At 39.6% G+C, this 546,870-nt stretch overlaps 2 protein-coding genes, 1 long non-coding RNA gene and 1 pseudogene across 3 annotated transcripts; 2 read left to right on the top strand and 2 right to left on the bottom strand.

Moving 5' to 3' along the window:
* On the bottom strand, positions 21,034-38,554 carry YIPF5 (Yip1 domain family member 5). Its single transcript, XM_018050197.1, has 6 exons — positions 38,418-38,554; positions 37,782-37,901; positions 26,482-26,654; positions 25,510-25,655; positions 23,329-23,510; positions 21,034-22,016 (listed from the first exon to the last, which is right to left on the bottom strand). The coding sequence occupies exons 2-6, from the start codon at positions 37,889-37,891 to the stop codon at positions 21,854-21,856; spliced, it is 774 nt and encodes a 257-aa protein (XP_017905686.1). The 5' UTR covers positions 37,892-37,901; positions 38,418-38,554; the 3' UTR covers positions 21,034-21,853.
* Positions 60,208-75,499, bottom strand: LOC102169589 (annotated as a pseudogene).
* On the top strand, positions 76,051-385,089 carry KCTD16 (potassium channel tetramerization domain containing 16). Its single transcript, XM_013965656.2, has 3 exons — positions 76,051-76,184; positions 76,549-77,702; positions 384,616-385,089. Exons 2-3 carry the CDS (start codon positions 76,871-76,873, stop codon positions 385,068-385,070), a joined length of 1,287 nt encoding a protein of 428 aa, XP_013821110.2. The 5' UTR covers positions 76,051-76,184; positions 76,549-76,870; the 3' UTR covers positions 385,071-385,089.
* LOC108636352 lies at positions 141,198-167,547 on the top strand. The gene is made up of 3 exons (XR_001918295.1): positions 141,198-141,218; positions 147,555-147,639; positions 167,529-167,547. It is a non-coding gene; the product is annotated as an uncharacterized LOC108636352 (long non-coding RNA).

Here is a 546,870-nt window from a genome sequence, read left to right as displayed (position 1 = left end):
ACCAAGGGAACATTTCATACAAAGATGGGCAAAATAAAGGACATAAATGGTATGGACCTAACAGAAGCAGAAGATATTAAGAAGAGGTGGCAAGAATACACAGAAGAACTTTTCAAAAAAGATCTTGATGACTCAGATAACCATGATGATGTAATCACTCACACAGAGCCAGACATCCTGGAATGCAAAGTCAAGTGTGCCTTAGGAAGCATCACTATGAACAAAGCTAGTGGAGGTGATGGAATTCCAGTTGAGATATTTCAAACCCTAAAAGATGATGCTGTGAAAGTGCTGCATTCAATATGCCAGCAAATTTGGAAAACTCAGCAGTGGCCACAGGACTGGAAAAGGTCAGTTTCCATTTCAATGCCAAAGAAAGGCAATGCCAAAGAATGTTCAAACTACTGTACAATTGGAGTCATCTCACACGCTAGTAAAGTAATGGTCAAAATTCTCTAAGCCAGGCTTTCTTTAACAGTATGTGAACCAGGAACTTCCAAATGTTCAAGCTGGATTTAGAAAAGGCAGAGGAACCAAATTGCCAACATCTGTTGGATCATTGAAAAAGCAAGACAGTTCCAGAAAAACATCTACTTCTGCTTTATTGACTATGCCAAAGCCTTTGACTGTTGCGGATCACAACAAACTGTGGGGAATTCTTAAAGAGATGCGAATACCAGACCACCTGACCTGCCTCTTGAGAAATGTGTATGCAGGTCAAGAAGCAGAAGTTAGAACTGGACATGAAACAACAGACTGGTTCCAAATAGGAAAAGGAGTACGTCAAGGTTGTATATTGTCACCCTGCTCATTTAACTTATATGCAGAGTACATCATGAGAAACACTGGGCTGGATGAAGCACAAGCTGGAATCAAGATTGCCGGGAGAAATATCAATAACCTCAGCTATGCAGATGACACCACCCTTATGGAGGAAAGTGAAGAAGAACTAAAGAGCCTCTTGATGAAAGTGAAAGAGGAGTGAAAAAGGTGCCTTAAAACTCAACATTCAGAAAACTAAGATCCTAGCATCTGGTCCCATCACTTCATGGGAAATAGATGGGGAAACAGTGGAAACAGTGAGAGATTTTATTTTGGGGTGCTCTAAAATCAGTGCAGATGGTGACTGCAGCCATGAAATTAAAAGACACTTGCTCCTTGGAATAAAAGCTATGACCAACCTAGACAGCATATTAAAAAGCAGAGATGTTACTTTGCCAGCAAAAGTACGTCTAGTCAAAGCTATGGTACTCATGTATGTGACTAGCAGTCATGGATGTGAGAGTTGGACTATAAAGAAAGCTGAGTGCTGAAGAATTGCTGCTTTTGAACTGTGGCGTTGGAGAAGACTCTTGAGAGTCCCTTGGACTGCAAGGAGATCCAACCAGTCCATCCTAAAGGAAATCAGTCCTGAATATTCATTGGAAGGACTGAAGCTAAAGCTGAAACTTCAACACTTACGCCACTTGATGCGAAGAAATGATTCATTTGAAAAGACCCTGATGCTGGGAAAAATTGAAGGCAGGAGGAGAAGGGGACGACAGAGGATGAGATGGTTGGATGGCATCACCGACTTGACAGGGAAGTCTATCATGCTGCCCCCCATGAGGTCACAAAGAGTTAGACACGACTGAGTGACTGAACTGAACTCAATTTAGGACAAGTGGATTGGAGAGGAAGAGACACTGGCTTCCAAGATGCCAATTAGGAAAACGCTGTAGTAATCTGGGGATAACTGCCATGCTATTGCCATGGCAGTGTCTTTCCTAACATCAAGTTCTCAGTGTGCTTGTTACAGTGCCTGGCAAGGCAGAGATGACTAATAAACCCTGGCTGAGTAAATGCTTGTGTAACCCTGGAAGATTAATTATAGTATTGTAAAGAAAGGGTGCACAGGAGAGGCAAGAAAGAATGCAGAAGACTTACCTAGTAGAGATGTGTAAGAAGCTGGGGAGGAAGGAGAGCAAATGATGACCGCAGTCTTGATCTTTACTGGCGTGACTATGAGAGACAGAGAGAGAAAGAAGGGAGAGAGCAATTGAGAGAGAGAGAACAAAAACTGCGGACTGTGGAGAGGTGGCCTGTCAAAGCAGAGGGAGGGAGAAGATGAGTGTCATTCGACGCATGTATGTTGAGTTTGAGTTGACAATGGGACATCTTAAAGAGAAGAGGAGAAGGATGTGAGCATGGGTAAGAAGTTAGCATCTGGAATAAAGATCTGGGTTATCTCTAACATGGAGGCAAGACTTGAACCTATAAAAGCAAGTGAACTGCCATGGAGGGCAGGATGTAAAGGGAGAAAATTGAGTTCTGAGGAATGTTCCTTCTTTCAGAAAGTGCTGGCAAGACTGGAGAAACTTGCAGGTGATAAGCTTCTCCAACTTCCAACTGACTCCTTATTTACTACAGGCCTGTGAAATTACTTGACATTTTAAATGTAGACTACAGAGTGTCATTCAGAATCAGATATGCAGTGGAAATATCCTTCTGAGATATATACGGAGGGAAAAAAAGATTCCCATTTCTCAGTTGCTCTCTGTTTTAAAATTGTCAAAAGCAACAAAAATCAAGGTGCTTCAGTTCAAAAGTTAGAGCTGAGGTTTGCTCTTTGGAGTGTACTCCCCCCACCCCCCCTTCTATTTTTGCTTTTTCTCTACTTTGTAAAGAGGTTGTTTAAGCCTGTGCATCAAACTCTCAGAGCAACCTAGCCACTGAGGGAAAATCAAAAAGGAAGTATAGTGCATTTATAACAGCTTTGCTGGGAGCCAGTGGGAGGAGAAACCAAAGGACACTGTCCAGATCAGGGACCCCTGCGCATTGGAAATGTCAACTGGCAAACAGCGCAGGAACATAATAGGAGGACCAAGAGTGGCTCAGGCAACTGTTTCAGGATGAAAGGAGCACACCTTTGGCAGTGACCATTTTTCACTTTCTTGCTTCCCAGAGGCCCTCTTCTTACACCTGAACAAAAGCAGTTCCTTTCCAGATGTAATCAAACATGTAGCGACAAGCGGGAGATGGGATGGGGAGCAGCGGCGCAGTCTTTGCCTTGGGTAATGCTGAGGCACCAAATAGCTTGTTGGAGGACATGTTGAAATAAACCCTGTATGTAGCTTTTACTGAGGTAACCGTTTCTCTATCAAGGACACATGTTTGTGTGTGTGCAGGCAAGTGGGCATATGTGTGTTGCTAGCATCAGTTTGGGTAGGTAAATGGAAACACGTGACTATTCCACGGTACTGCAAGGATGATGGAAACAATATGCTTTTTAAATAGCAGATATCGCATGGAAGCAGGACCCAGGTGCTTCCTTTCTGAAGGAAACTCCCAACACTGAGATCCACTATCAACAATGAACACATATCAACAGAAAAGCCCAGAGAGTCTCAAATCAAATTCTTTAAGGCTTATAATACTGTAGATTCAGCTTTAAGGGGGAGAAATTAAAAAGCAATCATTTTAATTATTATGTTTATGTCAAGTTTAGCCAACTGGCTTAGTCTACTGTAATTAACTCAGTGAATGCACAAAGAATGTACAAAGAAACAAATTAGAGCTATTTATAGCACTGAAGCTGGGTGGAAATGAGATATTGCCCAATTGCTATTACAATAAATATAGATTGTTGACACTCCTTCAAACTATGCTTTAGGACTTTAAACCATTTATGCTATTCTTCAATGGTATAAACCTCCATGAAGAAAAAGAAAATTCCAATACTGGATCTCATCAATCTTATTTTCAGATGTGCATGTCAAGTTGAGTAACCAGGCACTTGCTTTATTTCAGCCAAATTAAATAAATCTCATTAAGGAAATGTTAACAGTATGCAAACACTGAATGTATTTAAAAAAAAAAAGCTGTCTCTGCAATTAGATACAAATATTATGTGACTTTATGAGTTAGTCCAACAGAGTGAAAATCATGGTCAAGTTTCCTCTCATTTAACTGGCATAGATTCCCCCCAGGTTTAGTTAATAGTGAATTATATGTAAATGAAAAGAAATATAGGCCTGGAACAAAAGGAGAACATATGTATTAGAGATGATTGTTTTTTCTATTTGGATTTCAAGGAGATCAAACCTGTTAATCCTAAAGGAAATCAGTCCTGAATATTCATCGGAAGGACTGATGCTGAATCTGAAACTTCAATACTTTGGCCACCTGATGCAAAGAACTGACTCATTTGAAAAGACCCTGATGCTGGGAAATATTAAAGGCAGGAAGAGAACGGGATGACAGAGGATGAGATGGCTGGATGGGATTGCTGACTCAATGGACACGAGTTTGAGTAAACTCTGGGAGTTGGCGATGGACAGGGAGGCCTGGTGTGCTGCAGTCCATGGGGTCACAAAGAGTCGGACATGACTGAACAATTGAACTGAACTGAACTGAACAGCTCACTTAGAAAATACAAATGAAAATTGTATACAAGACCACTGGTTTACCATCTAAGCATAATACAAGCAGATTAGGTCCCAAGTAATTACATTCACAATTTTAAGAAAAAAACTGTCCAAGCCCCTTCCTGATATTTCTGAATCACTGTTGCTGAGACAACTACTGACCATGGTAAAATACACTACCTACTCCTTACAGCCTACTTTCAGTTTACAGGCCCCAGAGTAAGTCCTTAGCATTCTTTTGCTCAATTAATCCACACAGCCTCAAGAGCAGATGCCCTGGGTATACATATCCTGCCGACGAGCAAACTGAGGCTGAGAGAGGACATTTCCACAGAGAGAAGCTGGCTTTTGAGCTCTAAAGTGAAAAAAAGTGAAAGTGTTAGTTGTTCAGTCATGTCTGACTCTTTGCGACCCAGTGGACTATATAGTCTGCCAGGCTTCTATGTCCATCGAATTCTCCAGGCAAGAATACTGGATTGGGTTTCCATTCCCTTCTCCAGGGATCTCCCAACCCAGGGATTGAACCTGGGTTTCCTGTATCTCGTGCAGATTCTTTATCGTCTGAGCTAACAAAGAAGATACCAGTTTGAGCTCTAACTGATCAGATTACAAAGCCTGACTTGTTAACCCATATATTTACTCCTGACAAATAGGTTTTCAAATGTGGAGAGTTTGTGTAGGTCTTCTATATACAGCTGAACTGGCCGGCTCTTTGTCTTAATGTCAATGAGGTCCAACCTTTGTCTGCTTCAGTTAATCTAGCCTGGGCTCTGGTTTTTCCCCACCTATAAGATAACCAACTCCTGACCATATGGCTAGGTTTGTTCTCAAAAAACTAGTGCTCTGCACGTGCATAGCCCTCTGAACTCTGTAAAGCCATTTTACATGAACAGGATCTTCTGATCTGCCAGTGAAGTGAGAAGAGAAACCATTTTTAATCCCCATTTTATAGGCAGTATACAGCTTAAAAGTTTAAGTCATGTCATGGGCTAGGAGCAGAGCCAGAGGTAGAATCTGGTTTTTAGCCCTCCTCCCAAGCAGTTTCCTCTTCTGCTTGGCCCCTTCACATGATGGAACTGCGTATCTAAGAATCCAACTGTCAAGCCCAAAGGAACCCTCTAGGAGCCTGCTAGACAAAGTGAGTATACCTAGTAGGGATAGAGTTTCATGTTCTTATGTAACAGAATTTAGAACCACAGGCAGGCATCTCTAGCTCATTTCAGAGCCAAACCAAAAGTAATCCAAACAATCCAAATCTCAGAGAGATAGCACAACTTCTGATTTGTTGTCAAAAAAAGAAAAAGTCCTCTGGGAGAAGAACCAAAACTTTAATTCAGTTATCAGTTGAATGCTGTGTTATGTGATTTATTTTTTCTAGTTTGCCCTTAGGGTTGAAAATAAATTATAAGGCAGTATGGATCCTGTGTGGATCACAACAAATTGGAAAATTCTTAAAGATGGGACTACCAGATCACCTGACCTGCCTCTTGAGAAATCTGTATGCAGGTCAAGAAGCAACAGTTAGAACTGGACATGGAACAAGAGACTGGTTCCAAATTGAGAAAGGAGTACGTCAAGGCTGTATATTGTCACCCTGCTTATTTATCTTATATACAGAGTACATCATGCAACATGCCAGGCTGGATGAAGCACAAGGTGGAATCAAGATTACTGGGAGAAATATCAATAACCTCAGATATGCAGATGACACCATTCTTATGTCAGAAAGTGAAGAACTAAAGAGCCTCTTGGTGAAAGTGAAAGAGGACAGTGGAAAAGTTGGCTTAAAGCTCAACATTTAGAAAACTAAGATGATGGCATCTGGTCCCATCACTTCATGGCAAATAGATGGGGAAACAGTGGAAACAGTGAGAGACTTTATTTTGGGGGGCTCCAAAATCAGCGCAGATGGTGACTGCAGCCATGAAATTAAAAGACACTTGCTCCTTGGAAGAAAAGATATGACCAATCTAGACAGCATATTAAAAAGCAGAGACATTACTTTGCCAACAAAAGTCCATCTAGTCAAAGCTATGGTTTTTCAGTGGTCATGTATGGATGTGAGATTTGGACCATAAAGAAGGCTGAGTGCCGAAGAATTGATTCTTTTGAACTGTGGTGCTGGAGAAGACTCCTGAGAGTCACTCGATTTCAAGGAGATCAAACTTGTTAATCCTAAAGGAAATCAGTCCTGAATATTCATTGGAAGGACTGATGCTGAAGCTGAAAGTCCAATATTTTGGCCACCTGATGCAAAGAATTGACTCATTTGAAAAGACCCTGATGCTGGCAAAGATTGAAGGCAGCAGGAGAAGGGGACAACAGAGGATAAGATGGTTGGATGGCATCACTGACTCAGTGGACATGAGTTTGAGCAAGCTCCAGGAGTTGGTGATGAACAGGGAAGCCTGGTGTGCTGTAGTCCATGGGGTTGCAGACTCGGACATGACTGAGCGACTGAACTGAACTGATGGATCCTGAATGTTAACATGTTTTCAAGTTTTCGTAACTACTTTTAAAGTCAAATCACAGCTATATTCAGCTGTATAAGAATTGGGCAAATACTTTGAATTTTTAAAATAATCTAAGATGATGATAGCAACACCTATCTCACTGGATTGCTGTGCCCTTTAAATGAGATATGCACATGACACATCCGTTGTGGCACTTGGCAAGTACATTTTAGTTGATTTCACTATGCAAAGCATTTTAAAACTCATCTTTGAAGTCAAATACACAAACAGTGGCTTTTGTCAACTTGTTTCATCTTGAAGTTAATCAGATTTATCATCTAATAAAATGCATCATTTAACTGAGAATTCATATAATTAACTTGCATGTTTTTCTTAATAAAGTACATGAGGTGCCAGAGCTGCGATGCCAAGTCTCTCCCTTGCATGAGTTTACTTCCACTTTGTCTTTATCTTCTCAAGTTTGCCTTGACTTAGAATTTTACTAACTTGTGAGCTCCCTGAAAGCAGAAGCAGATGCTTCCATCTGTATTCTCTCACAGAATCTACCATGTGGTAGCCACTCAGTGAACACTGATTGAATACTGACTTGTTGCCAAGAAACTAAAAGATTCATCTATTAAAATAATTTATGTTGGCTGTGAGATCCCCACTATGTTTGGTCAATAAAAGTACCTTGAGTTCTCTGGGATGTTAATTTTACTCTTTTTTTCTTAATACTATTCTTGACCATCTCTTAATTCTACTCTTCAGCATCTCTTAAACAAAAATGGGAAGGGAGATAAAAAGAGAAAAATAGAGAAAAAATTAAAGGGAAACAAGGAGATAGCAAATGGGAGGAGAGGAAAAACATGAATCAATGAACTTCACTTTTTTCCTTTCACCAAATACCTTTCAGTACTACATGCATTTTTTAAGTCAATTTATCTTTTTAAAATTGAAGTATAGTTTATTTACAGTGCTACATTGTCAATTTATCTTTTATAATTAGAAAGAAAAATGGATACAGTTTTTTATCTCTAAACTATTTCAGTCAAAATGGTAACGTTAGGTAGTTAGAACAGGGAAAAGGAGTACAAAATGGTGGTGACTAAAAGACAAAGGGAAAAGCCGACAAAAAGGGAACAAAGGAAAAATCCACAGATGGGAGTGAGAACCTCAGATGAAACAAACATTCCCCATTCCTGGCTAGCCCTAATTTCAATAGGGCAGGCTCGGGGGGAGGAGACAAAACATATAAAAAGAGGGAGCCAGGACAGTTGAGGCCTGTCTTTCGAAGGTTGGCCCGCCCTCAGGCCTCAAGGGTGTACTATCCTTTGTTTGCCAAATGAATAAAAGTCTGAGCTGAAACTGAGCTGTAACACTGGCCCACAGTTTCAAATCTTTGTTGTGGTGAGACAGAATCAAGGAAATTACACACTCTCCCGAGAGTAACATAAATTGAGACCTGATTTGCTAATTACAGCTATTATCCACGTTTTGGAGGTTCCTGGAAGTTTTGAAGTTGCAGAGTAGAAAGGAAGGAACATGTGTTTTAAATTAGACAGATTTGGCCCTAAATGTACCTTATCTGAGTTACTCAATCCCTTTGAGCTTCCATTTTATCATCTTTAAAACAAGACTTCCCTCTCAAAATTATATCAGGGTCAAGAGTACAAATTCTGGAGTTAGGCTCAAATGATAACGCCAACATCTGCTAACAAGGTAAACTTGTGTGAACTTCATTTTCCTTATAAATACAGGTATGAATAATATCTACCTCATCAGGCTATGAGGAAGAATAAATGAGAGTCAGGAAGACTTTTACTCTGCATATTAGTCGACTTGCACGATCAAAAATTATACTCAACATTATTATAATTTTGTCAATACAAATTTGGTAGAAATTTGTTTTCCCTCTTGGTATTTATACAGCTACACACACACACACACACACACACACACACACACACATATACACACACCCATATATACAGGGTGTGTGCATATATATATATATATATATATACACACATACATATATATATATATGGGGGTGTGTGTGTATACATATATGTAATATCCTTGCCTCTTGACCCATAAAACCTAAATATTATCCAGTCCTTTACAGAATAAGTAGTTTACTGACCTCTGCTTAGAAGATAGGAAATCATACCATCCCAAGGTACTACTTCTGCTAAATTGAAGTTGTTCAGTTGTGTCCGACTCTTTGTGACCCCATGGTCTGTAGCTCACCAGGCTCCTCCATCCATGGAATTTTCTAGGCAAGAGTACTGGAGTGGGTTGCCATTTCCTTCTCCAGGGGATCTTCCCAACCCAGGGATCGAACCAGGGTCTCCCTCATTGCAGGTAGACGCTTTACGGTCTGAGCCACCAGGGAATCAACCTCTGCTAAGTCACATGTTTTCTATTAATGACATCAATTTCATGTAGGTAAGAGCTGAGAGACATAAGGCTGGAGAAAAGAGTGAAAGGTAAATTTTAAAGAGAGTTTTTTTCCTTTAATGGGGGAAAAAAAGAGGTACTTTCCCCCCTGTATTTTTTAGGTCTAAGTTAGAAGAATGCCTTACCAGTACCTTTCCTGGACACCTAGTAAATAAATGGTGATGGAACAACTGATGCTACGTACCGGAAAAAACAAAGTTGGATCCAGACTTCATATACCAGGTGGATAAAAAAATATTTTATGTGAAAAGCAAAACTTAAAAATCCTTAACAGAAAATACTGAAGGTACTTTTTGGCTTTGGGATAAGACAGACACAAACCATCAAGAAGATGGAGCACTTAAACCTTACATAGTCCTAGGAAAACACTTGCACACATGTATGCAAGGAGACACACAAGATTGTTCACAGACCATTGTAGAAGCAGGCAATAGGACACAAACTTAATGTCATAAGTAGTAAAGGTATCAATACATAGTGATATATTAATGGACTATTATATGCTAGTAAATAGAGCTTCACAAAGTATTCACATAGCTGAAATCTCACAAACTTGCATGTGAAAAAAGTAAATTCTAGAAGAGTAACACAGTATGATGTCATTTATATAAGTCAAAAACACACCAAATACTACTACATTATTTAAGAATAGATACACACGTAGTAAAAATATAAAGGAACACTGAGAATAAGCTGAAAATTCAGCATATCAGTAACTTCTGGGAAGACATAGGCTACAATTTAGAATATTCATAGGGCATTTTAACTATACTTCATGTTTTTACATTTCAATCTAGAGGCAGAATACAAAGCTATTTATTATATTTTTAAAATCTTATTGCATATATTATGCATCATATATCTTACTGCATTCAGTTCAGTTCAGTTCAGTTCAGTTGCTCAGTTGTGTCCAACTCTTTGTGACCCCATGAATTGCAGCACGCCAGGCCTCCCTGTCCATCACCAACTCCCGGAGTTCACTCAGACTCACGTCCATAGAGTCAGTGATGCCATCCAGCCATCTCATCCTCTGTCGTCCCCTTCTCCTCCTGCCCCCAATCCCTCCCAGCATCAGAGTCTTTTCCAATGAGTCAACTCTTCAAATGAGGTGGCCAAAGTACTGGAGTTTCAGCTTTAGCATCATTCCTTTCAAAGAAATCCCAGGACTGATCTCCTTTAGAATGGACTGGTTGGATCTCCTTGCAGTCCAAGGGACTCTCAAGAGTCTTCTCCAGCACCACAGTTCAAAAGCATCAATTCTTCAGCACTCAGCCTTCTTCACAGTCCAACTCTCACATCCATACATGACCATTGGAAAAACCATAGCCTTGACTAGACAGACCTTTGTTGGCAAAGTAATGTCTTGCGTTTGAATATGCTATCTAGGTTGATAATAACTTTCCTTCCAAGGAGTAAGCGTCTTTTAATTTCATGGCTGCAATCACCATCTGCAGTGATTTTGGAGCCCCCCAAAATAAAGTCTGACACTGTTTCCACTGTTTCCCCATCTATTTCCCATGAAGTGATGGGACCGGATGTCATGATCTTCGTTTTCTGAATGTTGAGCGTTAAGCCAACTTTTTCACTCTCCTCTTTCACTTTCATCAAGAGGCTTTTGAGTTCCTCTTCACTTTCTGCCAAAGTATAAAAATCAAATTAAGAGAGAACCGCCCCACCCCCCACCCCAAACTTCTTTTCCTTTATAGGCATTACCTTATTTGAGAGCCATGCTGGTTTTTCCTGTACTTCTTATGTTGCTGAAAGGGATGTAATTGCTTTCCTGAAGAGTAGCGTAGCTTTTAGTTTGTCCAAGACATCTTAGTTATTGAACTAAGGAAATGGTTATAGGACTCTTTGAGAAGAGTCATGCAATACCCCAGAGACCAGTGATAGTATAGATGAAAGTCCTTGGTACCTTGGAGTGAATTAGGTTATTTCTGTAAGATTGAAAGGTGCACTGATGAACAAAGGAAAAAAAAAAGGAATAACTGTACTGGTAAAATATCAAACTCTAGCCTACAGATGATGTGTCTGCTTAATATTTTTGATTGCAACTAAATTAGAAAGACAAATATTTAATAGCCAAGGTTACATTAGTTATTGAGGCAAAATCGCATTTTCTTTCTAAGGTATAGTTAAAACTTTCAAGCAATTCAAGAGGTCTGGAAAAGAAAGTCATCAATTCCATCACTTAGTGAAACACTCGTGCCAGATGACAGATGTGTGTCTAAGAGTATGTGTGTGTGTATGTGCGCACACTATATTTTTTAACAAAGAAGATATCATCCCATATATACTTTCACATAGCCTGTTGAAATTAGAACACAGATAGGGAATACTTTCATAGATATACATATATACATATGAAAATATATTCTTCTGGAATATGATTGAAATTTTATTACTTCAAAAATTATATGCACATTTACTGTTATATCAAACTACCACACAATTGCACTCATCTCACACGCTAGTAAAGTAATGCTCAAAATTCTCCAAGCCAGGCTTCAGCAATATGTGAACCATGAACTCCCTGACGTTCAAGCTGGTTTTAGAAAAGGCAGAGGAACCAGAGATCAAATTGCCAACATCTGCTGGATCATGGAAAAAGCAAGAGAGTTCCAGAAAAACATCTATTTCTGCTTTATTGACTATGCCAAAGCCTTTGACTGTGTGGATCACAATAAACTGTGGGAAATTCTGAAAGAGATCGGAATACCAGATCACCTGACCTGCCTCTTGAGAAATCTGTATGCAGGTGAGGAAGCAACAGTTAGAACTGGACATGGAACAACAGACTGCTTCCAAATAGGAAAAGGAGTACGTCAAGGCTGTATATTGTCACTCTGCTTATTTAACTTATATGCAGAGTACATCATGAGAAACGCTGGGCTGGAAGAAACCCAAGCTGGAATCAAGATTGCTGGGAGAAATATCAATAACCTCAGATATGCAGATGACACCACCCTTATGGCAGAAAGTGAACAGGAACTCAAAAGCCTCTTGATGAAAGTAAAAGAGGAGAGCGAAAAAGTTGGCTTAAAGCTCAACATTCAGAAAACGAAGATCATGGCATCCGGTCCCATCACTTCATGGCAAATAGATGGGGAAATAGTGAAAACAGTGTCAAGACGTTATTTTTTTTGGCTCCAGAATCACTGCAGATGGTGATTGCAGCCATGAAATTAAAAGACGCTTACTCCTTGGAAGAAAAGTTATGACCAACCTAGATAGCATATTCAAAAGCAGAGACATTACTTTGCCGACTAAGGTCTGTCTAGTCAAGGCTGTGGTTTTTCCTGTGGTCATGTATGGATGCGAGAGTTGGACTGTGAAGGCTGAGTGCCGAAGAATTGATGCTTTTGAACTGTGGTGCTGGAGAAGACTCTTGAGAGTCCCTTGGACTGCAAGGAGATCCAACCAGTGCATTCTGAAGGAGATCAACCCTGGGATTTCTTTGGAAGGAATGATGCTAAAGCTGAAACTCCAGTACTTTGGCCACCTCATGAAAAGAGTTGACTCATTGGAAAAAAACTCTGATGCTGGGAGGGATTGGGGGCAGGAGAAGAAGGGGACGACCGAGGATGAGAAGGCTGGATGGCATCATGGACTCAATGGACAGGAGTCTGAGTGAACTCCGGGAGATGGTGATGGACAGGGAGGCCTGGCGTGCTGTGATTCATGGGGTCGCAAAGAGTCGGACACGACTGAGCAACTGAACTGAACTGAATAACATATATACAATACATATAACATGCTGTATATAAAAGTTAAATATCCAGAATTGAAATGTGTTAAGGAATCTAATACAACTTTAAAGAGAGAAAACTAAAGCTCAAAAATGACTTAATCAAGGTCTAGTTATTAGCAAGGCTAGTGCTAATAAGATATATATTTTTCATTCTTAGTTCTCAGTTCAAAATTGTGCAAGAAATGTCCTTCTTAGCTATATGAAAAGAAGTAAATATGGGCAACTGTTATTTACTTGCCATCAGACATATGAAATATGAAATGTCCCTATCTGAGCTACACAATGAAAGAAAGATGTGAAGAATTTGGAAGGGACTTAGAGAAGAGTTGGAAGGGCAATCAGAAACTCAGCTGTGAGGAAAAGCATTAAGGCAGAGAATATTCAGATTTTAGGAGGAACCCAAAGAAGGATTTTGTGCATAATAGCAACTTAATAGCTTGGAACTACTCTCCATGGGACAAGCTCACTGAATAAGGGTGGAAACATTCCCCAGTCATTGAACCAGGAAGACTTCAAAGTAAGGGCCTATTCCTTTCCATAACTCTTGTAAAAATATATCCAAAATATTTTCCCCATCACTTCGAGATGAAATAATTGGTTCACTTACTTTTTTTTGTTGTTAAAGAATTGAGAAAAGGCAACATAAAAACTTGATATGCAAAAAATGCTACAGATACATCTCATTTCTATATTAGAGTCAATTAAAATTTGAACAGACATAAACTGAAGACTGGAAGGGATACCAGGATGGAGACAGAATGGCAAGCATAGAAGCCATACCGTGGGCATTAACTGTAATGGTCCTCTCTAAAATGCTGATACAATTGCATACTTTCTATGGCTTTTTAACTGTTTAGATTCATAGGTTCTACTCTGAATCATATTATAATTGCCAATGTGGAAGAAAGGGTTTTTCAAGCAGGACTAGCAGCCAGAGCATGCTCAGTTTGGGGAGCAGGTAAGAAATGAAGCCAATTAGAGTGGTCTCTCTTCCATGGATACTCTTTCAGATCTTGACCAGGGACCAGAGCTCCCCTGCTCTAGTTTTAGAGGGTGGTGGTGTGGCAGGGCATGTGTGCTCATCTGTGTCCAACTCTTTGCAACCCCATAGACTGCAGCCCACCAGGCTCCTCTGTCCATGGGGTTTCCCAGGCAAGAATACTGGAGAGGGTTGCCATTTCCTACTCCAGCGGATCTTTCTGACCCAGGGATCAAACCCACGTCTCTTGTGTTTCCTGCATTGGCAGGTGGATTTTTTTACCACTGGTGCCACCTTAGAGGGTGGTGACCTGATATGAAGAGAGAAGACCCAATCTCTAATTGCAGCTTGAAAAGTGAAAGTGAAAGTCGCTCAGTCATGTCCGACTCTTTGCAACCCCATGGACTGTATCGTCCAGGGAATTCTCCAGGCCAGAATACTGGAGCGGGAAGTTTTTCCCTTCTCCAGGGGTATCCTCCCTAACCAGGATCAAACCCAGGTCTCCTGCATTGCAGGTGGATTCTTTACCAGGACCCACAAGTGAAGCCCAAGAATACTGGAGTCGGTGACCTATCCCTTCTCCAGCGGATCTTCCCTACCCAGGAATGGCACTGGGGTCTCCTGCATTGCAGGTGGATTCTTTACCAACTGAGCTTTGAGGGAAGCCCATAAATTGAAGTATGAGCAATTTAAATTAGTGGCTTGAAAAACTTCCCAGTCCTAGGGTTGAAACAGGTTTCTGAGAGGTTCTGCAAACAAGTTCATATCAGTAGGGAATTACCTTGTAATTATGTGAATATTTAAAAACTGCTTTAGTACTGAGTTTCATTATAAAACTGATGTAAAAAATTAACATACCTTTCCATTGTTTATCCTTTATGGTACTCACTACTATTTACATCATGTAAACAGGTTTTATTTTTATATACTAAAAATTCTTATAAATGTCTATAAATATTAAAATAAATTCCCTTGCACATCTTAGCACAAACTCTCCAGTCTTTCCATTGCTGATTCTCTTAATGTTCCAGACTCCCCTTTATCACCTTCAATTCAATCCTGACTTTCTCAACTCCCATTCTGCCTTCAATTGGGTCTGGTTAAGACCCATGCTTTGTTCATAAATGATTGTTATTTTTGTGATACTATAAAATAAAAGCAGAAAATCAATGTAAATCTTATGTCAAATATTAAATTCTAATTTGGTTCAAAGTAATAGATGATCAAAGATAGCCAAGTTTAAATACCATTTACATCACTGGAGATGTAATTTAATCTTTTATTAAACTGTAGCAATGATCAAATCTTTTATAGAAAAAGCCAAAACCATGTTATCCCACTAGGAAAATTGTGACCTCGACCAGAGTCAGAACAGAATATGGTCTGAAGTGAAGAGATGGTAAAAATTGAACCTGGTTAAACATGACCTTGTGTCAGCCACAGACATCCAAGTAGTATCTGAATGGGCACTTAAGCTAGGAGATGTTGATCAGTGAATGCTTATGTAGTGATTAAGACGCACCACATTTAAACAGTACAGAAATAGTGTTTTTTAAAAAGTACGTTCAAAAAGTACACCTACTTATAGGTCTTAAAACATAATAAATAAAATGCCAAAGCAAATAAATACCCTCAAAACAAATCCCATCCACACACAAAGCAAAAAAAAAAAAAAAAAAAAAAGGCAGAAGGAAAGCATTTTAAATTACTTTATCAAAATTAAGAAGCTTAACACTTAAAGTTTAATAAAAATTTATATAACTGATTTCAGTAGATGTCTGAATTGGAAACGTTGATTTTAGGCTTCTTTTTAATTGCTACTATGGTAAAATTTAACTCTTGGGAATTTAAACAGAAGGACATTGGGTAACAAGGCCTAATTTGAGCCACTGTCAGATCATACTATATATGCTATCTCAAAGGATGAATACTGATGTTCAGGAATGTCCTGAAACAACTGAATTCTAAAGGCATACAGAACCACTCAAGGTGAAATTTTAAATGGGCACACTTCAAACTTTTTTTTAAAAATGACATTCTTGGAATGACTTTTCTAAATGAGCAAAAATTTTAAAAAGCTCACTTTAAATGAAGTCTTCCATTCTAATGTGGGAATAATTTGAGGTGTGGGTGTGATATCATATCATTAGCAATATTTACATTCCACTGCTTAAGAGTACAAAAAAAAGTTGAGATAACTGTGAACTAAAGAGTAATGTTTGGTACAAACATGGATTTAGATTTAGACGTATATGTTTCAACAAATCACAGGAAACAATATTCACACTAAACAAAACTATCAAGGAATAAAAGTATTGAAATTCTCAGAATTTAAACTCTGAGTTTAAATAATAATCAACCTCAGCACTGTTAAAAGGAAACGTTACATTCCAATCATGAAAGATGCTAATACCAATGTCGCACTATTTGTAATTTTTAAAGGAAGGTACAAAGATCCCAATTGTTCAACAGCAAGGAACAGGTGAAGTAAAGAATAAATTTCAGTGTTCAACATACATAATGACGCCCATAACAGACTGCTTGGTTAAAATATAAAAAGATGACTGAAAACAATATGCAAAGTGAAGGATGCCAGAAGCAGAAGGCCACATTTCACGCTCCTATTTGTATGAAATGTCCAGAGTAAGCCAAACCAGAGACAGAAAAGAAATAGTGGTTGCAAGGGCTTGGGAGGGGGGAATTGAGAGATAAAGGGTTTCTTTTTGGGGTGATGGAAATATTCTGAAATTACATAGTGATGACAGCTGTAAAACACTTTGAATATACTAAAATGACTAAACTGGACACTTCAAATTCATTAAAATAAATTTTATGTTAACAGGAATTTTAATTTTAAAAAAGCTGTGTACGTGTATTCATGTGTATAGAAGTCACTGGTAGAAAGGGGGAGAGGAAGAAGGTACCTGTGTGTGGCCTGATAATAAATACACCAATCTATTTGAAGGGATCTATGCAGGGAGTGGAATCTGAGGGGAGGGCAAAATCACATCAATTTGTTTTCTCTGGGCAAAAGTACTATGTTATTTTTTCCTCTATTAAAATCCTTCCTAATATTCCTCATGTCAGACTAAAAATACAGATGTTCCAGCCGTTTGTTTTTCCTCCTATAGTCCCCCCACGCTTTAAAACACAATTTCCTGACATAATTTACATATCATAAAATCCGATTTTGAGTGTACATCCTACTGATTTTAGTAAACATACAGTTGCACAACGGAACTCAAAAAGTTCCGTTCTGCTCATTCAGTCAATGCCCACTTCCACGCAACTATTAACTTATCTCTAGAGATTGCTCTTTCTCAGAAATTCATAGAAATGAAATCATGATATGTGATCTTTCAGTTTTTCTTTTACTTAGCATATTTTCAACAGTCATCCATGTTGAAACATCTTATCAAGAATTATTTCTATTTATTGCTGTATAGAGCTATTACGTTTTATTATAATGATGCTGTGTAATCAGAAAAAGAAATAAAAAGACATTTCCATTTTGCAAATTAAATCATATAAAATAATAGGTCTTTGGGGATCACTGATGGCCAAGAGAAAAAAAGTCCTGCAATATTATAAAAAATTACAAAATTGAAAACTGCAAGTAAATGTGTCATTAAATTTTATAAAGACATTTTTTAAAATATATTTACCTAGGAAAAAATGAAATAACCATACTATTTTTTCTACTTTTATGAGAATCAGAGCAGTCTAGGTAGGTATAAATTTATAAGTATCTCAAATGTTTCTACTGAGTACTTCTTTTGTTTTCTCATATTTAAAATTTCTTTCGTGCGGCAAGTGTTGCAAAGCTATTTAGAAAACCTTAATATGTAATTAATTAATCAACAAGCAATCAGCAGATTTAGTAGCAGTTACGGGAGAACAAATTAAATATGCAAAGCAAGCCTAAATAATTAATAATTAAACTCACAAAAAAATGTAACATCTGAACCTAATAGAACCTAATGTGCTCAAGAAAGTAATTGTGCCTTTAAACTAGGAGAACAGCTTTGTGTTTAATTAGTTTTTATTTGAGTATGTAATCATTTAAATTTATTTGCATAAACATGGAACACTGTGCTCCATCAGCAGGTAATGTTCTTTATTAACTAGACTAGGAACTTAATGGACAACAAGAAATATTCCTATCTGTGATGCAAAAATCAGAACTCTGTATCGTTTTGATTTCATTCTTCAGGTTTTAAGGTCCCTACTCTGAGATAATAATGCAATAATACTATAAAACACTTGGCAAAGTAATCTGTCAATCTCTAGAAATCAATAATTTAATATTTAATGCTTTATTTTCTACCTATTGTCCAGTTACAAAAAGAGTATTCATGAACAAAGTACCTTATTGAAATTCAAGTAATAGTAATGTATTACAATTCAGACTTCAATAATTTGGATGGTGGCTGAAGCAGAGTTGATTAAAAGTGGATTACTTCTCGCATGGTGGTATAAAGTAGTAAGAACCTACACTGTGGAGAAAGTGGTGAGGACAGGCTTTCTTTAAGATGTTTGAAAGGAAACACTATATGCCTGACAAGCGAATGGCAGATCATACTTATCTATTCATTAAAGTATAGGAACCAGTTTTTCCTTACGGTATTTCCAACCAACCTTGATATCTCGTTATTGCCACTCTTTTTCCCAAACCCTAAATACATCCTAAAAAGAAAGAAACTCATTATTAATTACTATATTTGAAAAGGTACTTGTTTTTGCCTTGATACTAAATGTTTCATTCTTAAAGTTATTTTGAAATAAGCATATTATTAGATACAAATTGCTTGAGAAATAACTTAAAGCTTTTTTCCCAAATAAATTAAGATTTTTAATAAGCGAGCTCATTTGGTGACCAGTAATTGGAATCTGACACTACAAAATGAATGAGTGGATACTTGGGAAGATATATTTCACTTAGGGCCACGATTTGGGGAGGAAGCTTACTCTAGCTAAAGTTTTGAAGGAAGGCCCAGTGCTATTCTATTCATGTGTGTGTACCAAGCTGTGTTTTTCAGATAACTTTTGACCCTACTTTATGAAAGGCCAAGCACTGTAGTCACTTATATATTTTTCCTCCCACAGGGCAAGTTAACCAAACTGTCTGAGTCATTACATTAGACCTGCTCTATATGAAAACAGGCAGATCTCAAAATGTTATCGTGATACCCGTAATTCTTCACGATTGCATTAGAGTATCCTATAAGATAACATTATAGAGATAATTGTCCTTAGTTTTGATAATATTTAGTATATTTTATGAGTATATTTTGATATACTTAGTATATTTGAGTTGAGCAATGCCTATTAGAGTTGTAAAAAGTCATATGCATAGTACTTAGATCCTATCCAATATCAGGTCATTAGATATATTTTAAACAATTCTCTTTGATTGGATGGGTAGCATCTGAGGATAGTTAGGATTTAAAGATTTACAGAATTTTTCATTATCTGCATAACTATATCTGGCGAAAGAACGCCTATTTCTATAAGCTTTGTTATACAGCTCTTAAAACATCCATTGGTAAATGCAGTACTACAGCAAAGTTGTAAAATACACATTTACACTATATGTAAAATCAACTACATGTCCTTGGCATACACGTGCTTGCATAAACGACACACTAGCTTGAGTGAGTGAACCTGCAAACTCCACTCCCAGGCAGTTTTACTCAGAGACAGTGAACAGGCAAGCTTTTAGTAATGCTGTGAGCATCTCCAGTATTTAAAGGTACAAGCATGTTTTGGCATAAAATGGGTGTAAAAGCAAACCATATGCTCTTCCTGATACTTAACTGAACCAGTAGAAAAAAGTTACCACATAGTATTCTTGAGCCACAGTATATCTGTTTTTAAAGTATGCACAAATATGGCTATATATACTGTATTTTTGATTTGAGTTTTACAAAGGGGAAATTTTGGCTACATATGACTCTTCATGAGCTCAACTCTTACTTACATCAAAGGCAGCTCCACTGTACAGCTGTTTTGACAAAATAGCTAATAATAAAATAGTTTTGCAACTGATTATTTTGGGGTTAAATAAAAGACAGCTAACAACAAAAATCTTGACATCAGTGATTTAAGGTAAATGTTATTTTGTTGGAGATGGAGGCAAAAAATAAGAACACAATTTGATTCATTTGGGGAATCTGGCTGAAGATTATTGGTCTTAAGTTTAACCAACAGTGGAAGATTTTAACACCCAGCACATCATCTACCCTCTTCATTAGGAATAACTGGATACTAACAGAAGGCACCCATGACATTCATCTTAGGAAGAACTGTTTACATTTATAAAATGAATTGAAAAAGGCAAAATAAAAAATACTATCCAAGGACTGTAATAAAAATATTCTAAAACAATTTGCTAAGTTTAAAAACCCAGCCAAAAACTAATTATCAGTGAGTGCACCCCTCCAGAAGATTAAATACTAATGAAGAAAAACAAATTCATGTAATTCCGGAGATCAGAAATCATGATCTTCTTGTAAGTAGTATGTTTTTTATTAATCTTTTATGGTTGAAAACTAGCTCTAAAAAAGAACTGAGAATATGTCTGCTTGGCATTTCTTTTTAGTCTGAAAGTCTCCTCTTTAAAAAAAAAAAAAAAAAAGCAATACTTCCTCCCAATACAGCACCTTTCTCATAACTGATCTTTGTCCAAAATTAGGAGCAGTTTCTACAGAAAAAGCCAACAGTACACAAGATACAGTATTTCTTTATAGATTTTTTAAACAAGAGCATGACAACATTAATGAAATGTTTAATACAAGAAAATAAATGTTGTAACTCAAAACAAACTTTTGTTTAATCTCACTTATTTTTTTTTGATTCTATACTAGATGACCACTATTCTTAAAGCTTAGAATAAATTGGGAATACAAGTCAAAACCAGAGCCTAATTAAATAAAATGGAACACCGAAAATCTTGGTTTGACAAAAAACTCAACAACACAGTTTAAATTAATCGGGAAAATTTTAATCAATAAGCATCAAACACACTTCACATTGGGAACTGCAATACTGAAATTGTGACATTTTAAATATTTTCCTCAAAGGTGGTTAGTGATTATCTTTTTCCTGGGAAACATGGAAATACAACTATAACATTAATGTGGCCAGTCTAGGTCACTATGTTTTAGTTAATGCTAATATTTAAACAGATATTCACATTCCATGTCTACAATAAGGTAGACTGTGAACTACCTGTATTGCTGAATTTTGGCCAAAATTCCATGAGATAATTTAGAGGAACGTCAAATTTCTGAAGTGCAAACTCATAAAACTTCACATTTCGATCACTTTTTTGCTTCAATTGCATCTGACTCAACAACACAGGCAAGTTTTCTTTCCTAATTACTTGGAAAAATATTTCTCCAATAAGTCCTGTGTCTTCTCTACTATGGATTGTTTTTAAGATATCAGCTCTGTGGTTAGTTTCCCACAGTTGATAAAAATCTATCAAAAACACCATAATATACAATTAGCAAGGGAAAAGGTTGTTTTTCTAAGGCTGCAGGAACAGGAAAGAAATAGCACTTCTTATTTGTATAAGCACAAACACCTTTTAAATCTAGTCATACTGCATAAATCCAATATAGTATTCAAAAGTTCTATAAAAATGAACCAAAGATACTTATTTACTTCCACTGCTCCAAGAGTCAAACATTAGATCTGCATGAGAGTTGCACTGTAGCCATTTGCTGGTCCGATTGAAGAGTTCAAAGTCCTTTTTGTTATTTGGCCCAATGATGTCTACATCCCAGATAAATTCAGTTCAAAAAACGGAAATTAGGGCGAAGACTCCGTATAACAAAGCACAAGGATATGCTACTAGAAGCTGCTGTCCTTCCATGGCTAATGCAGAAATAAAAATTTTGGAAGCAGAAAAACTACACCATCCAATAATTCCAGCAGTAAGAATGATTCCTACCATTCCTCTGTAACAGACAAAGAAAAATGGAGAGCGGAGAGAAAAAGCAGAAGATGAGATTAGTTATGTAAGAGTACTAACATTACCAATTCTTAAGTACTTAAAAATTAAATCACATGTAGACGTCTATAGAAATAACCAAGATGTTTCTTCAAATGCTGATGTATCTCAGTTAATTCAATTATTTCATGTGATAAAAAGCTTATCTGTAACATATTTTGCTTCTTAATATAGCACAATTTCTCAAACTTGGCAGCACTGACATTTGGCCTGTGTGTGCTTCTGCTGTGAGGGCTGTTCTGTTCATCATTAGGACATTCAGCAGCATCTCTGGCCTCTAGCCACAAAATACCCATTGTATCTCTGCCCTTCCAGAGTTCTGGTAACTAAAATTGTCTCCAGACATTGCAAAGTATCCCCTGGTAGCAAAACTGCCCCTGGCTGGAAAACACTGTTTTAGTAGAAACATTGTCTTTAAAATTCAAATATAAACATATCAATTTTAACAAATGAGAAGAGTGAAGCAGTTTCTACACTGAAAATCTGAAGCATTTTCATCCAAAACAGGGACACTATAAGGCCATCACCCTTTCAAATCTCTAGTATCAGTTGATACATACTCTTCTGCCATGCCTTCTTTTCCACTCTAGGTATAACAAAGCTCAATCTTTCCTCATGTCTAGCACTAGCCAGAACGAGGGGACTGAACTACTGAGACAGCATCTGTCCACTGGCCATGAGAAGCAACTTCATGAGCAGTAATATATACCTCTCTCTTTAATCCTTACTTAAAAGTATTATTTTAAAATAACACAACTTTAAAGCTGTGTACAAGGATATTTGAGAACACAGTAGGCTAGAAACAGTCTCTTGACATAAAAAGTTCCAGTTTTAGTTAAGAAGCTACTAAATAGAGAATATGCATTTATTATTCATTCACTTAGTATATGCCTGATATAGTTAAGAAATAAGATATTAAAAAAAAATTAAAGAGAAGGTAAGTATAATTTTAACAACCTGATCTCTTCCATGCAATATTTAGGTTAACAATCACCTCTGTTCAATTTGTTTATGGACACTGGTAAGTTTACCTAAAACTAGTGAAATTCCTTATTATATGGAAAGAAGACATGGTATAAATGATTTTTAAATTTATTCTCACTTCCATTATTCATCACTGAAAAGTATGTAACACAGTCTTCATTTATAACAGCCACTATCTGTTTGTTGAATCAGTGATTTACCTCAAATTGATAGTGAACTAAATTCTATTACACAGAATTGGTCAATCAACTCCCAAAATAAAGATCAGTACTTACTGCAAAGAAAATATCACTGCGAAGCTGGAAAGCAGGATCATAGGAAGAAGACAATATCCAAGGACACTTGCCACACAACCAAATGAAACACCAGTCATACTCATTAAGTTTAATAAACAAAACATTCCTAGGCATCCAATTGCACTGATTCCATATACGTAGCCAAACTGGATTTTGCCAGCCTATGGGTAACAAAAAGATGACATGTTAGAGGGCAAAGAAAGTTACTCTGGGCTTCTCTCACCTAAAATGGTACTTGTAGAAGATATTTAATTTGTGAGGATTAAAATCCACAGAGGTATCTATTCTTTATATAGGGAAGTAAAACAGTGAGCAGACTGCCTTTTATATGTTTCTTAAGAAATTTAAAGTACCCACCTCTCAACACGCAGATATTCAGGATTTCATTTTCTAGCTACCATTTGAGTTTGGCATAGAATTCAACAAATAAAGATATAAAACCATTGTAGAATCACCTCAAGTCATAGATTTCTAAAAATAAATATGGCCGATTTTAAGCAAATAAACTACCAAAACAAGATGGAAAGTCATTCAAATATTTGGATAGTAGCTAATATCACTTGAACACACCCAACTCCACCGAAATTGCCCTGAAACAACTTATTTTCATTGGTAGATATAGTCATAATCATTTTAACAGCAGAAATAATTTCATCGACTTTGCTGCTGCTGCTGTGTCACTTCAGTCATGTCCAACTCTGTGCGACCCCAGAGACGGCAGCCCACCAGGCTCCCCCGTCCCTGGGATTCTCCAGGCAAGAACACTGGAGTGGGTTGCCATTTCCTTCTCCAATGCGTGAAAGTGAAAAGCAAAAGTGAAGTCGCTCAGTCGTGTCTGACTCTTAGCGACTCCATGGACTGCAGCCCACCAGGCTCCTCTGTCTGTGGGATTTTCCAGGCAAGGGTACTGGAGTGGGGTGCCACTGCCTTCTCCGATCATTGATTTTATATGGGTGTTAAAAGAATTAGGAGAAAGGAAGCCAGGATAAGCAGGGAGCCAGGGTTCTGTGGGGAGGGGAGGAAAAAAGTGATTAACTCCTGGGTAAGAGGAATATAATGGAAGATATTTTCTTCTTTCATTATTTTTCCAAATTGGTGGTTGCTTTATACAGTTCTCTGACAAACAAGCAAAAACTTTAAAAATTTTCTGCTCTTACAAAAGACATCACTAAACAATCTTAGGACAATAAACATGAGCTTAATTGGAGTTAGTACTCTTAGTCATGCTACGTGAACAAACAGTGTATTTAGGTCATGCTATCACTAAAATCAGTCTGCGAAAAAGCCTTTAAAAAGTTCTGGTTTGTCACCCATCTGACATATGAAACTCAATTATGAAAATACCTCTACAGATTACATTAATGGAAAACTCCCTGGGATTTCTGTTAGAATCAATACTTATTTGTAAATATCTGATTAAGAGTGTAGAAGTTTAAAAAGGTTTATTAATAATAATAAAATCTGACACTGGGTACAATGCATTAAAACTCTGAATACTATATTCAAAATACTTTGAACAGTATTCTCATATAACCTGTCTTAATCTCCAAAACAATCTTGTTAGGTGGTTATTTATCAGAGGGAAGTGAAGAGTGAAATCAAGGGCAGATTAGACGCACTGAGTTCATGCCTAGCTTTTCTGACTAAAAGTTCCATCTTTAATTCATTATATTGTTTATTTCTTCTAATTCAGAAGAGGACATAAGATAAAATAAAACAAACATTAACAATTATATTTACAATTTCTCATTTTCAATATGCTCCAATATTCTTAGAGAGATGAGAGAGACTGAAAGTTGCTGTCTTTTATCAATTCATTAAATATTAAAATAATATATAAGAAAGACCAGCACTTATGCAACAAAACTCTACTCAAGGGCAACTTAAAAAAAAAAGGAATTCTGATGAGTGACTAAAGCCACATGTTATTTATTAACAATTTTCCCTAATAATTGGACCACTTATTGGAACAAGAAATGATTTCTAAATATACCATATTATCAATGGTGAAGTGACGAATATGTATAAACTTAAACAACTCGATACCTTTTAAGACACATTAAAACTTGATGTAAAAGAAGAGTCTTAATAAAGGCTCTTGGTGGAATATTTCAATTCCATTCTTTAATCTCACACTGAGAGCTCCAACTAGAATCTTACCAGTAACAATGTAGCTCCAAAAGCAAGGCAAAAAACCATTGGTCCTGCCAAATCAGTCTCATTCATGATGCTGCCATCTGCTACTTTCAAGGGGTGTAAAACTGTGAGTGTTTTTTGCCAGATGTGGTCAAAATTGATACCCAATTCTAAAGAAAAAGAAAATAAGAAAGTCAATCAGGATTTGTGATACACTTTCAGTTTACCAGAGTTTATATTGTAACAGGGTGAAAAACAAAATGAAACAACCAGTATCATAAAAGTGATCTAGCAACATCAGATATTATTTTAGTGAGTCCTCAATCAGTCTTTACTGATTACGGTGCTTATTCCACAAATATCAAATCTCTGGTTTGGTGTTAGAAAAAGGTAAGGACATAATGAATCAGACACTCTGAGCTAGGCCTTTATAGCATAGAATACACAGACAGCATTCATAGTAAGGGGCTCTATACCCGGGGCTTCAGAAACACAGGAGGCCCTGCGAAAACGTATACAAAACTATGTCGTCTCTGTATATATGTGCATTTTTCTGAGAAGAGTATGCATAGCTTTCACTGGACTTCCAAAGGGTATCTGATCTCCCCCCAAATTTTTAGAACTACTGCTTTTGGGGTTTGGAGATACAGTTTGAAAAACACCGTACACTGATGTTACTAGCTCTATCAGTTTGTTTTCATGCAGAACAGTCAATACCATGCTATTTCCTCTCATTTCTTCCACTGATAGAATTGCATCAATAATCTAAAGTAAAAGTTACTCTGCTCACATACTGACATACTTTATTATCACTATATAAAGATCTATTAAAAAAAGTCTGGTTCTCTCTGGCTCAGTGTTATTCGAAATGAGTCCCTTAGTAGAAACTTTTTTCCTACAGCCTTATTCTTTTAAAGACAAGAGGAACTTCTTCAAAGATTTACTTTCAGTATCTGGATATTATAGAGTACTATCAAGAGTTGCAACCGACTGTACCTTCTAATAAAGGTGGTTCATCCTCAAAGTTGTTTCCATAGAATGGTTGAGGTGTAGTTGGAGTATATGCCTGAGTTGGCTGGAAAATCTGCCCGGTGTATGGCTGTTGTGGCTGCATCATGTCTGCGGGGACAAACTGGCCTTGGTGCGAGTAGTCATAGCCAGCATACTGTCTAAAAAGCCAAGTAAAGTTACATGCCTCAGAATTATGTCAACATCCAAATCTGATATCCCTGATAGGCGCAGAAATATGTCATGCAATTTCCAGAATATCTACTTTGGCAGATTTTATAAATCATGGTTGAAATTAACTACTAAGATCAAGCTAATTATCTACAATAAGACAGATGGGTCATGGTGGAGAGTTCTGACAAAATGTGGTCCACTGGAGAAGGGAATGGCAAGCTACTTTAGTATTCTTGCCTTGAGAACCCCGTGAACAGTACGAAAAGGCAGAAAGATAGAACACTGAAAGAGGAACTCCCCAGGTCGGCAGGTGCCCAACATGCTACTGGAGCTTGGTGGAGAAATAACTCCACAAAGAATGAAGAGACAGAGCCAAAGCAAAAACAACACCCAGTTGTGGATGTGACTGGTGAAGGAAGCAAGGTCCAATGTTGTAAAGAGCAATATCGCATAGAAATCTGGAATGTTAGGTCCATGAATCAAGGCAAATTCGAAGTAGTCAAACAGGAGATGGCAAGAGTGAACGTTGACATTTTAGGAATCAGCGAAATAAAATGAACTGGAATGGGTGAATTTACATCAGATGAGCATCATATCTACTACTGTGGGCAAGAATCCCTTAGAGGAAATGGAGTAGCTATCATATTCAACAAGAGTCTGAAATGCAGTACTTGGATGCAGTCTCAAAAACAACAGAATGATCTCTGTTCATTTCCAAGCCAAACCATTCAATATCATGGTAATCCAAGTCTATGTCCAGACCAGTAATGCTGAAGAAGCTGAAGTTGAAAGGTTCTATGAAGACCTAAAAGACCTTCTAGAACTAACACCCCCAAAAGATGTCCTTTTCATTATCAGTTCAGTTGCTCAGTTGTGGCCGACTCCTCGCAACCCCATGAATCGCAGCACGCCAGGCCTCCCTGTCCATCACCATCTCTCGGAGTTCACGCAAACTCATCTCGATCGAGTTCGTGATGCCATCCAGCCATCTCATCCTCGGTCGCCCCCCTTTCCTCCTGCCCCCAATCCCTCCCAGCATCAGAGTCTTTTCCAATGAGTCAACTCTTCGCAAGAGGTGGCCAAAGTATTGGAGTTTCAGCTCTAGCATCATTCCTTCCAAAGAACACCCAGGGCTGACCCCCTCCTTAGAATGGACGGGTTGGATCCCCTTGCAACCAAGGGACTCTCAAGAGTCTTCTCTAACACCACATTTCAAAAGCATCAGTTCTTCGGTGCTCAACTTTCTTCACAGTCCAACTCTCACATCCATACATGACACTGGAAAAACCACAGCCTTGACTAGACAGACCTTTGTTGGCAAAGTAATGTCTCTGCTTTTCAATATGCTATCTAGGTTGGTCATAACTTTCCTTCCAAGGAGTAAGCGTCTTTTAATTTCATGGCTGCAATCACCATCTGCAGTATTTTTGGAGCCCCAATAAATAAAGTCTGACACTGTTTCCACTGTTTCCCCGTCTATTTCCCAGGAAGTGATGGGACCGGATGCTAGGATCTTCGTTTTCTGAATGTTGAGCTTTAAGCCAACTTTTTCGCTCTCCTCTTTTACTTTCATCAAGAGGCTCTTTAGTTCTTCTTCACTTTCTGCCATAAGGGTGGTGTCATCTGCATATCTGAGGTTATTGATATTTCTCCCGGCAATCTTGATTCCAGCTTGTGCTTCCTCCAGCCCAGCGTTTCTCATGATGTACTCTGCATATAAGTTAAATAAGCAGGGTGACAATATACGGCCTTGATGTACTCCTTTTCCTATTTGGAAACAGTCCGCTGTTTCATGTGCAGTTTTAACTGTTGCTTTCTGACCTGCATATAGGTTTCTCAAGAGGCAGGTCAGGTGGTCTGGTATTCCCATCTCTTTCAGAATTTTCTACAGTTTGTTGTGATCCACACAGTCAAAGGCTTTGGCATAGTCAATAAAGCAGAAATAGATATTTTTCTGGAGCTCTCTTGCTTTTTCAATGATCCAGCAGATGTTGGCAATTTGATCTCTGGTTCCTCTGCCTCTTCTAAAACCAGCTTGAACATCTGAAATTTCACAGTTCACGTATTGCTGAAGCCTGACTAGGAGAATTTTGAGCATTACTTTACTAGCATGTGAAAGTGAAAGTGAAGTTGCTTAGAGATGAGTGCAATTGTGTGGTAGCTTGAGCACTCTTTGGCATTACCTTTCTTTGGGACTGGAATGAAAGGTGACTTTTTTCAGTCCCATGGCCACTGCTCAATTTTCCAAATTTGCTGGCATACTGAGTGAAGCACTTTCACAGCATCATCTTTCAGGATTTGGACTAGAATGCAAAAGTAGGAAGTCAAGAAACACCTGGAGTAACAGGCAAATTTGGCCTTGGAGTACACAATGAAGCAGGGAAAAGGCTCATAGAGTTCTGCCAAGAGAATGCAATTATCATAGCAAACACTCTCTTCCAACAACACAAGAGTATGCTCTACACATGGACATCACCAGATGGTCAACACTGAAATCAGACTGATGAGATTGTTTGTAGCCAAAGATGAAGAAGCTCTATACAGTTTGCAAAAACAAGACACGGAGCTGACTGTGGCTCAGACCATGAATTCCTTATTGGCAAATTCAGACTGCAACTGAAGAAAGTAAGAGAAACCACTAGACCACTCAGGTATGACCTAAGTCAATTCCCTTACAATTATACAGTGGAAGTGGGAAATAGATTTAAGGGACTAGATCTGATAGACAGAGTGCCTGATGAACTATGGATGGAGGTTCATGACACTGTACAGGAGACGGGGACCAAGACCATCCTCAAGAAAAAGAAATGCAGAAAAGCAAAGTGGCTCTCTGAGGAGGCCTTACAAATAGCTGAGAAAAGAAGAGAAGCGAAAAGCAAAGGAGAAAAGGAAAGATATACCCATTTGAAAGCAGAGTTCCAAAGAATAGCAAGAAGAGATAAGAAAGCCTTCCTTGGTGATCAATGCAAGGAAATAGAGGAAAACAACAGAATGGGAAAGACTAGAGATCTCTTCAAGAAAATTAGAGATACCAAGGGAACATTTCATGCAAAGATGGGCTTAATAAAGGACAGAAACAGCATGGACCTAACAGAAGCAGAAGACATTAAAAGAGGTGGCAAGAATACACAGAAGAACTGTACAAAAAGATTTTCACGGCCCAGATAATCACGATGGTGTGATCACTCACTTAGAGCCAGACATCCGGGAATGTGAAGTCAAGTGTGCCTTAGGAAGCATCACTATGAACAAAGCTAGTGGAGGTGATGGAATTCCAGTTGAGCTATTTCAAATCCTACAAGATGATGCTGTGAAAGTGCTGCACTCAATATGCCAGCAAATTGGGAAAACTCAGCAGTGGCCACAGGACTGGAAAAGGTCAGTTTCCATTCCAATGCCAAAGAAAGGCAATGCCAAAGAATGTTCAAACTACCACACAAATGCAGTTATCTCACATGCTAGTAATGATCAAAATTCTCCATGCCAGGGTTCAACAGGACATGAACTGTGAAATTCCAGATGTTCAAGGTGGTTTTAGAAAAGGCAGAGGAACCAGAGAAATTGCCTACATCTGCTGGATCATCAAAAAAGCAAAAGAGTTCCAGAAAAACATCTACTTCTGCTTTATTGACTATGCCAAAGCCTTTGACTGTGTGGATTACAACCAACTGTGGAAAATTTGAGATGGGAATACCTGACCACCTAACCTGCCTCTTGAGAAATATGTATGCAAGTCAAGAAGCAACAGTTAAAACTGGACATGGAACAACAGACTGGTTCCAAATAGGGAAAGGAGTACATTAAGGTTGTATATTGTGACCCTGCTTATTTAACTTATATGCAGAGTACAACATGAGGAATGCTGGGCTGGAGGAAGCACAAGCTGAAATCAAGATTGCTGGGAGAAATATTAATCTCAGATATGCAGATGATACCATCTTATGGCAGGAAGCAAAGAACTAAAGAGCCTCTTGATGAAAGAGGAGAGTGAAAAAGTTGGCTTAAAACTCAACATTCAGAAAACTAAGATCATGGCATCCAGTCCCATCACTTCATGGCAAATAGATGGGGCAACAGTGGAAAGAGTGGCAGACTTTACTGTTTGAGGCTCCAAAATCACTGCAGATGGTGACTGCAGCCATGAAATAAAAAAGATGCTTACTCCCTGGAAGGAAAGTTATGACCAACCTAGAGAGCATATTAAAAAGCAGAGACATTACTTTGTCAACAAAGGTCCGTCTAGTCAATGCTACGGTTTTTCCTGTGGTCATGTATGGATGTGAGAGTTGGACTATAAAGAAAGCTGAGTGCTGAAGAATGGATGATTTTGAATATGTTATTTTTTGGAAGTGCATCAGTGTCTTTAAGAACAATCATTGATTTCAAACAGTGAAAAATAGGAAGCATCTTTCTTGTGAAAGCTTTCTGAATATAACAGAACATAATTAAAGCACCTTGCATTTGAATAGTTCTTTTAATTTTTTTAAGTAAATGTACACTTATCTCTGTTGGTATGTACTGTAACAAATCTTACTCTGTAGAAGCAGACCTTGGTATGGCTTTTTTAGTGATGCAAATAACAGAAGAATATTGAAGCGGAACAGAATAATATTGAAGCAATAGCTTTTAATGATCTGTTTCATCATGTTCTGGAAAAATATGACCTATCTCTCAGTAGGACTAATCCAATTACACAGTAAGAAAGAAAGAAGAAATTATTTTAAAGGTAAGACATTTTAAAAATGAGAGCTGAGATGCCTTAGAGATCTTTTAGTCTCTAATTCTCTTTAAAAATTTATAGTCGCTTTTTCAAAAATATAAAAACCTAATGACCTCATTATTACTTGAGATTTTAAAGTTAAATCTAATTTTTAAATTAACTGAACATCTTGATTAAAAGCAAATCAAACGTGGAATTCCTTGGTGATACAGTGGATGGGAGTTTCGCCTGCCAGTGCAGAGGATACTGGGCTCGATCCCTGGTCTGGGAAGACTGAATGTGCTGAAGAGCAACTAGGCCCACAGGCCTCAACTGCTGAGCCCAAGTGCGCCACAGCTCCTGAAGCCCGTGTGCCTAGGGCCTGTGTTCTGCAACCAGAGAAGCCGCCGCAGTAAGACGTCCGTGCACTGCAACAGAGAGTAACTCCTGCTCGCTGCAACTAGTGAATGCCTACTTGTAACAACGAAGATCCAGTGCAACCAAAAATTAATTAATTAAAAAACCAATTAATTAATTAAAATTTCAACTACACATAGCTCGTATTCTCTTATCATGCTAGTCCAATACACGCTTAAAAATACTATTTATTTTTCTGGCTATAAAAATATTGATAGAATGCACTGCAGCAATATTTTAATGGCAAAAAACAGAAACCAAAATAATATAAATATATATCTGTAACTACACTGTGACATGGGCATAGATTACTATGCATCTGTTAAACAGAATGAGGCGGTTTTGTAGGTACTCGAAAGAAATGATAATCAAAAACATTTAGTGGAGAAGAAAAAAACCTAATATTCAGGAACTTCTCTGGTGGTCCAGGGGTTAAAGACTCCCATGCAGGTTCAAACCTCTCGTCCTCGTCAGGGAACTAAGAGCCTGCATGCCATGTAGTGTGGCCAAAAAACGCACAAATAAATAAATTCAAATTTTAAAACAGAGAAAAACTGAAAGGCAGAATAGTATGCATCATATGTACCCACTGTGACTATGCTTTTTAGACTATATACGCACATCTAGGTATATGTGTTTTATATACATATACATTATATACACAATTATATAGGTAAAGGGACCCAAAAACAGGTGAAGTAAGACACTTAATTTTCAGATTATAATCTTTTGTACCTTTAAAAATCCTATATAGTTATTATTTGTTGAAATTCATTAACTCTGTTATATGTAATATATAGCTACTGAAATTTCCCAAAACATACATAATAACTTTCTGAATAGTACTGTGTAAAGTGTTTAATGTGAACTGCCTCACATTATTCTCACTACTCTAGAAGGTTAATTTTATCATCCTCTTCATTACCAAAATGTGTAAACTGATATTTGTGTTAAAATGATTTGTCCACAAATGATCTGTGCAAGGATTCAAAACCAGACTTTCTAATTCCAGTAGCTAGCTCTTATAACAACTGTAATAAAAATCACCTTCAAATCCTATCTGACATCAACATCTGTTATTTTTTTTTCTGCATATGCATTTCCCCAGTCATTTTGGTATGCAAATACCTTGATTACTATTTATTTACCTACTTATACACACACACACAACCCCCAGGGGGCTAGCTGGCTGAATTAGGGTAAGAACTCACATCTTCTAATTTAGTAGCATACGCTACAGTGCCATCTCTCTAAGGATGTATCATAAATTCACCTTAGAGTTCATGGAACAAGTAGAAAAGCTCCATATGGAGGTTTGTACAATCTGCATAAACAGACTGTATTTTATTCTCTTTCTCCAGGGAGAGAAACACAGAGAATATAAATATGCATGCAAGAGAAAAAACAAAAAGAATGACATAAACCCATGGTTCTCAAACTCTTTGATCTTAGAACCCATTATACTCTTAAAATTTGTTATTGAGAACTGAAATTTTTTATGTGGGTAATATCTATCAATATTTTTTCATTTTAGAAATTAAAACAGAAATGTTTAAAATACTTATTAATGTTAAAGTAAGATTAAATCTATTATATATTACCATAAACTTTTTTAAATGAAAAAGCTATTTTTCAATACAGCTGAAAATTCTTATATCTGCCTCTGTATTCCTTCTGTTGTGTGATGTACCATTTAGTTGAAGTATCTGAAGAAAATCTAGTGTTGCAGACATGTGGTTGGAAAATAGAGTGTTTTCATAATCTTTTTAGATTATCATTAATATTCTTTCTGATACATCAAAGCACAGAGCAAAGTGATAGTTTTTTAAACTTACCTTGCAATGTGGCAACTGGAAAGAATGCTAATGAACTGTCTTGTACTTTGACTGGATCCTTTCTTTACTCATGTACAATTTTATAACATCATGCACTGGCCATTTAGAAAATATTAATGAGAGTTATGCAGATGTTCCAAACATAGACTCACTTAATATGAAATATATGTATATAAATCATATTTGTTAATATCATCACTGCTCTCATCAGAAAATAATTACTGGGAAGCTGACAATTTCACAGTGATGGATACAAGTTTTTCAAAATGCTTATTTTTGCCTGAAAATGCGAATCTGATCATTGGCCCCACATACTGTCAACTGCTTTCCTTGAAGTAACAGGTCACTTCACTCATTTTTTGAGAAATTATTCAAGTCTGAAGAATCATAGTTTGTCTGTCAGATGTTCTTTCCAAAAAAAGGTTTCCGTGAAAAAGTGGCTGATTCAGCTTGTGACTCAAACTGCACAGGTGCTTTTCCTAGAGATAATTATTATACTTTGGTATGAAGTAGAAGTGCTTTAGAACTGTTTCCCATTTTGTCACATAGAATATTTTTTAAATGTATATTGTCAAGGGTCAGGATTTAAAACAATACTTCTTACAGCTTCACCAAGGACATCTTTAAATGAAATGGCTTCACTCACCCCCAACAAGTATGTGATGAAGAATACAATGATTACTAGAACAGTTTGATGCCACTGTCTTGATTCACATTTGGGTACCAGCAGTTTTACTAATCATAGCTTTTGCAACATCAGTGCAAATGCCAACACACCTAAAAAGGTATAAAATGTCTCACTGTGTGTGTGTTAACCATTCAGTCATGTCCGACTCTCTGCGACCCCATGGACTGTAGTCCTCCAGACTCCTCTGTCCATGGGGATTCTCCCGGCAAGAGTACTGGGGTGGGTAGCCATGTCCTTCTCCAGAGGATCTTCCCAACCCAGGAACTGAACCTGGGTCTCTGGCATTGCAGGCAGATTCTTCACCATCTGAGCCACCAGAGAAGAGCAAAATGTCTCACTACTATTACAAAAATAGTTTTGATCTTTCAAAACCTCCTGGAAGGATCTCAAGGACACTCTGAGAGCTGTAGACAACACTTCAGAACCACTGATACAGACCCATAAATTTCATGTAAGGAAGAGAAATAATGCAAGCAAATAAGAGCTTTAAATGTGGCACTATTATTCCTTCATTAGATGAAAGACAATACCATGGAATTTTACACTTTCCCTTTTCTGGCAGGATCTGCTCAGGAAAATCCCTGACTCACTCCTACTCATTTTAAACTAAAACTTAATATGGTAGACATGACCTTTACAGACTAAATCAACACTTCTACAGCAGGAAAAGTAGCAGATGAAACCAATGCTCTCATAACCACTCAGTATCAGCAACAAAGACAAAGCCTCTTAACATACTGGGTTGACAACTTAAGCTGATCAAAATCCATAGGTAGTCCATAAAGGTATTATCAGTTAAAGGAAGATTAAAAAATACTAGCTTTCAGTGCTTTAAAAATACATAGTTGGTACTTCTATGTATGTCATACACACACATATAATACAATGTCTAATAAGACATTCATAAACCTCAGCAGATTGAGATCAAAGGTCCTTTTACTTTTGGGGTTTATTTTTTCTTATATGAATGTAAAGTACCCGTAGTGGAAACTATGCAAAATGTTAAAGCTGACTTCATAGGGCAAATGTAGAACTATGAACTAATAATAACCCAAGTCAAACTTGAAGACAATCCAAGTCAGATTATATCTGAACCTGTATTTTCATCAATAGACAGAGAGAGAGAAGAGTTAGCTGATCTTTGTTACCCAGTTGACATAACAAACAAAGTATTATTTAATAAACTGAGATAAACACAAAAATGTCATTAAGGGGCAGATCCAATTGAAGGCACATACAGAAGAGCTCAAGTATTCTTAAAGTTCAGAAACACTGAACTTTAGTCAGTTATTACTACTAACACACTAGTCTTATTTTTCTCAGCAATATCTATAAATTCATATTTATTAATTGGCAGTAACATTTATATAAGCACCTGGAATGAAACTTCTTTACAAGCACTGAAGCAACGCTTACCAGTGCATGACTTTTGTTGAGATGGAACTGTGAGGTTAGCAACAGCATATCTAAAACAACTGCTCCATGGAGAACTGAAGTGAGATGCTAAGTGTACAGGACGGTAAGTTACACCTTTAAGAGATGCTAACAAGGACAGAAAGAAAGAAACATAAGAAAGGCAGAGATACATTTTCACTTGAAATCTAAGTGGAATAATTCTGTTGAGTCTAAACAATATCACTGGTTAAAAATACACCCAGGTCCACATACAGAGATAGGTTTTCCAAAGCCCTACTGCAGCACTCCAGCCATTCTTACATTCATCTGCCCTGCCATACACTGCTGCTGCAGGTCGCTTCAGTCGTGTCTGACTCTGTGCGACCCCATAGACGGCAGCCCACCAGGCTCCTCTGTCCCTGAAATTCTCCAGGCAAGAACACTGGAGTGGGTTGCCATTTCCTTCTCCAATGCATGAAAGTGAAAAGTGAAAGTGCAGTCGCTCACTCTTGTCCGACTCTTAGCTACCCCATAGACTGTAGCCTACCAGGCTCCTCCGTCCATGGGATTTCCCAGGCAAGAGTACTGGAGTGGGGTGCCATTGCCTTCTCCGTGTCATACACTGAACAATCACAAAAAATATGTATTTAGGCAAATAAATGAATGGATATTTCTCAACAGATTTTCTCCAATCCTGACCAATTAACTGATAAAGAGATAAATCTTCAATGGTATTATATAATTAAGAATTTAACAGAAAGAAAAAACAGTAATTCAGAGATAGAGATTATTATTTACATGCGCACTTCCACTGTTCATTCACTGTGTTAAGTTTTAGATTCCAGGTTTCTTTTGTTTTTGCTTTTGTAAAAAGTATAGCCTATGCAAGACAAACCACACTGTGTTAATTTCAACACGACCTAGTACTAACGCTTCTTTCAGACTAGACACACACCCTTCACATGCCCTCATCCTGGGACAGTCTTCATGGTTTTTAATTCAGGGTTCATATGCACATCAGTTAACACATGAACTGTCTGAACGTTATACACACATTAATACAGATGTCTGACTGGAAACATGTATTTCTCAGAAACAGGCCCCTAGTTTGCTTCAGTTTCTCTAAGGGATCCTGGACCATCTAAAAATGGTTAAGTAACCCTGGTATAGGAAACTCCTTCACTAAAAGGGAGGCTGAGATTAACCTTCATGACCTAAGAAACTAAGATGGAAATGGCAACTCACTTCAGTGTCCTTGCCTGGGAGGTCCCATGGACAGAAGTGCCTGGCGCGCTACAGTCCATGGGGCTGTAAAGAGTTGGACATGACTGAAAGAATGAACACACACAAGAAACTAAGAATATGATGTCCTAGAGGAGACTGGTAAAAAGCCCTCCTCCCCCCCCCCCCCAAACACCAGAAACTATGGAAAAAATACATTTTTTTGTTGTTGCTGTTGTTTTTTTCAACAGTTCAGGACTGGAAGGTTTTGAGTCTCCGACCCCGTGCCCCCCTCCTTCAGTGTGCAACTGGAAAGTTGCAAGTACTGACTGACCAAAAGTTTTGGTGTGAGAAGTAATAAAAGTGATTATCAATCGCTATATGAAAACTACCTGGTGAATCACAGTAGGGAACTTACACTCTTCAACAGTGTCGGTGCTTTCAGTTAACAATCGATATACTCTGAAAACTGGACTGATTTAACTACTAACGAAGCTGTCAAAAGATTTTAATTTTTAACTACTCTTGTGGTCTAAACAGCCTATCTCTAGTTACTTTACATTCCTACCCATACCCTAAATGATGTTCAAATACTGTACTAGAAAAAGGTTCTTCAAACAATCTATTTTTCCACTCATGGCACATCTCAGTATTTTGCAGAAAATACCAAACTCTATAGAGGACAATGTCGTCCGACCCAAAGAAGTGTCAAGATCTCTCTGAAGGCAGAAAGATTATGAGACGTCACATTCCTGATAAGCAACGTGTTCCCACATTCAGTCTAAGGCAGAACCAAACATTCAGGGTACATATTTTCATTGCAATCTCGAAAAACAAATGGCCAAAGTTGAAATGTTACTTGCTATAGGGTACTCCACTTCCTCCATAATCGTAGGACTGCTGTGACTGGTCATCGATGCTGTAACTTGTCTGGTAGAAATCCGTGTTTAAATTATCAAAGCCTGACATTGCAAATGATCTGCAACAGAAAAACGGCAAAGACAGCTTATGCCTAAGGGCCTCCTGAATTCGATCCTGACACTTTACTTAAGCGAATACCCTCAGAAGGCGGCAAATAATTCTTCTAGAATTTAGGGTTGCAGCATTTGGAAGGTGGGTCGCGGGGTTGGGTGTGCTAAAGAAATGTCTCTAAGTCAAGGCCCAGGAAGACACCTCCACTTCGAGGGGCTGATAAGCCCTGGGTACGGGAGGGGCGGGGACACGGGAGGACGGGTTCTGTGGGGTCTAAAATACCAACAACAGCAAAGATGATTCGTCACGTCGGGATAGGGCTTCACAGCTGGAAACACGACAGCCTCTTCGCAAAATAAGGCCTGGGCCGGCCGGGAAAGCGCATAGTCTCGCAGGATCCGCGTCAGCAAGGCCCGAAAGGGAGGGAGGGTCGGAGAGAAAGGACCCGGGCGCGGCGCCCACGAGCCGCCCTGCCCAGGTGCGGGGAGAAATCGAACATCATGCCACAGAACTGGGCACTCACCAACCGTGGAGGCAGCGGCAGCGGCGGTAGCTCTGGTAGCCCCCCAAACCCCCCAAACTCAGCTAAGGACCCTGTACTGGACCGGTTGCTACGTGTCAGAAGAGCAAAGAACTGCTTCCGGGACACGCCCGCTCGCGCAGGCGTGTTGGCAGACTTTGGGCTCGGGCTGAAGGGCGGGGGGCGGGGTTGGTGGGGCGGCAAACGCGATGTGGAGCATGCGCAGTATCGGCCAACTAACTCCCGCGGCGGACTTACGGGAAGAAGGGGAAAGCTTCTGGCAGCTTGGTTAGTGGTGGAGGCAGAAAGGCGCAAGCGCAGAATTGTTGCTTACTACTTCATTGGAATGACTGATGTTGAAGCTGAAACGCCAATACTTTGGCCACCTGATGTGAAGAACTGACTCATTTGAAAAGACCCTGATGCTGGGAAGGATCGAGGTCACGAAGAGAAGGGGACGATAGAGGATGAGATGGTTGGATGGCATCACCGACTTGATGGACATGGGTTTGGGTGGACTCCGGGAGTTGGTGATGGACACGGGGGCGTGGCGTGCTGCAGTCTATGGGGTCGCAAAGAGTCAGACACGACTGAGCGACTGAACTGAACTGAACTTCAGAATGAGAATTGCTTTGTAGACCTAGTGCCTGAGTGAAGGCGTGGAAATACAGATACACACACTAACTCCAAATGAGACAAAAATAAAGAAATAAAAATAGACATATTCCTTGCAAACAAAATCACTAACAAAAAGACATAAACTATATATATAAAGGAGTATACTCTAGAAAGAGAAAAGCAGCTACCCTTTGAGATTTTATGCTCCATAAAGAATTCCTGAAATTGCTCATGCAATTATGTCATTTATCACCTTTTACAAATAATTTAATATTTGATTGATGTATGTACCATCTGCTCAGCGGTAAAAAATCTGCCTGCCAATGCAGGAGACATAGGAGACTTGGGGTTCCATCCTTGGGTTGGGAAGATCCCCTGGAGGAAATGGCAACTCAATCCAGTAATCTTGCCTGGAAATTTCCATGGACAAGAGGAGCCTGGTGGGCAGCAGTCCTGTCTAAGTGAGAATACACACACACACACACACACACACACTGCAGTCTGACTGAACATACACACACACACACTACAGTCTGACTAAACACACACTCTCTCTCACACACACACACACCCCCGATCTGCAGAATTCTAGGTAGAATTACTATATCCTGATTTGCTGGAGACAACCTCAGTTGTCCCATTCTAACCCTGCTTTTTCCAGTATAATTATTAATTTTATTCCCTTTTCATTTTAAAAAATATTAGTTTGGCTGATAAATTATATGTTGTACTCTCTTTAAGCTTCACTACCTAGGAAGCAGTTTCTCGTTACCAACAATGTGCATTAATGTATCACTTCATTTACTTAGTGATCTTACTGAAAAAAATTCTGGTCTGTTTATTCTGATGTTTCCACTTTTTTTCCTGTCCAAAAGAGATATTACCCTCAAACAAAATACAAGAATATAAGAGTTAAAAATTACTTGCTTATGAATGAATTGTTAGATAAAGATGTTACTCAACTTCTGCTTCTGTCCATGAGAGTAATTACTATATTTACTGACTTTCTTTCTGCTTCAATCCTGGCCCCAGATGAGAAGCCAAGCAAGAAAATTGTTATATGCTTAAATCTTCCTGATTGTTTGGTAGCCTGCAGAAGCCCCTTGGGAATTCTGAGACCATCAGTCGATTTCATAGCTAGTAATGCAGGCTTTTCTTTTTAGAAGATTTCTTTTTTTTTTTTTTTTTTTGGTGTTGCATACTCCTCCTCGTGCCACCCCATGATAGTCTCCAGAAAATATATTAAAGGAAACTGGAGTACATGGTAAACATGCTGACTTCTGTTAAAGTCATTGAGCCGGATTCACTAGGAGAGAACCTCAACCAGGTCAAGGGATGATGGAACATGAAGGGGTTCTAGAGAGGCTGCCCAGTCCTTCCCTGGGACCTAGATGTCAGTCTCTAAACTTGGAACAAAAAAGGGAAGAACATTCTAATCATGAGCAATATCTGTTAATTATATTGACAGTCATGATAATCTATACACTAACACTTGTACATTCTTATACAAGAAAACTCTGCTTTTTCAGAATGGCAGTTATATTGTGCTTTGTTATCTTGAAGATGCCTTCTTTTCTCTCTGTTTTACAGTAAATATGTCATGGGGAATTGTGCCAGGAAATGATGGTTTGAACATAGGTCCTTTCCCTCTACTTTCAGCTATATCTACAGTCATCAAGTGAGGTGGGCGTTTGACAGCTGTGTGCTTATTATGTCAAGTTCCGCAATGAAACCTGATAATTTTGGTAAAAACCAATGTAAGTGCCGAAGATTTGTTTTCCCTATCCATGAATATTAATTAGCTAACTCAACTATGACCATTATATTTCTCCCAAGTTATTCTTTATCCCTTAGAAAAGAGTTTGCTCATCAAATTCTGGACCTGTTATTTCAGTTTTTTTACTTTTAACAATAAATTGTTGTTTATGAAGACATTTGCCTATAACAACACTGAATGCTTTTGGATAGGACTGATTTGCAAAAGGCAATGAACTTTAACCATAACGTAATAATTATTCTTGGGACTTTGACTTCAATATTATAAGTGCCTAATGGTGCTTTATTTTTTTTAAGTCTTTTAAAGACAATTTTTAAAGCAACACTATAAGCTTACAGATATCCTCTTAAATAGCATTTCTAATGTTCGATCAGCAGAAATTCCCAACCTTTTTGGCACCAGGGATCAGTTTCATGGAAGACATTTTTTCCACAGACCTGCAGTGGAGAGGTTGTTCATTTTGGAATGATTAACTCTCATTACATTTGTTGTGTACTTTATTTCTATTATTATTACATCAGCTCCACCTCAGAGCATCAGGCATTAGATCCCAGAGGCTGGGGACCCCTGGATAGATGTTGTGGTCTGCAATAAGAATTTCACTGATGGTAGTAGAAGTTCTATATCTCAGATACCTTAGATGGAAGGGGAAATAATGTTTAAAAAAAATAAAAACAGCTTTAGAGGACTGGGTTCTATTGATGGCAGAGCCCCTCATGCCAAAGGTGTATTTGAAAAATGTAATCGCTGACCCTTGTGTATACTTACTGTGTGCTAGGCACTGCTCCAAGCTCTTCACACTTTTGAACTCAATTACTTTTCCCAACAACCTGATAAGGTAGGTACTTTCTATTTTTTCTTAGTAAAACTGAGAACAGAGAGGTTAAATAATTTATAGACCTGAGATTTGAATCCAGATGGTCTTGATCCCAAGTCCTTGTGCTAAACCACTAGACTGTTTTGTTATTATGTTACATATGTGAATGGGTGAAAGGAAATATTTCTAATGAATATACTACTTTCTCTAATGTGTGGTTATCTACATATGTATACGTAATATGGTAAAATTGCAATTGGACAGTTGATAATTATATCAGCATCCCCAAATGTATATATGTTCAAATTGATTTTCAAAATATTTTTTGTAATCTTCTTGTTGGTTACATAACAAATCTCCTAATGTTCATGTTTACTTATATTAGTCATGTAATTTAGTTAATAATGTATAGTGATAAATGATGCATGTTCTGGAGCCAGACTGCCTGGATTTACATTCTTACTAGCCATGAACCACTCGCCATTTACACTTACTAGCCATGAACCTTCAGTAACTTAGTTAAGGGCTTTGGGCCTTATATTTCTCATGTGTAAGAGCAGGATAATAAGTGTATTCATCATGTGTGGTCGCTAGGAGGATTGTTAGGAGATAATACATTTAATTATCTATGTCTCATGAGAAACGCTGGGCTGGAAGAAACCCAAGCTGGAATCAAGATTGCTGGGAGAAATATCAATAACCTCAGATATGCAGATGACACCACCCTTATGGCAGAAAGTGAAGAGGAACTAAAAAGCCTCTTGATGAAAGTGAAAGAGGAGAGTGAAAAAGTTGGCTTAAAGCTCAGCATTCAGAAAATGAAGATCATGGCATCTGGTCCCATCACTTCCTGGGAAATAGATGGGGAAACAGTGGGAACAGTGTAAGACTTTATTTTGGGGGACTCCAAAATCACTGCAGGTGGTGATTGCAGCCATGAAATTAAAAGACACTCCTTGGAAGGAAAGTTATGACCAGCCTAGATAGCATATTGAAAAGCAGAGACATTACTTTGCCAACAAAGGTTCGTCTAGTCAAGGCTATGGTTTTTCCAGTGGTCATGTATGGATGCGAGAGTTGGACTGTGAAGAAAGCTGAGTGCCCAATAATTGATGCTTTTGAACTGTGGTGCTGGAGAAGACTCTTGAGAGTCCCTTGGACTGCAGGGAGATCCAACCAGTCCATTCTAAAGGAGATCAGGCCTGGGTGTTCTTTGGAAGGAATGATGCTAAAGCTGAAACTCCAGTACTTTGGCCACCTCATGCAAAGAGTTGACTCATTGGAAAAGACTCTGATGCTGGGAGGTATTGGGGGCAGGAAGAAAAGGGGACGACAGAGGATGAGATGGCTGGATCACATCACCGACTTGATGGACGTGAGTTTGAGTGAACTCCAGGAGATGATGATGGACAGGCAGGCCTGGCGTGCTGCGATTCATGGGGTCGCAAAGAGTTGGACACAACTGAGCAACTGAACTGAACTGAACTGAGGGCTTCCCAGGTGTCACTAATAGTAAAGAACCCACTTGCCAATGCAAGAGACATAAGACTGGTGGGTTTGAACCCTGGGTGGGGAAGATCCCCTGGAGGAGGCAATGGCAACCCGCTTCAGTATTCTTGCCTGGAGAATCCCATGGACTGAGAAGCCTGGCTTACAGTCCATAGGGCTGCAAAGAGTTGGACATGGCTGAAGCCAATTAGTACACATGCATCTATGTCTAAGTACTAAGTACTCAATGAATGCATACAGTTATTATCATTGCTAAATCTATATAGCAATAGGAAACAATAGAATTTTATCAGCAACCAAAATGGACTTTTAAAAAACTATAATGGTAAGGTTTGAACAAACTTTGCATTTCTGAGATCAGCCACATACATTCATTCCAGTGATTCCCTACAGATTTTGCATTATTTTGTAATTTGTCTTTTCATATTTTGGGGTATATAAAAATATGCTTTCTTCACCTTCTGCCCTGGATTCTCCAAATTGGGCTTGTTTACATTGCTAATTTTAGTCTCACAAATATCTTTTCATGTCAGATACTGTTGGTTTAAGAACCACTCATACACTGAAGCAGTTGCACTTGAAAATTGTACAGTGCTATCCATATTTGATTTTCTTGATGTATTTCATGTTATTTCAAATACTGAAGAAAATGTGTTCATATTTCTGCTTTATGTGCCTTTTTCTTGTCTCTTTCCTCAATAAATATAATTTAATTTATAAAGAGATAATGCATAAGTTGATTCATGTTGCAGAAAATATGTTTATGTGCAAAGAAAGAAAATGACTGTCTTGGCCAAGTAAAAATAAGTACCATAAAATTTTAATATGTAACATTTCTTAAAATCATAAAGGGATCAGGTTTTATATACTCAATGAGAGTAAAGTCTAGAAATTACTGCAAGTGTAATTTATTACACTTCCTTAGACAGTTCATTTTTTATATTTTTCTGTTAAGATTCCTCCTGACCCTCTCAAACTACCATGCTTTTCACTACAGTTTAACTCTTTGCTGTTATAATGAATGTCATGTTCAACTCTACTTTTATTATTAAACAATATTTCCAGGGCTAGATATTGCTCCTTTGGATGCTTTAACGCAGATAATTTAAATGTAAGTTTAAGATGTTCTTGTTTAAGTTTGTATTTTACCTCTTGGTGTATACATGCTTGAGCTACAAAATCCTAGTTTTTAATTTTGATATGATTTTCACCTTAATGTTTTGATAATAACAATATCTCACCTGAATAGGGCTTCCCAGGTGGCACAGTGGTAAAGAATTCGCCTGTCAATGCAGGAGATGCAAGAGATGTGTTTGATCCCTGAGTCAGGAACATCTCCTGGAATAAGAAATAAAAACCCACTACAATATTCTTGCCTAGAAAATTCTATGGGCAGAGGAGCCTGGTGGGCTACAGTCCATGGAGTCACAAAGAGTTGGACATGACTTAGTAACTGAGCGTGCACACACACACACACACACACACACTTGCCTGAGTATGAGTTAGATCACAGGGCGCATGATCACAAGTGGCTGTGTGAGAGAATCTCCTATGAAGCAGCTGTGAAGCAGCTCCTGTGAATGCTCCTGTGAAGCAGCATATCCTTTTAAAAAATCATTACTCTTACTTTCTTCAATTGTTTCCTTAATGTTAGAGAATGCATGTTCTCTGAACAGAAAATGGTTATTATTATGGTCTTGAAAAAGAGTAGGTTACTCTCTCTTAACCGTATTGCTTTTAACGTACTTGGGTATGATGTTTTATTCTTAAGACTTCTAATTATAACACTGATTAAACTATTTTCTTTATGAAGATAATTTCATTTTAAAACAGAGGTATGTGAAATCAAACTTACCACTTTCATTAAATTCTGAAAATTTGGATCCGGAAATCAAAGGCAAACACATTTTTGCATCTTGATTTTAAATTAAACCATTATGATGTTTTTACTCTTCCCTTGCAGTCTTAAATCTGCAGAAATTAATGAAAATCACAAATCCCCTACTGTCTGAGATAATGAATTTTTCTCTCTGGAAGAAAATAATAAGTATTTCTTGACTCTTGCTAAGATTTTATTTTAGAAAGGTTAATTCTCCAAGTCAGGCTTCAGCAATATGTGAACTGTGAAATTCCAGATGTTCAAGCTGGTTTTAGAAAAGACAGAGGAACAAGAGATCAAATTGCCAACATCTGCTGGATCATCGAAAAAGGAAGAGAGTTCCAGAAAAACATCTATTTCTGCTTTATTGATTATGCCAAAGGCTTTGATTGTGTGGATCACAAAAAACAGTGAAAAATTCTGAAAGAGATGGGAATACCGGACCACCTGACCTGTCTCTTGAGAAACCTGCATGCAGGTCAGGAAGCAACAGTTAGAACTGGACATCGAACAACAGACTGATTCCAAATAGGAAAAGGAGTACATCAAGGCTGTATATTATCACCCTGCTTATTTAACTTATATGCAGAATACATCATGAGAAACGCTGGGCTGGAGGAAGCACAAGCTGGAATCAAGATTGCTGGGAGAAATATCAATAACCTCAGATATGCACATGACACCACCCTTATGGCAGAAAGTGAAGAAGAACTAAAGAGCCTCTTGACGAAAGTGAAAGAGGAGAGTGAAAAAGTTGGCTTAAAGCTCAACATTCAGAAAACGAAGATCATGGCATCCGGTCCCATCACTTCCTGGGAAATAGATGGGGAAACAGTGGGAACAGTGTCAGACTTTATTTATTGGGGCTCCAAAATCACTGCAGGTGGCGACTGCAGCCATGAAATTAAAAGACTTATTCCTTGGAAGGAAAGTTATGACCAACCTAGAGAGCATATTAAAAAGCAGAGACCTTTGCCAACAAAGGTCCATCTAGTCAAGGCTATGGTTTTTCCAGTGGTCATGTATGGATGTGAGAGTTGGACTATAAAGAAAGCTGAGCACCGAAGAATTGATGCTTTTGAACTGTGGTGTTGGAGAAGACTCTTGAGAGTCTCTTGGACTGCAAGGAGATCCAACCAGTCCATCCTAAGGGAGCTCAGTCCGGGGTGTTCATTGGAAGGACTGATCTTCAAGCTGAAACTCCAATACTTTAGCTGCCTGATGTGAAGAGCTGACTCATTTGAAAAGACCCTGATGCTGGGAAAGATTGAGGGCAGGAGGAAAAGGGGATGACAGAAGATGAGATGGTTGGATGGCATCAGTGACTCGATGGACATGGGTTTGGGTGGACTCCGGGAGCTGGTAATGGACAGGGAGGCCTGGACAGGGAGGCCTGGCATGATGCGGTTTATGGGGTCGCAAAGAGTCAGACACAACTGAGCGACTGAAGTGAACTGAACTGAACTGAATATCATTTAAAAGAGTAGTTGATTTTAGGTTCACAAATATCTTTTCTTTCCTGGACTCTCCAAAAGTTCTTCCTGTCAATTCCAAAATTGGAATGTAATAATAGACCCCTCTTCCCATTCCCTGGAAATTAAATATCTCAGCCTCACATGAAGATTTTGAGAGGGCAAGAGATTAGACTGAATTCACTGAGATATCTCTAAATTAAAAAAAAAAAAAAGACTGATCTTCAAAGACAATCAGGACAGCAAGTGTCTCTGAAAATGACCAAAACAATTCTAATTTGACTCGCTTCCCATAATGAAAATTAGTAGCTCACACAGTAAAGACTCTTCCTGCAATGCAGGAGATCCAGGTTTGATCCCAGGGTTGGGAAGATCCTCTGGAGAAGGGAATGACAACCCATTCCAATATTCTTGCCTGGAGAATCCCATGGACAGAGGAACCTGGTGGGCTACTGTCTGTGGGGTTGCAAACAATCGGACATCCCTGGGCGACTAACACTACTACTACTACTAAAACTGACAGGAACCTTGACATCATTCATTTCCTACCTTCTGACTTTACAAGTAAGAATCTGAGGCCAAGAAATGTATTGTAAGACCTAAACTTAAACTGCTGCCGTGACATTTCTGACCCTGATGGACTCTAAAAGCCTAGTTTGTAAATTATTGTCTCAATAATTTCATCAACTAGGCGCGTAACAGGCAAGACCCTACCCATCAGGGAAGGCTGCACACCTGGCTAGTTCTTCTACCAGCCGCAGCAGCTATACCCCTCCTGGTTGTCAACCTAGTTGGTCTTACCTTCCTACAAGTTGGTGAAATTATTCAAAGAGACCAAGCATGTCCCCCACCATGGGAACCAGGGGTCACCTCACTCTCCAAACACTGCAAAGTCTGTCTCCCACAGCCCCTGTGGGTTCATTCTATTCTGAGTGCAATATCCACCATCCATGTGAACCTGAAAGACTTGCAGTGTCCCCACAGGAACTGAGTATATGTGACTAATAAACTGATGCCAATCTCATCTGTCTAGTGTTGAGTGTCGTATGTTCAGCTAATCCCTCCTTCACCAACAAGGTGAATAGATGCTCAGAACAAGGGATTTGATCAGGTATGTTAACATGACTTGTGTCAGATTCATCATTGTATCCTTATTGTGACTTGCAGATGGTAGTTGACAAATAAAGATGAGATGGTAAATGAGTAAGTGTAACCATCTAATTACATCAGAAGCTCTGTTAGGTTAAAGGTCATATTAGATTGACTTTGTGTCCCAACTCTAGGGCATAAAATAATGTTATCTTTTTGGTATGTTTGTATTTTATTTAACAAATATTTGTCGAGAATCTATCATGTGCCTGTTACTATATGCAACAAATAGACTGCCTGCCTCTTCGTGTATTAAGCTCGAAAGAGTCCTGTTCTTCCACCTCTCCTGCAGGGTGGCTGCATGCTAGCCCTCTTGAATAGCCTCCTTGGAAAAACACTCCTGTTCCCCAGTACTTCCAGCTTGATGAAGTCATCCTGAGATTCCATCAAGCCAAACTTGCCATTCCTTGTTTGTGAACTGGAATGTCCAGGCCAGGAAAAGTCTCTCATTTGTAGACCTGCTGCTTGGGAGAAAGTTTATAGTAACCTGCCAGTGAATGGCAGTGATAAAGCCCTGCCTTAACTGAGAGGTCCTTATCACTAAGACTCGCTAGTCCTGAGCATTAGTGCACATGAGGTCAGAGACTGGGGTATCGCATATCTTGAGAACACTTTTTGTTTGTTTGTTTTCAAGTCAAGTGTGAGTGGATCCGTGCCAATGGGAATCCACAAAAGCACTAATCTAATGCCTTGGCAATAACTTTTCTTAAATTATTCTGTCATATTCCCAAAGACAATTGTTCTTGTTCTAGTTATCTATTGCTTTATTTAAAAAAGACCTCAAAATTTGGTGGCTTAAAACAAAAATACTAACATTAATTTTCCCTCCAAATCTGTAAATTTGGGCAGGGCATGGCAGGGATACCTCGTCTGTGTTTCATATGGCTTCAGCTGGGGAGGTGGGGGAAGTGGTGATCAAAGGCTGCTTACTGCAGTTATCTGAAAGTTCTCCTGTGTTTATACATGTCTGATTATTGCTGGCTGCAGGACAGGGCCTTAGCTGGAGCTCTCAACCAGAACATCTACATGAGGGCTCTCCAGGTGGCATGGGCTTCCTCAAAATATGGTGACTGGACTAAAGAAGAGCATCCTGAGAAGGAGCACCAGTCAGAATCTGGATCAACCACCATTTCTACACGATCCTCAGAAGTCACACAGCATCACTTCTGATGCATTCTTTTGGCTAGAAACAAGTCATGAAAGCTGATCCATATTCAAAGAAAAGGGAATTAGACTCCAACTTCTGATAGAAGGCTATCAAAGATTTTTTTTTTACAGGTTTTAAAACTACTGCTTCCAATGGCATACAAGTGGTAAATAGAAAAACATGTTTTCTTTTGTAATCAGACAGATTGGTACATACTAGTAGCAATGAAGAAATGAAGTGAAAGAGAATGAAAGAATTCAAAATATGTATTAGATCCTGGCATGTGAGTAAAGGGCTGCTTCAAGACTGGGTATGTTACTTGATATTTTGTGGTTCTATAGAGATGGTCTGATCATGTGTATTTGGCAGTGCTATTCAGTTACTATTGAAGTATTCTGCTTACTTATTATTATTATTACTTACTTATTATTCTTCAGAAAAACATGGTCTCTAAACCAAACACTGTATTCACAGAATAAAGCAAGTTTGGACAGCTATTCTTTGGAGCGCATTCTCTACCTATGGTACACAACATTAGCTGTTTAGTTTTCTCATGATGCAAAAAAAGGATGACTGTTTTGTTTCTAGAATTTCATATCAGTAGAGTGTTTATGCTGTGCTCATTTTGCCCCCTAGTGGCTTCTTATGTCCTCATTCCGTATTTACATTTAACGTTCACATTTTTTGGAATATAAGAAGGGAAAGTACCACTCTGTCCCTTCTGCCACATGCCTCATTTTACGTGAGAAGATTAAGACCCAGACAACTTGCGGGACTTGTCTGATGTCACACAGCCAGATAGATTTAGAATTCAAAATTGCTGTCTCATCCAAGTACAAAAAGACCCGCAAAAGTACAGCGCTATTGTTCATTGATGAATAGGAAACAGTGTCAGGCAAGTGGGAGATACTCAGTAAAAATTTGATAATAAAAATAATTAATCAGTCAAGATTAGGATCAATATCTTTACATTCCATGCTTTACGATGTTTACTATGTGGTCTGTCTTTTTATCTTCATCATGTCTTTCTTATAGCACTTGGCACTTGCTTTATTTTACTCCACAGCTATTTCAAATCCTTCAACTACTTTACCCATCACTCGTTTTGTCGTTAGGATTATTACATTATCGTTCACTTGTCCATTCAATTTCAGTGAGTACCAGCTGCCTCAGGCACTGTGCTACCTATAGGGCTACAACAAATTACTTACATTTTTTTAATTAAAAATTTTAAATTATAGTAAAATATATTACCATAAAATTTACTACCGCAACTATTTTTAAGTATACAGTTCAATAGTGTTAAATATATTCACAATGCTGTGCAAGGGATCTCCAGAACTTTTTTACCTTGCAAAGATGAAACTCTGTATCCACTAAACAGCTTCCCATTGCCCCTTCCCCCAGCCACAGCTTCCACCCTTCTACTTTCTATTTCTATACGGTTGACTACTTTAGATGCTTCATGTAAGTGGAATCATGCACTATCTTTGTGTGACTAGATTATTTCACTTGGTCTAACATCATCTATATTGAAAATGTGTCAGAGTTTCCTTCCTTTTAAGCCTGAATGATATTCCATTTTATGTATATACCACATTTTGTTTAACCATTCATCCACTGATGGACACTTGGATTGTTTCTACCTTTTAGTTACTGTGAATAATGCTCCTATGGCCATGTACCTGTTTGATACCCTAATTTTACTTTTTATTTTTTTTTGGCTATATACACAGAAGTGGAATTGCTAGATTATTTGGTAATTCTATTTTTAATTTTTTTGAGGGAGTTCCATACTGTTTTCTGAAGTGGATATATTCCCACCAACAGTGCACAAGGGTTCCACTTTCTCCACAAACTTGCCAAAGCTTATTATTTTATTTATTTGATGATAGCTGAGCGACTGAACTGAACTGAACTGAATTGTAATAGGTATGAGACAATATCTCATTGTGGTTTTAATCTGGATTTCCTTGGCAGTTAGTGATATTGAGCATCCTTTAATATGCTTTTTAGTCCTTTGTATAATTAAAAGAGTCACTTAATTCATCACTTGCTTCCTCTGTATACAGAGAAATCTCCTGATAAGAGCCATTTCTTTCCTTTTTTCCTTTGATATGCTATATCTCCATTTATTTAAGATCTGAATAATGATAAAATAATAACTAAAACTTGCATTACATTTGTATCTATTACATGTGAGGTATTGTCTTAAGTGCCTTATATCATTAACATATTTATTTCTCAAAACATCCTTGTAAGGTGGATACTATTACTATCCTTAGTTTACAGAGGGTGGCATGGAGGCACAAGAAGGCATATGCCTTGTCCAGAGTCACATGGCTGCTAAGCAGTAGAACCAGGATTTGTACCTTTGAAGTTGGCTTCAGAGTCTGTGTGCTTAACCAGATGTATTTTGCTTCTCTGAGAGCCCCTCAATCTTTTTTATACCCTTTTAATATCACCTACATATTATGTGATATCTTCCTCGACACTTCTAATGTACAGGTTTGTATGAATTTGGGTTACAGACAAAAGAAAAAAAAAACTTAAGCGCAAACTGATTGCATTGTAAGGAAAAATTAATTACCCCCATGGATGGCAAATCTAGGGTACAGCTAGCTTAGGATATGTTTGAAACCAGTGGCTCAAACAATTTTACTTATATCCCAGTGATCTCAGCAAACATCCTCAAACATCTCTTTTGGTCTGATTGAGCACCATGCTTGTCACTGAAATAACGGTGGTGGCAGGGAGCACCAATCAAATGCTCTGATTGATCTGCCCAAGTGAGTCACATGCCCATATTTGAAACAAAGGTGGCATCAATACCACTGAAACCACAGAAACTCGGAGTTGGGGTGGAGGTTGGGCTCAAGGCATCCGTTCATTTTTATTACTACTTTTTTTTTTTTAAGGAAGAAGAGAGGCTGTGTTTCTCCCTCTAAGAACAAATTTGTAAGATAAATTGATTATTAGATAGTCCAGGTGCAGGTTGGAAAAGAATTTTCAGACATAGAATATTTCAGAAGGGAGTGAGTTTATTAGGAGCAAAAGGAAGAGATAATGTGGGCACTACAAGCATAGTAGGTCCACCTCTTAACAGATCAAGAAGAGTCAACAGTTACCTGGGTTAGTAGCCAATTTTTATAGCCTCAAGACAAAGAAAACTGCCGCTGGAAGGTTGGCATTAGATGATTGGTTAGGGCACTGTAGGGTGACTACTGGGGTGGGCATTTTTGCTTAATTTGGGGTCAGGAAGCTTGCTGGTGATGATCAGGGGGCTTTTGGCAACAGTTAAAAAGGTTTCAGTCAGTTTCAGAGGTGCTGTTGGTTCTCTGCTCCACCTCTTTAGCTGTGGTAGAAGGCCTCACACCTGGGGCCTTAGGGCAGGACTCAACACTATTACTTTTTAAAAGCTTTTGCTTATATGATTTGAGTAATTTAAAAATCTAACATAAATTTAATGATTGTACCAGACACTATAGTATGTATTACACATATTCATAATTAACCCTTACAAGAGCACTGTGGTGCAGATGCTGGTATCACTTTGTTGATGAGAAAACTCAGGTGTACGTGGAACAGGAAGCAATAACTGGTCATCAGTGACCCAGTTTATAAGTGGTGCAGGCAAGATTCTCCCCCAGCCAGGCTGGCTTCAGAACCTTTTCTCCAACTCTATTGTAAAGGAGGGTGCTTGTCCCATACAGACACTGAAGATCAAGAAAGAAACAGAAGAATTTATCGCTTATGTCAATGCCTGGTGTTCACCATTAGGAAAGACATCAGGGACCCTCATCTGGCCAGTTCAGCTTACATTTAACACTTAAGTCTTAACATTAGCAATTAAAGTTTACATATAAATAGGGAAAATATAAATATGTGGTTTACTGTATCAAGTTATGTGAGACACTGATTTAAAAATAAAAAAGAATGGTCATTGGTCCCTGTTCAGAGTCTAAGAGAGTATGATTAAGAGTTAAAAAATTTATCCATGCTATTAGACCTATTCATCATCAAAAACATTGAATATTTTATTTGTAAGAACTTTAGTAACATTTCAGTTTTGCAGTGAAAAAAAACAAAACTGTTAAATCTCTGAAAATATTTTATCTTAAAAAAAAAAAATTTTAACCAGTTTGCTTAAGCAAGTGCCAAGATCTCTTCCACGTGCCCACATTTTCTTTTCAAGGCACATCCAACAAACAGCCAGAGCATCAAAGGCAAAATGCCAAAGGTACAATAAATGTTTAGTATATTGGAAAAAGTAATTAAGGTAAGAGATTTTTCACATTTTCTTTTAGAATCACCATTCTTTAATGTAGTATTGGAAAAAAAAAAAAGCACAAACATGGAGGAAGAATCATTCCAGAGTCAATTTTTTCACTAGTTTGGTGATATTTGGGCTTCCCTTGTAGTTAGTTATTTAGGCAGCAGAGGTGGCTCAGACGGTAAAGCCTCTGCCTGCAATGCAGGAGACCTGGGTTCAATTCCTGGGTCGGGAAGATCCCCTGGAGAAGGAAATGGCAATCCACTCCAGCACTCTTGCTTGGAAAATCCCATGGATGGAGGAGCCTGATAGGCTACAGTCCATGGGGTCGCAAAGAGTCGGACACGACTGAGCGACTTTACTCACTTTCACTTGTTTAAACTGGTAAAGAATCCACCTCCAATGCGGGAGACCTGGGTTGGGAAGATCCCCTGGAGAAGGGAATGGTTACCCAATTCCAGTATTCTGACCTGGAGAATTCCATGGACAGAGGAGCCTGGCAGGCCACAGCCCATGGGGTCGCAAAGAGTTGGACACGACTGAGCAATTTTCACACACTCACTCGCTGTGATATTTAGTGGGTTCTTTTTTTTTTTTTTGGCTTCAATTACCTCAACTGGAAAATGCTGGAAGAAAAACTGGAATGTCGATGCATCGATTCATCCATTCATTCTATAAGTCTTTGCTGGACACCTCTCATGTGCTAGGCACGGTGCCAATGCTGTGGATACACTCTAGTGCTGAGCAAAAGCAGGTGTGAGTCCTGCCCTGACAGAGCATACAGTGTCTTTGGGGAGACAAACCTGGTTCAAATAATCACTTATCAAATAGTCACAGGACTCCTTAGGACTTTTCAGTGCCTGTTTCACGTACACATAAACATGAAGGAATAAAGTACAAATTATCATATGTGTTTATTGGAGAGATCTATGAATTTTCCTTTGTTTCTTAGACTCATTTCCACCCCTCTCCCAGACTGTCAGCTAAGGATACTGCAAATCACTCATGGCAATTTTCTACATGTCAGTGACATAATGCATTGACCTGGCTTATTATTATAAATAGTATTTACTGAGTATATTCAATGCTTAATTTCAGATAATATTCCAATCTTTATTTTCATCTCATTCTTGGAACTGCATTTTTTTTTCCAACAAGGAGAGGTTGAAAAATAACAGCTCTTAATCCTGAAGTTGGCTTCCCAGGTGGTGCTAGTGGAAAAGAACTGGCTTGCCATTGCAGGAGATATGAGACATGATTTCTATCCCTGGGTTGGAAAGATCCCCTGGAGAAGGGAATGGAAACCCATTCCAGTATTCTTGCTTGGAGAATCCCATGGACAGAGGAACCTGGTGGGCTACAGTCCATAGGGTGGCAAAGAGTCAGACATGACTGAAGTGACTTAGCACACACGCACACTCCTGAAGTCTGTTGTGAAGTCATTTTGTTTCTTCAAAGAGTTTCAAAGGTAAGAACTAAAGAAAGAAAGAGACAGGTGGGTTTATTCTTATAGCTATACCAGGGTTCCTCCTTTCGTTCAGATCTCAGTTTTGTTGATACAACATGGATAAAAACGTGAAGTGTCTTTACTCAATAATTAATGACCTGAGGTTAGCGAGAGGTAGACTTCTTAGTTGCTTATTTATTTATTACAGTTCCTCTTTGGCAGTTCTTCTCTGAATTGCTTCATATACCTTAGGTCAGGTTGTTAATTAAATCTTTTGTAAAGGTTTGGTTTTACCTGTAAAAACTCTCCTACAGGTCCCTGATATCTCTACGTTGGGCTGAACGTGTGAGAGGAAGAGGCTATTTGTTGAGTGCCAACCAATGGCTTTGTTTAGAATATTTTTGCCAGCAGCTCTTCCACCTCAGGCTGTTATTTCATGAAAAGATACATACACGAGTCACTGCTTCTGCAACCACCCCTCCAGCTCCACCGGAAGTGGATGTGGTTGGCTTAGCAGAGGGCACTCTTCCCTCTGAATCTAGCTTATGTGTACCGCTAGGAAGAAAGCTGGTATCTCTGGAGTTGTTTTTCGCTAGGGTAGGCAAGAGGCTCTGATAAACTGCAGTCATTATAAGTTTCTGGCTCTGTCACGATAGCAAGGCTGCTTTGATGTAGAAGAAGTTAGACAAAAATTTTGATTGATAATGAACATATCCAAATCTTAAAATTTCACCCAGGTTTTACTGTTGATGTGATCCTTCTCTGCAAATTTTTGTTTGGTACTTACAGCAAAAAGCTAATAAATATTTGCCTTGTCTCACTTGTAGATTTACTGTTATCTACTGTTAGCTGTGGAGAAGGCAGTGGCACCCTGCTCCAATACTCTTGCCTGGAAAATCCCATGGACAGAGGAGCCTGGTGGGCTGCAGTCCGTAGGGTCGCTAAGAGTCGGACACGACTGAGCAACTTCACTTTCACTTTTCATTTTCATACATTGGAGAAGGAAATGGCACCCCACTCCAGTATTCTTGCCTGGAGAATCTCAGAGACAGAGGAGCCTGGTGGGCTGCCGTCTATGGGGTCGCACAGAGTCGGACACGACTGAAGCGACAGCAGCAGCAGCAACTGTTAGCTGTAGGGAACCATTGAGGCCAAATTCTCATGTTAGGTTTTCCTTTTTCTTGTGCCTCTCCACAGAGGGTCCATGAAAATATAAAGCTAGTTTTAATGATTCATTTTCTGGTAGAGTAATACATCTGGAGATGGGCTCTTTAGCCTGAAACTTTCTTAACCCGTAAAGGATACTAAACTACAAGTGGCTTGGCTGATGGTGAAAAGTGAGACATTTCAACGTCTAGAAATTTTGCCACTGGGCAGCATCAATAAAGGACTGAATAAGGGTAGGGGTTGAAGACCAGGCAGGTGGGAGAGTGTGTAGCTTGAAGAGACCAGATGGGTGATAGCTTACTGTTCTTTTCAGTCAAATATCATCCTCTCCTGCTCCACTCCAACCCCTGTTACACACACAAAGGTTGAGAATCAATACTGAATTAAAACCTTGAAGAGCTAATCCTCCAACCCAGAAATGCCAAAAGGAAGATAAATGGTTAATTTATAACATCATCAAAGACAAGCCCTGAGGTCTTGTTAAGGCCTTGTACTCATGTATGATAACCTGATGGCACCACACACTTGTAAGCATTTTTATAAACATGACGAATACTAATGGCATCAAAGAATTCACTTAGACTTTTTGGAATTTTCAATGATGCCAGACACTGTTTATACTTTATTTGAGTAACAGTTCTGTAAGTATTTAATGCATAATTTTTAACCTACTTGGGGAATGCACACTGTTTGGAAATTTGCATGAACTCTCTGGAATCTCTAGAAAATGCACAACAGGTATATGGGGTTTTACACACAATTTCATGGATTTTGTGAAGTCTCCTCATGGACCTGGGCTTCCCTGGTGGCTCAGACAATAAAGAATCCACCTGCAATGCAGGAGACCTGGGTTGGATCCCAGCGTTGGGATGATCCCCTGGAGAAGGAAATGGCAACCCACTCCAGTGTTCTTGCCTGGGAAACCCCATGGGCACAGAGAATCCCATGGGAAATCCCATGGAAGAACTCGATATTTGAAAGCAAATTGGGCTAGGTAATGCGGACTTCGCGGAATAGTTTTCCTGTCTGAATGACGATGTTGTCAGCCACCTGCACAATGCACAGTGATCTTGGGGGTTTTCTTATGGATTGCCAGCATTCCCTCCCCTTTTTCTTCCATTATAACATGGCACTGGCTTATTCATTCACCTGCTTGTCACATTCCTTCCTCTTTTTTGAGAGTAAATAGATTGCTATCTTATTTTTCTTCCTTCTCTAGAATAGTTCTAAAGACTTCACATGGCCCCATGTCAGAAGTACTTATTGCATGCAGGATGAGGCTGACAAACCACAACCTGTTAAGAGAGAGAGGGGAAATCCACCGGAAAGTGGCTTTGGAAGGAACTTCAGGTTCGTTGTGGGTAACCAGGCCCACAGAGAGCAATGAATTACATAAACACAAATGAATATGTCTGTATTTTGTGACCCCCCTCCCACTCACCCAAAGTCAGGCACTTAGTCACTTTTTCCTCTGTGTCTCCTTTTCTCTGCTATACCTCGATTATAGCTGCTATCACCGCACTGGAATTATTTGTTTATGAGTCTGTCTCTCTTACTAGACTATGAGCAATTCCAAGACAGAGTCCATGGCATATTTATCTCTGTACCCCAATCCAGTGGGGTTAAGAGTGCAGGGTTAAGAGTGCAGGCTTTGGAGTCAGACTGTCTGCATTCAAATCCACACTCTGCGCATGGGAGGAGGACCATTAGGGCAAGCTACTTAACTTGTCTGAGCCTTGGTTCTCTTCCTTTCCTCCTTCCTTCCTCCCTCCTTCCCTCTCTCTCCTATCTTTTCTTCCTTTCATTCCTCAATTTCCTTTGCACCTAAAAGTATCACATTACTAAGTTTTATCGGTTTATTGTGAAGAGTAAATGAAATACTGTTTATCACAGTGACAGTCACTATAGACAATAATAATGGTATCTCAGTTCCGTGTCCGACTCTGCGACCCCATGGACTGCAGCACGCCAGGCTTCCTTATCCATCACCAACTCCAGGAGCTTGTTCAAACTCAAGTCCATTGAGTCAGTGATGCCATCCAATCATTTCATCCTCTCTCAGCCCCTCCTCCTTCTACCTTATATCTTTCCCAGCATCAGGGTCTTTTCCAATGAGTTAGTTCTTTGCATCAGGTAGCCAAAGTATTGGAGCTTCAGTTTCAGCATCAGTCCTTCCGATGAATATTCAGGACCGATTTCCTTTAGGATTAACTAGTTTGATCTCCTTGCAGTCCAAGGGACTCTCAAGAGTCTTCTCCAACACCCAAGTTCAAAAGCATCAATTTTTCAGCATTCAGCTTTTGTTATGGTCCAACTCTCACATGCATACATGACTACTGAAAAAACCATAGCTTTGACTAGGGACCTTTGTTAGCAAAGTAATGTTTCCACTTTTTAATATGCTGTCTAGTTTTGTCATAGCTTTTCTTCCAAGGAACAGTATCTATTATTATATAAATTAGTATTACTATTGATTCAATAATCAACTGATTATTGAATTAATAATCAATTCCATACAAAGAGCTATCTCTCAACTTGTCTGTTAAATTGTCTCAAGGGTTGGAACGCTTTCCTTTCTGGTTTTCTACGTGTACCAGGCATTCAGTGAAAGTTTTTGACTAAACCTCTGGATATGTAGCTGCATACACCTACTTTCATGTCAGTACAAAAAATCTTTTGATCCCATAGATGCTAACATGTTAAATGTAGAGGGTTTTTCTCCTGAGGCCAATGCAGAAATGCAGATGAAGTTCTTTCAGCATCCATCCTGCAAAAGACAAAATCATTCATAACCACTGTAACATGAAGCTGGGCTTGTATTTCTTGATATCACAGACAAAAGGGGTCTTTTCTGCTAAGAAAGCTTGGCAGGAGGTAGTAGAGTGGTAGATTAAAGTGGAGGCCTCATTGCTGACTTGGTTTGAGAGTTTGAGACTTAGCAAGTGGAAAGAAACAAGCAATTGAAACTGCGACTCTTTGAGATTCTGGATATGAACAGGGTGACTCGGAGAAACTTGCATTTTCTCTTCAAAGCCTGGCAGGAGTCTGTGGTAACACTGCCCTCTTCTGTTTTTCTGTATTGTTAATATCAATAACGTACATGCATGTGTGCTAACTAGCTTCAGTTGTATCCCATTCCCTGTGACCCTATGGACTGTATGTAGCCCACCAGGCTCCTCTGTCCATGGGGATCCTCCAGGCAAGAACACTGGAATGGGTTGCCATGCCCTCTTCCAGGGAATATTAATACCATGACTTCTCAAATCTGGTTTGAAGATCCTGACATGAATTTTCATTTTCCAAGAAATGCTTACTTAAGGCAGAGAGGAAAAGGAATCACATGTTTAATGTAAAGCATGATGACTTGACATTAAAAAGCAGGTTTTGTTATAAGGTGTTCATTCAATTCCATCGTAGCTGGGTATTATATTTCAGGGGAATGGATGTAGTCAAGGATCATAATCAAATCAATCAATTCATTTATTGATTTGTGATCTGAGGAGCTACTACATTTCTCCTAGTTCTTAAAACTTCCCTATTCTTCCCTTGGAAGTTAAAACATAACCACTAGTTGATGCCCTGTGACTCTTGCGTTTATTACGTATCCTCTCAGAGTAAGAACAGTTAGAGTTGTGAATGCCAGTTCTTCACACATCAACAGCCAGCACCACTTTCTGTGAATAGTATTGTGTGAACTGATTTGTAACTGTTTTATCCTTTCCTTCTAAGTCCCTCTGTATATCTCTCTAAAGTAGTTAAAGCATAAGACTTTGAATCTATACCAAGAAATTTGGACTTTATTTTATGAACAGCAGGGAACCAATTGACATATTCAGGCAAAGGATGACATCTTTAGAAGGATGACACTGTCAGCTTTGTGTTGAATGAATTGAGATGAAAAAACCTTTGGAAGGAGGAAGAACATTAGCAGATCTGTGTAACAGTACCATCTCTAGCACCTCCATGATGCATCCAAAATCCTCACATTTTTCCTTCCTTAACCCTAGTCAAGTCACTATCATCTATGGCCTGGATCCCTGCAACACTCTTTACTCTGCCTTATAGTCAATCTTGCTTCCCTACAATTCATTATGCCCAGAGCAGTCAATGTCAACTTGAAAAAAACAGGTAGGCTAGAACATGGAACTTGGCACAGTGGTAAAGATCCTGCCTGCCAATGCAGGAGGCACAAGAGAGTGTGGGTCCGATTCCTTGGTCAGGAAGGTCCCCTGTGGAAGGAAATGGAAACCCACTCCAGGATTCTTTTGAAACTCAGAAAGCTGAAGATTCTTATGAAAAGTCATAAGATGGGTCACAGATAAAGTTGGGACAGGTGAGGCTCCAGGGCTGGCCCTCGTGCAGAGGCAAGCTCAGGGCAAGGGCTTGTGTGCAACTGTGGGTGTCTCACCTGACAGCACCCTCACAACAAACACAGGCTCCAGGGCACCCTAAGGGCTCTTTATGGTGGGTGAGAGCCCCAGCCAAAGGAGTGCTGCAGCTCAGGACAAGCCCCAGGCACTGTCCAGACTCCAGGATCTTCAGGAAGAGAGGGGTCTGGGGCTCCAGGCCTCAGGACAGTCCTTGGGCCACACAACACCATGAAAATACAGAGCTAAAAACTTCCTGAATGTCTCTGCCTGGGAACAAGTTGGCCCAACATGGTCTATAACCACCTTCTTTTTGATCACTGGAACACAAAAAAAGTGCCAATGCAGGGGTTGATTGGAGTCCACCCAGGCTAGATTCTTGAGGTCCTCCTCGGAGGCCAGATCTGTGGTGTTCAGCTGTAGCACCAGGAAGACACACCCGTGGGTGCCCATGCTCTGCATGACTACTGGCCGCTCCAAAACCTGAGGGTCATTCCCATACAGGAACCAGGCCTGAGCCAGCACATTGCCAAAGGCAGACAGGATCATCTTGGCCCACAACTGATCTGGCTGAAAGCAGTGTGGTTCTAAGTCGGCTGACTCCAGAAAATACTGAGTGTGAGGATAGGGGTAAAAATAGCCCTCCAGAAATCCATTGTCTTCATTCACATCATAAACATTGCACTCCTAAAGACTGATGGTGGGAGTTATGGGATAGAAGTTCTCAAGAACATGATTCTCAGTAGCTTCTGCCTCCTCCCAGGGGGCAATGGGAGGCAGAGGATCCTTGGCATTCACTTGGGCTCTACCAGAACTATGGACCTGAATCAGGGTCGACTCTTATTTCCAGGTGGTGGATCATGCTGTTTTGGGCATAGATCTGCCTGATCAGAGAAGGATGCTTGAGAATCTGGGTTTTACACAGCTGCATCAGGCTGTCCACAATGACTGGGCAATAGGTCTCTCTCTTAGGGATGTCCTCAGTAGAGTGCCAGAGATGAGCTGAGAGGTTGCATTCAGAACAGGTTCATCTTGATCTTCTGTGTGGTTTCTTGGATCGCCAGTAAGGCTAGGCACTTTCTCAGGAAGGCCTTCTGTTAACTTGGTTTTGTTAAGCCAGAGAGCCTGCTTTACACCCTCGAGGAAGTGGCAACACTGGTGGAAGATGTAGCAGACCTGGTCCTTGTACAGCAGGTGCTCATGCAGCAGGGGCAAGAGGGGCATCCAGTCAGGGTCTCAGGATGGGAAGACTGGCCGTGCCAGCCCGGGCATAGAGTGCATCTTCCCTGTGAAGGGGAAGGACTCTAGTCCAGGAATCGTGTATACCCTGTGTGGGGGAGGAGGCTCTGGCTTCTGCATGACTCACATGCCCCACTCATATGCCCTGCATCTCGGGGCCCTGCAGCACAGAAGGCCAAGCCACCTGGGGCAAACCTTTGTGGGCTGCCACACCAGCACCTTGCAGATCTGATCTCAAAACCTCCACCTGGATGCTGCCATCTTCCCTTGTGCAAGGCCCACGCCAGTACTCTTGCCTGGGAAATCCCATGGACAGAGGAGCCTGGCAGGCTGCAGTCCAGGAGTTTGCAAAGAGTCTGGCATGACTGAGCGTGCAAGCGTACACACACACACACACACACACACACACACACACATACAGAGAGAGAGACTAGGCCATGCCTCTTCTAACTTTAAACCCATCAATGACTTCCTATAATACTTATTATGAAATCTACACTCTTACCCTGGTCCATGATCCTCTGCATGGCTTGACCTGCCCCTGTGTGTTTCTCAGACCTGAACTCTCACTTCTGCTCCAACTCTCTGGCTTTCTTGGTTTTTTTTAAACATGCCAAGCATAGTCTGACTTCAGACATCCGAGCCTTTGTTCTTATCATTTCATCTACCTAGAATATGCTATTTCCAGAATTTCACACGACTGGCTTCTTGCCCTAGCTCACATATCACTTACTCAGAGTCCCAATCTCTGCTCTTTGTCTCCCCATCCTCTGCCCAAGACATTTTTTCATATTACCAAGTTCTAATTTATTCATAACATGTGACTATTTGAAATGATTTTGCTTATTTAATTACTGGTTTAAAATCTGCATTGCTTGCCTAGAATGACAGTTCCATGAGGAAAAGAACCATGTCTACCTGTTCATCTCTAGGTCCCAACACACAGAGCTTACAATAGAATGCTGCACCTAGTCAATGGTGGATCTCAGTAATTAGTTGTTGAACAAACTGATTTGGGTAAAAGGTAAAGAAAAGGGTAGGACAAATGGAGATGAAAAAGAAGAGATACCTTGAAGATTTATTGTAAAGTGGATAGACAACACAGCTGGGTTTAGAGAAAGGCCATTGATGCCATTAACTCCGAGAATATGATAGAATATAATGAATGAGAGTAGCAAACAGATATTTGGCTTTGGACTTGAATGTGATCTTCTGGCAGGTCTATATTAAGATGCCCAGCAGGTATATATAAGTTGGAACAAACTTGAAGTCATTTGCATAGTGGTGACAGTCCACTGAGACTGAGTCAGGTCAACAGGGGGAGGGTATGGGGGGAAAACAGAACTTAAAAGATGTGCAGATTTGTGTCCAAACATCCTGTGTGCAGGAAACATGCTGGGACAAGTGACATGTGATAAATCAGGAGCAAGGGCTAGAGCTTCATGAGGCCATGGGGACACTGACAACTCAGCAAGTGGAGGGTGCATTATGCAGACAAACATCATTATTACCTGCCATACAGTGCCGTTTGACCTCCCCAAAACAACTGTCAGTAGGAGACTACACTCTCAAAGGGGATCTGTGTGACTGGCTTGATTTCTGCCCTCCTAATCTGTAAGAGGGCACAGAACGAGGACTGGCCAACATTAATGATATTAATGATGTGCCTCTACTCTAGGGAGATGATAATCCAAAACCGTTATGGAAAAATATATAAAAAAACTCCAAAGCTACATTTGTTGAGTACTAACTTCTGAGAGGGTGATGCACTAAATATTTGATATGTATTCTCTTATTTGATCCTATAAGGAACTACAATTATTACCTGTTTTATAGATGTGAGCATTGTGACTAGAAGAGTAATTCAACTTTCTCAACTGGTGAATGATGGAGCTGGGATTTGCTCCCAGAACTGTCTGATCCTAAAGCCGCCACTTTTAACCATGGTGCACGAACACTCCCCAGCATAGGAAGTAGTCATTTTTAGCTTAAGGTGTAGATTGCTTTGTAGGTTTCTTTCCCTTTCCATCCCCAAATTGTGAATGTTATGTTAATAAACCAGGCAAATTTTATTTGCAATAATGCAGGGTGACCAAAATTATAAGATTTTCCTTTTGTACTGAACAAAAGTTCCTCATGCTATTTTATTCACTCTCCTTTGTGTTATACAATTGCCTTGAAGAAGTGCTATTGCTTGTTGCTGTTGTTCAGTTGTCAAGTCGTGTCTGACTCTTCATGACCCCATGGACTGCGATACGTCAGGTTTCCCTGTCCCTCACCATCTCCTGGAATTTGCCCAAATTCTTGTCCATTGAATCCGTGATTCCAGCCAACCATCTCATCCTCTGTAAGTTATTGCTTACAGAAAGTGAATCTCCCTCAGGATATCCTAAATTACAGGGTTCTTGGGGTATCTGGAATAGAAATAGTGTTTTACATCACCCTCTGCCTCCACTCCCCAACCTGAAATTATTGTGGGAATCTGTTCCTGGAAATAATCACAATAACTAAATGGGTGCTCTAGGTGATTATTGAACATCCTTGGGGACGTGCTATTGATATACTTTGGCAATTGCTCTTGAAGTCCCCTGAAGTTGTGATATGCCTCTGGCCATAGGTTTCCTCTATTTATCTTTCATATTGTTGTTGGACAATCTTTCTCTGCTGCAATGAGGCTTATGCTGCCCTTCAAAATGTCAAAGGATTTCCACCAGACAATTGTCTGTTGATCTGGGTTTCTTAGACTGTCTCCTTGAAGGCACTTGGAGCTGCTGTAGTGAAGCCTCCTTTCTGCCGTCCAGTATCTTCCTTGATCTTGGGTAGAACCTTCAGCACCATTGCTTGCACTCCTGTTTTCAGCTGTCTTGAACCCAGGTGTTCAGTGCCACACAAGTAATGGCAGAAGAGGGACCTGGTGGAGTCAGTGAATGCCTGGGGAGGGCCACTCAAATGGCTCTTAGTCCTCATTGGCCGAGAATCAAATACAAATTAGCTGTGTGGACTAGAGCTATAATGGGCTTACAGAAGTATTTCTGAGAGCATCAAGACTAATGAATCAGCCTGGTTTGGGGGCAGTTCTAAATGAATTCTAAATGGATGCCTCTGACTTCATGCCCAGTAAATATGTAGTGATGCAAGGAGGCACTTTCTTTAGCCCATCAATAATTTATTAATGGGTACTTTATGCTAGACAAGATGTTCCTTAGAGTTTCAAAATGACTTCCTTTTGGTTAGCTCTGTGTCTTTCTCACAGAACTTTCCCCACTTCTCTTAAAAGCAGCTATCACCCGCATAAGTTACCTCTCTCCAATTTGGGCACAGAGTAAACTGTGTTGCCTTACTGGATTATCAACTTGTTGAGGGCAACTCTAGTCTCATTAATCACTGCAGCCTCTACAGTGTCTGACATAGTTCTTTGTACAAATAGATATGTAAATATTTGATTAAATATTTGAGTAAATAAATGATTATAAGAGACATGGAACAGAACTACGATTTCAAAAGCTTTTTTTGTTGAACTCCAACAACCTTAGTTGTCATTAACTCGTTGGGCTTCTGGGAAAGGACTCTTTCTGGACTCTGATTAGCTAGTGGCAAAACACTGATGTTCTCAAACTGGGCTCCAACCCCTTGGTTACTTCCATTGGACAGTTACTTTCTCTTTCTTTCTTTAGACCTATATGTACAAATGTCCTTGGGCAAAATGGCAATAAGAGAAATGCATTTTCTTATTGTCTTTGATGCAAATTAGAACTCCATCCCTGTTCCATCCATAGTTCTTTCTCTAATTTTCCATTTAAATTTATAATTTTATTTAATATCCTATCTAGGGGTAATCTTAGCCTCTGCGTTCAATAGGATGGTACTACAACAGAGTAGCAGTATGTAACAACTCTCAAGATCTCATTTACATATATGAAAAATTCAAGGGGTTGGTCAAGAGGCATCAGGTTGAATCCAGTTTCTATCAGATGCATAAATCTTTTTCTTTTTTTTAATGTCATAGACATTCTTTTTTTCTGATGGAATGGAAACCAGATTTATCATGAAGATATATGACATTGGTTGCATTTTCAAACAATTGCCTGATGTCCTCTGGCAGTCTTTGGAACCACACATTGCAAGCCAGCCTGCCATTTGGAGAGACCCTAGGGTAATTGGGAGATGTGCTTGAGGCTCAGATCATTGTCTATAAAGGTAACATGAGATTTCTTTGGCAGCAGCTAAGCACATCTGCATTATACAGCTTAAGAATGATGTCTCCCAACTCACGTTTGAATTGTGTGCTTTGGCTCCTTAAATCTTGTGCCCTGTGTGTGTTTCTGTATAGGTCAATCATTACCAGGCTTTCCAACTCCACGCACATTTTTAGAAAAGATGCAGAGTGACTGATGCATACAATGACTGGGTTAGAATTGCCTGGTACCTTGTCAAGATTTTTTTAAAGTGAATCATATATATTTTTTACCATCTATGTACCTAAAAAAACAAAACAAAACAAAAAAGAACCCCAAAACTGGGATTTTTAGCTTTATCCCCGAAGCAGTTTCTTATTTCTAAAAACTTTAAAATTCTAGAACATAAACACATAAATCTATATTACTCATCCTTGTGGCTTCATGAAAGGCCAATTCTCTGGTATTTTTATGGAAACCTTTTTATTTTACCTCTTCAGAACCCCTTTTCATCATTGGAATCAGTCTTCCATTGGGGACCAACATTTCAGGAGTAAAGAAAATTAGACACACCACAGGAAATCAGGCTCTGCTGTACCAAGCTAAAATCTCTGGGTACCATTGTCCCAGGTGGTAGTCTGTTCATCTACTCATGTTTTCATTTATTCACTCACTTGTACATTCTAACAAACCTTCGACACCTACTTACTTACAGAGTGCTTTCCCTGTGCCCAGTACAGAACTAGGATTGGGGATACGGTGGTGATCTCTGCTAGGGATGTGTTGTTGCTCGGAGTGAGCAAATATCAGATAGAGGTTGAGGATATTTAACAAAAGGAACTATGTGTAAATAAGTTTGGTGTAATTAATAGGGCGCTTTGGGATCAGACAAGCTTGGTGTGACCTCTTGGTGATTATTTAAACTCTCAGAGTTTCTTTTATTCTCCCCACAAGGCCAACAATTCTGGGTTGTTGTAGAAATTAAATGTATGTGAATATGTTTGGGAGTCATCGTCAGTTTTGTTAGTTTGGCTACAGACATTGACATGAATATTTAAGGAAACTGGTGTCAGTGCAGTTTTGAAACTAAAAACTTTGTGATCTCTTCCTCTTCCAGGGGTGTTCCTTCTAATAGTTTTTCTTTTTTTCACTCCATTTTGACTGGGCATTGGGTGCTTGAATGACCTCTTTGCAGTGATGAGTTAAGGAAGGCTATTTATTTCAGTGAGTTGATTTCTCTGGGACTTGACCAAATGCAAAGGTCCCTAATAGCATTGTGAATGAAAAATGTTGCCTAGCAAATCAGTAAACAGAGGATGTTACAGCCATCAGGCACTACAGCCACCCCAGACTGTGAGCCCTTAGGGAACACAAGATGGAGACAAACAGGCTGGCAAGCCCCCAGCCACTGCAGCCACCCCCACACATGCACCGTGAGGGGATTCAGGATTCTGGCCCCAGATAGCTGAGGCACATATCAAAGGAGTGATTTCAATGAGCTGAGACTCTCACATCTTCTCATACATAGAAAAGTGCTAAATTCATGAACTCGAGGTGTCTGGCTTTCTTTAATTATCAGTAATCATTCCTTAAATTAAAAAAATTGTTTATTTACCTATTCATTTTTGGCTGTTTTGGATATTTTTTGTTGCTGCCTAGGCTCCTCTCTAGTTGTGACGGGGGCTACTCTTCGTTGCAGTGCTTCGGCTTCTTATGGTGGTGGCTTCTCTTGTGGCAGAGCACAGGCTCTAGGTGTGTGGGCTTCAGTAGTTGCAGAGCACGGGCTCAATAGTTGGGTTTCCCAGGCTCTAGAGCACAGGCTTAATAGTTGTGGTGCAGGGGCTTAGTTGCTCCGAGGCATGTAGGATCTTCCCCAGACCAGGGATTGAACCCTTGTCTCTGGCATTGGTAGGGGAATTCTTTACTGCTGAGCTGCCAGGGAAGCCCCAGCAGTAATCTTATGAAGTTCCACTACCTAGTCTTTGTAGACTTCCCAGATGGTTCTTGTGGTAAAGAACCTGCCTGCTAATGCAGGAGACACAAGAGACACCAGTTCGATCCTTGGGTCAAGAAGATCCCCTGGAGGAGGGCATGGCAACCCACTCCAGTATTCTTGCCTGGAGAACCCATGGACAGAGGAGGCTGGCACACTACAGTTCAGCTCTTTGGGCGCAAAGAGTTGGACACAACTGGAACAACTGAGCACTTACGTACCTGGTCTTTGTAGCAAAAATGCCTCCATATCATGGCTCCTCCATGACTTCGTCAGAGCAGTCCCTCAGAGTTATCTAAGAAGCGGCATCCCAGGCTTAAGTTCTCAGTTTTGGCTGCCAAGCAAAACACAACTCTCTACATTTAAGTTGTGCATTTTTTTTCTTTTTTAGTTGACAGTATGGATAACTCAGTGTTTTGAGAACTAAACTGAAATCAACCACCTTATATTCCCAACTAACACTCATTCTGACATAACCTTGTCAGTTTCTTTTTTGTAGTAATGTATGATTCCATTTATATAAAATGTCCAGAATGGACAAATCATTTAAAAAGTTTTTATGGGGTTATAGTGGAGTACAGCTGATTTACAATGTTGTATTAGTTTCTGCTACACCACAAAGTGAATCAGTTTTACGTATACATATATCCTCTCTTTTTTTCGATTCTTTCCCCATATAGGCCATTACAGAGTACTGAGCAGGTGCCATAGAGAAAGTTCTTATTTGTTAATCTATTTTTATATAGTAGTGTGTATAAGTCAATCCCAATCTCCCAATTTATCTCCCCCTCCCCATTTCTCCCCTGGTAATCATAAGTTTAACATGCCAATTTTGTGCCATTCTAAGCAAACACTCTCTTTCCTGCAATTAAATTTAACATACATTTATTGAGCACCCTCCAAATGCCATCGCCTGTGCTAGCTACTGAGGGTTAGCAAGATGAATGAAAAATGATTCCCTCCTCCATGAATACCTATAGATAACTCAAAAGGCAAGGGAAAGTGCACTGGCAATGAAAGTGATATTTCAGAGCATTCCTGAATTTCCCGGCTTTGACTTCTCAAGTCCTTGAGATAAACCTTTCCATTTGTTATTTGGTTTTTGCCCTTCTCTCTTCATGCTTTCCCCACCTGCAGATGCCATTGGTAGGATTCATTTCTATGAGTATGACATGTTTGGATTTAGTCGTGAAAAATGCCTTCTACAAACAATGGCTTGACTGCTGAATCACTGTAAAATGGTATGAGGTGTTCTAAAAGAGCTTTCTTCTATCATTCTTTGCAAACCACAGCTATTTCTAAGGCAGGTGAGTCTGTTTTTAAATGAACTAATTATCCATCTCCAAGGATAATTGTGCTTAGAAATCCTAGTATCCCTTGCCTTTATTCTATCCCCCTCCTCCCAGGAAGAAGCAGACTTTTAGAAAAGGGGTCACTCACTTCACCAGCATGAATAAATAATGTGGTACCCTCCCATCGACTCATTTACACAGACCCATGGGGTACAGGCAGAAAGTGGTGGAAGAGGGACAGAGGAGGTGATGGAGCCAAGCATAACTTTGCCACTTACCTACTGAATATTTGCTATGTGCCAGGCACTTTCAGAAATTCTTTAAAATATAAATTTACTTATTTTAATTGGAGGTTAATTACTTTACAATATTGTATTGGTTTTGCCATACATCAACATGAATCCGCCACAGGTATACACGTGTTCCCTATTCTGAACCCCCTCCCTCCTCCCTCCCCGTACCATTCCTCTGGGTCATCTCAGTGCACCAGCCCCAAGCATCCAGTATCATGCATCGAACCTAGACTGGCAATTTATTTCATATATGATATTATACATGTTTCAATGCCATGTATAACATCATATATTATATAATATCATATATTATATCCCACAACAATCCTGGATTTTTCTATCTCTAATATATATATGAAGTAAATATCCTCAGAGAAGTAAAGTGATTATCTCATGAGCATGCAGCTGGTAGGCACCTCTTTCACACCTTGCTCTGCCTGATTCTAAAACCTGTTCCTTTTTATTATAACTAGGCTTTTCAAACTTTCCCCACAGATTGCTTCAGGGAGTTCAATAAATTCCATGTATGCATATAGAAAACTATTTAGAAAAACATTAAAATGCACACTAGAGACCACTGACATGTTATTGAAGTCTCTGACTGATTGCTTTTTAAATAATAAGTGGTTTTGAACTTAACTCCTAAGTGCTTTTGGATTTGATATTGCTTGTATCTGTTGCATATTTTGGAAAGGCAATGGAGACGTCGTTTGAAAAATGGGTTTCCTAGGTGGAAGATAAAAGGTTGACAATTACTGGCTTACAAATTACACTATTCTTTTGCCAAGAGATCTGTTGCATAATGCATAGCAAACATGGTAAGGATGGTGCCAATGTGCATAATACAACATACGCAATGAGCATCACACTGTGAATGATACAACATAGTTAAGCAGGTTGCTCGAAGCAGGACTGTGGGGGTAGGCAAGGGTAGACCTCTTTTGTTTTTTATGGCTATGCGTAAAATATTGCCTGTGTATTTGCTGGAACCAGTTGTTTCAAAGTCGGGCAGCTACATTCTTTTTTTCCCCCTTATTCTCCAATCTGTTTTAAGGAAGAGTGTATTTCTGTTGGTTAGGTTTCATGCTGATGAGATCACAGTTTCAAAAGACATATGTGGACTTGGCTTCACTCAACATCATGATCAAATTATGCACTCCTAACTTGGACCATTTGTTCCAGAAAATTGTCATTATTTTGAAGAAAACCTGAAAAGGTGTTAACTTCGTATGTGAAGAGCAGCCAATACTTGCTTTTCAGATCAGCATAACATTAAAAAAAAAAAAAAAAAACACTTCAGATCTCAAAATGAGTTCACTTAGAACTTTATTCTGCAGACTTCCTTTCAGAGACTGTATGGTGGTACAAACAACTTTAGCTATTATTTTTATTTTGGGAGTCAAGTTCAATGGTATTTTCAGGAAGAAACTGAGGGGAGTGACTAAACTGAACATTTCCTATTATCTCAAACTTTTAGGTGGAACTGAGGCTACAAAGAATGATCTCAAAGGGTCTCCCATTCTGACTTTAAAATTATACAAGTCGAATCCCAATTCTTTCTTGTGGAGGTTTTATTTTAACAAGACAGACTGCTGTCTGCTGCCTTCTTCCTCTGTTGCATCTTGGTATGCTTCTGAAGATTGGGCGGCAATATTTTATCTTTTGCCATCAGTCACAGTATCTCTATAACAGGAGGCAGCTTCATTTTACAGATATGGAAGCAGAGGTCACCTGAGGTTAAGTGATTTGTCCAAACCATATGTGAACTATGTAGAATCCAAAGCTGAATACAGCACTAGACATTTTTCTGCAAATAAGAAGTAGTGATCAAGAATCTAGAACCTTAATCTTTGCCTTCTATTGTTATGATTTTGAGTATGAGTGTGTGTTTGTATGTGAATGTTTGAGTTCAGAGATTGCATTGAATTCATCTTTGTACCTTAAATACCTACCAGCTATGATGGATACAATATAGTACTTAGTAAATCTGTGTGGAATGGATGAAAGGGTCCCAGGAATGCAACCTGTCTGGCAGAAGATAGTGGCATTTCTATTTTTAACCATTGTGGTATCGATTATTCTCAGTTCCCTATTCTGCCACCCATCTTCCCCCACCAAAGCCTGATCCCCCATTACCGAGAAATACGTTTATACCAAATAATAATCTTTACCTAAAACTACACAGTGGGAAGAGCAACAAACTTGCAAACCGAGCTGAATTTCAATCTTCGGGCATCTTTGGTAACTTCTTTATGCCTCAACTTGAGCTGAACAACAACAAATACGGCTGCTTCTACCTCTTTAATGGATACTACCAACATTCATTAAGCACCCGCCTAGAGCTGGGGAATGTGCTAGGGGTCCAACATGCAGATCATCGTATTTTATCTGCACAGCACACCTGAGAGGCAGTCTTCTTCTTATCTCCATTTTACCCTGGCTCAGAGACATTCAGTCTTCTGTCCAATGTTACACCACCAGTCGGGGAGAGCTGAGAGAGAGGTAACGGCTCTGACAGGCCCTCCTCAACAGTGGCTATTAAGATGATGCTGATAATTCAGGAGTCCTTGGGGCATGTAACACAATGAATGTGCAGCATCTTAGCCTGAGTAAGTTGATGAGATCAATTCCCTCCCTGATAACCCAGTCAGCATAAAATCTATCTCCCTTTAAGGGAGAGGAAACTTAAGGATGTGTTAGGGGGCGAGGATGTGGGAGGTGATCACATTATTCCAAAATTAAAATTGTCCTTTTGAGAACACACTCTTCAACATTCAGCTCTGGGGGTGTGTGAAAGTGGGGAACAGGAAATAGAAGCTAAGACACGTTCCATCAGTTCCACAAGTTACCCATGGTGTGTCTTCATGAGCTGTGAGCTTGAATATTACAAGGAACGGAATGCAAAATTCTTCCTCACTCTTCACTTAAGAGAAATCTGTTGCTGGATGTTCAGCCTTCGCACAGAGCGTGGCATCTCACGGTGCTTCAGTGGAGAGCTGCCAGAAGAGAATAATAACACTAGCAGTGTTATCTGGTGACATGGACAGGAATACACTTACAGCCTAGACTTGGCTTCTTGCCTCTCGTTCAGGCACCGAACAGCTGGGATTACTGACAACCTCCCTGAGACACCCTGGGACACACTCGCTTACTTTAGCATTATTTAAATCTCTCTAGATAGTGTATTGCTTTGTTTCCTCCAAGCCAATTATTGCTTTAATCTCACTTCTTATCCTTTGCCTCCCTGAGACTAAAGGAACAAGAAAGAGTACAGATCAGAGGCTACTAACCTGGGTTCTACAAACCCCAACGTGAATAGACTTAGGGCCAACCTCGAACCAAATCCCTGACCTCTCCAAGGATAAGAGGTCCAGACCCTCTCAATTTCTTGAGGATCCAGATAGATTAAAAAGCAAATATACCTCAAGAGGGCTGTAAAAACAGTTGTTTAGTTTTAACTGTTTATTATACTAAGTGAATTTTTTTTTTTTAGCACAAAACAATATACAGCAATATATGTGTGCAAAGTCTGCGGTACTAAACAGTGTTTATTAAAAAATGTGAATTCAGAGTGCATTCAGGTGGTGTGGTCACAAGGGTAAGGTTGTGTGGTGAATGTTTTATGTTTTCTTTTTTTTCCCAGTCCTCAGAATGTGTCTGTGTGAGTGTGTGTGTAACCTCACTTTACAAAGAAGGCTCAGGGGCTTCCCTGGCAGTCTAGTGGTTAAGACCTTGCCTTCCAGTGCTGGGGGTGCAGTTTGGATCCCTGATCAGGGAGCTAAGATTTCCTATGCCTCCTGGCCAAAAACCCAAAACATAAGACAGAAACAATACTGCAACAATTTCAGTAAAGACTTTTAAATTGTCCACATTAAAAAAAAAAGAAAAAGAAAAAAAGGAAAGACGGTTCATAGTCCAAATGTGAGTATTGCTGGGAATGTGAGTCCCTGGCCACGTGATCTCCCTGGTGCCTTTTTATTCAGCTCTTCCTCAGAGGCTTTGTCCCTGACATTGAATGTGAACTTTTATGTTCAGGTATTCACTGCCTAGGTTTTCTCCAAGCAGTCCATTCTCCCCCAAATTAAGAACTACTTGTCTCAGAAATAGCCTAACCTGCAGAGTCGGACACGACTGAGTGACTGAACTGAACTAAACTGATGAAGCCCAGACCAATGAAAAGAGCTTCTCATTTCTGAGATACAGAATACTCTTCTTTTAAATTGTCCAAATATTTTAGCCTTGCAATTTAATTTCATATTAAAAGCTCTTTTAAATGACTTGCTGCTTTTTCAAATGTGTAATAGTCTTAAAATTCTTCTTGTTTTCTTTATTTGCCACCTCTCCATTCCTATTCCAGAATCCATAAGGTTAAAAACAGGACATTGACTGCTCTGAATAGGCAGGGGTCTAACCCTTGCCTTGCTGTGTGACCCTGTGGAAGTACTTTCCCTCTTGGTACTCAGTTGCTATGTCTTTAAGATGAGATGGTGATTCCATTTCACAAGCTCCTTTTAGTTTTTAAAGCTATGATTTCTCTTCCTCCCATTCTTCATTTCTTGCCAAACTATTTCCCAAATACTTTAATATCCAATCTCCAAAGCCACTGTCATGGTGTGCTGGCCTACTTGGTTAGACATAAAATAATTTGCTCTTTACTACAACCAAAGGCAGTACTTACTAGCTATAGATTCAGACTTATTTTACCCCATAACCCGATGGCAGCTAGAGGTTTACTTTGTCATCTTGGTGAACAGAACATTTCTGATAATACTCAAGAACTTTAAAACAAAGAGGAAAAAAAATCTGACCTTTGGCCCAAATGGTGCAGTGGTAGAGTCCACCTGCCAATGCAGGAAACACAAGAGACGCAGTTCGATCCCTGGGTCCTGAAGATTCCCTGGAGTAGTAAGAAATGGCAACCCATTCCAGTATTTTTGCCTGGAAAATTCCATGGACAGAGGAGCCTGGCGGTCTACAGTCCATGGGTTCCCAGAGAATCGGACACGACTGAGCACACACACGCGTGCGCGCATTCACACAAGTTGCCGGATATAGTCCTGCACTGACAGTTTGAGGACAGTAGATGGCGATATGAGTGCATCAAATAACAAGCGCATCCTTGATTGGTCCAGCATTAAAATCCCAATGATTGAGGCCAGGGTAGGTTAATACATTAGTTAAAGAAACAAAGTTAAATATAATCAGATATTGGAGTGTTAGCTAATACTCTGAATGTGTTCAGTAACCTGATTCTTATTGAAAGAAAAGAGTGTTAGATCAGAAATTATTTTATGCTACTGCTGAGTCTATCTTCATGCTAATTCTTGGGGCAAGAGCTGGCAATAAACCCATGTATCCCATAAAATGTATCTAATTCACACATTTCTCTCCAGTTTTGGTTTTAATCTTTTAAAAATAGCAGTTGTTTGGAATGGACTGTGCCCCGCATATATTATTCATAGATGAAGTACTACATTCTCATTAGGAATGTGAGTCCTAAGACATTGGTGTTTGAAAGGGGAAATGGCTGACTTACTGTAAGCTGTTGCCTGGGCCATTATTGACTGGCAGGATCAACTGGAAGCACTTTGTTAGTGGATTAGGTTGCCCTGGAAATGCCTTCCTGAAACTCTAATGATGCACTTAAGGGAACCCTCTGGGACAGGAGTAAAATGTCTCTTTGCAGGCGTGTCTTCCACTAGAGTCCTCTTGGGATAAGATGGGAGGGGCGGGGGCACATCCAGAGAGAAGCTCCGTAAGGAAACAGACCCAGAAAAAAGTTGCAGGTAACGATGTCTTACATGGAAGCCAAGATAATGACTTACTGATAGAAACCTTGTTTTTTCCTGAGGGTACCAGTTCTTCCTATAGTCTTGAGAAGGAGCATCAGTAATTCCAGAGAGACTGAAGGTATGGATGTATATATTCATTATTTATTTATTTGCTGGGGTGAGGGTGGCAGAGGAATGGAGAGAAAGGAGAAACAAAAAAACAAAAACAGGAGAGGGCATCTGAGAGAACATGGCTTAGTTCTCTTCGGGGGAAAAAACCACTTTGTAGCTTGAACATTGGGGTCATTGGGTATGCTTTTTTTTCTTTTAAACAAGCTTTAGAGGGGTAATTTGCCCTTCCGCAGAAATTTAGTGCACACTCAAAAGAATTGTTTGTTGGTTTTTTAAAAATGAAAAACCGCCGTGTTCATCTGGGTTGAGGGGTTGTTTCTGGGGCATGGTGGTGGCTGTGGAGGTCTAGAGACAGCACGAAAGGGCAAAGCAAAGGCCCTTGGAAACTCCAGACTCCGGGACAGGACCAGGAGGGAAGCGACTGCGCCGCGCTCCGTCCCCGCCCCGAGCCCGGAGCGCCCGGGGGACTCGCGTGCCCACGGCCGGAGCGCGGCGTCCCCGTGCCGTCCCGGCGACCTGTCACCGAGGCGGACGTGACTCGGAGCTGCCTCCGCTCTCTCCAAGCCATATTCCTTTAAGATGATGTAATAGTCATTTCCCTGGATGGTTTCTTGCCTGCACTGCTGAAACAACAGCATCCGAACTGCACTGGGAACTGTGGAACCACCCAGCTCCTCCGCCGGAGAAGCCCGAGCCCGAGCCCCGCGCCGGCATCTCTACGCCGCGGCGGCCGCCCGCTCCCACCTGGCTGGGAATATGGGAGCCCGCTTGCCCTTGCCGGCAGGTGGGGTGGCTACCTGGGACCCCAGCAGGGAGCATCTGTCTTGCTTCTGGGCTTTCTGAAAAGCTTCCAAGTCCCGGTACCTCTTGCAACTCTCTTTTGTTTTAAGGATTCTTTCCAAAGGTTTGATTTTTTTTTTTTTTCCTTCCTGGAGAAGCTTTGAATATTTTTCTCTGCTTTGCTTCTTCAATCCAACCACCTCTAGTCACGGTTTAACTTTTTTGTGACTTGTTTTAACTTGAGATTGGAAGTGAATATATACATACATATACGCAAATATACATTTATATAAATATTTATATATATAATTATTATTTTCTAAGAGCACATCTCTCTGGCACTTTTCATTGATACCTCTGTATTTTACCTGTTTGGGATTTTGACAAGCTCCAGACTCTGTGTGTGGCTGGGGATTTGGACTGCTTTGCAAATGGGTATTTCTTCACAAGAACTGTTTCCAGCACTCACTGAGGTAAGTTCCAGGGCTTATTGCTTTTCCTCTCCAGCTGAGGAAAGAAAATAAATCTCCTTTTAAAAGTTGAAAATTGCATATTCATTTTTAATGCAGAAATCAAATAGAAATGTTTTTAATACTAAATGCTAGAGACAGAGGGATATAGATAAATATGTAGACACGAAATACCTTGAAAGAAGCTATGATTTAGTTGAAGAATGGCTGAAATCAGTAATTCCAGGGCTGCTTATGTAAAATAATCTCTCCCTCCCTCCCTTTCAGTTTCCCTCCCTCCTTCTACCTCCCTCTCCTCTCTCCAGCAGTCTCTTTTTTTCTGACTCATGCTGTGTTTGAGGAAATAATTTTCTCTCTTTTCCTGCAGACAGACCTCTCAGTAACTGGGGACCTGACCGGCCTTGCCTACTGAGCTTGGGGGAAAACTGGATGCAGATGAGTTGATTATATTCCATGAAGTCATAGCTCACCACCTGCCAGGGTTTAAACTACTTCTGTAGCATCACTTCACCTGTGGACTCTTTGAAATTTTGCTTTGTTGGGGGAAAAAAAACTGGGGTAAGAGGAGGTTGTTTTTAACAAGTTAGCATCCTCTTCCTCCCTTATAAGTTGCTGCAAAGGATCAGGTTGTGACTCCATTGGATCGCTCCTTCACATCAAAATAGGAGAAGAGAAAGAAGAAAGGGACCATGGCTCTGAGTGGCAACTGTAGTCGTTATTATGCTCGAGAACAAGGGGCTGCAGTTCCCTACTCCTTCCCTGAGGTCGTGGAGCTGAATGTTGGGGGTCAAGTTTATTTCACTCGCCATTCCACATTAATAAGCATCCCTCATTCCCTCCTGTGGAAAATGTTTTCCCCAAAGAGAGACACAGCTAACGACCTAGCCAAGGACTCCAAGGGAAGGTTTTTCATTGACAGAGATGGATTCTTGTTCCGTTATATTCTGGACTATCTCAGGGACAGGCAGGTGGTCCTGCCTGATCACTTTCCAGAAAGGGGAAGACTGAAAAGAGAAGCTGAGTACTTCCAGCTCCCAGACTTGGTCAAACTCCTGACCCCCGATGAAATCAAGCAAAGCCCAGATGAATTCTGCCACAGTGACTTTGAAGATGCCTCCCAAGGAAGTGACACGAGAATCTGCCCCCCTTCCTCGTTGCTCCCTGCTGACCGCAAGTGGGGTTTTATTACTGTGGGTTACAGGGGGTCCTGCACCATGGGCAGAGAGGGGCAGGCGGATGCCAAGTTTCGGAGAGTTCCCCGGATTTTGGTTTGTGGAAGGATTTCCTTGGCGAAGGAGGTCTTTGGAGAAACTTTGAATGAGAGCAGAGACCCTGACCGAGCCCCAGAAAGATACACATCCAGATTTTATCTCAAATTCAGGCATCTGGAAAGGGCTTTTGATATGTTGTCAGAATGTGGATTCCACATGGTGGCCTGTAACTCCTCAGTGACAGCATCTTTCGTCAACCAATATACAGATGACAAGATCTGGTCAAGTTACACCGAGTACGTCTTCTACCGTAAGTACAGAGTGTTCTTATTGTTTTTCATGTGTATGGATTTGTTTAATAGATATATATGTATATATGGTCTGCGTGTTCAGTCTATGTCTAAGGAATGCTGTTTGGGATTTTTATTTTATTTTTTTAACTCTTGAGGTATAGCTAGGAGATTAGAGGTTATAATCAGCTTTCATGTTTTACCTAAGGTAACTTTTGTTTTCCCAATCAACTCACAGACTATTTAAAGGCCTCAAAATGACAGTATACAAATGATATTGGTATAGGTAATATGTGAAATGAAAATAGATATGTGTGTCTGTCAGATATTGAACTGTGAAGATAAGGCAATGATGAGAACTTGGCTGTTAGGTCATGGGAGTTCGGCAGGCTCAGAGTGGCTGAAGTGCTGCTGACTGTTGTCTTATCTGAACTTTGGAGTCTATTAAGCTGGTTTCTGAAGACTGGCTTTCATCAGGGACGTTGAAAGCAAAATGGATGTTGCACTGAATGATGTGATCTTGGCTAGATGGCAGTACAGACTGATGAAAGACCCCTTCCCCCCCCCCCGACCCCAAGTCTGAAATTTGCCTGCCTAGGCGTTCACGAATTTGTGATTTGATTCCTTAGCAATTTGTACTGAGATTTGAGTTGCACTGCAGACTTAATTAAGCTGAGCTGCATTTAGGATTCACCCAAAAGGAATGAATCCTTGAGAACTGTCAATCACACACAGTCAGCTTCAGATAAAGGAGGTGATAGAATCACTGGCATAAGAGGAAACCAGAAGAGAAAAAAATAAAGGAAACAATTGCACTGAAGTCTTTATAGTAGAGTTTCTTAGAGTCAGTCCAGTTGTTTAAATGACAATTTACTGTACAGAATGCCTTATTTTAAGAATTACTGTAAATTAACCATAAGCCATTGATCTCTGGGAGGAAAGCAATCAGTCAGTCTGTAAAGTTCAGTGCTTGATGAACTGCTGATTTTCAACAGGTCTGGGAGCTGGGTGAAGTGCATTCCATGAGAAATATGTTTCCAGCTTTTCCCTATTCTTATTTTAAGGCAAATCCATAAATTTTGAGGATTGAAATATCTAAATGTCTCTACACGTTAAGGTGTGACTGAATCTGTTGGACTGAGTTTTGCCTACAGTTGTGTTTATTCCTTTGGAGATGATGTTGGGAGCCTTGGTGACAAGGCCTGCGGGAAGCCAAGTTGTTCTGTACTGGGTTATCACAGATTTGGTTTTTAGAAGTGAAAACACATGGATTGTATAGAAAGAACAGCCTGTGGAGAAAAGTGGAATCATCTAGCAGTTCAGTCGCATTCTGATGTTCTGTAACAAACATTATTTGGCTCAATACCCCTATCTATGGCTGCTATCTATAATCTATACGTTTCCCTGTGTTGGGGCTTAGTGGCCAGATTCTGCTTTCTTCCTTCTGGTGAGTTTTCCATTAGCGTAGAGATAAAGCTTTAGCTTTTTAGCTTTCTATAAAGGAATATGACATTATCTGTGACTCTGTAGAACAGACATCTTCTAACTTGGAAAAAAAATGCATCGTTGAATTTAAATCTAGTTTTGTGATAGTCACCTGTTCCCCAATTTCTAGTATCTGAAAACGGCCTCTTAAGAAACTTTAGTCAAGCAGAAGAAAACACATCAGTCATACCCCCTCAAAAAGACCACACTTGATTCCAATCACTTGCTCATCTAAATGAGACTTAGAGCCTGAGTTGCCTGCTAGTTCAGTGACATTTCTGTGTTTATCAAGGACTCATCTGTATAATACTAAGCCGTCTGTAGATTGCTCCAGACAGACTCTGTTCTCTAATCATATAATCACCTCCTTTTTTTTGTTGGATTGCTGAGAGGATGCCAGGGAGGAGGTTGCTCTTCATTACTCCATGGACAGATTAGCACAAATATGCAACAACTTCTTATTGCACAGCACATATACTGCATATAATATACTTGCTCTTTGTACCCAACAACCAGAGCTAAGTGTTAACTCTTCCTCAGTCTCAGGATCAATAAAGCTGACAGCTGGCTTTCTAGGGTGCATGACAGCTTCCGTGCAGCTGCTTAGCCATAATTATTTAATTAGAAGCTGCCAACTGTGCCTCTATAAGCATTAATTCATCAAGCTGTTGTGCTTGGGTTAATGGGCCAAAACTCTGGGAGGTGCTCTAAAGCAGGCCATTGCCTGTATGCAAAGATGCCCCAAGCCCTGCCAATCAACCAATCGCCAACCCTGAGCCGCTGCATGCACTGCAGAGGGCATGGAGCCCAGAAACCACCACCTGCCTGCCATCCAGGTTTGAAGGGCAGTGGTCTGAAGAGCAGTATGTGTCTCAAGGAGCACTTCCTCCATTTAAAAAAAAAAAACAAACGAACAACCAATCAACAGCAAAGGTGTTCTTTGTAGGGGATCCCAACTGCCTCCTAGGTTATGAAAATATCTGTAGATAAAGATATAGATATGTGGTGTCAAACTTCCTAGTTCCAAGGAATGAACTCCAAGAAGTAAGACTCTTCTAATAACCAAGGGATAATGCAGAATCACTTTGCCTGGATCCATACCACAATAAAAATGAACAGCAAGAAATTAATACATTGCAAATGGTGGTTGACAGTCATGAGGAGAGACCCCTTCTTCCTCTGTTTGCTTAATTTTCTTCTAGATTTTCCAGGGAGATCTGTCAGTTATTAACAGGTTAGATTCTTACCTCATTCAGTCTTCATGTAGGCCTAGAATTGATGATCAACATCAAGTAGTTTTGACTGTTTAATGTAAAACTAGAAAAAATGTCAAGAGATGTTTGTGTGTGTTCAACAGGGCGGCAAGAAATGTGTTTGTTTACACTGCTTATACACCAGAATACAATATGTGAGATACTATGGATTATGATTCACTTATCAGCAAGCAAGAAAATGTGAGTGGTATAAGAACATAGAAATGTCTGTCCTAGGATTGCCTCACAAAGTATTTTAATTGTTTTAATTTAAAACAACAAGAAGGTATTTTCCCCTCTTTTTTATCCAACTAGGTAAATAATTACTTCTGTTTTCTTTCCAAGTATTGTATGGAAGGCAATATAAACATCAGAAGATGACTTCTTGATTCACTTCCAGATGGAATAAGTTAAGTAATTTGGAAGACAGAAGTCCTGATATTGAATCAATAGCCATTCACACCACTTAGGAACAAAATCACAGGTATATGGAAATAAACGCACCTCTTATTTAGAGCCCTCTTCCAATGCCTTAGTGAGAGGGGAAGTTGTTCTTTATTGGAGAAGATTATGTACATTTCCTTAATCTTATTCCTATGAGTGAATTACTTTAGACAAATGCCTGAAAGCATTCAGATTCAAAGGCATTTGCCTCTAATAGAATTGTGATAACCTGACCGCAAGTAGAGAGTTTCATTCATAACATCCCAAAACATAAACTGAGTTCTGTGAATCATAGATAGAGACATCGATTCATTGCCTTTTCAATAGATTACTACTTGGAAGTGCATTTTAACCTTTTTTCTCTTTACTTGGTTTCCTTACATTCAAAAGATTGTTTCTACCAAAGTTTCTAAATTGCTTTGTATACATAGTATATATCTTCAGGGTGGTTGATTGAGATGGGGGTGTTGGAGAAAAGTAGATTAGGAAATGATTTCTTAGAATTCTTCATGACCTTGTATTAGGAAGAAATGGTGGTTCTAGCCATTGTGAGTAACTTACCCAGGGTTGATTTTAAAACTTGTAAAAGGGTGAGTTTTTAAAGGAAAACAGGCAGAAAAGCATCTATCTTGAAATAATTTTAGCTTTCTTTTTCCTTGTTCCTCAAAAGTTACCAATGATGACTTCAATTTTTATTGTCCATAGAAATATGGACAATAAAAATTGATGTTGGCACATTCAAAATGAAACCACAGAACAGCAAAGTCCAAACCGGGAAGGTCTGGTGTTTACCTGCTGCTGCTAAGTCGCTTCAGTCGTGTCCGACCCTGTGCGACCCCATAGACGGCAGCCCACCAGGCTCCCCTGTCCCTGGGATTCTCCAGGCAAGAACACTGGAGTGGGTTGCCATTTCCTTCTCCAATGCATGAAAGTGAAAAGTGAAAGTGAAGTCGCTCAGTCGTGTCTGACTCTTCGCGACCCCATGGACTGCAGCCCACCAGGCTCCTCCGTCCGTGGGATTTTCCAGGCAAGAGTACTGGAGTGGGGTGCCATTGCCTTCTCGGGGTGTTTACCCACCTCTCCTCTTTCCGTGATGCTTTTCTGTCTTTTCCATCTTAGATGCTCCCCTTTCCTCATGCTCCAGTCATTCCTGCTCTCAAGCTCTTTCTCTTTATGCCACAATCAAGATGTCAGTAAAGTTCTGTCCTGTCATTATGTGGAGGAGCTGGAAGGCTTTAAGCAAATACTGAAAATGTATTTGCTCCACTCATGACAAAGGTTGGAAGCTGGGACGAGCATAACAAAGGGTTATGAGCGTTCACTGAGTGCCCAAGGCTGGGAACGGATCACGAAGGGTCAATACGTCTGGCCTTGAGGCGTTCAAAGTCTTCCTTCTGACCACCTGTTTCTGAGAGCAAGAACTGTTGTTTCGTAATAAGACTCCCTTTAGAGTTTCGCCAAAGCTATGTTATGGCTTGGGCGGTAGGAACTGTATTTTATGCTTGAATGTTTTAATGTTTATCTGGAATGGCTACGTGCAAGTCAGCCTTATGCTCTAGTCCCTGAAAATTATAAAACTACACAATTGGATAATAAACTTTGTCAGTCCACTAGAGGCTGTCCCTGAGTGTCCTTTTCAGAGTGCGGTTCTCCGAGCCTTACACATTATAGTTACAATATTTTCAAGGCATGGTGTTACTTTTTTCAGAGGTTTTTGTACATAAGAAACCTTTTAATGGTTGTTGATCAGCTGACTTTGTATCCCAAAGGGAGTGTTCTTAAGGCCTGTGCCTTCTCATTTTATAATTTATAATTTAAATGTATAACATAATCTAAGTATAAGGCTTCATCATGAAGTCAGCCTAGACCCTGCTCGGGAGATATTGGCTGGTGATGATAAAGGACAGGGGCGGTGGGTATCGGTTTTTTCTTGTCTCTTTAAAATGCTGTTCTCTGACCATTGGGCTCAATGTAACAGTACTATAAACATGTTAGTTGTTCAGTCACTGCGTCATGTCTGATTCTTTGAGACTCCATGGACTTCCCTGTCCTTCACTACCTCCTGAAGTTTTCTCAGACTCATGTCCATTGAGTTGGTGATGCCATCTAATCATCTCATCCTCTGTCGACCCCTTCTTCTGCATGTTAGGAAAATATTCTATTATGTCATTTGTTTTCACTTTCATGCTAAACAGGGTATGTTACCTGAACCTGATTCCTTGTAAGAGATGATTTGAGTAGATTCTTCCTAAGTCTCTGGCCTCCCTGAATGAATTTGGCAGCAAGAGAAATGTCAGTATGTGAGAAAAAAGGGGGAGAACTCTGTGATTGCCCCCAAGTCCCTTGATATGTTAAAACATATATGTATATATATGTGTGTGGGCGGGGATATGTATATATATGATTAGAAAGAGAAGACCAAATGATTCTGACCTCCTGAAGAGATTTGGATCTTATCAAAGAAATCATAAACAGAGAAAACACCGCCGAGCTCCATTTGGAGCACCTCCAAGCGCAAACCGTGGAGAGGGGTGACTGGACAGAGGAGAGAGTGCCGGTCCATGCCCAGAAACAGTTCTTCTGAAAGCAGAGGTGATGTTCAATCTCTGCATCACAGCTGACTGTTGCTCTTTTCTTTGGTCTTTGCTCTAGCTTTCCTCAAATCCTGCATTTCTTGGCAAGTCAGCTAAAACATTTCAGTATGTAAATTTTCAAACACCCAAATGTAGAAACACCCAGCTCCAAAAGTTACAGTGATTATTACCAGACTAATCTTGTTTCACATATCCCTACCCACTTTCTCTTCTGTTTGCACTGGATTATTTTGAAACAAATTTCAGGTATTAATCATTTCATTCCTCCATTAAAAACTATATGTTTTTAAAATAAAATGAATTTTAACATGCATCACAGTAACATTATCGCATACAAAACAAATAGTACTTTGATATCTTCTGATGTCTAGTTGGTGTGCAAGCTTTGATTCTCTTACAGTATTTTTTTTTTTTTAAGTTGTCTTGCTTGAACCAAGAGTCAAGTGAGGTACATCCATTACCTTTTGTATTCTTGGAGACCCTGGGTCTCTGTGTCTGTGCATGGGCTTTTCTCTAGTTGCAGTGAGTGAGGGCTACTCTCTAGTTGTGGTGTTTGGGCTTCTCATTGCAATGGCTTTTCTTGTTGCAGAGCACAGCTCTAGGCATGGGGACGTCAGTCATTGTGGCTCATGGACTTAGTTGTTTCGAGGCATGTCGAGTCTTCCCAGAAGAGGGGATCGAACCTGTGTCCCCTGCACTCGCAGCTAGATTCTTAGCCTCCAGGAAAGCACCACCAGGAAAGTCCCTGTTTATTATCTTTTATTGCTGTCTATAAAAGAAAAAGAATATTGCATATGACATTACCACAAAGTGACAAAAATCTTACATCTTTTTATTTCTCCCTTCCTTCCTCCTACCCCCCTTCACTCTTTTTCTCTCTCTCTCCTTTCTTTTTTTATTTTTTCTTTCAGTTTATTTGTTTGAAGAAACCAAGCTATTTGTCATGTCAAATGTCCGGCATTCTGGGTTTTGCTCATCCATCTCTATGATCTCTGTGATGTCAGTAACATATTTTTTCTTACCCCTGCATTTTCTGTAAATTTGTTAGAGCTCAACACCAGATTCTAAGGCTTGATCAGATTCAAGTTCAGAATTTCTTGCAAGAAATCTTCACAAGTGTTGGAAAGCCCATTTTTTTAAATTTATTTAGGATCTTGATTTCTTTTTTAATTTATTTTTAAAAAATTAATTTATTTATTTCAATTGGAAGCTAATTACTTTACAACCTTTCGGTGGCTTTTGCCATGCATTGACATGAATCAGCCACGTGTGCACATGTGTCCCCCTGTCCTGAAACCCCTTCCCAGCTCCCTCCCCACCCCATCTCTCTGGGTTGTCCCAGAGCACTGGCTTTGTGTGCCCTGCTTCATGCATCGAGCTTGCACTGGTCTTCTAGTTTACATGTGGTAATATATATGTTTCCGTGGTATTCTCTCAAATCATCCCACCCTCGCCTCTCCTACATAGTCCAAAATTCTGTTCTTTACATCTGTGTCCTTTTACTGTCTTGCATATAGGATCATTGCTACCATTTTTCTGAATTCCATGTATATGTGTCAATATGCTATATTAGCATTTCTCTTTCTGACTTATTTCACTCTGTATAATAGCATCCATCTCATTAGAACTGACTCAAATGTGTTCTTTTTTTTTTTATAGCTGAGTAATAGTCTATTCTGTATATGTACCACAACTTCCTTATCCATTCGTCTGCTGATGGACGTCTAGGTTGCTTCCATGTCCTAGCTGTTGTAAAGACTGCTGCAGTGAACATCGGGGTACTTGTGTCTCTTTCAATTCTGGTTTCCTTGGTGCGTATGCCCAGCAGTGGGTTGCTGAGTTGTATGGCAGTTCTATTTCCAGTTTTGAAAGGAATCTCCACACTGTACTAGTTTGCATTCCCACCAACAGTGTAAAATAAAAGGGTTCCCTTTTCTGCACACCCTTTCCAGCATTTATTGTTTGTAGACTTTTTGATGACAGCCATTCTGACCGGTGTGAGATGGTACCTCATTGTGGTTTTGATTTCATTTTCTCTGATAATGAGTGATGTTGAGCATCTTTTCATGTATTTTTTTAGCCATCTGTATGTATTCTTTGGAGAAATGTCTGTTTAGTTCTTTGGCCCACTTTTTGATTGGATCATTGGTTTTTCTGGTATTGAGCTGCATGAGCTGCTTGTATATTTTGGAGATTAATTCTTTGTTGGTTGTTTCATTTGCTGGCAAGTCCATTTTTAATTTGCTTTGGCAGATTGAAATACTATATGTTTTGGAAGCAAGGGAAGGACACCTTCTTATTGTTAGTTTTTTCGTAATTGTCATATAGGCAAGTAACAATTGGGACCTATTCTCTCCATTGTTCAAGTTGATTCTGATGATATAGCAGGCCTGTGCTTTCCTTTCTCGTCGTCCAAGGACTGCCTGTGCCGTGCTTAGTCGCTCAGTCGTGTCAGACTCTTTGCAACCCCATGGACTGTAACCCACCAGGCTCCTCCATCCCTGGGGATTCTCAAGGCAAGAATACTGGAGTGGGTTGCCATGACCTCTTCCAGGGGATCTTCCCAAACCAGGGATCAAACCCAGGTCTCTTGTGTTACAGGCAGATTCTTTACCATCTGAGCCAGCAGGGAAGCCCTAGAACTTAGGATTCCATTGCTGTTCTTGTCACTAGGCTGAGTTACCATCAGGAATGCAGTGAACCTACCAAGAAGGCTCCTGTTGACTGGGAGAGAGAATCATTTTTAGAATAGCCAGGGAAAGTTGCCTACTGGCTATTCTAATTTTGCATTCTTGGATTTGTTCAACTGTGTGGAAACTCCACTGAACTTGTTATATATGTTTCCCAAACCTCTCCGTGTATTCCTTATCTCAGTAAATGGTTTCATCAGTTGCCCAGTTCCCCAGGGAAGAATAAAACCTGAGTGGCTCTTCTTTCTCCCTTACCAGCTCTCCAAACTCCAATTTCTATTGTTTTTTTTTCCGTCATCCACCTCAAATCCATCCATTTCTTCCCATCTCCACTGATGCTACTCTGGCCCAGGCTACCGGTATTGCTTTTCTAGACTATTACAAAGAAAATAAAATTGTCCTTCCCATCCATGTCTGTTGTGATCCCCTTTGGGTCTTTTCTTCCTGCTGCAGATATGGTGAGATTTCTAACGTGTGAGTCTGACCCCATGTCACTTCCTAACATGAATCACAGCTGTTTGTGTTATGACTTCTGCTTCTGTCCCTTGCCTTTTCTGTTGCCCTCCCATCCCTTGCGTTTTTAACCTCAGATCCTGAATGCTGTTATACACTTGGTTCTTCAGTTTTGTACGTAATGTTCCCTCTGCCTGGAACTATGCCTCCACCTGCTTTGATTAAATACTTCAGGTCCCAAATCTACAGGTTCCTTTTATGGGAAGCTTTTCTAGCGCACCACATCTAGATTAGGTACCTCTTATATTTGCTCCAAAGGACCCTGTTTTCTTTTACCATGACACAAATAATACTGCGTTATACCTGCTTATTTAACTGTTTCTGTAACATTAGAGAGGAAGTCTGTGAAGGTGGGAACTGTCAGTCACATTCCTTGTGATACACCTGGCCCAAAACCTGCAAAACTGTAGGCACTCATAAATATTTCTCAGAGAAGGAAACTAAATGCCCATTGCAGATCTCTTGGAGGAGGGCACAGCAACCTACTCCAGTATTCATGCCTGGAGAATCCCATGGACACAGGAGCCTGGTAGGCTACAGTCCACTTGGCCGCCAATTCAGATACTACTGAAGCGACTGAGCACATAACTCATATATATATATATATATAAAATGTATATTTTATTTGCTTTACAATGTTGTGTTAGTTTCTGCTGTACAACAGCATGAATCAGCCATAAGTATGCATATATCCCCTCCCTCTTGAGCCTCCCTCCCACCCACCCCTCCTCCATCCCACCCCTTTAGGTCATCACAGAGCAGACTTTTATGGTCATACAGGCCACTGTTTTGAATCTACAATTACATCATCTCTTAAAGAAGAACTGGAGAGCAGTGATGGTGTGATTGCTCTGGTGTGATTAGTAGTAATGATGGCATTTCCTGACTTGCCCTGAGTCCTAAGGGCAGGGCATCTTGCAGGGAGAATTCCATTTTGTATGTAAAGTGCTTAGCCTAGCTCTTAGCACCTGCACAGACATTCTAGCTCCAGGGAACTGAGAAAAACACTTACCAGCAGCAAAGTCTCCTGTGGTTTCCTTTTAGTTGATGCACCCAAGCAGGAGCAAATTGAAGCTGGGGTGGAGCCAGGGTTTAAGGAACAACCCAAGGAGAGACTTGGGATTCAGAAAAGTGCTGCAAAATTGAGAGGGATCTGCTAGAATGCAAAGTGTGCTGTGAGGATGACTAGCTGGCCTTCTTAATCTTCTTACTGCCAAGGAATTCTACTTTCTCCCTCCCTCCATTCTTAGCTCCTTAGTGATCAGAGGCAGAGGCAACGTGAAATGGTGGTTGAGAGCCTGGGTGTGGGAGCCCAGACTGTTTGAGTTTGAATCCCTACCTGTTTGATCGCTGGCAAATCACTTGACTTTGTGCTTTAGTTTCCTCACCTGGAAAATGGAGACGGTAACAGTGGTGCTTGCCTCAGTGTGGTTACGAGAATTGAATGGGTTGCTATATGGGAAGTGCTGATGACAGCTCCTGTCACCCAGGCAATGCTAAGGAGATGTTAGTAAGTAATTTCAAGGACCTCTGAGAATGACAAAATGCAGGTCCTTCCTGTAAATAACTCGCCTGATTCTTTTTAATAGTCTTCCTGGATACTCTGTCCAGTCTGTTGATTCTATGCATGTTAAAAAAAAAAAAAAAGAAAAAAACAAAACAAACCAAAGCATCTAGAAGTGACTTTTAAAGAGGAAATTCAAGCTACGGATTTTAATTGAACCTGAATAAACATAACAATAAACCCTTCAAAAGCTTCCGATTCCAGTAACTCTTTTCTTCCCTTTGCTATTCCATAATGCAAGTCATTAATAATGGCTTTTCTCCCCACCTTATTTTCAATGTGTGGTTTTCCAGAATCTAGGAGAATATATGGTAGAATTTAAAATTAAGGATATAATTTAAATTATATATTCAATCATTGAAGGATTAGAATAATGTTTTAGGAATCTTAGCCTAGAGAGAATTTTCCTTCACGGTGATAGAAAATGGTTACTGAGAAATGCCCCTGACAATAAGATCATTTAAATTGCTCCAGAAGTGAAAACAAGACATTTGCTTCACACCGAGTGGCTCTACTGTGTGACTTTGAAAGGAAAGTGGGAGATCATGAAGGACAGAGGAACCTGGTGTGCTGCAGTCCATGGGTTGCAGAGTCAGACATAACTTAGGTACTAAACAATAACAAGAGTACTCGAGTCTGCTACCGTGTGACACATTCAAAAACTGCCCCATGTGAAGAAATTCATACTTTTCCACTTGTATTCATCAGTTCCATTCTGAAGCAGAAAGTTCTGATAATTTCTGCACTCCCATTTGTGTGTGTGTACTAAGCCACTTCAGTTGTGTCTGCCTCTTTGAGACCCCATGAACTGTAGCCCTCCAGGCTCCTCTGTCCCTGGGATTCTCCAGGCAAGAATACTATAGTAGGTTTCCATTTCCTTCTCCAGGGGATCTTCCTGCCCCAGGAATCGAACCTGCATCTCTTACATCTCCTGCATTGGCAGGTGGGTTCTTTTACTATTAGTGCCACTTAGGAAGCCCCAGTTATACCCATTTACAGCAACTTTTTATTCTGAGTGTATCTGATATAATGTGATTGTAAACTACTTACATGGGTGAAAATAGGAGGCAACCCATTCTTTATATATAACCTGGTGCACTTCTGGTAGCTCAGATGGTAGACAATCTGCCTGAGATGCGGGAGACCTGGGCTCATTTCCCTGGGTCGGGAAGATCCCCTGGAGAAGGGAATGACAACCCACTCTGGAGAATTCCATGGACAAAGGAGCCTGGCAGGCTACTTTTTTGTTCGTGAGGTCACAAAAAGTTGTACATGACTGAGCGACTAACACTTTCACACTTACGAGACTTTTGGGCTGCTGAATATTGTGTTTTAGACAATAACATGAACTGTGGATTGACACTGCTAGACTGTTACATAGAGAAAAGGAGAGCCAGATTCCAGTAATGGTGATTTTTCTGTAAAGGGAGCTGTGGAACAGCAGATAAATTCTCGTGACGGGGATTGGGGAAATGGGGCATATGACTGTTAGAGTGTGGCAGAGGCATAAAATCAAAGCCAAGGGAATACTCTAGGCTTGAGGAAATGTTGCAGAGCCCTTGACGGAAAGAGAGCTAGCCAACAGTGAGAAGCATATCAAGCACTGGTCAGGCGTTATGGCTCAATTTCTTACAGGGTTAAGCATTCAGTTACGTCAGGTGGAGAAAGGTTCCTATGGGCGCATACTTGCAAATGTACAGTGAAGTGCAAATGGAAAACAGGATTCCATTTGCACAAGTTTGTTTTTTAGCCAACTGGGTGCAATATCTTTTTCTTTAAACAGAGGGATACCTGTGTGAAGGTGTACGTCTTGTCAAGCTGCAGTGAAATGGCATGATGTTCAGCCCTATTTGCATGAAAAAGCACTCCTTAGAAAACACCAGTGTTGTTTGGCTTTTCTGAATAAATACTTTTGTGGCCTGGAGTTCTAACGACTCTGTTCTAATGTGTGATACTTTCAACATTTTAAAGGCCATTTTCAGGTCTTTGGATACTCAGTAATGTAAAATGTTTATTTGTTTGGAAAGATCTGATTGCTTCACACTTACTGAAGACCTGTCTCATATAAAGTACCTTTTTGTTTTTTGCAGGGTTGTCCAGATGAGAGGGGTAGCAAATATCATATCTGTATGCAAAGAATTGAGATCCTGATTCACAAATTCCTCATGCTCACGATTTCCTAGTACTTCTACACAATCTGCCAGGGAAGTGATTCACATTGTGCACAGGCCTCATGGATTGGAAACTGCAGGCCCTTGAAATCTTCCATCATCTGCACAAAGAACAAAACATCATGTGAAGTACAATTTAGTCTTATACCAAGATCGTGTCATCCCTTCCTTAGAATGACCTCCTTTGTTTATTTTTTTAAAATCTTTTTATTTTGTGTTGGGGTGTAGCAGATAAATGAACAATGTTGTGATAGTTTCAGGCGAGCAGCAAAGGGACTCAACCATACATATACACGTATACATTCTCTCCCAAACTCCTCTCCCATCCAGGCTGCTACATAACATTAAGCAGGGTTCCCTATGCTACACAGTAGGTCCTTGGTTATCCATTTTAAATATAGCAGTGTGTACATGTCCATCCAAACTCCCTAACTATCCCTTCCCCTCATCCTTCCCTCACCCCACAACCATAAGCTTACTCTCTAAATCTGTGTCTTTTTCTGTTTTGTAAGGAAGTTCATTTGTATCATTTCTTTTTAGATTCCACATATAAGGGATGTCATATGATATTTCTCCTTTTCAGTTTGACTTACTTCACTCAATATGACAATCTCTAGGTCTATTCATGTTACTGCAACTGGCATTTTAGAATGACCTCCTTTAATTGGTAGATTCTATGTCTAGCCTCTGTTGCTTGTACAGAATTCTGTTTGCTACCTTCTGGTCGTATGAGTATATGCCAGTCCCTGGGAACTTACTGAGCCTTTGCTTTTGCGTGTGCTAGGTTCCTAAATGTCTCAGCAATGGTTGGCTTATACATTCCTTCTAGAATATATTTCAAACACCTACTATGCACATGAGGATGCACGCAGTTCCAGAGATTCACATGTAAATGAGATGCATTTGGTCATCAGTGTTCTCATGGAGCATGTAGTTTAAGGAGAGATTGAACTAGTTAATGGGCAAGTACAATCTCATGAGATAAACAAGTGTAAATTGATAAAAGGGTAGAGAGGAAACTTCTAATCTGAACTTGGGGTGTCAGGAAATTTAATCACATTTTATATTAATGCTTAGAGGAGAAAATGCTAAAATGCTAATGCATCTGTTGACTTTAAGATACTAGCTGACTGATGGAGTCATAGAAATTCTATCCTAGGATGGCTTAGGAGTATCTGAAAATCATTAGCCATTGCTCCATTTCTCATTTAGTTAATTCCATCATTTCCAGTATGAATAATTTTGATTACTCCAGGAACCAATATCTTCGTTTTCAAACTCTTCATTTCTCCCTTCCATCAAACCTTTGTCTTGTGAAAGTATATGTGCAAAATTAGAAGCCAAATGATAGCCTTAGATGAACAGTAATCAATTTTAAACATACTTTATAATTATATCTATAGTCTCCTTTTATAATGATTCTCAAAATGATGTCATGATTATTATTTTAACTTTAAGGATTATTCATTTGCCTTGTCAGTCTCACACATAACTTTTCCAGTAACTATCCCAGTGCTGAACACACAGGAGGAGCTCAGTAAGCATTTGTGGGATCAATAAATTCATAACACCACATTTAATTTAAAAATTTTTTTTTTTTTTTGCAGGACTACACTGTTTGCGGGATATAAGTTCTCCAAACAGAAATTGAACTTGGGCCTTGGTAATGCAACTGTAGGGTCCTAACTACTGGACCACCAGGGAATTCCCTAAAACACCACATTTTAAAGAAATAAAGTGTTAATTTTATTTTAAAGAAATTAAATGTAAAATTTAAATGAAAATTTCAAGATATAAAATGTGAAATATAAAATGAATGAAATGTGAGATGAATGATAATACCAGTTTTACTTGGTACCTACTTTTAACCATGGATGTGCACCCTGTGAATGACAGTGAAAATGTGATTGAGCACAGTAACGGCATCAGATGTATCTGGATGGAAATCTTAGTTTTGTTCCTTCCTACCAGGGCACCCTTGGGTGAGTATCTTAACCTCTTGACCCTTCAGAACATTCGTCTCATCTCTAAAAGGAGAACACAGAAGCCTCTCTCGTGGTGGTACTGTGAGGATTAAGCCAAGGTCATGCCATCTTGTTTGCTTGTCTCAGTTCGTTTCTAGGCTCTTTTGGTTCATCTTATGAATAGGTATGCTTGAATTCAGAATAAACTGAGGAAATATGTATCTGATGGAGCTGATCGTGCATTTTCTCAAACAAAAATCAGGCTGCTTCTCACTGGTTTCCCTCTGGACTAATGCTATCCATTTTCTTAACAAAAGGAAAAACACACCCCATAACACATTCCTGAAGTTCTCCTGGTGTGCTCACCTCTCCTGCTGCTTCTGCAGGCCCTGGTCCACCCACAGCACAGTCACATGGCCTTTTGACAGCTTTTATAATAGGCTGGTCAGTCTCCCACCTTGATACATTGCACTTGTGAACTCTTCCGCCTCTTGCCTTTCTGGGTCAGGCTTTAACAATTTTTCCTTGGAAAGGCCTTCTGTCACCATCCCAGATGGAGGAGCCGGGGCTTCCTCATCATTCTCTGTTCAGCTCTGTGTTTCTGTCATAGCACTGTTCACATGAGTAAATATTTGCGTCCTTTACTTGTTAATTTTTTTCTCAGTAGACTGTAAACTTCATGAAGGCAGGAGCTAGGAACTCTATTTGTCCTGTTCTTGTGTATCCATAGCCCCTAGCACGATGTCTGGTGTATAGGAGGCATTAACTAATTTTTTCTCTATCCTCCCTACCCTACCATGTGAAATTATAATAGTAGGATTACCTCTCATGGTGAAAGCAACTGACGATATAAGGAGAGGTATAGGTATGGGGCTTCCCTGGTAGCTCAGATGGTAAAGAATCCACTTGCAATGTGGGAGACCTGGGTTCGACCCCTGGGTTGGGAAGATTCCCCTGGAGGAGGACATGGCAATCTACTCCAGTATTCTTTCCTAGAGAATCCCCTGGGCAGAAGAGCCTGGTGGGCTACAGTCCATGGGGTTGCATAGAGTCAGACACATCTGAAGTGACTAAGCAGCAGCAGCTAGGTATAGGTGTAGGTATAGGCACGGGCTTCCCAGGCGGTGCTAGTGGTAAAGAACCTGCCTGCCAAGGCAGGAGATGTAGGAGACTTGGATTTGATCCCTGGTTGGGAAAGATCCCCTAGATTAGGAAATGACAACCTATTCTGATATTCTTGTCTGGAAAATTCCATGGACGGAAGAGCCTGGCGGGCTGCAGTCCATGGGGTTGCAAAGAGTCAAACATGACTAAGTGAGTGAGCACAGCATCAAGGGGTCAGTGTAGCTGTTTGAAAACTCTAACTTGGACATTCTAAACATATGGTGAATTTTTATCTATTGAAAAATTAGTTTTTACCTTTTTGGTCAGGTTTATTAGTTGTGTATTCTTTTCTGCTTTTTATTTGTTTTTAAAAAAGTTTACTTATTTAATTTTGGCTGAGCTGGATCTTTGTTGCTGCGCGTGGGCTTTCTCTAGTTGTGGTGAGTGGGCTTTCTCTAGTTGTGGTGAGTGGGCTTTTCTTGTTGCGGAACATGGGCTCTATGGCTGCATGGGTTTCAGTACTTGTGGGGCATGGGCGTGGTTGCCCCAAGGCATGTGGGATCTTAGTACCCCAACCAGGGATTGGACCTGAGTCCCCTGTACTGGGAGGTGAACTGTCAATCACTGGGCCACAAGGGAAGTTCCTCCTTTCTACTTTTTAAATCTTCATTGACTTGTGTTTAGTTCTCAGGGCAAGTCTAAATGAAGGATGGATTGGAGAAAGACAGTTATTAAAAAAGGTAAAGAACAAAAGTAAATTAATTTTACCTCTTAATTTGTTACAGTACAGAGAAGGTTACCTTAATTATCCATTTTATTTTTTTGTACAACATAAGCAGTGGGAGTTATTACTATTGAAAGCATGGAAAATGGTCATTACAACTGGCTTTATATGCTTTCACCTAGTAGTCTGGAATTGCTTTATATATTGTGAATAAAACCTGAGGTTAGTATGTTATTTTATTAATGTATATATCCTCCAAAGTACTTAAAGGACCATGGTAAAATCTCTGGTTGAGATAGTGCTTTCCATCCTAACATGAAGAATTAATTGTAAACAAAAAAATCTATTTTGGGAGTGTTTGCAAATAATCCCTCATACCAGTGATATTCTTCCATATAAAAACAGCAGGAACACTTTCTTTTTATCATAGCTGTATTTTCATATTGTTTATAGTCTGTGATTTGCCTTGGTAATTTGCTTCCTTTTATGGGAAAACAAGTTTTCTTCCAAACAACCAGATGCAATGTAATCAAATAATTGCTGTCTTAATTTGCTGCTGAAGTCCTCCTGAGCAGAAAGAAATAAAATAAAGGTATGCAGTGGCATATATTTAAATTCTGAGTAGCTAACCATAATCATAGCTATCTTTTATACCTGAACTTGATGTCAGGTGTCTTGTCAAGTATTCCTCATGTAATCCTCATGAAACCTCTACAATAAAAAGTTGAGGCTTAGAGAGGGTTGACTTGCTCCAGGTCACTGTTAGTGGCTGCTTCAAAAATTCTGTATGGGAAAAACCTAGCAGTATGAAGTTCAAGCAGAATTCATTCACTCATATCAAGAATGAAGGTGAAGGTGGACTGATGGAGATCAAGGGTGGGTGATGGGACTTAACTTTATAATAATTCTCCCTACCCCACAGACCTAAATCACAGTGATCTCATAATTGCTGCGAGCAAGATTTCAAATCCCGGCTGCCCTGACCCCAATTCCTGCACTCTTAACTGTCTTGCAATGCCACTGAAATACCAGATGGCAGTCCTATCTTTTTTGAACTGTCAAAAGCAACCCTTCAAGGAAACCGACTCTCAAGATTAAGTGAGAAGCCCACATACAGCCTCCACCAGAGGGTGGGGTGGCAGAAGGTGCTGGACAGGACTGATTTCCCTTCTTCTCTCTTCTTTAAATTTCAAGCCTTATGAACACGATTTTCCTATGATACAGCTTAAAAAAAAATTAAACCAGATTGAGCTGAAATCTGCAAATCTGTCCTCAGTTACCCACACAAAACTCCTGGGATACGATCTCTTCTCCCAGGGACTCCTACACAGCATTATTTTTAAGATTTTGATTTCTTAGGTACCACGGATATGAAAAGGCACAAGATTTTATAGTACTAAAAAGAAGTAAAAAAACATTTGAAATGGAATAGGAGAGATTTATCCTTGTCTTCCTCCATGCCACCAAATACCTAAGCTAAAGAAATAAATAAGCATGTGTCTTTAAAAATTAAAGAAAATACAAAGACATATTTGCAAGTTCTGGTTCTTGAATCTGTAGCAAATCGAGATGAGTTAGTCCAATAGAAGGTGAATTCGGATGCTCTGACAGGCATTCTTCATCTCCAGATAAAAGGTAAAGTTAAGCGTGAACCTCTGACTAACCTGAAACTCTGTTTAAATCATGAAGTATACTGAAAATGAGCTCTTCTTTTACCAGCTCTACTAGTTTTGAATTTGAGGAGAATTCTTTAAGACTATAATATTGATATAACCACTTTATGTTACTAGCAAGTTTCTATTACCTTAGAAGTCTAGACATACATAACAACAAAGTTAGAAACAAAAAGTAAAAAGAAAAATTGATTCCTGATGTTAAAACCAGTCGATCCTCACAACCCCTTTTCCTTCTGAATCTTGGTGAAAATCCCGAAACCTTAGATAAAGGGAAGTATAGCCTCTCGCTGTCCTCCATTTCTTTTGGTTTTTGTTTTTCTTCATTGAACGGTGCTCTAAACTTATAGATGTCCCTGACTGAGCACAAGTCATATGGCAGACACTATGATACGTGCTTTACAGATGTGGCAGTGCTCTCTTTGGGATAACCTTAGGAGCCGAGGATTACTTTTTCTTACAGATAAGAAAACGGAGACCTTGGGAGCTGCTTACCCAAGTTCACAGCTAGTAAATAATAAAATTAAGATTCAGACTCTGGTCAAGTCTGTTTGACTCCTAAGATTGTAAGTCTTTCTTAATTGCTAAGATATACTGTTCTGTTGCTAGAGTAACAGATCTTTTCCATAAGATGAAATACAGAAATTAGATGGTAGAACAGAAAATGAGATCAAAATTTTTTTTAATGTGGTAGAAGAAACAGTATATTTGTATGCTGGTAGGAAGGATTTGGGACTTCCCTGGTGGCTCAGGGGTAAAGAATCTGTCTGCAATGCAGGAGACGCAGGAGATATAGGTTTGATCTCTGGATCGGGAAGATCCCCTGGAGGAGGGCATAGCTACCCACTCCAGTGTTCTTGTCTGGAGAATCCCATGGGCAGGAGCCTGGCAGGATACAGTCCCTGGGGTTGCAAAGAGTTGGACACAACTGAAGGGACTGAGCACACACACAGGAAAAATTCAGGGCTTCCCAGTGGTAATAGTGGTAAAGAACCCAATATTCTGCCAATGCAGAATATGTAAGAGATCGCTGGGTCAGGAAGACCCCTGGAGGAAGGCATGGCTAACCCACTCCAGTATTCTTGTGTATAGAATCACATGGACAGAGGAGCCTGGCGGGTTGTGGTCCATGGGGTTCAAAGAGTCAGACACTACTGAAGCGGCTTAGCATTCAGGAAGCATAGGAAGGATTCAGGAGTTAGGGAAAATTCAACAATACAGGAGAGAGAGGAGAAACAGTTGGAGTGATATCCTTGGAAAAGTGAGACAGAATAAAATTGAGTACATATAGAGTTTATTCTTTGTTTTGAGCCTGCAAATGAAGTTGCTCAGTCGTGTCTGACTGTTTGCAACCCCATGGACTGTAACCTACCAGGCTCCTCCATCCATGGAATTTTCCAGGCAAGAATACTGGAGTAGATTGCCATTTCTAGTAACAAGATGTATGAATACAGATGAGATATATAACAGATATCGAAATAGTATAGGTACATACAATCACATTTATGTATGTGTGTATATATGTATATGTGTATATATATATACAGCAAATAGTGCTGGAGCATTTGGGTACAGACACAATTGGAATGCTTTGGTGGGAGCTTGTTGATTTCTGTCTGTATTGCTTCTGTCTGCTCAATAAAAAAAGAAACTGAAATACTGGTGATGATGAAGGAAGTAACTGAGGTTTAAAGAGTGAGGAGATGTTTTAAATAGTTCTTTAGCGCTGTGGGAAAGTGAATGAACTAGAGGGAAGTATTGACTGGCAGCATTAAAGACTCACTTGAAGCAAGTGGCTGTGAATTCAAAGTGATATCATTCAGTGTGGCTGTGCATTTTTCTCCAGCCACATCCAACTTCATAGGAGCAGGTGAAGAGCAGACCCAGATTTGATCCTAATCAGCAAGTGTGAGGTTTTACAAAGTGAAGGCAAAAAGAGTTGAAAATGTAAGCAAGAAAGTTATTTAAATGATTGGCTATTGAATTTAAGTTGCTAAGAAGTGCAAAAAGGACACGAGAGAGATGAAGGACAATAAAAAGACGTAGGACCAACACACCGATGGTCCCTGTGGAGTCAAAGGTTGTTAGAATCTTGTATTGGAGAAAATGAGCTGGAAAGCTAGGAAAAGATGGTAAGATGTTTGAAACTGAACTTATAGAGGGTCAAACAATTAATAATGACATAATTCAGGGTTTGGCCCTGGAAGAGACTGGCTGAGGGAGGGTGGGAAATGTGACTATTGGAAGAGAGGATTTGAGAGAATTCAAAGATCATCTGTATCGGTACCGAAAGCACCGAGAACTAAGTTATTTCAACTTCACAGCAACTCTGTGTCCTTCATTTTAGAAAGAAAAATTGATGCCAAGAATTAGTAAATAAGTCAAAGATTCCAAACCTATGAGGCATCAGTACTGCAATTTTAATCTGGCTTTCAAGACTCATCTCTCTTACCCACATGATATACATAATGACTTATGTGTGGTGTGTTGCCCCACCTCTATCCCACAGTTAATTAAAAGGGGCTGAGGCATGTCAGATGCTTTGTGTCATTTGCCTACCAAATCATTCATTCACCAGCATAGATTTATTAAGCACCAACTTACTCCTTGGAAGGAAAGTTATGACCAACCTAGATAGAATATTGAAAAGCAGAGACATTACTCTGCCAACAAAGGTCCATCTAGTCAAGGCTATGGTTTTTCCAGCAGTCATGTATGGATATGAGAGTTGGACTGTGAAGAAAGCTGAGCACTGAAGAATTGATGCTTTTGAACTGTGGTGTTGGAGAAGATTCTTGAGAGTCCCTTGGACTACAAGGAGATCCAACCAGTCCATTCTAAAGGAGATCAGCCCTGGCTGTTCACTGGAAGGACTGATGCTGAAGTGGAAACTCCAATACTTTGGCCACTTCATGAGAAGAGTTGACTCATTGGAAAAGACTCTGATGCTGGGAGGGACTGGGGGAAGGAGGAGAAGAGGACGACAGAGGATGAGATGGCTGGATGGCATCACTGACTCGATGGACATGGGTTTGAGTGAACTCCGGGAGTTGGTGATGGACAGGGAGGCCTGGCATGCTGCAATTCATAGGGTCACAGAGTCGGACATGACTGAGTAACTGAACTGAACTGAACCACCAGTGCACTGCACTCTTCCATGTTTTGGGGCTGCAGGGGTGAAAGGTGTTGCAAGGAATTGCAGGATACAGTTTCAGCTGCATTATCATCTTTGCCAGTATGAAAGAGTTTGAATAACTGAATATTTTCTTGCATCTTGCCCTTATTATCTTATGAAGATGAGTAGAAAATAACAAATGGGTGTGCTAATATAGGTGATAAGCATATACCTCATAATCTTAATACAGTTGAGAAAAAGATGGACATCTTTAGGCATGCTGACTGAGGCAAATCTTTAGCCTGAAATGGATATCACTGGACTTAAGCCAGTTGAGTGAATTTTCAACTAGGAAGGAAAAAATATCAAAGTTAAAAAAAGTATTAAATGTAGGAACTGTATTTCAAAGTTACTATCTTAAATTCCTATAGGAATTCCTATAGGAATGTGATTTTTGTCTTATTTTGAAATGACTGTCATGTATAAGCCTATGGCTTGATTTATGCCACCAGGTCTTTATACATGACTTAAGTGGTGTGTTGTGTATGAATGTATGGACTGCTTTTATAATATAGAGATGATACAGGTATTGGGAAAAATAGAAGAGGAGAGCTTGATTCTGTATGGAATATTGAGTGATCATGGATGTCTTCCCCAAGGTGGAAGTTCTTAAGCAAAGACATAAGAATGAGGACTTTATGAAGCAGACAATACAAGGAATAGCATTATAGGAAAAGCAGGTACTGAGGCATGGAAATGAGATGGATCATGGCTTGTTTCCCTAACCTCACGGTTAGAATATAAGGGAAGAGGGCAGACAAAGACTCTATATGGAGAGCTAAGTAGGAGTCAGGTGTGAATGGCCTTATATGACATGCTAAGCTGCTAGGTTTCATCCTATGTGGTGAGAAGACTTGTAAGCATCTAGTAATCACCATTTATTCTTACCAGTGTCTTCCTTCTGCTTTCGTTGCTAGTTTAGTGTTACCTAAATTCACTATCGTTTAATGCTTATGTGACACTTCATGATATCTGACTGTATTATGAATATTTGGGGTACATTTTAGTGGCCCATTCTCATCTATTTCTTCTTTTTAGCTATACTATTATTTATTAACTCTTCATTAGTTTATTTGATAAATATTTATTGAATGCCTGTTATCTACCAGATATGTTCTAAGTTTAGAGATTCAGAGTGAATACAATTTCTGCTCTCATGAAGCTTATATTTAAGTGGAGGTCATAGACTGATAAGCAAATTTGTGTAAATCACTTTCCATGAATACTGCCTATAAAGTGAGCATTAGGCTGAATTATGAGTTTGACAAAGTCCCTCCCATCCTCTGCTATGCCTTTGCTCCCTACTGCTGTCAAGAATGTTCCAGAAATGAAAGTACCACAAAAAGAAAAGACAAAGGTTTTCAACCATGTCATTAAATCTTCATAAAGAAGAGTAAACTATTCTCAGATCTTGAATGTTCTTGATACTTGGTGGTTTGCCAAAGGATGGATTATTATTCCATCCTTTGGCAAATTATTTTTTTGTGTATATTTGGCAAATATATTATTGTGTATGGTTCGTGAGATCACACTTTCTCTTAAATTCTTGTTTGGATTTCAGATAATCTCCTAATAATGTTCAAATAACAAAGCTTCTGCTAATGACAACAATAGTAATAGCTATATGTTTTGAGCACTTACTTGCTAAATATATTAGATTCACTGTCTGAACACTCAAAGTGATGGGCAAAGTCATGCTGAGATGGGATCAAACTGACTAAGCAAGTTTCCTAAGTCTCCTAGTAAGAAGGAGAGCTGGGGTTCAGACCCGAGCCATGGGTTTCTAGAACCTGGACTCTCATCCTTCATATGACATGTGACCATGCTATCAGAAGATCAAACTACCAGTCTTTCTCTTTCTGGCAAATTAGCACCTTTTGATGGAATTTAAAGTATTGGGTTAACCAAAATGTTCATTCAGTTTTAAGTAAAAATAAAAGACATATTTTTCATTTTCAGCAAGAACTTTATTGAACAGTGTATTCACTAACCAAATGAACTTTTTGGCCAACCCAAGAGATTCCGCCATTAGATCTATGGTGGATTCTATCCCTAAGGTAGATTCTTCAGTCTTCAGAGCAATATTCATCAATAGAAACATTACAGGAGCAATATATGTAATTTAAAATTTTCTAGTGGTCACATGACAAAAAGCAAAAGGAAAGAGTAAAATGAATTTGAATAAAATGTTTTAATGTAACCCAATATATCAAATATATCTTTTCAATATATTTCTGAATATTTTTAGGACTTCAGTTTTTAAAATTTTTAAATCATTAAAACTAAATAAAATGTAAAAATTGAGTTCTTCAACTTCCTAACACTATACACAAAGATAAACTCAAAGTGGATTAAAGATCTAAATGTAAGACCAGAAACTATAAAACTCCTAGAGGAAAACATAGGCAAAACACTCTCTGACATAAATCACATCAGGATCCTCTATGACCCACCTCCCAGAGTAATGAAAATAAAAGCAAAAATAAACAGATGGTACCTAATTAAACTTAAAAGCTTTTGCACAATGAACGAAACTATAAGCAAGGTGAAAAGATAGCCTTCAGAATGGGAGAAAATAATAGCACACAAAGCAACTGACAAAGAATTAATCTCCAAAATATACAGGTAGCTCATGCAGCTCAATACCAGAAAAATAAATGACTCAATCAAAAAATAAGCCAAAGAACTAAACCGACATTTCTCCAAAGAAGACATACAGATGGCTAACAAACACATGAAAAGATGCTCAACATCACTCATTATCAGAGAAATGCAAATAAAAACCACAATGAGGTACCTGCCATCTCACACCAGTCAGAATGGCTGCTATCAGAAAGTCTACAAACAGTAAGTGCTGGAGAGGGTGTGGAGAAAAGGGAACCCTCTTACACTGTTGGTGGGAATGCAAACTAGTACAGCCGTTATGGAGAATAGTGTGTGGAGATTCCTTAAAAAATTGGAAATAGAACTGCCATACTACCTGGCAGTCCCACTGCTGGGCATATATACCAAGGAAACCAGAATTGAAAGAGGCATGTGTACCCCAATGTTCATTACAGCACTCTTTACAATAGTTAGGACATGGAAGCACCCTAGATGTCCACTGGCGGAGGAATGGATAAGAAAGCTGTGGAACATATACACAATGGAATATTACTCAGCTATTAAAAAGAACATATTTGAGTCAGTTTTAATGAGATGGATGAAACTGGAGCCTATTATACAGAGTGAAGTAAGTCAGAAAGAAAAACACCAATACAGTATATTAATGCATATATATGGAATTTAGAAAGATGGTAACAACAACCCTATATGTGAGATAGCAAAAGAGACATAGATATAAAGAACAGACTTTTGGACTCTGTGGGAGAAGGTGAGGATGGAATGACTTGAGAGAATAGTATTGAAACATGTATATTCAGTTCAGTTCAGTCGCTCAGTCGTGTCCGACTCTTTGCGACCCCATGAATCACAGCATGCCAGGCCTCCCTGTCCATCACCAACTCCCAGAATTCACCCAAACTCATGTCCATTGAGTTGATGATGCCATCCAACCATCCCATCCTCTGTTGTCCCCTTCTCCTCCTGCCCCAAATCCCTCCCAGCATCAGGGTCTTTTCCAATGAGTCAACTCTTCGCATGAGGTGGCCAAAGTATTGGAGTTTCAGCTTTAACATCAGTCCTTCCAATGACCACCCAGGACTGATCTCCTTTAGAATGGATGAGTTGGATCTCCTTGCAGTCCAAGGGACTCTCAAGAGTCTTCTCCAACACCACAGTTCAAAAGCATCTGGTCCCATCGCTTCATGGGAAATAGATTGGGAAACAGTGGAAACACTGTCAGACTTTATTTTTGGGGGCTCCAAAATCACTGCAGATGGTGATTGCAGCCATGAAATTAAAAGACGCTTACTCCTTGGAAGGAAAAGACCAACCTAGATAGCATATTCAAAAGCAGAGACATTACTTTGCCAACAAGGTCCGTCCAGTCAAGGCTATAGTTTTTCCAGTGCTCATGTATGGATGTGAGATTTGGACTGTGGAGAAGGCTGAGCACCAAATAATTGATGCTTTTGAACACGTATGTTACCATACGTGAAAAAGATGACGAGTCCAAGTTTGATGCATGAAACCCAGCACTCAAAGCCAGTGCACTGGGACAACTCAGCGGGATGGGATGGGGAGGGAGGTGGGAGAGGGGTTTAGGACCAGGCTCACATGTACACCCATGGCTGATTCATGTCAGTGCATGGCAAAAACCATTGCAATATTGTAAAATAATTAGCCTCCAATTGAAATAAATAAATTAATTTTAAAAATTGAGTTCTTCAGTTTCACTTGCCATACTCACATGCTCAATAGGTGCAAATGACAAGTGGCTGCTATCTTGAAAAGTAAAGCTTTAGCAGCCTCTGCTTAAAGGAACCCCAGGTTGCTCACTGATATCACATATAGATTCATGTGTGGACCCTGAGATTCTGTATCTTTTCATGCCAGATTGGAAGCATGGAACCTTTGTTTCTGGCAGAGCATTGATTTTCAATCATTGTAGAATAGTGTCTTCCTGATTTGGATACATGCTTTGCAGGTACCCACTTGAATGGGCCTCCAGTTTCATAACAAAAGCCATATCAACCATTAAATAAAAGATAGTGATGTCAATTGTGAAAGTTAACTTTGCTGGTGGTGTTCTTGTAGGCACAAGTGGAGATGAAGATTTTGATCTTTGTCACTTTTCTTCAGTCCCAGGAGAAATTCTGACTCTAGTATTTTAAATTCATTATCTTAAGATATTGGTATCTACATTGTGAGGGCTTGATTCTATCAAGATCAACTCTGTTTTCAGCCGAGTTTTATAAGAGCCTTATCTATCAGAGCTTTCTCCCTAAGGCTGGAAAAGAGAGAAAGAAGAAAGCAAAGAGATATGTGCAGCTTGCATGCCAGTCCTCTTCACAATTCTTTATTCTCTTCCCCATCCACCTCTTTTAATTTTTATTGTAAAAATCCAAGAGTTTAGTGATAATGGCTTTAGGTTCTATCTCAGTCTCATCCCCAAAGTGCTGCATTATTTGCACTTTAAATGGAATCCATTGTTCCAGTTGGGTTTTTCTTGTTTTACACCTTTTTGATCTTCCATAAACAGGACAGATAATGAACATAAAAGAAACCCAGCTTACCTAGAAAGATAAGGCAAAATTGCCCAGGTGTTTGAATTGTGCTGACTGGTTTTATCTGGTTGTGATAAATCATTTCCTGTCCAGGTAGTCAATCCTAGGGAAGGGGAGGGAGACAAGGGAGAATTTAAAAAACCCTAATTAGTACTCATCATTTAATCTCTGCAGTATCTGCTTTGCAGCCAAGAAACTATAGTATTTGTTAGACAAAAGTCTTCAAGGATTAAAACAAAATTGTAATATTTTCTGATTAGGCAAAAATAAATTTAAATAAATGAGCAGGAGGAGATGATCTGTTGTAAAGAATATAATCTTCAATTAGTGTAGGTTGCTTTTGTACAGAAGCATTTGCACTCCCAGTTACCTGATGCAAAACAGGTGCCGTATTATAGCCACTTCTCAGTAATGGGGAGGAAATGAATCATTTTTGCTTTTGATGTTTCCCTTGGGTGTTTCAAATTCAAAAGTCAAGATGAATTGTTCAAACCTCTCTGTTTGGTAGAGACTATGGTCATCTATTTCTTAAGCTGTTGCTCCTGAACCTCACTCCATAAGAAACAGTTCAGGATTTCACTCTGGAGAAGTGTGATATATAAAAGCCTCACACATTTTATCACCACTCAATCTGTCTTGCTTGAATAATTACTATTTACATGAATACCTTCTCCATCCCTGGGATCACAAACTATTTAGGTAACATGAGAGATGCTGAACCAGTGAGGTTGTTTGTAAGAAGTTTCACTCAAACCACAAAGACAAATGGCTGTTCCATGGAATCAGAAGGATGAGAGTGAGTCTTATACCCTATTTGTGCTACTTACCAGCTTTGTGAGCCAAACTGTACAGCTGAGTCAGGCTTTCCTGTGAAAAATGGGAACAAATTCACCTACCTTAGTAGGTTGGTTGTATGGCTCAAATAAGATGATGACTACAGGAGAACATTAATAAACTACAAAGTGTTGTATAAAGAAGTTGATACATATATAAACTGTATACCTCAGAATCCCTCTCTTTCCCAAAGATTAAAGTTATCATGATTAAGAAAAATATGAATTACTGAAATGGGCAAGAAACCAGTCTCTCCCTAAAGGAACCTCAGCCTTTTCCTCTCTCTCCAAATGAAAATAGAAGTACATTACTAACTCTGTCTCTTCTGGATGAAAGAATAAAGCTGTCCAATAAGCAATAAATAAGTGATTGCCAGGGAATATGCACACTAGCCTCACTAAAGCCCAGCTCAATTTCTATCCCATGAAAGTACACAAGCACACCCAGATGATGGAAAAAATGTTCTCAGTGTATGCTAGGAGGGATCGTTTTGTGTGGATGTTAATCTTGTTTTTATGCATAAAGCTTAGTCTACTGATTCAGTGATTTCAGTAACAATCCATTCAATGTAACAACCCATTATTCCTCTTGTTTGATAAAAGTCTTATGCCTCCTATTTCTGTGAAGGTTCTAGTGCCTCTCTCAAGTGAAGGGAGGAAAAATAATTTTCCTTTTTTCTTTCTAGGTTCTTGGCTCAGAACCCTCTGTAATAAAAGATAGATTAACTTGAGGAAAACAAAACTGTAATAATATGTATGCCTTCTGTATATATGGGAGATACCCAGAAAAATTGAGTAACTCCTGAAATGGCCCAACCCATCATCTATAATACCATCTTCAGCTAAAGATAAAAGAAGATGAGGGTAGGGGGTGTGGGAAAGCAATGAAAGGCAAAAACCTGAATATTCACTGGGAGGACTGATGCTGAAGCTGAAGTCCCAATACTTTGGCCACCTGATGCAAAGAGCCAACTCGATGAAAAAGACCCTGATGATGGGAAGGATTGAGGGCAGGAGGAGAAGAGGGTGACTGAGGATGTGATGGTTGGATGGCATCACCGACTCAGTAGAGATGAATTTGAGCAGACTCCAGGAAATAGTGAAGGACAGGGAAGCCTGGCATGCTGCAGTGCATGGGGTCGCAAAGAGCTGGACACAACTGAGCAACTGAATAGCAACAACAACAATCAGGCAAAGCATAACATACAATGGTAAGATTTTATGCAGATTTAAGTCCTTGCTTTCTCCATCGATGAGAATTTCAAGAGATTTAATAATCCTCTTCCTGATAAAGAGAGAAAAACACCCTTATAAACAGAGATTTCCTTTATAAATGTAAATGTATCTTTGAAAATGTTAACTTCTAAGTTTTTATAGCTTTTCCTATGCCTGTTGTTTTTTGAAGATAATCAGCCTAAAATAATCATTTCACCAAACAGATATATTTGGGAGTAGGGCAAATTCTGCTCTCCTTCCTAAGGATGTGGCTTCTCTGTCATAGCTAATGGAGGATAAAGTCCTCTGTCTCCTAATAAGCCCACGGATCTTCAGTAAATTTGCTGAGTTCTTTGTTTCCATGGTTATATTTAGAGCAGGAGCTGTAGAGTCAGACTGACTGGGTCAAACCCTCACTCTATCACTTATTTCTTTTTTTTTTTTTTATCACTTATTTCTTATTTGACATTGTGCACACAGTTCCTTAAACCCTTGAAATCTCAGTTTCCTCATCTATAGAATGGAAATGATGATAGTATATACCTTATGGAGTTGCTAAGAACATTAAATGAAATTACAAATATAAAGTGCTTAGCAAAATACCTGGCTTATAGTAAGCCCTCAATAAATATTAGCTTTTATTATTGTTATTGTTGTTATAGAAGTGAGAGATTATTATTAGCTTTTACATTGAGAATTATAGCATAATAGTCTCTCTTTCTTATCAAATTACAGACAGGTATTTTGAGATTCTCTTTTGAAAATTTATGCCTAAGGAAATGACTTTCATGCACTTCAAAAACACTTAAATGTCTGATTCTTATTTTAAAGGGCACAAAACCCACCATAAGAGTTTAAATAACTTGTTAGTTTGAACATCCTTATTCTTTCTTTGTATCCTCAGTTTTATCACAGACCTGATACTTACCATAGTAATTTTTATATCAAAAGGTCATTGTCAGGGACTTCTTAGGGGGCCCAATGGATAATACTCTACTCTTCCAATGCAGGGAGCCCCGGTTTGATCCTTGATTGGAGATTTAAGGTCCCATATACTATAGCTAAGCCCATGCACTGCAACTATTGAACCCACTTGCTCTAGAGCCTACATATCACAACTAGAGAGCCTGTGTGCCACAAGGAAGACCCAGTGCAGCTGAAATTAAAAAAAAAAAAAAACAGTCAATTTCAATGTATAGATTCTCTAAAAAGGAAAATAGCATAGATCTTGGCAATGACTCTGTTACAGGATTAACAGCATTAGACAGCAAAACATTTACCTAGGTCCTTCTGCATGCCAGGCACTATTAGATGCTGAAGATACATAAAACCCTGTCTCTGCACATGAAATGCTGATACTCTAGTGAAGACACAAATACAGATACAACTAATTACCAGATAATGAATAAATACTGTATCCGAGGCACAAATAAAATGCAGAGGGAGAAATCAATTCTGCCTTTTGGGTGAAATCAAGGATAGCTCCAAAGAAGAGGAAACATTTGATTGGGTCTTTTGAGATGAACAGGATTTGGGTTGGTGGATGGGGCTCTGGAATGGGGGAGAGAGCTATTCAGGAAGAAGGAACAGCATGTGCAAATTCATGAACCTTTGAAGGGAATTATATGAAATTGGAAGGTAGTCTGGTATGTCTAGAATAAAGCACAGTAGACATCATGTAATTAATTATACTTAGCTAAAAATCATGGACATGGCTCTCATAGTGGTGCAGAAGTAATGTAAAATATGAACAACTCATATTTCATGAAACAGAGCTAAAGACACCATCTTAGAGAAGCTTGCTTGTAAGATAGTACTATAGTAGGGAAATTTAGAAAAGCCATTAGGATGAATAGCTTGAAAAGCACATGACTTTTTTGGTATGTGTGTGAGGAAGGAAGGGAAGATAAATACAGATGCTGTTAGCTGCTGGAAGGCGTCATGGGATAAGCAATGGTTTGGGAGGAAGGAGAGTTGTTCTGGTACTAACTGGGTGTTGACCTGGGAAAGTTGCTTAACCCTGTGGGCCTCAGTTTCCTCATTTGTAAGGTACGGACTTTAGGTGATCTTAAAAGTTTCAAAATTTAAGGATTTATCGTATTGGCAATGGCTATCTCACTACTTAACTATGTTTTAACGGCTTGCCTATTCCCCACTGAAAAATGCCCCATGATTAGTAGGTCAGGTGGCTAGATATCAATGACCAGCCCTAGATAGGTGGAAATACTGCTGAATCTCTGCTTTGATTTTCCACTTTCAGTGTTCCTTCTCATCAATTCAAGGTGCTTGGGTGTTTTGGGCCCCTGCCCCAGATATTTCTTCTGCTGTGGAAGTCTGCCTGCTTGACTCTGTCAGTCACATGCCTCTAATGGGTCTTAATTGGGGTGAACATAAAACACTAAAGTAAAGTCTAACCAAGTTGGTGTGGCTCTGGTTTCCCATCCTGTTCAAGACGGTCATGATGCTTATTTAGATCCTACGCCATGAGGCTGCTTTCCTTGCTATCATCATTGTGATGTGGCATATTGACAGAGTACTAGATTTCAGTTGAGCAGATGGTGCCAGGATTTAGACGTATGCTTATCGGATACAGATGGTCCAAACAGTGAACTTATCTGTTGGTTATTTTTATTTAGAGCAGGTTAAACATAAATGACTTCATAGAATTTTTCTTTTGTGACTTTTGTTTTACTAGAGATTACAAATGTTTTCTCTTATTCTTTATCCTTTTCTAGACAAAGTCTGATTTTGATTGATACATATTTTTCCTCAATGTTGACCCAGGTTGTCTCCCCTAATCCTCTTCTATTTGTTTCCTAGTTTTTCTGGAACAGGAGAAAACAAAACAACAACAACAAACAAGCCATGGTGTTAATTAGTCTGGAAGGGAAAGCTCTGTGGTTGTCAAGAGTTCTTAATCATGAACCCTCATCCCCCTCCACCCCCAGTGACAGTTGTAAGTAGCAGAGAATAACTTAGTATAATAGGGTCTGGAAGAGCCCATGCTTCCTTTAGAGGTGGACAACAAGACAGAGCATCAGAGAAACTGAGTGATTTATCTGAGGTCACATTGAAGTGTTTGAAAGCATCAGGCCATAAATGTGTCTTCAAATTCTTGTTTGGTGTTCTTTTCAGACACCAAAGTGCCTCCTGGAACCAGTCTGGTTGCTTAGCATCAGATACTGTTACTAGCAACTGGCATTTTTCCCACATGGGGAAATTGATACCATCACTATGGAGAACACATTCTCTGCCAACTTTCTGAAAAACCACAAGTTCTGCAAATGTTTTGTGGTTCTGATTCTGAAGGTGGAGACTGTGCAACCAGATGGCTATGGACTGAAAAAAGATGTTGCAAGGAAGGAGGGAGGAGCAATAATATTGGTTAAGAGTATAGGGTAATGAGAGAAGTAGGTAGTAAGATGCTATAGCTGAGAAAGACTCAGGAAGGCAAATATTTCACATGGATTTCCATAGTCTTCTTGAAAATTTTCTGGGGGTGACTTCTCAATGTCCCTTGGGAGTCTGTTTCAGTAATTCTCCACCCCAGAGTCAATGAACTTCTCTTCCTTTCATTTAGGAGCTTTGGTTCCCTTTAGTTTGGTAACTTTAAGTCAGAGGTTGTCACTTCTGTCCTTTTCTTTGGAGGAAGTTAGACTTGCCTAAGGAATGTGACATAGTCAGAATGGAAACTTGTGCAGGTGAACAGCTTTATTTGGAAAGTGGAACAATAAGCAGACTTCATTTCATGCTTTTTCACAATCATCTAGTCCTGTTGACTGATCTCAGTGATAGGCTTTGCTCCTTTCTCAGGAGAGTAGTGTTTTAATCTCCCAACAGCCTTGCTGTCTGCTGAGAAGAATTGGGTTATAAGATGCTAAGATCTGGAAAAAGATGATATAATGTGCATTCACCGAAAGCAATTAATTTGTCCCTTTTATGCATTCTTTCTCATGATTTAAAAAATTTTTCCCCATTCATCTATTCCGTAAGTGTTTATTGAGTGCCTTTTGGCAGGGGTGGGCTGGGTACTAGGCATACTACTAGGGCAGGGCAAATGCTTGCCTGCAAGAAGATTATGGTCCAGAGGTGGATTCAGATAAACAGGTAGACAATTTCAATCCTTCATGATAAGCACAATATTATGATAGGAGCAAGCATGTGGGGCTGAGGAGGAGTACACAGGGCAGAGAAAACCCATGGAGGATACTTGATAAATGCTTGTTGAATGAAACAAGAGTCTTAAATTGTGGCTTACTGATTGTATAAGTTTTGGCTGAGCCTCAGTTGCCTTATCTGCAAACTGGGGATAATGATACTTTCTAGAAGGCCTCTAAGAGTTTTTATGAGAATCAATTAAAAGAATGCACTTAAAAGCACTTAAGAAACCATGATGCTGTATAAAGGAATCGTTAAAAGCAATGATGGTGCTCTTTCTGATCTTGTGTTTGGTCATGGTATCCGAATGGGGAAGTTATTAAGAATTTTTGGTGAATTTCCTAAGAGAGAAGATTTCTGCCAAAGGAATGTGTCTCTGGAAGCCCCTGAGAGATTTTAAAGTGTCTTCTTTACAAGACAAAAATGCATTACAGACCCCAGAGACAGTAATGAAAAATCTAATTTAGTTTGCATTTAGAGTAAAGAGAATTCTGAAAGACATTTATTTCTTCTTAAAAGAGGTTTTAAGGATATGTTTACCTTGGAAGGAAAGTTATGACCAACCTAACTAGCATATTAAAAAGCAGAGACATTACTTTGCCAACAAAGGTCCATCTAGTCAAGGCTATGGTTCTTCCAGTGGTCATGTATGGATGTGAGAGTTGGACTGTGAAGAAGGCTGAGCGCTGAAGAACTGATGCTTTTGAAACTGTGGGGTTGGAGAAGACTCTTGAGAGTCCCTTGAACTGCAAGGAGATCTAACCAGTCCATTCTGAAGGAGATCAGCCCTGGAATTTCTTTGGAGGGAATGATGCTGAAGCTGAAACTCTAGTACTTTAGCCACCTCATGCGAAGAGTTGACTCATTGGGAAAGACTCTGATGCTGGGAGGGATTGGGGGCAGGAGGAGAAGGGGATGACAGAGGATGAGATGGCTGGATGGCATCACCGACTCGATGGACATTAGTCTGAGTGAACTCCGGGAGTTGGTGATGGATAGGGAGGCCTGGCGTGCTGCGATTCATGGAGTCACAAAGAGTCGGATACGACTGAGCGACTGAACTGAACTGAAGAACTTTAAGTTGGAGTCCTCGACCCCTGGGATCATGGACTGCTACCAGTCCCTCGCCTCTTAGGAAACAGGCCCCACAGCAGGGGGTGAGTGGCCGTGAGCTAGTGAAGCCTCACCTGCTGCTCCCCAAAGCTCTCAGTACCACGTGAACCATCTTGCCCTGCCCATGAAAAAATTGTCTTCCATAAAACCAGTCTTGGGTGCCAAAAATGTTGGGGACCACTGCTTTATGTATAGTAACCTTCACAACAACCCTGTGAAGTTGGTACTATTTATACCCCATTATTACATGTGAGAAAATTGAGTTTCAGAGACATTAGGTAACATGTCATAGCTAATCAGTGGTAAAATGAAGTTTTAAACTAAGATATATCTGATCTTAAAGTCCATGTGATTAACCATCATATTATGCCATCTTCTGACTCTGTGCATCCGAATCATTCAAATGAATAATTCATATTTACTGAGGAACTAGTCAGCAGTTTTGAAACTTCCCAAGTATCTCTTGAGATTACAATCTCTTTCCTTCATCACAGTGTATGATTTTTAAAGCTTTTTTTAAACATCACAGTATAAGATTTTTTTCTTTTCCTTTTTAATACTTTTAAAATTTTTGAGGTAATTTAAGTCTGAAAGAAAAGGTGAGAAATAATACGATACTCTGTCTCCCTTCATTCAGCCTCTCCTTAGGTTAACATTTTATACAACTTTAAAACATTTACCCAAATTAGGACGTTAACCTTAGTATAATACTATTAGCAAAACTACACAACTTATTTGGATTTAACCATTCTTTCCCCCAAATATCCTTTTTCTTTCAGAGGATCCCATCCAGAGTCCTATGCTGCATTTGGTAGTCATGTCTCTATGGTATCTTCCAGTCTGTGATAGTACCTTGCTACTGCTGCTGCTAAGTCGCTTCAGTCGTGTTTGACTCTGTGCGACCCCATAGACAGCAGCCCACCAGGCTCCTCTGTTCCTGGGATTCTCCAGGAAAGAACACTGGAGTGGGTTGCCATTCCTTCTCCAATGCATGGAAGTGAAAAGTGAAAGTGAAGTCACTCAATCGTGTCCGACTCTTCGCGACCCCATGGACTGCAGCCCACCAGGCTCCTCCGTCCATGGGAGTTTCCAGGCAAGAGTACTGGAGTGGGGTGCCAGTGCCTTCTCCAGTGATAGTACCTTAGTCTTTCCTTAACTTTTAGGACCTTGACACTTTTGAAGAGTATTGGTCAGTTACTTTCATTTTTGCCTCTCAATGTCTGATGTTTGATGATAATTTGGTTGAGATTACATATTATGGAGAAGGATTCCAGAGAGTTTATGTGTCCTTCTCAGCCCTTCATATCAAGGGATAGTGCCACTTCTTAGTCACTTCAGCCATGTCTGGGTCTGTGCAACCCTGCGGACTGCAGCCTGCCAGGCTCCTGCGTCCACAGGATGCTCTAGGCAAGAGTACTAGAATCGGTTGCCATGCCCTCCTCCAGGGGATCTTCCCAACCCGGGGGTTGAACCTGGGTGTCCTGCATTGCAGGCAGATTCTTTACTGATGAGCCACCAGGGAAGCCCGTATCAGAAGGTACTTGATGACAATACATGGGTTAAAAATGTCCCTCAGTGCTACTAGATTGTTTAGGTTATTGAGGAGATAAAGGAAGAAATATATCTTTGAGGATCAAGATTGTAGAGAGAAATATCAATAATCTCAGATATGCATATGATACCACCTTTATGGCAGAAAGTGAAGAGGAACTAAAGAGCCTCTTGATGAAAGTGAAAGAGGAGTGAAAAAGCTGGCTTAAAACTCAGCATTCAAAAAACTAAGATCATGGCCTCTGGTCTCATCACTCATGGCAAATAGATGGGGAAACAATGGAAACAGTGACAGACTTTATTTTCTTGGACTCCAGAATCACTGCAGATGGTGACTGCAGCCGTGAAGTTAAAAGATGCTTGCTCCTTGGAAGAAAAACTATGACCAACCTAGACAGCATATTAAAAAGCAAAGACATTGCTTTGCCAACAATCTAGTCAAAGCTATGGTTTTTCCAGTAGTCATGTATGGATGTGAGAGTTGGACCATAAAGAAAGCTGAGCGCTGAAGAACGGATACTTTTGAGCTGTGGTGTTGGAGAAGACTCTTGAGAGTCTCTTGGACTGTAAGCAAATCAAACCAGTCAATCCTAAAGGAAATCAGTCCTGAATATTCACTGGAAAGACTGATGATGAAGCTGAAGCTCCAACTTTGGCCACCTGATGGAAAGAACTGACTCATTGGAAAATATCCTGATGCTGGGAATGATTGAAGGCAGGAGGAGAAGGAGATGACAGAGGCTGAGATGGTTGGATGGCATCACCAAGTCCATGGACATGAGTCTGAGTAAACTCTGGGAGTTGGTGATGGACCGTGAGGCCTGGTGTGCTGCAGTCCATGGGTCGCAAAGATCGGAGACAACTGAGGGACTGAACTGAACTGAGTGATATCTCTGAGGAGAGCAGCTGGGTTGGTGTGCACAGAGGCTGGCTGGGAGATGATGAGTTCTCATCCTTGTATCTTACTCTTCACACTTTGAAATTACTACAGTGTAGAACGGGACAGATTCTTCCCTCAAGCTGTGTATGGTACCTACTTCCTCTTTTTAACTCTGAAATTCACTGTGAATGGTCTTAAATTTTTGTCTGAACCTAATTTCCTGCTTTGATAGCCTGGGGGTAGTCAAGAGTAGAAAGAAGGGAACTAAATGAGTAAAAAACATTCCAAATAATGCAATTCCTCTCTGACCTTACTCATGCTCTCTAAATGCTCTTCAGGAGCATTAAAGGGTGAGGTTGAAAACTCAGTGTATGATTTTCATTATGGTTGATTTGGTGACTTTATGTTGAAGGACTCATGTCTGAGAATAACAGGCTGTTACAGCAAAATCACTCTTCTTACAAGGGACTTTGAATTATTATACATAATGTAGATCGGAAATTGCAATTAGATCAATTAAATACATAGTATTTTTATACTAATCCCTTCTTAATCAATAACTTTGGTAGGTATTTTAATTTTTTTCAAGGAGGCAGATGAGGCTCATGTGTGAATAAAAATGAAAGGATTGTGAGTATAAAGAGCTTATTGCTAGTGCTCCCATGCTGAATACAGTGATTTTCTGGTTACCTGATCTGAAATGAATCGTAAGTCAGTGGCATAAGAGAGTACAATACAATAATTCAGGGCACCATGTTTTGCCTACGAAGCATAAATATTTGAACATTTGCATTACTGTCTCTGAATGAGTGGATTAAGTAGCTATGAAATATTAACTCATGTTCTTTTGGGTATGATTGAAATATTACATTCAATCTTTACCACTACCACCCCCCCAGGGGGAAAAAACACACAATCCCTGTGTTCTATGAAATGTGGAAGGAATCTCATTTCAGTGTCTTGCTTCATTTAACTGTGTCATGTCGATGATACAACCTGGTAACCAAGTTGCAGTTGAAAACTGAAGGTTCCCATTCTGTTCTTTAGAGGCATAGTACATGAGTACACCATGCTTTAGGGACTTCAGGTGGTGCTAGTGATAAAGGATCGACCTGCCAATGCAGGAGACCTGAGACACGCAGGTTTGTTCCCTGGGTTGGGAAGATCCCCTGGAAGCATGAAGAACCCACTCTGGTATTCTTGCCTGGAGAATCCCATGGACAGAGGAGTCTGGCGGGCTACAGTCCATCGGGTTGCAGAGTCAGACATGACTGCAGTGATTTAGCACATGTGCACAGCATACTTTACCCACTTTTTCTAAAAGTTGTTTGTAAGTTGAAATTTATAAATTCAGAAGCAGAGCTGGTAATTAAAAGAACTTGTGTGTTTTGTTTTGTTTTGTTTTTGTTTTTTTTTTTGGAAAGGAAGGTGGCTTTTGAAATATGTTAGATTTCTTATGAGTATTAATAGATATTATAGCAAGATCCCTTACTTCGACTTCCAAAACCAGGAAATCCTTATTTATCTAAAGACCATGTACTGGTATTCTAGTTTATAGACAGGAGTTTTGGATAGCATAAAAAATATACAGTTCCTCAGTTCAGTTCAGTTGCTCAGTCATGTCCTGCTCTTTGCGACCCCATGAACTGCAGTGTACCAGGCCTCCCTGTCCATCACCAACTGCTGGAGTCTACCCAAACCCATGTCCATTGAGTCGGTGATGCCATCCAACCATCTCATCCTCTGTCATCCCCTTCTCCTCGTGCCCTCAATCCCTCCCAGTGTCAGAGTCTTTTCCAATGAGTCAGCTCTTCTCATCAGGTGGCCAAAGTATTGGAGTTTCAGCTTCAGCATCAGTCCTTCCAATGAACACCCAGGATTGATCTCCTTTAGGATGGACTGGTTGGATCTCCTTGCAGTCCAAGGGGCTCTCAAAAGAGTCTTCTCCAACACCACACTTCAAAAGATCCATTATTTGGTGCTCAGCTTGCTTAATAGTCTCTCACATCCATACATGACCCCTGGAAAAACCATAGCCTTGACTAGACAGACCTTTGCTGGCAAAGTAATGTCTCTGTTTTTTAATAGGCTGTCTAGGTTTGTCATAACTTTCCTTCCAAGGATTAAGCATCTTTTAATTTCATGGCTGCAGTCACTATCTGCAGTGATTTTGGAGGCCCCCCCCAAAATAAAGTCAATTGTTTCCCCATCTACTTGCCATGAAGTGATGGGACCAGATGCCATGATCTTAGTTTTCTGAATGTTGAGCTTTAAGCCAACTTTTTCACTCTCCTCTTTCACTTTCATCAAGAGGCTCTTTAGTTCTTTTTCACTTTCTGCCATAAGGGTGGTGTCATCTGCATATCTGAGGTTATTGAGATTTCTCCCAGCAATCTTGATTCCAGCTTGTGCTTCCTCCAGCCCAGCATTTCTCATAATGTACTCTGCATATAAATTAAATAAGCAGGGTGACAATATACAGCCTTGATGTACTCCCTTTCCTATTTGGAACCAGTCTGTTGTTTCATGTCCAGTTCTAACTGTTGCTTCCTGACCTGCATATTGGTTTCTCAAGAGGCAGGTCAGGTGGTCTGGTATCCCCATCTCTTTCAGAATTCTCCACAGTTTATTGTGATCCACATAGTCAAAGGCTATGAAATATTCAATGAAGCAGAAATAGATGTTTTTCTGGAACTCTCTTGCTTTTTCGATGATCCAGCGAATGTTGGCAATTTGATCTCTGGTTCCTCTACTTTTCTAAAACCAGCTTGACCATCTGGAAGTTCATGGTTCATGTATTGCTGAAGCCTGTCTTGGAGAATTTTGAGCATTGCTTTATTAGTGTGTGAGATGAGTGCTATTGTGCAGTAGCTTGAGTATTCTGTGGCATTGCCTTTCTTTGGGATTGCAGTGAAAACTGACCTTTTCCAGTCCTGTGGCCACTGCTGAGTTTTCCCAATTTGCTGACATATTGAGTGCAGCATTTTTACAGCATCATCTTTCTAAGATTTGAGATAGCTCAACTGGAATTCCATCACCTCCACTAACTTTGTTCTTAGTGATATTTCCTAAGGCACACTTGAGTTCACATTCCAGGATGTCTGGCTCAGGTGAATGTGATTGATCACAGCATCGTGATTATCTGGGTCGTGAAGATCTTTTTTGTACAGTTCTGTGTATTCTTGCCACCTCCTCTTAATATCTTCTGCTTTTGTTAGGTCCATACCATTTCTGTCCTTTATTGAGCCCATCTTTGCAGAAAATGTTACCTTGGTATCTCTAATTTTCTTAAAGAGATGTCTAGTCTCTCCTATTCTATTGTTTTCCTCTATTTCTTTGCATTGATCGCTGAGGAAGCCGTTCTTATCTTTCCTTGCTATTCTTTGGAACTCTGCATTCAAATGGGTATATCTTTCCTTTTCTCCTTTGCTTTTCACTTCTCTTTTCTCAGTTATTTGTAAGGCCTCCCCAGACAGCCATTTTGCTTTTTTGCATTTCTTTTTCTTGGGGATGGTCTTGATTCCTGTCTCCTGTACAAAGTTACAGACCTCCATCCATAGTTCATCAGCCACTCTGTCTATCAGTTCTAATCCTGTAAATCTATTTCTCACTTCCACTGTATAATCATAAAGGATTTGATTTAGGTCATACCTGAATGGTCTAGTGTTTCTCCCCACTTTCTTCAGTTTAAGTCTGGATTTGGCAATAAGGAGTTCATGATCTGAGCCACAGTCAGCTCCCAGTCTTGTTTTTGCTGACTGTATTGAGCTTCTCCATCTTTGGCTGCAAAGAATATAGTCAATCTGATTTTGGTGTTGACCATCTGGTGATGTCCATGTGTAGAGTGTTTTTGGAAGAGGGTGTTTGCTCTGACCAGTGTGTTCTCTTGGCAGAAGTTTATTAGCCTTTGCCCTGCTTCATTCTGCACTCCCAGGCCAGATTTGCCTGTTACCCCAGGTGTTTACTGACTTCCTACTTTTGCATTCCAGTGCCCTGTAATGAAAAGGACATATTTTTTGGGTGTTAGTTCTAGAAGGTCCTGTACATCTTCATAGAACCATTCAACTTCAGCTTCTTCAGCATTGCTGGTCAGGGCATACACTTGGATTACAGTTCTTAGCAGGTGTTTTGTGTAGAAAGTAATGAGCATTTACCCACAACACAATTTTATTATAATTATAATTATTATTATTGAATAAATGCAAACCATAGGCGATTATATACTTCCTACATCTGAAAACACGCTTGCCAACTTCCCAACTAATGTGCCACTCTTGCCACATCTTTTTAATTCTACATGGATCTTAAATCTCACCAGACATTGTAGGAATTTTATACAGTCAATATTTATTAATAAACCAATGGTGGTAGTAGTTTAGTTGCTAAGTCATGTCTGACTCCTTGCGAGCCCATGGACTGTAGCCAGCCAGGGTCCTATGTCCATAGGATTCTCCAGGCAAGAACACTGGAGTGGCTAGCCATTCCCCTCTCCAGGGGTCGTCCTGACCCAGGGATCAAGCCTAGGTCTCCTGCACTGCAGAGAGATTCTTTGCCAACTTAGCTACCAGGGAAGCCCTAATAAACAAATACTGACACATTATCATTTACTGAAGTTCATAATTTATTCAGATTCCTTTAGTTTTTACCTAATGTCTTTTTTTCTGTTCTAGAATTCCATCCAAGATACCATGTTACATATAGTTTTCTTATTTCCTGAGATTCATCTTGGCTGATGTTTTTGTAATGGTTAGACTGGGGTTGTGGGCTCTTGGAAGGAAAACCACAGAAGTAAAATGCTATTTTTATCATGTCATATCACAGGTTTATACTATCTCGTTGACATCACTTTTACTGTTGACCTTAATCCTTTGAATTAGTGGTTGTCAAGTTTCTTTCCTGTAAGTTTACTCTCTTGCTGTCTCTTTTTTAGTTTTTCCGCACTATACTCCTTGGAGAGAAGTCCTATGCCCACTCACACTTAAGGAGTGGAGTTATATTCCTCCTCAAGGGCACAATATCTACTTAAATTATTTGGGATTCTTCTGCATGGGAGCTTTTTCTCTTTTTTCTCATTCATTTCTTTATTCAGTTATTTATTTATGTTGTGGACATTTACTTTATATTTTGAGTTACAATGCAACTTTGTATTAAAACTTTGTTACTCAGGTTGTTTTGGCTTTGGTCCTTCGGAACTCTTTCAGTGACTCCCATATTCCTTTGATATAAGTCCATCTTTGTCAGTATTTTGTTTTCGTGGGGTTTTTAAATTTTTTTTTTTATTTTGGAGCACTTCATTATTTCTGTTACTATAAGATCCTCCAGGTTTATTTTGATTATTTCCTACCCTAGTCCTGGGATCAACCATTTCCCTGGTGAGCCGTGGTTTCTTTTATTGAATAATGGTATTAGAAATCAAAATCAGGTTGCTGGTGAACTCATCACTTCTGAAGTGACATACTTCTAGTTTCTCTTATCTGACATAGTGAGGGCATAAATGTGTGTTTACCAATCATGTAAATGTGTGTGTGTATTCAGTTTCTCTATCATGTCTGATTATATGTGACCCAACGGACTGTAGCCTCTCAGGCTCCTCTGTCCATGGAATTTTCCAAGCAAGAATACTGGAGTGGGTTGCCATTTCCTCTTCCAAGGAATCTTCCCAGCCCAGGGATGGAACACACATCTCCTGCTTCTCCTGCATTGCGGGCAGATTCTTTACCACTGAGCCACACCAGGGAAGCCCAGCCATGTATATATACATAGCTATATCTATCTACCTACCTACCTACCTACCTACCTATCTACCTATTATACAGATAATACAACTCTCTGCATCTGTAGTAAGCTATATAGGAGTTCTTGCTTCTTCCCCTTGTTTTTCCGTAATCACCCTCCACTCCGCAACAGGGAGAAACTTGTTCCTGCTTTTTGCTATCCATTTACCTAGTTGCTCAATTCCAATATGCATGTATAGCAGTTTCAGAGTTGGTAACCTGTACCCTGTGGGGTGCAACTTTACCAACCAGAAGACAGTGCTTATGTACAATTTCTTTTGCATTTAGTTTTATGGAGTCCATATATTTCCAGCATTACTTAGGTCAGCATCTTTTCCGTGTGTCCTCTTCATGTGAGATTATTTCATACATTTGCAATATGATCAGATTGTTTTGGTTCCCACCTCTCCTTTAATGCATTTATTTTTCACATGTTTATTCTGGATGTTTTCTTTTGACCTATGTTCTAGTTTACTAACTTGCTCTTCAGCTGAATTTATTGTACTATCAAAAACCTTCATTGGGTTCTTAATTTTGATTATTATAATTTTCAATTACTTATTTTTCTATTGATTATTTTTAATAGTTTCCAGTTCCTGTCAAAATTCCTAATTATGTCTATCAATTTTTTGAACATATAGTCTGTATCTCATAACTTTATTACTTGGATCTCACGTGAGTTTATTTATATTGTCTGTTTTTTTCCTCTTGGTTTGTTATCATTTTTTATTTCTTCTTCTGCCTGGTTGATTTTTTTTTTATTAATTGAATTCCCGCTTGATTTCAGTACTGTGCTGAATATGGGGAATTTCAGAGCAAATATGTATATTAATACAATCTTTGTCCCTGAGGCATGTACAGTCTTGTAAGGGAGATACAAATTAAAGAATCAAACCAATCAGTGTGAAGTCATAACTGTGATAGATACTTTCAAGGAGAGGACTGTGTTTCTATAGGAATATAAAATAAGAGGATAGAAGATTTGATCTCATCATAGAGGTTAGGGAAAACATCCTCAAGAAGTGACAGTTGCTATGAGACTTAAGTATAGGGGTTGGCAAGATACATGGAGGAAATAAGAGTATTCCAGGCCAAAGGACTACCATCTGCAAAAGTTCTGAGGTGATAGGGAGAATCACATGTTCAAAGACCCTAAGGAAGTCTGGATGGTCTAGAAGGCAGAGGCAAGGAGGAAGTGGACCATCATATGGGATTGAGAGACATGCAAGGTTCAGACCTTGCAGTGCTTTGTGGCAATGTTGAGGATTCTGGTCTTCATGCCAAGGACAGTGAGGGGGCCTTTGAAGTGTTCAGAGAAATGATGTGATGATGAGGATGGTATATCCCAGAGATCAAACGATGTTTGGGCAGACGACCCTCATTGGGGTTCATATCAGCAAAAGTTGGGATTTCCCAGGTGTCACTAGTGGTAAAGAACTTGCCTGCCAAAGCAGGAGACATAAAAGACACAAGTTCAGTTCCTGGGCCAGGAAGATCCCTTGGAGGAGGGCATGGACACCCACTCCTGTATTCTTGCCTGGAGAATCCCATGGACAGAGGAGACTGGTGGGCTACAGTCCATGGGGTCACAAAGAGTTAGACACGACTGAAGCTACTTAGCATGCACACCTCTTTATTGGTCTTATCAAAGATTCTGACCATGCAAATCAGATTAAGTTGCTCTCCTAATTAAAACTATCCAATGGCTTCTCACTGCCTTTAGACTAAAATCTAAATTACTTTTTTAAAACTGAATCTCCAAGACCCATCCTATATGTATTGCCTGACCAACCTACCTCATGATACCCTCCTCTTCACTCATTATGTTCCTTCTGAAGGGGACTTATTTCTGTCTCTTGAATTTGCCAAAATTACTTCATTTTTAGGGATTGCAGTTGCTGTTCTCTTTTTTCTGGAGTTTTCTTTCCACTTTTTCTTTTATACTAGAGACTCTCTGATTTTTCCAATTGTCAACCATGTGTTATTGCCTCAAGTTCTTTTGTAATCATTATCATTTTATTTATAATACTTCTTATCCTCTGAAAGTGTTCATGTTTTTATTTACACATGAACTATTGTCATCCCACCCCCTACCCCACAAGGTATCTTATCTGATTAGTTTGTCACTATATTCCCAGCACCTAATACAACATCTGGCACATATTACGCAGTCAACTGAGAAAAAGGAGGAGATAGGGAGAAAAAAAACAATTCTCTCCTTTAATCAAATAAAAAATGTTTATTACATATTATCTTCACAGTGTGGCTACAGTTTTTCCCCCATTGATTAATATATATTATGTAGTAGACCTTACAAATAGTAAAGTATTTCTTGTGGGTTTTTGTACTAAGAATACAAATTCAATAAGTCAGGCCATATCTATTGTACATATGAAAATAAGTCTCGTAGGCACCAGATAACTTCCTGGAGTTTGCTCTGCTTTAAGTGACAGTCTGACCTGACCTTGAATCCTGTCCCTTGACTTTGTCTGCTGTTCTTCCCATGCTAGTTCTCTATGATACCATAGGGACTAATATTGTCACAAGAAGCAGAATATAACCGAATGGGTCAGATAAAATTAGAAGTGGTTTCAAATTTTGCTGACTCAAGTCTTTGCCCATTTTTAGAATCACACTCAGATTTATTAATATCTTCTGGCTCTGGTATGTTTAAATAACTTTCTTTAATTTACATACCTATTTCTTAGACTGACCACTGGCAGTGTAACTGAGGATACACCCAATCTCACTTAAAATCTACTCCTTTAAAAATTTTAAACTAATTATACAGTCTCTGGGGCTTTAGAATCTCTGAGAAGCCTGAATTAACAATGGGTTCCAATTGTTTACAAACTACGGTGCTTTTCACAGCATTCAGAGAGAGTGAGGGGATTGTGAGCCATTTCCACCTGGAGACATTTCCGGCACAGCCTTCTTTCTACTAGACTGTATACTTCTTGGAGCTAAGGTTAGGTTTACATCTGGGGGATAGTTCTGGCACAGCTGTGCAGAAGAGGAGTGCGTGGGCTCTTTCTGCAGTAACCTGCTGCCGTGCCAGTCTAGCCACGGCAACAGTGATGCACATTGAGCAGAGGCGGTGCTTCAGAGGGTAGGGGAAGTGCACTCCTCTCAGGGATTCTGTATCACTGAAGTCGCACAGTTGACATTTGCTCTGAAATCCTCTGCCTTTACTCCCTTCGCTTTTTTACTTGGTCTCTAGTTTGCTTTTCTTACTTCATTGTGCTTATAACTGTGTGTGTATTGGGGGGTAGGGCAGAGATGCAAAATCTTGCTTTAGTTCTAAGAAGCATATGGTTTAGTAGGAAGATATAGAGGGCCTCCCAGATGGCTGGGTGGTGAAGAATATGTCTGCCAATGTAGGAGACTCAGGAGATGTGGGTTCGATCCCTGGGTCAGGAAGATCCCCTGGAGAAGGAAATGGCAACCCCCTCCAGTATTCTTGCCTAAATCTCATGGACAGAGGAGCCTGGCAGGCTACAGTCCATAGAGTTGCAAAGAGTCAGATACAACTGAGTGACTGAGCATGCATGCAGGAAAATATAGAATTTAGTTTTAAACAACTATAATGGAAATTAAAATTTGGGATAGATGTAGCCTAGAATGTATGGTTAAAAACTTGCTTCTTAGAGTTAGGCAGACTTGGAGTTCAGTTTGAGACTCTATTATTGGGTTGTCCAAAAAGTTTGTTCAGGTTTTTCTGTACCATCTTAGGAAAAAAAAACCTTCTTGGCCAATGCAATACTTATAAGTTAGGTTGTTTTAGACAGAATACTTAGCCTTCCTAAGATTTGATTTTCTCATCTGGAAAATTGGAGTAACAATAACTATATGTGTCATTTCACACAATTTCATTCATGATACATTTATGTAAATGGACTAATACAGTTCTTGGCATGTAGTAACTGCTTGATAAATGTTAGCCTTTATCATTATTATATATCTGTATATAAATTTTAAATTGGTTTCAACTCCTTCTGCTCTTAGTGCATGACTGCATTTTGCATTAAGGAAATACCGTTAGTACAGCTGGAAAAAGGAAAAGTACAGGGTGTATGGGGAAGTGGCCAGTCTCAGTTTGGCCAGATTCTGTGATCTGTATAGTGAAGTCTTGAAATATAAGTGATGAATCAATGAGGGTCACTTAAGGTGAAGCTTGAAGAGTTTTGAGTGACAAATCTATATTTAAATCAACGTGTATGGGTAGGTAGTGAAGGACGGCATACTGTTTAAAAGGGAATTCTGGAGTCAAAGTACTCAGGTTCACCCCCAGCTCCACTGTTCACTGCTGCATGATGTTGGGCTAATTAATACACAATTTTTATCTGCCTCAGTTTCCTCATGGTTAAAAATGTTACTAATATCAAAGGCTTCTTGTGAACATGGTGAGATATTGCAAGTTCATTATTAGCTGAGAGCCTGGCAAAACACTAAATAAATGGTAGCTATTATTATTGTTAGTGTTATTTCACCTGAACTGAGTAGTTGGTTTGCAAGTAGCAGAAACAAAAGACAGCCCTTTTAGTGTTATTTTCTAACTAAAATGGGCTTGGTGATAAATTTTGAGTAAGACAGCCATGAAAAGTGGCATTTTAAACCTCTTCTCCAATTCCCAAAGTTTTGGGTTTTCTGCAGTAGTTTCCTGACCATTTAGTCAGTTTCTATGCAAAGTAGCATGTACATATGCAATTTACATATACCAACATGTCATTGGCAGCTTATAGTGTGTGAACTATCAATATAGTATAGGTAGTAAATCTATTTCTGAAAGTCGTGTGTATATTAGCTCTTGTAAAGTTGAAAATTTTAAGGAAAAAGAAGTTTATTCAGAAAAATGTTGTCATTAATCTATTTTTAAAATGTAAGAGATCATTGCCCACCCCACTTATCATCTTTCTAAATCCAAGTATCCATGTGCTGATTTATTTGGCTGGGCAAAGGCTGCATAAATATATTCTAGTAAATAGCATTATGGAGAGAGCTGCTGCTGCTGCTAAGCTGCTTCAGTCGTGTCTGACTCTGTGCAACCCCATAGACGGCAGCCTACCAGGCTCCCCCATCCCTGGGATTCCCTAGGCAAGAACACTGGAGTGGGTTGCCATTTCCTTCTCCTATGCATGAAAGTGAAAAGTGAAAGTGAAGTCACTCAGTCTTGTCCGACTCTTTGCGACCCCATGGACTGCAGCCTACCAGGCTCCTCTGTCCATGGGATTATCCAGGCAAGAGTACTGGAGTGGGGTGCCATCGCCTTCTCCGATGGAGAGAGCTACCAAAAGCCAAATCAGAGTTAATCTTGATTTTTTTCTTTTCTGTTTTCAGAAAATCTACAAGTATTTCAACCTGCTATTATTAATTTTCAGTGTGTCGGTTTTCCTTAGGTGCCAACATTGGACAGGTGGCCTAATGCTTTCTGTGAAAACTTAAAGTAGATGAATAATAAATAGGAATGTCACTTCCTTAGAAAAACTAAGAGAGCCAAGAGTTTTCACCTTTGATTAGTACAGGCTAGAGTGAAAATTGGCACCTGCAGTCTCACAGGTGAATTTTTTTCTCAGTGGGGTTCAACCAGATCACAAAGAATCAGTCTACTGAGTTTCTTGAATTTCAGTGTGATTATGAGGCTCATGTCAGAAACCTTAATGGAACATTTTGCTGGAAAAGACAAGCAAATAGATCATGCTACAGTAGGCAAGTTTCAGGGCAAAGGCTGAGTGTCAGAGAAGTTTCATCCATCTGGAACTGTCTCTAACTCAGTGATTACAGCATGGAGACTGCAGCCTAATGCAGGTTCTTTTTTTTTTTCTCATCTCCTTCTATCTTGTTTTTCTCTTCCCCCTTGCTCTTCCTCTTTTCCATCCTCACTAGGAGTTGATATCTCTACTATCAGGAACTCCTTTGGTCAATGACCACAGGGAACTCAGTAGGTAATTTCTATGGCCTGTTGTTTAAAGCCAGCCATGTCCAGAGCTATATCTAAGTCTCTTAATAGAGTAGAATTAATAGTATTGTAATCTAGATGTATCCATTTGGGAAGGGATCCCAGTTTCATCCAGGATATTGTATGCTTGAATATTCATGATCATCTTGCTGTGTCTCACACCAAACCCCCTTTCATTGTCATCCTTACCCCCAAGCTAGCATATCTTTTTCTCCTACCTCCCCACTTATAATTATTGCATATTTACATAGTATGTGATTATATATTACAGAAAGATACCCTATATATCAGTTCTCTTCTAGTTATGGAATATTGGAAGCTGGGTATCAGTAAACATTTTTTATTAATGTTTATAGCTATTTTCAAATAGCTATAAAAATAGCAAGAGTAGTGTAATGTACCCATTTCAGGGACTAGGATACTTCATGTGTTCGTGTGTTCTCATGAGCACCAGAATTGTGACTGGCACAGAACACGTACTGTATACAAGTTTCCTCATCAAGGTGATTGTATATTCATCAAATTTATTTCCTTTTTAAAAAATAGGGAAGAACTTTGTATAATTTCAGTACTTAGAACTCTTGATCCCTTTTTGAGGTGTTCACAAATGAACTTCTTGCCTCCATGTGGCTATAGAAAATAAAAGAATCTTTGTGTTTTTTTAAAGAGGATCATGTGGTCATATTTTTGTAGTTTTCTCAAGACCTTATAGTTGATTGGAGAGAAACTGATAACAGGCTTTCTCCTATCCTAAAAAAGTGTCCCTTATTACGAGTTGAGATGGTGGGTCTTTGAAGGTACTTAACCTTGAGAGAGTAAATACTTTTAAAAGAGAAGAAAATATACATCTACTGATACCAAATTAAATGCAAATAGAATCTGGAGGCTTGTTTTATACTTCAGTTCAGTCGCTCAGTCGTGTCCGACTCTTTGCGACCCCATGAATCGCAGCACGCCAGGCCTCCCTGTCCATCACCAACTCCCAGAGTTCACTCAGACTCATGTCCGTCGAGTCAGTGATGCCATCCAGCCATCTCATCCTCGGTCGTCCCCTTTTCCTCCTGCCCCCAATCCCTCCCAGCATCAGAGTCTTTTCCAATGAGTCAACTCTTCGCATGAGGTGGCTAAAGTACTGGAGCTTCAGCTTTAGCATCATTCCTTCCAAAGAAATCCCAGGGTTGATCTCCTTCAGAATGGACTGGTTGGATCTCCTTGCAATCCAAGGGACGCTCAAGAGTCTTCTCCAACACCACAGTTCAAAAGCATCAATTCTTCTGCACTCAGCCTTCTTCATAGTCCAACTTTCACATCCATACATGACCACAGGAAAAACCATAGCCTTGACTAGATGGACCTTAGTCATCAAAGTAATGTCTCTGCTTTTATATATGCTATCTAGGTTGGTCATAACTTTTCTTCCAAGGAGTAAGCGTCTTTTATACTTAGACCTTTAAAAACAATTGTTTCATATAAAAGTCCCTGTTTTAGTTTATCAGGGATTTAAAAAAGGACTGTTGTCAGACACATTTTTACTAAATCACCATTGATCCCACCTGGGACTTTGGGAAGAAGCAGGCAGTTGATTGTGGGCATCTCTAGGGTAACAACCTGTTGTCTATGGATCTGTGTATCTAAGGCCTGGGTAGGTCTCTGGACAAAACCAGTCTGGTTTGCAAATGCACATGCTAGCACTCACTACATTATCTGGAAAGTGCTTTCCTTAAGATAAAGTGGACAACCCAACCAGAACTCCTTCTTCCTTTTTGAATGTGTTGCTTCTTGCTCCAGCTAATTTCTGATGTTGAAGGAAGAAACCAAATCACCTTTGACTCTGGAAAAAATGTAGTTCCTGGAGCTCAGAGTGAGTTCATTTCTAGAAGCACTTCATCTTGCTTCAGCCAATCGAGTGACATGTAAGGTTATCAACATTTAGCAAAGAGGACAGCCTCAATCAATTACATGTTCTCTTTGGCAACACATACACTAAAACTTGAATTATATGGAGAAGGTTAGCATGGCACCTCACAAGGATTACATGCAGATTTGTGAAGTGTTCCATATTTGGGGGGCTTCAGATGGTAAAAAATCTGTCTGCAATATAGGAGACCCAGGTTTGATCCCTAGGTTGGGAAGAGCGCTTGAGAGGGGAATGGCTACCCACCACAGTATTCTTGCCTACAGAATTTCATGAACAGAGAAGCCTAGCAGGCTACAGTCCATGGGGTCACAAAGAGTCAGGTATAACTGAGGACTAACTCTTTCACTTTTCAAACCAATCATAGAATTTTGAGCAAATAAAAACCTTTGAGAATGTCTGACTCTCTTACAAATGACAAAGTGGAGATTTGGAGAAATTAAGTGGTTTAACTGAAGTCATACAGATAATTACTGGCAGAAGCATATTTCTAGAAGTAGGTTCCTGGCTCATTTATAATCACCCAGGGAGATAATAATACTGTATATGCCAGGCCTGTACTTCTTCCATCTTTTGCTTCCACAAATTGTACTGGGATGCTTTCAAATCTCCACTGGATAAAATGAGATTAAAGTTGCTATTGTCTGGGCTTAAATCCAGGCGTATCAGATCTAGATGCCCCCTTTCTCAAACTGTGTTCTTCACTGACCAAGAATTACCTGTGAGGACAGGTACAGCATCATATGTACAGAAGAAAAAAGTGCAGTGGTCATTCTTTGAAAGGATACAAACATCATATTTTCCATTCTCTTCCTACTATTTGGAATCAAAAACAAAGAAAGTCTTTGATTACTCTAAGTGCTGTAGTCTTGATCAGAACAGTTGACTTCTATGGACCTCTTTTATCTCCTTAAAAAAAAGTGATCAGGGAGATTGCAAAGTATTGTGCTAAGAGACAGATTGTCAGATTATCTGTTGGAGGTAAATATTTCTGGGGTTCTGCAAACAGGATCATCTATAAGTTAGTTTTTAGGAACAGAATATAAATTTACATCCATATGTTCATTATTACCTGTGTTACATTAGGAAGGACAGTATCAGGGAAGACAAGCAACTGTGATCTCCAAAAAGTTCCCAAGAGACCTTTTACTAGTGATGCTCTGTCTACCTGATTTCCCCTGGGGATAGACAGAAAGGAAGACCTTCTTAGCAACACTGCAAAAGCAACAAGAAGTCCTAAGAGGTTTAGTGGCCAAACTGGAAAGTTTTTGGTCTAAAGGAAAATCATAGTTTACTAGAATTTTAGGACTTTAATACTACTGCCTGTGAAGAATATGAGCCATCAATGGGATTATATATATTAGGTGAAACAGAAGCTCAGATAGTAAGTGGGATCAATCTTGTCCATAAAGAACTTGAGAAAGTGTTTATTGATAACTTAAAATCTCTAAGCTATTAACAATCTTTCTGAGTGGGGAGTAGTGAAAGATCAGAATATACAAGGTGAACACTGTGGCAAAAATTTTGCCTTTTTAAGCAATATGTGCATCATGCAAAATGCTGGGCTTGATGAAGCCCAAGCTGGAATCAAGATGATATCAGGAGAAATATCAATAACCTCAGATATGCAGATGACACCACCTTTTTGGCAGAAAGTGAAGAAGGACTAAAAAGCCTCATGATGAAAGTGAAAGGAGAGTGAAAAAAGTGCCTTAAAACTCAACATTCAGAAAACTAAGATCATGGCATCCAGTCCCATCACTTCATGGCAAATAGATGGGGAAACAATGGAAACAGTGAGACTACTTGGGTCCAAAATCACTGCAGATGGTGACTGCAGCCATGAAATTAAAAGATGCTTGCTCCTTGGAAGAAGCAAGCAATATGTAGACCATAATCACTAAGATTTTTTTATATTATTTCATTCTACTTTATATTTCATATATATATATATATATATATATATATATATATATATATATATATATATATATATCTACATCCCTCCCAAATATTTTTTAGAGGGCAGAAGTGTCTGCATTACTTACCCCAATGTCCCCCAAAGCACAATATTGAAATACTGAATTCAAGGAATTGTTTTTATTCTAAAACGCGACTGCCACCACCACCACAGTAGAGTAGCCTCGGTTTCAGATAATTGTAGGGGAAAGTTTTTATAAATGTTCACGAATCATAAAACTAATCATTTTTAATCTGCAAACTAGGACCAGTTCAACTGAAGGCTTCCATGGTTAGTGAATCACTAAGATAAACTATTTGTTTCAAGTTTGCAAATCCTAAAATTCTTTCAAGCAACCATTTCCCTTTTCTTCATCTCTTGGAGTAATTAACAGAAGTTTAGGCATAGCTTCTTGTTAGACTCTTGGAGGTCAGATTATCATGGTGCAGTATTTGAGACCATTAACTTCACCTAGGATGCCCCAATATCGTGTTATCAGTCCCAGAAAGCTGGAAGACCTAGACTGTTGCGAGGTATTTAGATCATCCATAACCGCATTTTCCTCTGGACTCTGTGTACTTCTCTCTTAATTCATTGAGCTAGACTTCAGTGTTTCAATTTCACCAACATTTATGCTATTTGAAACTATTTATTTTTTTACGTATCAAACATAGCATATTTTCTGTGTGTCAGAAGACTCATTCTTATTTCCTAGATGTAATAAAATGTGTTAAATCAAGACACAGTGGCCAATGACACGGGAAGAACAGCTGTGTGAATACAGTGTTCTAAGTGTTTATGCTTAGACCTTTATAAAGTATCTACATACTGTAGTTCCTGCCCTCAAAAAAACTTATAAATGAGCAGATAGGTGCTGTCATGGTTTGATCATAGGTATTTATCATGTTATTCAAGTGTTTGATGTATTTTTTAAATGACTAACTTGAATAACATGATAAATACCTATGATCAAACCATGACAACATTTTAATGTACCATAAAAGTGCATTTTATGGCAGAAAGTGAAGAAGAACTAAAGAGCCTCTTGATGAAAGTGAAAGAGGAGAGTGAAAAAGTTGGCTTAAAGCTCAACATTTAGAAACAAAGATCATGGCATCTGGTTCCATTACTTCATGGCAAATAGATGGGGAAACAGTGGAAACAGTGGCTGAGTTTATTTTTCTGGGCTCCAAAATCACTGTAGATGGTGAGTGCAACCATGAAATTAAAAGACGCTTACTCCTCGGAAGGAAAGTTATGACAAACCTAGACAGCCTGTTAAAAAGCAGAGATTTACTTTGCCAACAAAGGTCCATCTAGTCAGAGCTATGGTTCTTCCAGTGGTCAGGTATGGATGTAAGAGTTGAACTATTAAGAAACTGAGCACTGAAGAATTGATGCTTTTGAACTGTGGTGTTGGAGAAGACTCTTGAGAGTCCCTTGGACTATAAAGAGATCTCACCAGTCCATCCTAAAGGAGATTAGTCCTGGGTGTTCATTGGAAGGACTGATGCTGAAGCTGAAACTCCAATACTTTGGCCACGCGTAGAGCTGACTCATTGAAAAAGACCCTGATAGTGGGAAAGATTGAAGGCGGGAGGAAAAGGGGATGACAGAGGATGAGATGGCTGGATGGCATCACCGACTCAATGGACATGAGTTTGAGTGAACTCTGGGAGTTGATGATGGACAGGGAGGCCTGGAGTGCTGCAGTTCATGGGGTCACAAAGAGTTGAACATGACTGAGCGACTGAACTGAATTGAACTGAAAAGTGCATTTGTGAACAGAGGCTAACAGCTGTTTTGCTCAAGAACCTTTCATTCAGCTGGGAGCTTACAATATCTAGTGTGTTTAAAAGTATAACCAATGTATGCTGTGATTGAAATATTAGATAACACAAGAGATAATGCATGATTGTATACAGTTGCCATACAATTAAAATAGATCTTAAGTGCATTTGCACAAGTTCATAGGGGAAAGAAATCACAATTATTAAAAGTCCTTGTGTCCTTCAGTCACTGACATATACTTTTCTTTTGGCTGTGCCATGCTGCATCCAGGATCTTAGTTCCCCAACCAGGCATCGAACCCATGACCCTGAAGTTGAAACACTGACTCTTATCAACTGTACTGCCAAGGAAGTCACCTGACACAATTAATTCCCCTTTAATTCAAAGTGAGGGAAATAAGGAAACTAGTCCCGTTTCTTGGATACTTATTATTTCCCAACTTTCTACTCCTATATTATACATTTTTACACTTGGTCTCGATTCCTCTGTACAGCTCTATGAATTCAATGCTATTTTACCCATTTTAATGATGAAGGAGTAGAAGCAAGATTAGTCACTTACCCATATAGAGAGATGACTCTAAGTAAGCAGGGAAGCTGGGCTCAAATCCAAGGCTGTCTCAAAGTTCCACTCTTTACCACCCCACACTTCTAACTGAAGACTGTTGATGAGCTGTAGTAGGAGAAGGCAATGGCAACCCACTCCAGTACTCTTTCCGGGAAGGTCCCATGGATGGGGGAGCCTGGCAGGCTGCAGTCCATGGGGTGACTAGGAGTTGGACACGACTGAGTGACTTCACTTTCACTTTTCGCTTTCATGCATTGGAGAAGGAAATGGCAACCCACTCCAGTGTTCTTGCCTGGAGAATCCCAGGGACAGGGGAGCCTGGTGGACTGCCGTCTAGGGGGTCACACAGAGTCAGACATGACTGAAGTGACTTAGCAGCAGTAGGTTCTATGTATATCCTTTTGAGAACTGTCAATGGGTTAGCAGATTAGACATGAACATAGATGCTGCCTGATCAATCTCAAATTGAGATGATCTTCTAAACAAATGGTATGCCATTTCCTTTGTTATAGTCACTGCAGGATTTTGATGCTGTTTCTAAATGTAGGGGATTCTGAGACAATTTACAGAACCAATAGTTGGAGGCAAAAATTCACCCATTTGCAGGCTGCTCTATATACCCCAAACCTGGCTGTTGGCATTGTGCTCAGTTAAGGGACTGAAAAATGGGTGTTTTAATGTCTTTGAATTTATCCTTTAAATATTGCCTTCTTTTACAGAGAGAGAAAATATGTTTTCTTAGCATGTATGTTATAACATGCTTTGTACTCAGTGGCTGCTCTTTGATGTTGTCTGAGTAGATGATGGTGATGATACCCTGAGTTCCTTTCTTTCAGGTCAAGAAGATCAGGCTCTTTGCCAACCAAACAGGACAAATAGGTGTCCTACCAAAAGCTAGAGAAAAACCTGCAGTCATTACTTATTTTGAAATAACATTCGCTTATAATATCTTGGTGGCTCAGAAGGTTAAGCATCTGTCTACAATGTGGGAGACCCGGGTTCGATCCCTGGGTCAGGAAGATCCCCTGGAGAAGGAAATGGCAATCCACTCCAGTACTATTGCCTGGAAAATCCCATGGACAGAGGAGCATGGTAGGCTACAGCCCATGGGGTCGCAAAGAGTCAGACATGACTGAGTGACTTTACCTTACCTATAATATCTTACTCTTTGGGCTTTCCTGGTGGCTCAGTGGTAAAGAATCTGCCTGTCAATGCAGGAGACATACATTTGATCCCTGGCTCAGGAAATTCCCCTGGAAAAGGAAATGACAACCCACTCCAGTATCCTTGGCTAGGATATCCCATGGACAGAGAAACCTGGCGGGCTACAGTCCATGGGGTCACGAAGAGTCGGACATAACTGAGCAACTAAACAAGATCTTATTGTTTGTTTAGGATGCCTTGACCACAGGGATTTAGTGGTCCAACCATCTTCTGTTATGGCGACATGTTCAGTACTGTCTTGTCAAGGTGATGAATCTTAAGGTAGGGCAGGAGTTTACAAGTCAGTCCCTGGGGACTTTGCACTCCATCTTTCCCGTCCATATGAAGTGATTGGCATCTATTCAGACGAACAGTTCAAAGGCTAAGTAAACTTCGGTACACAAGGGGAAATATGAGCACCCAGTGGCCAGGGAGTAGATTTGGCCCCATTCCATATACATAGTTCATGTATCAGGAGATAAGAAATCCTGGCTACTAAGGTTGGGTGGAGGCAACCCCTGTGGCTCCATGTACAGTGTTCACACAACTGGAATCATAGATATGGTCCCGGATGCACCAGTGATCAGCTGGAGTGTGCTCTTGGATAGCATGCAGGGTTTGACCTGGAAAAATCTCATCTGTGCATTGCCTCTGAGCATTAAGAAGGTAAGTGAAAAAAAAAAAAAAATCTCAGAGATATGACGTATAGAGAAGGAACACCATTATCTGTAGCCTTATGAGGGAACAGTTTCCCCAGGACAAGTACCTGGATCCATTAAAAGGGGCAAGGAACTCAGTCCTCTTCCAGGGAGGGCAAGGTATAGAAGGCAGATAAGCCCTTCCTATTCCTGAGAGCAAGTAATACAATTGTTTATTGCCCACCTCCCACCCAAAGTAAACAAAGCTGTGAGATCAAGAAAAATGTAAGAAAGCTATGCACTGACATGGGCTCAACACAAATATGTATTTGGTGTGGCATGTTGAAAAAGTGGTTGCCCTATTTTTTTTTAAGGCTTAGCTTTTGCCTTGACAGTTTCACAATTAAAGCCTTATCTTTGAGTCTGTATTTACCTTGCTGAAAGAGATCATTATCCTCAGAAAATGTTCTATCCTATTAGTATTATTTCTGAAGTATCTATTAATACTATTTTTATGAACGGATATAATTAACTCAGAGACTGACAACTTTCTTTGAAATTCTCTTTTCTATTTCCTAAGCATACTCTCATCTCTGACTGTACCTTGTAAACATCTGTCAGAGAAATGACCTCATTTGGGTCCCAATCAGCTCAGCCACAAAGACTGTCACATTTAAGACCTGATATCACTGATGTAGGGTAAAAATGAACAAACTAAAAAAAGCATTGTAAAGGTAAAACCTCCCAGGCAAATCAGCCCCTACCCAAAGATTCCCTTTACACAAAGCTGGGATTTTAGGAGAGAAATGTTGAAGGAAAATAATTATTAGAATAATAACTTATACGGGTGATTAAAACACTTGATGTCTTGAAAGCAGGGGGTTTTCTTAGAAGAAGATTAACTTGAAAAATGAATGTGCCAGAGGCTCCCTTTAAGTGTCCTTAAGCCTGCCTTCTCCCTCTCTGCTTCTGAGAAAGGGTCAAATTTTACCCAACATATTACCTTATCCTTTGTACCTCTTCGCAGAAATTCTTTCATCCAGAGGTTTCAAAGTGTTTTACAAATGTAAATTAACAAGCCTCATCACTTCTCTCTATAGAGATGGTTCATTTTAAGTAACACAGAAACTTACCTAAATGACTTACTCAAGGTCACCTGAGAAGTCCTCTGTGTAATCTGAAAATGGATATTCAAAGTGTGAAAAATACCTCCCAGCCTCTCTGCAGATACAGACGCATTGCATCCCTTGGCAAGTACCATCGAAGGGATGAATAACCTTCTTTAATCTTTACAGGGAGGCTTCTTCTAGTTGGCCTTTTCTCAGCCTCACAAAGAACCCACATACCTGGAAACACAGACTTTAGCTCTCTTCTTTCCTAGCTCACTCAAAGCTGAGTGAGGACAGAACATGACTATTTTTTACAATCTTAATGAATTATTTTGATTCAATAATTGACCATGTTTTCTTTCATGCCCCCAAACCTGTATATTAATCCAGACAACAAATATTTATTAGTTATTTTTTTTCCACTCACTGTGCAAGACCCCAAAACACACTACAGTCATGCTCCTCCCTTCATGAGAAAGACAGGAAACGGATACACTGAGTCAGTCCTGGGTAGATGATAAACATCGTGAGCTAGGTGAGGTGGGTGGGAATGGATAGATCAGGGAAGACTTCTGTACGTGAGTGACATGTGACCTGAGACCTGGAGCATGAGAATGAGTTAGACTTTCAAAGTCCAGGAGGAAGAGTGCTCCAGGCAGAGGAAACAGCCAAAGTAAAGCCCAGAGCTCCAGTGGGAAAAAATTTGGCATATGGAAAAGACGGCCAAAGCTTAGTGAGCTAGATTGAGACTAGCAGGAAATATGGTTGTAGAGGAAGGGCAGAGTTTGTGGGTCCTGGGAAGCAATGTGGATTTTATTCTGAGAACCACATCAAACTATGAAAGGTTTTAAGCATGGTGTTAACATGATCTGATTCATGTTTTAGAACTAGTGAATTTTGGAGAATATCCTTCCTCAGCAAACATTTTTATCTATCTTTACATAAGATTCACCAGGCAGGGCAGGTTTTTCTCATGCCTTACACCCACTGAAAGAATATGAGTAGGAAATTGTATGTGTTCTTCTTTAATCCTTACCACACCACTTCCCTAAATACTCAGGAATTCAACGTAAAACATTGTTTTATAAAGCAAAGACCTACCTCCTCCTGTGCAGCTGATTCATCCAGTTTTTTCATCCCTGATTAGCTAGTCTTCTTGCCCTTTACACGGAGGAAACTGCAGTGTTCCTTGATTTATCTGTCATCCGACATGGCACAGACCTCATCACTTTGTATTGCTATTAAGTGTCCCTTTGCCCAGATTTTCTGTTTGTGAGTTCTTTGAGGGCTGCAAACTATCTTACTCACAGTTATATCTTCAGTTGTCATCACAGAGGAAGGTCCAGAGTAGGTGCTCAAAAAATGACGAGCAGACAAATGAGCAACCATGGATTGCCGCAAATCAGGACACGGTGGTGTATAAAAGGCAATGTGACTGATGATTATGCTGGGGCAACAGTGGGCTGGACACCCACTGAACTGGAATGTGTGGTCATCTTGATAATCATTGTAAAGAATTATGAGAAAAATTGTAAATTCTCTGATTCTGGAGGTCTTTTAGAAGGCACTGTTCATTTGCCCAAACTGATTTAGACCAATGGTTCTCAAAGCATGGGAGACATAATAGTGCAGGAAATGCCTATAGGTGGCAAGGGAATCAAGATTAATATTGATTCACACTGTCATAATTCCATTTTCAAATTAGATTAATTTCAATTTCATGGGTTTTGTTAAAATTCGTGTATGACCTTTAGCATATATATATATATGGGCTTCCCTGGTAGCTCAGATGATAAAGCATCTACCTACAATGCAGGAGAACTGGGTTCGATCCCTGGGTTGGAAAGATCCCCGGGAGAAGGAAATGGCAACCCACTCCAGTATTCTTGCCTGGAGAATTTCATGTTCCCAGGAGCCTGGTGGGCTACAGCCCATGGGGTGGTGAAGAGTTGGACATGACTGAGCGACTTCACTCACTCACTCACTCACTCACTCATATATATATAATTAAATCTTATATATTTTACTTCAAAAGATTTGTTTTAAAAGGAAGTTTTATATCCCAACTGTACCTGGTAAATGATCATAATTTGCCATGAAGGAAGACAGAAATAAATATAACTAACATAATATTAAATTCCAGCCAAATATCATTTTCTATTCAAAGGGTCTGATCCTGAGATTTGTTCACTTTTCATCAAAAAAAAAAAAAAGGAAGATCAGCAGAGGTTTGAAGGAGCCAAAGATAAGCTAGAGCTTAATGGAGAGTTTCTCTTTTAAATTATTAGAAATGGTAAAGTTCCCATATATTCTATTACTATTTGTTATGTAGAAATTCTAAAGTAAAATTGAAAGGTCATATATACATACATAAATGAAATTAATTTAAAAATTAATGATTTAGAAAAAATATGTACATATACTATTTATTTTTATACTCTTCTTCTCATTATAAGAATTGTGCATGCTTATTGTTAGACTATGATCCTGGAAAACACTTATAACATAAAGCTGAAAATTAAAAACAGATGATCACCATCTAAGAAAAATGCATTTAATACATGAGTTTTTTTAATAAATATTCTGATTTATTCTTTTATAAATATTCTGACTCTCAAAATGTTCATACATGTGTAAATCTAAATTTACATAAGAAAAAAGGGTTATGGTTTCATTTATTAAAAACAATAATAGAATTACTTTAAATATGAAACCTTTCCTTTTAATTTGCTCAGGAATTCTCTAGCAGTCCAGGAGTTAGGCGCTCTCACTGCTGTGACCCTGGGTTCCGTTGCTGTGGCCTGAGAACCAGGATCCCACAAGTCATGCCACCACTGCTGCTGCTGCTAAGTCGCTCCAGTCATGTACGACTTTGTGCAGCCCCAGAGACGGCAGCCCACCAGGCTCCCCCGTCCCTGGGATTCTCCAGGCAAGAACACTGGAGTGGGTTGCCATTTCCTTCTCCAGTGCATGAAAGTGAAAATTGAAAGTGAAGTCGCTCAGTTGTGTCTGACTCTTCGCGACCCCATGGACTGCAGCCTACCAGGCTCCTCTGTCCATGGGATTTTCCAGGCAAGAGTACTGGAGTGGGGTGCCATCGCCTTCTCCACACAAGCCATGAAGCACAGCCAAAAAAAAGTTTAATTTGCTCAAAATTTATATTCATTTAATATTGAAGACCATACTTAAGAAGTAACTTAAGACACATCTTTACTAAATACAATTTCATAGTATTTCGGTCAGTTATAGTGAGATGAATGAATTTTCCTTCTGGAAACTGTGTATTTAAAACCCCACTTTTCTTACTTGCCAGAGACGTACAATTTCTGGCTCTTTACAGACTTACCTTCCTACTGTGGAGGAAAAGCATAGCAGATTGAATTGTGCTCTAATTTTCAGTGAGAGGATATAGCTTTGAATCTATTGCCATAGCAAACCAAGGGGTGTAGGGAGATAATTATCTACTTATAAGAATGGTATAGGTGTGGGAAATGTCTATTTATATTTTTTGCCAAAGCAGAACATCAGCACTGTGCAGTGTTACTACCTTAACCACAGGCAGGCTAGATGGTTTATAAAAACAGCAACAACAGCAAGTAGAACAATAACCATCCACACCAATATGATAACCTGCTGTTCCACTGATAACAGCTACTGTTCCTCTCCCTCCCTAAAGAGTTCTCTATTCGGACAGAGAATGGCTCTACCACCATTTGATTTCAATGTTATGGTGTGAGATTGGGATTACATGATCTTGTTATAGCACTTGGTCAGGAAATAATGCAATTAAGAAGATAACTCTTAATCTTGGAACAACCTCCTGTCCATTCCCACCAGCTCCACTCAACTTTAGTATAAATACTAATATATTTTTAGTCTCCATGAAGACTAGGAATCCATGAAGTTGTTTGCCTGTGCTGAAAACACTTGTTGGTTCCTAGAAGGCTCTTCAACAGTGTTGAATGAGCTATCATCATAATAGCTGCTGCTGCTGCTAAGTCACTTCAGTCATGTCCGACTCGGTGCAACCCCATAGACAGCAGCCCACTAGGCTCCCCCGTCCCTGGGATTCTCCAGGCAGGAACACTGGAGTGGGTTGCCATTTCCTTCTCCAATGCATGAAAATGAAAAGTGAAAGTGAAGTTGCTCAGTTGTGTCCAACTCTGTGACTCCATGGACTGAAGCTTCCTGTCTTTCACTGTCTCCCAGAGTTTGCTCAAACTTGTCCATTGAGGTGGTGATGCTAGCCAACTATCTCATACTCTGTTGCCTCCTTCTCCTCCTTCCCTCAATCTTTCCCAACATCAGGTTCTTTTCCAATAAGTTGGCTCTTTACATCCAGTAGCCAAGATGTATCAGGTGCTGTGATTTATTGTAATAATTCCAGTTTTCACAAAGACTCTAAACTGTATCTGTATTGTCACACTGAAGAAACAAGTTCAGGAGTGTTAAGTTCATACAGGGATGGGAGTAGAAATTAAAGTTATCATAGATTTGTCTGATGCCAATATTTCAAGTATTTCTCTTACAGAATGGAAAAGAGTTATATGGCCTCAAAAAGGGCTTTATATATGAAAAAGAAAACTCCAGTTGTGCAGATTCAGATTTTTTTTGTATGGCCTGATAATAGTGACATTAAAAAAATCCATATATTAATATGTTTCTGAGACTGTGAAACAGATTTTTTTTAATGAGTTGTCTCTAAAGGGTTGGGAGGAACTTTGGTGACTGATAGACATTATTAACACATTTAGGCTCTATTTAGAAAACAACGGTATATGTATATGCGTCCATTGTTTTAATCTTCATTTTCCCACTGTCTAATCATGCTTCAGGCTTCTCTGGTGGCTCAGCTGATAAAGAATCTGCCTGCCAATGCAGGAGACTTTGGTCCCATCCCTAGGTCAGGAAGACCCCATGGACAAGGAAATGGCAACTCACTCCAGTATTCTTGCCTAGAAATCTTCATGGACAGAAGAGTCTGGTGGGTTACAGTTCATGGGGTCACAAAAGAGTTGGACATGACTTAGCAACTAAATAACAACAGCAATCTCTCTTCAGCAGTCTCGCAGACTGGGTGAGGTGGCAGAGGGGACACGGGCTTGGAGGGACATCCTGGCTGGATGCCTTTTTCCTATCTTTTGCTTTTCTTTGGTGGCTGGGCTGCCTTTTGAGGCAAATGGGCAGCCATAGCCATAGAGACCCCAGAATATCTGCAGAAGGAAACAGAGGGTGGCACCAAAACGGGCCTGCAGGGGACGAGGACATCAAAAAGATTTGTTCACCAGAGTTTGCAGTTTCCTGCAGCTTTATAAATAATTCACTTGGGTAATATTTTATCAAAAACTGTACAATCACCTCAAACTGTACAAAATTGCCAAAAACTGTACAATCGCCCGAGACTCTAATGGGCTTAAAAAAAATCTTAATAAAAGAACATCAAGGCTTTGACCTGACACCCTTCCCCATCTCAGTATTTTTTTTTTTTCCCTCTTGGGGAAAACAATCTGTAACACAAAAATGAATTTATTGTAATTGCCCACCTAGTGTGTAAAATTTCAGCTTCACTGTCATGCTTAACAGGTATTGTGCACAAAGCTCAAGCCCAGCTGAGCACTCAAGATTTCTAGTTGCTGTTTCTTTTAATAGCCAGCAGTTGGATGCTCTGCTCATCTCTGGGAAGAAGTCATTGAATCAGTTCTTTACGTAACCTCTTTGCTGACTTATATTCCCTGTCCTACAACAAAGATATTTTAGTCCATCTGCTCCTTATTAAGTGTGAATTTCCCCCATAGCATTTTCACCCACTGATTTGTGTTTCTTGGTGTACATACTTTGTGTGTACTCATCATAAAATCTATTTTTCTGGTCACAAGGTGAGCCCTGCAAGAAAATAAGGATGATTCATGAAACTCCTCATCACTCCCAAGAAGAGATTCTAAGCATTTGCCAAAGATGGTGGGTTCTCAAAGAAGGATAAGGTTGACTTAGTGGTAAAAGTTGTGAGCTCTGGTCAGATGGCCTGGTTTGAATTTAAGCTACAGCGCATATGGGCTGTGTGACACTAAATACCTTCTTCAAGTCTGTATCCCAATTTTCTTGCTTATTAGTTGTAGCTAATTGTTGCTGGGTAAGAAGGCAGGTGGTGGTTTAGTCACTAAGTCATATTCGATTCTTGCAACCTGAGGAGTATAGCCCTCCAGGCTGCTCTGTCCATGGGATTTCCCAGGCAAGAATACTGGAATGGGTTGCCATTTCCTTCTCCAGGGAATCTTCCTGACACAGGAATTGAACCCAGGACTCCTGAACTTCTGGCAGATTCTTTTCCAACTGAGCTAAGACGGCAGAGAGGTAAGAAATTGTAGATTGTTTGTTACAATAGAATTCTGTGGATTGGCAAATTTATAAACACACTTTATAATTTCTGGAAGTACATTCTTCTTCGTATTAAGTTTTCCAACATTTTACAAGTCATGTTTAATAGTATACCCAAAGTCCTTCTGTAAAGGGAAGACAAAGGAGGATAAATCATGTTCAATAGTTAATATTTCAGGATTTTATCTTAAAATTATCTAGATAGTCAGTGAATATCAATTCTTTTATTTATCTCAATATAACTTTAAGTTTTTAAATTACCAAAAAGACTTTGGAAACTACTTAGACACAACATAAAGCATAATCATTATTGAAAAGTTTATAAACTTTTATTTACATCTGTTTAGTTCATTTGTTCTTAACAGTTATATTTAGATTAGTCATGAAAATCTCACAAGATATTAAACAGCTGATTATCATCTTAAGTTATCTTTCTTGATGACAAATTCTCTATCAGAATTAGCATGAGATTTTTTTAACTTTTAGTAAACTTAGGTATAATAAAAGCATTATATTTAATGCTGGTAACTCTAAAGATAAGCCTGTTTTAATTAAAACAATAAATAGCCTTTTATTTATCAAAGATTATCCTAGATCATATGAACTTGGAAAAAACTTCTATATTTCTGTGAGTAAACTTGATTTATACAATGCTTGTTTGTCTTTAAGCCAATTAAATAGAACTCTTTGCAAACTAATTTTGGTAATAGCATGTGAAGGTAGTAAAATAGCAGACGTCTATAAAATACACACTTAGATATACACAAACAGATATATAGACACAAACAGATATATAGACACAAACAGATATATAGATACAAACAGATATATAGACACAAACAAAGATATATAGACACAAACAGAGATCGTATCACTTTCATTTTAAGATTTTAGCCATGAGATGAGTATGATAATGCAAAGTTCACTTGTTTTTAAAAGAACAGTTGAACAGAATTTTAAGATGTTTTACAGCCCTAGTTTTCCAAATAGCCTTTCCATTTTTTCACCCTTGATAAAAACAACCTTGGGTCCTAGAGAAGACCAGGTAGAACAGTTACATCTCAAAAGACCAGAGAAAGAACGTAAGTTTCACCAAGAATGATTTTGTTTCATAATTCTAGATTTGTACAATTTCTACAAGCCTTTTGAGATGAATGGGGAGGTGTGAGTGCATACCTGCTAAAGTCACGTCAGTCCTGTCCAGCTCTTTGTCCGCCCATGGACTGTAGCCCACCAGGCTCCTCTGTCCATGGGATTCTCCAGGCAAGAATACTGCAATGGGTTGCCATGCCCTTCTCCAGGGGATCTTCCCAACCCAGGGGTTGAACCCATATCTCTTACATCTCCTGCAGTGGCAGGTGGGTTCTTTGCCGGTAGCACAAAATGATAGGTTGGTCTTGGATTGTTTCTAGAGCCACAGTTCTGGTGTTGTAAAAATTCAATTTGTAAGAAAAGTTTGGTTGCTTTAAATTTTTCAAAGAATCGGGTTACAGCCTGAATGCTGTGGACGCTGACCCACCCATCCCACTACGTGGTCCTCAGTTTGATTTTTAGTATCAGAAAGAAGAGCTTTAAAAGATGGACATCAAGAAATACCTACAGTCTATATTTAGAGTTGTCTTTAGGATGTTTTAGTAAATGTTTTCTCAATGTCTTCCAACCATTTTTTTCTTTCTCTCTGGATACATAGTTTCATTTTAGGAGCATGCTCAGGCACTAACATGGACTGCGCCAGATTCCTCTGCCCATGGAATTTTCCAGGCAAGAATACTGGGTTGCCATGTCCTCTTCGAGGCAATCACTCTGACCAAGCAAGCGGCTGAAACTGTGTCTCTTGTGCCTCCTGCATTGGCAGGCAAATTCTTTGCCACTGGAGCCACCGGGGAAGCCCCGTGACCACTGTAATTCTCTGTTATCTTGAGTAAGCTTAACCTGCTTGTTCAGCCTTTAAACAAAATTCTGTTTGCCCGAGGCCTCACTCCTGACCCTGTCCAGCTTAAGTTAGACCTGCCTTGTTTCTAAGTTGGACCCGATCCATCACCTGAAAGCCTGATTTCTACACCAGATTCAGCCTAACTCCTGCCATTTTCAGCATCCAGGCTGGAAAAGAAATGCTCAGTCTGAAAGCTCCCAAGGCACAAGCTTTGGATGGTGCATTGGAGGCAACTTACCTTGAGGCAGTGAAAAAGCAGTGACACCAGGGGCTCTGTAGGTAACTTCACTCCTGTTGTTCCTTGCCCCTGAGGCTGGTGGGGTGAAGTGGAGGGGGTCTCCTTGGATTCCCTCTTCAGTCACCAGACCTGTGAAAAGATAAACTGAGGCATATTAAAATTTTAAAGTTATTTGAGCAAAATCAATCTAACCAGGAAGCTTCCAAACTAACCAATAGGAAGGAGCTCTGAGGAGCAGTGCAAGATGACTTTTAGAGCCAGAGAGAGCAGGGACAAGGGAGTTACGTTAAGGTAAGTTCGTATGCCTGATGCTTAGTGAGGCCAAACTGAAACATCAGAGTAGAGAAAGGTTTATTGCAAGGCTGTGCAGAGAGATAGTGGCTCATGCCCTAAAAAACCCAGAACCCCCTGAAGGATTTCTGCAAAGCACTTTTAAAAGCCAAATGGGAGGGGATGGGGGTCGCAGGGTCTGTGCTCAGCTCATGTGTAATTATCTAATTGGCTGATGGTGAGGTAGCAGGGTGTCACAGAGGTTAACATTGTCAGTCCTTAGGCTCCAGGAGGCCTGGGTCTACATGCTTATGGTCATCAAGTAGCAAACATCTTCCATTTGTTGGAGAGGGAAGGGTTTTTTATATCTGCAGAACAACTCAGGAAATGTGTATCCAATACTATTATCTAGGTGCTTCAGAGAGGTGCTAAAGCAGAGGATATGGGGGAAGAGTGGATGGCAGGGATCTATCCCCTGGAAAAGGGCGTGGCAACCCACTCCAGAATTCTTGCCTGGATAATCCCATGGACAGAGGAGCCTGGTGGTCTACAGTCCCTGGGATCACAAAAGAGTCAGACATGATTGAGCAACTAAAAATTTATTCAGGCAGATGACCTAACTAATACTGATCAGCTGTCTCTTGATTTTCTGGTTTAAGATTCCATTTCTAGGAAAGCCAAAACCTTAATTAAGTTTCCATTTGGGGCTCAGCATAAGCAATCCCATTATTGGGCTAGTTATTTTGCTTTTTAGGAACACAAAAGCATCATTTGCAAAATAAACTCATCTGGAAGCTTCTAGAGGTAATTTCATTCAATAAAAGGAGACATTATTTATTTAAAACCATGTGGGCATTTTAAGGAGAAAGGTTTTTTTTCTGTTGTTGTTTCTTTTTGTTTGTGTTTAAGAATATTTATTTGGCTGTGCAGGGTCTTAGTTGCGGGATGTGGGGTCTTTAGTTTAGGCATGTGGGTTCTAGTTTTCTGTCAAGGGATCCAACCCTGGTTCTGAGTTGGGAGTACAGAGCCTTAGCTACTAGACTAGCTGGAAATACCTTGAGGAGAAAGGTTAAAAGATTTTTCAAAAGATAAGAGACTTCCTTGGTGGTTCAGTGATTAAGAATATACTGTGTAATGCAGGGGATTTGGGTTCAGTCCCTTATAAGGGAACTGGGATCCCACATGCAACCTGTAAGCCAGCAACTACTGAGCCTGCGAGCCAAAAGCCAACACAGCCAAATAAAAAATAAAGTTTATTTTTTTAAAGATTTTTCCAAAGACAGAATTTCTGAATTTTTCTTTCTCCTTTTCTCTTTCTCATTGCCCTCATCATTCTCTTCTTTTTCTTTTCTGTTCCTTCTTCCTTCTGCTCACCCTTTTCTCTCCTTCTTCAGTCCAGCTCAGAGTGTATGACATTTCTGGTAGGAAGTCTTCAGGGAGCAAGATGTGTGGCAGTCAGGTAGCTTGGGAAGGTTAAAGGTTACTATGGAGTGCAGCCTTTAATAGTTGAAAAAGTTGATAGCAGATCAGTTCAGTTCAGTTACTCAGGGTCTTTTCAAATAGGTCAGCTCTCTGCATCAGGTGGCCAAAATATTGCAGTTTCAGCTTCAACATCAGTCCTTCCAAGGAACACCCAGGACTGATCAATGGACTGTTGGATCTCCTTGCAGTCCAAGGAACTCTCAAGAGTCTTCTCCAACACCACAGTTCAAAAGCATCAATTCTTCTGCGCTCAGCTTTCTTCATAGTCCAACTCTCACATCCATACATGACTACTGGAAAATCCATAGCTTTGACTAGATGGACTTTTGTTGGCAGAGTGATATCTCTGCTTTTTAATAGGCTATCTAAGTTGGTCATAACTTCCTTCCAAGGAGTAAGCATCTTTTAATTTCATGGCTGCAATCACTATCTGCCGTGATTTTGGAGGCTCCCAAAAATAAAGTCAGCCACAGTTTCCACATCTATTTGCCATGAAGTGATGGGACCGGATGCCATGATCTTAGTTTTCTGAATGTTGAACTTTAAGCCAACTTTTTCACTCTCCTCTTTCACTTTCATCAAGAGGCTCTTTAGTTCTTCTTCACTTTGTGCCATAAGGGTGGTGTCATCTGCATATCTGAGGTTATTGATATTTCTCCCGGCAATCTTGATTCCAGCTTGTGCTTCCTCCAGCCCAGCGTTTCTCATGATGTACTCTGCATATAAATTAAATAAGCAGGGTGACAATATACAGGCTTGATGTACTCCTTTTCCTGTTTGGAACCAGTCTGTTGTTCCATGTCCAGTACTAACTATTGCTTTCTGACCTGCATATAGGTTTCTCAAGAGGCAGGTCAGGTGGTCTGGTATTCCCATCCCTTTAAGAATTTTCCACAGTTTATTGTGATCCACACAGTCAAAGGCTTTGGCCTAGTCAATAAAGTAGTAATAGATGTTTCTGGAACTCTCTTGCTTTTTCGATGATCCAGCAGATGTTGGCAATTTGATCTCTGGTTCCTCTGCCTTTTCTAAAACCAGCTTGAACATCAGGAAGTTCACGGTTCACATATTACTGAAGCCTGGCTTGGAGAATTTTGAACATTACTTTACTAGCATGTGAGATGAGTGCAATTGTGTGGTACTTTGAGCATTCTTTTGCATTGCCTTTCTTTGGGATTGGAATGAAAACTGACCTTTTCCAGTCCCATGGCCACTGCTGAGTTTTTCAAATTTGTTGGCATATTGAGTGCAGCACTTTTACAGCATCATCTTTTAGGATTTGAAATAGCTTAACTGGAATTCCATCACCTCCACTAGCTTTGTTCGTAGTGATGCTTCCTAAGGCCCGCTTGACTTCACATTCCAGGATGTCTGGCTCTAGGTGAGTAATCACACCATCGTGATTATCTGGGTAGTGAAGATCTTTTTTTATATAGTTCTTCTGTGTATTCTCACCACCTCTTCTTAATATCTTCTGCTTCTGTTAGGTCCATACCATTTCTGTCCTTTATTGAGCCCATCATTGCATGAAATTTTCCCTTGGTATCTCCAATTTTCTTGAAGAGATCTTTCCTATTCTGTTGTTTTCCTCTATTTCTTTGCATTGATCTCTGAGGAAGGCTTTCTTATCTCTCCTTGCTATTCTTTGGAACTCTGCATTCAAATGGGTGTATCTTTCCTTTTCTCCTTTGCTTTTCGCTTCTCTTCTTTTCACAGCTATTTGTAAGGCCTCCTCGGACAGCCATTTTGCTTTTTTGGATTTCTTTTTCTTGAGGATGGTCTTGATCCATGTCTCCTCTATAATGTCATGAACCTCCGTCCATAGTTCATCAAGCACTCTGTCTATCACAACTAGTCCCTTAAGTGTATTTCTCACTTCTACTGTATAATCATGACAGCAGATAGATTCAACCAAGACTTAAAATCCCACGCTAAGACATGGTAACCCAGAGTTATTTGATGAGGCAGAGGAAATGGGATGTACAATACTTTTTATTCGTCTGAACATGAGGTTGTGACCTCATCAGTATTTCTCCAGAATCCACGAAAACTTGAAATGTCTGTTCAGAATCATGATTAGTCTATGAAATATTGTATGAGCATGGTGGGCACCAGAAATATTCACTCTACACGTTATCAGGACTTGGCCTGCCTGAATTCAGTCTATGGAATTCAGCAGAGAGGAGAGGGTTGGTTGATGCACTGATGAGGGACAGCATGAAACATCTTATCTCCCTATTTCCTCTTTCTGATAATCTTCCTTTCTTTTAACTAACCCCAACCTCAGCCCTTGTGTACTCACTTCTCGGCTTGGATTTCTATACCTTTGAAGGTATCAATTCAGCCTTCAAAGTCTCATGAATCAGAAGGTTTCTTTTTTTGCTTTCAGGCTCTCTGTTTTACAAGGAACTTTTAACAAAGTCCAACAAAGCCACAGTGCTTCTGAAAGCCAGCTCTGTTTAAATTGTACCCAGGTAATTATAATTTCTTTAACTGTGGCCATTCCTCTGGTATATGTATTCACACTAAAAAAAGATATTTTGAAATTCTTTAACAGCATATTAAAATGCAAATCGGTCTTCCTATTAAAGATTTCTGGAAGTTCTCTGACAACACATTTAAATGCAAATTGCCAAAGTGTAGATGCTAAAATTAAAATTGGGAAACATAATACACCTCCATGGAGGGGCTGATGCTCTTAACAGCAGAGAGGAGAGCAGTGCTCTGGGCTCCCTGTGTTGTAATCACACAGTTGGTCAGCGACCAGGTGTGGACACCTGTGGGGAATAACAATCCTACTGCCCAGTTGCTCTTCCTCCATCTGTGTGTAATTCTGCAAAAGGGATCTGAGCAGAGTGGACTCATTGCAGCCTGACAGCCAGATGCTCCACCTTCCTTTTTCACATGTCTTGTTGCCTAGACAGACAGGGGAAGGCCAAGCTTCTGACCCATTGGTATTTTGTACTCTGTGACTCTGCCTTGTCCTATTTACAGACCTTCTGAGATTTCTCCCCTTTCTCTGGTTATCTCCAGAGCTAGGTGGTTATAGGAGGCAGATTCCCATGGCAACGATACAAGCCAATGCTTTCCCAGCTCTGCTTTTGTGATACCGCAGGGTCCTTCCAATTATCCCAAAGGGTGTCACAGGATTCTCAAATAAAATTAGTCTTAATTTACCCTAAATTTAAAAATAAATAGGTGTCATTCTGTGCTTTGGGGCCATTGGATGGTGAAGGATGTAGGCTTCTGGTAAGGTGTGTTGTGGGAGTGAAACTAAATAATGATCTGCTCAAAAGACTTGAAAATGTAATGTTGGATATCCTTTCAGGCCTGTGGTTGAACGGTGTAGAATGGACTCCTAATTCTTAAAATGCAGCTCCAAGTTTAATATTCTAAGATAGCCTTGGTTGTGAGCAAAGCCTTTTTTGCAAGGATGAGCATTCTATTCTCTGACATTGTTTCTCCAGGTGATGTGTTTTTAGGATTTTTTTAAGTCAAAATCTGGGAAAATTTCCAGATGAAATATCTCTCTTTGGTATATATAGTTCGTTGCATTCTTTGTTTAAAAGTAATTTTAATTACATAAAAAATACATGAACACATTTTTTCTTAAAGACTCTTTTGTTGTAAATCCAGTACCAGCCTCTTTTCCTGAGAGTTAACTTTGTTAAGAATTTGATGTGTAGTCTTCAGAAAATTCTAATATGTATCTATAGATGATGTGTGGAACTATTGTGTGTATCTTTAAAAAAGGAAATGACATTGTTCATTGTTCTGTCTCAATATTTCTTAGGGGATTATAAGTTTTGATGTGTATATTTTTAATTCATTTATTTGCTTCTAGAATTATATCATATGATTATGCTTGCTCATGCATGCTCAGTCTATAAGTCACGTCCCACTGCAACCCCTGTCTGTAGCCCATCAGGCTACTCTGTCCATGGAATTAATCTCTTAATGGTAGACATTTAGATTACTAATAATTTTCTACTATTATAAATAATGCTGCAGGAAATTATTTTGCATGTGGTTTGTTTAGGATGGATACTCAGAAGTGAAATTACTATGATTCTTATTTTTCAAGGGTTTTGCGCATTTCTCTTAACCCCTTTGTATCTGGCAGATACCTGGAAATGTTCCTTATTAATTAACAGGTTCTTGTTTCCAGGAAGGAGAGCTCTGGTTTCCTATTGCTACTCTATTCTGTAATCTGTGTAATTATAAAATAACAATATCGCAAGAAATCACATCATTATGACAGTTACATCCTGTGTTAGTCCACAGTGCAAATGACAAAGTTGTGAAGCAGAGCTCTGAGTGATGGAGTTAATATCATTTGTTCAGTGTTGTTATATATCCATGGATTCTGTATTCTTCCCTGAGGGTGAAAAACTCACTATATATTTTCCCCCTAAATGTTTTATTTCTCTTTGGAAAGTTTGCTGCAGGGCAGAATTAATAATTTGCAATAATAAATAATTGTGTTATTTGGTGGGCTTCAAAGTCTGGAAGTATCGAATTATCTTGTGAATTCGGGCAGAATAGATGGCTCAAAGTTGATGATGATAATTGTTATAAGGCTCCTTTCAGCTAGGGGCTTCCCTGCTGGCTCAGAGGATAAAGCGTCTGCCTGCAATGCAGGACACCTGGGTTCAATCCCTGTGTCAGGAAGATCCCCTGAAGAAGGAAAATGGCAACTCACTCTGGTACTCTTGCCTGGAAAATCCCATGGACAGAGAAGCCTGTAGACTATAGTCCATGGGATTGTAAAGAGTTGGACATGTCTGAGCGACTTCACTTTCACTTTCAGCTAAGTAGAATCCTCTCTCAAAAAAAAAAAAAAAAAAAACCCCTCATAGACTGCAGGATGACTTCCCTTTGTAGAGTACACACTAAGATTAGTTAGAGAGTAGAAGGGCATTTGCATTGTATAATTTCAATCACAGATGTTAAACTTGGAAAAGAATTTAGACCAATACCCTCCTATTCCATCTAAGACACTTTCATCTCAAAGAGATGATGTAAGTATCCGAGATTACTTAGCAAGATAAAGTGGGGCTAACATTATACACCAGATTTTTAAAAATTTTACTTTTAAAAGTTTACATACAGTAAAATTCACTTCCCCCACCTTTTTGGTATATTTTCCTGTGAATTTTGACAAATACACCAACATAATGAGGATATAGAATGGTTTTATCACTCCAGAAAATTACGTGCTGCCCTCTTTGTAGTCAAATCCTACTTCCACCACTAACCTCTAGCAACGTCTGACTTCTGAAATGGTCGTGCTATTTCCAGAATATCATATAAATGAAAGTATATAGTATTTCATCTTTTAAGCCTGGCTACTTTCATTTACTTAATATGTTTAAGATTTCATTATGTTGTTGACTGTATTAGAAGTCCATAGCTTTTCATTACGAATATCATTCCATTGTATAACTACACCCCTGTTTATGTATCCATCTACTCCCTGAAGAATTAGGTTGTTTCTAACTTTTGGTGATTAAAAATATGTTGCTATAAATATTTGTTTACAAATTTTTGTGTGAATATAAGATGATGTTTCTCTAGGGTAGGTAACTAAATGTGGAAGGTTAAACAAGAAAAAGTAGGAATTTCTGGGCATATATATATGTAAAACATTATAAGTAAGGGCTTCCCTGGTGGCTCAGCGGTAAAGAATCCACCTGCAATGCAGGAGACTTGGCAAGAGCCATGTGCTGGATCCCTGGGTTGGGAAGATCCCCTGGAAAAGGAAATGGCAACCCACTCCAGTGTTCTTGCCTGGGAAATCCTATGGACAGAGGAGCCAGGTAGGCTGCAGTCCATTGGGTTGCAAAAGAGTCAGACTCGACTTAGCGACTAAACAACAGTGGTATCTCATTGTGTTCTTAATTTGTATTTACCTAATGATGAAAGTGAAAGAGGAGAGTGAAAAAGTTGGCTTAAAGCTCAACATTCAGAAAACTGAGATCATGGCATCCAGTCCCATCACTTCATGGCAGATAGATGGGGAAACAGTGGCTGATTTTATTTCTCTGGGCTCCAAAATCTCTGCAGATGGTGATTGCAGCCATGAAATTAAAAGACGCTTACTCCTTGGAAGGAAAGTTATGACCAACCTAGATAGCATATTAAAAAGCAAAGACATTGCTTTGCCAACAAAGGTCCGTCTAGTCAAGGCTGTGGTTTTTCCAGTGGTCATGTATGGATGAGAGAGTTGGACTGTAAAGAAAACTGAGTGCAGAAGAATTGATGCTTTTGAAATGTGGTGTTGGAGAAGACACTTGAGAGTCCCTTGAACTGCAAGGAAATCCAACCTGTCCATCTAAAGGAAATCAGTCCTGAATATTCATTGGAAGGACTGATGCGGAAGCTGAAACTCCAATACTTTGGCCACCTGATGCGAAGAGCTGACTCACTGGAAAAGACCCTGATGCTGGGAAAGATTGAGGGCAGGAAGAGAAGGGGATGACAGAGGATGAGATAGTTGGATGGCATCATCGACTCGATGGACATGGGTTTGGGTGGACTCCGGGAGTTGGTGATGGACAGGGAGGCCTGACATGCTGCGTTTCATGGGGTCGCAAAGAGTCGGACATGACTGAGCGACTGAACTGAAGGCTGAAGAATAACTAAAGAAGGCTGAAAGCCTATAATTGATGCTTTTGAACTGTGGTGCCTGAGAAGACTCTTGAAAGTCACTTGGACTGCAAGAGCATCAAACCAGTCAATCTTAAAGGAAATCAACCTTGAATATTGGAAGGACTGGTGCTGAAGCTGAAGCTCCAATACTTTGGTCACCTGATGCAAACAGACGACTCATTGGAAAAGACAGTGATGCTGGGAAACGCTGAAGGCAAAAGGAGAAGGGGACAACAGAGGATGAGATTGTTAGATAACATCACCAACTCGATGGATATGAATTTGAGCAAACTCTGGGAGATAGTGGAGGACAGTGGAGTCTTCTGTGCAGTAGTCCATGGGGTCACAAAGAGTCAGACGTGACTTAGCATCTGAACAGCAAAACAATGACTAAAGAGGTTGAGTGTCTTTTCATGCGCTTATTTGCCATTTGCAAGTCTTCTTTGAGGAATAATTTGTTAAAATCTTTTATCTAGTTTTTAATTGAGTTATTTGTTGCCTTTCTGTTGAGTTGTGAGTTATATGTGTATGCATGTATATATATATATGTGTGTGTATATATATATTTATATATTCAGGATATAAGTACTCTATTGGATGTGTGATTTGTGGCTATTTTTTCCCAGTGTGTAGTTATTCTTTTCATATGCTGTTGTTTTTGGCAAAAATTTTGAATTTTGATAAAGTCAAATTAATCAGTTTTCAATATTATGGATTGTGATTTAACATATCTAAAAACTCTTTACCTTACCCAAGCTTTCAAAGATCTCCTATATTATCTTCTAAGTTTAATAGTTTTATATTTTCTCTTTAAATGTCGAATCCATTTAGAGTTAATTTTTATTTAATGTATGAGGTATAAGTAGAGATTACCTTTATATATATATATATATATATAAATTTTGTTTTTTGCTTATGGATGTTTTGTTGTCTAGCACCATTTGTTGTAAAGTCTATTCTTTCTCCACTGACGTATTTTTACACTGTTGTCAAAATCAATTTCTATTATCTGTTTCTAAAGTCTCTGTTCTGTTCCATTGATCTATTTAAGTGTCCTTTCATCAATACTGAACTGTCTTGTTTACTGTAGCATTATGATAAGTGTTTAAAAAAATAAAATGAGTCCTCCAACTTTGTTCTTATATTTCAAAATTGTTCTGGCCCCTTTAGTTCCTTTGCTTTTCATTAAAATTTAGAACCACATTGTGAGTATCTCTAACAGCAACAACAAAAATCTTGCTAGAATTTTTATTGCAATTGTGTTATATTTATAGATCAGTTTTGGGGAAATTTGAGGAAAATTAAACTCTTAAAATATTGAGGTTTCCAATCAACACACATGGTGTATTCCTCACTTATTTGTATTCTTCTTTAGTTTCTTACATCTGTGTTTTGGAATTTTCCGCAACAGTTGTAGCATATATTTTGTTAGGTTTTAGGGGGCATTTTACAAGATTTTTCAATTTCATTTTCTCTTTCTTTTTTTTTGAATTATCTGGTAATCTTGCCCACCCACTTGCTTGCTTTCCTTTTTTTCTCTCCTTCCTTTCTCCTTTCCTTTTTCCAAAGCATGTCCAGTTTATGTGCATAACAGGACCTTATGTTTAGTACAATGTCAATAGATAGTGTTTACATTCTAATTTCCTTTCAGCATTTGTGAACATCATTTTTAAAAACCTTTTGATCCATTTCTACTACCCTTCACCCGCTGCCTCTAGCAACCACCAATTTATCCTCTGTATCTGTGATCTTTTTGAAAGACAGAATCCAATATAAGAGAGATCGTATGGTGTTTGTCTTTCTCTATCTGACTTATTTCACTTGGTATAATTTCTTCAAGGTCTGTTCATGTGTTGCAAATAGCATATTTTATTCTTTTATTTTTAAATAACTGAGTAGTATTTCATTGCATATAGATTCCACATCTGCTTTATTCAGTCATCTGTCAGTGGATATTTAGGTTGCTTTCTTATCTTGTCTATCATAAATAATTCTGCAGTGAACATGAGGGTGCATATATCTTTTCATGTTAATATTTTTGTTTTCTTAGATAAATGCCCAGAAGTGGAATTGCTGAATCATATTGTTATTTCTATTTTTTATTTTTTGAGGATCTTCCATACCTCTTTCCAGAGTGGCTATACTAGTTTACATCACCACCAACAGTACACAAGGAGTTTTTTTTCTTCACATCCTTGCCAACATTTGTTATTTGTTGCCTTTTTGATAATAGCCATCCTCACAGGTATGAGGTGATCTCTTATTGTGGTTTTGATTTCCACTTCCCTGAAAATTACTGATTATTACTGATGCATCTTTTCATGTACTTGTTGGCCATCTATGTGTCTCTGGAAAATGTCTATTTGAAATTTTAAAATGTCTGTTCAAATTTTGACTTTCCATTATTTACTGCTTACTGTAAAGAAATGTGATTTATTTTAACGTATTGACCGTGAATCCTGCAACCATGTTAAGCTCACTTATTAGGTGTAGGAGATTTTTGTAGATACCTTGACATTTTCTATATAGATAGTGATGTTGCCTGTGAGTAGAGACAAGTTTACTTTTTTTTTTTCCATCTGTATGTTTTTTTCTTTTATTGTGCCTTATTTCAATGACTAGGTCTTTTATAGTGCTAGATAGGAATGATGAAAGTGGATATTCTTATCTTGGCCTCTGGTTTAGGGGGAAAGCATTAATTCTTTAAACATTAATTATGATGTTAGCTACATGTTTTTATAGAGATTCTTAATCAAGTTAAAGAAGATCACTTGTATTTCTAGTTTGCTAAAAGTTTTTACTGTGAATTAATATTGAATTCCATCAAAAATTTTTCTGTATCTATTGATATGATTGATGTCATTTTCTTCCTTAGTCTGTTAATATGATGGATTACATTGATTTATTTTCTCATAATAAATCAGCCTTGCATTCTGAGATAAACCATACTTTGTCCTAGTCTATGCTTCTTTTTATATATTGCTGGATTTGACTCCTAATATTTCATTGGGTTTTTTTAATATCTATATTTATGAACAGTATCGGTGTGTAGTTTTCATTTCTTATATTGCCTTGTTTGGTTTTGTTGCCAGAGTACTGCTGGCATCACAAAACAAGTTGAGTAGTATTCCCTCCTTTTCTGTTTTTTAGAAGAGGTTGTGAGGAATTGGCATTATTATTATTTTCTTATCTGCTTTGTAAAATTCACCAGTGAAACCACCTGGGTCTGGAATTTTCCTTGTTAGAAGTTTAAAATTATAAGGGCCAGATGATAAAGAATCTGCCTGCAATGCAGGAAACCTGGGTTCGATTCCTGAGTCAGGAAGATCCCCCAGAGAAGGGAATGGCTACCCACTCGTGTTCTTGCCTTAAGAATCCCATGGACAGAGAAGCCTGGTGGGCTACAGTCCATGGAGTCACAAATAGTCAGCCACAACTGAATGACTGACACTTAAAATTGTGAATTAAAGTCTTTAAATAGATATCACATGTGTGCTCAGTCATGTCCGACTCTTTGTGACCCCATGGACTGTAGCCCTCAGGATTCTCTGCCCATGGAATTTTCCAGGGAAGAATACCAGAGTGGGTTGCCATTTCCTACTCTAGGGTCAAATAGATATAGAGCTATTCAAATTATCTTTTTCTTCTTGAGTAAGTTTGGCAGTTTGGTCCACATCATCTAAGTTGAATTTATGACCATAAAGTCATTCTTAGCATTCCCCTATAATTATTTACTATCTGTGGAATCTGTAGTGATATATTCTGATATTGATAGTTTATGCTTTCCTGCTTTTTTCTTTGTCAATATGAACAGAAGTCTATCAATTTTGTTGATCTTTTGAAAGAAGCTGCTTTTGGTTTTATTGATTTTTTTTTTCTGTTTTCCCTTTTTCTATTCTATTTTTCTTACTTCCTTCTACTTGGTTCAGTTCCAGATATTCTTCTTTTTCCATGTCTTAGACTAGAAACTTCAATTAACCATTTGAGTGTTGAAGAGTGTTCTTCATTTCTAAGAGAAGCATTGAATGATATGAATTTTTTTCTTGCACCATTTTAGAAGCACCCCATAATTTTTAATGGAACTGAATTCTATTCAGTTCCAAACATTTTCTGGTAGCTTCCAATCTTTTTCATGGATGGTTGTACTGAAGATAGTTGTGAGTTTGGTGTGCTTCTGAGAAGTCAGTTCAGGATCTTCCTACTCTGTCATCTTGGTAGCCCACAAAAAAAAACAATAATCCAATTCAGAATGTTTTCTTTTTCTTTTTTTTTTTTTTTTTTCAAAATGTTTTCTACCTTCCTTGAGACTTTCTGTTTGACTCATAAATTATTTGGAAGTGCGTTTTAAACTTTCAAATATTTGGAAATTTTTAAAAGATTTTTTTCTGTTAGTTCTGATAGTTTTTTTATGACTCAGTATATGGTCTATCTCATTAAATATTCCACATGGACTTGAAAAGAACATGTATTATGCTATTGTTAAGTGGGGTTCCTTACGAATGTTAATTAGGTCAAGTTGATTGATAGTGTTGCTCAGGACCTCTATATCCTTATTGATTTTCTTTCTTGATTGTTTGATTACTGAGAGATGAGTGTTAAAGTCTCCAAGTATAATTATGAATTTGCCTTCTTCTCTTTTTAATTGCACTCATTTTTGTTTCACATATTTTGGATATGTTAGTAGGTGCAGATGCATTTAGGATTTTGATATTGTTATGAATTGACTCTTTTTTTAATCTTTTGTAAAGCCCCTCTTTATGTCTGATAATTATTTTTATCCAGAACACTGCTTTATCTTATCTGTGTGTAGCCAATCTTGTGACTAACTTGGTGACAGAATATGAGAGGGAATGAAGAAAGACCCTGGAGACCCCATTTTCCAGTTCCTCTGGTCATAGAGAAGCATATCTTTTCAAGCTATCTAAAAATCTGCAGAGGAGGGGCCTCCCTGGTGGCTCAGTGGTCAAGAATCCCCCTGCCAATGCGGGAGACATGGGTTCAGTTCCTTCTCTGGGAAGATCCCACGTGCCCTGGAGCAGTTGAGCCCGTGTGCCACAACTATGGAACCTGTGCTCTGGAGCCCAGGCATGCAGCTACTGAAGGCCCGCGACTACTGAAGGTGGTATGCTCCAGAGTCCGTGCTCCCCAACGAGAGACGCCACTGCAGTGAGAAGCCCCTGCACCACAACTGGGGAGTAGCCCCAACTCGTCGGAACTAGAGAAAAGCCTGCACAGCAAGGAAGACCTCGCACAGCCAGAAAAATAAATGAATAAATAAATAATGAAACAAGTCTGCATAGGAGTATGGCCTCGTGCCTGAGGCCGGCACAGGAGAGTAAAAAATATTAAATTATATCAGTCTTCCCCTAGCAGATCTATCCCACATGGGGGCCCCTTCCGAGTATTCTGGCCACTGGAGAAGAACATTTCTTTTTGTTTGTTTGTTTGTGCTGCTCCCTTAGGCATGTGGGATCTCCCCTGACCAGGGACCAGACCCGTACCACTTGCAGTCTTAACCACTGGACCACCAGGAAAGTCTGAAGAAAATTTCTTTTGAAATGTCTTCTGATTGCACCTGCTGCTTAGTCTTGGAATTCAAGATTTTGTGGAGTTCAAGCTGGGAGATATGCAAGGGGAAAACACAGAATGTCTGCACCATGTGGGTCACACTTCTAGTTCCACTGTTTACTTTTAGTGTGATTAGATAGGGGCCTTATGCATGCTATCCAGTATTTTTAGGTGTAGTTAGAGAAAGTATGGAATGAGCTTACTCCATTGAGGATGAAATCATAACTCTGTAAATCACATTTTACTCCATATTGGACAACTCAGAATATTCCTCCCCTCAACCGTCTCTGTCAGTTTGATCAAAAATAACTGTCTTAATCAGTTTTATTATTATGCTTGAAGTTCCATATTACATACTATTAATACTTTAATACATGTAACTAATACTAGGGAAACAGCCAACTACTTTCAGCCAATTATACCTTAATTCTGATCGGTTCAGTAAGATTAGCATAAATCATAACTAGGAGATAACAAAAAGTAGAGAACTATATTTCTTTCAAAGAAATGGAAAAGTGACTGGTTTTATGAACACTGTTTTTATAGGGCATGAAAATATGTACCCTTCAATAAATGAAAGATATAAAAGAACTTTGTTTACCTAGAAGATATAAATCAGTAGGTATTAATTATATTTTATCAGAAAGTACTTGTTTAGTTGTGATTTCAGAGACAACACTCTTTGGCTTAAACTAAGAAAGAAATGTGTTTAAAAATTCAGGCTACATTCATAAATGGCTTCATGAACGGTTAATTCACTACAGAGATGGCTGCATTCACTTACTCAAATTATGTAGCCAGGAAAATCTCTATTCCTCATTTTCATGGCTTGTATAGTTTCTTTCTTTCTTTTTTTTTTTTTGACTGGGCTGCATGACATGTGGGATCTTAGTTTCCCAACCAGGGATCGAATCTGTGTTCCCTGAAGTGCAAGCGTGGAGTCTTAAATACTGGACTGCCCAGCCAGGGAAGTCCTGGGTTCTGTCAGCTTTGTTCTCAAGCAGATGCTTCCCATGATGGCTAGTTACTAGTAACTAAGTCACTAGTCTCTTCAGACTTAATATTTTTCCTCAAAGTAACTACATCAAATAGAGTATCTTCTTCAAAATTGTAATTGGAAGCTGGATTTTCTCATTGATTGGTCAGGATTGGGCTTTATTTCCATCTCTGAACCACTGACCATTATTCTGGTTGTCCAAACCTAGGAAGTAGGCTTGGCTTTTGATAAAATAAGTCCCCCAGGAAATCTGAGGTAAGAAGGCATTGCTTCTAAAAAGGCAAAACAAAGAGCTAGCCACTCTGTCAGTGATGTTGAAAGAAGGGTGGAAAGCTAAGAAAAGAAATGTTTCCTACTTCACAGTGTGGCTTAGAAGCCTATTTTGTGTAAGAAGGAAAGTTTAAAGGCTGGTTTTCTAAAACTCTAGCAGTAACAATTCTCTTGAATCCAGGGGAGTAAGTGAATTATGCTGAGTTTTTATAGTCCCTGATTTTAACTCTGACATGTATAGTAAATGCAATTCTCCAGTAAAGTTCAATGGCATATACAAAAGACAGACCATGTTTCTTTCTTTCTTATTTTTTTTAACTAATTGGTAACCTGCTATATTTTGCTGCTTATTAAAAAAATAAGGAACAGATTTCCAGTTAAAAAAGATTGCTTTCCAGATTCCCAGTTAAAAAGTATATCAGATATTTTTTAATGTCAATATCTTCATAGATAAGGAAAAAATCACAGAATTAAACACAGATCATTGCTTGAAGAAAAGAATTTAGGAAAACAGGGTAGGCACTTCTGAAGTGTGAATGCCCATTTTCAAACTTCCATAGCTCTCACCATAAACTGAGTTGCTCAGGATTAAGGGTTGAGTGTCATGGCCAGAATACCCAAGGGACCATCTGAGACATGCCATCACAGAAGCACCTCACATAAACCTCCGCTGTCAGCTGTCACCAGAGGCATGGGCATGAGACAACGCTTAGAGACAAAATCGTATTACAAAAGATTGAGTCTCCACCCACCAGAGGGGAGTTTGTTTGCAGTATGGTGTGAAGAAGTTCTTCACAAGGAGTCATGTGTGGTTGCTGCTCTATCACAAAAGAAAATTTTCCCTGAGAACCAAGAAAGAGATCAGAGATTTAGACAAGTCTCTCAGCCTATTGCAAATGGCAGGGTGACTGTTCAGCACTTGAGAAAATCTGAGAGCCTAAAATTATTCCGCAACATCTTCGGATTCCCAGGTGGTGCAGTGGTAAAGTATCCGCCTTCCAATTCAGGAGTCACAGGAAACTTGGGTTCAGTCTCTGCACTGGGAAGATCCTCTGCAGGAGAAAATGGCAACCCACTCCTGTATTCTTGCCAGGATAATCCCATGGACAGAGGAGCTTGGTGGGCTACTCTATGGAGTTGCAAAGAATCAGGCACGACTAAGCACACACACACATGAATCTAAATACAGTCGATTATCTGGACTAAGTTTTCTTCATTGGGAACCAGAATGTGGCAGAAACCGCATCTTACTGCATTTCACTCTAGAATATTTAATGCCCCTACAGCTCATGAAAGCAAATCTCAGGGATCAGATCCATTGCCTGTCTGCTAAAAATTCAAGAGGACTGAGTTTTAAGGCTATGAAGTCTGTGATTAAGTCTGTCATTTAAGGCCTGTCATTAATATTTTTTTATCTGTGTAGAGATTACTTACACTGATCTCACGTCACCCTTCTCTCGTCTGCCTGGGAAACACTGTCTTACAGGAGAGGGATACCTGTTGCCCAGGACTGGGACAATGCCACACACAGTCCCGCCATGGATTCTGTCCTCGTGCTTTTCTACTTTACATTTTGTTCTTGAGCCAAAGATCTTAGGAAAGAAAAAATCCACTTAGCTACCTGGAATGTCAGTCTCTTTATTTGGAACTTGAGGGTAATATTATGTGTTTCGATGAGAGTCAGATAAGATAGAGGCAACCCCTTTACTAAGACCTAGTTGGTTATCAGATTTTGGTAATGTATTAAGATATCTTTAATACTGGAATTCTTTCCAAATGACAAAAAAAATTATAAATTGTACTTTTGTTTCTTAAAATGGATCATGCTGTTAAATTTAGATAGCTATAAAAAATAAGTGAAATGAAATGAAAATCCAAATTGAAACTTAATGAACATTTATTAAGCGTGTAAAACCAAACAATGAAAACCTTTACCATAAATTTCCTTCTCAAAATATTTTCTCCATGAGCTGTATGAATAAAATATACTGAAATATATCTATTAAAATTATTAATTTTTGTACTGAAAGTTTCCTTTTATAATCACAAGTATCCTTTATCCATATTAAACATGTTTATCATCGAGTCAGTATGCCTGAATGCCTCTCAATTACTGGAATAGTAACTATCCATGGAAAAGAAGTTCCCATAATAACTTCTTTTTCAAGGATCTTTTGCTCTTTTATATCAATAAGATCTTTCCTTCTGAGCATCCATTATTGTTGTGCTTTTATAGACAGATGTGAAATTGTCTCTTTTGGTAATATAACATTACCAAGACGTTTGCTTGCAAAAAGTTCTGTTTTTATTTTCTTTTGATGCCTGTTAAGAAGAGCAGTTTTTACCTTCAGTAATTTCAGATAGGGTGCCTAGAAATCATCTTTGAAGTGTTTGAATTATAGCTTCCCTTGAACTCTGACCTCATGCCAACCAGTTGTCTAACTGTTCAGACATAACCACATGCTTTTAAAGGGTTTTTATTAATTTATAACCATGTTGGTTCAAAAGTATTTTTAATGTGGATTATAAGGATATAACAATATAGGACACTAAAATAATTCAGAACATCAACAGCTAGAGTGTTTAGTGAAGACATTTTAAAGAAGAAAGGTGTTGGGTCTGAAACCAGAAAGCAGCAGTATGTATGTTAGCAAAGTGGAGGAGAAATAATGCCCAGAGCTAAGGAAGTGGCAGGAGTGAAGAAATGAAATTAAGCATGCACTGTCTGGAAGAATTCTCTGATGGGCCCTGTCCTTAAGTTTACAGTATCTGGCTGAGACCAAGATCTTATCTTCATCTCCCATCATTCCTTTATTAAAAAAAATTGTACAGGCTAAAGGAATAAAGTTGTAGTTTTAAACTATAATCTAGACTATTTCTAATTTTATAATCGACTATTAACAGCCTTTAAGAATTTTTTATTTTATTTATTGTGATATAATTCACATGCAACTTTGTGTAAGTTTGAGTTGTATAACATGTTTGTTTGATATATTTGTATATTACACTATTCTTACTACAAATAATGTAAGCTGGTCCCATCACTTCATGGGAAATAGACGGGGAAACAGTGGAAACAGTGTCAGACTTTATTTTTGGGGGCTCCAAAATCACCGCAGATGGTGACTGCAGCCATGAAATTAAAAGATGCTTACTCCTTGGAAGAAAAGTTATGACCAACCTAGATAGCATATTCAAAAGCAGGGACATTACTTTGCCGACTAAGGTCCGTCTAGTCAAGGCTATGGTTTTTCCTGTGGTCATGTATGGATGTGAGAGTTGGACTGTGAAGAAAGCTGAGGGCCGAAGAATTGATGCTTTTGAACTGTGGTGTTGGAGAAGACTCTTGAGAGTCCCTTGGACTGCAAGGAGATCCAACCAGCCCATTCTGAAGGAGATCAACCCTGGGATTTCTTTGGAGGGAATGATGCTGAAGCTGAAACTCCAATACTTTGGCCACCTCATGCGAAGAGTTGACTCATTGGAAAAGACTCTGATGCTGGGAGGGATTGGGGGCAGGAGGAGAAGGGGACTTCAGAGGATGAGATGGCTGGATGGCATCACGGACTCGATGGACGTGAGTCTGAGTGAACTCCGGGAGTTGGTGATGAACAGGGAGGCCTGGCGTGCTGTGATTCATGGGGTCACAAAGAGTTGGACACGACTGAGCGACTGAACTGAACTAACTGAACCCCTTTATCACATCACATAATTATCTTTTGTTTTTGTATTGAGAGCAGTTAAGTTCTAGTGTCTTAGCAGTGTTGAAGTTTATAATACAATATTGTTGACTGTATTTGCTATGTTGTACCTTAAATCTCCAGATTTGATTGATCTACTAGTTGCAAACTGAACACCTTTCTAACTGAACACCTTTCTAACACACTAAAGTCCCAATGCACTCAGCTCCATGACTGCACATACTCTGACCTTTTGCTTAGATCATTTGTCCTGTGTTACCGTCCTTGGCTCTCCTGTACTAAATTTGTGGCTCTTCTCTTCTACTTCCTGAGAACTTAGCATGTGCTACTAATAAGATTTGATGGGTTTGAACTGTGATGTTAGAGAGGACTCTTGAGAGTCCCTTGGACTGCAAGGAGATACAACCAGTCCATCCTAAAGGAAATCAGTTCTGAATATTCATTGGAAGGACTGATGCTGAAGCTGAACCTCCAATACTTTGGCCACCTGATGTGAAGAACTGACTCATTGGAAAAGACCCTGAGGCTGGGAAAGGTTGAAGGCAGGAGGAGAAGGGGACAAAAGAGGATGAGATGGTTGGATGGCATCACTGACTCAATGGTCATGAGTTTGAACATGCTCTAGAAGTTGGTGATGGACAGGGGAGCCTAGCGTGATGCAGTCCACAGGCTTGCAAAATGCTGGACACAACTGAGCAACTGAACTGAACTGAACTAATAAGATGCCCAGCATAGAGTTCTGTGATTTGTTTAAAGATTTACTATCCTCAGTAGGCTGTGTGACCTTTAAAGGGAGGTTTTATGTGTTTATTATCATACTTTATATATGGTGAGTAGTTGCTTGCTGAATGTTTCAATTGAAATGCATTGAACATGACATGTTTGAAAAATAAATTATGCTTTTTGTAAAGAGGAAAGTTTTTCTGTTTGTAGGGATTTCTAAAAAGCATTAGACCAGGAACTATTAAAATGAGATAAAACTTACAGGGTCTTGAAACTTGGTTGGGAAAAGAAAAATCTGTATTTTTATTATCTTAAATTTAACCTTTGCTTTAATTGTGAATGACTGTCACCATGCAGTATAATATTAGGACTATCACTAACTATGGCATTGGTAGATATAACATATATATTTGTATCGTATCAGTTATTTCAAATTATTGAAATATTGCTTAAGATCACTTCTTCAAAATTGGGATAATTATTAGGCTGCTGCTAAATCTAGCTGTTTGATCCATCAATGAAGGAACTCCTATATTTCCATATAGATTTAAAGGAATATCTTAACTATTTTTAAAATTGGTTTCCTTTGTAATCTTATATATTTTATTTTATGAATTTTAAAACCTTATGAGAAAGAGTTCATAGGCTCTTTGTCAGATTCCTGATGGAATATCAGTGAGGACAGGGTTTATGAGGGAGGCTGGCAGTTTTCTTGAAAGCCCAGTTCAAGGGAGTGGTATCTGAGGATATGGTGAGGATATCCTTCCTGTAATAATGTATTTAGAATTGGACGCCTGAATAATCCAGGATACTACTGCAGAGCTTGATTTGATGAAGTCATTCTTTTAGTAAACTTGGTCTGGTTGTTCTATGCAAGATGGGTTAGAGGGCTGAACTCATTTAGAAATCTATTCCAGTCCAACTATGAGACGAGGAGGCCTGATCAAAGATGGTTGGTTGTTAGAATTTAAGATGAAGACTTGACCTGAACCACATAAGGGTGAAATAGAAGAAATAGATAAAAATGAGCCCTGGGAGTGATGTTTTGGGTGGAAAAGAGCAAGAATTCAATTTTGATGATACTGTGTCGAGCTTATGTAAAAATCTTGTTAGATTTAGATGCTGCTTTGGTGTTTCAGTGTGAAGCTGGGGATTTAAAAGCTCCTATTGCAGAGTGCAGAGATAAAATAAAAAGAGCAAAGTAGTTCATCAATGAGAAGAGCAGAACGAGAGAAGAGGCTGAGAGTTAGGCAGGAAGCTTCAAGTTCAATGGAAAGGTCTTAGTTTTCCACCTCTCAGGAGTTACCAGTGATTTCTCCCCAGCTTTTACCCTCTATGGAGCCAGGATCCAAAGGGCAAGCTGGACTTTTGGATGGCACATATTTTAGAAGAGAGCTATGCTGCTCAAGAAGGGCCAGTGTTCAGCACTGACCAAGGCCCCAGGTTGGCTTCAAATTGTGAAGCTCAAGGCATAAAATCTTACCCATTATACAGAAGCTTGATGACATTTAAGGCCAAGTCCCATGCACATTGTTACTGAACTCATTAGGAGCATGGCTATTTGTCTTTACTGGCCTCACTTCCTACAGCTCTCACAGCATCCAAACCCTACTCTTGTTTCTGCTAAGGGTACTTCTCTCTTATCACTTGAGTTCCTTTTTTTCCTTCCATTGCATGCCCTTTTTCCTAAGCTTAGCCTCTCTCCATTAGACAGTCTATGGCTCTTTTCCAGAGCGTCTAATTTCATAGTCTTACACTCATTCTTTCAAGTTTTTAAAAATTGTTACCATGATACAGAGATTTTGCTAACCTCCACAATTAGCTGTTCCCCCAAATTGTCTCTTTTATGAACACTTAAGGAGCCATGCTGATGTTTGCTCTTCAACATTTCTCCAGTGGTCCATATTTATTGTTTTCACAGTTTTTTTACTGTGGCTTTTCTAGACATTTAAATAATTGTTTATAAAAGTCTGCTCTTCTAAAAATACATTGAAATTTTAGTCTTATGTCATGACTGTGTCTGACCCCATCCACTGCTGAAATTTTATTTTGAAGTATCTTATAATTTTGACTGAAACTTGATGCATCTGTTTTAAAGAGCTTCAAAAGCATTCAAATGAAGCAGAAAAGATGGTAACCTACTTAGTAGACTGCCTCTGGAATACCAGTTTCCCTTAGGTCCATGCCAATTTCAATGATGAACTAACCACAAAAGCGTAGTTTAATAAAACAAAATATCCATTCCATTTCATTAGTCAGCTTTTATGTAATTAAAAAAGAAGCCAATTATATTTTGCATATAATGTTGAGTGTTTCTCAGAAGATTATCTAGTGATTTAGCTAGACTATAAGCCCTGTATCCTCTTAAATTAAAACTGCTCTTTTTCAAATGAATATCAGTATGTCATATCTTATTTTTCTTTTGCTGACACTAAAATGAAAATAATGACAGAATAACCTGAAACAGATTATCATGAATTTTTAAATAGCCATAGACTTACTTTCAATTGACAACCATCGAAGATATGCTGATTATGCTCCAATTCAGTGCAACTTGCTGTTTTAAGTTAAGACTTTATTATTTTAGAGCAGTTTAAGGTTTGTAGCAAAATTGAGTAGAAGTACAGAGGTTTCTCTTGTATCTCCTGCCCTCACATGTGTGTAAGTCCTATTATCAACACCCCCCCATCAACTGTTACATTGTTACAACTGATGACTTTAGATCAGTAATAATCACCCAAGTCCCTAGTTTATCTCAGGGTTTCTCTTGGTGTTTTACATTCTGTGGACTGGACGAACGTATAATGAGATGTGTCCACCGTTACCGTATAATGCAAAGTATTTTCACCGCCCTAAAATCCTCTGTGTTCTGCCTGTTTATCCCTTCCCACAACCCCTGACAACTAGTGATCTTTTTACTATCTCCATAAGTTTGCCTTTTCCAGAATGTTGTATAGTTGGGATCCTACAATATGTAGCCTTTTCAAATTGATTTCTCACATTTAGAAATATGTATTGAATTTTCTTCCTCTTTTTGTATGTGTGACTTGATAGCTCATTATTTTTTAGTGCTGAAAAATATTCCATTGCCTGGTGTACCACAGTTTATCTCTTCACCTGAAGAACATATTGGTTATTTCCAAGTTTTGTCAATTGTGAATAAAGCTTCTCTGAACATTCGTGTGGAGGTTTTTGTGTGGACAATTAAGTTTTCAACTTCTTTGGGTAAGCGTGAAGGAGTACAATTGCTGGCAAATATGATTAAAAATATGTTTAGTTTTGTAAGAAACCACCAAGCTGTCTTCCAAAGTGACTGTACCCCTTTGCATTCCAACCAGCCATGAATGAGAGTTTCTGTTTTTCCACATACTTGACAGTGTACAGAATTGTCAGTGCTCTGGATTTTAGCCATTCTATTAATAATAGGTATGTAGTGATATCTCATTGTGGTTTTAATTTGCATATCCTTGATGATACATGATTTAGAGCATCTTTTCATATGCTTATTTGCTATCTGTTTGTGTTCTTTTGTGAAGTGTCTATTAAGATCTTTGGCACATTTAAAAAATGTGTTTTCTTATTGTTGAGTTCTAAGAGTTCTTTGTTTGTTTTGGATAACAGTACTTTATCAGATGCGTCTTTTGCAAATATTTTCCTCCAGCCTGTGGCTTGTCTTCTCATTCTTTCACATTGCCTTTTGAAAAAGTTTTTTTTTTTTTCTTTAATTATAATGAAGTCCAATTTATCAACTGGATACTGCTTGCTTTTTAATTAGATGTCTAAGATGGTTGGAGATGTTTAATGACACATTCCCAGATACCTAATTTTCTGGGTATATGTGGGCATGTTTGCATGTGAATGCTATTTTTTCTTATGAAGGTTTTTTTTTACTTACTATGTTATTATATTTATTGTTTTTTTTTGTTGTTGTTGTTATTTAGTCACTAAGCCATGTCCAACTCTCTTTGATATGGACTGTAGCCTGAAAGGGTCCTCTGTCTGTGGGATTTCCCAGGCAAGAATATTGAAGTGGATTTGCACTTCCTTCTCCAGAGGATCTTCGACCCAGGGATAGAATCTGCATATTCTGTACTGGCAGATGGATTTGGTAGATTCTTTACTTCTGAGTCACCAGGGAAGCCCCACATTATCAGATTATCTGACTTAAATTTTGCACATCCATTCACAATTGATAAACTTTCTCATAAATATTCTTGTTCCTCATCAGTGTTAAGGGACTTCACTTGTGGAGGAACCCTTTTAATAAATACTTTCACTTCGGGGTAGGGACTTGGAGAGAAGGAAGGACACTTTTCCTAATTTGTTCTACCTAGTGTTTCCAGCCCTGTATTCTTTTTAGATTAAACAGGTAGATTTAGGTGGCAAAATAGCACAGCAAGAGTGTGGATTTTGAAGTTGGCAGAGCTGAGTTCTAATCACTGTTTATTTACAGTGTGCATATGCTGACTTATGCACGAGAGGACCAGATGGCTGGATGGAATCACCAACTCAATGGACATGCAGGCTCCGGGAGATGGCGAGCGACAGTGAGGCCTCTCATGCTGCTGTCCGCGGGGTTGTGAAGAATTGGACACAACTGAGTGACTGAAGAACAAATGCTAACCTAACCTCTCTGCACCTCAGTTTCTTTATCTGTATGGTTCAGTTCTTCTTTCAACTACCATTTGTTGAACATTTACTATATGGAAGGCACTGTCTAAACTCTTAGGGATAGGCATGGTGCTTCACTTGATGGAGATTACATATAAATGGAGGATAGCACCTGTCATATAAATTTATGCAGATGAACTGATATTATCCAAGGAAGTGATAGATGTAAAGAGTTTAACAAATGATAGATTTTAACATATTATTGTTATTATTAGTTTATAAGTCTTCTGACCAGCCACTATAGTCTTGTTCCAGTGTCTAGCATACTTCTTAGCACCTGTCATGCTCTTGTCCTAAGTAAAATTCTTTAGAAGAAACTCCAAGGTGATAATTAGCATGCAAATAATTAATTAGGGAAGTTCTAGGAACAACTGGTAAAGTATTGGGGGAAGCAGCAAGAAAGTAGGAGAAGCCGAAGAAGGGTGGGAATCAGGCAAGCTCCAGTAGAGGAGACCCGATGCTTCAGGAGACACTGGAGAGTAAATTAGCCCTCAGAGCCTTTCCAGTCCAAGAGAGGAGCTATGTCAGTCACTGTACCTATCAGTCAGTGACCAAGTGAATCATGGGAACTAAGCTGGGTAGAATAATGGTCCTCAATAATTTTCATCCCCTAATCCCTGGAACCTATGATTATATTACCTTCCATGGCAAAAGGAATTTTGCAGATGTAATTAGAGATGTGGATTTTCAGATAGGGAGATTATCCTGGGTTATCCAAAGGAGCCCAGTCTAGTTACAGGAATCCTTAAAAATCCTTTCCCAGCTAAGGACACAGAGAGATGTGATGACAGAAAATGGGACAGAGAAAAATGATATTATTGACTTTGAAAGTGGAGGAAGCGGGGCTATGAGACAATTGAGGTGGGAGGCTTCAAGAAGCTGGAAAAGGCAAGGAAATGGATTTTCCCCCAGAGCCTCTCGAAGGAAATACAACCCAGCAACACCCAGTGAGAACTGTGTCCTGACTACTAACTTACAAAGCTGTAAGGTAATAAATTTGTGTTGCTTTTGTAGTAATTTGTTACAGTGGCAATAGAAAACTAATACAGCTACATAAAATCATAGACACTTAACTCTCTCTACTCTTTTGTGGAAAGCAACTCCAGTTGTCTATGGGAAATTCTCCAAAGAACCTTTGTAGGTTAGAAATTGGAGGCAAAAGTACACTAAGGTAGAATGAACCCGGAAATGACCAAAGGGACCCGAGGAGATGGGAGCCACCACCAGTTTTTCCTACAGTGCTCGTTAAGCATTTGTTACCTGAATGAATGAATGAATAATTGAACAAACAAATTTATGTAAACTACTGTGACAGAGAGATCGTGTTAGAAATGGCTTCTTGTCACAAGTAGACAAGGTAGTTCTGGCAGTTCCCATGCAAACAGAGTATTTGGCAATCAAACATTTTTCTACGTGTAGTGCCTTTCCCTTGTTTTCAGGTTCTCCAAGGGGCCTGTGGATTAGAAAAGTAAAACTGTTCTTCAGATATAATAACAATGAGCAAACTTTAAAGGTATGTCTTTGCTGTAGAAATCCTTCAAAAAATTCAACAATTCTCTGGAGAATTTCATTGTACTTTAAGAGCCTGACTTGTAAACTGCTGTAACTAACCAGCTGGAGAATTCATCATCCTCTGGAGCATTTGGCTTGCTTGGCAGAAAAACAAAACAAATCTACCTAGAAATGGAAAAGAAATGGCCTTTAAAGGCAAATGTTTTGAGAAGTCAATGGCAAGAAAAATAAACCAATGGAATATTTTCCATTTTTTTGTAGTTATCCTCCCTCTCCACTCTCCCATCTTTTGTGCCTGGGTAAGAACTCTAAATGAATTGTCTTATAGTTACATTATAATAAACTCTATATATGTGAATGATTAATTCTATTGATATATCCATGTATTCAAGAGTTAGAGAAAGACAGTTGATTGGAATATCAGACATAATAAGAATTAGTTTGCTAATGTCCTGTATATGGGGACAGGGTTTCTATAATTTTATGTGGTTTCAGATCACCTAAAGAGATACTTTAAATCTGATAAGATTAGAGGTGAAGTTATGGGAGTTGTCTGAGATGCTCATGGAAGTGTCAGATCCGTATTTCCTTTCATTCTAGCTCCCTCCTGTATCACTTTTAAGTGACATTTTCAACTCTATCTCTCTTCTAGTAAAACATTTTAGTAATACTCATATTGATGTGAAGTGTAGAACTATACCACCATGAGCATGCACCTTTTAGATTTAAATGCCACATCAGTAAGAATGCTTTTAGCTGCATGTAAGAGAAAAATGCAACCAAAAGAGGCTTAAACCATAAAAGGAACTTGAAAGATAGGGCAGGTACAGGACTGGTTTAGTAATGAAATTGAAGACCCTGATGCCTTCCATATTTCAAGTGATCACATCAGATATGACTCTGGTCATGGTCCCAGCTTGGCTGCAGAGATTCAGATATATCCAGTTATACCACATACGCTAAAGAAGAATTTTACTCTAGTGAGTCTCCTTTAATATGGAGTGAAAGCTTTTCAAGATGTCTCCATTCCACCCTAGCTCACTCTTCTTTGGATCACATTGGCCAGGATTAGATAACTTACCATGTCCAAAAAAGCAAAGAAGGCTTGGGAATTGTGTGTCTGTGAAAGCTACGTTCAGCCTTTATAGAGTGGGAGGTTGGTTCTGCCAGTAACGAAGAAGGGATGGTGATGACTATTGATCATACAGCCGTGGGTATAGATGTGCATTTGTTGTGATGGTGAAATGAGATCATGTTAAGTGCTTAGTATGGTGCCTGCAAGTGCATCTAGTCTTAAGATACCTTCTGTGACATCCTTGAAAGCCTGTTTGCTACTGTGTTAGCAGTTTTAATGCCCAGCTGCAACACCAGTCAAATATCCAAACAGGCATAAAAATTTATATTTAATGAGTCTCTGAAAGCAGGCACAAGGCAATTGTTTTGTATGACACTGAAAAATATCTAAAACTTCTTCCCTCATTCATCTTCCCTTTTCTAATATTCTCTCATAGTCACATATGTTCCCCATTGTACTTGGGTCTCTCCCCATCTCTGGCTCTTCTCTTAAGTTATTTTTCCTGACCTCCTTCTTTATTATGTAGATCAATTTAGTTGCTCCAGTGTTCGTTTAGTTTTCCTTTTCACCCAATATTTTGATCAGCACAGTGAAGTCTCAGGAAGAGAACAGGTTAAGGCAAAGTTCTTCTTAAGAAGCAAGACATAAAGGAGAATGTCATGAATACATAAAATGGAGTAATGTATTTTTCTTTCCCTTGTTGTTGAGCTATTTGATGTTGCCTAGAGATCCTAGACAATGGACCACTAATACTTTGGCAGAAACCTTCAACCTTTTTCAGTCCCTTCCCCAAAAAGAACCAAGAATGGAAGCAAGACCAATTTGCTATTCATCAGAAGGCTCCACTCCTGCTTTGCTGACAGCCATGCTCGATTAGAATAACGCCTTACGATCTACATAAAAACAGTTTGACAAAACTTTAGATAAGGAAGAGATTCCACTGATCTTAAATGTACTGTTTGTTTTCTCTCTTTCTCATCCTCGTTTTAATTTCCTCTGCCAATGGGTTATTGGGTGACCATGCAGACCTAAATTCATCTTTGCATTCAAAATTATATGCTCTGTTTTAATGTTGCATATATAAATGGGCACTCCATTTGGATTTCATTTTCCTTTTGCCACTTGCCTAACTACCAACTGCCCTCTAGGTTTGAAAGGAGAATTAGTTACATCCACCATTAGTTTTATCACCTTATTTTTTTGGTATTTTGTCTGAAAGAAATTGCTCAGACAGACATTTAATTGCAGAAACAAGTCAGCTAGTGCCCTGTACTTTGGTGACAGTATTGCTGATTATGTCTTTGAGGGACGTTCCAACCAGCAAAACTAGACCTTGGGTAGAAAATCCAGGTCTGTTTATGTCAGGTATATTATATTACCTTTTCCAGAAGATGTGAGAACTTCTTCACTCAGATATTTTACTGCTTTAGGACAGTTAGACCTTAAACAGAGAGAAAAGTATCTGAATGAGTCTCCTTGGGATCTCTCCTGGCTTCCTTTGAAAGCCAAGGTTCTGTCCTTTAAAGCTAGATCTTGGTTAATTGGAAAGCAGTGGGCATATGAGGGTAAGGTGAGTAGCTTTTATTTGCTTCCTGTATAGCAGGTAGAAGGAGAATCCTGATATGCCTGTTGTGTAGCAGGAAGATTACCTGGAGGAGTATTCTGGACCCATTTCTCTTGATGTCATTTATGAGACCAAGGACTCCAGAGTACAGAAAACAGAAGGGAGGTGTGGGGAAGGAGTAGCAGGCAAGCAGGGGAGAGTTTTCATATTTTTCCATATTTTTATTCACCAAGACTGCCTGTTTGAAAGTATTTTTTTAAGGGAGAGATGGGGCAGTTCTCTCCACATATAGGAATAAAAAAGGTTTATTTTGTTTTATATTGAGTTCATGAAAAGGTGATAAAAATAATAGCAAAAATTTTGGTATGGTGAGCATTTCAGTTCAATTATAAAATGCAATTCTTATATAAGTCTCTGACACTGATGTTATTATTACACCATTATTCTCATTTCATTGATTAGGTAAGAGTTTTAGAGCAGTTAGTGGCTTTATGTACAGTCACATAGCTGGTTCTAACCACTGCATTATATGGCCTCCCTGATAGGCTCTTAGGATACATCTATACCTTTATGGAAAGTAACATTGTAATCAGATATGAATGTCCTCATTCCAGAAAATTCATTTTCTAAGACCAAAGCCTTCACATGTCAGTAGCGGGTTGTCTGATTCACTAGAATCCTTGACTGAAAAATAAAAGTGCCCTATTTGTTTTTCAGCCTTACAAATACTAAGTGGTAAACTTTTGTTTTTTTACAGCCATATCCCTTGGCCTACTATTTTGGATCATGTGCATTTGCTGTGATTAGAATAATAGAAAGAAAGAGACAGAGGCTTTGGGGAACAGAAATTACATGGAATGGAAGGATGTTTACCACTAAGCATAATACAAAAATTAGAATTTTATTTTTAACCAGCAACAAAAAATACAATGGCAAGTATTTATCTGTCTTACAAGAAAAATAAGGAACCTATAATCCTGATATTGTCAGCACAAAATTAAGTTTCATTGTACAAAGATAAATAAAGGGATTGCAGCTCAGAAAAACTTATGGGTAATCATTTATGGATGGCTATCCTAGGAATCAGTGTAGGTTGTTCCATGATCAATATACCTGCAGTGTTCTAAACCATTCAAGCCTATTGGCTGTGGTTGACTATAACGAAGCACCTTGGCCACACTCAGATATGATCTGGGCATGTGCTTGTATTACTGCAAGAACAGTTTTTTAACCCCACAATTTGAAGAGCACTGAATCAGGAGATATGGGCCAACTTGAAAAGTGTAGGGAAGTAAATCTCTTGGGCTCCTGACATAGCTAGTTACTCTTTTACCAAATAGATCTCAGTTTTTTATGTCTGGCATCACAGGACATCTCTGCTTCAGTTTTATCCTTCCCATCCTGACTTTGTATCTCTTTTCCCAAATCCTTTCAACCTTTTGTGAATGCTGTGGCTAATTTTGAACAACCATTTCTGCAACTTACCGGTTGTACTTAGGGCACAAATATCTATGCACTGTTTCACTCAGATAATGTAGTAGGAAGCATCTTGTAATCCACAAGGTATTTTGCAATGTAATATACATGTAAGTAATAATTGACTTTCTATATTAAGTCCTATAATAAATACTTATTGATCTTTTAACCCATGGCAAACATCATGGTAATTATGGGACATGTGAGATGAAGGAGATATATCCCTCTAGTGAGGACCCAACACTGGTGAAAGGTACTGCCACTAAGCTCATTATTAATACGCTGTGTGGCTCGTTATTAATATGCCGAAACAGGAGACTTCTCCCAAAGGATTTCATACTGTTAGCTACTCTGTCCTAAGCACTAAGCAAAAGCTTGCTAGGAAACAGAAGAAATATGTGAAATAGATACGGAAGAAAGATGTACCAAGTGGAACACCCAACAACTACAGAGTAAGGACAAATTATGGTCAGGGAATGGTGGAAAGTTTCACCAGAGTGCATGGCAAGAGAGTGAGGCAAGAAGATTGAACCACTTAGATGGTGAAGGGCCTGGAGAGTGATGTAGAGGAGGTAGATTTTTTCTGAAGGAAGAATTTTAGACAGACAGGTCCATCAGAGCCCTGTAGATACTGAACTGAAAGGGGTTAAGGCCAGAGCTAAGATCAATTGTGTGCTCTTTAAGTAGGTAAGAAGACAGACGATGTATTCCTAACCTAAACAAGAATATGTGTTTTGACTCCTCAGCAAAACACTGTTTCTTGGTGAGACATTAAGCCTAAGCTGTATTTTGCTTGTATCTTTCTTTGTTTCTAGAATAATTCTGTGCACATGGTAGATGAGTGAAATATATTCACCTTATGAATAGACGAGGAATCCATCTGTACTTAGGAAAATGTACCTACATAATGTAGTCCTGATCCAGTGAAGAGGGTGTTTTTGGAAAAGCTCTGTCATTTTTTTTTTTTTAAATTTTAAAATCTTTAATTCTTACATGCGTTCCCAAACATGAACCCCCCTCCCACCTCCCTCCCCATAACATCTCTCTGGGTCATCCCCATGCACCAGCCCCAAGCATGCTGTATCCTGCGTCAGACATAGACTGGCGATTCAATTCTTACATGATAGTATACATGTTAGAATGCCATGAAAATTACAGCTTTATGAATTACTCCATGAATAGAAAAGTATCTTGAAGCTTTCCTTGATAGCCAAATGCCCAGAAATTTACCCATCAAAAACTCTTTTTTGATCTTCAACCTTGTAGCTTTTGAAGTTTTAGATATTTTTAGGATTCATGGAGATGGAAAAATAAACCTCAAAATCATTATTTTATTTCATCTTTCATTTTATTATTGTTGTCTCTAATAATAGTGATAGGTTTCATTTATTGAATATTTACTCTGTGGTTGTCATTCTTCTAAGTAGTCTGGGGACATTTTCTCATTTAATTTTTACACATTCACTGTGAGGTAGCTTTTATTACTATCCCACATTAAAAAATGAGGAAACTGAAACACAGCTAAGTAGCTTATCCAAGATCAAGTAGCTGGAGACAGAAGAGCTTCTGAATCAGGTTTTCTGACCCCAAAGTATGTTCATCACTATAAAAAATGAAGAGATAGGCAGATTTAGGTTAGCACAGTGATCAAGTGCTGGGACCCTATTAATATCATTGTGGTGGCATGATTTTGAGGGACTCTGGGCAGGATTCAGAGAGAAAAAAGATAAAGAAGGAAAAAAAGAATAAAAGAAAGACAGAGAAATGAGTTCAAAACAGGAGTGTATTAATATGCAGTCACAGTGAGTATGCAATAAATATTTTTCAATGAAATGAAAGATGAAAGACAAAGGAGGATTTCATGGCACGGAGTGAAAGAGGGCCCTCAACCATGGCTTTGGGTTCTGTCCTTGGTTTGGAAGAACTGTCTTTATAAATACTTTTTTTGTGGATTGCAGCTTCACTCACTCCCAGGCTATTTCTGGACCTGTTAACAAATTCATAAATCTTCACTCACTATTTTTCTTCCTAATTAGGATCAGCCCAAATGATTCTAGCCTTCAGAGTACTTATTACCCATACTTCAAATATAGTATCAAGGAAAGAATAACTTAATTGTAAAGCAACCTGTTTTTCTGATTCTGGATCTGAGAGTCTCATATTCAGTGAAAGCAATTGCTCTGGTGCATAAAATATGTTCTCAAATAACATGAGAGATTACACCACAGTTGCATATGAAGGTCATAATGCTTTTAATAATTTGATACAGGCAGAATGATTAAAAAGCCCACTCACCTCTTCCTTCTTCATTGTTCTGTCTCTTTTAATTTGTATCCCTTCGGGTTGGCTATAACCAGTGGAAAGGAGTGCAGTCTATAGAGCAAGCAGCGGGATATTGTGGAATATGGAAATCATTTCTATATATGCAGAGGGGAAGCCTAATTACCTCTATCGATCATTCATCCAGTCTTTCCTCTTCCCTGTTTTGTTTAGTGTTCAGTTATATAATTGGCATCATTAGAGTATTAGTGCCTTCTTTCACAAGTCATGTGGTTGCTGGTCATTAGCAAACTTGATAGACATGTCAAGAACAGACCTAAGAAGGGAAGCAAACTTTCTCTCCACAGCAGGGTAGCTGGCTTTCTCTACTTAACTCATTTCTTCTTTTTCCTGCAAATGACATTGGAGTTATATTTCAAGTGCAAGCCCTCTAAGCTTCAACTGATTGTTAGTTACCTGTCTTGGAGGTGATTCTTCCTCTAGTGGGGTAGCAAGTCATTGCTTTATAGGCTCCTGAGATGTCTGTTAAATCCATTATGATTTGTTAAAAACCCAGTTAGACTTTTTAAAACCTCTTCACTGGTGGCTCAGACCATAGAGTCCACCTGCAATGCGGGAGACCTGGGTTCAATCTCTGGGTCAGTAAGATCCCCTGGAGAAGGAAATGGCAACCCACTTCAGTGTTCTTGCCTGGCCGATCCCATGGAGAGGAGCCTGGTAGGCTATAGACCATGGGGTCGCAAGGAGTCAGACATAACTGAGAGACTAACACATGTAGACTTTTTAAGATTCTCTAGGCCTCCAGGTGGAGAGGGGTTATTGAGAGGTGGAAAGAGAAGTCTGGGCCTTTGTGTGGGAAGGGTAACGGGAATGCTCCAAAGTTCAGCCTCTTGTCAAAAATAAGTTTCAAATGTGATTGAGCTTTTATGCTCATTATTTCAGAGTGATCTGAAACTGGTTGGTTGGCACCAAAAATATCAGTTGAAATACCTAAAACTTTTCGTTACTTAAAAATTTTCCCCCGGCTGTTATAATGAGTCAAAAAAGATATGCTGATGGAAAGACTAGGCTGAGTGATGAAAATGAAGCTCCAGGTTGCAATTCAGGCTTTCTACTCAATAGCTCTATGACAAGTGAAAGTAATTTCTTCAGTCCATTTTCTTTGCATATGGGTTGGTTGGTTTTGGGAGTTTAAACTCAAATACCGTTGAGGTCTGGGCAAAGAATATAAGGTCTGTGGCAATTGGAGAGAGCATGTCCACCTGGCCGATAAGTATTATAGCCTTAAACACACTTAAAAATATCCTCTGACAGAATATACATCTATGGGAAATATTTGGCCGATAGTTGTCAGTTTACTACTTCTAAGCTATATTATCTATCCCTCCGCCCCTTTTTTTGGTCTACATTTTCTGTTTCCACAAAAGAATAATAAAAGATCAAATGAAAGACATGAATAAATGCTTTATAGTAAAAATTTTTTGAAGGAATAAGGCAAATTATGTAATGATAAAAACTTAGTTTAGACAGAAAAAAAAGGCCAGCATTTCATAGTTTAATATATATAAGTTGACTGTGAATAGCTAGTTTATTATTGTTGTGGGGGAAGGAAAAGGACTGCATAATCCTAAAATGAAAACCTGTCGCATGGTGTTTGGAGGTCCTTTTTTTTTTTCTGACTGTCCTCTGCGCTTTGGTCTGACCCTCATTATAGGGGTGTCCAGATGTGGTCATTGTTGTTGTTCAGTCTTAAAGTTGTGTCAGACTCTTTAAGACCCCATGGGCTGTAGCCGGCCAGTCTCCTCTGCCCTTGAGATTTTTTCCAGGCAAGAATACTAGAGTGGGTTGCTATTTCCTTCTCCAGGGGATCTTTTTGATCCAGGGATAGAACCCAGGTCTCCTGCCAATTCTTTAACACGAGCCACCAGGGAAGGCCCCAGATGTGGTCAGGGACCCTTGAAAGGGATATGAAAAGGCCAAGAAGCAACCAGAATTTCAAAGAACAAACATTGTTTCTTTTGAGGAAAGGCTAAGGGAGTTTGAATTAGGATCATGGAGAAGAGAAGGGAAGAATTTGGGTTAATTATTCTTCACGGATGGGATATATTTTCATGTTGAGAATGTAAAGCAGTTTCCTCTGTATCTGTGAGTAAAGACAAGCTGGAATTAGTGAGCTTAAATAAAAGCAATGGCGATGTGATTGACAATTAGGGAGGATAGTAGAGTGGCAAAATGCTGGAAAGATCTATTGAGAGAGATTTTGATACCTTTGCCTCAGCGGATCATCATATAGAAAAAGGTGAGTGATTAATCTGGTTATCCTGATGTTAAGGAGCAACCGCTCAGCACTCTAATCTGGAATGGTCTTGTTTGACATCACCATCATCCCCCTCCCCCACCATCTTATAGTCATCTCCTTTAACCATAGTGAATGTATCTCAAATAAAGATAGCCAAAGGTCCTCTTAAGGTACTGGAATAGAACTTCAAAGCCACTGAGAATATCAAAATCTTTTTTTTTTTTTTCCTAGGATAGTAGAACTCATTTTTAATTCCTGGCCACCTGCCCTGTCTAGTTCATCCAGCGTGGGGGCAACTCTGCATTTAGAGCTCTGTAGAATAAGAGATCAAATTGACCACCTCTTAACCCAATCCCAAATTCTTAGGACAAAGATTCTGTTGTGTCTAGTTTGGGAAAAGTGTTAACCTGGTTTCAATAAATTATACCTTGAGGTAAGGGTGAGAGTTATTTGGTAGGAGGACCTACCAGCGTTAGGGTTAAATGTGTTATGGGTTAAATGGTGTTGTTGCAGGAGACAGGGGAGTGAGGGTAAGTTCCTGGGAGGGGCCACTGAGTGAGGGTCCTTGACTTTATGCAGGAAAGAATTCAAGAGCAAGCCAAATAAAAGTGAAAGCAAGTTTATTCAGAGGTACACACTCCATAGGCGGAATTCGGTCTGTCTCAGAAAGTGAGAGCAGACTTGGGGTGTCGGGGTGGTTGGTTTTTATGGGCTGGATAACTTCACATGCAAACAAGTAGGAGGAATATTCTAACTATTTGGGGAAGGAGTAGGGGCTTCCAGGAATTGGGCCACTGCCCACTTGTTGGCCTTTCATGATTGTCCCTGGAACTGTCATGGCGCCTAAGGTGGTGGGTGTGTCACTTAGTTAATGTACTACAGTGAGCATATAATGAGGCTTACAGTCTGTTGGCAAATTTCCCACCATCGTGGGCCTAGTTTGTTCTAACTGTCGCATCCTCTTTTTCTCAGTGGCTCTGTCCCCCTCTTAATTCTGTTAGTCATTGTGCCCTGCTCCCTTCTTCCTTCTCAGTGACCTCTCCAAAATCCATATATTGAAGCCTCAACCCCCAAACCTCATACTCTACTTGGAGACAGTGTCTTTAAAGAGGTAAATAAGGTAAAAGGAAGTTGGCAGGGTGTGCCTTCACTGGACCCATCTGTGTCCCTGCAAGAAAAGGAGATTTGCTCATATAGAGAGAAGCCAGGTGCACATGAACATCAAGGAAAGGCCGTGTGAGGCCATAGTCAGAAAGCGACCATCTGCAAGCCAAGGAATGAGGCCTCAGGAGAAGCTAAATTAAGTGACATGTTAATCTTGGACTTCTAGCCTCCAGAATTGTGAGACAATAAGTGTCTGTTGTTTAAGCCACCTAGTCTGTGGTGATATTTGTTTGTGGTAACCCTAACAAATGAATAAAGTGGTCTGTGTAAGTTCTTTGAGAAATAGATCTGAGCAAATACTCCGAGAAATCTAATATCACCACTATAGTCATTACAATTACCTGTATCAACCGTATGTGATGATTCTACAGAGATTTATGTAACTGTAACTGCCCCCTTGTTAGGAATTTATAACTGGATCTAAGTATTTCACTTTTCTAGGGCTGGAACAGAGAATGTAGCAGGTCAGGTCATCACTTCTAAATTATTCTGAATAATCTCTAGCCTGTACTTGGTTGGAGCAGAAATTGTAGGGAAGCGAGAAGTCATAGTAGTTTGTGTTTCTGCAGCCGTGGCTGCTGTGATAGGAGATCCAACCAGAACCATCCTGATGGCCCCTAACATCTCCACCACGGTGAGCTTTACGCTACCTTCTCTGCTTCCCCACCATTGACTACCATTGCTGGAGCTCTGTTCAAGGTTGCTACTGAGACTGGCTTTACCCAGTACTGGCAGTTACAAACTGCTTAGCAGATGTAAACCTGTTAGGACTAAGTGACTTTCCTTTGGCTCAAACTGCTCACATTGCACCCTCAATTTTCTGCTTGACTTGAGCTTCAGGGACATGCCTCAGGATTGCCTGGTGGTGCAGCGACAACTGTTAGCATTAATGAAGCTCACCAGCAACTTCTCTTTCCCCCAGGATCTCACCTGTTTGGTAACAAACCTTTTTAAAGGCCCTCAAATATCACTGGATACTTGAGCTGTTATTTATGGAGGTCAGAGTTCCTCCCTTCTGGGAATTTCCTCAGTGTTGCAAGCATTTTCAATTGAATAGTTATTCTTAACATATACCAGAGCCAAAGACAAATTCTGTCTGTCCACTCTAATGTCATCTACGGAGATCAGTCCTTTACCCTGAAATGGGTGATAACTTTCTACTGCTTGCAAAATATTTCTTTTTTTTTTTTTTTTTCCTTTCCCTTTTTGCATTTCCTTAGCGTGCTTTCTGGAGGTTTCTGACTAGACAACATCCCACCGCTCTGGCCTTATCCATAACCGCACAACCAACCTCACAAGTCTACTTGCTGTAGCTCAGTCATTACTCCTCATGTTTTGCTTGGGCAATTTTCTCTATTTAAGGTGACTTTCCCTCTCATCACCATGTCTTTAAATTTTATCCATTTCTGAAATATTAGATCAAGTGTAATCTTCTCCATAGAAACCTCCTCCCAAAGTGTAATGAATCCTTTCTTCTTGTTACTATCACCCAGTTTTCATAATTCCATTAGGGCCTGGCCTTGCCCATAGCTGCATTATTATAGTTTTAAGGATTTATTTCAGTATCCTCTACTAAATTCCTTAGGATTAGGACAGTATCTTGTCTTCCTGTAGATCTGCCCCCAGTATCTATTCAGCAATGTTAGAATAATAATTGTCCTTTATTGAACATTTACTATGTGCCACGCTGTGTGCTCAGTATACATTATTTCATTTAATAGGTGACAGTTTTAAAATAAAGCTTTGACAGCTTAGAAAGTTTGAGTAGCTTCCCCAAATTTTCACTGTTTGCAAATGGTGGAGGCAGCATTTCCCTGTGATGTCTCAGCACTAATGTATAATGCTGTTTTCAGTAGTCAGTATATGCAGGCTGAATTGATTTGGATGAAACAGCCTTTCCGTCTTAAGAATTAGATGATGTTAAGGTATATATATGGAATCTAGAAAGCTGATACTGATGAACATATGTGCAGGGCAGCAGTGGAGACGCAGAAGTAGAGAACAGACTTGCGGACACAGTGTGGGAAGGAGAGGGCGAGACAAATGGAGAGAGCAGCGTGGAAACAGATACATTGCCACATGTAAAATAGAGAGCCAGTGGGATCTGCTATATGACTCAGGGAACTCAAACTGGTGCTCTGTGGCAACCTAGAGGGGTGGCATGTGGTGGGAGGCGGGAGGGAGCTTCAAGAGGCAGGGGACACATGTATACCTGTGGCTGATTCATGCTGAAGTGTGGCAGAAACCAACATAATATTGTAAAGCAATTATCTCTCAATTAAAAAGAAATAAATTTTTAAAAAAGATGAGCCCATGGAATGGCCCACAGTCATGACTGCTGTTGCTGCTGCTCCCTTGGCTGCTACCAACTTCTTTCTTTAATCCCCAGCCCAGAAGGTTCCCTAGTAGGGGTTCAGGGAGTTTACAAATCCCCAAGTGTTGTTAAGGATGGAGGTGCATTGCTAATCTTGGCCCAGCCATGCGGTAGCTGAACAAAGGTGGTATGTTGGATGCAATTGCCATACTATGGAAAGAACAGCGGAATGCTAATCAGCACACTAATCATGCTGACAGATGGTCTGCCTGGCTCAGGCTCTTCAACAGACTCTCCCTATCTTTCAAGCTCATGGCTGTATACCTATTAGTCTGAAGGGAATAATATAAGATATAGGTTTAGATGCAAAGGCAAGGCAGTATTAGTAATAGCTACAAGGATATGTTAGGCTCTGTGAAATTTTAATTTGTCTTTATTCTGCTTGCCCAGGACACTGACCTTTATCTTTCTATCATAGCAACCCACCCCCATATCAGTACATTTAAAACACATGCTCACATTCTGATCCCACACCCAAGATGGTCCCCAGTGACAGCTTCACACATATCTCTGAAAATGGCTACCGCCAACCAAGTCAGGTAAGCGTATATTCTGAGGAAATTTGCTATCCCTTGCCTTTATTTCTGTTGGCTCAGTGGGCAGATTCTAATTTGAACAAGCAAAATTTAGCCTGCCTGAGGCTGGTGGGCAGGTGTTGCTTTTTATGAGTGAGATGCTTCAGTTGCTAGGGTGTACAGATATTTCAGGCTGACATCACCTCTACAGGAAACCCAAGTTCCATTTGGTGGAGGTCTAGGGTCTTGGCAAATCCCAGCTTCTGCTATTCTCACTGACAGTGCCTTGGCCTGTCATTTGTGGAGATATATGTCTAAATGTTGATATCTGTATGTTGTCATTGTTCAGTCATAAGTTGTATCTAACTCTCTGTGACCCCATGGACTGCAGCACGCCAGGGTCCTCTGTCCTCCACTGTCTCCCTGAGTTAACTCAAATTCATGTCAGTTGAGTCAGTGATGCTGAATCTCATCCTGTGTCATCCTTTCTCCTCCTGCCTTTAATATTACCCAACATCAAGGTCTTTTCCAATAACTCGGCACTTTGCATCAGGTGGCCAAAGTATTGGAACTTCAGTTTCAGCATCAGTACTTCCAATGAATATATTCAGGGCTGATTTCCTTTAGGATTGACTGGTTTGATCTCCTTGCTGTCCAAAGGACTCTCAACAGTTTTCTCCAACACACAATTCAAAAGCACCAATTCTTCGATGTTCAGCCTTTTTAATGGTCCAGCTTTCACATCTGTGTGTGACTACTGGAAAAGCTATAGCCTTAACTAAATGGATATTTTTCAGCAAAGTGATGTCTTTGCTTTTTAATATGCTGTCTTTGTCATAGCCTTCCTTCCAAGGAACAAGTGTCATTTAATTTCACGGCTGCAGTCACCATCTACAGTGATTTTGAGCCCAAGAAAATAAAATCTGTCACTGCTTCCACTTTTTGCCCTCCTGCTGCTGCTGCTGCTAAGTTACTTCAGTTGTGTCCGATTCTGTACGACCCCATAGACGGCAGCCCACCAGGCTCCCCCCATCCCTGGGATTCTCCAGGCAAGAACACTGGAGTGGGTTGACATTTCCTTCTCCAGTGCATGAAAATGAAAAGTGAAAGTGATGTTGCTCAGTCGTGTCCAACTCTTAGCAACCCCATGGACTGCAGCCTACCATGTTCTCCATCCATTGGAGTTTCCAGGCAAGAGTATTGTAGTGGGGTGCCATTGCCTTCTCTGTTTGCCTTCCTATTTGCCATGAAGTGATGGGACTGGATGCTATGGTTTTAGTTTTGTAAATGTTGAGTTTCAACTGCTTTTTCATTATCCCCTCTCACCCTCATCAATAGGCTCTAGTTCATCTTCCCTTTCTGCCATTAGAGTGGTATCATCTGCATTACAGAGGCTGTTGCTATTTCTCCTGGCAATCTTGATTCCATCTTGTGATTCATCCACCTCAGCATTTCACTGACTCCTTGAAGAAGACCCTGATGCTGGGGAAGACTGAAGGCAGGAGGAGAAGGGGATGACAGAGGATGAGTTGGTTGGATGCCATCACCAACTCAGTGGACATGAGTTTGAGAAAACTCTGGGAGATGGTGAAGTACAGGGAAGACTGGCATGCTGCAGTCCATGGGGTCACAAAGAATAGGACATGACTGAGTGACTAAGCAACAACAACTCTGCACATAAGCTAAACAAGTAGAGTGACAATATACAGACTCTCCTAGTTTCAAGTTAGTTGTTCTATGATATTCATATATGTGTACCCTATCTATGTACTATGTATGTATGTATGTATGTATCTATTTTAATGAGTTCCACTCAAATCAATGGATAAACATAATAGGATACAAAGAGAGAAACTTGCCTCCTCTTTCAAATTGTGAGATGGAGTTGGGTGGGAGAAAGAAACTTTTGATAAAGAAAAAAGGTCATGAAAACTAAAAAGGATAAAGTGTGACAACTCTGCCCCCCCGCCCCCACCTTTCCACTCTTATTTTTTCACAGGGAAGAGAATTGGTCAGTACTAAGAACTGCTTCGTGGTGGGCAGTTTTCACATGGGGTCTTGTTGAATTCTTATTCTAGGCCTTTGAGGTAGGTTTCATTGTCCCTTTTGCACAGAAGAGAAGGCTAGGAACCAGAGGGAGGTAAATCCCTACAGTCACAGGGATTGTAAATGCTGGAGCTGGGTTTATCTAATCCTGATGCTCACCCCTGACTGCTGAGGTGAGGTGTCACGTTTCTCAACACATTTCCTGCTGCTGCTTCTCTGAAACAAATCAGTAATTTGTGAGAGGAGGTAAAACATTAGGAGGATTCAAGGCCTTCTCCTTCGCTGGTGTGTTTAATGGACAGCCCTGTGCCAAACTTCCCAAAGCACTGTATGTGCTCTTCGGATACCTACATTTGAAAGTCTCGATCAATGCATCCTGTAACTACGGTTGCAAAGGTACCCACTCAGGGTAACATCCTTTTGACTGGACACCTACAGCATTCATAATCTCCCCAGATTCATCCAGAAAAGATAATAATGGTTCAAAGCCAAACCAATTGCTTGTAAAACCCAGGAGGTGTGATATGAGTTGACACATTTTGGGCAAAATTTGAATAATTTGAATGAAGCCTTCATGCTAATCTTTGAGTCTTCCAAGCCTTTTTAGATTGGGAAATGGGCCAAATCAACTTGTAATCCTGAAGACAGAGTCCTGAGACCAGATAAACTTGTGTTGTTGTTGAGCCAAAACATTATTACTCAGTCCACTGAAGGTCTGGATCCAGATGGCAAAAGAGACCTCAGAGGCATATCCTGGAGGTGACGCATCGTCTTAGCCAGTCCACAAAGCATGGCTTCAAGACCTCATACACTGGCCCTAAGTTTGAGAAACTCCTAAGGAAGTCCAAAAGAAATGGACCGTTTTGCAGGGTGGCGAGTGGGAAAATGCTGCTACCGAGTTATTTGGGAGAATTTACTTCCTTGGGAACTTACTGAGTAGCACGGAAGCAGAAGAGGGTAGGAGGAGAGAGGAGGACAGGAAAAGTTGTATACAGTGCAGTTTAATTTACTTTGAGTTCTGCATGGTGTCATCATGTGTATTTAAGAAATAATTTGTGAAATCTTTTTTTGGTCTCTTATGAATTTTTTTCTTCTTTCCCAAATATGCTTTGTTTTAAGCCAGCAGAAATACAAGGTTTGTTCTTTAAAAATATGTCATCCTAAAGGTTAAAACTGGACATTAGGGTCTGATTCATAGGGCTGACCACTCTAATGTACAGAACAGTTCCAGAAATGCAGTGCTGTAGAGTTAGAGTTGGCTTTATTCTTTTCTGTTTCCCACCTTATGTGACTGTGAGGGTAAATACTTAATTGGTTGGTGAAAATTGCAAATTACCAAAACTTAAATGCACTAAAAGAACGCAGGTTTTTTTTTTTTTTTCCTCCTAGTCTTTCTCCTGCTTCCACTTCATGCTATTCCTATGAGGCAGCTCTGGAAAGTGGGAAAGGACATGCCCCACGGTGCCATGGTGACTCTTCGCCACAAGGCTGCAGCAGTGTCATCTTTCTAAATAGTAGGGCAGGATGCATTGTGATTGATTTCCCAATGTCCGGTGGAGGGTGATCTTCCCCACCCCAGTTGGTCACGGTAATTCTGCCTCCATTGGCACTGAATGGTTTAGATGTGGGCAGGTCAGGACTTCTGAGATTTGCCAGAAGCTCTTGAAATGCCAGTCTTCCCATCTGTAAAGTGGAGGCAGTGAAAGTGAAAGTGAAAGTGAAGTTGCTCAGTCGTGTCTGACTCTTTGTGACCCCATGGACTGTAGCCTACCAGGCTCCTCCCTCCATGGGATTCTCCAGGCAAGAGTACTGGAGTGGGGTGCCATTTCCTTAGCTTCTAACTCATTGGTTGTCATAAAAATTACATGAGTGACTACTTAGGCAATACATGGCATATAATAAACACTCAGAAAAGAGTTTGGGATTAATAGATACACACTGCTGCTGCTGCTCCTGTCGCTTCAGTGGTGTCCGACTCTGTGCGACCCCATAGACGGCAGCCCACCAGGCTCCCCCATCCCTGGGGTTGTCCAGGCAAAAACACTGGAGTGGGTTGCCATTTCCTTCTCCAATGAGTGAAAGTGAAAAGTGAAAGTGAAGTCGCTTAGTTGTGTCCAACTCTTCGCGACCGCATGGATTGCAGCCTACCAATTGGCTCCAATTGCAGGCTCCTTTGTCCATGGGATTTTCCAGGCAAGAGTACTGGAGTGGGTTGCCAGATATTCACTACTGTATATAAAATTGATAAACAACAAAGGACCTACTGAGTAGCACAGGGAACTATATTTAATCTAGGTCAGAAAGATCACCTGGAGAAGGAAATGGCAACCCACTCCAGTGTTCTTGCCTAGGAAATTCCATGAACAGTGGAGCTTGGTGGGCCATATAGTTCACAGTGTTGCAGAAGAGTCAGACATGACTTAGCTATGGCTGAAGCAACCCTGCAAGCACAATGAATATTTAGCTATTTTTAAGACCAGAAAATATATCCAATCTTACTCAAAATGTTAATTAAATCTGGGATAAATGACTTTCAAATCTTAAAAGGTAGCTTCTATTGTCTTTTTTCAATTAAGCATTTTAAGTTCTTCTATGAAAACGTGTTGCTTACATACCTTTTAAAGCTACTAAACCTACATATTGTTAAAGCGACTTGCCACAGATTTCTGCCAGGACTCTCTGATTCAACTCCATTCAACAAATATTTATGAAGAGTTTATTAGATGCCAGGTACTTTGCTAGATGGTTCACAAAAACAGATGCGATCTGTTCTCTTAGAGTTAAGACTGTACCAAATCATTCCAAAGCACAGGAGAGGGAAATGCATCGAACTTGGCTGTTTCTAATAACAGGGGTGGGAACTGGGTCTTCTGCTTCCCTATGTTTTTCTGCGGTATGCACAGAGACTGAGCAAAGGCTGCTGGACCATGTCAGCCCCATCAGTAATGTCTGTCAGCCTTCATTCTTAGCCGTCATCACCCTGATTAAACATACTCACTTGAAGTAGAAATGAAAGTAACCTCCATTGTAGCTTCAAGATAAGTCTCCTAACCCTTTCCCTCAGATCGCTGTCCTAAGCCCTTTTCATGAAGAAATCCTGGAGCTGCTTCTACCTGAGAAGGCAGTCAAGGCTATTTTAGGTGCCTGGTTCAGATTTTCACTGTGCTGATATGTCCTCAGAATGGAGTTCCACTTGCAGACCAAGTTTTTAGAATGAATACAGAGACAAGAAGGAGGAAAAATTCTGTCTTGATCTTTTCTCCTTCAAATGAGAAGGTGTCTTCCACAAAGGTAGAGTATGAGACAGTACTTGTGGGCAAAGAGCTGGAGGAAACGCCATTACAAAGGGAAGTGACGGCTTCCTGTTGATTCCTTTCACTAGGACTTCTCATGGAGTTTGAAAGGGTGTGGAAACTCGCTGTAAAATATGATGGCAAAACTCTGTGAGGGAAAGCGACAAGGCAGAAGAAACTTGTTTGGATTCTTAAGAAAAGCTGTCACATTTGTTTCCTCCAAACAGCCTTTAAAGGAAGTTTTTAATAACTATACTTCCACCTGGAGCCTTAAGTCAGAAACTGTAGGTAGCAAAGGTAAGAGTGATAATGATCATGGAAGTTTGGAGAAATGAAGCAGGAGTGAAGAAAAAAAGGTGGTGAACGTAGGTGGGAATGTTTACGGTTCTCTTATGTCTGTGATGAAATGAAAGATTAATAGAAAACAAGCGGGGATACCAAATATACTGAAATTAAACAGAACATGAGCGTAATGGGTCAGATTCATATAGTATCCATCTGCTGCTACATGTAACCATTCATAAAATCTCAACTTCTGCCAGCGTAGACTTTCTGCCAAAACACAGCCTATTTGCAATATCTTAAGCTGTAGATGAGCAGATTTCCTGTGATAGTCTAGGGGCCCCATTGTATGAATGCGCCTTAGATTGACACCTGTGATGGGAGATGAAAAATACCAAATTCACCATAAGGTTTTGTTGTCAAAGTTTAGATTAGAATTTAGATACTGCAACTCCTTTTTATTTAATGACACCCAAGTGAAAGTGAAAGTGGACGTCACTCAGTCATGTCTGACTCTTTTTGAGTCCATGGACTATTTAGGCCATGGAATTCTCTAAGCCAGGATACTGGAGTGGGTAGCCTTTCCCTTCTCCAGGAGATCTTCCCAACTGAGGGATCGAACCCAGGTCTCCCTCATTGCAGGCAGATTCTTTAGCAGCAGAGCCATAAGGGAAGCCCAATGACACACAAGATGTAGTTAAATTTTATAAACAGTACTACCCTCCCCTGTTTGGGAACAAGGGAGTGATAGCTGCCTTCTTTACAATTATGACATCCTCCTAGTGGCAGGCTGAAAATTTATGTGATAAAACTGATCCATGAAGGTAGTCAGTCTGAAATCTTCTAAGCCTCCAAGAAGTATTTTTGTCTCTCAGTAGTGATTTTAGTAGTAGTAATAAACATTGATTTAGTCCACACTATGCCAGGCACTGTCAATTCTGTTCAAATTGAAAGGGCTCTGAAATTAGCATTTGGTATATAGTATCTTCGGAAAGGCAATGGCAACCCACTCCAGTACTCTTGCCTGGGAAATCCCATGGATGGAGGAGCCTGGTAGGCTGCAGTCCACGGGGTCGCGAAGAGTTGGACAGGACTGAGCAACTTCACTTTCACTTTTCACTTTCATGCACTGGAGAAGAAAATGGCAACCCACTCCAATATGTTTGCCTGGAGAATCCCAGGGACGGGAGCCTGGTGGGCCGCCATCTATGGGATCGCACAGAGTCGGACATGACTGACATGACTTAGCAGCATATAGTATCTTATTTTGTCATTACAGTAACCCATTGAGATAGATGCTTTTGCAATTTCTGTATTTTGCAGACCAGAAACAGGTTTAAAGAGATCAGTTAATTTGCTTAAGATTATACAGATTATATAGGATTTTGACCTAGAAAGTCTAATATCAGGTACCATATAGTTAAATACCCATTTACAAGAATCACACGGGAGACTGGAATTGTCTCAATAATTTCCGAATCAGTTTCATTTCTCTTTTGGGAACAAAAGAGATTTGGCATTTAGCAGATTTATTCATCAATGCAGGTGGTTCATACAAATATTATAGTCAGATGCCAAATTATTTGAGTAGTAATGGAAGTGCTTTGTTGTTGTTGTTCTTTTTTTTTGTGACTGGGAGACATGAATTCTCTGGAATATTGGGGAGCATTCAACCACAGCAAGTTAAGACGAAGCATAACTGTCTTGAGAGTGATGAAAGCGCCGGCACAGGAAATTTCTCACACATGTTTTTAATCTGTGTCATCTGCTGTTCTCAGAGTCCACATGCTTGGTGATGAACTACAAAGTGTGCCTTCTACTCTGATTTAGGGAAGTTAGGTCAGGCAGCCCCAGTAACAAAACTGTCGTTAAAGATAGGACCAGATAGTTCAGGGGTAAAGAACCTGCCTGCCAATGCAGGAGATGTGGGTTCGATCCCTGGGTCAAGAAAATCACCTGGAGAAGGAAATGGTAACCCACTCCAGTATTCTTGCCTGGGAAATCTCACGGACAGAAGAACCTGGCGGGCTATAGTCCATGGGGTCACAGAAGAGTCAGACACTACTTAGTGACTAAACAACAACAGAATGAGAGAGTACCCTCTGCCCAGATCTTGGTTTATCATCCAGGCAGTGGCTTAGACACTTAGGGCTTGTTCTGTGGGGGTAGAGACGGGAGAGACCAGAAGATGGAATTATGATGAAAGGAATCTGGTTATGTTCATTGCTTAGTTGCCTTTCTCTTAAAAATAGAGAACCTGTTTTTGAAGACCACATAGCTTTTTTGTTATATTTATTTGCCAAGGTGTTCTTAACACATATGCATGAGTTCCCAGATACACACACACACACACACACACACACACACACACACACACGTGCACTGAAAAATAGAGCATTTAAACATTGGAAACGTCATGCTGAAATGCTGGTGGGCTAATTAAAAGAACCAAACTATACCTCTTTTTCTGTATCCATGCAGCCTCATCTCCCTGTCCTGACTTCTGTGCAATTAAAGCATAAGCAAATCTGTGATAAATAGCAGAGGTATGTCAGCATGGGTGTGTCCTAAAATCTGTGGTGGTCTTTCTGGCTAATGAAGTGAAGTGAAGTGAAAGTTACTCAGTTGTGTCTGAGACCGTGGGGACTCTGCAACCCCATGGACTATACAGTCCATGGAATTCTCCAGGCCAGAATGTTGGAGTGGATAGCCTTTCCCTTCTCCAGGGGATCTTCCTAACCCAGGGATCGAACCCAGATCTCCCCCATTGCAGGAAGATTCTTTACCAGTTGAGCCACCAGGGAAGCTCTTGTGGCTGATGGAAAGGTCTAATTATTATCATTCATTGGATTAGTTGTTTTGCATTTGCATTGTCCTTCTGGGTTTCTAATATTCACAGGTATTTTAAAGACACAAGCACTCTCACACTGTGCAATTCCATGATGGCCTGACCCATGTTTCTTGAAGCCAGGGAGCTGCCCCTAACATTCTGTGGTTGATCTGGGGACAGTATAGACTCATCTACACATCCGCACCTGGACCTTTCCTCCAGTAAGTCCTGCTGTGGACCATTATTCTAGAATTAATCCAACTGTGTGAAAACAAGAAATCTGCTATATTTCCCTATTGTTCCTTCTTTTTAAACAATTTTCCTGATGGACTTTGAACATTTTCACTTACCTATGTTAAAAGACTTTTTTCCTCTGACTTATTTCCAAAATGTAAATATCTTTATTTTTACTAAGTATAAATTATATACTGCTATTGTTAAACAAAATTGTAACAATGGAGAAGTATATAAGGTAGAAATGGAAGTTCTTTGCAGCCTCATCCCAAAGATAATGGTGATATAATAAAAAACAAAATAATACATTTATTAAGGACCACGTTCCAAGCTAAGCTTTTAGGCTCATTAACAGGAATAGCCCTTAGAATAGTTCTGTAAGGTAGGTACTGTTATTTCTCAGTTTAGTACATAGGATACTGAAGAATAAAACATTAAAAGTTTGTACACCACCACACAAGTAGTCTGTAGCAAAGCCAGAACCAGATTACTGAAAGTATGAATCTGCAACCCAATTACTTTATTAAACCTGACGGATCAGGGCTGATCATTTATTTAATTGCAACTTTAAAAAATTAAATCATAAAAGATGAACTAAGCACACCTTAATATTTTATTTTAACTTAAATTGTACCTCATTTATATGTTAATTCCCTAATCATTGATCTAACACCAAGACCATTTCATAAGGATGGCTACCCCGTTTGCTTTTCTTAAATAAACCACACCCATAATTGCTGTAAGTTTGTAATGGGTGATAAATTCTTCAGAGGCTGTTTTTATTTTTTTTTAAATAGGTAGTCTCCTTTATAGAGTCTTCACAAAGCAATTTAGTTTTCATAGAAGCAATTCTTTTTAGTCTTACATCTTACTAACTTCTGTATTTTAAAAGAAACTAGATCATTATAGCAAGTATAAAAGCTTTAGGCAGTTTTGAGGACAAAGCCACTGATTCTTGGTAAGCAAACAATACCTGTGAGGCCAGAAGTGCCTGGGGCTTATAGCGCTCAGCACTCAGCACTGCCCTGGGCAACAGCCTGAACCTTTTGCAGAGGAAAGTTAGTGTTTATAGGTGTATCGGGAAAGTCAAGTTCAATTAGGAGAACTTTATGATGAACTTTAACTTAACATCAAGCATACTGAGAGGCATCTGCAGAAGTTGTTCATTGAGGGGAATGTTTCTTTTTTGCCCGTGCTCCATACCTCTCAAGGTGTACGCTTACCAGAGCTTGTTGTTCAATTAGTTTTTCATTTTTTGTATCTTTTGTATGTAAGTTCACATTTTTTAAATTTATTTTTAATTGAAGGATAATTGCTTTACAATATTGTAAATTTATGAACTTCCCTGGTGGCTCAACAGTAAAGAATCCACCTGCAATGCAGAAGCTGGAGGAGACCTGGGTTGGACACCTGGGTCAAGAAGATCCCCTGGAGGAGGGCAATAGCAATTCACTCCAGTATTCTTGCCTGAAGAACCCCATGGACAGAGGAGCCTGTTGGGCTACAGTCCATGAGGTCACAAAGAGTCGCACACTACTCAAGCGATTTAGCACACACACACACACTGTAAGTTTATATGTTATGGAGATCAAGCTCACTTTGCTTGCCACAGGACAGTTCAATTAGAGGCAAGGAATATGACTTTTTTCAGAAAACAGAGAAGACGGCAGACTAATGTCTCAAAATAACCATTTTATCAGGGTCTGGATGCCAGGTTTTTTTATAGAACAGAGATGGGGGAGGTGAAGAAGTAAAGTGAAAGGGTCATTAATCTTGCAAATATGTCCTGGAATGGCCAGCCTCAGGGAGGGGCTGTGTTAATTTCTTCCTTCCTGTAGTCATTCACAGGTAGACAGGATCCTGAACACCATCCACATTCTGGCAGAGGGGCAGCGTTCCCCAAGCCAGGCCATTATATATGAAGAGTATCCTTTTAGTGAACAAAAATAGTGGAAAGCAAATGTTAAGTAAAAAACAGATTCAACATGGAGTAAGTTCTTCCCTGTAACACATATCTCTCTAATTTCAACTGGTCTTGATAACCAAATCTTCAAAACATGCACAATAAGATATACAATGAATTCCCCAGGAAGGAAACATTCTAGAGCCTCTCCCATGAGACCAAGCCAGCACTAGAAAAATGAAACAGAACTGAAGAAATTAATTGTATAAATCTAGCATTAAGAATTGCCCTTTTTTTTTTTTCTTTCTAAAGAAAGCCCAGATTATTAGCATGGCCTATAAGGCCTTACATGATCCAGCCCATGCCCCTCCACTTAGCCAAATAATCCATCATGCTTGATCCTGCCATGCTGTTTCTGCAGTTGGTCCCTCTGCCTTTGTTACTTCTTGGAATGTATGCCCTCATCTTTCCCTTCTCTTTTCCTCTAAGAAAATCCCTTCAAGTCCCTAGCTGTGCCTTTTTCTCTCTGATCCTGGACTTCTTATCTCCTAGAGCAGAGCCAAGGGGTTCCTTCACATGACCTCATTGCTCTGTCCCCACTGTACATGGTGTTTCTATTTTAGCATCACCCAGATTCACAAGCATGTTTCGGCTTGTGTGTTGCTACAGTATGAAATCCAGGAGGGCAGCGGTAGGGTTTTATTCATCACTGTTTCCCCAGAGTCTGTCCCCCACTTGGCAAATATTAATATTCCACAAATATTTGCTGAATGAGTGAACCCATAGTCTGGGGCACGTGTGTTTGCTCTTGGTCTCCTAGCATGCTGAGATGGGAAGGCATGGGTGCTCTTTGAAACATACCCCTGACTGCAGTGCTTTCCTTCAACCCTGAGTTGGGGAGATTGAAGAAAGAGGCTCCTTGTAGTGGCCATTCCTGCAAATTTCTTTCCAGCCTTGAAAGAGAGATCAAAGGCACAGCCCTGAGTTGTCTGCTCAAGCTTTTGTTCACACTTTCCCTTTGCAGTGAGGGACTAAGAGGAGGATTTTCTGTATATATTACTGCAGACTTTGATCTCACTTGGTTGATGTGGATGGTACCCTTGTTCACAGTACACTGCGATGAGACTATCGTATAATGCAATAAGGGGAAGTCTGTGTGACAGCCAGGTGATGCTCAAGGAATGTATGGGTTTATTTTATTAGGTGTAATGTATTCTCAGCAGAGCCTGGTCTGCGTGCATAATGTGATTCTCGGGGTGCCACAGCAGAAACTCTCTGTTAGAGAAAGGTAATTGCATTACCCTGCCACTTTCAGATTCATTAAGGGGAATCTTGGGCTCGCCCATCAGTTTTCAGTCCCGCTCACATTCAGAACCATTTCCCTGCGGTCACCTTTCCATCAGGCCATGTATCTCATTGGCTCTGCCTGACAGCCAGCTCCTAAATGCTTCCTAGCAAGTGCCTATACCTGTCCTGTATATGATTGCAGATTTGCTTGACAGAAGAAGAAAAGCTCTTAGAGGACGGAGACCCCATCTTGATCATCTCCAAAGTGAGGTATGCCCAGTACTGATGATTTTAGGTGGTTCATGGATAAACATTTATACAAGTTTAATTGTTACATGTTTATGTTAATATTGACCAGAAAAACAACTAGCATATAAAACCTGTGATTTCACAGATTTGGTGTTAAGAGGAAGGCAAAGTGGGTATTGTAGTAAGTCAACTTAAAAGAAAATCTAGGGCTTCCCTGGTGGTCCAGTGGTTAAGAATCCACCTGCCAATGCAGGGGACATGGGTTTGATAGCTGAACTGAGCCCATGGGCCACAGCTACTGAGCCTCCACTCTAGAACCCGTGTGCTACAACTACTGAAGCCCACTTGCATACAGCCCATGCTCTGCAACAAGAGAAGCCACCACAGTAAGAAGCCTGTGTACTGCAACTAGAAAGTAGCCTCCATTCACCACAAATAGAAACAGGCTGCATGCAGCAACAAAGACCCAGCACAGCCAAAAATAAATAAATAGACCCTTTAAAAAAGAAAATCTAAGAGAATAGCTTTAAAAGTTATTTGAAACAATGACTAAAATAATTAAGATGCTATTCCAATAACTAAAGTCTGCACATGTGATATAGGACAGTTCCTGATATGTAGTAGACAATCAATATTTATTGGAATGGATGAATGAATGAATATTAAAAACTGTGATAGTAGCTACTCTTTATTTCATGCTTGTTTTGTGCCCAGTCACCAGGCTATAAATGTTGTGCCCTTTGATTCTGACTTGCAAGTTGACAATTTATCTTCATTTTATAGATGAAGGAACCAAGCCATAGAAAATAACTTATGCACCATCACAGCTGGTGGTTGTAGGTCTATTCTCTGTCACAAAACCCCAAGTGTTTGACTTGTATACATTTCTGAGTCATAGATACTGCAAGTTAAGATGAAATTTTTATTTCCAGTTCCACCCAACTTCCCTAAGGGGGTAAAACTATTCCAATCATTAAAGGTTAGCTCAGATATCTCTGTTGTGACAAGTGTGCTGCCAGGACTGTGCATTTGATACGTTTCACCAGAGCTGACCTGCTTAAACAGCTTGCACTTTGGGAAGTCTTATAAGTTCCCGAGTAAGTCTGACTTCTGTCTCTTCTACCTTCTTGTCTGGAACTCCTGCTCAGATTCTCTGTCAGTGTTATGGTAATGTCATGTTACAACTTAAGCAAAGATTTCCAGGGGCTTCATGATAGGCTGACACAAACAGAACTCTATCTCTAAAAGCTTATATGGCTCTGATGTTACTGCTTTGGACAACTTGACTCAAAAAGTGGCTCTGATGGTAACCAAGATATCAGAGGTACATGTGTGACTTGATAAGAGTGAAATGGAGCTTTTCAAAATCACTATACTATTTTTGTTGGTGATTTTACATATGGATGTAAAAGTAAATTTATAAATGTTCTAAGTTGATATTTGTCTATTTCACTCATGTAACTAAACAATTATACCTTTAAATGGACAAAGAGCTTCCCTCCCTATCCTTCACTTTATGTTTTTATTGTGTCTGTATGGTGCCAAGCACAATGACCTATTAGCATGGGTAGTATGGACAAGCCAAATATTGATTAAGTCTCACAATCTGATCAAACCTGGCTGCATACTTAAAAGCCATTTTCAGATCTTCAATAAGTCTTGGGATACCAGTAGCTTCTAATTTAGTGCAAATGTAAACTCTTACAAAAATGGGGCATGGTTGCTTTACATTGTTGTGTTGTTTCTGCTATACAACAAAGTGAATCAGCCATGTGTGAACATATACTCTCGCCCTCTCTGACCTCCCTTGCGTTCCCCTACCCACCCCTAGGTCACCACAGAGCACGGAGCTGAGCTCCCTGTGCTACACAGCAGGTTCCCATTAGCTATATATGTTACACATAGCAGTGTATATGTGTAAATCCTAATCTCCCAATTCATCCCACTCGCCACCATATCCACACATCTGTTTTCCACATCTCTGTCTCTGTTCCTGCCTTGCAAAAGGCTTATCTGTACCATTTTTCTAGATTCCACATATATGCATTGATACACAGTGTTTGTTTTTTCTCTTTTTGATTTACTTTAGTCTGTATGACAGACTCTATGCACGTCTCTACAAATGACCCCATTTCATTCCTTTTTATGGTAAAGTAATACTCCATTGTGTATATTATCACATCTTTTTTTGAAACTTTTTATTTTGTATTGGATTATAGCCAATCAATGACATTGTAGTATTAATAATTTCAGGTGAACAGCAGAAGGGACTCAGCCATATATATACACGTATCCATTCTCTCTGAAACCCTCTTTCCATCTAGGCTGGCTGGTAACACTGAGTGGAGTTCCATGTGCTATATACAGTAGTCCTTTTTGGTCATCCATTTTGAATATAGCAGTGTGTACATGATCTTCCCAAACTTCCTAACTATTCCTTCCCCCCAGCAACTGTAAGTTAATTCTGAAAGTCTGTGAGTCTCTTTCTGTTTCATAAGTTCATTTGTATCATTTCTTTTCAGATTCTACATATAAGGGATGCCAAATTATATTTCTCTTTCTCTGTCTGACTTACTGCACTCAGTATGACATTCTGTAGACCCATCCGTGTTGCTGAACATGGTATTATTTCATTCTTTTTAATGGCTGAGTAAAATTCCATTGTATGTATGTACCACATCTTCTTCATTCATTCATCTGTCATTGAACATTTAAGTTGTTACAATGAGATATCGCCTTGCACTAGTCAGAATGGCCATCATCAAAAAATTTACAAACAATAAATGCTAGAGAAGGTGTAGAGAAAAAGGAACCCTTCTACACTGTTGGTGGTAATGTTAATTGATATAGCCACTATGAAAAGCCGTATGAAGTTTCCTTAAGAAAAAGATGAAACTACCATATGACCCTGAAATTCTGCTATAGGACATATACCCCAAGAAAACCATGAAAAGATACATACACTCCAATGCTCACTGAATTACTATTTACAATAGCCAGGATGTGGAAGCCACCCAAAGGTAGACTTTTAAAGTTTAAGACTATGTGCATTCTCTCCAAAAGTCCACACTCTGCAAGCAGAGGGCTAAAGGGAAAAGACATTTGGAAGAAGGATACATTATGGAGTTTTCTTAGTTTCATTAAAATTATAAATTGTTTCTCACATTTGTGATTTCTTCTGTGTGGCTCATTTACTATCTATGATAGGAGATAAGTATTATGGTTTAGAATAATTTCAGAGCTTACTGACAATTCTTAAAAATTGAAAATGGTTATTTTTCTCTTCATAAGCTTTTTTTTTTTTCTTTTCACTCTAGTTTCAGGGGAAGAAAATGGTCAACCATAGGCAGATAATGGAGATCATGGGCATTCCATATGTAAAACAAATGCTAATTCCTGACAAAACCTCCCTACTGTATCTGGGAAAGCCAGTGATCTCATTTCTGCTCAATTATGATTGGAAGGGACTTTTGAAAATCTTTTTTTTCCAGAATTCCTCAAAATGTGACTCATGGTACAACAACTTTAAAATCACCTGAGGGTGTTAAAAATGTCTACATTGTGGGTCTCCACTCTAGACCATGTGGATTAATGTTTTCAATGGAGACTGTGAAGATGGATTTTTCAGAAACTCCCTAAGTAATTAATATGAACACTAGAGTTTAGTAATGACTTTATTCTAATCTCCTCATGGTACATAGAAATTGAGGCATGACATGGTTAAACTAGGCAATAAATAAGAAATCACCATGCTTAGCTATTCAAAACCACCTAGGTAAGCTGCAGTTTTTTAATTCATTTAACATGCATCTTTCTGCCTCAGCTGTGTAGTTATGTAACTTAATTACTTCTTAGTTTAATTTGACGGCCTTATTCTATTAGATAAGATGTGTTAATTACTCTGATGGCAATATGTGGTAATAATGGCTCAGTGTTACATTAATAATTTCAAGATCATGAATAATATGCAACACCTCTGTGTCTAAGCCATCATTAATTTGTATCACCAGTGCTGAAGTGTTTAAAATTCAGTTTCAAGCATGTCTTCTCAGAGGAGAAAAGAACAATACATGTATTGAAAAACCTCCTCTTTATTCTGCTCTTAACTCTGTCCTTGCTACATAATTAGCTGCATATTGTATCTAATTAGTGGGATAAAAATCCAAGTTCCTTTTATTTTTTAAAAATACAAGTAAGTCAAAACAAAGTCCTTGCTGATAAAGAAGGAGGAAGAGTAAACACAATATATTAATAAATCTTAGGCAATTGCATTACTTACAATGAATCTCCAGGCATAAGAATAATTCTGTAAGTGAAATTTTTTTATTAGCCTGAAATTTGAGTAAACTTAAAGTCATGTTGGAAGAGAGTGTTTGCTATGACCAATGCATTTTCTTGGGCAAAACTCTATTAGTCTTTGCCCTGCTTCATTCTGTATTCCAAGGCCAAATTTGCCTGTTACTCCAGGTGTTTCTTGACCTCCTACTTTTGCATTCCAGTCCCCTATAATGAAAAGGACATCATTTTGGGGTGTTAGTTCTAAAAGGTCTCGTAGGTCTTCATAGAACCGTTCAACTTCAGCTTCTTCAGCATTACTGGTTGGGGCATAGACTTGGATTACTGTGATATTGAATGGTTTGCCTTGGAAACAAACAGAGATCATTCTGTCATTTTTGAGATTGCATCCAAGTACTGCATTTCAGACTCTTTTGTTGACCATGATGGATACTCCATTTCTTCTGAATGTTTCCTGCCCACAATAGTAGATATAATGGTCATCTGAGTTAAATTCACCCATTCCAGTCCATTTTAGTTTGCTGATTCCTAGAATGTCGACGTTCACTCTTGCCATCTCTTGACCACTTCCAATTTGCCTTGATTCATGGACCTGACATTCCAGGTTCCTATGCAATATTGCTCTTTATAGCATCGGACCTTGCTTCTATCATCAGTCACATCCACAGCTGGGTATTGTTTTTGCTTTGGCTCTATCCCTTCATTCTTTCTGGAGTTATTTCTCCACTGATCTCCAGTAGCATATTGGGCACCTACTGACCTGGGGAGGTCCTCTCTCAGTATCCTATCATTTTGCCTTTTCATACTGATCATGGGGTTCTCAAGGCAAGAATACTGAAGTGGTTTGGCATTCCCTTCTCCAGTGGACCACATTCTGTCAGACCTCTCCACCATGACCCGTGGGTGGCCCCACGGGCATGGCTTAATTTCATTGAGTTTTGCCAAGAAAATGCACTGGTCATAGCAAACACCCTCTTCCAATAACACAAGAGAAGACTCTACACTTGGACATCGCCAGATGGTCAACATCGAAATCAGATTGATTATATTCTTTGCAGCCAAAGATGGAGAGGCTCTATACAGTCAACAAAAACAAGACCAGGAGCTGACTGTGGCTCAGATCATGAACTCCATATTACCAAATTCAGACTTAACTTGAAGATAGTAGGGAAAACCACTCGACCATTCAGGTATGACCTAAATCAAATCCCTTATGATTATATAGTGAAAGTGAGAAATAGATTTAAGGGCCTAGATCTGATAGTCAGAGTGCCTGATGAACTATGGTCTGAGGTTCGTGACACTGTACAGGAGATAGAGATCAAGACCATCCCCATGGAAAACAAATATAAGAAGCAAAATGGCTGTCTGGGGAGGCCTTACAAATAGCAAAAAGAAGAGAAGCAAAAAGCAAAGGAGAAAAGGAAAGATATAAGCATCTGAATGCAGAGTTCCAAAGAATAGCAAGAAGAGATAAAAAAGCCTTCCTCAGAAATCAATGCAAAGAAATAGAGGAAAACAATAGAATGGGAAAGACTAGAGATCTCTTCAAGAAAATTAGAGATACCAAGGGAACATTTCATGCAAAGATGGGCTCGATAAAGGACGGAAATGGTATGGACCTAACAGAAGCAGAAGATATTAAGAAGAGGTGGCAAGAATACACAGAAGAACTGTACAAAAAAGATCTTCATGACCAAGATAATCATGATGGTGTGCACTCACCTAGAGCCAGACATCCTGGAATGTGAAGTCAAGTGGGCCTTACAAAGCATCTTTATGAACAAAGGTAGTGGAGGTGATGGAATTCCAGTTGAGCTATTTCAAATTCTGGAAGAAGATGCTGTGAAAGTGCTGCTCTCAATATGCCAGCAAATTGGGAAAACTCAGCAGTGGCCACAGGACTGGAAAAGGTCAGTTTTCATTCCAATCCCAAAGAAAAGTAATGTCAAAGAATGGTCAAACTACTGCACAATTGCACTCATCTCACATGCTAGTAAAGTAATACTCAAAATTCTCCAAGCCAGGCTTCAGCAATACGTGAACCATGAACTTCCAGATGTTCAAGCTGGTTTTAGAAAAGGCAGAGGAACCAGAGATCAAATTGCCAACATCCGCTCGATCATGGAAAAAGCAAGAGAGTTCCAGAAAAACATCTATTTCTGCTTTATTGACTATGCCAAAGCCTTTGACTGTGTGGATCACAATAAACTGTGGAAAATTCTGAAAGAGATGGGAATACCAGACCACCTGACCTACCTCCTGAGAAATTTGTATGCGGGTCAGGAAGGAACAGTTAGAACTGGACATGGAACAACAGACTGGTTCCAAATAGGAAAAGGAGTACGTCAAGGCTGTATATTGTCACCCTGCTTATTTAACTTATATGCAGAGTACATCATGAGAAACGCTGGGCTGGATGAAGCACAAGCTGGAATCAAGATTGCCGGGAGAAATATCAATAACCTCAGATATGCAGATGACACCACCCTTATGGCAGAAAGTGAAGAGGAGCTAAAAAGCCTCTTGATGAAAGTGAAAGAGAAGAGTGAAAAAGTTGGCTTAAAGCTCAACATTCAGAAAACGAAGATCATGGCATCTGGTCCCATTACTTCCTGGGAAATAGATGGGGAAACAGTGGAAACAGTGTCAGACTTTATTTTGGGGGGCTCCAAAATCATTGCAGATGGTGACTGCAGCCATGAAATTAAAAGATGCTTACTCCTTGGAAGAAAAGTTATGACCAACCTAGACAGCATATTAAAAAGCAGAGACATTACTTTGCCGACTAAGGTCCGTCTAGTCAAGGCTATGGTTTTTCCTGCGGTCATGTATGGATGTGAGAGTTGGACTGTGAAGAAGGCTGAATGCCAAAGAATTGATGCTTTTGAACTGTGGTATTGGAGAAGACTCTTGAGAGTCCCTTGGACTGCAAAGAGATCCAACCAGTCCATTCTGAAGGAGATCAACCCTGGGATTTCTTTGGAAGAAATGATGCTAAAGCTGAAACTCCAGTGCTTTGGCCATCTCATGCAAAGTGTTGACTCATTGGAAAAGACTCTGATGCTGGGAGGGATTGGGGGCAGGAAGAGAAGGGGACGACAGACAATGAGATGGCTGGATGGCATCACTGACTCGATGGGCGTGAGTCTGAGTGAACTCCGGGTGTTGGTTATGGACAAGGAGGCCTGGCGTGCTGCGATTCATAGAGTTGCCAAGTGTCTGACACAGCTGAGTGACTGAACTGAACTGAACTGAAAGTCATGTTTCAATCATTCACATTGATTACGATTAAGCAGCTGATACCTAGGCAGAAAAGAAGGTAGTAAGTAGACAGCTGTTCTATCTCCCTCCCAGCATCCATTTATCTTTGATATAGGTATCATCATAATATCCTATATCGTGGTATCCTATATCTGCATCATGTTACAGAATAACCATTTCCCTTCGTCTATGTGGGAATAATAGTCAATAGCTATAGTTGGACAGTCAACCCAGGAGTGACTAGTCAGCATATTCCATTCTCCTGGGAATTGTGACTGGTTTAACAATGACATGTGATATAAGCTGGTCCAATCAGAACTCATCCTAAGATTTCTTGAGCAATTGAGAAAGATGTATACTGAGACCATTTACATGATAGGGCATCAACTGGGAGAGACTGACATTCATTCTTGTCACCATGAAAGGCAAGTCTACCATCATAGAAAAAAGAGAAGCGGGGTAGGGGGTGGATGAAACCAATTTCTGATGACAGAATTTAAGTCCCTGAATTCACCCAAGCCTAAACGGAGGAGCCTGGAGAGCTACAGTCCACGGAGTCGCAAAGAGTCGGACACGACTGAGCGACTTCACTTCACTTTAAAGTTAACTGCTATTTTTTTTAACATTTTTCAGTCAAAATATTCTGTTTTTTGCTTAAGCCATTGAGTTGTATTCCCATCACTTGCAGAAACAAAAAGACAAGAAAATGTTTAAAACCTTCCAAACGTCTAAGTTTCCAAGAAAGGAAGTGATTTTGCATTTAGTCTTGCATGCGTCTTCATTGTGACCAGAGGAGCAGATTGGTAACTGGGCAGGATTAGATCCAAGTTGACAATATAATGTGTTATATAAAGCAGAATTGTTTTCCCCCTTATCTTTTAATTATGGAAAATTTTGAACCTACATAAACGTAAGCAGAATAATATAATAAACTCTATTGGAACCATCAGCAAGCTCCAACATAGTCAATCCACTGGCTAATTCTGCCTCATTCACATCCCATCAACTTCTCTCACCTCTACTATTAATATTATTTTTGAAGTGAATCCCAGACATCATCATTTTATTGGATAACATTTTGAGAATGAAAAGGAGGGATGATTGTTCCAGGATAGCAGGTGCAAACTAAGGCTGTCCTAGCAATCAATCCTATTGATCAGACTGTCCTATCAATCATTCAGAGATTGATAGAACAGAACAGATTGAAAATAAATGGAATAAAATCTGTAGCTTTGTCCTGTGCCCTAACCAACTGAAATGGTGAACCAATAGGCATGCTGAAAAACCTCGAGAACTGTTCCTTTCTAGTAGTGCTTTCTGGTTGTAAATATGTTTTACTGAATACCATTTTAGTCTGGGTCTCCCAGGTAATGGATGCCAGAAAAGGGTAAAATGTGCAAGACTTTATTAGGGAAACATCCCCATGAAAGGAAGTGAGAAGGCAGGAAAGGATAGGAGAACAATTAGAGGAAGTAAGAATACGTTAGAAGTGTCCTAGGTTTTGCAAGGCTGTCATTTCACATGCTAGCATGGTTATGCTCAAAATCCTTCAAGCTAGGCTTCAGGAGGACACAAACCAAGAACTTTCAGATGTACAAGCTGGGTTTCAAAGAAGCAGAGGAACCAGAGATCAAGTTGCCAACATCCATTGGATCATAGAACAAGCAAGAGAATTACGGAAAAACATGTACTCCTGCTTTACTGACTACACCAAAGCCTTTGACCATGTGGATCACAGCAAACTATGGAAAATTCTTAACGTGTTGAAAATATCAGACCACCTTTCCTGTCTCTGAAAAACTTGGATGCATGTCAAGAAGCAACAGTTAGAGCCAGACATTGAATAACAAACTGGTTCCAAATTGGGAAAGGAGTACAACAAGGCTGTATATTGTAACCCTGCTTATTTAACTTACATACAGAGTACATCATGAGAAATGCTGGGCTGAATTAAGCAGAAGCTGGAATCAAGATTGCTGGGAGAAATATCAACAACCTCAAATATGCAGATAATACCAGTCTAATGGCAGAAAGCGAAGAGGAACTAAAGAGCCTCTTGATGAAGGTGAATTCACAGAGGAGAGTGAAAAAGTTGGTTTAAAACTCAAACATTCAACAAAATTTAAGATTATGGCATCTAGTCCCATCATTTCATGGCAAATAGATGGGAGAAAAGCGGAAGCAGTGACAGACTTTATTTTCTTGGGCTCCAAAATCACTGCAGATGGTGACTGCAGCCATGAAATTAAAAGACACTTTGCTCCTTGGAAGGAAAGCTATGACAAATCTAAACAGCATATTAAAAAGCAGAGATATTACCTTGCAGACAAAGGTCCGTATAGTCAAAGGTTTTTCCAGTAGTTGTGCAAGGAGATCAAAGCAGTCAATCCTAAAGGAAATCAACCCTGAATATTCATTGGAAGGACTGGTGCTGAAGTTGAAGCTCCAATATTTTGGCCACCTGATACGAAGAGCTGACTCATTGGAGAAGAGCTGACACAATGGAAAAGACCCTGACTCTGGGACAGATTGAAGGAAAAAAGGAGAAAGGCAAAAGGATAAAGGATGAGCTGTTTAGATAGCATCACTGATTCAGTGGACATGAATTTGAACAAACTTTGGGAGATAGTGAAAGACAGGGAAGCTTGGCATGCTGCAGTCTATGGGGTCGCAAAGAATTGGATACAGCTTAGCAACTGAAGAACAACAACCACAGGGAGTTTTCACACCCAAGTCCCATGTCCCCTAGGAATTGGCTTGCCCTAATATTTGATGCTTTTGAACTGTGGTGTTGGAGAAGACCCTTGAGAGTCCTTTGGACTGCAAGGAGATCCAACCAATCCATTCTAAAGGAGACCAGCCCTGGGATTTCTTTGGAAGGAATGATGCTAAAGCTGAAACTCCAGTACTTTGGCCACCTCATGCGAAGAGTTGACTCATTGGAAAAGACTCTGATGCTGGGAGGGATTGGAGGCAGGAGGAGAAGGGGACAACAGAGGATGAGATGGCTGGATGGCATCACTGACTCAATGGATGTGAGTCTAAGTGAACTCCAGGAGTTGGTGATGGACAGGGAGGCCTGGCGTGCTGCAATTCATGGGGTTGCCAAGAGTCAGACACGACTGAGCGACTGAACTGAACTGAACTGAATATGAGTCGGACATGACTGAAGTGACTTAGCAGTAGCAGCAGCAATATGCTTGCTAGTCTCAGTCCTGGGCTGGGAGCAGCCTATGAAGGTTTTGACTCAGTGCACAAACATAGCAGCTTCGTGTGTTCAGGCTGCTATAACAAATTACCATAGACTGGATGGGCTTATTTATGTCTTATAGTTCTGGAGGCTAGAAATCCAGGATCAAGATGCTGACAGATTTTGTGTAGGTTAAGACCAGCTTCCTGGCCCATAGATGGTCATCTTCACCTGGTATAAGAGGTGAGAGAGCTCTCTGGGGTCTCTCTTATAAAAGCACTAATCCCATTCATGAGAGCTCCACCTCCTGGTCTGATTATCTCCCAAAGGCCCCACTCCACATACCATCATATTGGTGATTAGATTTCAAAATATGAGTTTTGGGGGGCACAGAAGTTTTCAGTCTACAGTGCACAGTGAGGGATTTCAGAGTACAGCCGCTGAGGCCCTTGTTCAACTTTGTTCCTTGTAGTTGGAGCTCTATGAGATGCATTTTCATAGCCACCACACATACAATAAAGCATGGACTTGGGAATCAGAGCAATGCTATTAAAATCTCAACTCTATTGCTTAGTAATTATGTGGATGTGGGCCAATCACTTAACTCCAATGTACCTTATTCATGAAATGAGGGTAACAGTAGCCCTTACCTTATGGGTCATTGTGAAGGTTAAATGAGATTGACTATAGATAGTGCTTATGTGTTAGTAGTTCAGTCTTGTCTGACTCTTGGCAACCCCATGGACTATAGCCTGCCAGGCTTCTCTGTCCATGGAATTCTCCAGGCAAGAATACTAGAGTGGGTAGCCATCCCCTTTTCCAGGAAATCTTCCTGACCCAGGGATTGAACTCTGGTCTCCTGCATTCCAGGCAGATAGTGCTTAGCAGCAGTATAACCTATAGCAAATACTCAAAAATCATTAGTGGTGATGATGATGATGACAATGATGATGATGGTAGCAAACATGAAGGCTTTATGTATAGGCTTATTTATAGGCCTTTGGCCATAGGTTCATATTTTTAGACTGTATCTGAACAGTAGATTTGCAATGACTAATGTATTTCACTTAGGAGTTCTGGACCAGTCTTTTAGGTCTGTCTTATTCCTAAGCCTTTGGACTCAGCATTCTATCTAGGTATTACTTTCCCCACTTTTATACTTTATCTGCTTGCTTTTTCCTCATCCTTTCGGTCAGTTTAAGCATAAATGAATCAGGTAGGACTACTCTGACTCTATAGTCTAGTAAAGCTTCTTTTTTTTTTTTAAATATAGCTGCTAAGAATTGTGCTCCTAAAATTATATTCCTTTAATATCTAAAACTTCTGTTAGTAATAATACATTTATTCCTATGGTTGTCTTCCCAATTTAAGATCAAGGATGATGTTTGATTTTGCTTAATTTAAATCCAAAACCTAGCACAGTGTTAGTTTACAACACACCCAAAAACATTTATTAACTAACTGAATAAAGTATATCTAAGCTGGCTTCAAGCTCAACATTCAGAAAACGAAGATCATGGCATCCAGTCCCATCACTTCATGGCAAATAGATGGGGAAACAGTGGGAACAGTGGCTGACTTTATTTTTTGGGGCTCCAAGATCACTGCAGATGGTGATTGCAGACATGAAATTAAAAGACGCTTACTCCTTGGAAGGAAAGTTATGACCAACCTAGACAGCATATTAAAAAGCAGAGACATTACTTTGTCCACAAAGGTCTGTCTAGTCAAGGCTATGGTTTTTCCAGTAGTCATGTATGGATGTAAGAGTTGGACTATAAAGAAAGCTGAGTGCTGAAGAATTGATGATTTTGAACTGTGGTGTTGGAGAAGACTCTTGAGAGTCCCTTGGACTGCAAGGAGATCCAACCAGTCCATCCTAAAGGAGCTCAGTCCTGGGTGTTCATTGGAAGGACTGATACTGAAGCTGAAACTCCAATACTTTGGCCACCTGACGTGAAAAGCTGACTCATTTGAAAAGACCCTGATGCTGGGAAAGATGAGGGCAGAAGGAGAAGGGGATGACAGAGGATGAGGTGGTTGGATGGCATCACTGACTCAGTGGACATGAGTTTGGGTAGTTGGTGATGGACAGGGAGGCCTGGTGTGCTGCGGTTCATGGGGTCGCAATAAGAGTCAGACATGGCTGAGCAACTGAACTGAACTGAACTGATCTCCTCAGAAATAACCAGGTCCCTGTCAGTTATAGTCTGTGGCACATTCTTAGGATGCTGAGACATAAAACTAGCTTAGACAAAAAGGAGGAGGTATTTGGCTAGTTCTCTGGGCAGAACACCCCATGTCCTACTTTTATTTTTGATATTATAATATATTTAATTTTTATTAATTATGATAAGATTGATCACAACACAAGATTGATCCTCTTAAAATTTTTAAGTGCACAATGCAATACTGTTGACTACAGGTATGATACTGTATGACAACCTCTAGAACTTACTCATTTTATGTAACTGAACCTATATATGCATTGAACCTGCATTTCCCTTGACTCCCAACCCCTACTTTCTGTTTCTATGAGTTTGACTTATTTTAGATACCTCAGATAAATAGAATCATGTAGTGTTTGTCCTTTTGTGACTTGCTTATTACACTGAGCATAGTATCTTCCAGGTTTATCCATGATGTCACATATAGCAGGCTTTCCTTCTTAAGGCCAGTAATATTTTGTTGTGTGTACATTTCTTTGTCCATTGAGGGACATTTAGATTGTTTCCATATCTTGGCTTATTGAAAATAACATTGCAGTAAATGTGAGAGGGCAGCTATCTCTTCAAGACCCTAATTTCAATTCTTTTGAATACATATCCAACAGTGGGATTTCTGGATCATATGGCAGTTATTTAAAAATTGTTTTCTGAGTAACCTTCATACTACTCTCCACAGTAGGTACACCAGTTTACATTCCTACCAACCGTGCACAAAAGTTCTTCTTTCTCCACATTCTGGCCAGTACTTGTTGTTTTCTTTTGGATAACAGCCACTCAGATAGGTGTGAGGAGATCTTATTGTGGTTTTGGGTTGTATTTTCCTTATAATGAAAAATGTGGAATATCCTTTCATGTACCTACTGTCTATTTTTATGCCTTCTTTGAGGAAATGCTTATTCAAATCTTTTGCCCACTTTTAAAATCATATTATTTGTTTTTATTTTATTGCTAGAGTTGTAGGAGTTTCTTATATATTTGAATATTGACCTTTTATCAAATACATGGTTTGGAAATATTTTTGCCGTTCTATAGGTTACCTTTGTATTGTGTTGTTTCTTTTGCTGTGCAGACGCTTTTTAGCTTGATGCAGTTCCATGTCTATTCTGGTTTTTATTGTCATATCCAAGGAATCATTGCTGAGACAAAAATTCATATTTTTTCCCCTATGTTTTCTTCTAGAAGTTTTGCTCTTTCAAATTCTGTATTTAAGTCTTCAATATAATTGAGTTAATTTTTCTGTGTGGTATAAGGTAAGGAAACAATTTCTTTCTTTCCATGTGAATATCCACTTTCCCCAATAGTATCATATGTAGAAAACCCTTAAGACTTCACACACACACACACACACACACACACACACACACACACACCTGCTAGAACTAACAAAGGACTTCAGTAAATTTGCAGGATGCAAAAAATCAACATGCAAAAATCAGATATGTTTTGCATATTAACAATGAGCCAAAGGAAATTAAGGAAACAGTCTCATTTAGAATAGCATCAAAGCCTCAAAAAGAATAAAATACTTCAGAATAAACTTAAAAAGATGAAAGACTTGTATACTGAAAATTATAACATTGATTAAAATAGTTAAATAAGACAAAGACATGGAAAGACATCCCACATTCATGGATTGGAAGACGTAAGACTGTTAAAATGTTTATATTACCCCAAACAAGCTACAGATTCAATGCATTCTTTATCAAAAATCCCAGTACCATTCTTCTTTTTACAGAAACAGTAAAAACTCTAAAGTTCTTAAAGATCATAGGGAACCACAAAAGACCCTAAATAGCCAGAACAATCTTGAGTAAGAACATAGCTGGAGACATTACATTGCCTGCCTTCAAACTATGTTATAAAGCTAAAGTAATTAAAACAATATTGAACTGGTGTAAGAATAGAGAAATAGACCAATAGAACAGAATAGAGAGCCCAGAAATAAATCATACATATTCAATCATAGTGTTTAACAAATGTGCCTAGTAGAGAAAGTATAATTTCTTCATTTAGTATTATTGAGAAAATTGTATATCTACAAGCAAAAGAATCAAATTGTATCCTTGTTTTACATCATGCATAAAAATTAACTCACTTGGATTAGAGGCTTAAGACCTTAAACTACGAAACTTTTAGACTGTGAATATGACACAAAAAGCGCAAGCAACAAGAGCGGAAAGTAGGACTCTGTCTATTTTGGCATGACTAGAGAACTAAGTTTGGTACCAGAGCAATCTTGCATCAGCATCGTGAGAGAAGATGAGAGACTGGTGAGAAAAACATTATTGTTAGATACACTTAGGGATTGAAATTACTCATATATTTTCTCTAACCATGGTGAGTTTTCTCCCACTGCTTCTCAAAATTTAATGTTGAGAAGTACTTGAGTAGTTTGTTAAATATAGGTATTCCCAGGCTCCTCTGCCGAGAGATTCAGACTTACTAGGTCTATGGCAGGGCCCCTGGATTTGAGTTATAAAGTGGCTCATGAATTCTGATGATCAGTTTTAGGAATCACTGGCAGCAGCAGCCCTGAATTCCACTAATGGCTCAGAACCACCGAACATGACACATCTATGGCCAGAACCTGTCATGATCAACTTAGACGACACTGATGAACACTCCTAATAGAGCTTATAGTCTGTGAGGGCAGAGCCTATGCTGTTCTTGCTCACCATTGTGTCACCTGCACTAAGCATGGTGGTTGGCACATAGTAAGCACTCAGTAAATGTTTTAGCATACTGACAGCACAGTGTTCCACTTTACAATCGTGGCAGTTCCAGCTCTCTGAAGGTACATGTGCAGAAACGGAGCGCTACAGTTTGCAATGTAGTTTGTAACCCTCAGCCCCTACATTCTGATAGTGGGTTAATTTTATTAATCCATAATTATTTTCCACAGTGGGTTATTATTAGGTCATCTTTAGTTATACATAAAAATAAAAGTACTTGGAAGAATGTGCCATTTGCTGATGAAATGAAAGGATTCACATTTTGGAGTACTCAGAGCACTTTTCTAGGACTCTATTTGAGAACCACTAGTCTAGGCTATGGATCAGTGTGATAAACTGAGTCTCAACCATGAAACTGATTATCATCTACCATAGTCACTGTGGTGACCAAGAACCTTTCTGTCACCTCCCCCACTCTCCCGCCTCTGCCCGGCTTAGTTGTGGGCAAAATAGCCATTTTTGCTGACTTCTCTCATAATGATGAATTCTTCTTTGGTTTCTGAGCTTATGTCCATTTAGTTTCTGTTTTGGGCTTTGTATGACTGCCATTTTGACAATTTTTAAAGTAACTGAAACCCTCTTTATTTGACATTTCTTACCTCCCAGATGACCAATGCCTCAGCATATCTAAATTTTGCCTTATTCTTTACTTTCTGTTGCTAAACGACTTCATTTTTTCCTGGACACATCATGAATAAAGTTTTGAACAATGAGAATTGTCATCTATCTAGGCCTCACAAAGTGTGTAAGGCCTCACTGCTGTTTAATAGAAGTGCTGTGTTTGGGGATTTGCGATACTAGGTTAATTCACTTATTTGCTTTTCCAAACTAGCGACAAACAAGTTCTGTGTGGCTTTTGTTTTTAACTTGTTTCCAAAGTCAGTCTCTCCTCATGGGTTGAAATGTGGGGTTGCTTTAAAGAGAATGGTCCTAGGAGCCTCCGTCTCTACATTTGCCATCCTCAGTAACCAAATAGGACTTCAGACTCCAGATGGCCTGAGAGTCAGTGTGTTTGTTTAATTTCCACCTATGAAGCTATCTGATGATTACATTTCCCAGCACTGACCAGTCAATTGGGCACTCACTCAAAGACTGCTTCTGTGTGCTATCTGTGGGTATAATTGCAGCATTTATAGACCAGATCTCTTCCCTTTGACTACGTGGGTGAAAAATGATGGTGATTATACTAGGCTCACACACCCGCATGCACACACATACACTCACACACACGTGCAGTTCTTTTCAACCCTCCCATTACTGTGGTCCAGACCTCTACCACCTCCTGTTGAGATGTCTCTGGTGGACTCCTCCAGCCTCTTTAGTTCCAGGTGAACCTCTGAGCAGTGGAGATCTTGGCTCTGCACTGACTCCTCATCACCCTCAGAACATGGTCTCAGCCCTTCAGCAGCATTCAAAGGCCTTCCATGTCCTCGGTTTCCATCTCCTCATGCTCCTTCCCCACATCATCTTCCTCTCATCTTAGACTGCATGCCACAGCCCTACTGAATTACCAGCCATGTGCTCTCCCACTTATGGGCCCTTGAATAAACGCTTCGCTTTGACAGGAACACTCTTCTCCTCCTTCTTTTCTCATTCTCTCTTCCCTTTCAGCCTATTTTTATTGTTTGCCATCAAGTCTCAACTTGAACTTGACAACCTTCAGGAGGTATTCACAGGCAACACATCCTGAGGAAGCTCCTTGCCTGGGAGTTCGCATAGCATCAAGTCCCTTCCCTGTGAAAACCCTTGGGGTGCTGTGTTGTAGCTGCCTCTTGACTTGCCTGTTTCCCATTCCTCTCCACCGAGAAGACAATGAACTTAGAAACTATGTCTGTTCATTGACAAAGTTCCAATGTTTAGAAAAGTTTTGGTGTATAGTTCAGTTCAGTTCAGTTCAGTTCAGTAGCTCAGTCATGTCCGACTCTTTGCGACCCCATGACTCGCAGCATGCCAGGCCTCCCTGTCCATCACCAACTCCCGGAGTTCACTCAGACTCATGTCCATCGAGTCGGTGATGCCATCCAGCCATCTCATCCTCTGTCATCCCCTTCTTCTCCTGCCCCCAATCCCTCCCAGCATCAGAGTCTTTTCCAATGAGTCAACTCTTCTCATGAGGTGGCCAAAGTACTGGAGTTTCAGCTTCAGCATCATTCCCTCCAAAGAAATTCCAGGGCTGATGTCCTTCAGAATGGACTGGTTGGACATTCAATAAATGCTTTTTTTTTTTTAAGATTTTTTTTGTTGTTGATGTGGACCATTTTTTATAAAGTCTTTATTGAATTTGTCACAGTTTTGTTTCTGTTTTATGTTTTGTTTTTTTGACCACCTCACAATACATGTGGGATCTTGGTTCCATGACCAGAGATCAAACTTGCACTTTCTGCATTGGAAGGTTAAGTCTTAACCACTGGACCACCAGGGAGGTCTGTAAATGCTTGTTTAATAACGGAAGAATTCATGTAGTTCTATAACATGTGAATGATTTTATGTGTATTCTGTTTTATTTTTTATAATGAGACCTATTGAGAAAGGTATTTAATAAAAATAAAGGGCTTTCCTGGTAGCTCAGTAGTAAAGAATCCATTTGCCAATGCAGGAGACATGGGTTTGGTATCTGGTACAGGAAGATCCCACATGCCACAGAGCAACTAGGTCCATGTACCACAGCTACTAAGCCTGTGTCTAGAGCCCGGGAGCTGCGAGTGCTGAGCCCATACGGCACAGCTACTGAAGCCTCCATGCTCTGGAGCCCGTGCTCCAGGATGAAAAAGAGCCAGTGTAATGCGAAGCCCGTGTGCTGCAGCTGGAGAGTGGCCCCCTCTCACTGCAACTGGAGGAAAGTCCACATAGCAACAGAGACCAGCACAGCCAAAAAGAAAAATTAATTAATCCATTCATCAATGAAATTTCAATAATAATATTAATGAGACAAAATTTGTTTTTAGTTTGGTTATTTTAATGGTAGGCTTAAATGTCCTAAAGCCATCCACAAAGGCAATTCTATTTTATAAAATGTTTTGCAGTTGTTAAAAGAAAGACACCAAATGGTATAAATATGTGACTATTTTATCCCATCAGTTACCATGGGATGACTTCCTTCGAAAATATACTCTCTAAGATGAATCCCCACATCTATGATAATAAAGTCTCTAAAGTGAACTGACTTAAATAGGGAATACCAGTTCGATCAAAGATGATGGATGTCAGAGACTGGCAGGAGAAAATAAAAAATAATTATTTATTAGAAGAGCAAATACATGAATCCATACTGTCACTTTTTAATACTTATTGTTTCTCCTGCTAAATATACTAGTTTGTAATGAGTTGAGATATTTAGTCATCTAGTTTATCAAGCTCCACTAATATATGTGACTCCAAATATTAAAGTTGAAATGGAAACGCTTGTATCACAGGTCAAATTAGACCTTATAATTAATTATGCTTACCTTCCACTGTTCTCTTCTTTACTATAGATGATGGCAAAGGGATTTTTATGGGTGTTTCTAAGCCAAACTTTTACCTGCTTTGAAAATCAGTTTGGATTCTTTCAAAAAAAGAAAGAAAATCGAGTTCTCTTCATCTGCCTTCAGAGCCTAATTTTTTGTGTTTTGGAGAATACATTATCCTGAGAAAGAATTTCAGAAAACAAGCTTTAATACAATGTTTTAAACATTTTTAACTTCAAAAAATGGTGCAAATGAACTTATTTACAAAACAGAGTCACAGATATAAGAAACTAACTTATGGTTACTAGGGAGAAAAGGGGAGGGTGAGAGATAAATTGAGAGATTGGGACTGACATATACTCACTACTATATATAAAGTAGATAACTAATAAGGACCTACAGTGTAGCCCCAGGAACTATACTCAATGCTCTGTAATGACTAATGCAGGGAAAGAATTTAAAAGAGTGGATATATGTATATATATGGGCTTCCCAGGTGACTCAATGGTGAAGAATTTGCCTATCAGTGCAGGAGACACCAGTTCAATCCATGGGTCGGAGAATCCCTTGGAAGAGGAAATGGCAATCCACTCCAGTATTCTTACCTGGGAAATCCCATGAACAGAAGAGCCTGGGTCCACGCATGATAGTGTTTGCTCAGACACAAGTATGTCATAGTTTCTAAACTGCAACATTGGTGACCTACCTAAGAGTACATGTTGCAGTGATTTATGGAATTTGGAAGTTGTTTCCGATTGAGCCCTTCTTGCTCTGAGAGACATACATCTACTTGCTTCAAGAACTGGATGTTTCTCCAAAGATACTCTTCTATTCACCCTTTGTGCCTTTCTGCCTGCTCCTCCAGGTGTAACACTGGCTCTTTCTTTCACTGTTACCTTTTTTGGATAGCTTTGTTGGGCTTCCCTGTTTCTTTCCCAGTAGAATTTAAGAACCCTTCCTTGTGTTTGTATGGCATTCACTATAGAGCTGTGTACAGTCCTGGTGGCACAGCTCAGCTGGTAAAGAATCTGCCTGCCAATGCAGGATACACAAGAGATGCGGGTTTGATCCCTGGGGGAGAAGATCTCCTGGAGAAGGAAATGGCAAACCACTCCGGTATTCTTGCCTATAGAGTTCCATGGACAGAGCAGTCTGGTGGGCTGCAGTCCATGGGGCTGTAAAGAGTCAGATACGACTGAGCACATGCGTGCATGGCTGCCACAATATATTATATATTTTTTTTATTTTAAATACATACCTCAAACCCTCTTTCTAAAGATAATCAGTTAACAGTTTCTTGGGTTTCTTTCCCTAAAACATAAATTTTACATATTGCTGATGCACATGAAACTAAACATAAAAGATCGTATTTTAGGCAATCATTTCCCCCCTGCTTTTTATTTACTCTCTTTTGGATATATTTCTATGAACATATGCAGGCATGCTTTATTCTTTCAAACAGCTGCCGAGTAATTCTGTTTTATGGATGTTTTATAAATTATAATTACCCAGGCTCCCAATTATGAACATTTTGATTGTTTGTAGCTTCCTGTCTTTGTAAACACAGCAGTGAAAATCCTGAGTGAACTCTGAGTATGTCTTCACGATACATTCCAAACTGTGAGATTTCAGGGTCAGAGGGCATGTGCCTATTTAATATTGGTGGATTAACTCTACAGAAAATGTCTCACACTTTATCAGCATAGCACTCTCTGTAAAAATTAGTTTATTTTTCTCTCTCTCCACCTAGAAGGTGAGAAAGTTGAGTGTAGGATGGTGCTTTTTGTCTCTTGATCCCTGAAGCACTTAGCCCAGAGCTCAGTAAATATTTGCAGAAGGAAGAAATGACAAACGCAAAGTTCTGTTCATATTTTAGCCCGCGTTAATACCGTCAGAGTGAGGCCAGTGGTAATATTAAAGTCACACGTTAATGTGACAGCCAGACACGTTTGATAATTCATGGAAAGGTGTGCATGTAGTTATGAATTCATCAGGCAATTACACACCATCTCCACATTTATCTTATTTAGAGGTTCAGGAAGAGGAAGAAAGGATAGTTCCAGGATCCATCTATGTCCAGTCTCTTTAAGGGGACACTATCCCCTGGGGCCAGCAGACCTGCTGACTGGTGATTTGAGTATCTGGATGGGTTCTAGATGGGACAAGAAAATCCTCTGTTCTTTGCCCCCAACAGGGAGTGTGCAATCCTGCCAGACTAAACGCTGACACATCAGTATCTTCCTGTCATTTCTCGTGTGCATCCCATGATGCATGTAAAAACTGTTTGTGGTTCCAAAGTGCCTAATAGATAGATTCTAAATTCTCCAGCCTGACCAGCAAGGCTACTACCATCCATATGGCCTTGAGTGTGTATCCAGCTACTCTGGCCAGCTGGAGACCTATGGTGGACTTTGCCAGCCAGTTTTTCAGGATCATTCTGTCTTGTTTCATTGTGAAAACAATGTTCATCTTCCTGAGTCTTATGTCTGGGAGAACCTTTGCTGTTTTTTCCTTTTCTTTTTAAATCATCATCCGATTTCTTGTTGTCTGATTCATAGATGCCAGTCATTTTTGATTCAGATTGGTTGCCATAGTGATTTTAATCTGCACCCACTTTTTTTAGTGAATGAGCTGTAAATATGCCACTCTTCTGTATTCCATACTGGAGATTCCAGAAAGTTTTTAAAGACTTCCACTGCTTTCCAAGGCACCTTTACTTGAAATATTGTATGTATCCCATAATGCTGACACTCCTGGGGAGAGGTGATGTGAATCTAAGAGGTATTTACTTTCTTCTGACTGTTCATCAGGCTAATGCCCATTTGGCTGATCAGCCCTGACTGGTTCAGTGCAGGTGTAATGAACGTCTTAGGTTACCCAGTGACTTTGAACTTTAATTTTTATTAGCTTGGTTCACTTAAAGAGCACCTCTGTGCCACTGTAATCTTTAGTATGCCTCCTCTCTACAGGCTGATAGGATTTATGACCCCAGGGTTGGAAAAGCATAAAGATGAAACGATCCTCCTGAGAGGTTTGTATCTTCAAGTTAGTGTTAATGCAGAAGCCGTATTTACCCACTAGATCCCAGGACCATAAAAAGTAAATCCACAGCAGAGTGCTAAAAGATGACTCTTGTTCGGAACCATTGCAGCATCTAAAACTGACACTGCAATCAATGAAAACATTTTATTGGCCCTCTTGGGTTTTACTACAGAAAATCGCAAAGCTCTCTTATGCACCAAAAGCAGGAACAGATTTTGTTGGTGGCCTTGAATCAATCTGTTAGATATATTTGGAGGAATGTGGATATTAGTGAAGTTGGATAGGAATTTTCAGGTGGTGCCAAGAAAGAAGCTTCTACAAGTAAACAATCTATCAAATAAACAAATGCACAGACAGAAGTATTTGCATAGAGTTGGCAAAATACTTTTGCATATATCATATGTTCAATCCACCAACCTAAGAAGGGCTAGGTGTAGTTCACAATCAGAGAATTTGGAGTCCAGAGAAGCTGAATGATGTGAGTTGAAATTTTTATGAGTGGCTATAGTGTCTCTCCTGTGTGTTATACTCCAGGCTTTAAAACTACCAGCAAAGCTATTATTACTTCTATTCTGAATCCCCCAAGTCCACAGAAGTAAGTGAAAAAGTCATGATTTGTAGACTATTCAGCTTATTAGAATAATATAAACAATCCATACAGATAGTTCAATCACTTAAAAAAAGACATCTACAGCTTTATTTACTTGAAATAAAAAGCATTTTGATTCCTACAGGATTGTTCATTTATCCCTTCATTTCCTCATTCAAAATTTACTTGGAATCTTTACCACCAGGATATAATAGCTCCACCAACAGAATGGCACATCATCCCTGCTTTTAAGAACAAAATAGCAATATTAGATTATGTTTACTGATGCTAGTTTATGATATTTTGAATAATGTGCTATTCACTTAAACTACTTTGTCATGCTTATTTCTAACAGCACTTAATGGATCTTATTGAACTTCCCCAGTGGCTCAGTGATAAAGAATCTACCTGCCATGCAGGAGCCCGAGGAGGCTCAGGTTCGATCCTTGGGTCAGGAAGATCCTCTGGAGGAGGGTATGGCAACACACTCCAGTATTCTTGCCTGGAGATTCCCATGGATAGAGGAGCCTAGTGGGCTATAATCCATAGGGACAAAAAGTTGGACATGACTGAAGTGACTCACTTATAGTTCTTATTATCCCTATTTTTCAGATGAGGTCATCGAGGCTCATATCCCCAGTAAGCAGTAAGAGGCAGACTCCATTTGAGGGCTGGTGTGATCCAGAAGCCCATACTTCTTACCTCTCTGTGTCTCTACCTTTCCATGTTCTGCTCCTTGGCTCATGACCTGGGATAGGCAGACACAGGAACAGAAAATACAGCAATAAACTGAGGGAAGTTCAATAACAAGGGAATGGATTAAGTGTTGTTGGAATATAAAATGAAGAAAATTAGAGAGGATTTTCCTTGATAGATGAAACTTAATTGGGGTATTAAAATAGCCAGAGAACTTTTCTATGCAAGGAAGAATGAAAGGCATTCTAGGAAGAAAGGAAAACATAGTCAAAAGCATGGAATCACATCTAAGGGTTTCCTCTTTGGATAGTGCATGGGGAAGATTCATTGTTTATACAATGAATAATGCATAGAGCATCTTCACTGGTTACCAAAAGTTTATTGAATCCTCATGGAATTCATGGGACTGTTTCAGTTGTTGAGTTGTTGATTATAACACTGGCATGGTCCTGCCATTACTCTTGCTTAAAGCTAGAAAGAGCATCTCAAACTTTTACAGTAATCAGACCATGGAGAGCAGCCCATTACTGGACTAGTTGTTTTAGTAACATACAGTAGTATCCAGAACTGGTGAATTTCTATGTATTGATCTTTATCAGCCCTCTACAATGTGAAGATTGCTACTTAAATATACAAAAAGACTTCAAGTTGAACATCTAATTCATATAGAAGACTGTAACAGAGTTTGGAAAGCAGGGAGCATATAATTAGGCAGGAGCAGGATGAAAGAGAGTTGTCAGTTGTCAAACAATGTATTACCCTAGATAGAATATATCCTTCCAGGTAGGGAGAGGCGTGGAGGGTCTGTCCTTTTCTCTACAGTTGTGAAGACTTTTGAGGTCTCTTGATTGAAAGTACGATGTTCCTGTCACTCATCAATAATGATATCATATCATTAGGAGTCTGAAAATCCTATATCATGAAGAGTCTCAGAAAACCCTAATAACATCCTAGGGGTACTCTCTATCCTGAAGGAGCAGTAGGCAAGTCCCAGAGCTTACTGGAAAAAAGAAGAATGCTTTGAGTGTGCTTATTTGTAAGAATGCTTTGGTGTAGTTGAAGTCAACTCTCATTTTCAAACTGAAATTTTCCTGCCTCTGATTTTTTAGTAAGAAAGCTCCTATATATCTTTTGCAGGTTAAAAAATAATTCCTATATTCAGAGCATATGTAATTGTGACCTGACCACCAAGAAGATACCAGTAATTCTTAGAGGAAGCACATGCATATTAAATAAAGGATAAGACTTTTTGATAAAAGACAGCAAACTGAATACACATTTTTTTCCCTCTCTGATCCCTGTTAAATATCCCTAACATGGCAAAAGAGGAACAAAATGTCGTAAAATGACAAGGACAAAGAGAATGGTCCAGAAGATGCACTAGATGAGAAATGTCAATAGCGTGTTGGTTAGAAGGTGAATGGACAAGAGATAACTGACCTAGTAGCGAGGAGGAAGCTGAAGGTATGTGGAGGGAAAGACATGAAGAGGATCAGTCTGTGACCCTGGCAAGGCCCAAGGAGCCTGAGGATTCCGGGTCACTAAGGGATTTCTTTGGAGGGAATGATGCTAAAGCTGAAACTCCAGTACTTTGGCCACCTCATGAGAGGAAAAGACTCTGATGCTGGGAGGGACTGGGGGCAGGAGGAGAAGGGGACAGAGGATGAGATGGTTGGATGGCATCACTGACTTGATGGACGTGAGTCTGAGTGAACTCCAGGAGTTGGTGATGGACAGGGAGGCCTGGAGTGCTGTGATTCATGGGGTCGCAAAGAGTCGGAGACGATTGAGCGACTGAACTGAACTGTACTGACTGAAGGATACTCCAAGGGAAAGGGCTGGAAGCAGAGGAATCCTGTGGAAGCTTGCATAGTGTTAGGCTACGCAATAAATCATCCCCCTTGTGCAGCCAAGTAACCCACCCTCCTCACTTTGGTAGGAACAGGGAGGGTTTTCTTCAGATAAATGGACCAAAGAGGCTTTGGACTCAGACAACACATCCATTGGAGGCCAATGCTGAAAAACTATGCTGAAAATAGGGAAACTGAAAGTGAAAGTCACTCCATCATGTCCGACTCTTTGTGACCCCAAAATAGGGAGTGAAGCTAAAATCTCATTGACTCATAAGACTCTTTAACTTCTGTCCTATGCATATCTTTCAGAATTCTAAATAGTTGGGCAAGAAATTGGAGGATTCCTTTTGAGAGAAACTAATATGCCCAACAAGCAGTGGGGGACACTAAAATACGAACTTTTGAGATTCCTCAAAGAACGGGCCAAATCACGGATTGATTGTGTTATTGTAAAACCTATAAGCAAATGTGTTATAATGTTAATTGCCCTTTTCTTCCTAACCAACACAATTTTTAAGTAATTATCTTATGTACTTTAAGACATCCAGGCTAAGTTCTTTAATATTAGAACATTTCAGTGATCTATTCCATAATAATGCTGCAAAAGAAGCTACTATAAATCTGAATGTCTTTAAAATATAAGACTTTATTTAGTGTAAGAGTGTGCAGGTTGGCTTGGTGGTTTCTCTGTTGGCCAGCTCACTCCTCTCATGCGTGTGTGGTCAGCTGCGGTGACCTGACAACTTTGCACTTCATGCCTGCATTCTCTCTGTGAGTCTCTGGTTGTCTGTGGGGTCAGCAGGATGTTGACTTGTCTCCTGTTGTTCAGGCTGGGATGACTGAGGGCGACTGAATTCTGCGCTAGTTTCTCATCCTTCTGAAGTCTTATTTGGGGGTGTTTGTGGCAGAGGAGCAAGAGGGAAATGCCCCAGTGTTCACATGAGTGTCATGCCCCTGCTCACATCATGTTTGCTAATGTCCCAGCGGCCCAAGCATGTCCTACGGCTGAGTCCAGACTCAAGGGATGTGAAGACTTGGGCCCATCAGTGCCATCAGTCTGGCACATCTGGCTCCACCTTATTCCTCCATATCTCCTTTTTATATGGACTTCACCCCACAGTTTAGAGAGGATCCCTTTGGGGGTTGTCTTTGTCCACCAACTTGCTCTTGGCTTAAGAGACCTCAAGCAGTACACTTCTTATCAGTTTATTGAAATATACAATTCAACATGGAACCAGAATTTATTTGTCATAGAAAGCCACTGGCATAAAAAGGAGATTGAGGTTAGAGGCTGAAGGAAACTAGTTTAAACACCAACTTCCTATTCTTTGAAGTGTGGTTATAAAGAGTTTATTCAAAATGAGGCTGGATTTACAAATCCCCTTTCAGAATTGAAGATGGAGTTACTTTGGAGCTTCCTCTGATCCCTCTTCAAAGTCCAAACTCTTGGACCACATTTAGGGTGGTGTATGGTGGAGGAAACATCTCAGCATTTGGTTTCAGTGCTCACGCTGGGTGACCTTGAAAAATCACCTGACTATTTCCTGTTCTCAGGACCTGTGGTGATGATCCTTTTTAAAGAAAACCCATCTTATAGACTTAATGATTAAATGACAAATGGGTGATAATACCTAGTCTAAATATTAGATTATCCAAAAGGTTTGTTTTGGCCAAACCAGTGTATATAACTATAGATCAATTAAAAATTTTAGTATTATGACAAAAACTATATTATTATGAACTTCCCCTGTGACAGCATTAACAACAACAATAATGACTTTTGTTTGCTGAGTGTGTATCATGTGCCGAGCACAATGAGAAGCATTTTACCTTCTTAATTTTATTTAATCTTAATGAGAATGCTATGGAAGTTAATATTATCCCTGTTTTATAGAAGACTGAGTTTTAGAAATGTCAGATAACTTACCCAATCTCATATGGTATTGAAGGGAATAGAATGAAAGGGATCTGACAAATTTCAGAACCTGTCTTCTTAATTAGTCTTCTCATGTTGTACATTTTGGTAATCTTGTGCAATTGTGAATCTTCTGCACTGTCCAGTCTTTACTCCATAACTAGTTCCCATGATGAAGTAGATCACATTCAACAGAAGTTATGATACTATTACTAATCTTTATTATGCACTTAGTGTGTATATCATGCTGCTGAAGATTTTGAAAAAATGTGATCCATACCTAAAGAGAATAAATAGTTTATAGACAGCATGGGTAGAAGGTAGAGCAATGATGCCATTGAGAGGACCCTGGAGGCCTCTGCATATGAAAATTGCTTTTATTTGTTTGTCCAACAATCGTTTATTGGAAAACTACTGCAAGAGAAGCCTAGAGGTTAGAGAAATGAGTGAGGCAGGTCTGGCCCTGAAGGAGCTCATGTTCTAGTCAAGAAGACACATACACACTCACACACACACTCACAACATGCAGCATGGCAAAGTGCTGAAACAAAGATGTGACTGTGATGTGACTGATTTTGGTTTGGGTGTGAGGATGCAAAACAAGGGCCAAGTCCAGGGAATGGTCCTTGGAAGAGGTGGCAAGGTAGCAAAATCATGAGAGAAGAATCTCCTCAAAAAGAAAACTAATAAACGAATACAAAAGTAGGGAAGGCTAGCTGATATGAGCAGACCATAGCAGGTGGAGGACAGAATGCGAGGCTGAGGGCATGGGAAGGAGGTGGAAATAGATGTGCAGAAGCATCAAGGTCCAGATCATGAAGGGTCATGCAGAGAAAATGGAGATGTTTCTTGGGAAATGGGAGCCATCGATTTTTAAGAACCTGAAAATCCATCATGAAGTAAAAGTGGAAATGGTAAGACGCTTCAGTACTCACATCGGGTAGGGTTTGCCCCTCTTTTCCAATAGGAACAGTGGAGGCACAGAGTGGGGGGGAGCCTCTTGTCCAGTGCCATCCATCTAGCTGAAAGGACCTTCCTAAGAGACCATGTGGCATCTCCACACTGACAGAATTGAGGCAGACAGCCTATCTTGTGTGCCAGCTCTTAAAAAAGCAGAGCTGCTACAAAATCTGTTTCTGAGAAGTTCTAATTCTTCTTCCCTTTTGCTGGTGCTGGAGAAACTGGGATGCTGATGGAGCAGGCTCCTAGCAAGCCACTGACCTCATTCTCTGGCACCTGTAATGGCAGCGTGGGCAGTGAGCAAAGCATGAAGGTGTGTGCAAGCTTGCACCTCAGTCCACAATTGTGCACAAAGTCTGCTCTTCCCCGGCTGGGACAGGTTGTGAAAGAATGAGGCGACTCGGAAGCCAAGGAGAGCATCTGCATTTTCATGCTGTGAATTAGTAAGCAAGCTGTCACTGTGGAGTCCCCCAATGCCATCTTTTGCTTCTATCAGCCTAAAAATACTTCAGCAGTCTCTTTGCCCCTGGACCCATTGACTGGTGACCTAGAGGTTATCACTGCTAGGCTCTGCTTACATCCAAGGCACCAATTTAAAGCACTGGGAAATTCCCACCCTTTACAAAGTGGCCAGGGTTCAACAGTAGGCACTTAGTAAGCCTTTTTCTATGATTTCTTCTAGATGAAAAAGACAAGCTGTTCTGCAGGAGTTATAAAAAAGAAAGTGCTTGTTCACATGTTACGAATCCACTTTCACTCATATGTTCCCTTCTTCCCTTTGAAACTTTCCTCGCTTACCCCAATACACACATTGACCTACACACGAACCCACATACACTCTTGCATGCTCCTTATATTCAGAAAACTATGTGGAAGGTTGTCAAGATCTGGGGAATTCAGAGTTATATGAAAATCAAGAAAGGAAAATAGTCTGTGTGAATGGGTATCCGTATTCATATTAATACATGATAGTAACCATTATTGTGCATATCACTTTACATTCTGCTTTATTCAGGTAATCTTCATAACCATTTCCTAAGTTTCTTCATTATCTTAGTGACTACTACATAACATTGCATTGGTTAATGTATTATAATTCAGTTACTTGTAGTCTAGTCTTGGACATTTCAATTTCAAGTATTTATGATTATAACCAAACCTATTATGAACATCTCTGCATGGTTTACTGCAAACAGACTTTTCCAGGATAAGGGTCATAGAGTGGAATTATTAGGGCAAAGGCTATAAAGAAAGTTCAGAGCTTCTAATTATTTTCATGTTGCTGTCTAAAATAAGTAGTGCAAGCTTTTTATGTCATGAGGGTTGTGACCATGCCATTTTCACCAGAATTTTCCCAGTAGTATGCTATGATTTTAAGATTTTTTTGTTGTTTTATTAATATTAACCTAGTAGAAGTAAAGTGGTACAGCAAAGATGCCTTAATTTGAAATTCCATGGGTGGGAGGGAGGTTCAAGAGAGAGGAGACATACGTATACCTATGGCTAATTCATACTGATGTATGACAGAAACCAACACAGTATTGTAAAGCAATTATCCTCCAGTTAAAAATATAATAAAAGAGGAAAAAAAATGAATTCCATGGTTAGTAGGAAGAAGCATGAACTTCCTCCCCCAGCACTTAATATTTAGTTTCTTTTATGTGCATTGTTATTTTATGTCATTTATATATTTGATATCTATTTTGTTTTCCCTGATAGCTCAGTTGGTAAAGAATCTGCCTGCAATGCAGGAGACCCCAGTTTGATTCCTGGGTCAAGAAGGTCCGCTGGAGAAGGGATAGGCTACCCACTCCAGTGTTCTTGGGCTTCCTTTATGGCTCAGCTGGTAAAGAATCTACCTCCAATGCTGAGACCTAGGTGCTATCCCTGGGTTGGAAAGATCCCCTGGAAAGGCTACGCACTCCAGTATTCTGGCCTGGAGAATACCATGGAATGTATAGTCCATGGGGTCACAAAGAGTCAGACACGAATGAGCAACGTTCACTTTATTTTTCTCATAAAGTTTTTAATCACTTCTGTGGAATATTAGACAGCTGTAGATATGAACAATTTGTTTCCTAGAAATGTCCTCCCCCCAAATCATGGCAAGACTTGCTCCTTCTAATCGTCACTCAGCACTCTGCTCAAATGGCATCTTCTTAGAGAGAGCCATCATGCCCTCCCAATGTAAAGTGAAGGCAGCTGGGGTAGCATGGCATTAACTCAGACTTCTTCATAGGAATGTGCAGGAATACTGGGGAACATAGGCTGAAAAATATCTACTTCAAAGTGAAGTTGATGATTCAAGTATAGGAGTGATGGAAAATGAGCTAAAAAGGCAGGCTTGGTTTCCTGATGGTAGAAGACTCAAGGCTTGCTCTCTGAGATGCATTGAGATGAGTTTTCCTTCTCCTTACATTTCCTATGGCCTCTGGAGTCAGGGCAAAAGGCACTTAAGAAGTGTAGACCAATTAACAAAAGAGATGTACAAAAGGTGGTTAACAAAAAGACATGTAGCACTCTGCTCTGCACTGAAGAGAGATCATCTCCATGTATCCGTCTCCTGGGTCTCAAGGTGAGAATTGTTCCAGAGGAATGCTTTGACACATCAACAGAATAAGGGTGAGCCACCTAGATTAGCATCATGTAAGATCCATACCATCAGCTACCATTTATGGAGCACTTCCTCAGGACTAGGTTCTCTACCTAGTACATTATGTGCCTGACCTCACTCATTCCTCTCAAGAACAATAAAAACATGTGCTTATTTTGTTTTCATTTTACTGAGGCTTGAAGAGTTTATATAGCTAATAAACGTAGAGGTCAAAGTCAAATCCAGTACTGCCTATCTGCAAAACCACTGCTCTTTGCAGTCTCTGACAGTAGCTTTATAAGATCTCTTTGCACAATTATTGCTCAGTTGCTACCTTCCGTCTTCCCCTCACTGCCACTTCCCCAGGGCACTACCTTTCCTTCCTGTCTGCCTCTCCCCTCCTATTCTTGCCCTCATCCAAACTTTTGTTTACACACTCAGTCCCTTAACATTTATGGAACACATGTAGTGTGCCAAGCTTTCTGTAAAGTGATCCTATTTCTCTGTGTTTTTATTTCTCAATAATGCCTGTTATGGTACTGGCAGAAAGCACCATAAATATGTGGTGTTAGGTGTGGTAAAATGCCCTCGAGAACTTCAATAAATGACTTATTTCAGCTTAAATCCCAAAGGTGGGAAGCACTTTTGCCTGCTTTCCTTTCTCTCCCCCCACTTCCTCCTTCCCTTCCTCCCTTCCACAAATATTTATCATGTGAATGTTCTGTACTGAATACTTTGATAGGTGCTTGAGGTACAGATAAAATGCAGAGTGGAATGAATATAATTAAAACATGTTTCAGATCCACTGTGAGGATGCAATGCATGTCTCCTGGGCCTCTAGTCAACACTTATCCCCCCAGTCAACATTAGTGATTTAGGTCATACCTGAATGGATTAGCGGTTTTCCCTACTTTCTTCAATTTAAGTCTGCATTTGGCAATAAGGAATTCATGATCTGAGCCACAGTCAGCTTCTAGTCTTGTTATTGCTGACTGTATAAAGCTTCTCCATCTTTGGCTGCAAAGAATATAACCGATCTGATTTTGGGATAGAACATCTGGTGATGTCCATGTATAGAGTCTTCTCTTGTGTTGTTGGAAGAAGGTGTTTGATATGACCAGTGCGTTCTCTTGGCAAAACTGTTAGCCTTTGCCCTGCTTCATTTTGTACTCCAAGGCCAAATTTGCCTGTTACTCCAGATGTTTCTTGACTTCCTGCTTTTGCATTCCAGTCCCTTATAATGAAGAGGACATCTTTTTTTGGGTGTTAGTTCTAGAAGGTCTTGTGGGTCTTCATAGAACTGTTCAACTTCAACTTCTTCAGCATTACTGGTTGGGACATAGACTTGGATTAATGTGATATTGAATGATTTGCCATGGAAACAAATAGAGATGGTTCTGTCATTTTTGAGACTGCACCCAAGTACTGCATTTTTTTGGTCTATTTGTTTATTTATTTTACTTTACAATACTGTATTGGTTTTGCCATACATTGACATGAATCCACCACAGGTGTACATGAGCTCCCAACCCTGAACCCCCCTCCCACCACCCTCCCCATATCATTTCTCTGGGTCATCCCAGTGCACCAGCCCCAAGCATCCTGTATCCTGTATCGAACCTAGACTAGCGATTCGTTTCTTACATGATAGTATACATGTTTCAATGCCATTCTTCCAAATCATCCCACCCTCTCCCTCTCCCACAGAGTCCAAAAGTCTGTTCTTTACATCTGTGTCTCTTTTGCTGTCTCGCATATAGGGTTATCATTAACATCTTTCTAAATTCCATATATATGTGTTAGTATACTGTACTGGTGTTTTTCTTTCTGGCTTACTTCACTCTGTATAATTGGCTCCAGTTTCATCCACCTCAATAGAATGGATTCAAATGTATTCTTTTTAATGGCTGAGTAATCCTCCATTGTGTATATGTACCACAGCTTTCTTATCCATTCTCTGCTGATGGACATCTAGGTTGCTTCCATGTCTTAGCTATTATAAACAGTGCTGCAATGAACTGGGGTACACATGTCCCTTTCAATTCTGGTTTCCTCAGCAGTGGGATTGCTGGGTCATAAGCCAAGTACTGCATTTTGGACTCTCTCCATTTTTTCTAAAGGATTCTTGCCCACAGTAGTAGATATAATGGTTATCTGAATTAAATTCATCCATTCCAGTCCATTTTAGTTCACTGATTCCTAAAATGTCAATGTTTACTCTTGCCATCTCCTGTTTGACCACTTCCAATTTACCTTGATTCATGGACCTAGCATTCCAGGTTCCTATGAAATATTGTTCTTTACAGCATCACACTTTACTTCCATCACCAATCACATCCACAACTGGGTGTTGTTTTTGCTTTGGCCCTGTCTCTTCATTCTTCTGGAGTTATTTCTCCACTCTCTTCCAGTGGCATATTGGGCACCTACCGACCTGGGGAGATCATCTTTCAGTGTCATACCTTTTTGCCTTTTCATACTGTTCACGGGATTTTCAAGGCAAGAATACTGAAATAGTTTGCCATTCCCTTCTTCAGTGGACCACGTTTTGTCACATGGAAAAATGGTATTCTGATGGGGCCTTACAAATAGATAAGAAAAGAAAAGAAGCTAAATGCAAAGGATAAAAGGAAAGATATACCCATTTGAATGTAGAGTTCCAAGAATAGCAAGGAGAGACAAGAAAGCCTTCCTCAGTGATCAATGCAAAAAAATAGAGGAAAACAATTGAATGGGAAAGACTAGAGATCTCTTTAAGAAAATTAGAGATACCAAGGGAACATTTCATTCCAAGATGGGCACAATAAAGGACAGAACTGGTATGGACCTAACAGGAGCAGAAGATATTAAGAACAGGTGGCAAGAATACCCAAAAGAACTATACAAAAAAGTTCTTCATGACCCAGATAACCACGATGGTGTGATCACCTAGAGCCATACATCCTGGAATGCAAAGTCAAGTGGGCCCTAGGAAGCATCACTATGGACACAGCTAATGGAGGTGATGGGATTCCAGTTGAGCTATTTCAAATCCTAAAAGATGATGCTGTGAAAGTATTGCATTCAATATGTCAGCGAATTTGGTAAACTCAGCAGTGGCCACAGGACTGGAAATGGTCAGTTTTCATTCCAATCCCAAAGAAAGGCAATGCCAAAGGATGTTCAAACTACCATCCTGCACTCATCTCACATGCTAGCAAAGTAATGCTCAAAATTCTCCAAGTCAGGCTTCAACAGTACATGAACCATGAACTTCCAGATATTCTAGCTGGATTTAGAAAAGCAGAGGGACCAGAGATCAAATTGCCAACATCTGCTGGATCATCAAAAAAGAAAGAGAGTTCCATAAAAGCATCTACTTTTGCTTTATTGACATGCCAAAGCCTTTGATTTGGTGGATCACAACAAACTGTGGAAAATTCTTAAAGAGAAAGGAATACCAGACCACCTGACCTGCCTCTTGAGAAATCTGTATGCAGGTCAAGAAGCAACAGTTAGAACTGGACATGGAACAACAGACTGGTTTCAAATAGGAAAAGGGGTATATCAAGGCTGTATATTGTCACCCTGCTAATTTAACTTATATGCATTGTACATCATGTGACAAGCTGGAATCAAGATTACTGGGAGAAATATCAATAACCCCAGATACACAGGTGACACCACCCTTATGGCAAAAAGTGAAGAAGAACTAAAGAGCCTCTTGATGAAAGTGAAAGAGGAGAGTGAAAAGTTTGGCTTAAAACTCAACATTCAGAAAACGAAGATCATGGCATCTGGTCCCATCACTTCATGGCAAATAGATGGGAAAACAATAGAAACAGTGACAGACTTTATTTTTGGGGGCTCCAAAATCACTGCAGATGGTGACTGCAGCCATGAAATTAAAAGACGTCTGCTCCTTGGAAGAAAAGCTATGAGCAACCTAGAGAACATATTAGAAAGCAGAGACATTACTTTGCCAACAAAGGTCCATCTAGTCAAGGCTATGATTTTTCCAGGTGTCATGTGTTGATGTGAGAGTTGGAGTATAAAGAAAGCTGAGGGCCAAAGAATTGATGCTTTAGAACTGTGGTGTTGGAGAAGACTCTTGAGAGTCCCTTAAACTGCAAGGAGATGCAACCTGTAAGGAGATCAATCCTAAAGGAAATCAATCCTGAATATTCATTGGAAGGACTGATGCTGAAGCTGAAACTCCAATATCTTGGCCACCTAATACAAAGAACCAACTCATTGGAAATGACCCTGATGCTGGGAAAGATTGAAGGCAGGAGGAGAAGGTGACAACAGAGGAAGAGAGGGTTGGATGGCATGACTGACACAATGGATATGAGTTTGAGTAGGCTCCAGGAGTTGGTGATGGAATTCTGGTGTGCTGCAGCCCATGGGTCACAGAGAGTCAGACACAACTGACTGACTGAACTGAACAGTTGGTGGCACTAGTCGTAAAGAACCCATCTACCAATGCACGAGATGTAAGAGACACAGGTTTGCTCCATCCCCTGGAGAAGGATATGGCAACTTACTCTGGTATTCTTGCCTGGAAAATTTCATGGACAGAGAAGCCTGGCAGGCTACAGCCATGCGATTGCATAGAACCAGACATGACCGAAGTGACTGAGCATGAGCATCAGTTAGTAAGATAATGCTTTCACTTGATGCCGTTTATAAAAATCACAAACAGAACCAAAGTATTGGACAGGAAGGCCTGTACCAAAGATTAAATGAAGGAGGAGGAGCCTTTGGGTAATTTTCATCCATTCTGTTCATCCTCTAGAAGCAAGACTGGTGGGAGCCTATGGTCATGCTTACAAATCAGGATCTGTAAGGTGGAAATAGAGGAGCTTGACAAGAACCCTGGGAGATGGACGGGGCTGCTCTGGGGCATGAAGCACCCAGCCTGAAATATGTCCAAATTTCCCTAGCTATGTGACCAGCCGGCTTCATGAATGGCTAACAGGAACACAGAGTGCTCTTTTTTCTCTCTGTTTGGGGGATGTAGATGGAGATAGAGTGATTATAGGACATTATCCCACCTTGCTTGCTTGAGGAGAGATTGTATTTTCACAAATCAGACACATACACATCAAGGAACATTCTGTTAGGGACTGAAGCAGATATGGCCTCTGTACCCTGGCACCAAATTAATTCTCAGAGATATAGGGCAGAAAGCAAAGAGGATCTCAAGAGCCTCTTGATGAAAGTGAAAGAGGAGAGTGAAAAAGCTGGCTTAAAACTCAACATTCAAAAAACGAAGATCATGACATCCAGTCCCATCACTTCATAGCAAATTGATGAGGAATCAATGGAAACAGTGTCAGATTTTATTTTCTTGGGCTCCAAAATCAGTGCAGATGGCCACTGCAGCCATGAAATTAAAAGACGCTTACTCCTTGAAAGAAAAGCTATGACCAACCTAGACAGCATATTAAAAAGCAGAGACAATACTTTGCTGACAAAGGTCCATCTAGTCAAAGCTATGGTTTTTCCAGTAGTCATGTATGGATGTGAGAATTGGACAATAAAGAAAGCTGAACACTGAAGAATTGATGCTTCTGAACTATGGTGTTGGAGAAGACTCTTGACAGTCCCTTGACCTGCAAGGAAATCACTTCAGTCAATCCTAAAGGAAATCAGTCCTGAATATTGATTGGAAGAACTGATGGTGAAGCTGAAGCCACCTGATGTGAAGAATGGACTCATTGGAAAAGGTCCTGATGCTGGGAAAGATTGAAGGCAGGAGGAGAAGGGGATGGCAGAAGATGAAGTGGTTGGATGGCATCACTGACTCAATGGACATGAGTTTGAGCAAGCTCCGAAAGTTGGTGATGGACAGGGAAGCCTGGCGTTCTACGAGTCAGACAAGATTGAGTGACTGAACTAACTGATAGAGTTTTGGATGAAGAAAAAAAAAGTTTACTTCTTTGCCAAGCAAAGGGAGACACACCGGGCTAATGCCCTCAACACTATGTCACTATGTGTCCTGGCCTGGAGGGGGTGGTGAGGAGTTCTATAGAAATGGTTCAAAGAACATGTGATAAGCTCATGGACATTCTTCTGATTGGTTGGTGGTGAGGTCAGTGGGAGTCAGCATCATCAATTTTCTGGTTTCAACTGGTCTGCGGTCTATGTGCTTGTGAACAGCGCACATTTAACTTCTTCCACCTGGTGGGAGTTTCAGTATCTGCAAAAGAGCTCATATATTGTCATCTATATCTCTTGAAGGGGAACCAGGACCCTGTCCCAAGGCTGCACTGTTGTTTCTTTTGACTGTTCCTCCCTTGTCTCTGCATCCTCTCCTTTCCTAATTAACAACTGCTTGAATCTGCTCTGTTAGAAATCAGGGAAGGTCTTGGAGGCTGAATGAAGCCTATTTCCTATAATCAAATCCTGGGAGACACTGAAAGGCTTTTGCGCTCAGGAGCCCCGCAAAGTCCTGCTTGGTATCAGGATTAGGTGATGGACTCTGAAATGGCATTCCTTCTCATGCCTACCCTTAGCCCATCCCATGGACCTCTCTCTACCCAGAACTGGAGGGTATAGCAAAAGATCTGTTTTCTCAATAGAGATTTGAACATCTGCAAAGAACAAGACTCCGTTAGAGTAGATTAGTTTCATTACAAACAAAAAACACCTTCCAAAGTGTATTCACATTCTTGATCTTTAATTTCATGAAAGAGAACAGCCTGCTTTGGTTCACCCACTAGTAACTGGTTGACTCAGTGCATTGTGAAAAGGCATCCCTGCAACTCTGAGCTTGCATTTGTTAGCCACAGTAGGACATAGAGTTTGAATTTTAGGGAACAGAGTAGTCTCACTTTCCTGTAGCATATGCTCCTATATTAGTTAAAGGAACAAGCTGAGCGTGCCTAGCCCCTTAGGAAATGTAAATGCCTTTCTCTCAGTTTTTGTCACCCATTAACAGCACACATTTGTTTAACAATAGGATCCATGAATTGGTTTCATGCCGTTTTTTATGTTAAGTCATTTCTTAGAAAGTTTCCAATAGTATATTATTACCTCCCCTTCCTTTCAGAGAGCTCCTGGGAATATGTGAAATATGAGATTGACCACAAAGTTATATTATGTTAAGAAGTTTTAATTAGCATAAAATGTAATATAACATACACATCACACATTAATTTTTATAGGCTGTATGCATTTTAGATATTGAGAATTTCTGGATAATTTTAGCCTGCAAACTCATTTTCCTCAACCATATTATTTATGTTTTATTCTTACTCAGGATGAGTATAAGATTTGGGGGCTATCCTTCTCTTATTATTTTATTCATTTGTTCAGAAAATATTTCCTGAGCCTCTGTATATGCTGGGCACTGTCTTGGACAAGGAGAACACAGTCATGAACAGGATAGGTAAGGGCACTGCTCCTATGAAACTTACATCCTGGATCAGCACTATCCAACAGAAGTTTCGGTCTTGGTGGACATGTAACATGACTGGATTACACTGGGGAGATTTTCTGTACAGGAGAGTAGTCACTAACCTCATGTGGCTATTGAGCACTTAAAACATGGATAATGCAACCGAGAAGTTGGACTTTTAGAATTATTTAATTTTTTATATTTAAATGTAAATAGCCACACAGGGCTCATGTCTGTTGTTTTAGATGGCGCAGTTCTACTGCAAGAGACTGATTATAAACAAGTAAATGCAAAATCAATGTCTGTTTGTTACTATATCTAAGCTCTCTAAACTCACTCTGCTCACCACACAAAAGGCCAGTAGATCAGAGAGGAGGTGGTAAAGCAAGGATTAATGATTTTATTTAGAAAGCTGACAGACAGATGACAGACTAATGTCTCAAAATAACCATCTTATCTGAGTCTGGATATCAGTATCTTTTATAGAACAGAGAAAGGGAGGAGGTGAGGAAGTAAAATAAAAAAGGTTATAGGTCTTGCAAATATCTCCTGGAATGGCCAGTCTCAGAGGGCGTGTTAATTTCTTCTTTTCTGCAGCCATTCACTGGTGAGCAGGGTCAGATTGTCACTTTGTGAGCTGAACAAAGGCACTTTAGTTTAACATTCAGGCAGAGGGCTGGGTTTCCATGAGACAGACCATTGTGTATGATTATAATAGTAAAAGTAATAAAAATCAAAGATTAAAATCAAAGAAACAGGTCCAATGTGGAATCTGATTTTAGCTCTTTGTTACATATTCAGATTGTGAAAAGTGCTGGCAGGGGTGGCGAAGATGGGGGATACACAGGTAATGTGATGGGGGTAGTGCAGGAGGCTGACTTCAGAGAGAAAGACTAGAGAGGGATGGGTGAGGAGGAGCTAGGCTTGTAGGAGCTGAAGGAAGAGGACTGCGGGCAGAGGGAACAGCAAGCATATAGCGTGAGTTTTCTCAGGAGCGTGCTGAATGTGCTGTCTCTTCCTGCTGAACGCCTGCCCCTTCCCAGACCCACACCAGGGCTGGGCGTAATCTACTTTGTTTGTTTCATTAATTTTTATTGGAGTATGGTTGCTTTACAACGTTGTGTTAATTTCTGCTGTACAACAAAGTGAAGCAGTTATACGTATACATATATCCTCTCTTTGTAGACTTCCTTCCCATTTAGGTCACCGTGGAGCATTGAGTAGAGTTCCCAGTGTGATACAGTAGGTTTTCATTAGTTATCCATTTTAGACACTATGGAGAACAGTAGGGCAGCATCTTCTTTGGATGAGACTTTCCTCCGGAAGAACTGGTTCTGCATGGGAGTGTGACTGGGCTTTGGAGTGGCTAGGAAGGCCCAATTCCATTCTATCCCAGTGGAGCAGCCATCTCTTCCCTTAGTGCAGCTGATTCATAGAGCTAATTAATTTTCCAACACTTTGGCCATGCCCCTTCAGCATCTCCCATGCCAAGTGTCTACAGGTAGCACAAGATATATTTGCTGCCAAACCTACTTTCCATGTCTAAATCTTTTCTGATTTATCTGGGAAGAGAAGAGCTTAATTCCTTTCTCCAAGTCATTTCTTTATCCAATGGTGTAACTCTTTGTCTCTCCACCTCTGTCCCCTCCCATCCCACCCTTGGTAATGTGTTCACCGACTCTTCTCCCCATGGCATCCCCCACTGTCCTAGCTACGTTTCTGTTTCTAGTGTTCTTTTTTTCATACATTTCCAAGCACTTGCACATGCGTGAACACAGTTGATACTTGAGGTGTGGCTGATACTCTCAGTATTACCATGGCTCATAGTCTTTATCATCACCATCCACACCTCCATTTTTATAGATGAGAACAAAATATGATGCTAGGGAGCTGCAGTGCCATAGCCCAAATCACCAAGATGCTAAATGGCCCAACCCAGATATCTGACTTACAACTCAGTGTTTTTTCCAAATCTGTATCCATCTTCATCTTATTACTTCAACCTACTGTCCTTCACTGAACTGCCTCTCAAATCTGAGACCTCAAGGAAGCCAAATGAATTGCCCTTTTTTTCCTGGTGTGAGAAGTTCTGTGGTGTCTGCTTTTTTATGGTCATTCACATGGCCCAGCATAGTTATGAAGAGTTGGTATTCGAAATGATTTAGAACATGCTTTATTATTTTTTAGTATTAGCTGATATTAAAAAATAAAAATTTTTCCTAGAGAATTCTTAGATCTCAAAGTAAATTTTTTTGTAGATTCCTAGTGTTGATTTGTGGTTTTGTTTTTGTTGTTGTTTATTTTGACTGATAATCTTATTCAGAGAAGGCAAATCCTTCCTCTATCAACCCTGACCAATATTTACCAACCCCACTCTGTCCTCTTGTAAGTTCCATATCCGGAGGATAGAAGAATGAGTAGCCTAGATACAGGGGGCTGATAGAAATCCCAAGGAAGAGGTGAAAACAGGGATCTGCAGGTGAAGGGTTATCAGTTTTATGCCATACTGACATATTATTTTTTGCAAAAGTCTGAGTTATGCAGAGTTAGTGACTTTCCCCAAACCAAATTCCTTGATAAGTAGTACAATTTTTAGTCCCATGTTGCCCCTCATTCTTACAGTAAACCCCCAGTAAATGAGACTTCTGAATTGTAGCCACTTGTTGGGGGTTGTTGAATCTTGGTACTCAGAGCTCTGGGCATATCTGTACAGAAAAGAAAACATTATTTGCAGCCTTAAGTAATTGACATCTTAATGAGATTGTGCTATTTGTCTTTTGAGATAAGCCAGCATGAATGGTCCAGTTTTCTTCTTTATATTTAGCTCTCTTGATATTTCCACAGACAGTAGTTATTATTGGTCCCCTTTATTACATGTTGTGCTGAGCCCCTCAGATATTGTTTGCCTATTAGAGTGGCATGAAACTTGTATAAATATTCCATATTAAATCCAACTACCCCTAGATCCAGATATTTTAAAACAAAAAAAAAAACTTACTGGCAAGAAGCAAGGCAATGTATTTCAATAAAAAATTAGTGTAGATACCACTGAAGTAAGATATATTTTGAAAATAGATGACAGGGGCTTTCCTGGTGGCTCAATGGTAAAGAATCCACCTGCCAATGAGGAGACATGGATTTGATCCTTGGACCAGGAAGATCTCACATGCTGTGGAGCAGCTAAGGTCACGACTGCTGAGCCTGTGCTCTAGAGCCTGGGAGCCACAACTACTGAGCCTACTTGCTACAACTACTGGAGCCTGCACACCCTAGAGACTGTGCTTTGCAACAAGAGGAGCCACAGCAATGAGAAGTCCATGTACTGCAACTAGAGAGTAGCCCTCACTCACTGCAACTAGAGAAAAGCCTGCACAGCAATGAAGACCTAGCACAGCCAAAAATAAAATAAATAACAGACAGGTGACAAAGTGGAATAGAGAATGTGTGTCTGATGGATCATGGGTAAAAGTGCTTATGATCAGCAACTCATGTTATTGCCATTCAACATGTTTTATGGAGATTTATGATCCTTGTCTTTGTTCTGTGTCCCTTGTCCTTGTCTCTTCCCCTTTTCACTCATTTGTAAGGATGTCTTAATCATCCTGTGCAAGGTAGAGTACTGTATAGGGTTGGGTCAGACATGGGAACATGCTTTCAGGGTGTCCACATCCATTCTTTAGTGAACAGAGAGGCATTGATCAGCTTGATTGATAAACAGTTCAATATGATATAGCACACAGTAGCTGTGATATGATTAATGTGCTATTTGGATAAAGAAAGGGACCAGGAAGCTTTTCCAAGGTGGCTCAGTGATAAACAATCCTTCTGCCAATGTAGGAGACTCAGGTTCCGTCCTTGGGTGTGGGAGATCCCCTGGGGTAGGACATGGCAACCCATTCCAGTATTCTTGCCTGGGAAATCCCATGAACAGAGGAGTCTGGTGAGCTACAATCCATCGGGTCGCAAGAAATTGGACACGACTGAGTGACTGAGCATGCATGCACACACATATCAAGGAGAGGAGGAAGGTAATCAGGATAAAAATGTGAATGAACTACAGGTGATAGCAAACGTGCACATTCACATTGGGTACCAAGATGAGAAGTACAGCTGAAGGATGACAGCTAAACAAATACAAGGGAGTCAGTAGTGTCAGAGACACCTGTGGCACACACGTACTCTCTTATTCTCGCCTCTCAATCTGGGCTACTTGCTTTTGATTGTCCTTTCTGTCCCTAAGGGTTTCATTCCAGGTTTTCTGTCCTATGGCTAATTGCTCCTCTGTTTCTGTGGTGGCAAAACCTAACAAATTGAGCACAGTCCCCACCGAGCACTGACTTGTGGGTATTAAAATTTATGATAAAGCAATTTGGTTGTGCTCTGTTCTGAAGAAATGGAGAACCTTAATTTTTCATCTGCTTCAGTGGCAGTGCTTGCTATGATTTCAGATCAAAAGGTGGTGCAAAATTATTTTTGAATTATCTTAATACATGAAATCTGAACATTGGAGTGATTTATGGAAATAAATCATCTGAGTCGGTACTAACAGATTTTTGAGTCTCATCTTCCAGCCATTTATTTTTAACCTCTCTGAATATCCTCTACTCTGCTGAAACCAACAACTCACTTCTGAAGCCAGTGAGCTGTCTGCTTATAAATACTGAATCAACCAGCAAATCACACTTAATTAGACTTTGTTCATTCCACTTAGCTTTTAAGATGGTAACATGCCTTTTAAACTACACAAACCATGGTAATCTAAATAGGAAGAGAGCCGATAAAATCTTAATTAAATCTAGTCCAGGGCTAATGTTTGCCACCTGCTTCTGCCAAACCTGAAGGAACCCTTGAAAATAATGTCTGCCCCCGGGGGCTGTGTTCAGACCCTGGTACATTCTGGGGGAAGTAGAGCCCAAAAAGCACAGTTGCTTTTGAGAAATTTTTGAATAAACTCCTGACAGTGGTATGCCCTGTGTTATTGCTCATTACCCCCAGGTCTGGGGAATGCTCTGGCTTAATCACAGTTGAACGCAAAAAATACTTTCCAGGTACATTAATACTATTGATATTTCTTTGGTCAAGAGAGTGGAGCTAGAAGAAGTGCGTATGGAGTAGTACAATTGTTAAAAATGAAGCTTTAGAAACAGGCAGAGATTGGTAGGATTTCTGTCCCTGCTTCATACTAGCTATGGGACTCAGTATAATTTGCAATCTCTAAGCCTGGTTTCTTTAATTGTAAGTTGGGTTTAATATACTGAACTTATTTTATGTCATTATTATGAAAATTCAATAATATCATGCATATAAAGGGTACAGACCTGTGCCTCACATATGGTAAAAACTCTGTAATTATCTACATATTATTATATATTATATATTCATATCCATGCAAAGTTGAGAGGGTAGAGAAAGAATTCCTCTAGCTGCAACATTTCTCAGTAGTGCTATTTTACCACTGGATAACTTTCCTAGGTTTAAGTAACTAACATTTAATGATACTGAGCAATATGCATATATATGTAAATACTGAAAGTCTATAGGCAGATATACATTCCTATGACCTAGTTTATTTGAGTAGTAACATAGAATAAAAATAAAGCATTTAAAATTTATGTACTCTGGTAGTTTATTTTATTTTATTTTTGGAGCAGAGAAGGGTTTATTGCAGGGCCAAGCAAAGAGAATGAGTGGTTGTGCTCAGAAAACCTGACCTTAACCCTAACCCTAACCCTAAGGATTTTAGAGACAAAGTCATAAAATAGCTATTTGCCTCTTGAAAATAATTTAATTAGGATATATAAACATTTTCTTGACTTGAACTGACCCCCCAATTACAAAATTTATATTAATAAGAGGTTTCCTTTTCTTGGTAAGAGGAAGCAAAGAGATACTTAATTAGATACATATTTTGATTATATAGTGAATTCTGATCTCATAAATATTAAAATACAGAGAAAAATTTACAATTTAGAAAATATGGTAAAGATATTATTATTATTATATACGTATTTTTTTTACTATGTAAATATAACCATTATTAACCATTGAAATACAGTTTCTAAATTCTTTAAAATATGTGTACGTAGTATGCATACATTTGCGTGCATGTGTGCTCAAGTCATGTCCAACTCTTTGTGACCCCATGAACTGTAGCTTGCCAGGCTCCTCTGTCCATGGAATTTTCCAGGCAAGGGTACTGGAGTGGGTTGCCATTTCCTACATATACACATGCACACATGTATATGCACAACTTAATTTTATTTTATAAAAACTTGGACTTCTCTGGTGGCTCAGATCATAAAGAATCTGCCTGCAATGTGGGAGACCTGGGTTCACTCTGTGGATTGGGAAGATCCCCTGGAGAAGGGAATGGCTTTCCACTCCAGTATTCTTGCCTGGAGAAGTCTATGGGCAGAGGAGCCTGGTGGGCTACAGTCCCTGGGCTCGCAAAGAGTCAGACATGACTCAGCAACTAACACACATGCACATAGGATGTCTGCTGAGAAATAATAAATGTATTTAGTATATATAAATATGTTTCATAAATATCATTCTGCAACTAAGAGAATAATTCTATAACTTGCTTTTACCACAAAATATTGTAGACTTTTTAAAATTTGTTTTTATTGGTGTTTAGTTGATTTACAGTGTTGTATTAGTTTCTGCTGTATGGCAAAGTGAATCAGTTATACATATATCCACTCTTTTTAGATTCTATTCCCATTTAAGTCACTTCAGAGTATTGAGTAAAGTTCCTTGTTGTATACAGTAGATTCTTGTTAGTTACCTATTTCATATATAGTAGCGTGCAGCAGCAGTGGGTATATGTCAATCCCAATCTCCCAATTTATTCTTCCCCCCGCTTTCTGCTTGGTAACCATAAGCTTGTTTCCTTTTACGTCTGTGACTCTTTTTCTGTTTTGTAAATAGGTTCATCTGTACCATCATTTTAGGTTCCACACGTAAGTGATAACATTTGTTAGTTGTCTTTCTCTGACTTACCTCATTCAGTATGATAATCTCTAGGTCCATCCATGTTGCTGCAAATTGCATGATTTTGTTCTTTTTTTATGGCTTAGATTCCATTGGATGTGGGTACCACATCTTCTTTATCCATTCCTCTGTCAATGGACATTTAGGTTGTTCCCATGTCCTGGCTATTGCCAACAGTGTTGCAGTAAATATTAGGCTACATGACTCTTTTCCAAGTATGGCTGTCTCCATATATATGCCCAGAAATGGTATTTCTGAATCATATGGTAGCTCTGTTTTTGTTTTTCTAGGAACTTCCATACTATTCTCCATAGTGGCTGTACCAATTTACATTCGTACCAGGAGTATAGGAGTGTTCCTTTTTCTCCACACTGTGTCTAGCATTTTTTGTTTGTAGATTCTTTGATGATGGCTATTCTGATTGGAGTGACATGATACCTCATTGCATTTTGATTTACATTTCTTTAATAATGAATGATGTTAAGCATCTTTTCCTGTGTTTCTTGGCCATCTGTATGTCTTCTTTGGAGAAATGTCAATTTAGATCTGCTCGTTTTTTTGATTGGGTTTTTTGGCATTTTCTTTTTTTTATATTGAGCTGCATAAGCTGTTTGTATATTTTGGAGATTAATCCCTTGTCAGTTGCTTTGTTTGTGAATATTTTCTCCCATTCATAATAGACTTTTTTATTCATCATAGACTTATCAATGACTTTTACAATGAAAAACAGAAGCTGATCAATGTTTGAGGCCTTCACAACATTCTAGAAAGCTATGTCATGGCTCCTTGGAATCCAAACTAAAAAGAGGAAGTTTTAGGTCAGCATCACTAACTACTGCACACTGTTCATCTCAGTTCAGTTCAGTTCAGTCACTTAGTTGTGTCCAACTCTTTGTGACCTCATGGACTGCAGGATGTCAGACTTCCTTGTCCATCACCAACTCCTGGAGCCTACTAAAACTCATGTCCATCGCATTGGTGATGCCATCCAACCATCTCATCCTCTGTCATCCCCTTCTTCTCCTGCCTTCAATCTTTCCCAGCATCGGGGTCTTTTCCAATGAGTAAGTTCTTTGCATCAGATCGCCAAAGTATTGGAGTTTCAGCTTCAGCATCAGTCCTTCCAATGAATATTCAGGATTGATTTCCTTTAGGATGGACTTGTTGGATCTCCTTGCAGTCCAAGGGACTCTCAAGAGTCTTGTCCAACATCATAGTTCAAAAGCATCAATTCTTTGGTGCTCAGCTTTCTTTATATACCAACTTTCACATCCATAGATGACTACTGGAAAAACTTTAGCTAGATGGACCTTTGTTGGCAAACTAAGGACTCTGCTTTTAATATTCTGTCTACGTTGCTCATCACTTTTCTTCCAGGGAACAAGCGTTTTTTAATTTCATGGCTACAGTCACCATCTACAGTGATTTTGGAGCCCCTCCCCCAAAAAAGTCTGGCACTGTTTCCATTTTTTCCCCATCTATTTTCCATGAGGTATTGGGACTGGATGCCATGATCATAGTTTTCTGAATGTTGAGCTTTAAGCCAACTTTTTCACTCTCCTCTTTCACTTTCATCAAGAGGCTCTTTAGTTCCTCTTTGCTTTCTGCCATAAGGGTGGTGTCATCTGCATATCTGAAGTTATTAATATTTCTCCCAGAAATCTTGATTCCAGCTTGTGCTTCATCCAGTCTAGCATGTCACATGATGTATTCTGCATATAAGTTAAATAAGCAGGGTGACAATATATAGCTTTGACGTACTCCTTTCCCGATTTAGAACCAGTCTATTGTTCCATGTCCAGTTCTAACTGTTGCTTCCTGACCTGCATACAGGTTTCTCAAGAGGCAGGTCAGGTGGTCTGGTATTCCCATCTCTTTCAGAATTTTCTGCACTTTGTTGTTATCCACACAGTCAAAAGCATATTCAATAAAGCCAAAGTAGATGTTTTTATGGAACTCTCTTGCTTTTTTGATGACCCAGCAGATGTTTGCAATTTGGTCTCTGGTTCCTCTGCCTTTCTAAATCCAGCTTGAACATCTGGAAGTTCACGGTTTATGACCTGTTGAAGCCTTGCTTGGAGAATTTTGAGCATTACTTTGTTAGTGTATAAGATTAGTGCAATTGTGTGGTAGTTTAAACATTCTTTGGCATTGCCTTTCTTTGTGATTGGATTGAAAACTGACCTTTTCCAATCCTGTGGCCACTACTGAGTTTTCCAAATTTGCTGGCATATTCAGCACAACACTTTCACAGCATTGTCTTTTAGGATTTGAAATAGCTCAACTGGAATTCCATCACCTCCACTAGCTTTGTTCATAGTGATGCTTCCTAAGGCCCACTTGACTTTGCATTCCAGGATGTCTGGCTCTAGGTGAGTGGTCACACCATTGTGTTTATCTGGGTCATGAAGATCTTTTTTTGTATAGTTCTGTGTATTCTTGCCACCTCTTCTTATTATCTTTTGCTTCTGTTAGGTCCATACCAGTTCTGTCTTTAATTGTGCCCATCTTTGCATGAAATGTTCCCTTGGTATTTCTAATTTTCTTGAGGAAATCTCTAGTCTTTCCCATTTTATTGTTTTCCTCTATTTCTTTGTATTGATCACTTAAGAAGGCTTTTTTTTTTTTGGAATTTGTTTTTATTTTTATTGGGCTTTTTGGGCTCTAAAATTACTGCAGATGGTGATTGCAGTCATGAAATTAAAAGATGCTTACTTCTTGGAAGGAAAGTTATGACCAACCTAGACAGCATATTAAAAAGCAGAGACATTACTTTGTCCACAAAGGTCCATCTAATTAAGGCTGTGGTTTTTACAGTAGTCATGTATGGATGTGAGAGTTGGACTATAAAGAAGGCTGAGCGCTGAAGAATTGATGCCTTTGAACTGTGGTATTGGAGAAGACTCTTGAGAGTCCCTTGGTCTGCAAGGAGATCCAACCAGTCCATCCTAAAGGAGATCAGTCCTGGGTGTTCATTGGAAGGACTGATGTTGAAGCTGAAACTCCAATAATTTGGCCACTTGATGTAAAGAGTTGACTCATTTGAAAAGTCCTTTATGCTAGGAAAGATTGAGGGCAGGAGGAGAAGGGGACAACAGAGGATGAGATGATTGGATGGCATCACCAACTCAATGGACATGCATTTGGGTAGACTCAGGGAGTTGTTGATGGAGAGGGAGGCCTGGTGTGCTGTGGTTCATGGGGTCGCAAAGAGTCGGACACGACTGAGCGACTGAATTGAACTGAGGGAATCGTATGGGGATACCTCTGTAAGTTATGTCCCACTAGGAAGATGTACACTCTAACTCCTGGGATAGCTTTTGGAGCTCTTTCTTTCTCATGGAACTGCTGAGGAAGGCTTTCTTATATCTCCTGGCTATTCTTTGGAACTCTGCATTCAGATGGGTATATCTTTCCTTTTTTCTTTTGCCTTTAGCTTCTGTTCTTAGCTATTTGTAAGGCCTCCTCAGACATCCATTTTGCCTTTTTGCATTTCTTTTTCATGGGGATGGTGTTGATCACTGCCTCCTGTACAATGTCACAAACCCCCATCCGTAGTTCTTCAGACACTCTATCAGATCTAATCCCTTGAATCTATTTGTCACTTCCAATGTATAATTGTAAGGGATTTATTTAAGTCCTACCTGAACGGTCTAGTGGTTTTCCTTACTTTCTTCAATTTAAGTCTGAATTTTGCAATAAGGTATTCATGATCTGAGCCATGGTCAGCTCCCAGTCTTGTTATTGCTGACTGTATAGAGTTTCTCTATCTTTGGCTGCAAAGAATATAATCAATCTGATTTTGGTATTGAACATCTTGTGATGTCCATGTGTAAAGTCATCTCTTGTGTTGTTAGACCACAGTATTTGCTATGACCAGTGCGTTCTCTTGGCAAAACTCTGTTAGCCTTTGCCCTGCTTCATTCTGTACTCCAAGGCCAAATTTGCCTATTACTCCAAGTATCTCTTGACTTCCTACTTTTGCATTCCAGTCTCCTATAATGAAGAGGACATCTTTTTTTGGATGTTAGTTCTAGAAGGTCTTGTAGGTCTTCATAGAACTGTCCAACTTCCGCTTCTTCAGCGTTACTGGATGAGGCATAGACTTGGATTATTGTGATACTGAGTGGTTTGCCTTGAAAACAGATCTTTCTGTCATTTTTGAGATTGCATCCGTGTACTGCATTTTGGACTCTTTTATTGACTCTGAGAGCTACTCCATTTCTTCTAAGGGATTCTTGCCCACAGTAGTAGATATAATGGTCATCTGAGTTAAATTCACCCATTCTAGTCCATTTTAGTTCACTGATTCCTAAAATGTCAATGTTCACTCTTGCTATCTCCTATTTCACCACTTCCACTTTACCTTGATTCATGGCCTTAACATTCTAGGCTCCTATGCAGTATTGTTCTTTACAGCATCAGACTTTACTTCCATCATCAGTCACATCCACAACTGGGTGTTGATTTTGCTTTGACTCTGTCTTCATTCTTTCTGGAGTTATTTCTCCACTCTCTTCCAGTGGCACATTGGGCACCTATCAACCTGCAGAGTTCATCCTCCCGTTTCCTATCTTTTTGCCTTTTCATACTGTTCATGGGATTCTCAAGGCAAGAATACTGAAGTAGTTTGCCATTCTATTCTCCAGTGGACCACGTTTTGTCTGACTTTACACTGTAACAACCCAATTGTAAAAGTTGCTGCTGATTGGTCTATTATATATGTATACAAGGATTGATTCTACCATTCTCTTACTGATATTGTTCAGTGGTTTGAAATCTTTATTATCATGAAGTTTTTTGAGAATATGATAATATTAATAGTTCTGGACCCTTTTAAGCTTCCAAAGTGTGCATACACCTTCTGGGCATTTATGATCTTTCTAGAGTTCACCTTGAAACCTTTTCAACCCTGTTTCCTATTATTTGTTGTTGTTGTTGTTCATTCACTCAGTCATGTCCAACTCTTTGAGACTCTATGAACTGCAGCATTCCAGGCATCTCTGTCCTTCACTCTATCCCAGAATTTGCCCAAACTCATGTCCATTGAGTCGATGATGCCATCCAACCATCTCATCTTCTGTTGCCCGCTTCTCCTCCTGCCCTCAATGTCCTGGTATCAAGGTCTTTTCCTAGAACCATGACTGGTTAAAATCCTTGGAGCCCCCAAACTCTGCAAAAATTGCTTGGTATATTTAATCACACATAAAACAATAAAACTGTAAAACACAATTCTTTAATATACATTGAAATTAAAATATCTTTGTTCTAGATAATATGATTACAAAATTTTGAATGCACTCATTGAAATAGAGTGAAGTTATTTTATGAGGATTCCTTCTCTGCTAAGTCTGAAATATGTGCTTCGTCTATCTGTTCCTTCACATAAAAATAAACTTCACCTGTGACCTAGAAAGTGAGCTGCTAAGTAAATTTAATATAAGGCTTACAAATCAGTATATACTCTGCTATTCTGGGGTATAACTTCCAAATTTTCTTGTAATGCAACATGTATTTGAAAGTATTATAGTCAATAATACCGAACATTTATGAGGTCTCAGTATGTTCTAGGATCTTTATTAAGCACTTTGCCTGTCTTATCTTATTTGGTCCCCACAATATTCCCAAGCTGGAATCAAGATTGCCAAGAGAAATATCAACAACCTCAGATATGCAGATGATACCACCCTACTGGCAGAAAGTAAAGAGGAACCGAAGAGCCTCTTGATGAAAGTGAAAGAGGTGCATGAAAAAAGCTGGTTTAAAGTTCAACATTCAAAAAATGAAAATCCTGGCATCTGGTCCTATCACTTCATGGCAAATATTTGGGGAAACAATGGAGACAGTGATAGACTTTATTTTCTTGGGCTCCAAAATCATTGCGGATGGTGATTGCAACTGTGAAATTGAGACACTTGCTCCTTGGGAGAAAAGCTGTAAGAAATTTAGACAATGTATTAAAAAGTAGAGACATCAGTTTGCTTAAAAAGGCCCCTATAGTCAAAGCTATGGTTTTTCCAGGATATGAGGGATATAGGGATATGAGGGCTGGACCATAAAAAAGGCTGCTGGTGCTGCTGCTAAGTCACTTCAGTTGTGTCCGACTCTGTGTGACCCCAGAGACGGCAGCCCACCAGGCTCCCTTGTCCTTGGGATTCTCCAGGCAAGAACACTGGAGTGGGTTGCCATTTCCTTCTCCAACGCATGAAAGTGAAAAGTGAAAGTGAAGTTGCTGAGCACTGAATAATTGGTGCTTTGGAATTATGGTGCTGGAGAAGACTCTTGAAAGCCACTTGAACAGCAAAGACATCAAACCAGTCAGTCCTAAATGAAATCAATCCTGAATAATCACTGGAAGAACTGTTGCTGAAGCTGAAGCTCCAAATAGTTTGTCCACCTGATGTGAAGAGCTGACTCATTGGAACAAACCCTGATGCTGGGAAAGATTGAGGACAGGAGGAGATGGAGGTAACAGAGGATGAGATGACTGGATGGCATCACTGAATCAATGAACATGAGTTTGAACAAGCTCTGGATGATGGTGAAGGACAGGGAAGCCTAGAGTGCTGTACTCCATAGGTATGGAAAGATTTGGACATGAATAATGATATTCCCAGGAGCTTAATGATTTTATCAATCCAATTTTATAGATAAATTAATTTTATAAAGTGAATTGGCTAATGTTACACGTCCGTAAGGGCTTCCCATTGGTGCTAGTGGTAATGCAGCCTGTCCATGCAGGAGGCATGAAGTGACATGGGTTTGATTCCTGAGCTGGTAAGATCCCCTGGAAGAGGGCATGGCAACCCACTCCAATATTCTTGCCTGGAGAATCCCATGGACAGAGGATCCTGGTGGGCTATAGTCCATAGGGTCACAAAGAGTTGGACATGACTGAGGTGACTTAGCACTCATGCATGCACACATCCATAAAGTTCTGGAGTCAGAAAAGAAACCTACTACTGCATGTTTATGGCCTGCCTTCTACCCATTCTATAGATTGGCAGTTGCAGATGATAGCGATATTGAATGTCTTATCTGAGATTTAGTTGTCCGGTTAGCTTCTGTCCATATGACCTTAACTTTATAGATCAAAACAAATACATAAACAACATTGAAATAGAAAAATAAGCCCCCAAATTTGTATTCTTGCTGTTTAGTTCAGAGGTGTATAAAAACAATTTTCAGAAGATATCTATTTATACTTAAGGAATATCAAATCTCGAAAGTAACTTTCTTACTCAATTTTTATGTTAGGAAATGTGAAGTTTCTGGAGGAATGCTACCCACTGGGTAGCCTGGTGGGCTAGCCAGAGAACCCACCTCACATGGTGTTTCTCGCACCCTCTGTGGTCCTTGGTTTCTTTCCATAGAATGGTGAGTGGTGACACACTCCAGTATCTGCTTGCACTTCTCATATTAATGTGTCTTCCTATGCATCGTTTCTTTTTCTTTTTTTAACCTATCATTTTTTCTGTAGTTTCGCTTTTTAAAATATTTATTCACTTATTTTTGGCTGCACCAGGTCTTCATTGCTTTGTGCAGGCTTTCTCTAGTTGTGACAAGCTGGGGCTATGCTCAAGTTGTGGTGCAAGACCATCTCATTGTGGTGGCTTCTCTTGTTGTAAAGCACTGGCTCCAGGTTCAGGGGCTTCAATAGCTGTGGTGTGGACTCAGTAGTTGTGGTGCATAGGCTTGGTTGCCCCATGACATGTGGGATCTTCCCAGGCCAGGGACTGAACCAGTGTCCCTTGCATACAAGGTGAATTCTTAACACTGGACCATCAGGAAAGCCCTTTCTGAGTTTCAGACAGTTGGTTCTTTATAATCATGCTCTATTCTTTGTAATCATGCTCTATTCTGCTTCTTCTTTTCTTTCACCCCAATGTGTTCAGACCAGTCTCAGGCATCTGTTAGAAACACACCATGCTGATTTCTCCTTTCCCTGCCCTGCCCTTCTATCTATTCCCTTTGCCCAGAATGCCCTTCCTGTTCTATTATAATCCATCTATTTTTCTAAATCAGCTAAAATCTAGTAAGGTCATTTCACTTGACAGAAGCCTCAGTGTAGCTTCTGAGACACTGAATGAAGACCTTTTAGCCTTTGTTGACCTTCCTCTCAGGAGCTTGTAGAACACAATTAAATTCTCAGTTCCTTTGAGTATATTGCTCTCTCGTTTCATATGTGAACGTGCTTTTCCTGAGAAGATGTCAAAAAATTTAAGGCAGGAACTATGTCTTATATTCCCACTTAACATGGTTAGAATCTCCCACAATTTTACTCAATGAAATGTTTATGTGCTTTAGTCTGAATGTTTGTGTTCCCAGAGTTCGTATGTTGAATTCCTAACCACCAAGAGATGGTAGGTGGGGACTTTGAGGAGTGGTTAGGTTATGATGGTAGACCCTCAGGAATGGGATCAGTCTTCCATCTTCAGAGAGGATGAAGTTCCTTCTGCCACATGAAGATACAAAAGAAGTCTGCATCCTGGAAGAAGGCCCTCACTTGATCATGCTCGCAATTCCCTCTCTCGGGTGTTGCTCCAGAATGCAATGTAGGTCCACGGTAGGACCAGAAGCTATGGCCTTTTCTTGAAATTTGGAATCTTCTGGGACAAACCATAATAGGGAGAAAATGATAAAATAAAACACTATAACCATCAAATTGATTAAATATGTCTGGTGCCGGGCACTGTATAAATAAGATACAACCAAGGTGTTCTCGGGCTTTCCTGAGAGCTCAGTTGGTAAAGAATCCACCTGCAATGCAGGAGACCCCAGTTAGATTCCTGGGTTGGGAAGATTCATTGGAGAAGGGATAGGCTACCCACTCCAGTGTTCTTGGGCTTTCCTGTGGCTCAGCTGGTAAAGAATCCATCTGTAATGTGGCAGACCTGGGTTCAGTTCCTGGGTTTGAAAGATCCCTTGGAGAAGGGAAAGGTTACCCACCCCAGTTTTCTGGCCTGGAGAAATCCATGGACTGTACAGTCCATAGTGTTACCTTTAAAAAAAGCTGAGAAAAGAAGAGAAGCTAAAGGCAAAGGAGAAAAGGAAAGATATACCCATCTGAATGCAGAGTTCCAAAGAATAGCAAGGAGAGATGAGAAAGCCTTCCTCAGTGATCAATGCAAAGAAATAGAGGAAAACAATAGAATGGCAAAAATTTGAGATCTCTTCAAGAAAATTAGAGATACCTAGGGAACATTTCATGCAAAGATGGGCTCAATAAAGGACAGAAATGGTATGGACCTAACAGAAGCAGAGGATATTAAGAAGAGGTGGCAAAAATACACAGAACTGTACAAAAAAGATTTTCATGACCCAGATAACCATGATGGTGTGATCACTCACCTAGAGCTAGACATCCTGGGGTCTGAAGTCAGGTGTGCCTTAGGAAGCATTCCTACAAAAAAAGCTAGTGATGGTGATGGAATTCCAGCCGAGCTATTTCAAGTCCTAAAAGATGATGCTGTGAAAGTGCTGCACTCAATATGCCAGCAAATTTCGGAAACTCAGCAGTGGTCACAGGACTGGAAAAGGTCAGTTTTCATTCCAATCCCAGAGAAAGGAAATGCCAAAGAACATTCGAACTACTGCACAATTGCACTCATCTCACACGCTAGCAAATTAATGCTGAAAATTCTCCAAGCAAGGCTTCAACAGTATGTGAACTGAGAAATTCCAGATGTTCAAGCTGGATTTAGCAATGGCCGAGGAACCAGAGATCAAATTGCCATCACCCATTGGATCATCAAGAAAGCAAAAGAGTTTCAGAAAAATATCTCCTTCTGCTTTATTGACTACATTAAAGCCTTTGACTGTGTGGATCAGAACAAATGTGGAAAATTCTTAAAGAGATGGGAATACCAGACCACCTTCCCTGCCTCCTGAGAAATCTGTATGCAGGTCAAGAAGCAACAGTTAGAACTGGACATGGAACAACAGACTGGTTCCAAATCAGGAAAGGAATATGTCAAGGCTGTATATTGTCACCCTGCTTATTTATCTTATATATAGAGTACATCATGCAACATGCAAGGCTGGATGAAGCACAAGCTGGAATCAAGATTTCTGGGAGAAATATCAATAACCTCAAATATGCAGATAACACCACCTTTTTTTTTTTAAGTTTTATTTTTACTTTATTTTACTTTGCAATACTGTATTGGTTTTGCCATACATTGACATGAATCCACCACGGGTGTACATGCGTTCCCAAACATGGACCCCCCTCCCACCTCCCTCCCCATAACATCTCTCTGGGTCATCCCCATGCACCAGCCCCAAGCATGCTGTATCCTGCGTCGGACATAGACTGGCGATTCGATTCTTACATGATAGTATACATGTTACAATGCCATTTTCCCAAATCATCCCACCCCTCCCTCTCCCTCTGAGTCCAAAAGTCCATTATACACATCTGTGTCTTTTTTCCTGTCTTGCATACAGGGTCGTCATTGCCATCTTTCTAAATTCCATATATATGTGTTAGTATACTGTATTGGTGTTTTTCTTTCTGGCTTACTTCACTCTGTATAATAGGCTCCAGTTTCATCCATCTCCTCAGAACTGATTCAAATGAATTCTTTTTAACGGCTGAGTAATACTCCATTGTGTATATGTACCACAGCTTTCTTATCCATTCATCTGCTGATGGACATCTAGGTTGTTTCCATGTCCTGGCTATTATAAACAGTGCTGTGATGAACATTGGGGTACATGTATCTCTTTCAATTCTGGTTTCCTCAGTGTGTATGCCCAGCAGTGGGATTGCTGGGTCATAAGGTAGTTCTATTTGCAATTTTTTAAGGAATCTCCACACTGTTCTCCAAAGTGGCTGTACTAGTTTGCATTCCCACCAACAGTGTAGGAGGGTTCCCTTTTCTCCACACCCTCTCCAGCATTTATTGCTTGCAGATTTTTGGATCACAGCCATTCTGACTGGTAACACCACCCTTATGGCAGAAAGCAAAGAGGAACTAAAGAGCCTCTTGATGAAAGTGAAAGGAGAGTGAAAAAGCTGGCTTAAAACTCAACATTCAAAAAACAAAGATCATGGTATCTGGTCCCATCACTTCATGGCAAATAGATGGGGAAACAATGGAAACAGTGAGAGAATTTATTTTGGGGGGCTCCAAAAACACTGCAGATGGTGATGAAATTAAAAGATGCTTGCTCCTTGAAAGAAATCTGTGACCAACCTAGACAGCATATTAAAAGGCAGAGACATTATTTTGCTGACAAAGGCTTGTCTAGTCAAAGCTATAGTTTTTCAAATATTCATGTATAGATATGAGATTTGGACCATAAAGAAGGCTAAGCACTGCAGAATTGATGCTTTTGACCTGCTGTGTTGGAGAAGACTCTTGAGATTCCCTTGGACTGCAAGGAGATTCAGCCACTCAATCCTAAAGAAAATCAGCCCTGAGTATTCATTGGAAGAACTGATACTGAAGCTGAAGCTCCAATACCTTGGCCACCTGATGTGAAGAGCTGACTCATTGGAACAGACTCTGATGCTGCGAAAGACTGAGGGCAAGAGGAGCAGGGGACAACAGAGGATGAGATGATTGGATGGCATCACCAAATCAATGGATATGAGTTTGAGCAAGCTCTGGGAGATGGTGAAGGACAGGAAAGCCTAGAGTGCTACAGTCCGCGGGGTTGTGAAGAGTCTGACACGACTGAGTGACTGAATTGAACTGAAGGTCTTCTCTGTTTCTTTGGAAGCTTACAACTCAGTGGATGTTCCAATAACTTATGGAACAGGATTTGTCTTAAATATTTCAGAGAGGAGATGGTATTTGAGCTGGGCCTAGAAGAATCAGCAGGCGGTGGTTGACAATAAGAACCAGAAGAAAGCAAAGGAAAATGTTTTAACTTTAACTTTTCAGTTCACCCATAATTCTGTCCATTTCTGTTTGTCTAATATCCTAGGTAATACACCTCTTTCCTTTTTCTCTCTTTAGCTAAATCCTCATTTGTTAAATCTGCTCTAACTCAGGAGCTCAGAGTCACCCAGGGTGCTGGTTAAGACACAGACTCCCAGGCTTCACCATAGAGCTACTGAGATAGAACCTGTCTGTAGGGGTGGGACACAGGCATTGATTTTCATAATAAGCAGAGACTCATAGGTAGAGAGGTTTAAGCTGCTTCTACTTTTGGAAGCTTCTGGCATATTCAAATGGAAGAAATGCCACAACAGTGGGGGCCAAATATGTGACTTTTAATGTTTCTATTAAGCAAATTAATTTTAACACATTTTCAAAATAGAATGACTATATGTATGTGCTCAGTTGGTGGTAGCACAAACAGTTAAAACTTTTGTAAATGTGGTGCTTTGAGGCAGATGGAACTCCAAGTCCCACCCCCTCCGCATTAGTCCTATTAACAGATTCCTCAGGGGCACCAGGGGATGATGGAGAGGCTCTATACAGTTAACAAAAACAAAACCTGGATCCTGATCCAGGCTCAGATCATGAGCTCCTTACTGGAAAATTCAAACTCAAACTGAAGAAAGTAGGAAAAACCACTAGGCCATTCAGGTATGACCTCAATCAAATTCCTTATGATCATACAGTGGAGGTGACCAATAGATTTAAGGGATTAGATCTGGTAGATGCAGTGCCTGAAGAACTATGAATGGAGGTCCTTAACATTGTACAGGAGGCAGTGACAAAAACCATCCCCAAAAATAGGAATGCAAGAAGGCAAAGCGGTTGTCGGAGGAGGAAGTGAAGTGAAGTGAAGTTGCTCAGTCATGTCCGACTCTTTGCGACCCCATGGACAGTAGCCTCCCAGGCTCTGCCATCCATGGGATTTTCCAGGCAAGTGTCCTGGAGTGGGCTGCATTTCCTTCTCCAGGGGATCTTCCCAACCCGGGGATGGAACCCAGGTCTCCTGCATTGCAGACAGATGCTTTACCGTCTGAGCCACCAGGGAGGCTTTTATAAATACCTGAGGAAAGAAGAGAAGTGAAAGCAAGGAAGAAAGAGAAAGAGGTACCCAACCAAATGCAGAGTTCCAGAGAATAGCAAGGAGAGACAAGATGGTTTTCATAAATGAACAATCCGAAGAATTAGAGGAAAACAACAGAATGGGAAAGACTAGAGATCTCATCAAGAAAATTGAAAACACCAAGGGATCATCTCATGCAAGGATGGGCATGAAAAAGGGCAGGAATGGTAAGGACCTGACAGCAGCAGAAGAGATTAAGAAGAGGTGGCGAGAGTACACAGAAGAACTATACCAAAAAAAAGAGTCTTAGTGACCCAGATAGCCATGATGATGTGTATGCTGTGGTCACTCAGCTAGAGCAAGACATCCTGGAGTCTGAAGTCAAGTGGGCCTGGAAAAGGTCAGTTTTCATTCCAGTACCAAAGAAGGGCAATACCAAAGAATGTTCAAACTACCACACAAGTGTGTTCATTTCACATGCTAGTAAGGTAATGCTCAAAATCCTTCAAGCTAGGCTTCAATAGTATGTGAACTGAGAAATTCTAGATGTACAAGCTGAATTTTAAAAAGGCAGACGAACTAGAGATCAAATTGCCTACATCGTTGGATTAAAGAAAAAGCAAAGGAATTACAGAAAGACATCTACTTCTGCTTCTTTGACAACATGAAAGCCTTTCACTATGTGGATCACAACAACCCATGAATACACAGGTTGTAAAATTCTTAAAGAGATGGGAATACCAGACCACCTTCCCTGCCTCCTGAGAAATCTGTATGCAGGTCAAGAAGCAACAGTTAGAACCAGAAATGGAACAATGGACTGGATCAAAATTGGGAAAGTAGTACATCAAGGCAGTATATCATCACCCTGCTTTTTAAATTTATATGCAGAGTACATCATGTGACATGCTGGGCTGGATGAAGCACAAGCTGGAATCAAGATTGCTGGGAGAAGTATCAACAACTTTAGACAGGCAGATAACACCACCCTTATGGCAGAAAGCATAGAGGAACTGAAGAGTCTTTTGATTAAGGTGAAAGAGGAGAGTGAAAAAGTTGACTTAAAAATCAACATTCAGAAAGCGAGGATCATGGCATCTGGTCCCATCACTTCATGGCAAATAGATGGGGAAACAATAGAAACAGTGACAGAGTTTATTTTCTTGGGCTCCAAAATCACTGTGGCTGGTGACTGCAGCCATGAAATGAAAAGATGCTTGCTCCTTGGAAGAAAAGCTATGACAAACCTACACAGCATATTGAAAATCAGAGACATCACTTTGCCAACAAAGGTCTGTATGGTCAAAGCTATGGTTTTTCCAGTAGTCATGTATGAATGTGAGAGCTGGACCATAAAGAAGGCTGCATTCCAAAGAATTGATGCTTTCAAGCTATGGTGTTTTAGAAGACTCTTCAGAGTCCCTTAGACAGCAAGGAGATCAAACCAGTCAATCCCAAAGGAAATCAACCTTGACTATTCATTGGAATTACTGATGATAAAGCTGAAGCTCCAGTATTTTGGCCACCTGATGAAAAGAGCTGACTCATTGGAAAAGACTCTGATGCTGGGAAAAATTGAAGGCAAGAGGAGAAGAATATGACAGAGGATGAGATGATTGGATGGCATCACTGACTCAATGGACATGAGTTTGAGAAAACTCCAAGAGATGGTGCAGGACAGGGAAGCCTGGCCTGCTGCCGTCCATGGGGTTGCAAAGAGTTGGACGTGACTTAGCAACTCAACAACAACAATATATACATATATAACCTCTCTTTCTTTCTCACACACAAACAGTAATAGAATCACAAAACTTTATGACTTAGGATTTTTTCAGGGTATATGCCTGGTAGTGGGACTGCTGGGTCATATGGTCGTTCTATTTTTAGTTTTTAAGGAACCTCCGTACTGTTCTCCACAGTGGCTGTATTATTTTATATGCCCACCAACAATGGAAGAGGGTTGCCTTTTCTCCACTCTCTCTCCAGCATTTATTGTTTGTAGATTCACATGCACCCCAATGTTCATTGCAGCACTCTTTACAATAGCCAGGACGTGGAAGAAACCTAAATGTCCATCAACAGATGAATGGATAAAGATGTAGTGCATATATGTGACACAATATTACTCAGCCATAAAAAATAATGAAATTGGGTCATTTCTAGAGATGTAGATGGACTAGAGACTGTCATACAGACAGTCAGAAGAGTAACACAAATATTGTATATTAACACATACATGTGGAATCTAGAAAAATAGTACATATTAACCTATGGTGGCTCAGAGGTTATAGCGTCTGCCTGCAATGCAGAAGACCCGGGTTCAATCCCTGGATCAGGAAGATCCCCTGGAGAAGGAAATGGCAACCCGCTCCAGTATTCTTGCCTGGAGAATCCCATGGACGGAGAAGCCTGGTAGGCTACAGTCCGCGGGGTCACAAAGTGTTGGACACGACTGAACAACTTCACTTCACAACCTATTTGTAGCATGGAAATAGAGATGCAGTCATAGAGAATAGACATTTGGACATGGTGAGAGGAAGAAGGATGAGATGAGTTTGGTGACTGGGGTTGACGTATATACACTACTATGTGTAAAATTGATAGCTAGTAAAATGGAACCCGGGGCTTCCCTGTTTGCTCAGATGGTAAAGAATCTGCCTGCAACACAGAGGACCTGGGTTCCATCCCTGGGTTGGGAAGAGCCCCTGGAGAAGGGAATGGCAACCCACTCTGGTATTCCTGTCTAGAGAATTGTATGAACAGGGGAGCCTGGCAGGCTATAATCCATGGGGGTCACAAAGAGTCAGACGTGACTGAGTGACTATCACACACACACACACACACACACACATGCACACACACAATAGAACCTGCAATATAGCACAGGGAAATCATTTCAGTGATCTGTGGTGACCTAGATGGGTGGGATGGGGATGGGGTGGGAGGGAGGTCGAAGAGGGAGGGGAAATGTATATACGTATAGCTGATTCATTTTGCTGTACAGTAGAAGCTAACACAACATTGTGAAACAACTATACCTACATTAAAAAAAAAAAAAAAACTTTGTGGCTAAATGGATTTTTGAGATCATATGTCTCCAAATGAGAAGATGCTGAGGATGCATGTGTGCCTAATAAATAGACTTACTGAATTGGAAACTACACTTCTCCAGGTGTTTAATATGCCCTGTCTCTGTAGGATTGATTATAAATGGAACAGCCTCCCAGAATGTTTCTCACAGTTTAGGTTACAAGTTCTCCTCATTACAAACACTTCAGAATGTTTTCTGCCAAATCATTTCCGCTAGACACCTGTCAGGCGGTGGTGAGAGGTGGTGGGGCCCAGGAGTTCTTCAATGGATCAAGATTCTCTTAAGTGGGTGTCATTACTCTCCTTTGTGAAGAGAATGGTTATCTCTGTCATGAATTAAGAGCATAGGCAGATGCATAGGGAGAGTTTGGCAATTTTTGTACAGCACTGCTTCACATTATATTAAACTCTCATTTGCTATGGTTTGTATGCTAGTATATGCATGAGTGCTCAGTTGCTAAATCCTGTCCGACTCTTTGTGACCCCATGGAGTATAGCCCACCAGGCTCCTCCATCCATGGGATTTCCCAGGCAAAAATACTGGAGTGAGTTGCCATTTCCTTCTCCAGGGGATCATCAACCCAGGGATCGAACCCAGGTCTCCTGCATTACAGGCACGTTTTTTACCACTGAGCCACCTGGAAAGCCCTGTATACTAATAGTTATGTCTAATTTTTATCCTTTATGTGATGTTTCTGTGCTCATATCTCTAGAATAGTGAGCTCAACTAAGAGGCAACAGTATTGCCTCTCATGGGACTTTTTAGCACTAGGGAAATGTGGGACAGCCCCCAATGACAAAGCATTATTTAGCACAAAATGTCAATAATGCCAAGTTTTAGAAATCTCATTCTGAAATGATGATTCTTAATCTGAGGGTCTTATTCAATAGTCTACTCCATAAATTGAAATGAACTTCAGCTTATCGGAGTTCCAAAATCTGGGCAAAATTTTATGTGTACATATGTTGTCTGGGAGAGACAGTCTTGGATTTCTATCAGATTCTCAAATCTCTCAAAGGTGACAGATTACAAAATTTCTGTCTCTATCATTTCTCATACCAATAATGTTTTCATTATTGTCTGTTTTCTAGCTATGCCTCTCACCTTGATTTAAAACTTATTTAGCATTGCTCTGTGTGTTCAGATGGTGACAGGGTGACTAGCTGTCCTCAGATGCTTGGAACCTAACAGGCCTAATTATAATTTTTTTTAATTGAAGTAAAGTTGATTTGTAATATTGTGCTAGTTTCAGGTATACAGCAAAGTGATTCAGTTATATTTGTATATTTTTTCAGATTGTTGTCCATTATAGTTCATGTTGATAAAGTTCCCTGTGCTATATAATAAATCCATGTTGTTTATTTATTATACATATAATAGTTTGCATCTGTTTATACTATACTCCTAATTTATCCCTCCTCCCTTCCTTTGCCCTTTGGTAATCATAAATTTATTTTCTATGTCTGTGCTCCTGTTTCTGTTTTGTATATGGATTCATTTGTATTATTTTTTAGATTCCATGTATAATATCATACAATATTTGTCTTTTTTCTAACTTCACTAAGTATAATACGATCTAAGTCCATCCATGTTGCTGAAAATGGAAATATTGCATTCTTTTTCATGGCTGAGTAATATTACATTATATATATGTTCCGCATCTTCTTCATCTAGTCATCTATTGATGGACATTTACGTAACTTCCACGTCTTGGCTATTGTGAATAGTGCTGCTGTGAACATTGGGATGAATATAACTTAATAAATTAAGAATTTTCTCCAGATACTATGTCCAGGAGTAGGATTACTGGATCATAAGGTAACTCTGTTTTTAGTTTTTTAAGAGACCTGTACACTATTCTCCATAGTGGCTATATTAATTTGCATTCCTATCAACAGTGTAGGAGGGTTCTCTATTCTTCATACCCTCTCCAGAATTCATTATTTGTAGACTTTTTTTTATGATGGCCATTTTGGCCTGTGTGAGGTGCTACCTCATTGTGGTTTTGATTTGCATTTCTCTAATAATTAGTTATGTTGAACATCTTCTCATGTGCTTGTTGGCTATCTGTATCAGACCTAACTACTAATGACATCCGCATTCATTCTCACATGTGTCTGGACCTTGTTCGGATGGAGAGTTACCAGGTCAGTCAGACATATTGTGTCCATGATTTTAGGAATTCCTCACTGCTGAGGCATAAACTGTATGTTTTAAAAATGCATACAGGAAAAATATACAAATATACAGAATATCTTCCCTGCTGACTTCCACCTCAGGCTATCTAATCCTTTGGGATATAGAAGAAGGAAAGTATATGACAAGTGACACAATTGCATTAAATATTTTGCTTAGGATATTTTTATAAACTAAAAACAGGTAACATTTAGAAATCTCATTATGGATACAAAACACTTGCCACATTAGCGTGTGTTCTTATCACAGTCTGTGACCTATATAGCTAAAAATTCTGTAAGAAATTCAAAATATGCATAAAGATTGGTCCTGAGAGAGCCACAGTTTATATACTTTACCCTTGATATGAGCTGGTATCACTACTGTGTGTGTGTGTGTCTGTGTATGTGTATGTGAACATGTTCTCATGTAAGTTACTCTTGGTCAAGTCTGAATTTTTTCTGAATTCAAGAAAGTACTTTGGTAAAATAAGGTAATCAGAATAAATTATTTCCAAGGCCCTTCCAGTCTTGAATTCTATATGTGTTCATCCATGCACCCATTCATTCAGTCAGTCACTCTTTCATTCATCACTTCAAAGCAGCTGAGCACCTGCTCTCAGCTAGGCCCTGAAGGTACAGAAATAAAGATTACCCTTTTAGACCTCAAAAATATCAGGGCCCAGTAGGGAAAGAGGACAAGTCCATACCAAGGCTGCAATGGGAGTGTGGAGGTGAATCCCTAACACAGATGGGGAAAAGAAAGGTGATTCAGGCAAGAAAAGGAAAACGTGCTCATTTACCACTTGCATATAATTCAGTAATGAGTCTGTGGCACGATGATTCCTGTGAGATGGCCAAAGCCAGGCTACATTGTAAACCTCCTTGGGGCAGAGAACCACCTCTTTTGTGGACCTCTGGAATAAGAGTGGTAGAGGTGTTGATTAAGGGCACAGGCTTTGCTATTTGATCTGAGTTTGATCATGGCTTTAGGACTTATTATGTCACCTTGGGCAAGAGAGTTCACTTCATTAAAGAACAAGTTTCCTTATCTGTGGATTGGGAATGAAAATAGAGTTGTCACTAATTCTTTTATAGACCTACTTCACAGAACTAAATAAAATGATATGTGTAAGGCACTGGTAAGTACTTATTAAAAATCCTTAGTACTAGTAAGTACTTATTAAAAGTCCTTAGTGCTCTTAGGAGTTGTTAGGTGTAAGTCTCAGGGTTGAATGACCATGAGTTTTTTTTTCTTTTAAATATAAAGTTATTTATTTTAATTGGAGGCTAATTACTTTACAATATTTTATTGGTTTTGCCATACTATGACATGAATCCACCATGGGTGTACACATGTTCCCTATCCGGAACCTCCCTCCCGCCTCCCTCCCCATCCCATCCCTCTGGGTCATCCCAGTGTAGCAGCCCTGAGCACCCTGTATCATGCATCGAACCTGGACTGGTGATTCATTTCACATGTGATAATATACATGTTTCAATGTCATTCTCCCAAATCATCCCACCCTCACCCTCTCCCACAGAGTTCTATACATCTGTCTCTCTTGCTGTCTCACATACAGGGTTATCATTAACATCTTTCTAAATTCCATATATATGCATTAGTATACTGTACTGGTGTTTTTCTTTCTGGCTTACTTCACTCTGTATAATAGGCTCCAGTTTCATCCACCTTATTAGAACTGATTCAAATGTATTCTTTTTAATGGCTGAGTAATACTCCATTGTGTATATGTATCACAGCTTTCTTATCCATTTGTCTGCTGATGGACATCTAGGTTGCTTCCATGTCCTGGCTAGTATAAACAGTGCTGCGATGAACATTGGGGTACACTTGTCTCTTTCAATGCTAGTTTCTTTGGTGCGTATGCCCAGAAGTGGGATTGCTGGACCATATGGCAGTTCTGTTTCCAGTTTTTTAAGGAATCTCCAAACTGTTCTCCATAGTGGCTGTACTAGTTTGCATTCCCACCAACAGATTAAGAGGGTTCCCTTTTCTCCATACCCTTTCCAGCATTTATTGTTTGTAGACTTTTGGATAGCAGCCATTCTGACTGGTGTGAAACGGTACCTCATTGTGGCTTTGATTTGCATTTCTCTAATAATGAGTGATGTTGAACATCTTTTCATTTGTTTGTTAGCCATCTGTATGTCTTCTTTGGAGAAATGTCTGTTTAGTTCTTTGGCCCATTTTTTTTTTTATTTGGTCGTTTATTTTTCTTGAATTAAGCTGCAGGAGTTGCTTGTGTATTTTTGAGATTAATTCTTTATCAGTTGCTTCATTTGCTATTATTTTCTCTCATTCTGAAGTCTGTCTTTTCACTTTGCTTATAGTTTCCTTTGTTGTACAGAAGATTTTCATTTTAATTAGGTCCCATTTGTTTATTTTTGCTTTTATTTCCAATATTCTGGGAGGCGGGTCACAGAGGATCCTGCTATGATTTATGTCAAAGAGTGTCTTGCCTATGTTCTCCTCTAGGAGTTTTATAGTTTCTGGTCTTATGTTTAGATCTTTAATCCATTTGAGTTTATTTTTGTGTATGGTGTTAGAACGTGTTCTAATTTCATTCTTTTACAAGTGATTGACCAGTTTTCCCGGCAGCACTTGATAAAAAGATTGTCTTTTCTCCATTGTATATTCTTGCCTCCTTTGTCAAAGATAAGGTGTCCATAGGTACGTGGATTTATCTCTCGGCTTTCTATTTTGTTCCATTGATCTATATTTCTGTCTTTGTGCCAGTACCATACTGTCTTGATGACTGCAGCTTTGTAGTAGAGCCTGAAGTCAGGCAGGTTGATTCCTCCGTTCCATTCTTCTGTCTCAAGATTGCTTTGGCTATTCGAGGTTTCTTGTATTTCCATACAAATTGTGAAATTATTTGTTCTAGCTCTGTGAAAAATACCGTTTATAGCTTGATAGAGACTGCATTGAATCTATAGATTGCTTTGGGTAGTATACTCATTTTCACTATATTGATTCTTCCTATCCATGAACCTAGTATATTTCTCCATATATTAGTGTCCTCTTTGATTGCCTTCATCAGTGTTTTATAGTTTCTATATATAGGTCTTTTGTTTTTTAGGCAGACATATTCCTAAGTATTTTATTCTTTTCGTTGCAATGGTGAATGGAATTGTTTCCTTAATTTCTTTTTCTATTTTCTCATTATTAGTGTATAGGAATGCAAGGTATTTCTGTGTCGATTTTATATCCTGCAAATTTACTATATTCATGGATTAGCTCTAGTAATTTTCTGGTGGAGTCTTTAGGGTTGTTACGTAGAGGATCATGTCATTGGCAAACAGTGAGAGTTTTACTTCTTCTTTTCCAATTTGGATTCCTTTTATTTATTTTTCTGCTCTGATTGCTATGGCCAAAACTTCCAAAACTATGTTGAATAGTAGTGAGAGTGGGCACCTTTGTCTTGTTCCTGATTTTAGGGGAAATGCTTTCAATTTTTCACCATTGAGGAGAAAGTTTACTGTGGGTTTGTCATATATAGCTTTTATAATGTTGAGTTATGTTCCTTCTATTCCTCCTTTCTGGAAGATTTTTATCATAAATGGATGTTGAATTTTGTCAAAGTCTTTCTCTGCATCTATTGAGATAGTCATATGGCTTTTATTTTTCAATTTGTTAATATGGTATATTACATTGATTGATTTGCAGATATTGAAGAATCCTTGCATCCCTGGGATAAAGCCCACTTGGTCATGATGTATGACCTTTTAGTGTGTTGTTGGATTCTGATTGCTAGAATTTTGTTGAGGATTTTTGCATCTATGTTCATCAGTGATATTGACCTGTAGTTTTCTTTTTTTGTGGCATCTTTGTCAGGTTTTGGTATTAGGGTGATGGTGGCCTCATAGAATGAGTTTGAAAGTTTATCTTCCTCTGCAATTTTCTGGAAGAGTTTGAGTAGGATAGGTGTTAGCTCTTCTCTAAATTTTTGGTAGAATTCAGGTGTGAAGCTGTCTGTAGCTGGGTTTTTGTTTGCTGGAAGATTTCTGACTACGATTTCAATTTCTGTGCTTGTGATGAGTCTGTTAAGATTTTCTATTTCTTCCTGGTTCAGTTTTGGAAAGTTATACTTTTCTAAGAATTTGTCCATTTCTTCCAAGTTGTCCATTTTATTGGTATATAATTGCTTATAGTAGTCTCTTATGATCCTTTGTATTTCTGTGTTGTTTGTTGTGATCTCTCCATTTTCATTTATAATTTTATTGATTTGATTTTTCTCCCTTTGTTTCTTGATGAGTCTGGCTAATGGTTTGTCAATTTTAGTTATCCTTTCAAAGAACCAGCTTTTGGCTTTGTTGATTTTTGCTATGGTCTCTTTTGTTTCTTTTGCATTTATTTCTGCCTGAATTTTTAAGATTTCTTTCCTTCTGCTAACCCTGGGGTTCTTTATTTCTTCCTTTTTCTAGTTGCTTTAGGTATAGAGTTAAGTTACTTATTTGACTTTTTTATTGTTTCTTGAGGTATGCCTGGATTGCTATGAACCTTCCCCTTAGCACTGATTTTACAGTGTCCCATAGGTTTTGGGTTGTGTTTTCATTTTCATTCGTTTCTATGCATATTTTGATTTCATTTTTGATTTCTTATGTGGTTTGTTGGTTATTCAGTAGCGTGTTGTTCAGCCTCCATAAGTTGGAATTTTTAATAGTTTTTCTCCAGTAACTGACATCTAATCTTACTGCATTGTGGTCAGAAAAGATGCTTGGAATGATTTCAATTTTTTTTTTTTTTTTAATTTACCAAGGCTAGATTTATGGCCCAGGATGTGATCTATCCTGGAGAAGGTTCCATGTGCACTTGAGAAAAAGGTGAAATTCATTGTTTTGGGGTGAAATGTCCTATAGATATCAATTAGGTCTAACTGGTCTATTGTATCATTTAAAGTTTGTGTTTCCTTGTTAATTTTCTATTTAGTTGATCTATCCATAGGTGTGAGTGGGGTATTAAAGTCTCCCACTATTATTGGGTTATTGGTAATTTCCCCTTTCATACTTGTTAGCATTTGTCTAACATATTGTGGTGCTCCTATGTTGGATGCAAATGTATTTATAATTGTTATATCTTCTTCTTGGATTGATGCTTTGATCATTATGTAGTGTCCTTCTTTGTCTTTTTTTCACAGCCTTTGTTTTAAAGTCTATTTTATCTGATATGAGTATTGCTACTGCTGCTTTCTTTTGGTGTCTGTTTGCATGGAATATCTTTTTCCAGCCCTTCACTTTCAGTCTGTGAAATGTGTCCCTTGTTTTGAGGTGGGTCTCTTGTAGACAACATATATAGGGGTCTTGTTTTTGTATCCATTCAGCCAGTCTTTGTCTTTTGCTTGGGGCATTCAACCCATTTACATTTAAGGTAATTATTGATAAGTATAATCCATTTGCCATTTACTTTATTGTTTTGGGTTTGAGTTTATACAGCCTTTCTGTGTTTCTTGTTCAGAGAAGATCCTTTAGCTTTTGTTGGAGAGCTGGTTTGATGGTGTTGAATTCTCTCAGCTTTTGCTTGTCTGTAAAGCTTTTGTTTTCTCCTTCATATTTAAATGAGATCCTTGCTGGGTACAGTAATCTGGGCTGTAGGTTATTTTCTTTCATCACTTTAAGTATGTCCTGCCATTTCCTCCTGGCCTGAAGAGTTTCTATTGAAAGATCAGTTGTTATCCTTATGGAAATCCCCTTGTGTATTATTTGTTGTTTTCCCCTTGCTGCTTTTAATATTTGTTCTTTGTTAATTTGATTAATGTGTGTCTTAGGGTGTTTCGCCTTGTGTGTATCCTATTTGGGACTCTCTAGGTTTCTTGGACTTGGGTGATTATTTCCTTCCCCATGTTAGAGAAGTTTTCAACTATTATCTCCTCAAGTATTTTCTCATGGTCTTTCTTTTTGTCTTCTTCTGGGACTCCTGTGATTCGAATGTTTGGGCCTTTAACATTGTCCCAGAGGTCTCTGCGATTGTCCTCATTTCTTTTAACTCGTTTTTCTTTTTTCCTCTGTTTCATTTATTTCTACCATTCTATCTTCTACCTCACTTACCCTGTCTTCTGCCTCCGTTATTCTACTGTTGGTTCCCTCCAGAGTATTTTTGATCTCATTTATTGCATTATTCATTATATATTGATCTTTATTATTTCTTCTAGGTCCTTGTTAAACCTTTCTTGCATCTTCTCAATCCTTGTCTCCAGGCTATTTATCTGTAACTCCATTTTGTTTTCAAGATTTTGGATCATTTTCACTATCATTATTCAGAATTCTTTATCATGTAGATTCCCTATCTCTTCCTCTTTTGTTTGGTGGGCATTTATCTTGTTCCTTTACCTGCTGGGTATTCCTCTGCCTCTTTGTCTTGTTTATATTACTGTGTTTGGGGTGGCCTTTCTGTATTCTGGCAGTTTGTGGAGTTCTCTTTATTGTGGAGTTTCCTCACTGTGGGTGGGGTAGACAGGTGGCTTGTCAAGGTTTCCTGGTTAGGGAAGCTTATGTCAGTGTTCTGGTGGGTGGAGCTGGATTTCTTCTCTCTGGAGTGCATTGAAGTGTCCAGTAATGAGTTATGAGATGTCGGTGGGTTTGGATTGACTTTGGGCAGCCTGTATATTGAAGTTCAGGGCTGTGTTCCTGTGTTGCTGGAGAATTTGCATGGTATGTCTTGCTCTGGAACTTGTTGGCCCTTGGGTAGTGCTTGGTTTCAGTGTAGGTATGGAGGCATTTGATGAGCTCCTGTCAATTAATGTTCCCTGGAGTCAGGAGTTCTCTGGTGTTCTCAGGATTTGGACTTAGGCCTCCTGCCTCTGATTTTCAGTCTTATTTTTACAGTAGCCTTAAGACTTCTCCATCTATACAGCACTGTTGACAAAACAGCTAGGTTAAAGATGAAAAGTTTCTCCAAAGTGAGGGACACCCAGAGAGGTTCACAGAGTTACATGGAGAAGAGAAGAGGGAGGAGGGAGATAGAGGTGACCAGGATGAGATGAGGGGGAATCAAAAGAGGAGAGAGCAAGCTAGCCAATAATCACTTCCTTATGTGCATTCCACAGTCTGGACCACTCAGAGATGTTCACAGAGTTATACAGAGAAGAGAAGAGGGAGGAAGGTGACAGAGGTGGCCAGGAGGATAAAGTGGGGAATCAAAAGGAGAGAGACAGATCCAGCCAGTAATCAGTTCCCTAAGTGTTCTCCACAGTCCGGAACACACAAAGAGAGTCACAGAGTTGGGTAGAGAATAGAAGGGGGAGGGGGAGATAGAGGCGACCTGGTGGAGAAAAAGGAGAGTCCAAAGGGGGAGAGAGCAGTCAAGCGAGTAACCTTGCTCTCAAGTAAAAATGGGTACTGAAGATTGGGTTCTTAAAGGTACAAAATTGATAACAAATACCAAAAAGCAAAGATTAAAAACCTTTTAAGTAGAGGTTTGATTTTCAAAAATACAATATTACAGAAAAAAAAGTCACAAAAATTATAAAATATATATATATGAGGTTTGCTTTAAAAAATAGGGTCTTTGTTTTTGCAAAGTAATATTAGGTTATAAAAATGAAAATTAACGGAATAATAGAGGACTTAAAATTAAAAAATATAAATAAAGAATGATGATAGTAAAAATATATCTAGGACTTTCTCTGGTGTTGTTGTGGACAGTGTGGGGTCAGTTCATTTTCAGATAGTTCCTTGATCCAGCTTATACTTCTCAAGATCTATAGGCCCCTTCATATGTAGTCAGTACTAACTACAGGGTTTTAATCTATTGCACCTGTCACTTCCAAGGTGGTTCCTTCTGTTTTTGCTTTCTGTTTGCTGGTCTCCTCAGTGTCTAATTTTCTCCCTGACTGAAGCGGGTGGTGGTGGACACTTTTTTAGGCTCACTTGTTCAGTTGTGCTGTGGGGAGGGAGGAACACTGCAAACAAATATCACTGGTGTGTGCAGGGAGTGCTCGTGGTATCTTGGCCACACTGGGTTTGCCGCTGCTCCTGGCGTGTGTGCTTTCCCGTCTACACTGCTCAGGCTCTAGGTTGCTCTGCCAGGAACTGTCTGAGGCCGGCCCTGGGTTGTATGCACTTCCCAGGTCTAAGCCGCTCAGGTTCAGGTACTCGGGTACTCCTCAAAGGCACAGAGTCGGTTGGGCCTGCGTTTTGTGCCCTTCCCAGGTCCGAGCAGCTCAGGTGATGAGGTGTTTGGCGAGCATGGTTACTGTGACTTATTGCCTCCCCCATCCCTGCCACTCGGTTTTCTGGGTGTACAACCTGCACACCTTCTCAGGCGGCTGTTGACCGTCCAGAATCCCAAGAAGTCTTGGTTAGCAACAAAGCCTCCTTGCAGTTAGGTAGATAATGCCTCTCTGGGGGCCAGGATTGCCCCCTTCTGGCTCTGGCTGCCCTGGCCTGCCTGTCTCCAGAGGGGGATTGGCCAGTCTGCAGCCGGCTAGCTCTGCTCAGTCCTTTGTTCTGTGAGCTGGCCTGGTGGTGTCTTGCCGCTGCTGCTAAGTCACTTCAGTCGTGTCTGACTCTGTGCGACCCCATAGACGGCAGGCCACCAGGCTCCCCCATCCCTGGGATTCTCCAAGCAATAACACTGGAGTGGGTTGCCATTTCCTTCTCCAATGCATGAAAATGAAAAGTGAAAGTGAAGTCGCTCAGTCATGTCCGACTGTTAGCGACCTCATGGACTGCAGCCCACCAGGCCCCTCCGTCCATGGGATTTTCCGGGCAAGAGCACTTTTTCCAGGCAGTGTCTTAGGTTAGGGCTTTCTCGGGGTAGCTTCCCACAGTCTGGTTTGCTATCTGAAGTTAGTTCCCTCAGATTGCCCTCAGGGCATTCAGGCCTGGTCCTTACACTAAGCAATGCAGCCCGCACATCCCTGCCCAGCCCCTGCTTGCTAGTGGTGGATGCAGGTGTCTGTGCTGCTTCTCCACTGGGAGTTACTGTTGGGAATGTAATCTGTGGGTTTTAATTATTTATTTCTTTTTCCTCCCAGTTATGTTGCCCTCTAAGGTTCCAAGGCTTGCCACAGACTTGCCAGTGAAAGTGTTTCCTGGTGTTTGGAAACTTCTCTCTTTTTTAAGAGTCCTGTCCCAGGATGGATCTCCTTCCTTACCTCTTTTGTCTCTCTTTTTATCTTTTATATTTTTTCCTACCTCCTTTGAAGACAATGGGCTGCTTTTCTGGGTGCCTGATGTCCTCTGCCGGCATTCAGAAGTTGTTTTGCGGAATTTACTCAGTGTTCAAATGTTCTTTTGATGAATTTGTGAGGGAGAAAGTGGTCTCCCCATCCTATTCTTCTGCCATCTTAGGACTGCCCCTGAGGTTTTTAAGTTTGGCAAACTTAGGTACAAATCCAAGCCCTGCCATTCACTTAGTGTGTAATATTGGGGCTTCATCAGTCCTAGCCTCAGCTTCCTTATCAGTTAAACAAGAATAATAATACCCAGTACACAGAGTCCTTGCAAAGATTGAAGAGGATGTATGATTTACAGCAACATGAATGAACCTAGAGATTATATACTAAGTAAAGTAAGTCAGAAAGAAAAAGACAAATACTGTATGATATCACTTATATGTGGAATCTAAAATATAACACAAGTGAATCTATTTGATACAAAACAGAAACAGACTCACAGACATAGAGAATAGAATTGTGATTGTCTAAAGGGAGGGGGTTGGGAAAGAGACGGAAAGAGAATTTGGGATTAGCAGGTGCAAACTCTTAAACAAAGAATGGATAAACAACAAGGTCTTACTGTGTAACACAAGGGAGTACATTCAATATCCTGTGATAAATCATAATGGAAAAGAATATTTAAAAAGAATATATATATATACACACTCATATAACTGAATCACTTTTCTGCACAGCAGAAAGAAACACAACTTTGGAAATCACTTATGCTTCAATAAAATAAAATTTTTAAAAAAGGTGTACGTTGAGTGATGGGTACTTAGTAATAGTTTCTTTAGAAGTGTTCTCTCTCTCCTTAATTCCTTTCCATTTCTTTGATTTACATTGCTCCCTGACTGAAAACTTCTATAGAGATCCTTATTCACTCATTTACTTATTTATTTAAAAGCTGCTCATTGCAGACTAACCTGAATCCAGACCTCAAGGCTAGTATTCAAGGAAGACAGGTCTAATACTTTTCACTGTCTTTCTTCTTTGGTGGCCCCAGTAGTCGTGGCCTTAGCTGTCTGTTCAGGGATGCATGTTCTCTGCCCTTGTCTCTCACAGCTCTTCCCTGTGAGAGGAATAATTGGCAAGTCAGCATGATCTCTGCTCCAGGAACACCAGGGGCACAATGGAAAGGAGCAATTTTTCAGAGAGCAGTGGCCACAGGAGAGGGAATGTAGCCAAGGGCAGGGGGCATGTTGCTAAGTTGTCTCCCCTCATTTCATTCGCACCTCACCTGTGTGTGTCAGATTCCATCCCTCAATGTGACGCTGCTCAGAGATCATCAGTTAAAGCTGGGAGAGCCATTTCTTGTCTTTTTTCTTCTGCCTCTGTGAAGCTCTTTCTTGCCATCCATTCTCTTCCATTGTTTATGTTACTGCTGAATTTTGTGTTGTAGCCCAGGTGTAATGCTATCTGATGAGTTTTGTTTAGCTTGATGGTGACATGCTTATTTCATACAACTTAGTTTTTGTGAAATTTGGTTTTGTAATTAAAGAGAAAAAAAATGTCCTTTATAGGATTACACTTCTAACTCCTTGAATTTCAGGTACTTGATTCCCTGTGGTCACTTTAGGAACCAACACTATAGACTAAGAACCAAAATAATATCCTAAGAACATAAACAACGTATTTATGGTTCAAAATCACATTTTTCCAGCCTCTTTCCTGCTTTTGAATCCGGGCATTTTGGGTGCAGTGATTATGTGTAGGTAAGGCTGCAGTGACACTTTCAAGCTTCTGCACCTGCAATTCTTGAATCTAAGCCATAGCTGCTGAGTTTCCATCAAAGAGGACACTTCCTAAAAAGGAGGGTTAGAAACAAATGTTTACTTCTCATTTTTAAAATTTTCTCTCTGTCCTAGTGGGTGTACTTGAATGAGACTGAGAACTGGTGGCAAGTGCCAAATGCACACTGTAGCCCATTGGCTTCCAGAAATAGAAACAGAACAATGTGCCTGACTCCAGAGGTTACCCCATGGAAGGAGATCAAATGGTCTTTTATTTTACTAGACTTTGAAAAATAAAGAGGGATTTATTAATATGTAACTACATATTATTACATATGTCATTATATATTTATGCAGTATAGGATACATAATTAGAGCTACACTGACTGTATAATTTATCATTGGTAGGCACAGTTAAGACTGTTCAGATAACCATGTACTGTAATTATGTAGTAACTGCTATTCTTTAAGTAAAAGTAGTAACCAAAAAAGTGAAAACTGGCAAATAATTGCTTTATAATTATTTTGAGAAAGGTATTGTTCCAAGTAAAACAGTGAGAGGTAAACAGATGAATCTTTCCTTTGATAGGCAATACTGTCTAGCTATCAGAAACCATGCAGTTATACCAAGACAAATTTCATGCTATCTTTATTCATTCATTTTTTTTTTAACTTGAAGCAATATGGACAGTAGAATGATTTCCATACAACAAACCCTACTTATGACTCTCTTAGTGGTTATCATTAGTGATTGCTTTTAAAATGGGTGCAAGTTAATTCAAAACAGATAACATTTTTTTTTTAACATCTCCCTTATTTGTTTCATTGATATGTAGTCATGACCACAAATTCAGCAATGAAGTTATCAGTCCTAGGAGCATTTCCGCTTGTTATTTTTAACAATTGCTAGGACAACTCTTTTTATACCCAAACTTTCTTATTGGGAGATGTTCTCTCTAGAAGAGAAAATCTTTAAGAGATTCCCCTTGGAGATTATTCTGATTTGCTATTGCCACTAATTTATTTGCTACTGGAGGTGGTGAGTTAGAGAAAGATAATACATGTACTCAAGCAAAGCTTCTAAAGTGTCTTGTATTGTATAACTATGCAATTTCATTTATTTAATATTTTACGTATTTAATCACTACTTATCATTTGCCTGGAAAATCCCATGGATGGAGGAGTCTGGAAGGCTGCAGTCCATGGGGTCACTGAGGGTCGGACACAACTGAGCGACTTCACTTTCACTTTTCACTTTCATGCATTGGAGAAGGAAATGGCAACCCACTCCAGTGTTCTTGCCTGGAGAATCCCAGGGACGGAGGAGCCTGGTGGGCTGCAATCTATGGGGTCGCATAGAGTCGGACACAACTGAAGTGACTTAGCAGGCTCATTAGATCAGTAATGAGGTTTTTGTTTTCAAGTTAGTTTTTTTAAAAAGTTAGTTGTAAACCAATTAAGCCCACAATCCCAGAACATTTATTTTTTACCTTGTTTCCTATTCCCATTTGAAATTCAAGCAATATAATTGCATGCATCTTTAGTCACAAAACCAAAAAGGATCAATACTCTTTATTAGTTGCTTGAGGTTACACTAGTCTGTTATTTTCCTGAAAAATCCTCCTGTTACAGGTAGTGTGAAAGGCAGTGGGATATGAATAGCAATGAGAATTGTGGAGTTTTTCAGTGTACCAAGAAACTGGTTAACACTTTCTCTTTGGGAAGGGTTCATGGCATTACGGTGAGAACACTTTTTACTGCTTAATTAATGTATTTACTTTTATGTATGCACTTGGAATATATACTTATAAACACATATACCTGATACGAGTGAAGATAAGTTATTATACTGTTGTGCTCAGTCATGGAAAGCTGGTGCATGACTGGAATATTGCTGACACCTACAATTCCAAGTACCCTGTCAAGATTTGCCTGCTTGAAATCACTGATGCTCAGAAAACTCACCTTTGGAGTCTCATTGACCTGCAGATCCCAAGGAGGAGTGTGAGGACATTAAATGGCCAGACAACTGGTTTTTGTGCCAGATATTACTTAAGCAATATAAGTATGTCCCCTGATATCCTTTACTATCATTATTTGCTTTAAATGGAGCGTGTGGCTGTGAGATGTTTCCATGAATTCCTTAACTTTTCTACAGAGTGAATTGGAGGGATAAGGAATTTGGAGTCCTAACATCTGGGATAAAGACCCAGCTCTGTTTTTGGGCAAATGATGGAGCTTCAGGATGCAGCTGTGCTTGTGGACCTCTTCTGAGGAAAGAGCCAGAGACTATCTCTTTAGTAAAGTCTCAAGGGTCTACACTGTGTGTCTAGAAGGAAATCGATCCTGCCATCCTGCTCAGAAGGGACTGAGCAGAGATGCAAACCAGCCGTATATGGCCATATGTGGACTGGCTCCAGAGGAGGCCCATCACCCAAAGCTACTCAGGACAAGTTTCTAGCCTGATCATGTGGACGGTGGCAGTCAGGTCCATTCAGATCCTCAAGTAGGAGGTGTAATTTCAAATACATAGAACAAGTAGATCCTTTGAGTTCTGGCTATATTGAGAGGAAGGCTGAGAAGTGCTCTTTGGCATTATATACCCAGCTCTTGGTCTCCTCCTTTCTGAGAGTTATCCTCCGCTTCATGCATTCACACACACATTGGGCCCGGCAGGCATTTCTGTCCTGTACGACCGCCCCTCTGGTTGTAGCTGATTAGAACAGAGATGAACAACTGGCTTAAACTATCCTCCATGAATGTAGAATTAGAACTGATTCCCTCATCACGTTGGTTACTTGAATAGCAGACAGGGAAACTCTGGACCTGGGGGAAGGGTAGGTGTGGGACTATGCAAGGAGGTGCCTTTGGCAAAGGTGAGGAATGAAGCAGGTGTGCAGGAGTAGCTGTCACATTTCTGAGGCTTTCCTGGGCCTGGCTCTAGTCTTTGGTTATGGGTTATGTGAGAGTCCTTTGTACACTTAATATTAAGTCTGCAAACCTTTAAAAATCTTTTTTGCTTATGTTTTGTCAACGGGATTTTCATTACTTACAACCAAAAGAGCTGGCTTTCTGTGATAGTCACTGCCATGCCTCTCAGTCTCAGAAAGTTACTCTGAGACCCAGAATAATCTTGTATGCCTACAAGGGGGCCACAACTTCTCACCCCAATGTTCCTTGCCATAAATCCCCATTGAGGAAAGTCATCTCTCTCTCTCTCTCTCTTTTATTTTTTTTGCCATACCCCTAGAATCTTTTCAGATCTCCAAATATTAAACCTTTCAAACACATTCTAGCATCTGTAGAATGGGAGTAACAATGTACCTCTCCCACTTAGGAGCTATTGCAAAGATTAAAGTAAGGGATTATTACTGTGGTTTTTAATCTCTACACATTGTAGGCAGTCACAGTAAATAACGGTGTTCCTTTATAGAGCTGGCCTGTGAACAGTGATTAATATAGAATGATGATGGTAGGCAGATTTTTGGTCCCCATGACTTTTGCCCCTGGTGTTACATTCACAAATATCAATATGTTAGTTACACAGAGAAGGGAAATCGCACACGGTGATAAAGTTATTTAGTTAAAGTAAAGTAGGGAGATTATTCTGGATCATCCAGGAGAGCCCAATTACATGAGCCCTTAAAACTAGAGGACAAAGGCAGATGTGGAGGACAGGGCAGGACTGATTTCTAGATGGCTTTTAGGAGCAGAGGGGGCCCCAGCTAATGGAGACCTCAGACCTACAGTCACACAAGGACCTGAATGCTTCCAATCCCCTGAATGGGCCTGGGAGTGAATTCTGCCCCAAGGCCTCCAGGTAAGAACTCATTGCAGCCAACACATTGATTTTGGCTTTGTGAGATCCTCAGGAGAGAACCCATGGAGCCTGACTGTGCCTGGACTTCTGACTTGTGCAAACTGTGAGATGATACCTGGCTATTGTTTTCAGTCACCGTGTTTCTGGTAGGTAGTTACAACAGTGATAGGAAACCACGTTGCTATGCACTAGGAACAGTCCGCCAGAATGATCAAGGGGCCCTAGAAGTAGAGACTCTTGCACCTCTGTTATAAATGGGGAAATTAAGGCACAGAGAGGTTAAGTAAGTGGTTCAAACTAATAGTTTCAATGAACAGCGTAGCCAGGATCTGAACCCAGATCTGTCCGTAAGAGGCCTCTACTGAAGCTGTTCACCAAATGAGATGTGGCACTTCAGCCGGCTGTAACCGAGAGCTGCCCCATCATCCTGGGAGGCACAGTGAGTCCCAGGGGCGATTGTGCTGGGTACATAGCTCATATTACCCCCACTCTGCTTGCCTGGCTGAGAGGCAAGAGGAGCCCGGCAGCAGGTCTGCACCTGTAGGAAGCGACTGCACAGCCCACAGGGCTCATTTAGCCACAGTCAGTCCATGGCAGGAGCTCGTCAGGGGCCTGGCTCCCACCCTGCCTGGCAACCTGAACGCCGTGTCATCATCGAGGCCCCGAAGCATGAAATGGGGTTTTGCGCTGAAGCCTGAGAGACACGGTGCATTGAGCTTGGTTTGGCTATTTTCCCCCCTGCTGTTTGTTTTTAAAGATGAAATAAGGACAGGCATGAAAAAGGTCTCCCAGGTCCTCTGTACGATATGACAGCCAGCAGTGCAGGCAGGAATACAAACAGAGGGAAGACAGGGCAGCTCTCTGAAGCCCAGCAACAGCCAATGCACAGTGTGTGGCCTTCATTCCTGTTATTATTACCTCACTATTATTATACGATTATTTCAGGGGCATGGAGAAACGCTCCCGGCCTCCAAAATGCATGGAGTCACAATTAAGGGATCTTCCCATTCCTCTGGTTTAAGATTAATGTCCTGTGAAATGTTTTCTTCCCTTTGTGATCCGTTCCCTGACACTTAATGAAAGGCACATCATTATAAGAAAATAGCAGATAGCTTAAGAGATGTTAAGGGTTTTCATTCAATCCAAACCTAATGCCCCTGGTGAAAGACATTTGTCATTCATACTCCATAAGGCATTTTTCAGGTTTCGAACGCATGCTACTGGAGGTATGTGAAATGATTTTAGTGACTCACAGATGAACATATGACTTTAATAGTGATGTATTTTTAATACAGACTACAAGAAAACATCATATAGCATATTAAGGGTGTGATTTCAAATATGACTAAAGTTGGTAGTAGGTAAAAATAGTATGCCTTTTGGAAGGAAAACATTATAATTATTTATAGGGAGTACAAACAGGAGGTCAATATGAAGGCAGTTTGTGGGTGATGGATATTTGGGAATCTCTGCTTTAGTGTGACTTCTCTTCAGTTCATCAGATTAGTTTCAGGGCGCATGTGAAGAGAAGAGAGAAAGAAGAGAAAAAGATCCTGGTCTCCCAAAGAATAAAATGAGGATGGAGGAGAAATGAGTGAAAAGTCTGCTAGGAGCCACAGCAGACGGGATAGAGAGCCTTGATAGTGAAGTCTGAGATCATTCATGTCTAGTGTGACTGTCTTCGCATTTTTCTTCTTCTAGTTCTACCCAGACTGAAGGAAAAATGAATGTGATTCCCGTTGGCCTAAGAGAGTAACTGTGGCTTTCAAATTGCTTTACCTGCCAGCAGGCTGTGCACCGAGAGATTCTTTTATTTCTTTTGTGCTAGCAGAATTTACTTTGGTGTCATTTGATAGAATAGTAGCCCTCACAGAATGTTGGAGCCGGAAGGGCCCTGTTCATCCTCCTCATTTTACAGACAAGAAACCGCAGACACAAGGAAGGTAAATGATCTCTCCAAGGTCTCGCAGACTCCAGTTCATGACTGGTGACTCCCTCTTGAACATACTCATCCTGACGTCAGAGTCAGACAAGGACTTTTAAACCCCCGGCGTTACGTGGATATTTGATAGAGAACGGAGAGAAGCGTTCCAATCTTGGTCTTCTTTTCTGTCAGTCTTATGCTTTTGCTTTTATACTTCTCCCTCTTATGCTTCAACCCTATGATTTTAAAAGCCGTTATAACCTTACATATTTAAATTTTTAAAAGTGGAAAAGCTGCTTGTGGAGAATGTGCTCAGAGTAGGCAGCTGCTCTTCCTGTAACCCCCTTAATTACAATTCTGCATGTCCTCCCTAGTAAAGGTTTGTTTAAACAGTGTTTGATAGGTTTGGTAGGAGGTTTTAAAAATTCTCTAAGCCAGGCAACCTGTGTGCTGGAGTGTGCTGAAGTCCTATTAGAAATAGTACTCTTTCTGCTGCCTTTGCCCCCTAGTTGCCTTTCCCATAATTCAGACTTGGAATTCTATAGCTTGTAGGAACAGTTGTTTATATAGGAAAGAATCTGCTGCTAATCCTTAGGCATCTATTTGGAGACAAGGTATTACACAGAGTCTTATTCATGGGAATATAAATGGTATTTATTAGGCAATAAAGATGGAAGATGAATTGGCTAATGTCTTGGAACGGCTCTCTTGCTTACTGGCATTACCTCTATTATACTTCAGAAACAAACATGTTTTCAAGAAAATACAAATGTTGCTGAAAAGGTAGAGAGGGTTCTGTTAGTCCATCAGCCATCCATCATAGCCCAACCATGGAGCCAGTCTGTTTCCTCATGGATGCTATCATTTGAGAAATGAAAATGCGAAGATTCTGCTGGAGTTGAGTCTCTGGTTCTGACTAACCCTGTCTCTCCTTTTGTTTAGTGATAGGAACTTCAGAGTTCCCTCTTTGGAGTCTAAGACAGTTTGGAGTGGTTTTTATCAACTGCAACTGAAAATTTCTGCCTGTGTGTCTTGACAAGATGGGCTTGCTAACCTCTTATTTACTCTTCTCTTTACTTGAATTCTTTATTTGTACAATGGTTTTAGGCTTTTGAGATATTTCTGGAGATAATTTTTTATTCAACCATCAGTCTGAAATAATAATTTCAGTGATATGGCATAATGGAAATTGTCCCTGCTTGGTCATTTCTACTGTGTCTGAGAGGCATGTAGTTCAGGAGTGTTAAGGGATTTGAGAGTCCAACACTAAACTGCTGTGTAACTTTGCCCACATGACAGCCTCTCAAGCCTTCTGTTTCTCTCTCTCTCTCACAGAAGATGAAGCTCTATTATCTGCTTCTTCTGCATATCTACCAGGAAAGGCTCTGAATGTTCCCCATTCCTAGACAAAAGCACAGCAACCAGAAGCTGCTGACTCTCTATATATCACCAAGTTGAAATGGTTAGTGAACTCAGCTGGAATTAAAAACATTCTCTTTAGTTTAAGTTCCATAGCACTGACATTCATGGAAAAACTCCAGGGAAGTTAAGAATGTGGTGAGGAATTAAATTCACCTTGGAGGCTGTCTTCTTAATTTAGACCTAAGAAATATTTGATCAAAACCATTGCTTTTTTTTTTTTTTTTCTCTGTCATGCCATTTATGTGATAGCTGCTGGGCAAGAGTCCCGACTTACTATTAATGAATAATTAACACTCAATAACTCAAAACCTTCCCTTCCTCTCCTCCCACAAGTTGTCATGGGTTCTCACCAATGTTCTATTTAATAATACCCCTCCTCACTTTCTCACCATATTATCAAAACAAGAGGGAATGAAGGATGATGGATTGGGCATGTCTATCTCGCAGATAAAGATTAGACTGTATACTTACATATTAAATCTTAATAGGAAGGATCAGGAGGTTGTTAGCTCTCTCATTCATCCATTCATTCTGGCATAGAAGCTAATGTCCCAGAGTCAGATTGCCTCGGTCTCTATGCAATTTTTTTTTTTGTTTTCTTCTTCTTTTTTTTTTTTTTTTGGTTGTTTCACATGGCTTGCCTATCTTAATTTTCCAACCAGGAATCAAACCTGTGCCTCAGCAGTGGAAGCATGGAGTCCTAACAACTGGATCACCAGCAAATTCCCTCTATGCAATTTCTAAATGGGTAAATTTAGGACATTTATTTAACCCCTTTGTGCCATAGTTTTCTAATCTAAATGCAAATAATAGTATGACCTATAGGATGTTTGTTAGGATCCAATTCGAAAATGTTCACACTATGCCTACTACAGAGTAAGCCTCCAATAAAAGTTAACCATTCATTTATTTATGAAATCATTTGGTGACCATGTATTAATTCTCTGTTTATGCCAGTAACTGCCATGATCTGGGGGATACAGAAATAAATAAAAAAACAGTGTTTTTTAAGAGTTCATAGATTGAGTAGGGAGGGGTGGGGCTGCAGATTCCATAGTGGTTAATTATACCCGAATGGCAAATGCTCTAGCCTACCTCTGTATCCTTGGTATGTTACGAGATACCATGGGAGTTTAGGTACTAAGACACCTAACTCAGGTGACCCAGGAGGCAACATCTGTGCCAAATCCTGAAGGGTGAAGAGGTATAAACAGGTGGACATGTCAGGCAGAGGAATTGCATCTTTAATAGCTTGGCAGCGGGGATGGGAAGAGAAGTTCTGGGTTACTGTAATAATTGGATCCAAGGTGCCTAGGTGGAGAATAGTAAGAAAAAGAAGACAGAAAAATTGGAAGTACCAAATCATAAAAACCTGTGTCAGTCCCTTTGGAGGGCTCTTGGCCCAGAATGCAGAGCCTTTGAAGATTTATAAGAAGGAGGGTGATAACTTTGTTTCTGTTTTTGTTTTTTAATTTTTTTGCCTCTGACAAGGGGAGTTGGGTGAACACAGTTTAAAGTTACTGAACTCAGCTAAAGAAGGATATTACATTAGTCTGGGGAAGAAATAATCAAGCAACATGATCTAAATTTATCACTAATAATGGGGATGCAGAATAAGGAATGGATTTAAAGTAAACTGAGTGGATATAATGGGAGAATTTGGTGAATCATGGGATGTGGGTTGTAAAAAGGAATCAAAACAGTCCTGACACTCTAGCTAGGCATCTGGGTAGGTGGTGGTGTCATTAACCAAAACAGGGAAAAACAGGAGACAGAACTGGGTTAGGGAGAAAATGGAGGCTCCTATATTAAATTTGGTGGTATTTCTGACTCTTGAGCTTGCCTTCATTTCTCCCATAAAATAGACTGGTGATATTGTTGGTAGTCAGAGAATAGAAACAGAAGGACATTGACGTGGAGGTAGAAGAGAGCAAGACGGGTGGTAGCTATAGCCATCACAGAAAGTCACTAAGTTGAACCTTTATCTGTAAATAAAACCTTCCTTTTGTCCAAGATGGAAAAGTTTTCATGGATTTTCAGACTGATAAAATAATGAATGTTCATTGTAAAAAGAACAGTACCGAATTAAAGTAAAGGAAGTCATCTTGTAGTCCTACCATCTAGAGATAACCACCCTCATCAACTGCATGTATGTCTTTGAGAGATATACTCAATTCCTACATGTATTCTGTTACTTATTATTTTTTACATGACACACCATCTACATCTCAGTATGTAGGTCAACATTTGTAGATCTTTCTTATTCTTTTTAATGGATGCTTGAAATCCTATTGTATAACCATCCTAACGAAATATTTCTAGACATGAAGCTGCTCGCTTAGGCATTTACATATGGCAAATCACACCTTCCTATTTACATCTGATAATTGGTAAAATAAGATTAGTTAGCCCATGGGATTACACTGCAACTGGGAAATTGGGAGGATATGTGTGTTAGTTTTCTATTGCTGCTGTAACGAATTACAACAAACTCAGTGGCTTAAAACAGCACAAATTTATTTTTCTACAGTTCTGTAGGCCAGAAGTACAAACTGAATCTTAAAAAGCCCAAATCCCACATCAGCAGAGCTGGCCTCTGCCAGCTTCTGGAGCTCCCAGTGGGCTTCGACCCCTACTGCCTCACTCCAGTCTCTAGATTAGCCTTTACCCCATGTTCCCCCTCTTTCTTCCTTCATGTAAGGGCCTTTATGATTACGCTTAGGGCCCACATAGATAATGAGGCAGAATCCCCCACCTCAGAAGCTTTAACTGAATCACGTGGACGAAGTCTCTTTTGCCGCATAAAGTAATCTATTCACAGTTTCGGATGCCGGGATGTGGGCATTTTTTGGGGCCATCATTCAGCCTGTGCATGTCTGTGTGCCAGCCACTCCAGTCATGCCTGACTCTTTGCCAGCCCTCCAGGCTCCCGCGTCTGTGAGATTTCCCAGGCTAGAATACTGGAGTAGGGCCAAGAGATCTTCCTGACTCAGGGATCGAACTTGCATCTCTTAGGTCTGCATTGGTAGGAGGGTTCTTTACCTACCACTCTCTTGAGAGCCCCTTGGACTGCAAGGAGATCCAGCCAGTCCATTCTGAAGGAGATCAGCCCTGGGATTTCTTTGGAAGGAATGATGCTAAAGCTGAAACTCCAGTACTTTGGCCACCTCATGCGAAGAGTTGACTCCTTGGAAAAGACTCTGATGTTGGGAGAGATTGGGGGCAGGAGGAGAAGGGGACAACAGAGGATGAGATGGCTGGATGGCATCACCGACTCGATGGGCGTGAGTCTGAGTGAACTCCCGGAGTTGGTGATGGACAGGGAGGCCTGGCGTGCTGCGATTCATGGGGTCACCAAGAGTCGGACACGACTGAGCGACTGAATTGAACTGAACTGAACGCCACCTGGGAAGCCTGTTATTCAGCCAATCACATGACGAATATTTCAAAATCAAAATGCTAGAATTCCCATAAGAAATAATAGAGATTGGAAGTGTCATCTCAGTTAGGACCTGTAGCATCCTCATCCTTTGGAAGAGATGGCAATGAATGATATCTGATGCACTCTGCTAAGTACTGAGGAATGTAGTAGCGATTATGAGATACCTTCACCATCTGAAGATATTAAATTCTAGCATTTTTAGCAGTTATGGGAGAGCAAGGGTAAGCTTTGAAACAGTACGGAGCGTCACAAGATAAAATAGCATCTCCTCATACTGTTGTGCTCGCATGTGGATGCTCAGTCTTTTCAGTCGTGTCCGACTCTATGTGACCCCATGAACTGTGGCCCACCAGGCTCCTCTGTCCATGGCATTCTCCAGGCAAAAATACTGGAGTCGGTTGCCATGCCCTTCTCCAGGCCATCTTCCCCACCTAGGGATCAAACCCATGTCTCTTGTGACTCCAGTGTTGGTAGGCAGGTTCTTTACCACTAGCGCCACCTGGGGGAAGCATAATGTTGTGGTGGTTTAGTAGCTAAGTCATGTCCAACTCTTGTGACCCTCATGGACTGTAGCCCACCAGGCTCCTCTGTCCATGGTATTTCCTAGGCAAGAATACTGGAGTGGGTTACCATTTCCTTTTCCAGGGGATCTTCCTGACCCAGAAATCAAACCCAGGTCTCCTGAATTGCTGGCAGATTCTTTACCAACTGAGCTAGGAGGGAAGCTCCATAATGTTGTGGTATAGACTAAATGGAAAGGTGAAGGGAAAAGAATTCAGAGTTCTTTACAGATCTAACTTCTTTTGCTAAAACGAGATTTCACACTAGAACTTTTAGTTTCTAGTGTCTTTCTAATGGAAATGAAATGTGCCTATGTATGGTAGAAAGGAAAGTAGAAGAGTCTGGGACGACAATCCCCTTGACTCTTTATTTCTTTTGATAGCCTATAGTCAGTCTTGTGGTCTCTATGCTCTCCCAAGAAACAAAAATAGCTATTTTTTTTCCTTATAAAGTTCTGCTCAGCTAATGTGAATGATATGCCTATAGCCCTTGCCAGCACAGTCTGTTTTCTGCTCTATGCTTTTCCTGGAGACAGGTTTATTTTAAATCTACTTTCTTAGTTTCTACCCAATGCAAACTAGGGGTTTTCACTTTGGGACTGCTCTAGTCCTCTGGTCCACATTGCCTTCTGTGATGCTCCCCAGCAACAACGCATTTAACTGCAAAAGCTCTGAAGTCAGCAAAATTCAGTGCTGGTTTGTTCTAGGCAAGAACTTTGGCTGCATTGAGAAGGGCCTGCCATTCGGGGATGGCCTTCATTTGCAACCTCTTCATCTACTTCCCAAAGCGTCATTTCCTCCCAGTGCGTGGGATTCTTTGCCTTGCTCTTCGAGAAGTGAGTTGCCATAGAAAAGAGTGCCGTCACCCTTGGCTTGGACCCTAGAACAGTTAGAACAGCATGTGACCTCTGGCAAGTATCTTACCTTCTTGATATCTACACCAGTTGGCTCACAGTCCCTCCAAAAGTGTTCTTCCTAGTCAGCTCACAGTCCCTGCAAAAGCATGCTTCCTTCCATTAGGATAGAATTTCAGCTGAATGAATGGGGCTTTCAATAGCACAGGTATGATAGGAATATGTCCTATTTCTCACCCATGAAATGTAAGCACAAGTAATAAAAGCTAGTTGCTTAAAAGGAAAATGCTTGACCTGAACTTCCTGTCTTTCTCCTCTTCCATGATCAAGGATGTATACATGACATGTCATGCCATGCTGATCGTGCAGAAGAGAACAACTTCCTAAGTGATGTGGAACCACCAGGTGGGTGAGACCGGGGATCAGAAAGGTATACATGTTGTGAGAGAAAGAAAATTCTCATTTCAGCAATTGTGTTTGTGTGTTTTGCTACAGAGAACTCTGCCCCAGTGTTCCCATCTGGAAATGGAGAAGTTGATCTCCAAGAGGCACTTTCTAGGGCCAGTATGCTAAGACAGTCACATTAAGCCTTTTTCTTACATAAATCTTCTTCATTCTGATGCATTTTGACTTTCTTATTCTATTATAAATTCTTTTCCCTTCTCTTGGGACATCTGGACCCCAATACTTTTCTTTTCATTTATGATTTAGCTTTCTGCTGGTTGATAGATAACACATTATATATACATGTTTTCAAGTGCATTTGCTTTATACTGTATGTATAGAAGGCACACTCTTTATCAAAAAAGAAATATACTAAATACATGTGCAATGATATGGATAAAACGTTATAATCTTGGTAGTTGATCTAGTGATTCTTTTATAGTGAGAGATTGGTTTTACTGGGAAAATGATTTGATAAGACCTTCACGGAAAAGAAATGAGCCTCTGGGTTCTAGGCATGAAACTGGCACCCAAATTTCATGAAGAAGAGAGTTATTCTGTGTAATAAAGTAGTGAGAGGAGAGAGGAAAGGGTTCTGATTTACACGAGGGAAAGGATGAGACAGATGAGTTAAGGACTCTGATTTACAGAGGAGCAAGGGCTTCATGAAAGAAGACTCATGTATCATAGTTATATTTTTAAGTGAAATGTATTATAAGCTAGAATGTGAACCCTTCTGGGAGCCCTACTTTTTCAGCTAAAAGAATCCTACAATATTCTTGGTCTGTTTAGCTTTTCAGCAGAAGCTTGTTGAAAGGCTGAGCTATGTTTTAAGAGGAGACGTTAAATGTTATAAACTAGATATCATCATCTCATTGGCTGTTGTCACTAACAAAGTGATGATGAAGTGAGCTTTGCCTTCGTGTGGCCACAGTCCTGGGCTCCTTATGCCCTCCGTAACTGAGCAGTATTTCTGTTAGCCACATGAGCTCACAGAATAATGCCAAAAGAGTATCCTTTACTGGAGGCTTGGATGCATGTACCTGCCCATTCAGATGTGGGATAACATCAAATGAGGTGGTGGAATTTGGGGAGTGGTTTATCTACTATATTCAACTCATTTCCTACCCCGTATTCCCAATAGGCCTGTAATCTTAGCTCTGCCATGTTGACTGTCCTTCACAGAGCCTCTCTGTGTTAAAGGAGAAAGATCCCCTATTGAACTCTCCTTCATTTTACTTTCTTCTGGGGTTCCTTGATTGTGCTAACAACAACATGCTCAAGTCAAGTGTTATTAGAGATCCTGGATATACTGCACATGACTGAAGTGGCTGGTTGTCAAACTATATGGAATGACGAGGCCTGTGGTAAACTAGTGAATTTATATCCTGGCCAAAGGGAACAATTATGCTCAACTATAGATGCCAGACAGTCTTTATATATTTTTTAAAGTGTTAGTCACTCAGTCATGTCTGACTCTTTGCAATCCCATGACTAGCCTGCCAGGCTCCTCTGTCCATGGACTTCTCCAGGCAAGGATATTAGAGTGGGCAGCCATTCCCATCTCCAGGGAATCTTCCTGACCCAGGGATTGAATCCATGTCTCCTGCATTGCAAGCAGATTCTTTAACATCTGAGCCAGCAGGGAAGCCCATATGTATTTTACCTATACTATATATATATATGTGTGTGTGTGTGTGTGTATACACATATACCGATCCAATGTAGCCAGACCTGATTTTCAACAGAATATGGAAATTAGGAACTGTATATAATATTTACTAATTTTACAGCATTGGAGCCTGAGCCAATCCACATTTCATCAATTTATGATGCTTGGTTTAATACTTCTATAAATTTACCCAATCTTCTGCACACATTTAAGTTTCTGCAAGTTGAAGAGGGAGAGAAGAAACTGCCTGCTAGGTTCAGGGCTCTGGAAGCTTATCCAGAAATCTGTCAGCCCTTTCACAGAACTCATAAAACATTCTGCTGACAAGTCTTCTGCAGGCTATTGTGCTAAGAGTGTTGCCTCAGGTTTACCAAGTCCCCAGACTCAGGAATGAGTAGGGACATGGGGTGAGAACTATAATTACATAATCTGCAGTGTGTCTCTTTCTACAATGCCAGGCTTTTGTGCAGCTCACTGGGTAACTGTCTTTCCCATCTCTTTCTATACAGACTTTTTGTTTTTCTCACTTACTTCCATTACATCTAGGGGAGTAGTGTGTTTGTGTGTATGTGTTGTGTTTGTTGTGTGTGTGTGTGGTGTGTATGCTCTGTGTCATATCTGGTGTGTTTTTGTAGTGTGTATGGTGTGTGTGTCTGGTATGTATGGTATGTGTTTGTGTATGGTATGTGTGATGTGTATGTGTGGAGTGTATATGTGTTGTGTATTATGTGTGATGTGTATGTGTGGAGTGTATATGCGTGTGGTATGTATATGCATGGTGTGTGTGATGTTTGCGTAGGGTGTGCATGTGTGTATTGTGTGTGTGTGATGTGTGATGTGTATATGGGGTGTGTGTTATGTGTGTGTGTGGTATGTGTATGTGTGTGGTGTGTGTGATGTTTCTGTAGAGTGTGTATGTGTGGTGTGTTCAATGTGTGGGATGCATGTGTTGTGTAAATGTGTGGTATTTATGTGAAGTGTGTGAGGATTATGTGTGTGTTGTGTGTATGTGTGGTATGTGTGTGGTGTGTGGTGTGCATATAAAGTGTGGGGTGTGTGTGTGATGTGTGTGGTTTGTGTTTGTGTGGTGTGTATCCTCACATACATACATATCATTAATAAGAATCTGTTGGGGGGCATTAAAATTGACAGAAATTAAAGAGCTTGAACATTCAGCATCTGTCCAAGCATAGTTTGGACTTTTAAGCATGTTTCCATGAATTTTAAAGAGTATAGTTTTCCCTCCTGTTTGCCCTCCCTTTTCTTCTCCAGAGGGGGCACTACTGGCCATGCGGCTAGGGTGGGGTGGGGAGAGGTATGTTAGAGCTGGAGGGAACACCTGTAGTAAAAGGTTATAACTTGGAGCCAAGGAATTCCAGATACAGAAACGAAATGAGCCTGTTGTGTATATGGATAAGTCAATATACCATCAAGTAAAAAATATACCAAATCTAGTTCTCTGCTTTGTCAGATCATTAAGTGGTTTATAGGATTTAAGTCAATCTTTTTCAATTTCTTTGATAACACATCTGAGCCATTATAAGCTTTTATCATGTTGAAAATTTATATCTAACACATCACAAAGTGGTTTTAATTTCTGCAGTCAAGTTAGAGAAATAGTTATTTTGTTTCAGATGTGTACAGACAAGCTATAGTTGATCTGCAGTGTTCTTTGTTCTTTTTTTTTGAAACAGCTTTGGAAACTGACTTTATTGGCTATGTCATGTCTATGCCTTTGTAATTTTCATGTATAATTTAAATAAGATGTTTTAAGTGTATTAGAAAGAATCATCTCACATGTGTCATCAATGGCAGCTTAACATCATGAAGTTTAGCTCTGGTCAAGGCCACAGAATAGATACGTGTTTTTAAATTATTCAAGTATACAGCCAATGTCCCAGGCATAGATTGAGCTGGACCAATGTATTATTTGGCCTATTCTCTCTGCTTCACTGAGTATAAACTACATGATTGCTTTGTCTTAGATGACTTTTTACAATGCATTGATCCTAAACTAATATTCATCATAGGAAAAGATGAAAGTGTTCATGAAATGGGATTTTGCTGTATTAATTGCAGGCTTTCTCTTAGGTGCCTGGCTTCAGAGTGAATATTCATTTACCACTGAGGGAGAAAGGGATACACACTTCGGGTATTACCAGAACTTTCTGCCCTTAGTATGTTTTGTGCTCTAAAGTAGATTTCGTTGATCATAAAATGTTCAAGGAACCCTCATGATTTTCACAATTACCTACCTATGCTTTCTCTCTTGCCCATTAGTTTTTCCCATTTTTATGACTACTCTGTGGCTACATTCCTCAGGCATTTGATTGATGACAAGACAGTCATGGGCAGGAGGTGTTTACATGTTGGGTGGCTACCTCAGTGACTCAGCAGTAAAGAATCCGCCTGCAATGCAGGAGACACCAGTTCAGTCCCTAGGTTGGGAGGATGCCCTGGAGGAGCGCATGGTAACCCGCTGCAGTATTCTTGCCTGGAGAATCCCATGGACAGTGGAGCCTGGTGGGCTACAGTCCATGGGGTTGCAAAGAACTGGGCATGACTTAGTGACGGAGCATTCACGCATGCGTTCAATCTAGAAATCAGTTACCAGTCTACACGTTGGGTTGGACTTTGGCTAAGGATTGGGGAATTAATAAATAAAGAGATCTTTCATGTCCTGGAAGAAGACGGGCTTACTTGAGATGGGCTTAGAATTGTAATGAGAGGAATTTAGGAGTTCTGTAAATAAACTCTGTGACCATAAGGGCTGTGAGAGACCAGAGCTGCTGAGGTATCTTCGGGGGATACTTTTAGAGGGTATCTTTAAGGACATCATCATGCGAGATTAGAGACCAGGAATTCATCAGGGGGACTCTGGACATGCTACAGTCCTAAATATAATTATTTTATTTTCAAAGATAATATTGTTGACAATGTTTCAGATAGATTTCTTTGTATAGGCATGACAGAAAATACCAATGTGGGACTATTCACACTTCCTTTTAAAGTTCCACATAAATGGCTCCTACAAAATGCACCAAATAAGATTACACACACTTTCCCTCCCCCCCCACCCCATGATTTTATTGTTTGACATTGAGAATTTTTGCCCGAGTCTATCAGTGGTGGTAGCTTCAAATTCTCCTCATGGTATCACTGCCTTCAGAAATATGCCAAGGAAGTTGTATTCAAACCTAACAAAGTATAGATGAAAGAATAAACCAACTAAGTATTCCCAATACTTATATGTACTATATCCTATAAGTTGTCTATATATTTAATCTTTCTCATTTTCCTCACATACAAATTCTATGCACAAGCATTGTACCAGTTTTGTGTGTACCTGCATTTGTGAATGTGATTTCCTCTGCCTAGAATACAGCTCACCATAATACAGAATTCATCATTAGAACCCAGAGCAGACACCGGCAACTCCAAGAAGGCTCCCTGGATCCCTTGCTCCTCTGACATCACACTTCGGCTCCTCTTACTGAGCTTACAGTATGTAGTTGCTCAGTAAACCATGTATTGAATGAGTAAATATTGAAAAGATACGTAGCCTTTCTCCTATATTAGACTATGAGCTCCAGGAAAACTGGAAATTTATTTTATTCATGTCCATATATTCAGCTAACACCATGCTCGGTGTATAATAGATACATGATAGCCGTGTGGTGAATTGATGAACATTTATTTGTGCAGAGACAAAGGATATCTGTATCTACAGCAAGACCCTCCATGTTCATGTTGTTCAAGAAAATGAGACTGTGATAATAAAGTCACCACTAAATCCTCACACTGCTCGGTCTTACTCGTGTATGTCTTGCACACCCTTCCTTCTGTTATAAGCACCCCAGGTTCCCTGGTGAGCAGCATCAGGTTGCTTCCCACTCTCCTCTGCTGAAGTGGCTTTGGCACTTTGCTGTTACCCTCAGCCTTCCTTCCTACTATCTCTGCAGAGAAGCAGAAACCTTCAGATTCATTTTCTGTACATCACTGGAGCCGTTTCACCTTCCCTGGTGTCTCACAGATAAGTTGCAAAAAGCAGAAGAAATCACAGTTGATGAGAACCTGGGGACTCTCTGAAATGATAAATGAGAATTTAGAAAATTGCCCACCTTAGCTGTAAACTGCATTTGCTGGGCAAAGTTGAGGAATTACACTGCCATCCTTCATCTCATGGAGCTGAGATTTCTCCGCAGTCAGAGCTACCATTTTGACCTGTCTTCTCACATTTTGTTGAGTTATTCACTCCCCAGCTCAGCTTCTTTTATTTGAAATATTCAGATCTACCTTTTTTCATGGGATGGATTACTTGTTTTCGCCCTAGCTTTTTCTCATGCCATTGAACTGCATCATGTGTTAATAAGCTTTTTACCGTGCTAAATTGCTTTGTTTCTATAGCTGATTTGAAGGCAAAAAGGCCCCAGAGGGTGAAGGGAAAAAAAAGAAACATTCTAAAGTAATTAGAATGATTACAGCAGCTGAAAACACTGCTTTCCTAAAGCTGCAATATTTTCTCAGGAGGTTTTGTTTTTATTTTTTTTTACAATAGCCCATGAGGCTCCAGGATTGGTGCTTGCAAAACGAATGGTGGCTAGTAGGTTTTCATCATAGAGCTGAATAAGAGTCACATATTTTAAAATTTTCAAATGCATTATTGTGACTACCCTAGGGTTGTCTTACTCACCTTATGTTTGGTTCCAGTCATGTCATCTGCCTTCAGGACCACCGAGCCTAAAGCTTGGCAGCAGCTCTGAAAGGTGTGAAACACAGGGTTAAAAACCAGTATTATGACGCACATGTAAAAATCTATCCATTAAAAATGGTGAGTTGTAGACGTCTCTATGGTCAGAAAAGCGAAAGTAGTAAATGTGGCAGCTATGAATTAACAGATAGGAAAAGGTGACTTCTTGTAGTGAAGTATTAGTCCTTCTGCAATGGAAGAAATCAAACACTGGGTTTGATTTTCAAGCTGAATGGAAGCCAGTGAAATGGGAGAGGGCTTAGGATGGAAAGTTTTTATGTTCACAGGCTTCTCTCATGATGCCCCATGATCAGATAGCCTCCAATGGCTCGCTTTAAACCTTTGCACAATGGCTGTCAGTCATTTCCTTGTAATGAATGTATAATATAAACTTTAGGCCCTTTTCAGCATCCTTGCAGGTGTGAAACGCTGGTAAGGCGGCAAAGATAAGACCTCAAAACTGAAGGCTGAGGAAGAGGGTGGGAAAGGGGAAGGGCCACCCCATGTTTGAAATTCCACCCTCTCTTGTCTCCATCAGACATTCACTGGAAATAGCAACACAATATGCATTACTGCTGAGCCTAATTCCTCACAGTGACATTTTCAACATAAATCTATTTTCCAAGTACTTTTAAAATACATATCTTCCAGTGTATATTTCCCACTTTGCTCTCATCTCAAGACAAAATATATTGAAAATAATTTATCCTTTTTCAATGACTGAAGATGGGTTTTACAAACATCCAGTAATTTTGTAGCACTACTATTACTTAAAGTGTCATTTATTTAATGTAGAGACTGAATGCTACTAAACTAATGGGTTTTTATGGTAATTGTGGCCGATTTTTAAGATTGTGTTTCTGGCTTCCATCTTTTGCATTATAAGGACGGTCGCTTGAATACTCTTTAAATCTGGATAAATAATCAGGTATGTAAAATAAGGTGATATTTAAGTGAGAGCCAATGCAATTATTGGATGGACTCTTTCATAGTGCAAAGTACAGATATTTTGTGGTGTCTGTGTCAGCTGTTGAGAAGCTCATTCCCTTTTGGATTCATTGCTAGAAGTCTGATATTCTGATAAGTGAGGCATTATAGTTTGTGTTTTGGCTAAAAAGGATGTTGTCTGCGGCTGGGAACAAACAATCAGCAAGTTATGAATCATGACTCCTTTCACAGTTCATTGTGAAATAATAATATATGAGCTTAAAACCATTTGCCTTGATTATAGCTGTCACTAAAGGGAAATGTTGACTGAGGCCATAACCTTTCAATAAAATATAAGACACACAAATTCAGAAAAATCTCTATTTACTCAAAGGTACTGAGGACTTTGGTGAAGACAATATATTGCATAATATCAACAAATCATTGAAACATAAGTGTATTCAGGTAAATGACCTATGCATTTGCTAATCACTTTTCCATATTTAGTTCTAAATAGTCTTCAGTAATAGGCTGGGGTTAAGCCTTACAGAGTTTTTGTTTCTTGCACATCCACTTCTGCTTCTTCTGAGTGCAGCTCCCTGTTCTTTTCTGGGATGTTATTCTACCTTCACTGACAATGGATGGAATAGACCCAATATAATACCCTTTTTTCCCATATTAAATCTCTATTCATTCTCACAATAGAAAATATGGATGTGGCTGCCATAAGCTCTCAAGCTCATGTATTAATTGTCCAGCCACTCAGAAGAGACTGAATCAGCTCTTGACCCAATCCTAAATTTGCAAGTATGTCAGTCTCTGGACCATTCAGCTCTTCCATGATTAATGCTCATATTGTACTGAAATGTTGCTCCTGCTCAAATCATGTAAGTGTATGTGTGGTGGGTTTGTAGGGGGTGGAGTGGGATTGGGGGTAGGTTCCCTCAAAGAAAAAGTGTTTCCCTAAGAGTGGGATGTCCACTGTTTCCTATGTGGTCCTAATAGGGCCTTATAGTGACATTTATTTTAAAAGGGCATGCAGGTTACCTTTAAAAATTTTTACATGCCATCTGCTCTTCATTAAACATATTATTGGTAGAGAGTGAGGCTGAGGTATCTAGTAACCATTGTTTGGGATTCTAAAGATTGTTCTTATAAGGTTTCACATCATCTAGCTGCCACTGAGAGATGGTACTCTGAAAATGTGCACAGACAGAAAATGCTAAAATGGATATGTCTACTGGACTGGCAGAAAGACTACGTTAAGAGCAAGGCAAATAATTTTTAATCTCTTCTCTTCTGTAGAGCTGAATAACTGTTGACTTTCCCTCTCAGTTGATTATAAAAGGCTCTCTGAATTGACTGTGTCTAGGATGGGTACTGCACATATTCTGAATGGCAGTTTCACCATGTAAGCACTCCAGCTGCTTTGCAACTAATAACAGTAAACCCCGATACCTTCATGAAGTTAGTGAAGAGAGGAATTTCTTGAGCATGTATTACAGATCTCTAGGCACTGTAAAAAGACTAGTGATTGGTGATTTGAGATTGATGCATTTAAAAAAATTTTTGATATCTATTGACCCCTCTGTGGTAAGGCTGTGGTACTGTGGTCACTTCATTCTCCTTCATTTACATGACTTCTCACTATGATGCTGTATTTGCTCATATGCCTTTGCAGTCTGTTGGAAATAATACATATTCATTAAGTGAATAAATGTGTGTTTTTACAAATGGAACATATATTCATTTTTAATATCCCCTAGATTTATTAGCTTAATACAGTGCTTATGCTGTTGTTGTTGTTGCTCACTCACTAAGTCATGTGTGATTCTTTGTGACCCCATGTACTGCAGCAAACCAAGCTCCTCTGTCTTCCACTATCTCCTGGAATTTGCTCAAATTCATGTCCATGTTGTCCCTGATGCTATCTAACCATCTAATCCTCTGCCACCTCTTTCTCCTCTGGCCTTCAATCTTGCTCAGCATCAGGGTCTCTTCCAATGAGTCAGCACTTTGCATCAGCTGGCCAAAGTATTGGAGCTTCAACTTCAGCATCAGTCCTTCCAATGAATATTCGGAGTTGATTTCCTTTAGCATTGACTGGTTGGATCTCCTTGATGTCTAAGTTACTCCCAAGAGTCTTCGCCAACACCACAATTTGGAAGCACCAGTTCTTTGACATTCAGTTGTCTTTATGGTCCAACTCTCACATCCATACATGACTACTGGAAAAACCATAGCCTTGACTATATAGACCTTTGTCTACAAAGTGACGTCTCTGCTTTTTAATGTGCTGTCTAGATTTATCATAGCTTTTCTTTCAAGGAGCAAGTGCCTTTTAATTTCATGCCTACAGTCACTGTCCACAGTGATTTTGAAGCCCAAGAAGATAAAGTCTGTCACTGCTTCTACTTTTTCCTCTACTACTTGCCATGAAGTCATGGGACCAGATGCTATGATCTTAGTTTTTTGAATGTTCAGTTAGAGCCAGCTTTTTCGCTGTCTTCTTTCACCTTCATCAGGAGGCTCTTTAGTTAGTCTTCATTTTCTGTTATTAGGGTGGTATCATCTGCATATCTGAGATTGTTGATATATCTCCAAGCTATCTTGATTCCAGCTTATGAGCCCAGCATTTCACATGATGTACTCAGCATATAAGTTAAATAATCAGAGTGACAATATACAACCTTGTTGTACTCCTTTCCCAAATTTGAACAAGTCTGTTGTTCCACGTCTGGTTTTAACTGTTACTTCTTGACCTGCATACAGGTTTCTCAGGAGACAGGTAAGGCAGTCTGGTATTCCCATATCTTTAAGAATTTTTCCAGTTTGTTGTGATCCACACAGTTAAAGGCTTTAGCGTAGTCAATGAAGCAGAAATAGATGTTTTTCTGGGCCTCCCTTGCTTTCTCCATGATTCAACGAATGTTGGCAATTTGATCTCAGGTTCCTCTGCCTCTTCAAAATCCAGCTTGTACATCTGGGAGTTCCTGGTTCATGTACTACTAAAGTCTGCTTTGAAGGATTTTGAGGATAATGTTGCTAGCATGTGAAATGAGTGCAATTGTACGGTAGTTTGAACATTCTTTTCATTGGCCTTTTTGGGGATTGGAATGAAAACTGACATTTTCCAATCCTGTGCTCACTGTGGAGTTTTTCAATTTGCTGACATTTTGAGTGCAGCCCTTAAACAGCATCATCTTTTAGGATTTTAAATCCCTCAGCTGGAATCCCATCACCTCCTCTAGCTTTGCTCCTCATCTTGCTTCCCAAGGCCCACTTGATTTCATACTCCAGGATGTCTGACTCTATGTGAGTGACCACACTATCATGACTAAATCCAGTCATTAAGACCCCTTTTTTGTATAGTTCTTCTGTGTATTCTTGTACTTAATACACCTCTTCTTAATCTCTTCTGTTTCTGTTAGGTCCTTGCCATTTCTGTCCTTTATTGTGCTCATCCTTGCATGAAACATTCCCTTGATATCTCCAATTTTCTTAAGAGATCTCTAGTCTTTTTCATTCTATTGTTTTTCTCAATTTCTTTTCATTGTTCATTTCCCTTTTCCATTGCCTTTTGCATCTCTTCTTTCCTCAGCTATTTGTCAAGCCTTCTCAGACAATCACTTTACCTTCTTATATTTGTTTCTCTTGGGGATGGTTTTGGTCACTGCCTCCTATACAGTCTTATGAACCTGCATTCAAAGTTACCAGGCATTCTGTCTACCAGGTCTAATTCCTTGAATCTATTCATCACCTCCACTGTATAATCACACCTGAATGACCTAGTGGTTTACTTTCTTCAACTTAAGCCTGAATTTTACAATAAGCATCTCATAATCTGAGTCACAGTCAGCTCTAGGTCTTTTTTTTTTTTTTCCTTTTCTTTTCTTTCTGACTGTATAGAACTTCTCCATCTTTGGCTGCAAAGAACATAATCAATTTGATTTTGGTATTGACCATCTGGTGATGTCCGTGTGTAGAGTTGTCTCTTGGGTTAATGGAATAGTTATAACAATGTTCAGTTATTACATAGTGGATGAAGGAAATTAGAAATGAAAGTAGGCACTTTATAAAGTACTTTTGAAACTTTATTTGGGGGCGGGGAGCTGCATTTCCTCAAAGAATTAGAATTAATTTGGGAACTCAGACTACATTGATTTGAATGAATTAATGCATATGAGAATACTTGGTAAGCTGTAAAGGGGCATGATTGTTACAAAAGACAACACCAGGCTCACCTCAACTAAAATAGCTTGCTTCCAGTAGCGCCCTTTACTGACTGCAAAGTGCTTTCACCTCTAGGCTACCTTTCAGCCTTCTCAGCAACCTCATGAGGGCACTATGTTGTAATCTCCGTGTTACAGATGAAGCAACATTCATTGAGAGACAGTCACTGGTTTGAGGTCATATACTTTAATAGTGAAGTCAAGGTTCAAGCTCTGTTTTTCTGAATCTAGGTCTGAACTCCTTCTCTACAGTAGAACAAATATTGCCGCGTAATAATCCATTGTTTTAATGAGTAATGATGTTTCTTATGAATTCAAAGTTTAAAGAAGACTTGGCTCCCCCTTTGCTTTATCAGATAGGAAGTCATCCAACCCACAGGTTTTGGAATTATGTCTGAGCCCAGTGCTAGGCATGGAGGTTTCTGGTGAGAGCTGAGGCATTAAAGAGTTTAGGAGTGTGACAGTCTCTGTCAGTCACATGAATGACTATGTAGGTGTAGCTTAAAAGGAAATTTCTTTCCTTAAAACATGACCCAGCAACAACTTTGTCATCAAATTGACATAACTCTTCAGCTCAGGTTATAAGTGATAGGTACTTAAACAAGTACTTATACATTAGGAATTCATTAGTGACCTCTCTCCCTTGTTTAACTAATCAGCAGTTCTGGTGTCAGAGTGGTTTAATAACTCTCCTGAGGACACAATGCTGCTAAGCAGCAAAGCCAGCATTTCTAGTCTCCATTAATTATTCTCACTTTTTTTAGGTGAAATATTACATAGAACACATTATTATTATTAGTCAAGAAAAGAAAACAAGCCTGATAGGGTAAGCCTTTAAAATAAATGAACTTCTTTTTTTATTTCATATAATGCTTTTATTTAAAGTAAAATAACATTCAATTTAAGGTGGCAATGTACCATTGCTTTAAATATATTAGCATATTTTTATATACCATGTATCATTTGCCTTAAATTTTCATGGGAACATGTGTCTATTTCTGTGTAAATAAACTTCTTATGTATTGTCACTTTGTTTTCATTACTATTCTCTCACTTTTCCTTTAATGATTTACTCTGAATATTACCTTGGGTTTAATACACTTTTTTGAGATTGCTCTCATCAGCTTTCATCTTATTAGAGTTGGATACCATAGAATACCCACCATTTAGTGCAGAAGAAAACTTCCATTTTAACCACAGAATTATAATATATACAGTCTCAGCTGCAAGCAAACCTTAGGGAGGTCTTCATTTATATTTTAAGTTTTCATGATTTGGAGTAGAATGAAATTGTCCCTCAGTCATTTATTTAACCTGTTACTCCATTTCTTCTTCCCATCCACTCTGATAGGCAGAAACATGGGGAAAATATTTATTCATTCAACAAATAATTATTGAATATCTACAGTATTTGAGGGTGTGATATTAAAGACACAGTGACCTAAACAAAGACCTTGTTCTCATGAAATTTTCATTCTGGTAAACAGATAAGGGTATGTGCATGTATATGTGTGTGAGTAGGTGCGTTTACATATGAGTATTTGAGGGATTGCTGGTGTTCTAGAGATTAAAAAACCTAGATAAGAGTGATGTAGAATGATAGATATAAGTAGGTATTCTGTACAGAAGGGCATGGAGGACCTCTTTGAGAGGTATAGGAAGTTAGCTTCTGAGGGTAGCTTCCTTCCCACCTTCCCAACAGGCACGCTGCCTCTGGAGCTGCTTATTGCAGCAGGCAATGGCACCCCAGTCCAGTACTCTTGCCTGGAAAATCCCATGGACGGAGGAGCCTGGTAGGCTGCAGTCCATGGGGTCGCTAGGAGTCGGACACGACTGAGCGACTTCACTTTCACTTTTATGCACTGGAGGAGGAAATGGCAACCCACTCCAGTGTTCTTGCCTGGAGAATCCCAGGGACGGGGGAGCCTGGTGGGCTGCCGTCTATGGGGTCGCACAGAATCGGACACGACTGAAGTGACTTAGCAGCAGCAGCAGCAGCAGCAGCAAGTACTTCCCAGAGTAAATGAACATATCTGCTCTGCAAGCAAGTCATTAGAAATAAATGATTGCCAAAGGCAGAAATCATCAAGTAAGGAACAGCCGGTACATAAGAAATATATAGAGAGTGTGATGTATGAGTGGAAGAAGTGAAAGTGTTCGTCACTCAGTCAAGTCCAACTCTTTGCAAACCCATGGACTGTAGCCCGCCAGGCTCCTCTGTCCATGGGATTCTCCAGGCAAGAATACTGGAGTGGGTTGCCATTCCCTTCTCCAGGGAATCTTCCTGATCCAGGGATTGAACCTGGGTTTCTTGCATTCCAGATGGATTCTTTACTCCCTGAGCCATCAGGGAAGGCCCTGTGATGTATCAGTCACTCACAGAAACTCACTCAGTTGTGTCTGACTCTTTGCGACCCACAGACCATATAGTCCATGGAATTCTCCAGGCCAGAATACTGGAGTGGGTAGCCTTTCCCTTCTCTAGGGGATCTTCCAACCCAGGGATCGAACCCAGGTCCCCTGCATTGCAGGAGTATTCTTTACCAGCTGAGCCACAAGGAAAGCCCATGAATACTGGAGTGGGTAGCCTATCCCTTCTAGAGGGGATCTTCTTGATCCAGGAATCGAACCAGGGTCTTCTGCATTGCGGGCAGATTCTTTACCAACTGAGCTATCAGGGAAGCCCTCTGTGATGTATAGACATGCTTATGAAAATTATCTTGATTGTATCAAGCTTCCCTTTCTGTTGGTTATAAAAGTTTTAAGTTCAGAAGTGATTTGATCCTTTCCCTACTTGGGAGAAAGAAAAGTTAGTTTCTGTTTCTTCCAAAGGTCTTCGTTATTGATGGAGTAATGACCTAATTAAAATTGGATTTCAGCATGTAGAGTATCTGTGAATATGAACCATCTTCTATAGAACCTCTTAAGGATGTTCATTACCTAATCTCATATTTTAAAAATTCTTTTGTCATGATTAGACTAATTAATGAGTCTTACCATTTATCTCTGAAGCAAGTGGCTACACACATTTAATATTTTATAGAGCTCTTTTATATGGATGTGAATGGAATTATAGCCAATCTAACTATTTAGTACCTCCTCCTGTGTGCGATAAGTTATTGTGGGTATCTTCCCAGTCAGGTGGATTTCCTCATTTCTAATGCAGCACTATCTGATACTGATTATTAAACCTCCTTTTGGGGAACAAGGAGAAGGATGCACTGGGGACACCATGTGGCAGGACATGGAACTGGTGACATGTTCAAAAGAAAAAGGGAAAAGTTAAAGATGGAACCTTTGAGGAGACAGAGAGAGGAAAAGAGAGCCTAGCATCGACTAGTGCTGGGAGGGTCTGTACATTGCGGTTGGAAGTGGATCTCATTCTACAGCGGCTAAAAATTCTGTCATTAAATTATTAAATAAACTCATCAGGTAAGCTCAAACTGCTCATAAGAGCATTCTTCTCAAACCAGAATTTACTCAGTGACATGTAGGACATAACTGTGACATTTTTCTTCTGTGTTCTTGTTCTCTTTTCCCTCTCTGCTCTCCTTTCCCTCCTTTTGTTCCAGTGTGGCTGGTTCTTTTGTGAGCTTCCTCTTAGGCCCTACCCTCAAAAACTACTGCTCATTTTCTTCTTCCATCTTCTCCCATGAGACTCCACCCAGATGCACCCTGCTCTTCTACTGTAATCCTTTTTTCAGTCACTCAGTCATGTCCGACTCTTTGGGACCCCATGGACTGCAGCACACCAGGCTTCCTTGTACTTCACCATCTCATCTCATTAGAACATAAGCCTCCTGATTCCATCCCCTGCTAACCTGGTGTATTATGTAACTTATAACCTCTGGGATATAGTAGGTGCTCAAAATACGATTTGTGAATAAATGTGGTCATAGCTTAATAGGTAAACCCTACCAAATACCACAGGAATTTTTTTAAAAAAACTTCTTAGAAACATTCCTTGGCATGATCTAAAGGTGGAACTTTCAGGGTCCTTAGAGATATCAGGAGGAAATGTATTTATAAAGCTGAACCCTTGATGAAGTTCCTCATTTGCCCAAGCAATTCCTTTGGGCAGAGATTCTGAAATGCATAGTGAGACTGAAGGTCATCCTCTGCATATCTATTCAGAAACCGACCCAGGTGTTATATTAATAATTTTCCTTTCATTAACACTGTCCCCACATGAATACTCCCAAGGTTGAACTTCTTGAATTGAGAGACAGGATGGTGTCTGAAAAATGAGGCAGATGTACAGTCAGAAGTCTCTTATTCACCTTCTCACTCTGCAGCTTACTAGCAGTAGGATACTTGGCAAGTCTCTTCATTTCTCCCATCTTCTGTGTCCTTAGTGTAAAAAGATGACTTTGTATAATGTGGATCTGAAGGATTGTTTGTCATAGTGGATAAGCATCTCCTTCACAAACTCTATATTGTAGACAGACACAAAGGCACGTTCAATTCTGATATTTGGCTCTTCATGTTTAACCAGGCTAAATTTTCAACTGTAGGCTTTCAGCTACATTTCAACTGATTTGTTGATCATTATTAGTCATTAGAGGTTGAATTGTGTCAAATTTACTTATTCATGTGGTAGTTGAGTACCTAGTGAACAGCAGGTAGTGTACTAAGTGCTGTTTATAGATGGTGAAAACAAAATGACATCTTTTCCTTTAAGGAATTTATAGACAGAAGAAGACATTAAATAAACACATACATAACTGCTGCTGCTGCTGCTGAGTCGCTTCAGTTGTGTCCGACTTTGTGCGACCTCATAGACGGCAGCCCACCAGGCTCTGCCATCCCTGGGATTTTCCAGGCAAGAGTACTGGAGTGAGGTGCCATTGCCTTCTCTGACATACATAACTATATAATCATAAATTTATAATTAAAATAAGATGAGTTGCTACAAAGTGAAAATTACAAGGTCTGAGAGAGAGAGGGGATGAAGAGTAAAGCTTGATGTTGAAGGAGAAATGAACAGGAGTAAAGCCAAGTCGGGAATGGAAGAAGGATGCTAAGGGAATAGCACATAGACCAAACTGCATAACCTCAGAAAACTTGAAGGAAACCAAGGGAGCTATGAGTGAGGCGGGTGGTGAAAGTGCTTTGACTGGATCAAATAGTGGATGAAAGGGTGAGCTCATGTATGTTGGTAGGAGTTAGACCATGCAAAACCTTGCAACCCAAGGTTGAGATGCTCAATCTTATATAAGTTCACTGCAAGCCACTAAAGGGTATTGAAGCATGAGAATGATAGGGATATTAGATTTATGTTTGTTTGTTTTTGAATCCTTCACTCTCTGGATGCAGTGTGAATAGATTAGAGGTGAATCTGCATGGAAACAGGTAGCCTGGCGAAGAGTTTATTGCAGTATCTGGGCAGGCAGGAAATGGAGATGATTGTGGTTTCTCTTGGTGCTGTTTACCATGTTTTTCTGGCTCTACTTTTTCTGAGAACCCAGTAAGATTTCATTCCTCAACTCCTTTTAAAGTTAGGTTATGAACTTCTTAAAGCTTACTTTGGTTAGTGAGACTGAGAAGTGACTTCACTTCTGGACAGAAAATTTAAGAACAAATGTGTGAATTTTGATGTTCACTTTCTTCCTCCTTGTGTTCCTGTAAACACATGTCCATGAAGAGCTTCTATCCATCTGGGTCCCTGATTGACTAACCAAGGGCTAACTGAGTCCCCTGTTGAGGAACATCAGATATAGCATGAGAAAAGAGTGCACCTTTGTGGGGTGAAGCCGCTGAGATTTTGGGGATTGTTTGTTACTGCAGCAGAAAGTTTCCTGACTGATGCTATCCTTACATATAAATATACTAATTTGTGTTCGAATAAACCTTGTATTTTTACAAATACTTTGATACTGTAATGAATGACCCTTTTGAATTCTGTTCTCAGAGTTATAGCTCATTTTTTAGTATTTGCTTCATATTCTGATTTACAGCAATATTCTTGTAATATTAATTAGTGAACTATATCAATATCCTAGCCTTTAAAGAAGTACATTTTCAAGACTTTTGTAACTGCTTTAGTTACCTTCTTTTATGCATCATTACTTATATAACATTCAAAACAGAGAATTGAACAGTGAAGCATACAGGAGATTTGGCTTATTATATTCCCTAATTTGTTTTTAAAGTGGTGAATTTGTATATTTCCAGGTGAATATTATTAAAACTCTTGTGAGATGCTTTTCTACTCCTGTATCATTCCTACTAGACCTAGGAAACACATATAATTTAGGGGATTCATGTATCTGTTCTTAGTCTTGTGGTTATTTAATGTGTGTATACACATGTATATGCATGCATGTACATATATATATACGCTTATGTATTTGTGTGTATATATAAAATATAACTATAAAATGTACCTATACATAAAATATATAGATGTTTTTAGGTATGTATATATAAAAGCCAACTTGATTCTACCTTGCCACCTGCATGCCTATTTCTCACCCACATACCCACCCATGCTATTGGATAGAGTAGGCTGTATATTTAAAGCATCACCCCATTCCCTAGCAACCTTCATTCTGCAGTTTAAATGGCTTGGAGGCTGCAGCAGGAATAGGAAGGGTTAATTGCCTGCTTTATTTTGTTGGGAGAGGCAGCTTTCATTTCACATTGATTTTCTGCATTCTCTGTGCCAATTTGCGACAGCTTGTTTCACAGTCCCACATTTGTTTAAAGCTCTCTAACAGACTGATTCTATTTTTTTCCCTCATGATTTTTTTTTTAAACTTAGGAGAACATGGCTTTGCACGTGATTGGGAACCCAGATAAGCCTCTCTCTCTCTGGAGACTGTGATTGGCAGCTCCCCCTGTCGTGCAGATGTGAAATGAGGAAAGCTAATTTTCCCATCGACTTTCTAGTTTCTATTACTATCAGTCATTTCACATTGGTGCTCATTACAGCCATCTACTTGCCAGATGGAAATCTGCCTACTCACTGGGTGTCTATTTTCTGCCACTCATGGATCATGACAATGTCAGACAATATGTCAGTAAACTCCCTTCAATATCCTTTTTTGCACTGGATAGATTGGTGACATTATGTAAAATGTTTGCTGTTGGTAGGTAACTACCTTCATGTTATATGTGAGCAAAGAAGAGGCAAGGCCAGAAAATCCAAGTTCCTTGAGAAAAGTTACCCATGGTAACAGAAGAGATGGATGGTGTTGGCAACATAAGAGAATCACTTATAGCTATAGCTGTTCTCTGAACACTGAACGGGAGTGACTAATGACCCATGTGAACAAGTAAAGTGTGCCAGCACTAGAACCTCCTATTCTTGATGAGATGACTGGGAACAAGGCTTGGCTTGAACCACTGGTCCTCGAAGTGTGGTCCTGGACCAGAAACATCAGCATCATCTGGGGATTTTTTAGAAATGCACATTCTCAGGCTCACCCCAGACTTATTGCGCCAGATTATCTGGGGGTTGGGCCTAGAAATCTGTGTTTCTAAGAAGCACCCCCCCCCAGGTGATTCTGATGTTTATAAAAGTTGAGAACCACTGATTTAAACTAAAATGGGTATGGGAACATTATTTGAGTTGAAAACCCTAATATTTGCTTCAATTATCTATTTTTTTCATCCATGGGATGGGGAGAGGATATTTCTAGAGCTGATATATTGGATCAAGTAACATAATCAAAATGCAAGTTGATTTTCACTTTTAAAGCTTCCTTTAAATTTTATTCAGTTAAACCGGGTCTTCCCTGCCCTGAGCAGAAAGCTCCTGGAGGCCCTCTCCAGGCATCTGAGGCAATCGAAGTCTCATGGACACTTTAAGGGGAAATAAGCCTCAATGCAGTCCTCCTTTCACCCCAGCTGGGCTGGCTGCAGGGGGAACCCCTCGCAGGCTTCTTTGCTCTTCCTCACTCACGCCTTCCTCCTTACTCAGTCCTTCTATTCCCCGGAATGTAAGTCCATCCTTACTTTCTGACAACACCCTCCACAGTATTCTCCCTAGTGGAGTCTTAGTGCCCTTCTGGGTAGTCTATCTGGGCAGAAATCAAGCAGTTCTAGGATGGCTTTCTCTTCCCAACACGGTCCTAATCTGGACTGTGGGAAACCCTCAAGCATCTTTGCCCAACAGCTGTGGTCAAGTAGACTGACCACAATGCAGCAGCCGCTCTCCAGGCTCTGCTCCCCAAGATGTCTGTTAGCGTCTAGACCAGGTGCCCAAAAACTCTGGTGCATGAGGTAGTTCTGGCCTGCCACCCCCTTTCTTTCCTCAGTTTTGTTGGAACACAGCTATATCCATTTGTTTTCTGTATAGTCTATGGTTGCTTTGCACCAGCATGATACAGGTTGCATGATCTCAAAGCCTAAAACATTTGCAGTCTCTTTGCAAAAACTATTTGCCAACCCTTGTTCTAGATTTCTGACTGTGGAGGAGGGGAGAAGGAGAAGGAAGAGGTAATGGAAAGTTGGACCCCAGCCCCCTTTGCCTCTCAAACTCCAGAAGTTTATTAAGATCTCTAGGTGATCTCCTTGAAGCAGCCCGACTGCTCCCTTACCTTCCAGGGAAGGAGGTAGCCACGTGGCAGCTGCTCAATCCAATAAATCCCTGTATAAGTCCCCTCTTTATTTTTCAGCTCTTAGCCCTTTTGTTCCCCTGATGGAAGTCAGTAGTCCAAGAGTTATAAGGCAGCTCTTAGCCATACCTTTTGAAAACACACAATTTAATTCAGTTCCTTATTTTGGCCTGATACTTATCACCGGGGGCTTCTCTGGTGGCTCAGTGGTAAAGAATCCGCCTGCCGATGCAGGAGACGTGGTTCAATTCCTGGGTCAGGAAGAGACCCTGGAGAAGGAAATGGCAACCTACTCCAGTAGTCTGCCTAGGAAATACCATGGACAGAGGAGCCTGGCGGGCCACGGTCCATGATGTCGCAAAAGAGTCTGACACAACTTAGCAACCAAACAAAGATAACTTATCACCTGACACCCTTGGCCAAAATTTATGATTTGCACCCAATGACATTTGTGTTTAGACAGTTAAGTAAAATTCAAGTGACACACCTAGATCTTGATTTAGAAGAAATGCAGTGAAGCTATTTGTGGGCTAAATTAAAAGTTAACTGATACTTTCTTGCATAATTGATAGTTGAGGGCCAGAGGCACCATTAAAGAGATACACACAAGTTTTCTGAGATTGTTTATTGATGACTTGCCCAAGTAATATATTTTAATCACCTCTCAGATCCACATCAGGTCTTCTGATCAAACCTAACATTGCAAAGCAAAAAATCCGACCATTGCTCTGTTTGTTTCAAACAGGCTCGAGACAGGTTTCATGCTGATCAATGATCCTATGTGTCAGAGAAAATCAGCCTACTTTCCAGTTTTTGAGATGGAAACTGACTTCTAACATCTTTTAGTCAAGTGCCTTGTTTATTATTTATGTACTTTTATTTATAGCATTGTTGGATTCACTTTATAGAAGTATTTGTCTTATGTTATTTGGGAAATGATAGAAGTAGAAACACAGACAACATAATCTATGAGAAAGAATCTCCATGATAGTCGGGAGAATATGTCTTGAATTCCCTTTGAGATGATTCAAAAGAGTAAAATGGCCATGTGGACAGAACATGTTACATAAGACCGTAAAGCCCAATGCTCACTCTAGCAACTGCTTCGAAACTGTGTAGGTGAGCTCGTTTGTTGAAAAAGTAATCAAAATAGCTGAACCATTAAACCATGGTTTTGATTATTTTGTACTCTTAATATCCAAATCCAAAGAACTGTGTGGTGAACTTACTGACTGGTTGTCTTTCTTGAAATGGAAATCCCACAGCAAAACCCATCAACTGTATTTTGCTCAGCTTTTCATTTTCCAGCAATGACTAGCTATTTGGCTAATTGATAGTTTTACAAGGTATTAGGTAATGTATTTACTACTATATTTCATATATAGATTGAAATAGAGATAACATATTAATAAAGAAAAGAGCTGCTTGTACCTATAATTATTATATGCACTTTAACATTTTTATTAAATCCTGTTTGTCCTCAATCTTCTCATGTTTATGTCAAATATGATTTATTTTAGCCCAACATGATTTTGAGCTCATGCTAATTTACATAGCCAGTGTACCAGGCAGATTGTTAAGAGAAAAGTGAGAATTTTCTTTACTTCATGGCTGATTCTCCATTAAGTCCTTTCAGGATGAGCTCTAAAAATATTAGTTATCTTATATCTTCAAGTTGTTTTTAAAATGTGTTCACAAGTTTTCAAGTTTGACTAGATGTGAAAATGCCTTCTTCTATAAAAAGATTTAGAGTAGTTAATACAAATAATCTGATATAAATACCTTTGAATGCGTCACACACACATAACTACACACATTATGTGCATGTTTATAGAGATTCACCCCAGAATGAGACTCTAATACAGATTTCCTTATTTTAGCTGTGTGCTTGTACTATTTTTTCAAAACATTTTTATTTCTTCAAGATTTTAAGCAAAGCCTGCAATAAAAGAACATACTGTTTTTGTTGTATTTCAGTAATTCCTTGAATTTATGTCCTGTATACCGTACCTCTTTAAAAAAACCTTTGCTGGAAGAGTAAAATATGAGATTCTCCATCGATTCCTGTGGTTTAAAGCCTTCAACGTGTATCTCTACTGTAGATATGAGGGAGAAATGGCAGCAAGTCTGCTAATGAAGAGGAGCAGGTACTGATTTGTATTCTCTTGAAGCAGCATTGACTGAATTCCTACTATGTGTGGAGCATGATGCCTGGTGCTAGGGGGATCTGAAGATTAAAGCGATACTGGTGCTGTGCATACTGAGCCTTAGGGACACTCACGACCTAGATGTACTGTTTTATCAGAGTTATCTAACTTAGAAGATGATTCACATAAAATTATGTTGTGCCCTCAAGTTATCTAAGTCATTGCTATTTTCTCCATTCCCTCAGTTATAAGCAGCTCACTACTAACTGGGAATTTTTTTCTCCTATACTTTTTTCTTTTTGGCAGAATCTAGTATTAGTGCAAAAGCAGGACATTACTTAAAAAAAAAAAAAGACAGTAACTAGGCTTCTCTGACTTGTAATGTGTTCTTTCCAATCCTTTTTTAAATAGAATCAGTTTTCAATGAGCAAAGTGGTCATGTTTTATCTTTTGGGGGCTGCCATGTCAATTACTAGGGTACTTCTGTTGAAGTGCAATCATTTGAATAGATAATGAAAATGTATGGAAATTTTCTTCATACTATAAATTTTATCAAAGGTATATTTCATTGATAACCAGTCCAGTTCATGAAATGCATTCATTGTAATCTTCGCTAGTCTGATTGATAAATCAGATGAGCAAACAGCACTTCATATATAGAAATGAGTTTCTCATGAATATAGCAACAACTATTATGACATTCTTATATCAGTTTGCTTTCTCATCCTCTGCCTGTATTCTAGTACCAAGAGTGTACTACAGTTGCATATTTTCTAAATCTCCCCATGAGAAAAGATCTAAGATAGATTCTACCTCTAGCAGCAGACAGGAACTAAGGAATGTGGGATGCTAGCACATCTCCTTTGAGGGTCTGTACATGTGAGTCCATATCCTTTTCCTTTCACTTGTACTGCTCCCATTTTTCCCATTCATAAGGTCATAAACTAGACCTAGCTATGACCTCAGTGTCTCTTCATTTTCATCGTCTTTACTTTTCAAATGCTGTGACTGTTTTCTGTGCATGATGCAATTTCACCCTCGGCTTTTGCAGGAAGAATTTCTCTCGGCTCTGCTTCAAGCAGGGGAAGGTAGGTTAGCTAAATTAGAATAGAATTATTGGGGGGAAGGTGCCTATTGGACGGGGCAAGGGCCTGGCAGTGAAGAAAGAAGAGCAGTGGGGAGGGACTGAGAGGTGCTCACACAGTTGACTCATGTAGTGCGATGTCCCTGCTGGTTTGAACAAGGAAGTGATCTAAAGCCTAAGAGGGAGGAAGGAGGTGGCCAGCTAGAACTCTCTAGCAGCTAGTCAGGTAGACTTCCAAAGCACAGTGCTTGTATCAGAACCTCTGGTCTGGAGCACAGCTGCAGGGAAACTGCCATCACATGAACCCTCATGTAACACATCAGCACACTTGTCTCCTTTTACTACTTGGACTAGCAATGTGAGATGAATAGCAGTAGATTATAATATGATCTGGAACATTACATCTGAAGGGAACCTTGGAAATCATTCATTCAACACTCTGTATGTGGCAAGGCATTGTTTTGAGTGCTGGGTGTTCAATGCTGGGAAGAAAGAAAGGCCCCTACCTAGGTGGATCTTACTATCTAAAGAAAGGAGGTGAACAATAAAAAGGACAAATAAGTATGAAGAAAATATTAGCTATTCATAAATACAATAAAGAAAATGAAACAAGATAATATGATGGTAGTTGGATGACAACTTTAGATTTGGACAATTGGAAGAGACTTATCTAGGTGGAGGCATCTGAGCTGAGACCTGTGGAAGAGAAGGAGCCAGTAGTATGAAGATTTGTGGGGTGAGTTTTTCTAGGTAGAAGGAACAACCAGCACAAAGGCTATGAGCTGTGGGAAAAACTCTGTGTCTGAGATCAGAGAAAAGGCCAGTGTGATTGGGGCATAGTAAGAGAAGAGTGGCTGGCCAAAGTTTGGAAAGGTAGGCAGGAACCACATCATGAGACCTGGTTCAGTTCAGTTCAGTTCAGTCGCTCAGTCATGTCTGACTTGCTCATTTGTGTCCAATGGACTTCAGGATGCCAGGCCTCCCTGTCCATCTCCAACTGCCGAAGTTTGTTCAAACTCACATCTATTTAGTCAGTGATGCCATCCAACCATCTCATCCTCTGTCGTCCCCTTCCCCTTCTGCCTTCAATCATTCCCAGCATCAGGGTCTTTTCAAATGAGCAGTTTTTGCATCAGGTGGCCAAAGTATTGGCGTTTCAGCTTCAGCATCAGTCCTTCCAATGAGTATTCAGGACTGGTTCCTTTAGGATGGATTGGTTGGATCTCCTTGCTGCCCAAGGGACTCTCAAGAGTCTTCTCCAACACCACAGTTCAAGAGACCTGGTAGGCCACAGTAAACATCAAGTGTGAATCTCTCCTAAAGGTGGAGGAACTCAAGCTCAGAGAGGCAGAATGCCTTGGCCAGGATGGTAAATGGAAGCCTGGGCTCTGACTGCTGCTCTGACCTGTACATCACACTCACACTTCTGCCAAGGGTGGGGTTCACTTAAGCTCTTATATCATACATTGATTTTCATGTCATAATGGGGGTGATAGCACCAATCATATGGTATTCTTAACAGCAATATTGATAAGAAGCAAAAGAACTGAGAGCATGCCCAGAACAGAGGCAAATACTGCAAACATTGTTACCTTAATTCTTCGTGGTGTGGGATTATGTTTCTTTATGTTCCACTGAAACACATGCAGAATGCATGGACGTAACAGCAGACACACAAAGCAATGCTTGTGAAAAGGAGGTAAAATCATGCCAGTTGTACTAATATTTTTCCACAGAACTCTGACCTAGCTGGTGTCCCCTGGGGAAATCTGTGGCCCTCTTGAGTCTACTGCCAGCATTGGAAAGGGGCTTTCTGGGCAGTTGCAGACAGATGGTTGCTTGCAATAGTAGCATCACTCTTGGGCAACAAAGATGTGTTTAGTATACTTATACCATCCATCCAACCATTTGTCCATAGCCACTTATTAAGAAATAACTTCTGTGCAGCCCACCTTGCTGAGTTCTAGAAGGCTCCATAAAACAATCATTTTACATCTGTATCTCACAGATGAGGACACAAGCTCAGAGAAGTAAAATAACTTGAATCACTCAAGTTAACACAGCTGATAGATGATAGAACTGGTGTCTGGACCCAAGCATATCTGACTCCTCTGTTCTTCCTTTACCAAATATTTGCAAATTACCTGTATCTGGGGGACTGTGTTAGGTCCAGAGAGCAGCACTGAGACATCAGACATGGATCTTGCAGTCTGTCCTGGACAACCTTCCAGCATCTCAGAAATAACTCACAGAAATAAAGAGGAGTGGATGATTTGTCTCATATGCAGTTTTTGGAAGAGCAGGACAGGTTGCTTGTGTACAAGCCAGAGTCTCCTGGCACATGCAGTGCACAAGGCTGTTCTTCTTCTTCTGCCAGTTGGACACTGGCACCATTAACTGTTCACTGGTTTCGGAAGAGGCTTTTGCTGCAGTGATTGATTATCTCAAAATAGCATTTGTGGCAAGAAGAGGTTTACTTGGCCTCTCTTTCTCTACCTCCCCTTTGGTGGCCAGGTAAACAGTGGCTGTTATTCCTGCATGAAGACAAATGACAAGTGTGGTGTTTTTGCCACATTTATAGGCTAGATTATATGCCCTCTATCCAATTAGGTCATCTATATGACTACAAATGGATGGGAGAAGAGTATGGCTTAGCGATAGAGACAAATATAAGCTTAGAGAACTCAATCTTTGATCTGGGTTCAATTCTGACCCCACTACTTATGAGTTGTTATATAAGTTAGTTAATGTTCCTTCCACACAATTGCACTCACCTCACATGCTAGTGAAGTAATGCTCAAAATTCTCCAAGCCAGGCTTCAGCAATACGTGAACCATGAACTTCCAGATGCTCAAGCTGGTTTTACAAAAGGCAGAGGAACCAGAGATCAAATTGCCAACATCCACTGGATCATCAAAAAAGCAAGAGAGTTTCCAGAAAAACATCTACTTCGGCTTTATTGACTATGCCAAAGCCTTTGACTGTGTGGATCACAGTAAACTGTGGAAAATTCTGAAAGAGATGGGAATACCAGACCACCTGACCTGCCTCTTGAGAAACCTATATGCAGGTCAGGAAGCAAAAATTAGAACTGGGCGTGGAACAACAGGCTGGTTCCAAATAGGGAAAGGAGTACGTCAAGGCTGTATATTATCACCCTGCTTATTTAAATTATATGCAGAGTACATCATGAGAAACACTGGGCTGGAAGAAGCACAAGCTAGAATCAAGATTGCCAGAAGAAATATCAATAACCTCAGATATGTAGATGATATCAGCCTTATGGCAGAAAGTGAAGAAGAACTAAAGAGCCTCTTGATGAAAGTGAAAGAGGAGAGTGAAAAAGTTGGCTTAAAGCTCAACATTCAGAAAATGAAGATCATGGAATCTGGTCCCATCACTTCATGGCAAATAGATAGGGAAACAGTGGCTGACTTTATTTTGGGCTCCAAAATAACTGCAGGTGGTGATTGCAGCCATGAAATTAACAGACACTTACTCCTTGGAAGGAAAGTTATGACCAACCTAGATAGCATATTAAAAAGCAGGGACATTACTTTGTCCACAAAGGTCCATCTAGTCAAGGCTATAGTTTTTCCAGTAGTCATGTATGGATGTGAGAGTTGGACTATAAAAAAAGCTGAGACCTGAAGAATTGATGATTTTGAACTGTGGTGTTGGAGAAGACTCGAGAGTCCCTTGGACTGTAAGCAGATCCAACCAGTCCATCCTAAAGGAGATCATTCCTGGGAGTTCATTGGAAGGACTGATGTTGAAGCTGAAACTCCAATATTTTGGCCACCTGATGTGAAGAGCTGACTCATTTGAAAAGACCCTGGTGTTGTGAAAGGTTGAAGGAAGGAATTCAGTTATTTTGGAGCCCAAAATAAAGTTATTTTGCAGTTATTTTGGAGCCCAAAATAAAGGGAATGACAGAGAATGAGATGGTTGGATGGCATTACTGACTCAATGAACATGAGTTTGGGTAAACTCTGGGAGTTGGTGATGGACAGGGAGGCCTGGTGTGCTGTGGTTCATGGGGTTGCAAAGAGTCGGACACGACTGAGGAACTGAACTGAACTGAATATTCCTTCAAGTTTCTTGGCTTTTTATTGGGAATTATAATAGTACCTATTGCAAAAGGTTGTTTTGAAGAATTCATAGGATAATCCCTCAAGAAGGTTTAGCTGAGTGGGGTAACCAAGTTGTTACAGGTTGATGGCATAATTTTGGTGTTCAGATTCTACCAAAGATTTATTTTTGCTTTGTGAAGGCAACTATGGCCGAAAGTACTAGTGGAACAAAATATAAATTTCTAATTTTTAAAATCACCTAATATACAACCCACTCCATATTCTTGCCTAGAGAATCCCATGGACGGAAGAGCCTGGTGGGCTACAGTCCACGGGGTCACAAAGAGTCGGACACGACTGAGCAACTTCACTTTTACTTTCAATATATTTATTGCCTATTTTTGTTGTGATAAATTATCACCAATGTAATGGCTTAAAACAGAAAAAGTTTATTCTCCTACAGTTCTGGAGGTCAAAGTCTGAAAATAGTCTTAATGGGTTAAAATCAAGGTATCCTGGAGCTAATTCTTTCTGGAGACTCCAGGGGAGAATACTTTCCTTGCCTCTTCTAGCTTTGGGGCTGCCAGAATTCCTTGGCTTATGGCTATATCACTCTAATATCTGCCTTTGTGGTCAAATGGCCCCCCTTCTCCTCTCTGACCTCAACTCTCCTGTCTTCCTTTTTTATGAACTCCTGAGATTACATCAGACATACCTGGATACTCTAGAATAATCTACCCATTTCAGTATCCTTAATCAGATCTGCAAAATCTTTCTTTACCATGTACTATAGGTCAACCTGTGCCTCTTAAAAAAATAGGTTGACATTCAAATCCTGAGTGCAACCAAATTTGACCTTATTTGGAAATAGCGACTTTGCAAGTTAAAATGAGGTCATGCTGGATGAGGGTGGACCCTAATCCAATAACTTTATATGACAAGGGGAATTTGGACAGAGACACACAGGAAAGAACACCATGTGAAAACATGGAGACTGAGATGACATACAGGGAGAACACTGCATGGCAACAGAGGCAGAGATCGATGTGTCCACAAGCCAAGGAAAGCCAAGGACTGTATTGTCAGCAATCGCTGCAAGCTAAGATGGAGGCATAGAACAAATTCTCCCTCTGAGCCTCCGAGAACGAACACCCTGCTGATTCCTTGGTTTTATACTTTTGGACTCCAGACTGTGAGACAGTAAATTACCAGTTGGTGATAACTTGTTATAGTAGCCCTAAGACAGATACTGTTGTAAGATAACACATCCTTAGATTCTGGGAATTAAGGCATAGGCATCTTTGGAGTGGGATGGTGTGTGCATGCTCAGTCGCGTCTGACTCTTTGTGACCCCATGGACTGTAGCCTGACAGACTTCTCTGTCCATGGAATTCTCCAGGCAAGAACACTCCTCCAGGGGATCTTCCTGATCCAGGGACTGAACCCACATCTCTTCCAGCTCCTGCACTGGCAGGCAGATTCTTTATCACTTGCACCACCTGAAAAGTCCTTTATTCAGCCCACTTCCCACGCGTATTGCTCAAACCTCCTTCCCCAGTCAATGCCAGACGCTCTGGTAAGTAGTTCCAATGTACAAGTTGTAGTTCTGACACTGTGGGTAAATGAGGCTTCTAAAATCCTACACTGGACTTCCCTGGTGGCTCACTGGTTAAGAAGCTGCCTGCCAATGCAGGGGACACAGATCTGATCCTTGGTCTGGGAAGATCCCACATGCCACAGGACAACCAAGCCTGTGCACCACAACTACTGAGCTTGGCCACAACTAGAGAGTCTGTGTGCCGCCACGAAAGACCCCACATGACGCAACTAGATAGCAGTCCCTCCTTACCACAACCAGAGAAAGCCCACATGCGCAACAAAGACGGAGCTCTCCAATAGATAAAATACTTTTTAAAATTTAAAAATTAAAAAAAAAAATCCCACACTAATGCTGAATTGGTAGAGAAAACTCACGGCCCACTGACTCCACCATGGGCACATGCAGTGAGCTTGGAGTGTGAGAAGCAGGAAACGAGGCCTGGGGGGTAGACCTTGTGTGCCCCCCGGGGCCTCACTGCATGGGATGCACCCTGGAAGGATAGAGATGGAATCCAATCTTTAACACACGGTGCTCTCACTAACCACTAACAAACAGAACCCGAAAAATGCCTTTGACTCTACTGGATCCCTTTAGTAACACTGCTTTCTGGGGAAAGAAAGAGGATGGAAAGAAGAGTTTAGAAAATTTCAACGTAACAATGCCCCACCCACTGGAAGAAGGGGAAAATGCTATTCCTTATGGACTGATTTGGAAAAGTAGAACAAAATGGGTAGATGCCCCCATACCCGTCAGTAATTATAAGCATTCAATAAATATCAATGAATATTAATATTATTGTCATCATGTTCAGAACTGCATTCTGCCTTTTCCCAGAGAAAAGGCAGCCTGGATGGTCAACTCTCTGACTGTCCTTCATAATCAGTGAATATTTCTCCCAGTCAGTCTGGAGAAGATGTGCATCATTTGGTTGGTTGACATCCTGATCACGGGGCTATCCCTCAACCATCATGTGTGCATGGTCTTTTGTTTCTTGTGTGTGTCACAAAAACATGAAGATTATGATCCATCTGAGTTGGCAGATGTGGACATGCTTTGGAAAGAGAAAAGTAGAAATGTGTAATTATGGAGGAAAATTGAGTAGGCAAGACCCCGGACCTTATTCATTATTGAGAAGCCAGAACAGGGAACTTGGGATAATGACATATTGGGAATGTTCTATTATGAATCTTGCTGTGATCGAGAGGTGACAGGTTTACTTGGTTGTTATTATGTTGGTGGGGAAACAGCCACTGGAGAGAGAGGGAGGGGTATCATTCCAGCCCCGGCATCCACCCACACAGCTGGATGCACTGCAGACAGAATGCAGAGCATATCCGGAAATCCAGGCATTTGGCTACCATTCTATGATAGGAACACATTAAACCAGATATTTCCCATATCATGAGTAGAGTGCAGAAATGGATAGTAATGTAATGTTTAGTTGATATTCGTTAAATACTTTACACTGAAGCTCTCTAAAGTACTTTACACTATGATTCTCCTCCTTCCAGGGAAACTGAGGTTAAGTCATTTGTCCATGATCATAGCTATAAAATACCCAAATCAGGATATGAACCTAGGACTTTCTAACTTCAAAGCTCAAGCTTTAAAACGTTTTACTCTAATCACCTCTGGAAATACATATTCCACATTAAATAAAGCCTACCTGATTTTAGTACTTTTTTCTATAGCATGCAGTATGGAAATTATGGTAAAATCAACAGAAAGTTTAAACATGCTTTCCTACAGACCCCGTTTTGCTGGAAATTGGGGTGAATTCAGGCCAATGAAAATGTCATGAGCTGAAAAGACTTTGCTGGGACCCTGTGATGTTTAGAAAATTACTTTCCAGGATGCCTTAATCCCCGCTGTCACAGCGTGAATCTCATTCCTCTCGTCTGTCTTAAGCAGAGATGGAGACATGCCAGTAACTGTTTCCTCAAAGAAACCTTCATTGTGCTTGAAGGTTCTTCTTTGGACTCCCATCTTAGTTTTCTTTCTGTATAACACACACAAAGCCTCGTCCTGCTAAGGTGCAGACTTAGACTGTCTGCTTTTCACAGCTCACCAGCTAGCTCTGAACTTGCAGCTCCAAGGCTAAGCCTTCTAGCAAGCATCTCATCTGCAGGGAGGTGCTTCCCTGATGATGGTGATTTCACTGGGCTTTTGTTGGCAAACAGCTCTGGGTTTTTTTGCACCATTGATTGGGATGGCAGGAGGACCAGTGGGGATCTCCTGCAAAATGACTGGAAAGACCCAAGACAATAGAACTATCTGTGAGCTTTCTGTCTCCTCACTAGCTACCTGGAAGGTACTGGCGGCACTAAGCACCATTGGCAACCCCAGTTAATTTTGAGTTTCTAAGGGAGTGGATGAAAAATAAAGCTGATCTCGATTCTATTCATAGGACGGATTTGCCGGAAATAGAAAAATGGTTGATACCCCATTTTATTCTGGTGAAATATTGGAGCTGCTTGCTCATAAAAGTGTTGTAAGTGTCCTACAAACAAGGCAATTTGCACTAGCAAATGATATGAATGTCATAGCTCTTGTGCCTGACTATAGTGGGAATTCCGAGGAAATATCTTGAGAATTCCCAAAGCTATTTTAGGCTAATAATAGAAAACCCACACCAAGCACAGTGTTTTAGTTTGGACAAAGGTTATTCTAGCCTTAAGCAGTGGCTGAAAGCAGTGATTGATGTTTCCCCATCATGAAGCACAGTGTGTTACTTCCTTACTCCGTCTCAAATTTATTGTCACGGAAGAACATTTGTTTGTTACAGTATGCCAAGAAGGGAAAACAAGTCGTTAAAGGTCAGATAGTTATTAATGATTTTAACTGAAGAAAGGATTTAAAAATCAACTCCATGGTATGGACTCTTGAATGCCTTACCAATGATCCATTCTAAAAAAATCTTCATTTATAAGTGACAGTTTTCTCCCGTAGTTGTCAAGAGGCAAGATTTTTTTCTCCTCCTTATTATCCTGTGGTCCAGATGCACTAGCTATGGTTCATCTCATTTCATAATAACACGTACATCACATTGGTGCAAATAATCAAGCGGGCACCTGTTTCACAAAGCCTAGCCAACAACATTTATTCGGCAGCAACCAATAGAGGGCAAGTACAGTCTGATGGGGATGGAGAGTGAAAGCTATTAGAAATAGAAAAAGACAGAGGATTTAGACAGGGGAGATTTCAACCAAGCCAGTAATATGACAATCAATGCAAGCATCTCCTGGGATCTTTTCTTTATCTGCCACCTACCTCTCTCTGCAGTTATATGACAGGCAAACTTGTTGGTCATTCTGTAGTTTGATACTTCCTAGGATTTGCAGGCTGATATGATCTTTTTTTCAGATCTACTTCCAAGTGACCAATCACTCTTTATCATCAAACATTATTTGACTATCTCATAGAGGGCACAGATATAGTATTTTTAGCTAATCTTTAAAGGCAGAACTTGGTTCCCTTGGCCCTGAAGTTAGGTGAGTAAACAGGAGGAAGGATTTTGGCAAAGTCAATGAAGAGCTCTCCAGTAGGCATTTCATTGTAAAGTCCATGCCTTTGATGGGAGTGGGTGAGAGGAAGAGAGGCAGCTGGAAAAAGGCTATACACAGAACTATCAAGATTCTCCAAGTGAAAAAGCTTGTTGTTATTCTTTTTTTTTTTTTCTATTCCACCAACCAAAGTTTGAAGTGAAAACCTTAAAATAGGTAAGGTATAAAACATTTCATTTACAGCTTCTTTACAAATTCATCACAAACTCATTAAATTCATGTTTAATGTAAAACAGAAGTTTGGGGCCTTGGGTAATCAGGTGTATTTAAGGGAATATATTCAGATCTCAGCTACATTTTTTTCCCATTGCTCTTCTGCACATTGACTAGCTGGAATGAAGCACAAAGCCAGGAGCAGAAGGGCTAGAATTTGAATAATCTTTGTAAACAATCATTGTTCTGCACACTGCTTGCTGAGCAGTGTGGGAACACCATTTTGGATACTATAACTGGGTGGAATTTGCAAGGTCTATTCCACTGCATGGTGTCAGCACCCTTTCTCTGGTCAGATTTCTCCCAGAGTGAATATACATGAGTATATTTATGTACAACTATACAATCTTCCTTGTGTTTGTGAAAAATACATTAGAGATGAATCCTTGGCTCTTTTTCCACATTACTTCTCAAATATTTCACCCTGGTTCACTTATCAGTTCAACAGTGATGACTGGGTAAAGGAAATCAACCCTGAATGTTCATTGGAAGGACTGATGCTCAAGCTGAATGAAGCTCAAGTACTTTAGCCACCTGATGTGAAGGCCAACTCATTGGAAAAGACCCTGATTCTGGGAAAGATTGAGGGCAGGAGGAGAAGAGGATGACAGAGGATGACATGGTTAGATTTCATCATTGACTCAATGGGCTTGAGTTTGAGCAAATTTCAGGAGACAGTGAAAGACAAGGAAGTGTGGCATGCTGCAGTCCATTGGGTCACAAAGAGTTGGACACAATTGAGCAACTGAACAACAAAAGCAGGGATGCTGTACTTTGATGAAAAAGACCTTGGGGTAGAACTATATCAACTACAGCACTCCCTCTCAGCACTTTCCATGCGCTCATAATCAATCCACTGTGCTTATCCTGGTGTCCCAGGCCTGCATCATGAATCCCCTGCCTGTGGCTCCCACCTCATCTTCCATGCTTATCCTCAAAGCTCCTTCTGCTCCCACCATTCCAACCTCCTTTTTTACTTCCAGTGTTCCAGCCTTCATCCCATTTTATTGCAGCTCCAGATCTTCATATGGCTGACACTGTAAAATATATATATTTATTGATTTATTTTGGCTGTGCTAGGTCACTGTTGCTCTGCACAGGCTTTCTCTAGTTGTGGTGAGTGGGGGCTACTCTCTAGTTGTGGTGTGCAGGCTTCTTGTGGTGGTTCTTCTCATTGCAGAACATGGACTCTGTAGAGCACTCAGGCTTCAGTAATTGCAACACAAAGGCTTAGTTGCCTCACAGCCTGTGGGATCATCCTGGTCCAGGGATTGAAACCAATCGCCTTGCACTGCAAGGTAGATTCTTAACCAGTGGACCACCAGGAAGTCCTTATTGAACTTCAAGTCAAATGCCACCACTTCAGAGAGACCTTTCCTAACCATTTCATATATCATCAAGCTATTATGTCCTTTTTCTATAATTTATTTTTTAACTCTGTTGTCTGTCTTCCTTCACCAAAATATATGCTTTATGAACTTAAGGTCCTTTCATTCACCTCTATATCTTCAGTGACTAGCTCATATACGTGTTTAATCAGTACTCTGAGTAGTTGAGTGAGTTGAAAGTAAAAACATCTAGGTGCTGTTCCACCTTTCCCATTATTAAGCTGTTTTATTTCCTAGAACTCTGTTGGTCTCAACTTCACCTTTTGTGTAATAAAAGCATTTGAACCAGATTTCCAAGGTTAGTTTCACACATGATTTTTAAGCTTTTACATTGACTGTGCTTCATTGAATCCTGTTTCACCTTAGGAGCATAAGACTATTTACACAAGAGCATTTCACATTTGCATCTGTGATGAGTTCCCACTAACTAAGCCTTTGACCTAGCTTTTGGGACAATGGTGTTATCTGTCATTCATTCAATAAGCATTCTTTGAGAAACAGGCACACATGGCTTTGGGAATATAGCAGTGAGCCAGACCTCTGCTCTCAAGGCTGTTACACTCACAAGAAGACAGTTACTATAAGCAGTATCAGTACAGCGATAAGTACCATGATGGGAGAATGCTCTGTGATGGCCTGTTGGCAGAACACCTAGCAGAATTAGGAGGCATCAGGCAGACACCCATGACGCTGATGCTGTAACAGTTCAAATATGACCAGAAGGGTAATATTTGAAGTGAGGTGAGATGAGGGGAACAGATTTCTGTGAAGAGGCAGCAACATGCATGAAGGGAGGGAGAGCATGACATGCTTCCACTGAGCTTTGCGGCTTGACTGGGTGGAACAGAAGCTGCAAGGTGATGACAGAAATGTAGCTGAGCCTGGCTGTGCACAAGGCTCTGGCAAAGCCAAAGTCATCGTAGGTTGTTTGTTCTCTGATTTCTAAAGGAAGGGCCTTCATAAATGTCTTCTGAGATACAAGATCTAGAAGGGGACAAATTGCTTGGTTTGGGTGGCTGTTAAATTATGTATTCTCCACAACACTAGCATAATAAATCTAGTTGTATAGAAGATTGGTACTGCCTTACAATTTCATTTGGCTTTCAGGATAATACTGTACACATAATCTCATATTTAATGGGATAATTTCAGAGGACTATTTGCAGAGAAGTTGCATTTTTTTCCCTTATGGGATGTAGAAAATAATACTAGATAATACAGCGGATTTTCAAACTTTGCCAGTTCCCACTTATTGGCAAATTATGTGTTTATTCATTAGCTTTGTGACATTTAGTTTTTAATCCTGATTGATCTGATGTGTCAAGTTCTCCAGGTTCTCAGCCCATGTTGTCATGGTACTTGGGGTTGGATACTAGGCAATATACTGTTGGGGAAAAAAAAAAAAAAACATTTCTGAGATTGTTTTTTTCCTTCCAAAACCTTGGTCATGCTTATGAACATCAAATATGTTATCTTGTGCTTATTTGTCAAAGTCTGATAATTTGAAACTTTGTTCTTTTTAAAAATAAATTTATTTATTTTTATTGGAGGCTAATTACTTTACAATATTGTATTGGTTTTGCCATACATCAACATGAATCTGCCACGGGTGTACATGTGTTCCCCATCCTGAGCCCCCCTTCCTCCTCCCTCCCCATATCATCCCTCTGAGTCATCCCAGTGCACCAGCCCTGAGCATCCTGCATCATGCATCGAACCTGGACGGGCAATTCGTTTCATTTATGATATTATACATGTTTCAGTGCCATTCTCCAAAATCATCCCACCCTCGCCCTCTCCCACAGAGTCCAAAAGACTGTTCTATACATCTGTGTCTCTTTTGCTGTCTCGCATACAGGATTATCATTACCATCTTTCTAAATTCCATATATATGCATTAGTATACTGTATTGGTGTTTTTCTTTCTGGCTTACTTCACTCTGTATAATAGGCTCAAGTTTCACCCACCTCATTAGAACTGATTCAAATGTATTTTTTTTAAAGGCTGAGTAATACTCCATTGTTCTAAGAACATGTGAATACAATTCTGCTCTGGATGAGTATCTTGGGGCCATTCCATCCCCCATCACATTCATATTTTTATTTGTTTGTTTATTCGGCCATGCAGTCTTCTCCAGTTGCAGCACATGGGCTTAGTTGCCCCATGGCATGTGTGATCTTAATTCCCCAACCAGGAATCTAACCCACATGTGTTCGATTGCTGTGCATTGGAAGGCAAATTCTCAACCACTGGACCACCATGGAGGGCCCCAAATGTTTTTGGAGATAGACTTTAAAGAAGTAATTAAGGTTAAATGAGGTCATAGGAGTGAGCTTTTGTCCAATTTAACTAGTGTCCTTGTAGGAAGAAGAGATTAGGACACAGACATGTAAAGAAGAAAGCTTATGAAAAAATGGATGGGCAGTCCAACCACTGACAAGCCACTGAGAGAGGCCTCAGAAGAAACAATCCTGTGACATGTTAATTTTGGGCTCTAACCTCTTGAACTGTGAGTAAATAAATTTCTGTTAATTAAGCCACACAGTTTGTGGTACTTTGTTATGATGTTATGATGGTCTTTGAAAACTAATGCAACCTCTCACTCCCTTTTTATATGAATACATTGAAGATTACGCATCATTCATTCATTTATGAACTAGCCTAGTATGTCTTTTGTTGATCTGGGGAGAAATATTCACATTTTTTTTTCAGGAATGTTTTATCCATATTTGCTGTCAAGAGTGTTATCAGCTTCCCTTGACAAATCTACAAGACCTCCTTGAAGGGGAGAATTAAGGGACTATAAGAATAATTCAAACAATTGAATCAGTTATAAGGAATTGTGCTTATGGCAGAAAGTGAAGAGGAACTAAAGAGCGTCTTGATGAAGGTGAAAGAGGAGAGTGAAAAAGCTGACTTAAAATTCAACATTCAAAAAACGAAGATCATAGCATCCAGTCTCATCACTGCAGGCAAATAGATGGGGAAACAATGGATACAGTGGCAGAGTTTATTATCTTGGGCTCCAAAATCACTGTGGATGATGACCAGAGCCATGAAATTTAAAAGACCCTTGCTCCTTGGAATTCATGATCTGAGCCACAGTCAGCTCCCAGTCTTATTTTGCTGACTGTATAGAGCTGGTCCATCATTGGCAGCAAAGAATATAATCAATCTGATTTCGGTATTGACCTCTAGTGATGTCCATGTGTAGAGTCTTCTCTTGTGTTGTTGGAAGAGGGTGTTTGCTATGCATTCTCTACTAACGTTTGGCAAAACTCTACTAGCCTTTGTCCTGCTTCATTATGTATTCCAAGGCCAAATTTGCCTGTTACTCCAGGTATTTCTTGACTTCCTACTTTTGCATTCCAATCCCTTGTAATGAAAAAGATATTTGAAGTAAGCCAGAAAGAAAAACACCAATACAGTACACTAAGGCATATATATGGAATTTAGAAAGATGGTAATGATAACCCTGTATGCGAAACAGCAAAAGAGACACAGATGTATAGAACAGTCTTTTGGACTCTGTGGGAGAGGGCAAGGGTGGGATGATTTGGGAGAAGGGCATTGAAACATGTATAATATCATATGTGAAACGAATTGCCAGTCCAGGTTCAATGCATGATGCAGGATGCTCAGGGCTGGTGCACTGGGATGGCCCAGAGGGATGGGATGGAGAAGGAGGTGGAAGGGGGGTTCAGGAAGGGGAACACATGTACAATCGTGGCAGATTCATGTTGATATATGGCAAAACCAATACAATATTGTAAAGTAATTAGCCTCCAATTAAAATAAATAAATTTATATATAAAAAAAGAAAAGGATATATATTTTTGGGTGTTAGTTCTAGAAGGTCTTGTAGGTCTTCATAGAACCATTCAACTTCAACTTCTTCAGCATTACTGGTTGGGGCATAGACTTGGATTACTGTGATATTAAATAGTTTGTCTTGGAAATGAACAGAGATCATTCTGCCAGTTTTGAGATTGCATCCAAGTACTGCATTTCAGACTCCTGTTGACTATTATGGCTACTCCATTTCTTCTAAGGGATTTATGCCCACAGTAGTAGATATAATGTTTACCTGTGTTAAATTCACCCATTCCAGTCCATTTTAGTTTGCTGATTCCTAAAATGTTGATGTTTACTCTTGCCATCTCCTGTTTGACCACTTCCAATTTGCTTTGTTTCATGGACCTTACATTCCAGGTTCCTATGCCATATTGCTCTCTACAGCATCAGACTTTACTTCCATCACCAGTCACATCCATAACTGGACGTTGTTTTTGCTTTGGCCCCATCTCTTCATTCTCTCTGAAGTTAGTTCTCCACTGATCTCCTGTAGCATATTGGGCACCTACCGACCTGGGGAGTTCATCTTTCAGTGTCCTATCTTTTTGCCTTTTCATACTGATCATGGGGTTCTCAAAGCAAGAATACTGAAGTAGTTTTCCATTCCTTTCTCCAGTGAACCAGGTTTTGTCAGAACTCTCCACCATGACCCATCAGTCTTAGGTGGCCCTACATGACATGGCTCATAGTTTCATTGAGTTAGACAAGGCTGTGGCCCATGTAATTAGATTGGTTAGTTTTCTGTGATTGTGGTTTTCATTGTGTCTGCTCTCTGATGGAGGGCAGCCATGAAATTAAAAAACGCTTGCTCCTTGGAAGAAAAATTATGACCAACCTAGATAGCATATTAAAAAGCAGAGATATTATTTGGCCAACAAAGGTCCATCTAGTCAAATCTTTGGTTTTTCCAGTAGTCATGTATGGATGTGAGAGTTGGACTATAAAGAAAGCTAAGCACGAAAGAATTGATGCTTTTGAACTGTGGTGTTGGAGAAGACTCTTGAGAGTCCCTTGAACTAAAGGAGATACAACCAGTCCATCCTAAAGGAAGTCAGTCCTGAATATTCATTGGAAGGATTTGTACTGCAGCTGAAACTCTAATGCTTTGGCTGCCTGATGCAAAGAACTAACTCATTTGAAAAGACCCTGATGCTGGGAAAGATTGTCGACCCCTTCTCCTCCTACCTGCAGAGGATAAAATGGTTGAATGGCTGACTCAATGACTCAATGGACATGAGTTTGAGTAAGCTCTGGGAGTTGGTGATGGACAGTGAAGCCTGGGTACTCCAGTCCATGGGGTTGCAAAGAGTAGGACTTGACTGAGTGACTGAACTGAATTGCTCCTTGGAAGAGAAGCTATGACCAACCTAGGCAGCATATTAAAAAGCAGAGACATTTCTTTGCTGACAGAGGTCCATCTAGTCAAAGCTATGGTTTTTCCAGTATTCATATATGGACGTGAGAGTAGGACCATAAAGAAAGCTGAGCCCCCAGAATTAATGTTTCTGAACTGTGGTGTTGGAGAAGGCTTTTGAGAGTCCCTTGAACTGCAAGGAGATCCAACCAGTCAATCCTAAAGGAAATAAGTCCTGAAAATTCATTGGAAGGACTGATACTGAAGCTGAAGCTCCAATACTTTGGCCACCTGATGAGAAAAACTGACTCATTTGAAAAGACCCTGATGCTGGGAAAGATTGAAGGCAGGAGAAGGGGACGACGGGATGAGATGGTTGGATGGCATCACTGAGTCAGTGGACATGAGTTTGAGCAAGCTCTGGAAGTTGGTGATGGACAGGGAAGCCTGACATGCTGCTGTCCATGGGATCACAAAGAGTCAGACATGACGGAGTGACTGAACTGACTGATTGACTGATTGTGGTGTTTATGACAATAATACTGGCAAGTCATCCTATCTTTAGTGCATGTTCAAGATAGAGAGCTGTGAGCTAAAATCATGTCATAGGTTTTGGAATCAATATACAGCTTATAATTTGCAAAATTTGTACGTGTTTTTTTGAAAGAACAAGTCTTTAGTGGTTTCACTAGTCGGTGTTGTAGAATAAGTGTGTGTGCATGCTTGGCTGTGTCCAACTCCTTGCGACCCCATGGACTGTGGCTCACCAGGCTCCTCTGTTCATGGCATTTCACAGGCAGGATTACTGGAGTGGGTTGCCAATTCCTTCTCCAAAGGATCTTCCCAACCCAGGGATTAAACCCACTTTTTCTGCATCTCCTGCACTGACGGGAGGATTCTCTGCCACTGGGCCTGTAGAATAAGTATTGATATATAAATATGCAGAGCTGGATCTGAGATCTGTCAGTAGGTCTGTGGAAACTCTGTGTATCTCACAATTGTCATCTGTGAGCTAAAGGGATTGTCCTAGATGACTTTGTAGGTCCATTCTATCCTTAACACTTACTATGTGTCCCTAGTGGGTAAATGTGTGTGAAAAACATTTCACACCTCTTGGACTTTTTGGTGAGTTTAAAAGCAATCCATCCATTTACTAGTTATAGAAGTCAATCTGTAGAAAACTAGTAGAAATGGTATACACTGTCATCTCTTTAGTGTCCTTCTAGTTATTTCATCTGTATTTTCTTCTCTGTGGGGTCAGTGCTGTGTAGTATTGTAAAATAAATCTACCTTCTGATTGATGGTATGAAAAATGCTACATGGCCTCAGAACCCACATGGGTTGTCATGACAACTGATGACATTTCTTTCCTGCAGAGGGTACTGGGAGTCCATGGCCTGTGTGTCCCTGCAAACTGTTCCATGTTATTTGTGCAGTGGGAAAGCTGGAGCCAGTACTAGTGTGAAGGTAGGACATTATCCAACTCAAGTCTCATTATGGACTGGACTTGGGAAGAGATAATGTCCTATAATCGTTGAATCCCTAGGCATTATATTAAAATAAGCACTTTAGTGCATGATTTTTATATAAGCAAAAGAATAAATATCAGAATCTTGCTGGTACATGACCTCCAACATACAAGACTTAGCCAGTTTAACTTTGGAAACTTTTATTTATCACAATGCAGTTGATATTTGTGGGTTTTGCTGACCCATTTACACCCAAACTTTCTTCTGCCATATCACTCCCTCTCCAACTCTTTGTCTGTGGGTTTTGGGTTGAAGTCACTTTTCTACCAGCCATGAGAGTAGAAAAATCACAGCATTATCTTCTTGCGGCTGCAGATTCAGGGATAGACATGTGGGCTGGTTACACTGAGACACACTGCTGAGAGACAGACGCACATATTCCTATTAGGCTGGTCTTACCTGATTGTTGATTGTATCTCAAGCTCTTGGCCACTGTATTGCCATCAGTGGGGATATGGAGGTTGAAGTCACCTGGAGCAAAGCAGAGCCAAAAATAGGGAGAGACTTGGACTTGTAGCATTGTGTAAGCCACTCCTAAAGTTAGACCTTCCTCTGCACGTATCAGTTTTATGAGCCAATGAATTTCCTTGTTGTTTAAGATACTTGGGAGCTACATGTTCTGTCACTTGCAACAGAAAACTTGCCTATAGAAATAGACCCAGAGTAAGCTTTGAGGAACAGTGGAGAGAATCCTGGTTCACAGATAAGTTCTTGACTGTTTAACTTTGGGCAAGTACCTCTTTGAAAATGGGACCATTCTAGACTGTCCTATTCCGCATGTTTGTTAAAACATATTTTGAAATATCTTGTAAATGTCAAACTTCTTTACTGCTATCAGCAATTAAATTTTTGACAGTGGGGACTGTAAGTGATGCTGTGGAACATTTTGACAGCAAGCCATTCTGTCCATGATATCTGAATACACATCTCTTTCATCCCTTAGGCCTAAAGGAAACCATGTGATACAAAATATGTTTGGTTCAGATAAATCTTTGTTGTGACAGGCTGTCCTATATATTTTAGGATGACTGGCAGCATCCCTGGCCTCTACTCACTAGATGCCAGTATACCCCTTGCCCCAGTTGTGACTATCAAAAATATTTGTGTATATTACTAAACATTCTCTGTGGGAGTGTAATTATACACCTCCCCCCAAAGAATCACTAATTTAGTGGATGAGTGAAAGTGAAAGTATTAGTTGCTCAGTCACGTCCGACTCTTTATGACCCCATGGACTGTAGCCCACCAAGCTCCTCTGTCTATGGGATTCTCCAGGCAAGAATACTAGAATGGGTTCCCAGGCCCTCCTCCAGGGGATCTTCCCAACCGGGATCAATTCTAGGTCTCTTGCATCTCCTGCATTTGCAGATGGGTTCTTTACCACTAGCGCCACCACCAGTCTTTGCCTTAGAAGTTCACAGTCTAATGGGGAAGACATACATATAATGTCAACATAAACTGAAGCAGAGTCTGCCTAATGCTATGGTTAGTACATTCCCACCCCAGGGTGGGAAAGTGGGGAAGCAGCTGGAGAATGGACTGAGTTTAAGCTGAGTTATAAGTAGGACTACGGGAAGTGAAACAGGTGACCGGGCACTGCAGTGAGAAGGCATCATATATGCACAGAGATGGCGGTGGCAGAGAACATGGTGTTTCTAGGAATTATAGTACCTGGTCTGGCTGAGCATCAAGAGATCGGAAGTGGTCAAAAACGTACCTAGTGTGGAGGACATAGGCCGGGTCATGATCTGGTGTACTATTCTAAGCAGCACAGACCCTATCCTGTGGCTTTGAAGAGCCTCTGAAGGGTATTAAATAGAACTATATCTTGATTAGATTTGTTCTTTAATACTGGATGCAAAGTGGGGGATGGGCTAGAGAGGGCATTGTTGGTTAAGAGACCCTGCATTAATTTAGTGAAAGTTAGCAGCAGCAGCAGCAGCAGCAGCATGGCTTGAACTAAGGCAATAGTTATGGAGATAGAGAGGAAACAGGCAGATTATGGTGATATTTAGGAAGGGGCTCTTGACAAGACTTGATTGATGACTGATTGGATCTAGGGGTAAGGGAGAAGGGAGGGCTTCTCCCCACTCCTCAGTAATAAAGAATCTGTCTATAATGCAAGAGACTCAGGAGACTGGTTGGATCCCTGGTTTGGGAAGATCCCTTGGAGGAGGAAATGCAACCCACTTGAGTATTTCTGCCTAGAAAATTCTGTAGACAGAGGAGTCAGGTGGGCTACAGTCCATAGGGTCACAAGGAGTTGGACGTAACTGAGTGATTGAGGATGTACACATGCACCCACGCTGAAGTTCTTCTTGTATGTGTCTGTCTGTCTGTCTATCTGTGTGTGTGTCTCTGTCTCTTTTCCAGATACCATGGTTAAAACCAGGCAGCTATAGTTTTCTCATAGGAACCAAGAATTGAATCTATAGTTGGGTGTTCTCAGGCAGGGGAATAAACTTTAATTTCCATCTTGGGAAGGGACTGCACTTTAAGAGCTTGATATATCCCATAAAGGGTCTTCCCAGGTGGCGCTAGTGGTAAAGAATCTGCCTATTAATGCAGGATATATAAGAGATGTGGGTTTGATCCCTGGGTCAGGAAGATACCCTGGAAGAGAGCAAGGCAACTCACTGCAGTATTCTTGCTTGGAGAATCTCATGGACAGAGGAGCCTGGTAGGCTACAGTCACAAAGAGTCAGACACAACTGAAGAGACTTAGCACTCATGCAGGTACACTATAAAGGTGCGTATATGTGGCTGATATCTCTGCCTCAAGGCTGATAAAAATCCAAAGAGAAAACACCTTGCTTATAGCAGCCTTAGCGTATCGTGAAAGATGATGTTCTTGGGGACCCTATCAAAGGAGAGACTGGGGGAAAATAGCTGTCTTGTGCTCACTGATAACTCTCACAATACCTTCACTCATAATGTTGCATTGGACTGCCCTCTGAATGTGAATTTCATGCTGGATGTAAGTCATCTCAAAACCCATGGAAAGAATATGGGCAGAAAATAAGATTTGCGTAATCTGTTTTGGCCTCTATTCTATTCTAGCATCTCAAGCACCTCTCCTCGGTCCTTCTTTTCCTTGGTGGTTTTAAGCTCCACTTTGTTATTCTGATTTCTCAGACCTTTACCCAGCTGGGGTGTGGCAGGCACAAGGGCAAGTCTAAGCTTCTCTTCAGTTCAGTTCAGTTCAGTCACTCAGTCCTGTCTGACTCTTTGCAACCTCATGAACTGCAGCACACCAGGCCTCCCTGTACATCACCAACTCCCAGAGTTCACTCAAACTCACGTCCATCGAGTCGGTGATGCCATCCAGCCATCTCATCCTCTGTCGTCCCCTTCTCCTCCTGCCCCCAATACCTCCCAACATCAGAGTCTTTTCCAATGAGTCAAGTCTTCCTATGAGGTGGCCAAAGTATTGGAGTTTCAGCTTTAGCATCAGTCCTTCCAAAGAACACCCAGGACTGATATCCTTTAGGATGGACTGGTTGGATTTCTCTGCAGTTCAAGGGACTCTCAAGAGTCTTCTCCAACACCAGAGTTCAAAAGCATCAATTCTTTGACACTCAGCTTTCTTCACAGTCCAACTGTCACATCCATACATGACCACTGGAAAAACTATAGCCTTGACTAGACGGACCTTTGTTGGCAAAGTAATGTCTCTGCTTTGGAATATGCTATCTAGGTTGGTCGTGACTTGCCTTCCAAGGAGTAAGTGTCTTTTAATTTCATGGCTGCAATCACCATCTAAAGTGATTTTGGAGCCCCCCAAAATAAAGTCTGCCACTGTTGCCACTGTTTCCCCATCTATTTGCCATGAAGTGATGGGACCAGATTCCATGATCTTCGTTTTCTGAATGTTGAGGTTTAAGCCAACTTTTACACTCTCTTCTTTCACTTTCATCAAGAGGCTCTTTAGTTCCTCTTCACTTTCTGCCATCAGGGTGGTGTCATCTGCATATCTGATGTTATTGATATTTCTCCTGGCAATCTTGATTCCAGCTTGTGCTTCCTCCAGCCCAGCGTTTCTCATGATGTACTCTGCATATAAGTTAAATAAGCAGGGTGACAATATACAGCCTTGATGTACTCCTTTTCCTTTTTGGAACCAGTCTGTTGTTCCATGTCCAGTTCTAACTGTTGCTTCCTGACCTGCATATAGGTTTCTCAAGAGGCAGGTCAGGTGGTCTGGTATTCCCATCTCTTTCAGAATTTTCCACAGTTTATTGTGATCCACTCAGTCAAAGGCTTTGGCATAGTCAATAAAGCCAAAGTAGATGTTTTTTTTCTGGAACTCTCTTCATTTTTTGATGATCCAGCAGATGTTGGCAATTTGATCTGGTTCCTCTGCCTTTTGTAAAACCGGCTTGAACATCTGGAAGTTCACAGTTCACATACTGCTGAAGCCTGGCTTGGAGAATTTTGAGCATTACTTCACTAGCATGTGAGATGAATACAATTGTGTCATAGTCTGAGCATTGTTCGGCCTTGCTTTTCTTTGGGATTGGAATGAAAGCTGAACTTTTCCAGTCCTGTGGCCACTGCTGAGTCTTCCGAGTGCAGCACTTTCACAGCATCACCTTTCAGGATTTGAAATAGCTCAACTGGAAGTCCATCACCTCCACTAGCTTTGTTCATAGTGATGCTTTCTAGGGCCCACTTGACTTCAAATTCCAGGATGTCTGGCTCTAGGTCAGTGATTACACCATCGTGGTTATCTTGGTCATGAAGATCTTTTTTGTACAGTTCTTCTGTGTATTCTTGCCACCTCTTTTTAATATCTTCTGCTTCAGTTTGTTACATACCATTTCTATCCTTTATTGAGCCCATCTTTGCATGAAATGTTCCCTTGATGTCTCTAATTTTCTTGAAGAGATCTCTAGTCTTCCCCATTCTATTGTTTTCCTCTATTTCTTTGCATTGATCACTGAGGAAGGCTTTCTTATCTCTCCTTGCTATTCTTTGGAACTCTGCATTCAGATTGTCTTAGTCACTTAGTTTTAGTTGGGAAATCTTATTCAGAATATACAGAAGAAATTTCTGTCCTTTAACTTCGAATGACTTAATGTGGATATTTCCTAACTTAGGTTCTTAAAATCAGATGAATCATTTGAACTCAAAGTGAAATGAAATGAATCTCCCAAGACTTGCTTCTCCCTGCAGGGAGTGATTTATGACATGTTTGAAGAGGGTGCGCCTTAGAGCCCAAATTTGTATTGATAGTTGGGCTGTGTGCGAGTCTGTGGGCCTGGGGAGTCAGGCAGCATCCATTTGCATGGCTGGACTTACAAGGGGGCCTCTGTACTTTGGCTAAAGCAGTAGGTAGTACTTTTTTATGTGTACCTAGGATCTGGAATATGATGAAATGACGTGTCATGAGCATTCTATCTGACTCCGTGGATTGGGGTTGAATGCTAGTGGAGTAAAAGAGTGAACCAGAGCTGAAGGAATTTGTTTTCAAAGCCTTAAGTGAGAGGATGTGACAGAGAGACAGAGAGAAGGTCACTGTCATTGCAGAGACCTTACTCCTACTCTCGCAGTGCTAGGACTGGTGACTGTGGGAACATCCATACTGAGCATGAACATTGGTTGTTGCAGAATGATAAACAGAAATAGAAGTAGACTTGAGCACATCTGAGTCAACACTGGGGAACCTCAGAAGAAACTGAGGGAGACTCTGATGAGGAGGGCCTGAAGCCCTCCAAAGAACTGGACAAAACCTGAACAGGGTCTGAGTCATCTTGCCTCATTTGTACTTAAAGGTATGTGGGACCTGAGATGTTAGGTTTGCCATAAAAGCGCTGGACAGGAAAACATTTATATGTGCTGTAAAACTTTAATCAAAAACCTGGAGTGGGTCCCCTGGTAGAATTTCAATCAGTGTCCCTCGTCCACTTATCACATCCTCTGACTCTTAAATGTCATCTAAAATCTCTGCCTTCTGAGTGACAAAGCAGAGAATGTGAGATTAGAAACAAATTGCCTGGCTAAACTCTGGGCTGCTTGGTATGTAAAACTGAAAGTGCCATTAACTTTGCCGAGCTGATAATCATCAAGGCTGTGGTCTAGCGTTTGTGTGAGAGAAGGCAGGGCCAGGCTTTCTGAGCTGTTGATTTCCATCGAAGTGTTCTGTTTGATTGTGTGTTGATTTGGGAATCTGACTGGGGTGCCATGTACTCATCTTCCCACTTACTTAGGAAACTTGAAAGTTAGAACATCCACATTTAAAAAATTTTAAACAGATCCACAAATGGAAGTATTTATGCTCTCCTATTTTTGTGAAAAATACAACAGGCTGTACTGAAAATTTTCAGCAAGTGCTATTTATGCTTATTGCTTGGCATAGGTCCATCTCAGCTCTGTCTCCAAATAGTACAGCCCTATGTGTTTGATTTGGATGTCTGGTTGGAGAAATGAATGATACTATTGAACAACATCTAAAGTCAAATTCACCCTTCATCTTTAATCTATTGAATGGATGATAAAGAACTTATATTATGGGGAGAGAAAGGAAACAAACTGTGATATTCTATAGAGGAATATGTTGCTATTTAAAATTATGATATGTTTCAAAAGAATACCTAATAACATGGGAAGATACCAATAGTATAATGCTAAGCGAAAAAAGTAGGTTACAAAGATGAATGTATATCTCCATGTGGGATTGGGATGTTCCTAGCTCTTGATATGTGGCAGCATTAAGGCTGTGTTTGCTCCATTTAGAGACATAATAAATCTTTTCTTTTCCATAGACTACCTGGAAGGATGCTGACTTAATTGGCAGTATCTTCCCAAGCTCATTAGTCCATGTACGACTTCCTCAGTAAGAGCTTGCATTTTTACTGGGTCTGACTCAGGACCATTTAAAATAGACAAAATGATGGTCAGGTGTCCTTTGCTGTCACTAATCTGTTACTCAGAATTTTGAAAACAATTTTTGGCACCACTATCTGCATGCCAGCACTTGTATAAAAGCCAATTACAAGACATTTGTCATTGTTTTTATACCATAACTTGATAATTTTATTTAGACAGGGGCATTTTGTGTTGATAAATCTAGGTAGATTACCAAATCATAATACATATATTATAACACCAATTAGATCTTGCTCCCTCATCCATCACAAGACCTTTAATTCTGTGTGGTTTGGGCAGGATGATCCAGAAATCATGTTCACCTAGTAAATGACTTAAATCAAATTGGCATTTCATGAGAATTCTTGAAATTTCAAGGTGAGCCGTTCTTTATGTATTCCATAAATAATAAGCAATATTATTCTCTAGCCTCCCTACTTTATTGTTGGAAAACACCATGGGAAATAGCAAGTCTAGAAATAGTCTGATTTGGAAGAAAAAAAATTTTAGTAAATATTTATTGAGCACTTATTTGGGGCAAGGTGCTATGAGTGTGTTTGGATATAAAGTGTCAATAATTCAACTTGAACAAGCTCAAGCTAGGCCTGGCGTGCTGTGCTTCATGGGGTCGCAAAGAGTCGGACACGACTGAGCAACTGAACTTAACTGAACTGATGGCTTATATTTTCCTCTACAAGTTGATTTTATTCTCTTTAGCAACTGGAGCTTCCTCACTGAGCACAGGGGAACGTGGGCTCAGACAGTGAAACACCACTTTATTTGTGTCACCCAAGATTTGGCAGCTCAGTTTAAACAATCTTGTGATGAACTGTGGCCCAGCATGGGTCATATACCTCCCTTTAACCAATCGTGTTGGCCTGGGCGGATGGTACGCTATGATTGGCCAGATGTGAGTCATGCATCCACATTTGGTTGGTTGCAGGGTACCATGATTGACAGTTGCCATGTGTTTTCAGTTGGAGAGAAAGGAAAGTAATATTACAAGGAAAGATGAGAGTGGGGGGTGGGAAGTGATAGCAAACTTTCCCTGAACAACAACTGAAGGAAACTAAAATGAGGAATATGAAGATTCATAAAGTAGAGATACAGACATATACACTGTACTCAAGAAATATATGTCCTATCATGAAACTAAGACATGTTCACAGATACCTTTAACATCAGAAATCAAAGCAAAAAGTGAAAAGAGAGAGAAATGAAAAATGAGGAGAAATAGAAAAGATAAAAGAAGGAAATGTGTTGAAGAGAGGATAGGCCTCCTATTTATAGAATGACAAATACATAATGTTGTAAGAAGGCTAAAATGATAGCGGTGGGAAAAAACAAACAAACCAACCAGTAAATCCAATATGAAATGTACAAGCTCAGCTAGTCTATACAATATCTCAGAAGATGTAGTCCCTGAGCAAGTTCTTTGTGTGGTCTTTTTTTTTTTTTTTTAACAAAGCAAAGCAGCAACACCAGAGACCTCACTTTCCCTTCTTACTTTGCAGATATGCTTCCAGTTATAGTTAGCTTTATTTTATATTCTATAGACATAACTCACTGTTTCTTTAAAATAAAAAGATGAAACATTTGGAATGGGAATTGCTGACAAACCAAGAGGGTGGACAACACCCAGGATGGAAGTGCCTGGGGAAGGGGTGGGACAAGGTCACGCAGAGTGAGAGAAAACGATGTCTCATGTTTGTCAGTTTAGCTGTGGCAGATGCATTTTATCAGGAGCCAAAGGACTGGCTACTATGCCAGGCTATGACACCTGTTTGCTGTGTGGCCTCAGACAAATTATTTCACTTCTCTGGATCTCAGACAAATTATTTCACTTCTCTGGATCTCAAACTTCTCATCTCTAAAATGAGAGAGATTTAATTAAATCAGGGATGGCAAACTATTTCATCTTAAGTTCCAATTCTGATCAATTAACTATGAGAAGGAGTATGTCTGGATTCAGTGAGGAAGATTTCAAGCAATGAGACAGGTATCACGTTAAGCCATCAGCTGTCATTAGTGCTTCAGTGGGAATTGGTTTGCTAGGAGTTTTCCATGTGAAGATGAGACATTTCCCCCCACCAGAGAAGGGTTTGAGGAAGCTGGTCCAGACTCCCATCCATGCAGCCAAACCCAGGATCTCTCCATCTTTACTGGCAGCATCTCTGGAATGAGTTTTCTGCATATTGCTTCCCCAGTTAACAGGCTATAGTGGTTTGTGCTGTTTTCTGATACATACATAGCTCCTTGAGAATCTAATTATAGTCATGGACCAGGAAGACCTACCAAAATACATAAATATCCCATTTTTTTTTGCATAAAACTTCAAGAGTTTCATAATCTTCCTAAAAATGCATATAGCACCAAGGATGCCCTCCAGGACTGTGGATATTAGGTGCAGTGTTACTTTAAAATCATGTCAAAAAATTGTAATTACAAATTGTGAAATTAGAAAAAAATCTCATTATGTATTTAAATCAAGTTACCTCTGTCAAACTAAGTAGCATCCTATCTGCCTATACATACTATATGTTTAGTTCCTTCAATAGGAAAAATCAAGGATTCTTTTTTTTAATGACTAGCTGTTTCATGTAGGTAGGTTAGCAACTGAGTTAAGTAGTCAAGTCACTTTAGAGGTGAAGAGACTTGCTTTAGGTTTTCCACAAGTCAAAGGAGGTGGTTGGATGAATGGCTCCTTAAGGTTGGTGTCAGTTCTAATGTGCTTAGTTCAGTTCAGTCACTTAGTTGTGTCCAACTCTTTGTGACCCCATGAACCGCAGCACGCCAGGCCTCCCTGTCCATCACCAACACCCGGAGTCCACCCAAACCCATGTCCATCGAGTTGGTGATGCCATCCAACCATCTCATCCTCTGTTGTCCCCTTCTCCTCCTGCCTTCAATCTTTCCCAGCATCAGGGTCTTTTCCAATGAGTCAGCTATCTGCATCCGGTGGCCAAAGTATTAGAGTTTCAGCTTCAGTATCAGTCCCTCCAGTGAACACCCAGCACTGATCTCCTTTAGGGTGGACTGGCTGGATCTCCTTGCAGTCCAAGGGACTCTCAAAAGTCTTCTTCAACACCACAGTTCAAAACCATCAATTCTTCTGTGCTCAGCTTTCTTTATAGTCCAACTCTCGCATCCATACATGACTACTGGGAAAACCATAGCCTTGACTAGATGGACCTTTGTTGACAAAGTAATGTCTCTGCTTTTGAATATGCTGTCTAGGTTGGTCATAACTTTCCTTCCAAAGAACAAGTGTCTTTTAATTTCATGGCTGCAATCACCATCTAAAGTGATTTTGGAGCCCCCAAAATAAAGTCAGCCACTGTTTCCACTGTTTCCCCATCTATTTCCCATGAAGTGATGAGACCAGATGCCATGATGTTAGTTTTCTGAATGTTGAGCTTTAAGCCAACTTTTTCACTCTCTTAATAATGTTCTAGCATATCGTTAAATGAGTTTCCCAGGTGGTGCTAGTGGTAAAGAACCTACCTGCCAATGCAGGAGACATAAGAGATGTGGGTTCAATCCCTGGGTTGGAATTCCCTGGAGGAGGACATGGCAGCCCACCCAGTATTCTTGCCTGGAGAATCCCATGGACAGAGGAGCCTGGTGGGCTACTGTCCATGGAGACTCAAAGAGTAGTACATGACCGAGTGACTAACACACACACAGTTAAATGATTCACTAGCACACCATTTAGTAATGGAATCCAGTTTGGCTTAACTCAGTTGGTGTAAGTAGTTGAGTGGCTTTTCAATCTAGTGGGCATACCGATCACCTGGTGGGTTAAAATGTGCATTATCAGGTCCAGAGCTCCAAATTTTGGATCTCTGAATCTGTGAGAGGGCTACCCTGGTGGCTCAGAGGTTAAAGCGTCTGCCTGCAATGCGGGAGACCTGGGTTCGATCCCTGGGTTGGGAAGATCCCCCGGAGAAGGAAATGGCAATCCACTCCAGTATCCTTGCCTGGAGAATCCCATGGAGGGAGGAGCCTAGTAGGCTACAGTCCACGGGGTTGCAAAGAGGCGGACGCAACTGAGAGTCTGTGAGAAGAGCCAGGAAATATGCATTTAAAAAATATTCTCCTGGTGATTCTCATGCAAGTGATCCTGGGTTCTTGCTTTGAGAAACACTGTGTTCTAGTGTGAGGCAAAGATCCTATCTTGTTTTTATTCTGATAAAATACCTTGTATAAAATAGATCATAAGTGCTCATTAACTTGAATTATTCCTGTTTTAGTGAATTATGGGAAAATTGCCTGGGCTCAGAAATGTTTTGCAGAGCATTGCATAGTATAATATACGCAGCAATGGAAAATGTTAGCACCAAACCATATGTCTTAGGAATCACAACTCAATTTCCTATACGATGTTTTTTCAATATGTTGATCATTTTAAGCTGCTCATTTTCTAATCCTGAAAAAGGAGCCATGAACATTCTGTAATTCAGTAAAAATGGAATAGATGGCATGATGACTTCTTTCTTTTCCTATTATTCTAATGCACCTTGCAAATAGATGCTTTTTGATGGTATGGACATTTAGATCACCTTAGTGCCATTTCATCAGTGTTTGAAATTGCTCTGGTTTGGTTTTCATTAAAAATAAAACCAAAATCATCTCTTTTTTTCTTTTTTAAACTGTGACTAGGATGCTTTTTGAATGAATCACTAGAAAAAAGGTAAACGGAATCTGGGACTTCCCTGGTGGTCCAGTGGTTAAGAATCCGCCTTCCAATGCAGGGGACATGGGTTCAGTTCTGAACTAAGATCCCACGTGCCACAGAGGGACTAAACCTGCGTACCACAACTGGAGTCCATGTGCTGCAATGAAAGGTCCCACATGCTGCGACTAAGACCCGAGTCAGCCAAACAAATACATACATTAATTTTTAAGAATGTAAATGAAATCACGTGTTCACTCCTTTTATGTGTTAGTAACATATATGTTAGTACTTTATAGCTGTCTCAGCCTCACCACAACCCCTTTAAGAAGCAATTGCTATACCCATTTTATGGATGAAGTTACAGATTCAGAGAAATAAATAGCTCAAAGTCACCCAGCCAGTAGCCAGTAGATTTGGAAATTGTTTTTGCCTAACATTTTAATGACCATTTTCCAGTGTACATGTGTTGTCAGGGTTTACTGAAGTGGTCCTTTGTAACAAGCTTCATGTATTTGAATATAATTTGTCAAATATGACTGTAACTTGCCAGTGGTCTACCTGGGCCAGAGAGAATGTTTTCTATTGGATCAGAGTCATACTCCAGTGGCAAAGACTAAAACAAAGCCTGAGTGTGTGTGTGTGTGTGTGTGTGTGTGTGTGTGTATACATATAATTCTCCTAGATATTGGGAAAAATAGGTTACTGGTAAGACTTCAGTTTACCCAGATTGCTCTCATCAGCTAATCTAATTTTATTATTATATCACTTTCTGTCAAGCCCAATTTTTCTTGAATTACCTCAGTTTTCTTATCACTTTTAATGTTCTCATTATGTTCTCATTATGTATATGGATACACACATACATACATGTAGTTAATCTTCATAGTTCATATAGAAAATAGACACTATTGCCATAATATTTCCCTCTTACTCCTGGAAAAAAAGATTTATTGCAAGAACAAATAGTTTGTTCAAGGTCAAACATAACTAAGTGACAGAACCGGGGTTTGTTCTTAAGTCTGGCTGACTTTGAAAGCCTGTTCCCATAGCTTTTCCCAGCTGCATCAGGTATCACAAACTCAAATGCCAGACTAACCATGAAAATGACTGTAGATGGTCAGGAGTTAAAAAAGAAATCACTTGGCTCTCTTGGTCACTCGGCTATATTTCCAGTTTATATAGGGAACTGGGAACAGAGAAATATTTCTCTGCTATTAGAAAATAATAGATCAAGTTTAAAGATAAAGGACAAGCAATGACCATCCCTGGGGTCAAGAAGCAACCGGGAGCAATGCGCAGCCTGCAGTGAACTGGGACATTTAGAGGAACAGCCATTACTCCCCCCAAGCCTACTGCTGCATGAGACCATAATGATCTACGGGGGTCGGATTTTCTAAGTTTTAAAGAAAATCTGGGACTCTAGATTTTTATGTAACATCTCTTTAATTTTTAAAAGATTGTCTTAGAGTATGTTTTTTTAAGTGTCAGCTAAAGAAAACAAGTATGCCAGCCAAATCAAATTTCTAGGCCACTTATTTTCTACCTCTGTAATTATTACTTACTTGACATTTAAAAATAAATAGAAAACCAGCATATGACATAGCAGTCAGCTTTTCTGGCTTCCCAAGTAGACTGTGTTAGGTTTCTCCTCCTTATGCTTTATTAAATTCCCCTATTCTTTATGTGTCTGGAGGAGTTATGTCTGCAATAATGATGGTGTTAGAAGCCCTTAAAACTTTGTCTTTCCTGTCCTAAATACTGTGTCACACCCTTTTGTTTATGAAAAACAATGTGGCGGTATGTATTATTTCTTTGTCATTGTAGTCACTGTCGCTAGGTTTTCAGAGAATGCCTTCTTTCGGTTAAGAGCCTGTCAGTGGAAGCAGCTGTCCCTGTGTGTTGTGTTGACATCTGCTCATTATGCTGGCCCAGAAAGGATGTGGGCAGTGGTCCTTGCCACACACTGACATCACCAGCAGACAGAGCCCTCGGCTCTACTAATCTGTGAACTTGTTTTCCACTTTCCAGCGCACTAAAAGCTAATTGCTTTCTTCAATGAAACAAAGCTATCCATTGAGCCAGTTTGTTGAACTGGGAAACTACTCACCTGTGACAGTCAGCTTATCTCTGTTTTTTCTTTTTTTTTTAAGAAGTATTAGCCATTGGGACATAATTAACCTTAAAGAGTGAGCTGACCATGTGGGAAACTTTCCCTTTCTGGGCGATCGTTGTCTCTTATTTTAAAACCCTGAATTCACTCTCCATCTGAGAAGCGATTTCACTTCACTTGATACTAACAGTAGTCACATTTTTTATGATGGATGGAGGGATTAATAGTTAAATTAATTGTATTTTTAGAGGGTGTATCTATTCATAAACATAATATTCAGTTCATAGATGTTACATGAGGGAGGGATGTGCAGCTCATGAAATACTATTGCTGATGTAAATTACAGTAATCCTCTTAAAAGGCCAGAGGGAGAGAAGTTTAAGCTTCCTTGGCCTCATGCTTCATCTCATTTACCTACACCTCTGTTTTTCAATCAGTGTTGATGAATTGCTCTACATGACACCCTTTTGGATTTGGTACAAGGAGTGCAACGGGACAAACCTGATAATGTTTGTCTGCTTTTAATTTTTCCTGGAGTATAGTTGCTTGACAATGTTGTCTTAGTTTCTGCGGTACAGCAAAGTGAATCAGCTATGTGTAGACATGTATCTCCCTTTATTGGGTTTCCTTCTCATTTTGATCACTGCAGAGTATTAAGCAGAGTTTCCTGTGCTATATAGTAGGTTCTCATTAGTTATCTATTTTATGCATAGGCAATGGCACCCGACTCCAGTACTCTTGCCTGGAAAATCCCATGGATGGAGGAGCCTGGTGGGCTGCAGTCCATGGGGTCGCTAAGAGTTGGACACGACTGAGTGACTTCATTTTCACTTTTTACTTTCATGCATTGGAGAAGGGAATGGCAACCCAGGGATGGGGGAGCCTGGCGGGCTGCCGTCTATGGGGTCGCGCAGAGTCCGACACAACTGAAGCGACTTAGCAACAGCAACAGCGTATATCTGTTGATCTCTCAATTCATCCCCTTCTTCTCTCTCCACTTGCTGTCCTTATGCTTGTTCTCGATGTGTGAGTCTCTCTTTCCGCTTTGCAAATAAAATCACCTATACTGTTTTTCTAGATTCCACGTATATGTATCAATATATGATATTTGTTTTTCTCTGAGTTGCTTCATTCTGTATGACAGTTCTAGATCCCTCCGTATCTCTGCAAACAGCATAATTTTGTTCCTTTTTTTGGCTGAATAATATTCCACTGTGTACCTGTGCCACATATGTATCCGTTCCTCTGTTCTTGGATGTTTAGGTTGCTTCCATGTCCTGGCTATGGTAAATAGTGCTGCATTAAACAGTTCATGCAGCTCAATATAAAACAACCCAACAACAACCCAATCAAATATGGGGCGGAAGACCTAAATAGACATTTCTCTAAAGAAGACATACAGATGGTCAAGAGGCACATGAAAAGATACTCAATACCACTCATTAGAGAAATGCAAATCAAAATTATAATGAGGTATCACCTCACACCAGTCAGAAATGGCCATCATAAAAGAAAAAAAATCAACAAACAATAAATGCTGGAGAGGGTATGGAGAAAAAGAAACATTCTTACACTGTTGGTGGAAATGTGGAATGGTGCAGCCTGATTATGTTTTGAAGGCACGGCCGGAAGCTGATTCTTTCATTCTAGTTGAAGTGATTAGACTATTGGCCTAATTAGTATCTAAAATGCATGTCATAGCACAGTTGGATTTAGTGGTAGTTACTATTTAATAGGTCACATAAAATACTTTGTTCTGCATTTTTAATGTGGCTCATGTGGGAGGTGACAGAGTGAAGGTGCCTTTAGTCTGAATAGCAACACATATTTCCTAAAGATGAAGGCTATTAGCTGGATGGACCATCTCTGGGAAAATAAGAGGAGCAGAGTTCTTTGTATCATTTCAAAGTGAAAAAGGGAAGCATACGAGGAGGGGAGCTGAGAAATGTGCTGTGGGGTTTAGGTGGGGAGGGGGCCAAAGATAAGCAACAGAAAATCTGTGGGTTCACAGTTTTGTGGTCTCTTAAAAAGATGTATGTGCTACTGTTTTTTGCTTTCTTACTTTTTTTTTAGCTTCACAAAATGGTAGTTAATTGAAGAAAAATAATACCATGTGGAAATGAATAAAGGAGAAACTCATAGTCCCTTTCCCTCTTCATTCCACCAAACAGATAAGACCCTGGTTAAAGTATTTTACCTGTCTAACTTGCTATGTTTCCTTGTCTATAAATTGAATATAACAATAGTATCACCTTTGTAGGTTTGTTGTGAGATTTAAATAAATTAATATATGAAAAAAACTTATAGCAATGTCTTTTCAGATCAGCAAATCTGTCTACGAATCTTATCTATCCATTGTATTATTTCTCCACTTGCTTCTCACCAGATCAATGGATCAGCAGTGTTGTTTCATGTTCTCACAAAAAGAACTCTCTCTTTCTTTTAGCACCTGCTTTATATTTCAAAATGTGAATATACTACAAGTATTAGTCCTCTTTTATAGAATTATTGCCATTTGTATTGCCTATTGGCTATTATAAACAAAATTCTGCAAAAAATATCCTACATATATACCCATTCCATATTACCAGAAATGGGGTGACTAGGACACAGGATCTATGTATTTAAGTTTGGTGAATATTACCAATTGTCTTTCAAATTAGTTGAGCTGATTTACACTTCTGTTAATATTATCTGAGACTTTCCTTTGCTCTGCACTTTTGCTGGCATCAGTGGAGGTGATTTTGTATCATTTTGTATCAATGTACACCATCATTGCTGTATGGTCATGGTTGTTTTTGTGTAACTGTGTGTCCATGAGTACCTTGTCATGTATGTATGTATATATGTGTATGTGTGTGTGTGTGTGTGTGCATGTGTGTGTAGTTTTATTTTGATTCCACTCTCTGGCACATTGCTTTCCGCCATCCACACACGCAAAGGACAAAGAGCAGCTGCGTTTGTAGGAGCATCTTTATAGAGCATCTGTATCTAGCTTCCCAGGGAAACAACTTTGGTTTTAACTGAGTGACCTATTGTCCAGATGTGACTCCAAAGTAAAAGCAGTCCAAGTCCTGACTCTTCTCTTCCTCTCTGTTGTTCTAAAGTCCTGTGGGACTTTAATGAGTGTTTACAGTTTAGAAGAGGCTGACCTAGTGTGGTGAGAAATGGAGTTGACTGCCAACTACCAATTATAATTATCTGGTTCCTTAAATATCTCCTGCACTGCTGTGTCATAGAGTTAAACCTTCTTCTCATAGAATTTAATTTTTAGGGACCATATGAAAAACTATGCACTTCATTTATCTCTTTATCCTCCCTCTGAAAGGCTATTGCTTATGGCCTAGGGAATTGGTATCATGGAAAGAAAACTGACCTTGGGGTTAGGATACCTAGGTTCTAGTCTCAGGATAGCAGGTAGTTAAGAGACTAGAGGTCTGGGTCCAAATTTCATCCTGTCAACTACTTCCTAGGCAGCACTGGGGAAGATGTTTAACTTTTTTGTAGATTTAGTTTCTTCCTGCATCATATGGTTATAATAATATTTCCTATTGCCATCTATCAACATTCTTGGTTATAGATAATAAAAATGAATTCGCAATGTTTTAAGCAGAAGGACATTTTTTTGTAAATGTATCAGGACTTCTTAGATTAACAGGAGGCTGTAGATTCAGTTCTAGAAAACAGGTAATAAATGAGGTTCTTAGAATGCTGGTCACAGGTACAATCTGGCTAGGATGCCCTAGGTCTCCACTGTGAATATATACTTATGCATTTTTCATATTTACACCATTTTCTCAAGGTTTGAATTTCTGAGGGTAGTAATCAGTTGGCCCAGCCTGAGTTAAGAATTCAATACAAAGGGTGCTGGGGACAAGAGAAGTAACTATGTCTTGTCCTCTATGATGGGAAACGTGTTGCTGCCTCCAACAAGACCATGAAGGAAGGAAAATGGAGTAATGAATAGCATGGATTTGGGGTCCAGCAGCCCTGGGTTCAAGTCCTAGAGCCACTCCTTAATCCACTTTTGCTTCATGGTAAAATGAGGATGGTTAAGATACTTACTTTATTAGAATTACCCTGATAATTGAATGCATTGGTGTAAAATGCTTAGAATGATATCTGACATACAATAAGCTCATCAGACATTGCCTCTTAATTTTCTTAGATAAGAAGGAGGTAATACTGGATAGCTAAACACAAAAATTAACAAACAAACCTACCAGCCAATATCAACACTTACACATAATACATGTTCCATGCCAATGGCAGTTTTTCTTATTACAATTTACGAGACTGGAATTCCACTTTCAACAGACTGGGCTATTATTACTTTCTTCATCTGTAAAATTAGAAGGTGGCACATGACATTTAAAGTACCTGACAATCCTAAAATACTATAAATAGGATTCAGGAAAATAGCAAGGATACTTGGGGAAAAGATAAGAGATGGCTTATAGCTTTGTTGCCAGACAAGGTCTTTGCCAGCCACATGTGGCTGTTGTACACTTGAAATGAGGCCAATCTCAACTGAGATATGATATAAGAGTAGAACACACAGTAGACTTCAAAGACTTTGTACAAAAAGAAAGATTATAAGTTATTATATTAGGAATTTTTAAAGTATTTGTTACATGTAGAAATTATATCATATATATATATATATATATATATATATATGAAAAAGTGAAAGTGTGGGTTGCTCAGTCATGTCTAACTCTTTGCAGTCCCTTGGACTGTAATGCATTAGACTCCTCTGCCCCTGGAATTCTCCTGGCAAGAATACTGGAGTAGGTTACCAATCCCTTCTCCAGGGAATCTTCTCAACCCAGGGATGGAAGCCGGGTCTCCTGCTTTGCAGGCAGGTTCTTTACTGTCTGAGCCAAGTGAAGCCCATAAATAAAACATACTCGTAAAATTAAATCTCCCCATTTCTTTTTACCTTTTTAAAAATATAGCTACTGGAAACTTTTGAATGACTTGATGTGACTCACATTATATATCTCTTGGCCATTGCTGGGCTAGAGCAGTTACATAGTTGAGTACTCTGGAAACAGTTTTATGTTTGATCTTTGTTTAGTCAAGATATTTTCATTTTCAATGGACAGAAATCCAACTCAGCTTGCTCTAATATAATAAAAATAATTGGAATGCAATAGTTCATGAGAGGTACAGAAATAGACTATCTTCAGACTTGGCTAAAATCCAAGAGTTGAATCTAAGTCATTACTCTGGGTGAGCATATAGGTGAACTCTGTTCATCTCTTAGCTGTTTTCCACTGTGCTGGCCTCACTCATAGTCGTGTCCTCACTTCCTGTAGCCACAGCACTAATACATCTAAAGCTTTATGTATCCTAGTCTGGGAGAACAGAGGTAGTCTCATTCCCTTAATCCCAACAAATCTAGCTTGGATCATATGCCCATACTTGCACATAGTAAGCATGGCATATTATGCTTTGATTAGCCAGACCTAGGTCACCAGGTTTCACTCGAGCAAAGTTGGAGATATCATTTGAACCCCATGGACTAAGAATGAGGATCACCAAGAAAATACGGTTTCTGTTTCTAGAATTAGTCTGAATGGCTGCTTGGCAGAGAAAATCAATCATCATAGGTTGTAGGGGGAGATAGAAGGTTCCTCTTCCTGTGTTCTTTATCTCATGCTTACCTGAGCCATAAACCTCTAAGTCATCATCTTGCACTGTTCCTCATAAACTTCATCCCATCACTCACCAGATCCTATTAATTTACCTCCTAGACAGCTTCAGACATACCCAGACCTCCGCTACCACTTGCACTAGCTTGCTACCTGTTCTCCTTAGTTTTAATCTCATTTTGCTGAAATCCAAAATCTGTTGTTCACACTACTTAATTATTTATTTAGTTAATGAACTATTTTTTACAAAACACATGTATGTAGAAAACAAAACAGAGCTAAGTGTTTGACAATGAACTATTCAAAAGTAAACATTTTTGTAACCACAAGATACTCTAAAACTCCCTTCCGTGAGTCCCAGTCCAAACGCAATCCCTTTGTTCCCCCTTGTAATTTTTTAAGTTAAAACCACTCTAATTTTTATACTAAATATTTCTTTGGCATTTTCATAGTTATTTCTTCATCCTTTTCTTTGCATTACAACTAAACTTTTGAAAACTCGAGCACTTCGAACTGTGGAGTTTCTCAGAGTTTGGATGTGGCTGTAGGCAAACACATCAAATAATGAAATATGTTCCTCTGACCTCTGTATTTTCGGCAGAATAACAGCTGAGTCTGGAGACTGGAACTAACTCAGAGTAGATTCCTTAGCTACATTATGATAACATATATCTGGTCATCTTTTATTTTGTGGTTAATAGCCCTTGATATTTAATGCCTGTATCTGTTAATTCATTGTGATTTGTAAAATGGTGGCATGCTGATCTATTACTTAATTTTTATTTATTTTTAACCATTTGTTGATGTAAAACATATGGTGATAAAAGTCATCCATTAAAAAGGTATAATACAAAGATTTAAAAATATTTCATATGGCTGTGAAAGATCACCACAACCTAATTTTAGAATATTTTGTCTCCTCTCAAAACAGACCATGTACCTATTAGGAGTTACTTCGTATCCCACCCCAGCCCACCCTCAAGTCTTAGTTCAGTTCAGTTCAGTGACTAAGTCATGTCTGACTCTTTGCAACCCCATGGACTGCAGCACGCCAGGCCTCCCTGTCCATCCTCAACTTCCAGAGTTTACTCAAACTGGTGTCCACTGAGTCGGTGATGCCATCCAACCATCTCATCCTCTGCCATCCCCTTCTCCCACCTTCAATCTTGCCCAGCATCAGGGATTATTCAAATGAGTCAGGTCTTTGCATCAGGTGGCCAAAGTGTTGGAGTTTCAGCTTCAGCATCAGTCCTTCCAATGAATATTCAGAACTGATTTCTTTTAGGATGGACTGGTTGGATCTCCTTGCTGTCCAAGGGACTCTCAAGAGTCTTCTCTTATACCACAGTTCAAAAGCATCCATTCTTCAGCACTCAGCTTTCTTTATAGTCCAACTCTCACATCTGCACATGGCTACTGGAAAAAACATAGCTTTGACTAGATGGACCTTTGTTGGCAAAGTAATGTCTCTGCTTTTTAATATGCTGTCTAGGTTGGTTATAATTTTTCTTCCAAGGAGTAACTGTCTTTTAATTACATAGCTGCAGTCACCATCTGCAGTGATTTTGGAGACCCCAAAATATAGTCTGTCACTGTTTCCATTGCTTCCCTATCTATTTGCCATGAAGTGATGGGACCACATGCCATGATCTTAGTTTTCTGAATGTTGAGTTTTAAGCCACCCATTTTTACTGTCCTCTTTCACTTTCATCAAGAGGCTCTTTAGTTCTTCTTTGCTTTCTGCTGTAAGGGTGGTGTCATCTGCATATCTGAGGTTATTGAGATTTCTCCCGGCAATCTTGATTCCAGCTTGTGTTTCATCCAGTCCAGCATGTCTCACGATGTACTCTGCATATAAGTTAAATAAGCAGGGTGACAATATACAGCCTTGACATACTTCTTTTCTGACTTGGAACCAATCTGTTGTTCCATGTCCAGTTCTAACTGTTGCTTCTTGACCGGCATACAGATTTCTCAAGCCTTAAGCAACCATTAAATATAAATGTGCCTATTCTGAACATTTCATATAAATGGAATCTTATAATATATGCTATCTCATATTTGATCTCCTTTATTTAGCATAATATTTTTAAGGTTCACTCAAGCTGGAGAATATATGAATACTTCATTTCTTTTTAATAGTTAATAACATTTCATTGTATAAATATGCTGTATTTTGTTTGTTCATGTACTAGTTAATGGATATTTGAGTTGTTTTCACCCCTGGAGAAGTAAATGGCAGTCTACTCCAGTACTCTTGCCTGGAAAATCCCATGGTTGGAGGAGCCTGGTAGACTATAGTCCATGACATCACAAAGAGTCAGACATGACTGAGCGACTTCACTTTCACTTTCACCTTTTCCCTATAACAAATAATGCTGCTATAAACATTTATGTACACATTTTTGTGAGAATATATTTTAACTTCTCTTGGGTAATATTTAGGGGTGGAATTGTTGTATTATATAGTAACTCTGTATTCAAGTTTTTAAGAACCTACTACACTGTTTTCCAAATTGGAAGCACCATTTTACATTTCCACCTCTAAAGTATTAAGTTTCCAGTTTCTCCATCTTTGTCAAAACTTATTATCTGATTTTCTGATTATAGCCATCCTTTGGGTGTGAAATAATGTTACAGTTTTGATTTATATTTCCCAAATGACTCATTATACTGAATAGTTCTTCAGTGTATTTATTTCTAGTGAGTCTAGATTTTGGAGGAATGTCTATTTTTGTCCTTTTTTAAAAAAAATTAATTGGTTTATTTACATTTCCATTGAGTTGTGAGAGTTTTTATATCCTAGATACAAGAACCTTATCAGATACATGAATTGCAAACATTTTATCTCATGCTATGGATTATCAGTTTTTCTTTCTCAGTTGTTGCTCAGTCGCTCAGTCATGTCCAACTCTTTGCAACCCCCCAGACTGCAGCATGGCAGTCTTCCCTGTCCTTCACTCTCTCCTGGAGTTTGCTCAGACTCACATCCATTGAGTCGATGATGCCATCCAACCATCTCATCCTCTGTCACCCCCTACTCCTCCTGCCCTCCGTCTTTTCCAGCATCAGGTGTTTTCCAATGAGTAGGCTCTTTACAGCAGGTGGCCAAAGTATTGGAAGTTCAGCTTCAGTATCAGTCCTTCCAATGAATTTTCGGAGATGATTTCCTTTAATTTCTCTTAATTAAAGGAAATTAAGGAGTTTAATTTTGATCTCCTTGCTGTCCAAGTGACTCTCAAGAGTCTTCTTCAGCACCGCAATTTGAAAGCCTCAGTTCTTCAGCACTCTGCCTTCTTTATGATCCAACTGTCGTATCTGTACATGACTACTGGAAGAACTGTAGCTTTGACTATACAGACCTTTGTTAGCAAAATGATGTCTTTTCTTTTTAATATGTTCTCTAGGTTTGTCATAGCTTTTCTTTCAAGGAGTAATCATCTTTTAATTTCATGGTTGTAATCACCGTCCACAGTGATTTTGGAGCCCAAGGGACCAAATGCCATGATCTCTGTGTTTTGAATGTTGAATTTTAGGCCAGTTTTTTTTCACTATCCTCTATCACCTTCATCAAGAGGCTCTTTGGTTTCTCTTCATTTTCTGCCATTAGGGTAGAGTCATCTTCAGATTTATACTATAAAGTTGGTAATTTTGATGTAGCTCACTTTTATTGTTGTTGTTTATCATTTTATTATTCATATAAAAGAAATCATTGGCTAATGCAAGGGTAAAAAAATATATTGGTATATTGTTTCCAAGAGTTTTATATTTTTAGCTTACATTTAGGTCTGTAAATTTTTTGAGTTACTTTTTGTAAATTGTGTGAGATAGGAGTCGAACTTCATTATTTTGCATATGAATATCCAATTGTCCCCATATCATTTGCTGAAAAGACTTTTCTTTTCACAATGGTTGTCTTGGTATTCATTGAAAACCCAGTAAATATAAATGTAAAGTTTTATTTATGGACTCTCAATTTTTTCCATTAATTTGTATATCTATCCTTATATAGTATCACACTGTTTTGACTATGGTAGCTTTCCACTAAGCTTTGAAATCAGGAGTCATGTGTCCTTTGACTTTTCTTTTTCAAGGTTGTTTTTATTATTCTGAGTCCCATCCATTTTCATATGAATTTTAAGATCAGCCTGTCAATTTCTGGGGGGAAAAAACACATTTTGGATTTTAATATGGATAGTTTTGAATTTACAGACTTATTTGTGGATTATTGCCATTTTAATAATAGTAAGTCTTTCATCAATAAACATTAAGATAATATTATATTCTGCTCTTGTTCAGTGAAGTGTTATACATATTTTTTAATATTTAAAATCTATTGAATTGTTAAAGTTTTCTATTTATTCTTTCCAGTTTGTTTTAACCATTATTGAAAGTAAATATTGAAGTCTCCCAACTAATATTTTTGAGTTGTCTTTTTTCTTTATCCCCTTTTAATCTGTCAGATTTTGCTTCATGTGTTTTGGGGATGTGCTGTTCACTGCATATACAGCCCTCCATTTGTATCTATAAGGATTGTTTCCAGAACCCTCATGTGGATACCAAACTCTGAGGATGCTCATGTCCTTCATATAAAGTGATGTTTATTTGCAAACAACCTATGAACATCCTCCTAAATACTTTAAATCATTTCTAGATCACTTATGATACCTAATACAAAGTTAATACTCTATAAATAATTTTAAAACAATGTAAATGCCATGTAAGTAGTTGTCAATATGTTAAAAACTCAGGTTTTCCTTTTAGGATCTTCCTGGATACTATTTTTAAAAAATATTTTTGTTCTGCACTTGGTTGAATTGATGGATACAGAATCATGAATATGGAGTCAACTGTATGTTTATAATTGTTTTATTTTCCTGATGGACTGTTTCTTATCATGACATCTCATTCTTCGTTTCTAGTAATTTTTGTTTGTTTTAAAGTTATTTTCATATTATTATTTGAGAATAATATTTTTAGAATTCTCATATATTATATACAACTAAAATATAATTAATCTCATTATATACTATATGTAAGAATAATAACCTCTACTGTTATAAAATATATTTTCTTCTATTAGTCTAGCCAGCTCAGCTCTTTTATGGTTGTTGTTTACTTGGCATATGTTTTTATATACTTTTACTATTTATATCCTTGCATCTAAAGCATGTTTCCTACACAAAGCATATAGTTGTATCTTATTTTATATCCCATTTCATAAACCTTGCCTTTTGATGGCATTGTTTAAACCATTCACATGTAACATTTTTGATATATTTGAATTTATAGCTGCCATTTTGTTTTTTGTTTTCAATATGTCCGAGTATTTTTTTTAATGTATTTCTCCTTTATGACCTTCTTTTGTAGTAACTGTAGTTTTTAGTGTAGCATTTTAATTCCTTTTTGAATTTTTTATTTCTTTTCATAGTGGTTGCTCTAAGCCTTATAATAAACATTGTAACTCATCATAATCTATTTCAGATTTATTCATAGCTTCAGGGAAATATAGAAGTGTTACATTTATATGGCTCCATTTCATCCCATCTTTCCAACATTTTTGTGCATTTACTGTTATACATTTTGTGTTTATGTTGCAAACCAAAAATACGTTATAATTGTATTTTTCACTTTGCATAATTTTATATCTTTTAAAGAAGCTAAGGAAAGAAACTATTGTGAGTATATGTTTATTGGGGGCTTTCCAGGTGGCTCAGATAGTAAAGAATCTGCCTGCAATACAGGAGACCCAGGTTCAATCCGTGGGTCGGGAAGATCCCCTGGAGTGAGTTTGCTATGTTAAATCTCCTGTTTACCCTTTCAAGGTCTCTTAATTATTTCTTTGGATTTGAGTTGCCATCTGGTTTCATTTTCTTACTCCAAAACAGCTTTTTTCTGACCAATCTCCTTTGTGTATTATTGTCAAATTTATTACTTTTTGGTGTGATATAGGCTCCATGTTATAATTATATTATATTGTTTTATGTAATTGCTTTGCATATCAGTCAAGAGAACAAACAAAATGAAATATGCAATTATACTATCTTTTGAAATTGTCCATATAATTACCTTTAATGGTACTCTTTGTTTTATAATGTGGATTCTAGTTACATCTGCTACCACTTGTTTCTTAGTGTGAAGAATTTTCTTTAGTTTTTTCTGGTAAGGAAGATCTATTTGCATCAAATATTCTCAGCATTTTTTTGCCTGCCAATGTCGTTATTTTGACTTTATTTATTTATTTATTTTTTAAAGTTTAAAAGATCTCTATTTTCTTTTTTTTTTAAAGATAACTTTGCTGGATATAGTACTCTTAGTTGATAGTTTTTTATTTTCCATACTTTGTGCCATCCTACTACATTCTGATCTCCATTGTTTCCTGATGAGAAGTTAGTTGTTAACCTTATTGGAGTTTTTATACATGGTGAGTTATTTTTCTCATGCTGCTTATAACATTCTGTCATTGTCTTTCAACACTTTTATTATGATGTGCCTTGATTCAAGTCTCTGTATTTATTCTATTTGGAGTTTATTGAAGTTCTTAGATGTGTAAATTAATGTTTTAAATCAAATTTGGAAAGATTTTAGACATTACTTCTTCAAGTAGTTTTTCTGTCTTCTTTCCTTCTGGTACACCTATTACACATGTTTTTGTGTCAAGATAATGAATTTGTTCCTCTTCATCCTCCATATGTGATTGAGTCACTTTATTTTTATTATCACCAATCAGGTTATATGATCAGTTTAAATCTATTGCATTTATTATCCTTATGAAGCTCAAATTGTTCTATTTTTAGCTTGTGAGAGTTTCTTCTGTTTGGCTTTTGAGTTTTTTTGAAATGACTTTAGTAGTCATTGATGACTTCCTTGCTATCAAGCATGGTGAGGTATTCCAGGCTCATCTGGTACATTTCCTACCTCTGACCTGTAATTAGTTTTCTCCAAGAAGGTCCGGTTTACTTTAGTAAGAAATGATATTTTAAAATCAGTTTCTGGTTACCAGAGGGTGGGGGGTTGGTAAATTGGGAGATTAGGGTTGACATATGTACACTGCTGCTGCTGCGTAGTCACTCCAGCCTTGTCTGACTCTGCAACCCTGTGGACTGCAGCCCACCAGGCTTCTCTGCCCATGGAATTCTGCAGGCAAGAACACCGGAGGGGGTTGCCATGCCCTCCTCCAGGGGATCTTCCTGACCCAGGGATTGAACCCAAGTCTCTTGCATTGCAGGCAGATTCTTTACCACTGAGCTACCAAGGAAGCCCCATATATACACTGCTATATATAAAATAGATAACTAATAGAAACCTGCTGTGTAGCACCAGGAACTCTACTCAGTACTCTGTAATGCCTATATAGGAAAAGAATCTTAAAAAAAAGAATAATGTATGTATTATATATTTATAACCCATTCACTTAGCTGTATACCCGAAACCACCAAAACACTGTAATTTAACTATATTCCAATAAATTTTTTTGAAAAGACATGACAGATTAACAGGAGAAAAAAAAAGCAACTGTAATTCAAGACACAGAAGTCTCATAGAAATGGGACAAAAGAAATGGCCAAAGCAGGCAGCTTTTATAACTTTTTAGACAATGCAGCAATAAATATGAGAGGAATTGACAGGACAAAGAAAAAGATCATAATCTCTGTGTGAAAAGTTCTCATTGGTACTGGAATAGTCACATACCTATGTCTTCTAAATTCATAGTGATACTTATAATTCAGATTAAAAACTTCAGGACTTTTACTTAAACTCTGTGTTTTTTTCTCCACATCAAAAATCATACACACTATACTCTCTTCTTCTTGGACTTCATTTAATTTAGTTCCACAAGTATATCTATTAGAGTTTGATCAGGAAAGCAGACTATCTTGAATAATATGGAGTAAGAGATGGGTCTTAAGGGTTAGATTTTACATAATAGTGAGAGCTAATGAAGAAATCTGTTGAAGGCTGTTTCCTCTAAGTCTGATTACTGTGTCTGAAGCTGATGTAGGTAAGGAGGGAAGAAACACCATACATGAAGTAGAAAAAAAGCAAGCAAAAAGTGGAACCCACAAGAAGAACCTGTGTCTCCACTGTTGTTACATGCAGAAGAAACTGGTGACCTTTGCTATAGAATTGTACATGTGCTTGACTGAGGACTCAGAAAAACTGAAGAAAGGTATTTGATAGGGATTGATGTGGATTAGGACCTGACTGATGCCAGTTACCAACAAAGTGAGCTAGCAGATAGCTACTACAAGGGCAAGTTGTAGTAGTGCGTAGAGTCCCATAGTGACATTCACAGAATAATGCCTGCAGTTCTACCTCTGCTTTCCAAAATTTATGCAATTTCTGTTATAGACAACTGTGATCTACAAATACACATGGAAAAAAATGCTGGGAAATGTAACTCCAGCTTGGATAAATTAACAAAGTAGTAAACTACCACTTCTGATAGATAGGTATTTAATGTTAACTGCAAGTCCTTATCTTGGCACCTCTCTAGTCATTTTGGATAGATAAATCTTGTTGTATGTTTTCCAGAAAGTTCTGAAGAGACTATTTGTTTAATAGTTACAATTTTTTAATAACAGTTTGCACCACTTATACCTGTAAGGTTGTGTTGCTAGATGTAAAGTCTTGGCTTGTACCTTCTTTCTTTGAATACCCTAAATATGATCTTCCACTTTCTTCTGGCACAAATCATTGCTATCAAAAACCTGATAATAATTTAACGTTCTTTCCCTAGTAAATCAGATGTTTCTTTTATTTTTCTTAAAGTCATGTAATAATTGAATTTTCTTGATTTGTAATTCTTAACATGTTCTCTGTTCCCTTGCAGTTTCCTTCTTTAGCTTGTTGCTCTTCCACCTTCTCTCACTTTTCTTATTTTGTTGTGTAAAATTTGAGCTCCACAGTTTTATGTTGCTTATATTTATGGGAAATTATGTTTCCTGACTTTTTAGAATGAGGTGAGGTTTAGGGATGTTCTAATTTTACAGAGCTCCCTCTTCTCTTGTTTAAAAGTGAGTAAAAGTCGCTCAGTGATGTCCGACTCTTTGTGGCCCCATGGACTATACAGTCCATGGATTTCTCTCAGCCGAAATACTGGAGCAGGTAGCCTTTCCCTTCTCCAGGGGATCTTCCTAATCCAGAGATCAAACCCAGGTATCCCTTATTGTGGGCAGATTCTTTACCAGCTGAGCCACAAGGGAAGCCCAAGAATACTGGAGTGGGTAGCCTATCCCTTCTCGAGGGGATCTTCCCAACCCAGGAATTGAACTGGGGTCTCCTGCATTGCAGGCAGATTCTTTACCAATTATTACTGATTTTTCTCTTGTTTGAATATAATGTTAAAAATAAGTTTGCCGCTTTCTTGAATTTCCTGGCTACATTCTTCTCATTTTGGCCTACACTTTATTTTTATTTTTCTTTTTTATTTTTAATTTTTATTTTTTAAATTTTAAAATCTTTAATTCTTACATGCGTTCCCAAACATGAACCCCCCTCCCACCTCCCTCCCCACAACATCTCTCTGGGTCATCCCCATGCACCAGCCCCAAGCATGCTGCACCCTACGTCAGACATGGACTGGCGATTCAATTCTTACATGACCGTATACATGTTAGAATTCCCATTCTCCCAAATCATCCCCCCCTCTCCCTCTCCCTCTGAGTCCAAAAGTCCATTATACACATCCGTGTCTTTTTTCCTGTCTTGCATACAGGGTCGTCATTGCCATCTTCCTAAATTCCATATATATGTGTTAGTATACTGTATTGGTGTTTTTCTTTCTGGCTTACTTCACTCTGTATAATTGGCTCCAGTTTCATCCATCTCATCAGAACTGATTCAAATGAATTCTTTTTAACAGCTGAGTAATACTCCATTGTGTATATGTACCACAGCTTTCTTATCCATTCATCTGCTGATGGACATCTAGGTTGTTTCCATGTCCTGGCTATTATAAACAGTGCTGCGATGAACATTGGGGTACATGTGTCTCTTTCAATTCTGGTTTCCTCAGTGTGTATGCCCAGCAGTGGGATTGCTGGGTCATAAGGTAGTTCTATTTGCAATTTTTTGACACGACTGAAGCGACTCAGCAGCAGCAGCAGCTCTCACATTGGCTTTCTATGCTTTGCAGTGCATGGCGGTTTGGGGTTCTCCTGTTTTCAGACCCTTTCAATCCCAGCTTATTTATTCTACTGCACAGATGCTATTATCCTAAGCAATAGGTAACTCTCCCGCTTGTGTTTGCTAGTCGTGGAGTTACCTTGTCAGTTAGTTCATTACAAATGTTGTCCATGGGTTTTGCTTTTGCTACTCCCCCCCACCCTTTCTCTTGCGTTCTATTTTATTTTTAATCTTCTTGAGGTATGCTGCTGCTGCTGCTGCTGCTAAGTCGCTTCAGTCATGTCCAACTCTGTGCGACCCCATAGACGGCAGCCCACCAGGCTCCCCCATCCCTGGGATTCTCCGGGCAAGAATACTGGAGTGGGTTGCCATTTCCTTCTCCAACACATGAAAGTGAAAAGTGAAAGTGAAGTTGCTCAGTAGTGTCCGACTCTTTATGACCCCATGGACTGCAGCCTACCAGGCTCCTCCATCCATGGGATTTTCCAGGCAAGAGTACTGGAGTGGGGTGCCATTGCCTTCTGAAAAAAATTCATAAGATACTTAAAGTATGTCATGATGATTTGACATACATATATATTGCAAAATAATTTCCCCCATGTAGTTAATTAATACATCCATCACCTTATTTATTTACTTATTGTGAGAACATTAATTTCTACCCTATTAACAAATTTCAATTATACAATACAGTGTTATCAATCATAGTCACCATGTTATGTTCGATCTTCACACTTTATTCATCTTATAGCTGAAAATATGCACCTTTTTTACCAATCACTCCCTACTAACCTCACCCCCAACCCCTAGCAACCATTTTTCTACTGTTTCTTAAGTTTGACCATTTTTAGGTTCCACATGTGAGTGATGCTGTCTTTGGCTGGCTGACTCATTTCACTAAGCAGAATGTTTTCAAGGTCCATCCATGTTGCTGCAGTGGGCAAAATCTCCTTATTTTTCATGGCTATATATTGTATGTAACATTTTCTTTATACATTTGTCTATTGGTGGACACTTAGGTTGTTTCCATATCTTAACTATTGTGAATGTTACAGTGAACATGGGAGTGTAGATATCTATTTGAGATCCTTATTTTATTTCTTTTGTATATATATTCCAAAGTGGGATTGCTCAATCATATGATAGTTGTACTTAAATATTCTTTGTAAAGTCCATAATGTTTTCTATAATAGCTGTTCCAATTTACATTCCCATCAACAGTGCACAAATGTTCCCTTTTCTCCACATCTTCACCAACACTTATCTCTTGTCTTTTATGTCTTGACACCCCTTCTAGTGAGCATAAAGTAATAATATCTCACTGTGGTTTTGATTTGCGCTTCCCTGATTATTAGTGATGTTGAACATATTTTCATGTAACTGTTGACTATTTATACATCTTCTTTGGAAAAATGTCTATTCAGATCATCTGTCCATTTTTAAATTAGTTTTTTTGCTATTAGTTCGTACGAGTTCTTTATATATTTTGGATATTAACTTCTTATCAAATATATGATTTATAAATATTTTCTCCTATTACAAGGTTGTCTTCATTTTGTTGATTTTTTCTTTTGCTACTCTGAAGCTTTTTAGTTTGGTGTGGTCCCACTTATTTACTTTTGCTTTCGGTGCCAAATCCAAAATATCATTGCTAAAACTGATGTGAAGTCTATCCCCTGTATTTTATTCTAGAAGTTTTATGATTTCTGATCTCAAATTTGTCTTTAATCCATTTTGAGTTGAATTTTGTATATGGTGTAAGATAGACATCCAGTTTCATTCTTTACACATGGCTGTCAGTTTTCTTATTACCATTTATTAAACACACTATCTTTTCCCCATTGTTTATTCTTGGTGTCTTTGTTATAAATTAATCACCTATAGCATATATGCTGATTTTTCAATTCCTCTTTTTCTTTGGATATTCAAAGTGTTTTAAAACAATGCTGCTAATTCTTCCACTTTCCCCAAATCCTGCAGAGCAATCTTTTCAAACACAAATCTGAATATGATACTTCTTTATAATAATTATTTTATAAATCTTTACTATCCTTAGATGAGGTCCATGCTTCTTATAATGGCTTAGAAGAATGGTTCCCACACTTTGCTTTGTATTATAATTATATATGGTATTTTTAATAATCCTGAGGCCCAGATTGTACTCAAGACCAATCTGCAGATGGGACTAAGCATTTATAGTTTTTAAAGTTTCCCCAGATGATGCCAATATTTGAGAACCATTGACTAGAAGACCCTTGACAGTCTTATCCAGCGCTTGTCTATTTCTGTTTCTCTCCATGTTGATGTTGCCCAACAAGCCCTCATATAATTCACTCATCAGTCATATTAAATTACTTAGAGCACTAAAATTCATTGCCCTGTCTCCTTGCCTCAGAATACCCTTTCCCTCTAAAATGACTATGCACCTGATGATCACCATGTAACTTGATGGTAGAAGATCTAAGGATTACTATAGGTACCTGATTTTAACAAAGGTAAGGGAGATGGCTAATTCTTTGTAAATTTAGGTTTTCTTTCTTCATACTATGCCCATTATTGGACCAAACCTTATGATATCATGAACCATTTCTTGCTTGGAGGTGAGCCTTTAGCTCTCTCTGGTTATCTCTGTAAGACTAAGTTTTGGTTTTGCGGAAGTATATTGAGAAGGATAAGTTGCTGACCAGGAGCTCTATAGGGTATGTACTTCTCTGAGTGATTTATATTTATAATACTGGGGCTGAAGTTGGAAATTAGACCTGCCACTTTAAAATATGCTTGGTCTGACTTTGGTATTGTGAAGAGTGGATTCGTATCAGGGGTTGCATTCAAACAGCATCAGAGACAAGAACAAGCATATTTTTAAAATGACAGTTCTAAGCAGCCTTCCTGTTTTAAATTAAATCATGATTCCAAAAGGCTAAGCCCTGGATTAAAGATTTTGATTTGTCTCTATATTCTCTTAATCAAAGCTCTTTTTCTTAATGTTTATACCCTTAAGAAAAATGAGGAACAACTTCTTCCTTCCTTTGTTATACACTTTAGGTCCCAGTAGATACCAAATAATTCATCTAGATTTGGAATAAGATTAACTTTTGGTACAAACAGAGAACCATTTCGAAGCAGTTAAAAATAATGTCATAGACTCATCTTTCCAGTTCTGGGAAAATGATATAAAGTCTGAGAGGATTCATGTTGTTTAATCACTCAGTCATATCTGCTTCTTTGCAACCATGTGGACTATAGCATGGCAGGCTCCTCTGTCCAAGGGATTTCCCAGGCAAGAATACTGGAGTGGGTTGCCATTTCCTCCCCCAGGAAATCTTCCTGACCTAGGGACTGAACCTGCATCTCCACTTCTTCTGCATTACAGGTGGATTCTTTGATGCTGAGGCACTAAGGAAGTAAAAATAGTTACCTCTTTGTGATAAATTGCACACAGGTAGTTTTGTTTTTTCAGGTTCTCATCTGATCTTTCCAATTTTCTAAAAGTGAATATCTTCGTATGTATACATTTAAAAAGGTTAAGTGTAGCTAGAAAGTTTTCTTCTAAGCTAGGAGACATTGGCTTTTTTAGGACTTTATTGATGGATTTGTAGAATCTATCACTTTTCATAGTTTGTATACTTTTGATATATTTTTCATCTAAATAGCATAAGCTAAAGAGTCTCCCAAAGCAACTTAACCTGCTTTGTTTCACTCCTTGGAACTGCAGAGGTCTCAAGTTATGACTCCCAATTAAAGGAAAAGAGTTTTTTTTTTGTTTTTTGTTTTGTTCTTTTTAGTAGGATGGTTAATTCGTTAAAATTATTTTTACTCTCCAAACATATACTTGGAATAAATAGCACATGAGGACACAGGAAAGGCCATCTGGTGATTCTATGTCTGTTTGTGTGCCCTTTGGATTGGTTGTCCCATAGGGCTCAGCTTTGTCTATGCTGATACTGCCCCACCAGGACATACTGGCTAGAAGGGAGGCATTACTTACATGTTAGAAAGGATAAACCAGTGCAATAGCAAGGCATTGAAACACAAATCTCACTTTTTTTTTGGAAGCTCTATTAAAATCAAACTTTAATCATGAATTGTGGAATAGAACATAGGCAGTTAGGAGCTGCTAAAATATTAACACATCTATTGAAACAGAAACCCAGGCACTTTATTTTCCTCATGACCAGCTCTGGGATTTCATAATTAAGTCTTTCAGTTTGATTTATTTAGACTCTAAGCAAACTTTCAAAGTGAGTTTGAGGGGCTTTGTACTTGGAACATGAATGCATTTCATTTCCCAAGGCAATTTGGAACTGGGGTTTCATCACTTCAACACCCTGCTCAGAAGCAGGTATTCCGAAAAATTTCTCCTGAGCACAGTTACTCATTAATTGTGAGAAGGACTTCAGACATCTCCCTTAACAAATGAATCTTCAGGAAGGAGGGAGAGAGGGAAAGATATAATACTGAGGAGGGAAATTTGTATTAGTCACAGCATGTTAATTTCTCTTGGTACTACAAAGTGGACACCTCTCTCATCTAAGCCTTTAGCTGGTTCTAAGTAGTTCCTCATTGGCCAGAGTGAGTGGAAAGATGCACCCCTTTAGCATTTAGAAACATTAGTCCTTTTACTTTGATAGTGTGGAACATTGAAACTAACATAATCCTGAGATTAATCATGTGGCAAATTCTGAGATAAACTAAGCTTGAACGTACAATGTAACACCAACCCATCTCAAGGAACAGGATTGGTAAATCAAATAAAAGAATGAGACCTAAATACAGTACAGATTTAAGGGTAGCATTTTATTCAGTGGCACGTAATAATCTTTGTTTGAGAGAAATCAAGGAAGGGAGAAAGGGAGTGAATCACCCAGAGGATGCGTGCAATTAGTCTTAATACAATGAGAAAGTGAGAGCAACAGAGAGGAGGGAAGGAGAAAAGGAGAGAGAAGAAGAAAATAAAGAGAAAACAGAAAGAGAAAGAAGAGAGCACTGCTATAGCAAAGCATAGTATCCACGCTTAAAAATATGCTTTGGGATATTTGAGCACTGGAAAATGATCAGTTGACTTGGCCATTTGCAAAATCAGGCGACAAAACAGCTCTAAATGAAAAATCGTGTCTCATCACTGTGATGATAGGGACATTGTAAAAGCTGAATGAGGGCAAACCAAAAGAAAACAAGCAGCACCCCAAGAGAAGAGATGAGAAAACTGGAGTGGAGAATCTGGCTGCTTTCCTCCCAAGTTCTAAGCTTCAGAGTTTATTTATTCGAGAAATAGTACAGGCTTACCCTCTGCATAACTCATTAATTATACCTGAGATGGAGGAATTGGCTGGTAAAAATCATTGTCTGGTGTTGCCAAGGATGTGTACCGATGGAAGGGTTCCTGGGAGGATGTGGTGGAAGATCTAAATGTACGAGTTTGGTCCTGTTGGCCCTTCCTTCCCTGAAGATAGAGCTATCTGCAACTTTTTCTGTCATTGGGAAGATGATCCATAATTAGAACTCATCCTAGACAGATCGTTCAGGGACTACTGTTTCTATCTCCTTGCGCTCTCTGCCCTGCAGGGCTCATTCCTCCTCCTCTAAGCTGATGTTTAGGCTCCAGGTGCCCTGGGCAGCCTAAAGTGCTTCAGAGTCTCTCACTGAAGTCACCCAGCCAGCATGATTTGATTTCCTCGTCTGACCACCTTTCCCCCTCCTCCCCCCCACCCCACAATCAGAAGGAACCTGAAATATATCCTGTTCCTCTAATTTTCCTCTCATCTTGATGTTGGAAAGAAGCTGTTTACCCTAAGTTGTCAGTCTCTCCCCATGTCTTTACTGTCTGTGTAGATTTTCACAGGAGACTCTTAAAGCGAAAATGCCCTAAGAGAAACAATGATAGAATTTAGTGTCAGAAGCACCCAATTTTAGCCAACCCTAATTGTGGAACCTTGGGAAAGGTCCCTCGTTAATATGAATCACAATTTATTAATTTGGCAAATGCAAGAAAGAATCATTTATCTCACAGATTAAAAATTAAAGTGTGATTGTAGCTGTATAAAGCCCCCCAATAAACTGTTGAAGCTTGAGTAACTGTTGTTAGTGTTATTGTTTTCATCATGGCAAAATTCTTGATAGGCCTGTGAAAGAAGTATTTGGAGTGGAAGGGGAGGGGTGCTTCCATCAAAACTCTAGTATCATACCCCGTAGTAGCCAACTACTCTACTGGTTTTAGGCTGGCCTTAAACTAGGACTGAGATTTTAAAATGTATGGCAGAGAGAGAAGAACTAAAGAGCCTCTAGATGAAAGTGAAAGAGGAAAGTGAAAAAGTTGTCTTAAAACTCAACATTCAGAAAACTAAAATCATGGCAACCGGTTCCATCACTTCATGGCAAATAGATGGGGAAACAGTGAGACTTTATTTTGGGGGGCTTCAAAATCACTGCAGATGGTGAGTGTAGCCAAGAAATTAAAATATGCTTGCCCCTTGGAAGAAAAGTTATGACCAACCTAGATAGCATATTAAAAAGAGAGATGTTTATTTGCCAATAAAAGTCTGTCTAGTCAAAGCTATGGTTTTTCCAGTAGTCATGTATGGATGTGAGAGTTGGACTATAAAGAAAGGTGAGTGCTTAAGAATTGATGCTTTTGAACTGTGGTGTTGGAGAAGACTCTTAAGAGTCCCTTGGACTGCAAGGAGATCAAACCAGTCCATCCTAAAAGAAATCAGTCCTGAATATTCATTGGGGGGACTGATACTGAAGCTGAAACTCCAATACTTTGGCTACCTGATATGAAGAACTGACTCATATGAAAAGACCCTGATGCTGGGAAAGACTGAAGGTGGGAGAAGGGGATGGCAGAGGATGAGATGGTTGGATGGCGTCACTGACTCAAAGGACATGAGTTTGAGTAGGGTACGGGAGTTGGTGATGGACAGGGAGGTGTGTTGTAGTCCATAGGGCCACAGAATTGGACACAACTGAGCAACTGAACTGCACCCTTTGCAACAGTTAATTTCTCTACGGTCTCAGAGGTAGCCCTCTATGATTTCAATGTGGCTTCATGGAAAAGCTATTCAGGGTAACACTGAGCTCAGACAGACTCATTAAATTTAGCAAATGGGGATGAAACATCAAGAACTGAACTCTTAGATTTCTTTTGATGAGAAATTGACCTACCATTGTTCTAAGTGGTATTCTAACCATGCTGAGGAAATCAATGGTGGATCAGTAAACCCTAAGCACATATATGTGTATGTCAGCTCTGTGCTTGTCTTCAGTTCATATGCTATACATTATTTTGCTGCATAAGTTAGAATTTAGGAAATTACCCATCCAACGAGTCTCTAACCTGTTTTCTTTCAGTAAAAATTATCTTTAAAAAAGTTAAAACTCATCATCCTTATCTTCCATGAAATCAAAGCATTCATAAAATCAGAAGGACCCACTTTATTCCTTTACACCATTCATTTTTGTCACGTGGACCTGTTGTAGATCGACTTTGTGTTTTCTAAGATAGCATATTGAAAAGCAGAGACATTACTTTGCCAACAAAGGTCCGTCTAGTCAAGGCTATGGTTTTTCCTGTGGTCATGTATGGATGTGAGAGTTCGACTGTGAAGAAAGCTGAGTGCCAAAAAATTGATGCTTTTGAGCTGTGGTGTTGGAGAAGACTCTTGAGAGTCCCTTGGACTGCAAGGAGATCCAACCAGTCCATTCTAAAGGAGATCAACCCAAGGATTTCTTTGGAAGGAATGATGCTGAAGCTGAAACTCCAGTACTTTGGCCACCTCATGCAAAGAGTTGACTCATTGGAAAAGACTGTGATGCTGGGAGGGATTGGGGGCAGGAGGAGAAGGGGACGACAGAGGATGAGATGGCTGGATGGCATCACTGACTCGATGGATGTGAGTCTGAGTGAACTCCAGGAGTTGGTGATGGACAGGGAGGCCTGGCGTGCTGTGATTCATGGGGTCGCAGAGAGTTGGTCATGACTGAGCCACTGAACTGAACTGATGTGCTTGTTATTAATAATAGTTACTATTGATACTACTTTATCTTCTACCCTGATAATATCCAGGGAATATTGATTCTTCTTTCAGCGACCCTTTTCAGGGTTTCCCAAATTATGAATGGGCCACATTTCTGCAATTATATAAACATTAACTTTATAAGATATTTTCCTATAGAAATAATAGTAAAGTTTGTGGTAGGGGCCCTAATTAGATGTCAGAAACTTGTTAAAGTCATTACAATTTTTATCGGAAGTCTTGGGATTTCATATGTAAAGATTCCTTATTGATAACATCAACTTTGAGAAGGAAGCTCCTCTCAAAGTTCATTCTCTTTTCGCTAACCTGTTGATGTGAGTGCCTTTTCCCCCTTACCAAGGTCTCTTTGCCTGGGTCATACCTTTCTACTCAGTTGGGTCATGATTTAACTTGTTTTAAGACATCATTGGGCTTGGTGTTTAAGGTCTTGATGGAGAGATGTTCATAGTGACAAATTAACAAACATACAGAAACCAATAGACCTGAAGTCAAGCCACCAAAAATGTTCCCATCCAGGAAGTGACTGTGCTACCATTTTGTTATAGACCCCAACACCATAACACCATGTTTTGAAGTAACCACATTTTGGAGGTATTGCAGCAGTTTCTACCTTCTGCTTGAGATTTCCTCTTGTTTGTTTTCAAATATCTGCAATGAAGGGGACCCTGCACCTCAACATCTGAGGAATTTTGTTCACAACCAGGCATCTACATTCAAATTGGAGGCCAAGGCTTCCCATCCCTGTTATCTCATTTGAGGTATGCTTGGTGCTAAGAATCACTGTCTGTTCTTCAGGAGCGCCACTACTGGGCAGGCAGGCGGAAAGAATATTTTAACATATGTCTCATGCGCTCTTAAAAGTGCTGTATATTTCTTTAGTGCAGTAATATGGAAGCTGTCATTCGGACAAAGGTGCACACAGATCTTTGTTTTTCCTCACTAAGTACTCTAGGTGAAAGTTATTACTTTTATTGACATTTTTTCCCAATAAAGAAGAAAATATAAAATATCTAGTAAAATGTTTGAGGAAATTTAGAGCCGTAAAAGGCTACTCCACCTATGCTTTCCTGGAATAGGAGTAGGTAATATAATGGCCAAAGTCAGTGCAGTACATCTATTCACTCAACTAAAATCTTGGAGGTTCATATCTATATGTGCAAATATTCTTGTAGAAATTGGAGATACAGCAGTAGATAAAAGAGACAATAATGCCTTAGTCTCAGGAAGCTTACAATTTTAGAGCATATCAGGAGTCTTAAATTTTGAGACAATTGCTACAAGCATTGATCGTATGAGGTCACAGGCTGCCTACTTGTCTGAGTGGCCCCCAGCTGCCTTCAGCAAGCAGCCCTTCCCCCTTTCCTCCAACATGGTGGCACTGAGGAGTGTGCACACACCTGGGTCTCGAGAAGATGGGATAGATTCAAGTGAGAGAGTCTCTCTCACCCTTCTTTTACTTCTGCATGGCCCCCTTCCTTCCAGAGTGGGAGACTCCTTCCCCTTAGCCAGCATCCACCTCCATACCTCATGGGTTAATGAGTGTGGCGCCCCAGCAACACATGAGAAGAGAGAGGCACATTCATCTTCTGCAACAGAACCTATTTTTCTAGGTTAGAGTAGTCTTCTGCTGTGGTAGAGATCGTGGTGGCAGGTAGTTTGGAGAGCAAAGCAGTGCAGAGAGGATGAGGAAGTTCAATGTGGACTCTAGTGATGGGGTTTGGTGTGGGGCTGTGAGGCAGTGCCTAGCTGCCAGGATCCCTCTATGCAGTGGGGTGAGGGCAAGATCAGCTGAGCCAGGAGTGGAATGAAGAGAGTTGAGTGTGGAGGGTGGGGGAACCTTGAGGGTTGAAGGAGGGAGCCAGGGATTGTTGCAGCCTGAAAGGGTTAGTAGTGGAGTGAAGGAAGGGGAAGGGATGTTTCTAGGTCAGACTGACAATGTTTAGAGAGTGTTCAAGCGCTAAAGTAGAATCTCTGATACCCCTTGGTTTTTAATAAAGGGACTTCCACAAATTGGGGGTGCATCAGCTGAGGCTGTCTGAACACAGGTGCAGTTCTAAAGTCATCATTGTCTTCCTGCATCAATGCCTCATTCTCCTGCTGTAACATCAAACAAGGGAAATTTGTGAACAGCATTAAAAATGCCATAAATGCAAACTTGATTCACAGATAGTCTGCAAGCCATTGCCATGTCTCATACGATGCCATTTTAACGTTCTACCAAACTGCCATGCTCCTTTACTCATAGAAATAAGTATTTGGTATACACATATTATCTTCAAATAATAGGAATAAGAGGAGTCTTTTGGAATTTAACCCTTTTCTTTAGGTATATCTAAAAAGGTATGTATTATTCTTTACATGCATATGCTATTTTATATTCTTTATATAGTTTCACTATTTTTAATTCTCTATATACTTCTCTCCTACACACAAACAAAAAAGCATAATTGTGTTGGGGTTTTAAACAATAGAGATACCATCAGAGTAGTGTATGAGTTTTTGACCTTTAATGCTTACATTTTGACTTAAAATACATGTATTCTTTTAACTAAAATTAACTATGACTGAAAATATAACCTGTTTCTCAACACAAGTTATATACTTTTTTGTCTCTGATTTGCCGTGTCACTTTTTGTACTGTCTATTTGTTCCCTCCCCCGCCCCCCTCCCCCCACGACACACACACCCCACCCCCACCCGCCATCCCCATCCCCCCCCACCACACACACACAGATACAGTATATCCCAGGCTAGACTCATTAGGGACATGTTACAACAATGCAATTTGAGTATCAAAGTTCTCTTGCCAATTTCTCATTCAGCTGAGGAAGATACACTGCCACGGTCTCAGGTTTACACTTCATTTTCCTTTATGCATGATTCAGTGACTTCATTTAACTGGTGAAATTATTTCTGATGGATAAGTTGAGAGTTGGGTAGATCTAGGCTTTTGAATTCATTTTGGCAACACTTTCTTTGATACTATACCACATCACTTCTTTCCTCATGAATGGAAAAATAAATCACCTCATAATGACTGTAAGGATGAGTATTTGAAAAGATAGACACTTTGAAATTGTCTTTCCCTCAATATTTTTTATACCATATGCTATACAGACTGCTTTTATTCAGAGTGGTATTTGAAGATCTGAGAGGTGGGGAAATGCAGAAATTTTCTAAATAAAATATGCGTATAGACATAGATAGGAAGTAGTTTAAGCTTCAAGTGAGTTAGTTAAGGAAATAATCTGTGCTCAGATGAAGTGCAAACTTGTGAGGGAAAGGCAGTAATCACTGGACTATGTGTGTTTAAATGTAACTTAATGATGATTGAAAGATGATTAATCTATTTGTTGGCTCAAATGACTGCAGTAGAGTGGCCCTTATATAACAAATACTTTGCTCTTCTGTAATCTGTGGGGTTACTGAGTAAGTGTGGTTCCTCCTGGTAAGGGACCCAGAGTCTGACATGGGAGCCACTCACAGAGTACAACACAGCACTATGAGTGCAGGAGCGAGGTGTCCCAGGTGAAAGGGCAGAAGAAGGGTCATTTACTTGACCTCCAGGGGCATTGGATTGGGCTTGGAAGAAATTAGGAGATTTTCCAGAGGAAGTACAGATAAGCTGACTCTTCACTGATGAGTCACTCAAAGCAAAGAGGAGACAGGAAAGGTATTTAGGAAAAAGAGACAATCTGGGCAAAGTCAATGAGGCAAGAAGCCTCATGTACAAACAGAAAGGAATGAATGAAGAGCATGGAAGGAGACCAGATTAAGGATAGAATCAAATACCAGATCAACTCTCTTTTGTCTGCAAAGAAGAGTAATCCAGGGTCAGTGAGACCAAACTGAAGCCTGACAATAGGAATAATACCAAAAATACAAATTCTACCTCAGAGTCATATGCAGTGATATTATTATTATTTTTCAAAATATTTTCATGAATATTCTTATTTGACAGAGAGAACATAGCAAGATGTAAGTAGGGTAATAATACTATCAAATTAAGAATGAGGGAAATATAGGGATTTTAAGAATTTGACCACGGCCTTATAATTTGTTGGTACCATGTCAGGGCTGGGACATGAGTCTCATACCATGAGTGGTGTAATATATCACCTGCCTCTGCAACCAAGGCATCTTAGCTCAGTCTTTACCATACCTTGAAATCCAGGCCAGCCATCTTCTTATGTGAGAGATCAGTAAGATAGACTTCTCAATGGCATCCCACTCCAGTACTCTTGCCTGGCAAATCCCATGGGTGGAGGACCCTGGTAGGCTGCAGTCCATGGGGTCGCTAAGAGTCGGACACGACTGAGCGACTTCACTTTTACTTTTCACTTTCATGCATTGGAGAAGGAAATGGCAACACACTCCAGTGTTCTTGCCTGGAGAATCCCAGGGAGCCTGGTGGGCTGCTGTCTCTGGGGTTGCACAGAGTCGGACGCAACTGAAGCGACGCAGCAGCAGCAGCAGCAGCAGGGCGGAGCCAACCCCACTGATGGGGTAAAAATCATACTGTACATACAATTCATTTTCTTCACATAAAAGAAAAAGAAAGAGAATAGTCCATACAGCTACTGCTAAGTCACTTCAGTTGTGTCCAACTCTGTGCGACCCCATAGACTGCAGCCTACCAGGCTCCCCCGTCCCTGGGATTCTCCAGGCAAGAACACTGGAGTGGGTTGCCATTTCCTTCTCCAATGCATGAAAGTGAAAAGTGGAAGTGAAGTCGCTCAGTCGTGTCTGACCCTCAGTGACCCCATGGACTGCATCCTTCCAGGCTCCTCTGTCCATGGGATTTTCCAGGCAAGAGTACTGGAGTGGGGTGCCATTGCCTTCTCTGAGAATAGTCCATAGTGATCACTAATGATATGTTAGTAATTATTAATTATTTTAATTAATAATAATATATAGTGTTATTGGGGAGAAGGCAATGGCACCTCATTCCAGTAGTCTTGCCTGGAAAATCCCATGGATGGAGGAGTCTGGTAGGCTGCAGTCCATGGGGTCGCGAAGAGTCGGACATGACTGAGCAACTGCACTTTCACTTTTCACTTTCATGCATTGGACAAGGAAATGGCAACCCACTCCAGTGTTCTTGCCTGGAGAATCCCAGGGATGGGGGAGCCTGGTAGGCTGCAGTCTACGGGGTTGCAGAGTTGGACACAACTGAAGTGATGTAGCAGCAGCAGTAGCAGTGTTATTGGGCCTCCCTTGTGGCTCAGTGGTAAAGAATTTGCCTGCCAGTCCAGGAGCCACAGGAGACGTAGGTTCAATCCCTGGGTTGGGAAGAACTTCTGGAGAAGGACATGGCAACCCACTCCAGTATTCTTGCCTGGAAAATCCCATGGACAGAAGAGTGTGGCCTGCTACAGTCCATGGGATTGCGAAGAATCAGAAATGACTGAAGCAATTAAGCACATTGAGCACATAGTGTTATTTGTAACGTATTATTAAATGGCAGTCCACTCCAGTACTCTTGCCTGGAAAATCCCATGGATGGAGGAGCTTGGTAGGCTATAGTCCATGGAGTTGCAAAGAGTTGGACATAACTGAGTGACTTCACTTTCACTAATATGTTTTTATACTAATAATAATAACTTATGACAACAGTGACAGATATATTTCAGGGCCAGGCACCAAGCAGAGCACTTTGTATTTACCTCTCAAACAACCCCATGGGGGTGGGTACTGCTATTGTCCCCATTTTGCAGGTGAGGAAAATAAGATTCAACAACTTGCTAAAGTAATAAATAGAAGTTCAGTGACACTGAGATCTGTTGATATCACAGCCCAAGCTCATCACCACTTTGTGAAACTGCCTGTCTCATGTACTGTTCCTTGATTTATACAACACCTGTACTGTACCATATGTGAATTGTTGGTATTTAATAAAACATATGGAGACTTCTTTCTCTGTTCCAAGAATCCTGTGGCAGAAGCTGCTACTCTGTAGCTAAAGAACCCCCATTCTAGAATGTTTACTAACTATTCTTTGGCCCTGCTATTTAAAAAAAAAAAAAATAAAGAATGATTAAAAAATGCTGAATGTCATAAACCCTAATGGAACTTGGCTTATAATTTAATTCAGCTTCAAGGGTGGGCATGTCATGGAAATCTATTAGTAAAAACCTAATATATAAACCAATGGGATGATAAGAAACTGAACATACTGAAAACCTGTTAATTCTCAATAGTGTTTGAACTTCAGGTTTGGCTTCTGTTCCCAAGAAACCGACAGGATGCAGGGCTGTCTTCTTGCATGTCAATGTGTTTGCAGCTCTTTTCTGTCTCCCTGCTGTAGAGGATGCACAATCAGGTATTAAGATGTGACAGGATGATGGAAATGAGAAAGTGAAGAAGGCACATGGGAAGGCAGTAATTAACCGGGATGCATATTTATCATAGTCTGTCATTGTTTACAAACAATATAATGATTCCTGATGGTGAAATTAAACTCCAGGCTTCTAGTTTGTGAAGTCAATCAAACAACCCCAGCAGGTGCAGATCAGCAGAAGGACTAACCAAATAAATGTTCTGATATACAGGATAAAGCTAGAGACATCTGTCAGAAACAGATTGATTCTTGAAAATTTGCATAATCTGTATGTTGGGATGTCTTAACCATTGATAAATCATGGCATAATGAGGGAAGAACTGGACTTAAAAACAAAAATTCTTGACTCATATTCAGCATAGACACATTATTTGCTTTCCTGAGCCTCACTTTCCTCATCTGTAAAATGGGAATAAGACCATGTATCTCATAGAGTTCCTTCTCTCCATCTCCACTCTTATAAGTCATCCTTAAGAGCAGCCTGGAAACCATCAGCTGCTTCCCTACCTCCATTCTTACTCACCTACAATCTGTTCTCTAGAGAGCAGAGTGAGTAAGCTTGTTACAAAGATGACTTGTGTAATTCCTCATTAAAACCATCCTTCTTATTGTCCTGCATAAGTGCTGATTGTAGGCTTTGAAGTTCTTTACAGTTTGACCCCTGTCTCTCTTCCTACAATTCCTCCTGTCTCATTGCATATTCTGTCTTATTCCTACCTCAGGACCTTTGCATATGATGTTCCTTTTGCTTATAATGACTTCTACGTGATCCTCATAAGCTAGCTTGTTTTGGACAATAGGTCTCTGCTCAAATATCAGCTTCTCTGGAGATGCCTTGTCATTATATCTGTTAATTACAACTCTCTCACCCAATTCACCCCACCATATTATCCTGTTTTATTTTCTTCACAGTCCTCATCACTACCTGAAATATTCTCTTTTACTTGTTTAGTGTTTATCTTCCCTACTAGAATGTAAAATACCTGTGAGCAACTGTGTACCCATTGCCTAAAAGTGCAATCAAATATTAATCGAATGCTGAGTTAATAAATATGAGGATCGAATGAGGTGTAGTAAATGAAAGTGAGTCTCTAATCTCTCAAATGTTATACAAGTACTAGGTTTTATAATTTCTTCTCTCCTGCTAAGTCATGGCTCTTCTTAAGTCTCTGTCAAAAGTGGAACAAGCATAATTTTCAGCCAGGAACTTTTCAAATGGGAACTACTTTCCAGAAACTTACAATGTAATGAAAGACTAGATTAGCACAAAGAGTAAAATAAAATATTTATATCAAAAATCAAAGATACCTTATATTCATTTTGCCAAGGTCATTTTTTTTTTCTTTTTACCACACCACTCTATGTAACTATATGGATGCCTGTATGTCAGAATTATTGTATAGAATTAGAGAAACATGGGAAAGGGGAATTTGAAATAGTGTTGATGTGGAGAGAGAGCAGGATTTATCAACTTGGCATTTCTACAGGCCCATGAGAATTCCCATATTTTACTAGTCACCTTCATCCCACTCCCTTATGCCTTCAGTCTCTTTCTTTTCCTGGCACATTTTCATATATTTGTTGGCCATTTGTATACCTTTTTTGAGAAAAATAATATCTATTCAGTTTCTCTACCCATTTAAAAATGTTTGGTTGTTTTTAGTTTGTTTTTGCCTATTGAATTAAATGAGTTTTTGGTATTGTTTGGACTCATACCCAGGGATCAAACCTGCATCGCCGTCATCTCCTCCATTGGCAGGCAGATTCTTTACCACTGGGCTACCTGGGAAGCTCTATTTTTTTGGATATTAACACCTTATTAGATATATGATTTGCAAATATTTTCTCCCACTCCATAGACTGGCTTTTCATCTTGGTGGTTGGTTGTTTTGCCATGTAAGTTTTTTTGCTTGATGTAATCTCAATTAATTTTTTGCTTTTGTTGCTTGTACTTTTGGTTACATACCCAAAACTAATTGCCAAGGTACTTTATCCTATGTTTTCTTCCAAGAGATTTATGGTTTCATATTTTATGTGTAATAATTTAACCATTTTTATTTAATGTAACCTCTATCAAAATCCCAATGGCATTTTTTACAGAAGTAGAAAAGAAAATCTTAAAGTTTATATGGAACCACAAAAGACTGTGAATAACCAAAGCAATCCTGATTAGAAAAAAAAAAAAAAAGCAAAAGCCAAAAAAAAAAAAAACCAACTAGAAACTACAAGTTTCATCACACTCCCTGAACTCAAATTATATTAAAGAGTGATAGTAATCAAAACAGTATGGTAGTATGGCACTTGTATAAAAGTAGAGAGAAACCAGTGGAACAGAATCAATAGCCCAAAAACGAAGCTTCATATATGATCAACTATGGCACCCCACTCCAGTATTCTTGCCTGGAAAATCCCATGGACAGAGGAGCCTGAAGAGTTGTACACGACTGAGTGACTTCACTTTGAATTTTCACTTTCATGCATTGGACAAGGAAATGGCAACCCACTCCAGTGTTCTTGCCTGGAGGATCCCAGGGACTGGGGAGCCTGGTGGGCTGCCATCTATGGGGTCACACAGAGTGGGACATGACTGAAGTGACTTAGCAGCAGCAACATTTGAACAAGGGAGCAAAAAAAATAAATAAGGAAACGATAGTTTTGTCAATAAATGATGTTGAGAAAGCTTTATAACCACTTGTAGAAGAATAAAATTGGACCTTTATCTTATGTCACCCTTTTGATTGTCTCTTTAAAAAGCTCTTTCCCGTCTATTTCCCAAATGTTAGCACTTAAGAGTGTGTTACTAAGGGTAGAGTTAATAATGCAAAGGGAATAATATATTTAATATTTATACATTAGATTTATAAATATATAAATATATTTAATAATATATTTAATAACCAGGTACTTAGCAATGTAGAATTCAAGTATCTCTCAATCTAATTTCCCCATAGTTATCACAGGGATCATGAAAATTTCCATCCCCTTTGACATGAAAATCATTGTCATTGTCATTCAGTTACTAAGTTATATCCTACTATTTGGGCTTCCCTGGTGGCTTAGCTAGTAAAGAATCCGCCTGCAATGCGGGAGACCTGGGTTCAATCCCTGGGTTAGGAAGAACCCCTGGAGAAGGCAATGTCACCCCACTCCAGTACTCTTGCCTGGAAAATCCCATGGACAGAGGAGCCTGGTAGGCTGCGGTCCATGGGGTCACAAAGAGTCGGACATGACTGAGCAACTTCCCTTTCACTTTTCACTTTCATGCATTGGAGAAGGAAATGGCAACCCACTCCAGTGTTCTTGCCTGGAGAATCCCAGGGACGGGGGAGCCTGGTGGGCTGCCGTCTACAGGGCTGCATAGAGTCGGACACGACTGAAGTGACTTAGCAGCAGTAGCAGCATCCTACTATTTGCGACACCATGGACTGCAGCATACTAGGATTCCCTGTTTTTCACTGTCTGCCAGTTCATTTCAGTTCAGTCGCTCAGTCATGTCTGACTCCTTGCAACCACATGGACTGTAGCACTCCAGGTTCCCTTGTCCATCACCAACTTCCGGAGCATACTCAATTCATGTCCGTCACATCAGTCATGCTATCCAACCATCTCATCCTCTGTTGTCGCCTTCTCCTCCTGCCTTCAATCTTTCCAAGCATCAGGGTCTTTTCCAATGAGTTAGTTCTTCCCATCCGGTGGCCGAAGAATTGGAGTTTCAGCTTCAGCATCAGTCCTTCCAATGAATTATTCAGGACTGATTTCCCTTAGGATTGAACGGTTGGATCTCCTTGCAATCCAAGGGACTCTCAAGTGTCTTCTCCAACACCGCAGTTTAAAAGCATCAATTCTTCAGTACTCAGCTTTCTTTATAGTACAACTCTCACATTTATACATGACCACTGGAAAAAAAAATAGCTTTGACTAGATGGGCTTTTGCTGGCAGAGTAATGTCTCTGTTTTTAATATGCTGTCTAGGTTGGTCATAGCTTTTCTTCCAAGGACCAAGTGTCTTTTAATTTCACGGCTACAGTCACCATCTGGAGTGATTTTGGAGCCCCAAAAGATAAAATCTATCACAGTTTCCATTGTTTCTTCCTATATTTGCCATTAAGTGATGGGACCACATGCCATGATCTTAGTTTTCTGAATGTTGAGTTTTAAGCCAACTTTTTGACTCTTGTCTTTCACTTTCATCAAGAGGCTCTTTGGTTCTTTGTTTTCTGCCATAAGGGTGGTGTCATCTGTGTATCTGAGGTTATTGATATTTCTCTGAGCAATCTTGATTCCAGCTTGTGCTTCATCCAGCCCAGCCTTTCTCCTGATATACTCTGCATATAAGTTAAATAAGCAGGGTGACAATATGCAGCCTTGACATACTCCTTTTTCTATTTGGAACCAGTCTGTTATTTCATGTCCAGTTCTCACTGTTGCTTCCTGACCTGCATACAGCTTTCCTAGGAGGCATGTCAGATAGTCTGGTATTCCCATCTCTTTCAGAATTTTCCACAGTTTGTTGTGATTCACACAATCAAAGGCTTTGGCATAGTCAATAAAGCAAAAGTACATGTTTTTCTGGAACTCTCTTGTCTTTTCAATGATCCAGCAGATGTTGGCAATTTGATCTCTGGTTCCTCTGCCTTTCCTAAAACCAGCTTGAACATCTGGAAGTTCATGGTTCAGATACTGTTGAAGCCTTGCTTGAAGAATTTTGAGCATTACTTTGCTAGCATGTGAGATGAGTGCAATTGTGTGGTAGTCTGAACATTCTTTGGCATTGCCTTTCTTTGGGATTGGAATGAAAACTGACCTTTTCCAGTCCTGTGTCCACTGCTGAGTTTTCCAAATTTGCTGGTTGAGTGCAGCATCTTTATATCATCATCCTTTAGGATTTGAAATAGCTCACCTGGAATTCTGTCATCTCCACTAGCTTTGTTCGTAGTGATGCTTCCAAAGGCACGCTAGACTTCACATTCCAGGATGTCTGGCTCTACGTGAGTAATCACACCATCATAGTTATCTGGGTCATGAAGATCATTTTTGAATAGTTCTTCTGTGTATTCTTGCCACCTCTTCTTAATATCTTCTGCTTCTTTTAGTTCTGTGCCAGTTCTGTCCTTTATTGTGTTCATCTTTGTATGAAATGTTTCCTTGAACATTAAAAATGTATTAGAAATGTATCTTAATTTTTCTTGAAGAGATCTCTAGTCTTTCCCATTCTATTGTTTTCCTGTTATTTTTTTGCATTGCTCAATGAGGAAGGCTTTCTTATCTCTCCTTGCTATTCTTTGGAACTCTGCATTCAAATGGGTATATCTTTCCTTTTCTCCTTTGTCTTTAGCTTCTCTTCTTTTCATAGTTGTTTGTAAGGCCTCCTCAGACAACCATTTTGCCTTTTTGCATTTCTTTTTCTTGGGGATGGTCTTGATCACTGCCTCCTGTACATTGTCACAAACCTCCATCCCTAGTTCTTCAGGGACTCTGTCTATCAGATCTAATCCTTGAATCTATCTGTCACTTCTACTGTATAATCATAAGCAATTAGATTTAGGTCATAATTGAGTGGTCTAGTGGTTTTCCTTACTTTATTCAATTTAAGTCTGAATTTGAGAATAAGGAGTTCATGATCTGAGCCGCAGTCAGCTCCTGGTCTTATTTTTGCTGACTGTATAGAACTTCTCCATCTTTGGCTGCAAAGAATATAATCAGTCTGATTTTGGTATTGACCATCTGGTGATGTCCATGTGTAGAATCTTCTCTTGTGTTGTTGGAAGAGGGTGTTTGCTATGACCAGTATATAGCACTGCTGTTGGAAGAGGGTGTTTCATATGACCAGTGTCTCCCAGAGTTTGCTCAAATTGATTCCCATTGAGTCAGTGTTGCTGTCTAACCATCTCGTTCTCTGCTGCCCTCTTTTCCTTTTGCCTTCAATCTTTCCCAGCATCAGGGTCTCTTCCAATGAGTCAGCTCTTCACGTCGGGTGGCCAAAGTATTGGAGCTTCAGCATCAGTCCTTCTAATGAATATTCAGGGTTGATTTCCTTTAGGATTGACTGGTTTGATTTCCTTGCAGTCCAAGGGACTCTCAAGTGTTTTCTCCAGCACCACAATTCAAAAGCATCAGTTCTTCAGTGCTCAGCCTTCTGTATGGTCCAATTCTCACATCTGTACATGACTACTGGAAAAACCATAGCTCTAATTATACAGACCATTGTTGGCAAAGTGATGTCATTGCTTTTTAATACCGTATCTAGATTTGTGATGGTTTCCTTCCAAGAAACAAACATCTTTTAATTCATCTGCAGTGATTCTGGTGTCCAAGAAAATAAAATGTTACTGCTTCCACTTTTCCCCCTTCTATTTGCCATGAAGTGATGGGACTAGGTGCCATGATCTTAATTTTTTGAATGTTGAATTTCAAGCCAGCTTTTTCACTCTCCTCTCTCACCTTCATCAAGAGATTTCTGCCTTTAGAGTTATCATCTGCATATCTGAGGTTGTTGATATTTCTCCCAGCAATCTTGATTCCAGCTTGTGATTCATTCAGCCCAGCATTTCACATAATGTACTCTGCATAGAAATTAAATAAACAGGGTGACAATGTACAAGGTGACAGTAATATCACCCTGGAAATCATTCGTGCTAATTTATGTTGGTAGCACTCCATTGTGTTCATTGCTTATTGGACGCATCTGTCAAACCACTTGACTACTTAAGTGAATGAACCATAAAACTAATGGTGGGCTCTAGAATGAAGGATTTTTCTTCCTAAAAGAAAGGTGAGAAGTATTTTGAAGTTGTGCATTTATGTGTAATGAAAATGATTTAACAAACAGGCAAATCATATATAAAGAAGTAATAGTGAACTATCATCACAGGGCACAGTTTACCCCTTTTAGGAATTTTTGTTGCCTTTAGAATCACTGCAGGTCACCTATGACACTCCTAGCTTCAGAGCACAGAGGAGGAAAAGCTCTCTATGAATCGATATGTTCATCAGCAGTGCTTTCCTAAGTATTATCAATTATGCAAATAAGTCAATACTTTGCTTGATAGCCCATGAGAATAGAAAGTAGAAATATTGGTAAAGTAATATGGAGATGGGCTTTGGGTAGACTGCCTATTGAAAGAAAAGCAGAAAAAGAAAACACATAGATTACCTCTGAAAGTATCTTTATTGAAATTGCCTTTTAAATATTTTACAACTGTGATTGATATGAACATTATCAATTTGGGTATCAAAGCAGTTATCTTTAAAAATTTTTTTTCAATGGGTATTAAATATGTTCTAGGCACTGTGATCATGCTAGAGACAAATATCATTTAATTCTCATCCTCCTATCAGGGCAGTATTGGTATTTCCAACATTTTCAGATGAAAAAACTTATAGTCAACAGCAGAGTTGTGCCCTATTCCTGTTTCTTTAACTCTAAATCCCAGTTTCTGAACCACTATGCTTTCCTACCTACCTCATTATGGAAATTCTGGGATCAGATTGTGTTAATCTGCATGACACCTCTTCTCTTAAAGACTTTATTTTAGTTGCTTAACCTCTCTGTTTCTCAGTTCACTTTTCTGTAAAATGTGAATGACAGTAGAGCTCACTTCATAGGAATGCTGTGAATCTCTAATGAGATTCTGCAGGCAAAGTGCAAAGCAGCACCTGGTGTGTAGTAAACATTCAATTTAATGTTGCCTATTTTTATTACATGATAGGTACATAGGCTGTGGCTATATGGGAAAATCCCAGGTTAAAGCCACCTTTGTCTCATTTTGAATTCCTTCTTAAGAGTAATTAATCAGTGGCCAATTGGCAGAGATATGTGTTCAGGCAGAGCCTCTAAACTCTATAAATCTTTCTTTTCCACTATCATCTGAAGATAGCCTGGTGAGAATAAGGTGCTCTTTTCATGTTATAAAAAGTGAAAGGGCAACTCCATTTGCTTTCATTGGTCTTCTTTTGGAACTTGGAGTGAATAGAATGGTTGGATCTCTGCCCAAAAGCTCCTTTTTCAAAAAATACATCATTTTACTGAAGCACCATGATATACTGATGGAATAGACCTTGGCCTTGGAGTCAGATCTGCCAAAAATCAATCTGGTTTCATCTTTTATTAGCTTTGGGACTCATGGACAAATTAGTCAACAGTTATGAAATCTAGTGTCCTCATTAACCAAATAGGAACCATACTTACTGTAGAGCAATGCTTCTCAGCTGGAGGTGATTTTAGTTGTGTTGGGTGAGGAGCAGAGGTGCTACTAATAATTAGTGGGGAGAGGCCAAGAATGCTTCTGCACATCATACAGTGTAAGAGACAGTGCCTGCAACAGAGAATTATCCAGCCCAAATGTCCATAGTACCGAGTTGGAGAAACTCTTCCTTGGTGGCATTGCTAACATAAAATACAAATGTTTATAAAGCACTTGGCACCATACCTGACATGTGGTCAGAGCTCACAATTCATTAGTGTCATTTTCCAGGAGTGACTCACTATTGTGAGTTCCCAGGCTTTCTCTGTCAGGTCCAAGCATTGTGATAAACTAATTCACACAGAGGTGTCAGACTCAGTGTTCCATCAAGGGTGTATGCAGTTTTAAAGCAGACCTTTTAGATGCTGATTCTGAGTAAACCTGTATGATGAATCTCAGCCTCCCTGGAACTGGGGAAGTTTGGTCCCCACTCATCTCCTCTGACCTCCAGGAAGGTGGGAATCCGGCATTATAATGCCCTAACTCTCCTCATTGGTAGTGAGGGCTCAAAGAGATGACACGAGTGAAGTGCCCAGTCCTGTGTACAGCATAGGTAGGTGCCAGCGGAGGTCAGTGTCATCCTCACTTTCAGGTCTGTCTGCCTATCTCTGTCTCTCTTAGACATGTGGTCGTGTTAGAGGAATCTGCTTTCTTCAAACTGCTCTGTCGTAAGTTAGCCTCCACTGTACTCAGTAATGGACTCTTCTTGAGAGCTTTTCTTTCCCAGATGATGGACTGTTCAGAAATGAAAACCTCTCCACTTGGGTCTGACTTTGCCTCCTTAACTCCACACCCTTCCAGCTGTTTCCTTGGCAGGGTCCCAAACAGGGCTCAGGAGCTGGGTCCTGACACCATAGGTAGGCATCTTTCTTTCTCCTTATTATAAAACAAGGTGCTCAGTGGCCTCTAGACAGGTCCCTTCTAGGTCTTGAGCTCTATGATTCTGTCCAGGCCTGTCCACAGTGAGTTTTGAACCACATCCTAATTGACCTTTTCATGTCTGTGTTTCTCACCATCCGAAGTTTTCTGGTTAACTCCAACTTCAAAGCAGTTTATGACTTATAAATATTCTAAGACAGCAGTCCCCAACCTTTTTGGCACCAGGGATCAATTTCATGGAAGACAATATTTCCATGGACCAGGGGTGAGAGAGTAATGGTTTGGGGATAATTCAAGAGCATTACATTTATTGCACACTGTTTCTATTTTTATTACATCAGCTCCACCTCAGATAATCAGGCATTAGATCCTGGAGGCTGGCGACCCCTGTTCTAAGACAGTTCTTTTGATTTATCTGTGATTCTCAAAAAATCTCCAGGACACTCTGGCTCTTGAAAAACTGCTCTGGGTTAATTTGGCTATTTTTTCTTTTACCAGGAGAATCAACAGAAATTTATGCCTGCATTTACCAATAAGCTATAGATTGTTGTGTTTTAATTTCCACACTTTGAGGAAGTATTATATATTGGTTGGTTGTTGAAAATATATTAAGCAGTATTAGTAAATATGAAATCTTAATTAACTGGCAAAGGGCTTTTTTCTTGTGCTAATTAAATGCATACTTCAAACACTGTTGACTACTACCAGGGCAACCCAGGTAGAACAGAAGACTTATGGGGGGGTGGGTGATATACCCCACATATCAGAAAGGGACCAGAACTCTTCACCCTTCATTTAGTTATTTTCAGTTTTCTCCAGTGAACTTGAGAAAAGGAGCTAAGATTTCTTATATAGATAAAATGATAAAAAAAAAACCTACAAAAACCTGGACTTTCAAGTTGTTTAGTCAGTTGATTACTTTTTAAAGTTACTGAAGAGTTGGAGTCAGTGGGATTATTATGTCTTAAAGTCCACACTTTAATCTCTTTGGTCTGTTGGTATTTTTGAATATCTTTAGTAGATATTGAATAATGTATCCACCAAAAAGAGCAGAGACTTTGTACTAAAAGAGATCTGTATTTGAATTCTTAATCTGCTGCTTGTAAACTCTAACTTTGGATGAGATAATGAACCACTTTGAGCTATAGTTTCCTCTTCCATAAAAAGGAAAGAGAATCACATCCACCTAGTAGAGCTATTGTGAAGATTAGATTATGTGAAGTGCTAAGCACAATACTAGGCTCATGGGAGTCCTCAGTAAATGATATCTATTATTATGTTAAGTTTCTGGTTTTGGAGGGACAGATATTGTCATTCACTGTGGGAATAATTATGTACAACAGGAGGCAGCATTGCCTTAGAATGTTTCTTGACAGTGTTAGTCAAAGTTGTTGGTACTAGCCTGGTGGGCTGCCATCTATGGGGTCATGCAGAGTCGGACACGACTGAAGTGACTTAGCAGCAGCAGCAGCAGTGTAGCAAAAGTGCTGTGAGTCTAGAGAAGAAACAGGTAACTTACCAAGTAGCTTAGAAAGTAGTTGTACTTGCACCCTAGAGTAATATTAGTGCTAGAATGGTACAAGCGCTCAGCAGTTCAATCACTTGGTCATGTCTGGCTCTTTGTGACCCCATGGACTACAGCACACCAGGCTTCCCTGTCCATCACCAACTCTTGGAGCCTACTCAAACTCATGTCCATTGCGTCAGTGATGCCATCCAACCATCTCATGCTTTGTCGTCCCCTTCTCCTCCCACCTTCAATCTTTCCCAGCATCAGGGTCTTTTCCAATGAGTCGGTTCTTCACATCAGGCTGCCAAAGTATTGGAGTTTCAGCTTTAGCATCAGTCCTTCCAATGAATGTTCAGGACTGATTTCCTTTAGGATGGACTGCTTGGATCTCCTTGCAGTCCAAGGGACTCTCAAGAGTCTTCTCTAACACCACAGTTCAAAAGCATCAATTCTTTGGCTCTCAGCTTTCTTTATAGTCCACCTCTCACATCAGTACATGGCCACTGGAAAAACCATAGCTTTGAGCAGACAGACTCAGAGGATGACAAAAGAAAACTAGACAGATGTTGAGTGTGATTACATGAGTTTGATCAAGTGTTGAAGATTCTTATTGTAAGTAACGCAAAATTAACTCTACTAGATTAAGCCAAAAGAGAATTTCCTGGCTTATAAAATTATAGGAATGAGGCCAGTGTGTGATACTGCTAGACGCTGGTCTCTGACTCTTGACCGTTTCTCTGGTTTGCCTGTCTGCTTGGCTTCTTCATGCATGAACTCCCCTCCAGCTGGTAAGGAAGATGGCCAGTGAACTCACATCTTCCTAGTTTGGCACATCCCAAATCGTAAGGGGTAGTACTTGTAAGTTCCTGCAGAACAGTCCCAGGGGGACTCTGATTCACTCAGCTTGGCTCACGTGACCATGCCTGAATCACCCACTGCAGCTGGGAGATGGCTGTTTCACAGACAGTCCATTTGTCCTTCCCTTGTGGCTAGACATGGCAGCATGTTGACAGTTCCTTCAGGATGGAATAGCGAAGGGAAGTTCCCTAAAGGGGATGATGGATGTTTTTACTGGAAAGGGGGAGCATACAAATCCTGTAATAATTTCATGTACATTTCATTCTAAGAGATAAAATACTCTGAGATACTGATTGAGAGGAGTTGTAGTGAAACTTATTATTCAGGGGAAATGTTCAAGTTTATGAAAACTAGTGAAGAAAAATATAAAAGCAAGTAGCCAGGATGAAGAGGACACAGCGGGAAAAGAGATCAGATGGGCCACCGAACTCTCTAGGAAATAGGCAAATAAGGACTTTGGGGACAGGAGTAATTCAGTAGAGTCTTAGCTGAAAATTGCTGAGACTAAGAGGAAGAAATACAATAAAAGGGAAGAAAACAAGAACCTGGAAAAATGTGAAATAAGTGTGTCATCAAGGAACACTTGAAAGAGCAAGGCAGTCAGCCAGAGAGTTAAAGTTCAGGACTAAAGCTTATACACATTACTGCATTGCTTTATTCAGAGAGAAATCTCACAGGTGAAAAACCTGAGCTAGGCAGGTGTTTCGGCATCACCAAAGTGGAAAATTATGTGACTAGAGACCATAGTCGAGTAGTTAAGAAAGTTTTTACTGAAGTTGTTTAATGCCTTTAGGGATTTTTTTGGATATTAATGAATAAGTATGAGTGATGATCAATTAGGAAGTATATGTTCTGGATGGATTTTGCCATTAATCTCTGTTGATCAGCCCATTTTATGCTTTTGTTGCATGTGTATAAATGTCTAATGAAATGACTAAATTTTTCTATCTTGCGTGTCATGTTTTTCTATCTTTTTGTGTGTGTATGGTGGAAGGTTTACTGCCTCTCACAAATACTCTAAACCAACACACATCATCCATTTCCTCTCCTGTTCATTTTCATACAGATATTTTCTGAGCATCTACTGCCCTGAAAGCCAGTGTGTATGTGCCCTGGAGTGTGCATTAGAATTCCAGGCTTTAAAACACAGGAAAATTGACATTAATCCAACCTAAAAACACATCCATAGTTACACATCATGGTGGATATGAAAGAAACAGGCTGGAAGTTGGGACTGGCTTAAATTGGGCTGGAGGATGGATAGGTAAGGTGCTCTGAGAAAGGGATGGTCAAAAAAGAGTGTAACAGGTGAATATCAGGAAAAGAAGTTGTGATGGCTGAGCAAATGCAAAACCCTTAGTAATGCATAACAAGGGCAGCTGGGTGGCTGAATGGCAATGATGGTTCTTCATTTCCATTCCCTAACTCCTCCATCTGCACTCATGGTCCAGCAGGTCGAGAGCTGTGTCTTTTCTGTTGAATCCCTGGAGGGGTCAGTGTGCTGTTATTTAGCTGTTATCTCTGGGCTTCAAACCCACCCCTGTCTGCTGTGCTGAGGTTGTGATTCAGCTAACCACTCTTTTCGTGGGCTCAGCTGGCTTCCTGTTAGGTTCTGTCCATAGGGGACATAGAGGAAGACTGTAACACAGCAGGAGAAGGACTCCTTGCCTGCTTTCTGCTCAACAGAATCAATCCAGCTTGTATTTCCCCCAGAAGGAGTTGGGTCTAGTTCTCAACATTTTTTTTCTTTAATCCCAGAGCCCCTTCAGATACCATGACCAGCAGCAAGGGAGGGTGCCCTCCTCACATGCCTGGGTCTCACCTCGCTCAGGATGCCTGTTCCCAACATCTCAGTTCTAGTGACCCCATCTCTTTTATTTGTCTCCTTGGTTCTAAGGGTGGTAGCTGCCTCTTGCAGTCACTATCTTTGATCCATCCAACATCTGTTTAACCACTTCCTTATATTAAATTCTCCCTCTTAAGATAACAGGTTGAACATCTGTTTTCCTGATTGGCCCTGACAGATGCATGGATGGTTTCACTGTCTGCTCTTTCCCAGTCTTACCTCATCTTAATGAGGATCCCCAGCTGGGTCCCTCCAAGGCCAAATATCCAAGTGCAGGAAAGGTCAACCACAAGCAAAAATGAGGACTGCCAGGATGGAAGATGTATTTTTCTCAGGTGCTTGCACGGTCTGTCTATTCCCAATCTCCACTGCGCAATATCTTTTCCAAGGTTAGCAGAATTATAAAAACATCAGTTTGGGCATTATTGACTTTTCAACCGGGATACCGAGAAAGTGTTTCAGCAGCCTCAATAAATTAAATCTGGCCACCTAGCTCCCAGACTGGCAGGCTCCTACATCATTGACAGAGAAGCCAGGGAGAAGCAGTTTTCCCAGCTGTTGCTGTAAATGATGTGCACTGTATTCACAGCCATTAGCAGGTGGAGGATTTGAAGTGTGGGTAGATTGCAGAGCTGCCTCTTTTAAAAATGCATAAGCACTTTGTGAGTTTGCTAAGTTGTGATTCACTCAGCTCTGTTTGAATCTTTCATAGAGGAGAAAGATTCTGTAGTCTTTCCTCTTTTATTCCTTCTTTGTCAGTAAGGACTCAGGGCTATAGTGGAGAGGGACCAAGTGCACTCACTTAATTTTCTTGATTGGTCCTCAATTTGTCCAAGTTGTAAACTGCTGGAAGATTTAGTGTTTAAGGACTCGAGGCTATTGAGTTTCCTGCCCCTCCCATTTAATCCCAACTACAAAGGCCTCTGGGCTCTGGGTTTAAATTTATCTGATGTGTCCAAGAGTAAATTTTTATCCTGGAAGTTCCATCCATTTGTGAAATTCTAAGCACTGTACTGTAAAGGAAACTTCTTTCCAAAATTATCCCCTGGTCTCATAGTATGTGCTAATGGTTACTCTCCACTCCCAAGCAAAATCAGACATTACGAAATGCTCAGTGTACATTTTCCTGAAGAATCCAGTTATAGCATTAGTGTTCTTCCTAACACAATGCTCTAGCCAGACTGAAGAACTGGTTGTATAGCATGTTAGTAGAAACATAATCATCATATCTAATAAGCTCCTGATTTGTTTTGTTTATGTGGATCAGTTTCTGGCTTCTAGCAGAATGAATGTGTACACTGGTCAAAGTGTGGATTGGGTGCCACAAACCATGAAACACTTTTACCTTAATTATCTCATTTAATTTTCTTAAAACCCATATGAGGAAGATACTATTACTAACCTTATTTTTCAGAAGAGAAAACTAAGGCTCAGAGAGGTAAAGTAGTTGATCCAAGCTAACATATTGCAGAGCCTGACTCTGGAGCCTGTAATCTATCTAGTGTTATCAATGCGTTATAATTCAACACATGTGTTTGACTCATTCATTTAATCATCAAACATTTATCAAGCCTCTATTATGTGCCTGGCAGCAAAAATGATGTCTAACAAATTCAGCAGTGGTTTATTTAAAGATAAGGAAGAGCTATTAGGCTCTTTGACCAGAAACTAGTTAATACACCCCCAAAAGGCTGCAGATATTTTGTTGTTTTAATATCAACAAATGAGACTTTTCTGGGAATGAAATGATTTTCTCCCTATATCTGACTAATCAATTGTAACCTATTTTCTCCTCAAATGTAGGGAATTATTCCAGCCAGTATTGAAACCTCAGCAAATTGGGAGCAAAAGTATGTTGTAGTTTGAAGTACCAGGTTATTTAGGAGATCATAATTTGCTATAATGGGGAGGATTCTAGAATACCTTGAGTTACAGAATTGACCTTTCACAGATCCTTTCACTGTTTGCACAACAGGTAAGCTTATGGCAGTGGAGCTGCAAGGGTGAAAGTGTTTTCTGTGTTCTGGTTTATATCCTCTGTCTGCTGTGGTTAAATTCTTGGGAAAGGGGTAAGCAAAAGAAAAAAGAAACAGTATGGTTCTCTCCTCACATCTGATTATTTTTCATATTTTATAATGACCCTTCAGACTGCACTTCTAACTGAACTGTATTAATACCATCGTCTTCCTTGATTTCAACCTAATATATAGACTTCAGAAGCTATCTTATGAATCACCTTTCCAAAGCAGTAAAACATTCAGATGTGCTCATAAAATATTGAAACATGTGGAAGTATAATGGGCTCCACTAAAATTAATCTGTTTAATTTCCCTTTAATAGTGATAGTGCCTAGAATTAATGGAAAGTAATACTTCTCTTTGCCTGGAAGCTGGTGGATCCCAACTGACATTTAAATCCATGATGATCCCAGCAGTTCAGGGTAGAAATAATGCATCTGTGCCAGGGTCTTGGCTTGGACAGGTCGTGGAGGGCTGCGTGCAGTTTTCCACATGAGCACATAGGACTCATTCACATGTTAGTGTCCATGTTGTTAAACTGCCTTTCAGAAAAGCCTTAGGTTCCCCTCTAAGTCCATTGAATAGAAAGACTTTCAGGGGAAGGTAACTCTTGGACAGAGAAATACAGGCCTGTTCTTTTTTGTTGTTGTTGTTGATGTGGACCATTTTCAAAATATTTATTGAATTTTTTACAATAGTATTTCTGTTTTATGTTTTAGTTTTTTGGCCACAAGGCACATGGGAGCTTAGCTTCCTGACCAGGGATCAAACCTGCACCCCCTGCATTGGTCCCCCAGGCTTGTATTTCTCCTGATTCAGGAGGGTTAATGGCCAAAATATTTTGTTATCTTGTTTTAAGTTTATAGGCAGGTGTATTCCAGCACATCTTTTTCTTCTATTTTCTGTCTTTCTCCTATTCCTTTTCTTTCTTTTTTTAAGGTTTTGTTCAGTTTCTGAACTCTCATCAAGAAAGATCAAACTAGATCAGCCCTGGGTTGGGGTGATTACTTTTCCTTGACCCAACTCATTGGAACCATTTCTCCATGGAATCATATTAGGATAGGGATGGACTGGTTTGGAGAGGCAGAGGCAAATTCTACCTTCTGAAGGAGAAAAAAACACCCTCCTCAGAATCTGGCCTGGCAGACAGTAACCATTTCCTATTGCTGATACGTTCAGTCACCAGCTGGCACATATTGAACAGTTTCTCTGTTGCATGGCAGATATTTATTTGCAATAGCCTGTGATAACTAGGACATCACTGCTGTGGTGAGTCCTTCTGGCTAATTGGATTGTTGCATTTTATTTAATGGGTATATAAATACAATGAATATTCAGTCACATTTGAAAAGTAGTACAGAAGAATGAATATATATTAGAGATCCTTTTGTCATTGTGATTTATAGGGACTTTCTTTTTTATTATCTCTGAGGAAAAATGTATAACTTGTTATAAATATTTAAGTTGTTTAGATATGTAGAAGGCAGACATTGTAAGAGATGACAGGACATAATCTTCCTAATAGTTTCCATCCTAAAGTTCCTCTACTTTGACCACATTAGAAATGATAACAAAGTGGGATATTATTATCACGTGACTCATTATTTATGAGAATAAGATATAGTGCAAATTGAAACTGGATCCCTTTTAAAACATATAAATGTACCACATTATCTTTGCCCTTAATATTAACATCATAAAGGGGATTGATTTCCCTTTAATTTGTTCACAGCCATTAGTGCCATGAACTATATGAAGTACCCAGTGTATAACATCTGATCAGTGAACAGTATTAGGTTTATGACTCCAAGAAGACTGTGGCTATATAGAGAGTGGAAGGCTTGGAGCAGTGACTTAGACTCAGGAAATTGTTTGCGCAGTGACTCTGGATTTCCTGGTTTAGGGAGCCACCAACTGAGTATCTGAAAAATGGCTCTGCTCCAAATAGCTGAATGTACTGCTGTGAATCAAGACTCAGGGAAACAGGGAGAGAGGAATTCACACTGGCTTAAATATGATGGAGTGGATCATATAAGTGAAACCTCATTGACAGGCCTAGTTTCAGGTATGGCTGGATCAAGGTATTTCAGAATTATTATCAGGATAATAATAATTATTGAATTTCTATACTCTTACTTGAGCCTTTTCTGGGATGACAACAATGCACTCTTCATTGTGTCTACCTCAGGGTGCTCATGGTATAATAGCTGAGATGCCTAAGATAGAAAAGAACTATAACAAAATGTGATATGTGTAATAATAGAGGCACTTACAAAGGAAGATCATAACTCAGAGGAAAAATTGGCAACTATTTCTTAGGATAGGTAAACAAAGACTTCAGAGAGAAGTGATACTTTGAAAATTGTTTTGAAAGAGAAGCATGAATTTTACAGACAGATTAGTTATAGTATTTGGGAAGCCTGTTTTCAAATCCCAGCTCTGCCATTTACAAATTGTACAGCTTTGTACAAACTGTGGCAAATTCCTTTCTGGGGAGCTGCAGCTAGGTCCTTGTTGCTGTGCAAGGGCTTCTTCTGGTTGCCAAGCGCAGGGGCTCCTCTCTAGTTATGCTTCACAGGCTTCTCATTGCAGTGGCTTCTCTGGTCACAGAGCACAGCCTGTAGGGTGCATGCGTTCCCGTAGTTGTGACGCAGGGCTTAGTTACCCCACCGCATGTGGAATCTTCTTGGAGCAGGGATTGAACCTGTGTCCCTTGCATTGGCAGGCAGACACTTAACCACTGGACCACTGGGGAAGTCCTACAGCAAGTTTCTAAAATTCTAAGGTCTTTAGTTTCTTTACGTGGAAACTGGGGATGGAGATACTGATGTCTTAGAATGGTCATGAGGGTCTAGTACGTTAATGGGTATGAAGAACTTGCGTGTGGGTTTGTACAAAGTAAGCCTTCCCTGACTGGTAGCTGTCATTCCACTCTTCGAGAATCTCCCTGTTTACCTGGCTGCCATAACATGGGCATAGGATTAGGGCTTAACATCAGCCACAGTAAAGTCAATTAGCGTTTACTGAGTGCTTATTGTGTGCCACACATTGCCTTAAGAACTTCATTTTTGTTGTTGTTCATTGTTCAGTCACCAATCATGTCCAACTCTTTGCAGCCCCATGAACTGCCACATGCCAGGCTTCTCTGTCCTTCACTATCTCCCGGAGAATTTCACTTGCCTTATCTAATTCCACCCTTCAGCTCTTGAAAGTAGGGAAATTATTATCTTCCTCTCACCGATGAGGAAACTGAAGCTTTGAGAATTAAATGGTCTGCCAAGGTAACAAAGTTAGTGATGACACTGTGTAGCTGAGTAACTATCGACTCCATGGACTGATGCATTAGAGTGTATTTCCTCTTATGCAGCTCACCCTTACCAACTTCCTGCCCTCAGTGCATTATTAACTTCCTGCCCTCCGTGAACTTGGCTGCTGGGTACTCCTGTTGCAGCCCATCCTGTGCGCCGTCCTGTTTTTTCTAAAGCCATGGTTGTGCATGCTTTTGTGTGTGTTGATATGCAGTGCTGTACTCCAAGCTGAGCTGCCTGACACTCACTCCTTGGGTCCTGTGCTTCTTTGCAGGTGAGCCTTCCAGGTGGTCATCTTCACACTGTGATTGCTGCTGCAAGAACGGCAAGGGTGACAAAGAAGGAGAGAGTGGCACCTCCTGCAACGACCTCTCCACCTCCAGCTGCGACAGCCAGTCTGAGGCCAGCTCTCCCCAGGAGACAGTCATCTGTGGGCCCGTGACACGCCAGACCAACATCCAGACTCTGGACCGTCCCATCAAGAAGGGCCCCGTCCAGCTGATCCAGCAGTCAGAGATGCGACGGAAAAGTGACCTGCTCCGGACTCTGACTTCCGGCTCTAGGGAGTCGAACATGAGTAGCAAAAAAAAAGCTGTTAAGGAAAAGCTGTCAATTGAGGAAGAGCTGGAGAAATGTATCCAGGATTTCCTAAAGATCAAAATTCCAGATAGGTTCCCAGAGAGAAAACACCCTTGGCAATCTGAACTTTTACGGAAGTATCATCTATAGGGGCGGGTGAGGGGGCGGGGGTGGGAGAAGAAACAGAGCGTGTCACCGATTTGAAATAAACCTCCTGAAAGAAATCCATATTTGAAAAGAGAAAACAACAACTAACAATACACATTTGTTAGAACACAATAGCCCATTGCTCTACTACTGCCTATTTACCTAGTTCACCTTAACACGTCAATCCACAGGGTAGATTTCTTTCCAGATGTGGAAGTATAAGAAATTCTCTCTTTCTCTCTCTCTCTCTCTCTCTCTTTTTTTTTTTTTTTGGTTCTTCGTTTGTTTGTTAACTTGGTCCCATGTGCTGAGTATCTTATCTATAAATGAGAGCCAGCTACATAAGAATAGCTGAGAGGCCTTGGGAAATCATTTATCCCAAACTGGGTTTTTCCTCTCCTCTTCTACCTCCCTCCTTTGAATGAAAATTATGGTAGCGATCTGGCCCAATGCCATAGGTTTGGATTTTTAACTTTTCCTTTTTCCTTTTGTTTATGGGGTAATGGGGGGAAAGTGGCAGATTTATATGACTTTTCACTCAAACTGATTATGTGCCAGTTTATATTGACTCCGGATGCATGAGTATTTGTGCAACAGAAGCACAACCAAGTATGTGGATACACACGGAGCACATGACCCCAGAGCCTGCGCCCCCTGACGGGTTGCTCCTGCCCCCACTAGCGCCCTCTTAGAGTCCTTCAGCCACAGGCGCCTCTGCTCCTTTCTTAAAACCCTTCTGGGAAGATTTCTGAGCCGCTCTTGGCAACATTTCCTTACATCTAATAACCCCCATCATCAGCAAATTGTCTTCCTTATTTGGAAATGAACACCCTCAGGCTCCCTTTTACTGCACTGCTCTTTCTCGGCACTAGGAGAAGGTGAGAAGAGCTAGTCACACATTCTTTGTATTTTAAAAAGCCAAACATCCGTATTCACAAAAATCACTGCAAAATGACCCCAATTCAGCCTTCTTTACCCAGAGCTGAATTACCTTCCTTCTCTCAATGTTTCTGCCCATGTTTTAATGGTGTGATCTTTCCAGTACTCCACGTTAAGTTCTCTGCATCCCTATGTAGTTGTGGCAGTAAGAACAACACACAGTCCTTAAATAAGGGTCCAGCCTTTTGTTTTAAGGGGAAATTGTATTTCACACATTCCCCTAATCATTTCTCATAACTTTTTAAAACTACAGCGCTTCACTGTTACTTCCATGTAGCCAGTTTTGTTTGCCTTTGGGATCTGGGATTTGGCTGTGTCCATACTAGAAGTTGGCTCTCACTTCTTTGATGTCTTTGAACAACCCAACTAGACAACTGAAGCTCTGAAATTAAGATTTGGGCTTTCTAAACTGTCTTTCTTGTTTACATCCTTGACCTGTATGGACACAACCAAAAAGAAACTGTTAATAGCCATCCATCCATGCGACTCTGTATTCTATTAATGTACTCATAGTTTTTTCATTGATTTGTGGTAAATGAAGATTAAAGGGCAAGATTTGACTTTCAGCATTCCTCATGCATTTCCGTGGGAAATGAAAAAATATTTTTTTCCATCTTTAATTGTGTGCCAAGAGCTCCTAATTTTTTTTTTTTAATTTTGTGTGTGTGGGTATGTGTATATGTACCACAGATAATAAATGCAACTGGATGATGTCTATGGGAGGGAGACATAGTGACCCACTGCTTCTTTTTGAAATCTTTCATTGATGCACATTATTATGTAAGAGGTGTGTCTTGATACTTGTTATTAGTCCCTATTAATATATGGATAGCTTTCTGAATTTTTGTTAATCCTTACCTTCACACCTCGGCAACAGACTCAGCCAATGTTTTTTTTGTCCTGATGGTTCAAATGGACTTAACAATTTGCTGAAGTGAAAAAAGAAATATCATTTTTGGAGTTGTGTTGTAAGACAATTATATTTATGAATTTAAATGCTGTTTTTTCGTACATTAGTATATCAGCAGACATTTGATCTTAACTACAACATAGCTTTGTAGAGCCTACCAGTATGTCTTTGGTGTTTTCAATGTGTCTTTATACCATTTCCTATTGGTCATATTGGTAATAGAAGATCCTGCAAAGGAGCATAGAATCTAATGGGTCAAGAAGTTGAATTTGGTGAAAATATCCCCAAACTCACTTTGCCCAAATGATTCTTATGGTCCTACTGGAAGTTCTGTCAAAGAGTTCGGGGTCTAACTAAAATGGCCAGAGTCCCAACTTTCTTAAATTTTAGACCTGATTGAAATGGCTTCAAGATAGAAACACACTAGTAAGAACTGGAGAACTAGTAAGATGGCCATCAACTCACTATTCCTACTATGTACGTACTTTAAATAGGAAATGAAACATTGCAGAGGAAATGTTCACGGCATTTCTCTGTTCTTTGACCTGTCTTTTTTTTTTTTTTTTTCCTGTTTAGGCTGTCTTTATACCCTTGGGGACGGGGATGAGGGGGGGAACAGTGGTGGCAAGTCTGTTTAAAATAATAATAACACTTTAAATCGGGGTCAGCTCAAACCAAATAGTTCATATAGCTGAAACAGCAACAGAGTGTTCATTTGTGTGGTTGTTGGTATGGAAATAACAGTGAAAGTTAGTCATTCAGTCGTGTCCAACTCTTTGTGACCCCATGGATTGTAGCCCACCAGGCTCCTTTGTCCATGGAATTTTCCAGGCAAGAATACTGGAGTGGGTGACCATTCCTTTCTCCAGGGGATCTTCCCAATCCAGGGATTGAACCCGGGTCTCCTGCATTGCAGGTAGATTTGTAAACCTGGTCAGTAAAAGTCTCTGCAGAGGCACCAGGTCCATGTGCATCTTCAGTCTTATTTTAAGTGGAATTGACGTGAGGGCTATGCGGCCTGCAACACTGGAAATGAATTCTGGGTAAGTGAACTAGAAGATTAAATACTATTGTGGCCCTGCACCATGTATCATATTCATTTCCTCAAACTTAAAATAGTTTCAAGAATTTTTAATTTATTTCTGGATACAATATATATGGTTTGCTTCTTGATTACTGGTAAGGACAAAGGCTGATTTGGAGAGACTAGTAGCATCAAATGGGTCAAATGAATGAGGAATCATATGCACAGAGACCTTGGAAAATTTTACCTTGCTAAAATCCAGTGAGCTTGTGGAGGTCATTCTCTAAGGTTTGTGGGTCTTCTGAAGTCAGAACTATATTTATAAAGTCCTCTGACCCACTATCAAAAAGGGAGTGATCTGTGTTCAGCAGGAAAGGGGGAAGACAGGAAAATAAAACTGTTGGATCATGGTGGTAGTGTGCTCTCCCTCCCTCTGCTAAGAAAAAAATTGCATTGAGATGTGGCCGTAAAACAACAAAGTGGCTTCCAAAATATGCAGTGATGTTATCCTTTGTACTTGCAGGCACAGTTATCTTCCTGGAAATGCATGCATGGTGAATTACAATAAAAGGGGAACAGTGCACAAATCGTTAGTGTTCCCTTTGTTCTTTATTCCTCCATAGCTATAACATGTCTACTCCCAACTGCTTCATGTGAGGCAGGGCACATGTATAAAAGGGGAGCTAACAAGGAATTTCTCATTTTTTTTTCATTGGTCTTGCTTGATTCATCGGCACCTGGCTTGCTTGATTCACAGACACCTTTACCCATAGCGCAGATGTGTACTGTTCACTCTGGGTCCCCTTAGTTGCCACTGCTTGAGCTTCTGGATTAACTTTGCTTCTCAGGGTTAGATTCCTCTCTGCTTCTTGCTTTGTTGGTACCTAGCAAAACAGGCTAAAGTGAGACAAAGAAAAGGCATACATGCTGTTTTGCAAAACTACTTGACATCAACTCCCAAAGTGGGAGACAAACTTTGATTCTCATATATTTTCCTCTGTTACAATTTCAACTTTTCAACTTTGTATTTATCATAGTGGTTTAACCCAGAGCATTTAAATGCTGGTATTTTCTGGCACTTTCTATCATGTGGTGGGACTTGACTAGTCTTGGTCATCTGGATTATCTTTCCTAGAGTTAAGACTCTACACACTTTTAGGAAGACTCCTTTGTCAACCTCCACGTGACATAGCAATTTTCAGAGGGAAAATGATGAGAGTTATTTTCCCCCATGACCATGACAGATAAATGTTTTTGCCAGTTTGCATGCTGGGTTATAGGGTCAGCATGGGCCATTTTTCTCTTAATGTCTTGGTATTGTTGGCATCTTGCAATCTGGATGACTCAATTTATTTATTTTCTTTTATATTGTCAAAATAATATACAAGAGACAGCATTAGAGTGAGCATTCTGTATTCTAAGTTAGAATGGAGTTAGATGTCATTTGTACAGGACTGTACAATGATTAATATCTGCAGAGAAATTAGACCAAATGAAACCTGCTGAAATGGGTTTGATTTATATTGCCTTCATCATTCTGATTTTAGATGAAATGGTTATTGCTCTCCACCCCTGCTGAAAGAAAAAGAGTGTTAAGCTTTAATAATCACAGCTTTGTGATGCAAGCACAAAGCTACTTTGAAATGTTGTTTTTCTCATCTTGCCATATACACTGGAATGGAGATTCACCCCTCAGTGACCTCCATTGCAGAAGTGTTGGCAGTGTTTCCAGTACTCAGCATGCAGAAAGTCATTTGTAGCGCTTGTAAAAATGCAGATCCCTGACCCTAATCCCAGAAAGTCTAATCCAGAAACTGCAAAGGGGGCCAAGGAACCTGCATTTGGGGCTTTCATCCTTAATGGTTTCTATGGGATGGTCTGTGGACCTTCCTTTGAGAAACTCTGGTGTTTAGGGACTATGCAGAGGTCACCATTACTCTTACTTCCTAGTGGCACTCCCTCTCACTTTTCACTACAGATGAGTCAGAGCTCGCATAATTCATTATCTTAAGGAAAAAAAAAAAAAAAAAAAAACCAAAGAAGAACGTCCTAGGACTAGGGCCGGGCAGATGTCCATAGTTGGTTTGCCCTTTCATCTGCTTGTCACTCATGACCTCCTCTCCATTTTGTGTATGTTTGATGTTTGTACATTTTTGTCCCCAAACTGAAAACCTGCATCACTGTATGGTATGACTGGGTAGATGGGATCATATCTCTGAGTGAGATGTGTACTAATGATACCCAACAAGGAACAAAGATAATGCCCTTTTCCGAAGAGAGTTGTTCATCTCTAGGCCCATTTACAGTTTGCATCAGAGGAACTTCAGAGTGATCCATAATTTAATGGAGTGTGTGGCCCCAAAAGGGGTTCCAATAACTGCACATACAAACCACCAAAATGAGTATGGAACATTGAATGAATTTAGCTGTGTGTCACGAAGAAAATCCTGGGTCATTGTACTGCTTACTTTGTCCACTTTGACTCAGCAATATCAAGAAACCCTCAGAGAGCTGATGACCCTGAACCTCAACATTAACTAAAAATGTAAAGCAAAGTCCATAAAGAAGAGTACATTTTCAAAAAAGAAATAAGGAGTGGATTAAAAAATTACATTTGTAATGATATGAAGTTCTCGAATTTTTCAGTCACTCTGACTAGGAGAGATGGCTGTACTATAATTATTCAAAAGAAAAAAAAAACAAATTTGGAAGTTTTCAGGGATCCAGTTGATCCTATCCATAAAACAGAGTAACTGGAGAGGTACCAAATCCGCCCCCCACCAACCCACTACAATAAATAGAGAATAAATGACTTAAATTCATGCTTGTCATAATCATTAATTAATATTTAAGTAAAAATGAATATCAAAGGAAAGTGAAGAATGGTCAGTGAAACTAATGTACTTGAACCACGAATTATTTTAGCCAAGAATTTTTTTTTTTTAATCTTAAACTGGATTTAGTTTTCTTTCCCTCCTTTATTTCCCAATGGATCTCTTTATTCCTCAGCTTCCTAAACTTTAAACAATGTTCTTCTTGTTTGGGAAAAAAGTTGTATTGTTTATTGAGTAAAGAATTTTTAGTTCCTAAACTATCTTCTTTGCTTTATTTAGGGAATTTACTTTTAAAAGGCTTAAGAAAAATGTGTCCCAGTCCAATGACTATCAAGGGGTTTGTCCTGGAGGAAGGAGGAGGTGACTTTCCTGTTAATCAGCCTTTTAAAAGCACTTAACTGCCAAGTGGAGGATTTAGTAAGTCTCCTCTCTCCAGCGACCTCTTCCATCTTGTCAGTTTATTCTTAGAATTGACCTTTAGCTAATTTACCTGTGTTTGCACAATAAAAATCAACATAACTTCAGACTCTCACTGCTGATGTTGGCCTCATCCATCACAAATGAAAGAGGATTGATGCATAACTAAGTAGAGGAGGAGAACTGCTTTATAATTGTGTCTGTGTGTGTGTGTGTGTGTGTGTGTGTGTGTGTGTGTGTGTGTAGGTATAGACACGTACAACTTTTACGTCAGTTTTGGGTTGGTGACTGGTGTCCATGGTAATGCTACTCAAGTGCAGGAATATTCAATGCTATTCAATCTCTGGTCACTAAATTTAACAGCTTTTAATTCAACCCAGTGGTTTGTCTTTACTGTGGGTATGAGTACCTGGGAAGGTTGAGTAAAGCTGGTCTCCTGATACAAAATTCAAACATTACAGATTTCTGGATGAAAATCAAAACTTGTTTTCATTCATATAATCACTAGAGGCATCATACTCAACTTAGTTGGTAATTGCTCAGTCATGTTCAACTCTTTGCGACCCCACAGACTGCAGCACACCAGGTTCCTCTGTCCATGGAATTCTCTAGGCAAGAACAACTGGAGTGGGTTGCCAATTCCTTCTCCAAGGGATCTTCCCAACCCAGGGATCAAACCCACATCTCCTGCATGGCAAGTGGATTCTTTATCATCTGAGCCACCAGGGAGGAAAGAAAAAGAAAGCTTTGAAAGCCGAAATATGCATGGAATTCACATTGACCACTAGTAGTTTTTCTCAACTGCAGCCAGTGGTCAGTGGCTTAACTTGTGTGTGAGAGACAGGAACATTTTCAGGAACATTCTGATTTGTGTGGGTTATGTGCATTTAAGGCAGTCACTCTCACCCAGGAGAGATTTTGTACTCTAGGGGACTCTGGGTAATGCCTGAGGACGTTTTAGATTGTCCTCGCTTGAGAGGTGCTACTAGCACCCAGTGAGTAAAAACCAGGGATGCTGCTAAACATCCCACAATGTACAGAACAACCCCCACAACAAAGAATTCTCTAACCCTCATGTCAATATGTCAGTAGTGCTGAGGCTGAGAAACCCTGAGTACGCATTGGCTCCAATTTTCCAAGCCATTTTAAACCATGTAGAGAAAGACTTCTGGATCAAGAAATAAGATGTAATGAACAATAATAATTTGTATCACTTGTAATCTGTATAGGCTCTATTATTATCCTTTTATACAGAAGTGAATGCTGAGATTTAGATAGAAATACGTCATTTTTTTTCCAGGGCTCCAGTAGTGATGAGACAGGTCTAGGGTCTAAATCTGTCTTCTATTTAAGTCTTTCTCTGCATCAGAAAAATGATACTTCAGTGAAGTTATCAACCTTAAAACAGGTAAATGTGTCTGTTGTGAAGCACTTTGGAAGCATATTCAGTTCATGTGACCCTATTAAGGATGTTTTTCAAGCTGATCAACAATATACAGCAAGGTGGTCTCAGAAATGAAACAAAAATCAGGGCAAGAGTGCTTAGAACAGGCCAACAGTTTTATCATCTTTTAACTGCTCACTGTGTACTTTGGGTTGAATGTCCTCACTAAAGATGATATTTATAGCTTAGAAAATATGATTGTCAGACTCACACAGATGGCCCCCATGCTCTTGTTTTCAGAGAAATGACAAGTCTAAGCGCAGGTCCTGGCTACTGAATCTTATTTTTCCATTTGTATTTACTGCCTATATTAGAGCACAAAACAGATTTGTATCTTAAGTCATTTGACATTTTTCTTTTAATTTATCAAACTCACATCCCAGTGATTGACTAAAGGTCCAGTCACTCTACCTCCATTTTATGCAAGGGAAACCGAAGACCAGAGAACCGAAGTCAGACGTCCGTTTATTTGTGCGTTCACTCACCGGTATTTGTGTAATACATGCCATGTTCTGGTCACCACAAGGGGCATTATAATCTCCTAGGGAGCTGGACTTGGTATCCGTTCAGTTCAGTTCAGTCGCTCAGTCATGTCCAACTTTGCGACCCCATGAATAGCAGCACTCCAGGCCTCCCTGTCCATCACCAACTCCCGGAGTTCACTCAGACTTTCAGATCAAGTTCAAATTCTGGGCTAACATTATTTCTGTATGTAGCTCTGATCAACATTTCAGATTTATGGTTTAAATATTAAGTTATGAATAATGTAGACTATAAATTGTTAGTATGCACCAGAAACTACTAGGTGTTTTCTATGCCTTATCTTCTTTAATCCTAGAATAACTTAAAGAGGCAGACGCTGTTACTGTCCTTTTTTTACAGGTGAGGTCATCGAGACGTGGAAAGGTAGAGTGGCACATAGCTTGACAATGTGGAGACAGATTCTCATCTGGGTTTGTTAGACTCTGAAGGCTCGCAGCCACCTCTGATATGAACTCTTCTCTGTTCTGGATTTCACCTCTGTATAGCTTCTTCTGGTCTAAGCCAAAGGTAGCCAGGATGATTCTAGCCTGACATTCTTTCTGCAAGTTGTCAGCTATTTTGTGTTGTAAGTTCCACTAGACATGCAAACCCCTAGGAGATCAAGGAGAAGCAAGTCTGGGGGGAGGGGTACCACGGACTGTACCTGATGGTAAAAATGCTATCAAGGGCTTTGTTTTAGAACAAGTATCTAGTGAGTACCGAGCCCCATCACACCCACAGGGGTAAGATAGCTTCCACGTCAGGAGGTTGGCACCCACGCTGCTGGCTGTGCTGTTTACAGGAGATCAGAGCAAGTTTCAGGAGAGGTAAAATGACTGTCTGTATATGAGCACATGTGTGCACATGCATGTATACGGCATTTTTACATTTGGGCTCAGTTTTAGTTCATGGCAGGTCAGAAATCCAAATATGATTTGACTGCCCCTAGCATCTTATCATTATTGTTCTGAGTTGGAAAAAAGAGGCAGCTAGAGAAAAGAAACTGCACTGAAATATATGACTCTGTGTGTGTGTTGAGGAGTGTCTGTATACTTGTATGTTGTGTATGTGTGTTTATGTATAAATTTTGTGTATATATGTATATATGTGTGTACATCTATCTAAATGTATATATATATATCTATACATTTATATATACACATAAACAAATCTTAGTTTGAAACTGTTTGGAATTTTGAGTTTGAAAGACTGATAATTTTATTTTTGATTTCCTAGAGAGTCTAAAATACTTCTAATTTCCAAAATCCTTTTTCACTATGAGTATATGTATATATCTATGGTACAGAAAATATGATTAGAATACCTAGGTTCAACATCTATGGATGCAAAACCAAACAAAAGTGTATTTATGGAAAAGTCAAACTTGGAAAAACTGGCTTTCTTATTTGAACCATTTGTTGGAATTTCAAATTATGTGTTTTCAGACTTGTTCATTAAACAATAGCACACATACAACCCACCAAATAAACATGATGATGTTTAGGAAGAAACAAATAAGAAAATGTGGGTCTATGATGGCACAAATCCAATGGTTATCATGCCAATGGTATTTCACTTACCTACCTATTGGTTAATTTACTATCTTATTGATTTTCCTTTCATCATTCATGGAGGGCCTCTGTGGCCTTATATATTTGTAGGTGAAGTTAATTATCTGTTTATTTTTTAAAAAAACTATAGTAAATAATTTATAATATGCATATTGTAAATATATACTAAAGCTCAAGGGCACATTGTAATAATAACCAAACATTTTTCTAGACTTCTACAAGTTACCCTTTCAGCCTGATTATACAGATACCAAAATAGTTGCTCAAAGAAAGAACAACATAAAGTTAAATGAAATAAAATGTTACTTATTTGTTTTGGCATGGTACATGCATACAACCAAATGACTGAAATTTGAACTCTTTCAAGGATACAGTAAGTTGCGTTTTCATTCACTGCCATGTGCTTTGCATATTTTGGAGAATATGAAAAGTGTTTTAAACCAACCTATGCAAAAGAGCTTCCCTGGTGCTCCTTGGGATCAGTTTGTACGCACACAAGACCATACCTTTAGAAACAGCCTGGCTCCCAGCCCAGGGCTCAACTGATGGTCCAAGCACAGACTCCTCCTCCCAGGGACCTGTCAGGTTTGCTCACACAGTCAGAAACATTCGCAAACCTATCGAGTATGGTCATTCATTTATTTTTCCCCCAGAGGATCCCTGAAGATGTGGTCTTAAAAGCACCAGAAAGAAAATCAATCTTGCAGCAATTACATGTTTTAATTAGGTTTAAGGACACTTGAAGAAGTAATGGTTGTTTTCCCCCCAAATTTTAGAGCAGAGGAGGAGGTTTAACATCAACCTTGGCTTCAAGTTCTCCTATCATTTTCCTTTCATTCATTTTTATTCTAAAGGAGATTGTTGAATCAAGAGAATTTTGCTTAGAATATTCTTCTTAGTTTAGAAAAGAACAGATTAATGTTTTTTCTTTTTCTGTAAAACATGAGGGGTGAAGAAGTGGGGGTGCCCAAAACCCCTCATTACCCTGTTTCTGATGTAAGAAAATGGATTCAGTAATTACTGGAGTGGTATCCTACTTAAAACCTAGAAATGGAAACCTAGGGGAGCCCCATTTCAGAGTCCTGTTGAAAGCTGTTAATGGGATATGTTGTAAGTGGGTCACCACTTAGATTAACAATGGCATCTTGCTTTTCTCTGATAGGAACTTAGTCTGTAAAATCAAGAATCTTTGTGTTGACTGAAGGAATTGAGCTAATGATCTCCAATGATTTCCGGTTCCCCGGGTCTTTCAGAACCAACAGAGCACTGGATAGAACCTAACAAACATATCATTTGTCCAAATTAAATTGACATGTTTCAATAGTATCAGGACCACTCTCAATACTTATAAAGACTATTGATTAGGATAGCTGGGTATTTCCAAGTACAGTTTGCCAGGGATTATTAAGCTCCTCTGACTCATCTTGGATGCTTTGAAGGCAATGTCACCATAGATAGAGGAGTCTGAATTTTGCTGGAACTAACCCTGAGTGGTGATCTACTGGGTCCTTGCTCATGTTACTTTTTCTTGACCTCATTCAAGTGCTTGATGAGCTGGGTCAGTTTGTTGCACATTGATGTATACCAAGTGACACCCACTGAAATTACCTCTTCTCCTTTCCAATGCAGTTCACTTGTACATAAGTGTAATGTCAAATTGTTTACAGGTTCTTTTTGTGTGTAATTGTGATAGCAGATTTAGCTCAGACTTTAAAGGAATCTGTTTACTGAATGGTATTAAAATGAATGTGCTTATTACAGTATAACATCATTAATTATGGACTCACATGAATGCATGTTTTCATGTCGTCGATTCCCAGCAGCTCGGTTATCCAGCAAAATGTCTGCAGTCTGTGAATAGCAAATATACATAAACTACTGTGATTAATAACTCAGTAACTGTTTCTACCTTGGTATGTAACACTAGATTTTAGCCTGCTGTATTTCTTTCTTACCTATTTGTTTTGCAAGAGAAACATGGTAAAAGATAGCACTACTAATTGTCCCAATGGAATTGCACATCATTTTGGCAATTGTTGCTCCACCCAAAAGGTAACTGCCTGTGATGGAACAATGGCCCTGAGCAACATATAAATATATACATACATATTTATGTATGCAATATCTACAATGCTAATTACTACCATCTATTCTCACTGCCAATGGAAACAAACTATTTTCTTTGGAATCATTGATGGATATAAAAAGTTTAATTTGCTACTAACTGCTTTCATATTCTGTTTAGTTCCTATAGTATGGTAAATGATACAGGTGCAGTATCAGTATTGTAAAATTGTGTGGTGAAAACTACAAAAGTCATTCTGTGGATATATTTTACAAGGCAGACCAGAAATTATATTTCAGATTCTTGTGTGAATATAATTACAGAAATAGGTAACTATTTTTTATGTGTTTGCATAAATGACTCCATTTCATATACATTGTAATTTAGCACCAATCATAATAAATCATTTGGTAACATTTAGTTGTTAGAGACATCTATTTTCAGTATACATGAGAGACTGATGATTCAACATTATTTCACACTAACTCAAGAATTTTAGATGGAAGGTAATTACCATTGCAATTAGTTTATTTCTGGTTTGTTGTGGCAGCTTGCTGGCTTGGGGTACAAAATAAGGAGACTTAATAAGTTGGTTATTTAAAATTCTTAGAATGAGACTATAGAAGAGGCCTTGCCACTGTCTCTTCATAATTGGGTGGCCTAATGCTATATCAAGCCTCTTTGAACCACTGTTTCCTCATCTGAAAATAGGGAGTAAAAATGATAGACACCTCATAAGGTTCCTGTGAGAATTAAATTAGATAATCCAATTAAAGCATTTTAGCACAGTATCTAGTACATTAAATAGATGCTGAATAATCCCTATTCATTCTCATTGCTGCTATCTAAAATACAGATCTCAAAGAGGAGCTTGGATTTAACAGTCTGAATATATTTCTTTTTTTTTTTTTTTCCTGTTTAGCTCTTATGGCATTGCCTATAGAGCTAAACATTCAATATGTTTTCTAATCAAGGGGGAAAATTATACAGGGAGAAAAAGGGAACTCTATAGATTCGGTGGGGGGCTTCAGAAACAGTTTAGCCTTTTGCTGCTGTGAAGTATATTCAGCAGAACACTTGTCCCATAATATGTGCCAAAAAAACCCAAAGGGAATTGGATGATATACAGTTTGGGAAATATAACTTTTTACATACCTCTCTTTTAAATTTTTAAATGCTTTTTATTAAAATTGAAGTCCTGGGAGTTAGACAGTAAAGGGAGTTTCAAACTTTATTTAACCCAGAATCTCCTAGACTTCTCTCACTGAGGATGCTTCTGAAAATATGAGTCAATATTGTTTGAAAAGTTAATTTATCCCAGTCCCTCCTTGTACAGGAGAGAAAACTGAGACCCAGACAGGGGAAGGGGTAAGCCGAAGGTGAGATGATCCTAGGTCTAAACCCCATCTATGGACCCAGGCTAGGACACTTGCACCTAAACCACTCTTAGCTAAACGACTGACAATAGTGATGGCATTGGTCTGAAAAACGTTTCTTAATTCACATCCTTCCAGTGCAGACCCCAAGTAAAGGGCCACATGAGATATTGAAGCCAAGCAGGAAAAGCAAGGACACAGCAACCAGCTGTCCTTCCTTAGATGGCTCAGGAACAGACACTTGTCCTGCCTGGGCATTTCTTAGAGATGGTCCCTGCCATGACACAGATGCTGCGCTGGGCCATCCCTCCACCTACTACTGGGTTAAGAATTTAAAGGGACCAAAATGATGGGATGGCTTGGAGGGGAGTTTTCCTATGAGCTGGTTTTTTAAGGGTTTCACTTATTTATTTAATTTTTGGCTACATTGTGCAGCATGCCAGATCTTAGTTCCCCAACCAGGGATTGAACCCGCCCAGGCCCCCTTCACTAGAAGCTCAGAGTCCTAACCGCTGGACTGCCAGGGAGTTCTCCTCCTATGAATTCTTTAGTGGGAACCTGGGGGCTTTCCTCCAGAAAACTTAGTAAGAAGACCCCTATGTTGAGAAATTGTGAAGTCGCTGACCTCCACAGCCCCTAACACTGCTTTCATAGAGCCCAGGCTTCATCAGGGGCAGTCACAAGGAAAGAGGCTGTCCTGGTTCTGGGCAGTGAAGGAGCCACATCACGAGGGAAACCCGGCTGCAGCTGTGGTGGATGAGAGACAGCCAAGGGTTCATCACCACTGCCCTGCCCCAGACAGCAGGTGAGTTTTCTCTGAAGATCAAGGGTCGGAGAACACTGCCAGGAGCCTCTGTGGTGAGGGCTGTGAGTACATGGGTCCGCTCTCTCTGCCGAGTTTGGAGCCCGGATGGAAAAGAAGGTGTGCCAGGGTGCCCAGTTAGGAGCACAGTGATGGTGGATCAGGAGAAAGACGCCCTCTTCGGCCCTCTGGGGAGACTTGGGGAGTCTGTAGGAGACTTCATCCATCTCAGCACTGAAGTTACGAAGAGACAGTTACGAAGAGCAGCATACAGCTGCTGTCCAAAAGCTTGTCCATCTGACAAATTGAGTTGAGCAGGACTTGATCAGAAGGATCATAGCTTTTGGAATAAGGGCAGTGAAGCAGGGAAAAACATCACCTTCTCAGACAATAGCCCTCCTCCCCTCTAATTTCAACCCCAAAGCAGCATTCCATCCCAGGCCTGCAAAACACCCAGAGCCACGTCAATCTCGGCCCCAGTGGCAGCAGCCACTGAGACGAATCACGACAGGTGTTTATCCCAGTAGGGAGGCTGGTAATAGCCCCCAGCCAGACAGAACACCATCAGCTTCAAATAAGCCAGGCTCACCTTGCAAGGCTCACAAATAACAATGTTCCAGCAGCAAGGGCTCAGGAGGGCCAATGCTCAGAATCCCAGAGAGCTCCTCACGTAACTTAGTCTCAGTAAGAAAGTCTGGGCATGAGAACTCCAGCTTCAGCTTGTGTTCCCCTTCCTTCCTCCTCACTGTATACACTCCCCCCCAGTAGGGTACCAAGAAACGAAACACCCTACATGCTTAAGAAGAAACATTGAGAGGGGTTTCTCTGTGGCTAGATCTGGGCTCAATCTGTTGTCCCAGATTATGAAATCCCTGAGATGTAAAACAATTCAATCTGCTGCCTCCGAAACAGAAAATTGCAAACCATGTGCATCCTTCACGCAAATAAAGCTTTTCTCCTCTCCATCTCTCCTGGCTTCTCCACTTCTGCATCTCTGCATTCTGTCCTGTTTGGTCTTTGGATGTCTGATACAGAGAGCAAGTATTTGGAATCAAGCACAGCACCTCTTATTTTGCAACATAGTCCCACTCCCACACTTCTCTCCAGGCCTCAGTTTCCTCATCTGAGCCATAAATGAGGAACCTGGAGGAAATACTTCTATGTTCCATTTTCCATCTCTCCTTTCTATGTATTTTTACCTAGGCCTTAGCTGGTCTCCATGAAGGTATGGTTAGGAGGGGAGAAAGAGGACTTTGGTGACTCCCACAGTTGACCGTTTCAGATTGTCTTTGAATGAAAGCAGCTGGTTTCCCTAAAAGAGAACAAAGGTCAAGGCAGTAAGTTGGATGCTGGTTTGTACTTTCAAATTTTGCTTTTCCAACGTTATTGTGAATGGGTCAACTCTCCTCACCTTTCCCTGACACTGGGACTCCCAGGAGGTGAAGTGGATGCTCTGTGACTCACTTCTTACATTATCCAGGGGTGTAGCTTTTGTTTCAGCAAGCCCAGTGTGAATTTCTACTTTTCCTTCACTGTGGATAGAAGGGAAGGGATTGGCAAGGGGGGCAAAGACTCAATTAACTGGAGATGGAGACAGGAGTGCCACAGTTGACAGCAAATTGTTCTTTCTCCCTTTGCCCCTGGAAAAGTGTGTCCCTCAGTACCTAGATATAATATACTGTCAGATGTTCTTAAAAATAAGTTGATAGATGCTCCACTCTCTCTGTCATCTGACATTAACAAATGTGACCGCATACGAGGAGGGAAACAGACGTTAGTATCTACAGGGTCTGTGTACCCGAGGCATGTGCGTATGCGCTAAGTTGCTTCAGTTGTGTTGGACTCTTTGCGACCCTGTGGACTGTAGTCCACCAGGCTCCTCTGTCCATGGGATTCTCCAGGCAAGAATACTAGAGTGGGTTGCCATGCCCTTCTCCAGGGGATCTTCCTGACCCAGGGCTTGAACCTATGCCTTTTACAATTCCTGCATTGGCTAGTGCCACCTGGGAAGCTGTGAAAGTCAAGGAGCAGCATGGTAATTATCTTGACCTACTCTTCAGGAAGCTGATACCTGCCCGTGCCTTTCCGAAGTCCAGTTTCCATGTTCATAATGGGGACTGAGTGCATACTGTCGGCCATCTGGTACCTTGAAGTTTGCAGTGAATATGCGTGCTCATCTGAAGTTTTCAAAAGTAGGAGCAAAAGGTTAGGATTTTCTTCTTAAACCTACCCTTTATCACATGGCTCTGTGTAGCTGTTGAGTGCCTTGCCTTGATATTTATGAGGTTTTGAGAAAATGCTGGAAATAGAATATAAAAGTTAACAAGATAACATAGAAAACATCTTCAGTGCAGTTGTTTACCATATTTTGTAGTACTCTTTTATTAATAAGTAAATCTCAACCAAAGACAAAAATATACAAGGGAAGTCTTCTTGTTTGAAAGGGGAAAATGATTATTTTCTGGTTTATGACGTGCAGGGAATATAGATCCCTATCTTCTTAGTTCCGGGATGGTGAAACCACACAAACAAAAGAGGCCTCTGAAACAGATAACACCCAGATCCAAGGAAGACAAAGCGCAGTGCTGGAAGCCATCAGTATGAAAGTGCTGAGTTCTGAGGATGTTTCTGCAGAAATCATGGGAAACATAGAACAGAATGACAAGAGGTCAAACAATTATATCTCCCAGATACAAGACCTCAGGATGTTTCTCATGGACAAACTTCCTTAACCTAACCTCATGAGCTTTTCCTTCCTCAAGATCTTTCTCTCTCCCTGATGCTACAGCTGTTTCTGCTCTGTTTGTCTTATTGGAATTTCTAGAGTAACCTAGAAAAGAGGCAGAAAATAGGCAGCAAGGGGTTGGAATGAAATAGCGTCCGGGAGGGGAAAGGGAGGGAGGTCTGGAGGCTTTCTTCTCAAAGTCTGCCAGGGGGCAAGCAGGACTGGTATCACTGGGGACATATTAGAACTAAAGATTCTCAGGACTACCCCCCCCGCCCCAGCCACACACACCCCTCCTGGATTAGAATCTGAATTTCAGCAGAACCTGTTTCAAACAGGTACATTACAGTTTGAGAAACACTCATCTATAAGGTATGGTTGAATGCATAGGGATAACTCCCGAGGTAAGATGTTGAAGGTAAAGGGGTATGTAAGAGGTGAATTGTTCCACATGCACCCATGGAATTAGATGATGTGGAGACTGTCATGTGGGCAATACAAATACCTCTAGTAAGTGGAATTACACTCTGTGCTTAAATAAAGAAATATTTATTAAGTTTTTAAAATTTATGTTGTATAAAATTTTCAATATAATAAAAGTTTAGCATCTCAATATAAACAAAAAGAGCAATGAAAGTTAATCATAATTGCAACTATCAGCTACAATCATAGTAAACATTTTACCCTGTCTGCCACTTTCTTTGTATATATGTATTTACCATATGTATATATATATATACATAATATATATAGTTATATTGTTGTTGCTGTTGCTCAGTCATACAGTCATGTCCAAGTCTTTGTGACCCCATGGACTGCAGCACGCCAGGTCTCACTGTCCCTTAGCATCTCCCAAAGTTTGCCCAACTTCATGTCTTTTCATCAGTGATGCCAAACAGCCATCTCATCCTCTGAAGCCCTCCTCTCCTTCTGCCCTCAATCTTTCCCAGCATCAGAGACTTTTCCAATGAGTCAGCTGTTCACATCAGATGACCAAAATATTGGAGCTTCAGCTTCAGCATCAGTCCTTCCAAAGAGTATTCAGGACTGATTTCCCTTGAGATTGACTGGTTTGATCTCCTTTCTGTTCGAGGGCCTTTCGGGAGTCTTCTCTAGCAACACAGTTCAAAGGCATCAATTCTTGGCTCTCTGCCTTCTTTGCAATACAGCTCTCACAACCATACATGACCACTGGGAAGACAATAGCCTTGACTATACAGATCTTTGTCAGCAGAGTGTCTCTGCTTTTCAACGCACTGTCTAGCTAGGCTTGTCAAAGCTTTCCTGCCAAGAAGCAATTGTCTTCTGATTTCATGGCTGCAGTCACCATGCGCAATGACTTTAGAGCCCAAGAAGGGGAAATTTGTCACTACTTCCACTTTTCCTTCTATTTGCCATGAAATAATGGGGCTGGATGCCATGATCTTAGTTTTTTGTTTTTTGTTTTTTTAATATTTAGTTTTAAGCCGGCTCTTTCACTCTCCCCCTTTACCCTCATCAAGAAACTCTTTAGTTCCTCTTGACGTTAGAGTTGTGTCATCAGCATATCTGAGGTTGCTGATGTTTCTCCAGCCTATCTCGATTCCAGCTGGTAAATCACCCAGCCTGGCATTTCTCATGATGTGCTCAGCATTTAGGTTAAACAAACAGGGTGACAGCAGACAGCCCTGGCATACTCCTTTCTCAATCTTGAACTAACCAGTTGCTTCGTACAGGGTTCTAACGGTTGCTTCTTGACCCACATACAGTTTTCTCAGCAAACAGGTAAAATGGCCCGGTATTCCCATGTCTTTAAGAGCTTTCCACAGTTTATTATGATCCACACAGTCAAAGGCTTTAGTGTGGTCAAAGAAGCAGGAATAGATGTTTTTCTGGAATTCCCTTGCTTTCTCTATGATCCAGCGAATGTTGGCAATTTGAACCAGAGGAACTCTAGTTCCTCTTTCTTTTCTAAACTCAGCTTGGACATCTGTAAGTTCTTGGTTCACATAATGCTCAAGCCTAGCATGCAAGATTTCAAGCATGACTTTACTAGCATGGGAGATGAGTGCTATTGTCCAGTGGTTCGCACATTCTTTGGTACTACCTTTCTTGGGTTGGGATGAAGATTGACCACTGCTGGGTCTTCCAGATTTACTGACATATTAAGCGCAACACCTTGGTGGCATCATCTTTTCGGGTCTTGAATAGTTCTACTGGAATTCTGTCATATCCACTAGCTTTATTAACAGCAGTGCTTCCTAAGGCCCACTTGACTTTGCTGTTCAGCATGTCTGGTTCTGGGTGACTGACCACACCATCATAGTCATCTGGTTCACTAATATCTTTTTTGTACAGTTCTTCAGTGTATTCTTTCCATCTCTTCTTGATCTCTTCAGCATCTGCTAGGTCTCTAACATTTCTTTCCTTTATTGTGCCCGTATTTGGGTGAAATATTCCCTTGATACTTCCAATTTTCCTGAAGCTATCACTCGTCTTTCCGCTGTTGTTGTTTTCTTCTAGATTTATGCACTGTCTGTTGAAGAAGGCCTTCTTGCCTCTCCTTGCTATTCTTTAGAACTCTGCATTTGGTTGGATGTACCTTTTCCTTTCTCCCTTGCTTTTTTCCTTCTCTTCTTTCTTCAGCTATTGGTAAAGCTTCCTCAGATGACCACTGTGCCTTCTTGCTTTTCTTTGGGATGGTTTTCTTCACTGCCTCCTGTATGACGTTATGGACCTCCATCCACAGTTCCTTTTTTTTTTTTTTTTTTTTTGTCATTACTTTTTAAAAATTGTTATAAAAAATATATTGTCAAAGGATTAAAATACATACCATGGACTGGAAGAAAATATTTGCAAAAGACATATTTGATAAAAGAGCTATTATCTAGAATATACACATAACTCTTAAAACTTAATCATAAGAAAATTGTTTTAAAATGAGCAAAATATCTGACTCTTACCATAGAAGATATACACATGACAAATAGACATATGAAAAGATGCTCAACATGATATGTAATTAGAGAATTTAAAAGTAAAAGGCAAACTAGATACTCAGTTCAGTCACTCAGTCGTGTCTGACTATTTGCGACCCCATGAATTGCAGCATGCCAAGCCTCCCTGTCCATCACCAACTCCTGGAGTTCACTCAGACTCACGTTCATTGAGTCAGTGATGCCATCCAGCCATCCCATCCTTGGCTGTCCCCTTTTTCTCCTGCTCCCAATCCTTCCCAGCATCAAAGTCTTTTCCAATGAGTCAACTCTTCACATAAGGTGGCCAAAGTACTGGAGTTTCAGCTTTAGCATCATTTCTTCCAAAGAAATCCCAGGGTTGATCTCCTTCAGAATGGACTGGTTGGATCTCCCTGCAGTCCAAGGGACTCTCAAGAGTCTTCTCCAACACCACAGTTCAAAAGCATCAATTCTTCAACACTCACCTTTCTTTATAGTCCAACTCTCACATCCATACATGACCACTGGAAAAACCATAGCCTTGACTAGACGGACCTTAGTAGGCAAAGTAATGTCTCTGTTTTTGAATATGCTATCTAGGTTGGTCATAACTTTTCTTCCAAGGAGTAAGTGTCTTTTAATTTCATGGCTGCAATCACCATCTGCAGTGATTTGGGGCCCCCAAAAATAAAGTTTGACACTGTTTCCACTGTTTCTCCATCTATTTCCCATGGAGTGATGGGACTGGATGCCATGATCTTCATTTTCTGAATGTTGAGCTTTAAGCCAACTTTTTCACTCTCCTCTCTTGCTTTCATCAAGAGGCTTTTTAGGTCCTCTTTACTTTCTGCCCTAAGGGTAGTGTCATCTGCATATCTGAGGTTATTGATATTTCTCCTGGCAATCCTGATTCCAGATTATATTTCTTCCAGCCCAGCGTTTCTCATGATATACTCTGCATATAAGTTAAATAAGCAGGGTGACAATATACAGCCTTGACGTACTCCTTTTCCTATTTGGAACCAGTCTGTTGTTCCATGTCCAGTTCTAACTGTTGCTTCCTGACCTGCATACAGATTTCTCAAGAGGCAGGTCAGGTGGTCTGGTATTCCCATCTCTTTCAGAATTTTCCACAGTTTATTGTGATCCACACAGTCAAAGGCTTTGGCATAGTCAATAAAGCAGAAATAGATGTTTTTCTGGAACTCTCTTGCTTTTTCCATGATCCAGCAGATGTTGGCAATTTGATCTCTGGTTCTTCTGCCTTTTCTAAAACCAGTTTGAACATCTGGATGTTCACGGTTCACGTATTGTTGAAGCCTGGCTTGGAGAATTTTGAGCATTACTTTACTAGCATGTGAGATGAGTGCAATTGTGCGGTAGTTTGAGCATTCTTTGGCATTGCCTTTCTTTGGGATTGGAATGAAAACTGACCCTTTCCAGTCCTGTGACCACTGCTGAGTTTTTCAAATTTGCTGGCATATTGAGTGCAGCACTTTCACAGCATCATCTTTCAGGATTTGAAACAGCTCTGCTGGAATTCCATCACCTCCACTAGCTTTGTTTGTAGTGATGCTTTCTAAGGCCCACTTGACTTCACATTCCAAGATGTCTGGCTCTAGATGAGTGACCACACTATCGTGATTATCCAGGTCGTGAAGATCCTTTTTGTACAGTTCTTCCCTGTATTCTTGCCACCTCTTCTTAATATCTTCTGCTTCTGTTAGGTCCAGACCATTTCTGTCCTTTATTGAGCCCATCTTTGCATGAAATGTTCCCTTGGTATCTCTAGTTTTCTTGAAGAGATCTCTAGTTTTTCCCATTCTGTTGTTTTCCTCTATTTCTTTGCATTGATCACTGAAGAAGTCTTTCTTATCTCTTCTTGCTATTCTTTGGAACTCTGCATTCAGATGCTTATGTCTTTTCTTTTCTCCTTGGCTTTTCGCTTCTCTTCTTTTCACAGCTATTTGACACACATGCTATGTTGCTAAAATTAAAAACATTGACAGTACTAAATCCTGACAATGATGTGGAACAACATGATTCCTCATTCATTGCTGGTAGTAATACAAAATGGCACAGCCACTTGGGAAGAGAGTTGGTAGTTCTTGGAGAACTAAATATCTTATCATAGTATTCAGCAGTCACATCCCTTAAACTTTGACAAATGAATTGAAAACTATATCCACACAAAACTTGTACATAATTTTTTTTATTGTAAGTAGGAATGTATTAGTTATATTTGCATCTTGTAAACTTTCTTTTTCTTTTTATTTTAATTGGAGGCTAATTACTTAACAATATTGTGGTGGCTTTTGCCATACATTCACATAAATCAGCCATGGGTGTACATGTGCTCCCCATCCTGACTCTCCCTCCCACCTGTCTCCCCATCCCATCTCTCCAGGGTCATCCCAGTGTACCAGCCCTGAGCACCCTGCCCCATGCATCGAACCTGGACTGGTGATCTATTTCACATATGTTAATATACATGATTCAATGCTATTCTCTCAAATCATCCCACCCTTGCCTTCTCCCACAGAGTCCAACAGTTTGTTCTTTACATCTGTGTCTCTTTTGCTATCTCGCATATAGGGTCATCATTACCATCTTTCTAAATTCCATATATTTGCATTAATATACTGTATTGGTGTTTTTCTTTCTGACTTACTTTGCTCTGTATAATAGGCTCCAGTTTCATCCACTTCGTTAGAACTGATTCAAATGCATTCTTTTAATAGCCAAGTAATATTCCATTATGCATATGTACAACAGCTTTCTTATCCATTCATCTGCCAGTAGACATCTATGTTGCTTCCATGTGCTGGCTATTATGAACATTGGGGTACATGTGTCTCTTTCAATTCTGGTTTCCTTGGTGTGTATGCCCAGCAGTCGGATTGCTGGGTCATATGGCAGTTCTATTTCCAGCTTTTAAGAAATCTCCACACTGTTCTCCATAGTGGCTGTACTAGTTTGCATTCCCACCAACAGTGTAAGAGGGTTCCTTTTTCTCTGCTACTTCTCCAGCATTATTGTTTGTAGATTTTTGATAGCAGCCATTCTGACTGGCATGAGATGGTACTTCATTGTGGTTTTGATTTGCATTTCTCTGATAATTAGTGATGTTGAGCTTCTTTTCATGTGTTTTTTAGCCATTTGCATGTCATCTTTGGAGAAATGTCTGTCTAGTTCTTTGGCCCATTTTTTGATTGGGTCACTTATTTTTCTGGAATTGAGCTTCAGGAGCTGCTTGTATATTTTTGAGATTAATTCTTTGACAATTGCTTTGTTTGCTATTATTTTCTCCCATTCTGAAGGCTGTCTTTTCACCTTGCTTATAGCTGTCCACAGTTCTTCATTCACACTATTTACTAGGTCTAATCCCTTGAATCTATTATACAGGTAAATAGAAATATAATTATATACATATATAACACCTATAGATAAAATAGTCATTATATATAATTCATATAGGTAAATATTAAGAATATAAATTAGGTATAAGCATGTGACTAGATGCAAAACTATATGATAACATTATTTTATTGACCTTGAAAGTGAAGTTGCTCAGTCATGTCTGACTCTTGGCGACCCCATGGACTGTAGCCTACCAGGCTCCTTTGTCCATGGGATTTTCCAGGCAATAGTGCTGGAGTGGATTGCCATTTCTTTCTCCAGAGGATCTTCCCAACCCAGGGATCAAACCCGGGTCTCCCACATTGTAGACAGATGCTTTACTTTCTGAGCCACCAGGGAAGTCCCAGAGCTTGCTGAAACTCATGTCTATCGAGTCAGTAATGCTATCCAACCATCTCATCCTCTGTCATCTGCTTCTTCTCCTGCCTTCAGTCTTTCCAAGTATCAGGGTCTTTTCCTGTAACTCAGCTCTTCCCATCAGGTGGCCAAAGTATTGAAGCTTCAGCTTCAGAATCAGTCCTTCCAATGAATATTTGGGATTGATTTCCTTCCGGACTGACTGGTTTGATCTCCTTGCAGTCCAAGGGACTCTCAAGAGTCTTCTCCAATACCACAGCTCAAAAATATCAATTCTTTAACATTCAGCCTTCTTTATGGTCAAACTCTCACACCCATACATGACTACTGGAAAAATCATTAACTTTGACTCTATGGACCTTTGTCAGCAAAATCTTGTCTCTGCTTTTTAATATGCTGTCTAGCTTTGTCAGAACTTTTCTTTCAAGGAACAAGAGTCTTTTAATTTCATGACTGCAGTAACCATCTGCAGTGATTTTGGAGCCCAAGAAAATAAAGGCTGTTACAGTTTCCATTGTTTCCCCTTCTATTTGCCATGAAGTGACGCCATGATCTTCGCTTTTTCAATGTTGAGTTTTAAGCCAGCTTTTTCACTCTCCTATTCACTTCAATCAAGAGACTCTATAATTCCTCTTTGCTTTCTGCCATAATGGTGATGTCATCTGCATATCTGAGGTTATTGGTATTTCTCCCAGCAATCCTGATTCCAGCGTGTGCTTCCTCCAGCCCGACACTTCTCAGGATACACTCTGAATATGTTAAGAAAGCAGGGTGACAATATACAGCCTTGACGTACTTCTTTCCCAATTTTGAACCAGTCCATTTTTTTATGTCTGGTTCTGACTGTTGCTTCTTGACCTGCATACAGGTTTCTCAGGAGGCACGTTTAATTAGGATTTACCTAATTAATCTTGGGTTACTCTGAGAAATTCAATAAGATATCAAAAATTCCAATTAGATAACTAGAGTAGAAACAGCAGTAGTGTCAGGGGGAGGGAGAGATCTTAAGGATAGGGATAGGTATATATGTGCCCACTGTAAATTTTATTTCTGGCTTATAACATATTCTGGTATTTTATGCAAGTGAATTTTAGGAAAGATTGCTTTTCATTAATGATGTTAGTTGCTTTTTTTTTTTTAATATTAATACCGAGAAGACTGACTATGCTAAATGTTGCAGGAATACAGAGCAATGGGAACTCTCATACTTCTCTGGTAAGAGAATAGGCAGTATAGCTACTTTGGAAATCTTTTTAGCATTGTTTCCAAGCAAGGGTTTGCTGCTCTACACACTGAGACTTCAGTACCCTGGATTTTGAGAGAGCTTTATTGTGAGTTTAACCAGCAGGGAGATAGAAGGCACAACTCAAATCTGTGTCTTAGTCTGGGGCTGTGGTAAAATTTAAGAGGTTAGGGAAATTTCCAACTTGGAAGCTGATTGGCTAGTGTCAAATCAGTCCCTAATAAACTACAGGTGCTACTGGAAGCCAGCTCTTCCTTGAAGGACTTCTTGCTTTATTTGTAATGCTCTCCAGGGGCAACACTTTTATGGTCGAAGTTCTACAGGCTGAAGATTGTTTGTTCCAGCATCATCTGTGGACCGGGGCTGTGATCCTACACAGGAGCGGTGGCAGTGCTAGCTCCGTAAAAGGATTCCAGGTTTGATTAATCAACAACCTATTTAAGCAGGCTAACCCGGTTTAAGCGGGTCAATGTGGTATGTGCTGTTTCAGCATTATCTATTAAATATCAGTAGAATTCCACACTGGAAACAGCATAAATGCCCTTCCATAACAGATTGGCTACAAGCAGGAACATGAACTGGAAAAGTTCATCCAGCAATATTCCAAACAAAACTATGCTCTGCTGTTAGAAATCGCAGTAGTAGTCCCCATTCAGGAGGAGCAAGTGGATAGTGACTAGCAATGGAGGATGAGGGCTTCTGGGAGACCTCATTATTATTCTATTTCTTGACCTGAATGAATAAGAAATATTCTTCAATAAAGCAGTTTAATAAACATTATAAAGTAGTACCATATATTTTATAACATTTGGAAAATAGATGAAGTGTCAGTTGCTATTATCATTTTGATATACAGTCCCCTGATATATTTGCTTGTTTTAAAATGTCTCTTTTCCCTCCTAAAACCATATAATGTACACTTATTAAAATTAACTGCCCCCCCACCCCCCGCCAGAAGATCAAAATTGTATAAACTAAAAAGAGAAAGCCCACCACAATTCCATTCCATACAGGTAAGTTCTGTTAAAATGTAGTGCTTATTTGGAGGGGTTTGTTTTTAAAGTAGATCTCATATTTTAGTTAAATAAATGGGCTTTTGCTAACTTCATATTTCTCTGGGGGCCAAGGTTGGTTAGTGTCATAATTTTCCCTCCGAGCCTTCCCATATACTAAACTCTATACAGTAAATGAAAGGGAGTCACCTTTATTTAAGCTCACAATCCTCCCCAGCTCCTTCCTTTGTTACATGTTTAAGAAAAGGGATAAATGAAAAGGGAGCTAAGCTAAGCTTAGACTGGGACCCACAGTTCATCCTATAAGGAAGCTCTGTTTGGAAGTATCACACCCCCGGCTCCCCATGACTTGCTCACCTCCTACAAAAGCCAAGAGTCATCTTTGAACACTCAGAGCCATCCCACGTCTCAGACCAGCCTGCTGCAGAAGTCTGGAAAAGAAAAAACGATTGGTGACACTGCCTTATCTGTCTTCTGTTCCATGTACCCCTCTGGTCTGGGTGATGGTGGGGAGATTGAGAAAAAGTGGTGCTCAGAAGGCACTTAAAACTGTATGAGCCAGTAGTTCTCACTTGAGGCCAATTTTTGTGCCCTCCCTTTCCCCCTCCCCACACCTGGCCACCCTGCACATACCCCAGGGGAATTTGCAATGTCTAGAGACAATTGTGGTTGTTGGTGGGGGAAGAGTTGACACAGGCATCTAATGGATAGAGACAGAGGAATTGTGTAACGTCCTACAATGCATGAGACAGCCCACGTGGGAAAGAATTAACCAGTCTGAAATGTCAGTAGCACTGAGGTTGAGATACTGATATGAGTGGATAGGTGTGTGTGTGTTTGAGGAGGGTGTGTGTGTTCAGCTCAGGCCTCCCACCAGGTATGTAGATAAATAGTCCTTGACAAATTTTCTTCATCTCTAGGGAAGTTTTCTTGATGGAGGTCAGATAATGGTTTAGTTCATTCCATCATGATTTGAGGCACAAAACTCACATTAATCAGATGGACAGGTTCTATGTTATGGAGTAAGAACGCGCACATACAGTTAATGTGCACAAAAATTAGTGGAATAAATATCAACCAAGGCTTTCTTGTGGGAAATCAGTAAGTTGATTATTCTAAAGGATAATCGTCTTACTGGATGACAGCTAACACCCAAACTCCTTGTGAAACCAGATAGAAAAATCTAGAGAAAGAGTCACTTAGCTGAAACCACACTCAACAGGAGCAGACAGTGAGAAGTCTCACAAAGGGAACAGTGTTAATGCTCAGGGAACCTAAATTCTTTTTGAGACACAAAGGACTTTCTGGGGGTCCTTGGGCAAATTGTTTAATAGCCTTAGAACTCTTTCTCCCTTATTTGTAAAACAAAAGAAAGGGAAGGAAAATCAACATTTATTGTGAATCTGTTATTTATTTTTAACTTACTTTCATTTATTCCTCATCATAGCTCAATGAAGTAAACATTGGTGTTTCCATATTCCTTAAGAGACTTAGAAGTTAAGTCACCTGTCCAACGCTACACAGCAGAAAGTAGCAGGGCCAGGACTTCAACTTAAGTGTCCTGATCACTCTGATTTTTTACCTTTCATAGATCCTGTTTCCTCAACCTGTGAAACAGAGATGATGCATGGGTTTTTGTGTGATCATTTATTGATTCAAGACACACAGCTCCAGAAGAGCAGTAGACATTAATAAATGCTGTCTTATTTTTAATCATTATTATTTTGATATGTGCATGTTCAAAAACTGCCCCTTTATTTGTAAGACACAGCTGCTTAGAAATGAAATTCACTCATCATTATTAGATACCAATTATGAGGCGAATGCACAGAGTTCCTTTGGAATAAGAACTCCCCTGATTTTTTTTTTTTTTTCCTGGCTGAATCAAGTGAGGTTCAAGATCTGAAATTTTGACCTGGAGACAGAAATCAGGCTTACCCCAGCTTGAGTGCTCCATTTAGCAAGCAGGGGGCTCTCCTTGTCCTCAGGCAGGCATGGGGGAAGTAAATGGTGCCACTAATAACACCACTGAGCTAAATGCCTCCCGCAAGAGTTCCAGAGTTGCCTTTCTCTTTGGTTATCAGTCTCTCAAATACTCTCCAGGGATTCTCAACTTTTAGAGTAAATGATCCCAGTCTGGGAGGATGAATAATTCAGTGTTAGCAGTAAATCTTGAAGAAGCACAAGTGTGGGAGACACTTTGGGACTTGGGGATGTTAGTTGTGGTAAGAGGAAGCCCCTTGCAACAAGGGGTTTTAGACCTTATAACCCACTAGCACTCCATCCTGCCATCATTCCCCCCTTCCACTAACACCTGTCAGGACTGAATCACACCTCCTGTGAAGGCATTTGTTAAAACTCAAGTATTACTTGGGAGCAATAAATGCATGAATATATTAGCACATATTAACACTGTGTTTGTTGATCAGATTAGCTGTCCCTCAGAGAGCAGATCCCTGGAGGGAATGTGTGCTAATTTGCATTTGTACCAGTGTAGTAAAGGACTTCTCAGGAAGGTTTGGTCTGCATTTATATAGAATTTAAGAGGGATGTATGATCACATCCAGGAGAAGGCAATGGCACCCCACTCCAGTACTCTTGCCTGGCAAATCCCATGGACGGAGGAGCCTCATAGGCTAGAGTCCATGGGGTTGCTAAGAGTCGGACACGACTGAGCGACTTGACTTTCACTTTTCACTTTCATGCATTGGAGAAGGAAATGGCAGCCCACTCCAGTGTTCTTGCCTGGAGAATCCCAGGGACAGAGGAGCCCGGTGGGCTTCCGTCTATGGGGTCGCACAGAGTCAGACACGACTGACGCGACTTAGCAGCTGCAGCAGCAGCATGATCACATCCTTTGATTTTGAAACACTTGTTCCAGGCTTGATCAGAAACCTGGCCCCTATAGCTTAGGAAATGGTCCCGGGAAAGAGCAGGGCCTCCAGTGAAATCTTTAAATTCTTAATCTAAACCTGGTTAGCAACTTAAAGGTTGTTACTAGAAAGACAGGAGGTCCAGCAACAACAGATAACAAAAGAGTGGACTTGCGTTTGAAGATTTGGGTTTGACAAGGTTTGAATTTGAGAGAACAAGTGATACTTTTTAAATTATTATAATTTTTATTTATTAAAAAATATATAATTGGCTGCTCTGCATGGCATGTGGGATCTTAGTTCCCCAACCAGAGATTAAACCTGTGCCCCTGCATCAGAAGTGCAGAGTCTTAACCACTGGACTTCCTGGGAAGTCCTGACATTACTTTGTTTCAAAGGAAGACAGAGAATACAATGCAAATGGATAATTTAGAGGGCAAGGTGCGTGTGTGAGTATATATGTGTGTGTGTGGTTGGGGAGGGGGGTTGTCCTTTTGCCAGAACCTTTAGTGACTTTAGTTACTGCCCCTGAACTAAGCAACATACCCTGGGTCTGGACTCTTGGTCCTTACTAAAGGGGAGACCCCTTGCGTTTGCTTCTGCAGGGAGGGGATGGGGAGATAGGCCTTAGGAGAAACCTGTCACTCCTTGAATTCTTGCCTAGACTCTAAAATCGTTGTAACTTTTTTATGTGCAATAATGTAAAAAGCACCTAGCATAAGAGGACTTAGCACTCTGTAGATACATACATTTGGTGGCAAATGCTAGAAATGTGTCCTGGACTTAGATGCAAATATGAGGGGCTTGAGCCCTCATTCAGGTAGTTAATAACTGTGCATTCAGGGCCTAGGGCAAGAGTACACCTGGACAGTAACACATCATACGTCTAAATTCCAAAGCCAATAAATCAAGCTTAAAAACTGCTATTGTCTTAACATGTCTTGAGAGTATGTTTGAGATGTTGTCTCCCAGGCTTGAAATCCTAAAAATTCCCACCAAATAAAACATAACTCTCAACTTTTAGGTTATGAATATTTTTAAAGTACACAACATGACTAGTAAATTATTAATACTCATTTTCTCAAGTTTTTTCTTGACGTATTACAGCTAAAGCACTAACAAAGGCTAGTAAAACAAAAATCTTTTCAGATAGTGTGTAATAGTAACTATTTAAAGGTTTATAATAGTAATATCAAAATAGTAACTATTTGTAATAGTAACTATTTAAAGGTTAAAAGTATAATTCTATTTAAAATGTTCAAAATTTGACTATATTTTACTCAAAAAAGGAAACCACAGTAAATGTAATGTCACAAAATATGAGGAATATTTTCCATGTGTTTTTGAAATTCTGTAAATTTGTGAGAAGTAAAAGGGAAAACTCAAATTACTAATAATGATCATCAACACTTTAAAATATAGTTTTCCTTTTAATTTAAAAACTTGTATTTTAATTTTAATTATATTTCAAAAACATAATTACCTCATTAAATTTTTTATGTTAATTAAACTATAATTCTAACATTTGGAAAAATTTCCACTCTCCTTTTCTTGTTCTTTTGATTGATCAAATAGCTAAAATGACATACAATAGATTTATAGGAGAAAATAAAACTTAACTGCATACATACTGGAAATCCACATGAACATGAGAAATTGCAAAGACAGGTAAAGGAGGTATACACAGGTCACTCAGGAGAAAGGGTTAGAGGCCTGTGCTTCAAAGGGAAGGAAGGCAGTTCAGAGGAAGAACGAAAGAGTAAATACTCGATAAACAAATGTTTTTCTGGGCCATCCCTAAACAGCACAGAGAGGACTTAGATCAAACAGGCCCAGCTAGTTCGTCCCTGTCTGCCACACCTAGTTTGTGTTATACTCTAGCTTTCTGTGGTGATAGCAACTTCACTTTCAGTTTTCACTTTCATGCACTGGAGAAGGAAATGGCAACCCACTCCAGTGTTCTTGCCTGGAGAATCCCAGGGACGGGGGAGCCTGGTGGGCTGCCATCTATGAGGTCGCACAGAGTCGGACACGACTGAAGCGACTTAGCAGCAGCAGCAGCAGACATTTAAGGTAAAGGTCAAAGGTTCTACCTGTGTGGCACATCGTGTGGAGACTCCTTAAGCCTTACACATTCAATCACCTAATTACATGGGAGGAATGGATAGCCTGCTCTGGGAATTTCCCTTGTGGCTCCATTGGTAAAGAATTGGCCTGCTATGCAGGAGACCTTGGTTCTATCCCTGGGTTGGGAAGATCCCCTGGAGAAGGGAAAGGCTACCCACTCCAGTATTCTTGTCTGGAGAGTTCCATGGACTTTATAGTAAATAGTATTGTTCAGTTCAGTTCAGTCCGTCAGTCATGTTCGACTCTTTGCGACCCCATGGACTGTAGCACTCCAGGCCTCCCTGTCCATCACCAACTCCCAGAGTTTACTCAAACTCATGTCCATTGGGTCAGTGATACCGCCAACCTTCTCATCCTCTGTTATCCCCTTCTCCTCCTGCCTTCAATCATTCCCAGCATCAGGGTCTTTTCATATGAGTCAGCTCTTTGCATCAGGTGGCCAAAGTATTGGAGTTTCAGCTTCAGCATCAGTCCTTCCAATGAATATTCAAGACTGATTTCCTTTAGGATGGACTAGTTGGTTCTCCTTGCAGTCCAAGGGACTCTCAAGTGTCTTCTCCAACACCATAGTTCAAAAGCATCAATTCTTTGGTGCTTAGCTTTGTTTATAGTCCAATTCTCACATCCACACATGACTACTGGAAAAACTATAGCTTTGACTAGACAGACCTTTATTGGCAAAGTAATATCTCTGCTTTTCGATATGCTGTCTAGGTTGGTCAAAACTTTTCTTCCAAGGAGCAAGCATCTTTTAATTTCATGTCTGCAGCCACCATCTGCAGTGATTTTGGAGCCCAAGAAAATAAAGTCTGTCACTGTTTCCACTGTTTCCCCATCTATTGGCCATGAAGTGATGGGACCAGATGCCATGATCTTAATTTTATTGTTCATGGGGTTGCAAACAGTTGGACATGACTGAGCAACTTTCACTTTCACTTCCACACATGGGAATTTCATGGTAATATGTATTGTTTAGGAAAAGGACTGATGCTGAAGATGAAGCACCAATACCTTGGCCATCTGATGTGAAGAACTGACTCACTGGAAAAGACCCTGATGCTGGGAAAGATTGAAGGCAGGAGGAGAAGGGGACGACAGAGAATGAGACGGTTGGATGGCATCACCAACTGGATGGACATGAGTTTGAGTAAACTCTGGGAGTTGGTGATGGACAGGGAAGTCTGGCTGCAGTCCATGGGGTCGCAAAGAGTTGGACACTACTGAGCGACTGAACTGATGTTTTGTTTAATATTGCAAATACTGCCAGCTACCATGATGAGCCTACTGCATGCCTAAGTGCTTAGTCACTCAGTTGTGTTCAGCTCTTTGTGAACCCATGGACTGTAGCCCGCCAAGCTCCTCTTGTCCATGGGATTCTCCAGGCAAGAATACTGCAGTGAGTTGCCACATCCTTCTCTGGGGATCTTACCTATGCAGGGATCAGATCCACATATCTCGCATTGGCAGTCAGGTTCTTTCCTACAAGTTCCACCTGGGAAGCCTGTTGCACTAATTCCTAAATGCTTCTGGAACTCTAATTGTGAAACAAATAGAAGTGTGAAAACAGAGGCATTCTAGGGTAGAGGGTACTTTGTTGCGCAGGAATCTATTGCTTTCATACTGTTTGTGAGAAAGGATTTGACCAATTAATTAATTTGCCTTTCCTTTTACCTGAGCACTTTTATGGCTCATACCCTCCACCACTCTCCCTGAAGTTAAAGCCGTGTCTGTCTCCAACTCTAGCAGCAAACAACCACAGCTATTCACTGCTTCTCAGCATCATTGCCTTTCTGAGAGGGGATTGGGCAAGAGGGGTAGAGAAATGTTTCTTTGGCCTGAACAGTATTAATCAGGAAAGTGGATATTTAGGAATTAGGGTGCTGGTCTGTGTGTTGGACTCAGACCAGGTATCTGTGCATCCTTAAATTTATCTTGTGTGTGTTGTTTTTGTTATGTAGGCCCCTCCAAGGCTTGGAACTTGGAGCAGTGTCTGCTCTCTCTTGGGTGTTAGGACAGTATTATGCACATGATTTTGCCCAAGTTTCTTTTCTAGGAACTGCTACTCTTGCCTGAGAAATGGAAACATTACCCCCTGATCTACTTATCTCATAGTGTTCTTGAAAAATGTAAAACTGCATTTGCATGCCTTTTGACTTTTTTGTGTTTTCTTTATTTTCTTCCTCTCAGTATAGACTGCTGCTTTTTGTAATTTTTAATTGGAGGATAATTGCTTTATAATATTGTGTTGGCTTCTGCCATATAGCAATATGAATCGGCCACAGGTATACATATGTGGTACATACGTAACTTTCCTCCCAGCTCCCACCCCATCACACCTCTCTAGGTTTTCATAGAACCCTGGGCTTGTGAGCACTGTGTTGTACAGCAAATTCCCACTGGTTGTCTATTTTACATAATGTAATGTATATGTTTCAGTATTACTCTTTCAACTTGTTCCTCTCTCTCCTGGAGAAGGGAATGGCAACCCACTCCAGAAATCTTGCCTGAAGAATTCCTTGGACAGAGGAGTCGGGCAGACTACAGTGCATGGGGTCACAAAGAGTCAGACATGACTAAACAGCACCAACAGCAGCAGCTCCTTCCCCCACCGTGTCTATAAGCCTACTTTCTATGTCTGCGTCTCCATTGCTGCTCTGCAAATAGGGGTCATAGTGCATGCCTTTTGAGAAAGCATTTATAGTTATGGTAAAAGTGTAGGATTGAAGGAACATAAACCTTTGCGAGAAATAGTTTATTGTTTGGTTGTATTTCTTGTATGTGTATATGTGTTAATAAAAAAATCAGAGTGAAATAAGATGACATTATTATCATCTTGTATCAAGTGTCACTCAGCTAGGAATTTCTACTAAAACAAGCTTTCCTATATAGGACTCTAGAAGGGTTTTATTCTTTGTCTTACCCTAAAGCTCATTAAAAATTCTAACATCTGCATAAAGTAAAATGGGGGTGACATTTAACCCATGAAGTCAAGTCATATAAATGTTGGCTGTTCATTTCCATGTCAGGGCAGCATCATCAGTTTCATCTTGCAAGTAGACAGACCATTCATTAAAATGTTGCCCTCTTGCTTCTTTATCTTGCTCATTTTTATAACAATAACTTTCAGGTTTTGAGAATATATTTAGTTCTAGGCCCTAGGCTAAGTTGTACATGTGGTATCTCATTAAGTTAAGTTGTATTATTACAATTACCACTCTAAACTAAAGGAAAGAAAGGAAGTTTAGTCACTCAGTCGTGTCCGACTCTCTGTGACCGCATGGACTGTCTCCCACCAGGCTCCTCTGTCCATGGGATTTTCCAGGCAAGAGTACTGGAGTGGGTTGTTATTTCCTTCTCCAGAGGATCTTACCAACCCAAAGATCAACCCAGGTCTCCCACATTTTAGGCAGACGCTTTACCATTTGAGCCACCAGGGAAGTCAGAGCCTAAGGAAACTAAGGAAACTAAAGTCAAACGAAGGAAACAGAATCTAGATGATTTTCTCAAAGCCATAAATAGAAAATGAAAGGACTAGAAACAAGGTTAGTCTAATGGCAAAGTTCAACGCTCTCCAATATAGAAATTGGTGAAGACATCAACCCAGGTTCCAGGATGGACTTACCTGCTTCTGACAGCCCTGTTTGGACTACTGATGCTGTTCTCCTAGCTCTAGGATAAGGAACCCATTAGAGAAAATCTGTTTGACCCAGAAGTCCTAGCCGGAAGCATCCTGGCCTGATTCACATGTTAACTAGTGGGTGGGGGTATATACAGACTGCTGGTTCAGAGGGCTGTGGTTCAGGACACTGCATGACTTTGCTGTGAACAGAAACATCAGTGTGTTGTTTTGGGCACAGCTGTGTAATCAAAGCCCCGAAACGTAAATGGATTTCTGCTAATTGGCTCAATGGAAACTTACAGCTGGAGGGGGATGGACCGGAGCCGTCTGCTGTTGTGCATACAGACTGGCCTGGGTCATATTCCCTGGTGGACATTGAAACAAATGCCCTACTTTGTAAAGGGGCACTGAGGGTGGCACACAAATAGCTAAGGTGCTTCACATTTGCAGACATTCAGGGTAATATATCTGCTGTCAATACACCGCACTCACATTAGGGGGGATTGTGACAGCATCGCTGACACCCTATTGATTCATGGCAGAGGCTGTTTATCTGTGACAAGAAAACATCAGTTGATATTGATAAATCATCTGAAAATACTCACCTACTTGCACTCTATCAAGCTGAGTGAAATATACAGTAAACTGTCTGCTGGGAGTCAAAATGAATCCACAGGGAGAAAGTGTGCATGAGACATTAGATATTCTGTATAAATGTGCAGGCCAGGTTTATTGATGATAAAGGAATGGTTTTCTCCCTGTAAGGCCAAAGGCTGAAAACCAGTTATACTTGTAGTGGGAAAGAACAAGAAGTGAATTTGGAGTGTGGCTTGTTTATATAATTCTGTCCTGCTTATTGACCTTAAAAAATGAATATGAAAAACTGCCTGGTGTGCAGTGCTAGATGGGCAGAAAAATCTAACATACTACAGAGATGAAAGCATGCCCTTACCTTTCAAGAGCCAGGATCAAGGAGGAGGGTTTTTACTTATACTGGTATTTTACAGGCAGGTTACAGCCTTTCCTTCTTTCCTTTCTTGGTGGTGGAGGAAGTCAACAAAGCTGTTTAAATTAGAGGTGTGCATTCTGTCAAGCTAGAACATTGCATACATGTTACCTGGAAAAAACATGGCCATTGGTGTATAAATGCTGTTTCAAAAATGCATTCATTCATTCAACTGAGAGTTAGTAAGCACCTATTGTGTGTCATGTGGGCTTCCCAGGTGATGCTAGTGGCAAAGAATCTGCCTACCTACCAATGCAGGAGACAAAAGAGACAGGGTTTGATCCCTGAGTTGGGAAGATTCCTTGGAAGAGGGCATGACAACCCACTCCAGTACTCTTGCCTGGAGAATCCCATGAACAGAGGACCCTGGCGGGCTACAGTCCATGAGGTCACACAGAGAGGGACATGACTGAAGCGACAGAGCAGGCACACATGCACGCGTCATGTACTGGGCTAGGTGGTGAGCATGCGGATGGGAGCCAGGGACAGGTCTCTGCCCTCATGCAGCTTATATTTGGGAGGGAGATTTAAAAAAGAGTAAATATAAAATAAAATAAGGAAATAGAAATTTAACAAAGCTTTAAGAAGTAGCATGTTGGAGACATATGTAGTTTGAAATATTTTCTACCACATGCAGCAGGAAGGTCCTAACGGTGGCAGTGAGCTGGCTGGATCCATCTGGATATTCCCCAAGTCCTCCATGAGCCTGCATAGTGATGGCAATGTGGAGTTAGAGAAGAGAGATTGTATTTATCTGGTAACTTCTTAGAGCAAGCTCTATACCTAGGCACTCTTATGGACCTTAAGGATTATGAGTAGCAGCTTGATGGGAAGGGTTTTGGGTTTTAAGTCAAATTACCTATCATATCCGAGTACTGTGCCCCTGGGAAAATCACTTAGCCTCTTTGACCCTCAGTTTCCTTATTTATAAAGTGGAGATAATACCTTGCTGGATCATAGTAAGGATTAAATTTGATAATACATTAAAAATATGTGACATATAATAGGCAATCAATAAATTAGTTGAGGAAATTCCCTGGTGGTGCAGTGGTTAAGAATCAGTGCTTTCACTTTTGGGCCCCGGGTTTAGTCCCTGGTCAGGGCAGTAAGATCCCACAAGCCATGTGGTACAGCCAAAAAAATAAAAATAGGTTAATTTTCTAAGAGGAGTATTAAGCAAGGACCACTGCTAAGTCTGAGGCTATTGAAGGTTTAGAATGCTTAATGTTTTTTGTTTGTTTGCTTTTTTGAAGGGGTTTGGTGTGTTGTTGTTTTCATTTTTTACCACACCGTGGCAAGGGGGATCTTAGTTCCTCTACCAGAGATAGGACCGGTGCCCCCTGAAGTAGAAGCACAGAGTCTTGACTAAGTCTTGTGACACAAGGAAGTTAGTATTTTTTAAAGTCTGGTGACACAACGCTTAGCGTTTTTAAAAGGCTGAATGAGTGGGGCTTTGGATCCTTACCCGACTGACTAGATGGATGCTTTTTCATTGTAGTTAATGATACATCATAGTACTTCAATAAGGTATTCCTATAAAGGATTCCTGCCATTATCCCCTCCAATGTGGCCATGACTTCCACCACAGCCACAATTCCCACTACCATCACCAGCACCAGCACCACCAGACACAGCAACTGCTTCTATAAGCATCTCACCTTTGTTGAACACTTACAGGGTACCAGGCACTAAGCCATGGAAAATACCACCTCATCTAATTCTCACAATAACCCTTGTGATAGTGTTATAACCTCTTATTTTATAGATGAGTAAATGGAGGCATTCTGTAAGTTAAAAAATTAATTCAACTTCAAGCAGCTAGTAAGGAGTAGGGTTGGGATCGAAACCCAAGAAACCTAACTCTGGAAATTCCTCACATAAGATAAGCTGTGTGCACAATGCATAACCCATGTGAACTTTTCTAAGGCACTCTGTAGTTCTGATTGAGTTGTTGAGGCAGCCACAGGAATCCCAGGTCATCTGGTTACTGTGATCATCAATAGCCTGGAATCAGCTGGACCACCTAGCTGCTTGCTTGGCAGCATCCCAGGCTGTCCTTTTCTCTTTGGGGAGTAGTTTAGGTCCAAGGATAATCTGGCTTAATAAGGGCTAATTGATAGTGTTATGAGAAGGAAAAGACAGAAGGAAAATCTGTCAGTAAGGCAAAGACTTGGAAGTAATACATAATATGTTCTGTTAGGGGCTTCCCAGGAGGTGCTAGTGGTAAAGAAGCTGCCTGCCAATGCAGGAGATGCAAGAGATGTGAAGCAGATCGCCGGGTTGGGAAGATCCCCTGAAGGAGAAAGTGGCAACCCACTCCAGTATTTTTGCCCGGAAAATTCCATGGACAGAGGAGCCTAGCGAGCTACAGTCCAAGCGGCTGCAAAGAGTCAGACTCAACTGAGCAACTGAGCACACAGACGTGTTCTGTTAAAAAGCCTTTCTGTGAGTTACTAATGAAAGGCAAGAAACTGATATTTCCTTATTTGATTGGGTTCCCTGTTAAGGATTGACGGAACTCACACATTTGCCAATTTACTGAAAATAACTTGACGCATCATTAAATGAATTTCCATGGAGTCCAATTTCAACCTAACCCATCTCTTTGTTTATAGTCACTATTTTCTGGGATACTGCAGGGAACACTGTCTTTCCAATAGATCAAATAGAAGCAAGAAGATATTTTGCTAAATTTATAGAAATCCTTTTCCCTAGATTGTCTAAATGTCCTTAGACTTTTAGCTCAGTTGTCTAGTGTTTCTGGTAATTATTTTGTGTATGATGTTAGTGGCTGTATGCCTTGGGAATCAATTCTGTTTTTAGTAACAAGCCTATAATATCTCTAAAATCTTACATTTAATCAGTGGTAGTTCTAGGACTTGAATCCAGGTCTTTAAGACTCTGTGTTTGCTGTCTCTGTGGTGGAACTATTTTATAGGTGGGGGAAAAAGTTACTATATAATTAGTTCCTTCTAGAAGTTTCACAATAAAATTATACTGCTTAAGGTCTAAGACCTAGGTCATGCCAAATTTCAGGTTAAATAGGATCTGCTTTAATGAGACATTGTTGTATTGGAGATGGTTGTGATGAAAAAATAAATTGCAATGACCTATAAACTACTACTCAGTGGAACTAGGAAAAGTAAGTTTTAAAATCATTTATATCATTTATATTTTCAAAGCCAAGTGGCTCTTCCTTGGTATGATAGTCCCAGAGTGAGATAATATGATTTGCCTATTTCTGGTTTTAAATTATTTATTTGTTTAAAGCTTTTTTGATGTGGACTATTTTAAAGCTTTTATTGAATTTGTTGTAATATTGCTTCTGTTTTATGTTTTGATTTTTGGCCACAAGACATGTGGAATCTTAGCTCTCTTGACCAAGGATTGAACTTGCATCCTCTGCATTGGAAGTCAAAGTCTTACCCACTGGACTGCCAGGGAAGTCTTGCTTTCCTACTTTTAATCAGAGTTTAATTTCCAGGAATAATAAGGTAGTCCTATGTAATTGTTTTTCCAAAAAAATCAAGTTGGTAGGTTTCCAAAGGCAGTGAACACAGTTCTTATATATTGAGGAGGCCGGTGTTGGGTGGTCATATTTTCTCATTTTACATATGATGAAGTAAAGGCTTAGTAACTTATCTAAAATCTTACATTAGCCAGTGGTGGTGCTAGGAGTTGAATCCAGGTCTTTACAACTCCAAAGTTTTCATCTCTTTATACCCATCATAGTATCCTACCTTCTGATGACCCAAATAAGGAACTGAAATATTTCTAATGCTCTACTTTATTTATATGGTGGATGTAGTTTTTGAACCTTAAATGTCTCCTTATCTCCAAGATGTCACAACTTCTTTATCCTTATAAATCCCATTTATTTTATTTTTCAAATATTTATGAACTACTTACCATATATATGGGGATGCAGAGATAAGACATAGTGGTTACAGTAAAAAATATCTGATCTATGTCCTGTTATAAATTCTATATTTCAAAGCTTCTCATCTTTTTTTTTTTTTTTGCAGGATACTGTAATGTTTATTCTCTGCTTTTCATTTTACTGTTGGTATATGACTAATAATGTCTATGGTATACCTTTGCAAGTCCCTGATCAGGTTTTTAAATGATAGAAAATATTGCTTTATCAAACTGAAGTTAAATGATTCATTTTCTTCATACTATGTTTTATAAAAATTCTATCTTAAATATTCATGAGAATTTTATTATTTGTCTCTAAGTGGAGTCGAAAGTGAAAGTGAAGTTGCTCAGTCATGTCTGATTCTTTGTGACCCCATGGACTGTAGCCTACCAAGCTCCTCTGTCCATGGGATTTTCCAGGCAAAGATACTGCAGTGGGGTGCCATTTCCTTCTCCAGGAGATCTCCCCAACCCAGGGACTGAACCCCGGTCTCTCACACTGTAGGCAGACATTTTACCATCTGAGCCACCAGTATTGTCATGATTTTCACTGGAGCATCTAGTCTAAACAGGATGGTTGGGACTTCCCTGGTAATCCAGTCGTTAAGAAACTGCTTTTCAATGCAGGGAACTTGGGTTCAATCCCTGGGCCAGTTACTAATATCCTATATGTTGCGGGCAACTAAGCCTGTACACTGTGGCGCCTGAGTGCCCCAGGGAAGATCTGGGTGCTGCAACTGAGACCTGACACAGCCAATAAACAATTAAATTTTAAAAAGCTAACTTGAAAATGAAAACATATGAATAAATAGGATGGTTAACTGTAGGGTACCACACCAGGCAATTAAGCAAGGGAGTTTTGAAAAACAAAGAAAACATGATACTGTTTGCACAAATAATTCCTTAATAAGTTTATTATCATTGTAGCATTTGTGTGTTTAAACTTGTGTCTAAATATTTTCTTTTAAAGTTTTCTTAAGCTAAAGAGCCAGTTTTTTCCTCTGTGTCTTAGAATGTTAGAATCTTCAACAGGACATAGGGTGTTAATTGAAGCTAAAAACAGCTTGCAAATTTTAATTTTTAAATAATGTGTCTTATCTGATGCCTAAGTCTTTGAGAACTCAAATTAGGAAGAGCATTTCTAACTACACAGTGGAGAAGTATGGAAAGAGTGTAGAATATGTAGTCAGAGAGGCAGGCACTGAGACAAATCTCTGTTCCTGAGCTTCGGTGCCCTGACTGACAATTAGCCAGGTAAATGTCTCTGAGCCCCAGTTTCAGTTTCCTCACCTGTAAGTGAAGTCGCTCAGTCATGTCCGACTCTTGGTTACCCCATGGAGGGATCAAACCCAGGTCTCTTGCATTGTAGGCAGACCCTTTACCATCTGAGCCACCAGGGAAGTCACTCTCACAAGTGGGGAAAATAACCATGGCAATGTCTATCTTTTGGGATAGTCGCATCCTGGGAAAGAGATGATGGGAAAATATTCTTACAGGTATTTTGTTAAGCTGAGCACATATCCATTTTTCATTACTCAAGCTGTGTACAGTTCTAATTTCTAGCCCAAACTGAGTGTCTCGCAAATGACTGGGAAACTCCTTAAGTGATAGCTGTTGTTACCATTAAAAATGTGAAAGTTTCAGTGATGGACCTTAAATGTCTCAAAACTCAGAACAGCCAGCTTTATACTAATTGCTCTTGTCTGTGTACCTCAGACAGGCTTTATGTTATGGATGCAAAAATTCTGTCTCCATCAGTTGTTCATTTGGATGAGTCTGACTATGAATAAAGCTGGCCAGACATCTTCAACAAAAGAATTCAGACCCTAGGAAGATGAGTGAGGGTGCAATATTTCTCAAATAAAAATATTCTAGATTTAAGTAAGTGTTTGACTGAATGCTATCTTGCACCATATCCCCAGGGCTTTTTCTTGGTTTTTTTTTTTTTCCTCTAGTAACACCTATGCTTGAGTTAAGAAGTAGTACAGTTGGCTATTTCTGTCTTTTTAAAAAAATAATGTTTATGGCTTTGATATTTTTAGGGACGAAGAAAATTACCAAAAATGTGTGCTTAAGAACACAATTGTCAGGCAGGGTATATTCCTAGAACACAGGAGGACTTACAGCTCTTTATGTTTCAGACCCAGGAAAGAGGGCAATGAATGTGAAAAATGCAGTGTCTTCAGAAAAATAAGCTTTGACGGTCATAAAAATGATTGTGAATGGGAGAGAATGTAGGCCTTCTGCAAATGATGAGCAAATCTTATATCCCTTCCGCCTACCAGAATCCACCAGGTTTCAGTACTCTAAGGAGTTCAAAATGCACCATAGAATTCTCTGTGTATAGCAGCACTAGACATTATAACTAGAGGAAAGAAACTTTTATGAATCCTTTGGGGCCAAAGAAGCTTGATTTATATGAGTAGAATCATATATTCTAACTCTTCTATAGGCACAACGTTTCCATTTAGGAGGGTTTAATTATAAGTTGCAGTTCACCAATAGCCTCTCATTTGTACATTTTATATCTTTACTTACCAATATGCACATGGAAAAGGAAATGGCAACCCATGCCAGTATTCTTGTCCAGAGAATCCCATGGAGAGGGGAGCCTGGTGGGCTACAGCCCATGGAGTCACGAAGGAGCCAGACACGACTGAGCAACTAACACACATACACCAACATGCACATACCCTTTGGTTTATAGGAAATATCAGGAATCTTCATATATAATGAGCTATTCCTGGGAGAAAATTGCTGCAAGTTCTGTTTTTTTTCATTCCTAGCAAAATGACAAAGAATTCTAACAAAATAGTCTAATATTGCCTTAGAGAGCTGCATGGTAACTACCAGTGGTTGGTTCTGGAGCCCAATCAATCACATGGCTACATATTAGAATCCTGGCTCCATCACTTGATAACTTTGTGTAATTTCTGCTTAATTATAGACAGAACCACCATAAATATTAGATAATAGGAAGTGTATCTTATCCAGTGGTGAGTGGATCTGAGAAATAAAAGGTCCAATAGGATCAGAGTCACTGGTAGAGGTGAACCAGTGTGGGGAAGGTGGGTCAGTTGGGACCCATGAGAAGCTAGGCATGTCCAGCTGCTTGGAGGAGCCTGTGAAGGGGTTGGTGTGGAAGACTAGGAAGATTCTTGACTCTTTGTGGGAAATGCTTCTGTGAGATTTCAGTGAAAGCATCTGGTGATAGGCCTGGAATTGCTGTTGGACACCAGTCAGGAGAAAGACTTGGATTCAGACAGGACAAACGGGAACACTCAGCATCTCTCTCTAAACAAAGTAAAGTGGCTAGTGATTCACTCTGTTGCCAAAATTGTGGTTAATGTTTCTTGTGGACAGCCTTAACCTGAAGCCATATGTAGAAAGAATTCTGGAAAATGTAGGCCCAGGATAACTAAGTTGATACAATACAAAACCAAAATTCTGTGTGACTTTAGGTAAATTACTTAAACTCTCTGAGCATGCCTTTATTTCTCAGTACAAGGAGGATAATAATATCACTTACTCTGCAGAATTATTTTAGAGTTGGTGTGCTTTATGTAATACATTTTGCACAGTGCCTTGCACTTGCTAACAGCTCAAAAATTAGTTATTTTATTTTCACATCTATATTCTTTTTCAGGTGTTGTATTTGCCCTCTCATGACTGCTCTGTCAATCTATGTTTACCTTTGTCCATGAATATTTTGGTTATACTTGAACTTGTGTTAGCATTTATTAAGCAAACTTTCAGGGATAGGAACTTCTGTTCTCTTAGGTTCGAAAGGGGATTATTCACATCAAAAGATAATTCCCTATTCTTCACTCTAGTGGGTTCTTAAGAGATGAGACCTGTTTGCTAAGGCATCTGTAGTCACCTGGGAAGAACCATATTCTGATCTTTGAACTTTATCTGTACCTTGCCTGAAAGCATGATTGTTTGGATGGTTTGATCTGCCCAGTGTACCACAATGTCATGATCACTCTACACATAAGATGATTGCTTCCTTGCTCTTCTGATGTATGCTGATGCTGCTCATAATCTGTCTTTCTTACCTGCTCATTAGTGGAGGAGGGGTGTTAGCTCACTGTTACGTACAGCTGCTCTTCATTTTGGTGGTTTGGCTAGACCAGGAAGCCCGGCTCTCCAGTGATGGACTAGTCTAATGTTCATTTCAGATGTTCCTGCTTCTGTAGGTGGACTTTATTATCACTCCAGGTAGTACCCTAATAGGGATAAATCTAATGCTAGCACTAATGTTTCCACAAGTCAGAACACTGGGGCAGGTGATAGTCCTTACATTCTTAGACCTTCCAATGCAAGGGCTCTTAAAGTTTTCCCATCCAGGCTAGACTGTCTCAGGCAGTTACAGCAGTAGATGTCTGAAAAGAGAGCAGAATTTGATTCGTCAAAACTAGTTTCAAATGACAGAAACAAAGAAACTGGAATCTAGGGATGCAAGAGCAACAATGGAATAAAAGTATGAATGGGTCGCAGGCTACTGATCAGACCCAGTGTTCTTTGATTAGCCAGGAAAGATGCAACAAACCATGAACCAGGGCAGCCTAGTCTTGGTTCTTTTTACATTAATTTCTTTCCTAGTTTTCAGTTACACAGCACAGCAGAGCTAGAAGAAGCAGATGAACCCCTCTATTAAGATTTAAGTAGTAATTTACCTTCTCTTAGGAATCTTGACCCTGATACCTTGCCAAATTTCCAATCTCCATTCCTTCCTCATCTTCCCCAATATGAGTTGATAGAATTCTAATTTATTTTCTATGATAGTTAAATTTATCTGTCAGCTTGGCTGAGCTAAGGGATACTCAGATAGTTGGTAACATATTTCAGGGTGTGTCTGAGAACATTTTTAGAAGAGCTCAGCATTTGAATTTTTGAGCTGAGTAAGTCAGACGATGTTCCCATCGTGAGGGTGTGTCATCCAATCCACTGCAGGTTCAAACAGAACAAAAAGGGGGAGAAAGGGTGAATTATGTTTCTCTGCTTACACTCAGTTATCCGTCTTCTGTCTTTGAACATGGTTGCTCATGGTTCTTGGGCTTTGGATTGAGATTGGGACTGAACCATTATTCCTCTGATTCTCATGCCATTAGACACAGGCTGAATTATACCACAGACTTTCTTGGTTGTCTAGCTGGCAGATGGAAGACCATAGGACTTTTTGGCTTCTATGCTTGCATGACCTAATCCCCATAATAAATCTTCTCATATATCCTATTGGTACTGTCTCTCCAGAGAACCCTGAGTAATATGCTTTGAATTTTTTCAGTCCTTGTCCATGGATCCCACTATCTCATAGGTCTGCTTATATTTTTTCACATAATGTCCAATACTTTCATATTTGTTGTAAGGTCCAGTGCAAAGATTCTAGCTTTATAGATCCAATATTTTGTGGATCAGTATCAGGATTTCCACTCTATATATCAACTGTGTTCTAATCTATCTCACTGTAAGATCTATAGCTTCATAGGTCATTGGTTGTCATTCAGTCACTCAGTCATGTACGACTCTGCAACCCCATGGACTGCAGCATGCCAGGCCTCCCTGTCCTTCACTATCTCCCAGAGGTTGCTCAAACTCATGTCCATTGAGTTGAAGATGCCATCCAACCATTTCATCCTCTGTTGCCCCCTTCTCCAACCCTCAATCTTTCCCAGCATCAGGATCTTTTCCAGTGAGTCAGCTCTTCACAGCAGGTGGCCAAAGTATTGGAGCTTTAGCTTTATCACCAGTCCTTCTAATGAATATTCAGGACTTATTTCCTTTAGGATTGATTGGTTTGATCTCCTTGCTGTCCGAAGACTCTCAAGACTCTTCTCCAGCACCACAGTTCAAAAGTGTCAATGCTTCAGTGCTCAGCCTTCTCTATGGTCCAACTCTCACATCTGTACATGACTACTGGAAAAGCCATAACTTTGACAGTATGGACCTTTGTTGGTTTTTAAATACTCTATATACGTTTGTCATAGCTTTCATTTTAAGGAGCAAGTGCCTTTTAATTTCATGGCTGCAGTCATTGTCCATAGTGATTTTGGAGCCCAAGAAAATAAAGTCGGTCACTGTTTCCATTTTTCCCCATTTATTGACCATGAAGTGATGGGAACAGATGCCATGATGATAGCTCAGCTGTGCTATAACTGACTTCACTATATGAACCAAAGCTATATTCCTATTATAGGAACATAGGTCAGCTGTGTTATAATCTACTGCAGTAGGAGAATTAGATCCTCATTCTCTATCTGCATTATTGTTTATTTCAGTGTAACAACTGTATGTCTATTATATGGACAAATTTAGGTTCCAAGAACCTGGAGCCTAAAATTATTAATGAAATTGTTACTATCATTTGGCATGCCAAGAGACACTTCATAAATAAAAGAGTCAAAATTTCAATGCAGACTTGCAGAAAATAACACTATAATGACAACAATATATTTTAAAAAAACCAAATGCAGCTGATAATTAGATCCCTTATTTCCTTTTCTATAGAAGAATCTGTTCTTTCACTAGATCTTTTAGTTAATGGGCTTACAGTAACATCTCTGATTATTTACAGTTAGCCCTGCATTATTTAATCTGAACCTTTAATTCTCATTTGCTGGATTATACAAATAAGAGTAAAGACACTGGGGGGACAATGGCAGCCTGGAACGAGTCCTCTCCTCTCAGACCCTGTTCTGTGTACCTCTCCCAGGTGCTGTTCCTGCGTTATATCTTTTGTAATGAGCCAGCGATGTAATGGAGAAGTCTTGAGGCTACTGTAAGAATAAGACTCAAAACCAGAGGCAGGAGGCTTAAATCCAAAACCTGAGAACACCAGGGAACTCCCGACTCCAGGGAACATTAATCGATAAGAGCTCATCAAAAGCCTCCATACCTTCACTGAAACCAAGTACCACCCAAGAGCCAACAAGTTCCAGAGAAAGACATACCAGGCAAATTCTCCAGCAACACAGGAACATGGCCCTGAGCTTCAATATACAGGCTGCCCAAAGTCACACCAAGCCCACTGATATCTCAAAACTCACTACTGGACACTTCATTGCACTCCAGAGATAAGAAATCCAGCTCCACCCACCAGAACACTGACACAAGCTTCCCCAACCAGGAAACCTTGACAAGTCACCCAACCAACCCTACTCATAGTGAGGAACTTCTACAATAAAGAGGAACCACAAACTGCCAGAATACAGAAAGGCCACTCCAAACACAGCAATAGAAACAAGATGAAAAGGGAGAGAAATACTCACCAGGTAAAGGAATAAGATAAATGCCCACCAAACCAAACAAAAGAGGAAGAGGTAGGGAATCTACCTGATAAAGAATTCAGAATAATGATAGTGAAAATGATCCAAAAAATTGAAAACAAAATGGAATTACAGTTAAATAGCCTGGAGACAAATGGCAGCCCACTCCAGTACTCTTGCCTGGAAAATCCCATGGATGGAGGAGCCTGGTAGGCTGCAATCCATGGGGTCGCTGGGAGTCGGACACGACTGAGCGACTTCACTTTCACTTTTCACTTTTATGCACTGGAGAAGGAAATGGCAACCCACTCCAGTGTTCTTGCCTGGAGAATCCCAGGGACGGGGGAACCTGGCGGGCTGCCGTCTATGGGGTCGCACAGATTCAGACATGACTGAAACGACTTAGCAGCAGCAGCAGCAGCCTGGAGACAAGGATTGAGAAAATGCAAGAAATGTTTGACAAGGACCTAGAAGAAATAAAAAAGAGTCAATATGTATAATGAATAATGCAATAAATGAGATAAAAGACACTCTAGAGGAAACCAACAGTAGAATAACAGAGGCAGAAGATAGGATAAGTGAGGTAGAAGATAGAATGGTAGAAATAAATGAAGCAGAAAGGAAAAAAGAAAACAGAATTAAAAGAAATGAGGACAACCTCAGAGACCTCGGGGAGAATGTAAAACTCCCCAACATTCAAATCACAGGAGTCCCAGAAGAAGACAAAAAGAAAGACCATGAGAAAATACTCGAGGAGATAATAATTGAAAACTTCCCTAAAATGGGGAAGGAAATAGTCACCCAAGTCCAAGAAACCCAGAGAGTACCAAACAGGATACACACAAGGCGAAACACCCCAAGACACATATTAATCAAATTAACAAAGATCAAACACAAAGAACAAATATTAAAAGCAGCAAGGGAAAAACAACAAATAACACACAAGGGGATTCACATAATGATAGCAGCTGATCTTTCAATGGAAACTCTTCAGGTCAGAAGGGAATGACAGGGCATACTTAAAGTGATGAAAGAGGAAAACCTACAACCCAGATTACTGTACCTAGCAAGGATATCATTCAAATATGAATGAGAAATCAAAAGCTTTACAGACAAGCAAAAGCTGAGAGAATTCACCACCACCAAACCAGCTTTCCAACAAATGCTAAAGGATCTTCTCTAGACAGGAAACAGAAAGGGTGTATAACCTTGAACCCAAAACAACAAAGTAAATGGCAATGGGGTCATATTTATCAATAATTACCTTGAATGTAAATGGGTTGAATGCTCCAACCAAAAGACAAAGACTGGCTGAATGGATACAAAAACAAGACCCCTATATATGTTGTCTACAAGAGACCCACCTCAAAACAAGGGATACATATAGACTGAAAGTGAAGGGCTGGAAAAAGATATTCCATGCAAATACAAATCAAAAGAAACTAGGAGTAGCAATACTCATATCAGATAAAATAGACTTTAAAATAAAGGCTGTGAAAAGAGACAAAGAAGGACACTACATAATGATCAAAGGATCAATCCAAGAAGAAGATATAACAATTATAAATATATATGCACCCAACATAGTAGCACTGCAATATGTAAGGCAAATGCTAACAAGTATGAAAGGGGAAATTAACAATAACACAATAATAGTGGGAGACTTTAATACCCCACTCACACCTATGGATAGATCAACTAAACAGAAAATTAACAAGGAAACACAAACTTTAAGTGATACAATAGACCAGTTAGACCTAATTGATATCTATAGGACATTTCACCCCAAAACAATGAATTTCACCTTTTTCTCAAATGCACATGGAACCTTCTCCAGGATAGATCACATCCTGGGCCATAAATCAAGCCTTGGCAAATTCAAAAAATTGAAATCATTCCAAGCATCTTTTCTGACCACAATGCAGTAAGATTAGATGTCAGTTACTGGAGAAAAACTATTAAAAATTGCAACATATGGAGGCTGAACAACACGCTGCTAAATAACCAACAAATCACAGAAGAAATCAAAAATGAAATCAAAATATGCATAGAAATGACTGAAAATGAAAACACAACAACCCCAAAACTATGGGACACTGTAAAAGCAGTGCTAAGGGGAAGGTTCATAGCAATACAGGCATACCTCAAGAAACAAGAAAGAAGTCAAATAAATAACCTAACTCTACACCTAAAGCAACTAGAAAAGGAAGAATTGGAGAACCCCAGAGTTAGTAGAAGGAAAGAAATCGTAAAAATTAGGGCAGAAATAAATGCAAAAGAAACAAAAGGGACCATAGCAAAAATCAACAAAGCTAAATGCTGGTTCTTTGAGAAGATAAATAAAATTGACAAACCATTAGCCAGATTCATAAAGAAACAAAGGGAGAAGAATCAAATCAACAAAATTAGAAATGAAAATGGAGAGATCACAACACACAACACAGGATACAAAAGATCATAAGAGACTACTATCAGCAACTATATGCCAATAAAATGGACAACTTAGAAGAAATGGACAAATTCTTAGAAAAGTACAACTTTCCAAAACTGAACCAGGAAGAAATAGAAAATCTTAACAGACCCATCACAAGCATGGAAATTGAAACAATAATCAGAAATCTTCTAGCAAACAAAAGCCCAGGACAAGACAGCTTCACAACTGAATTCTACCAAAAACTTAGAGAAGAGCTAACACCTATCCTACTCAAACTCTCCCAGAAAATTGCAGAGGAAGGTAAACTTTCAAACTCATTCTATGAGGCCACCATCACCCTAATAACAAAACCAGGCAAAGATGGCCACGAAAAAAGAAAACTACAGGCCAATATCACTGATAAACATAGATGCAAAAATCCTTTACAAAATTCTAGCAAACAGAATCCAACAACATATTAAAAAGATCATACATCATGACCAAGTGGGCTTTATCCCAGGGATGCAAGGATTCTTCAATATCCACAAATCAATCGAGGTAATATACCACATTAACAAATTGAAGTATAAAAACCATATGATTATCTCAATAGATGCAGAGAAAGCCTTTGAGAAAATTCAACATCCATTTATCATAAAAACCCTCCAGAAAGCAGAAATAGAAGAAACATACCTCAACATAATAAAAGATATATATGACAAACCAATAGCAAACATTATCCTCAATGGTGAAAAATTGAAAGCATTTCCCCTAAAGTCAGGGACAAGACAAGGGTGCCCACTCTCACCACTACTATTCAACATAGTTTTGGAAGTTTTGGCCATAGCAATAAGAGCAGAAAAATAAATAAAAGTAATCCATATTGGAAAAGAAGAAGTAAAACTCTCACTGTTTGCCGATGACATGATCCTCTACGTAAAAACCCTAAAGACTCCATCAGAAAATTACTACAGCTAATGAATGAATATAGTAAAGTTGCAGGATATAAAATCAACATACAGAAATCCTTTGCATTCCTATACACAAACAACGAGAAAACAGAAAGAGAAATTAAGGAAATAATTCCATTCACCATTGCAATGAAAAGACTTAAATACTTAGAAATATATATACCTAAAGAAACAAAAGACCTATATATAGAAAACTATAAAACACTGATGAAAGAAATCAAAGATGACACAAATAGATGGAGAAATATACCATGTTCATGAATTGGAAGAATCAATATAGTGAAAATGAGTATATTACCCAAAGCAACCTATAGATTCAATGCAATCCCTATCAAGCTACCAACGGTATTTTTCACAGAGCTAGAACAAATAATTTCACAATTTGTATGGAAATACAAAAAACCTTGAACAGCCAAAGCAATCTTGAGAAAGAAGAATGGAACTGGAGGAATCAACCTGCCTGACTTTAGGCTCTATTACAAAGCTACAGTCATCAGAACAGTATGGTACTGCCACAAAGACAGAAATATAGATCAGTGGAACAAAATAGAAAGCCCAGAGATAAATCCACACACATATGGACACCTTATCTTTGACAAAGGAGGCAAGAATATACAACGGAGAAAAGACAATCTTTTTATCAAGTGGTGCTGGGAAAACTGGTTAACCACTTGTAAAAGAATGAAATGAGAACACTTTCTAACACCATACACAAAAATAAACTCAAAATAGATTAAGGATCTAAATGTAAGACCAGAAACTATAAAACTCCTAGAGGAAAATATAGGCAAAACACTCTCTGACATAAAGTAGGATCCTCTATGACCCACCTCCCAGAATATTGGAAATAAAAGCAAAAATAAACAAATGGGACCTAATTAAAATTAAAAGGTTCTGCACAACAAAGGAAACTATAAGCAAGGTGAAAAGACAGGCTTCAGAATGGGAGAAAATAATAGCAAATGAAGCAACTGACAAAGAATTAATCTAAAAAAATACAAGCAACTCCTGTAGCTCAATTCTAGAAAAACAAATGACCCAATCAAAAAATGGGGCAAAGAACTAAACAGACATTTCTCCAAAGAAGACATACAGATGGCTAACAACACATGAAAAGATGTTCAACATCACTCATTATCAGAGAAATGCAAATCAAAACTACAATGAGGTACCATTTCATGCCAGTCAGAATGGCTGCTATCCAAAAGTCTACAAGCAATAAATGCTGGCGACGGTTTGGAGAAAAGAGAACCCTCTTACACTGTTGGTGGGAATGCAAACTGGTACAGCCACTATGGAGAATTGTGGAGATTCCTTAAAAAACTGGAAATAGAACTGCTATATGACCCAGCAATCCCACTGCTGGGCATACACACCGAGAAAACCAGAATTGAAAGAGACACATGTACCCCAATGTTCATCACAGCACTGTTTATAACAGCCAGGACATGGAAGCCACCTAGATGTCCATCAGCAGATGAATGGATAAGACAGCTGTGGTACATATACACAATGGAGTATTACTCGGCCATTACAAAATATACATTTGAATCAATTCTAATGAGGTGGGTGAAACTGGAGCCTATTATACAGAGTGAAGTAAGCCAGAAAGAAAAACACCAATACAGCATGCTAACACATATATATGGAATTTAGAAAGATGGTAACAATAAGCCTGTATGCGAGGCAACAAAAGAGTCACAGATATATAAAACAGTATTTTGGACTCTGTGGGAGAGGGAAAGGGTGGGATGATTTGGGAGAATGGCGTTGAAACCTGTGTATTAACATATGTAAAACAAATCACCAGTCCAGGTTTAATGCATGATCCAGGATGCTCAGGGCTGGTGCACTGAGATGACCCAGAAGGATAGGATGGGGAGGGAGGTGGGAGGGGGGTTTAGGATGGGGAACACATGTACACCTGTGGCAGATTCATGTCAATGCATGGCAAAACCAATACAATATTGTAAAGTAATTAGCCTCCAATTAAAATAAATAAAGAGAGTTCCTTGGACAGCAAGGAGATTCAACCAGTCCATCCTAAAATACTTCAGTCCTGAATACTCATTGGAAGGACTGATGCTAAAGCTGAAAATCCGATACTTTGGCCACCTGATGCAAAGAACTGACTCATTTGAAAAGACCCTGATGCTGGGAAAGATTGAAGGTGGGAGGAGAAGGGGATAACAAGAGGATAAGACGATTGGATGGCATCACTGGCTCATGGACATGAGTTTGAGTAAGCTCTGGGAGTTGATGGACAGGGAAGCCTGGCATGCTGTAGTCCATAAGGTTGCAAAGAGTTGGACATGACTGAGTGACTGAACTGAACTGACCTGAATACTTATAAAGTACTCACAACAATGCTTGACATAAAGTAAACTCTATACATGTTATGTTAAAAATAAATAAATAAATAAGTAAATTTATGTTAAAAAATAAAAAAGAGATTACAGGTATTTCTATTAAATGCTAGTTTTGGTGATATAGAATTCTATAATTTTTCTATTGACCAATCATGATACAATCATAAGTAAGTAATAGTTACATTGTCATAATAGGAATAGATGTTCACAATCAGTAGAGTTTTTACAATCAGTAGCCAGAGAAAAAAAGAAAAGATGATTATGATTGCAAGCCATAATGGGTGTATGCAAGGTTTTGTTTGTGTCCCTAAAGACTGGAGTCTCTGTCCCCCAGTCCTATGGAAGTCTTGTAATCAAATCCCACTGGGCTTCAAGGTCAGATTCCCTGAGGACTCCCAGTCCCTTTGTCGGGTCCCCAGGCTGGGAAGCCTGACATGGGGTTCTGAACCTTCAGGACAGTAGAATAACTTCTTTAGTATTATTGTTCTCCAGTCTGTGGGTCGCCCACCTGGCGGGTATGGGATTTGATTTTATTGTGATTTGCCCCTCCTACCATATAGCTGTAACTTCTTCTTTGTCTTTTGACATGGAACATCTGTTTTTGGTAGGTTCCAGGGTCCTCCTGTTGGTGGTTGTTCAACTGTTGGTTGTGACTTTGGAGCTCTCGTAGGAGGAAATGAGCACATGTCCTTCTACTCAGCCATCTAGAACTGGAAGGGGAAAAAGATATACAGGGCCAGAATCCAAAATATATGGATGAACTCCTAAAATTTCACAGTAAGAAAATAACCTATTTAAGCAAGCTTCAACAAGATCTGAATAGACACCTCACCAAAGAGGATATACATATAGCAAAATGATAAATGAAATGGTTTTCAACATCATTTGCCATTAGAGAATTACAAATTAAAACAACAAGGTGCTACCACACACCTATTACAATGGCCAAATCTGGAATGCTGACATCACTAAAAGCTGGTGAAGGTTAAAAAAGAAAAGAGAAACTAACCTTAGAGACTTTCCCCCCTCTAATTTGGGTTCCTCATCAGTTAAGGAGTGAAAATCCTGCTGGGAGAACTTTTCACAAAGAGAATGAATAACTATGTAATTGTTACATAACTATCAATTAATAAAGTACAAAAAGGATGTGCCTTTGCTTCCAAACTCTTCCTTCCCCCCTGCTGTTAGGAAGCAGTGCTGTTCTTTCAGGCATCAGGGCTCCAAGAATCTGTGTCATCTTTAATTTCTTCCTCTTCTTTGCCTTTGGTTTCCATTCAGTGGGTAAGTGCTTTCTCGAGTCAATTTAGAGATATTTCTTATGTATCCTTTTGTCTCCCACTGAAGTCCAAGCTCAGATCACATAATCTTTTTTCTTCAAAGAAAGTATTCAACTTCTGTTTAATTATAAGCATAATGCATACTTTTCTGCTAACAAAGTCAAATAAAAGTGAATAAAAATAAAAAATTTCATTTTCTCTAATATTATTGCCCAGCTGTTAACAATGGTTATTTTCTGATTTTATTATGCCCATAAAATATAATTATATATATATATACCTTTATCAAAATAATATATTACAATTAGCTAATATTTATTAAGGAATTACTGCGGGTCAGTGGTGTGTCATGCACTTTATATACGTTTTCTCATGCAACTCCTGTTGTATTATCTGATAACTGATTGAACCAAAATTCTAAACTTGCCTGGCTAACTCCAAAGCCTCACTCTTTGTTCTTATTACATTCTTTGCTGCTTTTTAAAAATATAGCTGTGATGACTTTATACATATTGTTTCACAACTATCTTTTTTTCATTTGACATATTAGAGACACCTGCACTTGTATGAAAATAGCCCATTATTTTCTCTCCATTATAGAAATGCAGTAATTTTTTTTTTGTACATTTGAGTTTGTCTCTGTTGAATAAATTCCTTAGACATAAATTGGCAGTAAGTTAACTTGTTTGCCCATCTCTACTCTCTGCCCTCTCAAATCTTTCTCATTCCTTCCAGATTTATCACCATGGAGCTGATCCCACCACTTCCTGGTTTGGGGTTCCCTGCACTTTGGGGTAAGGTATAAAACCTTGCCTCTCCTGACTTTCAAAATTTCAGATACTTTCAATGCAAGCTCATTTTAGCCAGTTGTCTTTTACTCACTCAGTGCCCCAGTATTAACTATTCTATTATTGCCTTCGCTTAGAATCTCTCTTCTTCACCTTTTCTAGTATGATTCCTGCTTATCTTTGAGAACTAGATCAGTTACTAATTCCTTCACAAATTCTCCCCAGCTGGAAATTATAGCTCCATAACCACAGTGTCCCAAAGCATCTGGTTCATCTGTCTCTGTTTTCAGAGCTATCAGGTCCTGTTTTGTTTTAGCACTGATCTCTCATGCAGGCTTCATTATTCTCTGAAAATTCTGAAAAGGAAAAGGAAAGAAAAGAAAAAAGAAATTCATTTTGGGCCCGTTCAATGTCTAATACATCCTATATCTCCCATGGGATATATCAGTAGTATTGGTTTGCTAATTAAGTAGTTATTTCAGAAAGGATTCTGCTGATAAGTGTGAAGACCATTTTACTATTTCTCAGAGCTTCTTTTTCTTCATAGATGCTAACAGCATGGAACCACTGAACATGATGATTTGAGCTGCTTGTCTTTCTATGAAATAAACATTCACTTACCTTTAGAGGTGGTCATATTGACACTTTATTGGGGAGGTTTACTACAAACTTCTAGAAATGAAAATATCTTGGCTGATGATCTCATATGTTCCTTGCATACAGATTTTTACAGAAAATTGTTCTGTCTAAAATTCCTGATATTAGGCAGCCATATCCATGCAGCTCTCCTTGTGCCCTGAGAAGTCAGACTGGAAATGAACATGTGATTCACTCACAGACAATCTTGATGCTGGTTGGAAAAAAATGATTGACTTTCTGGAATAAAAAATGAAATGATCCAATCAGTTTCTCCTTCAGAGTTTGGAAATTAGAACTTGAGGCTGAGATATTACTTAGAAGGCAAAAATACCTGTGGCAGTACATCAGGGCCCAGAGTTATAAGGATGCACAAAAGATGAACAGAGTAGCCATGGACTGGATCCTGGTACCTAAAGGCAGCTGGTGCTACAGGCAGTCAAATTTACCCTTGAAATCCCTTACAAAGGGGCCACTTTGGGACCAGAACACAGTTTCTCATTAAGCTCAATAACATAATTTTCCTCTAGTTTTGGAACAGACTTGCTCCTTCAGTAGAGCACCAGATGAAGCAGTTGGCATGCATTTAGAGTCCATGTTTTACTGAAAATATGTATCTTTAAATACTAGTATTATACTTGGTGCTGTGAGATGATCACGGTACAGGAGGCATCGGGAAATGGAAAGTGATGATGGGAACAGCAGTTTTAGGACACCCATCTTATGCTCACTTCTGTGTGTCTGTGGGAAGCACTGAGAAATGCATATGTATCAGATAGATCCACTTGTAATTTGATTCCAGGGTAGAGAACAGGGGAGGGATCCAGCAGAGCGGGAAGACGGGTGCATCATGCTGAGAAAGGAGGCTGTGAAGCCCTAGAGGAGGAAATGGGTGAGGAGACAGCCCTTCAAGCTGACCTGGACTTGGGACAGTCCTCTCTTTAGCTCCAGGATGTGCCTATTCTCCACTTCCTCAGGATAACTTATAGTCATGCTTATTCATTTCAATTGAAATTATCCAAGTCAGTCAGTGAAATGGAAAAGATCCTACTTCTTGAATTCTTCTGAAGTTTGTCTTGTCCATGGAAATGCTTCTGGGTGGGAATTTGGAGAACAGCTATTGAAAATATTCACCATTGTACACCTTCCATAGAGATTATACATTGGCATTTCTGGAGTTAGTATATCAGCAAAGATATCAGAAGGCAACACACAAAAGGAACCCACAATTAGTATTTGGGAAAAGCAGTGCCACCTGCCACTTTGGGGGTCTTTTTGTGTGTAGTGTACCTAGTATGTTTTATAGGCACTTAAAGCACCTTTACATGTAGTTCCGACAAATTTCAGTGTTTTCAGCCATAGAAATATCATATTTTGTTCCCCTTCTTTTATATCATAGCATATCAAGGCAGAACAACTTTCAGTGTGAAATAAAATGCCTTTCCTATTTCTTTCCATGGAAAGCAAATGCATGATTTAAAATTGTCAGATGATAGCCAGCTTTGAATAAGTTCTGTTACCTCCTCTTGGTGAGGAGCCTCTACAGAGAACATTTTGGGATTTAATCAGCAAACAGTAGTGGAGAATTAGCTTAGAAAAATAGCCATCTCTATCACATCTGCTGTGCAGACAGACACTGTGTACTGCAAGGAAGCATCAGGCCTCAGAAGAGCAAACAGGAGCTCTGCCAGGGAAAGGATGGCAAATCTGGACTGCCTTCTGCAACATCTGTTGGGAGTCGACACACTGCTGGTGATGTGCAGCCTGTATTACACTGATCAGCTTCAGCGCCAGCTCCTTGCCACAGGGGAACTGGTTTCCAGGTCTACTGGGCTGGTGCCGAGAAGAACACAGAAAATTCTTGGAGCAGGAGCAGGCAAATAGTTTTGGATGTGCTTGGCAATATAAAAGAGCTTCGTGGAAGCCATACCTTTCATTCCCCTCCTTGGAGACCATTGATCTTGTGATTTGTGCCAAAATTGTTTTTCTTTATTTGCCAAAATCTTGGATTGGACGTACACACACACTCACATTTCTATGGAGAATTCCAACTAATTCTGCTTCATTTTCAAGGAATGAAAAAATAGAGCCTAATCTCTGTGGTACTTTATAGAAGAAATGTGTCATCAAGCGTAAAGGCTTTTTTTTGTTGCAATATGTTTTTCCTCCAAACGAGAAACTTCTGTTTCTCATGAATGCCCACTTCTCCTCTTGCCTAAAATGAAGGCTGACCCATCTTTGCTCTTTACTGATCAGTCATCACGCTAGCTTATCATCTATACTCAGACAGATTCTGTTGATGATCCTGGTGAGGCTATTTTTGTTTTCAAAACTAGAATTCAAATGTGTCTATTGAATATTCACAGAAGAGGTTTGACCAATGAATGATGAAACCAGATTTATCATGAGACTAATTTGAAATTATTTACATGATTTCCAATAAGAAAACTAGTCAAAAGACAGAAGCAGTCAATGAAATGAAATTTCTGTTGACAGGTGGCTATAGTGAAACTCATAATGTGCCAGCTTTGTGGGGTTTTGTGTAGGTTTTCTCATTAGTTCTCAAGAGTTGTCTATGAGGAAAGAATTGCTGTTTGTTTTCTTAGGTCAGAGACATCTTGTAATCTGCCTAAAATCAATTTACTTGGTAAGGATAAAAGTTTGTGTGATAAAAATCTCCCAAGTTTCAAGATTTTCCAATATGTTTTACTGGTTCCATGGAGTGTTATTAATTATTCACTCCATAAAAAGTTATTGAGGGACCTCCCTGGGTGGTCCAGGCTTGAGAATCTGTCTTCCAATGCAGGGGACTCAGATTTGATTCCTAGTAAGGGAACTCAGGTTCCACATGCTGCAGAACAACGAATCCTGTTGGCCACAGCTACTGAGCCTCATGCCACAACTAGAGAGTCTGTGTGCCAGAGTGAAAGGTCCCCCATGAGGCAATGAAGATCCACATGCTGCAACTATGACCCCATGCAGCCAAATAAATAATATTTTTTCAAAGTTCCCAAGTGTCCACTCTGTGCCACATATTTGTCCAGCTCTGGGGACATAGCAGTGAAAAAGAAGAGAAAAAAAAAAAAAAAAAAGAGAGAGAAGTAAAAATCTGCCCTCCTGGAGCTTACATTCTGTTGTTAAAGTTAGAACCTGAGAGAGAATTTAATCCAGTCTAATGCAGTGAGGAGCAGAATATACCAGTTTTCTCCTAAACTCTGAAGGCACATTATCCAAGTGCTTGGAGCAAACCCTATGAAGCTGGGTTTGAATCAGCATCCTGTATTTCTTAGTGATATCCTTGTTTTCTTCCTCTGTAAAAAAAATGGGGATAATAATAGGAATACTTGAGCCGTAGGGACTTTTTTTTTCTAAGATTGAAGGAAATAATGCACATAGACTGACTAGCATAGCATCTCATACAGAGCAGAAACTTGGTAAAATATTGCTGTGATTGATTGTAGTGGTAGTGATGAATGATGATGTTAATAGATTCTAGACAAATATTACAACAAAAAAGAGGGTAACATTTTAACTTAGGAGAAGAAGACTCGAGGCAGAACAGTCAGTGTTTAATTTTAGAACCCAGCGCTTTTTCATTTGGGAAGCTTGCCTGGTCTCAAAAGAGATTTTTAAAAATAGATTAAACTGGAGTGCCAGCTGACCTGAAGAGTTTTCAAGGCTGGTGACCACAATTGCATGAGCCCTTTTTCCTAGTATCTCTGCAAGTCCTTGCCAAGGAGGTGCCTCATTTGTGGAGCACCGGAATAGATATTCACCATAATAGAGGGAGCTCTCCTGCCACCTGTGCACTGCCCATCTCCCTCCTCCCAAAGAGGTGTAGCACTCTTGTGAGAGATCCCAACAGCCTACCACTGAGCTGCTCTCTAGGAAAGAAGACAGTAGCATTAGCACCTGAGTCTGAGTTGTGATCTGGAGAAGGTTTAGAAATTTTGGCTCAGTGGTTGGTTGTAAATCTGAGCATTCAGATTGTCTTGTTAGGTAATTCTATCCACATTATTCAGTTTGTTTAAGGATTTCCAAACTTCACACAAAAAATAAACAAATGGGACCTAATTAAGCTTAAAAGCTTTTGCACAATGAAGGAAACTATAAGCAAGGTGAAAAGGTAGCCTTTAGAATGGGAGAAAATAATAGCAAATGAAGCAACTGACAAATAATTAATCTCTAAAATATAGAAGCAGCTCATGCAGCTCAATACTAGAAAAATAAACAACCCAATCAAAAAATGGGCCAAAGAACTAAACAGACATTTCTCCAAAGACATACAGGAGGCTAGCAAACACATGAAAAGATGCTCAACATCACTCATTATCAGAGAATTGCAAATCAAAACCACTATGAAGTACTATCTCACGCCAGTCAGAATGGCTCTCATCAAAAAGTCTACAAACAATAAATGCTGGACAGGGTGTGGAGAAAAGGGAACCCTCTTACATTGTTGATGGGAATGCGAACTAGTACAGCCACTATGGAGAACAGTGTGGAGATTCCGTAAAAAAACTGGAAATAGAACTGCCATATGATCCAGCAATCCCACTGCTGGGCATACACAATGAGAAAACCAGAATCCAAAGAGACACATGTACCCCAGTGTTCATCGCAGCACTATTTATAATAGTGAGGACATGGAAGTAACCTAGATGTCCATCAGCAGATGAAAGTTGTGGTACATATACACAATGGAATATTACTCAGCTATAAAAAATAGTGTATTTGAGTCAGTTCTAATGAAGTGGATGAAACTGGAGCCTAATATACACAATGAAGTAAGTCAGAGAGAGAGAAACACCAATACAGTATATTAATGCATATATATGTAATTTAGAAAGACAGTAATGATGACCCTATATCCAAGACAGCAAAAGAGACACAGATGTAAAAAACAGACTTTTGGACTATGTGGGAGAAGGCGAGGGTGGGATGATATGAGAGAATAGCATAGACACGTGTATATTACCATATGTAAAATAGAAGACCAGTGCAAGTTCGATGCATGAAGCAGGGCATTCAAAGCTGGTGCTCTGGGACAACCCAGAGGAATGATGGGAAGGGATATGGGAGGGGGGGTTCATGATGGTCAGACACACATACACCTGTGGCTGATTCATGTCGATGTATGGCAAAAACCACTTTAACATAGTAAAGTAATTAGCCTCCAATTAAAATAAATAAATAAATTTAAAAATTTTCCAAACTTCAAAAGCCTGGATTGGTTTAACACTCCCTGCTGGCACGCGTCATAGATCCTCTGCATTGTCATTTAGAGCACCACAATCTGGCAGCTTCTACACTTGCTAATTAATAAATCCTTAGGTGTTAAAGATGGGAAACTGCACGTCATTTACATTCCATCAGTGAGCTGTGGACCTAGGACAAATTCACCTTCACTGCAGTCTGCTAACATCTTTCTTCAAGGACACAGGAAGACCTCCAGTAAAGCATTTAACCTTCCTGTGTCTGAGCCTCCTCAACTATGAAATAGGAGTACTCACATCTGTCCAGACACTCTTGTGAGACTCTATTAAGATAATAGATCTGAACCCTCCAGTTAGAATAAATGTCTCTCAATTTTCACAGAGAACTGGTGGCACAGATTATTTTCTCTCTGTGGTATGGTTTTTTATCCTTCCATCTTATCTTCTCAGTGACATCAGCTTAAGACTGTCTATTCCATCTCCATACATTCTTTCCACAGTTCTTTGCATGATCTTTAATTCTGTTTTTTTTTTTTTTAATAAACGTTGAGTAACTTCTTTGTACCAGATTCTGTGTAGCTGTAAAACTTTTCTCTTTTTGGGTGCATCTCCTTGCATATTTCCTAGCTGCTTCAGGGTCAGAGTTCAGCTGGAAAGGAGGCTAATTAAGGTGAAGAGTGTTGTCTCTTACATGGATGGTATTTTTTTAAAGAAATAAGTTTCTAATTTTAAAATTGTTTTAGATTAAAAGAAAAGTTGCAAAGATGGTATATAGTTCTCATACACCCCTCACCCAGTTTTCCCTCATGTTAACACCTTACATTATCATACAGGACACTTGTCACAGTTAAGAGAGCAACATGGTTACCTTGCTATTAACCAAACTCACACTTTATTCGGATTTCACGTTTTCCCACTAATGTCCAATTTCTGTTCTCAGTTCCCATTCAAGATATCAGTTACATTTAGTTGTCATGTATCCCTGATCTCCTCCAGTCTGTGAAGGTTTCTCAGTCTTTGTTTGTTACTGATGACCTTCACAGATTTAAAGACAACTTGTCAAGTATTTTGCACAATGTCCCTCAGTTTGGGTTTGTCAGATATTTTTCTCCTAATTAGGCTGACATAATGAGTTTTTGGGAAGACCACAGGGATGACCACAGCATCTCAGGGTAAGTGCTTTGAACGTGACTTGTTGTTACTGAACCAAATTGGGCCCATTCACCTGCATGCAGTAAAGCCAGTCTACTGAGATTGGATTGTGGTAAAGTGCAATGTTGATGCAGAGCACCAAAGCAAGGAGTCCAGGCAGCTAGTGCTTAAAAGGCCTGAACTCACCAAAGGCTTTCAGGGAAAGGTTTCAAAAGACAAGGTGAGGGGAGGTGGTGGGGTATGCGATCAGCTCATGGACCTTTTCCTGATTGGTTGGTGGTGAGGTAATGGGGAGTCAATATTGTCAGACTTCTAGTTCCAACCAGCCTGGGGTCTAAGTGCTTATGGGCAGCAGGCAGTTAACTTCTTCCACCTGGTAGAGGTTTTAGTATCTGCCAAACAGCTCAAAGGATATGGCTGAACATTAGAGAACATTAATGTTCTCTAATATAGAGAACATTATCTATAGCCCATAAGGAGGAACTAAATGTCCTTGATTTTGTTTAATGGCTAAACTATTATTATTTTGTCTTGCACAACTGTTTTCCTTTCTTCTACATTTGCTCACTTCTTGGATTAAATTTATTCTTTGACTAAAGATTTTCTACAGACAAAAGGCAGGCAGAAGACATGTGGGAGATTTGTTCTGGGAAGGGCTCATAGGGTCCTGCTCAGTTATGTTATTACTGGTGTTGTTAATCTTGATTCTCTGACCAAGGTCATGTTCACCAGCTTCTGCACTGTGAAACTACTTTTTTTTTCTCCCTGTTATATAGTCTGTTCTTCAGAAGTAAGTCACTAAGGTCTGAGTACGTGCGTGCTCAGTTGCTTAGTCATGTCCGCCTCTTTGTAACCCTATATACTGTGGCCTGCCAGGCTTCTCTGTCCATGGGATTATCCCAGTCAGCCATACTCAAAGAGGTGGGGAAGAGATGATGAGCTTTACTTCCTGGTATATATACAGAAATTATTTCGAACTCTTCTGTAAGGAAGATTTTCTTCTTCTTCACTTTAATTTTCCTATCTATCTAACCATCTATTCATTGATTTATATCAGCATGAACTCATGTGTATTTATTTTATATTTTGTGTTGTAATACAGTACTCTACTCATGATTTATTTTGTTGCTCAATTGTTCCACCTCCAGCCATTGGCAGCTTTTTTAGATCGGCTCTTATGTCCCTTTGACAAGCCCCATCCTGTGATTTTTGAGTATTTCTTTACTTTTACACACTAAGACACTAAGAGATGTTCTGGGCTCACCTTGCATTCTTCTTGCTCTGGCTTGAGAATTAGCCATTCCTTTGGAGCCCTGATTTATTTTACTGGAGAAGGTATTAGAAACCAGGGTCTGGGTTCTTGTTGCACTTGTTGTTACTCCAAGCTTGAGATCTCTGTGCATTGGAAGCTTAGTAGCTGGTCACTCTCTTAAAACATACTTGTGGGTTTCTCAGAGGTTTCTCCACTGGAGCCATTCAACAATGATTACTTTAGTGGCATTGGGGACCATTGATAATTTCTAAATACAGCATGATAACAAAAACTGCCTTCTAGTAACATTATCTGCATAGACATTTGGGGGATGTATGGAGTAGAGAGGAGAATGGAATAGGCAGGACACTCAGGAAATTAATGGAGTAGTTAGGATTATGAAAAAAAAAAAAAACCTGAACAAGGATGATTACTGTGAAAATAAAAAGAGGGAGACAGTTATAAGAAGTATCTACTAAGAGTATTGGCAATATAGATATTCCCAGCTACTTCCTGCCATGATTGTGCAGTTTAAGGATTTTTTGATACCCAATTCTGCTGTTACTACAATATCTGAGCCAAGACAGTATTTAACCTCTGTCAGACTTTCAGGTCATTTACAATGGGAGACTAACAGTGTGATTCCTATAGTCTGCAGATTTTGAGCCTCAAGTCTCACGACTGGGTTTCTCATCACTTCCATATTTTAGTAACACAGAACTGTTTGCTGTTTTCCTCTAGGGAAATAGTAGATGGATTCAGGCAGGAGGGACAAACGATGACTTTAAATTGCTCTTGTAGTACTTATCTTTTATTTACCCATTTTCTGTATCTTCTAAGATAAAGATGAATTAATAGAAAAGTACATGGGGATGTGCCATATAAGAGCTTTTGGGTCTTAGATAACTCTTCATGACATATAGATCTGGGTCCTCTCTAGTTCAAACACACTATTTGTTTTGCTGATGAATACAGGGGACTTAAAATGGTTATGTAGGGGAAGGCAATGGCAACCCACTCTAGTACTCTTGCCTGGAAATTCCCATGGGTGGAGGAGCCTGGTTGGCTGCAGTCCATGGGGTCGCGAAGAGTCAGACACGACTGAGCGACTTCCCTTTCACTTTTCACTTTCATGTGTTGGAGAAGGAAATGGCAACCCATTCCCGTGTTCTTGCCTGGAGAATCCCAGGGATGGGGGAGCCTGGTGGGCTACCGTCTATGGGGTCGCACAGAGTTGGACACGACTGACGCGACTTAGCAGCAGCAGCAAAATGGCTATGAAAATAGTTTTCCTTCGTTCCTTTAGGACCTTTCTTGTTGCCCAAAATGCTGTCCAGAGAGATTCAACAGAAGTTTCACTTAGGAGCTTCCTAGAAGTTCTGCTTCCGTGTACTGTATAGAATCTACATAAAGATAAGATCCTGAATCATCCAGATGTGTATTCAAGTTTGAGACGCAATGGTCTAGACCACTGGTTCACTAATTTGACTGTACGTGAGAATCATTTGAGGAGCTTTACAAAACACTATGCTTGAGTTTATCTCCACAGCTTGTGATGTAATAGGTATTGAATGTGACCTGAGTATTTGACTTTTTAAAACTTTCCAGTACTTCAGGGTTGGCGTAGTAGATATCACCACTTCAGGGTGAAGATTAGAAGGCTATAAAATAGTATACTTGGCCATCTAATGGGAAGAGTTGACTCACTGGAAAAGACCCTGATGCTGGGAAGGATTGAAGGCAAAAGGAGAAGGGAGCGGAAGAAGATGAGATGGTTGGATGGCATCACCAACTCCATGGACATGAGTTTGAACAAACTCTGAGAGATAGTGAAGGACAGGGAAGCCTGGCCTGCTTCAATTCATGGGGTTGCAAAAAGTTGGACACTACTGAGCGAGTGAACAACAACAAAAGGAAAAACAAAAAAAAAAAGCTTAAGACTTGAGTAAGACTAGTACTCAATTGAGTAAGACTAGTACTCAGTTCATATGATATTACCACTATTGATCCAAAAACCTGGCTTGTGGCACACAATATCAGTAACAGTGGGCATAGTATTCTTTTTCTGTTAATGAAATTACATATGCAGACCATCAAATTGCTGACCAGAAGGGTCCTAAAAATATCGCCTTCAGAGGCACAGGTAGTTGTATGCAGATTTAAGATGAGTTCATGTGGCTCATCCTTTGTTGTGGATATTTGAGCATCTGACACCCCTAAATTGAGAACAAAAAATTACTTTTAACAGAACCAGCCCAACTGCACCAGGGATATGAGGTCATGGATGTCACTGAACTTGTGTAGTCATTCTGTCACACTGAAGGCTAGTGACGGGCTGGTTGTGCCAGATGGCACAACACAGGACCTACACTGGACCCAGTGATTTTGTGGTAAGTTCTTTGATCCTGGCTTCTATCTGAGTGGCTGAACAGCTTGCATTCTAAATTTCTCTGGTCACAGGAGAGAATCTACCCTATCTTAAAAATTGCCAGCCTCCTTCTCCTCAAGGCTAGGTGAGTACCTTCCTTCTTACTCTCTCTCTCGGAAAGATTTTATTTTTAATTAATTTTATTGGAGTATAGTTTGTGTTATTTTCTACTGTCTAGGAAAATTAACCCACTATACACATACATATATCCTCTCCCTTTTGGACTTTCTTCCCACTCAGGTTAGCACAGTGCATTGAGTAGAGTTCTCTGTGCAATACTGTAGATTCTCATTAGTTATGTATTTTATACATAGTATCAACAGTAGGTACATGTCAACTCCAATCTTCTAGTTCTTCCTGCACTCCCTTTTCTCCTTGGTATCCATACACTTGTTCTCTGCATCTGTGTCTCTATTACTGCTTTGCACATAGGCTCATATATAGCCAAGGATCTCACTGAGCATGTTTTCTTTTGACTGGTGTGATCATCTGACTGCTTTGTCCTCTATAGTGGCCTGCAGAACAATGTTACATGCACAGAAGCCCTTAATAAATTCACCCAAGGAGCCTTAAATGATAGCCAGCAAACAATGAAATGTCTCTAGTAAGAAAATCTGTCATTCAAAATAGGATAACCCAACATGAGAGGGGGACTTCTAACACCAATAAACAATTCTGGGATACCAGGTGGTTCAATTCATTTGCTAGAGCATCTGGCAGAACTCAGGAAAACACCTTACGAGATTTACCAGTTTATTAATTCAGAAACAGCTAGGTAGAAGAGATGCACAGGGCAGAGAGTGTGGGAAGGGCACAGATTCCATGCCCTCTCCATTCCCATCATGTTCCCCAAATCTCCACGTGGTCATTAACCTTTCCGAATCCCATTCTTTGGGGCTTCTATAGAGGTACCATTACACAGGCATGATTGATGAAAACATTGGCCACTGAAACTGAATTAACCTCAAGTCCCTGTTTTCCTCCCTGGAGGTAAAGGAGGTGAGACTGCAACTTCCAAACCTCTAAGCTGGTAGGTAGTTCTCCTGGCAACCAGCTCCCTTTCCTTAAGGAGGAGCCAATAGTTATCTTATTAATATAATGAAAGACACCTTCCTTCTCCGCTTTCTCAGATCACTTAGGAAATTCCAAGAAGTTTAGGAGCTCTGTGCCAGAAACTGGGACAGAGATTCAATATATGTTTCTTACTATAAACTACAGTATTGTCAATGGCCTTAGACATTATTAGTGCCTCGCAGGGATGCACCTGTGCCATTATCCAAACAGAGTGTTGTGTGTTTATACTTGATGAGTCTCCTAATATATCATCTTTGTTAAATCACATGAGGACACACTGAATACCCTAAGTGATCAGACTACCAGCTTCCTAAGTCAATGATTCTAATCACAGGGCTCTTGGTGGGGAAAGAAAATGTTATTTATCTTGGGAATTATTACTATAATCTGAATTTTCTCTTATTTGTGCCTACACAATTGCTGTGGCCTCTACCTCCAATGCACCCAGATAGTGGCCACAGGAGCCACCTCCAAGCTAATGAAACCCCATGCTGACCACCCAGAGGGGCGTGAAAAATTGTGAGAGCTAGTTCCAAGGAGTAAAATGTTGGGGGAGATCCTAGAGAGGTTGGACCTGCCTTTTGCCTCTGAGGCTGACCCACAGAAGCTCCCCAGACCCGCTCCAGTCTTGGAATGTAAGCTCCGCCCACCGCTCCCCCATCCCTTTACAAGGAGGCAGCCCGTAGGGAGGGAGCACTAAGCTATTGAAATCACCTGGGGCATCCAGGCCTGAAACCCGTTAAGCAGTCAGTATAAACTTGGAAGATTGGGGGTAGGTGTGGAGATCTCGTGTCTTGTGGCGTGGGAGACAGGCCTTGTTTGTTAAGTTCCCTTGTTTCTCAGAACTGCCGTCTCCCGGTCTGGACTGACTGCGTCTTTCTTAGGTCTGTCCTCGTCCTCTGTGTGTTGGGGGCTGGTTTGCGAGCCGCACACCACGTGAGGGCATTATTTAGATAGCTCTGGGGTGCGGTTTAGTATTTCTCTTTTTAAAAGCTTCTCAAGTAATTTTACTATGCTGCCAGTACTGAGAAACTTTGTGTTTAGGCTCCTGGAGGCCAGGCCAGAAGACGGTTGTTGCCAAATGTGGAGTAGAGGCCTTAAGGGAATGAAAGGACTTGCGGACAGGAAATGCGGAGTGAGCTCTAGGACGTCCAGGCTGCTGCTCTCAGTGCGAAGTTTCCCGCCCAGTTTTCGAGATGAATAGAACCATATTGTGTAAGTACTAAATATTATCAAACCTCGTGTGAGGCTTTCATTACTTGTTTGACTCCTGGGTAATCTGAATTCTGTGACATTTGCAAGTTTGAAAAGCCCGGAATTATCGACGCATTTCCTGTGTCTTGCTGGAAGCCAAGTGTTAATCATTGTATTGTGTAACTCCTTCAACTCTGCACTTCACAAGTTTTAAGAAGCCTCCAGAAGGGTTCTTCCCGCTGCTTGAGAGCACTCCCAGTGTATCTCTGCAAGCTTGCCTTCTCCTGTTGCCTGCAGTGACGTGGCCACTAAACAGGCATTTCTCAAGTTTTTGCAATCAGCCGTTCTCCTTATAAAACACGTTTCAGCTTTTATTTTTAGCGTCTTCTAATACACCCTGATAAATGTTCTTCTCCTAAGGGCTTGTCAGAAGCAAGGGTGATTGATAAACTGTTGCAAAGGAAAGAGAAAAATGTTCTTTCTAATATCTGCCATTGTGACATATTACATAAATAATGTTCTAAGGCTAATCGGTACTAAATGGATTTTGTATTTTAAATATTCTCTGCAGCCATCCAGGTATGAATCACATTGTTTTACCAAAATCATTATGAGGGCCGCCTTGACTTGTAAAATCTAGCAAATAAATATGGGAAGGCAAACGGTGCTAGGCATGTGCGGTGGCATCATTAGGACTTTGTTTATTCTGCATGTTCATAAATCATCACTGCATGTGAAAAGACTTGCCAGGGAAGAATAAAAGCTTTGTCCTTGGCCTTCAGCATTGGAGGCTGGGAGAGATGGTGCTTTCTCAACGTCAGCCGACTGGGGCTTCAGCTGTTCACCTTGTTTGTGTTTTCTTTTTTTTTTTTTCATTTATTTCAGGACAGAATTCTTTGTGGCAGAGGTTTCTGAAATGTGTCAGGCAGAGTAATTTTAGGTGGTATGTGAGCAAATATTTTGATTTCAGAAGTTGCAACATTTGTCTGTCTTTGCATTAAGTGTCCTGATTAAGCCTGCTTCCTATCTTCCTTGCCTTCAGAGGTTCAGATGAAGAAAAAGCTAAAGAGGAATAAAAGAGGGAGTAAAAAAGAGAAGCACTAAAGGAAGTAAAAAGAGAAAGGGATCCAATGCTAAGAAAGGTCTTGGAACCTGGGCTCCTGCCAGAGATATAAGGATTTATAGATATAGTGGTGTGTGTGTGTGTGGGTGTGTATTTCAGAAATGGGAAGCCAGAGAGACATAATGATTTGTAGGTGTAGTGGTGTATGTGTGTGTGTTTCTGAGACAGGAAACTAGGCAGTGAGACTGGAGTTAAAAAGATTTTTAACATCTTTGGCGGCTCAAGGCTACACAGCTTTGTGGGTGTGTATACTAGAGGCATGTGGTAGGGCAACCATATATGTATCATAGAGAAACCTCTGCACTTATTAATGAACATAAATTCCCAGCTCTGTGTTTAAGTCACCCTATGAATTCAGGACAAATCTTTCCCCTTCTAACCCTCAGTTTTCTCTTCCATAAAATATGACAGTTATATTTTAGAAATAGGTTTTATTGTCAATTTATAAAATAATAATCCTGTATGATTGTTTGCTGTTGTATTTATTTTTAAAATTACTTTATATTCATGGTAAGCAAAATTTAGTTTTCTATTTATTTTACTTAAGTTTAAGTTATACTGATTCTACTTGAAAAAAAAAATGTCGATGATAATAATAAGAGTTGATGCTTTCCTGGCATTTCTTCCTGTGTCTGGCTTTTCATATATTTGTCATTTGGTCATAGTTTGCATAAAGCGCTATTATACTGCTACTTCACACCCGCAGAGACATGGAGGTTGAATATTGTGTTGATTGTCACACAGTTCCTGAATAAAGGGAGCATAATGATGAATCCAGGTGCTCTGGCTCCATAATCAAAGTGACTCTACTCCATAGTCAGTCTGTTCCCTGTAAAGTATCAATATGGAAAGAATTAGTTGGTAAAAACAGGGAGGTTGCTACTCAGGATGCACTGCTCTTCATTTTATTTGGTATCCTGTGTGGTTTTTTTTTTTTTTAATTTAAATCTTTGTCTAGTATGTAAGATGGCTGTTCAAAAATCCAGTCAAAGGTGAATGAACGAATGGATATGTTTTCTGTATCACACTCAGTAGTATCTTCCCAAAGCTCGAATTACATCCTCTCATTCCCCTGGTTAGACTTCTTTAGTGGCTGCCTGTTAAGTTTGCCACAGTACACAAATTAAAATATAGGACACCCAGTTAAAGTTAGATTTCAGATAAATAATAAATTTTTAAAATTTTTATTTAAATTTAAATTGTTTGTTTTAAATTCAAATAAATGTAATGGGCTTCTTGTTTACAGCTTAATTCTCCAACCTCTTCTTATACCATTTCCCATGTAGACTTTGTGTTTACCCATGTCTGGATATTGGCAGTTCCCTGAATATCTATTTTCTGTAATCTCCCAAGCTTTTCACATACTGTACTCCTTAACAGACCATCCATCTCCTAAGTCTTTCATCAGATCAGATAAGATGTTATACCTCCTTAGTCTAGGTTAGAGGCCACTATGCTTGCTGTTCTCCAACCAGACATCTTATTACACTGTGTGTGTGTTCAGTTGTGTCTCTTTGCGTTTGCATGGACTATAGCCGGCCAGGTTCCTCTATCCATGGGATTTCCCAGGCAAGAATACTGGAGTGGGTTGTCATTTCCTTCTCCAGGGGATCTTCCCTGCTCAGGGATTGAACCTGTGTCTCCTGCATCTCCTGCTTTGGCAGGTGGATTCTTTATCACCGAGCCACCTGGGAAGCCCATGACACTGTGTAGTAATTGCCCATTTACCTGTTTCTCTCTCTCTAGACGTCATGCTCTTTGAAGGCAGGGGCCATATACATCTTGCATCCTTGTTGTATGCCCAGGTTATGACTTAAAACAATATTTGTGGAAGAAAATGTACTTGAAAGTTTACCTATGGAGCAAGTTCAGATCTGGACTACTTTGTTGATTCAGAAAACAAGTGGCTGACAATATATGCAGGAGAATATGAGTACTGATGCATGTCTCTATTCTGCATGTTTTGCTCATCCAAGATCTATTTTTCACGTGAATATATTTAACATTAGACACAAAGCTCTGATTGTTTTTTTCAAGAAGAATGCATATTAAGGGCTCCTTTTAGAAGCAGAATCTATTTTGCTCAAACCAATGATGCATAAAATTATATTTTAATCATCCCAATAAGTCATCACAACTTCATAGCTTATTTATCAATTTCTACAGAATTTAACATCAAGCTGTCATTGACCCAGTTGATTCTATGTCTGTATATTGTATGAGAATGATAAACCCTATAAAAGAACTGGGCTGGATAGTACATAGTACTGAGCTATTTATGCATCTCAGGCATATTCTTGGCAAATATCTACCCAGAACTTAGATTGTCAGCGGGTGATCATAAAGTAGCCATTTTCTCATAAAGGTCTGTCTTGGGAATTGGTTGTGATTGTCCCATACTACTGTGGCTCTGGTACTTTCATCACGCTGAATGTGGTTGTTATTGTTTGGTCGCTAAGTCCTGTCCAACTCTTTGCGACCCCATGGACTGTAGCCCATCAGGCTCTTCTGTCCATGGGATTTCCCAGGCAAGAATATTGGAGTGGGTTGCCCTTTCCTTCTCCAGTGGATCTTCCCGACCCAGTGATTGAACCTGCGATTCCTGCCTGGCCATCAGATTCTTTGCCACTGAGCTACCTGGGAAGCCCCTGGAGGTTACAGCTGGCTTAAAAAAATAAACAAGATTTTGAGTCAATGATTGCTCTGAAAACTTTCTGGTTTTATTATTCTGTGAGCCTCATTTATCTTTTATTCTAAAGTTGGGCTCCTAAAACCTGCTTTTGGAAGACTGCTACTCTAGGTTTCTAACTTAATTTTTTAAACTTTAGCCAAATTCATTAGAAAATATTGCTTTTCAGAATTTTTTGTCTGATTCCCTGTCTTTTTTTTTTTTTTTTTTTGTCTTTCTCTTCTTGCATATGTACATTCAAACACACAAAGAGCAGTGGAAAATTTAAATGAAACCTCTGGAGGTGGTGGTAGTTTAGACCCTAAGTTCTCTCTGACTCTTGAAACCCCATGGACTGTAGGCTCCTCTGTCCATGAGATTTCCAGGCAAGAATACTGGAGTGGGTTGCCAGTTTTCCCTCCAAGGGATCTTCCCAATCCAGGGATTGAACCCTGGTCTCCTGCATTGAAGGTGTATTCTTTTCCAACTGAGCTCCCTGTACCTTGGATCAAATACTGGCTCAAAGCAACCACATACGAACTTAATATTTCCCTTTTTCTTAGTTTCACAATAACTATTTTATTGTTTTAGGAAGTATAAATACCAATGAACCTAGTGAAATAGGTCACTTATATTCTAATTGTTATACCAAGTGGTGTCAAATGAACTTGACTATTCTCTGTGATGCTTGCTGCATTGAGAATTTCATAGGCCTAGGAAGGAAGACAGTGGAGCTGATGGAGATATAATCACTGTTTCTCTATATTTCCACATATCTCTGTAATAAAATTCTATATGTATCTTTTTCTTGCAGCCTTTATAAACCTGCTGAAAATAAAAGGGTCTAAATTTCTATTGTCAGATCCCTCAGCTGAGAAAGTATGTGGCTAATATTGTTTATAATGATTTGCTTCTAATAATGAAAGTTTGGAAAGAGCATAACTATCCAAAAATAGTGCCTGTGTTTCACAAAACTTATGACTTAGGAAGGCCGTCCGAAAATAGGTCTAATACAGATGAATTTTGAGAGTCCCCGGTTCTTCCTACAATAACTGCTCTTAGGACCAAGCAGACCAAAATCTGAAGGTATGTCTGATTAGAAAGTTCTAAATTATATATATATATATATATATATAATGGAATATTTATAGCTGGCCAAAAATGATTATATTGATTTAAATGTGTTAGCATTAAAAATGTCTACAGCAGATTGTATAGGAGAAAAAAGGGTTAAAATTGAGTGTGTTATCACAATAAACTGTGGAAAATTCTGAAAAAGATGGGAATACCTGACCACCTGATCTGCCTCTTGAGAAAGCTATATGCAGGTCAGGAAACAACAGTTAGAACTGGACAAGGAACAACAGGCTGGTTCCAAATAGGAAAAGGAGTACGTCAAGGCTGTATATTCTAACGCTGCTAATTTAGCTTATATGCAGAGTACATCGTGAGAAATGCTGGGCTGGAAGAAGCACAAGCTGGAATCAAGATTGCCGGGAGAAATATCAATCACTTCAGATATGCAGATGACACCACCCTTATGGCAGAAAGTGAAGAGGACCTAAAAAGCCTCTTGACGAAAGTGAAAGAGGAGAGTGGAAAAGTTGGCTTAAAGCTCAACATTCAGAAAATGAAGATCATAGCATCTGGCCCCATCACTTCATGGGAAATAGATGGGGAAACAGTGGGATTTATTTTTTGGGCTCCAAAATCACTGCAGATGGTGATTGCAGCCATGAAATTAAAAGACGCTTACTCCTTGGAAGGAAAGTTATGACCAACCTAGATAACATATTAAAAAGCAGAGACATTACTTTGCCAACAAAGGTCTGTCTAGTCAAGGCTATGGTTTTTCCAGTAGTCATGTATGGATGTGAGAGTTGGACTGTGAAGAAAGCTGAACGGTGAAGAATTGATGCTTTTGAACTGTGGTGTTGGAGAAGACTCTTGACAGTCTCTCGGACTGCAAGGGGATCCAACCAGTCCATTCTAAAGGAGATGAGTCCTGGGTGTTCTTTGGAAGGAATGATGCTAAAGCTGAAACTCCAGTACTTTGGCCACCTCATGTGAAGATTTGACTCATTGGAAAAGACCCTGATTCTGGGAGGGATTGGGGGCAGGAGGAGAAGGGGACAACAGAGGATGAGATGGCTGGATGGCATCACCGACTCGATGGACATGAGTTTAAGTGAACTCTGGGAGCTGTTGATGGACAGGGAGGCCTAGTGTGCTGTGATTCATGGGGTCACAAAGAGTCGGACACGACTGAGTGACTGAAGTGAACTGATGTCTGAAGAAATGTCTAGAGGAAAAGTCACCAGTATTTTACTACTAAGTGAATTCTGAATGCTATTTTAAACTTTTTTCATGTATTTGTGGGATTTAAAAACATTCACCCCTCTCAGGTGTAATTTTCCCCAAATAATAATCCTCTATGTAGGGACTTCCCGGGTGGTCCAGTGGTTAAGAATCTGCCTTCCAGTGTAGGGGGTGAAGGTTTGACCCCTGACTGGGAAAGTAAGAGGCCACATGCCATGCGGCAGAATAAGCCCTCGAGCACCACAGCTAGAGGAGCCCCCGAAGTGCAGCAGAGATGCAGTGTAGCCAAAACAAAAACCAACAAGAAAGGAAAGACGCCCTTACACCTTAAATCAGGGGTGGGGTTCCACACACCTTGGTTGGCAATGAGTTCTTCCTCCTCCATCCTACTTCTTGACCTGTGAAGGGTCGACTTCTCTTTCCTGGGGGTGGGCCAGGGTTTGTTCAAGCCATTGCTCTTACCAGTGATTTGGGACATTGTGTCTATGGTAATGAGAATGTCACTTTTTAGGCCGCAGAGATTAGTTTAGAATTGGGAGTCTGACTTAGTTTGGAATGTGGAAATGAGAGTAAGTTTCTGGAAAAGTTTCCTTAAAATAGAGACTTCAGGAGATGATTATCTCTTCTTTCTCTGGGTTTTTTTTCAGTTGTTAGTGGGTCATTTTGGCTGAACATTGAACCAGAGCTAAGAGAATTGAAAAGAAATGAAGTTAGGATCTCTAAACGAAGCACTCCAGAATCTAATCTTATTTTACTCATTTTCCCTTAGCTTGATAAATAGTTTGATTCCTTATAGTTGAAAACGTTTTAATAGATTCATCACTTGTTTCGAGGCGATAATAGTTATTAAGTAAAGAGGTGTGGCAAGATATATGTATATCCCATATATATAGATTTTTGTCATTTCTATCTAATGTGTGTGTATATGTATATATATACACATATATTTGTACACACGTGTACTTTGGCCATCTTAGTATGTTGAAAAATAGAGAATGTTTTTTGCTGTACATCACATGTGTAATTTTAAAATTTATAGCTGTCTCATTTAAAAAAGAAAAACGTGAAATTCATTTTGATAAGGTTTTATTTAACTCATTATTTCTAAAATATCTTTTCAATGTTTAATTTTTGATGTTTTATTTAACTTAATCTAAAATTTCCAGTATTTAATCAATACAAAAATTTTAATGGCCTATTTAACTTTTTTTTAGGGCTTCTCTGATATCTCAGTTGGTAAAGAATCTGCCTGCAATGCAGGAGACCCCGTTCGATTCCTGGGTTGGGAAGATCCACGGGAGAATGGATAGGCACCCATTATTTTATTGGGTTTCCCTTGTGGCCCAGCTGGTAAAGAATCTGCCTGCAATGCGGGAGACCTGGGTTCAATCCCTGGGTCGGGAAGATCCCCAGAGAAGGAAGAGGTAACCCACTCCAGTATTCAGGCCTGGAAAATTGCATCACGTCGCAAAAAGTTGGACATAACTGAGCGACTTAACTTTCAGTAACGTTTTTTATGGTAAATCTTTTAAATCTGATGTGTATTTTGTACTCACAGCACATCTCTTTTAGGAGGCTTCATTTGAATGCCCAATAGCCACAGGTGGCTTCTATTATTAAACATCATAAGTCTGCCTTTATGCTGGTATCTTCCAAGAGCCAGCAGCAAGTACAAAATTGGGATCTTAGGCCCCGCTCCAGACCTACTGAGTCAGAATCTTCATTTAAACAAGATTCTCCGGTGACTTGATTGTGTACATTAAAGTCTGAGTAGGTTTTTTTTATTTTTTTTATTTTTTAACTGTTATGGTTGTTGCTATTTTGTTTGTTGTTGGCAGAGGTGAACCCGCTCATACATACCTAGGCCCTCAGCCTCACTAAGCTGTATAGCTGGATTATGGCAAATGGGAGGTGTAGTCAAGTTATACTCCCAAAAAGTGCATAAACATAGGAGAGCTAGGTCAGGAGTGGTAGGAGCTCTTCACACCGCAGAGACCTGATGCTAGTCTCAACATGGATGGATCCCACAAGCCTAATAGTCATAGAAGAGATTGGTTGTAAACCACATGTGAATTGCACATTTGTTACATGTTGATGTCTTCATCAACAGCAGATTTATTTATACAGTCTTGTTTTGTATGAGAAATATCTGATATGGGATTGTTGGGAAAATATTTACAGATCTTCAAATTATCTTTTCAAAGGATGGGCTGGAAATTGAATTGAACAATATAAGGTCTTCATTAGGCTCTTGTCACATGCCAGGTTTGTATGCGTTTGCTTTGGTTTGATTTCTGTCTGCTCTGCATTTTTCCCCCCATGGGAAACTGCATCAACTCATTAGGTAATAATTCCCCATTCACTGAAGTGGGGAGATCCATGGATTTTCAAAGAAAGCATAGCTAGTCTTGCATTTCACAATGGGCATAAATCTGGGTGCATTTGTCTTCTCTGTAGTTATTTTTCTATTCATCTCAAACCTTATCAGAACAAATAATAAACTGCTTCATGAGCAGATGTGCCACTTATTCATCAAGTTCTATAATGATAATGAAGAAAATTTAATCTGGAGTGTCTATGGAAGGTGAACTAGAGCCAGATTGGTATGAATAATGAGGACTGTTGAAATGTTGCGCCCCCACATGCAAAGCCAGTCGTTACGTACTTGGCAGTGCTATCTTTTATATAGTGCAACAGTATATAGAAACAACCACCACGTGGATGCTGGTCTCTACATGAAGCTACTCTTGCTACAGATGTAAGCACTCTAAGTTGCTTAGAGTATAAAGGAGCATAAAGAATATATTTTCTTGCAGCTGGAAGCAACATCTGACATTGCAAAATGTTGCAAATATGTTGGAGGGGTTGTATTTATTCAGACAAATTTAAGACAAATTCAAAAACTTGTGCAGCTTGACATTTTTGTTTAAAAAATTAACAAATTGAGACCAATTTTGCTCTAAAAGCTGTGCAAAATGATCTCAGCTTGGGAAATGATGATTAATTTGGATCTTCTGCACATTTGACCTTACTTTTATGCGTGATGCCTAGCTGCTCTTGTGATTGTGTGTTCAGTGAACTACAAACAAAGCTTTATCTTATGAGTTGTGTATCTTTCTCATTTCTTACTAAATTCAGTGCATCAAAACTACAATAACAATACCTTATAATTTCTGAGAATGTGGGTTTTGTCCCATGGTTTTACAACAATTACTTTTCCACTATGTGTTTTTGTGTTTTGGGGAAATGTAGACATGAGAATTAGTTTCCCATGTGGATCTGCTGGCCTGAATGATTATTTTTTATTTAAACGTTTTAAATAAACTCCTTGGTAGGTTCCTGTTGTAGTAATAGACACCTAAATAATTCTGTCCTGTTCAAGAAATGGAAGTGAGTGTATACCATGCATAGAAAATCCTGCTTTTGACCTTTGCATGCAGCACCACTCAATAATTCAGTTAACAAACCCCAGGAGGAATAGTTCATAATTATTTCTTAAAAGTCAACATGGTTGTGAAGCAGTTTGCCAATATGAGTAGAATAGGAGATTTAGAATAACAGGCCCATGCTGTACTTATACTTTTCGGTGAATTTAATACTTCTAAGATGTCCAAACCAATAGCCTGAAGGAAATTAAAAAGTTGTTTCTTTATAGAACTAATGGAATCCTAAGTGTTGCCTCAGGAAAGATGTTTCATATTCAAATTGTGTTGCTAAATGATGTCTATTGATACTGAACTCTTCACATTCCCTATGCTTCCTGTCTTCCTCCCCAACCTGTTCCTCCTTTCGTCCTCCCTCCTTCCATGAATGGTCATTACCCACCAGGCTTTTTGTCTCCCAACTCTTTCCTTGCAGTTACAATTTTGGCTCCCAGAACGCCCGAATCTTCCTAAATGCAGGAGCTTCTCCATTGCTACCTGCACTTTCACGTGCTGTTTCTTCTGTCCAATTTAGTTCCTCCTCCCTCTTCTTTTATTCTTTCTTTGGCTACCTTACCTGCAGCAAGGCTCTGCAAGGCTCACCTCAGATAGCACTTCCTTTTCCAAATCTTCGTTGTTTCACACTTTCCTCCTGCTCTGACTTGTCTGTGCTCTCACATCACCTGCTGAAACTAAGACTGTTTCTGCTCTGCTTCCCAGTCCAGTGCTGACTTATGTGTCTGCTGTGATCTGTTTGAAGACAAACACTGAGCTCCACCAGTTTTGGTATATGAAAGCTATGAAGAGTTCTGGGGATATGAAAGCCCCAGCAGTGTTCTTACTGTTTAGGAAGGGCTTAGGAGGTGCTCCTTCAGGATACATGAGTTAACCTGTGTTGAGGTGATAGAGGCTTTTTGATAATAAACAATGAAGTAAACCACAGAGGTAAGCTAAAGCCTTATAGAATTCTCTCCCAACTTCCCCTCATCTTCAGGTGTTTGAAAACTAAGACCTTCTGGCTGACCTTCTTATCTTTGCTGCCGAAAGCCTTTCAGGGCCCTGAAGGGAACCTGGACTCTGACGTGCCATAGAAGTTAGACGGTTTGGAGTCTTCAAAGGTAGGAAGTTCAGTATTCTCTCACCAAAAATCTGAGTGTAAGAAAAGGGTTAAAGATGTTTTCCATGAATATCATACAGAATGCACAACTTTGGAAAAGCTTGACACCAAAAGCCACCCTTCTTGATGTGTGTGGGAAGATGAAGCAGCTGGTGCACGTGCTTCGTCGCTTCAGTCGTGTCTGACACTTTGAGATCCCATAGACTGTAGTCTGCCAAGCTCCTCTGTCCATGGGATTCTCCAGGCAAGACTACCCATGTCTTTTGTGTCTCTTGCATGGGTAGGCAGATTCTTTACAACTGCGCCACCTGGGAAGTCCAGAGGTAGTTGCTGATTTGCCGTGATATATATCCCTTTGTAAGGAGCTTGAGAGGATGCATAGCATTTTCCCCTGCAGTCTTTGGACTTTATTAAAAGAATACTATTACTTACATTCCTGTAGATCAGCTTTATCTGTTTATTCTAGGTAATCCCCAGGACATGTAAGATGCAAGGACTGTAGTTCTTGAATTTTTTTTTAAGGCTCAATTTTATGAGTGCCTCTTCTCTGAGTGAGAATGCTGAGGCTAATTCTAATACCCAGAATGAAGGGATTGGCTATGGGGAAAGGACCAGGAGTGGCCTCCAGCCTACCTCTAGTTGTATCCTCTAGCCTACCTCTAGTTATATCCGTGGAGGGTGGAGTCCTGAAAGCTAATGTGTCCTTCTACTCAAGGCCAGCTTGAGACCTCTCCTGTTGTGTAAGTGAAAAGAGTTTAAAATCTATTGTACCCTGACCATACAATGCCAGTTCCCCAGTGGGTATTGGTTTACAATGTTCCTTTGTCTTCATTTCTACTTACTTATTTAAAGCGTATGAGTTCTTCAAGGCCAGATAAGCATTTCTGGCCTAACTCAAATTGCTGCATTAAATATATATATGTACACACATATATATGTCATATATTTATATTTTTGTCTGATATCATTGGCATATATACACATTTATAATATAGGCCTTTACATATATATACACACACATTTATGTACATGACTTATCTCATTGACTGGATTTAATTCCATTCATTAAACATTTGAGTCCTGACTGTACTGGATATTTTTGTTTGTGTTTGCTATCTATTTCTAACTCTACCTTGCTTCCAGTTTCCACAACTTTTACAGTCGTTGTAACATGAATGTTGATTTAATTAGCACCTGGTTTTTACTAATGATGATAGCATAAGTACCTAGGCAAAGTTCTATACTATGAAGTTTTTTAAAAATATTGTACAATCAACATTCCTATGATGCCAGAATGTTGTTTAAAGTTGCTCTTGCTCACCTGGCCATTGTCTATGAATAGTACCAACAACTTCACTGACAAAATAGTTGAATAAATTGGCTAAAAGTTTTGAGGTTGCAAAAACCATGTTTTCTTTTGTAATTTTGCAATAAATACTTTATAATCCATGTCACTATTTTTCAAAAGATAAATATATTTTTCTTAAGAGTACATGATTTTGACCTACTCCAGTTTAGCTGAAAATGGATTTTTGAGTAGTGTGATGAATATTCTTAGTTTTCCTTTATTAACTTTTTGGTATGTTCAGTTCAGTCACTCAGTCGTGTCCGACTCTTTGTGACCCCATGAATCGCAGCACGCCAGGCCTCCCTGTCCATCACCAACTCCTGGAGTTCACTCAGATTCATGTCCATCGAGTCAGTGATGCCATCCAGCCATCTCATCCTCGGTTGTCCCCTTCTCCTCCCGCCCCCAATCCCTCCCAGCATCAGCGTCTTTTCCAATGAGTCAACTCTTCGCATGAGGTGGTCAACTCTTCGCATGAGGTGGCCAAAGTACTGAGTTTCGGCTTGAGCATCATTCCTTCCAAAGAAATCCCAGGGCTGATCTCCTTCAGAATGGACTGGCTGGATCTCCTTGCAGTCCAAGGGACTCTCGAGTCTTCTCCAACACCACAGTTCAAACGCATCAATTCTTTGGCGCTCAGCCTTCTTCACAGTCCAACTCTCACGTCCATACATGACTACTGCAAAAACCATAGCCTTGACTAGACGGACCTTAGTCAGCAAAGTAATGTCTCTGCTTTTGAATATACTATCTAGGCTGCTCATAACTTTTCTTCCAAGGAATAAGCATCTTTTAATTTCATGGCTGTAGTCACCATCTGCAGTGATTTTGGAGCCCCCCAAAATAAAGTCTGACACTGTTTCCACTGTTTCTCCATCTATTTCCCATGGAGTGATGGGACTGGATGCCATGATCTTAGTTTTCTGAATGTTGAGCTTTAAGCCAACTTTTTCACTCTCCTCTTTTACTTTCATCAAGAGGCTTTTTAGTTCCTCTTCACTTTCTGCCATAAGGGTGGTGTCATCTGCACATCTGAGGTTATTGATATTTCTCCCTGCAATCTTGATTCCAGCTTGTGTTTCTTCGAGTCCAGCGTTTCTCATGATGTACTCTGCATAGAAGTTAAATAAGCAGGGTGACAATATACAGCCTTGACGTACTCCTTTTCCTATTTGGTATGTTACGAGCATTTTTTCACTATTTATGCGTGTTTAATAATTTTCTCTCTTTCTTTTCAGAATATTTTTTCTTTCTTTATTGTTTACTCACCAAGTTGTATCTGACTCTTTTGCGAGGCCATGGAATGTAGCCCACTATGTGTCTCTGTTCGTGGGATTTCCCAGTCAAGAATACTGGAATGGGTTACCATTTCCTTCTCCAAGGGATCTTCCCAATCCAGAGATCAAACCCATGTTTCCTGCATTGGAAAGTGGATTCTTTACTGCTGAGCCAGGAGGGAAGCCCTAAATATAGACTCTTCCTTTTAAATATTTGAATAAATATATTTTCTATGCTGTTTTTAAAATTAGCTTTACGTAGGTATAATTTATAAACACAAAAGTTACCATTACATATGAGACTTGATAATTTAATATAGATTTGTAATTAATACTGCAGTAAAATTCAGAAGAATTTGTAATCTTAAAAAATTCTCCCGGATGCTTTGAAAGGCATTCTTTACTACTGTCAGGGCCTCTTGCAACACCTGATCTTTCTGTCGCTATAGTTTGGCCTTCTCTAGATTTTCCTATTAATAGAATCCTACAATATTGCGTCTTTTGTGTCTGGCGTATTTTACTCAGCATAATGCTGTGAGAATTACCTATGTTGTTGCATGTTTTGGTAGTGTTTCCTTTTGTTGTTTAACAGTATCTCTCAGTATCTGTGGACTACTCTTTCATCAGTTTATAGACACCTTGCTGGTTTCTCATTTTGAGTAATTACTCAAACGTCTATGAACATCTATATGTTTTAATGACACTTCTGCTTTCTTAGGATAATGTTGAAGGGTCAATGTGTCTTAGATATATAGAAGTTTCTTACTTTTGAGTTACAAGTAGAAAAACAGTCTATCTTCTTTGAAGAATAAGACATTATTTGAAGAATAAGGTACCACTCTACTCTCTAATTCTATATGTCATACAAGTGGAATCACACAGTGTCTGTCCTGTTACTGGCTTATTTCACTTAACATAATGTCCTCAAGGTTCCTCTGTATTGTTCCATATGGCATGATTTCTTTCATTTTTAGGGCTGACTAATATGTCATGGTTTGCATATATCACATTTTGTTTTTTAAAAATGTTTATTTTATTTAAAAATACCTACATCACCATTTTTAATATGCTGTTTTTAATTTGCAGGGAGTTATACAAGTTTGTTTTTATTGTTCAGTTGCTCAGTCGTGTCCAACTCTTTGCGACCCCATGGGCTGCTGCACACCAGGCTCTCCTGTCCTTCACTATCTCCTGGAGTTTGCTCAAATTCATGTCCATTGAGTCGTTCTCATCCTGTCTCAACTGTCTCATCCTCTGTGCCCCCTTCTCCTCCTGCTCTCAATATTTCCCAGCATCAGGGTCTTTTCCAGTGATTTGGCTCTTCATATCAGATGGACAAAGTATTGGAGCTTCAGAATTAGCTGTTCCAATAAACATTAAGGGTTGGTTTCTTTTAGGATTGTTAAGAGTCTTCTCCAGCACCAGAATTCAAAAGCATCAGTTCTTTGGTGCTCAGCCTTCTTTATGGTCCAAATCTCACATCCATACATGACTGTTGGAAAAACCATAGCTTTGACAATATGGACCTTTGTTGACAAAGTGATGTCTCTGCTTTGTAATACACTGTTTAGGTTTGTTATACCTTTCCTTCCAAGGAACATGTGTCTTTTAATTTTATGGCTACAGTCAGTGTCTGCAGTGATTTTGAAGCCCAAGAGAATAAAATTTGTCACTGTTTCCACTTTTTTGTATTTGCCATAAAGTGATGAGACCAGGTGCCATGATCTTAGTTTTTAGAATCTTGAGTTTCAAGTCACCTTTTCCATTCTTCTTTCACCTTCATCAAGGGATTCTTTAGTTCCTCTTTGCTTTCTGCCATTAGAGTGGAATCATTTGCACATCTGAGGTTGTTGACATTTCTCCCAGGAATCTTGATTCCAGCTTGTGATTCACCCAACTGGGTATTTTACATGATGTATTAATACTCTGCATATAAATTAAATAAGCAGGGTGACAATATACAGCCTTTCCCAATTGGGAACCAGTCAGTTCTTCTGTGTCTGGTTCTGTTGTTTCTTGACCTGCATACAGGTTTCTCAGGAGACAGTTAAGGAGGTGGTCTGGTATTCCCATGTCTTTAAGAATTTTCCACAGTTGGTTGTGATCCACACAGTCAAAGGGTTTAGCACAGGCAATGAAGCAGAAGTAAATGTTTCCCAGAACTCCAATGCTTTCTCCATGATCCAATAAATGTTGGCAATTTGATTTCTGGTTCCTCTGACTCTTTGAAAGCCAGCTTGGTCATCTGGAAATTTTCAGTTCATGTACTAGTGAACTCTACCTTGAAGAATTTTGTGCATAACCTTGCTAGCATATGAAATGAGTGCAATTGTGTGGTAGTTTGAACATTCTTTGACATTGTCCTTCTTTGGGACTGGAGTAAAAACTGACTTTTTCCAGTCCTGTGACCACTGCTGAGTTTCCCAAATTTGTTGGCATATTGAGGCAGCACTTTAACAGCATCATCCTTTAGTATTTGAAATAGCTCAACTGGAATTCCATCACCTCCACTAGCTTTGTTCGTGGTGATGCTTTCTAAGGCCCACTTGACTTTGCATTCCAGGATGTCTGGCTCTAGGTGAGTGGCCATACCATTGTGGTTATCTGGGTCATTAAGACCTTTTTTGTATATTTATTCTATGTATTCTTGCTACCTCTTCCTAATCTTTTCTATTTCTGTTAGGTCCTTATCATTTCCAATTTAAGATCTATTAATTATCAAGGATATATAAATATTATGGTGAAAAAAAATAATCTCATGTTTCTTGAAAGTTTACTAATTTGGCTCTTCATCAAAAATCTTTTTAAAATGATAAAAATATATGTTTAAGTTAGGGCCTTTTTTTTTTTTTTTACGCATTCATCAATCCATGCAGCCAACATTTATTTGGCTTTCGGTGCCTTGGCTGTCTTGAAGAGATACATGAATGCATTACCTTGTACATTGCAACATTGTTCACAGTAGCCAAGATGTCTCTCTCTTCCTTTCTTTCCTGTATTTTCCTTTATTGAAGTAGAGTATTGATTTATAATATTAGTTTCAGATATAGTACAGTACAACATAGTAATTAAATATTTTTATGATTGTACTCCATTTATAGTTGTTATAAATTACTGGCTATATTTCCCTGAGCTGTGCAATATATCCTTGTTGCTTATCTTTTTGTACATAATAGGTTGTATCTTTTAATCTCCCTACCCTGTCTTGCCCTTTCCCCCTCCCCATTGATAACCTCTAGTTTGTACTCTTTATGAATTTTTTTGATGTGTTAAATGCATTCATTTTATTTTTAAGGTGATTAATCACACATATAAGTGATTAAGTGAGAGAAATATAAATGCTCTATTATTTCACTAAGCATAATACGCTTGGTCCATCCATGTCTTAGCAAATGGCAAAATTTTATTCTTTTTTAATGGCTGAGTAATTCCATTGTCTATATATATTCCATATTGTATTCAATTTCCTTCATCAGTGTTTTATAGTTTAAGAATATAGGTCTTTTACTTCTGGCTTAGTTTTATTCCTAGCTATTTTATTCTTTTTGATATAATTTTAAATGGGATTGTTTTCTTGCTTTCTCTTCCTGATAATTTATTATTAGTGTATAGAAAAGCAACAGATTTCTGCATATTAATATGTATCCTGCAATTTTACTCAATTTATTTACTATTTTTAGGTTTATTTTTTTTTTGGTGGAAACTTTAGGGTTTTCTATATAGTGTCACATGGAGATGTCACTTTTCTAGTGAGTATTTTTACAGCTGTAGATTTCTCTCTGAGGATTGCTTTTTTTGAATCATTTAATTTTTTAAGGTCTATTTATTTATTCATGGTTGCCTTGTGTCTTGGTTGCTGCTTGTCAGCCTTCTCTAATTTCAGAGCACAGGGGCTACTCTTTGTCGCCTTGCATGGGCTTCTCATTGCAGTGGTTTCTCTTGTTGTGGAGCACGGGCTCTAGGCATGCAGGCTTCAATAGCTGCAGTGAGAGGGCTCGGCAGTTATGGCTTACAGGCCTAGTTGTCTCATGGCATATGGGATCTTCCTGGACCAGGGATTGAACCTGAGTCTTCCTGCACTGGCAGGCAGATTCTTTGCCACTCAGTCACCAGAGAAGCCCGAATCATTAAAGTTTTCATTAGCGTTCCTATGAAAGTACTTTTGAGTTTCCCTTTAAATTTCTTTTTTGATACACTGGTTATTTAGGTATATGTTATTTATTTACCACATGGTTGGGTGAATTTTCAAAAGTTTCTTCTGTTATTGATGGCCAATTTTTGTTGTATTTTGCTTTTGTTGGGTGGAGTTGCTCTATAGATGATTAGTTACTAATAGTAGTGTTGTCCAAGTCTTCTATTTTCTTGATGGTCTGTCTAGTAGTTTTATGTATAGTTGAAAATGGGATATTGAAATCTCTAGGAATTATTGTTAAACTGTGTATATTCTTAACTGCAAGGAGATCAAACCAGTCCATCCTAAAGGAAATCAGTCCTAAATATTCATTGGAAGGACTGATGCTGAAGCTGAAACTCCAATACTTTGGCCACCTGACGCGAAGAACTGACTCTTTGGAAAAGACCCTGATGCTGGGAAAGATTGGAGGCAGGAGTAGAAGGGGACGACAGAGGATGAGATGGTTGGATGGTATCACCCACACAATTGACATGAGTTTAAATAGGCTCTGGGAGTTGGTGATGGACTGGGAGACCTGGTGTGCTGCAGTCCATGGGGTTGCAGAGCCGGACATGAGTGAACAACTGAACTGAACTATTTTTTCTAGAACCCCTATTTTAAAAGGCCATTATTTATGCTTGAGCCAAATAACAGCTAACATTAGTTTGCAAACATTATATCGTTTACAAAGCATCTGCATACAATTTATCATTGAATTTTTTTCCCCCCACAAGTTTAAGAACTAGTATTTTTTACATTCAGTAGTTGAAGAAAGTGCTTTTAAGGGAAATAAAATATGCTGACCAAGTTGAAGCTGGTAAAGCTGATGCTTGAACTCAGGTTCGTTCATGTCCTGTATGCTTCCCACTGTGCCATGATGCAATCTTCCCATTTCCGTTCTCATCAAAATAATATCCCCGTAAATGCAGTCATGAGTGGAGTTCTGCCCACCTTTCTTTTCTTTCAGACCAAGTGGACTCCTTCTCAGACTATTGACTTCAGTGGAGTCCATGTCTGGCTCCCACTCAAGAATCTGTGTCTTTAGTTCATATCTTGGATTGGTATTTTTTATTAAGAGTCCACCCTGTTTTTTGGCCAAGAGCCAACAAGCTCTGTTGATGACAGCCAGACCTACCCACCTCTCCATTCAAACATTGCCAGCTGGGTAGCATCCCTTTCTGCCAACCACCTGCCTACATTTATCTTATCCTGCCAAAGCAGCTCTTTCTGAATCCCAGCTCCAACTTCAGTTCAGCCCTTCTTCTGGCACACCTGAGAGGAACATGCAGGCCAGAATTAAATAGCAAGGCATTTTTCAAAATCATTGCATAGCAAATAAACGATCAAAAGCTGGGTCTGTCTACTTAGGGAGAAACCAGTTGAATGGAAAGTGAAGACAGTCAGCTGTTTGTTTATAAGCTGCATTAAGCCAACAAAAGAAAAAAAGATTTTGGCTGATGTTCTCAATGAATTATCCAGAGGTGAGTATGTCATGTAAAAATGTGGTGATTCAGTGAGGTGGGAGCAGGTGGAAAGATGATGTTTGATCTGCAGTGGAATCCCCAATAAATTGTTCCTGATACAGTCTGAAGTTTAAATTTGGTAATTTGGAAATCTCTGGTGTTTGACTCCGGATATAGCAAGAAGAAGACAAGGAGTTCAGTCACACAGCACAGTTAGTGCCAGAGGTGAGTTGGAGGAGAATATATTGGAAAGAGATGTAAACATTTTGTCAGGGCATAGTCCTCCTCTTTGTGTAGATCTCTTTAGTAAGCAATCTTTTTGACAGGTAGCCAAATCTTAGGGTTATGTAGGCCAGGATATGTGACAGAATATACACCCTGAACCTGACATATTGATTGGGGAACAAGAAATAGATTCAAGGTCCTAAAATATGGCCCAAGGACATGATAACTGGAAAGTCAGGGTAGATTATTGAAATCAGACAAGGTATGTTTGGAGTGTATGTGTTTTTATGTCTGAGTGTCTTTTTCTGGTAGGGAGATATTTTTCAAGAACTTTTGGAATTTACAACAAAAGCTACTTCAGGATTCAGTAGTTCAGTGCCTTTGTTTCTTTTTTTTAAAAAATATCTATTTACTTATTTATTTAGGCTGTGCCGGGTCTTAGTTGCTCCTGGGCTTTTCTCTCGTTTTTGGGTGTGGGAGCCACTCTCTGGTTGTGGTGTGCTGGCTTCTCATTGCAGTGGCTTCTCTTGCTGTGAAGCACAGGTTCTGGGGCTCGTTGGCTTCAGTAACGGTGGCCCCAAGGCTCTAGAGCGCAGGCTCAGTAGCTGTGTACAGCATGTGGGATCTTCCTGGATCAGGGATCGAACCCATGTCTCCTGCACTGATAGGTGAATTCTTTACCACCGAGGCACCTTTGTCTTTCAAAGTTGGATTATCTTCTTTCTAACTTTATAGCTGATAGAAGGGGAAATGAACCCATTTGTCACATACTTAATGACTAAACTGTGGAAAGGGAATTTGACACTTGTGTATGAGTACACTGTGCTCCAATCCATTCCTGGGGGAGTGTAAAATGGTATAGTCATTGGGGTGGGATGTTTTTATGATGTCAGTTAGATGTTTAGTCATTCTTGATAATAATCCTTGATAATCACTGAGAGAAAAGTCCAAGAAAGGCTTAAGGTTGCAAGAAATTAGAGTTAATCTCAATTGTCATTATTAGAAGAATAGATAAAGCATGGTAAATGCATACAATAATATTGTGAATTTACAAAAGGCAGAAAGTGGCTGTAACAACTACACAGATCAATTCTCAATACTTCATCTCTCAAAAAGCAGATAGAATAACACTAATTAATAAACATATAAAGCTTAATATCCCATACAATTTTTAAAGATATACTTACACACACATTTTCATGAATCTTTAAAATGAAAAAGGATTATACCAACTCATAGTAAAGGTTGGGTAAGTTCAAAGGAGGAAGACTTTAGTTTTACTTTTAATGAATTAATTTTTCTTTAATGTGACTTTGTATTTATATATTATGTATATTTACGGAGTTATGTGTAACTTAAAAGTTTTAAATTATGACTTGGAGTTTTGGGTATCTTGTTTTTTCTTGTATATATTTCTAAAAGTGATTTGGAAGTTTATGCAAAATAAAAAAAGAGAATACATTAAAAAATTCCATTAAAAAGAATACATTTGAATCAGTTCTAATGAGGTGGATGAAACTGGAGCCTATTATACAGAGTGAAGTAAGCCAGAGAGAAAAACACCAATACAGTATACTAATGTATACATATGGAATTTAGAAAGAGGGTAACGATAACCCTGTATGCGAGACGGCAAAAGAGACACAGATGTATAGAACAGTCTTTTGGACTCTGTGGGAGAGGGCGAGGGTGGGATGATTTGGGAGAATGGCATTGAAACATGTATAATATCATATGTGAAACGAATTGCCAGTCCAGGTTCAATGCATGATACAGGATGCTCGGGGCTGGTGCACTGGGATGACCCAGAGAGATGGTTTGGGGAGGGAGGAGGGAGCGGGAGTTCAGGATGGGGAACATGTGTACACCTGTGGCGGATTCATGTTGATGAATGGCAAAACCACTACAGTATTGTAAAGTAATTAGCCTCCAATTAAAATAAATTTATATTAAAAAATTAATGGGACTATCATATAAGCAAATGAAGATGAATTTGATATGTGGTATTGAGGATGACTTACAGTTATGCTCATTTGGATATTTAATATAGAAAACAGTTCTAATCTGCCCTTTGATTTTATCCCCACGTTAAAAAAAAACAAGTGTAGTTCATTTACAGTATTGTACCAATCTCTACTGTACAGCAAAGTGACTCATTTATACATATATATATATAGGTTATACTATATATATATACACATATATACATACACACACATTCTTTTGTAACTTTTTTTTCTATTATGGCTCATCATAAGAAATTGAATATAGCTCCCTGTGCTGTATAGAAGGACCTTGCAGTTTATCTGCTCTAAATGTAATAGTTTACATCTGCTAGTCCCAAACTCCTAATGCATCCCTTCTCCCACCCTCCTCCTCCTTGGCAAGCACAAGTCTGTTCTGTATGTCTGTGAGTCTGTTTCTAACCTGCCCTTTGGATTGGTGTGAGAGAATGGGTGAATTTGGACTGTGAAGTTACACACTTTGTTTAGTAAAGGTTGCCCCTTCTTTAACAAAGGGTTCATAAATTATTTGATTTTGATGAGAAATGATGACAATATTAATCATATCTAACCATGGACAACTGAGGATAGTATTGCAAGAGTAAATCTATTATTCACCTTTTATAAAATTGCAGACATTTAGATACTGACTCAGCACCAACAATGCGTCAAAAATTATATTAGCAGTTCTAGTGCACTGTTCATCCCCTTAGGAGGTCCAGCAACAATGAAATGAGCAGAAGGTAAAACAACAATCACTAATGTGATAAATACTGCAATAAAGATGGCAATAAAATATTTTAGTAGTGTCCTGCTTCTGGCAGTGATTAACTAAGTGGTATATTGCCACTTTCACTATAAACAGCTGGAACACTGGATCAAATATATTAAGCAGCTGATGGGAAGGAGTGCCTACAAAGGAAACTTTTGATGTAATGGAAATGTTCTTCATCTTGATTATGATAATGTTTAAATCAGCACAAGATAATAAAAACTCATCAATCTGTATCCTTAAAATGGGTATATATTTTTATTATAAACTATATCTCATACTGATTAAGATAAGTGAAACCAAACTTTGACTCCATAATTGGAAAATATATATTAAGAAATAAAGTTGATATGGATCAGAGGCCTAAATGTCAAAGCTAAAACTTTAAAGTTTCTAGGAGAACACATTTGTGTAACCTTGAGTGGGAAAAGCTTTTTTCCAAAAATAAAACACGTTTTTAAAAAAGTATAGTTGGTTTACAATGCTGTGCCAATCTCTGTTGTACAGCAAAGTGACTCAGTTATACACATATTTTTTAAATATTCTTTGTCACTGTGGTTTCTAATAGGATACTAAATATATTTCTTGGTGATATTCAGTAGGACCTTGTTGTTTATCCATCCTAGAGATCAATGCAAAGAAAGAGAAAGACTAGAGATCTCTTCAAGAAAATTAGAGATACCAAAGGAACATTTCATGCAAAGATGGGCTCAAAAAGGACAGAAATGGAATGAACTTAACAGAAGCAGAAGATATTAAGAAGAAGTGACAAGAATACACAGAAGAACTGTACAAAACAGATCTTTATGACCCAGATAATCATGATGGTATGATCACTAACACTTACCTAGAGCCAGACATCCTGAAATGTGAAGTCAGGTGGGCCTTTGTTTGATCAGTACAAACAAAGCTAGTGGAGGTGATGGAATTCCAGTTGAGCTCTTTCAAATCCTGAAAGATGATGCTGTGAAAGTGCTGCACTCAATATGCCAGCAAATTGGGAAAACTCAGCAGTGGCCACAGGACTGGAAAAGGTCAGTTTTCATTCCAATCCCAAAGAAAGGCAATGCCAAAGAATGCTCAAACTAAGTACAGTTGCACTCATTTCACATGCTAGTAAAGCTCAAAATTCTCCAAGCCAGGCTTCACAATACATGAACTGTGAACTTCCAGATGTTCAAGCTGGTTTTAGAAAAGGCAGAGGAACCAGAGATCAAATTGCCAACATCCGCTGGATCATGGAAAAAGCAAGAGAGTTCCGGAAAAACATCTATTTCTGCTTTATTGACTATGCCAAAGCCTTTGACTGAGTGGATCACAATAAACTGTGGAAAATTCTGAAAGAGATGGGAATACCAGACCACCTGACCTGCCTCTTGAGAAATCTGTATGCAGGCCAGGAAGCAACAGTTAGAACTTGGGCTGGAAGAAGCCCAAGCTGGAATCAGGATTGCCAGGAGAAATATCAATCACCTCAGATATGCAGATGACACCACCCTTATGGCAGAAAGTGAAGAGGAACTAAAAAGCCTCTTGATGAAAGTGAAAGAGGAGAGTGGAAAAGTTGGCTTAAAGCTCAACATTCAGAAAACGAAGATCATGGCATCCAGTCTCATCACTTCATGGCAGATAGATGGGTAAACAGTGGAAACAGTGTCAGACTTTATATTTTGGGCTCCAAAATCACTGCAGATGGTGATTGCAGCCATGAAATTAAAAGACACTTACTCCTTGGAGGAAAAGTTTTGACCAACCTAGATAGCATATTAAAAAGCAGAGACATTACTTTGTCAACAAAGGTCTGTCTAGTCAAGGCTATGGTTTTTCCAGTGGTCATTAATGGTTGTGAGAGTTGGACTATAAAGAAAACTGAGTGTTGAAGAACTGATGCTTTTGAACTGTGGTATTGGAGAAGACTCTTGAGAGGCCCTTGGACTGCAATGAGATCCAACCTGTCCATCCTAAAGGAGATCAGTCCTGGGTGTTCATTGGAAGGACTGATGTTGAAGCTGAAAGTCCAATACTTGGCCACTTCATGCAAAGAGCTGACTCATTTGGAAAAGACCCTGATGCTGGGAAAGATTGAGGGCAGGAGGAGAAGGGGACGGCAGAGGATGAGATGGTTGGATGGCATCACCGTCTCAATGGACATTGGTTTGGGTAGAATCCTGGAGCTGGTGATGGACAGGGAGGCCTGGTGTGCTGTGTTTCGTGGGGTTGCAAAGAGTCAGACATGACTGAGTGAGTGAACTGAACTGAATCCCAAACTCCCAGTCCTTCCCTACTCCACTCGTGGCAGACACAGTCTGTTTTCTGTGTCTGTGAGTCTGTTTCTGTTTTGTAGATAGACGTTTGTCTTTCTCTTCGGACTTTCTTCACTTAGTATGGTAATCTCTAGTTGCATCCTTCTTGTTGCAAATGGCATTGTTTCATTCTTTTTTATGGCAGAGTTGTACTCCATTGTATATATGTACCAAGTCATCTTCATTCGTTCAGCTGTTGTTGGACATTTAGGCTGTTATCATGTTTGGGGTATTGTGAATAGTGCCACTATAAACATAATGGTGCATGCTTGCTTCTTTGTTTTTTCTTTTTGGCCATACCTATGGCATGTGGAAATTGCCCCACCAAGAATTGAACCCGTGCCCCCTAATGCGGAAGCAGATTGTTAAACACCGGATCACTGGGAAGGCCACATGTATATTTTTGAACTGTTTTGTCCTGGTGTATGCCCAGGAGTGAGATTGCTGGATCATAGGGTAATTCTGTTTTTAGTTTTCTGAGGAACTACCACACTGTTTTTTGTTTAGTGGCTGCACATACTTAAATCCCACCAGTAGTGTAGGAGGGTTCCTTTTTCTCCATACCCTTTCCACCTTTTATTTGTTGTAGATTTTTTGATGATGGCCATTCTGGCTGGTGTGAGGTGATACCTCATTGTAGTTTTGATTTGCATTTCTCTGTTAATTAGTGATGTTGACCATCTTTGCATGTGCCTGCTGGCCATCTGTATGTCTTCTTTGGAGAAATGTCTATCAAGATCTTTTGCCCATTTCTCAATTGCGTTGTTTGTTCTTTTGTTGTTGCCTTGTTTGAAATGTGTATTTTGTAAATTGAACTTTTGTAGGTCACTTTGTTTGCAAATGGTTTCTCCTGTTCCATAGATTGTCTTTTCCTTTTTTAAAAAAATGATTTACCTTGCTTTGCAAAAAATTGTAAGTTTGATTAGGTCCTATTGGTTTATTTTTGTTTTTATTTCTAGTTTGGAGACCAAACTAAGAAAACAGTGGTATGATTTATGTCAAAGAATGTTGTACCTATGCTCTCTTCTAGGAGTTTTATGGTATCGTGTCTTATGTTTAACTCTTTAATCCATTTTGACTTTATTTTTGTGCATGGTATGGGAGTGTGTTCCATCTTCACTGGTTTACATGCAACTATCCAATGTTCCCTGCACCACTTGCTGAAGAGATTGTCTTTTCCCCATTTTATATTCTGGCCTCCTTTGAGGCAAGAATTGACTGTAGGGTTGTGGCTTTATTTCTGGGCTCTGGATTTTGTTCCACATATCCGTTTTTGTACGTCCGACACTGTTTGGATTACTGTAGCTTTTTAGTATTGTCTTAAGTCTGAAAGAGTTATGCCTCCTGCTTTGTTCTTTTCCCCTCAGGATTGCTTTGACAGTTCTGGGTCTTTTATTGTTCCAGATAAATTTTGGGGTTATTTGTTCTAGTTCTGTGAAATGTCATAGGTATTTTGATACGAATCACATTAAATATGTAGATTGCTTTGGGTGGTAGTTCCATTTTAATAATATTACTCCAATTCCAGAGCATGGGATATCTTTCGATTCCTTTTGAATCCTCAATTTCCTTTTTAAATGTTTTATAGTTCTTAACATATTGTTTCACCTCCTTGGTCAGGTTTCTTTCTTTGTATTTTATTTATTTATTTATCTTTGGTGTTATTTTAAAATGTCAAAAGCATTTTTAGTTCCAGGAACACAAAGAAACAATCCCATTTCCGTGGAGAAGGCTTTACAGAAGAGGTGAGTCTTGATGGACGTGTATAGTAACAGAATTCTGGTGGCTATGTGAAGAATATGTAGAATGGAGAAACTTCTGCACATAGGGGATTATTTAGAGAGAATGTGCCAATGAGGAAGGAACAGAAGAAAATCAATGCATTTATAATATGGGCCTCAAACTCAAATGATTATACTGTCTAGGTAGACAATTTAAATGTATGAAGCAGTTAGGTATGAGATCATAAGGAGAGAAAAGAGCTGTGAAAAATGCACATTCTTGTCCCATCTAAAGAGGGGAGCCATGGTCACTTCTAGCTAATTATATAAGAGATTATTATAGGTGGGAGTGCAGACCCAGTACTGTCAAATTGGACATTTTTTCAAAATAAATTGGACACCTAAATTTCTATGCAAAATCTTTTGAATTTTAAGGTGTGAAAGACTGTGTGTGTTAACACCCTCTGGGTCAAAAAAATAAAAAAACAAAACACATCTCCAGGCAACATGTGGATCATGGATGGACAGATCATGGCCCTGAATCTGAATCTGTGTGGCTTAGTCCATATTTGAACGTGAATGGTGAAAGATGATGCAGTGTTCTGGCTGAGACCAGCGTTCAGGATTGTGATTTCAATATGAAATTAGGAATCAGAAATATATGCACGTGATTATAGTGATGCTGAGTTTATTGGGGCGTTTGACAATTGAAGGTCGAAGAGTTGACTCATTGGAAAAGACTCTGATGCTGGGAGGGATTGGGGGCAGGAGGAGAAGGGGACAACAGAGGATGAGATGGCTGGATGGCATCACTGACTCGATGGACGTGAGTCTGAGTGAACTCCGGGAGTTGGTGATGCACAGGGAGGCCTGGCGTGCTGCGATTCATGGGGTCGCAAAGAGTCAGACACGACTGAGCGACTGAACTGAACTGATATGAATAAACAAACCTTATTATTCCAGAAGGTATTGAAATATGGATCCCAGAGCTCTTGTCAGAGGATAAGAGCTAGGAAAATTGTATGTGGTAACTGTGATTGTGGTACTTTCATTTTTTTTGCTTGTAACATCTATGCAACCCATATCAAACCTAATTTCCTTATGCCACCACTTATACTGATTGTCTTAACAACCACCTAATAATCCTTTCAATAGTTTACTTAACAGCACAACATTTGTTTTATGTTAACATACTCATTATTTTATCCCTTAGTTCTTGCCTTAATTTTAGTCTTTTCCTTGATTCCGAAATGAGACAAAGCAACTGAATGCATCATATAGTATTTTGTTGACAAGTGTGTGAAAAATGAGTGTGTATATACACTAATAGAGATATTTTGAGCTACCCTGGTGGCTCAGACAATAAAGAATCTGCCTGCAGTGGAGGAGACCCAGGTTCTATCCCTGGGTCAGGAAGATCTCCTGGAAGAGGGAATGGCAATCCGCTCCATTATTCTTGTCTGGAGAATCACTTGGACAGAGAAGCCTAGTAGACTATAGTCCATGGGGTTGCAAAGAGTTGGACATGACTGAGCATGCACATACTTCAACTCCTTAGCACACAGAAATATTTTAAAGCATTTCCCCCCATAGATTATTGAAAAAGAAGTTACTTAAATTTATTTTGCCTTTTATTGGAAAAAAAGAAGAAAAAATACTAATCTTCCTGCCAACAGATAATTTGTTTCCATATTAGTGGTCTTTCTTTTAACCACCTTAAGATAAAGGGTTTTAGAAATATAAACAATACATTGACCTTTAGCTCTTTCTTCCTTTAAGAGAAACCTCTTAATGCTATTTTAGAAAAGGTGAGGCATTTAATAAGTATGCTTTTTGATAACAGAAACGGTTTGGCCAGATATTTCCATGACCTCAATTGTTCAGCAAGACCTGATTGACTGAGCTGAAACAAAGTTGATTTTCTTAATATTGCTCTGTTTTGAAGATACTCATCTTGATGTAGTAATGACAGTTTCATTCTTCTAGACTTTGTGGAAATCAAAAAGCATCTTATTGTGGATAATAGATAAACAGTACAATATATAAAAGTAATTAAAGCCTCAAGATAGTGAAGTTGTCAATTCTCCCCAAATTTATCTATTGGTTTAATGCAATTCCCATCAAAATCCGGAATTTATAAAAATGGTACTGAAGAATGTATTTACAGGGGAACAGTGGAGAAACAGGCATAAAGAATATTATGGACATGGGGAGAGGGGTAGAGGGGGTGAAATGTATGGAAAGAGTAACATGGAAACTTCCATTACCATATGCAAAATAGATAGCCAACGGGAATTTGCTGTATGGCTCAGGAAACTCAAACAGGGGCTCTGTATCAACTTAGAGAAGTGGGATGGGGAGGGAGATGGGAGGGAGTTTGAAAAGGGAGGGGATATATGTATACCTATGGCTGATTCATGTTGAGGTTTGACAGAAAACAGGAAAATTCTGTAAAGCAACATTCCTTCAATAAAAAATAAATTAAAAAAAAGTCAACAAACTTTTCTGTAGAAATTGTCAATATTATTAAAAATGTACATGAAAAGAAATAGGACCTAAACAGAATAGCTAAAGCAATTATGATAAAGAATAAAGTTGGGGACCATTGTACCCAATGGTAAGTCTTGCTGCCTAACTAGAGTGATCAAGACAGTGTGGCACTGGCTGAAGGGTAGACCTGTAGGCCAATAGAGTGACCCAGAAATAGCCCTACACCATATGCCAAATTCAGTTGTTGCAAAGGTGCAAAACCAGTTCAGTGGAGGAAGGATAATCTTTTCAACAAATGGTGCTGAAGCAATTACACACCACATGAAGAGGAGAAAAGAAGAAAAGGACTTCTGACTGAAACTCAAAACTCGCACAAAACCTGAAAATGGACTGTACACAGGAATGTGAAACTAAAACTTTTAGGAGCACAGAGAAATTCAGAAAGATACATGCATCCCAATATTCATATCAGCATTACTTACAAAGCCAAGCTACAGAGGTAATCTATGTGTCCATTAACAGATGAATGGTTAAAGATATGATGTGCGTGTGTGTGTGTATATGTATGTATGTGACATACACACACCTGCACACAAGGGAATACTACTCAGCCACAAAAAAGGATTGAATTTTGTCATTTGCAACAACATGGGTGGACCTGGAGTATAAAATACTAAGTGAAATAAGTCAGAGGAAGACAAATACTGTATAATATAACTTATATATGAAATCTAGAAAATACAACAAACTAGTAAACATAACAAAAAAGAAGCAGACGCAGAGAACAAACTCATGGCAGTGGGAAGAGGAAATGGAGCAGGGACAATATAAAGATGGTGGATTAAGAGGTGCAAATTATATAAAAATAAACTCCAAGGATACATCGTACAGCATGCGAACATAGTCAATATTTTATAATTATAAATGGAGTATAACCTCTAAAAGCTGAATGAGTATATTGTACACTTATAATATTCTATATCAACTATACTTTAATAAAAAACTGTCTTTGAAAAGCTAAAACTAACAACTAATGGATCTTTGAGTGTGTTTTAAAATTTCTGAAATTGACAAAGCAAGTGGCACAAACTGTCTTCTAATGGCTATATCAGAGAAAGAATGATTTGGCTGGACAGGTCATGGGTATCATTACTGTGATACCACTTGGTCTTTTTTTCCCCCATATATATATGAGTACCTACTCTGTTCCAGCTATTGTCATAGCCGCTGTTACAATGGTGAATATTATCTATGCTGTCAGGAATAATAGTATCTAGCAATAGAGTGTCTATATTGTAAAGAAAGGATATTTCATAGTGAGAACAATGATATCAGCGTTCTTAATTGTCATAAACTATTTGAGGATTTTCTGCCAGATTTATATAGGACATTTATTTTGTCTCCTAAGCTGTTGTAACTGAAGTAGGAGATAAAAAAACAGGAAAAAAATAATAGGAGTTGCTGAACTAGGCAAACAATTTTAGGTATTCTTTCAGATTCATGATACAGGATGAGTCAGCAATTATGAGAATTCCGATCTTAGAGTTGTGTGTTTAAAGTTCTAATTTTTCTAGCACTACCAACAAAACACGATTCATTAAACTGCCAGTGGTCAGGCTAACCTGGATGATTGGACTCAAACGATGCCCATGTTGCCTTTTCTTTTTTTCCTTTTCACATTCCTCTATTTCTTCAAATGGAGATTTTTAAAGCAGTCATATCACTCATAAAGGATTGATTAAAATGTTCAAAGGCAACAGGCAATGCTATCTTTGTTTTTTAATTAAAGGGGCTCTTGGTGTCATCTAATTGCTTAGAAATGAAAAGATTAAAGGCAGTAGAAATTTCTGCTTCTGCAATGGACACAGAAAAATTGCAGAGAAATTTGAATTATATTGCCTGGGTTCATAGCCAGGCTCTAGAAATGGCAAGCCACTCCAGTATTCTTGCCTGGAGAATCCCAGGGATGGAGGAGCCTAGTGGGCTGCCGTCTATGGGGTCGCACAGAGTCGGACACGACTGAAGTGACTTAGCAGCAGCAGCAGCACTAGCACTTACTATCTCTGTATGCTTTGGCAAGTTACTCAGTTTCTGAGCCTCAGATTTCCCACTTGGAAAGTGGGGACGACCCTGATACTATACAGGGTTACATGACAGTGATATAAGGGAGTTAGCTTGATGTCTCGCATATAATGTGAGATCAGAAAGTATTAGTTGCTTTTATTACTTTTTTAAAAATTGCAAATAGGCTAAGGTTTGGATGTTCATGCTTAGGAAAGCCTGTGCTTTTCAAATTGTTTTCATCTCAAAGTCCAAATTTGAGTCAATAGAAGTTAACGTGTCAGGAATCTTTTGGGAGGGCATTAGGGTGCAAGATAATGAAAAACTGCTAGACAATGATTTAAAAAAAATTTTTTACATGGGTAGTAGAAACTATTTGTTTTAAGCTAGAGAAATTGGATATGTACTTGAGGGAGATTAATTTGGTCAGAATTTTTCAGATAAGTTGCAGGAAGGAGGCATTTGTGGCACAGATTCTGACTTCAGACTCTTGCTAGCCTCAAGGTAGGAAGTAATGGACAGATTTATAGCTTTCACTTGTTCTTCTTAATAATGATTACAAAACGAAAGTAGTGAATGATTCAATAACAGTTTGTATTTGGCTTTACAATTTGTAGAGTCATTCTTTCAGATTTTGTTTTTGTTTCTGTCTTGTTTGTGTGTGTACCTTTTTTGAGGGGGAGGGGAGGGAATGTTGGCACTTCTTACAAATTAGTTTTTACTTTAAATCAACTTGAGTTACTTTTTTCAGCTTTATTGAGGTATAATTGAAAAATAAAAAGCTAAGATATGTAAAATATACATTGTGATGGTTTGATGTACCTTCACATTATGGAAGCATTCCCCTTCCATCTAGTTGGACACAACTGGGCACTCACCCATGCAAGCTTTACTTTCTTAGCAGTTTTCAATTATAAAGTACAGCATTATTAACCGTAATCACCCTATTATATATTAGATCCTTGTACTTTATTCAACTTGGAGCTGAAAGTTTGTACCTTTTTAGCTACCTCTACCTATTTCTACCATCCTCCTAGAAGGATTCCTTAATTCTTGTGTAATGAATGGTGCCCTGTGTTTTCTGGGATTAAAAAAAGTTAAGTATAGCACCCTTTCTCAGAAAGCTTTACGTAGTGTTGAGATAAAGCACAGAATTGCTAAATAATAAGAGAAAAATACAAGCGGGATTTTGTGTTGTTTGCTCACTTCCAGGTGTAGCCTAGTACTGGGGGCATGACAGGTGGTCCAAAAGTATGTGGATGACGGTGGCGAGAGTGCCACGGTGTTTCACGTGGAAATCACCCATTTGCAGCTGCACTTGGAAGATTAATGAGGAAATGGACGTACACCAAAAACATCTAAATGACTATATTTTTACACTTGGAAACTACTGGTGACACAGGCCCACACCATCTGTTGGCTTGGCAGCTGTGAGAGTTGACAATATTGCTCAATGGAAAAGCCAGGATTCACTTCTGGGAGGAGAAATGAACAATTAAGCATGGCTGTGAGAGCGTGGGAACCATGAAGCCTAGAATCCACGTCCTCGAGTTTTATACCTGTTCAAGGCTTGAACTCTGAAAGCCCCCACCCGGCACAGTCTTCTTATTTCTCTTCCTCCCTGATTAACTTAGTCTCAACATTAGGGTCATCAGGTCTTTCTTATCAAGAGTCTCATACCTCCCTACTCAGCTATGTTTCCTTTATCACCTGATGTATTTTTCACTTCCAAGTTTTCCCTATCTACTTGCCAACTTCCAATTCTGAAATAAATTCTATTTCCAGTTTTCCTGAAGCATGTAGGTCTCTAGTTAGATAAATTTGTATAAAAATGCTGAGTTCTAATTTCATATTGACAAGACAATGAGATTATGTTTCATTTGCTTATCTGCAATTCTGATACCAAAAAAAGTTCTGAAAATCAAATAGTTTTGTAATTTCGGTTCAGTCAGTTCAGTCGCTCAGTCGTGTCTGACTCTTTCGACCCCATGAATTGCAGCACGCCAGGCCTCCCTGTCCATCACCAACTCCTGGAGTTCAAACTCAGGCCCATCGAGTTGGTGATGCCATCCAGCCATCTCATCCTCTGTCGTCCCCTTCTCCTCCTGCCCCCAATGCCTCCCAGCATCAGAGTCTTTTCCAGTGAGTCAACTCTTCACATAAAGTGGCCAAAGTACTGGAGTTGCAGCTTTAGCATCATTCCTTCCAAAGAACACCCAGGACTGATCTCCTTTAGAATGGACTGGTTGGATCTCCTTTTGTAATTTACTTGGTGGCAAAACCTGAGGTGACTTGAACTAGTTTGTCAACAACACTTTAACCTGAGCTGGGGCTATCTACATACTTTATCTCTTAGTGAGAAGATTAATATTTTTATGGAAGAAAAATGTAATTCTAAGATGGTTTCCTTGACCCTAGTTGGGATTACATGTAACATATTCTTCTACACTATTATGTCTTTTTATTTATTATTGTAAAAATTTATTTTTTAATTGGAGTATAATTTACAGAATTTTGTTGGTTTCTGCCAAACATCAACATGAATTGGCCATAGGTACACATATGTCCCTTCCCTCTTGAACCTCCCTCACATCTCCCTCCCTACCCCACCCCTCTAGATTGTCACAGAGCCCCTGTTTGAGTTCCCTGAGTCATGCTGCAAATTCCCATTAGCTGTCTATTTTACATATGGTAATATAAATTTCCATGTTACCCTTTCCATACATCTCACCTTCTCCTTCCTCCCCCACTCCATGTCCAAAAGTCTGTTCTCTATGTCTATTTCTCCATTGCTGCCCTGATAATAATTGCATCAGTGCCATCCTTCTAGATTCCATATATGTGTGGTAGTAAATGGTATTTTTCTCTTTCTGACCTACCTCACTCTGTATAATAGGCTCTAGATTCATCCACCTTATTAGAACTCACGCAATGCATTCCTTTTTATGGCTGAGTAATATTCCATTGTGTATGTGTACCACAGCTCCTTAATCCATTCATCTGTCGATGGACATCTAGGTTGCTTCCATGTTCTAGCTCTTGTAAACAGTGCTGCAATGAACTTTGGGGTACATGTGTCTTTTTCACTTTTGGTTTCCTCAGGGTATATGCCTGGAAGTGGGATTGCTGGGTCTTAATGGTGGTTTTATTCCTAGTTTTTTTTAAGGGATCTCCATCTTCCATAGTGGCTGTATCAGTCTACATTCCCACGAACAGTGCAAGAGCATTCATTTTTGTCTACACTCTTTCCACATTTATTGTTGGTTGACTTTTTGATGATGGTCATTCTGACTGGTGTGAGGTGATATCTCGTTGTAGTTTTGATTTGCATTTCTCTAATAATGTGCCATGTTGAGCATCTTTTCATGTGTTTGTTAACCATCTATATGTCATCTTTGGAGAAATGTCTGTGTAGGTCTCTTTCCCACTTTTTGATTGGATTGTTTGTTTTTCTGGTATTGATCTGCCTGAGCTGGTTATATATTTTGGAAACTAATCCTTTGTCAGTTGTTTCATTAGCTATTATTTTCTCCCATTCTGAGGGTTGTCTTTTCACCTGGCTTATGGTTTCCTTTGCTGTACAAAAGCTTCCACTTGTTTATTTTTAATTTCCACTACTCTAGGAAATGGGTCATAGAGGATTTTGCTTTATGTCATTGGGTGTTCTACCTATGATTTCCTCTAAGAGTTTTATAATTTCTGGTCTTACATTTCGGTCTTTAATCCATTTTGAATTTACCTTTGTGTATGGTGTTAGAAAGTGTTCTAATTTCATTCTTTTACCTGTAGCTGTCCAGTTTTCCCAGCACCACTTACTGAAGAGGCTACCTTTGCTCCATTGTATATTCTTGCCTACTTTGTTAAAAATAAGGTACCCATAGGTGCGTCAGTTGAGGTCAGTTACAACAGACAGTGAAGAAATACAAAGGATTATAAGAGACTATTATGAGCAACTGCATGGCAATAAAATGGACAGCCTGGAAGAAATGGACAGATTCTTAGAAAACTTTAATCTTCCAAGACTGAACCAGGAAGAAATAAAAATTATGAGCAGCCTGATTACAAATGCTGAAATAAAAATTGATCAATAATCTTCCAGAAAACAAAAACCCAGGGCCAGATGGCTTCACTGGTGAATTTTATCAGACATTTAGAGAAGAGCTAGTGACTATCCTTCTAAAACTCTTTCCAAAAATTGCAGAGCAAGGAACATTTGCAAATTCATTCTACAAGACCACAATCACTGTGATTCCAAAACCAAGCAAAGGCAACACACACAAAAAATTACAGGCCAATATCACTGATGAACATAGATGCAAAAATCCTCAACAAAATTCTAGCAAGCAGAATTCAACAACGCATTAAAGAGTTCATACACTGTGCTCAAGTCAGGTTTATCCCAGGAATGCAAGGATTCTTCAATATATACAAATCAATCAACATGATACACCATATTAACAAATTGAAAGATCAAATCCATATGATAATCTCAATAGATGCAGAAAAAGCCTTTGACTATTATGTCTTTAAAACAGAAACAATTCTGAATTCTGAAGAATAGCCAATCCCAGATGTTTCAGATAAAGAATTGTGGACTCACATACTCTTAAATTTATGGATTATAAATAATTCCACTTGTGCTACCTTGAATACTCCATAAAACAGTCCTAAGGTGTAATGAATGCACTGCACCCATTTCTCAGACACAAAGAGTGAAGTTTAAAAATGTAGGTCCCTGATCGCCGAGCTGGTAGACTGGAGACTAGAGAACTAGGATTTGAAACTAGATGTTCTTTTCTAGTCCCTTTGTGCCCTTTCACCGTTTTTATCTTGGAGTTACTGTTCCTATTTATTATAAAAACAATCAAATATTTTAAGCAAAAAGTGAAAAATTTGAAAAGTGGGAAGAAGAAAGAATGAAAAATACCCGGAGAGAGTATTGTTGTGACCATTCTGTTACTCTTTTGTTCTGTTCATTCATAATGTATTTTAAACAAAATTGAAGTAATCTATGTATAGTGTATTGTATCTTGATTTTAAAAATTATTTAGATTACACCTATGGTCTATTGGCATTAAATCATCTTCAGCATCATGCTTTTTCCAATTTTGTTTAAGTCTCTGGTGCAGAGAATTCAGAGCACGTCATCATTTTCAGAATTTGCACAACCTCTCATTACTGATCTACATTTACATTCCAACCCACTCCTCCCTCAGTTCATCTAGACACCTTCTCTTTAGATGTCTGAAGTAGGGCCCTAGACATGTGAATAGTCTTATAAATATTACAAAATAAAATTTTTATATGTTTTCCAAATTATTGAAATTATAATTTGCCTAGGATCAGGGTCATTTCTAGTTTTTTTTTTTTTTAATCCAATGTACTCATTGCAAATAGATGGAGAAACAGTGGAAACAGTGGCTGACTTTATTTTTGGGGGCTCCAAAATCACTGCAGATGGTGACTGCAGCCATGAAATTAAAACACGCTTACTCCTTGGAAGGAATGTTATGACCAACCTGGATAGCATATTAAAAAGCAGAGACATTACTTTGTCAACAAAGGTCCAGAGTCTAGTCAAGGCTATGGTTTTTCCAGTGGTCATGTATAGATGTGAGAGTTGGGCTGTGAAGAAGACTGAGCGCCGAAGAATTGATGCTTTTGAATTGTGGTGTTGGAGAAGACTCTTGAGAGTCCCTTGGACTGCAAGGGGATCCAACCAGTCCATTCTAAAGGAAATGAGTCCTGAATATTCATTGGAAGGACTGATGCTGAAGCTGAAACTCTAATACTTTGACCACCTCATGAGAAGAGCTGACTCACTTGAAAAGACCCTGATGCTGGGAAAGATTGAGGGCAGGAAGATAGGGGGACGACAGAGGGTGAGATGGTTGGATGGCACCACCGACTCAATGGGCATTTTGTTTGAGTAGGCACCAGGAGTTGGTGTTGGACACGGAGGCATGGTGGGCTGTAATTCATGAGGTCGCAAAGAGTTGGACATGACTGAGCAACTGAACTAACTGACTGACTGGTACTTTAAGATTTATCTGTCTCTGTATGTATTTATTTCTAACTGCCTTTAGCTGCTTTATATTATCCATAATGATTACCCATCACACTTTACTTTTTCTTTCCTGAGTTGGTAGACCCTTTATAGTTATAAACAATGCCATGAGGTTTTAATAATTATAAATAATGCTGTGAGGAATATCCTTGCACAGATTCCTTATGGATTTGAGCAAAAATATCTCTGGACTCTATCCCTGGAGTGTTATTTCTCAGTCAAAAGGCAAATGGAGATTGAATTTCTAAAGTGATATTAGATAATGTTTTTGAACACCTGTATCTGTTAAGCCTCCTGTGAGCAGTGCTTTTTAACATTTTCACATGTTAAATCTAGAGGTAATCCAATTTTTAAAACTTTTTGAAATCTGTTGGATGTAATCTGACATATTCTAAAACCAATGAATGAGTTTAAGAAAGTCTTTATGTTTTGGTTGTCCATCTGTGTTTTCCTGTCTACAAATTTCTTGTTCATTTCTTTGCCTATTTTCAACTGAATTTATTTTTATTATTCATATCAGTAGCTTACTTATAGTCTGTTTTATGTATTAGAATTTATTTTACCTATTTTCTATTGTTGAATATTTTGATTGGATCAGTCTGTTGCCACTTTAAATCATGGTGTGATGAGTATTCTAGTACATTTGTATACATCTCTGTTTAGTTCTTAAACACTATTAAAAAAAAAAAACAGAAATACAAGAGATTCAACCGTATACATTTATTTAAAATGTCAGATAGGTAATAAGGAATCCATCTGTTTCACTTTTGCACAGGGTATGAGATTGCTTATTTCTATTGCTCTGAACTCTTGCCAGCCTTGAGCATTATCTTTATCTGACTAATTACTTATTGTTCAGATGGTATCTGGGAATCTCAGTGAACAGTTTTTCAGTAATTAATACATTGTATGTATGTGCTATAAAACTTTCTCTCTCTAGTCATTTACCAGTACTATAGTGCTTTAGTATTTTACTTTTAAGATTTGCTTTTGTGTACTATAGAGGTGGTCTCCCTTATTACTTTTCTTTTTCAAAATTTCCCTGTATATTCTTGCCTCTTTAATTTTCCATTTGAACTTTAGAATTATTTTTTCTAGTCTCCTCTCAAAAAATTTAGTGAGTTGTGCTTTGTTTTGGGGTTCAGTTGAATTTATAGATTACTTTAGAAAGGATTGTATCTTTATGGTTTGAGTTTTCCTATCCAATACAATGATACCCCTTTAAACTAGTTGAAGTCCACTTTTACATCTTTTAAGACTGTTTCAGTTTGCTTCATATAGATCCTGCATACTTCTTACATAGTTCATTCCTAGGTACAGTGTTTTGTTTTGTTTTTAAGGGAAGAAGGAGTTGCGGTATTAAATGGGATTTATTTCTCCACTTTACTTCTAACTGTTAGCATAGTGTATGAAGACTATCGAGTGCTTGTATTACTTGTACAATCTGCCTCTTTATTTAATCCTCTTACTGTTTGTAATTGTTTTCCAGTTAATGTACTTATAACCTCATTGTTTGCATGATGTCCTCTGTAATTTTAACTCCTTTCCATATTTTTTTTGCATCTCTAGTTTTTTGTACTTCCTAATTGCAATTTTCATCCTCCAGAGCAATGTCAAATAATAATAAAATAATAATGGTGGCTATGGACTCCTTTGTCTTAGTCTTGATTTTAAGTGAGAATGCATCAAGTGATTTCTCATTATATGAGATGTTGACTTTGGGGTTGAGAGGCACATATTTTATGATATTAAGAAATAGCAATTTGTTCCTATCCTTTCTATCTTAAAAATTTTTGGTTAAGACATAATTTTGAATTTTATTAAATGAATATTTCAGCATCTATGAAGATAAAACATAAATTTTATTTTTAGATATGTTGTATATTTTAATAAATATCTTGAGGTTCAACTACACGTGCATTTCTGGAGTAAAGTCCGCTTAGCTTTGGTGCATAATTATTTTACTATATTTCAGAATTCTGTCAGCTAATATATTTCTTAAGATTTTAGAATGGCATCTAGGTTGGTTTTTAGACTTTGTCTATTTTTGAATTCTTTGTATCAAAGTTATTCTCATTTAATTAAAATTAGAGAAGTCTTATTTTCTATGTTCCAGAAAATTTTAAATAATTGTAATTATTTTTCTTTTCCAAACAGAACTTCCCTCTAAAACTTGGTTCTGGTACTTTGGGAGCCAATAATATTTGGTGAACTTTCTCTGTTTTTCTTTCTAGCAATGATTCACACTTGAGAGTAGTTTAATTTGGACTAAGGAGTGGAGAGGTGGTTCAGAATGAAACATCTCACTTCCAAAAATGTGGACTAATTTCTAAAAACATGATTTGTTCATGTGATGAGTTTCTGCTTCCTCTGGCTGGTAGATTGGAGCCTTATCTGGGGAAACATCTGCCACCAGACCATGTGCCCCTTTGGATGGGTGTAGACCAAGGATTCAGGCATTGACCAACGTGTGCCTTCTCTCACATTCAGAAGCCTTCCTTGAACCAATGACTATCTGAAGCTGGGAACTTGTTCCAAATGTTCCTTGCATGATTTCTTGCTTTCTATCCATGGCTTTAGTTGTCCTTTGACACAGCTTTAGATTTGAGGCTTAGCGGTCACTTTATTTAACTGAGAATAAAGTTTGCACATTCTCTTTGTTGCTTTTAGATGGTTTCTTAGAAGTATTGGAATGCTCACTTTTTGATATATTTTACTTTTTATTAAAGTATAGTTGATTGACAGTGTTTTAATTTCTGTGTAGAGCAAAGTGATTCAGTTATATATATATTCTTATATATATATATATATTCTTTTTAAAATTCTTTTCTATTATTGTGTGTTCCAGGACATTGGGAATGCTCACTTAATGACTATTTTCAAACAAAAGAGAGTTAAGAAGCATTTTTCCTTTTTCTATTTCATGAGTAAATTTTCAGTTTATAAAATGCCTCTTGTACATCTCTCATTTTGGGGACCCAGTGTTTTATGAAGAACACATTAAATTTTATCAATGCTGTTTTAGAATATATCAAGATATCCACACAATTTTGTCTTTTGACTTATTACTGTGGTGAAATGTATTAGCAAACATTTAGTACTAAATCTGTTTTGCATACCTCAGATAAATTTGTTTGAAAAGCTAACAGTAAGAAAAGATTTTATTTGAGTGTTTACCCATATGTACTCAAAAAATATTGTTAAATTCTTCTTCCATATATATTATCTTTTAAAATCCTCACCATAATTCTGTTCAGTACTATTACCATTTTACATCTGAGGAAATGGAGACTCATTAAGGTTAAGTCATAAGTTGACAAAGCTAATATTAATGGTGAACTCAAGCTTTCATTAGACTGACTCAGCTTATCTTACTGTTTTATTATTTTAATGTCTTAGTAATTTTAATTTGCTAACATTTTATTAAATATTTTAAATCTAGTTTTAATATATCAGATTTTGTTGTAATGTGTTTTATGAATGAAATAAAAAAGTGAAATGAAAAGTTTTATATTTCCCCCCCATGGTGTAGTGGAGAGGTAATGGAGAGTAGGACTCAATTCCTGCCTTAAATATTGTTGTCACTTATAAAGTGACAACATTTAAACAAGTGACTACTTTTACAAGCAATTATTCAGCATCTTTTTCTGTTATTCCCAATGTTGTCATTTTTTTCAGTTTATTTTTCTTTCTTTTTAGGCATATTTTGGCACTTTTATTTTAGGACTTGTCCTATTTTATTTAAAGTTTTTGTTATTTTATCCTATGTGCTTTATATGTATATTCCACTACACAGAAAAGTATCTACTATGTAATATATATATCCAGATAAATAGAAAAAGGTCAGTTTTATGGCTTTTTGAATTAATTTTTTCTAATGAATTTTTAATTAACAATTTCCATATTGTTCTCTGCAAAGGAATTTTAGTGTTCCTTTTTAAAATTTTGAGGTTAAAAGTTCACTTCATTTCCTTTCACTTATTTTAAAATATTGATCTGATTCAACAGTATAGCTTTCTTTCTTTTAGCCATTTTCTATATTATAGTAGTTATCATTATTTTATAAATAGCTCATAATTATAGTTTTTATTTTCCTATTTAAAAAAGTTTTCTTTGATACATTTCAAAAGTATACTTCATTGTTTAATTCTACCTTTATTGAATTGTTATTAGAGAAAGTGGTATATAATTTCTGCATTGGAGAATTTATACAGTTCTTATTTTGCTACAAAATGTAACCAATTTTGGTACATGTCCCATAATCTTTGGAAAATTAGGTGGATTCTTGGTGTGTAAAGAGCTGTTCTATACATAATCAAGTATTATATTTGAAACTTCTATATATTGTTTATATATATATAATTTTTTTCTGCTTGTTCTGTCAAAAGCTAATGATGGTGTACTAAATTTTCCCACTTTATTTGTGTTTCTGCCAATTTCTTTCTGTAATTCTGACAGTTTTGATTGCTATATTTCAATTCTATATTATTTTCTACTTGAAGGTTCATGACTCACATCTTTAATTTCTTTATTTTATACTTAACTTTTGTCAATATAAATGGCGTCTTTAAAAAATTTTTACCTTGATATAAATCATATTTTATTTTGCCAACCCATGTTTTTTTCCCTTAATATTTCTTTGTAAGTTCTTTTATTGGGATCCTAGTCCTCCTACCTGTAAGACCTTTACTTTTTGGGGATTTAATGCATTTATATTCATTCAGATAGGAGATAAGTTTAGTTTTACAATCATCTTAACTTTAAGATTTTTCTTTTTTTTTTAATTTGATGCCTTTTCTCCTTCCATATCTTTTGTCATGTGACACTCACATGTACATACACATATTTTCTTTTTATTATGTTTATTGAAGAGGCATATACATCTAAAGTCATAGTCGCTCAGTCATGTCCAGCTCTTTGCCACCCCATGGACTATATAGTTCATGGAATTCTCCAAGCCAGAATACTGGAGTGGGCAGCCTTTCCCTTCTCCAGGGGATCTTCCCAACTCAGGGATCCAAAGTGGGTCTCTCACATTGCAGGCAGATTCTTTACCAGCAGAGCCTCAAGGGAAGCCCTAAGTAGGACTGTATCAAATGTACATATGTGTTTCTTTAAAGGGTGGAACAAAGAATCATCTCAGGTCACCTGGGGAGTCCCCTTGGAAGTACACCCACATTGAGGCTTTCCAGGTGAGCTCCCTCAGGATTGTAAGGCTCCTTGGAGCTCCTGAAGGGGTCTTCTGTAAGAGTTTACATGAGAAGCTCATGTGTCTAGGGAAACTACATGTTTAAAGAACCTCTGAAACAGTTAAAATAATTTTATCCAGGAAGAGGGATATGTTTGAGTCCAGGAGGGAGTGGCCTGAAATCTGTCTGTATCATCACTCCTAGGGAGGATGGGGATGGCTTTGTGGGAGGTGGTTATAAAAATCCAGAGAGCAGAGTGCTAAGAGCTGTAACCCTAGGAACCCAAGCCAGGACTCTCCCTGCCCAAATCTACACTGATGATATTTATTGATGAATCAGGCCAGCTGGTGTAGTGATCTGAATCCATGAATAATTCTCCCAGGGGTGGGCCAGAGTGCTTTCCAGGTTGTGAATAACTGTTCTTCAATAGCAATGCCTTGTGGAAGTGAGAAGGAATAGCTGTGGTCCACACAGCTCACCCCAGGGTGTTCTCTACTAGGTGCATCCTTCAGACAAATCTTGGGTGTAAATCCCTAGGCTCTGTAGATTCCTGGGGGACAGGAGAGTCTTGAAAGGGAGCTACCAAACCTACTGCCATTTGTTGGTAAGAGCAGTTAACTGGAAAAACAAGGCATGTGACAATAGGTAAACCCCAATTTGTGGAACAGGTTATATCATATTTTATTCTAGCTGTGCTGTGCCATGCCATGCTAAGTCACTTCAGTCATGTCCAACTCTTTGAGACCCTATGGACTTAGCCCACTGGGCTCCTCTGTTTGTGGAATTCTCCAGGCAAGAATACTGGAGTGGGTTGCCATGCCCTCCTCCCATGGATCTTCCTGACCGAGGGATTGAACTCAAGTCTCTTATGTCTCCTGCATTGGCAGGTGAGTTATTCACCATTAGTGTTGGTTATTCCTAAATTAAATATATATATATTTATTTACAAAAGTCTATACTGCAGCCATGAAATTAAAAGACATTTACTCCTTGGAAGGAGAGTTATGACCAACCTAGATAGCATATTCAAAAGCAGAGACATTACTTTGCCAACAAAGGTCCATCTAGTCAAGGCTATGGTTTTTCCAGTAGTCATGTATGGATGTGAGAGTTGAACTGTGAAGAAAGCTGAGCACCGAAGAATTGATGTGTTTGAACTGTGGTGTTGGAGAAGACTCTTGAGAGTCTCTTGGACTGCAAGGAGATCCAACCAGTCTGTTCTAAAGGACATCAGCCCTGGGTGTTCATTGGAAGGAATGATGCTAAAGCTGAAACTTCAATACTTTGGCCACCTCATGTGAAGAGTTGATTCATTGGAAAAGACTATGATGCTGGGAGGGATTGGGGGCAGGAGGAAAAGGGGACGACAGAGGATGAGATGGCTGGATGGCATCGCCGACTCGATGGATGTGAATTTGAGTGAACTCCGGGAGTTGGTGATGGACAGGAAGGCCTGGCGTGCTGCAATTCATGGGGTTGCAAAGAGTCGGACACGACTGAGTGACTGAACTGAATGGATACTGAAATTAAAAAACTGTTGACTGTGTAAGATACAAATTTTAGTCCAATTTTTACTTCTCCCTTCCACTTGAGGTCTTCTAAGTATTTGTTCATATAACTGCATGCTTGTTTGGATTTTAATCCTATATTATGATTGGTTAGTTATAAGCTGTTGAATGATGTGCCAAGACTTAAAATTATTTTTGATTGTTACATAAACTTTAAAACCATATTGACAAAAATTAGTTCAGTGTTATCTTGTTTAATTTAGCTTTATTGCACACAGTTCAGCCTCATATAATAACCATTTCCTTTAGGAGATATTTATTTTGATTTATCTCTGTAAGGCTGCTATACATCTTTAAGTAGTTTATTCTTCAAGAAGAGTGCTTTGGATGCTGTACAACTAGCAGGCATTTTCTTCTTGGCTAGTTATGTGATTTTTTTAATCCTTTAAATGATCACAAAAAATTTTTTCATCTTTCTGCATTTTATATAATACGCATAATACTTACAGTTCTTTATGGTACATAAAGAGCGTGTTCATTTTGCACATTTGTGTTGAGTTAGAAATTTTTGTTATGTCTTTTATTTATTATTTTTATCTTATTCTTCTATTATCTATCTCTTTTTGGGATTCTCATATCTATCTTTTCTCTCATCTCTCCCATCATATTAGTATTTTGTGGCATCATGTATCATCATCTATCATGTACATTGTTACTTTATGGAAAGTATCTAACCTGCTGTTTTCTATGTCAATATTTTAAAAAATCTTTATATAATCTTTATTAATTTTAGTAGATTTCTTTTAAAATAAATGCTTAGTTTCACTTTCATAGATGAAGTGTCCTCTTGTATCTTTTTGGGAATACACATCAGAATTCTTTAAAATGTTCTTCCGTTTGCTAAACAAAGAGGAATCCCCGTGATTTCTGTTTTCAAGGTGATTCTCTTTTTCTAACCTGCAGTTTATATTTAGGAGTATTTCCTCTATTTGCTCCATTGGGAGAAACTCAGCTGATTTTACTTTTTTTTTTTTTTTTTTGGTCCTATTGAAATTCTGCTCCCTGGGGGGAAATTCTGTGTCTTAACCATCTTTTCACTGTTGCGCAGTCCTACCTTTCCTCATTTCTCATTTAGAAAATGTAATTGGAATTTAGTGTAGAAGTCCTTCACTTCTCCAGAAAGCCCTCTCTCCATGAGAGAGGTCATCTGTAGTTCTTTTACCTGCATTTTGTTCCTTTCAGAAGATTTCTTAGATAATTTCTTGGTTCCTTTTATTTTTCGTATTTCAATTCCTAATGGGAAATTTTCCCTATTAAAAAAATTATTATGAAGTATTCATAAAGGTCAGGAACAAGGTACTAGTGCTTGTCTGTGATATGTTTTAAGATATTTTATATACATTTAACACACATATGCTTTATATTACATTATGCTGTATATTATATGCTATAGACACCACACATGCTACATACACCACATGTTGTATAAAAATCTCTAATCCTTTGTTAATCTCTGACTGTGATAGTACACATAGCATGTGTTCCAGACCTTCCCTAATCTCTTTAGAAGCTCAGAATACTTTACTGAGACGATCAAGACAATTCATTGTGGATTTCCCCAGAACCCCTTCCTCTGTATCCCAAACTATACTATGTTTACTCTTTTCTAAATTAGTTGTGTATTAATGGATCTCTGTCAATCCTCATTTCTGCTTCTCTCTTTGATTCATCAGTTATGTTTGCCTTCCCTTGAAATTTCATTTACCTGTACTCATTGCTTTTCCTTAGATGAAACATTTGCCCACATCTCTTTATTGAGAAGATGGTGTACACATGAATGATACATCCTCTTTATTACTGTGAACATATGCCCCAGCTTTGATGATTTTCCTAATAAAATAATTCTTTTGAAAAATAACACATCTATGGGTCTTTAATTATTTCCTTAGCTCCTTTCATCTCCTTGTCACCTAGAATATTATTAGTCGTTCCTCCTATACATTATAAATCATTTCCACTATTGAGACCAAGGTTTACTCTGCTTCTTCTTCTGTTCAGTTCAGTCGCTCAGTCGTGTCCGACTCTGTGACCCCATGAATCACAGTACGCCAGACCTCCCTGTCCATCACCAACTCCCGGAGTTCACTCAGACTCAAGTCCATTGAGTCCGTGATGCCATCCAGCCATCTCATCCTCTGTCGTCCCCTTCTCCTCCTGCCCCCAATCCCTCCCAGCATCACAGTCTTTTCTAATGAGTCAACTCTTCACATGAGGTGGCTAAAGTACTGGAGCTTCAGCTTTAGCATCATTCCTTCCAAAGAAATCCCAGGGTTGATCTTCAGAATGGACTGGTTGGATCTCCTTGCAGTCCAAGGGACTCTCAAGAGTCTTCTCCAACACCACAGTTCAAACGCAACAATTCTTCGGCGCTCAGCTTCTTCATACTCTGTGATTAACTCTTCTCCAGCTTTAGTAGCTTTTCTGCTTTTTATCTTCTCCATAAGATCTCTGGTACTTCTATGAACTCTATCCTTACAAATTGTCCTCCTTGGTGAACTAATCCATTCTTTTATTTTTATAATGTTTAATTGGGACATAATTGCTTTGCAATCTTGTGTTAGTTTCTGCTGTATAATGTGAATCAGCACATATATCTCCTTGTTCTTGGACCTCCCTCCCTCCCCCACTCCCATCCCACCCATCTAGGTCATCACAGAGTGCCAGGCTGAGCTTCCTGTGTTATATACCAGGTTCCAGTAGCTATCTGTTTTACATATGGTAACATATATATATGTCAATGCACTCTCAGTTCATCCCACCCCTTCCTACCCCTCTGTGTCCATAACTCTGTTCTCTATGTTTGTGTCTCTGCCTCTCTTGGAAATAAGTTCATCTGAATCATTTTTCTAGATTCTGTATATAATCCATCCATTCTTAAATATTCAGTCCTCATCACTGGGCTGATGATAATTTAATCTACAACTTTCATTCCTAGCACTTTTTCCTGAGATCCCAACATTTCATTCAACCACCTGATAGACACTATTTTCAAGGTTTGGATGCTCAGAATCTGGCACTCTTTCCCCCTTTTTTCTATATCCATCAGTAACCAAATGCCATCATTTTAAAAGAGTGTTGTTTTTGTTATCCTCTTAATCTTGTCATCTACACCTTGAATCTCCTCCCTCTCTGCTAAAAGTCATCCCATATAGTACTCTTGTACCATGTAAAGTAAGGATTTGAACTTGCTGCCATTGCCTTCTCATAAGTAGACATATGAATAAGCCCTGCTGCTAAGTCACTTCAGTCGTGTCCGACTTTGTGCGATCCCATAGACAGCAGCCCACCATGCTCCCCTGTCCCTGGGGTTCTCCAGGCAAGAACACTGGAGTGGGTTGCCATTTCCTTGTCCAATGCATGAAAGTGAAAATTGAAAGTGAAGTCACTCAGTCATGTCCAACCCTCAGCGACCCCATGGACTGCAGTCCTCCAGGCTCCTCCGTCCATGGGATTTTCCAGGCAAGAGCACTGGAGTTGGGCTGCCATTGCCTTCTCCATGAATAAGCCCATCCAATACCAACTCCTACTTTGAGCACACATTCTGATGACTCTATTCATAGTCACATTTCACAAAAAGATTCCGTAATGCAAAATGCCTGCTTGTATAATAACAAGATGTTCTTTTCAAGTCCCATTCCTTTCCTCCCCAGGAGAGTAATGTTGCAAATATTTGAACAATGGAATACATGAATTTGAGCAAACTCAGGGAGATAGTGAAGGTCGGGGAAGCCTGGCATGCTGTAGTCCATGGGGTCGCAAAGAGTCAGACATGACCATGCAACTGAACAGCAACAAAAAACAGTACAAAGATATAAGCTTAAAATATTATTTTTTCAGCTCTCAGGGAAGCATATTGAGGGATTTGCTTATCTCTTATGATTGCTCATGCACAAAAAAAAATGAGACTTGCTCTTTCTCAGTGACTCATGTATTAGTTTCTTATAACACCCCCTTCTATCAATACATAGCAAGTTGTCCAACTTGGAACTTCGATTAAATCTCAGATCTGTGACAGAAGAGAGACACATAGTTTGTAAATATTTAACTGAAAAGTATTTTTAGCCAATAGACATACTGAACTGTGGGATTTTAAATGTGTTGATGTAGATCCTCTGGTGTGAAATTAGTGTGGGGACATGACCTGGGAGCCCCTCTGCACAACAGATCCTTTGGTGATTAAATCCCAGCTTGTAGGGTTCCACATCTATTGACTGATCAATGATGGTAGCTCATATTAGAGTTTGTGAAGCACTTTTATAATTCTAGTTCACTAACCCTTAGATCCCCTATGAGATGAGTAGAAATTGCTGTACTATTATCACTTGATAAGCAAAGGTAGAGGTTGAAGAAATCGAGTGGCTTAAGAAGGTGACTCAACTAGAAAGTGTCAGATTCTGGTCAAGAATTCTAGTCTCTGACTCCAAAATCAGTGTTTTCCCCCTTATACAATATTATCTTGGATGTGTGCATATCAGATGTTCCTGTTTTTCTTTTGAATGAGTCCCCTGTCTAATTTGACTATGACCTCATGAGTATTAGGGATCTGTTATTCATGTCTGTATCCCTAGAGACTGTCCACAGCCACAGTGGGAAGAATTGTATATTTGATAAATGAATCAATTCATAATAACTAACATTTATTGGGAGAAGGCAGTGGCAACCCACTCCAGTACTTTTGCCTGGAAAACCCCATGGGCAGAGGAGCCTGGTAGGCTGCAGTCCATGGGGTCGCTAAGAGTTGGACACAGCTGAGTGACTTCACGTTCACTTTTCACTTTCATGCATTGGAGAAGGAAATGGCAACCCACTCCAGTACTCTTGCCTGGAAAACCCCATGGGCAGAGGAGCCTGGTGGGCTACAGTCCATGGGATCGCTAAGAGTCGGACACAGCTGAGTGACTTCACGTTCACTTTTCACTTTCCTGCATTGGAGAAGGAAATGGCAACCCACTCCAGTGTTCTTGCCTGGAGAATACCAGGGACAGAGGAGCCTGGTGGGCTGCCATCTATGGGGTCGCACAGAGTCGGACACTACTGAAGCGACTTAGCAGCAGCAGCAGCAGCAGCAGCAGCAACATTTATTGAGAGTTTCTTTGTTTTAGATGCTAATACTGATACTGCTTTCAGATGATAATAACTTTATTGACTCATTTGGTCCTTACAACCATCTCATGACTAAGGTATGGCAGTTGTTACCTCTACTCTATAGAGCAAGAAACTGGGAAAGAGAAAGGTGAAATAATGCACCTACAGTCAAGAAGGGTAAGAGTTGATATTTGAACCCAGCACTCATTGAGCCTCTATGTTCTGCTGTCTTTCAGTGTTTTGAGTCCATTTTATAAAAATCGGATAATAATAATGGGTGTAGTGGCTTTAAAAACATGGCTACAAGTTCTTAGTCCTCCTGTGGAAAGGTGTGGGTTTATATTTTCTCCCACTGAATCTGGGGAATTAGGTGAAAGTGGTATTATGTGGCTTCCAAGATTGAGCCATGAGTGGCCCTGTGGCTTCTACCTTGTTACCTGGAACATCTGTTAATAAAGGCTTGAACTGAGAGGAAAGTCATCTAACTAACTTGACAATGCCAAACTGGGAGGAAACCCAAGCCATTTAGAGCAGCAGTCCCCAATCTTTTGGGCACCAGGGACCAGTTTTGTGGAAGACAATTTTTCCATGGGCAAGGGGGGTGGGTTTTGGATGATCAAGCACATTACATTTATCGCATGCTGTATTTGCATTGTTATTACATTCAGTTCCACCTCAGATCATCAAGCATTAGATCTTGGAATTTGGGGACCCCTAATCCAGTCACATCACTTCATGGGAAATAGATGGGGAAACAATGGAAAAAGTGTCAGACTTTATTTTTTGGGGGCTCCAAAATCATTGCAGATGGTGATTGCAGCCATAAAATTAAAAGACGCTTACTCCTTGGAAGAAAAGTTATGAGCAACCTAGATAGCATATTCAAAAGGAGAGACATTACTTTGCCGACTAAGGTCCATCTAGTCAAGGCTATGGTTTTTCCTGTGGTCATGTATGGATGTGAGAGTTGGACTGTGAAGAAAGTTGAGCACTGAAGAATTGATGCTTTTGAACTGTGGTGTTGGAGAAGACTCTTGAGAGTCCCTTGGACTGTAAGGAGATCAGCCCTGGGATTTCTTTGGAAGGAATGGTGCTAAAGCTGAAACTCCAGTACTTTGGCCACCTTATGTGAAGAGCTGACTCATTGGAAAAGAGTCTGATGCTGGCAGGGATTGGGGGCAGGAGGAGAAGGGGACAACCGAGGATGAGATGGCTGGATGGCATCACTGACTCGATGGACGAGTCTGAGTGAACTCTGGGAGTTGGTGATGGACAGGGAGGTCTGGTGTGCTGCGATTCATGGGGTCACAAAGAGTCGGACATGACTGAGTGACTGAACTGAACTGAATCTAGAGAAGCCATGTGAAGGCATCTCTGCTTAATCTTCCCACTGATCTACTTTTATAGAATGTCTCAACTCCGCTGTCAGACATGTAAGTCATGCCTGTCCTGAGTGTTTATGTCACTCCCAAAATTCCAGTGTCCACAGTGGAGGGCCCAGACCTTGTGGAGCAGAGATAAGGCAACTATTGTGTCTCATCTGTATCCTTGACTCACAGAGCCTCTGAGCATAACAAATGGTTGTTGTTGTTGTACGTATGCCACAAAAATAACCATAATAAAATTTAATCATAGTTAAATAAACACTCCCATATCCCAGGGCCACTTGCTTTCTGATAATACTGTTTAGTTAAAGCAATTAAGTGTTGCATGTATTATATACCCCACACCAGAGAGGGCTGCGTGTTAAACTGATGGAGTATTTAAAGAGACTGGTCTGTTGGACAGCTCCTTGCTCCCAGGGAAGCCACAGAAATATGGAATCTCTGGTTTATATTCTGCTGAGCTTAGTGGGTTGCATGTTTATTTTTGGCTTCTTGCCCAACAAGTCTTGGCAATCATGTCATTCCTTCTCTGATTAATTTGCAACTGGGTATGAATTACTGCTGCTGATGTCACTGAGGTTTTGTTCTTCACATAACTGGGTAGACTGGCTAGCTTTCTTGACTATGTAAGTTTACCCTTAGATTTGTTGAGTGGCGGACCTTCAGAAAGTGAAGAATGATTAATGTTAGCTCAACCTTTCCTCCTGAGTCAGGATAGATTTACTTGGTTGTGTCCTTTGTGTACCATGTTATGGACTAGGAATCACACACACACAAAAAAAAAATTAACAGATTTACAAACCTTGGACACATAAAAATCACAAAGGACTCCATTCCTCATGCATATGGGTCACTACAGTTGTGATACATTCTCTGAACCAAAATTGCTATTTGAACCATTCATTCCTTGAAAAATCAAGGACTGTGTTCAAAGCATTTTGCTGGATGTTAATGAATCTGCACCTAAAGCAGAAACACATTGCATTCATTTCCATTTCTTTTATAGTACCCATGCCCTGGAATGCTGTATCCTCCATCTCCAGAGTGCTTAACACAATTTAGGGGATCCATACATATTTGTTGAATTAATGTAAAACAAAAGTGATTTTTCCTTTCCTGGGGGAGTATTTATTCATGTAGCCTTTCCTTATTCTTTCATCCTATATTTAATCCCTCTTTCCTCTAGACTCGTAGGAGGACCCAATTTGTACTTAATGTATTATGGAATTTGAATTTTCTCTTATACGTTCATGTCTTCTGGATTCATTAGGACCTTAGCACACACTGAATAATATTTGGTTGATGAACCACTAAACATTTGATGTTGGACAAGTCTTTTTGTCTCTCTAGGGCTGTTTCCTCTGTTGTAAACTTAGGCATTTGAATCAGGTAAGTGGATTTCAGTCTTTGTGCCAAGGACCTCATGGGCAGGATAGGAGAGCAGATAAAATTTCTCAGACCTTCACCATTATATTTAAAGTATAAATGTAACTTTTATGAAACATGATCTAAAACATTATTTTGTAGCAGCATGACTTTAAAAAATAATTTGACAGAACAGTTCCACCTCTTTTTTTATAATTTATTTATTTTATTATTATTTTTGGTTATGCTTGGTCTTGTTGTTCAAGTGTGTGGGCTTTCTCTACTTGCTGTGAGTGGCGGCTACTCTTTGTTACAGTGTGTGGGCTTCTCATTGCAGTAGCCTGTCTTGTTATAGAGCATGGGCTCTAGGTGTGCATGCACACACACACACACAACTAACAAAGAACAGTGTGTGACAAAAACTGTGTGTGTCACCTGTAACACCCAAAATATTTACCAAGTACTACTCTGCTCCCTTACAGAAAACGTTCCCTGGCTCCTAATGTAGATGAAGGATAGAGCATGCATGGCATGTGTGCTGATAATCAGTTTCAACCTTGCCCATGGCAGGCATCTTTAATGGGTTATAGTGTCCTCCTCCATCTGCCTTTGGATCCCCCTCCACTTAGTACTCCTGGAATTTATTACCAATTCAGCGGAGGTGGCATTTTATCCTCCCAGTTTTCATTGTATGGAATATCCATTGCATCCAAAGAATGTTGAGGTGACTTCTGCTAGTGCCCCCAGTCCTCTGTTTCTAAGCTTCTGGTGCATTCTAGCTGACTTCCACTGTGTGTCTTTTGTCCATGTGCTTTCTCCAAACTCATGGAAGCTGGCACCTGTTCTATACATAGAGGCCAGAAGTTCCATGGAATTAACACTCCTGGGAGCAGCCTCAAGCATTGTGGTATAAATACCCCAGCTCCCAAGCCTTTTGGGTAGGATAATTAGGAGGCATCTTTAATGAAACCTCCCAGAGTTTTCCCATGGGGTGAAACTCCATTTGCTCACTGTGGTAATTGCTAAATGGTGCACTTTTATTCACTGTCTTCTCTTCCCTTTGACACCATTGTCTTTCCTGCTGATGTTCTCTGTGTCTCCCAAATAAACTACGTATACTCAAATTCTTATCTCAGAGTGTACTTCTGGGGAAATTCAAACCAAGACTGATTTCACACCTACTCCTTTGTAGAATTCATGCTTTTACCAAGACCTCTGACTTAAAGCATCATGACCTTTGCTTGCAGTTTCTGGGATTTGCTGCCTGCAGTCACTCATTTAGAGGACAGCCCGATTTTGTGTGATCTGATGTCTCTATTGTGGACTTTTGACGTTACTGATGGATCAAACAATTAATTTTCTGATTGGATACTGGGAGCTTTCCAGCCCATTTTTCCAGACCCCTGTTAGTGAAGAAACTTCCTAGGTGCCCTTACAATGGAAAATTCACAACCAATAAACAATTGAATCTTAAGATTTACATTGGCTAGGCAGGTTGCTATACCAAGCTCTAATAATAACTCCATATTTTTCTCAAACCTTGGCAGAAAGTGCAGGCAGCTGTGTCCAATTATGCTGAGAACAGCAAACTCAAACTTATTAAAGTTAGGAAATAGGCTCTTTCAGGATGTGAAAAACCCAACATAATGTGAAGATAATTTCTCAAGTGTATGGTTTAGTTGCTGGTTTTGTTTTATTTTATTTCTCACTCCAGCGCTAAGTTTTTAGTTCCCAGTGTAGGGCAGGGAACATGATCTTTGTTAGTACCTGAAAGTCAGAGTTCAGATTGTTGTTTAGTCACTAAGTTGTATCCGACTCTTTGTGATCCCATGGACTATATAGCATGCCAGGCTTCCCTGTCTAAGTAAGCTCTATTTCTGGGCCAGTCAACAACTATAGTGAATGACCCACACAGTCATTTAGTGTTTAAAAAGTGCAATTAATAATACCCCCTCATAAGAAAAATTTTTGTTAGAGTTTATTTGGGGCTTTGAGATCTAAAACCAAGATACAGAAAAAAAGGCAAGAGGGCAGGGCAATTTAATTAATTGGTTTATGAGTCTGTCTGACATTTAGGGGCAGTATTTCAGGAAAGGACTTCCATGTTCCTGAGAAAAAGCTAATTTTTAATGATGTGAGAAAAAACACATTCCTTCCACTAACCTTTTCTCCTTTCACCACCTCTAGCTGCCCCAGAGAAGTTGCTTCCATCCACAATTTGTTCCATTGCCAAATGATTCTGATGATGTTTTCCAAATGTTTAAGTAGAGATTTCCATGTTGCTACAGAGACCTGCTATAACTTTTCTCCTTCCTCTAATAGAAATAATTGATCCCTCAGCTTGCTTTTTCTAATGAGAACCAGTCAGTGAGCAATCTCTCTTCTTGCTTGTCTACTAATTGAATATCTTTTTCTGCACCATGAGATATTTTACAGTTGTTTTCAAAACAGTGCACACAATGGTTTTCCATGCTGTCAAAGCTGGTACCTCATTTTTCTAAACAACTTTCCTATCCCCCCATCTAAATTAGATCCCTTGTCATTCTCTTGTTACTGTGTGTTTTCACTTCATTGAACTTTGAGCTGTTTGTAGTTATGTATTCATTTCATTGGTTATGTGACTGATGTCTTATTTCCCCACCAGACTATATGCCCCAAGTGGACAGGGATTATATTTGTTCATTAATTACCATATTTTCAGTGCCAAGTTTTTTTCTGGAAACATGGTATTGTTGAATGTTACAGATTATACATTAAATGTACTTATTAACCCATTCATTTTTATTAATATATGATTATATGATTTTTATTATTCAATAATACTTTGTTTTGTGAACACATTTAGCCCTGGGGATATGTACAATATGTGTGTATGTGCTAAGTCACTTCAGTTGTGTCTGACTCTTTGTGACCCTATGGACTGTAGCCTGCCAGGCACCTCTGACCATGAGATTTTCCAGGCAAGTGGGTTGCCATACCCTTCTCCAGGGGATCTTCCCAACCCTGGGTTTGAACCCACATCCCTTATGTTTCTTGCATTGGCAAGCTGGTTCTTTACCACTAGTGCCATCTGGAAAGCCCATGTACTGTATATATATACACACATATATACATATACATACATATATATACACATATATATACACACACATATATATATACATATGTATATGTTTTATATACATATATAAAATATGGTGGTGGTGGTTTAGTTGCTAAGTTGTGTCTGACTCTTGCGACTCCGTGGACTATAGCCCACCAGGCTCCTCTATCCATGGGATTTTTCAGGCAAGAATACTAGAATGGATTATCATTTTCTTCTCCAGGGGATCTTCTCAACACAGGAATCAAACCCAGATCTCCTGCATTGCAGGCAGATTCTTTACCAGTTGAGCTATGAAGGAAGCCCCATGTATAATATGTAATGTGTCATAAAATAATATGTATTATAGTATATAATAATGTGTAATAAAGTGTATACCGAGATACATAGCATAATGTGTATACCTGACTGTTATCTGTATATGTGTGTTATATGCATATATACATGTATATACATATGTATGTGTGTATATGTATGTATAGACCAAATCTAAACAGTTCTTTCTCTTTCAAAAATGCGTATTTTATAAAAATTATCATCAAAGGAATAAGAAGTTTGTTGAAGTCTGTTGTCAAAGTTACATTTATTTTTAACTTTTTAAAAAAACAGATTAAGTTTGTTTTTTATTGTTGCAGACTGAGAATGCACAATGCACTGGCTACATTTATATTAGTTACCATGGTTTCCAATACTTCAGAAACTATCCAAGAAAGGAGTGGAATTTTTCTCACCATGCGGAGATGTTTTTCCCTTAACTTGTTTGTGCCCACGTAATGTACCAGTTTGAATCGTCTGCTTCTCTTTTCCCCATCTGTGCTGTTTGCAAAGGGCGGGGAGAAAGGGAGAAAAAAAGCAGGTGAAAGAGTTAGACACAGTCTTTATTACAGCATCCATTAGCTAAAATTTAGATTCTCTTTCCTGTCTACTGGATTAGGAAGATCCCCTGCAGGAGGAAATGGCTACTTGCTCCTGTATTCTTACAGGGAAAGTTTCATGGACAGAGAAGCCTGGTGGGCTACAGTCCAGGGGGTCGCAAAGAGTTGGATATGACTGACTGACTGACTGACTGAGCACATTCCTGTGTACTAAAGGTCTCTGACTTGCCAAATAGAAATGCAGCAAACAGTGTTTCCTTCCCTCCAAACACTCCTCCATGAACATGTAACCATTTTTGTGATGGCAGGGCAGGGCAGAGACCACTGATTCTCCAGAGGTGCTACTGTCAGAAGGGGTTTTATGCTAACGGTGTTATTGCTGTTCTTGGTACTATTGCTTTTCATTAATTTTTCTGACCTATTGGAAGGATCTACTTTTGCAGGGATTACTGCCTTTGTTTCTGCACTAATTACTTGTCTGTACTATTGTCTCAGTTCATGAAAATGAGTTTTTCCCTCAGAAAGCTTCATTTACTCTGCATTCTGTGGTTTGTTTTCATTGTAGAAGCTATTGCCCACTAAATGTTCTTCATTTCAGTGGCTATTATTGTGTCCTGGCTTGACTCTCTTTTAATAATAGCTCTCGGTTACTGAACTTGCTGTGTTCCTGGAGCTGTGGTCTACATGATAGCATCAACATTTTCTTCACCTTCAAAACAGCCCTATAAATGTTATTATCACCATTTCATAGATGAGAAAACTGAGTCAGAATTCAATGCATGGACCTAAGTTAGTAAAACAGATTTTCCTAACATTGGGTGTTTCTTAATTTGTTCATTTAAAACATTTACTGACCACTTACTATGACCTAGGTGGTTTTATATGTGCTGGAAATACATTCCTGAACAAAAATTCTTTCTCTCAGGAAGCTTCCATTCTATTGGTCTTTACAAGACTCTGCCACCTCTCATATGTCTTGTTTAAGCCAAAGGCACATTTGCTAGAAAATATTGGGATATTTCTTTCTAAGTTATGCTAATTATTATGTCAGTGAGCTAGCTGGTTTATTTCTAGAGAAAGAAGCTCCCATAGAAAATTTGGAGTGTTTGCTTAACCCATCATTCTCTTCTCTGGGTAAGTTTCTTCTTCCTGAATGAACAGGTGCAAGAAGTGTGTCTTTACTATGCCATGTTACCCTGTCAGCCTCCCAAGGCCATAGCTGATTGGCTATTACCATTCCTGAGTAAATCAGACTTTTTTCTCAATCTAGAATTATTAGAAATTAGAGATACTTAAAAGACCACTTGTTATTTGACGAGAAGTTGTTTAAGCTGCTTTTGAAAAGATTGTCATTCTTGGCTATATGCACAAAGGGATAAAGTTTGCCTTGAGATTGAGGTTGAGAGAATAGTGGAGAAGGGGACAATTAGATAGATAAATATAGAGAAGCAGCACAGAAAGCAATGTGACCTCAGAAAGAAGGAAACCCAGGGCTTACTCCCTTAATACAGCTCCTGAATTCCTGTCCCAGTTTCTGCTCCTGGGGAGCCTGCCTCTGAGAGCTGATAGTAGTTGTCCTAGGAAGTAGCTCACTAGGAGTGAGTGGTGGAGTTGTTGGCTCAGTCACCACCAGTTAGCAGTGAGGACACTGTCACTGATGGCAGGTGGAATAGCAGCAACCCCTACATGAAGCTGCAGTGCAGTTAAGCTAAGACATTAGGAAGGAGTGTGACAATGCCTTAAGAGGGAAAAAGATAAGCCCAGGAGAATCAGTACCCAACTTCAAGCAAAGCATGAGGGTCAAAGGGCCTCCTTGGCAACACTTTAGGAGACCTTACCTTTATTACTTGCAGCTGGAGGGCGGAAAAGCTGAGGACTGTGTAAATCTGGGAGATCAGCAGACTTTGTAGAAGGTGAAGTTCTCAACTTAGGCAGTTCTCCTCTGCCAACTCAGGGCCCATAAATGAGTGTGATCCTGGGGTTGGGATAAAGATACTGGGTAGACATTCTTGAGCAATTTGAAATTCCAAGTGCCCTTGATCCCTCTGTGTCTGCAGAAGTGTTCCACTTCCCCTTGTTGAAAGATAGAACCCACCCTGCCCACCAACCCCTACTGCCGGGTTCCAGCCCCAGTGGATCCAGGGAATTCAAAAGGCAAATGGCGTCGGTGAGGAAAGACTTATTTATTTAGAGATATAAAGAGAGATTAGGAAAGAATAGTGTAGCAGGAAAATTAGTGGAGAAAAGAGGCTGAATAACTTGGTTTACACAGGAGACCAATAAAGCTCCACGACAAGGGGCTTGCACCATCTACATAGGCCACCGGCGCCTGCTTGAATAGCGGAGCGTGCCCCGCCTTGGGCTCCCTCTCGCATGGGTCTTAGAAGCCAGGGCAAATAAGTAGACACAGAGAGCCTCTGTGCTCCAGATGGGAATTCAGCCTGAAAGGGGAGAAAAGAACGACATGGGGGAGCCAAGCATTGGTGCCAAACCCACAACTTTATTTTCAAAAGCAGCTTATATACCCCAAGTTGTACATAAAGAAATAATGGAATATGCAGAGTTATGCAGGGGCAGCAGTCCTGACCCTTATTGAGACCAGGCTTTCTTTTTGCATACCTTCCCATATACAAAAGGTCTTAGGTGGTTTTACATCATCTTCTGGCCAGGGGCCCTGTTAACATTTTTATGGCTCTTTTCCTAGATAAATGTCTTATCAATCAGAAAACTCATTTTCCCTTGAAGTGTTTTTTCTTTAATCTGCGTCACCCTCAAAGTACTAAATAAAGTTACATTTCTGTAGAACAAAGGTGCAGTGGGTTATAACAAAGAGAGTACTTAACTCAAAGATCTAATGTTGCTAATACCAGGGCTACTACCTGTTTTTTCTACATACCAACTATATCAACAAATAAAAGATATGAAAACTTGGCAGCAAGTATTGGCTCAACGATGAAACCCTTAATCAGTCCTATTCTAATGATTTTGACTACTCGGAAGCCCCTACATTCCTAGGATGTTTTAAGCTTCCTGTGCCTCTGGTGGTTGGGAGGCCACAAACAATCACATGCACAGCTGTAAGAGTCCAGACAAACCTGTCAGGCAGGCTAGAAAGCCATCAGAGGGGTTTTTGGATTGAAACACTCTTATTATGCCCAGGAGACTTATTATCTAAAAGCTCTAAATTAACTTTTTCCAGAAAAAGGTGATGGGGGGACAGCCTCCTGTTAATGTTAGAAGAGTAGGTGGAGAGCATAACACAGTAAAGCAGGCAGACTCTGGTTTGGGGGGTAGATGCTCGAGAAAATCCAGGGGGACCCCTGAGGCCTGATCCTGCCTTGTGTTTTGTCAGGCCCCTTTCCTCATGACCTTTGCCATGGGCGGGATTCCCCATGCTGGCTCTTGGCACCCTACATTTAGCTTGAGGCTGTAGAGAAATCTCAGATGAGACAAGTGCTTTATAAGATAATGCTGGTCTTTAGGCTCTGCCTTGTCCTCCTCCTCTCCTGGTTCTCAGACTAGTACCCAGGGGCAGATGGCAACAGGTGCTGAATCTGCTCAGGTGTGGGAATAATTATATGTCAAAGGGGCCACGTGATTTGGCTATCATGTGCCAACAAAGTACAGAGTAGGCCTCATTGGATTCTGAGGGTGCAGAATTAAGGTGGGGAAACTGAACTGGTTGAGAGAGCTTATGCAGGAGCTGTCAGGACTTAACACCCTGGTAGGACTCTCAGAGTTGGTCCTAATATATTTCCAGGATAAGCCTTGGAAGCTTAGATAAAGTGGCATCCCACAATAAGAGGCGCTGAGATGCAGAACTGCCATGGCAAACAGTGAAGGAATATGTCAGAAAAGATGAGAGAAGAGTGTGCCAAAATGAGTCTTCTGCCCAAGAACAGAAAACCCACTGGCCAGTGGTGTCCTGGGGAGGGCCCTGAGCACAGAGTGATGTGAACACACTGTGGAGGACAGTGCCTGCATCACGTGGTCCTTGAGAAACTCAGTGGGGGCTGTCTGTGTAGGCAGGGACTGAGAGTACAAGATTCTGGTACAGAACTGAGTTTCTTAGTAGTGGTGGTGATATCAGGATACCAGATTATCAGAGGCCAATGCTTAGTCATGAGGAGCAAGGTGGACTTAATGGTATCTAAGGGCCCTGATCTATGGGACTTGATGAGATCTCTAATAAAGCCCTCTCTCCATAAATCAGGACCTTCCAAATCCTTATTTCAAGCTTGCGCCTAAGGGATCTAGCATAAGATAACACCTTCCCCAACCCTCAGCCACAGCTCTATCCTGTCTAGGCTTTAGTAGTACTGAAAGGACAGGAGAGAAACCTTCTTGTCCCAGAGTTAGTCTCTGGACTTCCTAGGAAGTTGCCAGGCAGGAAAAGCAGCAGTTGGTATGTATCTTGTCATCACAGAGCTAAAGCAATCATCTTTCCTCAACCCAAAATGATGGCCCTGAGAAAGCAGATGGGTGAGGGAGTGGGATGGTGTCAAAGGACACAAACGAGGCATGTGGCCTCCACTGAATGAACAGGCTGAGACCAGGCAAGTCAGATAGCAAATGTGAGTCCAATGTGGTCACAAAGATGAGTCCCAATGAAATGAATACATACTTCAGTAAAGGACTTGGTGTTTTGGGTCTATTTTCTTATTGAATATTGTATTAGGTTATTTTTGGTGATGCGTGAGAGGAATGGGACTTGAATTAAATTCAGTCCAAGAAGGAAATTTATTAACTCACAGAATTTGAGAAAGGGTTGAATAAACACATGGCATAAAGGGCAGATAGACAGCTGAACTACCAGAACATGGGTCCGGAAACTCCAGTGCCGTCTTTCCCCCTGACTCCTGACACTGCTTCTTGCCAAAGTCAGTTTCAGTCTCTCTCACTGCACTGGCCTGTCTCCTCAAGGAGCAAAGAATGGTATTGATAACTTCTGAGTTTTCTTTAGGTATGTCTTCAACCTCCAGAAAGAAAAGAGTCTGACTCTGTCTGTTCAAAGTGAAGATTTTGCAGGAAATGGAAATGGTTAGTTTGACTTGAGTTAGTTGTTTACCCACAGACAACCAGAATGGCATGCTCAAACATGACACTTCCTAAGGATAAGGATGGATACTTGGTCATCACTTCCGTGGACTTCCAGTATGAAGTCTCAGGGAAATCCTGAATGAAACGCAAAGCAAGATTACAGAGCTATCACTTTAGGAGACATGGAACATAGAGTCTAGATTCTGGGATTCAATTGGAGCATGTTGGTGTACAGGAAAAAGCTCTAAATTTAGAATCAAAGGAACAAAAGTTCAAGTAATAGCTGCCCATGTTGTTTAGTTGCTCAGTTGTGTACGATTCTTTTGTGATTCCATGTGTTATCTCACCAGGCTCCTCTCTCCATGGGATTTCTCAGACAAGAATACTAGAGTAGGTTGCCATTTCCTACTCCAGGGGATCTTCCTGACCCAGGTATAGAACCCACGTCTCCTGCATTGGCAGGCAGATTCTTTACCACTGAACCACCAGGGAAGCAATAGCTGACCCATAAACCTTATTAATAGGACTGAATCACTTATCCTCTCAGAGCCTTTGTTTTTTCACTATAAAATGGGAGGAATCACTATCCTGTTGGGATTATGTTTTATGCATGTGTGTTTTTTTTTAAACATTACCATAAAGTAATCCTAGCATTGATCATGCCATGTTATCTAAACTTAATATGTATTTTCTGAATTGTAACATTGTAAGAGTTCACCGTCCTCTTTTAAACCCATCACACATTTGTCTATAGATCAAAATTTAGATTGGATACACACACACCCAGACACACAAAGGTTTGCATCATTTTTCTACCCCTGGCATTACCATATTAGAAACTGTTCATTTATCTGATCTATAGCTCAGCACTAAGGTCACTATGATTATAAAGAACACTGAGTTTGCATATGCTATCAAATGCAGTAAATGTAGGAACATGCAATAGAGACCACAAATATCTAGTGCATTCATATCTTAAAATTTATTCCAGGCCCATATTTTTGGAGCTCATATAATTTAGGTAATGTTTCAGCTCTACATTTCACTCATCATGTATAGATACGAGCTTTCTAAGGATTTCTGAAATAACTGTTTTCCTTTTCCTTTTATCTGTTCTATTTTTTTCTGTGTCTATTGGACAGATTTTCCTAGAAGAGAGAAGAAAGGAAACACATGTTAATTTTGTTTGCCTGGAGAAGGTTCTGGGAACCTGTCTCTTGTGGCACACCTGCTCATTTCTAGCTCTGGAACTGAGCCACAGCTTCCCCAGACTGCTTCATTTCTGGGGAAAGAGCCATGGTTTTTTGGTTCCACCTGAGTGAGGCCTGAAAGGGTCATTTTATTTTCTGAGGTTGGTTTTAGGAGGCTCATGTCTCTCCTTTCATTGGGAGGGCCTATACAAGGCATGGGCTCTATAGACTGGATTCTCAGGACAGCAAGTTGTATTTATACCTGGAGGCAGTCCAAGAGGGAAAACTTCCTTATAGGGAAAAAACAGGCCATTCAGTCTCTTTCCACCTGTGCCCCTCTGTTTACAAAGCTGTGGTGATATTTATTTTGAATGGCTTAGAGCACAGGAGTGCTTTTTCTGGAGATAGTTGTAAACAGACCAAAAAAAAAAAAAATCCTCTAGTTATTCCATTTCTGAGCTGCTTCTTCCTCTTTTGCCCTACCCACTACAGGAGCTAAAAGTAGCCCTGCCCTTGTATGTGTTAATACCTTGGAACTAGGAAGTTCCATATGGTCTTTTTTTTTAAAAAAAAAGGAAAAAAGTATAGTTGCTTTACAATGTTGTGTTAGTTTCTGTTGTGAAATGAAGTGAATCAGCTATGCATATACAGACATCCCCTTTCTCTGAGACCTTCCTCCCACTATTGCCCCTCCATCCCACCCCTCTAGGTCATCACAGAGCATCAAGCTGAGCTCCCTGAGATATGCAGCAGGTTCCTACTAGCTCTCTATTTTACACATGGTAGTGTACATGTCAATTGCACTCTCCCAGGTCATTCCCCCCACCCTCATGTCCACACGTGTGTTCTCTATGTCTCTATTCCTGCCCTGACAATAGGTTCATCTGCAGCATTTTTTGAGATTCCATGTGTACACATTAATATATAATATTCAGTTTTCTATACACATTAATATATAATATTCAGTTTTCTTTGTTGACTTCACTCTGACTGACAGAATCTAGGTCTATCCACATCTCTACAAATGGCCCGGTTTCATTCCTGTTTTATGACTGAGCAATATTTCAGTGTATATGTGTGCTGCGTCTTCTTTATGTATTCATCTGTCAATGGACATTGGGAGGTTCCTTAAAAAACTAAAAATAAACTACCTTATGACCAAGCAGTCCCACTGTTGGGCATATACCCTGAGAAAAACATAATTTATGTGGTTTTAGCCTGAATCTTCAGAAGGCAGAGCCTGAGCAAAGGCTTTTGTCATCCTGTTTTATGAAGGAATGCACTCCAGGGAGCCTGACTGAAGGAGAAGGGATGTGAAGCAGGGAAGGTGTGAGAACCAATGAGCCAATATAAAAAAATGTAACCAACTTAGCAACCGCTTGGTTGAAGTGGAACTGAGTGCCATCCTGTAGGGCTGTCTTCATGGAAGTTCACAGACTGCTTCTCAGGACCGTTCATACAAGGGAAGAAGGAAGTCATTGATCTGTTGGCCCCAGACTGCCATTGGCCCACTCCCCCCAGGCTGCCATTGGTGCAGTGTTCTCTGCATGGGCATTAAGTCCCTCATGACTCCCAGCAGCATCTATCACCTCAGCATCCATGGGAAAAGTGAAAAGGTGAGCAGAGCGCAGAGCACATCTGAGGTGTGACGTGGTGGGGCTGTGTCTACAGGGAGTTAGGGCTAGATAAAGACTCTTCCTAAAAGAGGATTTCAGCTCTGGGGCGGAGGAGAGGGAATCTGTATTTTATTTAGGTTCTCAGGTTATTCTGATTCAGCCTATCTATAAGCCAATGTTCAGAAATTACTTTTATTGACTATAACTACCTCTAAGCACAAACACTGACATGCCTGTTAACAATGGATTCGTGAGCTTTCAGGAAGTATTTTTCTTTTATGACCTCCTTAAGGCAAAACCATAGACATACACACTCACACAGGGGTGTGTGTGTGTGTGTGTGTGTGTGTGTGTGTGTGTAGTTGTAGGTGTAGGTGTAGGTGTTGATCACAGGGTAAAAGGGAAATACTTTGAATTCCATAAGCTACAGAATTTAGTATATATAGAAAGAGGAAGTGATGAGTTTGCCCCAAATCTTCCCAACTTACATGCATATTTTTAGGAACTACAATTTTTTTATATGTCATACATGGACTCAGCTCTCAGTTAGCCTTTGTCTGCTTTGTGAATTATGAGTGCCAGGTTCGTCTCCACAGCTATCATGCCAGACTGTCCGGCTTGCCTTCCTCACTGGGAAAGCATGTGTTTACCCAGGAAGCAGTCACTCAGTTTTAACATTGGCCTCAGCAAAAAACCTATTTGCTAAGGCAAAAGCAGTGCTCTTACAAAATTAAAATCCAACTTGAACACCTTCCAAAATCAAGCTGAAATGGCTTTTGGATTATCCATGGTAGTGGATTATTCACACCACTGCTCTCCTATTAACAGTCATTCAGAATTCACCATCCAAAATGCCTCAAAACTGTGAACAGCCTCTGCTGCAATTCAGTTACGTGTAACTCACAATATGTTTTCACATAAGCTGAGTGAGGAATTGTGGTGAGACCCCCTAGTTCGGTGGTTCTCAAAGTATGGTCCCTGAGCAGCAACATCAACATCATTTGGGAATTTGTTAGAAATTAAAAAAGATCATTAGCTTTTTGTATAATTAGATATGCATATTGCAAAAAACTTTAATGCATAAAATAAACTGCCTTTGTTGTTGTTTAGTTGCTAAGTCATGTCCAACTCTTTGCGACCCCATGAACTTCAGCATACCAGGCTTCCTTGTCCTTCAGTACCTCCAAGAGTTTGCTCAAACTTACGTCCATTGAGTCAGTGATGCCATCCAAACATCTCATCCTCTGTCATGCCCTTCTCCTCCTGCCTTCAATCTTTCCTAGGATCAGGGTCTTTTCTAATATGAGTTGGCTCTTCTCATTAGGTGACCAAAGTATTGGAGCTTTAGCTTCAGTATTAGTCCTTCGAATGAATATAAAGTGGATTTTCTTTAGGATTAAGTAGTTTGATCTCCTTGCAGTCCAAGGAACTCTTCAGGAGTCTTCTCCCAGCCCCACAGTTCGAAAATATCTATTCTTTGGTGCTCAGCCTTCTTTATGGTCCAACTCTCACATGCATACATACTGGAAAAACCATAGCTTTGACTATACACTGTATTAAGTGATATATCTCCAACTGCTAGAAGTATTTAAGTAGAGACTGGATAAATTGTCAGAGGTTTTTAGAGGAGATTCTTGCTTTAGATGAGATGTTGGATAAAAGGGCTGCTAATGTTGCTTCAGACACTAATGTTCTTTGACGATATCAGCAGGAAGTAAGTGATCTGAGTATCTTATCTTTGTGTTTTAGTTTGGATCTCGTAGATGGTTCATGCAGCCACAGGAGTGCTCATTACTTTCAGATCACTGTGAGATGTTTCCTGAGTTTCCCTGCAATATCCACATGTATGCCAAAATAATTATTTAGGAACCTGTTTTCCAAGTTGGTCTTATCTTTAATAAGAATTTCTGAGGTTTCTAAAAGTTTAAAAAATAATGGAAACCAATCAAATGAGCCTGTGCTATAGAGATAAATATGTTTTTCATTATGATTTATCTGTTCCATAATTTTGTTTTTAACACAGAAAGGTAATTATTATTAACATGATTCATCACATTTTAGTACAAACTGTTACTGTCATGAATAATGATAAGAAAATAACCTTTGTATAATGCTTTGGAGGGTACAAAGTGCCTCTGCATATACAAGTGCACTTTATCCTTATAGTGACCCTATCAACATTTATGATTATTATAACTCATTTTATGCAAGAAGAACCTGGTGTTGGAGAGCCCACTTACTTATCTGAGAGAACTCTGTGAATTAGTGATGCAGGATGAAGGGAGTCTTGGTTGTTGATTTTTATCAAGTCCATCTTCTTTCCCGTATATCATTGGTTCTAAAATGTTTTTGTCTTAGGATATCAATTATTGAGGACCCCAAAGATCTTTTGTTCATGGGGTTTATATTTATGGTTTATTATATTAGAATTGAAGACTGAGGACATTTTAAAATACTGTTTACTATTTCATTTAAAATAACATTAATTAAACCAGTTACACAGTGATATCAATAGTATTTTAATTTAAAAACAAAAGTTTTCAAAATAAAAAAATGAATGAGAACAGTTGTGTTCTTAAACATTTTAAAATATCTCTTTAATGTTGGATTAATAGAAAACAAATGGATTCTAATATTTTCTTTTGCATTTAATTTTTTGCAAGATGATATTTTGGTTGAAGAGTGAGAAAAAATTTTGACCACCCAGAGATACTTGTTTGGAAAATAAGGCATATTTTAATAAAATTTGTAGATAATTGTGGATATTTTCCTTTGATTTGTACTAGATCAAAGCTCAACAAATGATAGGTTCTCAGAGATCAATTGTGTTACAGAACATGAACACATTTCAATGAAATTTTATACTCCATTATGTTGTAATACAATGGGTTTCTTGCATTCTGGTAAAAATGAATATTTTACCAATGTATATGACTCTCTGCCCTGGTTAACTGAAAATTATTGATTCACTGAATTTGAAGATTTTTTCAAATATTGTCATATTTTATTGTGTAGTACGAAGAAATCACATCTGTTAATAGTATAATAATGTCATAGGAAAAGTTCTTAAGTATTGGTAAGCTGTCAAGTTTATAGTTACAGACACAAGATTTTCAGAACTCTCATTTTTCCATTTAAATCTTATCTTTAGCAACAGATATCAGTTGTTTTCCTTAATGTGACAGACTGACTTGATTTTTTTCTCACGAAAACATTTTTATGTCAAATTTCCAAGTCTAAACAACCAGAGTTTTACATTTTGTGGAGAAAAAGAGCATAACTATTTCATCTTGCAGCCAAACACTGACACTATTATTTATCAAGACAAACATCATACATTGGTATGCAGAAGTAATGTCTCATTCACACTTGTAATTTTGTCATTTAATCACTTATAATATTCACAAGATGCATACTCAAGTTTAAATTATAAAAACTTAATAATTTATACTGCTTCTGTTCTTTGCTGGAAATGGACTTTTGTTTTGAATGTGTAATGGCAAAGGATATAAAAGTTACCTACTAGGACAGTCTGGTGTCAGTGACTTGATTTGTACAAAGACATTGGTAATTTTCTCACCACTGCTTTTGTGCCCTCAGTACAGCTGTCAATCCAGAAAAAAACGAATAATATCTTAATATTACTATGAACACAGTTTTTAATTTTCAAAAATTTTAATGGGATATAATTGATTTAGTGTTTTAATTTCAGGTGTACAGTAAAGTGAATCTGTTATGTATATATCCACTCTTTTTTAGATTCTTTCCCAATACAGGCCATTAAGTATAGAGTTCCTTGGGCTATGAAGGTAGGTACTTAGTTATCTATTTTGTGTTTAGTAATGTGTATATGTCAATCCCAATCTTCCAAACTATCTCCCCGCTGCCCTTACTCCCTGGAAACCATAAGTTTATTTTCTACATCTGTAACTGTTTTGCTTTTGTAGATAAGTCCATTCATAGCCTCTTTTTAGATTCCTCGTATAAGCAATGTCATATGATGTTTGTCTTTTATCTGATTTGCTTCACTCAGTATGACAATCTCTAGATCCATCCATATTGCTTCAAATGGCATCAGTTCATTCATTTTAATGGCTGAGTAATATTCCATTGTATATGTTTACCCCATTTTCTTTATCTGCTCCTCTGTCAGTGGATATTTAGGTTGCCTCCATGTCTTGGTTATTGTGAACAGAGATGCAATAAACAGTGGGGTGCATGTATTTTTTCCAGTTTTGTTTCTCTCCAGATAATACCCTGGAGTGGGATTGCTGGATCATACAGTAGCTGTATTTTCAGTTTTTTGAGGAACCTCCATACTGTTCTCCATAGTGGCTGAACTAGTCTGCATTTCCACCAGCTGTGCAGGAGTTGTGTTCTCTTTTCTCCACACCCTCTCTGGCATTTATTGTTTGTAGACTTTTTGATGATAGCCATTCTGACTGGTGTGAGGTGATATGTCATGGTAGTTTTGGTTTGCATTCAGTTCAGTTCAGCTCAGTTGCTCAGTCGTATCAGACTCTTTGTGACCCCATGAATCGCAGCACGCCAGGCCTCCCTGTCCATCACCATCTCCCGGAGTTCACTTAGACTCACGTCCATTGAGTCCGTGATGCCATCCAGCCATCTCATCCTCAGTCGTCCCCTTCTCCTCCTGCCCCCAATCCCTCCCAGCATCAGAGTCTTTTCCAATGAGTCAACTTTTTGCATGAGGTGGCCAAAGTATTGGAGTTTCAGCTTTAGCATCGTTCCTTCCAAAGAATACCCAGGGTTGATCTCCTTCAGAATGGACTGGTTGGATCTCCTTGCAGTCCAAGGGACTCTAAAGAGTCTTTTCCAACACCACAGTTCAAAAGCATCAATTCTTCGGCACTCAGCCTTCTTCACAGTCCAACTCTCACATCCATACATGACCACAGGAAAAACCATAGCCTTGACTAGACGGACCTTAGTCGGCAAAGTAATGTCTCTGCTTTTGTGAATATACTATCTAGGTTGGTCATAACTTTTCTTCCAAGGAGTAAGCGTCTTTTAATTTCATGGCTGCAGTCACCATCTGCAGTGATTTTGGAGCCCCCCAAAATAAAGTCTGACACTGTTTCTACTGTTTCCCCATCTATTTTCCATGAAGTGATGGGACTGGATGCCATGGTCTTAGTTTTCTGAATGTTGAGCTTTAAGCCAACTTTTTCACTCTCCTCTTTCACTTTCATCAAGAGGCGTTTTAGTTCCTCTTCACTTTGTGCCATAAGGGTGGTGTCATCTGCATATCTGAGGTTATCGATATTTTCCCAGCAATCTTGATTCCAGCTTGTGTTTCTTCTAGTCCAGCGTTTCTCATGATGTACTCTGCATAGAATTTAAATAAGCAGGGTGACAATATACAGCCTTGACGCACTCCTTTTCCTATTGGGAACCAGTCTGTTGATCCATGTCCAGTTCTAACTGTTGCTTCCTGACCTGCAAACAGATTTCTCAAGAGGCAGGTTAGGTGGTCTGGTATTCCCATCACTTTCAGAATTTTCCACAGTTTATTGTGATCCACACAGTCAAAGGCTTTGGCATAGTCAATAAAGCAGAAGTAGATGTTTTTCTGGAACTCTCTTGCTTTTTCCATGATCCAGCGGTTGATGGCAATTTGATCTCTGGTTCCTCTGCCTTTTCTAAAACCAGCTTGAACATCAGAAAGTTCACAGTTTACGTATTGCTGAAGCCTGGCTTGGAGAATTTTGAGCATTACTTTACTAGCATGTGAGATGAGTGCAGTTGTGCGGTAGTTGGAGCATTCTTTGGCATTGCCTTTCTTTGGGATTGGAATGAAAACTGACCTTTTCCAGTCCTGTGGCCACTGCTGAGTTTTCCAAATTTGCTGGCATATTGAGTGCAGCACTTTGACAGCATCATCTTTCAGGATTTGAAACAGCTCAACTGGAATTCCATCACCTCCACTAGCTTTGTTCATAGTGATGCTTTCTAAGGCCCACTTGACTTCACATTCCAAGATGTCTGCTCTAGATTAGTGATCATATCATCATGATTATCTGGGTCATGAAGATATTTTTGTACAGTTCTTCCATGTATTCTTGCCACCTCTTCTACATATCTTCTGCTTCTGTTAGGTCCATACCATTTCCGTCCTTTATCGAGCCCATCTTTGCATGAAATGTTCCCTTGGTATCTCTAATTTTCTTGAAGAGATCTCTAGTCTTGCCCATTCTGTTGTTTTCCTCTATTTCTTTGCATTGATCACTGAGGAAGGCTTTCTTATCTCTTCTTGCTATTCTTTGGAACTCTGCATTCAGATGCTTGTATCTTTCCTCTTCTCCTTTGCTTTTCACCTCTCTTCTTTTCACAGCTATTGGTAAGGCCTCCCCAGACAGCCATTTTGCTTTTTTGCATTTCTTTTCCATGGGGATGGTCTTGATCCCTGTTTCCTGTACAATGTCACGAACCTCATTCCATAGTTCATCAGGCACTCCATCTATCAGATCTAGGCCCTTAAATCTATCTCTCACTTCCACTGTATAATCATAAGGGATTTGATTTAGGTCATACCTTGAATGGTCTAGCAGTTTTCCCTACTTTCTTCAATTTGAGTCTGATTTTGGTAACAAGGAGTTCATGATCTGAGCCACAGTCAGCTCCTGGTCTTGTTTTTGTTGACTGTATAGAGCTTCTCCATCTTTGGCTGCAAAGAATATAATCAATCTGATTTTGTTGTTGACCATCTGGTGATGTCCATGTGTAGAGTCTTCTCTTGTGTTGTTGAAAGAGGGTGTTTGCTATGACCAGTGCATTTTCTTGGCAAAACTCTATTAGTCTTTGCCCGGCTTCATTTCTTTCTTTTTTTTTTTTTTCATTTCTTATTCCAAGGCCAAATTTACCTGTTACTCCAGGTGTTTCTTGACTTCCTACTTTTGCATTCCAGTCCCCTATAATGAAAAGGACATCTTTTTTGGGTGCTAGTTCTAAAAGGTCTTGTAGATCTCATAAAACCGTTCAACTTCAGTTCCTTCAGCGTTACTGGTTGGGGCGTAGACTTGGATAACTGTGATATTGAATGGTTTGCCTTGGAGATGAAGAGAAATCATCCTGTAGTTTTTGAGATTGCATCCAAGTACTGCATTTCAGACTCTTTTGTTGACCATGAAGTCTACTTCATTTCTTCTGAGGGATTCCTGCCCGCAATAGTGGATATAATGGTCATCTGAGTTAAATTCACCCATTCCAGTCCATTTTAGTTCGCTGATTGCTAGAATGTTGATGTTCACCCTTGCCATCTCTTGTTTGACCACTTCCAATTTGCCTTGATTCATGGACCTGACATTCCAGGTTCCTATGCAATATTGCTCTTTACAGCATCGGATCTTGCTTTTATCACCAGTCACATCCACAACTGGGTATTGTTTTTGCTTTGGCTCTGTCCCTTCATTCTTTCTGGAATTATTTCTCCACTGATCTCCAGTAGCATATTGGGCACCTGATGACCTGGGGAGGTCCTCTTTCAGTATCCTATCATTTTGCCTTTTCATACTGTTCATGGGGTTCTCAAGGCAAGAATACTGAAGTGGTTTGCCATTCCCTTCTCCAGTGGACCACATTCTGTCAGACCTGTCCACCATGACCCGCCCGTCTTGGGTTGCCCTGCAGGCATGTCTTGGTTTCATTGAGTTAGACAAAGCTATGGTCCTCTTGTGATTAGATTGACTAGTTTTCTGTGAGTATGGTTTCTGTCTGCCCTCTTATGCCCTCTTGCAACACCTACCATCTTACTTGGGTTTCTCTTACCCTGGGCGTGGGTTATCTCTTCATGGCTGCTCCAGCAAAGCGCAGCCACTGCTCCTTACCTTGGATGTGGGGTATCTCCTTACCGCTGCCGTTCCTGACCTTCAATTTGGGATATCTCCTCCAGGCCCTCCTGTGCCTGCGAAGCCGCCACCACTCCTCGGGTTGCTCCTCCCGGCCGCTGGCCCTGCTCTTGGACGTTTGTAGCTCCTCCCAGCTGCAGCCCCTGGCCTCAGGCTCCGGGTGGCTCCTCGGGGTCACCGCCCCTGGCCTCGGGTGCGAGGTGGCCAATCCGGCTTTGAAGGTGGGGTAGATCCTCTTGGCTACTGCCCCTGACCTTGGACACGGTAATTTGCATTACTCTAATAGTGATATTGAGCATCTTTTTATGTGCTTTTTAACCAGGTGTATATTTTCTTGGAAGGAGGTCTATTTAGATCTTTCACCCATATTTTGATTGGGTTGTTTTTTTGATACTGAACTGCATGAGCTGCTTTTGTATTTTGAAGATTAATCCCTTGCCAGTTGCTTCACCTGCTAAGTATTTTCTCCCATTCTAAGAGTTTTCTTTTTGTTTACGGATTGTTTTGCTACACCAAATCTTTTATGTTTAATTAGGTCCCTTTTGTTTATTTTTGTTTTTATTTTCATGAATGCAGTTTTGAGCTTATACCCATAAGTCCTAGAAGGATCTTGAGGACTTTGGTGTTCATGGAAGGATTGCTACCCTACATCAAGCTGCCCTTCTCTTTAGTAGCTGGATTTTGAAGAAGTTGCCATTTTACTTCATTATAAGACAAATTGCTTAATGTTTCTGACACTGACACTTTTGATGTTTTTGCTGATTATGGCCCATTTTGAACTCTTCTCCTCCTTGCATACTACACTGTAGTCCCACCAAACTTTCCTTTCTTTTAACTCACTTTGTTCTCCCTAGTTTCTGATCTTCACAAACATTGGTCCTTCTGATGGGAATACCACTTCCTTCTAAATTGTGAGGCTAGCCCATCCTCAGGTAAGAGCTTGAATATAATTTTCTCAAGGACGTGCTCACTGACACCTATAATCAAACTTCTTTCTATACATCTTTCTTATGGCAGGGTATATACTAGGTATTAGGCATGCATTTGTTCATATTGGGTGTCCATCTTTAATACCTGTCAGAAGAAAAAAGTGATTCTGATGAAACTTAAAATTTCACTACTTTTATATTTATAGTTAAAGTCAGTCAGGCTCAGGATCTCTCTCCCCCGTTCTTCTCCCTCATGTAGACTGTATCATCTCAGATTTATTGAAGATTATGTTATTAATAGGGGTGGGTGTTCTACAGCTTGATATGGATCCATCAACCCATGTGCTTAGCAAGACAAACACTAATACTATGGTATGCTCTGATGTCAGCCTCCGTCCAATTTGGCATCTGCAAATGAGGGTGTACACTTCTAATACAAAACCTTCTAGAAATGGCTACACTATACAGTCTATCCCATAGCTTCCATATTTGTGAATTTGCCTACTTGTTTTAATTTTTTTGTACTCCTAAAGATCAGTTCATTTATTTTGGCATCTGCAGCTGAGATGGGTGCCCTCCTGCATGAAACCTACTGGGACTGACTGCAATAAATAGTCCTCATTATTGGCAGGTTCCATATTTGTAAATTTTCCTATTTGTTGTAATTTACTAATTGTCGAAAATCAATAGCCAAGGTGCTTTCACAGTATATTGTTGTGACCTACGAAGAGCAGCAAAAGATTTAAGTTGCTTGACATAGACGTTCCCAATCAAGGTTGAACGTGGTGATACTCTTTCTTGTTTCATTCTCACACTGTAAGTCTAGTCTCCTTTGGAGTCTATTGACTTCTGTGTTTTTCATTTTTTTTAGCTTTTTCCTGGATGATTTTGGTATTTAAAATGAAATCCAAGCCTAGTTCTATATAGTGTGCCTAAGTACAAGAAGGCTGTGATGTGACTTATGGAGAAAATGTGTGTTTGAAAAGCTTTGTTCAGATATGAGGTAAAGTGCTGTTGACTGTGAGTTCAAGGTTAATGAATTAACGTTACACATGAAATAACAGAGACACACACAAAACACAAGGCTTTGTATTGATCAGTTGACCAAGTGAATAGCATAACTCTGATTTCTGGTTCTAGTGCCATCATATACTCACTGAAAGACCAGGACACTTTTCAAAGAAACTTCCTTAAGTATGAAATAGAATTCTAGCTATCCTTTCATCCTCCCTGTTGTGGGTTGAATGGTGTTCCTCAGGTGGCTCAGACGGTAAAGGCATCTGCTTGCAATGTGGAAGACCTAGGTTCACTCCCTGGGTAGGGAAGATCCCCTGGAGAAGGAAATGACAACCCACTCCAGTACTCTTGCCTGGAAAATTCCATGGATGGAGGAGCCTTGTAGGCTACAGACCATGGGGTGGCAAAGAGTCAGACATGATTGAGCGACTTCACTTTCTTTCTTTCTAACCCTGGTACCTATGTGAATATGACTTTATTTGGAAATAGCCTTTGGAGATGGAAGGTGAAGTCATACTTGATTAGAGTGAGCCCTCATTCCAATAACAGGTGCTCTCATAAGGAGAGAAAGAGACATAGAGACACTGAGACAAAGTGGAGATACAAAGAGAAGTCCCTGTAAAGATGGAGGCAGAGATTAGGCTTAATGATGTTACAAGTCAGGTAACACCAGAGATTGCTGGGAACTATCAGGAGCTAGGGCAGAGTCATGAAACACATTCTCCCCACAGCCCCCAGAAGACACCTGCCCTGTAGATACCTTGATTTTGGACTTCTGTCTTCCAGGTCTGTGAAGAATTGCATTTCCTTTGCTTTAGGCCCCTAGTTTGTGGTACTTTCTTACAGCAGTCCTAGGACACTAATACACACTCTTTAACACTTTCAAGTAGTGTCCTTGATGAGATCCAGCAGAAAATAGTTCCACATAGACCTATGAGAAACGGGCATTTTATCAGTCTCACTGTGGTGGTTCAGATGGGCAAGTCCTACACTAATTAACTGGAAATTCTAGCCTCCAGTTTTCAGGTAGTGCAGGTCCTGGAGAAAACAGTAGGACACTGCAGACCTGGCTCATGGGAAAGTTTTTGTGTGTGGCATTTTGCACTCTCAGACCAAATGCTGTTTAACAGAGGAATGATAAATATTAATGTAGCACCTGCTTCAATTACTTTCAACTAGCAGGCGCTGACAGAGTGCAGTGCATGCAACGAGACCCTGTGGAAGTAGCCTCTGACTCTCTTGCAGGGTTACCTCAGCGATCCTTCCCAAACCACACCCAGTGGCTTTGCTAATTGGCCCTCTGAGGTGGCCTGTTGCACACCAGCACAAGGGCCCTTGATAACCAGAGAGCTGGCTTCCAGCTCTAGGGCAGCATGGGGGTTCCATCCACTGCCTCATAGATAGGCTGGTGGCAGAGGGCACTGCTGACAGATTCCTGTTTTCCATCTAGGTTCCTGGAGATGGGCTGGAGGAAGCTTAGTAGGTTCCTCCAGAAGCAGAACAGCCACGTTTCCTTAGCAGGTTTCCCTGAGGGGGAATTTGACTCACTTGGTACTGTTTCCAGCTGCCGAGAGACCCTGACCCCCATTAAGCTGGTGGGGGCATTTGAGGGCATGTACGTTTCCCATGTGTTGTGTCATGTATGGGGGAAGCAGGGCCTGGGAATCCTGCATAGGAATGAACTGAAATCAAGCAGGCTGCAGTTAAGTACCTATGCCTGTGTCTGGGCTGCCTCTAGCCATGTGAATTATTTAGACAGTGCTGAGTAGCCCTCAGTGACAAGCCTCATCTAGAAACCTGGGAGAAGTGAGCATCTGTCCTCCAGCAGCTGCATGTCAAAAAGAGCATCTCCAAGTGAAAATTTTAAGCCATAATTTATAGAGGATTCTAGGTATGCCAGCTGCTACATAGAGTATTTTAATTCATTAAATGCTAGCAACCCTAAGATGGAGCCACTATTATTATCCTCATTGTACATATTGAGACTCCTAAATATAGTAGTTACTGAGTGTAAATTTTCCAGGAGGAAGCTAGTAAGTGTTGGAGCCTGCTTACGAACACAGGTCTGCCTGGCTCCAATTCTAATTCTGCCACTTCCCAAATGAACAACACCTGAGAAGAACTTGAAATACATATATGTGTGAATGTTGAATTCAATAATACATATATGTGAATTCAATACATACTTTCATATGTACCATGTGCTGTGTTCAGTCACTCAGTTGTTTCCGACTCTTTGTGACCCCATGGACTGTAACCCTCAGGGCACCTCTCTCCATAGATTATCCAGGCAAGAATACTGGAGTGGGTTGCCATTTCCTACTTCAGCGCACTTTCCCGACCCAGGGATCAAACCCAGGTATCTTGCATCTCCTGCATTAGCAGGCAGATTCCTTACCACTATGCCATGTGGGGAATTAAAAAAATACACGTGTGGATTCAAGTACATACTTACATATGTTTTACGTGTACACATGTATATATATATATTAGAGTCAGAGCTTGAAATGCATATATATGTATTGTGTGGGTGTATTTGGAGTTGGGTTAGAATAAAGCCTATGCATGTTGTAATACTAATATCTTACATAGATACAATGCCAGATAGTAAGAAAAATCCATAAGAGCAGACAGTTTCTGTTTTTCCTAGCAATGTATACTTAGGCAGTGGTATAGTATGTAGCATGAATGTATATTCAGTGAATATTTGTTGAAGGAACAAATAAGAATAAATGAGTGGATGAAATTATTTTTTTACTGAAAAGTTCTGTACTCGTTATAATCTTTTTAGTCTCAGGCAGTAGGCAGAGTAGAAACTCTTAATTCTCCCCTTACAGCATGGAACTGGAACTTGCATTTTCTGATGTCTGGTTTTTGTTCTCTCCACTTCATTTTCCTGGTACAGCAAAGTAAGCTAGGAGTCTGTCCACCTTATGTTCCACTGTTACTCTTTATGTCCTTGTTTATATAGGCATAAGTTGAGACACTGGACAAACGTTGCTGAATGCCAAAGGACAGGAAAATTTCCAAGGTTTCTACTTACATCCTTCAAATAAACTAAGCTGGCTGAAATCTTTTCTTAACTTGGTGGAAGGTAGCTATTTCCATCTGAACATTTAAGCTTTGAACTGAGAACCCAGCACCACAAGTATCATTTTATTTCTGGAACTAGAAATCCTGAGGTGCATCGTAAAATATGATATAGAAATGTTTATTTTGTCCTTGGTGATGCAGAAACTGTTCTATGGTTTGATGCATTCAAATGACTCAAGCATTCTAAGGAATAAATTCTTGTTCAGTATTTTGGGAAACGAATAACAGGTATAGATATAAACATATCTATAGCTCTAGATATAAATATAGGTTGATAATTGACTCTTATTTCACATTATCCACAGGCAGGATGGGCCATTCTCAGCCTGTCTTATAAGGAGCATCTCCTATAGCCACATGTAAAAAAAGGCCAAGGCAATGAGATACCAAGAAGTCAAACATGACTTTTGTTTATCTGCCAAACATTGTAATGAAGGGTGCAGAAATGGAAAAGACCCATCAGGAACCACAAAGATTAGTTTGGCTCTATTACCACTTAAAAACCTTCTGGGGAAGGAGAGAACTTAATTAACTGATTCCTTCATTTTCTGAAATAGAGTTATATCTCTTGAAAGATGCTGTTTGGGACCATTACAGATTTGTGAAGTCACCCTCTTGGGATGGACTCCTTAGGATTCTGTGGTGGTTTAGTCCCCAAGTCATGTCTCACCCTTGTGACTCATGGACTATAGCCCACCAAGTCTCTTTTGTCCATGGGATTTCCCCAGCAAGAATACTGGAGTAGGTTGCCATTTCCTCCTCCAGGGGATCTTCCCCTGGGATTGAACCCATGTCTCCTATGATTCAGGCTAATTCTTCACCATCTTATCCACCAGGGAAGTCCTAAGGTTCTAGCTAGTCCTTTTATTTATGCATCTGATCCTCCAGACTCTTTTCATATTCCCTCTAGCTTTTGCCCCAAAGCAACACCAAACTCCTATTTCTCTTAATGGTAGTAACATTTCCTTTGTCTTATGATATAAATTTGGAGCTTTTAAATCATTTTATTGGTAGTCCATTCATCTTCCACTTTATCCATAGGGTCTGATCAGCTACCAAGTTGATGGATTTGAATTTGTATTTTCTCTTGATTCTCTTCTTTTCATTCTAACTCCATCCCTACTCTTACATTGTCTTAGAATGTTCTTACTTCCCATCCATAGCCATTGAAATTAAAGACATCTTTTCAGAAAAATCTGAGAAGCCTTCATGTTTGTTAATCTTTTGTTGCTATTTCTCCTGGCAATCTTGATTCCAGCTTGTGTTTCTTCCAGTCCAGCGTTTCTCATGAGGTACTCTGGAAGAAACACAAGCTGGAATCAAGATTACTGGGAGAAATATCAATCACCTCAGATATGCAGATAATACGACCCTTATGGCAGAAAGTAAAGAGGGGCTAAAAAGCCTCTTGATGAAAGTTAAAGAGGAGAGTGAAAAAGTTGGCTTAAAGCTCAACATTCAGAAAACGAAGATCACGGCATCCGGTCCCATCACTTCATGGGAAACAGTGGAAACAGTGTCAGACTTTAATTTTTCTGGGCTCCAAAATCACTGCAGATGGTGACTGCAGCCATGAAATTAAAAGACGCTTACTCCTTGGAAGAAAAGTTATGACCAACCTAGATAGTATATTCAAAAGCAGAGACATTACTTTGCTGACTAAGGTCCGTCTAGTCAAGGCTATGGTTTTTCCTGTGGTCATGTATGGATGTGAGAGTTGGACTGTGAAGAAGGCTGAGTGCCGAAGAATTGATGCTTTTGAACTGTGGTGTTGGAGAAGACTCTTGAGAGTGCCTTGGACTGCAAGGAGATCCAACCAGTCCATTCTGAAGGAGATCAAGAGGTACAGGGCAGGGAATTACATGACCCAAGGCATAGACGATACCCAGGGATTGCAATTTTAAGCTATAAATTGGTTGCGGGGATGGATTAATCCTTAAGGAGGTAACTAAATATCAGGGCCAGCCAAACCAAGTTGAGTGTCCAGTTGTGCTATCTGTCTAAAAGGGACCAAATGAAGAAGTAGATTCCAGGAGTGAGGGAGCATGACAAATTAGGACGGATACACAAAGGTGCTGGGCCATAGGGTCTGAAGAGGGTCTCACTAGCCGAGACGTGGTAACAGGTTCTAAATTGCCTATGGCCACAGACAGAGTGGACATTCTTGACAACCATCCTTGCATAACTGTAGTCAATTGTCCTCATTTTTCTCTTGGCAATCCCTGGTTTCAAGCTCCTAACATCTAAATGAATCTCTATACAGTAACTTCATGGTGTTTGTCTGAGTTTGTTTTTCCATTTTGTGCAGTTATTTTTCTGGCATCTGGAAATTCAGCTTAGGAAGGCCAAATATTTCTCCTGGTTTTATTCAATAATGTAGCCCCAGCATAATGCCAAGCACATAATAGTTCTTCACATACTTGCTGAATGAGTAAATGCTGCCTCACCCCCTAACCATTTCATGAGTTTGTGTCTTGTCTCTCCCCACTCCAAATAGACTAGTACCTTTCTAGATTGTGAATATACTTTAATGAATTTCTTTCTGATATATACAAGAAGACAGCATATTAAAAAGCAGAAACATTACTTTGCTGACAGAGGTCAGTCTAATCAAAGTTATGGTTTTTCCAGTAATCATGTATGGATGTGAGAGTTAGACCATAAATAAGACTGCCAAAGAATTGATGCTTTTGAACTGTGGTGCTGGAGAAGACTCCTGAGATTCCCTTGTACTGCAAGATCAAGCTGCTGCTGCTGCTGCTGCTAAGTCGCTTCAGTCGTGTCTGACTCTGTGCGACCCCAGAGATGGCAGCCTACCAGGTTCCCCTGTCCCTGGGATTCTCCAGGCAAGAACACTGGAGTGGGTTGCCATTTCCTTCTCCAAGGCATGAAAGTGAAAAGTGAAAGTGAAGTCGCTCAGTCGTGTCCAACTCTTAGCTACCCCATGGACTGCAACCTACCAGGCTTCTCCGTCCATGGGATTTTCCAGGCAAGAGTACTGGAGTAGGGTGCCATTGCCTTCTCTGCAAGATCAAGCTAGTCAATCCTAAAGGAAATTCATCCTGAAGAATCACTGGAAGGAGTGATGCTGAAGCTGAAGCTCCAATTCTTTGGTCACCTGATGCGAACAACTGACTCATTGGAAAAGACCCTGATGCTGGGAAAGATTGAGACAGGAGGAGAAGGAGGCGACAGGATGAGATAGTTGGATGGCATCACTGACTCAATGGATATGGGTTTGAGCAAGCTCTGGAAGTTGGTGATGGACAGGGAAACCTGGCATGCTGCAGTCCATGTCCAAGGAATTGGACATGACTGAGTGGCTGAACTGACTGATATACAAGAAGATTTGATTGGCTCCTTTTTGTATTACCCACTGTGAAAGATGCTTAATACAATGATGAGCAGGACAAACCTGCCAAGTATTTTCTGAAGAAGTTGACTTGCAGTGAAGAATCTTAAAAATAATTATGCACAAGGATATTATATTACCATTAACATATATGATAAAGAGGAAAAATATAGGTTGCTATGACTAGCTCTGAAGTCCATTCTCTACCCTCAGAGAAAAAAAGTGTTATCATCTTAAAGGAAAACAGCAACCATAATTTTAGTTTTGATTCATAAATCTGTGTGGTAGCTAGAAAAGGCCCATACATAGTAGTTGTATGCCTGCCAGAGTGAAAAATCAAAGCTGACATACTGACAATACACGCTAACCATGATAAACAGTGTGTCCTGTCAACACAGCACTGAAACCATGAAGTTCTTGTTCTTTTTGTCCCGTGGGTGTGGTGGTCAGGGAATTACTGAAGAGACTCTCCATAGGGTAGGATATTAGACATTTCTTTTCCATCTGTCTGTGCACACAGAGATGTTGGCTGTTTGCCTGTGTCAGAAATCAGATTGATCAGTATAGAAGTACTGGAATTAAGTGTTTACAGAGAATATCTCTGGTGATTATTAAAAGATTAGAATCTCCTTAGAGTTCTTAAGTTGTGCCAGATGGTCATCTACATAAAAGCACTAAAGAAATTCAAGGGGGAAGAAAAAGAAAATTTAGACACTTAAGCAGATCATGGTAGGGAAATGGAAAAATCAGGCTGAGGATTCCAGAATTTCGTGAGTCCAGAGGAAAATTATTTTCTTGCTTATCTGTCCATGAAACCATATATATATGTTTATATATAAATATGTATATATTTAAATATTTTTCAGTGTGGACCATTTTTAAAGTCTTTATTGAATTTGTTACAATATTGCTTCTATTGTTTTTATTCTGTTATTTTTTGGCTGTGAGGCATGCATAGGGGGGGTGTTAGCTCCTCACCTGGGAATTGAACCTGTATCCTCTATATTGGAAGGCAAAGTCTTAACCACTGAACCACTAGGGAAGTCTGCCAAACTGTGTATTCTTTATGGATACAAGTTGCCTCTTTGCTTGCACTTGCTGTTTATTCTTCCTTGAATCCTTTGCTCTGACTCTTCCTCTAGTTATCAAGTTTGTATCTTTTGGATCGCAGCCCAAGGGACCTGCTCGATGACTCTTTATATTACTGAACCCTCATCATGTACTTTCCCATTGGCCTGTTACATCCTTCATAACATGAAAATGTGCATTTATTGTTGATTTATATATGTTTTAAAACCTTAGGTTTCTTGAGGGCAGGGTTGAAGGCGAGAGGAGAAGTAGGCAACAGAAAATGAGACAGTTGGATGGCATCACTGACTCAATGGTCATGAGTTTGAGCGAACTCCAAGAGACAGTGAAGGGCAGGGAAGCCTGGTGTGCTGCAGTCCATGGAGTTGCAAAGAGTCAGACACGACTTAGCAACTGGACAACAACAGCAATCTGTTCTGTGCTGTTTGCTAAACTGAAAAGTGATTGGGTCGGTCAAGAGCACTACATAAATATGAGGAAAGGAATGATTATTGATTAACTATGGTTGCAAATAAAAAGATGTCATTTTAGATTGGTGGAAATAACTGGAATTTTTCAGACTCTGTAGCTCTTTTCCTTACCTAGTCTCTTATTTAACTACTTCTGATAGGAGGCTTTTTTGGGCATGTGTAGACTCAATGTACTTCTGTTTTTTACCCTTGCACTTTGTTGAGGTATACTTGAGTTATAAAACTTGTATGTATTTGAAGTATACAACATGTTGTCTTGATATATGTGTGCATTGTGAAATGATTACCCCAGTCAAGCTAATTGACACTCCCATCTCCTCACATGGTTATGATTGTGTGTGTGTGATGAGAACACTTAAGATCAACCCTCTTAGCAAATGTCAAGCATATAGTACAGTATTATTAAATACACTTTGTATACAATACAGTATTATTAAATATTTACCATGCTATACATTGCATCTCTGGAATTTATTCATCCTGAATAACTAAAGTAATTTTTTTTTCCTGGTTGAAGTCCTCCAGTGCTTACACTGAAGCTCACTAGCTATTCTTCAGTCCTCTACTAATAAGAATGGCATAATATAGAAATTTCACTTCCCTGTCTTGGCTCTCTTTAAACAGTCCATCTCCCCACCCCTCTCTTGTGATGAGATAGAAAGAACACTAGACTGTGTTTCAGGAAAAAAAAAAAAAAGGTGTTTATTTGCAATTGAAAGTTTGGTCACAAATCCCCTCTTCCCAGATTGGTCATTTGTGAAATGAGAGAGGTGAGAGAGTTGGACTAGATGAAACATAAAGTGTATTTTAGGTCTAAGATATTATGATTTGTAGGTATTATTTTCAAGTCTTTTATCCCTGCTTTCAAATGATCTTTTTAAAGGTCAGAATTGGACAACAGATGCGGAAGAAGGTATTGGCCTAAGCTCAGATTGAGTGGGAGGTACTGTCAGTGTTGATAAAGGTCTTGGTCTTGCTGACCTGGTTGTAAGAGGAGCCCCAAATTCTCTACATCATATGGGAACCTGAATTATTAAAATTTGCTCATTTCCACTGAGATGCTTCTGGAAACCCAGACATAGTTTTAAGAATTTTTGGAAGCAGCCATGAATTTGACCAAAGAGAAAATGCCAAGGAGTGACTTTTTTAGAAAAAAGATAACTTTCAAAACAGGCATAAATGAAGAACTTCTGCGGTTTTTATCAGAATCCAACTTCTACTGAAATATTTCTCCTTTTAAAAAAACATTTTGCCATTGGTTTACATGGAAGAGAGAAGCAGGAGGGACACCAGTGAAGACAGAGGGTCTAGTAGTGAGAACTTGAAGTGAAGTGAAGTGAAGTCGCTCAGTTGTGCCCAACTCTTTGTGACCCCATGGACAGTAGCCTGCACCAAGCTCCTCCATCCATGGGATTTTTCTAGGCAAGAGTACTGGAGTGGGTTGCCGTTTCCTTCTCCAGGGAATCTTCCCAACCCAGGGATCTAACCCAGGTCTCCTGCATTGTAAACAGATGCTTTACCATCTGAGCCACCAGGGAACTTGAAGTCTGGACTTAGATTAGTGTTTAGATCACTTCATCTGTGACTTTGGGCAAGTTATTTAACCTGAGTTCCATGTTCCTCATCAGATAAAATGTGGAGATCAATAGTACTGTGTCGTGGCTCTGCTTGTCTTTTAAAGATGAGGTAGTCTGTGGAAACCTTGCCTGGTTCATAATCAAGTGTTGCATAAATATTTGCCATTACTTTGTTAATGTAATACCTGTGCCGTGGCTGTGTGCTATGCTTAGTTGCTCAGTCATGTCCAACTCTTTGCAACCCCATGGACTGTAGCCCGCCACGCTCCTCTAGGTTGAACAAATAGTTGTAAGCACCATAAGCAATAAGACTCCCAATTCCCTTCCCACCTTCACACAAATATTGCTTGTCTAAACTATTAATAAAAGCATTTTAAGAGTAAGGTATACTTGGCAATGCAGAGTAGTACATCAGCTACCTCTAACATGTTATGAATGATTTAAAAATATACCTTAAAAAACTGGGAAAAGAACTGGTTATGGAGGAAAGAAAACTTGTTAGTGGGATTCCCTCACCCAATTGATTTCCTCAAAATGTCCTCTTCACTTCCTGGATCAGAATGTATTTATTTATTGTATTCGACTCATGCTGAATAAAATATAGACTTACTATTTTTTTTAACCAAGTTCACTGAAGGATACAATGCCCTCAAAGAGCCTATAGTACAGTGGTTCAGAGCACAGGCTTAAAATTAGGCAAAACTCACCTGCAATTCTGGCTCCCTGATCTCTTAGCTACATGATCATAGGAAAATTATTTATTAACTTTGAGCCTCAATTTTCTTGTGTATAAAATATAAAATCTTCCTTTTATGTTTTTATGAATGCAATTCATATAATGAGAATAATCATTCTTGTAAAACAGAGTTCCTAACACATAAGAACCAATAAATGGCTATCATTAGTAAATTATACTATAGTCGACAATATTAAGGCACCCCAGTTTTGATCATCTTATACATAAAATTATTGACATTTCTGCCCCCTTATTGAGTTAGTCTGAGCTCATAGGACTTCCCTGGTGGCTCAGATGCTTAAGCGTCTGTCTACAATGTGGGAGACCCGAGTTCGATCCCTGGGTCGGGAAGATCCCCTGGAGAAGGAAACGGCAATCCGCTCCAGTACTATTGCCTGGAAAATCCCATGGACAGAGGAGACTGGTAGGCTACAGCCCATGGGGTTGCAAAGAGTCGGACATGACTGAGCGACTTTACCTTTACCATAGGCCAGTCAGTAACAACAATAAAAACAACACCTTCAAATATCATTGGTTTAATACTACAAAATACTATTTCTTATTGATCCAAAATCTTCTGTGGTTCCAAAGAACTCCTCAAGTCAGCTGTCTTCTGTACAATCATTCAGAAATACAAGAATTGTGTTGTATGTCTCAAGCAACTCAACATAGGAGGTAACTGTGGGTCCAGAGTGTGAAGTGAGTATCAGAGAGATCTAGTCCTGCCTTCTGCAGCCTTCTCCCTGTAGACACTTAGGTGTACATATCAGACGCCTCATGGAAAAATCTGAGAAAGGTGCTGGTTCATAGATACAAAGAGAAACTGAAAGGAATGGAAGGGCCATTTGCAGGGACATTTGATCTTTCTTGCTAGTGTCAGTTCATGTTTTTGTAGTTGTCCGGAGGGCTTGGCTGAGAAATCTAATTTAACTTATTAGGAAAATTGTTCTCATCACGTTTGATGTCTTCCATAGGCATAGAATGTCGGAGTGGGACATATATACTACTTTATTTCCATTTCTGGTTTGAATCTACCCTTATACAAATATTGTTTTGAACTATATTTAATGAAAAATGGTAAAGATACCTGAAACAGTAAAACAAATAAAAAAATAACAAAAACTTTATCATCAAATTTCAACCTTTCCCCAATGCTGTTTCATGTTTCCACTCCCTACTAATTTTTCCTGTTAAATTTTGAAACATATTTCAGATGTGGTATCATTTTACTACTAAATATTTCAGGACACATTTCTAACTGAGAAAATTATGCTAACATCACCACCATGCCATTGTTACAGGGAAGGATAACAATAATTTACTAAGGTCATCTAATTCCCAGTCCATGTTCAAATTTCTCTCAAAAATATTGTTTTAGTGTTACTTTTAAAAATCAAACTATAGACCAGGACCAGTTATAACATTTGATTGTTATGTGTCCTTAGTCTCTTTTATCCTATAAGCTCTCATTCTATTTTTATGCCATTGATTTGTTGAAGAAGTTAGATCACTCATTTTGTAGAATGTTGCACATTATGAATTTACCAGTTCCCTCATGGTTTGACTTACCTTATTTTTCTTCCTATAAACTTGTAGGTGGATAGAAAAATTTTATTAGATTCAGTGTCTATTCATTTGGTGTGTGTCTCTTTTATTTTTATGTATTTTGGTTTCAGTTTTATATTTAAGGCATTTCTTTTAAAAGTTTTTATAGGGACTCCTGCTTTGAATAATGGTGTAGACTTCAGGAGACTAAGTTCTATTATTAACAATTATAAATGTCATATTATATATATATATGTCTATCATATATTTATAATAGTTATTTGAAAGCATAGAAAAATGACCAAACATAGGCAGAAACTTGAGGGAATAAAATGTTCAAAACAAAGAAAATATGCTAGTTTCAATCCATTTGTTTAAACCCAGTAATTTAAATTGTTTTTCCCTAGTAGCAAGAATGGCTAGAAATTGAAACAGAATCCAGTGAAAGAGGAAAGTCACAGAGGGTGGAAACTTCCAAATCTGCACATGTTTTCCCCTCAATTTTAATATATTCCTAAAGTGTACATGCATGGGATGAGGCTCCCAGAAATTTAAAACCTGAAAGGCTACAAGAACTAAAAATTAAACAACTTTCTAGTGTTGGAAAGAGTTGGGGGTTCACTCCTTTTTCAAGTTGAATAGATCAGTAAACACTTGCAGATTTTGAGTAAAATCCCCAAAGGATCATGCTTTAGGAATAAGAACAACATAACAGAACTAAGGTCTCTGCCCCAGGATTAAGGGGAAATCCAAAATAGACCTTCACTAATAAAGCCTAAGCTATTGTGGATAAAGGTGTTTCATCATCTAATTATCCAGAACAAAACTCCACTCTTCAGATGGACACAAATAATCCCAAATATCTACAATGTATCATTTATAATGTCTAGTATACAGTCAGAAATTAGCAGACACCGTAAAAGTCAACAAAATATAAGGAGGAACAGTCAATAGAAGTAACACACAGATTGCCTACTAATTCCAGTACCTGGGCTAAGATTTAAAATAGCAAAAATGAAAAAAAAAGCAGGAGGACTTCCCTGGTTGTCCATTGGTTTGCAGTCTGCCTGCCAATGCAGGGGACATTGGTTTCATCCCTGATCTGGGAGGATCCCACATGCCAGGGGGCAGCTGGGCCCATGTGCCACAGCTACTGAAGCACGTGTGCTCTAGAGCTCATGCTTCACAATAATAGAAGCCACCACAATGAGAAGCCTGTGAACTGTAAGTAAAGAGTAGCCCCCGACTTGCTGCAACTAGAGAAAGCCCACACACAGCAACAAAGATCCAGCACAGCCCCCCGCAAAAGGCTTGAAGGTGAAAATGAATCAAGGTATGTAGATAAATCTGGATTTTCTTTATCATTTATGATGTTTTTTATATCATAATCTTTCTAGGGATGTGGGACATGATTCTTATTTAAATTTTTACTTTAAAAAATGCTACTAATTTTGGAAAATGGGGCCAGAATGCATAAAACCAAATGAATGGCAGTGAATTTCCAACTTAGATACCTGAAATTTATGTTGGGTCATCTTTTTTAATTCACTTAAAATAGTTGAAATGTACTATGTGTGTCTATAGCATGCATGTATGCTAAGTCGCTCCAGTTGTGTCCAACTCTTTACTTCCTTGTGGAGTGTATCCTGCCAGGCTCCTCTGTCCATCGGATTCTCTAGGCAAGAATGCTAGAATGGGTGGCTATGCCCTCCTTCAGGGGATCTTCCTGACCCAGGAAGCGAACCTGAGTCTCATAGGTTTCCTGAATTGGCAGGCAGGTTCTTCACCAATACTGCCACCTGGGGATTTATGCAAATAATCAGTCAGAGGGACCTGAGGTGGGCTGTGTACAACACTCAGCTAAGTCCTGGAGATACAGCAATGGGTGATACAGGCATGCTTCCTATGTTCATGAAGCCACAGTCCATACATAGGCTCCCAAAGGGACAGCTTACTGAAGAAACTTCAGAAGAGCATTTAAGGAAAAGTTATCCAGTTCTTGCAATCAAGGGGCCTTTCCCTAAAGACTTCATGGAGATAGGAGGAGATTCTGGTTATCACTGTATAAAAAATAGTAATATCAAATGTGCCTTATGCGAGTTAATCTAATAATCCTTTCAAAAATATGTTAGAACATGATGAATTTGTTACTTGAAATCTTGTAAAAAGACTACAGTGGTAAATGATTAGGAGTGAAAAAATTATAGAGTGAATGTCTTTTACAGCTGTAAAAGAACACTGTTCACAACAGAGTAATCTCCTGGGATGACAGATGGGCACTTAGCTTCCTGGGACATTCAGAGGGTCATATTCAAAAACACAGAATAAAAAAAATGTAGAGTCAATCATTGCTCTACTGCAAATGAATGAAATTCACTATTTTATCTGATTCCAATTTCTGTTCTAAATGACAACAAATTTAGTCTAGCTTTTTAAAACATGTCTCTCCCCAGTTCCCTGTTTAAAAAAATTATATGAAATTTTATAATTGTTACCTTATGATTTACAGAGCAGGAGAGAATGTATTTAGAGGGAAATTATGACCAGTGACTGATAGGAGTATAAATCTGACTGTGCTTTGTTCAATATGTGTGTGTCTGTGTATCACACACTGAAATTAAATGGTGCATGCTGTTGAGAGGGAATAAATTCTAAATATAGCTGATAATGTAAAAATACTTATATAACTGTTTATTTGAGAAAATTACAGTATTCGGAAAGAGAGTTATAGTCAAATGCATTATCTAACACTGTGCTACACTGGAGTAGACAGAATCAACCACAGAATCTTAGTGGTCAAACATAATAAAACTTGTTTCTCTCTCTTGCCAAGTGCACTGAGTGTCTGACTCTGCAGGATAATTTTCCTCTGTGAGGTGACTTTCAAATCCAGACCATTTGTGTTGCCTCTGTTGTTGTTCTAAGTCATGTCTGACTCTCTGTGACTCCATGGACTACAACATGCCAGGCTCCTCTGCCCTCCACTGCCTCCTGAAGTTTGCTCAAATTCATGAACAATACAAACTTCTTCAAGCTTGGATGATATGAGAACAGAATATCTGTTGCACTGTGAGTGAAATGTTTTGGCCAAGAAGGAGTGTCAGTTCTGCTCACAAAGACATTGTCCAGATCTTGATCAGAACCAGTCACCTGGCCCTTCTTTCTAAGGGTAGCAATTAAGTGATCAGAGAGAGGAGAATGGTGTGTTAGTGAGTTCAAGAAACCCAAACCATGCATGATGGTCTTCCCCTAATAGAATGTATAAATTCCATGAATGTAAGAATGGTTTCCTGTTTAGTTCACTGCTTCTGTATCCTCAAAGCTTGTAATAATTCCTGGCATGTAACACATGCTCAGTGTTAATTGAATGAATGCAGGAAAAAAGTCACTTGGAGGTTATTTACTCCACAGCAGATTTTGGGTATTACAGGCAGTTAAACTTCTTGGATGTGCCTCAGTAACTAAATTGTACAATAACGATGCTGAATAGTGAGAAAGTTGGATTGGCTAGATCACAGGCTCTGATTAATCACTATGATGGCCAGTGTCTAGGTTGCATTCAGGTACAAAGTGACAGACTAACCAAGCAAAACAGACTTAAACAATTGGTATTTGGTATTCTGTTATGTAACAAACATTCTGCAGAGCAGTGATTTTGGAGAGCTCATCGAAGAGCCACATCATCTTTCTACTGCATCATCCCCCATGTGCTGGTGAGGATGACAAGACAGTCACCATCATATCCTTATCCAGCTATATTAAAGAAAGAGCGAGATGGGCTAGAAAATTGTCTTCAACAAACTTTTTGGCCAACACAATACATCCCTCTTTTTATCAGAGGGGAAATAACTTTTCCTGAAAGTGATTTCCTGAAAGAACCTCCCCTGAAAGATTTTATTGCATATCTCAATGGCTACCCTACATTCAAGAAACAACAGTTAGAACTGGACATGGAACAACAGACTGGTTCCAAATAGGGAAAGGAGTATGTCAAGGCTGTATATTGTCACCCTGTTTATTTCACTTATATGTAGAGTACATCATAAGAAATGTTGGACTGGATGAAGCACAAGCTGGAATCAAAATTGCCGGGAGAAATATCAATAACTTCAGATATGCAGATGATACCACCCTTATGGCAGAAAGTGAAGAGGAACTAAAAAGCCTCTTGATGAAAGTGAAAGAGGAGAGTGAAAAAGTTGGCTTAAAACTCAACATTCAGAAAACGAAGATCATGGCAACCTGGTCCCATCACTTCATGGGAAATAGATGGGGAAACAGTGTCAGACTTTATTTTTTTGGGCTCCAAAATCACTGCCAATGGTGACTGCAGCCATGAAATTAAGAGATACTTGGTTCTTGGAACAAGTTATGACCAACCTAGATAGCATATTAAAAAGCAGAGACATTACTTTGCCAACAAAGGTCCATCTAGTCAAAGCTATGGTTTTTCCAGTGGTCATGTATGAATGTGAGAGTTGGACCATAAAGAAAGCTGAGCACCGAATCATTGACGCTTTTGAACTGTGGTGTTGGAGAAGACTCTTGAGAGTCACTTGGCCAGCAAGGAGATCAAGCCAGTCAATCCTAAAGAAAGTCAGTCCTGAATATACATTGAAAGGACTGATGCTGAAGCTCCAATACTTTGGCCACTCGATTGGAAGAACTGACTCCTTGGAAAAGTCCCTGATGCTGGGACAGATTGAAGGCGGGAGGAGAAGGGGATGACAGAGGATGAGATGGTTGGATGGCATCACCAACTCAGTGGACATGGGTTTGAGTAAATTCCAGGAGTTGGTGATGGACAGGGAATCCTGGTGTGCTGCAGTCCATGGGGTCGCAATAGTTGGACATGACTGAGCAACTGAACTGAAACTGAATCCCTACATTAAATGTCATTACCTAAGTTATGATATGGAGAAGGCAATGGCACCCCTCTCCAGTACTCTTGCCTGGAAAATGCCATGGATGATAGATCTGTCCTAGAGGTAAACCTAGAGTCCTCACTGTACAGATGAGATTGGAAGAGATCGCCAATGAACTTGTTGTTGACTGAAAATGATATCAGCAGAGTTCTTCAATATTAAGAATTTAGAGAAATGAAGTTCCACTTAGTAACTTGGGGCTAGTTGCTTAATTTTTCTGAGAGCATCTGTTCTTTCAGTTTTAAATTGAGGATGCCATTTAAATGCCCTTATATCTAAATAATCAACATATAACTAAAGTTACCTGGGCTTTTCTTTTCAATGTAACATCAGGGTGATGAGGCTTTAATAAAATAATGCATGTGCTATGCATTGTAACTTGGTGATATGTGTTAATTTCCTTACAGCAAATATTTTATCTGTAAAAACGGATAAATTTTTGTCCTGCTTAATCTTTCCATGGCTTCCAGCCACACTTGGAGCACAGTTTATCTTCCCCCCACCCACCATGGTGCTCAGCAGTGCCCTGCCTGCCTGCATAACCTCATTCCACCCACTATTCCCCTTGTTCTCTACTGAACAACACAGTCTTCAGTTTCCCTTTAGATTGGCTAAACTTTGCAGACTTATTCCTGATTCTAGGGCCTGATCTCCTTTTTCTTAGAGCATTTTCTTTAGGAAACTTGTCATTTTAAATGCTTTTGTCTGATCCTTTTATATGTACATCTTTTTAAAAGCCTCTTGCCCATTTGGCCACCCAGGACTGTCTTTCTCACAGACATTAAAACCCGAGAGTCAGCAAATTGGCCTAAATGTTGTTGATTTGGCAGTTGGGGACCACAGCCATTTTCCCCAATGCAGATGCATGAATTATATTAGCCAGTGGCTGATGAGTGAGCAACTGACTCCAAGCTGACACTTTCTTGCTTGGGCCCAACCTTTTAGAAAGTACTGTGGACAATCATCAGCACAGGTCTGCCCTTTGCTGAGGCAGAATACTGGTTGAGATCTGGCTTTAAGCACTGGTTCTTTCTGGTCCCAGTAAGAGGAGAAAGCAAACCACGCCAGGCCCCAAAACACTTTTTCTGGAATAGCTAAATAACCCAGGTAAGGACTGCTTCATGTTTTTTCTTGTTGCTTTACTTTTGGAGAGACTTATTTGTACACATGAAACTGAAGAAAGTCCCCCCAAAAGTAAAGTAACAAGAGAAAATGTGAAGCAGTTCTAACCTGGGTTATTTAGACATGGAACTTAAGAAAGGGGCTTCCCACTTGGCAATAATGGTAGAGAACTCGCCTGCCAATGCAGGAGACATAAAAGACACTGGTTCAGTACATGGGTTGGGAAGATCCCTTAGAGGAGGACATGGCACCCACCCTAGTATTCTTTCCTGGAGAATCCCATGGACAAAGGAGCATGGTGGGCTACAGTCCACGGGGTTGCAAAGAGTTGGACACAATTGAAGCGACTTAGTATGCAAGCAACTTAAGAAAATCCCCAAGATAAGTCAACCTAGAAACATGGCTTCCACTTAGCTTTAAAATTATTAGAGATATGAATTGTTCCCTGTGATAGATTACCATTGGTTCAGAGGCTGAAATCCAAAAGCAACTTCAGTTGATTTAAGTCTCCGAGTTAACTCTCTTCTCTGTTCCCAACTTTAGTGTCCTATTCACTGTCTCTGTGTTGAGGCCAAGGAGTCAAGAACCTACCGAGGAACTATGATCTGTACTAACATCATTTGGGACAAAATCCTACTTCATTATCAGTAGCAGGTGCTGCTTCGAAGGTCTAGGTTCAACTCATTCCATTTGTCCTTTGAAGGCACAGGAGAAGCAGCTAGATAAGAAAAATCATCTCCAGGGGATACATGCATATTAGCCAAGAGAATACCCATGGAATGTCTTCATATTTCACATCCTGGGCATCTGATAATCTCAATACCATTCACATATATCTCCTGGAATACAAGGTTGCAGAATATAAAATAATATTTCCTGCAGAAAAAAAAAGAGAATAGAGTAGTAAGCTTAGCAGAAAGAAGAAACTGAAATATAGGGAATGTTGGGGAGCAGAGGCGAAAAAGCCAGTGTAACAGCAGCAGCTGTATCTTTCCTGAGCTGCTAGGACTTGAAAAGGAGAAAAATGCTAAGTGGTGAGTGGCAAGGCAAGTGGTGCCCGGGAAAGGAATTTTCTCTTCTTTTTTAGCTTCTTAGAAGGGAAGAGAGAAGAAGAGAAAATGATTTGCATCACAAAGGTATAGAGAGTGATGCAGATTGAATATTGGTGGCATGAGGAGTTAAGAATCATAAACAGAACACGTTTCACTTTGTGATAAAATGCAAGAGAGAAAAATCCAAAATTATCATCAAACTGTACAAAGGATTGGTTTCGTTATGGATATAGCCGCCCATGCAGCTATCTGCAAATCCCCTCCTCTTGTGCTCATGGGTCTAGGATAATGCAAATCAATATAACACCACTTTGTAAATTTAGCATTGTGATGTGAAAGACAGGTGTCTTTGCAAAGCTTACTCACTGTCTGATGTCCTTCATACCATGCAAGCAGGTGGATCATTGACAGGAGTCACACCTGATTCAGACAAACAAGTTTGCACAAACATCTTGTGAATTACCAGATGATGCTAAAATCTCAAGCCCTTTCCCACTAATTCTATGTGCTGCATACAACCTATAGAAATAACTACTTGTGTGCTAACAGTTCTGGCAAAGAGAAGGGAATGATATTTATACAAAGTTTATCAAGCACAAACTTAGTAATGTCATTGCTGGGTCTGACACTTTCCTGGATACTGGGAAACAGCAGTGAACCCAGTTCCTGACCTCAAGGAGTATATATTCTAGTGTGTAAGTGTTTACTTGCTTAGTTGTGTCCAACTCTTTGTGGCTCCATGGACTGCAGCCCATCAGGCTCCTCTGTCCATGGGATTATTCAGGCAAGAATACTGGAATGGATTGCTGTTTCCTCCTCCAAGGATCTTCCTATGCAGAGATCGAACCTGTGTCTCCTGCATTGTTAGACAAATCTTTACCACTGCGCCACCTGGGAAGCATATATTCTAGTAGAGAGAGGTTGGGGAAGTTATAGGATGTCTGATGTTACATTTGTTGTGAAGGGAAGCCAAGCAGGCTCAGGGGAGCCTGGGTGAACGGAGAGAACTAGTGCTGCTTTATTTAGTGTCCTTAGAGGAGGTCTCTTTGATAAGGTGATTTTGAGTGGAGATTTGAAGAAATGGAGCAGGCTGTGTTGATGACTAAGGAAGAGATACCCAGGGTGAGGAAACAGTAAATGCAAAGACCCTGAGCTGGGAATACAGCAGCACCTTCAGGGTGTCAGAGGTGACAGTGGAGGTGATGATTAGATTCAAGGGATTAGATCTTGTAAACAGAGTGCCTGAAGAACTATGGACAGAGAGGTTCATAATATTGTACAGGAGGCACTGACCAAAACCATCCCCAAGAAGAAATGCAAGAGGGCAAAGTGGTTGCCTGAGGAGGCTTTACAAATAGCAGGAGAGAAGTCCGTGGGGTAGCAAAGAGTCAGACGTGACTTGGTGACTGAACAACTACAACATCAGGGATTTATAAAGTGGGAGCAGAGGTTAGAACAGAACAAGCAAAGAGTCTGGGATAAGATGAGACCAGAGATGCAGACATAAAGGAGTGAGGCAGAAGGCAAGGGAGGAAGGAAGAAAGAGGAGGGAGGTGCAGGATCATGAAGTGGGGACTTCTGAGTGGGATAAAAGTAGCCTACTGGTACAAATTTTATGTTTAGATTTTCTGTCATCTTTCTATTCCATAGACCACATAGCAATCAACTTTCTTGCCAGACAATGCTAAACTTCAAAAAATCTTGTTTCTAAAATTTATATATAAAATAGAAGAAAATCGACATTCTTCATCCTTATGACCTTTCCAGTCTGGTTACAGAGGACTGGAACTACAGAGTGTTTGTAGGTCTGTTTGTGGGGCAGACCTATTGTAACTCAAATAGCTGGGAGTAGAAAAGTCAAAGAAAGCCACTATTCACACAGTCATTCAGGATCATCTTGCCTTGTGGAGCTTATGAGAGATTGGGACAAGGGCAGCATATTTGAAAATTCCCATATGAGTTCCTTTCAATTCTATACTGATGGGTCTTGCATTAATTTTTTTTTTAAAGATACTTATAGATGGACACGCAGTATTTAAAAATACACAATAAACTTAAAAAATAAATTGATGATCATTCTGATGACTGTAACAAATTTAACAAATGCATATATTTAATTCCATCCTGTTAACACCACTAAAATGACAGTGAAGGGAATTTTGAGGGGGGATCCCGCATTCCTAATTTCAAAATGTTGCCTTTTTAAATCTTTTTGTATCATTTTTTTTCAGATTCCACATACAAATGATATCATATGATGTTTGTCTTTCTCTGTTTGGTTTACTTCTTAGTATGAAGGAGGATCATCTGTAAGCCCATCCACATTGCTACGAATGGTATTTCATCTTTTTTATTGGCTGAGTAATATATCATTGTATATATGTACCACATCTTTGTCCGTTCATCTGTCAGTGGATATTTAAGTGGCTTCTGTGTCTTGGCTATTGCAAATAGTGTTGCTATGAACATAGAGTTGCATGTGTCTTTTTGAATTATGGTTTTCTCTGGGTATATACCCAGGAGTGGTATTGCAGGATCATATGGCAACTTAGTTTTTAAAGTAGCCTCTATGCTCTTCTCCATAGTGGTTCTACCAATTTGCCTTCCCACAAACAGTGTAGGAGGGTTCCTTTTTCCTCACGCCCTCTCCACTGTTTATTATTTACAGACTTTTTGATGATGGCCATTCTGACAGGAGTGAGATGACACCTCATTTCTCTAATAATTAGTGATGTTGAGCATCCTTTCATGTGTCTGTTGGCCATCTGGATGTCTTCTTTGGAGAACTGTGTTTATGTCTGCCATCCATTTTTTTGATTGGGTTGCTTGTTTTAATACTGAGTTGTATGAGTTGTTTGTATATTTTAGAAATTAAGCCCT

This window comes from Capra hircus, chromosome 7 (genome assembly GCF_001704415.2).
Source record: "Capra hircus breed San Clemente chromosome 7, ASM170441v1, whole genome shotgun sequence".
Classification (NCBI taxonomy): domain Eukaryota; kingdom Metazoa; phylum Chordata; class Mammalia; order Artiodactyla; family Bovidae; genus Capra; species Capra hircus.
This window is presented reverse-complemented; position numbering and strand designations above follow the sequence as displayed.

Bases quoted from the DNA above. Each gene is read 5' to 3' on its own strand.
- YIPF5 (XM_018050197.1), bottom strand. From the start codon at position 37,891: ATGTCAGGCTTTGATAATTTAAACACGGATTTCTACCAGACAAGTTAC. The intron at 25,656-26,481 runs GTACAGTCGGTT...CTTTTTCTTTAG, and splicing joins TGAACCACCTTTATTAGAAG to AATTGGGTATCAATTTTGAC. The intron at 23,511-25,509 runs GTAAGATTCTAG...TGTTACCCATAG, and splicing joins TTGGAGCTACATTGTTACTG to GCTGGCAAAATCCAGTTTGG.
- KCTD16 (XM_013965656.2), top strand. From the start codon at position 76,871: ATGGCTCTGAGTGGCAACTGTAGTCGTTATTATGCTCGAGAACAAGGG. The intron at 77,703-384,615 runs GTAAGTACAGAG...GCTTCTTTGCAG, and splicing joins CACCGAGTACGTCTTCTACC to GTGAGCCTTCCAGGTGGTCA.